General features: G+C 42.2%; 3 protein-coding genes and 1 long non-coding RNA gene across 6 annotated transcripts; 1 reads left to right on the plus strand and 3 right to left on the minus strand.

The window, feature by feature from the left end:
• Positions 1-9247: 9247 nt before the first annotated feature.
• ROR2 (receptor tyrosine kinase like orphan receptor 2) lies at positions 9248-175303 on the minus strand. Its single transcript, XM_056525695.1, has 9 exons — positions 174664-175303; positions 68248-68328; positions 43801-44088; positions 43522-43552; positions 20426-20553; positions 14522-14836; positions 13370-13615; positions 12256-12461; positions 9248-12087 (listed from the first exon to the last, which is right to left on the minus strand). Exons 1-9 carry the CDS (start codon positions 174743-174745, stop codon positions 10669-10671), a joined length of 2796 nt encoding a protein of 931 aa, XP_056381670.1. The 5' UTR covers positions 174746-175303; the 3' UTR covers positions 9248-10668.
• Positions 175304-185997: 10694 nt separating this feature from the next.
• Positions 185998-272020, plus strand: LOC130308323 (uncharacterized). The gene is made up of 3 exons (XR_008857311.1): positions 185998-186353; positions 271438-271657; positions 271870-272020. It is a non-coding gene; the product is annotated as an uncharacterized LOC130308323 (long non-coding RNA).
• A 3805-nt stretch (positions 272021-275825) lies between these two features.
• Positions 275826-358757, minus strand: SPTLC1 (serine palmitoyltransferase long chain base subunit 1). The gene is made up of 15 exons (XM_056525696.1): positions 358447-358757; positions 346227-346334; positions 341826-341920; positions 337948-338041; positions 330433-330505; positions 318187-318319; positions 309665-309794; positions 306289-306378; positions 304312-304419; positions 294034-294129; positions 289781-289877; positions 284467-284521; positions 281943-282060; positions 280359-280432; positions 275826-278586 (listed from the first exon to the last, which is right to left on the minus strand). Exons 1-15 carry the CDS (start codon positions 358498-358500, stop codon positions 278493-278495), a joined length of 1419 nt encoding a protein of 472 aa, XP_056381671.1. The 5' UTR covers positions 358501-358757; the 3' UTR covers positions 275826-278492.
• An 85653-nt stretch (positions 358758-444410) lies between these two features.
• CDC42SE2 (CDC42 small effector 2) lies at positions 444411-543239 on the minus strand. Of its 3 annotated transcripts, XM_056525717.1 has the most exons (6): positions 542591-543093; positions 517363-517454; positions 468230-468492; positions 452135-452236; positions 449508-449621; positions 444411-448902 (listed from the first exon to the last, which is right to left on the minus strand). In XM_056525717.1, exons 3-5 carry the CDS (start codon positions 468281-468283, stop codon positions 449523-449525), a joined length of 255 nt encoding a protein of 84 aa, XP_056381692.1. In that variant the 5' UTR covers positions 468284-468492; positions 517363-517454; positions 542591-543093; the 3' UTR covers positions 444411-448902; positions 449508-449522. The 3 variants fall into 3 exon arrangements, with proteins under 3 accessions (XP_056381692.1, XP_056381701.1, XP_056381682.1); XM_056525726.1 differs by lacking the exons at positions 517363-517454; positions 542591-543093 and adding an exon at positions 543169-543239; XM_056525707.1 differs by lacking the exon at positions 517363-517454.
• Between the last annotated feature and the right edge of the window lie 19317 nt (positions 543240-562556).

Below are 562556 nucleotides of genomic sequence, written 5' to 3' on the forward strand. Positions count from 1 at the left end.
TGAAAATACTCACTGCACCCCTCAATATATTCTTTGGTGGGGGGTGTAGTTTCCAAAATGGAGTCACATGTGGGACATTTCCACTGTCCGTGCACCGTGGGGGCTTTGTAAATGTGTCATGGCCCATGAGCCCTGCCGTGTGCCCACACAGCACTTTACCTCAAACTAGGGGGGCTTGAATTTCCCAGATATCCGGAATTATAAGCTGGCATGTCTTTATCGTCATAACATCTGTCTGAGAGGGTCAAATCAATATTCTAATTTTGATCTAGTATCAGGCATGGTGCACCCTTGGTCCCTGCTGGCCCTCCTCCTCAGATTCTTAATAGCCTACTACTAAAAGACACGATGGAGGCATGGAGGACATGCCAGGTTTTAATTGGCTTACCCTTTTCACTAAACAAACATATTTCCCTTGGACTCTGAATTTCCCCTGTAAAGAAAAAATAGGTTGTATGAGAGCTGAAGGGAAGTGGGGATTGATTCTGTAAAACATGGTGGCTTTTTCTCCATTTACCCATTGTGAAAATAAAAAATTAGGGGTTACACCAGCATTTTTGTCTAAAAATTAATTTTTCATTTTCACGGCCAACTTTTCCATAATTTTGTCAAACACCTGTGGTGTGTAAATGATTACTGTACCCTTTATTACATTCCTTGAGGGGTGCAGTTTCCAAAATGGCGTACATGTGGGGGGTTTCTGCTGTTCTGGCACCATGGGGGCTTTGTAAGTGTGACATGGCCCCTGAAAACTATTCCAGCCAAATTCTCTCTCCAAAAGCCCAAGGGTGCTCCTTTCCTTCTGAGCTTTGCTATGCGCTCACAGAGCACTTTACATCCACACATGGGGTATTTCCATACTTGGGAGATATTGGGTTACAAATCTTGAGGGGCTTTTTCTTCTTTTACCCCTTGTAAAAATGAAAAATTTGGGGCTACAATAACTTGTTAGTGTAAAAAATTGAGATTTTGCCTTTTCACCTCAAATTTGCTGCTATTCCTGTGAAACACCTAAAGAGTTAACAAACTTTCTAAATGTCATTTTAAATACTTTGAGGGGTGCAGTTTTTATAATGGGGTAATTTATGGCAGATTTCTAACATGAAGGCTCCTTAAATCCACTTCAAACTGAACTGGTCCCTAAAAAATCCAGATTTTGAAATTTTCTTGAAAAATTGGAAAATTGCTGCTAAACTTTGAAGCCTTCCTATGTCTTCAAAAAGTAAAAACATGTCAACTTTATGATGCCAACATAAAGTAGACATATTGTATATGTGAATAAATGTGCCATTTATTTGGAATGATCATTTTCCTTTCAAGCAGAGAATTTAAAATTTATAAAAATGCTAATTTTTCTATTTGTGGTCATGAAATTTTGGAATTTTCCAAGAAGAATTTTCCCAAAGAAATGATGCAAGTATCGACAAAAATTTACCACTTACAGTAGAATATGTCACGAAAAAACAGTCTCAGAATCAGACTGATAAGTAAAAGCATCTCAGTTATTAATGCATAAAGTGACACAGGCCAGATTTAAAAAACTGGGCTGTGTCCTTAAGGGGGTACTCCGCCCCTAGACATCTTATCCCCTATCCAAAGGATAGGGGTTAAGATGTCAGATCGCCGGGGTCCCGCTGCTGGGGACCCCGGGTATCACTGCTGCAGCACCCCGCTATCATTACTGCGCCGAGCGAGATCGCTCTGCACGTAATGACGGGCAATACAGGGTCGGAGCATCGTTACGTCATGGCTCCGCCCCTCGTGACGTCACGGTCCGCCCCCGTCAATACAAGTCTATGGGAGGGGGCGTGGCGGTCATCACGCCCCCTGCCATAGACTTGCATTAAGGGGACGGGCCGTGATGTCATGAGGGGCGGAGCCATGACGTCACGCTGCTCCGGCCCCTGTATCGCCCGTCATTACGCACAGAGCGAACTCGCTCTGTGCAGTAATGATGGCAGGGTGCCGCAGAGGCGATCCCCGGGGTCCCCAGCAGCGGGACCGCGGCGATCTAACATCTTATCCCCTATCCTTTGTATAGGGGATAAGATGTCTAGGGGCAGAGTACCCCTTTAAGAAGTTAAACAAACTAATAGACAGAATATAAAAGTCAAATATCCCTGCTATTTATAACAGTCCTAGCATTGCTTTTTCTACCGCATTTCATCCCTATGTACCAGCAATCATTGATCTTTGAAGGATTCTTTAGTTTTGGCCTCTACTGCCAAGGTGAAAAGGTCAGACTTCTGTCCTATAAGCTAAAAGAGGTGCATCTAGATTTCAGTTTTTGGCACCATGGTATGAAAAAGCAGAGTGCAGTAGTTGCAGTCCACCCACCTGCAAACTTGCTCTTGTGTTGCCCCTTGTGCTGCTGAGTTGGGGGACACTATATGGACCATTACCTGCTAAGTATGGGCTGCAAAACTCAGTCCCAGATGTACGGTTTCCATTCTCCAGTGCACCGTCGATGCAGAGCAGACATAGCATCCTCTCCAGTCCATAGCCATATGTCTTCCGCTGCTTGCCCAAACACAATACAGGTGAGCGGTGACCTGAGACTGACCACCTGGGCATAGATTATACCCTGCTGGCGGGCAAAGTAGCCAAGTATATAGCCTCAGCGGTGCAAGAGCCCATTACGGTGAAGAAATGGTCGGTTAGATCTGGCTCCATTCGATGCCACACTGGACCTCACACTAATGTTCCGTAAAGAAAAGGGGGGCTTGAATTTCCCAGATATCCGGAATTATAAGCTGGCATGTCTTTATCGTCATAGCATCTGGCTGAGAGGGTCAAATCAATATTCTAATTTTGATCTAGTATCAGACATGGTGTACCCTTGGTCCCTGCTGGCCCTCTTCCTCAGATTCTTAATCGCCTACTACTGAAAGACACAATGGCGGCATGGAGGATATGCCAGGTTGTTATTGGCTTACCCTTTTCACTAAGCAAACATATTACCCTCTTGACTCTGAATTTCCCCTGGGAAAAGAAAATAGGTTGTATGAGAGCTGAAGGGAGGTGGTGATTGATTCTGTAAAACATCTTCTTCATTAACCTGAGGCCAGGTACCTTTCCTTCTCTGAAGTATGCACGAAATATGGGGTGGGTGATGACTACTTTTTGCAATACCAGCAGGTGATGGCCTTTCTTAGGCCTCGACTGGCTCATCTATCCAAGAAGGGTCTACCCACTACTTTCGACAGCTTGATATCCACTGGTACCCCATGTCACTCACTATCTCTGTTATATCATCATCTACAAAGAAAGAACAGCGTGGAGGTAGTGGCTTTCCTTTTTCGTTATTGGGAGGAAATAGGGAGTCCCTATCCTAGAGGGTTGGGCGAAAGTGTGTAAGGTTATCATTAATGAAACATGGAGGGAGACACAATACAACATCATGCAGCATGCACTTTACTGATTTACTCTACCCAAAACTCTGGAGCATCCTGACCGCATAAAGCATCGCCCAAACTGTGGGGATTGGGGCACTGATTTTGCTACATGACCTGGTTCACTGTCAAAGGACTAGGCGTTTCTGGACTGCTTTATTTTCTGTGCTATGCAGAAAATTGAGTGTTAGTCTGTCTATTGATCCTCCTCATAGTTCTGTACATTGCTCTGGACGGTCTGGAGGTTACGCTTTTGGTGCATTCTTGGCGCACTGGCTTACCCCTAACATGCCTTCCATAGAGAAAGTACACAGTACACCAGCAACTCAAATGGTACCTCTTGTTAAATCAGATGGAATTTGGTTGCACTAGGGAAAAGTCAGCTAAGGCTTTCTTCAGGAAATGAAAAACCTTCATTGTTTCTTTTCTAAATGACTCAGAGATAGTTAAGGTGGTAGCGCCATTTCAAGACACTACTTGGTATCTAATGAGCGCTTTAGCAGGCTCTCTAGGACGGTTAAAGAGATGCCCTGGGGTGAGGTGGATAGGGGCTTAAAGGGGTACTCCCCTGAAAAACTTTTTTTTTTATCAACTGGTGCCAGAAAGTTAAACAGATTTGTAAATTACTTTTATTTATTTTTCTTTTTGAACTTCCTTTCTGTCTGACCACAGTGCTCTCTGCTGACACCTCTGTCAAAAGCAGGAGAGGTTTGCTATGGGGATTTACTCCTACTCTGGACAGTTCCAAAAATGAAGTGAGGTGTCAGCAGAGAGCACTGTGGTCAGACAGAAAGGAAGTTCAAAAAGAAAAGAACTTCCTCAGCAGGAACCTACAACAGCTGATAAGTACTGGAAGGGTTAAGATTTTCAAAAAGGCTAGGTTCACACTGTGAAATTTCTGGGCAGAATTTCTGCCGGAGATCGAGCCGATGGCACTAGGACTGCACGGACTACATTGCCGTCCCCATAGATGGCAATGCATTTCTGAGCAGATCTCCCAAAAGATCCACCCAGAAATGCACTGCAGTCTATTGGGGCAGCAATGCAGTCTGCTCGGTCCTAGCACCGCCGGCTCAATCTCCGGCAGAAATTCTGCCCAGAAATTCTGCAGTGTAAACCCAGCCATAGAAGTAATTTACAAATCTGTTTAACTTTCTGGCACCAGTTGATAAAATTTTTTTCCTGTGAGGTACCCCTTTAACTTAGGCAAATATCTATTTAGCTCACCATAACTTACTTTACATTTAAGCTGAATGCCTTCTTTTTTGTGCCATAGGAAGGGGGAGGCAATGATCTGCTCTCTGCTTCAAGGGGGACCTGGATGAGTGGGTGGGGGTTGCTTGGGCATTATGGTGCTTCTGTTTGAGATTCTTTCTGACCCTGAAAATAAGCCTTATTTCTGCCTTTGTATTGCATCTTGGATTTGCCACCTAATACTTATAGTGTGACCTCTTGGTTTTGACTGACCACTTTACTGGTGATGACCACCAGCTTTGTTCCTGACTTTGCATTTGCTTCTGTCCCAAACATTTCTGGCACTAGTCTGAGGGTCCTGACCTAGGAATCCCTTCGGGAAGTCCAGACCTCCTTGTGGGGGTTAAGGGTGAAGAACCAGTAGATATTTTACACTCTGCATCTCAGTATAACCAGCACAAACTGATTGCAGATCAACAATACAGTTCTCCAGTGAGAATTGTAACAAATAAACATTGTAAACAGCACTTGTAATTTGCTTGACTACTTTGGCATCAGTTTCTTATTTCATAGACATCCTGCAGCTGTTTCTTATCTATACATATTGCAGTGTGTTAATTTTGTTTGCCTGCTGAACCAGACTGATATAATTCTGGACTCAATATGCGGGAAGAGTATACAGTATATCCATCATGAAAGCAAAGCAGAACCTTATATGTTTTTTGGCCATTATATTAACACAAACAGGTACAGGGTTAATATGAGTCTGCCTGAGAGAACAAGTCTTAATCACCATGGTTCATCACTGTGCCAACTGATTCATAACATTAAGCCAGATATGTTTGCTATGCAACTAGGAAATAATCATAATTGAGATGAGCTCCTACAGTCTGTTTAAATTATGTCACTCATAAAATTTTTAGTAAACAAATAATAAGACCGGTATTTTCACAATAAAAACCACATGTTATTGGCACAACTTCATGTTTTCTGCAAACAACTTTGTATTCTACTTACATGTCTTCCTTATTGTTACTCTGCTATTAAAAAATAGTTTTTCCAAATAGTACTTTGTATTTTGTAATGTCATGGCCATCTGTCCAATTTGCTAAGTAATTTTCTCATGCCAACACTTTATAAACAGAAAGAGCAAGGTAAAGGTGAATATACAAATTCAGTACCTTTTGGACAGAGATTCATTCAGCCCACAGCTGTCTCTACCATTCACCGCATACACATGAATGTTCTGCTCTGCAAAGCCTTTATGGTTTCTGAATGGGCCGAGGTAAGCCGCTACCAGACAGCTTGCCTGGTAGCTTATCTTCCCTAAAACAAAAATGGCCGGGCAGTTAAAAACCAACATGCCCGATCCTTCTCTTTCCCAATATTATCTGTTAGGAAAGAGATGGGCAACCTCCATACACATTTACTAATATTTATGGGGTCCTTAAGGCTTTAAAGGGGTACTCTGCCTCTGGACATTTTTTCCCCTATCCAAAGAATAGAGGATAAGATGTCTGATCGCGGGGGTCTGGCCGCTGGAACCCCCGCAATCTCAGGGTGGCATCCCAGCATTCTGAACAATTTTGTTTAGAATGCTGGGTTCAGGTGGCCATGACATCACGCCATGCCCCCTCTATTCATGTCTATGGGTGGGGAGCGTGACGAACGGCCACAGCTGCCATGCCCCCTCCCATAGACATGAAAACAGGGGACATGATGTCACGACCATGGCCCTGTCCTTTTGAACACGGGATAAGATGTCCAGGGGCAGAGTATCCCTTTAAGTCTGTTATATCAAGCAGTGGTAAACTGTGTTTAAAAACGCTACTAGTTTTTTATGAGCATGTCTATTGGCTTTCATTACAATATACAATTTTTTGAAAATATATTTTGTCAAAGGAATATATGGTCTTTCTATTTAGAATATTATTATCTGGTGTTGAATTGCTGGAAATCCACCAAAAATAAAGGTATGAAGAAGAAAAACACATTTATGACATTTGTGACTTACAGCCAATACTGATTTTTAGTATTATAGGGGAATATTTATCAAAATCTATGTATAGGTAAAGTTAATCAGTTGGCTATAACAACAATCAGATTTTTTTTTCTTTTCTTCAGAGGCCCTTTTAAAAATTAAAGAAGCAATCTAATTGGTTGCTATGGGAAACCGGTCAACTTTTTATCTGCAAAGGTTTTGATAAATCTTTCCCCTAGGGACTGCAGTCTCTTAGAAAGCACTTTTAGTCCATTGGCACAGCTCTGAAATTTCATTTTCTAGAAATGTCAAAGTACAACACCAGGGTGCACTTTTGGGACACAGTAAGTCAGGATCCAGTCTGTGTGTATTCACTGTATGGGATAAAGCATGGAGGCTAGGTTTCACCCATGGATAACTGAAAGTAGAGATAAAGCCTGTAGAGAAATCTGACAAAAATGTCTTATACAGGTTATATGATGGGCAAAAAAGTACTACACCTCATAAACTCATGAAAAGTTACACTTTACGGGCTAGTTTTTTGCGGAACCCTTTGTACTTTGTAATGAAACCCTTTATGTTACCGTAAAATATACCTCAACAGAAAAAATTGTGAGCTAAAATAGAAAAACAATGCAATATTTTTTTTAAATGTGTGGGGTTTTGTGTTACGACATTTACTGTGAAGTAAAATTTCCACCTTATCTGTATTCATAAGGTTGGTATAATTAAAACAATACCCAATTTGTATAGTTTCCAGCAGAAATTCCAAGACCTAAGGTTTCCCAACAGAACATTGCCCAATGCATATGCCAGTTTGCCTTCTTTTTACAGTGCATACAGATGTCAATTTTTCTCTAGGTAGGCAATGCACATGCATCCAGATATCTACATGATGGTCCAGTCCTAATTCTCACATAATCCATGGATCAGAATGGGGACTCTGACTGTTTTGTGGCTATGCAGCAAGCTGTGATTCACTTTGTGCTCTGACACCTATCATAGCTATCATTACTTTTTCCAGCAGTTAGTGCTATAGTAGCTGTTCTGTGGGGTCAGACAAGTTAGAGAAGCCTTAGCTCAAAACAATTATTGTCACTGGTTGTGTCTTGAATAGGAAAATTAGATAATGAGGCTTAATTAAGAATAAGGACTTATAATAGTAGTCACAATCTCTAGTGACAGCGCTGCAGAATATGTCAGTGACATATAGGTAACATGAATAAAAAATACAACTATGGGAGGTACTAACTACTGCATACTGACAACACACCTCAAGACCTGCTATTTTGGAGATGGTCTAACTCAGTTGTGTGCCTCACTTCCCGGTTGTCACTTAAACCCAATTTATTGAGTATAGACTCTAATGTAGTAAATCAGTCTGATTTGGCAGCTAGCAAGGCTGGGTAACAACTAACTAACTAACATAGTGGGCCCTTAAGACTGAGACTCACTGCTTCATTGCATTGACTCCTTCTTTAGGACATAGTTCCACATTTGGGAAGAGTTTCTGAACATTTTGTTCCAAACATTGAGTGTAGGCGCCCGGGCTTGTGACGTGACGGCCACGCCCCTTGTGACATCACGGCATGCCCCCTCAATACAAGTCTATGGGAGGGGACGTGGTGGCCATCAATCCCCCCCTCCCATAGACTTGTGTTGAGGGGGTGTGGTGTGATGTCACATGGGGGCATGGTCACATGGGCCCCGATGTCCTAACTTTGTTCGGAACAAAATATTCTGAAATCTGAGGCAGTGGAGTACCCCTTTAAAACCTCCCCTGCTCACTGATAGCCAGTTCCTATAGGCTTTTTCACTGTTTTTGCCTGTACAGTAAGGGGATGTGCTTTCTTGTTCTTCCTTCCTTCTCCTCATCTCTTAAACTTTCTGCTCCCTCTCTCCCCTTTCCCTACTATTTCTCCCTTTCCCTCCCTCCTCCAAGGAGCAAGGGACCTCACAGTTTTCCTTAAGCTTGACTGGAAATGTGTAGCAGGGTGGGCCTTGCCCATTTGGTCACACACTCATAGGGGGACATTTATCATTGTTTGTTTTGGTAATCAATTTCTGAAGGCATTTTTTTGCTTCAGTTTTGCTTATGTGCTGCATATTTATCATACTAACACGGGCGGTTGATAGATTTGGAGCACATAAGCAAAACACAAAGTCTCAGTTGAGACTTTTTCGCGACTTTGAAAATTTGCTCACGTAGGGGAGTTTTGACTTGCAACTTTTTTTAAGGGGTTTGCAACTTTTTGTTGGGTACGTGAGACATTCGCACATCATAACTACGTAACCACTGCAAAGTGAAAACTGAAAATTGCTTAGGTAAGGCTGTTTGCAACTTTTTTCTTACCCATAAAAGTCGCTCAAAAAAGTGCTTAGTCGCACATGTGACTTTTTGTGCACCCGGAGTAAGCAAAAAAGAAAAAAAAATGCTCTAAGTACTTTGATAAATGTCCCCCATAGTGTTTATTAGACTGTTAATTTGGTTTCTATGGTTATGTTGGAGAATGTTGACAAATACTCTGTACTGCTCATTTTTTCTAAATGAAGAATTTATAAACAAAAAAAATTGAAAAATGTAAATTTTATTGCTGCAGATTTTGCTATGGAAACACTGCCAATCCACAGAAAAATCCACATAACACTTATATATATATATACAGCTTCCACAAAAATGATTTGATGTGCATTTACATTATGTTATTACTCATCATTGAAATATTTTTTCCTTGAGAGGACTCTTATATTTAAAGCTACTGACTTTATGTTCACTTGGCCAAAACCTTCAAAAACCTGTCATGATGCATAAATAAACACATAGACAGTACAGGAGCACTTGAAACTACCATTGGCATCACATGGCATACTCTTCCGTATCTGTTTGCCAGTGTGACATAAAATACAAAATGCCCATTTTTGGTCTATAAGAAAGTGCAGTAAGTTTATATATCTATACATAGTTTATCCATTTCATTGCAGTGAATGATTTGGTATGCATACATTAAAATAAACATGTTCACCATTTTATGCAAAACCTTTTATTAAAAATGTTTCTGAATTTACAGAACTCAAATGACTGGACGCACTGTGAAAAAAAAAACTGTGCAGCTTGTGAGTTTTACAGAAACAAAGACATGAAATGAACAGACCTGTTTACACATTTATGGTTAAAGCACAGATATTATACAGTAAACTGACTCCTAGGATGACAATGTAAACAGTTAAATTATAAAGGACTTCTGATCAAAACACTTGCATTCTTTAAAAAAAGGTATATAAAAGGTGATAGAACATAAATTACATTTAAAGGACTGTACATGATTTATTCTGCAAAAAGCAAGAACCAAAACAGCACCCTACACAATGCTGCTGCCTTCTACCTTAACACTAATGTTTCTTTTTTGGTTGAAAGAGAGTGAATTCCATTGTAGTTGGCTTCAAAGCATCTACATTTCTTTATAGATGCTTTAGCAATATCTGAAATCTGTAGTCTAGTTAAAAACTAAACTTAAATGGAAAAAAATTTGGATTCCCAGATAAATCTAGAAACAATTATCAAGTTAGTGTACTGAACACCATTTTAATGTTTGGCTTCCTACTAACATGCATAGTGGGTGATCTAGAAAGTGGTGTAAATTAACCAAAAGAAATATAATTTCTGAAATGTCCAGCTATGAGATACACACAATATGCTACAATTCACATCCATGTAGGAAACCATCATTGGTGTGGCTCACATGTGCAAGAACATCCTAGGAAAGATCTCAATGTGAAAAACAAGGCTTTTTGTGACAAGTCCATTAATGTCTCTCTCTTCTGATCCTGAAAATTGGCATAGGCACATTTCACTAAAGTCACAGTCTGGGTTACACATGTTGTGTTCTGGTACTCAGCCATACGTTGCATAGCAACAGTACATTACATTTCCTTTTATAATATTGTTGCATTCTAAATTTCTGTGTGTTGTTGCTGTCAACACCAAGAGATACTAAACCGGTGTTTATGGCTCTAGCTTGGAATATAGGCACCATGTGATTTATTCAGTCTTTTGTACTATTCAAGTCTTGACAAAATGTCCCTTAAAGGCAAAAGGAGTATTTATGCTTCTGAATGAATATCTGTTTCATCTAATGGAGATGTATCATTATCACCTAATAATTCCGTCTCTGGTACAGAGCCTTCTTCCTCCTCTTGAACAGGATTTTGTGACACGTCCTCTCCTGTCACATGTGCTTCATCACTGCCATCTGCAAGAAGGGCAACTCTGTCGGCCATGGAATTATTTGATGGGGCAGTTGTTACATATCCGGTGCTGGTGGAGCCACTCCCACTATGATGAGATCCAGGTTTTGGGATGATCTGTGGAGGCATTTGCTGAGGGGCCATTTGCATTGGTATTTGAACTGGATAAAAATAAGCAGCCATCTGCTGATAGCCATTGACTGGAATGTAGAGCTGTGGAGGTGGCACCATAGGCCTTATCTGTCCCTTCATTGGTAAAAACTGTGGCTGTGGAAATGGCCGTCCTTTGGGCTTCAGGTCAACATATCTAGCATTGCTGACATTACTAACTGGGCTTGTACTAAGCGAACTTGTCTGTGTGGTATTACTTGCACCAGATGTTTGTGCAGAACTGTTGTAGTTAGACATATTTTCCCATGTTCTTAGCCTAGAGTGAACATCTTTAAATCTAGGTCTTCTTGCAGGGAACTCATTCCAGCACTCAAGCATAAGGGAATAAATCCAAGCTGGGCAGTCATCTGGGCAAAGTAGCAGCTGGCGATTCCTTATCATTTCAATGACATCCTGATTGGAATATCCACAATATGGCTGTAGACCATAGCTGAAGATTTCCCACAGCACTACTCCATAGGACCAAATATCAGAATCAATGGTACACTTGCCATATGCAACTGCTTCTGGGGACATCCATCTTATAGGAAGAAGTGAATTCCCAACTAATTTATAGTAATCTGCAGAATACACTTCTCGGAAGAGACCAAGATCGGAAATTTTAACAGTCAGTTTATCAAACACTAAAATATTTCTGGCAGCTAGATCTTTGTGCACAACATGATGACTTGAAAGATACTCCATTCCTGCAGCGATCTGAGTTACAATGTGCAGAAAATCTGCTGGTTCTAAAGTGGATTTCACAGTCTTGTCATCATCGGTGCTGCCTACATCAGAGTGTGGTGATCTCATGACAAGGAACTCATGCAGGTCACTGAGTGGGGAATAGCTAAAAATCATACTCATTGGCTGCTCTTTGGTTACAGTTCCAAGAAGGCAAACAATATTTGGGTGTTGCAGCCTTGACCTCATCATAGCTTCATGTTTAAACTCCTCTCGAAGAGCCACTTCAACCTTGTCTTTTAATGTTTTTATAGCGACAGTCTGTGTCTGTTCTCCAGGAGCAGTACCAAAGAGATGTCCCTTGTATACTTTTCCAAAACGATCCTCTCCCAATTCTTCCATAAACCTTACAGTGGAAAGGTTTATCTCTTTTACTTTAACCTAAGAACAACAATTAAAAGTTACTCTCACACCAATACGCTTACACATAATAAATAAAGAGAGCTATGATAATTATACATTATATAAACCAATGAAATGTATAATAAACTGTTCATTTGACTCATCTTTCACCCAGGTGATAATGGAAAACAAGACATGTAATCCTACCTGCTGCTTGTGCTGGTTCATAAGGGGCATCTCCATGTCTTGGCTAGGTGAGGCCATCAGCTGACGTCTCTGAGGGGTAGCAGCTGATGCTTTTTGTTTGTTTCTACACATACAAACTAAGAAGAAGAGGCAGGCAATGACCAGTGGAATAGCAATACTGGGGACCAAGATATAAAGGATTTCCATCTTTGTGTTTTCTCTGGTACCTACAAAAGATAAAAATAGAAATAACCATAATTGTCTCTGATTTCTTTCTTGATGTAAGCCATAACTTTAAAGAACAAATTGTGTTATTTGTACAATAATAAACATTTTTTTAAAGAAGCAATATAAAAGACTATAAGCCATCTTAGTTCATTCTTTTCTCTGTGAATGGTAGTGTTGAAAACAGCTCAGTAAGGCCCCTTTCACACTGCCGGTATGCTCTGGCAAATTCATCCGTCAAACCCCTTCTTTTTTTTTTTTTTCTAAAGTTTGCCAGCCATAATTTTATCGTAGCATACTGGCAAATAACGGGTCCAGTTGGACCCCATTGTATTCAATAGCCACCATTATTTTTGGAGAGAAAAGCCCAAGAAAAAGACGGTGCAAGCACTATTTTTTTCTCTGGCTTTTCTCGATCCTAAAATAAAGGGCTTCACACTGCCGGAGACAGCTGGCAGTGTGAACGTAGCCTAAGTATGCTCAGCTGATTCCGATGCTCCCATTCATCTCTATGGAGAAAGACAGTGTATTTTCTGACTCAATAGGGATTTGGAGCCACAGAAGTCTTTCTTGTGAGGAGACAACTATATCACAATTTTATTTGCAATTTTCTTTATTGGAAAATAATATATGCAACAATTCATGAGTATGGTTTTACTGATCAAACTGAGCTCTATACCAATTTTTCTTTCTGTATACTACAACCAGTCTCAAGAATTATATTAATCTGGTACAGGTTGACACCCTTTTATACTCTTTACAAGTGTTTACAATATTCTTAAGGCCTCCATTGGGTAAATGCAGACCTATGGCTATATTTGATACATACAGTAAAGACAACTATCATAGCCAAAACTACATTGTTCATACAAGGAGAAATGTTACAGAAAATGATATGTGAGATACATACGGCAAGCAGGCACATCACAAAGCTCAACGCGCACATTCTTATTGAGGGTGAAACACCAGGGACCTTCCATCTGGCCACCAGGATTGCGGCAGTATGCATGCCCTCCTCCTATTTCTGGATGTTCAGCAACTGACATCTGGTGAGTGTGTGGAAACTGGCTACTCCATGATTGGCACTGGTGTCCAGACTTAGTGACACTGACTGACCCGCGATATTCAGTCCCAGTACCATTGTAACATTGCTGATCTGTAGAAGGAATACAAAAAATGTAAACATTAAAACAATGCACTATTTTATTGTACTTTGGATCTCTGTTAAGACAATAAACCGGCAATAAGCAGCTGCCTCTGATGTGAGGGGTAAAGGCCTAGACATTGTTATTTGCCAGGCCAACCAAATTCTACTTATTTTTTATGTCAAATTGGGCTTTTTCATAGATGTGATGGAAAAGGCCTCTGTTATTATTCAAGTAGATACAATAACATATTACCATTATGATTGTTTTAAGTTTATTTGGTTTTGTAATATGTATAAAGAGTTATACATGGCTAGTTTAACTTTTTTTTTCTTTTACAGTATTTATAAAAATGTGCCTGGCATGGTCTGCCTTGTCTAACAAAGCACATTGCAATCATTAAGATGCTGTGTATAAAGTATTGCAACACTACAGAACAATCCCTTTAACGTACCCATGGTACGCATTGGGCGATACTTTAAACTAGCAAGTTTTTTCCAAACTTTGCAGCTAGTTTTAGCCCTGGATTTTGTACTAACCCCACACATCTGGTGTAAATGTCACAGCATTTACATGCACTAAACATGAGGGCTGACCACAGAACAGAAATAGACACTCTTACACATCAGCCAAGCTGTCTTTGAAGGCTGTTTACATACAAGATGCAGACATGTGTCTCTCGCTGTATTATCTCATGCAAATCAGTAAAAATATTCCAAGGTGGGTCTCATTCACTGGCCCAAACCCTGCTGGGAGAAGGCATATTCATGAACACCTATGACCTTTCTCCAAAACACAAGACCAACAGAGAGGGCAGATGGGAACCAGGCTGCAGAACACTACTAGTCTTTAAGATGGGTTGCTTCTTAATCAAAGAAAGATGTCTGATAGCCACACACGCTGAGCTGCAAACTTACATCTGTTCATTCTCTCCATTGGTATTCCAATCCTCATGCAGTTTACAGCCTCAGGGCTCTCGGGCAGAGGAAGCTGTTCACAGTTTGGGAGGTGAAGCTGCATCAGTATGGCGGGATTTGAACGGGCAATATTGTATTCTTGATGGCACAAGTCATTTTCCAATACTTCACACTCATCCCTACACAACTCCCTAGGTTTTGGAGTGCGGGTGCGGTCATCACACAGTGGAAATACAAAGTGACAGAAGGATGGGATTGCAAACTGGGAACACTGGTCTGAGAGGTGGGTTGATGTTCCAATCATAGTGAATGCCGCTGAAAAGAAAATTAAAAATAATTGATACAATCTTTAAATACAACAAATAAAATATAGCACTGCATATCAATTTCAGTGCGCATCTAATGTCCCATGGTGTATGTTGATATATGTATTTGTATATCAGGGCTACAATCACTGTGGGTTTTTTGATCTGTTATACAGAGATGTATGTAAAATAATCAAAGCAATTTATGACCGCAATCACTATTGTCATCTTGAAATAGATGGATTACAAGTTTATGCTGCTTTTAAGCTGCACTTGAATCCACAGGAACCTATTCAGTCAATGTAGACCAGAGGCAGAAAGGTTGGTTTCACCTTCATCAGGAAGTTATACATTAGTATACCATTTTCCAGCTGGAATAACAGGGTAGACTGTAGGCCTCCAATATAGAACAGTTATCACACAGATTTTTTTTTTTTTTTTTTTTTAGCATGGTAGTCTATGAGTGACAGATGTCAATCAATGTCTATAGCATCCTAGTAGTATCAGTTAAGATACACATCTGGAAATCCTCCTGACATCTACCCCTGACAGACAATGCAAATGCAGCATGAAAGTATTTTTTATCAGCCTTTTATTATAACTCAAGATTCCCTTACTCACTTAGTTTGTATACATAGCACACATTTCAAATATGTCAGAATAGGTGACATGTCACTTAATCCGAGTCTATTGCACAGGAATGCTTGAAAGAAATGCAGGCCACAGATTTCCCACATTGGGGAAAAGTTTATTCTAAAAAATGAAGTCCAAAGCTTTAAAATATACTGCAGAAATTCTTAGGTTTCCCTTGAAATCTCTGCAGTGTATTTTTGGGTGCATTTTGTTCTGTGTGAACACACCCTACAGCTGGGCTCACATAGGCATAATTCAGCTGCCAGTTTGGGTCATAAAACCCAAGGTTAGTTAGGCTCGGTTTTGCGCCTGTATTATTTTAGGCCTGGTTTTGCATCTGGAATTTAGGCTGGTTTCACATGGCAGCATTTGGCTCAGTATTTTACATCAGTATTTGTAAGTCAAAAGCAGGAGTGGTTCCAAACATGTAATGTGAAACCAGCCTTAGGCTATGCACACAGAAATATACTGTTCAGCTCACCATCTATCCTGCCATAACCCGGACCAATGTGGACCACACTGGCCAGAGGCGGCTCTACCAACCCTCGCTCTGGTTGGGGCCTCGCTCTGGCCCTGACCACCACAGGGAGCCCCCATCACATTCTGGACATCCCAGTGTCCCGAAAGATCTTTTCGGGAGACAAGGATGTCCTGGCGGTCAACTCTCTGCGGTGGCCCCCACATTAACTTTAAAAATGCAAGGGCCGCCGGGAGGTAGCGCATGCAGGGACGTCACTGATGTCCCGTGCGTGCGCCTATGGCAACAGCGGAGCAGCGAGGAGGAGGACGCGCGTGCACATGGTAAGTTACCTGTATGTTGTACGTCATCATCAGTGTTCCGACCACCACTCCTCCGATCCCGTGACCTACTGCTATGGCCTGTAGGCCATAGAAGTGGATTGTGACCCCGGACCGGAGGAGTGTTGGTCGGAACACTGAAGTGAGGCAGTACACAGGCATACAGCCTCCAGCCATACACTGTATATGGCTGGAGGCTGTATGTCTGTGGGGGAACTGTACTGCACCTAATGTGGGGAGCTATACTGCACCTAATGTGGGGGACTATACTGCACCTAATGTGGGGGACTATACTGCACCTAATGTGGGGGAACTATACTGCACTTAATGTGGGGAACTATACTGCACCTAATGTGGGGGAACTATACTGCACCTAATGTGGGGGAACTATACTGCACCTAATGAGGAGCACTTTACTGCACCTAATGTGGGGGACTATACTACACCTAATGTGGAGGGAACTATACTGCACCTAATGTGGGGAACTATACTGCATCTAATGTGGAGAACTATACTGCACCTAATGTGTGGGACTATACTGCAACTAATGAGGGGGAACTATACTGCACCTAATGTGGGGAAGTATACTGCACCTAATGTGGGGAACTATACTGCACCTAATGTGGGGGAACTATACTGCACCTAATGTGGGGAACTATAGTGCACCTACTGTGGGGGAACTATACTGCACCTAATGTGGGGAACTATACTGCATCTAATGTGGAGAACTATACTGCACCTAATGTGGAGGGAACTATACTGCACCTAATGTGGGGGACTATACTGCACCTAATGGGGGGGAACTATACTGCACCTAATGTGGGGAAGTATACTGCACCTAATGTGGGGGAACTATACTGAACCTAATGTGGGGGAACTATACTGCACCTAATGTGGGGGACTATACTGCACCTAATGAGGGGGAACTATACTGCACCTAATGTGGGGAAGTATACTGCACCTAATGTGGGGGAACTATACACCACCTAATGTGGGGGAACTATACTGAACCTAATGTGGGGGAACTATACTGCACCTAATGTAGGGAACTATACTGCACCTAATGCGGGGGACTATACTGCACCTAATTTGGGGAAACTGTACTGCACCTAATGTGGGAGCTATACTGCACCTAATGTGTGGGAACTATACTGCACCTAATGTGGGGGAACTATACTGCACCTAATTGTGGGAACTATACTGCACCTAATGTGGGGGAACTATACTGCACCTAATGTGTGGGAACTATACTGCACCTAATGTGGGGGAACTATACTGCACCTAATGTGGGGGAACTATACTGCACCTAATGTGGGGAGCTACTATATAAGGATAGGAGTTATACCGTACCACCATCAGTGTCTGGACCACTATATAAGGATAGGAGTGAAACATTTAATAAAAAAAGGCCCAGAAAAATTCTCAGCACCAGGCCCATGATTCTCTTAATCTGGCCCTGAATACAGCAGCTCTCAAAAGAATGTCTTTCTTTAATGTACTTTACAAGGAATCACATTGTAAACTGCAGCAGAGTGACGTCCTTTGAATGAGAACTCATTCTTAGTCATGTATGACTAAGATTGAGTTTTCAATCGAAAAGTGTCACTATGCTGCAGTGTACTATGTGATTCAGTGTTAAGTACGGTACATTAAAGACATCCTTCTGAGAGCTGCTGTGCTGGATTATTTTGTTCTTTGTCAGCCTTAGGCTATGCTCACACGCTGATTTTTTTTGGGGCTGTTTTTTTTATAGCCGCAAATAAAATCCTCCATTTTTGTAAAAAGTTGTTTTATCCAAATTGGTTAAATTTTTTTCCAATTTTTTTTACAGACAATTGTTTTACAGTTTTACAGTGGATGGTAATTATTTAAAGGCCAATTAAATAATGGGCAATTTGTTCCCTTATGTGTGCACTTACTGTGTACTGTAAAAATGTAGCTAAAATGCCAATTTTACCATGTATGAACAGAGCCTTAGGTTCAGGCTACACCCAGACTTTTTCAAGTGACATTTTCCAAATCTAGTAAAAAATATATATATACAAAGAATGTATACCAGCCAGGATAGCAGAAAAAAGGAGAAATAAAGAAAAATGGAAAAAAGAAGAAGAAAGAAAAAAATATAGAAAAAAGGAAAGGAAAAAAGGAGAAGAAATAGCAAAAAAGGAAAAAAGAAATAGCAAAAAGAAGAGAAAAAAGAGAGAAGGAAAAAAGATGATATAAGATAATGAATATATATAATAAATTACAATAATTATAAATAATGAAATATAAATAATAAAAACCTGAGATTAAATAAATAAAACATAGCAATTTATTAAACAATAGTATTAGTGTATACCTGGGAAGGGCCCTTGCTCCAGGTATACTAAGATGGCTAAAAAACTAGATGATAAAAGTATATTGAGAGATATTAATCCATCATAATAGTAAAAATGTGCTGTCATAGAAAATGTATACAAATTGGCACTAAGACTTATTTCAGAGTCCAGTTACAACAAAGTTCAATTGAGTTCAATAGTAGCAAGAATAGTGGCTGCCGGCTACAATTGTTCTCCAACTATCCTAACAGGTACACCGGCTGGACCATCTGCCGGGTCCCCAGATCCTACTGCTGTGTCTGCTGCTGTTATCGCTGCCGCTGCCACTACTGACACCTGAAGGGCCGGACGCTGAACCGAGCCACTGTGACTATCTGTCACCACCAGTAACATCGGCCACCGTAAGAAGGTCGGGGACAGGACCGTACCAGCACAGATCCCTACATCCACGGAGCACGCCACTCTGAGGGAGACCTACTGCTTTTACTACGGTAACATCTGGAAACAAGGTATCAAAACTTTACTATACAATCAATTCCACAGTGCACTGTAGGTAATATTTAATCAGTGTCATCATTCTCTGAAAAGTCTTTGAAAAATCGGCAGCTACTTTACCCAATAAAATTGAACTGCATTGAACTCTGTCACAATTGTAGCCGGCAGCCACTATTCTTGCCACTATTGAACTCAATTGAACTTTGTTGCAACTGGACTCTGAAATAAGTCTTAGTGCCAATTTGTATACATTTTCTATGACAGCACATTTTTACTATTTTGATGGATTAATATCTCTCAATATACTTCATCTAGTTTTTTAGCCATCTTAGTATACCTGGAGAAAGGGCCCTTCCCAGGTATACACTAATACTATTGTTTAATAAATTGCCATATTTTATTCATTTAATCTTAGGTTTTTATTATTTATATTTCATTATTTATAATTATTGTAATTTATTATATATATTCATTATCTTATATCATCTTTTTTCCATTTCTCTTTTTTCTCCTTTTTGCTATTTCTTTTTCCTTTTTTGCTATTTCTTCTCCTTTTTTCCTTTCCTTTTTTCTTTTTTCTATATTTCTTTCTTCTTTTTTCCATTTTTCTTTATTTCTCCTTTTTTAGGCTATCCTTAGAGGACTGGTATACATTCTTTGTATATATTTTTTTACTGCCCCATTGTCGAAGTCTCGTGGGATTCAGACTTCCCAGTTAACCTCGGGATTGCTGCTGAGTGAGCTGCACTACCCTTTTGTTTTATTTTCCAAATCTAAGCAAGCGCCTGTTGCTCCTACAGGAAACTTAGGGTATATCTGTGGAAAGTAACTGTCTTTTAATATTTAAAATAGGAAATCTTGCAACAGAAGCGCTTTGTGTAGCCCTAGATTCAAGGTCCACATTTTATATGTTCTTATCAAAAGAGGGCGCCAAATATTGTGCTAAAACATTAGTTGTGAAAAAAAAACTGTAAGAATACAAAACTGATCTTATAAACTTTCACGCAAAGAAATGTCCATTTATGTTGTTACAGAGAAGAAAATTCACATCTAAAAAAAGTTATATGTCAAAGTATGGAATATATTAGCAGACAACATGAAAAACAAGGAAATGTGTCATTGCAAAATGACCTATTGTTCAAATAATTTTTTTATGTTAAACATGTTTTTAAATAATTTTTGGTGATGTTTTTCCAATTTTCCATTTTACTATCTATATTTTAAAATAATCATGAAATCTTGCCGATTTTTTTGTGGCCACTAGGCCTAAAACTAAGCTGAGAGCAGTGTCTTCTTTATCAATACAGACAGGGGTACAGTAAAAGGTGACACCTAGGCTCGGTGGCACTTACCAGTAATTCGATTTTCAATCTCCCCCTGCATCTGGAGGGAATCCACATAGATGCTTCTGTTTCCAATGAACCTAGCACAAGCAATACCTCTATAGGGCTGACAAAATCCATCTTCCTGATAGTCATACCTAAAGGGGGAGAGTAAACGTATCACAGTTTAGATGACTATTTTCCATTCCACTATTTACTATTAATGCATGTATTCACAGCACCATGCAGTTAAACTTATTAGCTTCTGTCCACAACAACAGTAAAGTAAGTCCATCATATCAGAGATTTTGCTGACTATAATTTTGGGTCATATTGTTAATTTACTGACTCAAAAACATGGACAAACACATTTCCAGTCATGTCACATATAATACATTTTTTATATCAAAATTATGGGTGCACTCGCATTAGGATAAGAGTTACAGTATCTCACACAAGTGAGTCCATCCCTCACATTTTTGTAAATATTTTATTATATCTTTTCACGTGACAACACTGAAGAAATAACCCTCTACTACAAGTGAGTGACCAGCCTCAACAGTGTTTAAAGGGGTATTCCAGGATTTTTTTTGTTTGCTACAGGGGCTGTAAAGTAAGTGTAGTTCATAATATAGTGTCTGCACCTGTGTGTGACAGTTTTCTCACAATTCTGTGATTTTCACTATTTATTTTTAACAGCATACAAAATGACTGTTGTCTCGGATTTTTCCCAGCTTGCAATGCGGCTTAGACCTGAATCAGCTGATGACAGGGAGCCTGTCTGCTTCAATGGGTGGAGTGATCGCTTGGTGGGAGAGGGATCAATCTGCAACTAATGCAACAGCTGTAGGCACCCTGATTGAAAACCATAGGTCTTTTGTTTCAATGGGTGTGGTGGCTGATGTGTGGGAGGGAGGAAAATGGAATTGTGGGATTTGTAGTCAAAAAAAGAAAAGTCAAACAGGAAATACAAGTTCACAAAAAGCTAGCCACAGTGTTATGGTAATCTCACAACATAGCCATTTAGCCCCAAGACAAGCGCAGATCCTTCAAGCATGTCCATTACTGTCTGCCAGATAGGTACTAAAATCCCCTTATGGTGGATAACCCCTTTAATGTTGTATGAAATACAGATACAGCGGTCGGGACTATCTTTCTTGTGTGTGAAGCTAGGTTGCTATCACAAGTCCATACATATGGAGGCTTAGCGAGCTAGCGGGGGTGCTCAATCTCTGTAGTATTCAAACAGTCAAAGCAGTAGAAATGAAGAGAGATCACTCACTGCTTCTGGTGCTCATTCTTTATTTTCGGGGTGCAGTTAAAATGCGCATACAAAGGTTAGTTTGGACGCCAACTAAGACACGAATGACAGGACTGTTTCACACCGGCATGATGTTTCTTCAGACTCATTCTCACCTGTGCAGGGGGAGATTTTAACCCTTGTAGCAACAATCCATCATGCTTCGCACTGCAAAAGTGCCTGTCTTTGCCGTTCCGTGGATGCACCCTTTCTATGCCGAGCATTTTTAAACATCTTTGGTTTCCATTATGTGCTTCGCGTATATGGGCTATTAATCTCGGTGCTCCTTTGCCCATTTTTAGGGAATAAATGTGTTCCCTAAAACGGGTATTTAGTGCTCTGCTCGTGCACCCGATATAAAATCACATGCATGGGCATAGAACGGCATAGACGACGAAAGTGGTGCGGCAACAAATACAATCCTTAATTGGTATGTTAACACCTCCTATAGTGGGATTTTTTTCTGTAACCATGTAGGAGCACCACGTACAGGAGCCGCATTTAAAATTCCCCTTGGATACAGATTTTTCTAGCCAATTAGATTCTTTTGCATCTGAAAAATATATTTTCAGATGCAACCAGGATCAAGATTTGGGGGTTGCTTGTGTGAGGGGGCTCCTCGCCAGCACGGGCAAGAGCAAGCAATTTATTGATTTTGTCTGTGACTCACTCAAATTTATTTTAACATGTAATACGTTTCAATTTAATGAGGTATGGTACACGCAAGTTGGGGGAGTGGCAATGGGCACACCTGTTGCATGTGCCCTTGCCAATCTCTATGTAGCTTGTTTTGAGAAAAATTATGTTTTCAACAGTAGCAATCCGTTTCTTCGTCATGTTCACACTTATTTTAGATTCGTAGACGATATTTTTATCGTATGGACAGGCCCTGTAGATACATTCTCTGAATGGGTTAAACATCTAAATACTACAAATAGTATGAATTTAAAATTCACTTCAGTCATTAGTCATGAAAAACTTGAATTTTTAGATGTCCTTTTCACCAAAAAAGAAGGAGGGATCTATACCTCAGGTTTCCTTAAAAAATCCGCAGGAAATGCATCATTGCACTTTAACAGCTATCATCCAAGTCACACTAAAACCGCAATTCCTTATAGTCAATTCTTAAGACTTCGGTGTATTAATGACAGTGAGGAGGAGTTTGCTAAGCAAGATAAAGAGCTTTATCGCAGGTTAAGAAATAGGGGTTATCCACCCAAAGTATTAAATCCTGCATTAGCAAAAGCAAAAAACCGCCTCACACTGTTACATAATCCGAAGAAGAAAAAAGAATAGAGAAGAATAAGAGAGAAGAAATAAAACAAGATAGATTCGCCTTTATATTTAAGTACAGCCCTATGGCCAACAGAATCAAAGAAATTATCAATAAAAATTGGTACATCATACAAAATGATGTTGATTTGAAAAGTTTCAGTGATGGTAGACCTCTTGTGTCATTTAAGAAATGTAACACTATTGGCAGCATACTTACACGGAGTAAATTTTCAGATGCAAAATAATCTAATTGGCTAGAAAAATCAGTACCCAAGGGGAATTTTAAATGCGGCTCCTGTACATGGTGCTCCTACATGGTTACTGAAAAAATCCCATTATAGGAGGTGTTAACATACCAATTAAGGATTGTATTTGTTGCCGCACCACTTTCGTCATCTATGCCGTTCTATGCCCATGCATGTGATTTTATATCGGGTGCACGAGCAGAGCACTAAATACCCGTTTTAGGGAACACATTTATTCCCTAAAAACGGGCAAAGGAGCACCGAGATTAATAGCCCATATACGCGAAGCACACAATGGAAACCAAAGATGTTCAAAAATGCTCAGCATAGAAAGGGTGCATCCATGGAACGGCAAAGACAGGCACTTTTGCAGTGCGAAGCATGATGGATTATTGCTACAAGGGTTCTAGGCAATGCAGGATTAAATGATAGGCAGGATTTTAGTAAATTCTGTTAGAATAATTGCTTGCACTGTGTAATTTGTAAATTGTTTTATTTTTATCTGTTTCCATAAGTATTTGCAAAACTGTCTCTCTTTGACACACCTCCCACCTACGTCAAGCAGGATGTGAGCTAAAACCTCCCCCTGCACAGGTGAGAATGAGTCTGAAGAAACACCATGCCGGTGTGAAACAGTCCTGTCATTCATGTCTTAGTTGGCATCCGAACTAACCTTTGTATGCACATTTTAACTGCACCCCGAAAATAAAGAATGAGCACCAGAAAGAAGCGGTGAGTGATCTCTCTTCATTTCTACTTTTCTACTGCTTTGAACCTTTAATGTTGTGTCTCCTCAAAATAACTGAACAGCCATTAATGTCAACCCTTGGCAACAAAAGTAAATACACCCCTAAGTATAAATGTCCAAATTGGACCCAAAGTGTCAATATTTTGTGTAGCCAACATTACTTTCCAGCAAGTTTCTGGGGCATGGAGTTCACCAAAGCTTCACAGGTTGCCACTCGATTTCTCTTTCAGTCCTCCATGACAACATCACAAAGCTGCTGAATGTTAGAGATTTTGCATTCCCCCAACTTCCATTTTAGAATGCCCCACAGATGCTCAATAGGGATTAGGAGACATGCTTGGCCAGTCCATCACCTTTACCTTCAGCTTCTTGGAGGTATGTTTGGGGTTGTTATGTGTGAATACTGCCCTGTGGCACATCATGCTCTGCTTCAGTATGTCACACTACATGTGGCATTCATGGTTCCCTCACTGAACTATTCCCAAGTGACAGCAGCACTCATGCAGGCCCAGTCCATGACACTCCAATCACCATGCTTGACTATAAGCAAGACACACTTTTCTTTATATTCCTCTCCTGGTTGCTGCCACAAACACTTGACACCATCTGAACCAATTAACTTTATCTGGTTCTTATCAGAACACAGGACATGGTTCCAGTAAACCATGTCCTTAGTCTTCTCACCTTCAGCAAACTTTTAGCAGGCTTTCTTGTGCATTGTCTTTAGAAGAGCTTTCCTTCTGAGACTACAGCCATGCAGACCAATTTGATGCAGTGTGCAGCGAACCAATCATCAGATTTACCATATATAATGCATGGAAACGCGTTAGTTATGATAAAATCTGTATCCTCACAATCCCCGGGGAAAGTTTTTGCCCCCAGGGATGGTGAAGATATAAGGTTGTAAAGTCGTCCACCCCCGACCCCCGGGCCGTCCCACAAATAGTCCCCTGGACGGGCACGTGTACTTACCAGCACCATTTGCTCTGGCTGTGGCCCTGCCATGTCGGCTTGATTAACGGCTTGCGTCATGGCTCTGCTCCCTAAGCAGATGGAGCAGAGCTGTGTCGCGAGCCGCCAATCAAGCTTTTAAGACACCTAATGCTCTTCACACCTGAGACCTTGTAACATTAACAAGTCACATGACACCGGGGAGGAAAAATGGCTAATTGGGCCCAATTTGGACATTTATACTTAGGGGTGTATTTACTTTTGTTGCCAAAGTGTAGACAGTAATGGCTGTGTGTCGCGTTATTTTGAGGGGAAACAACATTAAACACTGTTATACAGGCTGTTCACTTACTACTTTACATTATACCAGAGTGTCATTACTTCAGTGTGTCACAAGGAAACTTCAAATATTTACAAAAATGTGAGGGGTGTACTCATTAGAAGTAGAAGTAAAATATGCCATTCTTTTGTACACACACAAGGATTTCTTATAGCTCTATGTTCTAAAATGACAATTAAGTACATGTTAATAAGACTTACTACAGCCTATACTATTTGGCAAATAATTGGTTAATGTGTATGGTTTAACATAGACTTTTGTACAGCAGCCTTAAAAGTGCTGGGGTCATGAGTACCTCATTTATTGCACAGCTGCAGAATGGTAGGACACAATGCACATCCTGGGGCCATGCAAGTGTTCATTCAGTCCAGGAATGCTGGATGGCTGTAGGGCATTCCACACACACTAATCACAGGTTGTTAACGTGCTCCACATTCTCCTTTACCGTTAGCTGCTGTTTTGTCACATTTGAATTAGCTATGCATGCATTAATTGTACATTATAAAGGATCCCTCCAAAAACAGATCCTTACATTGGTTGGGGATTGTTAAGGCCTGGTGCTAATAAGCAAACTGCACCATTACTGAACTACATAAGGCTTATGAATTACTTATTTTATAGACTTTTGTAAGATTAAAACTGCATTCAACATACCATCCCAATATTGAAAAGTGATTTTCAAAAACAAACATTATTCCTAAAAATAAATCTCTACTGGACATTGTGGTATTTAAAACTAATGATAAGATTCCAGCAACTGATTTCTTAAACAGGCACCATCACTTTAAAAAACCTTTGACATGTTGTAGAGATGTGTCAAAAGTTTGATCAGTGATGGTTTGAGTGTTCAGACCACAACCGATAGATCTAGCTGGAGAAGAGCGTCAGTTGGTCGGGGTCTTAACATTTCGACAGGTACACTTTAAAATGAATCTGTCATCTGCACTAACCTGTTGGTGCAGACATGTAGTGCAGGTGAAACTGATTAAAATCATACTTACTTCTCCTTGCTCCGTGCCTCCGGTTTTCCGTAATCCCCAGTCAGTACATGCAATTGTGGAGCTTGGTGTATGGTTGGGGGGGGGGGGGTGTTCCCAAGCACCTGGTGCACAGTGACATCTGGCATGGATCTTAATAGTAACACCTCCTACCTTATGCTGAGTGGAGCTCCATTCTGTGGCAGAGGAGGCTTAGCATATACCGGTCTTCGAGATATATGCAGTGTGGGGGGCACCGAGCTCCACATATGCATATACTGAAGACTGGGAATTACGGAAGACTGGAGACCCGGATTGAGCAGCTTTAAGTATGATGTTAATCAGTGTCACCCGGACTACAAGCCTGTACCAACAGGTTAGTGTTGGTGACACTGATGACAGATTCTCTTTTAATATCATAAAATCAATCAATATTTACAGGAACAATCAGGCAGTTTTTCTACAGAAAACCATGTCTCTCTGTAAGAAATTATGACACTTGAGCGTATGGCAGAGGTGCAAACTAACATTGAACAAACTAAAAAGGTGTAGAGCTCAATTCTATAGGTTTGTTGCCTCATGTGAATCTTCACAAATAACCAGACACAGCCGTTCGGCATTGGGCACTCAGCAACTTATCCCACTTATGTTTTCATTTTGGAAGGTCAAGAACATTAAAGGGGTACTCCAGCGCTAAGACATCTTATCCCCTATTCAAAGGATAGGGGATAAGATGTCTGATCGCGGGGGTCCCACTGCTGGGGACCCCCGTGATCTTTCACGCAGCACCCTGTTAACATCAGCCCCCGGAGCATGTTCGCTCCAGGTCTGATGACTGCCGATCATGGGGCCGGAGTATTGTGCCATCACAGCTCCGCCCTGTGTGATGTCACACCCCGCCCCCTCAATGCAAGCCTATGGGAGGGGGCGTGACAACTGTGACCACAAGGGGAATGACCCAGTGGCCAAGCAGCCCCACTGCTGCCCAGCCAAGCCCCTGGCTCCAGGCCGCACCACCCCAAAGACAAAGCATTACAGTAACAATGATCGCCGCAGAGCACCACACCAGTGTGAACACCTACCATGTGCTCCCTTCCAGAGGGCTGGGAGAATGTTAGGAGGAAACCCATATGCAGTCTCCTGCTGATTAAAATGCCTGGGCCGAATGTGTCATTCCCCCTGTGGGCATGGTGTCTCAGAGGCGGTGGTCGCAGCCCAGCGCTACGCCAGTGTTCGGTTAGGGTCCCTTTCTGACTAGGTGGCCTTGACGTGGCGAGTGGGCTTGTACTTTTTGATCAAAATGTATACTAACAACCTGTTAGTTTTTTTTATTATGCTTATGAGATGCTTATTTTTTATTATGCTTTTTTTTATTATTATTATGAGAAGCAAGTAGATCAAAATACAAATTGTGGATGTGCGGCTATGTTTCACGATATGTGTTGTACTATATGTAGGTATATAACCTACAGAAGTTTTACAAAACACAAAGGAGATAATTCATGCATATCAGTTTTCCAAAGTTCACTTTTTGGCCAAGCCTTACAAATTTTTTGGTGTGTTTTTTGTCATGCAGGCTGCAATAAAAAGGGATGGGCTTTACAAGGATGGGCAATGGCCTCTGTAGCCAAATTTACTATAATTTACAGCAGAAATTGTCATAAATTATAGTGAAAATCTATGTCAGTTGTTAGATGGTATAGATGAGAGTGAACAGTCATAGATACCTGTGGCCTTATTAAATTTACTGTACATTTTCCCAGTGCCTTTCCCTTAAAGGAGAACTCTTAGAAAAATAAAAATGTTACAGATCTCCAGTGACATTAAATAGTTAAAGAGCCAGTCCCACTGCTCATCCTGAGGCCAGCACTGTGACAGCCCGAATTCCACAGGGACTGCTTTTAGGACTGCAAGTCACTTTCTCTATGAGATGTTCAATGTGAGTCCCATGGAGATGAATAGAGAAACTGTCTTCCTGTCCATAAAACAGTTCAAAGGAGAAAATAAGGTGCCGTAAAACTTAGCTTTTAATACTGCTAGCTTTAAAATTCACCCAAACATAAAATAGGTGTATAAGTCAAAATTAAGCTATCACCAAACCATAAATAATAATGGTAAAACTTATATGCGTCCCGCCCTTTTGTCATAGATCAGGATGATAGGGACCATGATATTTGTGAGCTGAGGATATTAGGTCAATCATAGACCAGAGTTATATATAGAATAGCCCCTTACTAAACACCCAATGCGTTTCTGTTAGGCCTGTTGTAAATAGTCAGAACGAACTTCCTCAGGGGTTAAAGAATCGTAAGGGTTAAAGTACCACATATACAAGATAATTTAAATAAACACAAATATTAGTATTAACACATAGCAGCCAACGGCCACAACAGGAGAAACCCCCGCATCTTTGAGGCATCTGGCCCATTGCAGGCTATATTACCCTCTGGGGATAAATGCATTAGTATTGTTTTCTCCTGTTGTGGCCATTGGCTGCTATGTGTTAATACTAATATTTGTGTTTATTTAAATTATCTTGGATATTTGGTACTAAGTAGTAAGGGGTTATTCTATATATACAATTCTGGTCTATAATTGATCTAATATCCTAAGCTCACACATATCATGGTCCCTATCATGCTGATCCATGACAAAAGGGCGGGACGCATATAAGTTTTACCATTATTATTTATGGTTTGGTGATAGCTTAATTTTGACTTATACAGCTATTCTATGTTTGGGTGAATTTTTAAGCTAGCAGTACTCCAGTGGAAAACTTTTTTTTTTTTTTTTTTTTTTTTTTTATTAACTGGTGGCAGAAAGTTAAACAGATTTGTAAATTACTTCTATTAAAAAATCTTAATCCTTCCAGTACTTATTAGCTGCTGGATACTACATAGGAAATTCTTTTCTTTTTGGAACACAGAGCTCTCTGCTGAATCACACGCACAGTGCTCTCTGCTGACATCTCTGTCCATTTTAAAAACTGTCCAGAGTAAGAGAAAATCCCCATAGCAAACATATGCTGCTCTTGACAGTTCCTAAAATGGACAGATAACAGCAGAGAGCACTGTGCTTATGATGTCAGCAGAGAGCACTGTGTTCCAAAAAGAAAATAACTTCCTCTGTAGTACTCAGCAGCTAATAAGTACTGGAAGGATTAAGATTTTTTAATAGAAGTAATTTACAAATCTGTTTAACTTTCTGGCACCAGTTGATTTAAAAAAAAGTTTTCCACCGGAGTACCCCTTTAAAAGCTAAGTTTTTTCTCTCCTTTGAACTTTTGATCCGATGGGTAAATATTCTATTTGGTTTTCGTATAACCGCATTTTTCTACATAAGGTTTATTTCTGTCCATAAAACAGTCATTGTGGGATTTGGGAAAGCCATGGGACTGGCTAAGAGAAAGATCAGTGCGGCTCTTAAGCTATATCATGATACTGGTGGGGAGTAGATTATAAAAAAAATCCTGCTTTAATACTGTCATACTTTATGAAATGCCAGCTTTTTTTCTACAAAATCTTGCAAACTAATTGATCATGTACATTTTCTGGAATATTTGGTCAAAAATGCTGTTAAACCTGCAATGTGTGAACACAGCCTAAATATCCTATGATATAATATCCTTTATGTGTGTGTGAGAGATAGTGATGTAGGCTGTAGGAGCTGGTCAGAGGTGATGACAACACTCAGGGTTTGGGGCTTGGGCTCAGAGATGAGATCCAGCTGAGCCTCCTGAGAATTCAGGTGATGATGTGTTATCTTGGGAGAGAGGGAGAAGCCAGATAGCTGGAGACCACATTGAAAATAAGAGAACAACACAACCTGTCAGAAGTGAATCACAGAAAAGCAAGCTGAAGCCAGTACAATTTCTGATAACACTATACTATTGAGTAATATATTTTGAAGTGATTATTAGAGTCTTATTTAAATACAATTCTCTGATACCAGAATCCCCCTTTAAACCATAGATTTCTTGAACAAGGACCTGTTTTTTGTGATATTTCAAGCACACAGAAGCAACTGGACCAGGGGCAATCGCTGGCTGTCGTATATTTGGATTTTTCCAAAGCATTTGATACGGTGCCACATAAAAGATTGGTGCATAAAATAAGAAGGATTGGGCTGGGGGAGAATGTGTGTAAGTGGGCAAGTACCTGGCTCAGTGATAGGAAACAGAGGGTGGTTATTAATGGTCCTTATTCTGATTGGGTGACTGTTACTAGTGGGGTACCATAGGGGTCTGTCTTGGGTCATGTTCTATTTGATATATTCATTAATGACCTTGTAGAGGGGTTGAATAGTAAAGTAGCAATCTTTGCAGATGATACTAAACTCTGTAAAGCGGTAAACACTATAGAGGACAGTGCACTGTTACAAATGGATCTGAATAGGTTGGAGGTTTGGGCTGAGAATTGGCACATGAGGTTCAACACTGATAAATGTAAGGTTATGCACTTGGGGAAGAATAATCCGGGCTAAGATTATGTATTAAATGGGAGCACACTTGGGATGACTGATATGAAAAAGGACTTAGGAGTCTTATTTAACCGTAAATTTAGCTGTAGTGACCAGTGTCGGGCAGCTGCTGCCAAGGCAAATAAAATCTTGGGGTGCATCAATAGGGGCAAAGATGCCCACGACAAGGAAATAATTCTACCGCTGTACAAATCACTAGTAAGACCACACATGGAATACTGTGTACAGTACTGGGCATCAGTGTACAAGAAAGACATAGTGGAGCTGGAGAGGGTTCAAAGGCAGGCAACCAGAGTAATACGGGGAATGGGAGGAATACAGTACCCAGAAAGATTAGGGTTATTTAGTTTATAAAAAGAAGGCTTAGGGGAGACCTAATAACTATGTATAAGTATATCGGGGGACAGTACAGAGATCTCTCCCATGATCTATTTATACCTAGGTTTGTATCTATAACAAGGGGGCATCCTCTACGTTTAGAGGAAAGAAGGTTTCTACACCAGCACAGACAGGTTCTTTACTGTAAGAGCAGTGAGACCGTGGAATTCTCTGCCTGAGGAGGTGGTCATGATGAAATCTGTAAAATAATTTAAAAGGGGTCTGGATGCATTTTTGGAGAATAATAACATTACAGATTATGGATTCTAGATCTATAGGGACAGAAGGTTGGTCCAGGGATCTATTCTGATGCCATATTAGGAGTCGGCAAGGATTTACTTTTTTTTGCCTTCCTCTGGATCAACTCAGTAGAGACTCATTAGGCATATAGGTTGAACTTGATGGACTCTGGTCTTTTTTCAACCTTATGAACTATGTTACTGTGTTACTATGTAACATAGATGCACCTAGCTAATATAAAGTTATGAAGGCAATATCCCCTGTATATTATCATGCCATGATGAATCCGTAATGTTCTCTCATAGAGTGAATGGAGAAAAGCAGACAACACAGGGCACATGCACAAAAATGTGTTCTCCTCCGTAAAACAGTGCAAAGTGAGCAGACACGCTTTACTGGAGAATTAACTGTGCTGCAAGTGTAGTTATTTGTTAAAATGGAATATAAATGCTTTCAGCTGTTCGTAAAGGATATTGAAAAGGAGGGCTAGAGTTTGACTTGATTTCTGATTCATAGCCCCACAGCAACATTTAAAAGTTAACAATGACTAGTAAATAAACCTCAAGCGCAGAGAAAAAGTAGACACTTCCCCTTCTGAAATGTAAAGCAGGCCCTTGGCTGCCCTGTAGACAAGCCTTAGGAGATGCAAGGCAAAAACTGTTACTGGCGGACCTTCAGACTGTCAGACACGGGTTTCACAAACCTGTATCCTTCAACACCTATTCAATTTATTAAGCAGCTGCTGTCATGAAGTTGCTTGGAGAGTACTGTATGCTAGCAAAGCACAAGACCGATCACTATTCATTTCTAAAGCACAGATCTTTGTCCAGATCTATGTACAGTAAACCCAAAAAACATCACAGACATCCTGACACTTTTCGATAAAAATCAAGTATAAGTCATCCAATAATAGATGAGGGAAGCGGGTTACTTCTATATACCCTGATTGTGAACATCATTAATTCAGTTGAATATGTATGTAATGGATGTACAGAACACAACATACACATAGTTCATATATGAATGATGATTTCACAGCCATACACATTAAAGCGTACCCATCAGATCAAAAAAACAACAACAACATTTTTTTAAATATATCACTCAGTACCTAATCCTGATCATGCACATCTAATTTTTATGTGTCTAGCCTTTATTAATTTTTTTTATTACACTTTTAGTTTAGCTCACTAGTCTGAATTCCTCTCAAAGGGAGGGGGTGTGGCCTCACTGTGAAGGTCTCCGCCCCCTCCCTCAGTATGCTGTCTGCTCACATCTCCCCTAGCATTAGCAAAACTACAACTCCCAGCTTGTCCTCACTGACAGTAGCGGGACACAAGCTGACAGCTGTCAATCAAGGAAGTGGGTCCATGACGTAGGTGATGATGCATGGACAGAGCAGGACTAGTATGTGTCCAAGCAGGCGGGGCGGGGGGGGCAGTTGTGTGACTGGCTTTTTCAGTATGAAATACTGAACATTTTCTAATGGAAGCCATTGCAAAACCTATTGGTTTTGCATGTTTTACAACATATCAAAAGTTTTTATATCTGATAGTGCCCATTTAAAGTCCATATTGGCTGCTAAAGTTGCTCAAACTGGCCATACAGGATCAATGGCACCACAAGAGGATAACCAATCTTTCTGGAAAAATTCTCAGAACATTCACAAAATATTTAGACAATATTCTTTCCTGAAACATTGTTTATTCAAATTATAACAGTCTCTCATCTGGCTCAAACAATAATTCATTGTTAAGTTTCATCTGAAGAACTATAGTTTTTGGTTGAAAACTTTCATCAACTTTAATGTGTATGCTGACCTTAACACACAATGAATCAGCCAATCTATGAAAGCAGCAAAGGGAGTCAAAGGCCCAGACCAGTGCCCAATGGAACTTTTTTCAGGTTTCCAGCTTTTCCAGTTTTAGCATGTTAAAATGAATGTAAAAAAGAAACAGATCCACTCACATGCTGTGGATGATATTTTGAGTCTCTCTATGTTACTATGGATATGTTCTTAGTAATGTGATCACTGTATAATACTGGATTTCATTACATATTGACTTTGAATTCACTAAGCTTTGCAAATGCAGACCAGACATTTTTTAGGTACAGAACATGTTATCATAAGGATTTATAGAATAATAAAGTAGCAATAAATCCTACTCATCATGTACATAAAAATGAGCTCATGGTCATATTTATTCATCAAAAAGACAAGTGAATACAGTTATGTCTTGTTTTATTTTATATAAGGGATCTAGAGGTTGTTGTTACTAATAATATAACATGCGTGTCAGTTCCAGAACTGAATATAAAAGTGAATTCCATATATCTCATTTTCCAGATTACATCATTATTATAAGCAGAAAACTGAGGGACCTCTACGACGTGCTGGCATGATCTACGCACTATTAATGAGTACTTTCTTTGTTGAAACTTGTAATAACATATCTAGGAAAGGAAGAATTTAGCTATAGATGGACCATGGCCTCCCTATGCCAGACACTCAATGTTCATGACCCAGAAAAAGCAGTTCAGTATGAATTTAGTTGGTGGGAGATCAAGCATTCATCGTAACACTTGGATTTTTACAACAGCCTTTGGATAAATGTTCTGGCTTCTAACCAAAGAAGATACTATGATTTAGACAATCCATTGCCGTTACCAGATATTCTGTTAAAGTTGGCTAGAAGATAATCTCAGCTCATGGATAGGTCATCATTATACTATGTTGAATGAAGGATTACATAGGATCAAGCATGTAACATTTTCATATTATTTTTTATGTTGAGGATTCCACACATTGAAGATCAACAGAACATGAAATGCATGGTTCATATAGGGATGTCATATCTTTCTGAGATATACCCAGGTATTTTTCTTTCAATTCACCCACAAGGCTATTAAATATCAACATGAACTGAAATAAAAGTATAATCTGTGAGTTCCAACTGCAAATTAGACGATACTGACAAAGGTTCCTTGTACTCAAGGCAAGAGCTGGAAAATTCCTAACAGAAGTCTCGTTCACTACAATATTTTATAGAATAATTTTTTACTTTTCAACATTTTAAGGATTTGGAGAGAAAACAGATTGTAATAACAAACTGTCATAAGATATTGCTTGTATTCATTGTGTTTCCCTATGGCCATGTTGCAGTTATTGTCTTCAGGGTAAAATCTGTAATGTTAAAACCATTTTGCTATGGTATGCAAAAGGTCAGAACTACAAGGTCGTCTTGCATGATGTTCTGCTGAGCTGGTAATTGGAAACAGTTGTTTGGTCCTTTGCAAATATTGAAGAAAAGGTTAAACAATACTTTAGTATTTTAATAGTTCATACATGTGAGGATTATCAAATGACAAATGGTAATAATTAAAGTGGAAGACGCTTTGTACTTATGGTTAGTGGAATCTTGTGGAATAGATTATGTCTATTATATTTCCTAGTCCAATGTAAAACACCTACCCAGTTTCCTATAACAATCTTTCTGGCTACCTTTTTATCCCCCTACAAACCATAGGGGATCTTTCACTATCACAGGCAATGAAAACATGGATAGCCAGCATTAAAAAAATAAAGTTAATGGCACAAAACAGTTCTAGATTCCTGGCTAATGATAGATATACCAAGGCCTTCCAATATTTATTTTGCCTATATAGTGCAGCATAGGCTAATATTCGAGAATAATGTAGAGGTTCTTGTGTACCTGTGTTAGCTCATGTGGCATGCATGGGCTATTCACCATGTTGGATGCACACCAAAGCTCTGAAATGACTTGATAATTCCTCATGATTGGCTGGAACGTTTGATTATTGCAACTGGTAATCTAATGAGGCGGCTAGTGGTAGAGATCAGCCAGATTTACTCATTAGACTCATAAGTGGGTTGGTGTCAGTTCACACTGTTCAATTTTTATGTTTTTTCTTACTCAAAGGGAATTTTTTAAAGAAATATTACCATGAGGGTAAAGTAATTTCACCTACACTCTCAACTGAAGTGTTTTATAAAGTTTTTACATGTTTAGGCTTTGTTTACACATTAATTTGTTAGACCTTTTTACAGCATTTTAGCTGTTTTTGCAAACTTGTGGTAACATTTTTAGTTTTTACTGTATTTTCCACAATTATGGTACAATATCTCAAGTTTTGCCATGATTTGGGGAAAGTCACTGCAAAAACAGAAAACAAAAGCAGCAAGAAACACAATGACCCTCATTTACTATTGAAAACCGACATGTTTTGTCGGGTTGTGCACCAGATTCTGACGCATTGCGCCAGAAATTCTGTCTGCACCAGAGTTGAAAAAAAACAGACTAACTCTCCATTTTACTGAGAAAACCTGAAAAATTGGTGTGATTGCTGGGAAAAGGGGGTGTGGTCTCCGAAAAGGGGCGTGTTCCTGACATTTTCACAAAAACCCAACATATTTACTAAGCTTTTGACAGAAAATGTGGTAGATTTCAGCTGAGGAAAACCCTACAGATCAGAGCATGTGTAAAAAAAAAAAAGTAGGGAAACCTTAGTAAATACTGTGGAAAAAAATTGTAGGGAATTAAAACCCACAAAGAAACCTCCACTCCACTCTTAGTAAATCAAAGCCAATGTGTAAACACAGCCTCAGGGAGGTGTATAACTTCAATTTATCCTGATCCCATATTTCTCCTGGAACATAAATTTTACATCTAGAATACACTGTGAGCACCGACCTAAGGGGAACCTTCTTTACCCTGCTACTGTACTGTCTCCACACTGTCCTGGGCCATGGTTTGATGCCGGCTGCTACTGCACTCTTTACTCAAAAACACTGCGGTGAATGTACATGATATTGGCAAAAAGCAAACAAACAGTACTTCTTAAAAAGTTCCTGTCACCAAATAAACTTTTCTAAACTAACTCTAGCTATGTTCCCTAACTGCTCCCAACACCCCTCCCACCCTTAAAAAAAATTTTTTTACAGCTTTAAAAATCAGTGTATCATATCTTTTTTCTTGCTCACATAGTGCAATCTCCCAGCAGGAGAAAGTGTTGGCTTCAGTGATGTCATGCTTGCTGGGAAATGCCCACTTTCTCCTGCTGGGGGACCACTTCCCCCCCTCACATTGCTGCAGTGCTGTGATAAATAGAAGACCTCAGGCTCTATGCATGTTTCAGTGAGGCTCTGTGCAGCTTTCAGTGAGGCTCTGGGCAGCTTTCAGTGAGGCTCTGTGCAGCTTTAAGTGAGGCTCTGTGCAGCTGTCAATCAAGCTCAGTGCAGAGAAACACTTCCTGAGTTATGTCTCTTGCCAGGCTGGGAGGAGACCAAACTCACTGTATTAATTGTGGCAGGGAACAGAACAGAGCCACCTAGTGGCCGTTTTTTCTATTACATTTTAAACATATTTATGTTGATAATTTTAAAAGCAAGTGAATGGGAAAGTGTCTTCTAATTACACAAGGAACACTATATTAAAAGTTTTATTTGGTGGCAGGTACTCTTTAAGGGTACATTAACATGTACAGGATCTGCTGCAGATTTGACGCTGCAGATATCAATGTAACTATATGATTGAACATAGATTCAAATCTGCAGCAGATCTTGTATGGGTGAATGTACTCTTATGGTACATTCACACATATCATATCCACTGTGGATTTTATGTATTTTGAATATTTATTTTTATTGATTCAACAGCATCGAATCTGGAGGAGAAAATCTGCAGCAGATACAGTATGTGTAAATGTTCCTTTAAAATTCATATCCAATATAGAAGTGTCTGGATGCCACTTCATTTTATAGTTAGCCATAAAAATAAGTAGGGGAAATCCATAGTCAAGTAGTCCATCCAAGATCATTTTATGTTCTTATTTGTAACTACATATGGCACACCAAAGGATTTGGAATGGTGTACACATCCCATTATATTAAAAAATAACTTTATAATAGAAAGTGTGGATAAATTCTTTAGCTAAGTGAATAATTGCTCCAAAATCATACAACAATGTTTTCATTAGCTCTGTAAACAGACACGATAAATGGATGTATACTTAGGTTCCTGACACTAAGCCAGGACTGCTATTCTTATTGAAAACAGCCCTCACCAAACTAACGAAAATGAAGCATTCATTCTGTTTACAGATTGGTGCCTTTCTATTGCTATCAGTTATTGAATTTCACCTTAGTGACTTAACTGGGTAACTGGTACAGCAGGTTCTGTCTGTATGGATGAATCTGGCCCATGCAGAACATGTACCACCAGGGACAGACTGGCCATCAGGCACACCAGGCATTTGTCCATCCATCTGCCTCAACGCAGTTCTAATTTTAAGTTTCTGGTCCAGCCGCTTTGCCCCTGCGAGGCAACGTTCACTGGTCATGCAGAATGCGAGAGGCAGAGGAGCCTGGAAAGGACTTTGAGGTCTGAGGGGACAGACGTATCTGGAGGAGGACTCAGGGGCCTGGGGACAGAGGATACTGGAAGAGGTCAGGAGGAGGAATACAGAGGGGTGTGGAGAAGGACAGATGAGTCTGGAGGAGGAGGACAAAGGGTTTTGGAGGGCACAGATTGGTCTGGAGGAGGACAGTGCAGGGGTGGGATTCAGCTGAACAGAGAAAAAAACATTGTGTGGCAGTATTATTATATTCAGAGAATACAGTGTTTGGCAGTATTATATATTTTGGGGACACAGTATTCGGCAGGGTTATAATGATTATTGTCTTCATGCAGAGGATGAGGATCTGCCGACAAAGTGAGGAACTAATGATGTTAGGGTGTCAGACTCTGCAGAGAAGATGGAGATGGAAGACGTCCCGGCATCTGGACCAGATGATGAAGAAGAAAAGAAAAGACAGAGAAGACTTCACCTGTGAGTTACTATACCATTGACTGTCCCATCAGAGCTGTAGTCACTTGTAAATTCTGCAGTGATGATGGGCAAAACTGTAACCCAATATGTGGCTCTCCAGCTGTTGCAAAACTACAACTTCAATAATGCCTGAGGCTCTCCAGGCATAATGGTAGCTTTGCAACAGCTGGAGAGCCACTTGAACTGTTGTGATTGGTGGGGGTCCCAGCAGTTGGAACCAAAAATGCCTGGACTTATTTTTGGTCCCAGTCCACCCTGTGTACCACTTCATGTCTTTACATCTCGGTGACACAATTCTGTGATTATTTTTGATATAATGGTGTCCTTATATAGCACACCCCAGTGTTAACTGTGGGAGATTATTTATATTAGTAAATTTTGCACCAATCTTCATATTCAAATTTAAAATTCTGGTTCCAGTTCAGAAGCAATGTTAAATAGAATGCAATATTTTCTGTATGAGAATAGTTCATGTATGGTCTTTCATCACCAGAATTTTTCATTACATGTCATTGATTTAGAGTGGATGTGGCACCGGCTGTTTGTTCAGGATCTGCTGTCCGGCCGTGGCCACTTTAAAACAGCGGCGGCTGCAATGACTGGAGCATGCAGGCCAGGCAGGAGAAAAACCAACATACAAGTAGGGGATCATAGTGGTACAAATGATGTGGTACAATCAGCGGGGAGATGTGTGAGGAGAAAGATGTGCAGGGGATCAGTGAGGGAAAAGATGTTTGGGGGGATCAGTAAGGGGAAAGATGTGTGTGGGGGTCTATGAGGGGAAAGATGTTTGGGGGGATCAGTAAGGGGAAAGATGTGTGTGGGGGTCTATGAGGGGAAAGATGTGGGGGGGGGGGGTCAGTGAGGGGAAAGATGTGTGAGGGGGGGGTCAGTGAGGGGAAAGATATGTGTGGGGGGTCAGTGAGGGGAAAGATGTGTGTGGGGTGGGGTCAGTGAGGGGAAAGATGTGTGTGGGGGGTCAGTGAGGGGAAAGAAGTGTGGGGGGGCATTGAGGGGAAAAATGTGTGTGGGGGGGGTCAGTGAGGGGAAAGATGTGTGGGGAGGGAGTGAGGCTAAAGATGTGTGAGGGGGGGTCAGTGAGGGGAAAGATGTGTGTGGGGGGTTAGTGAGGGGAATGATGTGGGTGTGGGGGGGGGGTCAGTGAGGGGAATGATGTGTGTGTGGGGGGGGAAGGGCAGTGAGGGGAAAGATGTGTGTGGGGGGTTAGTGAGGGGAAAGATGTGGGGGGGGCAGTGAGGGGAAAGATGTGTGGGGGGGGCAGTGAGGGGAATGATGTGTGTGTGGGGGGGGGAAGGGCAGTGAGGGTAAAGATGCATGTGTAGGGGGGGCAGTGAGGGGAAAGATGTGTGTGGGGGGGTCAGTGAGGGGAAAGATGTGTTTGTGTGTGGGGGGTCAGTGAGGGGAAAGATGTGTGTGGGGGGTCAGTGAGGGGAAGGATGTGTGGCACATGGGGTAATCAGAGGGGGGGGAAATATGTGGCACAGAGCCTGATAAAGGCGGAGGATAAGTTATACACCAGTGGATGTTATACGCCGATAAATATGGTAATAATTTTGGTGGATCATATATCTTTCTATAACCTGACATACAGACCCAACACTATCATAACTTGTACACAGAGTTATGCACTAGAAAACGCCATCCAGCTCAATGACCAGAAAACAAATTAGGTGAATTACTTGGTAAAAGGGCAAATATTTTCTTCCTAAATGCAATTAAGATTTCCGAGGTTTAAAATTCTGTTGGGAAAAAAGCAATTTGTTTTAAATGCTTTTCCTCTGAACCTGCCAAAGCACGCATGAAAGACTACTAAAATCCTCCCTAAAACTAACAGACATTACTGAAAGTTTCAACAAAGAAAAAACTCGACCATTAAATTCTTTTGGATCCAAATAGGCACACATGAGGTCAAGATTAGTGGAAGGGAAATGTCCCAACAGGGTCTTTTACTTGTAATTACTTATTACAATTTGTATCTAAAAGTGGAAGCAATGTATCAACATCCTTGGTTATCCCGGCCATGCAGCATGTCCTCAGCATAAACAACCCAGGGGTTGAAGGGATTTTTGTTGTACATACAACCTCCATAAACTGAGGGCATTCTGGTAACTGAGCTCATAATTTCTAGTATTAAATGGAAAATAACATCAGGGTCACCTTCACTAACCGGAATATACAGGTACATAGTGCGGGTGACCCTGTTTCTAACACTTCAGTCAATAACTCTGCCCTTTCACAGACCTGCTGAGGAAGAGAGATGAATATTTATGATGGCGGTGGGGTTATTGTCCGAATGGGGCAAGGTTATCACTGGGGGGGGGGGGGGGGGTCAGAGAAAGCATTACACATACAGCAGCAGCCCCTTCCAGTGCAGATTAGGAGAAAATACCATACTAGCAACAAGATAAATATCTCCTGAATGGCTGCACTGATTTTTACCTGGGAAGAAGCATTAGAAACAGAGTCACCCCCCATTATCTACTTGTATATTCAGGTTCGTGCAGATGTCCCTGCTGTCAATTTCATTATTAGTACAAGTAACTTTGACTTTAAGTATCTGATGTATTTTCTGGTCTGGTTGCAGATCCCAACAGGGGGTGGAAATATCCGAAACAGCCAGCCGTTTTTTTAATAATAGAAAATACGTTAATCACTAAATTCCCCATAATGAGCATGACTTATTGTATGGCCCTATAAACACAATAGCCACTGACTTTTACAGCTCAGTCATGTTACAAGATTACTATTAAACTACACAATGTTAACAGTGACTATGAACTACAGACCATGCCATTTCCCATGATAGTCTAGTGAAATACAGCTACCTCTTTACCACATATAATAACGTGTAAGGTACTTTGCAGAGCGAGTCAGGTTACATGTGTGTAGAAGCAATGTTAATGTATAGGCCTTTTAGTAGAAGATGGATTTACACCTCTGAAAAGAATTCTGTAGATACACCAACAAAATCTAATTGGAGGCATTTTATTACCTCCCTGCCAAAAAGCAGAATGCGAATGAACATCACTAATATGTTTCAGGCTAGTCAAAGTGCGATTAACACTAATCTGGAGGAAAAGTTCAATCCCCTTTTTATGCGGAAACTTGATAGTAACAGACAGGTATTTACTGTTCATAGATTTTGGGCCCACCTCTGAATCCTTCCAGACCACACAGAGCAGGCTCATACATCTCAAGTAGACATACAAAGCTGACAGTAGCTTGGAGTATCTACAGCACAACTGTAGTAAAAAATTTTATTTGTATTTCCACATTATTCTAAATGTTCTTACCCCTCAGAGAGTAATATGAGAAAGAAAAATGCAGATATTTTATTTAATAAGCTAAAAACTTCTGCATAAAGTAATAGAAAGCAATAAACTTAACAAAATGCATTGACCAAATCTAAATAATTTAGCACACGTCCCGTTTAGGTTGAATCCAGCACGATTAAGGCAATTGACATTCTTGAGCGCATTAGACTTTAGTGGCATTCCCAAGCATTTGCTTCTTAGCAATTAATCCACATGCTTATAGTTTCACTCAAACTACTAGATTACTTCCCCTTGGCAAAAATCCACTTTACTCTTATTGTGCTTTGGTTAGCAGCACTTGAGTTCATATATCATTTCAATTGTTGCCTCGTCCAGAGTTTCCAAGCTTCAAAACCATTTTGATTGACTATATCAAATAGGTAATGGCCCTATACCACAAATGAGTGCAGAGGTAGTCAGTGAATTGGGCTACACATGGTGAAATATAGCGCATTTACTGAAAATGAAAAAAAACAAGATAGTCCTTGCATAGGTTTTCCTTGGGCTTTTGTTTATCCACTATACCAAATAGGGTGTTTGTTTGTTGTATAAGTTGTATGTAGAGCTAAAGTATCCTTACAAAAGGGCAACTTGTTTTTATTATGGCTTTTTTTCAGATTTATTACCTCTATAGACCATAAATATATATCTGCCTATAAATATTAAAGGAGTACTCCACCCCAGACATCTTATTCCGTATCCAAAGGATAGGAGATAGGGGTCGCACTCAATGATTATTGGCCCTCCTCATTTGAACATGCAGACTTTGGAATCCAGTGGGAGGTCAAACTCGATGATTCATAAACTCCATTTATGAATATGGGGACTTTGGAGTCCAGTGGGTGGTCTCACTCAAAGACTGACAGCCTTGAGCATACATACAGAGATAACTGCTAGTTGCTGATAGGACCCCCATTGCATTATGGGCAGAATAAGCAAAATATTTAAATACATAAAATACAACCTAACTTGAATCTTTTCCCATAAATCTATATATCAATGTGTTCAGCTACTCCTGCTCTATAACAAGATGCTGGCAGATCACACTGCTTGTTCAACAACACAGGTTCCCTCAATATAACTGTTGGCTGAAACCGTAATATACATATGCATGCCTTTTTTTACTGAGGAGAAGGAAAAAGCTCTTCCAGACACCACTGGCAGCTGCTTATCTCCTTTGGGAAAAAAGGAATGGGCAACTTGAAAGAATTTTATCAGATTATTACTATCTTATAAAAATGACAAAACTATTTAATGTAACTAAAGGAAACTGGTGAGTGGAAATGTTTGATATATTTATATTTTTTTACACATAGTCTAGGAAAACTGAAAATCTTGGCACAATACTGAATATTAATTCAACCGATAACACAGAATAATGGTCTGAATATAGTTTTGTTGGCAGCTTGTGAAGTTATCACTTTAGATGATGTCCAGCTACCCATAAGACTGTAATTATATGTTTATAGATATAGAATAAGCAATGTTCACATTTAACTGTTGTAAAGTTTTAAAGGTAACATGCCATGTTTATTGTTAGTGTAGTTCCACAAGCATTAGACACCTATGGCAAACCAGTTGTAGGGGGCTTAAACATAATAAAAGGAAGTAGCAAAATATGAGAAGCAATCTTCTATATCCAAAGAGGAAAATCGCTATTGTTAAAATAACATTACAAGACAAAGTCTTTCTTGGCTTTGGTTCTTGCTAGAACAGTCTTATAAATAATGCATTAGCACAACGTCACTGCTCACATTAACCTATGTACATCAGTTAGTACTGTGTGGGTGAGTTCTTGTCAGATTGTGTACTAAGTAAAATAAATTACTTACATAAGGTATATGTGTTTGCTTTTAGCCTTACACAGGCCCATGCTCGTGCCTAGTGTATTACAAAGGATGCAGACCCAGTCCAATATAAACTAACAATTGTTCACATCTAGATGATTCTTATTCTGTGGTTAAAATAGCAATTCAGAATAAACTAAAGGATGCAAAAATAACACTTACTGGATGTTGGGGTTTGGGCTGTGCGTAGGACCTGTTAAGAAAAACAGAACATTACATTATTTATACAAGATTAGTATCACACATTACAAACTGATAAGAAACAATGTGCAACTAAAATGTTAACACTATGTCTTGTGCAAAACAAAGTTTACTTAAAGTATTAAACATTCTGCACTGAACCGTAGGCAATTTCTATTTTTCTCCCATAAATGTCTTCCATTTTCAAAACATTTAGCTGCACAACAAATATTTTGAGCTAAAAGCGAATTACATGCTTACCAAGTCTCACAAAAAGAACACCAGTTGCAGTAATAGTCTTTATCCCATTGGTGGCGACACACTGATAGTAGCCTGTGTCTGTGGTGTCAAGGTCTTGTATCCTTAGCCTTGAACCATAGTCTGTTTTTCTTATGGTGATTCTCTTTGGTTCCTGCACCACTGGAGCATCATTCTTCAGCCACTTGACATTTGGGAGTGGATTTCCTGCCACTTTGCAATGAAGGGTGGCTGCCTGACCCTGGACAATGGTGATGTTATTTACAGGCTCCAGAAATGTCAGAAAATGTCCTGGAGGGATATAAAGATATAATGAAACTAGATGTATTCTATTGACATAAAATGGTTTATACAATAAAGAACCAAATGCATTTGTTATCTATAAATGAATCTAACTCTTGAGATAATCTTGAATATTTAATTCTTATGTTTTAAGTTCCGACAAATTTCTGCACACGTCAAGTCTCAGATATAAGGGGTTAGTGGAAAACTCGTGTAATGCATTGTGGACGGTGAAATCATCTTTTACAGCGTGCCTCAGATTCTTACAATCTCAAGAGATTGTGAACTTTTCAACACATCAATCATAGTCCTGTTTCCTGCTTCTCCATACCTAGGGGGACAAGTGCCTGGCAGATAAAATGTGTGCATGTATCTCTGTGAGCCTTTATGAGTGTGTTTGTGTGTGTACAGAAGAATTTATAAGGGAGGTGGATAACACTGAAAGGGAATACATTTGAGTGCTAACACAGATGTGTCTGGCATGGGACATTACCAGCTGGAAAGAGCAATTATTCGGTTGTTACAGATTCGACAGCAGAACAAAAACACAGCCCCATTCCTCACAAACTCAAGAAACTTCAAAGTCTTGGGAATTTGGCCCTGTAGGTTTTGCCACTTATTTCTCCCTTTTTAAAAATAAATTACAAGCTGTATAAATAAGATCAGAGCAGAATGCTTATGTAACTAACATGTCTTGCCTCCATAATTGCTCATTTGCCAGTAATGTCCGTGCGTCAATAAGCCGCAAATATTTATCCTGAAATAACACATTACAGGCTCCTAACTGTGGAATACAGCATAAAGTAACATACAAAGATATATGCCTACTGCCTCATGGGAATATCATGACTGGAACTAATGGAGTATAAGACCCGTTCACACTGTAGAATTTATGTAAGGATTCCCATTGCAGCAGCCTTCCACTGACTTCAACGGGAGGCTGCTGCAATGATTAAGCTGCTAAATTTTCTCTGCAAAATATCTGCCACGGATCCTGATTCCATCTAAAGAATGAACATGTTCACACGGAAAAGGCCATTATTCTATAGGACTTTGAACATCATGGGAAATTCCATGCAGAAATGTTGTAGTGTGAACATGCAAATGTGCATGTTCTAACCATGTGGACATCTAAGGAGTCTACATAATGCACCTTACCTTTATATGCCAAATTCAATCTACATCTCCTTACAATCATTCACCCCCCCCCCCCCTCCGCAGCGCGATTGCGCGTGGGGGGTAGATCCACTATAGAGATAGCCGGGGGGCTTACCTCTGCTTCAATGGTGTCCGTGGATCTGTCATTGATAGAGCCTGGCTGGACTAGGCTCTATCAGTGGATCAATGGAATTTTTTTTTAATTAGTAAAACATGACGGAAACTATACAAGTCTGGTATTGCTGTAATCAGGCCGGCCTAAAGTATCAAAACATCATTTTAGCTCAACCACAAGGTAAATGGTGTAGAAAAGAAAACCACCAAATCTGCAAAATTATCTTTTACTATTTCAATTTCACTTCACCGATTATATAATATATTTATATTTTGGTTCGGAGAATATGTTATTGAAAAATTAAAAAATATTTAAAAAATATTACAAAATATAGTATATTATGTCATAGTAGGTAGTTATGGCTATTATAGGGCGAGGAGGAAAAAAATTAGAGTGTAAAAGCGGATCGCCATGAGGGACAAGTAGATTTTGCTCCGTTTTAGTCCCGTGGACAAGTAGTTTTTTATTAAATTTCCACACCCCTGCCACAGAGCTTTGATCGTTCCCTTTTCTTTGAGAACATTTAGCAAAATTTCCAATATGTTGAGAGCTTCTAAATTTCTAAGTAGGCTAATAAACACATTTGTATGTCACATCCATTGTCACCTTTATTTGTTTATACTCAACTTGTGTTACTACATATCTGAAGTAGAATCATTTAGGCTCACCATCTGATGTGTTTAGGGTCCTCCCCACTTCAATGACAACGATGTTGGGGGAATTTCCACTGCCCAACGACCCTTTTTGTTCTGGGGCAGATAAGCTGCCACTAGAGAAGTCTAGCATGACTTACTTGCCTCGCGCCCAGCAGAGCCAAGCATTCATGTGTATGGATTAATCTGAAGTGACAGCTGTTGCCTGCAGTATGGTTCAACTGACAGCTATTGAAGGTATATAACTGCCTTTAAAGGGGTACTCCGGTGCTTACACATCTTATCTTCTATCCAAAGGATAGGGGATAAGATGCCTGATCGCTGGGGTCCCGCAGCTGGGGACGCCCGTGATCATGCACGCGGCACCCCGTTTGTAATCAGCCCCCGGAGCGTGTTCGCTCTGGGTCTGATTACGGTCGACCGCAGGGCCGGTGGCGTGTGACGTCACGCCTCCGCCCCCGTGTGATGTCACGCTCCGCCCCTCAATGCAAGCCTACGGGAGGGGGCGTGATAGCCGCGTGCATGATCACGGGTGTCCCCAGCTGCGGGACTCCCGCGATCAGGCATCTTATCCCCTATCCTTTGGATAGGGGATAAGATGTGTAAGCACCGGAGGACCCCTTTAATGCCACCACAGTGCTCACCATAGTACTAATCATGTAGAGGGATATTTATACAGTTTATATATTAAAGCTGACAAACATTACACATTTTGGTCGGCCAAAAAGACCAATTTAGACCATGTCAACTATTGGAACATTTTAATTCACAAACAAGTAAGACTGATGCTCATATCTGTGGAAGACATGACTTGCGGTGTTGTATTACTTCCTTTTATTTTCGGCACTGTGATTAGAATATCATTCAGGCCGATGATCTCTTTCCATCTATGCTACCCATTACTTCTATCACTTGTTGGGCACAAATCACAGCAATGTGCAGCTGATAAACAAGGTATTTGCAGGTTAAAAACATGATTAGCCAATGAATGAGCATTTGCTTGTTCGTCACCTGATCACTAGGCCTATTAATCAGGATGATTATCGGCCTGTTTGTTTGACAGTTGCCCTGTGTAATAGGTCCCTAAGTTGCTCCAACCAAGTAATCTCGTCACATATTTTTACACTGTAACATAGATAAAATGATAGCTTATTTGCTTTTAACATTTCACTAGTGTTCACAAAGACTTGTTCCAATCTGAGGACACTTTGTCAGTTACATAAAACTTTGGCTCAGTTCACACTGGCATTACTGTTCTCCATTCAGGTTTCCCATTTTTGAACAGTAAAGGATGTGGCACAATATCTGCCATAAAACCCCCTGACAGAAACCTGAAGGAACCCATTATAAGTCAATAGGATCAGTCAGGATTGGTCAGTATCTGACTCAAATAGGTCAATGATGCCATTGTGTGCAGAACATAACATCTAAGCACACAAATCCCCCCAAAATTACATATAAAGAAACTCAGTCTTAAAACTGAAGCAATAAAACAGCAGTTGAGATACATAAGACAACATGTATTACTCATATGCCTGTCCAGGCCCGCATTAGCCAACTACTCTCATTTCTCTACACTGCAGATTTATTGGACTGCAACAGGAACTACATAAGTAAAGCCTAAGCTAGATAGCAGACCACAATGTTAACAGTATACAATGAATGTGTCATCAGTCAGTGATTGTAGGGAAGAAAGAACTATATAATGAAAAAAGAGGAGTATTTCATTCCTTGAAGCCAATTGGAAACAACATTATCTGCAAGAACTCCTAAGAATATACAGATTTCTCAACTGCTTTTTATGATGCACAGTCAGAACGAGGCCATACGTAATTGTTGAAATAAAGATGAGACACTATTTATCCTGCCAAGAGACTGAAGCTTTTAGGCTGGTCATAAAACCAACTAACCACAGGCAGTAATGAGAGTACTTTCCTTACAAGGTCATTGATAGGAAAAGACATTGGAAGGCAGTCGAGCTCATTTAAGAACATTTGTTCTCAGCTTTTGTTTGTTATGATCTTTTATAAGCTTTGTGCTAGTATTGTCTTCCTGTACACAGAATGCATCCTGGTTACAAGTGTAGGTGTCTATCTTTAATTTAGTAGTAACATTTCACACTTGTATACTGTTTATGCAATTATCCACCTATCTAGATATAAACTCAAAGGAAGCTAGAATGTCCCTTCACAGAGAACCAGGATTTTGCAGCTGCATTATAGTAGTTTTTGTCTGTATATTTAGCCATGTCTTTGTAAAATTATGCCTCATAAAGACATCTTTTAAATGCCATTTTAACTGGTGTACTCAAAGACCATAACCCTTGTGAAGGTCTCTTCATATCATTGTTCACATGATCTCTGGCCCAGTTTCTGGCTAACATTACATCTGACACATTGCTGTCTTGCTCAGTACTATAAAAGCCTATGAGAGCAGTGGTGTAGGTAGATTCCTGGCTCATAGCTCAAAGCCGTGCAAGCACCTTCTGATGGTTTGTGTGGACACTGTTCAATGCCCTAGGCTTGGTATGTGACATCCAAATTTATTTAAAGTACAGAATGTATTACTACCATTATTCTAGTCTGACAATCCATCAGTGCAGAGGTCTTGCTGTCATTCCATTTCATCATTGATCTCCCAAGTACAGGTATATGCAACATTGACATCTCGGCCTACATATACAGCAATCAGTGATAAACCACAGTTTATGAGCACTCTCTCCAATAGTTTTACAGAGAAAGAAATTAGATGTCACCATTACAGTACAGAGTTGATCTGTCATGCCAGCCTAACCCATCTGCTGCCATTGTGCACACTAGTGAGCAGTGTAGTTAAACAGCACATATGTATAAATCTAAGGACTGCACCATTAGCCTGTTAATTTAAAGTTAATTTTTTGAGCAGGGAATGGGGTGGAAAAAGAAATAAAAAACTGTACTTGCCCCTCAACTCTCTGTCACTTTGGTTTTCCCTACCAGAAGTGTATTGTAATGTGTCACTGGCCTCAAAAGTCACATGCAGTACATGTAGGCACATGTACCCCCCAAGAGTATATTCACACAAGCAGGTAAGAGTTTTCTCCTGCATGTTTGAGACATGGTGGGATTTTGCAGCAGAAAATCCGCAGTAGACCCCGTTATGTAATCTGCTCCAGATTTTCTGCTGTGGAGAATCCACTGTGGGAAAACCCACCAGGGCTGAAACTTGCAGAGGGGAACTTTTTGTAAATGCACCCGTGTTTATGAACCCTTTGGCTATAGCATCATGTGCACGATGAACAGGGGATGCCATCGAAGTCATCGTCGCAGTGGCAAACTGAGTTGTTGTTTCTTCCTTTATTTCCAGGCCATAGCCAATTGTTACAAAAGACTACAAGTGAAACAGACAGGAAGGAGTTACAATCAGTAAAATGATAGTTTTGTACTATATAACATCTTTTCTCCCTTACTTCAGTCTCTCACTTTTAATCTCACGTTGACAGTACATGGGAATAGAGAAAGTATTTCTTAGCACTAAACTGTGAATATACGTTACTGCGACACATTTTTCCTCTGAACACTATTGATTGGATGTCATGGGGATCATATGGAGACAGAGTAGGAGAGCACTCCTATACATACAATACTGTGGATGGACTGCTTGCCGCTCTATGCAGTGTGGCATTGTCGCAGTACATATGAGGTTTCCAGGGATGCGATCCAACAACCGGCAGGGTGCACACACTGAACTGAAGCATTAATCGTAATAACACAAGAAAAGTGTATGTGCACTCACCGTCCGGTTGAAGCCTTTCTGCTCCTAACGCCGGGTCTAGATGACGGGATCACATCAGACGGGCCCTAAGTGCGCTCAGAAGACAGCGAGGCAATGCCGACATTTCGCGCCTTTTGGCACGAAATGTCGGCATCGCCTCGCTGTCTTCTGAGCGCACTTAGGACGCGTCTAATGTGATCCCGTCATCCAGACCCGGCGTTAGGAGCAGAAAGACTTCAACCGGACGGTGAGTGCACATATCAGTGCGACACTTGATGTAATAAACCAGTAGCACCACTCTAGAATAGCATACCCAGCCACACTTGGAACAACGGTTACTAATCCACACTATTTTATTATAGGCTGGGTTCACACACAGTATTTTTAGCCCAAACCAGGAGTGGGTCCAAAACACTGAAAATATAATTTTTACATTAACGTTTTTTTCTGTGTCGGTTCTACATCTGGTTTTGAGTAACATACTCACTTAAACAGTATGTGTGAACCCAGCCTTACATGTTACATTGATGGTGTGAAAAACTATCTTTTCCAGCCGATGTAAATCTGCTCCCCTGACAGAAACACTTTTCATTCATGCTTCCAAATGTTTTCTTGTGTTTTAGTCATAAACACTGCGCTACAATGTTTGGCTTACTTCTCTCATACACATGAGGAGCAATGCAAAAGCATATTTCTCAAAACACAGATCACATAATAAGAAATACTGTATCTTCTTCTGTATGCATTTTCAAGTGTATTTGGAGTTTAAACACAAACTTAAATTGCTCATTGCACAATGAACAAATCTTTACAGCAATGTTCAGTATGGGGAGTTTATTTACTCACATTTCAGTGATAGTGTGTTATATATTGTAGAATATAATTGGTAATAATGGTCACATATTTAAATGTGAATAAAAAATAAATGTGAAAAAAACTAATGTTGAAAAATATAGACCAGATTTCATATATCTATATATGTGTATATTAAGGTGTAAGGTACCATATTTTTTATATTTACCATATCTATATCTTACACCTTAATATACACATATCTAGATACCGTATATACTCGAGTATAAGCCGACCCGAGTATGAGCCGAGGCCCCTAATTTCAACCCAAAATCCCAGGAAAAGTTATTGACTCGAGTATAAGCCTAGGGTGGGAAATACATCATCCCCCCCTGTCATCATCCAGACCCCCGTCATTAACATCCTCATCATCATCACCTGTCATCATCCAGACCCCCGTCATTAACATCCTCATCATCATCACCTGTCATCATCCCCTTGTCATCATCCCACACCCCCCCTTCATCATCCCCTTGTCATCATCCCCACCCCCCTTCATCATCCCCTTGTCATCATCCCACACCCCCCCTTCATCATCCTCATCCCCACCCCCCTTCATCATCCCCTTGTCATCATCCCACACCCCCCCTTCATCATCCTCTTGTCATCATCCGCCCTCAGTGGTCTTCAACCTGCGGACCTCCAGAGGTTTCAAAACTACAACTCCCAGCAAGCCCAGGCAGCCATCGGCTGTCTGGGCTTGCTGGGAGTTGTAGTTTTGAAACCTCTGGAGGTCCGCAGGTTGAAGACCACTGCGGCCTTCGACATCATCCAGCCCCCTCTCACCCCCTTTAGTTCTGTACAGTACTCGCCTCCGCTCGGCGCTGGTCCAGTGCTGCAGGACTGTCCGGTGAGGAGGTCGTCCGGTGGGATAGTGGTTCCGGGCTGCTATCTTCACCGGGGGCGCCTCTTCTCCGCGCTTCGGGCCCAGAATAGAGGCGTTGCCTTGACGATGACGCAGAAGTACGTTAGTAATGAACGTACCTCTGCGTCGTCGTCAAGGCAACGTGACTATTCTGGGGCCGGGCCCGAAGCGCTTAGAAGAGGCCTCCCCGGTGAAGATAGCAGCCCGGAACCACTATCCCACCGGACGACCTCCTCTCCGGACAGTCCTGCAGCACCGGACCAGCGCCGAGCGGAGGCGAGTACTGTACAGAACTAAAGAGGGTGAGAGGGGGCTGGATGATGTCGAAGGCCGCAGTGGTCTTCAACCTGCAGACCTCCAGAGGTTTCAAAACTACAACTCCCAGCAAGCCCGGACAGCCGATGGCTGCCCGGGCTTGCTGGGAGTTGTAGTTTTGAAACCTCTGGAGGTCCGCAGGTTGAAGACCACTGCGGGTGGGGAGTTCACTCGAGTATAAGCCGAGGGGGGTGTTTTCAGCACGAAAAATCGTGCTGAAAAACTCGGCTTATACTCAAGTATATACGGTATATGAAATCTGGTCTATATTTTTCAACATTAGTTTTTTTCACATTTATTTTTTATTCACATTTAAATATGTGACCATTATTACCAATTATATTCTACAACATACAACACACTATCACTGAAATGTGTCCACATATTTATCAACAAATCTACTAATGCTGAGATCATAAAAATAAATTAATATACTAATATCTATACCCCTCCATATTCTTCTACATATTCTTCTATGTCTTCCCTTTCCCATGCCTTCTTTTCCATGTTTTTCCTCTGTCCTATCTGAGATGACTGTGACATCACCATCTAGAGACTATAAAAAACGAGACCGAATCCTATAGATTAGATATCCTACAGCTACTGAAGAAAATGTCCGTGACATTGAAACGCGTCTAGCCTGCCACATAATATATACTCTATTGCACATTAACCATAAAGGCTATTATAACTGCCATTTGAGATTTACCATTTGAAACTGCTGGATGCCCTTCATTTGGAGACCACTGCAGCCCGCACGCACATAGTGCCGCGTTCATACACGTGGAACGCTCTCTCTGATCCATCCTCACAGCCCCCGCTTACCAACGTGAGTCCCGGACATCAACTCTATAGGCTGGACGCCTGCCGTGCCAGCCTGGGACCCACGAACCGCCAGAGAACTACTCACCCATCACACAGACGGGCTCACACAGGACGCAGCCGTCCCCAGCACAGGACGCAGTCGTGACAGCCGTACCAGCCGTGCCAGCCTAAGCAGAAGTATATCCTGCGGAGGGTGAGTGGTGCTGTGCACCGATCTTCATTACAAGCGTTACACTAACAATACGCTTCCAAGACATCCCAGCATCTACCACTACTATTAATATTACACTTCTAACACACCCCAGCATCTACTATTATTATCACCACTATTGGCACTATACTACCAACGAACTATACCTATGAACTGTATCTAAAAACTGCACCATCAATGAATTCAACATAGGAAGTATACAAAAGTATACAATCATATGAACTATATCATTAATGGATTCAATGCAATATACACACTGAATGGACTAAGTGCAATAAGTGAGTGAGATAGAGACCTTTTTCTTTGACTACTTTTGATATATTGATATTTTTATTAATATTTTTAATATATTTTAATACCATTCTATATTATACTGTTATTAACTAGTATTGCCGTTCACCCCACGCAAGGGCCCTGCTAAAAGTGACGACATACATTAATTGTAATAATTAATAAATTGTACATTTACATTCATCTATACTATATATACTATTTATTCTCTACTCTATTTCTACCCTACATCTGCAGTACTTTAGAGGACTGGTACTTATAAATATTTCATAGTTATATTACATATACTTTTTAGATTTGTAAATGACTTCTCTTAATCCTTTCAGTAATTTTTAGCAGCTATTTGCTACAGAGGAAAATCTTTTTTTCTTTTCTTTTTTGTGTTGTCCACAGTGCTCTCTGCTGACACCTGATGCCCGTATCAGGAACTGGTAGGAGAAAATCCCCTAGCAAACCTATGCTGCTCTGGACAGTTTCTGACACGGACAGAGGTGTCAGCAGAGAGCATTGAGAACAACACAAAAAAGAAATTCAAAAATTCTCTGTAGCATACAGCTGCTAAAAAGTACTAAAAGGATAAAGATTTTTTAATAGAAGTCATTGACAAATCTGTTTAACTTTCTGGCAACAGTTCATTTAAAAAAAAAAAAGTTTCCCACCGGAGTACCCCTTTAACACAGGAGATGCTCTGCATTTAAAAATGTTGTACATGGCTTTATTACAATTCTATGCAGGAGTCGTATACTAAGGATAGGATCTGGACAGGATCTGATCCCATCCTTGGCATTATATACATGGCTCCTGCACAGGGCTATGAAATGGCAATGTGCTATGGTTTCTCATCATGCATAGGCAGCATACAAGAAGCTATAGGATTGCCAATTGCATCAACTTTGACATCTTCGTTAAGGTTAAGATAAGGATCTCACATCATATTATACTCCAAAGTTAACCTGTATTAACTTGCCAAAGACAGGATTATCATCCCCTTGACCCGTCATGAGTCAAGGCTAGACGTCTACAACATTGAATGCTGCTGTGCGCCACTGTACTGTCACAGTACATAAGCTATTTGCTCAGGGATAATGCCTTGATTTGTGGGTCTACTACAGGGCATGGCTGAATGGGTCTTTCAAATTCCTAAGAAACTACTTACAACGGCTGGCTGAATGTGATATCCGGATATTCCAGATGTGCAACTCACATAAATCACACATGTAACTGTTTCCTGGCCTCTGATGCTTTTCTTCTGTTTCAAATTCTCTAATAGTTTCGCCTGTCATGCTTTATCTCTACAAGAACACAGCGTGGAGTTTGACAGTGTTTTACTATATCATTCAATGTTTTCATTCTAAAAGAATAGATGGAGAGGCGACAACACAGCATCTAAACAATCATACTTGGATGTATTTAGTAATATCTTATATGATTTAGGCCCCTTCATCCACTTGAATGGGACAGTTTACATTCATTCTCAATTTGGACATTGTATCGTGGTACACACCATATAGTGCCAGATAGCATAACGCATCTTGCTTCGATCCCCCGTCCGGCCTGAACAAATAATGACCACCGGATGCACTTTGCCATCAGTTGTAGAATCCACTGTAGTGAGTTTAAGGCTCTAGATTGTGGTATATATGTGAACCCAGCCTAACAATCCTTCCTTCTCAATCTATCCTGAGGATAGGTTCATCAATTAATAATAGGTCATCCTGTAATTGTGTTTAGAAAGAGCACTGTGTGAAGAAATACTGTATTTAACAATATACTCTCCTTTAGCAATCAAATCCATCTTTTCTATTTGGGTTGTTACCTGTTAAATCAAGTAGAGGAGGCAAGCCAAAGCATGAAATCTTATTATACACGATTAACACTGATCCCATTAACTAGAAAAGTATTAAGTCAGCATCTGGCCAATATCCAGTCACTTGTGCCCTCCTGCCCTATGTAAAATAAGTAATATTTACAACTATTTAATCAACTGGTGCCAGAAAGTTAAACAGATTTGTAAATTACTTCTATTAAAAAATCTTAAAGGGGTATTCCAGGCCAAAACTTTTTTTTATATATCACCTGGCTCCGGAAAGTTAAACAGATTTGTAAATTACTTCTATTAAAAAATCTTAATCCTTCCAATAGTTATTAGCTTCTGAAATTGAGTTGTTGTTTTCTGTCTAACTGCTCTCTGATGACTCACGTCCCGGGAGCTGTGCAGTTCCTATGGGGATATTCGCCCATCATGCACAGCTCCCGGGTAGTGACATCATCATTGAGCAGTAGACAGAAAACTTCAGAAGCTTATAACTATTGGAAGGATTAAGATTTTTTAATAGAAGTAATTTACAAATCTGTTTAACTTTCCGGAGCCAGTTGATATATATAAAAAAAGGTTTTGCCTGGAATACCCCTTTAATCCTTCCAGTACTTATTGCTGAATACTACAGAGGTAAATATTTTCGATATTTTTGGAACACAGAGCTCTGTACTGACATCATGACCACAGTGCTCTCTGCTGACAGGAGTAGGAGAAAATCCCCATAGAAAACATATGCTGCAGAGAGCACTGTGGTCATGATGTCAGCAGATAGCACTGTGTTCCAAAAAGAAAATAATTTCCTCTGTAGTACTCAGCAGCTGATAAGTACTGGAAGGATCAAGATTTCTTAATAGAAGTCATTTACAAATCTGTTTAACTTTCTGGAACCTGTTGATTTAAAAAAAAAAAAAAAACGGAGTAACCCTAAAGCACCCCTCATGCATAATTGTGTTTAGTAAACCAAGCAGATCATTGCCTAGGAAAAACTCCCCTTCTGACCATACTTATGGGGACAAAAAAGGTCAAGAATTTAACCCTTGTTCAGACAATAGAATAAGTAGCAATGAAATACAGTGAAAAATGATATGTGCCTTTGTACAGTACAGTATTGGAGTCACACAAATCTGTAATATGACCATGTGCAAAGGCCCTAAGGCTGTGACAGGATGTGTTAAAATGCCTATTTAGAAAGCTGCTTTCTGTAGCTAATACATTGCTATTTCTCTAATTGGTGTTGAGTAAAGGCTGTTCAGCCATATTTGTAAAAGTACATTTTTCCAATAGCTACTAACCAATTTATACATCTGCAATTCCTCCAAAGGATCCTACTTCACTTTACACTGCTCTTCCATAAGTGTACTTCCCTTCAATACTCCATCAGTTATTTTTTGTCAGTTATAGAGGTAATGTTATTAAAGGAGTTGTCGTAGGAGTGAGTATTACTGTTCTTCACTCCCCTTCCAGGTAATAAGCCAACACGGCCCAACAGCTTTCCCCTCATTGAAGGGGGCAGGCTGTGTCGCTGGGGCTTGTATTATATTGTGATAGCTGTATGCGGGTGAAACCAACCACACATGGTGGCCTATGGCTGCACTTGGTTGTGGCAACATGGTGCAGACAACTGTTTAACCCCTGAGTCTATTGACATGAGCGTTAACATGTATACATATATCAACTTTTTTACGGATAGAAAACACTCAATGAAGTCTATGGAGTGTGATTACAATACATATGCACCTATGTATATTGATCAATATTGCACTAGCAATTCATTAATATTTTATCTCTATTTTTCATCCATTTTTCATAGTTTTATGTAGTTTAATTTCCGTCGAAGATGACATCCCCTCACTGTGGCTGATCAGTAATGATTATTGATAATATGATATCATAGTAATATGCTGTTGTGAATCCATATCACTGATGATTACCAATATGTTGTGTGAAATAGGCCTAACATTTTATTCACTCTCAAGCTTCGGGTTGTTCTTAAGCGAAGTCTAAAACTGAGCCAACAGTCTGACTAGGAAATTTCACTTCTGCAGAAACACTTAAAATCTGTCTTTGAAAATGTAGCCTGTTGTGTTGGTGAAGAGACACAAAAGCAGCTGATTGTAATGTGTTGTGATGGAATAAGCATTGGCTCCACACAGCAGGCCACCTCAAAGCAAAGGGGGACAGCAACAAGAAGTCTTTGAAGGTTATTTCCAAGGGTGAAGTGCTAATAAAGGTGTTATCTGTTAAAGTTATGCTGTGAGCAGGGATTGCAACCTAGCTGTGAAAAGGCCCCAGATGTATGGTGGACCTCTCATGAGATTCATCTCCATAGTACAGTGTCTTACTATAAAATTATTAAATGAAAAACTTTTTTCTTTATATCAACTGGCTCCAGAAAGTTAAACAAATTTGTAAATTACTTCTATTAAAAAATCTTAATCCTTTCAATAATTATCAGCTGCTGAAGTTAAGTTGTTGTTTTTTGTCTGGCAACAGTGCTCTCTGCTGACATCTCTTCTTGTTTCGGGAACTGCACAGAGTAGAAGAGGTTTGCTATGGGGATTTGCTTCTAAACTGGGCAGTTCCCGAGACACGTGTCATCAGATCAGAGAGCACTTAGACACAAAAGAACAACTCAACTTCAGAAGCTCATAAGTACTGAAAGGATGAAGATGTTTTAATAAACGTAATTTACAAATCTGTTTAACTTTCTGGAGCCAGTTGATATATATAATAAAATGTTTTTTCTGGATAACCCCTTTAAATCTTATAATAGGCTTGTTTCACATAGCTGTAATACATCCATAACACTCAGACCTCTGAAATTCTAACAGACTTAAAGGGGTTGTCCCATCTTTTTTTCAGTCACCTGTTTGTGTCAGTCACCTTATACAGCATAGCCCCACTTCTCTGTTTCTGTAACACATAAGGTCAAGGGGCAAAAGGATTGATCACGTATCAATCCTTTTATTCTTGTGGAGACAAGGTACTTTCAGAGGAGTATGGCAACCTCTTCCCTCACTCCTCTTTATTTAGAACATACAAATGCCTTCCTGAGCTGGTGTTCACATATATGGGGGACTGGAAAAGATAGCTATTATATGGGTATGGCTACCGGTAGTTTACGTAAGCCTATTGTGACATTATAGCCCCGCCCCCCATGATGTCACATCACGCCCCCTCCCATAGACTAAACAAGTAAACTACCAGACGCAAGTGCCAATGAGGATGCACACCCAAAAACATATAATGAAGAAGAATAATTTTATTATGACATATATCAAAAAGTGTAACAAGGGAAGATACAGATTAAAAACACTTAAAAAGGCTCCAAGGAGCCACACTATGACAGTGGAGCCAATGATGACCACCACAAGACATGAGCAAATATACAGGGCACTCCTTGCACTCACAACACAATAATCAAAAAAATTATAATAATGTGGATAGCAACCCAAATAAGCAAGATGACCCATAGAACCAGTTATAAATGATAAACAATGTAACGGACAGATACTAAGGGGAACATAAGCAGCATAGTCAATAGATGGATAATAAAGAGCAATCACTGGAAATGCAAACCACAAACGGAGGAAGGAGGGAGTAGCCCAATTAGCCCATGTCCATGAGAAGGAAACCCCGCGCGTTCCGTCACCGATGTGACTTCCTCCCATAGACTTGCATTGAGGGGCAGGGCGTGACATCATGAGGGGGCAGGGCTATGATGTCACGAGCTCCCGGAGCCAGCTCCAGCATTCGGAACAGATTGTTCTAAACGCTGAGCAATGGAGTACCCCTTTAAAACAGTGGCTACCTTCTGTTGCTGCCTTTCTTGCACATTTGTTAATTATTAAAGAATGGCCACATCCACGGGGGAATGCTTTCTCAAAGCATCACCAGTTGTAAACTATATAGATAGAATCTTTATAGGGCTTTTTATAAAATAAACTGGACACAGTTGACCTCTATCTTTATAGGACACAGTCTTTTTTAGTAGGAAATAATATCAATAAAATATAAATACATGCTCAGAATTTAAGATCACTAGATAAGGGATAAGTACGCTATTGAATGCAGCATTAGAGGTTCCTATGTACAGCTTTCCAAAAAGCCCTGATTTTATCACAAATAAAAGCATACATCTATATAAAAATAATATAAACAGTGTAGTTAGCGCTTGAAGCACAGCATGAATGCATATACCCGTATTACAACTCACAGTGGTGCCTGCAAAGTATGTGGTCTGATCCGTACAAAGAAGTGAATGTTTGTTTGTTTACTTACTGAGTAGAAAAAAATATTAATCCCAACCCAGGTGAAAATATGCCAACAGCAGAAGCAAGAAATCTCCTTCTAGAGGATAAACAACATTCTCCAGGAAAACAGTCCTGACTAATTGCTTCCTTACTCAGCCATGTCTTGGCCAGACTGCAGCATAGGCTAGGGTTTGTGGCTACAGAATTAGACAGGACTATTAAAGAGCCAGACTGATCAACCATCCACCAAAACAGTCTAATGTCATTGCTCTATGAGCTGCTTGACAACATCTATTTGTGCCATCTTAAAGCGTATCTGTCATAGTGCAAAAAAAAAAAAAAAAAGTGATGTTACTCAGTACCTAATCCTGATCATGTACATATATGTACACATTTTTTATGTGTCTTGGACCTATATATCCTTAACAAATAGCATTTATGTCTGGCTCACTTGCTTTTTTTTTCTTGCCTTCTGGAGGGGGCGTGTCCATCTCTCTCTCACTGTGATGACTCATCTGCTCTGAGTCTGGGAGCAGCCTGGCAGTCTGCAAATCACTGCACAGTAGTTTTTATGCATACATTTTCTATCTGTTCCTAGTAAAACTGGATGCTAATCAACTTAGGTGTGACTATGTGTGTCATTCAGCTTTCAGAGACTCCTGAACGTCTGATCAGCTTCTTTGTCATTTAGGAGTCAGAGAAAGCTTTGGCTGTCCAAGCATGCTGGGAGTTGTAGTTTTTCATTGCAACAGCTGGAGCTGCAGTGTTTATAAAGCACTGTGTTAGAGCAGTGTTGCCTTTAGATGTTGCAAAACTACAACTCCCGGCATGCCCACACATCCTCTGTCTGTAGTTTTGCAAGAGCTGGAGGCTACACAGCTGGAAAATACACAGCTCTAAAATAGAGTTTTACATAGATTGTACCCCAGCTGTTGCATCATGGGAGTTGTAGTTTAGGAACAGCTATAGGCTATAGTGGTGCAATGGTGATCTCCTATACTGGATACCAACATGCTTTATGGCCGGTATCCAGTATGTTGTATAATACAGAGTAGTCTGTCTGCATAAAGACAGATGACCACTAGTGGCGGCTATTTTCATTTTTGATTTATTAGTAAAATTTTATTTTTTTAAATAAATGTATATTTTAAAAAGTAATCTTATCAGTAGTACTACAAAGTATAAAAAGTTTTTCATAATGACAGTGCCTCTTTAAGTATGAGCCAATTATGCCATATTAACATGTGTCATCCCCAAGATGCCTACTGTCATGAAAGTAAAATAGTACTGAGAATGACTGCAGCACATTATCTATTTTCGAGGATGTAAACTATGAAAACCGATGGCCAAAGAGGAACACATAAAGATAACATCAGTTTGGAGCCATTTTAAGACTATATTATGGCACTGCATAACTAAAAATATACGGTACTCAAAAATAATGTTAGTAGCTGGACTACCCCAAATAGTGTCCCCGTAAAATATCCTGTCGTTTTTAGTATTGAATGGGGCTGACCTATATGTATAATACCAGACACAGTTCATGGACAAAATAAACCTATACAGAAAAAATACCTTGTACATTGTACCATATCTTTAGGATATGCCACATTGTTAGGATATGCCATATCTTGCTGACTGGTGGCGGTCTGACCAATTAGACCTGAGCATCATGCAGCCATGCAGGCCTTATATGGGACAATTATCTACTTCAACGTGGAGTTTAAAGGGGTACTCCGGTGAAAACCTTTTTTCTTTTAAATCAACTGGTGGCAGAAAGTTAAACATATTTGTAAATTACTTCTATTAAAAAATCTTAATCCTTCCAGTACTTATTAGCTGCTGAATGCTACAGAGGGAATTCCTTTCTTTTTGGAACACTGATGACATCACGAGCACAGTGCTCTCTGCTGACAGCTCTGTCCATTTTAGCAACCATGCATAGCAGATGTATGCTAAGGGCAGCATGGTGGCTCAGTGGTTAGCACTGCTGCCTTGCAGTGCTGGGAACTTGGGTTCAAATCCCACTAAGGACAACAATAAATAAAGCGTTAATATTATTATAATAACGTCAGCAGAGAGAACTGTGTTCGTAATGTCATCAGAGAGCATTCCAAAAAGAAAAGAATTCCCTCTGTAGTATTCAGCAGCTAATAAGTACAGGAAGGATTAATATTTTTTAATAGAAGTAATTTACAAATATGTTTAACTTTCTGCCACCAGTTGATTTAAAAGAAAAAAGGTTTTCACCGGAGTACCCCTTTAACCCCTTGGGGACGGAGCCCATTATGACCCTAAGGACGGGAGCATTTTTTGCAAATCTGACCACTGTCACTTTAAGCATTAATAACTCTGGAATGCTTTTACTTATAAATTTGATTCCGAGATTTTTTTTTCGTGACATATTCTACTTTATGTTAGTGGTAAATTTTCGGCGATACTTGCATCCTTTCTTGGTGAAAAATTCAAAAATTTCATGAAAAAATTTAGCATTTTTCTAACTTTGAAGCTCTCTGCTTATAAGGAATATGGATATTCCAAATAAATTATATATTGATTCACATATACAATATGTCTACTTTATGTTTGCATCATAAAATTGATGAGTTTTTACTTTTGGAAGACACCAGAGGGCTTCAAAGTTCAGCAACAATTTTCCAATTTTTCGCAAAATTTTCAAAATCGGAATTTTTCAGGGACCAGTTCAGGTTTGAAGTGGATTTGAAGGGTCTTCTGGTTAGAAATACCTGATAAATGACCCCATTATAGAAACTGCACCCCTCAAAGTATTCAAAATGACATTCAGTCAGCGTTTTAACCCTTTAGGTGTTTCACAGGAATAGCAGCAAAGTGAAGGAGAAAATTCAAAATCTTCATTTTTTACACTGGCATGTTTTTGTAGACCCAATTTTTGAATTTTTACAAGGGGTAAAAGGAAAAAAATCCTCTCAAAATTTGTAACCCAATTTCTCTCGAGTAAGAAAATACCTCATATGTGTATGTCAAGTGTTCGGCGAGTGCACTAGAGGGCTCAGAAGCGAAGGAGCAACAATGGGATTTAGGAGAGTGAGTTTTTCTGAAATGGTTTTTGGGGGGCATGTCCCATTTAGGAAGCCCCTATGGCAAAAAAAAACACATTGCACACTATTATGGAAACGACACCCCTCAAGGAACGTAACAAGGGGTACGGTGAGCCTTAACACCCCACAGGTGTTTGACAAATTTTTGTTAAAGTCGGAAGTGTAAATGAAAAAAAAAAATTTTTTCCACTAAAATGCTGGTTTTTCCCCAAATTTTACTTTTTTACAAAGGGTAATAGGAGAAAATGCCCCCCAAAATTTGTAACCCCATTTCTTCTGAGTATGGAAATACCCCATGTTTGGACGTCAAGTGCACTGCGAGCGAACTACAACGCTCAGATGAGAAGGAGTGCCATTGAGCTTTTAGAGAGATAATTTGTTTGGAATGGAAGTCGGGGGCCATGTGCATTTACAAAGCCCCCCGTGGTGCCAGAACAGTGGACCCCCCCACATGTGACCCCATTTTGGAAACTACACCCCTCACAGAATGTAATAAGGGGTACAGTGAGCATTTACACCCCACTGGCGTTTGACAGATCTTTGGAACAGTGGGCTGTGCAAACAAAAAAATTAAATTTTTCATTTTCACGTACCACTGTTCCAAAAATCTTTCAGACCCCTGTGGGGCGTAAATGCTCACTATACCCCTTATTACATTACACGAGGGGTGTAGTTTCCAAAATGGGGTCACATGTGGGTATTTATTTTTTTGCATTTATGTCAGAACCGCTGTAAAATCAGCCACCCCTGTGCAAATGACCAATTTAGGCATCAAATGTACCCGGTGTGCTCTCACTCCTGAGCCTTGTTGTGCGCCCGCAGAGCATTTTACGCCCACATATGGGGTATTTCCGTACTCAGGAGAAATTGCGTTACAAATTTTGGGGGTCTTTTTCTCCTTTTACCTCTTGTGAAAATAAAAAGTAAAGGGCAACACCAGCATGTTAGTGTAAAAAATTTTTTTTTACACTAACAGGTTGGTGTAGACCCCAACTTTTCCTTTTCATAAGGGGTGCTCTCACTCCTGAGCCTTGTTGTGCGCCCGCAGAGCATTTTACGCCCACATATGGGGTATTTCCGTACTCAGGAGAAATTGCGTTACAAATTTTGGGGGTCTTTTTCTCCTTTTACCTCTTGTGAAAATAAAAAGTAAAGGGCAACACCAGCATGTTAGTGTAAAAAAATTTTTTTTACACTAACAGGCTGGTGTAGACCCCAACTTTTCCTTTTCATAAGGGGTAAAAGGAGAAAAAGCCCCCAAAATTTGTAGTGCAATTTCTCCCGAGTACGGAGATACCCCATATGTGACCCTAAACTGTTTCCTTGAAATACGACAGGGCTCCAAAGTGAGAGAGCGCCATGCGCATTTGAGGACTAAATTAGGGATTGCATAGGGGTGGACATAGGGGTATTCTACGTCAGTGATTGCCAAACAGGGTGCCTCCAGCTGTTGCTAAACTCCCAGCATGCCTGGACAGTCAGTGGCTGTCCGGAAATGCTGGGAGTTGTTGTTTTGCAACAGCTGGAGGCTCCGTTTTGGAAACACTGCTGTACAATACGTTTTTCCTTTTTATTGGGGGGGGGGGCAGTGTAAGGGGGTGTATATGTAGTGTTTTACTCTTTATTAGGTGTTAGTATAGTGTAGTGTTTTTAGGGTACATTCACACTGGCGGGTTACGGTGAGTTTCCCGCTAGGAATTTGCGCTGCGGCGAAAAATTTGCCGCAGCTCATACTTGAAGCAGGAAACTTGCTGTAAACCCGCCCGTGTGAATGTACCCTGTACGTTCACATGGGGGTGGGGGGGGGCAAACCTCCAGCTGTTTCAAAACGGTCTGTCAGTACATGCTGGGAGTTGTAGTTTTGCAACAGCTGGAGGCACACTGGTTGGAAAACCTTCAGTTAGGTTCTGTTACCTAACTCAGTATTTTCCAACCAGTGAGCCTCCAGCTGTTGCAAAACTACAACTCCCAGCATGCACGGTCTGTCAGTACATGCTGGGAGTTGTATTTTTGAAACAGCTGGAGGCACACTGGTTGGAAAATACTGAGTTGGGTTCTGTTACCTAACTCAGTATTTTCCAACCAGTGTGCCTCCAGCTGTTGCAAAACTACAATTCCCAGCATGTCTGATCACAGAAGGGCATGCTGGGAGATGTAGTTATGCAACAGCTGGAGGTACGCAACTACAACTCCCAGCATGCCGAGACAGCTGTTTTCTGTGTGGGCATGCTGGAATTTGTAGTTTTGCAACATCTGGAGTGCTACAATTTAGAGACCACTGAACAGTGATCTCCAAACTGCGGACCTCCAGATGTTGCAAAACTACAACTCCCAGCATGCCCAGACAGCTGTTTGCTGTGTGGGCATGCTAGGAGTTGTAGTTTTGCAAGATCTAGAGGGCAGTATAGAGATCACTGTGCAGTGGTCTCTAAACTGCAGACCTCCAGCTGTTGCAAAACTACAAATTCCAGCATGCCCACACAGCAAACAGCTGTCTGGGCATGCTGGGAGTTGTAGTTTTGCAACATCTGGAGGGCTACAATCTAGAGACCACTATGGTGGTCTCAGACTGTAGCCCTCTAGATGTTGCTATGCAACTACTCACCGGCTTCCATCGCATCCGGGAGCCGTCCTCTTCTGCCGCACGCCGCCGCAGATCTCCGTCGCCTCCCGCCGATCCCCGTCGCTCCGCAGCCTTCGGAGGGGTAAGTGGACTCCGGCGCCGCTCCTCTTTGTTTTCCCTGTTCTGCCCCGCCTATTGTGGGAGGGCAGGATGGGGAAAACGAAAGTAAACCCCTCCGCCCCAGATCTGCTATTGGTGGTCGCGTCTAGACCACCAATAGCAGAGATAGGAGGGGTGGCAACCCTGCCACCTCACTCCTATCGCTACAGGGGGATCGTGGGTGTCTTAGACACCCGCGATCCCCCTTCTATTCCGGGTCACCGGGTCACCATAGACCCGTGATGACCCGGAATCGGCGCAAATCGCAAGTGTGAATTCACTTGCGATTTGCGCCGATCGCCGACATGGGGGGGTCTAATGACCCCCCTGGGCATTTGCACGGGGTGCCTGGTGATAGATATCAGCAGTCACCCCGGCCCGGTCCCCGCCCGGCGCGCGGCGGGGGCCGAAATTCCCACGGGCGTATGGATACGCCCTTCGTCCTTAAGTACCAGGACACAAGGGCGTATGCATACGCCCTTCGTCCCCAACAGGTTAACCCATTAAGGACCAAGGACGTACCGGTACGTCCTTGGTCCTGCTCTTCTGATATAACGCGGGGTTACACAGTAACCCCGCGTCATATGACGGCGGGCCCGGCGTCATAGTGAAGCCGGGACCCGCCTCTAATAGCGCGCAGCGCCGATCGCGGCGCCGCGTGCTATTAACCCTTTAGCCGCGCGCTCAGAGGTGAGCCGCGCGGCTAAAAGTGAAAGTTCCCGGCTAGCTCAGTCGGGCTGTTCGGGATAGCCGCGGCTAATCGCGGCATCCCGAACAGCTGACAGGACAGCGGGAGGGCCCCTTCCTGCCTCCTCGCTGTCCGATCGCCGAATGACTGCTCAGTGCCTGAGATCCAGGCATGAGCAGTCATGCGGCAGAATCGTTGATTACTGGTTTCTTATGAGAAACCAGTGATCAACATAGAAGATCAGTGTGTGCAGTGTTATAGGTCCCTATGGGACCTATAACACTGCAAAAAAAAAGTGAATAAAGATCATTTAACTCCACCCCTATTAAAAGTTTGAATCACCCCCCTTTTCCAATAAAAAAAAAAACACAGTGTAAATAAAAATAAAAATAAACATATATGGTATCACCGCGTGCGGAAATGTCCGAATTATAAAAATATATCATTAATTAAACCGCTCGGTCAATGGCGTGCGCGCAAAAAAAATTCCAAAGTCCAAAATAGTGCATTTTTGGTCACTTTTTAAATCATTTATAAATAATCAATAAGTCCTATCAATGCAAAAATGGTACCGTTAAAAACTTCAGATCACGGCGCAAAATATGAGCCCTCATACCGCCCCATACACAGAAAAATAAAAAAGTTATAGGGGTCAGAAGATGACTATTTTAAACGTATTAATTTTCCTGCATGTAGTTATGATTTTTTCCAGAAGTCCGACAAAATCAAACCTATATAAGTAGGGTATCATTTTAATCGTATGGACCTACAGAATAAATATCAGGTGTCATTTTTACCGAAAAATTTACTACGTAGAAACGGAAGCTCCCAAAAGTTACAAAACAGGGTTTTTTTTTCAATTTTGTCGCACAATGATTTTTTTCCCCGTTTCACCGTAGATTTTTGGGCAAAATGACTAACGTCATTACAAAGTAGAATTGGTGGCGCAAAAAATAAGCCATCATATGGATTTTTAGGTGCAAAATTGAAAGAGTTATGATTTTTTAAAGGCAAGGAGCAAAAAACGAAAATGCAAAAACGGAAAAAACCCCGGTCCTTAAGGGGTTAATGTTGTTAGCATGTACATATATTGGGCAACATGCAGTATTTGCAGACAATGGAAAGACTATAAAGAAAATCAATAACAGTTGATATTTCCTGGCATCGAATCGCATAGTATCGTCATTATACTGTTACCTACATGAGGCTTCTATATTTCTTTTGGTCTTAGATGTATCCTAACAGAAAATCCCCATAGGAAATTATTTAAATGACTACAACTTGTGTTCTTATACATGGCTCTTCTAATTGTAACATATATAAAGGGTGTGCAGAGGTCACACCTGATCTGTGGTGCCTGAGGGGCCCAAAAAGGTCCCAGTACTTCACAGGAGACCAAATATAAATAATATGTAATAGCTAGGGAGCCATACTACATATTTTACGTTGGTGCCTATGTGCATCTAGTTACACTTCTACTCGCTTAAACTTATTCTGATACCACCATGTATATGCATATCCAACATAAGGGGATTTGTTTATGATTTGTTGTAGTTGCAAAACAGCACTGGGCAGCTAGAGGTTAATAGAAGTATGGAAAATGTTGTTTCAGTTAGCCTTCAGCATGTTACTGTAAATAAGTACATTTTCACTACTAGTGAATTCAACCATTTTATAAATGTTTCAAATTTGACTCTTTCTATACTTTCTAAGTGTTTGCTCTGTTCCTCCTGTATTCGCCCTATTTAGTTTAAATGTACGTAGTAAATGCCTGTAGAAACATATTTGAGTTTAGGTGTTTGGTTTCCAGAACATTGTGGTTATGGGTGTGAAAATGTTGGACCGTCTGCAGCCAAGATAATGATGCCGAGGTCTCCCAATTCTGAATGTGGTCTGCATCAGGATGTTTCAGTAGCTGGGTTACTTTCTGGTACACCACGAAGTGTAAAGGAATGAAGGCTTAAATCTCCCCACCATGACTATGTGCTTATTGTTACACTCATGACTCAGCAGAAGACAACCCAACAAATACTTTTTCTATATATCTGTGGATTACATGAAGGACATATAGAATAAATATGCACTATACATGCTGACTTGAAACAATGTCACATTCTGTCCCACAAATGTTAGTTAAGGGTAAGGTCACACATAGAATATATGCTGCACAAAATCCACTGCTTATTCTCATATGAGCAGAAACACAGAATTACCTGGCAGAAGCCCTGCGTGTGCAGTGAGGTTTGAAGGCGGGGCCAGTGTTTCACAGTCACGTCAGAGAATTGGGCCCGCCTCACTGCACACACAGGGCTTCCACCGGGTAGCCCTGTGTGTCTGCTCATAGGAAAATACGAAATAGATTTTCGCTGTGCATCGTATACGCTTTGTGTAACCCTACCCTAAATGTGCACATTATACAACAGGATAAATTCTAATAAGATATGGTGCGGGTGTAATGTGGCAGTGCTCACATACTGGCATGGCATTTATTCATATATTAGCTGAATGAGCAGGTGGTGTATAGTATACATTGAATTATTTACGTTAATAAAGAACAGTCTCACTTACCCCGAGGAGTTGGCATGAGTCTATCATGATTGTCCAGTTGCCCCAAAGGCTCATTTATATCTGCAAAATCCCCTATTTCACCTGTAACACAGAAAAAAATATTGTCAGTAAAAAAAAATTTATGTCAAAGCAGAGTGTCAGCTAGGATGGCTCTTCTATGTGCTCTAGTAACCCACAGTAACCATGAAAACACCTGATAATAGCAATTGGATCTCTATTGGAGTGCCTATTCAACAAACGACCACCGACGAATAGAAAAAGGGACAAAAATAGTAGGCCAGGTAAGCTGTGTACCTTTTATTCTGTATTAAAAGGCACACATACTTACCATCTGTCTGTCAAATATTTGATAATATTTTAAACAAAAGAGGCAGGACATGCAACACATGGCCTATATCATGGAACTACAATGCCATCATCTTACTGAAAATAAAGTCACAAATACCACTGACATGACATGATAATGATAATGGAAATAATCAATGCCCAATCTTTTTTGTTCTCCCAGATCACACAGCGTACATCTCTCTCCCTATTAAAAAAAACCACATACAGTATATTTTTAGCTGAACGTATATGTGTATGGGAGATGGGAAGGAATAGTTGTGACAGTTATGGAAGGTGTGTGGCCACCTAAACCTAGCACCCTAAATACTGTGAATACTGTGTTTCATTGCTGACCCTTCACACGTAAAGTAACAGTCCCTAAAAGGCATTTGACATATATTAACTCAACCTTTCCTTAAAGTGCCCAAGAATAAATGCCAAATACTGCATGTTAATAGTGGGAGGTCATTTCCATTCATAGTAAATTCTGTGAAGGGATCTGAATAAATGCAGATTTCATGCTGAGGAGTGGCGACCATTACGGAGCTGCAGCACATTATCTGGCCTGGAATGCTTGCTCATGCTCATTAAAACCAATTCTGCCTGTTAAATACACCTCCATTCACATTCTAATTTCATTCTGTGCATCTACTCATTTCCGTATTGCTATCGAGCATTCAGGCTCAGGCTTAGCCGTTGGCCAGGCCAAAGGGTTCTACTGTTACATAAAAACATTTGTAATCAATTTCAGGATTGCTTTCTTTGGCGAGCTGCAAAATGTTTATTTTCACAATGTAATGGCACAGTACTTAGGAAAAATTGACTTGCTCCAGCATAACTACAATGGGCACATTGTGCACTGAGGCGAATATTTGTAAGTGGTGGTTTAAAAATATATTTTGTGTACCCTGGGGTAGGCTCGCAAGAATTTTCTGGCTATAGCTGAGAAACAATTGATGCATGCAAGACAGGCTTTATTGAATAATGGCAAATGGTTTAATCATTATAGCATATCTGAATCTCCAATGCATGTTTGCCAGTAAGAAATAGGTTCTAGATAATGAGGCCATAATACACATGTATGTTCCCATTTAACCATGTAATGTTAGGGAATTAGGGTATTAAGACATCATATATATATATATATATATATATATATATATATATATATACATACACACAGTCATGGCTGTAAATGTTGGCACCCCTGAATTTTTTCAAGAAAATGAAGTATTTCTCACAGAAAAGGATTGCAGTAAGGCTAGGTTTCCACTTGTTTTTTTTTCCTGGCAGTTTTTGGATATCTGCCACTGCAGTTTTTGAGCCAAAGCCAGAAGTGTATTCAAAAGGAATAGGACATATAAAGGAAGGACTTATACTTCTCCTCCCTTATGGATCCACTTCTGACTTTGGCTCAAAAACTGCAGTGGCAGTTTTCCAAAAACTGCCAGAAAAAAAAACAAGTGGAAACCTAGCCTGACACATGTTTTGCTATGCACATGTTTATTCCCTTTGTGTGTATTGGAACTAAACCAAAAAAGGGTGGAAAAAAAGCAAATTGGACATAATGTTACACCAAACTCCAAAAATAGTCCGGACAAAATTATTGGCACCCTTAACTTAATATTTGGTTGCACACCCTTTGGAAAAAATAACTGAAATCAGTCGCTTCCTATAACCATCAATAAGCTTCTTACACCTCTCAGCCAGACTGTTGGACCACTCTTCCTTTGCAAAGTGCTCCAGGTCTCTCTTATTGGAAGGACGCCTTTTCCCAACAGCAATTTTAAGATCTCTCCACAGGTGTTCAATGGGATTTAGATCTGGACTCATTGCTGGCCACTTCAGAACTCTCCAGCACTTTGTTGCCATCCATTTCTGGGTGCTTTTTGACGTATGTTTGGGGTCATTGTCCTGCTGGAAGACCCAAGATCTCAAATGCAAACCTGGCTTTCTGACACTGGGCTGTATAGTAAACCTCAGATTTCATGATGCCTTGCACACATTCAAGGCACCCAGTGTCAGAGGCAGCAAAACAACCCCAAAACATCATTGAACCTCCATAATATTTCACTGTAGGTACTGTGTTCTTTTCTTTGTAGGCCTCATTCCGTTTTTGGTAAACAGTAGAGTGATGTGATTTACCAAAAAGCTCTACCTTGGTCTCATCTGTCCACAAGACGTTTTCCCAGGAGGATTTTGGGAAGTTCATTTTGGCAAAATGTAGTCTCTTTTATGTCAGTAGTGGGGTCCTCCTGGGTCTCCTGGCATAGGGTTTCATTTAAATGTCGACGGATAGGTTGCGCTGACACTGATGCTCCCTGAGCCTGCAGGACAGCTTGAATAACTTTGGAACTTGTTTGGGGCTGCTTATCCACCATCCGGACTATCCTGCGTTGACACCTTTCATCAATTTTTCTCTTCCGTCCATGTCCGGGGAGATTAGCTACAGTGCCATGGGTTGCAAACTTCTTGATAATGTTGCCCACTCTGGACAAAGGCAAATCTAGATCTCTGGAGATGGACTTGTAACCTTGAAATTGTTGATATATTTCCACAATTTTGGTTCTCAAATCCTCATACAGTTCTCTTCTCCTCTTTCTGTTGTCCATCCTTAGTGTGGCGCACACAGACACACAATGCAAATACTTTTGAAGTTTGGGGTGACATTATATCCAATTAGCTTTTTTCCTCCCTTTATTGGTTTAGTTCCAATACACATAAAGGGAATAAACGTGTATAGCAAAATACTTCATTTTCTTGAAAAATTCCAGGGGTGCCAACATATATGGCCATGACTGTATGTATGTATATATATATATATATATATATATATATATAATTAAGATTGCTTCTTAATGAAAGGGGTTTTACATTTGTTTTCAAAATTCACCTTTATATTTTTTAGTATGTTTATTAATGACCTTGTGGAGGGATTAATTTGGATAAGCACTTGGGCCCTAAAAACAAGTACGATTATGTGCAAAATGATAAGACATTAGGTAAAACTACTACCAAAAAGGACTTGGAGGTACTGGTGGACAATAAGCTCAACTGTAGTGACCAGTGCCAGGCAGCGGCTGCCAAGGCTAACAAAGTCAGGGGATGTATCAAGAGAGCCATAGAGGCTCGTGACAAGAACATAGGTTTATCTGTATAAATCATTAGTCAGACCACATACGGAGTATTGTGTACAATTTTGGCCCCTGTATATATAAGGACATGGCTGAACTGGAGAGGGTGTAGAGGAGGGTGACAAAGATAATTAATGGTATGGGAGGATTACAGGACCAAGACAGGTTATCAAGCTTGGAGTTATTTAGTTTGGAGAGAAGATGTCTTAGGGGGCGATTTGATCACATTGTACAAATATATGAATGTACTGGACAGAGATCTTTCTGTGATTCTTTGCTGTAAGAGCAATGAGACAATGAAAATCTCTGCCACATGATGTTGTGATGTCTTACTCAATAAACAAGTTCAGGAGGGGCCTGGATGTTTTTTCAGGAAAAAGATTATATTACAAGTTATGGATAGTACATATATGGGGATAGGAGGCTGATCCAGGGATTTATTCTCATATTCAAAGTCAATAAGGATTTTTTCCCCTAGTATGGGGCAATCAGCATTACCTCATAAGGTTTTTTTGCCTTCCTTTTTACACAGTAGGGTTATAGGTTGACCTTAATGGACTCTTGTCTTTTTTCAACCTTATCAACTATGTCACTTAATTTGGTGCCAATCCAGGTACCACTCTGGTGTCCCCAGTGTTGTGATGGCTTTGTGTACATTGTGCATGTGGCACTGCAGTCAGTCACTGGCCTCGGTAGTTATGTGGCATATAAGCAGGAAGACACCCTGCAGTATCATGTGCACAATATACACAATGTTATCACAGCACTTTCAAAGCGGTGTTTAATTTTTTTTAACCTAGTCCAAGCTGTATACATATTTTTAAGCTAAGGAAGACACCTTTAAAGGGGTACTCCACTGCCCCAGTGTTCGGAACATTTTGTTCCGAATGCTTGGAGCGGGCGATGGGGGTCGTGATGTAATCACATCACACCACGCCCCCTCAATGCAAGTCTATGGGAGGGGGAGTGATGTGACATCACGAGGGGGCGTGGCCGTGATGTCACGATCCCCGCTGCCCTCACCCAGCGTTCTAAACGAAGGCCGGGTACTGCATAGAGATTGCGGGTGTCCCAGCTGCGGAACCCTAGCAATCAGACATCTTATCCCCTATCCTTTGGATAGGGAATAAGATGTCTAGGGGCAGAGTACCCCTTTAACTAATGTATATGAGAACTTAGACTACTAAAAATTTTCTAAAACATTTTCGCTTATATATTACTATATTATAAAATTTGATCTCTTTTCAAACCACAGAAGTAAAAACTATCCTTAATGATTGTTAAATAAATCAGATGTTTTAACAATAAATTTTATGTCTATGGCTAACTTTAGTGAACCTCAGATATCAGCATATAAATGATCAATATCATTGGGCATGCTATACTTAAAGAAAAAGTTCTTATGTATTTATTGGCAATCTTTAGATGACAGAACCGTAACTGATTTACATGTGTATATCAGTCATTTGTGTTAGAGTACCATCTGCAGCACCATATGAGCAACCTTTTATAACCTTCCCTTAACCACTTGTTTGAACAGTCCCTCACACATCATTGTTCTTTGCACCATTGTGTTAAATGGTCCTGCACTTACGGTAAACTTTCGAGTTTTGCATGACTCTACACAGAGTTGACTAGGAAAACAAAAACAATTAGAGGAAGAGAATGAGACACCCTTATACCGATATTAGTAAGCCATTTTATTTGCTATATTTGGTTTAACAGGTAACCTTACTTATCCAGTCTTGTTTCAAAGACAAATCAATGCACGGGTGGCTCTATTGCAAGGGTCATCTTTATCAAGTTGACCCTTTAGCATTTACAAGAACACTGACAATCCCCTGGCATAAATCTTCACTTCTCAGATCACTTGAGTCCAGGTCATGTTATTCATTTCAACTCCCTTTGACTGCCAATGTCTGCAGCTGTCTTACAGCCGCAGTGTTAATAAGACGCTTCCACAAAAGACAGGCCTAACTAATTGTATCTGTGCTTCTGATTAGGCTCTCCTGGCATTCATCCTCATTCTATTCAGTGGACTTCATCCGTCTTTACAATATGCAGCTCAATTTCTCTACATTGTGGAGTAAATTGGCCTGGTAATTGGTCTTTTTTTTACTATAGATTCTAGACAGCATGCTGAATAGTAATGTTATACAAAATATTCATAGGATATAGTTTACAAATATAGTACCTATATACCGGTAATAAGAAAGAGGGAAACCCAATTTTTCTGCGATTATGCTGCATATTTTCATCATTATTGTGATCACCATAAAAGGAAGATCTTCCAATTTGTCAGCTTACAGTTTCTATAAAGAATCATTGCTTTCTAAGTTTGAGCATGACCAGGAACAACCATTCAACAGTTGCTTTCTCCTAAAAATCCTAAAATTAGGGCGACCATGCCGAGGATAATGAAGCCCAATTACGGCTGAATAAAAACATATATTTTTGGATAGACTAGGAAAGCCAGATGTTAAGACGTAAAGCCACTCTTCAGATACATAAATTCTCCAAATGAACACATTCTTTATTTCAGTTCCTTCTTATATTTTTTTTTCATAAAAATTAACTTTTTTGACCTTCTAAGAAAATCCAACCTTTGGTGCTCCGTAGACAATGAGCCTAGTGTACACTTTGATTCAGCTGCCAAGCTGATTACTTTGGCTGTGAGAGAAACCGGCTACTTAGCTTTCTGAATCAAGTCCTTTCATTGAAATTTGGCCTTTCTTCCCCCTCCTGTAGCCTCAGTATTCCTGGCAAATGACTGCACAGCGGTTTTGGCAACTATGTCAAGGTGGTGACCGGCTTACAAAACTGACGACAGGACCATATGAACCATACAATAACTAAATCCAAATAATTGTTATGGTAAATGTTATATGTTCCTTTATGCTGTTTCTTTTTATAACTTTATTCTATTATTTTCTCATTTCTTTCACATTCATGCAATACATTCTGCAAATTAAGATAAACTCTTAGAGCGATTGCTCAAATGATCTTGAGGACAGAATATTGGAGGCATCTCTTGACAGTTTCTGGGAGTTAAATTGCAAATAATACCTTGTTTTGAATTCCATTTACAATACATATTCTACAGAAACTCCAGCTTGCTTCCTCAAGTGCATTAGGTAATATATTTTTACTTAGAATGCATATAGCTTTATGCATTCATGGCAAACCGGTGACGTGCCAGAGCTTGACCAACCCACCTGCATATCAAATGATGTTTGATATCATTATTTTATTACAGTATGTTATTCGTAAATTTCATGAATGTCCCCACTTGTTGAATCCACTGCAATATTTACATGTCTACATATGCTAGTTTAATGTAACATCTAGATAACATTGCCCAATTCACCTCTGTCAGTTTGCTGATCTCGTCTGTACACAGCTCAGATTGTTTAGTTAATCTGCTAAATGCCTCAAATTCTTACTCCAAAAATAACATACGGAATTAACTAATACATATATGTACAGGTCCTCTATATACAGAGCCACATTTCCAGCTGATAAAAGTCATAAACCTGGTAATGTGTAGCCATCATAAACTGACAATCCAAAACAGATCACTGTCAGGTTTTGTAAAGGCGTGTGTATGGGTAAAAGGAATTGCTTAAAGGAGTACTCCACCCCTAGACACCTTATTCCCTATCCAAAGGACCCTCGCGATCTTGGCTCCAGAACCCCAGACATCCGGTGCACGAACGAACTTCGTTCTGTGTTGCATGACTGGTGATGCGGGGCGGAGGCTCGTGATGTCACCCCCCCCCGCTCGTGATGTCATGGCCATGCCCCCTCAATGCAAGTCTAGACTTGCATTGAGGGAGTATGGCCGAGATGCCATGAGCGGGGCACGGCCGTGATGTCATGAGCCTCTGGCGCTGCACCCTATGTTCTAAACAGGGCTGTGGAGTCGGTAGATAAATGTTCCAACTCCGACTCCGGAGTTTTCTGTACTTCCAACTCCGACTCCCCGACTCCGACTCCTCTGTATTAATATGCGAATGTATTTTATACATTCCTTGAAGGAAAGAAAGGTAACATACCTGTCATTACCACAGGACTACTGGCTGGGAAGCCAACAGTCTACTGTATTGAACAGTTTGTGTGCTGATCTGCTGCTGAAGATAGGGCAGTGGGAGGATCAAGGAAGGGGCATTTATTATAAAACATGATTTCCCTAGTAGAATCCCATAGTCATGTTTAAAGTTTAAAGGGGTACTCCGCCCCTAGACATCTTATCCCGGGGTCCCGCTGCTGGCGACCCCCGGGATCGCTGCTGCGGCACCGCGCTTTCATTACTACACAGAGCGAGTTCGGGGGACGGATTTCTGCACAAATTGGTCATAAAATGTTATCTGATCTTCATTTAAGTCACAACAATAGTCTGCTTAAACTAATAACACACAAATAATTAAATGTTACCTTGTTTTTATTGAACACACCATGTGCAGAAATCCATAAATCCATATGATTCCAAACGGTTCACATACTTTTTCTTGCAACTGTATACTATATGTTTATATTTGTATAAAATTTTACACCCCACTGGATGTGAATTGTGAATTATAGTTGGGTGAAGTGTGTGGCAGTGCACTTCCCTCCCTGGCCGCCTGCCCTATCTGACTGATGCACTCCATAGACTATAATGGTGCATGTCTGTTGGACTGGGTGGTTGACCAGGAAGCGAAGCATTCTGCAACGTACTTCACTCCACTATAACTCACAGTCTGATCTTTTGACATATCTGGATTTCTTGTCTAAAGTTTTTTTTTTACAAATGACAGTTACACATTTAGAATTACAGCTTAAATCTCCAAATATTGTTTGCTGGCTTTCAGTGTCTGCACAGTGCTTGCTCTAGTTATTTACCTTTTGGAAAACCTTAAACTTGGTTTACATATAAGTAAATAACAAGGAGTTTGTGTGGGTTTAACTTCCAATATTTAATCACATTGTGCTAGCAGTTTATATTTTAGTGCATATGTAAATATCAGGATAAAATAACAAACTAGGCAAATACATTTTGAGGATAAATGAATTGTTGTAAGTCACATTGGCACTACATATATATACTTCTTTCCATTGTGTAAACTCAATCCACATTGTGAAACCCTACACAGGTCTTGCTCAGATTAACTCTACATTCCCATAAAAGGCTAGCATGATTTAATGCATGCCACTGTGATGTAAGGATTTCCTCAGATAACATTAGATATTTGCCAGCCAGTCTTGAGCATGGGTTTTGTTATGACATGCACAGTGTCTCACACCTTTTTCTTAGGATACTTTAACTGATGAGGAATTTAGATCTTCCGTCAAGCAGTGTAAATATTAGGACTGTCTTGCTCGGCTGGTGAGAATGTTAATCATCTGTATGGGTGTAAATCCTCTTTATAACATCTTTAGCTGCAAAGACAAATTTACTAACAGTATAACACTATGAGGGGCTGCAGTGCATTGATACATTGAGTCAGAAGTGTTTTTTGAGACAGAAAAGCTTTAAAAAGTACCAGTGAAAATGCTGACAATACTCTTCCTCTTTATTTCTTTTATACATGTGATACATTTTAATATTATCTATACACAACTGGTGGGTTGAACCATTAGTGAGAAATGCAGCGATTAATTCAGTAGAAATAAGACATATCACTGAAGAACTTAAAGGGGTATTCCGCTGCTGGACATCTTACCCCCTATCCAAAGGATAGGATATAAGATGTCTGATCTCAGGGGTCCTGCCACTGGTGCCACCTGCGATCTCCACAGCATGTGGCATTCTAAACTAACGTTGGGTTCCAACGGCAGTGGTCGTGACATCACGGCCACGCCCTTGTGATTTCACGCCCCCTTCATTCATGTCTATGGGAGGGGGCTTATGGCCGACACGCCCCCATGCATAGACATCAACGGAGGGGCATGGCGTGACTTTAGGTGTGGCCGTGACGTCACGATCACGGCTGCCCTCTACAAGAATTCTGAACACACTGTTCAGAACGCTGGGGCACAGGAGTACCCCTTTAAGGGTCAATATTCACAAGCCACTGCCACTGATATGCTGCACTATATATTCATTGGTGATAGCTTTAAAGGGGTTATCCCAAGATTTAAAGTTATCGCTGCTCCACAGGATAGAGGATAACTAGCTGATTGGTGTGGATAGGGAATAACTTCTAATCTTAAATTAAATCATTTAACCATTATTGTTACAAATAAATGACTTATAAGTCCCCTAAACTATTGTTAAAACCTTAGTTAGTAGTTATTAACAAAAGTAGTGATATATAGTCATCATCTAAGATTTGGCACCAGGGACGAACACAAGAACAATATTGAAGGGATGGACACAATTATTATGGAAAGTTATTCCTATTGTAAATACTACAACATTTGTTGACATCCCTCAGTAAGTGGATAAATATGAAACAGGGTGAAATTTTCACATCTAAAGATACATGTTAGAGTTATGTTGGCAGAACCCTCCAATTTTGGCATAACTGGTGGACCTTTTCATGTGTATGGTGGCCACCTGACTTTCCCCTGATAGCAGATTTCAGGGGAGCGAAGAATCCTACATGCACGCTAGGCCAAGCCCAGAGTGCATATTAATAGAGGGATCAGGAGAGATAGCTGAACTAACTAGCAGCAAGAAGAAATATGTCTTACTCCCTTCCATTAACATTATACAGTTAATACATCTACAATGATCCTTCTCTTGCTGGGCTCTGTAATTTCCCCAATACAGTGTTGCTCTGTTCCTGCTGCATGTGACTGGAGCTGCAACTGTCCAATTCCGTCAACCACGGCTGTGTGGACCAGACGTCACTTCCTGTATGCATCTTATGGGACTTACATTGAGCATCTTATAGATATGCATGGAGAAAGTGATTTCTAGTCTACACATCAGTTGCTGTGGAAATCATGTGGACAGTCAAATGGGCATGCAGCGAGACCAAAGCAGCATTGCATTAACTTGCTCGATAAGACAAAGATCATTGCAACTGTTTAACTGGAGTGCTGCTTTAAATTCAAGTAACAAAATATGATTTGATAGAACAAGCTTTTTATTTCCATATTTGGGAATATTTTTAGGACATTTCTGAATCCTCTATTTGTTAATGCATTCATTGGGATGTCTTCGGCTTAGTCATGACTTGCCATTGTATATATAAATCTTCCTGATTTTTCTTTTATTCAAAGAGAATCTAATGTATGAGCACATTCTCATTGCAATCCAAAAAGCTTATACTGCATCAACAGTGAACTACAGAGAAATACACAACCAAAGGATGATAAATTACCATAGTCATAAACACCGAATTATCAAGTATTATGGCAACCCAGCTACTGGGAATGACAACTGCCACTGTCTTATTAGGCTAGGTTCACATCTACATTAGAGTTAAGTTCAGGAGGTTTGTCACACAATGATTGCTTCTTTGCACAATAGACATCAATGAGTCCCAACAGACCCCATTGGCTTTAAGGGAGTCTGTTTGGATTCCGATTGGTGTCCATTTATTAGCAAGATATAAGCAGAGAAAAACATTACTTCTTGCTGTATTTTTTTCTCTGTTCATGTCCTGCTATTCCAACAGATTCTGCAAATGGAGCTCCCCAAACCGAGCTTCAATGCAGATGTAAACCCAGCCCAACCTTGCAGACCATTAACAAAGGATATGTCCCATTTCTAAGTGTAAAAGCAACAAGCTCAGATCAACCTAAAACTGGCCATAGACATATAATGGGTGCTGATAGAAATGTTTGCAAACATACAGACCCAGGTCACGAATAGGAACTAGTATTAAGACCCAACCTCAGTTGATTTCTGTTTCTACCAAGATTGGTTGCAAGATCCTGCAAAAAATGATGAGTTTGGAAGCCCCACTGGTAGTCACAGACACACTGAGTTTTCATTGTTCAATGAGATACAATAACGCAAAAGTATCTGAATGTTATCACATCAAGCGTTAACCTTTGTACCTATAGTCAGCCGTATGTCACTAAACTTAAAAGCATTTTGCAAGCATGTCTGTCTTTACTAACTTTAGAAAGATAATGTTACAGTAAACTAATCTTGAGAAGTATTACGGAGCTGTGTGTTCTGATTTCTCAGCCGTAATCTTTTATTTGATCATCCATAAAGCAAAGAGCAGTGTGTCACTTGAAACAAAAGTGCCTGTTTAAACAAGCTAAACCCACACAACCTGCAAAAGAACAACCACTTGTCAGCAAGAGTTGGATTTATTTAACATGTTTTGCTTCAAGGCCAAAACTAACAACATGTATATCCTTCAAATATAATCCGAACAGTGTACAGGAATAGGTAAAACCACTCCTGCTGCCATGTCAGTGATAACTTTTTATTTATATAGCGCACACAGATTCTGCAGCGCTGTAAATGCAAATTGGTCCCTGTCCCCATTGGGGCTCACAATCTAAACCTATCAGTATGTTTTGAAGGAAACCGGAGTACCTGGAGGAAACACACACAAGAGAGAACATACAAACTCTTTGCAGATGTTGTCCCAGGACCCCAGCGCTGCAAGGCAATAGTGCTAACCACTGAGCTACCATGCTGCATAGTACATAGAGCTTCGCCAACTCTCTGGATACACCACCCCATGAAGAATAAACGTAAAGATTCAGAGCAAAACCATTGTGAAAAGATATCTGCAGACTGATATGAGCCATGTGGACCGAATTCCTCCAAAACTATTGTCTAAATACTCAAAAAATACCACCTGTTTAAAAGGACCACCCCTTTCCCAGACTAGATGTGTATAACTGATTTCTAGTTTCAAAAAGAAAACGGGGTATAGATACGCGGTCCCACGTCAGACCATGCTTGGCATACAAATCACCCTGCATTCATTGTAATAAACAAAAGAGCTAAACCAGAGGATTTGAAGGTGCTCAGGGTGTGCGTAAAGTATTACATAACAAAACAAGGCAAATGTTTTGCCATTTTGTTCTGTATTTTTGATGCAATTATTAACAGAATAAAAGGCACAAATTACAAAGCCATAGGCCACTATACAATACTCTCACTAAAAATGAGGCCAAATATGGGATCAAAATAAGTGTATTAATCTTTATTGAAAAACATATTAAAAAAGACATACATAAAATCACTGAAAAATGGGTAGGTGGTCAGAATACACATACTGAAAAACGAGGTGAGTATATCCCAAGCATAGCTAGAAAAACTGCATTGCATGTCCAATAGTTTAGGGTCAATAGTACAACTCAATGGTTCATTGGAGACTGTCTCCTTATACTAATTTGTGTTTAGTGATACTAGGCCTGAACCATTGAGTTGTTCAGGCCTAGTATCACTAAACACAAAATAGTATAAGGAGACAGTTTCCAAGGAAATGCATAAACAGATGAAGGAAAAATGGGAACGCATTGCTTAAAGACAGATACAGTTACTTAAAGAGGGGTGACTAACAATATAATGAACAATAGATAGTAACAAGTAGCCCAGTCATGCACCCTATCATGGAATATCTCACCTATCCCAAACACTTTTTCGCTTGTTGCTTCATCAGGGGCCGTGTCTCCAGCCAGGAAGAGCTCAGTATGAATGGGGACTGACAGCCAATGGAGAACGTCATGCTTAATTAGCTAGGCATACTCCCCAAGTCCCGTAAGTTCCCCCCTACTTCTACTTCACCTAATGTTGACTTATTTGTACAATTGGTCTCAAATGATCCCGAGACACTCTCTTACAAAGATTATTTCAACAATATTGGACATGCAATGCAGTTTTTCTAGCTATACTTGGGATATACTCACCTCGTTTTTCAGTATGAGTTTTCTGACCACCTACCCATTTTTCTGTGATTTTATGTGTCTTTTTTAATGTTTTTCAATAAAGATTAAAGGGGTTCTCCCTTGTTTATAGTGTTTTTTGTTTTTATGTTTGTGTGTTATGTGTGTATAAATATGTGTTTATTTATGTGTATTGTTATTATGTATATATGTATTTTCTTACCTTTTGTGAAGATCTGGAAGCTGGCCCCTTTTTCTTCCAGCGGCTTGCTGTGTACCTTCGGCCTCCGCCATGTTGTGTTCGGTAAGTGGAATGTCGGGGGGTGTGTTCTTGCTTCTGTCCTTCCTATCTTCTGACGTCCGAGGCAAATCTTTTCTTCCTGTTTCTTCCGTGGCTCAGCGACGAATCTGCGGCCTCTTCCAGCGCATGCGCAGGTAGTTTTTTTTTTTTTACCAATAAAGTTTTTTTTGTCTAATTGACAAATTGTCTGCGCTTGCGCGAAGCTACGCTATTAGCGTAGACCTAACGTACGCTACGCTGTTAGCGTAGCACTTGCATACTCGTGCATGCGCAGACAGTTTGTCAATTAGACAAAAAAAACTTTATTGTTAAAAAAAAAAAAAAAACTACCTGGGCATGCGTCGGATGAGGCCGCAGATTCGTCGCTGAGCCACGGAAGAAATAGGAAGAAAAGATTCGCCTCGGACGTCAGAAGATAGGAAGGACAGAAGCAAGAACACACCCCCCAACATCCCACTTACCGAACACAACATGGCGGAGGCCAAGGTGCACAGCAAGCCGCTGGAAGAAAAAGGGGCCAGCTTCCGGATCTTCACAAAAGGTAAGAAAATACATATATACATAATAACAACACACATAAAAAAACACATATTTATACACACAGAACACGCAAACATAATAACAAAAAACAGTATAAACAAGGGAGAACCCCTTTAATACACTTATTTTGATTCAATATTTGGCCTCATTTTTTTGTGAGATTTTTGATGCAATCTGCAACTAAGACTCCAAATATAACCTCTGACGCAGATGTGAACATAGCCCTAGTTGAACATCTTACTATCAGGGCACATTGGAAAATAAAAAAGTTACATCTACCCACAGAACATATTGGAGAATATAAAGTCAAACACACACACAACTCCTGGTAAAAAATAAAAAAATACAAATTGAAAGGTTTTTTAAACAGAACAAGATTCATTTAATGACAAGAAACACCTCATTAGTAGAACAACAAAAAATGAAATAGTTCCACTGAGTTCCCAGGATGATAATTCATATATGACAATATATTGCCAAAGTCATAAAACCTCTGCAAACGCGTTTTGTCAAATAAATTCTATTTTTAATTAAGCGACTTACAGTTCTCACTTTCAAGACCAGTGTAACTGAGACCAAGACCTCTATATTCCAAACATCTGTTTCTGATGGTAATAAAAAAACACAGTATATTTAAAGTATGTCTATTTAAGTCCATATGTTGATTTGTAGGAGTGCTAAAACTCTTTTACATAAAGTGCTAGCAGAGAAACTCTGCCACCTCATAAATAAAAGCACTTAGAAGGCAAGAATTACTCAAGCTACACAAACCAAAGATTTCCCCGACCTCAAATTAATAATGTAATAGCAAACAAATCATTTAGGCTCGAATGTATTTATCGGGGGCCTATTTAAAGTACATTAGACTAATGAATATGTTATGCCAAGGCAATGGAACTATTCAATCATGACAGCCTATCCAGAACACGATATGGAATGGGGAAATAGTGGCTGAAATAGCTACATATTAAAGGAAAACTGTCAGCTTTCTCCCCCCGCACTAACCAGTGGTACTGGCTGGTAGTGCAGGGGACACTGATCAGTTTGATCCTTACCGTGCCCGGATCCGCTGCGCTTTTCGGCCTTAATCTTCTATTTTCTGTATATTCAAATGAGGTGCTAACTGGCACTCTGACATCAGTGCCAGGCCGCAGCACCACCCAGCGCATCAATATTCCTCCCCTCCCTCTTCATTACAGAGAGGGGAGAAGAGGGAGAGGCGGAGGGAGGGGAGGAATATTGATGAGCTGGGCGGCGCAGCGGCCCGGCACTGACGTCAGAGTGCCAGTTAGCACCTCATTTGAATATACAGAAAATAGAAGATTAAAGGGGTATTCCAGGCAAAAAAAATTTTTTATATATAAACTGGCTCCGGAAAGTTAAACAGATTTGTAAATTACTTCAATTAAAAAATCTTAATCCTTCCAATAGTTATTAGCTTCTGAAGTTGAGTTGCTGTTTTCTGTCTAACTGCTTTCTGATGACTCACGTCCCCGGAGCTGTCCAGCTCCTATGGGGATATTTTTTCCCATCATGCAAGGGATATTCTCCCATCATGCACAGCTCCCGGGACGTGACATCATCATTGAGCAGTTAGACAGAAAACTTCAGAAGCTAATAACTATTGGAAGGATTAAGATTTTTTAATAGAAGTAATTTACAAAGGGGAATACCCCTTTAAGCCTGAGCGGTGCGGCGGATCCGGGTATGGTAAGGATCAAACCGATCAGCATCCCCCGCACTACCAGTCAGTACCGCTGGTTAGTGCTGAGGGAGGAGCTGACAGTTTTCCTTTAAATCTTCTATATGGAATATATATCAGAAATGACTAAAAACAAAAATGGTGTAATTATGGGAAGCATACAACACAGCATGTTATAGGAATGGATTGAAATGCCCCATAGGAATAAACTAAATAGGCAGAATTTTATGGCTTCTTCACCATGGCTACTATGAAAAGGAAACCCTTTACTGCAACCTGCATCAAGCTGCATTATGGCTGCAATAAAATATATTATCTCCTCCAAGTAATACCTTAACAATATTGACATAACATCCACTTTTACATTCTTCACTTTCTTATTTAATGCAGTGGTATTATGTCTGTGATCAAGCTGTAGCAAGACTACAACTTCTAGCATGCTCTGACAGAATTCAAAGAGCTAGAGAGCCATGGGATGGAGACCACTGGTTTAGGGGGAGTCTTCACACTAGGAGCACTGCCCTTCTTAAAGGGGTACTGCAGCGAAAAGTAACTTATCCCCTATCCACAGGATAGGGGGTAATTATTAGACCATGAGGGGGTACGACTGCTGGGACCCACCACGATCTCCTGCACAGGCCCTGGCTTTCTGAGAGGAGTGCATGCTGGGGTCGGCACGCGCTCCATTCATTCTCTATCGGAGCACCGAAGAGACCTGAGTGCGGTACTTGAGCATCTCCAACGCTCCCACAGAAATTAATTGAGTGTGTGCCAACCCCAGCACACGTTCCTCTCAGAGAGCCGATAAGGGATACGTTACTTTTCCCTGCAGTACCCCATAAAAAGGAATCTGTTAGTTGGTTTCAGATAGTGTATCTTATCACAACACCATGTAGGGGTTAAAGGCACCTTCACAGACGTACCTGTACTGTTCACCTCAGTAGCTAAGCATGGAGTTCCTGCAAGTATAACACTACACCAGAAACCAGGAAGTAGCAGGGACGAGGAAAGACCTAAAGCATCGGTGCAGAGGCTCAGGGTGGGTAAGCATTGCTAAGTTTTTGTTATTTTTATGCCAGCCAGAGCCATATATAAAATCTTTTTTATGCCTTGACAACCCCTTTTAGTCTACATACAACATAGACACCCACAGAAAAAAATTGATGGTCACCAGAGGTTTTAGCTGCCGAATCAGCATCCATCAGCTAGACACGTGCAAGTCTTAAGTAAAAGAAGAGGTTGCTCTGATCTTTAACTTGTAAAGTCATTACCAAAAACGATTCTTTTATGTTGTTTGGAGCTTTAATACTATGATAATAATTAACAGTGGTGCACAAGGAGAGATCACAGGAGAGCCTCATAGGCAGCCTGAAGGCTACAGAGTGGAAAATGATATAACTAGTGTAATGTAAGTTCATATACATTACCACAATATAAATGAATCCACAAATCCCTTATGCAATTATATATAGTCAGAGTCTGTTTTCTTTACATTTACCCTCTCCCAAAAATAATAAAACACATGGAAAGAAACATCACCGATGCGTAGATGGATCTTTATTAATAGACGTTCCCAGAATGGCGTGCAGCTTAAACTCAAGAAATTGGAAAGTTACAATATAGTCAAATTCTTTTCTTGGCAATGATACAAAATAAGCTGAGCCACAATGGTGGTTTACTGTGTTTCCTATCACTCCATTTCCTTTACTAGTACCCACCAATTTATAATGAAACATTTTGATGATTTTTTTTAGCTATTTATTGTGTATAAGTTTCTATATTTTTAAGTCTGGGTTTCCAAACAGGTGTTCCCAATAACCACTATGTTTTTTACTTATTCAAGTAAAGTAAACAAACATGCGCTTGTTAAATCAAGTTTATTTGAATAGTCTTATAGAACTAATTTCTAAAGTTCTGCATTTTGGGAAAAGCTGTAAAAAAAAATTTAAATTTATGTGTAAGTGAAACAGTTGGTAAATGTATAATCCAATGTGACCAATAATGAGGCTCCATGACAATAATCATAACATCTATAGTACCATTTAAAACAGGGGTCTCAAACTCCCGGCCCGCAGAAAAAAAATTCGTGGCCCACACCAGGGATCTGGAATTTGTATTGCCCTACGCCCGGGGCATGCAGTTCCAGGTACCGGGCAGGTGATTTCTTCAGGCATTTAGCCCTGCTTCGGGCAAGCAAGGCTAAATGCCGGAAGACTTCACATGCTTCGGCAAACACTGCTACATGGGACCCGGTGCACATATGACGGGGCAACCAGTCTTGCCCCATCACCAAACTGCTACTTACATCTGCCTACAGGTACTTCCTGATGGAGGTGCGAGCGGTGAGTGACGTCATTGCAAGCACTGCGCATGGACGCCGACGTAGTGCGCAGCGCGTGCGATGACGTCACTTATAGCGCGCACTGCCAGGAAGTCCCCGCAGGCAGATGTAAGTAGCGCTGTCCAAGTGGGGAATCTGTGCTACCTAATGTGGAGAATCTGTGCTAAGGCTACCTAATGTGGGGAATCTGTGCTGCGCTACCTAATGTGGGGAAACTATGCTACCTAATGTGAGGAAAATGCCACATTAATGTGGGGAAACTGCTGCCTACCTAAGACCCCCCCCCCACAAGCAGTAGCACCCCCATCATCCGTCAGCTCATGCTATTACCACAGGGGGTTAGGGGGAATGGGGGGGGGGGCTGTTGCTGGTGGATGATGGGGGTGCTACTGCTGATGGAGGGTGTTGCTGGTGGATGATGAGGGGCACATGATGGGGGCATTATATGTTCTGATGTTTTTTAAAAAAAATACTTTTAATTTTTTTCTGATAAAAATCCATATTTTTGGACTTCGATTTTTTTTTAATGTTTACGCCATTACTCTGTCACTGTTATAAGCCATATACTGTTATGGGGGTACTCTCACTGTTATTGGGGTACTTTATCACTGTTATAAGCCATATACTTTTATGGGTGTACTCTCACTGTTATGGGGGTACTTTATCACTGTTATAAGCCATATACTGTCATGGGAGTACTTTATCACTGTTATAAGCCATATACTGTTATGGGGGGTACTCTATCCAGGACGCTCATACACTATATCAGTGTTCCCCAACCAGGGTGCCTCCAGCTGTTGCAAAACTACAACTCCGAGCATGCCTGAACAGCCGAGACATGCTGGGAGTTGTAGTTTTGCAACAGCTGGAGGCACCCTGGTTGGGAAACAATGCACTATATATTCCCGGGCTCCCTCTTATGAAGATGGCTGCTGGGTTTGATCCAGTGCAGATGCCGCACTATGGCGCCCCCTGCGACGTTCTCCACTCAGACCCCACGGACACCGCCTCAGCCACCTCATCCACATAGCTCATGGTCCCGAAGCTCAGCAGCAGACAGCTCCGGTACACGTGGCGCAGCTAATGACGTCATCACCTGCCTACAATTTCTACCATTACCAGTGGGTCCCTGGCTGCTAAAAGCAGCCGGGACCCATGAGCTATGATGCGAGTGCAGCTCCTGCACTTGCGTCATAGCTGTGGCGGGACTTGTGTGCTAAGTTCTTGGCTCCCAGGGCATACCTGTAAGCCCTGTGTCATTTAGGCCACGCCCCTGCAATTTTCGGCACGAAAATGCGTAAAGGGGAATTTTTGGCCAATCATTTTCGGTGCATCCCTAGTAATTTTTCCCCATATTGTATTTGGCAATTTGGTGGGTTTGTAGGACACTATATAAAATAGAAGTACATTCAATTGGGCGGGGGGGGGGGGGGGTGTGGAAACATTCTTACCTACCCCTGAACTCCAGTTGGTCCCCCACAGCTCCCATTCACCTCTGGCTGGCTGGTATTCCGATCTTCTGTCTTCTCTCTCATTCAGAGACAAGCTCTTGGTACAGGACCTTTTCACTCAGCCAATCAATGGCCGAGACAGGACACCACTGTGGTTAGTGATTGGCTTAGCGGGTAGGTCCTTTTCCAAGCGCTCGTCTCATAAACAGGAAGATAAGATGGGGGACGGGACAGAGGTAAATGGGAGCTGTTGGAAACAGTAAGGGACCAGGGCTATGTAAGCATGGATTTTTTTTCTTTTAGTCTCCTGTCCCAACAGCAAATTTTTTTTAGCAAACACTGGAATACCCCATCTTAGCTTATTTTGCTCTGAACAATCTGTTATAAAAAATGGGATTACCCCTATCCACAAATTTTTATGGACATCACATAGGGGGTTCTTACACTGTAGTACTCAGCATGACCATATATTACATGGTCATCCATTTTTTTAAATAGTAGCCTTTGCAGAAGAAATGGATATCCCCCCACAATTTCCCCCAACTATAACAACTGATAGCTGCCGAGTCCACTTATATCTCCCAATCATAGAGGGTCTCTGTTTAGAAAAGGGGTTGTCACGATGGAACAATTATTTCTTTTAGACCTTTTGGTTATGATACTAGACAGAAATTATGTTACAAATGTTTTTTTTTGCTTGTTTTTTTGCAATAGTGTAATTTTATCAAAGCAGTGTTCCATTTCTTTCCTGCATTTATACAGGACTAGAACCTGTTTATTGGGTATACAGACTTACTGACCCTTTAGATTTTAGCATTTCTTCTATCTTGAGATGTGGAATGTGTGAAAAGCAGGACACTGATCAAATGTTAACATCCTGTGATCCAGATGGATGGCTGAATTTTAACGGTTCACATGTATAAAAGTCTAAAGGCTTAACTTTGCTATCATAACTATGATCTATAGTAAATGCATTGCGCATGGATGATGGGCAGTGAGCATTCCTGTGGTTAAATGTGCTAATGTGCACCATTGCTGTATACATTGTACGGCATGTAACGTGTGGAGAAAAGACCATATGTCATTTGTCTTTTACAGACATTAAAACATTTCAAGGATAATTAAAAAGTCCAGTTTCTCACATTGCTGTACAGCTGTGCCAGATAATACAAACTATTAGTGAGGTCAAAGACTGAACTCTGCAGCCTATGTAAGTTATTAAGCATTTCCTTTCCGGCTGAGCCAAATTTGAGATCACTCTATCCTTTAACCTTTTTTAATTCATGTTTGTTTTTGTAGTTCCTGCCAAACCAAATCATTTTAATTCATGGTAGTATTAAGGATTTAATTTATTCGGGTGAGCTCGATCCCTGATACAGATCCAATGGGAGGCCACGAAATGAATCTAAGCAATCTGTCTCTCTGGCGCACAAAGACTGAATGGGCCAATTTTACAATGGCCAAAGGGAAATTATATATTTCTGAAATCTATCCCATTACTTACCTTAACATGCGGGGTCATGGCAGAAAAAAAAGTGCAGATGCCACAGGCTGTCAAACATCCCAGGACCTCTATGAATCATCACTCTATATGAAGTTTCAACTATAACTTATACCAGATCCGAATCACCATGGAAAACAAGTAACTGGACCATCCATGCGCCATTCATAATGCTATCCACAATCCAGTAAGTCTTTATGATGTGGCAGAGTTATCATCTCTAACAGTAGGGTCCAAACCTGTGAGAGATGAGTATTACAAGTCAGAAGCCCCCCTTTCCTTTGAGTAAAAAGAGTTATGCCTAACACACTATGTAGTGCACTTCTGTAAGAAAACACTTTATAAAACGTCGGCTTGAAAATCCCACAGAATAATCAAATACATAGTACTTGGTTCTGTAGCCCTGGGGGTCAACAGCCCAATGTCAAAGTCAAGGACTGTTCAATGACACTGAGAGAAGGACGAATGATCTTAGAGAACATGAGAATTTTGGTACAGAGAAACCTCTTTGAGAAAACCACCATAAATGCACAAATAAGTGGCCTTCTAGGGGGTGGTTTTTCCAAAGAATGCATAATTAATAAGAAACTAAAAATCTGTCATAGAAAATCTGGTCTGGGTAAGAGGTTTCACTGTATTTTATTCAGTATATGTTCAGTGTTCTGAGCACAAACCAGTAGGTCTGAAAAAAAAAAAAAAAAAAGTAGAATTTTTTCAATTATTGTGCCAGTTCCACTCCTGGTTTTGGATAAAAATACTGTGTGTGGAGCCAGCCTATAATTATTCATGCACAAAAGATTTTTCCTGCACTAAAAGTGTTTCAGCTATCTATTGGGTGAAAATTTCCAACTCTGTTTATATTCAATGTAAAATATGTTTATATTCACCCATCGATAGATCGCTTTGGTCGAAATTGTCTCATCAACTTTAAATTTCAGGAATTGTGTAAAAAATACACCAGTAATATAATTTATCTATAATTCTTCCTGGGAAAGATATAGTTTGAATATAGGCACGTATGTCCTGTGATCATGTTATTTGAGTTATTTGTATGCTTGTAATATTAACTCTGTATATTTTTATTAGTGGGTCTAAAATGTTCTAAACTTTTTGGCCATTTTCCCATACAACATGAATCAGTCCAGTGTGCGCTCCACATGCCTGCCATACCATACAGAAGTTTACGTTGTCATCAATCACAGTGTTTCCTTCATGCCACCGACTTCATCGTTGAGGAGCACATTAGAACGGTTAATTAAATAGTTCCATTTAAGATCAACATTCATTTCACTCAAGTTGTTTTTGCAAGATAACTTATATTTGGTTCTATTCTGAGATGTCATTTTGATATATTCCGCATAAATGAACTACAAGTTAAAGGAAATCTGTCAGTAGTATCACCCGCACTAAACCTGTCACACAGGTTGTAAGTGCGGGTGATGCTGATTAAAACGGTTCTCACATTGTCCAGATCTGCCCAGCCGTTCTGCCGCAAATCACGTTTTTCTGTTTATGCTAAGGAGGGCCTAGGGGCATGGGCGGAGCTACGATCCGAGCTTCAGGCACACTGACGTCATCTTCGCCGCTCAACCCGGGTCATCAATATTCATAACCCCCCTCCCTGCTCCTTCACCCATGTTAGTGTATGGCGCATACACCGCTTACTGTGTACTCCCGGAAGCGGCGTTCCCCTCGGCTTCCCCTCGGGAACGCCGCTTCCAGGAGTACACAGTAAGCGGCGCATGTGCCGTAGACTAACACGGGCAAAGGAGCAGGGAGGGGGGTTATGAATATTGATGAGAGGGGGGCTATGAATATTGATGAACCGGGCGGAACTTCCACCCCGGAGAAGATTACATCAGCGTGCCTCAAGCTCGGATCGGAGCTCCGCCAATGCCCCTAGGCCCTCAGTAGCATTAACAGAAAAACGCGATTTGTGGTGGAATGGCTGGGTGGATCTACACAATGTGAATACCGTTTTAATCAGCATCACCCGCACTACAAGTCTGTGTGACAGGTTAAGTGCGGGTGATACTACTGACAGATTTCCTTTAAGACTAGTTTGACCCTGCAGCTAATTCAGTAAAGCTTATCTATGTTTTTAGGGCTAAACATGCAGTCATATTAGTATTTTATCTATATTTCAAATAATTGAAATGGGATTTTTTACAGATTTACTGGCCATAATGTGCACTGATCAACAATATAGGATGTTTGGCCAACAGCTTTTTCAATCGACACTTGTACAGCTGGCAGCTCTACTGCTCCAACCTGTCTGTATCACATTGCTTTTCCCTTTATCCTATCATCTGACCACTCATTCTTCTGTTCAGTTACATATACTGGCTGATGTACACCAGAATGTCTTTGTCCAATTTCTTGATCACTTGACAATAGTTATATGTTGATCGATATGTATGTTCTTCATAGTAATAGAAAACTTACAGACAGAAGTCTAGCCAAAAAGAAAAAAAATTAAATAAATAAATATATATATACATATATATATATATATATATAACATCAGTACATTGGTTTGTTCATTGCACTGACCCAGCCTTCCCCTAATACTGCCTGCCACGTGTCTTCAATTAGTTAAGTCAGATGTCCAGACTGGCAGAAGAAAAATGACTCTCTGCCCGATGCCGCCTTCCAGACAGCATTCTTCAGTGCCAAATTAAGCACCATTTTCAGATGGTTAATAACATAGTTGCTGAACAGTAACGTCTAATATATCATCCATGAAGTTAAAAGTGGATAGGAAGGCTTTAGCTGCTTTCTATTTTGGGACCTAAATCCTCATGATCATGAGAAAGTTGCTGCATGGGTATGATGCTGGTAGTAGTAGGCTGTGACAAATACCAGATCCTTGAAAAATGATAACATTACAAAGCGTCCACATCTGTTTCTAACACACACAGGGTATATGTTAGACTGGAAGCTCACTAAGAAGTCACCATTACTGACATTCTGCTCCACCACAATGCTTTAAAGGAGATCTGTAGTGCTCTGAACTTATACCCTATCTTTAGATCGCAGGGGGTCCGAGCACTGGGCCCCCCCCCCCTCCGCAATCTCCTCTACGAGGCCGCGGCAATGTACAGGAAAGGGGGAGTTATGTCCCCGCATGATGCGGCAGGCGGCACGCTCCTCATGTATCTCTATATAACAGCATAAAAAGGTTTAGTTGTCACATATCATGTGAATTACCCAACAATGCCATGTGTACAAAGCCTATGCAAAGGATATGGAAGTAATACAGTATGCAATGGAGTCTTCCACAATTTTGGGCCCATTACACAGTGAAGTACCGGCCTGTACAGGGCCCTAAAACTGGCCATAGAAACCAGATAAATGGAAAGATAAGCTTTCTCCCGTCAACCTATTGGAAATATATGCCCAGTCAGACAAGCTAAGTGTGTAGTGTATTGATCATCAGCTATCTAAAGTGTATGGACAGCTTTACAGCTCCTTACACATCCTTCCTCCCATGTAAACTAAACATACCAGAGTAATAAATGCCTTTTTAATTTATTTTATTTTATTCAACATCAGTGTAAATTATACACAACATTTGCTGAATTGATGGATACAGTTACGATATATGTGTCACTATTTTGTAACATAAGTTTATCTTTATCAGCATATGTACAGTAAATATACCATTAATAAGAGGGGCACTTTTTATATAAGGTTGAACACAGGGGAAGATTGGAAAAGATTTCCACTCAAGGGCTGGTTCTGCAGGGGAAACCGTGTTCCTGCTGTGAAAAAAGTGCAGGAACTCAGTTCCCATGCGTTCCTGCAGGATTCGAGCCCCTGGTTGAACAGTTATAAACAATAGTTTTATTGTTGATCTCTCTGGACTTTTAGAATGGGCAATAATCATTGGGATTGTAATAGTGATTGCTATGTGTAAACAGGCTTTAGACGTCCTCCATTTCCTGTCTGCAGTGGTCTGTTCCACAATGCCCAGAACTTGACTGCATTATAGTGAACAGACCACTGCACACTGACAGTGGGGGAGTTCTGCCTCCTCTAGTAAACAGCTCAAAATCAGTTCTCTGTTTATGCTATAAAGCACAAAGAAAGGCAACACCAACACTAAAGTGTATTACATAAACCTTCATGTTCATTGATCTCCTGTTACTTTATATTGTATTTAGGGTGCAAGGTTTGGAATTGTATTTCTGATTTGCAGCACTGTCATGATAAGAAATAGTAAGCTCTTTAACATTCATACGCCCAAAGAGATGCATATTCCTATTTTTGTGTAAATTATGGGTTTTGACTATTTTCAGCGGCCTTACTTGATGTTTAGACTAATTCGACAGAACGTTAAGAGCCAAGTTACAAACATAGTTTCTTTTTAAAGTAAATTGTCCCATGCGGTGTCAGGTTACATGTCTCATTTGTCTCTTGGGCATCTTAATAGCCATATAAAATAGCTTAAAGCACTATTTTAAAGGAAGATAATGAAGCATTTCTACAACAAATGACATCTGATATACTAATGGTGGTTTGGAATCCTGAACACAGAGGGAAATAGCAGAATTACCCTGTATGTGTCATAAATGCCAAGGTACTACTAGACCTTAAAAGCAATAAAACTACCACAACTATAAACAAAAAAAAAAAAAAAAGCCAAGTTTGTTTATAGGCAGACCACTGTATTAGACCCAACATATGTTATGCCACAGAAATGTGTAATTGTGTACTGAGTTACTGCGATGTGTACAGCTAGGTGCAGGTCATGGCAGTAGACAGTACCTTACCACAGTTATACTATCCTTGTTATCATATAGACTACAATCAACTGAAAAGCAAATGCAAATTAGAAATCCATTTGCTCCACAAATCTACAAATACATTTTTATAGTAAAACATATTGATTGAAATAAATGGGATTTGAGCTGCAGTAGCATGGTGCGGCCACTGCGCAATATAGGAAGCCTTCAGGTTTCGGCTCCTTGCACTCTGTTAGCCAGTTGTCAACACTACACCAGTCAAGTATTGATGGCCTATCCTGAGGATAGGAAATCAATATGTTTCCACTAAAAAAAAAAACTTTAATACGAGTAGGACATGAACATAGTGTAATCGTGAATTCAGATTTTGTGGTTACAAGTAGCCACATTCCTCTACATAATAATCCTTCTACCAACAGAGGACTTGTTGGTCAAGACATTCTCCATGTTCATGGAATTTGATAGTCGAAATCCTTTGTGTGTATGCATTTGTGCCACCTGTAATTCATACATCATGTTTGTTTAATATCTGGTCTTCTGCCTTTCATCAGCTAGGATCGGCTGTTGAAAGGCTCCTTGTTTATGTTCTCTGTGCTATAAGATTTGTTTCCTGCAACTTCCAGCCTCCTGTGTCTTGTTGTATTCCCAGCTGAGCTGCAGATTGTGTATGTGCTGGCATGTGCCTGCAGGCATGGAATCAAGGGCAGAAGGCATTGCGGTAATAACTTTCACACATGTTTAGTTATCCAGGTGATTTTAAAAAAATTTTTAGTGACACAAGCTTTATTTTGGTGGTAAATTTTGGTTAGTATGTTTTCTAATTAAAAACAAATTAATAAACAAATAATCAAAATGTTAAATAATCTACCACTGTAATGGTGTGATACTTAAATGATCCTCAGCACAGTCAAGGACGGAAGACATCTCTACTTTGTCACCATCTTAGTGTCACAACAGTATAAGTGTATGGCAGTTTGCTTTAACCACCTTCATGCGGTGCAGGGTGGAAAAGAGTAAATATGATTATTTACTATTAAATATTATTTTACTGCTGTGTATGTTTCCAATTATTAAGTTCCTGATAATAGGACCTTGATCTAACATAGACATATTTTTTTTCCATAGGGACAATCGGTTACATGACCTTCTGCTGCATCTACATTGCAGTGAATAACATATCATCACGTTTAAAGTAGTCCTCTAAGCTAAAACTTTTAACCCCCGCTGTGCCCGGGCTGTAAAACTATACATAATAAACTTTCTCTTACCTGCCTACGATCCCCCGTTGTTCCGATATCGCCGTCCTGTTCTCCGGTCCTTGTCTCTTCCACTTCCTGCGGGTCGGTGACTTCACACTGCGCTCAGCCTATCAGCGGCTGCGACGGGACATTGCTGCGGCCGCTGATAGGCTGAGCGCAGAGTGAAGTCACCGACCCGCAGGAAGTGGAAGAGACCGGGACCGGAGAACGGGATGGCGATATCGGAACAACGGGGGATCGTAGGCAGGTAAGTGAAAGTTTATTATGTATAGTTTTACAGCCCGGGCACAGCGGGGGAGAAAAGATTTCAGTTGGAGAACTCCTTTAACATGATACATACATGGGAACCAAAGTTGTATCCTTGGATCAGTGAGAAAATGGTAATGTATATATATTATTATAATTTGTGACCCAGAAATTTTTTTCTTTGAAATTTTAATCAGAATTTTAGTCCTTTTAAAAAATGTATATAATTTTTCAATTTTCATTTATTTTTGCATATTAGAGTGTTATTATAATTGTAGTGCAAAGCTTCCTGGAAATTATACCTTGGCTTTTAAAAGAGGTAAAACATGAAGCAGGATTTCCTGTAAAAAGCTATAAATCCTTACACCACTTAAAAAAAAAAAATAAAATATATATATATATATATATATATATATATATATACCATAACACTCCTTAGCACAAATTCATAAAGTTCTACACGGTACATTTAATGGAATATAGAAAAAGCAGTCAATGGTCAATGTTGTCTAGGACAGTGATAAGGCTCAACGAAGACACCCAACCAACCTTATATTATATTATAATCTCACTAATAGTTCCAAATGGATTCAAAAGTCCCACAAAAAATGTACAGATACACCAAGTAGAAGTTTTCTAAACTACAGGGGGGAAAAAATTAGATGTCAGTCCTAGACTATCACTACTGTAGACTACTGTAGCTATTTTGTTTTGCCAGTAGATTCATGGGAAACAATTGAAACCACCATGTCACTTTGAAGGGCCCATTACTTCATGTCGAACATCTTTAAATCTACATTTAGATGATAATAGATCTAATTCTGAGGGCACAGTACTCAATTATTAAACCACAAACCTGCTCATATATTTTCATTGAAGTGACAATAGCAGAAGAATGTAGTGAGCCATCTGCCCACACAATTCCATCTCTAACAAATCTGATCTATCATATAGAAAAGAAGGTTCAGCTGTTGAAAGCCAGCCGAAAAAGACAGATTTATACAAGAAATATGAAGAGGTGTCTCTTACTATCTGACTTAGATCTGGTTCAAAACCAGATGTTCAACATCAGTCAAAAATAAATCAGTATGGGATAGAAAGATTTTTGTACATTGTGGAATTTTTCCACAAAGGATACAGTAAGATTGACTCATGAGTCTACAAACCTCAATATATTTAATCTACAGTCTCAACCCTGACCCCTTCATAAAACATGTCACATTCCTAACAATCACTTTTTTCTTTTAAATTGAATTTTTCAGGGGCCAGTTCAGTTTGAAGTGGAAATACCTCATATGTGGATGTAAAGCGCTCTGCGGGTGCACTACAGGGCTCAGAAGGGAAGGAGCAACTTTGGGATTTTCGAGAGGGAATTTTGCTGAAATAGTTTTTGGCAGGGGTGTTGCATTTAGGAAGCCCCTATCGTGCCAGAACATCCCAAAAAAAAAACACATGGCACACCCTTTGGGAAACTACACCCCTCAAGGAATGTAACAAGTCCTAACGCCCCACAGGTGTTTGATGAATTTGCGTTTAAGTTGGACGTGACAATGAAGAATTTGATTTTTTTGACTAAAATGCTGGTGTTAGCAAGGGGTAATAGGAGAAAAAGCCCCCCAAAATATGGAGTATGGAAATGCCCCATATGAGGATGTAAAGTGCTCTGTGGGCGAACAACAGGGAGCATAAAAGAAGGAGCGCCATTGGGCTTTTGGAGAGAGAATTTGGCTTGAATTCAAGTCGGGGACCATGTGCGTTTACAAAGCCCCTACATGTGAGCCCCATTTTGGAAATTACACTCCTCAAGGAATGTAGAAAGGGGTGCAGTGAGCATTTACACTCCACTGGCGTTTGACAGATTTTTGGAACAGTGGGCTGTGCAAATGAAATATTACATTTTTCAATTTCACGGATCAATGTTCCAAAAATCTGTCAGACACATGTGGTATAGTTTTCAAAATGGAGTCACATTTTTTTGTTTTTTTGTTTTTTCTTAGAGTTTATGTCCAAACCTCTGGTATGATCAGCCACCCCTGTGCAAATCCCAAATTTTGGCCTCAAATGTACATGGTGCACTCTCACTCCTGAGCCATGTTGTCCACCCTCAGAGCAATATACACCCACATATGGAGTATTTCCGTACTCGGGAGAAATTGCATTACTTATTTTGGGGGCTTTTTTGTGAAAATATAAAAATTCTGGAAAAACCCAGCATTTTACCTTAAATTTTTTTTTTTTTTTTAACCGAACATGCTGGTGTAGCCCCATTTTTTTTTTCATTTTCTGAAGTGGTAAAAGGAAAAAAAGCTCCAAAAATTTGTAATACAATTTCTCCCGAGTACAGAAATACCCCATATGTGGCCCTAAACTGTTGCCATGCACATTTGAGGCCTAAATTACTGATTTGCATAAGGGCGGCTGAGGCCATGTTCAGACAGTGGAATGTACGCAAAAAATTTCCGTGCGGACATTCCACCGACAGCGGGGCACTGGCAGAACATGCTGGCGCTATGAGTGCTGGCAAGTGCTCATAGACGGCAATGCAGTTCTGTGTGGACTCCACAGAAAGAATAGACATTTCTATGCTTACTGCAGACTCCGGAATTGGTATTTCTGCCGCAGAAACATCTGCAGCGGAAACTCTGCCATGTGCACAAGAAAGCATCAGGGTGCTGGGCCGCAAAAGTTTGTTTGAGACGCCATCAAATTGACAAAGTCTTCAATGAAACGTAAAGTCCATTTCAGTGAGTACTGTGGGGTCAATTTGGTTTTCTGGACAGCCAACAAACCTAGAGATCAGTGGCTCATATAGGTGACCCAGCCTGGACTGGGGTCCAGGTTGGGTCACCTATATGGGGGGACAGGGGGAATTGTATAGGGGACAGGGTCACTAGTATGGGGGACCTTTACATTATTGACCTGCAGCGCCACCTTCTGGGGGGCTCATCATCACTGGATGATGATGGGGGAGAAGAAAGAAATGTGGGGTCTTTCTCCTCTCCCTCATTGGCGATCTCTTTTTGGGAAGCGTATGCGCTCAGTGCCACCAGCGACTGTTCTGCACTGTGCGGCCAGATCGTAATCCATGTTCAGACTGCGATGATTGCTGATCATTGAATTATTAACTTTTTTTGGGGGTGTATACAGCAGCTGATAAGTACTGGAAGGATTTTTAAATAGAAGCAATTTACAAAACTCTTTGGCATTAGTTGATTAAAAAAAAAAAAAGTTTTCCAACGGAATACCCCTTTTAAGGTTATCTGATACCCAGTTATGATATCTTCTTCTTTTAAGTTCTGTATAACCCCGTGATACACACAGCCATCACTAGAGTCAGCCATTCTTTACAACTAGGATTTTCTAATGCATGCTGATAACACACTCTGTAAGTACAGAACTCCTAGACTTACAGTGCTCTGCCTGCGCAGCCTCCTGTGTACCAAGAGTAAATCAGTGTTTGACTAGAAGTAGGGAAAATTGGGTTGATAAATCAGAATAACAAACAAATAGAAAGTGTAAAATGTTAGGAAAATGAGCAAATAAAATATGTTAAAGTGGAATCACATCAAATAAAGGAAATGCGCTTCGTCCTCTCCAAGAGCACACTTAAAATCCTTTAATAAGCGTTATTTGGAACAACAGCACTCAAAGCTCTAATAACGTAACAAAATATTATGTACTTTGTAGGGGAAAAGTTGTCTGGACTCATTCCTGGCGCCAATGGTTGAGTAAAGGAACCACAAGTACAGTACTGACAGGAAGATTCCAGGTTCTGATGCTTCTAGAGCCAAGAGTGCATATGTACTACAGGAAATGTTACTTTATCACTGTCGAGAGAGCCTGGTGCTAAGCCCGGGAGACAGCCAGACAGCCATACTGTTTGACTTGGTTTAGGGAAAAAAAATGTTGCATTAACTGTTTCAGTGTTACAGGCCTTTAGAAACATGGATTATTTTATATCCTTTGTCCCCCAGTTACTAAGTACATTAAAACCTTTCCAACATGTATTTGGTTAGTGGCATTATAGAGAATTATAGGTTAGTGAGGTTCCCAACATGTCAATGTGTAGGCTAAGTACAGCCGATTAACCCTTCTCTGCCTGCTGCCCAATCTGAATTCTATCTAGAGCTAGAGACCTGCGTATGGAAGGTTAGTTGCTGAAATCCCCAAGGAGCACGACTGATAAGCTATGGTTGTTCAGTCATGTATCTGTAGCAACCAGTCTTTCTAAATTCTTCATATTTTCTAACCTATTTGTAGGGAACCACCCTAGTACAAAATGACTAAAGCTTCATTTATTCAAATATAAAAAGTCAGAACTTACTTGTATGCTATGTTGCCAGCGCTGGACGTCACAGGCTACAACAGTTGAGCTTTATGATCACACATATTCACAAATCCACAAATGTGTGAATCCCAATACTCATCCCTATCAATGCTAACATGTTTGGGTATATTCTCTTTAATCTGATGAAAAGGTCATACACAGCTTGTTACTTTGTTTCACAACCACATTTTCTGTTGCATGAAAGTGAACAGAAATGAAAGTGCATGGCATGTATGTCGTCTGATAGGACATGTATTGCATCACGGAATCTGTGCCGAAATTCCTATCAAAATCAACGTGAGTGAACAGGGTGCCAGAATGCTAGTTAGAATGTCAACATACTAAGCTTGACAGAAATAAGAATGTAATTGTCATCATGAGATCATCAGAGCTGAAGCGCTGCAAGCTTCTGGCCCTACAAGTAGTGTTAACCCCAAAGACATTTTATCACGTATTCTAAAAGGCTTTTTATATCATCTATATGAAAGGACATCTGGGAGCTCTCCTTCAACTCTTAAACACTAGACCCTGACATTGTAGGAAGCCACACAAAGATCTAAGCTGCTGTCTCAGCGAAGGGAAAATGGAACCACCATTGACCACATCTTGTTTCTAAAAATGACTTAACAGAACGTCTCAATCATGATACTCAGGGCATGAGTAATATTTTCTTTACAGTGTTTGATCCTTCTTCTTTTTATTATATAGTATATAATTTGTAGAGCATAAAGTGTATATACATATCCTGTCCTGTTAGCCATGACAACATGAGGTCACCAAAAATAAAGAGTAGGAGGTATAATAAAAAGCTCATTCTTTACAATAAAATATCTATTAAGGAGTGCACGTATCTGATGGTATTCCTGAACCTTACATGATATATTGCAATTAAAAAATCAAGTAGAGCAGTTGCTTTATACATCTAGGTACTAACCAGGCCTTCTTACATATGGCACATTTTACGTGTAGTCAACTGACACGTCAACTTTGTTCTGCATGTTCCTTTAAATCAGCTATTGTACTAACTGCAGTAACCTCCTCACCTTTGGTTTGCTATGATTTGGTTTGAATAGACTCGCTGTTTTCTTTTTGGGATATTGATGGCCTCTTGATTTGTTTTGAAAGCCTCTATAAGTCTAAGTTTCCACTTGTTTTTTTTCTGGCAATTTTTGAAAAACCGCCACTGCAGTTTTTGAGCCAAAGTCAGAAGTGGAGAAGTGTAAGTCCTTCCTTTATATGTCCTATTCCTTTTGAATACACTTCTGGCTTTGGCTTAAAAACTGCAGTGGCAGATATCCAAAAACTGCCAGAAAAAAACAAGTGGAAACTTAGCCTTACACACATTCTCCAGACCATAGGAGTGCAATAATTGGAGAACTACAATTTAGAGAATATGTACGATCCACAGAATTGTATACCGTACTGGCTTCCTTACATAACTACATATATTTGGAGTCAAATATAGTCTTTTTATCGAACATCCGGGTACAAAGGGACCAACTGCATGTTTATATTACATCTGCACAAATACTCCTACTGGAACCGGAGGTATTCTTATGAACATCACCACGTTTGTTCTCCTTTTCATATACTCAGTTTCTCTTTCTACTATTGGATTTTAATGTATCTCTATTCTTGGTGGGACTAGAAAACAGCATGTTCTAAAATTGTGCAGTGTTATTTATTATCAGGAAAATTTCAGTAACTGGAAATATCAGGTCAGAATTCTTGAACATTTTCTGTTTTTTTTTTTTTTTTTTTTTTTTTTGGCGATACCACATATGTTTATTATTTTTTTTTAAACATATTTTTATTCAAAATTTTCCAAATTTTATAAACTAGTACACAGGGCATTCCTGTGAAATAAGGTGTAGTATAGAAATATTAACTATAACAACAAGACATATTACGATACAGCATTATCAAATCAATCTAGTATCCCGTACCCCTCCCCCACCCCATCCTAATCGGTAATCAGAACGCCAACCGGCGTAAGTCATTCAGGAGAGTATCATGAAACTATAGGTGAGATCCCCTCGCATCGGATACCCAGAAACCAATAAAGAAATACGAATCAATGTCAAACAGGAACTCGAAGCCGGCCCAACGAGCCGGAAATGGATCTAGTAAGATACCAGGTCGTGTCTGTAAATGGTTGCATCAAAGAAATCAATTCCTCATTCGAATAAAAGGCCAGCATGAACGTTTTCCATTTCTTAAAAAACCATTTAGCCGATTTCTCTCTTGTTCTTAAAATTTCAAGGCGATCTAGCATCAGATATTTTTTCACTTGCACTATAACTTCCATAGGCGAGGGCATGTAAGCCGACGAGGGCATGTAAGCCAATGAGTTAGGAGACACCGCTTGGCTCCCAGTAGAATCGTGTGGTGCAATAATGTCAGAGAGACATCCTCCGGCGGTATGTGTAGGACTATAAGTAAAGGGGTCAAAGGTAAAGCGACTTTTAGTTTCCTATCTATCAGCGTGAAGAGAGCAGTCCAGAAATCCTGAGTCTTAGGGCAGGTAACTAAGCCGTGCAATAAATCAGTAAAGGGGGCATTACAGTTAGGGCAGTCAGTCAGTCTGTCAGGTCTGTCAGGTGTCCGGGGTATGGTGAATCCGTAGGTAGCGTGGTGTAATATTTTAAATTGCGTTTCCCTCCAATTTTCGTTAATTACAGCCTTGCGTACCTTAGCCCATCCCTCCAGTATTGGCACAGAGGAGTCAGAGATCCCGAGTGTGGTTTCCCAGTATCTGAATAGAGAGGCAGAAGCAATCCCACTCCCCTTTCTGGTCAGATGTCGGTATAGTGTAGAGAGAGAGTGAGATGGATTGGCTGAGGTCACCAGACTATCAAAAGAGGTAGTTGTGCTTATTCGAGAAAGGTCAGCCAATCTTGGTGTTAGAAAGGACAGAACCTGTCGGTATGACAGATGCTGACCTGGACCAAGACCATATTGGGCACTCACTTCGGCAAACGAGAGATATCTACGTTCGGTAGGGTGCAGTAGTTGGCCAACAGATTGAAGGCCAGCTGATCTCCACAGGGCAAATAAACTGTTCTCCGAACCTTGTGGGAATTCAGGGTGGGACCATAGGGGCATGTACTTAGACAGGGAAAAGGGCAGGTGCATAAGGTCCCTGCCAATTTTCCACGTGGCAATTGTGTCCCTAATAATAATGCTATTTTTTATATGTGTTGGCAAGTTCTGGAGTTTGGAGTGAAGAATTCCAGCCAAGGACCACGGTGCGACCATGGCTGACTCCAGTGCAATGTTAGAGTATGTCGATTCACCCCTAAGCCAGTCTATGCAATGTCTATATATACATGCCACATTATAGTGCCTCACATCCGGGAACCCCACCCCCCCTTTCTCTTTAGGAAGCATCAACTTTGATAAGGCAATACGGGGTCTCTTATTGGCCCAAATAAATTTAGTAAATGCTGACTGAAGTGCCTGGATATCAACCCTCTTAAGGAGGAGTGGAATCATTTGAATGGGGTAAAGCATCTTCGAAAAGCTAAGCATCTTTAGTAGGTGGCATCTGGCTAGCAGGGAAAGCGGTAGAGACATCCACCTCTGCAACTCTCCTATTATTTTGCGGAACAACGGAGTAAAGTTAAGAGAGTAAATTGAAGAGGGGGACCTCCCCACCAATATTCCCAAGTACTTAAAGGAGGATCTGGTAACTAGGATCGGGAATGGCATTGATGCAGAACTGTGAGACAGGGGAATAGGAGAAATGTCCAGTAGGACGCTTTTTTCTACATTAACTCGGAACCCCGATACCTCCCCAAAATCAGATAGGATGGCAAACACCCTCGGTACAGTCCTTACCGGATCAGATAAGAAAAAAAGGATGTCATCCGCAAATAAAGTATGAGAAATTCTTTGGGAACCCATCTGTATACCTAATGATCCCCTTTCCCTCTCAATGAGGAGAGATAATGGTTCAATGGCCAGATCGAAAAGAAGAGGGGATAGGGGACAACCCTGCCTAGTCCCCCTCTCAGGAGTGAAGAGTTCAGATAAGAAGCCCATAGTGTGGAGACGTGCTCTCGGTGAGGCATAAAGGGAGCGTAAGTAACCGAGAAAGGGCCCACCGAACCCCATTGCCGACAGTACTTCCCACAGCCATTCCCAGCGAACACAGTCAAAGGCCTTTTCGGCATCAATCGATAACAATGCCGCTGTGGGATGTCTGTGGGGCCGTAGATTTACCTCATCCAATACCGAGAGCACCGCTCTAATATGAGAAACCGAGGAGCGTCCCTTGATAAAGCCCACCTGGGCCGGAGATATTAATCTTGGTAATACAGTTGCCAGTCTGTCAGACAAAATTTTGGAGACTAACTTTAAATCTACATTGATTAAAGAGATAGGTCTATAACTCCCTGGTAATAAAGGATCCTTCCCTGGCTTAGGCAAGACCCTGATGTGCGCCACATTAGAGGACGGCGGGATCGGGTCGCCAGAAAGGTAAGAGTTGTACAGGGCCAGCAGGGAGGGAGCTACCTCATTTGCCAAGATTTTGAAGAAATCCCCGGAGAAGCCATCAGGACCAGGGGCTTTATTAAGTTTGAGATGTTTAAGGGCCCGATCTAGCTCCTCCGAGGAGATCTCTGCCCCTAACATTTCCCTTTCCTCCGATGTCAATGAGGGAAGAGATGAGTGTGAGAGCCATTGTGTGGGGTCTGCCATGGGGACAGTTGGCGCTGAGTAGATGTCTGCGAAATAGCTAGCTAAGATACCATTAATTATTTTGGGATCCCTGTGGGTAACACCTCTAGAATCTTTCAGGGCAGATATGTTACTCACCGGGGGGGCACCCTTAGCAAAGCGTGCCAATAGACGACCCGGTTTGTTGCCGAACCGAAAGAGAGAAGCTTCAAAGTTGGATCTTTTGAGGTCGTCTCGCCGCTCTAACCAGCCATCATAAGATGCCTTGGCTGACATCCAGAGTTTTTTCGTGGTCTCAGTCGGCCCGGCAACAAAGTCGGTATAGGCCCTCTGAAGAGCAGAGCCGAGAGATTTAAGTTGTGTAGCTATTTTACGTTTTAGGGAGGTCGTGTATGCCAGGATTCTCCCTCGTAATACTGCCTTAGCAGCATCCCAAAACAGTTGGGGATTGGTTACATGTGCCGCGTTATCCGCAGCGTATTCCCCCCACCAACTTTTCAGGAGTGAATGGAAATGCTCATCTCTTGCCAAGCTGGAAGGAAAGCGCCATAGGAAGTCAGATCCATGAGGGACCGAGTCCTGTAGCTGCAATAATAAGGGAGAGTGGTCAGAGATCACCATGTCAGTCAGTGAAATGTCCTCGGTCTTTAGTACAAGAGAGTCCGATAAGAAACAGTAATCGATTCTCGACCAAGAGTCATGAGAATGAGAGTAATGGGAATAGTCTCGTCCATCGGGATTTCTCGCTCTCCAAATGTCCGTCAGTCCTAAACTCAAGGTCCACGGGCCCAGGAGGCTGTCTGCTCGCCTAGGAACCGGTCCCAAGGTCCTATTGGAACGTCTGTCTTCCGTCCCATTCATTACCATGTTGAAGTCGCCCATTATCACTCGTTGAGAAGGAGAAAGAGGAGCTAGTCGCCCTGTTACGTCAGTCAAGAACTGGTCCTGTCCGTCATTGGGACCATAAATATTAACCAAGGAGAATTCGTCAGAGGCCGTCTTTACGTGAACTGCGCAAAAACGTCCTCTGTCATCAGAAACTACATTAAGAATGTCACAGGTAAAGTTCCTATTAAATAGTATTAAGACTCCGGCTTTTCTCGCTACAGCCGCCGAACCCTCTACCCTCCCTACCCACCATTTTTTCATGCGAGAGAAATCGGCTAAATCAAGGTGAGTTTCTTGGAGTAATGCTATATCAGGTGAAAGTTTTTTAAGATGTCTCAAAATTAGGCTTCTCTTGCGAGGGGATCTCAACCCTTTCACATTCCACGACACCAACCTCATAGAAAGGACTTGCTAAGAAATAGACCAAGGATATGAGTTGTGTATACCTCTAGTTGGGACTAAAGAGGAACTTCCAAATACTCTTTAGGAATGATACACAATCCCACCCCTACTCCGAGCTGGATATCCCTACCTAGGGGACCACTTATCCACTGCTCTAGGGACTTCCCTTTACCACTACCTAAGGATATGCCAAGCCAACAAGGGAGCCCCCCCCCCCTCCTCCCCCTGAGTGACTAGATAGAAATGTGAGTATGTCCGCCAAGATTATAGTAAAGAGCCCGGGGACTCTCGAGTGAAAATAACAAGTCATACAAGTATCCCAATGCCCAAAGGAGAACCAATAATCAGCTAACCGAAGAATGAGGTATCTGAGGAGACTCGAGACCGTGTCTTAGTAGCAGGGCTAAAAACCCGGTAACTGGGAAAGATGGGTATACTATGACCAATCCACCCCCCCTTCCTAAGTATTCCCCTTCTAACCTAAGGAAGAACCTCAACATTACTGAACTACCGTATTTGTTTATTTCCCCCCCTCCCTCCCCCACCCTTTCCCTTCCCCTTTCGTTCCCTCCCCATATTTACCCCCCCTCCGCAAAGCAATCTTCCCCACTACTTCCCTAACTGCCGGAATTCTCCAGGCCCCCACCCTCTCATAGCCCAGAAAAAGAGAACTTGAAGAGGTGCTAGAGGATCCCTACTTTCCCACCCCCCCTCCAATACAAAGATCCTGTTCCCAGCCCCCCACCCTCCTCCCCTCCCGAGTCTCCAACTTCCCCACCCAGTAGGGCCGGTAGTCTCCTTAATCTACCCCGTATATTAAAAACAGAACCTCCAACCTATTCAAGTGAACCCCCACATATCATGATGTCAGGACATGGTGGATACTGAAAAATAATAATAAAACATGAACAACAAAAGTCCTGTCTAGGGCCATGACTAGATCATATATCTGGTGCACAGTCAGTGATGCACAGAGTCTCTGATGGAATCAAAATAAGAGAAAGTCCATAGGGATTTTCTGGTTTCACGGCCTAGAATGGCACCAAGTCCACAGAGTCCGATTCAGCAGGAGGAGAAAGACTCCCAGATTACCGGGGCACCTTCGAGTGTTATGTCGATTTGCCAGGTGGACACATGTAGTAAACAGGGATAACATATAGACAGGAAAAGAGGTACCTGAGGATGCAGCTCAAGTCTATACAATGTTCACGATGGGTTCTCGGAGTTCCATCTGTCCCTCCTGTCTAGAGGGGGGCGCTCTTGTGAAGGTGAACCCTGCTGGGGAGAAGAAACCACTGTGGGATCCGGGCGACGATCCAGAGGGGGAGCGATTCCAACCCCCTCCCGCTGCCTCCGCTGATGAGAAGGAGAGCCGCCGGTGTCGTTGCGGAGAAGAACCTCCAACTGCGCAGAAGCTTCCTCCGGTGAGCTGTAGATCGCAGAATGGCCGTCGGGAAAGAAAACTCGTAGGATAGCCGGGTATTGAAGAGTGAATCTGATACCCCGCCGATGCAGGGACGAGCAAAGAGGGGAATATAATTTCCGCTTGCGGCTAACGTCTGCAGAGAAGTCGCCAAATATTAGAAGCTTTGCTCCGTCCAGGGTCAAGTCAGTGTTTCTTCTCTTAAACGCCCGAAGAACTGCGGTCTTGTCCTGGAAATCTAGATACCTAGTGATGACCTGGCGCGGTCTAATACGCTGTTGCGACCCCAGGTGCCGTCCAGAGTCCCGGCCCTCTCTGAGATCCGGGCCCAAGCGGTGCGCCCGCTCAACCTTGCATGGTCGGGGCAGGCCCAGTAATTTTGGTAACATGAATTCGCACACATGGATGAGATCTACAGCCGGTACTGATTCAGGTATCCCCACTATTCGCAAGTTATTTCTGCGGGATCTGTTTTCTAAGTCTTCCACCTTATCCCCCAGACGCTTGCATTCAGCTTCCAACGAAGAGAGTCGTGTGTGAGAGGCAGCCTCGGTGGTCTCGAATGCCTGCACACGGTCTTCTACCGCCGCCATACGTGCGCCATGTTGCGACACAGTAGTTTGCAGGTCTAAGAGGGTAGTCTGTATTGCGGCCACTATTGATTCCTTAACCTTGGGCACTATCTTCTCGGCCACCGCAGCAGCCAGGGTCTCATAGTCGATCCCTGCAAGCTCTACCCGATCATCCCCATTAAGCCCACTACACGTGGAGAGCGAGGGAGAGGGCGCTCTGCTGGATGCAGGGGAGGAGGCCATGCTTGATCTTCCGCACCGACTCCCCGAGCGCGGCTCACCTTTATTTTTGGACTGTTTCTTGTCTTTATGGTTGCCCATCGGGATCAAGTATCTGTCCATATACCCCGGGCGGACACTGGTGTTCAGCGTTAGAATGAGGCAGGTGAAATTTGCGGGTATAGTAGGAGAAGGTAGAGGAGCGGGCTCCCTGCACGTCCTCACAGCATGGCGCCGGAACCGGAAGTCCAACATTTTCTGTTTTAATGAACCCAGCCTATATCGTAGTCACACATTTGACTATTTTCTTGGCTGAACTCTAGGATACATTACTTCATGACTATTAGTCATGATGTGATAAACTGGTTGGCTGCTTTCCCACATCTATTGCTTCAGCTTACAAAATGGCAGCCTCCACTTCAGGGGTCAAACTTAAAGCTTCTGAGCCCCAATGTAAAGTTTGTAACAAGACCCCATCGAACATTTGTGTCATTTATGTTACTGGTCTCTTATTATGTGCCCCCTATGGCACCAGAGCCTGTGTGGAAGTGCTACCTGTACCTCCTCTATAGTTCCATTCTATATGGACAGATATGAAGAGAAGAAAAGAGAGAACGGTGCGCACCTCGTGCAGGTGAAACAAGGTGATATGGTCAACAATAATTGATGATAAGTTCCCGGGCCAGCAGGGTGGACCCTTACTTTAGGGTGTTATGCTAAGAGCATAACACCTACAGTCGCTTGTAATGTGGTTAGAGGATCGAAGCATCCAGGTTCCTCTGGAGTCCCAGCTGTGGAGTCCAGTGCATCAATGGAAGAAAGGAGTGGATCGAATCGATCACAAATAATTGAAACATCGGAAGGAGCGCAGACCTCTGTAGCTTGATAAAATAGTTCTTTATTGTAGGGTGCAATAAAGAACTATTTTATCAAGCTACAGAGGTCTGCGCTTCTTCCGATGTCACAATTTATCGTGATCGATTCAATCCGCTCCTTTATTCCAGTCTATATGGACAAGCGCTGATAAATCCCATGTGTGACCATCAACAGCCACTTCCATCTCACATACTTTTGATCCATAACTATAGCTTTTTGATAGCTGCTCTTCTTTTTAGCCCTACTGGATCTGAATAATTCAGAGCTACAAACAAATCTAAAGATACATATAGACATTAGAATACATTAGATTTTCTTATTACTTCAAAGTACTCTAGTTTGGCTTTTAAAGGACAGTTGTTTATATCCAACAACCTTTTAAAACAAAATTTTTGGGTGGGCTTTTACATTTAACATGAAATGACAAGTCCAGGTATGACGGGATTAACAAATAACTTCAAAATCTGTCTATGAGTTTGTCTATAGGTCATACTTTGACAGGTATCTTGTAGGCAGGAAGCTTTTATGTTGTCTACCCTACAACCTCTGCCGGCAGCTACAAATGTTCATTTCTGTTTCTGTTATCGGGATAAGAATTATTATGTGATGTATGCTGGGATCATTTTAGGTTTAGACATATGGAACTCCGGTTGAAAACTATTTGTTTTAAATCAACTGGTGCCAGAAAGTTAAACAGATTTGTAAATTACTTCTATTAAAAACATCTTACTCCTTCCAGTACTTATCAGCTGCTATATGTTCCAGGAAGGTCTTTTCTTTTTTACTTTCTTTTCAGTCTTACCACAAGTGCTCTCTGATGACACCTCTGTCCATGTCAGGAACTTTCCAGAGCAGAAGCAAATCCCCACAGCAAACCTATTCTACTCTGGACAGCTCCTGAGATGGACATAAGTTTCAGCAGAGAGCACTGTGGACAGACAGAAAAGACATTTGAACAGAAAATAACTTTCTCTGTAGTAAACAGCAGATGATAAGTACTGGAAGGGTTAAGATTTTTTAATAGAAGTGATTTACAAATCTGTTTAACTTTCTGGCACCAGTTGATTTAAAATAAATTGTTCTCCACCAGAGTACCCCTATAAGTCAGTTTGAGGGGACACAACACTGTTATACAGGCTGTGCACTCACTACTTTACATTGTAGCAGACTGTTATTTCTTCAGTGTTGTCACATGAAAAGATATAATAAAATACTTACAAAAATGTGAGGATTAAACTCACTTATGTGAGATATTGTATATGACTAAATGTATCTTTCTAAACACCCTTTCCTCATAGGCAAATCTATTGCCAGGTACGCAGGTCATATGAAATACCTTCTGAGCATTCCTCGAATGAGTATACAAGTTCTCGAGCCACCACACCTACCATAAACTATGACTGTTTAACTTCATGTCAAACAGACTTTCCTTAACAATGTCTGGATGCATGGTTACAGAATTTCTGCTGGGACCAAAATTAGGGCCCGTTTTTCAATGTTGGCTAAAGAAAAACAGAAAAGTACATTACGGAATATCCTGTGGGACTCATTTGCTCCAAGGGAGGCTGAAAATACTGCAGTGCTGGACGTAGCTTGTCAGTCTGACCCAAAGAAAAAAGGCAGGTCTTAAAAAACCCATCAGCCCTACAAGTACGACCATATTCCACTAAGTCTATGCAGACCATGCACAGCTATCCAAAATGTAAAATAATAATACAATGATGTCTGGAAAATGTCTGCCTTGATTAAAGGAGACAATAACTTCGTTAGAAAATGGGTTGTCCACCGGAATGCATTTTACAAATTACCCCTAAAAAATGATTTAGGAAAGGTCTGTTTATGAATCGACATCCTGACAAAGCAGAGATACACTCCATGGGAGAGATTTATCAAACCCTGTGCTGAGGAAAAGTCGCCCAGTTGCCTATAGCAACCACATTGCTTCGTTCATTTTGCACAGGCCCTTTTAAAAATGAAAGAAGCGATCTGATTGGTTGCTATGGACAACTCAGCAACTTTTCCTCTGGACAGGTTTTGATAAATCTCCCCCCATGAATTCAGAAAAGGAAAACATACAATAGGATGGGCTATAGCCTAATATACGTCATGCCTCCTGGCATGACGTATATTACCGTATTTTTCACTGTATAAGACGCAATTTTTCTTCCTCAAAACTGGGGGGGAAAAGTAGCTGCGTCTTATACGGTGAATACACACCTATTGCGGCAGTCCCTGCAGCCATCAACGTCCAGGACCCGTGGCTAATACAGGTCATCACCAATCGCGGTGATGCCCTTTATTAAAACTTCAAACGCGGCGATCAAAGCTGACCACCGCGTCTGAAGTAAAAATAACACTAACCCGGCTGTTCAGTCGGGCTGTTCGGGACCGCCGCGGTAAAATCGTGGCATCCCGAACAGCTTACAGGACAACGGGAGGGACCTTACCTGCCTCCTCGATGTCTGCTCCGTGCCGGGATCCCCTGCATGGCCGGCGCTCTCCTTCGTCGTCATCACGCCGTCGCACATGCCGTCCCGTCATCCTACAGAAGTGGCATGCGTAGAGACGTCATGGTGGCGACGGAGAGCGAGGATACCGGGCAGCAGAGACGTTCCGGAGCAACGGGGACACCCCAGGGACGCGGCGACAGCGATGGAAGGCTACATCCAGGGCAGGTGACGAGCGGTGACGGTCTGGAGCGGCGGGGACACGTGAGTATTACCTCCTATACCAGTGGTCTTCAACCTGTGGACCTCCAGATGTTGCAAAACTACAACTCCCAGCATGCCCGGACAGCCAATGGCTGTCCGGGCATGCTGGGAGTTGTAGTTTTGCAACATCTGAAGGTCCGCAGGTTGAAGATCACTGTCCTATACATTACATTGTATTTGGTTCAGAATCTTTATTTTCTACATTTTTATCCTATAAAATTAGGTGCGTCTTATATGCCGGAGCTTCTTATATGACGAAAAATACAGTAATCTATAGGCCTGTCATCTATGAGTTATAAATAAGAACAATGGGGGAGATTTATCAAAACCTGTCCAGAGGAAAAGTTGCTGAGTTGCCCATAGCAACCAATCAGATCGCTTCTTTCATTTTTTAGAGGTCTTTTCAAAAATGAAAGAAACAATCTGATTGGTTGTTATGGGCAACTCAGCAACTTTTCCTCTTGACAGGTTTTGATAAATCTCCCCCATTGATTTTATTAGTCTAACCCAATATTCTTTCAAATGTGACTCATACAGTCATTTAAGGAGTAACTAAAACACATCATACACGGAATGATGTCGAATAGTAGTATTAGCCGCTAATTTCAGCATTATTTAAAGATTAACCTTCCTAAATGTGTTCTAATGCAACAAAATGAGCGGTGATTATCTTCTCATTATATCTGATTGCTTTCATTCACATAACAGTCCAACCTGTTTTCACTCTGCAGGGCTACTCGGGGAGTGTTACAGTGAGACGTATCTATAGAATAATATTAGTTGCCAACTTCATGAATTAAACGTAATCATTATAAAGCCTATATATTAATAAGATGGTTTGCCTGTGCACACATACGTCTGCATACCTAAGCACAATGAGGGACATTTATCAATCTTTGCTTATGTATTCTTTTTTTTAGTAATTTTTCCCTTACTTTTTTTTTTGCTTATGTGCGACTTATTTATCAACTGGTTTCAGCCTGTTGATAATTTTCTTTCACGTAAGCAATTTTTCCTTTTTTACTTTGGTAGTAGCTTTTTCTGCTCCATGTTTGAGCTGGAGTAAATTTAGTCAATTTTTAACCCTGTTGCGACTTTTTTTTGCGCAGTTGCGACTGTCGCAGTTAATAAATACCTGACTACCCGTAGTCCATTTTAAAATTATTACTACATAGTTAATTTTTGGAAAACTTGCTTTTCTCGCTTTCCAGTCAAAATGTCGCACGAAAAATCGCGTAGTCGCAGTTGCGACAATTTTGCGACAATTATAGTAAAGAAAACCTGACTAAACCCGTTGATAAATGTCCATAAATAAGAACTGGCATACGTACACTATATAAGCAAATGATGTGTTTGGTTTCATTAACATATATAGCCCTAAATGTCGTTCGAACAAATCCTGTAGACACCAGAGGCTCCAGTGGGCCCAGCATTTACCATGATACAGGCACCATGACGTCTACTACTGGAATATGCCATATGATGTGGACAGTGTAGTGGATAAGTCACATAGGGGGAGATTTATCATTGCTTTTTGAAAAAAATTTTGGTTTATGTTTAGGTGCAGTTCAGGCACAAGCAGCATATTTTGAGACTTTTATGCGTCTTTTGATATAGACAGTTTTACTCTTTTTGCCTACCCGTAGAACTTTTTCTTTTTGACCATGCAGTGGTCACACATTTAGTCGCTATTTTGTGCGCAAAGGTACTTTTTTAGGCGCAAAGCTACACCACCTACCAGTAGGCGTGAGAATCGCTTCTACCTTCCACAATTCAACCTTTAACCTCTCATGGACAACAGCGTCTCACTCCCCTTCTATGACGCACTCAGGAGCTGAGCGCGGGTCATATCTGGGTGGTCCTTGCGACTATCTGCCACCAGGACTTATCTCTAATGCCAGACATCACCGATCACGGTGATGCCCGGCTTTAACCCCTTAGACACCGCAATCAAATTTGATTGTAGCATCTAAAATGCAAGTAAAAATGTCCCGGCAGCTCTGTGAAATTGGGTAAAAACACCTAACCTGCCAAATTCAGAGACTCGGGAAAGTGTCTACTTCCCTCCTTCACAAGTGTCTAGAAAAAGTGTATGTAGTAGAGCTTTTCCCACCAAAGCAGAGCTGCGCAAAATTCATCATCCTGCTGCACCTCCTTGATAAATAAGATGCACACTAGTCAAACCCACCACCCAAATAAATGTGGGAAAATAGCTCTACCGTAGACATTCTTTGATAAATCTGGGCCATAGAGTTTATATTTTTTGTGTTACACCCTGGCAATAGACTTTAGTTTCCTACCGCCAAATCTTCTAGACTTGTCTGTGTTGGCAGAGAGCATGTTAATTCTAGATATAAATAGAGGTTAGCAACTAGCAGACTAGACTACAATGGTTTGTTAAGTTACATTGTGATAAGAATAGTAAATACTATTTATTTTTACAGTGCCAACATATTCCAACACTTTACTATTCTGTGGGTACATATATAGGCAAAGCAAAAAGCTATTTAATAATCCAACAAAAAAATTGAGAACATAGCATTTCATGTGTGAGAGACATACATATGTATAAAACTGTTGCCATACTTGCAGCAGTTCCAGAGATCTTTACTTGCGAGTATAGGTTAGGGCACAACTACAACTAGAACTCATCTATAAACCTTGTTTTGACAAGACATATAATTTGGAGACCCCACCTTCCTTCCTTTTTTCTTGCCCTCCTCCCTTCATGAGCAAAAACTTGCAGCAAGCCCTTTGCACTCTTTCTCTTTCTGCTCTTAGAATTCTTTTTATCAAATTCAAATGTCGTAAGATATGTCTTGCTTTGACAAATACAGAAAGGTGCAAAGGGCCCACAAAAACCCTTCTTGCAATTCCACCCGAAAAGCTAACTCACAAATATCTTTAAGATCTCAACGACCCATATTTTCTATACACTGCATAAAAGTTACCCAGTCCACATGAATCTTTTTTATTTTGCATATTTCCGATTTTTCTTTCAATGTGTACATCAATGTGAATTGTTAATGATGTAGGATTGTAAACCTGGAATAAATGATTTCCAGGCTGTAGAGGGATACAGTCTATCCTGATAGAAAACTTCAAAGAGTCTCCTTGAAGACTGGGCAATACATTGTGCGCATAACTTGTACAAATCAGACATTTGTGGATAAAAAAAAAATGACCATGATAATAGGTGCAAATCCTTTCCATATGTGTTTACAGTGGTCCCATACTACAAGGTACCAGTGCTACATAGGTAACATGATTTTCTGAAATGTACCCTGTCCCAGGTTTGTGGGAGCGCAGGGAGAGGTGAATTGCCTCTTGTCCCCTGGATGTGTTGTTCTGTAACTTTATATGAATTAGTACAGATTTGTATGATATAAACCATTTCTGATTTGGAATCTCACAGACTGTCACCTTCAATACAATGGTGAGGCCTGGGAACAGAAAGGTGTCCGTTATGCACAATTGCTAGTATTCCTGGAAAAATGGGTGGTCTACAGTTGCACAACTCATTATTACATGTTTGTAAAAGGCTTACTGCAGAGATTGCTGAACTAACACTTATTGCTTATACATGTACATGATGGACATCTATATAGATCTACTTTGTAGAAATAGATGAGCTGGTATGCCTAGTATTTCATGCAGTACAGATTAGGCCTATATATAAAAAGTTAAAGAGCTCCCACCATCTTTTTTTTTTCTTCTTTTCTCTCTGTCCCTACCTGTTGGTCATCTATCCCTAACCCCCTCCCTGCCTTTAAATTTTTTTCTAAAGTGTTGTGTTTGTGGCTCTAACACTGCTCATTCTGGCTGAGCAGGAAGCCAACTTCCCCAGCAGGCGTGACGTCACTGAAGCCTGTTGGGCGGCGGCTTCCGCCCTTACCTCATTTGAATAACCCCCCTCCTTGATAAATGGTATTTGGTAGATTTTACTCATTTCCCCCTGTGAAATAAGACCTTAGATCAGACTTACCCGTACAGGACATGTACAGTCCTGGATCATCAGCGCAGCACGGAGATTCAGTGCGCGCGCTGCCAGGGAGCCAATGAGCGCAGCACTGGTGTTCACATCGCTCGCTCCCACCTCTCTGACAGGCAGGGAGCGAGCGCAGGCTGACTGAAATCGGACTGATCCCGGCCGGGCAGCTGTGACGTCACCCGCTGTGCAGCCGGCTACTAGGAGGGAGACCCAATAGTGGCCGGATTTTCAAGAGGAAATTAAACGAATTTACGCACAGAAAAAAAAAATAGAAGTATATTAGAGATATGTTGTAGTACATAAGTACTACAACATATATATAAAAAAAAAAAAAAGATGATGACAGTGCCCATTTAAGCTAAATGAACAACCATTATAATGAAAGTGCCTAATAATGCAGGAATAGATACCACAGGCGGAAATAAAAGACCTTGACACAAAAAAAAACAAATAAAACAAATTTGTGTATTCTTCTGGATGACTTGAGATCTTTTCTAAACAGTGCTATATAAATATAATTACAGTTAGCCTATCTGCACGCTAGAGAACCCGAGACATTCAGAATGTTGACTAGAACTTGAGTAAAGCAAAAGAATCTGTATAGGAAACCTGAGATTTTATTTAGTCAGAGCTACACCCCGAGTACTATGAGGCCAGCTGTCTGAACCGTTTAAAGGATGAGATGTTAACGATATTATTTCTGTGGTTTTTCATGACTCCCTTTCTCTATCTGACATTAGCAATGTGAGCTAAAGCACTTTATAATGTAATAGACATATAAGTAGACCTTTTGGGGTCTGAAGACACCTCATATATCTAAAATGATGCATGGATTCTAGGCTGCATTAACAAAGGAGATCTATGCAGCTTTTCATCCTTCCAGTAACAGTACAGATAATAAGGTCTCACCAACAATGGAGAGTACTCTGACTTAGCCAAAAGGTGCCTGCTGTGCCCATTGAGTCACATGTGGCAGCTATTTGGTTGATAAATCTTCTAGTCCTGCTTGTTCTATTGAGGACTATAAAATTCCCATAATGCATGCTGAAACCCCCACATTATTCAGGCACCAGCCTTTGAACCAAGGAAATGGCTTCCTTTTTATGACTTCAAGGACTGCCATATATGATTGCTAGCTACAAATAAACACTTCTACCAGAGATCCCAATATGGCAGTGAATGCTCTGCATCACATTGTTGGGATCAATCTGGAGTGCATTATGGTACGAGGCTCAGCCTCTAGTTTCACTCATGTTAAGAGTTAAACCCAGTGCTCAATATTGTGCACACCTGGAGAAAATATGTCCACGTTTTATTTCAAGTATTTGTATAAAGGACATGGTGTCCGGCAGAATTTTCCATTCATCGTTATTCTATTCATTGTAAAGTTTCTTTCCAGCAAAATCATGCAGCCATTACTAAACAGACCCTATGGCTGCACAATTATGCAGGTAAACAGCTTGCAATGCCACAAATGATCAACCAATAGAACCAGTGTGGTGTTCAACTGCATTAAAGGTACCCAACTATTGCACTGTGTGACCCTACCCTAAAGCTCCATTCACATGGCGGAGGTTTTCATGGGCAACAGTTGGCACTAGGATCACTCAGAAATGTGCCTTCTCCATAAACAGCTATGTGGGTAAACTGCCATGTTGCCATTAAAGAAGCCCCCCGTTTTTTTTTTCCACCTGTATCCTGCACACTTATCATCTCCAGTCCTACAGTGTCATTTATTTCATTCCAGCACAGCTGCATCCCTATTTCCACAAAGCCATTTCTTTCATACCAGCACACCTGCGTGTCATTACTGTAACTTGGTCATTTGATCACCAGTTCAACTCACTGAAAATCACAGGGCTTAATGTGTCAGGACGTGGCGAGTTCTGGGTCAACGGACTTCCTGTGAACTACCTATCAGATCGCTCCTACTAACTCACAGACCCCTCCTCTCCCAGCTCTATCTGTATGCTGCTGCTATTTTTATGGAAACCGAAGGCTGCATTCACACATCACATACATTGCATTGATTGCTGTATTTTGTTCAGTTTTAGCCATGATCTTCATAAAATTGTAGCAAAAAAATGTCCTATTTTACCGCAATTGTGCAAACTGCAGCAAAAAAAAAAAAAAAAAAAAGCCAAAATGCTTTGTAAATGTGTGGAAAAATGCAGCAAAAATTCAAAACATGAACACAGCCTAAAGACACAGCATAAACCTATTTATGATGCGTTTACCTCGGTGAGCTCCTGCACCAGCAGCCTCATAAGATGACCCAGTGTATTGAACTCCACACCTTCTTTAGGGGTGTATTCATTAAAGGGGTATTCCAGTAAAAAAAAATTATATCAACTGGCTCCAGAAAGTTAAACAGATTTGTAAATTACTTCTATTAAAAAATCTTAATCCTTCCAATAATTATCAGCTGCTGAAGTTGACTTGTTCTTTTCTGTCTGGCAACAGTGCTCTCTGCTGACATCTCTGCTTGTCTCAGGAACTCAACAGAGTAGAAGAAGTTTGCTATAGGGATTTTCTTCTACTTTGGACAGTTCCCGAGACAGGTGTCATCAGAGAGCACTTAGACAGAAAAGAACAACTCCACTTCAGCAGCTCATAAGTACTGAAAGGATTCATTTACAAATCTGTTTAACTTTCTGGAGCCAGTTTTTTTCCCTTCTACCATCCTTTGTCTCTCTGTAAATTTTTCTTGACGCCAGATGATGACAATGTGCCAGTGGGCTAAAATGGTTGTTCCATAGATGAATAACCCATCTTGTCCACATTATTACATTAGTTTGTATATATAGCTCTAGCTCCATTTACAACTCCATTGCCATCATCTTGAGCTCCTAAACAGGGTTACTTCAACAAGAAGGAGTTATTAAAAAGGCTGAACTTTCGAAGTATATTACATAGAAGCACGTGTGCCATGCATATCCTATGATGCAAAACATAATTAAAAGTCGCTGGCCGTTTCCTAATATAATAGTGTAACACTGAAGCATGTATGCCTGCCACAATAACAGGCTTAGCAGAAGCCTATTTAAGACACTCCCTGCCCCCTCAATGTGTTCTAACATGTCACTGCAGCCGGCAGTGAGTTGTGTAGGGCTAAAGGGACACTAATATGGGACATACACTCATTATTCCAGCTACCACTATAATAAAGGCTCATCTGTTGACAGATGGTATTTATGTAGCCAAGGACATCTGGACTGCTAAGTGTCAAGACATGTCTTTGGCACACCAGGAACCAGTCTGCCTCTTACTATGTCTGTGGAAGCATTTCAGAAACTTACTGTAGGATTGTTTCACACTGCATTTGTTTTTAAACGCTATGATTTTGTAGTATTTTCATGGTGCTTTATGGGTATTTTTGTTGCAATTATTTGTGTGGACTTTAAAGTCTGTAATCCAATATGAAACTCAATACGTATAGTGGCATTGTTTCACTATAGGACATGAAAAGTGCCAGAAGAAATGTATTTTACGAAATGAAAATGCCACCAAAAAAACATTTGTAAAAATGCTTGAAATGCGAGGTCATTTTTTTAAACTTTAGCGCACATTGTAGCACAGAATTAGCTTTATTTCTGAATTACCTTAATATTGTCAACCAGAAGCAGGGGGGCGGGACCCTTTCTTCTCCTCAGGTGTTAACCACTAAACATCCTCCAATCTCCTCTGGTCTCGGGAGTGAGCATCTGTAACCCTTTCCATTCTGGTTTTATGCTATATACACACTGTGTGCTTACAGCTTTTGCAAAACTACAGCTCCCAGAATGCCCACACATTCTTTGAGTTGTAGTTTTGCAACAGCTGTAGACATATGATTGGTAATACTCAGATTTACAGCAATGTTTCTGAAGGCAGTGTTCCTCCTACTGTTGCAAAACTACAACTCCCAGCATGCCCACACATCATTTGGCATGCTGGGAGTTGTAGTTTTGCAACAGCTGGAGGAATATGATTGTAGTCCCCCTGTATTTGACACACACACTGACTTCATTTATTCATACACATGCACATTACCTAGACAACACAGATTTACACACATACACATATATCCACACACACATATATACATGCAGGGACACTTACTTTTTAAACAAAAAATCCTCCATTCAGTCCCCGTCTTCATTCACCATCTTCTTTCATCATCTGCTCACAGGCAGCAGTGTACTCCCGCCCCTCCCCCCTTCTCCTCACACAGGAGACTGTGAAGTAAACACAGACAGTGAGGGAACCGATCACAGCAGCTTTAGATCTGCAGACCTGTCAATCATGTAGTGGGTCCATGACGTAGGTGATGACGAGTGGACACAGCCAGGCTGGTATGTATCCCAGGAGGCAGGGAGGCAGTTTTTTGAATGGCTTTTTCAGTATGAATTTTTTTCATGAAAGCAATTGCAAAACCTGTTGGTTTTGCATGCTTTACAACATATCAACAGTTTTTATTTCTGACAGTGCCCATTTAAGGGCACATTGTGTACCAATTTTTATTCAGTGGCATAGTGTGGGATCTTTTTGATTCACAGGCATGGTTTAGGGAATATTTTATTCATGGGCATGTTTTATCTAAAGGAACATAGTGGATCATATTTTATTCAATGGGACAGAGTGGGCTCTATATGTGACACTGTTATTTTCAGGGACAGGAAATGAGTACCGTATATACTCGAGTATAAGCCGAGTTTTTCAGCACGATTTTTCGTGCTGAAAACACCCCCCCTCGGCTTATACTCGAGTGAAATCCCCCACCCGCAGTGGTCTTCAACCTGCGGACCTCCAGAGGTTTCAAAACTACAACTCCCAGCAAGCCCGGGCAGCCATCGGCTGTCCGTGCTTGCTGGGAGTTGTAGTTTTGAAACCTCCGGAGGTCCGCAGGTTGAAGACCACTGCGGCCTTCAACATCATCCAGCCCCCTCTCACCCCCCTTTAGTTCTGTACAGTACTCACCTCCGACCGGCGCTGGTCCGGTCCTGCAGGGCTGTCCGGAGAGGAGGTGGTCCGGTGGGATAGTGGTTCCGGGCTGCTATCTTCACCGGGGAGGCCTCTTCTAAGCGCTTCAGGCCCGGCCTCAGAATAGTCACGTTGCCTTGACAACGACGCAGAGGTGCGTTCATTGCCAACGTAATTCTGCGTCATTGTCAAGGCAACGCCTCTATTCCGGGCCGGAAGCGCGGAGAAGAGGAGCCACCGGTGAAGATAGCAGCCCGGAACCACTATCCCACCGGACCATCTCCTCTCCGGACAGCCCTGCAGGACCGGACCAGCGCCGAGCAGAGGTGAGTACTCAGAACTAAAGGGGGTGAGAGGGGGCTGGATGATGTCGAAGGCCGCAGTGGTCTTCAATCTGCGGACCTCCGGAGGTTTCAAAACTACAACTCCCAGCAAGCCCGGACAGCCGATGGCTGCCCGGGCTTGCTGGGAGTTGTAGTTTTGAAACCTCTGGAGGTCCGCAGGTTGAAGACCACTGAGGGCGGATCATAAGAGGATGATGGAGGGGGGGGGGGTGTGGGATGGAGGGGGGTGGGGATGATGAAGGGGGGATGTGTGGGGTGATGACAAGGGGATGATGAAGGGGGGATGTGTGGAATGATGACAAGGGGATGATGAAGGGGGGATGTGTGGGATGATGACAAGGGGATGATGAAGGGGGGATGTGTGGGATGATGACAAGGGGATGATGAAGGGGGGATGTGTGGGATGATGACAAGGGGATGATGGGGGTCTGGATGATGACAGGCGGTGATGATGATGAGGATGTTAATGACGGGTCTGGATGATGACGGGGGTCTGGATGATGACAGGGGGGGGATGATGTATTTCCCACCCTAGGCTTATACTCGAGTCAATAACTTTTCCTGGGATTTTGGGTTGAAATTAGGGGTCTCGGCTTATACTCGGGTCGGCTTATACTCGAGTATATACGGTATATAGGAAATAGCGGTAGGTAAGAATCACTTTTTTATATAAATTATGCTGGAATTTCCTTTGAAATTTTGCCTTTGTGTGTAAGACAGCCCTGCAGGACCGGACCAGCGCCGAGCGGAGGTGAGTACTCAGAACTAAAGGGGGTGAGAGGGGGCTGGATGATGTCGAAGGCCGCAGTGGTCTTCAATCTGCGGACCTCCGGAGGTTTCAAAACTACAACTCCCAGCAAGCCCGGACAGCCGATGGCTGCCCGGGCTTGCTGGGAGTTGTAGTTTTGAAACCTCTGGAGGTCCGCAGGTTGAAGACCACTGAGGGCGGATCATAAGAGGATGATGGAGGGGGGGGGTGGGATGGAGGGGGGTAGGGATGATGAAGGGGGGATGTGTGGGGTGATGACAAGGGGATGATGAAGGGCGGATGTGTGGAATGATGACAAGGGGATGATGAAGGGGGGATGTGTGGGATGATGACAAGGGGATGATGAAGGGGGGATGTGTGGGATGATGACAAGGGGATGATGAAGGGGGGATGTGTGGGATGATGACAAGGGGATGATGGGGGTCTGGATGATGACAGGCGGTGATGATGATGAGGATGTTAATGACGGGTCTGGATGATGACGGGGGTCTGGATGATGACAGGGGGGGGATGATGTATTTCCCACCCTAGGCTTATACTCGAGTCAATAACTTTTCCTGGGATTTTGGGTTGAAATTAGGGGTCTCGGCTTATACTCGGGTCGGCTTATACTCGAGTATATACGGTATATAGGAAATAGCGGTAGGTAAGAATCACTTTTTTATATAAATTATGCTGGAATTTCCTTTGAAATTTTGCCTTTGTGTGTAAGAATTAATATAGGAGAAGATATATCAAAACCTGTTTAGATGAATAGTGGTGCAGTTGCCAATAGCAACCAATCAGATCGCTTCTTTCATTTTTCACAGGCCTCTTTTAAAATAAAAGAAGGAATCTGATTGGTTGCTATGGGCAACTGCACCACACTTCCTCTACACAGGTTTTGATAAATCTCCCTCATAAAGTCGTTAAAATAATGCTTTGACCACAGCAACCGGACAGATTACAACTTTGTTTAATGGTGGGAATAGAAATGAAACAAGTCATCTGACTTAGGCTGTGTTCATACTATGTTTTAACCCCTAAAGGACTCATGACGTACCGCTACGTAATGAGTCCGCTCCCGATCTATAACGCGGGGCCACGGCCTGGCCTCTAACAACAGCCGGGACCCGTGGCTAATAGTGCGCGGCACTGATCGCAGTGCGGCGCGCTATTAACCTTTCAGAAGCGGCGATCAAAGTGGATCGCCGCGTCTGAAAACGAAAGTAAACCGTTCCCGGCAGCTCAGTCGGGCTGATCGGGACATCGCAATAAAATCGCGATGTTACGATCAGCTGGGATACAGGCGGAGGTATCCTTACCTCTCTCCGCGGCGTCCGATAGTCGATTGCTCCAAGCCTGAGCTACAGGCTTGAGCAATCGACCGCCTATCTGACTGATCCCTGCAAAGCTATGGCTTTGCAGGGATCAGCCTAGGAGACCAGTGTGTGCAGTGTTATAGGTCCCTATGGGACCTATAACACCGCAAAAAAAAAAGTGAAAAAAAAGTTAACAAAAGTCATTTAACCCCTTCCCTATTAAAAGTTTGAATCACTCCCCTTTTCCCATAAAAAAAAAAAAAAAAATGTGTAAATAAAAATAACCATATGTGGTATCGCCGCGTGCGAAAATGTCCGAACTATAAAAATATATCATTAATTAAATTGCACGGTCAATGGCATGTGCGCAAAAAAATTCCAAAGTCCAAAATAGTGTATTTTTGGTCACTTTTTATATCATGAAAAAAGGAATAAAAAGCGATCAAAAAGTCCGATCAATACAAAAATGGTACCGCTAAAAACTTCAGAACACGGCGCAAAAAATGAGTCCCCATACCAGCCCGTATGCAGAAAAAAAAAGTTATAGGGGTTAGAAGATGAGAATTTTTAACATATAAATTTTCCTGCATGTAGTTATGATTTTTTTCCAAAGTACGACTATATCCAACCTATATAGTAGGGTATCATTTTAACCGTATGGACCTACAGAATAAATATACGGTGTTATTTTTACCGAGAAATGTACTGCATAAAAACGGAAGTCCCCAAAATTTACAAAATGAAATTTTTCCTTCAATTTTGTCGCACAATGATTTTTTTTTCCGTTTCGCCGTAGACTTTTTGGTAAAATGACTAATGTCACTGCAAACTAGATTTGGTGGCACAAAAAAAAACCATAATATGGATTTTTAGGTGCAAAATTGAAAGCGTTATGATTTTTGGAAGTTGAAGAGGAAAAAATGAAAATGCAAAAACGGAAAAACGCTGAGTCCTTAAGGGGCTAAGCAATATGGGACCGTATACGGCTGGGGGGAGCGAAAACCGGGCACTCCGTATCCCAGCCGTATCCGGCCTGTATGTGACGCATTTCACTGAGCCGACCGGAGTCATTTTTGCCCCATATATGGTTCTCTAACTGGACCTAAAACAGTGGTAGACCACGGTTTTAGGTCCAGTGGGAAAACCGTATACAGGGCAAAAATGAGCCGACCGGAGTCAGCGTTTAACTCCGGTCGGCTAACTGAAATGCATTACATACGGGCCAGATACGGCTGGGATACTTGAGCGCCCAATTTTCGCTCTCCCCAGCCGTATACAGTCCCGTATTGCTTTAAACATAGTGTGAACCCAGCCTAATTGCTATGGGTAACAATGACATAATAGTTTTCATATGGTGGCCATACATAGTATTACTTGTATTAATACATATAGGGGTGCATTTATCAAGCCTCCCCAGTGCCCATGCTAAAATCTCCACTCTGATTTCAATAGCAGTTTATGCTCCACCTTTGCCCAAAACCACACCCTTTTCGATAGGCCATGTCCCTTTACCGAGCACCGCTGAAAACTGCAAATAATTACACATCTGCAAATAATGTGATTTTCTGCCGTTTTTAACTAGAAAGAAAAATAATCGCATATGATAAATCCCCCCATAGTTTCCTTATAATGAATCTAGATTAGAGAGGTTAGAGAGCTTTTTGTTACCATTGTGGAGTAAGTAGATAGATAGACAGCATATGTAATTTTATTTATATAAATGTTTATGATAGTTCATGATTGGCTTTTAGCTCGTTTCTATTTCATACTTCAGGATTCCTAGCATTACTGAACTCCATTTTCCAATGCCTTATTTGATGTGGTTTCTTTCAAACATGTAGTGCACTCCTCTAAATAAAAGGGAAGAAATAAATAAATAAATATGTATAGACATAAATAAAGGGGGGAGAGGGTTTCCTGCCAGCTTAGGAGCATCTGGAGCGCTCTGCAGCCTGAAGCACAAGTCAGTCTTTTTCTAAGCCATTCTGAGGACATGGACAAAGCTACAAAGAGGCTCTCAGCTTTGTGTATATCCAGATCATATTCACTTCCTGCTGCTAATCTCCACAATTATAACCTGTGAGGACTCTCGCTGCTTTATTCACTTACTTTCTCAATGCTCCTCAGCATCATAGTAGCCTTAAGTGGTTTTACTTTAAGTGGTGTTAATTAGGTAGCATATTCTCAATTAATATGGATGATATTACTTAAATGGGCACTGTCAGATACAGAAACTTTTTATATTTTGTACATCTTGGCAAAACATTAAATGGGCACTGTCATGAAAACAAAAAATTGATATGTTGTAGTACTTAAGTACTACAACATATCTCTAATATAGTTTAATTAAAAAAAGTGATTTTAAAACAGGCCCTCCTAGTGGCCGAATGCATTCGGCAGTGACGTCACTACAGAATTTCGACTCATTTCAGCTTGGCAATGAGTCGAAATTCGTTAACTGTGCGCTGGCTTCCTGTCTGTCAATCAAACAGGCAGGAAGCCAGCGGAGTAAAGTCCAGGAGCAGCCGCCCTGGCCGCAGCAGGCACGCAGCCTGCACCTCAGCCCAGTTGGTGTCATGGCGGCCGCACTCTCTCTGCAGACTCCGGTAACCGAATTGGATTCCCCGGCACGTCCTGCATCTGGATTCCCTGTTTCTCCACAGCTCGCCGTGCAGAGCAGAGTTCGCAGTCCCGGCTTCTTCTCCCCATCTGCTGAGGGGGGGGGGGGGGGGCGTTGGTATGAATGGGTGCCTCTAGTTGTTTCACCACTACAACTGCCAGCATGGCCTGTAAGCCAATAGATGCCAGGGCATGCTGGGAGTTGTAGTTGTGAAACAGCTAGAGGCACCCTGTTAGAACTAAGGGCAGAAGTCGCCCCCAGCAGGCATCAGTGACGTGGTGCCTGCTGGGGAGGTCTGCCTGGTAGTGAGCACACTACCAGGCAGACAAAATGGCATTTATTAGTCAATAAATATAAAAATAAAGGCAGGGAGGGGGTTAGGCATAGAAGGGCAATAGGCAGGGACAGAAAAAAAAGAGGGTTGGTGGGAGCTACCCTTTAACCTTTCTATTATACATGATAAGAAAATTTTATTTCCTTTTTATAGAAATCATGGTTTATAAAATCATGGCTTTGTCCAAGATGAAGCACAGGCATGGACAAGGTTCAGTAAGTGGGCTAGCACTCCTCTGTGCTCTCTCCTGTCTGATAGCACTCCTCTGTGCTCTCTCCTGTCTGATAGCACTCCTCTGTGCTCTCTCCTGTCTGATAGTACTCCTCTGTGCTCTCTCCTGTCTGATAGTATTCCTCTGTGCTCTCTCCTGTCTGATAGTACTCCTCTGTGCTCTCTCCTGTCTGATAGGACTCCTCTGTGCTCTCTCCTGTCTGATAGTATTCCTCTGTGCTCTCTCCTGTCTGATAGGACTCCTCTGTGCTCTTTCCTGTCTGATAGGACTCTTCTGTGTTCTCTCCTGTCTGATAGCACTCCTCTGTGCTCTCTCCTGTCTGATAGGACTCCTCTGTGCTCTCTCCTGTCTGATAGGACTCCTCTGTGCTCTCTGTATTAGAAATGTTAATATTTTGCCAAGATGTACAACATTACATGTGGATTACCACAGGGTAAATGAATCTCAATGTATACTTTAGACCACATAAGACGCAGTGCGAGAAGAGCCCTAAGGGCCCTCTATACGGGGCTATTATCAGCCACACAGACTGACTGTTGCCCCGTGAAAAACACTCAGCAATCATGTGGCTCTAAAGTCATTGTTAGTCTGCCACACCTCTCCTTGTGTAAACAGGGAATATGTGCTCGGCCAAAATATAAGTGAAGGGCTGCACTAACAATCCAGCAACCATTCATGCGACCCTGCCTGCATAATAACTTGACTGTGTAAAAGGCTCTTTTAACAAGCGCTGACCTACTAGATCACCACTCATGTCAGGCAACCATGTGCATGTCTAAGAGAACCCTTAATGGTTGATGTCTCAACAAGTTCACTGAAGGTTTTCAATATCAACCAGCAGAAAAGCAAATGCAGTTCTGCAGTAGGGTGGATTTTTAGCCTGGTAATCTCCATAACTGTTAGGCCGTGTTCACATCACGATTAGCACAGACCCCATTGTAGTCAGCTAGTGACTACTTTTGGCCATTTTCCCAGCCAATTGACTTAGCCTAAAAATTGTGGTCTGTATGTGTTACATTCACAAGTTTTGCTGCATTTTTTCTGCATATTTTCTGCAGCTTATTTTGCTACCCATGGAATTTACTGAATAGCAAAATCAGCTGCACAAAATATGCAGCAATAATATGCAGCAGATCCTGTACGTGTGAACTTACCCTAAGGGGTCGTTCATCCAAGCAGATTTTGCTGTGTATTTTAGTGTGGATTTTGCTACAGATTTTCAGCTGCTTATTTTCTACAGCTTTTTCTCTGCTGCTTATTTTTTGTTGGTAAGTCAATGATAAAATAAGCAGCAGAAAATAAAAAGCAGCAGATCAGCTGCAGAAAATTTGCACAGAAATCCGCTCGTGTGAACGAGCCCTAAAAAAATGTAATCTTGCAGTACAGTTGTACTTTTGGGCACAATTATAAATCCAGGTTTCCTTAACAGGTGCAACAAAAAATTTAATAATTTAAATAATGCAGAAAAATAGGAACCATAGCAACCAATCACACATTGCCCATCATTTACTATTGCAAACCCGACATTTTTTATCGGGTTGTGCGCCAGATTCTGTCGCATTGCGCCAGACATTCTGTCTGCGCCAGATTTTGCGCCAGAATTTGCACCAGAATTGAAAAAACCCCAACTAACTCTCCATTTTGCTAAGAAACCCCAAAAAAGGGGTGTGGTCGCCGGGAAAAGGGGGCGTGGTCTCCGAAAAGGGCCGTGTTCCCGACATTTTCACAAAAACACAACATATTTACTAAGATTTCCACATAAAATGTGATGGATTTCAGCTGAGGAAAACCCTACAGATCAGAGAAGGTGTAAAAAAAGCAAAGTGTAGGGAAAAGTGCAAAATGTAGGGAAATCTTAGTAAATACCGTGGAAAATAAATTGTAGGGAATTAAAGCCCACAAAGAAACCTACACAACACTCTTAGTAAATGAGGGCCTTTGTATCTTAATTTCTAACTGGTTGCTATTGGTAACACCTGCTCTTTTGTCTGATACACAAGGCTCAATGGGGGGATAATGAAAGAATTTAGCTCCACTTCTTTTGCTGCACAACATTTGCTTAAAATGTGACGCACATTATTAGGGACACATATTCAGATATTTAGCACCAGATTTAGCGCCCTGTTAGAAACATTTTTCAAAGGGGCATGACTAGGCTTTTTGCGCTATTAACACTCTATTTTCAAAGGTTTACCACAACTTTCTGGTACACAAAAGTGTTGCAGCTAATACCAAGTAAACCTGGTATTAAATGATATGCTATTTATTTTTATTTTTTTGGCCGAGGGACAAACGTAGCCCAAATTTTCAAAAGACCAAACACACTTCAGAAAATGAGGCGCAGTTAACACTCTTTGAGGTGCAAAAAATGCACATATTCCACAAGTCTTTGAATATAATATGTATATTGTTATTCGTAATAGCAGGCCAGGTATAAACTCAGGACATATGAAAGCGACTTCTGCACATTATCGAGGTGTAGGAAAAGTGAACATGACATCACATGTGAACAGATGGATAAGATGAAAAGAAAAGATGGGTCACAACCTGCAATTGACTACACCCGATCCACACAGGCAGATGTATGTGACTCATTCATTTACTATATACGAACTTTCCACAGGCTATTTGAGATTATATAGATTTAATATTTTGCTGGGTGGGGAAGAATTTCATTCAAAACATAGACATTTGTTCTGTATTGAAGAATTCAAGTTACAACCCTTCTTTAGTAACAGAATACTGAAGCTTTATTGCTGTAAATAAGAAGAAAAGTTTGTAAAATCTTAAACAGTAATTCCATATGTGCCACTGACATGTATTAAATCACTATTGCAATAATAAATACATTGTAAATTTCATGTCTGTTTTAGAAATAACTGGAGAATGATCCTTTCCTCTTTGCTCTATACTGCTGTCAGTCATTGGTGGATTATGTGCCTATATTCCCACAGACTTCCCTGAACTGGCTCAGTGACATGGTGTAATGTATTTACACTGCTTACCTAAATGTTTTCTCACAAAGCTCCATATAGGTAACACCCAAAGGAGTTTCTGGGCTTTCCATACTCATCATTAACAGGGTTCTACAGTAAAAGTATCAGTGTGAAAGTCCTCTGGCCTTAATGTGCAATGTCAACTCATGTCTTCCTTATACACCTTTTGGCTCTGGGAGACAAGTACAGCTGGAGCTCTGTAATAGTACTCTGTGTAGCAAATGTTTATGTTATTCTATAATACACACCGTAGCTGGTAGGGTCCCCCATACATTGTATGATGCCTTGTGTCCTACCTTGTATTAGCACTGCCGACTCAAACAATGTACGAACAACTATACCATACCATGCCGATTTATAGGCATCAAATAGTGGCATACAATGACCAAGTAACCTATATAACATAGATATATAGGGTTACCAACAATATACAGTATACGGTAATATACTGCACATTGTCTAAGTAGCTGTGCCATATAATACCAACATATGGTGTCTGCACCCCTACAGCAAACTTGAGCTATGTACACTACACTTTTGGAAAGCTCCAAAATATAGGACTCCCACGTTTCTGAAACAGTGTAGCAACTTGTTTTAAAGTCGAATAAGTTTTTTTTGTGTACCTACCTCCTCTTTTGTCTGCAAGTAAACCAGAGGGGGCCTAGGATCCTCGACTGCCAGAAATGTGCTGATCCTAGGGGTGGGACTCGCATCTATAAGACATTTATGGTATTTCCTGTGGATATACCATACATTTCCCTGATGGGAATACCCTTTTAAATAATTTATAATTGTATATAATTATATTGTACAAAATTGTACAATACAATTTTGCAAACTTTGTCATTTTACGGAGGTTTTTATGTATTTTTTTAAACAACTTTAGCTTCTATACATTTGTTTTATTATTATTTTATTAATTAACTTTAAAATAAATCTTCTGAACATCACAAACACATGTGCAATAGGGTTAAAAGCTAACTGTTTTATACATTGGGAGGATATAATAGAGAGAACATTCTCAAACTATCATCAGCCAATGAGCGTGCCTCTAGAGGCCAGCTGTGTTTTATCTAGCCCTATGGTAATGCTGCTATTGTCACCAGATGTTGATAACGCTTTGTACAACTTCCAGACTCCAGAAACGAAAGACCACAGGAACAACTTCATTATCAGACATGAAGGCTGAAGTCCTGGGTTACTTATTACAGTTGCACAAGAAGAAGGATATATGTGCAGATAACTTTTCATTCCAATAGGAGTAAGAGTCACTTTCTTCAGTTGTTGACATGTATGGTGAAATCCCACATGTGGTGTGATCCTGAGGATGTTTGAGATATCATAGAAGGAAGGGCAGGATTACATTACACATGGTCATTATCTTTGGTATTACTGTCGTCACCTATAAACATAGGTTGAAAAATGATGAGAATACCATGGCTCTATTTTTGTAAGACTATAGTAATTATCACGGTGCATTTGCATTCACAGTCCATTACAGATAAAAATGACATAGCTTTCCGTCTTAACATATCCTAAGCCATTACAGTTTTCCCACCCCACCTCTCAGAACGAAGGTATTACCTTTCACACTGATCTTAGGGTTTGTAGAAAGTTCCTAACAATTAAAGTACACCTTGGGTTGCCTTTCAACTCTTATTCCATGCCATAAATATAAAAAAAAAAAAAAAAACTCCTTATATATTAGTCAGTCCCTTACTAAAATTTATATGAAAAAATGGTGGATTAGACTGTCTTCTAGATCTGACTCGCAGCTGCTGTACAATTGTTTCATGCTGTTATCATTTATAAAAACCAGAAATATCTCCTGCTTTCATGACTGTGGATTTATTCCAGCAGAAGTGCATGCTCAGCTGTAATTTCATGGACTACTTTATCATGTACAAAGAATCAGATCTTTTATCCCGAAACCCTACACTAAAAGTTCCAAAATGCAGAAAGAATTTCTTTCTCCTCTGCTTAGTTATAATGTATTACAATAAGCTCGAGGACAGAAGAAAGAAGATTAAAGAGGATGTCCGATTTAAATAAAAAGCAAACGAGGGTCTGCTGGGGTGTAAAGCAATAAAATACCCTATACTCACCTTGCTGAGTTTCAGTGCCTCTGTTTACTAACACACTCTTCCTAATCACTGAGGCCAGTCACTATAGTTGGCGTGTGTTGGGAATGTCATCTAGAGAGCTGGGAGAACGTGTCATACAGTGAAGTAAAGATAGGTATGAGTGTGGATCAGAGTGCCGATGCTGGACTCGGCAAGATGAATACAGTGTATTTTACACTTCTAGCAGGCCCTATTGTCTTTATCATTTCAAACAGAGAACCTCTTTAATTATAGCAAACTAAGCACAAAATGTAGCTGACATCATGTTAGACACACAGTATGTAGATGTAAATCCAGTAGTGCTATTAAAGAGTTGATAATATTTACAATTTAAGCAGAAATAGCTTAAATTATCATTATAAGAAATGTTGGTACAACAACAGCTTTGAGCAAAGTAACACAAGAGTGTTGAGCTATTAAGCCCCGTGACTCTCCCCTGGGAATTAATATTGGTAGCATGTTGGAATTCAACTGCTCAACCCTTTTATTTTTGGAGCAATTACCTGCCACCAGATCTTCCTGGCTATGGGTTACCCCCCCCCCCCCCCCTTCCCATGAAGACACATGAACGTACGGCACACAGTTATCAAAAGTGTATGGCCACCTTTACATGTGCAGTGGTTATTATTACAGTACAGGGAGGAAACTTGCCTAAACATACCGTATGTCGCTATAACATCTAACCTTCAAAATAGAAAGCAATAACTGAACACCGAGCCTGACATAGTACTCAGATCAGATCACACCAAACCTTTAAGTGGGTTTTCCCACTATAACACTTATCTTCTTTTCAAAGGATGGAAAATAAAGGGCCCAAATGTTGGGACTCCTACGATCTTGAGAACAGAAGTCCTGAAACTCCAGTTGGTATTAAATGGCAAAGGCACTCTATTTACAATGTTACTGAATGTACCGTGTGGGCCATTTATATGGATACTCCTTAATAAAATGGGAATGGTTGGTGATATTAACTTCCTGTTTGTGGCACATTCGTATATGTGAGGGGGGAAACTTTTCAAGATGGGTGTTGACCATTGCGGCCATTTTGAAGTCGGTCATTTTGAATCCAACGTTTGTTTTTTCAATAGGAAGAGGGTCATGTGACACATCAAACTTATTGGGAATTTCACAAGAAAAAGAATGATGGTTTTAACGTAACTTTATTCTTTCATGAGTTATTTACAAGTTTCTGACCACTTATAAAATGTGTTCAATGTGCTGCCCATTGTGTTGGATTGTCAATGCAACCCTCTTCTCCCACTCTTCACACACTGATAGCAACACCGCAGGAGAAATGCTAGCAAAGGCTTCCAGTATCCGTAGTTTCAGGTGCTGTACATCTCGTATCTTCACAGCATAGACAATTGCCTTCAGATGACCCCAAAGATAATAGTCTAAGGGGGTCAGATCAGGAGACCTTGGGGGCCATTCAACTGGCCCACGATGACCAATCCACTTTCCAGGAAACTGTTCATCTAGGAATGCTCAGACCTGACACCCATAATATGGTGGTGCACCATCTTGCTGGAAAAACTCAGGGAACGTGCCAGCTTCAGTGCATAAAGAGGGAAACACATCATCAGGCAGCAATTTCGCATATCCAGTGGCCTTGAGGTTTCCATTGATGAAGAATGGCCCCACTATCTTTGTACCCCATATACCACACCATACCATCAATTTTTGTTTTCCAACAGTCTTGGAGGGATCTATCCAATGTGGGTTAGTGTCAGACCAATAGCGGTGGTTTTCTTTAACTTCACCATTCACGTAAAAGTTTGCCTCATCACTGAACAAAATCTTCTGCGTAAACTGAGGGTGCTGTTCCAATTTTTGTTTTGCCCATTCTGCAGCACCTGAAACTACAGATACTGGAAGCCTGTGCTAGCATTTCTCCTGCGGTGTTGCTATCAGTGTGTGAAGAGTGGGAGAAGAGGGTTGCATTGACAATCCAACACAATGAGCAGCACATTGAACACATTTTATAAGTGGTCAGAAACTTGTAAATAACTCATGAAAGAATAAAGTTATGTTAAAACAAAGCACATCATTGTTTTTCTTGTGAAATTCCCAATAAGTTTGATGTATCACATGAACCTCTTCCTATTGAAAAAACAAACGTTGGATTCAAAATGGCCGCCATGGTCACCACCCATCTTGAAAAGTTTCAACCCTCACATATACTAATGTGCCACAAACAGGAAGTTAATATCACCAACCATTCCCATTTTATTAAGGTGTATCCATATAAATGGCCCACCCTGTAGATTGGTGATATTTTGTCACCTGTGTTTAACCCTATTATAGGACTATCCTGTTTTCCAGTCACCTTATGCATTACGCTTTACCAGGCTTTAGACACTCCAAACATTTTTGAATACTATATAAATTTCTGCTCTTTTTTTCTTCACTTACTTAGAAGAGCTAAGTCTATAAATGTGTGCAGAAAGCAAACGCATATCTTAGTTTCAGTCTGCAAGACTATCTAAATGTTTATGAAACAAACTGGTTTGCTTAAATCGCACAGGAAAACAGGTGCCTGTCCTCCTATTTCCAAAGTCTAATAAGGGACAAGTAAAGGGACACGTAGTTGCAAGATTAGGATTTTTTTTATAGAAGCATCGCACTTTAGTTCAACTGACCATTTCAAAAACATAACGGGTGCAATTAAACAACAAATATTTAAACAACAAAGTTAACTACCTTTGTCTAATAGTACAGGCAGAATCTATAAATTCTATCAAACTCGGTCTGGATGTTTTGAATTAAGAGATTATCCTGCTCTTGCTAGAAGGTTTATTTAACCACCCACTGCTTCACACTGATATTTTTCTGCCTCTATTTCTTTTATTCCTGATCTTTATTCCTTCTTCACTTTTTTTTACATTTCTTTTTCATCGAATGTCTGGCAGTAGCTTACCCTCCACATTTCTCTCTATTTAGAACACATAAATACTTTGTCAGGATAGGCCAACTGTCTAGGGTGTTTGACACCATTTTGAATCTCCACCAATTTTCACTGCCCAACCTTTTTGTTCTTGGAGGGATATGCTGGTGCTAGGGCATCTTCATAGGGAAAACATGACGTTTGACTCTGCCAAATTTTCATGCGTTTGTGAAGGTTGGAAAGATAACTGGAAAAAATTATGTTTGGCTGACAGTTATTAAAAATGTATGGCCACCTAGAAATAATCAGTGCATATGTGACAAGAAAAACACTGCTGTAGCCACCACTAGTACACAATTGATGTATCCTGTACAAGATTTAGACATGATAATAAGCTTATCGTTGCTCCAGACCTGCTCTATAGCAAGTAGCTAGACTACACTGGAAACCAGTTTGATTTGTATTGTCTAGGCAAGAAAAACTCAATAGAAAAAGAAGGTTGGCACCAGCAGATAATGTGATGGTGGCACATGTCTCCTAGAATTTGTCTAGCCTTGCTTTACAGACATATTTTGCATAGGGTGTGACATATATACATTGTTAAAAAAAAAGTGCAAACATTATAAGATTCCAAACACAAGGACAAGTTTGGCAAGAAAAAGTGAGATTTCCAGGTGTACACTCCTTTTAGCTACATATTAATCCAGTGAAGAAAACATTCATTTTGTGCCTAAGCAAGTGTTGTACCCTATTACATCTTAATATTTGGGAGTGAGCATAAAGTACAGCTTTGTTCCAGTGTAAGAATCCTTTAATCAGCCCTGACGTGTGCGCACTCTCACGCTGGCCTGCTCCCAGCTCTTACAGTTCTACTTCATACCACTGCTCTCCAAAACCTCAAGTTCCTCTGGGTGCTATACCTCATTTCAATACCTCTCCCTAGCCACATGGTGGTTTTTACTGGTGAAGGTTTTACTGGTCAAGACAAAGTGATTTCTAAAACAGTCTAAACTTGTTTAAAAGAAATCCATTGCTATGCTGGCATGGCTGAGTAAGGCATTTAGGATTTTTCCCCCCTACTAACCTGATATGCCAGTACACATTAAGGGCCGACTTGTTCCTGCAAACGTTTAAGGAGCCTCTACCAAGATCACTCTTCATGCAGGCAGGGCCGATTAAATGATCTCTGGACTTCACTTTAATAATTGTCAGGGGCACATCCCATGTGAATAAGATTTGTAGTAGACTAACAAACATTTTTAAACCTACAGTGCCTTGCAAAGGTATTTACCCCCCCCCCCCCCCTTGACTTTTTTTCGTATTTTGGTACATTACAGCCTTAAATTTAATGTTTTGTTAATCTGAATGTTATGTGATGCATCAGAACACAATAATCTAAGTTGGTGAAGTGAAATAAGAAAAATATATAAATAAAACTACTGTTTAGAAATAGAAAACAGAAAATTGGTATGTGTGTATGTATTCACTCCCTTTGTTAGGAAGCCCATAAAAAGCTCTGGTGCAACCAATTACCTTCATAAGTCACATAATTAGTGAAATGATGTCCACCTGTGTGCAAAGTGTCACATGATGTGTTATTACATATACACACCTTTATTGAAAGGCCACAGAGGCTGCAACACCTAATCAAGATACATCAGTAACCAAACACTGCCATGAAGACCAAGGAACTCTCCAAACAAGTAATGGACAGCTCAAAGGTTTAAGCAAAAAGAGAACAATTCTCATTGAATGTCATGACAATTTATGACTCTCACCTCTTATAAGTATTTTTCCATGTAAGAAGAATGCAAGTGTTTCCAATAATCTTTCCACTACCGCATTACAAAACCAAAGTGACATGGATTGAATAGACAGGACAAATCAGTAATGCAACCACTTAACATTTTACACATCAAGATGCTGGAAAGGCAAAAGTAAACCCAGTTAAGTCATGGACATAAAATGGCGAACCAGCCAGGAACATAGCAAATAGAGCACAGATAAACTGAAGGAGCGACACAAAAGAAGGAAAGGATTTGTTATATATGTAAAGAGGCCTGACATGTCTGTTTTTCCTAATAGTTTTCTTAGAACACTATGCCGTTCCTCTTTTACTTCTCCAAAATTGGATGAAGAAATATATACATGGGTGGTCCCTTTCCCTTTGTTAATAAGACATGTGCCTACATACATTGACTGTCCAATCATTGGTGACAGCCCCGAAAAGGGTACACTGGCACATTGTTATTGGCAAATATTACATCCTCAATCTCTGTCTCCCCCAACAACAAATGTAAGGGAACAGTCAATCTATATGACATATATGACCAGCTTTACAATGTCTTCTACACATGTTATGGTCAGCAGCAACTAAGGTACCCAACCCACATACATGTTGTAATTTATCTTTTGTAGACAGTTCATTATATATAGTCAGTTTAAGCCACATCACAGCACAGAATAGTAAATGCTGAATACTTAGCATGTATAGATACTATCTTCATTTTTACTGTAGAAAAAGACACATGGATGCAGGTGCCATAGGTTAAAAATGTAAAGTAAACTACAGGATGTGGGATAGAGACAACTGTATGAATAATCGGAGAAATTAGGAAATCGTCGAAAAAGCCCTGGAGGTGAGAAAGAATGTATGACAGGGTAAGGTTAGTATAAAAGGCAAAGAATGTACAGTGAAGAGATGAACAGAGATGACCGAATAGTAAGCGATGAGGTGGTAAGTACACAAGTAAAAGTGACCTGAAACAAAACTTGACCCTCAAACTCTGACAATTCTGCATTTTATGCTTATAAAAATCAGACGCCAAGCCATTATTGTCCCAAACTGGAAAATATCAACTAGCCCTTTCCAAAAACCAAATATAAATCTGCTGGATATACAACGTTACCACATTAATACTCTTTAAGGACATATAACATATAGAACACTAAACATTGGTCAGTGTAGTAACCCTGGAATGGCGTGGACTGGTTGCTGATTGACAAATCTTTAGTAAAATTATTAACGGAAAAATGTTTACAGTTATGACGCCCCTAATCTTTTAAATAACTGAGAAAAGTGATGCCTCGAACATTCTCCTCAAATCTTGCAACTTTTAGGATTCTGGATGACGCAGGAGGCCACTGGAAATGTGGATAGGAGGGGTTCACCCCAAAAACTGAGGATTCTTTCCTGATAAAGGAATGGCCAGCAGACTCTTAAATACCCCTTTGAATATGGTGCATGAATGAGTAGTAGTTCATTTTCATAGTAACCGTTCATTTTCATACTGTAACCGCCTAAATAGAGGTATTTAAACTTGTTTGCCCTGCAACTATTTAAAGGTGATAGTATTATTAAACTGATCTAAAACTGACATGTCAAAAGTTTTGCTCAGTCAGGGTTCAGACCCTGTTCAGACCCCTACCTGTTGTTAGAAGAAGCTAGGACATCTGCTCAGCTGAGCCCTTTTCTTTCCTTTTCTCCCTCTTCGGCCCTTCAGTAACACTTTGAGGCTCTGTGCACATGTGGGTTGAAAGACCTGTTCAGCGCCTCGACTTCATTTTTTTTATAGGAAGAATAACACAGCATGCAGCAGTATTCTTCCCAACATATCAATGGGCATTACAAAAAACCTTATGGATCCCATAATAAGTCAGGGTAAGTCAATCGTGTGCATTTAGTGTCCATTATGTGACAGATCTGACACTCATCATTTTGATCTTTTTGCTCCTATAACAGAACAATGCAGGTTAACTGATATACTATAAAACATTTCTAAAAATGTCAGCATTAATAAATACTGGCAGGAGCAATACTATAGCTGCCAACGTTTCAGGCACACCCTTACTGCAGCAGCACTGGCACTTGAGGAAAGCCATGTAAGACTGGTAACATTACACAGCCTAAATAAAGCTGCCAGTGTATGCTTTACAGATGTACTTCTTAATAGCTTGCCTGAGATTGACTTCTGCACAATTCAAATGCCTCTTTAAAATCTATTGTATACAATGTTAACATAAGCAGTGTCATCTATCATGGGTATGGGGCTGGCGCCACTATGAGTATGGTCCAGCTGATTGTTATGCCAGTTACTGTCCATCAAAGCTTGAACACAACTATGTAATTAATAGCAGGACAACTATATGCACGGATGCCATGCAGTTTGTTTCATTTTAGAACAAATAGTCCCAGCCAGAAGGAATGATAAGTATTAAGACTGGCAGAAACTAGGCAATATTGTAAAGCCAAGAGTCAGAAATAATAAATCAGGCTATAGATACATATCTGCCTAAGCAACAAAATATGGGAATAAGCACTTACAGCATAAACAGACAATAAGCTTCAGTAACAAGCAGAGAATACGCCATAGATATTTCAATAGCTCAAAATATTAAAATTAAACTGTGTCAGTTTTAAACTTGGACAAGCCTTGGAGGAATTATAATTCTGTATGTGGGAGATGATAAGTGACTCTTCTTTAGACAACCCGGACCAAGTGCCTGGAAGAATTTTTTTTTCCATTTTGTTGTAATCTATAATTGATAATAATCCTAAAATGTTGCAGTTTCCATTCTGACCACTTGGATGCTTCCTGTTTGGTACAGATTATTTTCTAGCAATGCCTTTCTTCACAGAACAGACATGGAGTACAGTGAAAGGTGACATCAGTAAGATAAACAGACACAATGGGGGAGATTTATCAAAATTTGTGCAGAGGACAAGTTGACCAGTTGCCCATAGCAACCAATCAGATCGCTTCTTTTATTTTGAAAAAATCCTCTGGAAAATGAAAGAAGTGATCTGATTGGTTGCTATGGGCAACCGGTCAACTTGTCCTCTACACAGGTTATGATAAATCTCCTCCAATAGCTTTTGCTCAGAGAACAGACTCCCCCTTTCTATAGAATGACCTCTAAAAAGGTCATAATTCATTTGAATGGGACAGGTCCTGCCTATTGTTGTCTATGTCGATGGGTCCTGCTGTAAGGCATTTCACTAAATGCTGTTAACCCCTTAAGGACACAGCCCATTTTGGCCTCAAAGAAGTACTCCAGTGCTCAGCGTTTGGAACAAACAGCCGTCACGCCCCCTCCCATAGACTTGCATTGAGTGGGCGGGGCGTGACGTCATGAGGGACGGGGCTATGACGTCACAAGCTCCCGGCGTCGGCTCCAGCCTTCGGAACAGTTTGTTCCAAACACTGAGCAGCGGAGTACCTCTTTAACCCCTTAAGGATCATGAATGTACGCGTACGTCTAAGCTCCCTGGTAGTTAAGGATGTAGGAATTTCGGTCCCTGCCGCGCACCGGGCGGGGACCGAACCGGGGTGACTGCTGATATCGACCCCCCCATGCCAGCGATTTGCCGCTATTCTGGTGATGTGGGTCACATGTGAGCCGCTGACCCAGTGATACATGGTGATCGGGGGTTTAGGATACACCCCCAATCACCTCCTGCATCTATGGGGAGGTGGCGATTTCGTCATCCCCCCAGGATCACTGCTATTGGCCGGACGATCGTCCAGCCAATAGCAGCCGGCAGGGGAGGGGTTAACCATTTCTTCTGGCAGCTCTACCAGCTAACTGAGTTCAGTCAGCGGTCAGAGCTGCAAGAAGGAGCTGTGGACCCCACGTCTGCCGTGATCGGAGCCCCTTCAGGACAGAAGAAGCCCCCTTAGAGCAGGGACAGATTCCTCAACAGGGAAAGGTAGGAGTAAAAAAAAAAGTGAAAGTAAAAAAAAAGTAAAAAAAAAAGGCGATGGCTCACCTGGCTTTTTCGGCAGCGGAGGCATACGCTTTTCTTGCCTCCGACTCCGAATCTGCCAGTGAGGACGAGGAAGATCCTACATTCCTGTGTTCTTCCTCGTCCTCCTCATCATCTAGTACTGATGATGAGCCCTTTGCACGGCGGCGGAGACGTCACTAGGCGAGGCCAAGCACCCCCCCCATGATAGTGGCCCAGTGGCCGGCACTAGTGCGAGCGACAATGCCGCTGGTACTAGGAGTCCAACCCCCCAGACAAGTTTACCAGAGCCCCCTTAAGATGAACCTGTCTGGAGACCCCCAGAGGCTTATCAGCCATGGATTCCGGAGTTTGTTGGCGAGTCCGGAATCCAGATTGACACAGCTGGATTCACTGAAATTGACTATTTCAGTTATTTTTTCAGTGACAGTTTTGTCAATCACATGATGGAGCAGACAAATCTGTACGCCCAGCAGTTCATCGCCCACCACCCTGATTCTGTTTTGGCCAGGCCCAATGAATGGTATGCCATTGATGCAGCAGAAATGAGGACATTTTGGGGCCTCGTGCTGCATATGGGCCTGGTCAAAAAGCCCAGTGTCAGACAGTACTGGAGCTGGGACATCCTATACCAGACACCGCTTTACAGTATGGTCATGGCACGGAGGCGGTTCGAGGCCATTCGGAAATGCCTCCATTATGCAGATAATGCGGCATGTCCACCCTATCCCACCGATCCCACCTATGACCGGCTTTACAAATTGAGGGCGGTCATAGATCACTTTGGGGCCAAATATTTGGAGGCCTACGTACCCCTCAGGGAGCTCTCGGTAGATGAGTCTCTTATCAGTTTTAAGGGGAGACTCATCTTCCGCCAGTATATTCCCTCGAAACGGATGCGGTATGGTGTGAAGCTCTACAAACTTTGTGAGAGTACCTAGCGGTACACTTACAAGTTTAGCGTATATGAGGGACGAGATTCCCGTATTGAACCCCCAGATTGTTACCCCACTCTGGGTGTTAGCGGGGAAATCATTTGGGACCTTGTGCACCCATTGCTGGATAAGGGTTACCACGTGTACGTGGACAATTTTTATACCAGCATCCCTCTGTTCACATCCCTTGCCGCCAGATCCACGTCCGCTTGTGGGACCATGCAGAAGAACCAGAGAGGCCTCCCTCTAAATTTGATCCAGACACCTATGCCCAAGGGTGAGTCCCGTGCCCTTACCCATGAAAACATGTTGCTGGTCAGGTATAAGGATAAGAGAGATGTCCTTATGCTGACCATAATTCATGGTAACGGCAGCTCACCTGTCCCTGTGCGAGGTACCACAACAATGGTCCTCAAGCCCGATTGTATTCTGGACTACAATCGGTATATGGGGGGAGTTGAACTTTTTGATCAAGTCCTCAAGCCATACATGGCCATGCGGAAAACACAGATATGGTACAAAAAAGTTGCGGTCTACTTGGTACAAGTTGCCATGTACAACTTTTTTGTACTGTACCAGAACGCTGGCAACACAGGGACATACCCTCAGTTCCAAGAAGAAGTCCTAAAGGCCCTGATCTTTGGCTACTGGGAAAGAGCAGGCCGGACTTCCCAAGGAACCGAATTTATAGGTGCCAGGATCGTCCCATGCCAACACTTTCCAGGTGATGTCCCCCACACTGGAAAGAAGGGACGAACCCAGAAAAGATGCAGAGTGTGTTACAAGAGGGGGATACAGAAGGACACCACCACTCAATGTGACACTTGCCCCGATCATCTGGGCCTCTGCATTAAAAACTGCTTCAGGGAGTATCACACTTCCATGGAGTACTACATTTTCCCTCTTCATTTTCATTTTCCATAATTTGACCCCAATGTACTAAGTCTAGAGTACATTCCAAGATTTAACCCCATAAAACCACTAAATTGCCCCAAAAACTCTTTTATTAAAAAAAAAAAAAAACCTGATTAGACCTCTGGGGATATTTTTTACAAAAATGGGTCATGCATCACTGAGACAATATCATCGGGGACTTTTTTATGTTTCCTAAAATGTGCAGCGCTCTCTTTCCACCTGAGTGGGGTGCGCATTTGAGGCAACAGGTTAGGGATGGCCACACACACATCACATTCCCAGAATGATGATTCAGAGCATAGGGTTTGGGGTGGGCATATTTTGGGGGGAATTTTCTCCTATTACCCCTTGTAAAAAAAAAAAGTAAAATTTGGGGGAAAACCAGCATTTTTGTGAAAAAATTTGATCCCAATGTACTAAGTCTAGAGTACATTCCAAGATTTAACCCCATAAAACCACTAAATTGCCCCAAAAACTCTTTTATTAAAAAAAATAAAAAAAACCTGATTAGACCTCTGGGGATATTTTTTCCAAAAATGGGTCATGCATCACTGAGACAATATCATCGGGGACTTTTTTATGTTTCCTAAAATGTGCAGCGCTCTCTTTCCACCTGAGTGGGGTGCGCATTTGAGGCAACAGGTTAGGGACGGCCACACACACATCACATTCCCAGAATGATGATTCAGAGCATAGGGTTTGGGGTGGGCATATTTTTTAGTTTTGTCTATGCTCTGGGTCATCATTCTGGAAACATAATCTGTTTTATAATTTTATGTCCCACTGTACCCCATTTTAGTTACTTAGTGTACCCCATGTAATGCCCCTTGAGGGGGTTCCCACTGTTCTGGCTCAATAGGCAGCAATGCAAAAGCTCCAGGACCCTGACTGCGCTCCTGCTCCTCCGAGACCTGATGTGCACCCTCAGAGCTGCTAACATCCAGACATGAGGTATGCCCTTACTCCAAATAAATGTATCTACAAATTTACAATAAAATTTTCTCCTTTTGCCACTTGTGAAAATGAAAAATTTGGGGTAACCCCAGCATTTTAGTGTAAAAAATAAAAATTTACCTTTTCACATCCCACTTTAATGAACATTTATTAAACACCTGTGGTGTGTTAAGACTCACTGTACCCCTGGTTACATTCCTTGAGGGGTATAGTTTCCAAAATAGTATGGCATGTGTTTTTTTTTTGCTGTTCTGGCACCATAGGGGCTTCCTAAATGCGACATGCCCCCCCATTTCAGCAAAATTTGCAAATGTGACTCCTTCTTTTCTGAGCATTGTAGTGCGCCCGCAGTGCACTTGACGTTCACACATGGGGTATTTCCATGCTCAGAAGAGATGGGGTTACAAATTTTGGGGGGCATTTTCTCCGATTTCCCCTTGTAAAAAAGTTAAATTTGGGGGAACACCAGCATTTTAGTGGGGAAAAAAATCATTTACACATCCAACTTTAACGAAAAGTCGTCAGACACCTATGGGGTGTTAAAGCTCACTGTACCCCCTGTTACGTTCCTTGAGGGGTGTAGTTTCCAAAATAGTATGCCATGTGTTTTTTTTTTTTTGCTGTCCTGGCACCATAGGGGCTTCCTAAATGTGACATGCCCCCCAAAAACCATTTCAGCAAAATTTGCTTTCCAAAAGCCAAATGTGACTACTTCTCTTCTGAGCATTGTAGTGCGCCCGCGATGCACCTGACGTCCACACATGGGGTATTTCCATACTCAGAAGAGATTGGGTTACACATTTTGGGGGGCATTTTCTCCTATTACCCCTTGTAAAAAAGTAAAATTTGGGGGAACACCAGCATTTTAGTGAAAAAAAAATTCATTTACACATCAAACGTTAACAAAAAGTCGTCAAACACCTGTGGGATGTTAAAGCTCACTGTACCCCTTGTTACGTTCCTTAAGGGGTGTACTTTCCAAAATAGTATGCCATGTGGGGTTTTGTTTTGTTTTTGCTGTCCTGGCACCATAGGGGGCTTCCTAAATGTGACATGCCCCCCAAAAACCCTTTCAGCAATATTTGCTTTCCAAAAGCCAAATGTGACGCCTTCTGTACTGAGCATTGTAGTGCGCCAGCAGAGCACTTGACATCCAGACGTGGGGGTATTTCCATACTCAAAAGAGATGGGGGTTACATATTTGGGGGGCATTTTCTCCTATTACCCCTTGTAAAAAAAAAAAAGTAAAATTTGGGGGAAAACCAGCATTTTTGTGAAAAAAAATTTATTTACAAATCCAAAGTCATCAAACACCTGTGGGGTGTTAAGGCTCACTGTACCCCTTGTTACGTTCCTTGAGGGGTTTAGTTTCCAAAATAGTATGCCATGTGGGGTGGGTTATTGTCCTTGCACCATAGGGGCTTCCTACATGTGACATGCCCCCCAAAAACCATTTCAGAAAAACTCACTCTCCAAAATCCCATTGTTGCTCCTTCCTTTCTGAGCCCTCTACTGCGCCTGCCGAATACTTGACATACACATATGAGGTATTTCCTTACTCAAGAGAAATTGGGTTACAAATTTTGAGAGGATTTTTTGTTCTTTTACCCCTTGTAAAAATTCAAAAACTGGGTCTACAAGAACATGCGAGTGAAAAAATGAAGATTTAGAATTTTCTCCTTCACTTTTCTGCTATTCCTGTGAAACACCTAAAGGGTTAACAAACTTACTGAATGTCATTTTGAATACTTTGAGGGGTGCAGTTATTATAATGGGGTCATTAATGGGGAAATCCACTTCAAACCTGAACTGGTCCCTGAAAATTTCAGATTTAGAAAATTTGGTGAAAAATTGGAAAATTGCCGCTATAATTTGAAGCCCTGTGATGTCTTCAAAAAGTAAAAACATGGCAACTTTATGATGCCAACATAAAGTAGACATATTGTATATGTGAATCAATATATAATTTATTTGGAATGTCTATTTTCCTTATAAGCAGAGAGCTTCAAAGTTAGAAAAATGCTAATTTTTACATTTTTTCATCAAATTTTGGAATTTTTCACCAAGAAATGATGCAAGTATCAACAAAATTTTACCACTAACATAAAGTAGAATATGTCACGAAAAAACAATCTTGGAATCAGAATGAAAGATAAAAGCATCCCAGAGTTATTAATGCTTAACCCCTTAAGGACCAGGCGTTTTTCATTTTTTGCACTTTCCTTGTTTCCTCCTTACCTTTAAAAAATCATAACTCTTTCAATTTTGCACCTAAAAATCTGTATTATGGCGTATTTTTTGCGCCACCAATTCTACTTTGTAATGACATCAGTCATTGTACCCAAAAATCGACGGCAAAACGGGGAAAAAAATCATTGTGCGACAAAATTTTTAAAAAAAATGCCATTTTGTAACTTTTGGGGGCTTCCGTTTCTACGTAGTAAATTTTTCGTTAAAATTGACACCTTTTCTTCATTCTCTAGGTCCATACGGTTAAAATGATACCCTACTTGTATAGGTTTGATTTTGTATTACTACTGAAAAAAAATCATAAATACATGCAAGAAAATGTAGACGTTTAAAATTGTCATTTTCTGAGCCCTATAACTTTTTTATTTTTCCATGTTCAGGGGGCTATGAGGGCTCATTTTTTGCGCCGTGATCTGAAGTTTTTGTTGGTACCATTTCATTTCATTGATAAGACCTTTTGATCGCTTTTTATTCATCTTTTCATGATATAAAAAGTGACCAAAAATACGCTATTTTGGACCTTGGAATTTTTTTGCGCGTACGGTTTAAAACGCGGTATATTTTTATAATTCGGACATTTCCGCACGCGGCTATACCACATATGTTTATTTTTATTTACACTGGGTTTTTTTTATTCTTGGAAATGCCAGGTGATTCAAACTTTTATTAGGGGAAGGGATCATTGAAAGGCTTAATGATTTTTTTTACACTTTTCTTATGCCAAATTATAGCCCCCAGGGGGGGCTATAACATTGCATGTACTGATCTTTACCACTGATTGATGCATCTCCATAGGAATGCATCAATCAGTGTTTTCGGTGATTGAATGCTCAAGCCTGGATCTCAGGCTTGAAGCATTCATTCGGCGATCGGACTGCAGGAAGGAAAGTAAGAGACCTTCCTCCTGAAGTACAGCTGTTCGGGATGCCGCGATTATACCGCGGCAATCCCGAACAGCTCCCTGAGCTAACCGGCGCATTTTACTTTCACTTTTAGCCGCGCGGCTCAGCTTTGATCAGTGTCGCGCGCTATTAGCAGCAGGTCCCAGCTTCACTATGACGCCGGGCCCGCCGTGATATGATGCGGGGTTAACGTGTAAGCCCGCTTTATATCACGGGAGCGGGACTAGGGGCGTAAGTTTACGCCCTTGGTCCTTAACAGGTTAAAGTGACAGTGGTCAGATGTGCAAAAAACGCTCTGGTCCTACAGTGAAAATTGGCCTGGTCCTTAAAGGACAACTGCAGCGGTATGACACTTATCCCCTATCCACAGGATAGGGGATAAGTGTTTGAGTGCGGGGGGTCCGACCGCTGGGACCTCCGGAGATCTCCCTAACGGGGCGCCGCCATTAGCGCTCATGGTGAGCGCTAAGGCGCGTAGCGTCGACCTAGAGGTCGACGATGACGCCCCGTCTCCCCCGTCCCCATACAGTTCTATGGGGGAGGCGGGGAGGCACGAACGCTGCCTCCCCGCCTCTCCCATAGAGATGTATGGAGGAGGCGTGCCGGCTGCAACGTCATGCTGCGGCTGGCACGCCCCCTGCACGGGACAGCCGTGGCCCCGTACAGGAGATCACAGGGGTTCCCAGCGGTCGGACCCCCCGCGATCAAACACTTATCCCCTATCCTGTGGATAGGGGATAAGTGTTAATCACACTGCAGATGTCCTTTAAGGGGTTAAGGACACAGCCAATTTTGTTTTTGTGTTTTTGTTTGTTTGTGACCAGTTGTACTTTGTAATGACATCATTCATTTTACCCAAAAATGTATGGTAAACTGACATTTTTTTTTTATGTAAGGAAATTTAAACGAAAATCACAATTTTGCTAATTTGGGAGGTTTTGTTTTCATGCCGTACACTTTAAGGTAAAAATGACATGTTTTCTTTATTATCTGGGTCAATATGATCAAAATGATACCCATGGTTACATACTTTTCTATTATTGTACTGCTTTTAAAAAAATCTCAAATTTGGCAGTTTTTTTGTTTTTTTTAGTTTTACACATACATTTTTACTGTCTGCAAAACAAAATACACCCTTATTATGGTGAGTGAACATGGCCTTAGAGATGAAAACTAGAGATGGTAATAAGATATTAGGCGGGTTGTAAATGTCATTGTATTCTGACTGCCAAGTTTATGGAGGCAAAGAGAAAAGAATAATTGATTAGAATGGAAAATATACAAAATATCTAGAAAAGTGAGAAGACTAACAAAAGGGAAACAGGTGTTTATAAACACGAAGAACAGAAAAGATCAGTAATTGTCCCTGGCTTATGATATACACGGAAATGACATATTAAACTGCTGTATAGAGCCAGAAAGTTGGTTAATTACAATTTGGCAGTCACCATTCTATTCATTGTGAAAATAGAAATTGCCTGAGTCAATGGTTAAACATGATAATATTGAATCATGAATCACATAAATCTGTACAAACGTCAGATGTGTCATTTATGAAGTCTGGTTTATTTAAAGTTCTACAAACTTGGCATTTTGTCTGCATTTATAAGATAAATAAATGGTGCATACAATTAATAAAAGCTTGTTTTATGCAACGTCTTACAAAGTAACTACAGCACAACTGGGAATAACTGTCCAACACTGCCTATATATGAATAAGCTTATTCACACCATGTCCACTTCATTAAAGCCAAGAAAAAATGGCCTTCCGCTGAAAAGTGCATTGATTATGACTCAGCTTAATCTAACCTACTATAATTCAAGGCCCAGTTAGTACTTTATAAAGGGGTATGTAAATGACTAGTGTTTTCAATTTTTTTTCTTTTTTTTTTTTTGTAAACCTGCTTTATGAAGGGAGCTCTGTGCTTAAAAAGCTAACATATATTTTTTTTGCAAATAAATTGTGTCCAGCATCAAGGTGTGTGATTCTTTATTCCAAAATGTGCAAAATACAGAGCAAGAAGACTACGCGTTTCAGGTTAAGTACCCATAATCATGGCAAGTAACTGTATTTTTTCCTTGTTAGTTACTACTAGAATAATTTTGTTTTTTTAGGCACAAAATTGTTGAACATCAAGTATTGTGGGGGAATACACTAAATCTAAGTTTTAGACACTGGAAACTAAGTTCACACTAGCCTAACACTCATGGAGTACACTGGAAAACCTGCTGACTACACAGATGACGTAAACGACAGAATACACCCATGGCACCTATTCATTTCAGTGTGAAAAACATAGTCTAAAAGTGACTTCATTCAGCACATTTCATGTGAATATTATTATTATTTTAATTTTTTCTAAGGCTCAAAACTGTTGTGCCTGCGCTTTTGAGTGCCACAAAAAACAGTATGAGGGAGATTTATCAAAACCTGTCCAGAGGAAAAGTTACTGAGTTGCCCATAGCAACCAATCAGATCGATTCTTTCATTTTTGAAAAGGCCTCTGAAAAATGAAAGAAGTGATCTGATTGGTTGCTATGGGCAGCTCAGTAACTTTTCCTCTGGACAGGTTTGGATAAATGTATGAAAATTTGCCAAACATAGTCACTTTAAGAATACTCACTTTCAGGTTTGAACGTAGCCTTAAACAGACAATCTTCAAATGCCTCCGATTAATCAAAGTGCCTCAGGCTATTTGATAAATCTGGGGCATCTGTAAACCATCTAGTCCAAGTATGCACTGTCTAGTCTAGTTGGCTTACTTTACACCAGAATCGTGAGCCTAAATGAAATGTTGGAGTTTTAGTTGTTTGCTGGTAGGCTACACCCTTCCTATCATTTATCATTGATTTTAGAATTTGTGCTGTGTAAAAAGGCTTTTAAGTTAGAGAAATGCCCATTAAATAAAAGTAAAAGTGTGATACACCCTAGATTTTCCCTGCTATGGAAGAAAAGGCCCTGTGACGGACCATAACAAGTTGACTTCTTTTGAGGATTTAGGAATCTAAAGAAAACCAAGGGATCTTCACGCTCCAACCTCAAGTGATCTTTGTGTTTTTGACCAGTATATTTTTCTACTACTATTCCAGACTCTATTGTCAAATATAATAAAAATAGCCTTGTATTACAGAGACCACAGTTACCACCTGACTCCTCTTAAAACCAGACCACTTAGACTGTGGTTTCACATTCACACTAAAAACATTAGCTTCATATTATAGAACTCCACGGCTAATATTGATAATTATACTTGATCTAGTCATCCTGCCATATTAGAAACTAATGGCTCCTTATGTAGTATAACTAACAGTCCTGGCATCAAGTATCACAATTATGGAGGAAGAATTGCCTCATTACACATTATGGTACAGTATGCCATGAAATTAAGCTTGGGTAGAAAGGAATTGGTTACATTCCATGCTGTACTATGTCCTCATCCAGCAGTACATCAAAAACATTACATAGAAATGTGACCGAGCCATACGGATTACCTAGCTGGTTTACTTTGGAACTCTAAAAAATGTTAGATTTATAAAAGTCTCCATATGTCCAACACAGAGCCACAAAAGAATATGTTTCTGGTGTGTATGTACAGAGATTTACAAGGAACAGTGCTGAAGTAATAGAAGCATATGTAGAATTTTCCTAGACACTAAAATTGTTCTGCTAGAGATAAAAGGAAAACGGTTAATATTTGGAAATGGAAACTCTAGGGGAAAATGAAAAGGCACAACTGTGCTGAAAGATGGGCTGATGCAGGGAGTAGTCCTTCAACGACTGCTGATGAACTGACAATGTGACATTCCAGCCGCCCTGCACACCACCTGGAGACTTACAAGTGAAAAATGAAAACCTGTTCAATTTTTCTGCAGCTTCATCAGTACATAATGGTGATGACTGCACTTTGTTGTCCAGTGAAATAATTTGCATCTGAATAGCTACTAACTGTGCATATACAGTATATCAGACTTGTATACAACTATCTGCTGTACTGCACAGTTCTCTGGGCGGACATTCCATAGAGTGAATGTACCCTGAAAGTCTACATACCTTTGCGTTGTCTATGGAGTCTGATGGTGACTGCAGTACAGGTGGCACACTACAAGCAAACTGTATTCTACATGACTCAGCACTGGAGATAACGGCAATTTTAATTGGACAATTTCCTTAGGTAGATACATCCCTTAAAGGGGTACTCTGGTGGAAAACATTTTTTTTTTTAAATCAACTGGTGCCAGAAAGTTAAACAGATTTGTAAATGACTTCTATTAAAAAATCTTACTACTTCCAGTACTTTTTAGCAGCTGTATGCTACAGAGGAAATTCTTTTCTTTTTGAATTTCTTTTTTGTCTTGTCCACAGGGCTCTCTGCTGACACTTGATGCCGTATCAGGAACTGTCCAGAGCAGGAGAAAATCCCCATTGCAAATCTATGCTGCTCTGGACAGTTCCTGACACGGACAGAGGTGTCAGCAGAGAGCACTGTGGACAAGACAAAAAAGAAATTCAAAAAGAAAAGAATTTCCTCTGTAGCATACAGCTGTTAAAATGTACTGGAAGGGTAAAGATTTTTTAATAGAAGTCATTTACAAATCTGTTTAACTTTCTGGCACCAGTTGATTTAAGAAAAATGTTTTCCACCGGAGTACCCCTTTAACACTATCTTTCATTCTGTTTTCCTCTCTCAGTAAGCTGTAACCCCAAGAAACCCAAGCAATGTGTCTTCCTGATCTACACTACCTAATATGGTAGGCTTTGTATGTCTCTTAGTGCCCTCATATTCCAACCTATATTTATATACCACAAGTGGTTTTGAGGAAAATGTGAAATGATGATGGGTCATTTGTCAGGATGCCAAAATCTATTCTCACATACTGCATTCCAAGCATTTGGCAAGGATGCAATAAAATAAATAGTATGAAGCATGTAGCACCCACACTTTAATTTATGGTAGAATAACTGTATTATATTTGCACTACACATAAGTTTAATATTAACATTTGCCTAAAATGAATGCAGTGAGACGTGTATATAATGCAGCACCACTGAGATGTCATATTTTTGGACATTTTTGCTCCTTTGTATGTTACTAAATTTACTGATAAAATAAGCATGACTTAGTTCAACCAATAAAACCATTAGTAGTATTTTCAAGTGAAAGCAAATACATTTTTTAGTCCTACCTACATGTGGATCGCCTACAAAAAATCATGTATATCATCTATTATTGTAATAATGGTGAAGTGTGGGCCAAAATCTGCATGTACATCCATTGGCATTCTGGTGGCTTTGTTCCTGCTTGATACTTCTGACTGTCCACTCCTTACTGGCATACAGCAGCATCTGTTTTAGCCTTTGTTAATGTATATGTTTTTTTTTTCCTTTTCAAATGTATAAAACATATACGTTGAATAGAATACTAATACTTAGAATTGTCAATTGTGTCTTGGAAAATAACTTTTTTTTAAAGGTATATATCAGAGATAGAATTACAGCCAGGGATATTATTGTCCATTTCCTCATCCTACAAGATGCACAAAAATCGTATAGATGTCATTTACAGCTACTTACCCGTTACAATCCTGGACACATTTTATTGTCTACTAATGCAGGTAACAGACTAATGCTGGGATCTTTCTAACTCATATTCCAGTCAGACATAGCTAAATGACGACTGCCAGATTTATCGGTCATTTTTGGCTGTAGGTGGACTTCCCTGAAACTTCTTCTGCAGAGAAAGACTCATCACATTTTAGCCAAGTGCCAAATGTATTTCAGTTTTCCACGGCTTTATTTTACACCAAAAATTATAATGCCGTCTAACAGGCGAACTGGGTGGTCTGTTATCCCTGGCTATACAGACTACTGGAGGGAAGTTTTAATATTCATTCTATCTGCTGACATAATATGTGTGTGGCAAGCATACCAAAGGGGAATTTACTACTGAGCGTAAGATGAAATGGTGTTATTTTATAAAAATTCCATCCTTCTAGTCTATAAAAAAAAGAAGAGAAAGCTCGGGGTCAGACTTTTGTCAGCAGTTTAAATAAGGATATAACATACACTGTGTATGAGAAATACTCTCTTGTAATCCAATATGGATGGCTCTTATCATGCAAAATTTATGGTAGGTCCCAGAAAACTGTTCCAAATTTTTTTCTTCCAGGATGATCATTGACCACTTTGTGTCAGGTTATTTTGATAATGGCACTTTAATGCATAAAAATATATATTAGATCTGTCTAATTGCTATTTCCCAGCCAGGCCACCACTCATAGACATGGTATTGGCACAAGATCCCATGTAAACTGGCAGCATTGCTTTATGTGCTACAATGTTACAAATAATGGTGATTGGTTATGTTGGCCATACACATCTGATGCCCCAACATTACAGATTTCAGGAGAAAGCAGGATTGGCCTATTAGATTTCTCTCATCTCCTTAAAAAATCACTCAGAAATTACCAGGTGTGCACTATGATAAAAACATAATAGAAAACACAATGGGGGGTTATTTATTAATAATGGTCTTGGCTAGATCATTTTTGTGGTTTGTCTAGATGCGTTTTTTTTTTTTTTTTTTTGTCAGTGCTGCTCCAAATGTATCATCTTGTCGCAGTGACCATGATGAATTTCACGCAGATCTGCACCCAGATCATTTTCTACCCCACTTTCAGAACATGTTTATCCTGCTTCTAAGGCTAGGATTCCACTTTTTTTTTTCCAGCATTTTTTTCACTGAAAAAAATGCCAGAAAAAACGCCAGTGCATTTTCCTGCGTCTGATGTTTTTTCTGGCATTTTTGCATTTGAGTGGAATACATTTTTAATAGTGTGTGTGTGTGTGTGTTGCGCTTTTTTTCTCTATGTTTAAATTTTTTTAGGTGGTACTACTACACCCAGCATGGAACATACTGTTCCATGATGGGAGTAGTAGTACCTGTAGTAATAAAAATATCGCCCCGGGTGTCACTCCTGACACCCGATGCGATCGTCCATAATATATCAGAGATGCGGAGCGGCTCTATACAGCGCTCGCATCTCTGCTCTGTACTCCGGCCAGCCAGTGATATGAATAGAACATCACTCATTCATATTTTCCGCCCAGAGTGGGGATTGGCCGGATGGTTACAGCCAATCACTGCTCTCAGTGATGTTCTTTCTATTCATTTCACTGGCCGGAGTATAGTGAAGAGATGCGGAGCGCAGGAGAAAGCAGCTCTGCATCTCTGCAATAGAAAGGACGATCGCAGATACTACTGCTCCAAACATGGAGCACACTCTGCTCCATGCTGGGAGCTGTAGTACCTGCATTAATAGACAGATTGCAGCGAGTGTAACTTCTGACACCTGTTGCAATCTGTCTATTATTGCAGGTACTACAGCTCCCAGCATTTAGCAGAGTGCGCTCCATGTTGGGAGCAGTAGTACCTGCAGTTAAGGAAAGATCACAGCGAGTGTCACTCCTGACACCCGCTGTGATCCTTCTGTATAATGTATAGATGCGGCCGGCCGCTCTTCTATGGACCCCTGCACTGACGTATATATACACCTATTCATATTTCCCACAGAGAGTTGTGATTGGCTGGAACCATCTGGCCAATTACAGCTCTCTGTGGGAAATAGGAGTATATATATGGAAGTGCAGGCCGGCCGCATCTATACATTAAACAGGAGTATCACAGCGGGTGTAAGGAGTGACACTCACTGCGATCTGTCCTTAAAGGGGTATTCCAGGCAAAAACTTTTTTTTATATATCAACTGGCTCCGGAAAGTTAAACAGATTTGTAAATTACTTCTATTAAAAAATCTTAATCCTTCCAATAGTTATTAGCTTCTGAAGTTTTCTGTCTAACTGCTCAATGATAATGTCACGTCACGGGAGCTGTGCATGATGGGAGAATATCCCCATAGGAGCTGGACAGCTCCCGGGACGTGAGTCATCAGAAAGCAGCTAGACAGAAAACAGCAACTCAACTTCAGAAGCTAATAACTATTGGAAGGATTAAGATTTTTTAATAGAAATAATTTACAAATCTGTTTAACTTTCCGGAGCCAGGTGATATATAAAAAAAAGTTTTTACCTGGAATACCCCTTTAACAGCAGGTACTACTGCTCCCAACATGGAGCACACTCTGCTCAATGCTGGGAGCTGTAGTAGCGGCCACCCACATCTATACATTATACAGAAGAATCGTAACAGACCCGGGGCGATCTGTCAATTAGTACAGGTACTACTACTCCCATCATGGAACAGTGTGAGTAGTAGTAGCTGAGAGTAGTATTACTAACTACAAAATGTAAAAAATAAAGAAAAAAAAGTTAAAAACACACTTTTAGGCTACATTTTTAGGTCCCCGCCCGCACACATAAATTGATCCCTGTTTAAAAATTTATAAAAATGTTGTTATTAAAAAGATACATTTCGTTAAATACAATTTTTTCCATCACTACTGTATCTTTTTTATAATTTTTTTATTACTATTTTTTTATGGTAAAATGTTTAATGTTAATTTTATGTTTTTTTTTTATCTTTGGCAAACAGACAGGAGTAGTAATTTTTTTTTTAGACCTGGTTGGGAGGTGGTTTAGATTTGCAGGTTTTTTTGCACCATTTGGGGAAAAATTTGCAAAAAATTTTTAAACATGCAGATAATATATACGTTACCACTGCATCTGTCACTTTAAAAACTGGTCTAGCAACACCAAAAGGTCAAAATGACGGAATTTGGAACTTGTAAAATAAAAAGCAAAAAAAAAACGCAATTAGTGTGAAAGTTAACAAAATTCGCAGATGTAGACAAAAAAAAAGGAATAGAACACAATGATAAATAACCCCCAATGGCCCTGATTTATTATTGTATCGGGTTGTATGCTAGAATGTGTCTCATTGCACCAGAATTTGCGCCAAAATTTTAAATAACCCGGCCACAGAAAAGAGGACGTGTCCCTTACATTTAAAAAAAATACCAACATATTTACTAATGTTTCCACAGAAAATGTGGTGGATTTGAGCCCTGGAAAGCCCCACAGCAGGCATTAAAAGAGCAAAGTGTAGGGAAAAATGCAAAATAGGGAAATATATAGGGAAACATTGGTAAATACCATGGAAAAATACTTGTTGGGAATCAAACCCCACAATGAAAACTCCACTCCACTCTTAGTAAATTGGGGCCAATGTGGGGAATATTTGTATGTTGTGTAGCAATTGCTTATTTGTGCAAAAATGTGCAACTTATTTAAGCCAGTTTTCTGGTATCAAACATTGATAAATTCTCCCCAATCATGGGATTCAGGTGCCCACCTATACACCTTATACTATACTCGGCCAAACCAACGTCCTTCAGTCAAATGTCATACATTATGGGGGACATCCAACTCTCCACTAACAGAAGATATTGGTGGAGAGAAGGGCTGGGACTGTTGGATTTTTTTCCCCATCTGATTCTGTTGTTCTGGAAGAGATAAACTGGCGTCAGAGCTATCTGACTGCAGCTTACCCCTCCCATTGAGGACACATGAACCTTCAGCTGTGCCAAGTGTTCATATGTATAGGGAGGTCGGAAGAGAGAACTGTCAGCCAAAGAATGTTCTACCAACAGTTATTGAAAATGTATGGCCTCCTGTACACTGGCATATTGAACAATTCTGAACCTGATAACCATTCCAGCATGCACCACAGGACTAACTACTTACAGGTATCGAATGCCTTTGTGTAACACGATATATATTTAATATTATGCTCAACCCTGATGGTCTTGTCCAACTGATTTACCACTTATCTTAAGTTTGTCCTTCAGGTCTGATAAGTATCAATCCCAATATTCTAATTGACAATGAATATTCATTTTTCATGTCTGTGCCCCCAATCCACTTTGATATGTAAGAACCGAAGGAAACCACGTTGGGAATGTTGTATATACTGCCATCTTATCTTCATGTTGCTCGTAGGTGCCTGACAGATTTATCTTTTAGGACTACTACAGTACGCAACTTTTTGATGTCTGATTAGGTTGCTAACATGTGTCACATGCGCTGGAATTTTTTGTTAGCTTTTATCAAGCCTATGAGTCTAGCCAGGAACTTCTGTGAGCTTGCATCCTTTTGCCTAGGGTTAAAGTCCCCATGTGTCTGTGATTTATCACATCTGGTGTGTTCTCCTTGTTAGGGTATCTCATTTAGGCAAGGTAATGTAGGAGTTTTGAAGAGCAACTGTACAGTATTGTGTTTTCTATTTTCAGCTCTGCCCCCTGTCTCTATTTGATGTATGATTTGAGGTGTCATGAAGATATAATATATATAACTGAAATAAGGTTTAGTTGTATTTAGCAGTGATGGCTGAGACTACATGAATGGCTGACTGAAGTGTTGCAGTATCGGCTTGCACTGCACTTTTCAAAGTTTATTGCCCAGTTTAAAGCCCGATTCCATTTTACAAGATAGCTGATCGCTTCTCAACCTTTTCTCTGAAACTGAAGACAAGCTCTTTGTTTTCTCTTTTAACCAGAGACTGACCTCACATAAACCAGCAGACTACCTCACTCTTCAGCTCATACAAAGGACAAAGATGGGACAGGTAATCTACACCATTTTTTCCCCCCTTTGTTACTCAGCTGGCCTTTACACAGTTAAATGTTGGTTTTAGAAAAAAGCTGAGATGCGATAACATATTAACTATCATCCAAATATATAATGTTAGTGAACCAACAACAGAGGGGACTATACAGTGTAACCTCATATGGAGGAATTCCTTAGGGACAGACATGAACTTAGGAGAGCTGGGAAAATATTTTCCTTTCTGTATCTGTATGGATCAGTCTGGCTGCGGGATTTGGCCTTGATATCTATCTTCAAAACTCTGCTTTTTTTGTACTGAAATTGTTTTAAAATAAATGAAAAGAAAAAACTCTTTTACCATTTGTATCAGTTTATTTACAGTGCTGACATGACACCAACATAATGGGCCTCATTTACTAAGCTAAAACCCACAAGTTTTTGTAGGGTTTTTCCAAGTTATTTTGGTGCATAGTGTCTGAGACATGTCTGAGAGACTGGCCCTCATTTACTATTGCAAACCCGACATGTTTTGTCGGGTTGTGCGCCAGATTCTGTTGCATTGCACCAGAAATTCTGTCTGCACCAGATTGTGCGCCAGAATTGAAAAAAACCCGACTAACTCTCCATTTTGCAAAGAAAACCTGAAAAAGGGGTGTGGTCGCTGGGAAAAGGGGGAGTGGTCTCCAAAAGGGGCGTGTTCCCAACATTTTCACAAAAAAACAACATATTTACTAAGGTTTCCACATAAAATGTGGTGGATTTCAGCTGAGGAAAACCCTACAGATCAGAGCATGTGTAAAAAAAAAAGCAAAGTGTAGGGAAAGTGGAAAATTTAGGGAAACCTTAGTAAATACCGTGGAAAATAAATTGTAGGGAATTAAAACCCAAAAAGAAACTCTAAGTAAATAAGGGCCATTGTGAGACAGTATGCACCAGGAAAATCCAACTAACCCGACATTGCATTGTGAAAAGTCGAAAAGGAGGCATGGTCTGCTGCAAAAGGGGCATGGTTTCACAACCCAACCTACCTTATTTTTCGCCGTATAAGACGCACTTTTTCTTCCCCAAAACTGGGGGGGGGAAAGTTGGTGCGTCTTATACGGCGAATACACACACCTATCTCGGCGGTCCCTGCGGCCATCAACGGCCGGGACCTGCGGCTAATACAGGACATCCCCGATCGCGGTGATGCCCTGTATTAACCCTTCAGATACGGCGATCAAAGCTGACCGCCGTGTCTGAAGGGAAAGTGACACTAACCCGGCTGCTCAGTCGGGCTGTTCGGGACCGCCGCAGTGAAATCGTGGCATCCCGAACAGCTTACAGGATACCGGGAGGAACCTTACCTGCCTCCTCGGTGTCTGCTCCGTGCCGGGATCCCCTGCATGGCCGGCGCTCTCCTTCAACGTCATCACGTCGCCGCGCACGCCGTCCCGTCATCCAATAGGAGTGGCGTGCGTAGCGACGTGATGGCGGCGACGTGATGACAGCGACAGAGAGCGTGGATCCCGGGGAAGAAGATGTCCGGAGCGTTGGGGACACCACGGGGACGCGGCATCAGTGATGGAACGACATCCAGGGCAGCGGTAACGGGTCCGGAGCGGTGGGGACACGTGAGTATTACCTCCTATCCAGTGGTCTTTAACCTGCGGACCTTCAGATGTTGCAAAACTACAACTCCCAGCATGCCCGGACAGCCAACGGCTGTCCAGGCATGCTGGGAGTTGTAGTTTTGCAACATCTGGAGGTCCGCAGGTTGAAGATCACTGTTAGGTTCAGAATCATTTTTTTCTAGATTTTGCACCTTTAAAATTGGGTGCGTCTTATATGCCGGTGCGTCCTATAGGGCGAAAAATACGGTATTTACTATTGAATTCACAGAAAATCCTGTGAATAAATGGCTGGAAATTTTCACCTAGAAAGAACTGGTCAGAAAATGTTCCCGACTTGTAAATCTGTGAATCCCTATAGTAAATAAGGTGGAATCCTACAAGTCTGAAACAACATTTCACACTAGTAAAAACCCAACACTCTTAGTAAATGAGGCCCATTATCTTCTTGTAAACATATATATTTGTTTTTTATTTACAAAGAAGAAATATTTGGGGGAATTTATCACTGGTTTTACCTTGTTTTTGTGGTACTGAATTGTCGCACAATTTGTCTTAGTTGCAGTTTACAGCATTTGTTTTAGAAACTTTTTCTATGGCTATGCCATAGTCTGGTTAACTTTATGCAGTGGTCATGAATTTATCACGTGCAACTTGCAGCACAATTTGTCACAAATCAACACCAGCCCAGACCTTGTTTACTACACTGGCTGTGGACAGCATTTTGCAAAAAGTCGCACATTTTTGCGGAAACGAGTAGAAAAGTCTCAAAGTAGGAACCATACAAAGTGTTGTACTGAAGTGTCATTTGATAAAAACGTACGAGCACCATATTTATCACATACCATGCGGCCACCTAATTTGGTGCAATTACACATCACGAATTAAAGGTGTAAATAATGTTCACCTACACCACCCTTGATAACCCCCCCCCCCTTGCCTCCAACTATAAAGTATCTACTATGGACAGGAATAAGAATTTTTCTTTGTTATTTGTGACCCTATTTATTACTTAAACTAAAACATTCCCTGGATGAAAATATTGCTTCTGGTAGTGTTTACTTGATACCTTCCACTACTCGTTGAACAAGCAATGGGGGACTTGTATATGGTTTGCGTACGCAAAGTGCATTTTTGATCGTGCTCCAATGATATACAAACACCTTGGTAAGATCCTGGATATAAACTCACTTAAATGGAGCTTATCAAATCAACAAACATAGCAAAGCACTAGATGCGAAATCAAAGCATGCCTGAAAACAGTGTAAAGAAAGCAGGACGGATACATGTATGACCCTGTAATTATTTTTATACAGTTTATAGGCCAACGTCTCAGTTCTCATTTCATATTCCTAGTTGCTAAGGCTGCGTTCACATCACGATTTCTCCATCGGACTTGAGTATACGATTTTATAACTTACAATCGTATGAAATCGTATATAAAGTCGGATCCATTGACCTCCATAAAAAAATCGGATCCAATACACACATCCGATTTGATCCGCATCCGATTTCACACGATTTTTGTTCAGGTCTGAAATCGGGTTTGACCACAAAAATCGTGTGAAATCGGATGCGGATCAAATCGGATGTGTGTAATGGAGCCGATTTTTTAATGGAGGTCAATGGATCCAGCTTTATATACGATTTCATACGATTTTAAGTTATAAAATCATGTACTCAAGTCGGATGGAGAAATCGTAATTTGAACGCAGCCTTAGATGATACATTTCCGTCTACCAAGCATATATCCCTTTGCTATTGTTAACTACTACTTTTCAAATCATATTGTCACAATCATTACCATCGAACATGCCCATAGAAATCCATGGGTATATCCCTTCCATGCGTGGCAGTATATTTAAACAAAAAAAAAAAAAAACACCGCCTTTTTACATGTGCTTTATTATTTTAGCAAAACGTGCTGTATTATTTATGTAAAACCATAACTATTTAATATAGCCTCATACAAAAATTCTTACAGTGTATTAAACATTTACATTTCTATTTTATAAGAGCAATGGTATTATATAGGTTGGCAATAAGGAAGACTAATGATTTTTCCAGAAATCATATTTCACAATGATAACAAATATGAACAGTATAAAGTACTAGGCTGAAAGCAGAAACTTACACACATTGTTTGCTAAGAGGTTTTAAGTGGATTTTCCATATATTATCACATTGTTTCCTGACTTCTAATTCCTTTCTCCTGCAGAAATTTACAAGCACCATTTCAGTCCAGGAAAAAGCTGAGTGGGTCGCCTACCAAAAATACTGTATGGGTGTTACTTTGGCAAAACAAATGTTGAAAGAACGTAATTTATTCAAAACATTTCTTTTTCTAAAGTATTATCTGTCTCGGAATGAAAAACCCTTTCTGATTGGAAGTTGGCTCCTATTATTTAAATGAAGTTAGTTCGTGTCCATCTGAATGATTCCCTGAATTGTCAGACAAATTATAAACCCTCATATCTCTGGAACGGAAGGGCGTATCAAGATACTGTAAAAAAAAAAAAAGGGTGTGTGATCAGGGCACCCTAAGCTATTTAAAGGGGTACTCCGCTGCTCAGCATTTGGAACAAATTGTTCTGAATCCTGGAGCCGGCCCCTGAAGCTTGTGACGTCATAGCCCCGCCCCCTCATGACGTTACACCCCGTTCCCTCAATGCAAGTCTATGGGAGGGGGCGTGATGGCTGTCATGGCCCCTCCCATAGACTTGCATTGAGGGGATGGGGCGTGACGAGATGAGGGGGTGGGGCTATGATGTCACAAGCTCCAGCATTCGGAACAGTTTTTTCCAAACACTGAGCAGCGGAGTACCCCTTTAATGAAAGTAAAATACTGAAACCAGTGTAAGGCCCCTTGCACACTACAGAAAATCTGCGCAGAGAGAATGCGGACAGGCATTCCGTGTGCAGTGGATGCCACCAGAATGAATCAGCTCTAGGACTGTGAAGACATGTACCCACCCCATAGACCATAAACCCAATGCATTTTCGAACACATTCTGCGGAAAGAATGAACATGTCCATAATTGGAAAATCCCCAGTGTGCTCAGTGCAGCAGAATCCCATTGAAGACAATAGGGGGCTACTGCACTGAAATCTCTGCCCGGAATTACTTAGGGTGAACATTACGTAGCGTGCAAGGGGCCAAGCAGCTCTCCACTGTGGATCATAGAAGAGGATCCCAAGTGGGTTAACCCCCTTTCATAACATCCATGCCCTTATGGGCCATATGAACTGGGGCTGCGTACTAAGACAACGGCTTTAATAACTGAATAAACACTAGTCCCACAGAAATTCTTCATATGTTACTTTGTTTTTGTTTCTGTCTTTCTTGCCAAAAGTCTCTTTTGACAAGAAAGTGGATACAACCTGTGAAGAAAGATCAGCTGCCATTAAGAGGAATTATGTTTTTTACTTATTTCTTTCCAAATTTTCTTTTAAACTGTATCCCTCAAGTCTGCACCTCTTCATATCTAAACAGGCAGAACCACAAAGTCAACAAAGTGTCCTTTATATTAAGGTAGTGGATTCAGATAGGATTCTCAACAATAAAGAAAAGACCAAGCCAGCTCTTGTGGACAACATATGGAAAGGGTTTCTGGAAATGACATGAAGGTGTAATAAAAGTATACTTAAATATTTGTTCTTCAGACTGGTCCCTGATTGAGTCAAAAGACCCTGACTCACTGCAGAGGTAAGCAGGGGGGCATTAAAACACCAAATTTTTGTCTAGGTTTTTATGTGCGCTGTTAACTAGCACTATTTAAAGGAATGAGGCAATGAAAATATAATAACACTAAGTAAAATGTGATGTCGAGCTAAAAAATAAAGTTGACATCTGTGAATGGTATTCTCATGGTAACCATAGGCCTGAAGCCTTGCCCATAAACATATATATATATATATATATATATATATATATACAGTGGTCCATCAAGTTACAATACTAATTGGTTCCAGGACGACCATTGTATGTTGAAACCATTGTATGTTGAGACCATAACTCTATGGAAACCTGGTAATTGGTTCTGAAGCCACCAAAATGTCATCCAAAAATAGGAAAAAGTGAGGATTAAAGATAAATAAGTAGATGACTAATATAGATATAGATCTAATATAGATAGATTCTTACATATAAAAGTAATAAAAAGCTGCTGGGAGCTTTAAATCACTGTCTATTTCAGTGTTTCCCAAAGAGGGTGCCTCCAGCTGTTGCAAAACTACAACTCCCAGCATGCCCGGACAGCCTTCGGCTGTCCGGGCATGCTGGGAGTTGTAGTTTTGCAACAGCTGGAGGCACCCTCTTTGGGAAACACTGGTCTAGGTAGAGGAAAGAAGCTTCTTCAGGGTCCTGTACAGAACACACAATGTCCTAAAAAAAAAAGTAAAATGGAGCCGCCCTCACCTGATGTCCAAAGGAGCAGCTAACTCTGGCACAGGTAAAGAGTACAGAACATGTAGTACCTGCCTGTACTGTAGGGGACGCTACCAGACACAAGTCAGTGCATGCACTTCAGTAATACAGGGGTTTTACTAGTGAATGTCCATTCTGATTGGTCGGTTCTTCCAGCCCTTGACATGTTTTGCAGATTCCATAGCATTGTATGTTGAGTCTGGTTTCAAGTTACAATGGTCCAGAAAAGACCATTGTATGTTGAAACTATTGCATGTTGAGGCCAATGAGGGATCAATGTATATTTATATATATATATATATATATATATATATATATATACATATATATATGAACATATTAGAATGATCACAAAGGTTTACAACTAGAGATCTATTCTTTGATTTGTTGAACACTGACCGTCATTTATATCAGGTCACACTGTAATACCAAACACAGCCTAAAGACAAGCGTGGGGAAAATACGTATACCCTTTTTACTACGTTTATATGACTTAAAATATGACAAAACAAACTTTTTGTTCTGACCATTTTGAAACATTTGTTTCACCCTTTAAGTGTTAAAGCGGGTAAGCCCCCATGACCTCTACCTCACCTAAATGCAGACACAGATCAAATGATCCAGTGGTGAAAGAACAGTACAGACACTGGCACCCTGGGGTTTCGGAATTACAGTGCATGTGATGCTTTGAGCATATAAATTAAAAAGAAGTGAGGCAGGGGGTGAAATACGTGAATGGAACTAGATAGAGTTATGTTATTTACCATATGGTTGCATTCTATTCACTTAGTCCACATTGCAACGATTTGCAATATAAATAAAACACTTAGAAAAGTGAGCTGGAGTAGGGTGACTGAAAAGAATTCCGTGCTAAACTAAGGACCTGGGAAGGTGGGCCATTTTGTGTTCATTGGCCTTTGTTCTCCTACTTGTGCTGAAATAACTTGCAAATGGGCTAAATAGGAGAAAGGTTTGGGAGTGACAAACAATGCATCTTCTTTCAGTGTGCTAATTCCCCGCTGTTGTTTCCTTGAAAAGGTTTAACTGCTTGACTGAAAGCCTTGAGCCCTGCAGAACCCTCAGACATACTTAGCCTAATAACAACTTCCTTTATTGAGTAACAGCTCCAAAGGGACTAAACAACTTGAAATGTCTGTCTGTTTCCTGGTCCAGAGGGATGCAGAAAGGAAAGGACCATGATCGCCCGTCCTAAACTCCCACACAAAACAAAACTCCCTTTCCAGATATGAAATCCAAACACTTACACACTGCAAACATGGGAGCAAAGAAGCAAAAGGAGACGCAGATCCTAGGCTCTTCAATCTAGTCCTATAATGTCACATTTTAGACGTCTGGTCCAGTTAAAACTGCTTGTTAAATATACCAAGATTCTTCAGTTTATATTTAATAGAATGTACTAAGCACAGGACAGGACTTCAGCATTGAGGCCCTATCCTTAGGATAAGTCATTCATGTCTGATCAGTAGAGATAAAGTTGGCCATACACGTTCAATAGTTAGGCAGCTTATCTCCCCAAGAACAAAAATCCAACATGCCTGACTACTCTCCCCCTGACTATCGTAATTGGTGAAGGAGATATATCATGCAAGAAAACGTATCCCCTATGCAAAGGATAGGAGATGTTTTAGATTGCAGGGGGCTCGACCACTGGGACCCCTGCAATCTCCTGCACAGACCCCAGCTCTCCCAGGGAAGGAGGCTATCTCCGGCTCTCCCATAGAGATACATGGAGGGGGCGGGTAGACACACGATTTTTACACGCTCCATTCCCGGGGAGAGCCAGGGCCACGTGTACCTTCTGCAACCCTTTGGATAGGGGATAGGTTTTCTTGCATGATACTTCTCTTTTAAAGGGGTATTCCGGCATATATGTTCCACCATAGTAATATACCTTTTGAAAAGTTTAAGTTTTTGAGAATAATGTAGACCAAAATCTCTCCTTCTACAGAAGCAGTCCTGATTATCATCTTATATTAGACTTCTGCTACTTAAAGGGGTATTCCAGGCCAAAACTTTTTTTTATATATATCAACTGGCTCCGGAAAGTTAAACAGATTTGTAAATTACTTTGATTAAAAAATCTTAATCCTTCCAATAGTTATTAGCTTCTGAAGTTGAGTTGTTGTTTTCTGTCTAACTGCTCTCTGATGACTCACGTCCCGGGACATCATCAATGAGCAGTTAGACAGAAAACTTCAGAAGCTAATAACTATTGGAAGGATTAAGATTTTTTAATAGAAGTAATTTACAAATCTGTTTAACTTTCCGGAGCCAGTTGATATATATAGAAAAGTTTTTGCCTGGAATACCCCTTTAAGTAAAAACGTAAAGGGGTACTCAGCTCCCAGACATCTTATCCCCTATCCAAAGGATTGGGGATAAGATGTCTGATCGCGGGGGTCCCGCTGCTGCAGCACCCCTTTTCCTCAGCTGCACGGAGAGAGGATCGCTCCGTGGCTGATGACGGGCGAGATACAGGGGATGGAGTATTGTAACATTATGGCTACGCCCCCTTTTTACATCACAACCCGTCCCCTCAATGCAAGTCTATGGGAGGGGCGTGTTGGCCGCCACGCCCCCTCCCATAGACTTGCGCTGAGTGGGAGGGGCATGACATCACAAGGGGGCGGAGCCATGTCACCACAATACTCCGTCCCCTGTATCGCCCGTCATAAGCCACAAAGCGATCCTGTGGAGCTGAGGAACGGGGGTGCTGCAGCAGAGATCGCGGGGGTCCCCAGTGGGATAAGATGTCTAGGTTGTTCAGGCCTAGAAGGAAGGGAATGTAGGGCATAGAACCTCATCCCCATTCAAGTGAATTCAGCTGAATTGCAATACCAGACATGGCCCATGCACAGACATGGTGCTGTTTCTGGAAAAAAATAGAAGACCCACTTTTTTTTATTTTTTTGTCTTTTGGACAATCCGTATGATATAAAAGTTCAAATAGTTTCTATCGAGCCAGTAAATATTATAGCTTAGCACAGCTGAATATATGCAGTTCAAACACATATTTGTTTTCACAGGCCCCTGTTATAGACCAATATGCAATAAGGTATTGAAACAGGAACTCACCTCTTCACGCAATGCCAATGAGGGGCCGGACAGTTTTGTCATTAGTAATGAAACCGATTTCCATACAAATGGCAATGCGGATTCTCAACACCAAAGCATAAGAAAGGCATGTTTCCTGCAAACAACTGAGCCCTAGCTTAATGTGATTAATCCCCCCCTACCGTCTTCCCTTTCTTTACTGCCCTTCCTCCAACAGATAAACATTCACATCACATTTACCAGTAAAAAGTACAACCCGCAGGTAGACTTATTCTGAAAAAAGAAAAATCACCATTTCAATCATAAAATTTCAATTATTGGCCAATAAACACAATTATTCAATACAAGTCAGAGCAATCTCCAATATACAAGGGCAGCTAATAGTTGCCATGTACGCTAGGTCAGTGGTGTGACTCTAAGTAGACATTGTGATCACAGGTCTAATGAATATTTAGTCCAATCTGTAGCAGTATACTACGCATTAGATATATATCAGCAAATCCTTGTAAATCTAATAGGATCTACCAACAATTGTGTATGGGCATTCAATTGTCTTCCAATGGCTAGTGCTAGTGTTCAAAATAGGGTTTCATCTGATCCTTAGTCCATTGGAGAGAAGAGGTGTCTAGCAGCTAGTTTCTCCAGGTGGATGTTGTAAAGTATGGGCATCTTTTAGCGCTATTGTCTATATCCTTCATGAACATTTCATAAACATATTTTTGTCCAATAAATGACCAATATAATTAAAATTACCATTCCAAGGAAAAATAATTTGGTTTTGTAATCCTGACCATAGTCAGCAAAAAGATAAAGGAAGACCAGCTCACCACCATGTATTGAGTGCCATGACTAAGAACCAGACGGCTATGCTTGTAACTCACTCACCTTGGATTTTTTTCATTTTAATCGTGTGGAATTCAATTTTGGACTTTTACTCGTATTTTTGGGGAGCTCGAGTATTTGACATTTTTTTTGGGACCTGACCATAGTGTTATACTAAAATGAGTGGTAGTAATTATTAAAGGGTTTCCAGTTACACATATTACTGGCCTATTCATATGTGATCAATGGAGGGTTAACACCTGGCACCCTGCTAATCATCTGTTCAGCAGAGCCATGGCTGCTAGATCTACATTGTGAACAGAGTCAGAACCAGTTGGCTCTGTTCACTGTGTGTAGTAGCTCTGTTCACTGTGTGTAGTAGCTCTGTTCACTGTGTGTAGTGACTCTGTTCACTGTGTGTAGTGACTCTGTTCACTGTGTGTAGTAGCTCTGTTCACTGTGTGTAGTAGCTCTGTTCACTGTGTGTAGTGACTCTGTTCACTGTGTAGTGGCTCCGTTCACTGTGTAGTGGCTCTGTTCACTGTGTAGTGGCTCTGTTCACTGTGTAGTGGCTCCGTTCACTGTGTAGTGGCTCTGTTCACTGTGTAGTGGCTCTGTTCACTGTGTAGTGGCTCCGTTCACTGAGTGCAGTAGCTCTGTTCACTGTGTGTAGTGGCTTTGTTCACTGTGTAGTGGCTCTGTTCACTGTGTAGTGGCTATGTTCACTGTGTAGTGGCTCCGTTCACTGTGTAGTGGCTCTGTTCACTGTGTAGTGGCTCTGTTCACTGTGTAGTGGCTATGTTCACTGTGTAGTGGCTCCGTTCACTGTGTAGTGGCTATGTTCACTGTGTAGTGGCTCCGTTCACTGTGTAGTGGCTATGTTCACTGTGTAGTGGCTCCGTTCACTGTGTAGTGGCTATGTTCACTGTGTAGTGGCTCCGTTCACTGTGTAGTGGCTATGTTCACTGTGTAGTGGCTCCGTTCACTGTGTAGTGGCTATGTTCACTGTGTAGTGGCTCCGTTCACTGTGTAGTGACTATGTTCACTGTGTAGTGGCTCCGTTCACTGTGTAGTGGCTATGTTCACTGTGTAGTGGCTATGTTCACTGTCTGGCGGCTCCGTTCATTGTGTAGTGGCTCTGTTCACTGTGTAGTGGCTCTGTTCACTGTGTAGTGGCTCTGTTCATTGTGTAGTGGCTTTGTTCACTGTGTAGTGGCTCTGTTCACTGTGTAGTGGCTCTGTTTACTGTGTACTGGCTCTGTACACTATGTGCTGTGGTCGTGACAGGTTACGGAACCTCAGCTCCCACTGAAGAAAATGGAAGCTGAGCTGCAGTAACCGTGCCACAATGGTGAACAGAATCATTTGATCTCTGCTCCATTCACACTGTATATCAGGCCATCACGTCTCTGCTGAACAGCTGATTGGTTGAGTGCTAGGTGTCAGGACCCTGTTGATCAGATATTGATGGCTTATCCTGAGGATAGGCCATCAATAGGTGTAACTGGAAAGCAGCTTTAAAGGGGTACTCCGGTCCTAAGACAGCTTATCCCCTATCCAAAGGATAGGGGATAAGATGTCTGACCGCGGAGGTCCCGCTGCTGGGGACCCCCACAATCTTGCATTCGGCACCTACCTCTTAGAGCTGCACGCCATGCTGCCAGCTCACAAACTGCCTGGCGCCGACCACGGGGCCGGAGTATCGTGACGTCACGACTCCGCCCCCGTGTGACGTCACCCCCCACCCCCGCTATGCAAGCCTATGGGAGGGGGGCGTGAAGGCGAGGTGGGTGCCGAATGCAAGATTGCGGGGGTCCCTAGCGGCGGGACTCCTGCGGTCAGACATCTTATCCCCTATCCTTTGGATAGGGGATAGGATGTCTTAGGGCCGGAGTACCCCTTCAAGCTCTTTTCCATACATTTAATCCATCTTTAACCTCCTTACCTAAAGATCTTGCCTCAATCAGACACCTTCCATTCATGTTGGCAGAACACTTGTTTAGTTGACAGCTGTTTCTCCTAATCCACCCATACACTTGCACACTTGGCTTAGGCCAGCATACATATATTCTGAACAAGGAGAGAGGAATAAGACACTGTCAGACTCCTCTGGTGGCAGCTTATCTCCCCTGAGAAGAAAATAATTTTACATGTTGAAATCCAGTTGCCTTATTCCCTTTTCACTGACACCATCAGCAGAGCGTATGTCGGTCACTATTCAGGTTCCTCCAATATTAATCTAATGTGTATGGCCAGCTTTAGACCTGGTCTGGTCCATCTAATAATCTTGAATTGCCCATACACAATAAACTGCGGATTTGTATACAGAATTTTTGGTGTGACCTTCCTCTGGATGAAATTACAGTCACCAATATATGCACAATATTGTATGTTTAATTCTACTACTCTCTTCATTAGTTTCATGTGGAATATTGCTTTTCCCTGGTGATCACTTCATGTAAACTAATTTTCCACCATATAAACTCTCATATTTCCATTTCATTAGTGACATTCCTAAAGATCTCAATAACTAAAAAGCATCTCTGTTCCTAGAAAAAATAAATATACGCTGGCCTAACCAATGAAGTTTTGTTTCCCTAGTAAAATAGGCAGGTCAAACATGAGGACAATGAAACAAGAATAATTGGAACAGTTACAATCTCAATGTTATTATTGGGAACAAAGAAGAGATACAAGACCAAGACATGCATGCCAAGACACAGAGATTGCTGTGTAGATATCAGATCACTTCCAGTTGGAACAAAGGAGAAACTTAACCTCAAAGGGGGGAAAAAGTCAGTCTTTGCCTGCAACAAAATCCTCTACAACCACTTTAAAAGTACATGCAAGCCGAGCAGGACCAGTAATTGTATCTACATTTTCCCAATAAATAGACCAAGATTATTAATTAAAAACAAGGAATCTGCTATGAATTATATTGAACCTGGCTATAAAGGAAAATGTGACTTCTATGTAAGACATTAATGACTAGCTCACTATTGGTAAGAAATCTGAGGGGTTGATGGACTTCCAATAAACAGGGATGCAATGATTGGATGCAATGATCGTCATCTGTCATATACTCCAGGCAACAACCGTGCATATATGTGGTTACAAATGAAGATCACTTACACTGACAGTAAGCTCCCAAAAGGAGAGATCCATTATCAAAGTGTTTACCAGTGATTTTAGAGTAAGTAGTGTTCAGCTAAAATAGTCTTCCTTTTTTAAGTACATACAAGTTCTAGACAAATCAAAGTACATCTGTAAAAAGTGATGGATCTCTTTCTTTTGTGCATGAACTCACACACAGAGGTAAATATCTCCGGAGTGATGTTATCCTGAAAGTAAAGTCATAAATATCTTCAAAGTGAGGTCACCTAAAGTAAACTAAACAAAAGAAAATCATGGCGTATAAACCCAAGGACCTTCTCTCCTTCAGGAGGACACACATAGGCACTGAACACATCGGACACTATTGAACTTTTGTCTGTGCATGGGACAATATGCAGATTTGCAATGACTTACACTAGTCAATAACAATTCTATACAAAACAGAGAGCCTGATACCACTGTCAGTAAACAGCATGAAGGATAAAAGATATCTATCATTTTCAAAAACTTTTGACATGCCATAGTAATAATGACGTATCAGTCATTTTGCTTGGTGGAGGTTGAGGTTCTGAGATCCTCACAAATCACTAAAATAAAGGGACAAAGTCGCTCTGCTGAGTACTGTGCCCTTTAGTGTCTGACCATTTGAGTGCCATGCCCCTTTGTTACTGACTGACTTTCCCTAAAGAACTGAATTTGTGTGTACAGATTCCTAAAATCCTTACACCTAATGCTTCCCTCCTGCTCAGAGTCAATGAGTAACAAAGGGCTTGGCACTCAGCTGAGCAATTCTGCCCCTTGAGGTTTAAGCACCTGAACGCCACATATGAAAACTTATGACATTTTATTATGATATATAAAAACTTTTTTAAATGATCGGTGTCCTTTAGGGTGGCTGGCCATACATCCTTAAAGGGGTACTCCGGTACATTTTGTTCCGAGCGCTTGGAGCGGGCAACTGGGGGTCGTGATGTCATGGCCATGCCACTCATGACGTCACACCACGCCCGCTTAATGCAAGTCTATGGGAGGCCGCCACGCCCCCTCCCATAGACTTGCATTGAGGGAGTGTGGTGTGACATCACAAGGGGCATGGCCGTGATGTCACGACCCCAGCATTCTAAACCAATGTCAGGTGCTGCACAGAGTTCACGGAGGTCACAGCAGCGGGACCCCCGTGATCAGACATCTTATCCCTCTATCCTTTAGATAGGGGATAAGATGTCTAGGGGTGGAGTACCCCTTTAACAGCCATGGTCTGAAAGCTCCGGCTGACAGCTATTCCTCCCAACTTCTCCTTAAAAAGTTCATGTGCATGTGAGTGTCAATGGGAAAATTTCCATCTATGGTTTATCTCCCTGGGAAGTATCGGGCATGATCTAGTTCGATTCGAGTCTTATGTACTTTTATGAGTGACCTATTCCAGCTCAAAACAAATGGGAGCTAATGTAAGCATGTGCTTAAGACTTTCATTGGGAACTGTCATTATAAAAAAAAAACTTTTGATGCATCATAGAGACATGTAAAATGTTTTGATCTGTCGGGGTCTGAACGTTCAGACCCCGACTGATCACTAGAACAAGTCAGGAGAAGTGTCACAGATTGTGCTGTAAAATATGGCATTCTGTGCTGGCTGAGCAGGGAGTGAAGCGCGCAGTCACTATCTACTCATTCTAGTGATGAGGTCTGAACACACGGACTCTGACGATCAAAAGTTTTTTTGTTTTTTTATAATGACAAGTTCTGCTTATACCAAACAATGGTGTAGTAAATGGTATAAAGAATCTGATGGCCATTTTTAATTGGTTCGAGAGGGAGCACTGGCACTAGGTAGGCATATACACTGTAAATGTTGCTACAAGTGGCATTTACATTTTTAGCAATACCACAGCGGATTCCTGTCATTTTTACCCATACACAATCAATTTAGAATCAGAGTTTAAAGGAGTGTTCCCCAAACTGTAGCTCTCCAGCTGTTGCAAAACTACAACACGCAGCATGCCCAGACAGCCTAAGGCTGTCTGGGCATGCTGCGTGTTGTTGTTTTGCAACAGCTGGAGAGCCCATGTTTGGGGAACACTCCTCTAAACTCTGATATAGGGGCATATGAACACTGGTTTAGAGCTTTTGTACACATTCACTTGGAAACGACTAAATATTTGGGAAGGAGTTTAAACAACAGCTCAATGTAACAATGTAATGTAACAATGTAATAGGCATAAGGACAGACATGAGATGAAGACATGTAGATGGGATTGGGTGGCCCATTATAAATCATCTCCAGATCTGCTATAACTGACAGGATTAGGCCACCAATATCCCATACCTATGGCCTCTGTGATGGAAAATCATTGGCCGACATTTATCATTGTCCTAAGACTGTTTTTTGTGTCTAGAAAAGGCGCAAAAAAGGCACAAGCAGGTTTTTTTTGCGCCTTTTAGTTTACACATTTCTGCTGATTTTGAGTTGCAATCCACTGATTTTGGCAATACACATGATATGGAGGGGTTTTATCAACTGCGCCTTTTTGTGAAAAGGTGCAAAAAAGGCACAAAGCCACCGAAAAGTCTCTAGAACTACACCAGCCCAGATTTAGCTTAGATTTTTGGTGTATGTGAAGAGAGAAATTTCAGAAAATGTGACCTGCACAAAATGTATCAATGTTCTATGACCATATAATAAATTTGGAGCTCGTACACATCACCAGCACACACAAAAAGGTGTAGAAAAATGCTTTGCTTACACCTACAATGATAAATGCTTCGCTTACACCTACAATGATAAATGCTTCACTTACACCTACAATGATAAATGCCGGCCATTGACTTTATCGATAACAATCTCGCTGTCGAAAATGTTGTGCTTTACAGGCAATCGGAAACACATCTTTCTTCATAATTTTTGTCTATGTGGACATCTAAGCATTGCCGAAACACTAAAGGGTCATCATCAGTAAAGGGTCACCCCACTGTGCACTTTCAATAGGGGTCATCATAAATCAACAAAGGATAAAGAAAAAACTGTCTCGAAAACTCAGATCAAATGTCTCACATCACACAAGAGGCAGCGAGACCTCCTCCCCCTCCCCCTCCTCCAGGTAATACAACAAATGGCAGTCAGGCTGAAAGTAGAGAGACCCTGGAGCTGAGCCACAGGAAGTCCACAATCCAAGCATCTGTCACCTCCTGGGGAGAGCTAAATGGATTAGAGCTGGACTAGGAGAAGAAAAGTTCTCTCACAACATGCATTCGATTAACATGTCCACTCCAATGTCCACCAGCACTGCTCCCCCTGAGCCACACTCACACCTCCCTGCAGCACTCTGTATGCATTCCCAGCTCCATAGGGTGAGCACATAGGAAAACGAAACACCTTGAGATACTGAATGGGATGACACCAGATTGACCCATCCTGAGACAAAGGGGCTCAATAGAGAGGCCTGGTATGTGTGCTCAATGGTTGGTGCCTATAGAGATTAGCAGGGGTGTATGTGCTGTACCAGCATTGATCCCCATTGTCCAGTAATTCATTGTTACGGCTGATAGGACACTGGTGATAAGATGATCTCTGTACAAACTCCAGGGGCCACAGACTTCTCTGATATTCTCCTTGCACTTATGACCTTCTTGTAATCTCTCCAGCAATCCAATGACCCCCCTCTAACCCCCTCCAAATAGAGTCCCCACCACTAATATACTTTTCTGTATGGGAGTGTCCCAAGTTAACATGCCCCCCAATGACATCCATTATTCGCGGTCAGATGTTTCATCAATGCATTGTTGGCAAGCATCGGGATAAACCGCAAAGTAATGGCATAAGAATAAAATGCCCACAGACATAGTAAGGCAGACATTACAAATGTACATTATCTTTTAGATGACCTTAGAAGAGACTAAGGGGATCCTCCTATTTACCAAGGGGAGTAAATTCTCTCCCTATGCCAGTCAGAGGTGCCAAGGGGCGCATGCATCAGTTTCAAACAAGTCAATGGGGTGAGGATATGCCTACATGTGGGCAGCCTTGGCGCTTCTGATTGGCCTCAGGTCTTAAGGAGAGACAGGAGGTGTTTTATTTTTTTTGTTGCATATTGTGAACCCTCCCTTTTAACCCCACATTCCCCATTACCACTTCAGCAGGCTACTTAGCACTAGATCTTCTCCATTAAGGGCATCATACTAAGGTGGAGGCCCCAAGGTTTGGCAGCAATGTGAAGTCATAATCCCATACAACAAAGAACATACAGAAGAAATAACAAGAATATTCTCAAGATGACCCATGCTGAAAAACCTTGGCGGAATTTACCACAGTCACAAACACTAGAAGGGTAGAGATTGCCACTTCACCCATCATTTACCATCAGATGCCTATTATTCAGCAGCTGAAGCCAACCATCACATTGCCTTCCATCCCCAAGCTAAACACAAGGGTCCTGCCGAGACCCCAGCTGCCAGGACTAGGGAAGGTGCCCAGATGTTACCCCAGATCATATACATCATCATAGCCCTCAGGAGCACCCAGAAGGCAGTAATTAGTATGCCAACAAATGGGGGCACCATCACATGTTACAGACAATGCCATCAGAAACGGGGGGTTATACACCTCTGGACTACCCACTAATGGAGTTCAGAACTTTTACAAAGGCTTTGCTATGAGCTGCCCATATGCACAATGCAGCCACAAGCATGTGATGTAGGCACCTCTTACTACCCACTCCCTGATGCCCACATGAACTATGCAGCACTGGCATGTGATGCCTGTCCCTATTACTACCCATTCCCTGATGCCCACATGCACAATGCATCCCCTGGCATGTAATGCCTGCTTCTCTTACTACTCACTCCCTGATGCCCACACGCAGCCCCTGGCATGTAATGCCTGCTCCTCTTACTACTCACTCCCTGATGCCCACACGCAGCCCCTGGCATGTAATGCCTGCTCCTCTTACTACTCACTCCCTGATGCCCACACGCAGCCCCCGGCATGTGGTTCCTGTTTCTTTTGCTGCCCACTCCCTGATGCCCACACGCAGCCCCTGGCATGTGGTTCCTGTTTCTTTTGCTGCCCACTCCCTGATGCCCACACGCAGCCCCCGGCATGTGATGCCTGCTCCTTACCTGCAGCCCGATGTAGCAGCACAGAGTACCCCACCAGCAGTAAGACCGCTCCATACCCCTCGGCTCCCCTGCTCCTGGACATCCTGGCAGCTTGTAGTGCAATCCTTACAGCATCCAAAGTTCCTTAGAAAAGTGAAGTTGGCAAATGCGGTAAAGGGAAGGGGCTGCCTGGCAGCCCCTGTGCCGCCTGCAGCTCGTCCTCCAGCTCCCGTACAATGAGCTCTTTGTCAGCCCTGCGCTGCTCTGCTACTTCACCTACTCCTCTACCTTTCCAGTCAGCGCACTGTGTGGCACTCCCGAGCAATGTGGCACGGAATTCAGCACTTAGGTGACCAGGGTAACCATCCTTGTAAGCTCCAGACGGGACATGGACAGTCCCAAAAAACTTGACTTCAGCTAAAAAAAAAAAAAAAAAAATTTGGAGCAGTCCTTCCACAGAGTGCCAGACCTGCCCCCTTGTGAGTCCCGCACAGTGTGAGGGGAGGTAGGAGTGGGCAGGCTCTTCTCCCTGCACCCCCTGCCAACAGCATCCTGACGTCACGGCCAGGGAACCACTGTCAGGCAATGTGGAAGCGGGAGTCTGCTGGAGCGCCATCTGCTGGCCGGGACACCAGGTGAACACGTCTGACCAGGTTAGAGTTACCCGCAGCTGCTGGAGAACTACAGATATCAGCACGTCCTGCTGGGTACTTGAGTGAGAGCATTGGTCTGTCGTGATGTGAACTATTCTCTGCACACTCCTAACCTTACAAAGATACAAGTATTGTATAGTCAGGGCTGCAGAAAACTGAGGAACTTTGCAAATAAAGCGATCATTTGTATTTATTACTACTACTACTATTATCGCCATCTTATGTGTTTATCAGTATACTTACATGTACTAGTCATAACTATGCTTCTACAGTGAAACCTCCTAAGAGACCCTCCCCATAAACTGAAAGGGGTCTTCTCGGAGAAAATACAGAGAAGATACACAGTATGCATAATAAATGAAAAGCAGGAAAAATGGGAATGCACCAAATATTTGTGTTATTCCATGCAAATTGTGCCAGAATTCTGGCATTGTAAGGCTAGGTTCACACTACGGAATGTCCGCCTGCAATTCCGCTTTGAACATGCAGGCAGACATTCCGCTTACTAAAATGTATAGTATAGTGAATGGGTTTCCGTTCACAAATTCTCACTTCGGAATTTGTGAAGCGGAATTTGTGAACGAAAAATCCGCTTGGAAATTTCCGCCTGAAGAATGGCGTTGCTCCTTCCTCAGGCGGAAATATTTGCGGAAAACATTGCAGTCTATTGGAGACTGCAGTGTCCGCGCGGTCCTAGCACCGACTGATTCAGTCGGCGCTGGCCGCACTCGGAATCTCCTGGCGGATATTTTCTGCACGGAGATTCCGCAGTGTGAACCTAGCCTTAGGTTCACACTACATAATTCCCGTGGAATTCCGTGCGGCGAACTTTAACATCAGTGTGAATGGGTCTTCCGCTAGACCGGTTCACACTGAGCAATTTCAGCGGCAGACAATTCCGCCGCTGAAATTGTTCTGCGCAAAGAATGAACATGTTCATTCTTTGACCGGAATTCCGTAAGCTCTGCATATCCATCAATGGTAACAGCGCAGTGCTGCCCGCTCCTACCGCCAAATAACTTCGGCTGCCCAGCTGCAGCTCCGCTTGTTGAATTCCGCAAGCGGAGATTCAGCAAAAATTACACGCAGTAAGGCTAGGTTCACACTGCGAAATCTCCAGACAGAGAGACTGCAATGTGTTCCGTGAGTAAAAGAGTAACATATGAGAAAGGAGTAACGCCATTCTTCGGGCGGAAATTTTCAAGTGGATTTTCAGTTCACAAATTCCGCTTCACAAATTCTGAAGTGGGAATTTGTGAACGGAAACCCATTCACTATACAGTACATTTTAGTAAGCGGAATTTCTGCCTGCAATTTCAAAGCGGAATTGCAGGCGGAAATTCCGGAGTGTGAACCTAGCCTAAGGCTGCCGTGTCATAATTTTGTCCTTATTGCGCCAATCTAGTACATATTTAAAGAGGTATTCCAGCTTTTTAGTACCAGATGTCTAGTTGTGTATATTGTAAAATATACATGTATAACCTGTCAAGGGTAGATTGTCCAGTTTTTGTACTTTCATGCCCCCTAAGGTTCGGCATTCTTCAGAGCTTCAAATTCCTGTCGCCTTAAGCCTTTCCCATCTTTCTATGTGGCTCAAGACAACAGTTGATCACAGGGGGCTTAGCTTCTTTTCATTTTCCCTGACAAGCCAGCCCACTTGTACATGCCTCTATGCCTAGGTTAGTACACATAAAAATGGCCCACACGTGTCATCAGGGGGATGGCTTATACAAGCTTTATGAGGTTTTCAGTTTTATTTTTACAAAAAAGGGGCATGGTACAAATGCTAATTTTGGCGCAAATTACATCCAGAGAAATGTTGTGTAAAGAAAAACAGCTGAATGTATGATTAACAGGCAAATATATCTAAATAATAATGCTGTGGCTATATATATATATATATATATATATATATATATATATATATATATATTCCTATTAACTCCCAGCAAACATCTTGGAAAAGCCAAATGTTTTGGAAGAGGCCCATAGGCCCATAGGTAAGCCACCACTACAGTTACTAATACCACTAACAATAATGATTTTTATGGATTTCATGATCACATGCATTATGACCAAGCAATAATTATAAGGACCATTATGCCCCCCCCCCCTTTCCCCAGTGAAAACAGCCAATTGGAGATGGCCTAAGTGCTACATGTATCCCTAGTTTTACACCTCTAGAATTTTATTTCTTTCCCCTAGAGGGGCTGTACTTTCTCTCTTCCCTGTACAGTTCAGAAGAGCAGTGTGTCACTGGCTGCTGACTATAAGACATGTAAGTTACTAGTGATCAGGCATGGTAATTCATTATTTATGTGCCCCACATCCTTGCTCTTCCAATGACAGATATATATGTAACGACATAAGCCAACAGCTTGGAAATACTAAGCGGATTAATAATTGATTTTGCTTACACCCCCCTTCTCCATTGAAAACTTGGCCTAACATACATTTGTATGTGGGGATGTAGAGAGTGTTGATCTCTAAGATATTTCTAGTGTTTTGCATACTCACATGCTCAACATTTATCACCCTATATCAGGTTAGATACCCAAGTAGATCAAGCCCAGCTATAATTATTTGTGGCCACAGAAAGAAAGAAGAAGAGAGAAAAAAGCTATACTTACCTACTCCTGGTTCCTCGCAGGTCCCAGTGAAGTTGCCAAGACAAGAGCTCTGAGCAGGACCTGCCTGCTCAGCCAATCACTAGCTGGGACATCCTGTGGCCAGTGATTGGCTAAGCGGGCAAGTCCTGATCCAAGCTCTTGTTTTAGAAGCCTTCAGAAAACAGGAGCAGCAGAGAAGTGGACGGAGCTGACTGTCAACTGCAACTGGACCAGAGGGGAATCGGGGGTAGGTAAGTATAGTTTTTTGTTTTTTTTGGACAACTCCAGCATATTCAGTTTTTTTTAAATTGATGTACAAGACTAGATAAGGTTTATCATTGTCTTCCTAAGTCTTATGTCTGGCAGAGCATAACAGATGTTATAGAAAATACCATTAAGGATGGTTTCACACATGGCAGACATTTTAGTGACTGTCCTATTCATTAGAATGGGGATTGCAGAATCCTAAGTGTTTGCCAACAAAACAAACACATTCAGGTAAATGGAACTTTCCGTTACAAACATTTCTGTAGCAGATCGTGTGACTGTACGCTTATAGGAACAATTGATCCAGATGAGTGTGGCAGGCAAGGATTGGTGTTTAACTAGGACTCATGTCCGAATTATGACCCTGTACAGTAGTCAACAACAGTCAAGGATGGGATTGGATCCCAAAGTATTATTGCATAATACATCTGGAGAATCTTCCTTGTCATTGAAGCCAGAAACTTTTTGCTGTATAAAAGATCCAAAATAAACTTCCTCTCAAACTGTCCTAAAACATTCTCACCAAATGCTTTAAATTAGTTAAGTGTCTTTAATAAATGTAGGACACAATGGCATTAATTATCTTACATAAACTCTATTCCAGGAGCCAATCGGCAATACAGACAAGTCATACAGACCCATGTGTGTATAATATGATGAAATTAAAAGAAGAAAACCATACACTCAATGCTGACTTCTAAAGAAATAAAATACATAAGTCTGAAGGCCCTTTTCTGCGTTGTGCAGATGTAACAAACATTGAAAGAGCCATGGTCTATCGTCATCCTCTCTGTAAGTAGATAACGTGTAAGAGACCACCGTAGCTAGAATTGTTTAGTAGTGTTCATGATATTGTAAGATCTGTACTTGGTATTAGGCACTATGGTTGTGTTCACAAGTTGTAGCTAATTAGTGGTACCGCACAAGTACTCTATCGGGGACATTTATCATTGTTGCTTTGGTAAGCAAGTTCTGTAGTCATTTTTTTCTTGCTATTTTTTTGCTTATGTATGACATATTTATCATACTATCACAGGGGGTTGTTAAATTTGGCTTACATGAGCAAAAACCAAGAAATCACTTTTAAATACAATTTTTTTAGCACACATAAGCAAAAACCAAATAATGACTACAGAACACCACTTTGCAGCTTTGAAAAAAAATGTGTGTATATATATATATATATATATATATATATATATATATATATAATGTGTGTGTTTATAAAAAAAAATTTAACACTGTTTTTTCTCCCTAATTGTACTTACTTTTTTTTTTTTTTTTTTGTTACTTCTTCTACAGATCCGTGTATCCTGTGGACTCCTTCAGATTCGGGGGACTACTTCGACGACCAGCATTTTTCTTTGCTTAATGTTAATAAAATGGTTAATGAGGGCTTGTGGGGGAGTGTTTTTTTTTTATAAATTTTTTTTTTAAACCTGTTGTGTTTTTTTTTTTTTTACTCACTGGACAGGCTTAGTAGTGGAAGCTGTCTTACAGACGGAGTCCATTACTAAGCCGGGCTTTGCGTTAGCCACAAAAACAGCTAGCACTAACCCCCAATTATTACCCCGGTACCCAACACCACAGGGGTGCCGAGAAGAGCCGGTACCAACAGGCCTGGAGCGTCAAAAATGGCGCTCCTGGGCCTAGGCGGTAACAGGCTGGCGTTATTTAGGCTGAGGAGGGCCAGTAACAATGGTCCTTGCCCACCCTGGTAATGTCAGGCTGTTACTATTTGGTTGGTATTTGGCTGAGAAAAAAAATAGGGGGGATCCTATGTGTTTTTTTTTTTTAAATATTCAATTATTTATTTAAAAAAAAAGGGTCCCCCCTATTTTCATTCTCAGTCAAATACCAATCAAACAGTAACAGCCTGACGTTACCAGGGTGGATGAGGACCATTGTTACTGGCCCTCCCCAGCCTAAATCACGCCAGCCTGTTACCGCCCAGGCCCAGGAGCGCCATTTTTGATGCTCCGGACCTGTTGGTACCGGCTCTTCCCGGCACCCCTATGGTGGTGGGTACAGTTGTAATAATTGGGGGTTAGCGCTAGCTGTTTTTGTGGCTAACACTAAGCCCAGCTTAGTAATGGACTCTGTCTATAAGACAGATTCCACTACTAAGCCTGTCAAGTAAAGTAAGGAAAAACACAACAGGTTTATAAAAAATTTTATTGCAAAAAACACTCCCCCACAAGCCCTCGTTAACCATTTTATTAACATCAAGCAAAGAAAAACGCTGGTCATCGAAGTAGTCCACCGAATCCGAAGGAGTCCACATGATACACGGATCTGAAATGAGAAGGAAAAAAAAAATGGGTTAGTACATTTATTATCACCTGCTCGCACATCTCCCGCCCCGCACGACTACAACTCCCAGCATGCCCTTACAGTAAGGACATGCTTTGAGTTGTAGTTGTGTGGTGCAGGAGATGTGTGGGCCAGTGACAAGCTTGTCCCCTGCCCCCAGCTGCAGGACTACAACTCCCAGCATGCCCTTACAGTAAGGACATGCTGGGAGTTGTAGTCCTGCAGCTGGGGGCAAGGGACAAGCTTGTCATTCGCCTGCACTGCACAACTACAACTCCGAGCATGTCCTTACAGTAAGGGCATGCTGGGAGTTGTAGTCCTGCAAAGGGAGCCCGGGCACACACACACAGAGAGTCACACACAGTCACACACACACAAACACACACAGAGTCACACACAGACAGTCACACACAGACAGAGACACACAGACAGAGATAGAGACAGACAGAGAGACAGACACACACACTCACCAATCCAGCGCAGCGATCCTTCTCTCCGGGCGCCCTGCGAGTGACGTCACTGACTGAGGGACGTCAGGCCGGCGTAACCAAAGATGTGGGAGCGGAGGCTGGGCACAGTGCAGGTGAAGGCCGGGGGGCTGGGGGAGTAGAGGGGTGTTGGTGGAGGCGGAGGCCGGGAACAGTGCAGGTGAAGGCCGGGGGGGGGGGGGGTTACGGACGGGCACAGCGCAGGTGAAGGCCGGTGGGGGGGGGCGGGGGCGTATGCGGGGGGTGATGATGGACCCCCCCCCTGACAGACTCCTATATCCCCTAATGTTATGTCACTGTTCCGGTCGGGTCCTTTGATTGGCTGCTGGTCCTGGCCAATCACAGGACCCAGCGGGAAATGTGAAATGACAGCAGGGGATTTAGGAGTCTGCGGCGCCGGTATATGTTACAAGGAGCCCGGGCTGACATTACAGTGCAGCCGCCCGAGCTCCTCATACGGCCTCCCCGCTACCCTCACTTAATAATGATGGGGACACTGATATCCCCCCCTTGTCTCCCGCCCGCGCCGCTCAGCTCCCGCTGCTACAAGACTACAACTCCCAGCGTGTCCTCACTGTAAGGGCATGCTGGGACTTGTAGTCTTGCCACAGTTAGCAGACAGATGGGAGTTGTGTGGTGCTGGCAGGTGAGAGCGGGGAATGTAAATCACTGCAGTGTCCCTGTAGCGAAGTGAGGGTATCGGGAAGAAAGTATTTCGGAGCCCGGGCGGCAGTAGCTTTTCCTGCTCCATGTTGGAGCTGGAGTAAATTTAGTCAATTTTTACCGCCGTTGTGACATTTTATTGTGCAGCTGCCACTGTCGCAGTTAATAAATACCTGACTAAACCAAGTAAAGTTTTCAAACCCGCGTACCGTAGTCAAAAAAACAAAACTTGCTCTTCTTGCTCGCATAGATGATTGTCGCACGAAAAGTCACGGTGTCGCAGTAGCGACTTTTTTGCGACAAATTTACACTGAAAAACTCACGGTGTTTTTGCCGTGAATTAACATGTTGTTACTGCAATTTGCATCATTTACATAATCAAAGTAAAATGCACCATTTTACCATGATATTGGTCATCTGCGGCAAAAAAAGCATGCAGTAATTAGCTCTGGTAGTGGTAATAAGTCACATACATGCTGCTAGGCTATATTACCTCCTTTAGATCACACAAAGCATAACACATTTTTAATTGGAATAATGCATAAAAATGCTCAAAATAAAACACAGTATTGTCATAACTGAGAATAGGAACAAACCATGGTTAGAATAGAAAAAGAGTAGAACACAGAAATAGACTGTACATGTCTTTATTCAGAAAATAATCCCAGGATGAGAAAGAATATGTTGGAATGATATACCCTGGCAATAAACTTTTAATATGTTGCTGAACCTAGTCATTCAGAAAAGTTGGCTGTGTCTGTGTTCCCAATACACAAAAGCCTGCTCTGTCCTCATCATACTGAGCTGTCTATCCCAACCAAAATATCCTCAAAGGTGCTGTGGTGGTATCTTGTGAAATTGGGGAATAAGCATCTGTCTGTGGACAGGAGAAGCTTCACTGCAGTTGACCTAAATATCGGAGAGCTCTAATTTCAGGTCCAGCTTTTTATGGTTTTTAAAGACGTATACTTTATGAGAAAAGGCAATAACTGGCTAACAGCAATGTACGTCTCTGAGCATGTCTTTATTTCTATAGACATTCATTTTACATGTTCTATACATAACCAGGATGTGTGACAGCATGTTTCTGTCTCGCTGCAGACAACACATGTCTCATCAGTGTAGTGAGAAATTGATGGGAAATTAACTTTACAATGTTCTTGTCTCAGAGATACATGCAGTGAATAAAAGCATTCTAATAAGGCTTTCTGCCAAAAATTAGGGCAAAAAAAGAGCTTATGGTTGGTTTACTACTTACTTTTGTAACACGTTTCAGTAGACTGGAACACTGATGATAGTGGATCCGCTGGACCTGTGTGGGAGAGGACTCGGACCGTACCAGGGTTTTCACCAGAGCCTGCCGCAAAGCGGGATGGACTTGCTGTAGCAGGCGGCACCCAGGTTGCTACCCCTGGCACGGCTCAACCACACAGGCGGCTGAGGAGATTTGAGGAACAGGTGGGATAAAGCAACTCGTGGTCAGGATAGCAGAAGGTCTGGGCTGGCAGTACAGTAGCGTAGTCAGGAACATAGAAAGTGGTCAGTAGGCAGGCGGCAAAGGAGCAAGGTCAGGTCACGGAGCAAAGGGTATGATACACGGCAAGGCAACTCTCAGGAATGCTGTCTCTCAGGCACTAGGGCAACAAAGATCCAGCAGGGGAGTGTAGAAGGTGGTGGAATTTATCACTGTTACTTCACTAATGTGCACTAGCCCTTTAAATCTTAAAGCTCCAGTATGTTCATGCCCTAGGGGACAGGGACACTTGCGCTGGAGCAGAGAGGCAGAGGCGGGGGCAGGAGAAGCACTAGGTGAGTGACGGGCTGGGATTCGCATGCGGGCACATCCCGCGATGCGAATCCCAGCCCCGCAACAGCAGCAGTTAACGGGACCATGCGCTCATGGCCAGTGTGTACGGCCAGAGCGCATAATGTATGTTACGCCGAGCGCTCCGGGTCCCTGCTCCTCCCCGAAGCGCTCGCGCTGTTTCTCTCCCTGCAGCGCCCCGGTCAGACCCGCTGACCGGGAGCGCTGCACTGACATGGCCGGCGGGGATGCGATTCGCATAGCGGGACGCTCCCGCCCACGAATCGCACCCCAGGTCACTTACCTGTCCCGGTCCCCGGCTGTCATGCTCTGGCGCGCGCGGCTCCGCTCTCTAGGGCGCGCGTGCGCCAGCGCTCTGAGATTTAAAGGGCCAGTGCACCAATGATGGTGCCTGGCCCAATCACCTTGATTAGCTGCACCTGTTCCTTGCCCTACTTATGCTCACTTCCCCTGCACTCCCTTGCCGGATCTTGTTGCCTTAGTGCCTAGAGAAAGCTATTACTGTGTTTGTCCATACTGTGTTCCTGACCTCCTGCTATTGCCATATTGACTACGTACCTTGCCGCCTGCCCCGACCTTCTGCTACGTCTGACCTAGTCTCTGCCTAGTCCTTCTGTCCCACGCCTTCTCAGCAGTCAGCGAGGTTGAGCCGTTGCTAGTGGATACGACCTGGTTGCTACCGCCGCAGCAAGACCATCCCGCTTTGCGGCGGGCTCTGGTGAATACCAGTAGCATCTTAGAACCGGTCCACCGGCACGGTCCACGCCAATCCCTCGCTGACACAGAGGATCCACTACCTGTAAGCCGAATCGTGACAATGTAACATACATTCTTCTGTTCAGCAGAGAGTAAAAGGCCCCTATACACATTAGGGACAATTTAGCCAAACACAACAATTTTGTGAGGACCAGGGGACCTGTCAACTCTCCTGCGACAGTTAATGTCATTGGAGAGAAGGATTTTTTTTAACTATTCTTAGAGGAGATAGTAGATGTGTCTAAAAGGGGTATGCCTTCAGGATTACTTTGCTTGGACAAGCTGAGTGTTTATGTGTATGGGGTGAACAGGAGAGATAGCTCTAAGCTTACTAAGCATTCGGCCAACAGGTATTGAAGATGTATGCCTACCTTAAAGGGGTAGTCCAGTGGTGAAAAACTTATCCCCTATCCTAAGGATAGGGGATAAGTTTGAGATCGCGGGGGGTCCGACCGCTGGGGCCCCCTGCGATCTCTCTGTACGGGGCCCCGGCTCTCCGCCGAGATAGCGGGTGTCGACCCCCGCACGAGGCGGCGGCCGACACGCCCCCTCAATACATCTCTATGGCAGAGCCGGAGATTGCCGAAGGCAGCGCTTCGGCTCTGCCATAGAGTTGTATTGAGGGGGCGTGTCGGCCGCCGCCTCGTGCGGAGGTCGACACGCCCCCTTCCAGCGGACTGTCGGGGCTCCGTACAGGAGATTGCGGGGGGCCCCAGGGGTCGGACCCCCCGCGATCTGCAACTTATCCCCTATCCTTAGGATAGGGGATAAGTTGCTCACCACTGAATCACCACTGGACTACTCCTTTAAAGGGGTACTCCGGTGGTCAACGTGTTTTTCTGTTTTTGACTTACCCTATTTGTTTTGCTTCATTTCTATTCTTGTTGTTTAGCCTACTGTATTTCCGTTCTTTGTTGTCTTTTTATCCCCCACTTTGTTTTCCTATCTTTGCTTCTATTTCCTCTTTCTTGCTGTGCTGAAAACTACAAATCCCAGCATGCCACATGCCTTGCTGGTTTGGGGCGGCTCCTTTTTTTTTTTGTTTGTTCCGCCCTTTACCCATCCTACTATTTTCCCGGGTCGGCCCCCTTATACACAGCACACTAATATAATCAGCCTTGGTTGGGATATACTGTCATACACACACAAAAGGGACTACAACTCCCAGCATGTGTCATTCAGGAGTCTTCAGTCTGTGGTATAACACCAGCATGCTGCCTCTGTAGTCTCCTGGGGGTTGTAGTTCACCACACCTCTGTAGGGCATACACCAGTGTTTCCCAACCAGGGTGCCTCCATATGTTGCAAAACTACAACTCCCAGCATGCCCTGACAGCCTTTGGGCATGCTAGGAGTTGTAGTTTTGCAACAGCTGGAGGCACACTGGTTGGGAAACACTGGTGTAACATTATGTGTATGCTGAATAGGCTAGAACAGTGTTTCCCAACCAGTGTACCTCCAGCTGTTGCAAATCCACAACTCCCAGCATGCCCAAAGTCTGTCAGGACATGCTGGGAGTTGTAGTTTTGCAACAGCTGGAGACGCACTGGTTTGTAAACACTAGCATACACACACAGAACAGGGACTACAACTCCCAGCATGTGTCATTCAGGAGTCCCCCCCTTCACATATAGGGGGAGATTTATCAAAACCTATGCAGAGGAAAACTTGCCCAGTTGCCCATAGCAACCAATCAGCTTGCTGCTTTCATTTTTATGAAGGGCTGTGAAAAATGAAAGAAGCAATCTGATTGGTTGCTATGGGCAACTGGGCAAGTTTTCCTCTGCACAGGTTTTGATAAATCTCCCCATAGAGATCATTCCCAGTATGAGATTTATTCCCCTACAGTCCATACATCCCCAGCCCGTGCACCTTCTCATCCTCCCCTTCAGATAACACTTATCTTCTCTGTGAGGTCCTTCTCCTGTGCAGACCTGCGTCCTTAGAATACAGAGCAGGGGGGAGGGGAGGTTAGGAGCTGTGTACTCAGCTGGATGAGATGAGGGGGCGTGGCTTATTTTTCTTATGCAGACAGAGAAAAAAAAAAGCTGTGACATCTTGTCCACAACAGACTCAGAACTGTGGACAACAGTAAAAGAAAACCCTCTGAACTACAGAACTTCCTGCCCAACAAACAGGTAAGAAAAACACACACATGCTGCCTAAACATATAACACATATATATTGCAAAAAAACTAAACTTACAAAGAAGATGCCATATAGTCAAAAAAAAATTACCACCAGAGTACCCCTTTAAGATGAGTGGGGAAAGAAGAGCAGAAAGGTGCCAAACCAACTTGAGGTGTATTGACAGTATACTGGGTTTAGTGCCAATGAACAGCTGTCAGATTCTCTTTAAGGTAGCACATGTCCTATGGTATCTAGTTTACCACTTCCATTGCTTTGTGAACAGCTACATTGTTGTTAACTCATGATGTTGTCAATGCAACTATGATATTGTAGCCACCTCTTCAGCTCAGCCACCTCTCAGCTGCTACATCAATTCCTCTACCCTGTTCCATTCACCACATTTGTTGCCCATTCATGATATAATAGAATTTATACTTATCACTCTTACCCACAAAACTCTTTACAGTGCTATAACTCCCTCATCTCTGTCTACCACCCTATAAAACTAACATCCTCCATAATCTGAACCTCTCACTCTCGGTTTGCAGACTTTTCTTTATGTTTCAACAGTTCTCTGACATGCAATACTCAGACAATCAGAATGAACCAATGGGACATGAACAACCAATACAAAGTATAGCGAATAAAAAAAAACTTCTTGTATCCATTGTATACCTTCTGTTGGTGTCCTGCATCTTGAAATGCTACTTGTGTCCCTTCGTGTTCTCCCTATCCATAGTAAGTACATGTTTTGCATCCACCGTGGCAATGCTCTGCTCCAAATAACACTGTGACTGTGTACTGTCCTCCATGGACCCACAGCAGTAGAATGGTTTCAGTCTATGACAGGTTAATTAGTGTTTATCATTTTCTTTAGTCTTATAACAATTACTTTCAGATTAGTGGTTATGCAAATTAATATCCCTGGTTAGTCAAACTGTCTCCCTGAAGTTTTATTTCCATACCAGCAGATATGGACAACCAAGCCCAGATTTTACTCATTTGTGTATGATCTATATGGGGATTTTTATTAGATTATTGTACAAATCATAGTCCTGGGTCCCTAACTGTCTGTGTATGATATTAATTTCCTGTGCACATAAACCCTCTGTTATACAGACATATGTAATGATTCTGTGTTTACGTAACTTTCCAAGAATCATTAACCACACAATTTCCATCCTATTTGACATGGTGGAAAGGAGCCTTCTGGCCTCAATAATAAAATTTCAAAAAGACAATAAAGATCTCTACAGATGGGTAAACTCTTCTTTGGGAGAGTTGTCTGGCTTGGCTGTCATTATGAAAACCTTTTGACATGACAGGTTTGTCTCAAACACTTGACACCTTGACAGTTGGGAGAGAACGTGAGGAGCGAAAACTTCTCCTGGCCCATTCTCCTGATCGGCGGAGGTAGCTAGACATGTCAAACGTTTTTCAGAATAACAGTGGCCATTTAAATCCCCATTCATGTTCTAGGACATCTTATTGGAGTCAGACACTGACTTGAAGGGGAAGCTACCTTCAGACACTCGAGGTCAGAAAAGCTACCCCTCTACTGTTTGGTTTATTAAGCTCCAATGCTGAGTTATCATAGACTTCAAACAAGACCTTTAGAGAGGACCTGCAGCTAAAAATATATATTTCTTTATGTCAGTTTGCTGCCCTGATAACAACAGTGTTTTTGATTTGTCTCTATAACACCAGTCACCCCAGTGGGCTGGTAGTTTCCCTTTCCAGTAGGCAGTCCTCCCAGCAGTTTACACTATACAAACAACCAAGTTAACTCCACTTTAGATCAATAAAAAGTAACTTTTATTAAATTACACTTAAAAATCAGTATCTCAACAAAGTAATGATGTAAGCCAGAATTACAGACATAAACATGCCAGAGTACAAAACAGCTACAAAATTGTATACCAAAATGGGATTACCCATATACAGTGACCACATTGATATCAAGTATGACTCAGAGACTAGGCATCGTGGGAGGCACCATGTGGCATATTCCTGTCCCCATATAGGGGTCACTTCTACCTTTCCTGTCACTGTAGCTAAATATTAAGGTCTGTAATCACTCACCCATGTCAGTAGCGGGATTTGCGCCTGTTCCCATATTCCTGTCCCATATAGTTCCCATATTTGTCAGGTAGTACCCACCTTTGCAAGATAACCCCCCCCCCCCCCCCCCAGTAGGTAGACAGTTCTTCTCATTAGACATGTAGCTCCAAAATTAGCCAGGTATTCCCCCCTATTATACTTACCCCTCTCTGGTACACAGCAGCAGCCGACCTGGTCCTTTCTTCTCCGCTCAGTTGATGACAGCAATGAGGAGTGCTGTCACTGCCTTGGCCAGGGCACAGGCCATACTCTGCTCCAGCTGTAGGCCACAGCCTGCAGCCTGAAGCTGTTGACCTGGATTTCCTGGCTAGCAAGTGGATTGGACAGCTGCCCAAATTGCCCTTATTATAATTCACAGGTTCAGGTGAATTGTGGTCGGGTCACTTTGGTACCTCCTAACTGGGCCCTCTGTCCGCTGGGGCCTATAACAATGGCAAATCCTCCCTATATGGTAAAAAAACATTTCCCTTGAGATTCACACCCCTTTCTGAAAAAAGTTACCACCCAGTTGGCTATTTAGGGAAATATGCAGATTTGTAGCCAAATAATAAATTATCTATAAATCATAAACAGGTAAGTACAATAAGCTAAATAAAAAATACCATCGTAATCAGAGACTGCAAGTCAGGTCCTCTTTATTTATTCTGATCTGGCAGACAAATGTTACTCTACTTTTTCAACCACTCTTCTTGCTAATTCACAGACAGGAGTAGTCTAACCATAGAGATACTAAGTCTGTATAGTAGATGCCTACATAAAATTGTATAAGATATTTTTTTTAGATGCACAGATGCATTAAAGCGTGGATGGTTCTCTGACAAAGGTAACTATGTTTAATCTGTAACAAAGAGTTTATTATTTGCATTAGAAATACGGTAATAAGAATTATTGCCATGTTACAACATTATTACAGTAATAGCTGTGCCAGTCTAAAACTTAGTAGCCTCATGCACATTGAAATATTTTGGTTAATTAGGAACTCCAAGTTATACTGAGCTGTAACACCTACCTGCCTACCTAACAAGGGTGACCTACATACCTAATAGCTGGACCTACCTAACTACTGGAGGAAACCTGCTTACCAAATGACCTACCTGCTTAGGGCATTAAAATACCTGCCCTGCAAAATGACAATTCTTGAAAACTTTCATTTCATCTATGGGATTAAAACAATCATTTACTGTGTGTGGACAAATGTGTTTCTCAGGTGAACAATAGCCCATAGTTTTCTGGAAGACATATTGACTCATTATTATCGGAATTTTCTGCCAAAATGCCTTTAGTGGGATTGTACATATGTGTATTGTATATATCTTAGAAAACACACTGCTCTATAGCATGTCTTTATCCAGGAAGATTTGTGTTGTACGTTAGGAGCACATTTTGGTAATGTGAGGGTTGCAGGATGTTGCCTGAAGGAAAGTGAATATTATTGTGCACATTTGATCTTGCGTGACAGGGATATACACTCAATTAGGAGTTAGACTAGATGAGAAAATCAGGCTATATTTCCCTTCTAAAAGGTATTTTATATATGCAACACCAATGTAAAACACATGTGCATACTTTCCTTCTCTCAAGTACATGTACACATTTATGGAATACAGTTTAACCCATTGAGCAGTACTACAAGCTATGAAGCTTTCTTTATAAAGCTATTTTACTCTCAGCTCTACAATGCAAAAGTAATAGTTGGATGGTGAGTTGTGACATTATGAAAAGCACTGTGTACAATTCACCAACATGTTTTGTACATTTTCTTCAATGCTTCTTGGGATAAAGCAAAACTTGCAGGCTATTAGCTATTAACTTGGTAAAATAAAATTTACAGCCCCAATAAAATGCCTTGTTCTGCTTTTAAAGACATGGCAGATAAAACAGGCAATTATGCAATACAATTTGTTGATGGCATGGCTCATCTTCAAAGGAGACTCTAATGAGAAAAATATGGAAGTGGAAGGTGATGGGGCTTTTCAATATACCATTATTTCTGGCAAAGTGTAAGTATGTATGTATGAAACCCCAGACGTATTGTAATGGGTAGTAGTTATGTTAATGCATATAGTGAATTAGTTAGTAAATATAGAAAAATGTATAAAGAGAGTACAATAACAAACAAGACTGTATTTATTGTAGTATAAATGCAAAAAAGGAAGGAAGCAGTTAACGCTACTGAGAATAATGTTTGTTAAAGGAGATATATCATGCAGGATAGGGGATAAGTTTTAGATCACGGGGAATCTGACGGGACCCCTGCTCTCCCTGGGAACGGGGCATGTTGACCCCCGTACGAAGCAGCGGCCAACACGCCCCCTCCATGTATCTTTATGGGAGAATTGTACGGCTATCTCCAGTTCTCCCATAGAGATACATGGAGGGAGCGTGTCGGCCAGGGTCCCGTGCAGTGGTTGGACACCCCCCTGCCACCTAAAACTTATTCCTGATCCTTTGGATAGGTGATCATTTTTTCTGCATGATATAACTCCTTTAAAGGGGAGATCTGTGAAAACCTGTGCAAAGGTAAAGTGAATTTGCCCATAGAAACCAATCAGATGATCGCTTGTCTAGTTTTTTAAAAGGCCTCTGATAAATAAAAGAAGCAATCTGATTGATTGCTATGAGAAACTGCTCCACTGTTCCACTGAACAGTCTTTTCTATCCATCCCTGTAATCATGTGTTTTTTATTTTTATTTTATTTAAAATTTTTTGAGAGGGGAATTATGGTGAGCAGTATTTTTTGTTTGTAATCATGTGTTTTTTATTTTTATTTTATTAAAAAAATTTTGAGAGGGGAATTATGGTGAGCAGTATTTTTTGTTTTGTTTTTTGGAAATGGAAAACCATGGGGAATACTTTGTGAGCCAGAGTCTGTGTGAGAGAAAAGGGAAATGGGGAGTAGTCTGGGGAGAAAGGAGGAAAATGGGGAACACTCTGTGACAGAACAGGAACCATGGGAACCACTTTGTAATAGTAGGGGGATTTCTTGATCTTCCTGCTGCAAGGACAATATTGGAACCTGAAGTGGTATACATTGTTAACCCTTTTATGTCCTAGACCACCAGGGTTGCAGATATTAACTACTTCTATGTCCTAGGCTATGAGGGATACTGACCCCTTCACTACTCTAGACTACCAGACCTTTTTTTTTTTCTTTGTTCTAGATCCCAAAGATTTTACCATAAACCTATTAACTAGTGTTGAGCAGCATAGGCCATATTCGAATTCGCGAATATTCGCGAATATATGGACGAATATTCGTCATATATTCGCGAATATTCGCATATTCGTTATATTCTCGTTTTATTTTCGCATATGCGAATATTCGCGTATGCGAAAATTAACATATGTGAATATTGGTATATACAAAGTTAACACGCGCGTAAATTCGCATATGCGAAAATTAGCATATGCTACTTTTCGCATATGCGAATTTTCGTATATGCGAATTTTCGCGCGTCAGTCTCACACAGTAGTATTACAGCCTTCTTTACACCACACAAGCTGGAAGCAGAGAGGGATGATCTCTGTGATGTGTACTGTGAAAAAAAAAAACAAAAAAAAAACGAATATTCGTAATTACGAATATATAGCGCTATATTCGCGAAATTCGCGAATTCGCGAATATGCGATATTCGCGAATAATATTCGAATTGCGAATATTCGCGAGCAACACTACTATTAACTACCCTGGCTAATAATTGCGTTATACAGCATTATTTGTTTGACACTGTTTCGAATCGCCTAGTTTAGAAGGAACAACACCTAGGTCCATAAATTCCCTGCTCATCGTCTACAATGATTGGGTGGATACATTGTGGCCTACTACATAAAATTCTGTAAATGAGTTTACATATTTACACATGGGAACAGACTGGCAGAGATCATTCTTATTATTTGTTAGTATTTCCCTAATTTTCCAGCCTTCTACAGAAGCACATAGCTTTTGCTATTCAGGTTGTTCCCATTTTCTGACACTGTACAGACGGAAAATGTTTATTATATAGTGCAAATTGCTACAGCTGAGCCGCTCTGTGTAGCTCCACATATGTATGTCCATAAAACCTTCCCACCCAGTAGAGTACAGCTGTGTATAGACTGGTTCTCATGCTCTCTGTATTGGTGGGAAGACTTCTGTATGTTTTGATTTATTATTCTGTAATTTATTTGTTGCACATCATTTAGTATACCTACTATCATGTTATGTTGTGGGATCTGAATTCATTTAGGGGTCTGCATTTATTGAGGAATTTTAAAAAGAAAGAAAAAATCAACAGAGAAAATGTCACTTGTGAGCAACTGGATTAATAGAGGAGTTATCGGTTCCCCAGACATGTTTTTATAGGAAATAGTTGTAATTCTCATCAGATATCAATTCTGGAGGCAGTTGACAACTTATTTATCCATTTCCAGGAGGATCCGCTCAAAAAATGTACATTCTCCATAGACGGCAATGCATAAATCACAGACAGGATTACAGAGAAAAGTATATACAGTGTATAGATAACAGACATACATAGGATAGCTGTTGCTCAAAGCTTAGCTCCCTCTAGAATGACTGCTGCAAAGATCACCTAGCATGCCAGATACCACTTTCTTGGCCTTGGGTGGGGGCTCTTACTATGGACAGTCCACAGACCCCAAGCTGGTTTCAGGAATTTTTATCAGGAGCTGTGTTGTCCTAAGCCAGGGCCATCTCTGCCAAGACTAGTACGTCCAAGAAGGTGGGGTTGGAGCCCTCAGTGGGGAAAGATGGGCAATGTTCTGGAGATCGAGGGGGGTCTGACTGCTGGGACAAGGGAATAGGGGATATGTTTTATTAGCTAGATAACCCCTTTAACTTCATGTATGGGGTCAAAGTATGTAACAACTTTATTTACGGGGGTAAAGTATATAATAACCTTATGTACAAGGGCAAAGTATATTATATCTTCATGTATGGAATCAAAGTATGTAATATCTTAGTGAGACATGGCTGGATGTGAGCTATGACTGGACAATTAATTTGCAGGGTTACAGTCTGACTTAGGCCCATTCAGTGTGAAGTCATAGGTGCGGAAAATGATCATGTGGAGTCCCTCTGGGTGAAAAAAGGGGGAGGGGGTAAGAACACTAAATTACTGATATGGGAGATTTATCAAAATCTGTGCAGAGGAAAAATTGCCTAGTTGCTCATAGCAACCAATCAGATCCCTTCTTATATTTTTGACAAGGCCTCTGCAAAATGAAAGAAGCAATCTGGTTGCTATGGGCAATTAGGCAACTTTTCCTCTGCACAGGTTTTGATAAATCTCCCCCATAGTGTTTTGAACAAAATTGAGAGCTTTGTGCAAAAAGTGTCTTTTTACATTAGTTTTCTAGAGTCAAGCATTGATAAATTTCCCCCATGGGCAATACATTTAAAGGGGAAATGTTATATAATTATACCGGTCATATTGTATGACACGGTCACCATTGGAGAAAATGAATTACTCGGATTAAGTAAACAAAAATAACATTTATTATTAGGCTCATAGACAAATATGGCAGACAGAACAAATTAGTAAATCTTATATAAATAACAGTCACATAAATGTTACAATAAGTTCATTAGGAAGTGTATGCATGTTCTTAGAACCATCTCACCAACTGAAGTTTGTGTGGGCTGGATCCATCATGGAAAGTTCATCTAAGATGGCTTCCTCCTTCATCAGACTGGTTTGGCTCCACCTCCTTCCTCTTTAGCTTGGCTTGGCTTCCTCCATCAGTCTTGCTTCCTTCGTCCTTGGTTCTTCATGACTGAGGCCTTGTTACTTCATGAATGATGCCTTGTTGGTCCTCCATGAATGAATGAGGCTTTTCGAATGATGCTGCCCCCTGGTGATGCAGTCTTCTTATATACCATACTTATGGGTGTGTTCTTTACATATGTGGGCGTGGTTATACTAAGTCTTATATCCATAAATATACTAGTCTCTATATATCTCCTCCTAGTGGGTTGGTTTGAGTATATATATTTACCTTAAGGGTGTATACATTATGTCATGCTTCACTTGCATTCTGATTGGACATTACTACCCTTCACATATATGGTAGGCCTGTGACTAGAATAGTATGCTATGCATAACTCTAGCTAAGCAATATCTATCTATAGTATTCAGCTATCGCTTAACTGTTTTAAAGATCATGGCATCCATCTTAGGTTTGACTCTTATCAAGTAAGCCATCTTGTATACCCTTGCATGATCATTGTATATTAAACATATCATTTAACATTTCCCCCTGTTATGAGTTTAAAGGACTCATAATACAGTTTTTTCATATACAATTGCCATATATAGTATTAGTAACCAAATCCTTACTTAGTAGTGATTTTATAAATAAATTAAACAACCCCCTTTAAATTAGTATCTATCATCACAGAATATCAATTCTGATTTAAGTAAATCAATCAATTCATGGTATACATTGGTATTATTATCATTATTCTAATAAATCTATGTCATAGTATATCATTATTTTACCAAATTGTGTTATATTATATTATGCTATGTTGTGTTGTGGTATACTGTAATTTATTTTTCATAAAAAAACATCTTTAACTAATACCTAAATCTCAATCTAGATCTTCTCCTCTTCTTGGGCCTTGAAAAAATCTAAATATAGAAGATCAATGAAACGTTAGACACAGTCCATAAAAAAGTCCTTGGAATAGAAAAACTTAAAAAAATAATAACTCATTGTCCTTTGATTATTTTTACCAATAGTAAGGAGCCCCGTCCGGAACGACGGCACCATTTCACACCCTCTGGGCATTTCTTCAGTCCTGAAGAAACACCCAGAGGGCGTGAAACGGCACCGTCATTCCGGATGGGGCTCCTTACTACCTACTGCCCTGCCATTCCATCTGTCCATGTATAGCCACTTGTAACTTTACGAATAAAGAACACAGCATCCGAACAGTGGTGAGTGATCCGCGTTCCTTTTTTCCTATTTTCGTCTATGAATATACATGCCAAGTCAAGCCGTCGTGAGCATCGCCACCAGAGTGCTGTTGTAAATAAGCGCTGATAGTTCTGACTGCTTGGACTGAATAATAAGTTGATCCTGAGCAGTGCCAGGTGATCCTCTACTTACCTGTGTTTCTATAAATTTAAAGGGGTACGCCGGTGGAATTTTATATTTTTTTTAAATCAACTGATGCCAGAAAGTTAAACAGATTTGTAAATTACTTCTTTTGAAAAATCTTTATCCTTCCAGTACTTTTTATTAGCTGTATGCTACAGAGGAAATTCTTTTCTTTTTGAATTTCTTTTTTGTCTTGTCCACAGTGCTCTCTGCTGACACTTGATGCCCGTATCAGGAACTGTCCAGAGCAGGAGAAAATCCTCATAGCAAACCTATGCTACTCTGGACAGTTCCTGACACGGACAGAGGTGTCAGCAGAGAGCACTGTGGACAAGACAAAAGATAAATTCAAAAAGCAAAGAATTTCCTCTGTAGCATACAGCTGCTAATAAGTACTGGAAGTAATTTACAAATCTGTTTAACCTTCTGGCACCAGTTCATTTAAAAAAAAAGTTTTCCACCGGAGTACCCCTTTAACTGAACATGGTGAGCATAAGGAAAGTAGTAACAAGACCCTGTGTGATCAGTTTACAGGAGACAAATATTTATTTTTATTTCCACAATTCTGGAAGTCATTTTCGGATCATTGACAGTTAATGACCTGGAGCTTTTACAAGTATTTCTCAGTGAATGCATATGGTGAAAAAATGCTTTCCCATGGGTCACATTTTAAAAGTGTAAAGTGAGCATCATAATAGTGTTATTGCTGCACACTGATGGTGTTAAGGAGAATAGTGAGATTTTCTTGAGAGTAGTCTTGGAATGTAAGTCATGGCTCTATATGTATCACAGAATATACAGCTTATATACACTGCTCAATAAAGGGAACTCTAAGATAACATATCCTAGATCTGAACGAATGAACTAATTCTATGAAATACTTTAGTCTTTACATAGTTGAATGTGCTGACAACAAAATCACACAAAAATTATCAATGGAAATCAAATTTATCAACCCGTGGAGGTCTGGATATGGAATCACACTCAAGATCAAAGTGGAGAACCACACTACAGGCTGATCCAACTTTGATGTAATGTCCTTAAAACAAGTCAAAATGTGGCTCAGTCATGTGTGTGGCCTCAATGTGCCCGTATGAACGTTCTCCACGGCGTCTCACGTCTCTCTCATGTGCTCAGTGTGAACCTGCTTTCATCTGTGAAGAGCACAGGGCGCCAGTGGTGAATTTGCCAATCTTGGTGTTCTCTGGTAAATGCCAAACGTCCTGCATGTCATTGGGCTGTAAGCACAACCCCCACCTGTGGACATTGAGCCCTCATACCACCCTCATGGAGTATGTTTCTGACCATTTCAGTGGACACATGCACATTTGTGGCCTGCTGGAGGTCATTTTGCAGGGCTCTGGCAGTGTTCCTCCTTGCACAAAGGCGGAGGTAGCAGTCCTGCTGCTGGGTTGTTGCCCTCCTATGGCCTCCTCCACCTCTCCTGATGTACTGGCCTGTCTCCTGTTAGTTCCTCCATGCTCTGCTGTCATGACTGCGGATAGGAGCGTGGCTGTGCAGATCTACTTCCCCTGCTGTCATGACCACTGACAGGAGCAGGGCTGATGGAGGTGCAGAGTTGTGTCCTACCCTGCCCCTGTCCTAGTTGATGGGAGGAGCAATCCTAGAATTGCTTAGGATGCAGATCTGCACCTCACACCGTTTTAACCTGTGTAATTCCACACAGGTATAACGCTTGTGATCTCATTGGTTTTCCTTCACATAAATAGGTTTACCGTTCAGTTGGCCACCATCCTTCAACAAAGCGGTCAGCAAAATACAATAGATATGGTGGGGCACCAAGGTCATGCTTTCTTGTACTCTGTGTGTACCTGTGGGCTGACTTATTGTTATACTATATGCCCAATGACATGAATATTCTTGGATTTTTGGTATTTTCTGTATTATTATTTTTTTTATCAAAATCTTTTATATTAACTTTTCAGTGTTTACACAAAAGAGAAACAAATACAACCACAAAGAAAAAAAAAAAAAAACAAGCCCCAAAGACCACGACCCCCTCCCCACCCCATCTTTCATCCAGGGCTACTTCAATATTCAAATAATATACGGGGTTCCATAATACGTTCTTGACAAAAAAAAAAAAAGAGGAAAAAGCACAGATATAGAGCTACAATAACTTCAGCAGGCAGTACAGTTATCCGTGGAGCAAGGAGCACCAACAACAAATGAAATCAAGACACTCAGTGCATACATTGGGTGAACAGATCAGAGGCACAAAACACACAACCGGAGGGAGAAAAAAAGAAAGAGAATGGGAGGCCCGGAGGGTTAGCAGACAGACAGACAGACAGACAGACAAAGGGCAGAGCTATATAGCTATATAGATCAATATTCTCGTCTGGGTATAAAGAGGGACATTTATCAATGTTTGCTTATGTATTTTTAAATTTAGTCAATTTTTAACCCTGTTGCGACTTTTTTTTGCGCAGTTGCGACTGTCGCAGTTAATAAATACCTGACTACCCGTAGTCCATTTTAAAATTATTACTACGTAATAAAATTTTTGGAAAACTTGCTTTTCTCGCTTACCAGTCAAAATGTCGCACGAAAAATCACGTAGTCGCGAAAATTTTGCGACAATTATAGTAAAGAAAACCTGACTAAACCCGTTGATAAATGTCCATAAATATCCATACCTTACAGATCAACCAGTACTATTGTCCCCCAGGGACCCCCATTCCCCTTTAATATGCCTCCATAGGAGACCTCTTCAAGTAGGGGTATTTTCTGTATTTATTTATTTGCACTTGATACTTTATTCTATTAGATATGTTGGCTTGTGCAGTTTTTATGTACTATACTTGTATAAACAGAAACACGTATTTACTTGTACCGACTATACCCTAATAGGAATTAAAGTTTGCTTTTTTCTGGCACAATTTTTGTAGGCAATGGGGGAGATTCATCAAAACGTGTGTAGAGGAATTTAACCATTTGCCCATAGCAACCAATCAGATGGCTTCTTTTATCTTTCGGAGATATTTTAACAAATTAAAGAAGTGACCTGATTCTATGGGCAACTGGGCAACTTTTTCTCTGCACAGGTTTTGATACTAAATCTCCACCACTATGTCTATATTAGGGCATACAGATGTATATATAAATATTATTGTGTTACATGTAATTATATGTTACTATTAATCTTTAATATTTTATAGACACAATGTGTCCTTTAGTGTGGCGCTTTTCTAGGCTGTGATCTACCTACAAGAAGCACCTGGCAACCTCAACTGGCAGACTGGACATCAGGGAAATCATATTCTCCCAATAGGTTGGAGTCCAAAAGGCATGTTATGTGGATATCCATAAATGTCTATTTTGGAAAAATACTACTAAAAGGATTGTAAAAGATTTTTTTTAAAGTGTCCGCTTTCTTCCAAAGCCTGCCTACATGTCGTTTTTTTTTTTTTTTTTTTGTTATTGTAGCTCAAACCTATTTACTTTAAAGGGGTTGACAAGGGGATTAAAAATTCTTTAAATATGCCTGGGGATAGTGTAAAAATAAAGAAGAAAGTATACATATACGTACCTTGGTAGTCCAAGAAGTTAGGATCATGACACCAATACATTTGCAAAATTGCTTAAAAGTTTCCTTTAGGACCGAAACATTCTTTTGGGGGAGATTTCTCAAAACCTGCCCAGAGGAAAAGTTGCTGAGTTGTCCATAGCATCCAATCAGATCGCTTCTTTCATTTTTCAGAGGCTTTTTCAAAAATGAAAGAAGGAATCTGATTGGTTGCTATGGGCAATGTAGCAATTTTTCCTCTGGACAGGTTTTGAAAGATCTCCCCCAAAGAGTGTTTAGGTTCTAAATGAAACTTTTTAGCAATTTTGCAAATGTAGTGGTGTAATCAGTCCTGAGTTGCCCACAGCAACCAATCAGATTCCTTCTTTCATTTAAAAAAAAAGGCCTCTGAAAAATGAAACCAATCTGATTGGTTGCTATGGGCAAATCCTCTGGACAGGATTTGATAAATCTCCCCCTTTGTCTTTAAGGTGTTAATGGGAGGGGCCTAATGCACTGGGTATTTTGTGTCTAGTACTGTACAATTGACTATACTTTGCTTACATTTCAATTTGTCTGCGAATAAAAAATAAAAAAACACACCCACACACATTTTAGATCCTTACATTTGTCCTTGGGTGGAGTGTTCCATTATAGAAAACATTGCAGTCATTAAGCAATCATATTACAGAATGTATGATATATTCAAGGATGAGCAGAGCCAGGGCCCTTTCTGGTTTTACATGAAATACGAAACATAATCTGAAACAAAACTTGACACAATGCATTGCCATACATGGTGTAATACCAGGAAAATATGCCACATGTGTACCAGGCTTTTCTGTAAAGTCTTTAAAACGTTTCAGTATTAGTTCCTTATATGGAATGTTACGTGATGCATTTCCCCAGCCACATGTCAGGGCTTTAGCTAAAGAACAGCTCCATAGTATTCTGTTTTAGTGTGACACCGAGATTGTTGTCTGTAGATATTGACATCTGCATCACAAGACACAGGAAAATGACATCTTTAATCCTACTGTGTTAATCTCTCTAAAAGGTTCTATTTACATCTGTATCACACCCCATCAATGCAGTTCTGGTTCTGCTGCAGTGTTATTTTAGCCATCACATCTGATGGAGATGCTGCTACAGCCTCCAATGCTAATATGACCAGTCTACAAATCCTTTGTTTTACAAATTAAAGCAGCAAATAATGGTTAAAATAGTCTTTAAAGAAGCTCTATTCTTTTTAAGAAATATTTAAACCTTTAACCCTTTAGGCTACACTGCCATTGCGCCCCAACCTTTTTAGCCTTTAACGACCATTATCGGGACGAGGCACAATGGGCAATAACAGGTCCTGATGGATCCCATTTACTATAATGGGGTCCGTCGGGCACCGTTATTTTGTAGCGGGAGTAGCGGTAGAAAAAGTTGGCACATGCAGTAATTTTTCTCCCACTATTCTCCCCAGCTCCCCTGACGGCCGTCACACTGCCAAGTCCTAACGGCAGTGTGAAAAAAGCCTTACGGACACAGCACATTTTGGCCTTAACCTCTTAAGGACCCAGGACGTACGGGGATGTCCCCGCACCCTGGGCTTTAAGGACCCAGGACGTCCCCGTACGTCCTGGCGTTTTCCGGTCCCTGCCGCACGCCGGGCAGAGATCGGAACTGGATGCCTGCTGAAATCCTTCAGCAGGCATCCAGGGCAAACACCAAGGGGGGCCATGTAGGCCCCCCATGTCGGCGATCACCGCAAATCGCCCTTGCGATCTGCGGCGATACCGGGCTCATCAGGTCTCTGGGACCCGACCGCCCGGTAATTTTGCATGATCCCGGCTGTCACAGACAGCCAGGACCATGCTAACGTATAGGAGCGAGGTGGCAAACCGGCCACCTCCTCCTATACCCTGCGATCTGTCGGTTAGTTAACCGACCAATCGCAGGAGGGGGGGCGGTTACTTCCTCCCGTCCTGCCCGGCCCCTTGAAGTCCGGAGAGGACGGGAGGAAGACCGGAGGACGCGGCGGGGGACGGGGGAGTGCTGGGGACCGGCCCCGGTACTTACCTGAAGACCCGGATCACGGCGACGGAGACGGCGGCGACAGGTGAGTTGATCTTCAGCCGCGGTCGGGCCCTTTACAGCAATGCACGTCGCCGTAAAGCGACATGCATTGCTGTAATGGGACCCTGTAAACTACAACTCCCAGCAAGGGCTGTCTGGGCATGCTGGGAGTTGCAGTTTTGCAACTTCTGGAGGTCCACAGTTTGGAGACCACTGTGCCCTTCCAGATGTTACAAAACTACACATCCTCAGCATGCCCTTACTGTCCAGGCATGCTGGGAGTTGTAGTTCTGTAGCATCTGGCCCTTCAGATGTTGCAGAACTACAACTCCCAGCATGCCTGGACAGTTTTGGCATACTGGGAGTTGTAGTTTTGCGACATCTGGAAGGGCACAGATTGGGAACCACTGTATTAGTGGTCTGCAAACTGTAGTCCTCCAGATGTTGCAAAACTACAACTCCAAGCATGCTGGGAGTTGTAGTTCGGCAACATCTGGCTCTAAAGATGTTGCCGAACTACTACTCCCAGCATGCCTGAGAATGTTTGGGAGCTGTGGTTTTGCAACAGCTGGAGGCACACTGGTTGGGAAACATTGTCTGTTTCCTAACTCAGTGTTTCCCAACCCGTGTGCCTCCAGCTGTTGCAAAACTATAACTACCAGCATGCACTGATAGACTGTGCATGCTGGGAGTTGTAGTTTTGCAACAGCTGGAGGTCCCCCCCCCCCCCCCTGTGAATGTACAGGGTACATTCACATGGAGAGGGGGCTTACAGTGAGTATCAGGCTGCAAGTTTGCGATGCAGCAAATTTTGCGCTGCAGCTCAAACTCGCAGCGGGAAATTCGTTGTAATCCCCGGCCCGTGTGACTGTACCCTAAAAACACTACACTACACTAACACAAAATAAAATTAAAAGTAAAAAACAGTACATATACACATACCCCTACACAGCCCCCCTCCCCTCCCCAATAAAAATGAAAAACGTCTGGTACGCCACTGTTTCCAAAATGGAGCCTCCAGCTGTTGCAAAACAACAACTCCCAGTATTGCCGGACAGCCGTTGACTGTCCAGGCATGCTGGGAGTTTTGCAACAGCTGGAGGCACCCTGTTTGGGAATCACTGGCGTAGAATACCCCTATGTCCACTCCTATGCAAATCCCTAATTCAGGCCTCAAATGCAAATGGCGCTCTCACTTTGGAGCCATGTCGTATTTCAAGGCAACAGTTTAGAGTCACATATGGGGTATCGCCGTACTCAGGAGAAATTGCCTAACAAATCTTGGGGGTCTTTTTCTCCTTTCACCCCTTATGAAAAGGTGAATTTGGGGTCTACACCAGCATGTTAGTGTAAAAAAATAAACTTTTTACACTAACGTGCTGGTGTTGCCCTATACTTTTCATTTTGACAAGAGGTAAAGGGGAAAAAAGCCCCCCAAAATTTGTAACGCAATTTCTCCCGACTACGGAGATACCCCATATGTGGGCGCAAAGTGCTCTGGGGGCGCACAACAAGGCCCAGAAGGGAGAGTGCGCCATGTACATTTGAGGTGATTTGCACAGGGGTGGCTGATTGTTACAGCGGTTTTGACAAACGCAAAAAAAAAAAAAAACCCACATGTGACCCCATTTCGCAAACTACACCCCTCACGGAATGTAATGAGGGGGGCAGTGAGAATTTACACCCCACAGGTGTCTGACAGATCTTTGGAACAGTGGGCTGTGCAAATTAAAAATTTTGTACAGCCCTCTGTTCCAAAGATATGACAGATACCAGTGGGGGGTAAATGCTCACTGTACCCCTTGTTACGTTCCTCAAGGGGTCTAGTTTCCAAAATGGTATGCCATGTGGGGGTTATTTTGCTGTCCTGGCACCATATGGTCTTCCTAAATGCGACATGCCCCCCGAGCAAAATTTGCTCTCAAAAAGCCAAATATGACTCCTTCTCTTCTGAGCATTGAAGTTCGCCCGTAGTGCACTTCAGGTCAACTTATGGGGTACCTCCATACTCAGAAGAGATGTGGTTACAAATTTTGTGGGGTATTTTCTGCTATTAACCCTTGCAAAAATGTTAAATTTGGGGGGGAAACACACCTTTTAGTTAATTTTTTTTTTTTTTTTACGTATGCAAAAGTCGTGAAACCCCTGTGGGGTATTAAGGCTCACTTTATTTCTTGTTACGTTCACCAAAGGGTCTAGTTTCCAAAATGGTATGCCATGTGGTTTTTTTTTTGCTGTCCTGGCACCATAGGGGCTTCCTAAATGCAACACACCCCCAAGCAAAATTTGCTCTCAAAAAGCCAAATATGACTCCTTCTCTTCTGAGCATTGTAGTTCACCCATAGTGCACTTCAGGTCAACTTATGGGGTACCGCCATACTCAGCAGAAAATACCCCCCAAAATTTGTAACCCCATCTCTTCTATTAACCCTTGCAAAAATGTGAAATTTGGGGGGAAACACACATTTTAGTGAAATTTTATTTTTATTTCTTTACATATGCAAAAGTCGTGAAACACCTGTGGGGTATTAAGGGTCACTTTATTCCTTGTTATGTACCTCAAGGGGTCTAGTTTCCAAAATGGTATGCCATGTGGGGGATTTTTGCTGTTCTGGCACCATAGGGGCTTCCTAAATGCAACATGCCCCCCAAAAACCATTTCAAAAAAACGTACTCTCCAAAATCCCCTTGTCGCTCCTTCGCTTCTGAGCCCTCTACTGTGCCCGCCGAACAATTTACATTTACATAGACATATGTGCTTACTCAAGTGAAATTGGGCTACAAATATAAGTATAAATTTTCTCCTTTTACCCCTTGTAAAAATTCAAAAATTGGGTCTACAAGAACATGCGAATGTAAAAAATGGAGATTGTGAATTTTCTCCTTCACTTTGCTGTTATTCCTGTGAAACACCTAAAGGGTTAAAATGCTGACTGAATGTCATTTTGAATACTTTGGGGGGGTGCAGTTTTTATAATGGGGTCATTTGTGGGGTATTTCTAATATGAAGACCCTTCAAATCCACTTCAAACCTGAACTGGTCCCTGAAAAATTGTGAGTTTGGAAATTTTGTGAAAAATTGGAAAATTGCTGCTGAACTTTGAAGCCCTCTGGTGTCTTCCAAAAGTAAAAACACGTCAATTTTATGATGCAAACATAAAGTAGACATATTGAAAATGTGAATAAAAATAAAAATTATTTGAAATATCCATTTTCCTTACAAGCTGAGAGCTTCAAAGTTAGAAAAATGCAACATTTTCAAATTTTTCATCAAATTTTGGGATTTTTCACCAAGCAAGGATGCAAGATACCACAAAATTTTACCACTATGTTAAAGTAGAATATGTCACGAAAAAACAATCTCGGAATCAGAATGATAAGTAAAAGCATTCCAGAGTTATTAATGTTTAAAGTGACAGTGGTCAGATGTGCAAAAAATGGCCGGGTCCTAAGGTGTAAAATGGCTGGGTCCTTAAGGGGTTAACCCCTTAAGGACGCAGGACGTAAATGTACGTCCTGGTGAGGTGGTACTTAACGCACCAGGACGTACATTTACGTCCTAAGCATAACCGCGGGCATCGGAGCGATGCCCGTGTCATGCGCGGCTGATCCCGGCTGCTGATCGCAGCCAGGGACCCGCCGGCAATGGCCGACGCCTGCGATCTCGCGGGCGTCCGCCATTAACCCCTCAGGTGCCGGGATCAATACAGATCCCGGCATCTGCGGCAGTTCGCGATTTAAATGAACGATCGGATGGCCCGCAGCTCTGCTGCGGGGATCCGATCATTCATAACGCCGCACGGAGGTCCCCTCTCCTTCCTCCGTGCGGCTCTCGGCATCTCCTGCTCTGGTCTGTGATCGAGCAGACCAGAGCAGGAGATGACCGATAATACTGATCTGTTCTATGTCCTATACATAGAACAGATCAGTATTAGCAATCATGATATTGCTATGAATAGTCCCCTATGGGGACTATTCAAGTGTAAAAAAAAATGTAAAAAAAATGTAAAAGTAAAGGTAAAAAAAAAAGTGAAAAATCCCCTCCCCCAATAAAAAAGTAAAACGTCCGTTTTTTCCTATTTTACCCCCAAAAAGCGTAAAAAACATTTTTTATAGACATATTTGGTATCGCCGTGTGCGTAAATGTCCGAACTATTAAAATAAAATGTTAATGATCCCGTACGGTGAACGGCGTGAACGAAAAAAAATTTAAAAAGTCCAAAATTCCTACTTTTTTAATACATTTTATTAAAAAAATAATAATAAAAAATATATTAAAAGTTTTTTATATGCAAATGTGGTATCAAAAAAAGTACAGATCATGGCGCAAAAAATGAGCCCCCATACCGCCACTGTAAGTGTTATGACAGAGGGAGGGGGCTCCCTCTGTCTCCTCTGCAGCACCCCGCATCGCGATCGCGGGGTGCTGTGTGTGGCCGCGGCTGGCCGGGACCTGCCGCACTGCCGGGAGTGAAGTTCACTTCACTCCCGACAGTTTAACCCTTACAGCCGCGGTCAGAAGTGACCGCGTGCTGTAAGGAGTTCTGACAGAGGGAGGGGGCTCCCTCTGTCTCTCCTGCAGCACCCCGGAGCATCGCGGGGTGCTGCTGCATACCTGGGCAGCCGGGGGTCCTACAAAGACCCCCAGGTCTGCCTTGGGTATTGCCTGTAGGACGTGCCAGAAGCACGTCCTGATATGCTGCCTGCTAGTGAAAACTGGCAGGCAGCATATAACTGCAATGCTTTGAAATACTAAGTATTCCAAAGCATTAAAAAGTGTAAAAATAAATAAATAAATAAAATAAAAGTGTAAAAATAAATAAAAATGTAATAAAAGTGTAAAAAAAAATAAAAAAAATAAATATATATATATATATATTTATAAAAAATACATTTATTAAATGAATCTAATAAAAAAAAAAAAGCATAATGTGTAGGATCGCATTGGCGGACATCCGCAGCATGTAATATGCTGCGGATGTCCACCATGTGATCCTACACATTATGCAGCAGTCACGGTAATGAGCTCCCTGCTGCGGCTGGGTAGCTTTGTGTGTCCACTCATAGCGGCGGATTTCCCGCCAGCAGTCATGAGCGGACACACTGAGCTACCCAGCCGCAGCAGTGATGGATATATTCGCCATGAGCGGGTGCTTATTCCCACAACATGGCGGATATATCCATCAGGAGCCTTAACTGTCACAGACAGACGCGTTATACTGCCAGCCGACCAAGGACCAATCAGAGAGGTCCCTGGTCCAGCCAATAATTTGTAGGGGTGCGGTATATAAATGGGGTCACTTGTGGGGGTGGGGGTACTGTTCTGCAGTCTGAGTCCTACCACGCGGCCAAAGAACCATATATGGCCAAAGCGGGGGTATTTCCGAACATGGGACAAGCAGCTAAATAAAATATAGGGTGCATTTCTTTCAATATCAGAAGTGATGTACAAAAAATATGCCCCCCCCCCAAATGATGCATTTGTGAAAAATTGCAAATTTCGAATTTTTAACACTGACTTTGTAATAATTCCTGCCAAAAAACTATGGTGTGAAAATACTCACTGTACCCCCTAGCGAATACCTTGAGGGGTCTAGTTTTTAAAATGGGGTCATTTGGGTGGGGGGGGGGTGTTCCTATGTTCTACTACCTTTTAATTTCTGCAAACCTTGCATAGCACACAGAAAAAGATGCACTTTTCAAATTTTCAAAATTTCAAGTTAAATTGTTAGGCTTCTAATTAATTTAAAATGTTAATTAAAAACAAAAAAATGACGTCAAAATAAAGTAGACATCTGAAAGTATAAGTTTCATAAACTATTTGGTTAGTATGTATAAATATATGCAACCTATTAGTGTTAAAATAGCAAAAAAAATCTTAATTTTTTGTAAAAATTTCATGATTTTTTACATTGTAAAAAAAAAATACTAATGATATCGGCTTACTTTTACTATGTACATGAAGGACGACTTGTGACAAAAAACAATGTCAGAATTATCGTGATTGGCAAAACGTTACCAGAACGTTATTCTCTAATAAAGACAGACATCCCCCATTTGAAAAAACAGGCCTGGTCTTTCAGGGGCTTACAGGTTTATTTGTATTGGTCCTTAAGGGGTTAAGGACCTTTTGAGGCCTTGAGGAAATTTTCATTTTGCATTTTCATTTTTTCCTCCTCTCCTTCTTAGAGGCACAACTCTTTTATTTTTTTGATCCACAGTTCATCCACAGTGCCTTTTTGCATGACCAATTGTACTTTGTAATGACACCTCTCATTTTACCAAATAGTGTACGGTGCAACCAAAAAATATTTATGATGGGAAATTAAAAGTAATACCACAATTTTGCAACTTTTAGGTTTTTTTTTTTACACAGTGCACTTAACAGTATAACTGACATGTTGTCTCTATTCTGTGGGTCAATACAATTAAAATAATACCATGTTTAAAATTGCCCTATTCTGACACCCTCTTTCCTTTTTTTACATATACTGGGCTGCATGAGGGCTAATTTTTTGCACCATGATCTGTAGTTTTTATTGGCTCCACTTGTGTGTATATTTGACTTTTTGATTACTTTTTATTCATTTTTTTTCAGAGCTGTGAGGTGACCAAAAATTTTGAAATTTGTATTTTTCTTATGTTCCGGCTGTTCACGGTAAGGGATCATTAACATTATATTTTAAAAGATCTGACATTTTCGCACCTGCCAATACCAGACAATTTTGATTAATTTTATTTAACGAGAGGAATTTTATTTTTTATTGGGGGAGGAGCTTATTCATACTTATGAAAAACTTTTATTTACACTTTATAAGTCCCCACAGGGTGCTATTTATTGCATTCTTTTGATTGCAAATACTGATCAGTGCTATGCATAGGCATAGCACTGATCAGTGTTATCTGCAATTAGCCATCTTTACTTATCTGACCCCCGTGATTGGTGGTCCGACTGCTAATTGCACTTCATAGCTTCATATCTGGGACGGAACTCAGGATGCACTTGTATGTCCTGGTGCATCAACTACCAGGCATTCAGGGTGTACAGGTATGTGCTGTGTCCATTTTGTGGGATGAGTTGTATTTTGTAATCATATCATATTGATGTACATATATTCAAAATCCAATTTATTTTTCTGGTACTTGTTTTTTCCATGTTCACATGCATTATACATAACATGACATATTATAAACTACAGCAATACCAAATCCATGAATTTTTTTTTCCATTGAGTTTCATGAGAACCAGTTTTTATTAGTAACCCTTTTGGGTGCATATAATTAAATTGTAATTGTTTGTTTTGGAAGATGTGGGTTATAAAAAAAAAACTGCAATTTTGGAATTGTGGGATAAATAATGTTCATGTTATTGTACAGGTAATAACATATATGATGATACTTATTATGTGCAGTTTTTTTTCCATAATAAACAACTTAAAGTGAAGGATTTTAAGCATGCATTAAATAAGCATAAGGCTGTCCTTCATATAAGATAGGGCCAGGGACTATTGATAGGATTATTGGGCAGACTAGATGGGCCAAATGGTTCGTATCTGCCGACACATTCTATGTTTCTATGTTACTCTGTAAGGGAAAAAAACGTTTTTGTTTTTTCAAATTGGAATCTGGCAGGATCCAGATAAGCTTACATATATGTCAGACCTTTGGCCATTATTAGGCCACCAGCTGCCATGGCAACATATTGTATGATCATAATGCTCATGCTGCCATGAAAATCTCATGTGGCCAACATCCCTGAATGGATCATCAATAGCTGGGTAAGGTAAGTTACAGAGGGTTTATTTTAAGATGGTATATGACTATAACAATTGATTAGAAAATGTATTTTTTGTTATCCAATACTTATAGAAAAAATTTCCACATGAGATATTTCCTCTAATTCCTACCTGCATAAAACAAAATACAGGACTCACCTGCCACCGCTCCCTTGGTGTCCCACTCCACTCTGCCACTGGCCTCATCTTTCTGCTCCGGCCGTGGTCAAAGCATCACACTAAGGCTCAGCTAATCACCGGCCACAGCGATGTCCTACCTCAGCTGGCGATAGGCTGAACAGCAGTGTGATGCACTGAGCCTAGGCGACCAATGCCGTGGCTCATTGCATCACACTGCCCCTCAGCCTATTGCTGGCCGAGGCGGGACATCGCTGCAACTGGAGATTTGCCCACCAGCTCTGTGACATGCTGACTACAGCCAGACCAGGAGAAAACAGCAGCGGAGACTTCTTCTTTAAGGGTAGGGTCACACTGGGCTGATATGCAGTGTATCTGATGCTTCGAGAAATCTGCTGAGCAGTGGGAAATATGCTGTGTATGCGCTAGGAGCAGACAGAGGGCTTTCCCTGCTACAGCCCTGTGTCTGCAATAAGGTTCGGAGGCCCACCACGCGCATCGGCATAACTGTGAGGCCGGCTCCCAAACCTTATTGTGCACACAGGGCTAAGGCAGGGATAGCCCTGTATCTGTTCCTAGTGCATACATAAAGAATCTCCCGCTGCTCGGCAGATTTCTTGCAGCGTCAAATATGCTGCGTATCTGCCCAGTGTGACCATAAAAGTGTATGAAAAGTCACTTACATAAACAGTTTCATGGCACACATGAAAACAACTACCTATTACTTTGTACGGTAGCTTTTACAGGATAAATGGTATAAAATAAAAATAAAGAGCGTGGGGAATTTATTTAGTTGTCCAAAGAATAAGAACAAATCACCTATTCTGGATCTATATATATAAAACTCAATGTGTGTGTACAGTATGTATGTGTGAATGTCTGCATGTTTCAGCATCATTTCCAAAAGGCTAAAGATATTTCAATAAAACTTGGTACACATATTACTTATACGTCAACTATAAACATAGGATAGATAAATTAACCCTTACCCACCCCCCATTTGCGAGGGTCAGGGTTTTTGTTTAACCCCTTAACGACGCAGGACGTATATTTACGTCCTGCGCCGGCTCCCACGATATGAAGCGGGATCGCGCCGCGATCCTGCATCATATCGCGTCGGTCCCGGTGCTCATCAACGGCCGGGACCCACGGCTAATACCACACATCGCCGATCGCGGCGATGTGCGGTATTAACCCTTTAGAAGCGGCGGTCAAAGCTGACCGCCGCTTCTAAAGTGAAATTGAAAGTGACCCGGCTGCTCAGTCGGGCTGTTCGGGACCGCCGCGGTGAAATCGCGGCGTCCCGAACAGGTGACCGGACACCGGGAGGGCCCTTACCTGCCTCCTCGGTGTCCGATCGACGAATGACTGCTCCGTGCCTGAGATCCAGGCAGGAGCAGTCAAGCGCCGATAATGCTGATCACAGGCGTGTTAATACACTCCAGTGATCAGCATAGGAGATCAGTGTGTGCAGTGTTATTGGTCCTTATGGGACCTATAACACTGCAAAAAAAAAGGTAAAAAAAAAGTGTTAATAAAGGTCATTTAACCCCTTCCCTAATAAAAGTTTGAATCACCCCCCTTTTCCCATAAAAAAAACTAACTAACTGTCCGAACTATAAAAACATATCATTAATTAAACCGCACGGTCAATGGCGTACGCGCAAAAAAATTCCAAAGTCCAAAAAAGCGTATTTTGGTCAATTTTTATACCATTAAAAAAATTTTAAAAAGGGATCAAAAGGTCCGATCAAAACAAAAATCATACCAATAAAAACTTCAGATCACGGAGCAAAAAATGAGTCCTCATACCCCCCTGTACGTGGAAAAATAAAAAAGTTATAGGGGTCAGAAGATGACATTTTTAAACGTATAAATTTTCCTGCATGTAGTTATGATTTTTTACAGAAGTGCGACAAAATCAAACCTATATAAGTAGGGTATCATTTTAACCGTATGGACCTACAGAATAATGATAAGGTGTAATTTTTACTGACATATGCACTGCGTAGAAACGGAACCCCCAAAAGTTACAAAATGGCGTTTTTTTTCTGATTTTGTCGCACAATGATTTTTTTTTCCGTTTCGCCGTGCATTTTTGGGTAAAATGACTAATGTCACTGCAAAGAAGAATTGGCGACGCAAAAAATAAGCCATAATATGGATTTTTAGGTGGAAAATTGAAAGGGTTATGATTTTTAAAAGGTAAGGAGGAAAAAACGAAAGTGCAAAAACTGAAAAACCCTGAGTCCTTAAGGGGTTAAAGTTCCATGCATGTCTATGGGAAATGTATGTTCCAGCATAACTTTCAAATAGCTGGAGATATTTTGATGAAACTTAGTACACATGTTACTTTTATATCAAATTAAAATATATTATAGTTAAATTAACCCCAACGTGAAGTATAGTATTTTTGTCTTAAAGGGGTACTCCACAGGAAAACATTTTTTTATATCAACTGATGACAGAAAGTTAAACAGATTTGTAAAATATTTCTATTAAAAAATATTAATCCTTCTAGTACTTACAGAATAAGCTTCTGTATGCTCCAGAGGAAGTTCTTTTCTTTTTGAATTTCCTTTCTGCCTGACCACAGTACTCTCTGCTGACACCTCTGTCCATGTCAGGAACTGCCCAGAGCAGGATTAATTTGCTATGGGGATTTGTTCCTACTCAGGACAGTTCCTAAAATGGACAGAGGTGTCAGCAGAGAGCACTGTGGTCAGACAGAAAGGGAATTCAAAAAGAAAAGAACTTCATGTGGAACATACATAGAAGTACTAGATTTTTTAATAGAAGTAATTTACAAATCTGTTTAACTTTCTGGAACCAGTTGATTAAAAAAAAAAAAATGTTTTCCAGTGGAGTGCCTCTTTAAGTCCCATACAAGTATATAGAACTTCCAGTACCTTACTCCACAAGCTCTGCTCGACATCTCCTGGTGAGTGCTTCAGTCCGGCCATACCCCTCCCGCATGCCACATCTCTTCATCACAACCCAACTCCACCTGAGGACGAGATATAATGATGAGATATGAGATTGGAATATGAGGACAGGATATAACGACAGGATATGAGAATGGGATATGAGGTCAGGATAGAAGGTCGGGATATGAGGTTGGGATAAGAGGATGGGATTTGATGTCCGGATATGAGGTCGGGATATATGGTCGAGATATGAGAACGGGATATGAAGACAAGTACTTCCTTCTATGTAGCATTTTCTCCCCCACAAGGATTAGGAAGTAAAAACTGGGCAACGCCGGGTACTCAGCTAGTCATTGATCCGTGGATATATCAGAAGAGTGGCTTTATTGTAACATTCATGCAACATGTTTCGCTGCGCATGGGCAGCTTCATCATCGTTTTACCTATGAGGTCGTAATGAATAGAAATCTTGTCCTTAGAAGGTCTCAAAATTAGGTAAATACAACTTCAGACAACCACCACACAAAAGACTCTACCATGCCACTGATTAAGCCAAAATGGAAAATCCATGTGGGAAAAACACAGGATAGGCCATCCCTAGTTGATTGGCAGGTACTGATACCTGGAACTGATCAGCTGATCACCACTTCAGTGGTGTAAGAAATAGTGTGTGGAACCAAGAAGCCTCTGTTGAGTAACTGCAGAGCAGCCAAACGAGGCTCTGTGCATTTTGACCAAACATATCCACTTTGGTCCCTTCAGTTCAAATGATATGGTACCAGAAGTGGTTTGTTCTTTTTAGAAACAAGAGGCAACCCTTTCAAACAAGCCATACTTGTTCAGTTTTTTTTTCTAATTTAACTCTCATAAATTTAAAATGCTAACTGAGCCCTGTTAATTAATCAAGGGCATTTGATTAGCAGCACCTGGCTGCTACTTACCTCTTACTCCCTATGGAAGCAGAAAGTGTGCACATCATTTTTTACATGCTGCTTCTGCACGTTGGCCTAGATTATCTGAGGTTCTACAATGCATAGTCTTCAGACATTTTCACATTTTGTGGCCTTGTGCCCCATCATTCTGCATTTAATAACCCGCAATCAGAATGTGAAAACAGAATTATGGACATTTCAAATGTATTAAAAAGGTAAAACTAAAATTTCAAATGGAGATAAATATTCAGGCCTTTTGCCATAACACTTGCAATTTAGCTTCGGGGGCCCTCCAGTTCTCTTGATCTTGCAGATGTTTCTACACCTTGATTGGAATCCACCTTTGGTAAATTCTGATCCAGAGCGCTCTGGAACTCAGACTGAGACAGAAGTTTACCTTTCAATAAGAAAATGACCCTAAGGGCATAACCAAGACAATGCATGAATGACCTAAGGATAACTATGTAAATATCCTTGAGTGACCCAGCCAAAGCCCTGGCCTAACCCCATTTGAACATCTGTGGAGAAACCATTAAATGGCTGTCCAGCAATGGCCATCATCCCAACCTGGCATAGCTTGAAATAAACTTTCAGAGAAAAAGAGCATAAAGTCCTCAAATTCAGGTGTGCAAACCTTGTGGCATCATACCTAAGAAAACTGGAGGCTGTAATCCCTGTCAAATGTGCTTTATCTAAGTTCTGAGTACACAGTCTGAATATGTATGTCAATGCAATATTTTACTTTTCTCCTTTTCAATAAAAAAATAAAAGATTTCTTAAATGGGCACTGTCAAATTCAAAAACAGATTCAAAAACTTTTTATATGTTGTACATCTTGGCAAAACATTAACCTTTCTAATATACACAGAGCACAGAGGAGTCCTATCAGACACGCGAGAGCACAGAGGAGTCCTATTAGAGAGGAGAGAGCACAGGGGAGTCCTATCAGAAAGGAGAGAGCACAGAGTAGTACTGTCAGACAGAAGAGAGCACAGAGGAGTATTATCAGACAGGAGAGAGCACAGAGGAGTACTATCAGACAGGAGAGAGCACAGAGGAGTCTTATCAGACAGGAGAGCACAGGGGAGTGCAATCAGACAGAAGAGAGCACAGAGGAGTCCTATGAGACATGAGAGAGAACAGAGGAGTATTATCAGACAGGAGAGAGCACAGAAGAGTCCTATCAGACAGGAGAGAGCACAGAGGAATACTATCAGACAGGGGAGAGCACAGAGGAGTGCTATCAGACAAGAGAGAGCACAGAGGAGTCCTATCAGACAGGAGAGAGCAAAGAGGAGTGCTATCAGACAGGAAGGAGCACAAAGGAGTACAATCAGACAGGAGAGAGCACAGAGGAGTCCTATCAGACAGGAGAGAGCAAAGAGGAGTGCTATCAGACAGGAAGGAGCACAGAGGAGTCCTATGAGACATGAGAGAGAACAGAGGAGTATTATCAGACAGGAGAGAGCACAGAAGAGTGCTATCAGACAGGAGAGAGCACAGAGGAGTACTATCAGACAGGAGAGAACACAGAGGAGTACTATCAGACAGGAGAGAGCACAGAGGAGTACTATCAGACAGGAGAGAGCACAGAGGAGTCCTATCAGACAGGAGAGAGCAAAGAGGAGTGCTATCAGACAGGAGAGAGCACAGAGGAGTCCTCTCAGACAGGAGAGAGCACAGAGGAGTGCTATCAGACAGGAAGGAGCACAGAGGAGTACTATCAGACAGGAGAGCGCACAGAGGAGTATTATCAGACAGGAGAGAGCACAGAGGAGTCCTATCAGACAGGAGAGAGCAAAGAGGAGTGCTATCAGACAGGAAGGAGCACAGAGGAGTACTATCAGACAGGAGAGCGCACAGAGGAGTGCTATCAGACAGGAGAGCGCACAGAGGAGTACTATCAGACAGGAGAGAACACAGAGGAGTACTATCAGACAGGAGAGAGCACAGAGGAGTGCTTGCCCACCCTCACTTACTGGACTTTGTCCATCACCGTGCTTCAGCTTGGACAAAGCCATGATTTTATAAGCCATGATTTCTATCAAATCCATTTTCTCTTGGTCATTATGGGTATTGAGTGCAGAACATTCGGACAAAGTTTAATTATGGCACAAGTCAGATACATAACAAAATGCTAAAAAGTGAAAGGGTCTGAAGACTTTCTGAATGCATTGTATTTACCGAATTTTAAGACATTCTAAGTATCATTGAATTCACATCACTGTATGTATTATCCGCAATTCAGGGAGTAATGTAGGATAACACAGCACCTCCATATGGTAGGATGACAGGAGAGGTATAAAAATGTCACTATAAACATAAAGCAGCAGAACATTTTTCAAGGGTTTTGCGTACTATATACACAGGGTGAAGAAACTATATAGGGATGATGTGCAACTTACTGAACATAAAGTTGCATGACCAGTGTAGGCATAAGACCTGTGCTTGTATGAAAGACATAATCAGTGTGTCTAACATCTAATATACAAAGAGCAGTGTTCTGTATGAATGATATATGTGAAGACAAAGCTGCATTCTGGCACACACTTCTTTCAGTACTCAGGAACAGTGCAGCAGGATTTCATTAGGGACTTGGGGCCCGGCCAAAGCAGATAATTCTCAGTCAGTGTTGGTCCTTCTCTGCAGGTAATATTTTTTGCTGAGGCAGTAATCGGAGGAGGCCAATCAGTTTTTCACTGTATTTGCCTGCAGCTAAATGATTCCTTTAATTTGGACCAGATCTGACAAGTCCTTCCTACAGAAATATCTTAGGAGACCTGAGGACTAAAACTCCCTTGTCTTATTTTGTTGAGTGAATTACAAGGCTCATCTTCTCGTACCTTCGGCATGTACAGTGGAACACAGTGGGTGGACTCCAAAAAGTCAGATTTCAGGCAGGCTCTAGAGAGGGATTATTCCCAGGAATAAAGTTTCTGTAGAAATAGCAGATGTTCACAACATTGTGGGATAAAATAGCTCAAGTGAGATGTCAATGGCTTCCCAACAGCAAAATACTAACATCTTTCATGGATTATTTGTAATCCATCTCCAGCTCTTCTCAAGCATGGTCACTCCCATGGCTTTGTTAGCACTATGGCATTGTCATTGAGCTACACTTTGGCCTAAGGTGTCCTATGGACATACTGGGGCAGATTTATTAATATTGGCCTAAATAAAGATAACCTAAAGCTGGAGGAGCTAGGCAAAAGTCCCGCCAAAAAACAAATGGAGCAGAGATTAGGCATATCTTGGCACATGTTAGAATGCTTTCTTGATTAGTACACTATAGACTAGTATTTTGCAATTTTGTCTAGCAAGGTGCAAAAGCCTTGGAAAGACTGCCTCACTATGTCATTAATCATTCCTTTATGTATTTCAATATCATCAATTATTGGTTGGTGCATTCTTATAATCAGCTTGTATTTTATTAGTGTTTTATTAGATAAATCAATTCATATTTTCTGTTGCCATGCCTGTAAATAAATATCTGAATAAACACATTTTGACCATGATAGATAGTTATGGTCAGACTCTGAGTGGTGGTTTGTGCTCAGAGAAAATGGTGCCATCGGCCCATCTAACAGAGATGAGTTGGGATATATACTGTAGGCATCCCCTATCGGTTCCCACAGAGGTCTCGCACAGATCCTTCTTTGTTGACTCTTGAGTGACATATAGTGCCACTTCTATTGCTGAAGCATGTGTTATACGGTTCTGAACTGCATTGGGCCTTTGTTACACCAATACGTGCTGTGACATATATATACATATATATATATATATATATATATATATATATATCTTATATAATATTATAGATAAAATATATATTTTATTTTAGTCTATAACTCAAGAATGGCACCATTGATCAAAAAACGATAAACAGCATCAGAATCACAATAATATTACCCTATACCAGTAGGTTAGTGCGTGTGATGCTGCTGACACATTCTCTTTAAAGATATATTCTCATCTGGACATTTATGGCATATGAGGCAGATCTAGTGGCCAGCTGCAATGGCGCTATTCAGTCTGCTCTATGATTACAATATGTTGGTGCATCATCTTTTCATGATGTGAGCCTTGACAATAGTTAGGCAGCACTGGTGGGGGCAGATTTTAAAGAGGAAGGGCACTGCAGACATTACAGTGGGGACATTGTGGGGACTTGCAATTAGCTAGCCTCTCATTTTAGTAAAATCAGAGTTACTTAAAAAGTACCTGTCACCAAATAAACTGTTCTCAACTACCTCAGGCTATGTTCCCTAACTGCTCCTAATACCCCTACTGCCCTTAAAAACTATTTCAGAGCTTTAAAAAGCTGTGTATCTTACCTTTCTTCTTGCTCGCATAGTGCAATTTCCCAGCAGGAGAAAGTGGGTGTTTCCCAGCAGGCATGACATCACTGAAGCCTGCTGGGGGACAACTTCTGCCCTCACATTGTTGCAGCATGTGATGAATAGAAGACCTCAAGCTCTGTGCATGTTTCAGTCTGTGCAGATTTCAGTGAGGCTCTCCTTCAGCTGTCAGTCTGTGTGGCTTTCTGTGAGTATCTGTGGAGCTTTCACTTTATTTTCAGCTGACAATTTAACTCCATGCAGTGAAACACTTCCTGAAATTGGACTCCAGCCAGACCGGGAGGAGACCGAACTCACTGTATTAATAGTGGCAGAGAACAGAATAGAAATTTTTTTATATTACACTAGCTTTTGCTCGCAGCTTTGCTCGTGTTAAATTTGGGGTGACATAGGTCTACTTTTTATGATCCTATAGTAATGAGGCCACTCTACAGACATCGAAACAACCCGAATTCTTTCAACTTTGATCGTCTAAAGAGTTAATGTCGGACATCTGCCGGAACGGCGATGTCCGGCATTAGCCACGGGTCCTGGCTGCTGATAGCAACCGGGACCGTGCGGGTATGATGCGAGCTTAGCTCCTGAGCTCGCTTCATAACCCTCCCGTGCCTCAGTGCCGGGTATACATGGCGTTCTGCGGCAAGGGGTTAATTCATACAAACTTTGAACCCGTTTCCCCCCTTCAGGAGTGGAATTTTAGAAAACGTTAAAACACGTGTTTCTTTATCTCGAATTGTTAGCCTAAAAACAAAGTTTTATGCTTCTAGCTTCAAAAATGACGGACTTCCATACAAACTTTCAACTCCTTTTTCACCCCCTTAAGGGTTGAATTTCGAAAAATCCTTTCTTATTCCTCGTCTACATCTTAAAAACAACACCAGTGAAAAAATTCAGCTTTCTCGGTCCAAGGGTTTAGGCTGGGCATTGTTGAGTCAGTGAGTCAGGCCTTCTCTTATATATATATATAAATATATATATATATAGATAGATAGATAGAGTTTAACCTCATCACACCAGGTCGGACCCGGCTGCTATTGATAGCCGGGACCCTGGGCTAATAGTGATGCGGCGAACAAAGTTGATCGGCGCGTCGAAAACAAAAGTAAAAGCTTCCCGGCAGCTCAGTCGAGCTGATCGGGACTATCGCGATAAAATCGCGATGTCCCGATCAGCTAGGACGCGAGCCGAGGTACCCTCACCTGTCTCTGTCGCATCCGATCGGCATTTGATTGCTCAAAGCCTGAGCTACAGGCTTGAGCAATCGAGCCCCTATTACGCTGATCCATGCAAAGCTATGGCTTTGCAGGGATCAGGGTAAAAGATCAGTGTGTGCAGTGTTATAGCCCCCTACGGGAGCTATAACACTGCAAAAATGAATAAAGGTCATTTAACCCCTTCCCTAATAAAAGTTTGAATCACCCCCCCTTTTCCCATAAAAAAAACTATGTAAATAAAAATAAAAATAAACATTTGTGGTATCGCCGCGTGCGTAAATGTCCGAACTATAAAAATATATTGTTAATTAAACAGCACGGTCAATGGCATATGCGCCAAAAATTTCAAAAATCTAAAATAGCGCATTTTTGGTCACTTTTTATATCATAAAAAAATTAATAAAAAGCGATCAAAAATTCCGATCAATACAAAAATGGTACCGATAAAAACTTCAGAACACGGCGCAAAAAATGAGCCCTCGTACGGCCAGTACGCGGAAAAATAAAAATTTATAGGGGTCAGAAGATGACAATTTTAAACGTATAAATTTTCCTGCATGTAGTTATGATTTTTTTCATAAGTATGACAAAATCAAACCTACAGAAGTAGGGTATCATTTTAACCGTATGGACCTATAGAATAAAGATAAGGTGTCATGTTTACTGAAAAATGCACTGCGTAGAAACGGAAGACCCCAAAATTTACAAAATGGCGTTTTTTTTATTCAATTTTATCGCACATTGAATTTTTTTTCCGTTTCGCTGTGGATTTTTTGGTAAAATGACTAATGTCACTGCAAAGTAGAATTGGTGGTGCAAAAAAATAAGCCATCATATGGAATTTTATGTGCAAAATTGAAAGCGTTATGATTTTTAGAAGGTGATGAGGAAAAAATTTTAACGGAAAAACGCTGAGTCCTTAAGGGGTTAAACATATTTATGTTGATAATTTTAAAAGCAAGTGAATGGGAAAGTGTCTGCTAATTACACAAGGAACACTATATTAAAAGTTTTATTTGGTGACAGGTACTCTTTAACTAAAATGACAGGGTAGAAGGTGCTGCCCTCTTTGGGGCTTGAATATCCCTGAGATGCAGTCATGGCTATTTTTTCTAGAACTTCAGTGATACAATAGAACTAGAGATGAGCGAACTTACAGTAAATTAGATTCGTCACGAGCTTCTCGGCTCGGCATTTGATGACTTATCCTGTGTAAATTAGTTCAGCTTTCAGGTGCTCCGGTGGGCTGGAAAAGGTGGATACAGTCCAAGGAAAGAGTCTCCTAGGACTGTATCCACCTTTTCCAGCCCATCGGAGCACCTGAAGACTGAACTAATTTATGCAGGATAAGTCATCAACTGCCGAGCCGAGAAGTTCGTGACGAATCGAATTTACTGTAAGTTCGCTCATCTCTAAATAGAACTAATAAACAGAATAAAACATCTATATCTTGCACAATGATCCTGTGCTTCTCAGCAGATATATAGAAAACTAGCTGGTGGTTAGTGTACATTATGATCATAAGGTACAACCCCGCTAGCCTCATCACGGCCCCCTGTATATAGCAGGTCCCTAATGTCTCTAGCATAAAATAGCCCTGTGCTAGGACGAGAAGCACGGGGTCATTGTGCAGGATGTATATGGGCCACCATGTCTATTTTTCTCCGTTGATGTTTAATAAAGACAATATCAGTCCTCAAGAAAACCTGTACTAAACTTCCTTGAGGACTGATCTTCTGTTTATTGTATCCTACTCCATATCTATGTACTAGGCACATTGGCTATTTTGTGCCCCATCAGTTACTCTCAGACATCTATCATACAGTGGATTGTGAGCTGCACTATTTTTCCGGTTTTTAGTACAAAAGAACAGTCATTTAAAGAATCTACACAGTCTACACAGCAAAGCTGACAAGTCTTGTGCTGATAGTAGGAAATGTAATTCAGTCAGGAGTGTCACATTTATTGTATAATAAAATAATTCTTAAAGTTATATGTCATTTAATAAATAATGCATGTTTAATCTCTTGCCAGTTCTCATGTTAAACTACTGCAGCAATAACTGACAAACTAAGGAATTATGCAAATTTCCTCCTGCTAATAGTACTTATGTTTCAGAATTTATGATCTGTGCAGAAACCTCTGTTTCTGATTATGAATTAAAATGATTCTAATGTTATACAACAAAAAAAAACATAAAAAATGATTCTTAGGTCTCCTTCATGCATTGTTTTTACATGTACTATTCCTCCCGTTACTTTCTACCATCACAAAATAGAGTCCGTTATTAATCACGGGCTATGTCGGGTTAAGCCGGGTAATGTAAAAAAAAACATAGACTATAATGGGATTTTGTAATGCCCGTTTAACGGCCATTTTTAATGGTTTTGTTAACGGGTCATTATAACGAATCTTTAAAACTGAGAATTCTATAGTGTGAAAGCAGCCTTATAATTAAGCAGATTTTAGCTTTACTAATGAAGGAATAAAAGTAGTTCTAACAGAAGATTGTCTGCAGAAAAATACCACATGGTCCATCTAGTCTGCCCTTATATAGTTTCCTTTTTATTTTTTCTCACCAAGACATATGCTCCTCCCTATGCTCAGACTGTCAATTAAGCCAGAATGGTGGGAGGAGGACGTGATTGGAAGCCACCATGTCCCCTTCCCAATGACTGGATATCATTTCTAGTGCACAATATATAATGGGATGTTCTCATCAGCCCTTTCCAGTTCAGTGCAGCGCCTCCACTCTCTTTCTGCTTTCAGCAGGGAGGACTCAAGCTCTCTGATTGACACTTCGGACACACTGGTTGTGTGTAAACTACTAGCACTTTGCATTACTAACTTACACAGTACAGCTTGCACACAAGCAGAAGAGGACGTTTGTCTGAAGTGTCAGTGATTATATCTACTTACATTAAATGTAAGGTTCCTAGCCCCTCTCCTGCTATGAAAGGTGGTCTGTAGCCTAGACAACCACCAGTAAACAAGTGGCAGAGTAAAGCTGTTATATGAAAAGTTTGAAAATCATATATATTTACAAAAGTGTATAACTTTACATGCACTACAATTTAAAAACTTATTACGGAGATGGAAATTCCCCTTTAAAGTTATTTTTCAGCTTTACCTTAAAGGGGTACTCTGCTGGAAAAAAAAAATGTTTAATCAACTGGTGCCAGACAGATTACAAACAGATTTGTAAATGACTTCTATTGAGAAATCTTAATCCTTCCAGGATTTATCAGCTGCTGTATGCTCCAGAGGAAGTTCTTTTCTTTTTGAATTTCCTTTCTGTCTGACCACAGTGCTCTCTACTGACACCTCTGTCCATTATAGGAACTGTCCAGAGGAGGAGCATATCCCCATAGCAAACCTATCCTGCTCTGGACAGTTCCTGACATGGACAGAGGTGTCAGCAGAGAGCACTGTGGTCAGACAGAAAGGAAATTCTAAAAGAAAAGAACTTCCACTAGAGCATACAGCAGCTGATAAGTACTGGAAGGGTTAAGATTTTTAAATAGTAGTAATTTACAAATCTGTTTAACTTTCTGGGATCAGTTGATTATTATTTTTTTCAAGCGGAGTACCCCTTTAAACAACATAGTGCTGGGGAGAACAGTGTTGGAATGCTGTTCTAATCTGTAAAGTCCTGTGCTCAGTGTATGAGGCTCCTGAGACCTGACAGGTTACCATCCATTATACAGTAGTTTCTAACATTTTCTTTAAACAGGACACACAAACACTCTACTTGAACAAATGTGTGGCCCAGGTGGTAATGTCGAGTTAAGATTTTGCACAGTTTTGGTGATAGGTCCTATTGACATATCGCTTTTGCTGCCCGGTATACATTGAATACTGTTGAAAAACAACCAGATTGTTTCTTTCATTTTTTCTGAGGCATTTTTTTTTTTATAAAAGAAGCAATCTGATTGGTTGCTACACAGATTTTGATTAATCTACCCCTATATATTCAGGAAATGGACCAAACATAGTCACTAGTAGAACTATGTTCAGTTTATTTAACTCATTGGGACTGCTGCAAGTATGTTGTGAATCTTACCAAACAAAAGTTGGTGAACACAAACTCCCAGATGCAAACAATTTCTTATTCCTCCATTCACTGACTCTGTGCAGAGGATTATGCTGACCAGGCAGTAAAGGAATCCAACAGTCTTTGAACAATAATGTTCTGTATCACAGCTGTAATACAGATGTGGTGTCCCGGTACCGGATTGCATTCGTTACCTTCTGGTGAGGTCCCCAAAGTCAGAGTCCCTAGGTACCGGTGGGGTCCTCATTAATAGTTAGCCCCTTGTCACCCCTTAAATAGTTAAAACTATTCAAATTCTAAGTGTATGTATGTATATAATGTATACTTACCTGGTTGTAGCGTTGCAGGACCTGCGGGTCATGTGATGCGTTCCAAAACTCTATGGTTTATGGTTCCAGGACCTTTGGAGGAAGTCAGGTGATCGCCCACCATGCATTGTAACGGTGAGTGACAGCTGACTCGGACCAATCCAAAACGGCCCTGCCCCTGCCCATATAAGGGAGCGGCAGCCATTAATCGTGCTCTTTCCTCGTGGGCTGCTGATAGAGGAGGATCTGCACAGCTGTCGTCAGCAGTGACTAGGCCCAAGCCTTGCGGCAACGGCCATCTTACAAAACTGTGAGTTACCTCAATCCCTCTTAAGTCTGTAAGATCACCAGACCTAAACCGACCCCTAAATCCGGACAGATCTCTGCATCTCTTCTAATTCTGTTAGTCATTGGAAAAGCTAATGGTCCGCAGCATCTGTCAATCACTGCCGTACTACATAGAGACTGTATTGCTAAGACTGTTGCTGTTAATTGGATGTACCGCAAGTACCTCAGTAAAGTTTATACAAGTTCAAGTTCATCCCTATTGTGGACCTTCATTCATTTAAGCACACACCTATTGTTTCTGGGAAGGGTGGCGATAGGCCGAAGATTCACCTCAGCGTATTAACCCTCACCCTGGCGTGACGAGTGACAGGGGTTAAGTTAACCCCTCATATAGGGAAGCAACACCCCAACTACACTACACCCCCAAGGCCTTACCACACAGAATTTTACTGTTCGAAACGCGTCAAGTGTGGATGCAACATTGTTGTACGCTTTAACTATGGAGAAATAAAACACTGAAGATTTTATTGCGCCGATTACAAAGACTGCCGGATCTTCCTTTGCAGTTTGTTGAATCATGTTGTAATATATGTTGACATACCTTTTTGCCTGTATCTCAGCAGCAATGTGAATTTGATGTGAATAGGGCCTAACATGCAGATTTTTCTTTGGACTTCACCATCTGTTGCAAACTGCAACATTTCAGCAACATAACAGGCATGCTGCAGATTTAAAGGGATACTCCACTGCCCCAGCATTCGGAACATTATGTTCCGAATGCTTGGAGCAGGCGGTGGGGGTCGTGATGTCACGGCCACACCCCTCATGATGTCACAGCACGCCCCCTCAATGCAAGCACGCCCCCTCCCACAGACTTGCATTGAGGGGGCGGATTGTGACATCATGTGGGGGTGGCCATGAAGTCCCAACCCCTGCCACCCACACTAAGCGTTTTTAACGAACGCCGGGTGCTGCGCAGAGATCGCGAGGGTCCCAGCTGCGGGACCCCCGCGATCAGACATCTTATCCCCTATCCTTTGGATAGGAGATAAGATGTCTAGGGGCAGAGTACCCCTTTAAAAATCAAATGCAAGTGTGGTTGAGGTTGTGAAAACCCAATCAAAGGTAGTAAACTGTCACTTGTTATAAAGTTTGTGGCCTCTGTGTGTGGCCTCACTGCCCTAACTGTTGGCGGTCCCAGTAGTAACACTGACACGTCATAAAACATTATATACTATACATTTTATTTATGTATTTAACTAAATGTAACTACTAGAACAATGTTAGATTATCTTTAGAATTCAATTTTTTTTATATTTTTGAGATCGAATTTCCCAGCGCCCTGTCTGTTAGCAGGGAAATTTGTGACAAAGGACAATCTTAGGTTGAAATATGCTGAGAAATGACCTCTGAAATATTTACATGTCCTGCTAGCAGTCTTCAGTCTTAACAAAATAGATTTATAGACAATTAGTCATATTTGTTTAAACCCAGCAATGTGTTAACAAATCATCCCTCACTTTAATGGAGGTAACTGAACCGCTGCCTGCCTGACATACTTAAATAAACTGTCCAGCTATACATTACAAGCATCAGAGATGTTTTACCAGAGGATAGAAGGAAGATATGTTAATGTTTTACTGATCAGATGGAGCTCAGGTTTTCAGCCTTTACATATGTATACCTGAACTAACCTAATTTAAAGGGGTTATCCAGGAAAAAAACTTTTTTTTTATATATATATATATATATATATATATATATCAACTGGCTCCAGAAAGTTAAACAATTTGTAAATGACTTCTATTAAAAAATCTTAATCCTTTCAGTACTTATGAGCTTCTGAAGTTAAGGTGGTTCTTTTCTGTCTAAGTGCTCTCTGATGACACGTGTCTCGGGAACCACCCAGTTTAGAAGCAAATCCCAATAGCAAACCTCTTCTAAACTGGGTGGTTCCCGAGACAGGTGTCATCAGAGAGCACTTAGACAGAAAATAACAACCTTAACTTCAGAAGCTCATAAGTACTGAAAGGATTAGATTTTTTAATAGAAGTAATTTACAAATCTGTTTAACTTTCTGGAGCCAGTTGATATATATAAAAATGTTTTTTTCCTGAATAACCCCTTTAAGTTTAAAAGCTTGCAGGAACCAAGTCTACCCCATGCTATCCAATCAGAAGTGAGTTATGAGTCACATTGGTATTAGTATGAAATCATTGACATTTCTTGCCTTTCTTGCAATGACTTGTGCATATTTGATCAAAAGAAAAGGATTTGTCTTCCTACACAACACATTTTTAAAGGGGTTTTCCAGGATCACAATGTTGACTTATTCCTGGAAAGGCCATCTTTATTGTTCACATTGCTCCTTGCATCTTCATGCCATACAATAAAGGCCATAAAGTTGTTGCGGCAGCAGGATACAAGTTCAAATTCCCGGCCTCCAGTAACCTGCTTTTAAGGCAAGCGTTCCACTGAATTGTTTAAAATCCCATGCAAGTCTATCGGACTTCCGTCAATTCTGTAGACCACTCGCTTTCGGAGTGGTCTTCAGAATGGCAGTGAGTTGCTGGGGGTTTGAACATGTAACCTGCCACTGCAACAACAACATAGCTACCCTTTAAGCAGGGGTCAAGTCCTGGAAGAAAAAGTGTGGGAACTCACCCAAGATTTCCACTCAAGGACTGGTCCTGCAGGACTCCTGATAATGGGAACAGGGTTACTGCAGTGGAAAAAGTGAAGGAACTCTGTTCCCATGAGTTCCTGCAGGACTTGAGCCCTGCCTTTAAGTAACAGCTGTGCAGAGTGTTGCAGCTTTATCCCATTCACTTATTCCTAGTACCAATTAACGCTTCACTCACACAACAGCATGCTGGTCAGTGGAGTAGGTCCAAAACAAGAATCCTTTTACGTAATTAAAGGGGTACTCCGGTGCCAGAAAGTTAAACAGATTTGTAAATTATTTCTATTAAAAATTGTTTATCCCTCCAGTACTTATTAGCAGCTGTATGCTACAGAGGTAATTCTTTGCTTTTTGAATTTCTTTTTTGTCTTGTCCACAGTGCTCTCTGCTGACACCTCTGTCCCTGTCAGGAACTGTCCAGAGCAGAATAGATTTGCAATGGGGATTTTCTCCTGCTCTGGACAGTTCCTGATATGCCATCAGAGAGCACTGTGGAAAAGACAAAAAAGAAATTCAAAAAGAAAAGAATTTCCTCTGTAGCATACAGCTGCTAAAAAGTACTGGAAGAGTAAAGATTTTTTAATAGAATTAATTTACAAATCTGTTTAACTTTCTGGAACCAGTTGATTTAAAAACAAAAATGTTTTCCACCGGAGTACCCCTTTAAGGCCTTATTCAGAGCTCTTACTAAGGATACATTGCCTGATCCTTCTGAATAATTCAGTCCCAGTAATGTTATTTCTTTTTGAAGCTACCAGTCGCTAATATTGCTCCCTTTAAGGTAACTCCAAATCATTCAAGGGGGGGAATTTATCATTGTCTGTGTCTGTATCTAATTCTTATACCAACATTTGCCTGGATATACGTCATGTGTACATTTTTTTCATCTTTTTACATTTTCAGGCATATAACATAACAGGTTACTAATAAAAATTGATTTTCTATGGTTATTGTTAGTTCAATGTATTTTACTGCTTTACGATGTCCTCCAACTCCCATTCTCTGTGATTCTACTCTTCCTTCCTTGCCTTTTGGCTGTTTTCTCAGTCATTATTTAAAAAGTTACAGGGGTAAAGTCATCTTTCTGTATAATAAAGTGATGCCATATTTCTAGTATATTCCTTGACTTTCTGACCAGTGGGTCTGACCTCTGGAACCACTGAACTTGCCGCTGCTCCAGTGCTCTGTCTGGTCCTGTGTACTGGAAGGTATTGTTGCATCGGTGGTGATGCAGCAGCAGCCTCCAATTTAGGGGAGAGTACAGGTTTTTTGTTTTATTTTTTTTTAAACCCTTGTCCCAGTCTGTAGGCAGTATTTTAAAACTACCTTTTAGGTGATTCTAACTAAAAACAATTCCTTCTGTTTTCGCCTACTGTGTGTTTTCATTGCATATAACTCTGGCGTGGAAGCTCATATTCTTTCTGCAAATCCCCATATGTTTTTAACACCCCATTACTAAAAAATGCACAGCCTTGCTTACCCAGTGCTCACTCCAAATTTCATAATCCTTAATATTGTATATTTCAGACAAATGTACATTTTCCTATAAAACAGTGATCTCTGCAGTCCCCTTAACATTTTATATGTGTCTTACTTCCAACCGATCATATGTTGATGGACTTTAGAAGGAAATTAGCAATTCAGGAATCTGGGAAAGTATGGTGACAACTCACCTGGGACCTGTAAGAGTGGTCATGTTAGCTGCCTCTCAGCTTTTCCAGAAACATATGTGGCTAGGTAATGGAATATCATTTACAACAACTTGAACTCTAGGACATATTTTTAAAGGCTTTTTTATATTAGGGGGTGACCTAACTTTTAAACAATCATTGACTACAACATGTGGCGTGTGTATATAATAAGATTGCTGTATTTAGGCCTAGACTTTTCCATAAATGTACGTGACTAGTCCTCTACAGCTTTTTCCTACTCCGTGACAGGAATGTAACATATGCGCTCCTTGGTATCTTAATGTATATTTCCATTTTAAGATCCTCTCCAAAATGTTTTCATCATGTTAGATTAAAAGTAAGATGTGTTTTTGTACATCCTGCTACAGCCAAGAAACACAGTCACTTGATTTGAGAGTCGGCAAAGATTTACAATATGTCTGACATATGTGTCTCTAGACAGTAACACTGCCTGAACTGCTGTTTCCTAACGTCTTACAACATTGTGCAATTTACATCACACTTGAGATCCATGGCACTAAAATGCTTTGTTTACTTCTGGCCTACATTTTATTGTTTCAGCTGAAGACAAATATTCAGTCTCTGATGTTGAAATACTGTACAAAAAAGGCTACATTCTTAGAATCTTGGTAGAACAATGCAATGAACAACTGACTATTGCAAATTCCAGAACCTGGGTTACTAGAGGATATGTCATACGTTATACCTGGCAATAATATAGATAGTTGTCGGCACGTCGGCAACGGGTGGTGCGCGTGGATAAGGTAACCAGATGTAGAAAAAGAAGGCCCCAGAACTCACCAAATGATGCAATAAATCAAATATATTTGTTGTAGTTCATCTTAACAGGACGCGTTTCGGCGATGTATGCCTTCCTCTGCTGTCAGACAGCAGAGGAAGGCATACATCGCCGAAACGCGTCCTGTTAAGATGAACTACAACAAATAAATTTGATTTATTGCATCATTTGGTGAGTGCTGGGACCTTCTTTTTCTATACTTTATACCTGGGGCATTATAAACTGTATGGGGGGTATTTATCAAAGGATTTATGTGGGGGTTTTTTCACGTAACTTTGGTGCAATGCTTTGGCGCAGTGTCTTTTTGCGCCAAATTTTGGCGCAACTTCTCCACTGTCCTGTGTGTGATTTTAACTTTAGTCAGTAATTCATCATTTGCGCCAATTGATCTTTGGCGCAATTTTGCGCCTTTAGGGTTTTTTTTTGGCACAAATCACTGCCAAGAAATTTTGCACATGGAAAACACACTTAGCAATGTCAGAAAATGTAAAGGCGTCAAAACACATGAAAACATTTTTTTGTGAAAGCAGCGACGCCTCCAGGGCTGCTCAATACTATCCTGCGACATAGTTGTCTCTGAGGAACCTTCACCCTCCGTTGAGCCAGCATTGGACATGGCCACACAGGTTCAGGAAAGGTGAGCACTAAAGCAGTGGTCTCCAACCTGCAGACCTCCAAATGGTGCAAAACTACAACTCCCAGCATGCCCGGACAGCCAACGGCTGTCCGGGCATGCTGGGAATTGTAGTTTTGCAATATCTGGAGGTCCGCAGGTTGAAGACCACTGCACTAAAGTAACCAAAAAAAAACAAAAAAACTACTCAAGTTGAAAATAAAATCCATTTCACATGGTGGCTATAAACCCCACAAAAGAAAATAACTCATGTCGCTTGCTGATGTACTGCAGGAGGGACTCCAAAATGGCTGCTCTACAGGGTAAAATACGCGTCCTCTGTGGCGGTAAGTTCTGTGTAAAAGGCGCTGTGAATGGCTGATTTCCACATTTGAGCCAAAATTACTAACAACTTACTCCAAATGATAAATTTGGTGCATGTCCACGAAAACCAAAGTGAAAAAAAAGGGTAAAAAGAAACTGTCAACAGGCAAAATTGATAAATACCCCCCAATGTTCTTACTAACTGTTCTCTGTCTCAATATATATTTCCTTTTTTTTTTTTGTGCATGTGTCTAATTATACACAGTTACATCAGTGAAATATAACAACTGATATAGTAGATGAATAACATGAATAACAAGGGGACCTGCTTATATAAACAACTTAAAGACCATGCACGTTCAGCCACTAGGACGTGTATACTCGTCCATGTCTCTCGTGGGTGCTGCCAGTGCACCCATGAGATCGCAGCAGGGGCTCGGCTGTAACACACAGCCGGTACCCTGCCGCAATGCCGGGATTGAAGTAATCTTCAGTCCCGGCATTTTAACCCTTACAGCCGCGGTCGGAAGTGACCGCTGGCTGTAAGTGTTATGACAGAGGGAGGTAGCTCCCTCTGTCTTCCCTGCAGCACCCCGCAGCGTGATCGCGGGGGGCTGTGTGTAATCCCCGGCGGGCGGGGACCTGCGTTACTGCCGGGACAGAAGAAAACTTTGGTCCCGGCAGTTTAACCCTTACAGCCGCGGTCGCAAGAGACCGCGAGCTGTAAGGAGTTTTGACAGAGGGAGGGGGCTCCCTCTGTCTCTCTCCTGAAGCACCCCACAACTATCGCGGGGTGCTGCTGCTTACCTGGGCAGCCGGGGGTCTTTACTAGGACCCCCAGGTCTGCCCCGGCTGTTGCCTGACAGGACGTGCCTGAGGCACGTCCCGATATGCTGCCTGCTAGTGTAAAACTGGCAGGCAGCATATATCTGCAATGCTTTGGAATACTAAGTATTCCAAAGCATTAAAAAAAAGTGTAAAAAAATATAAAATAAATAAAAGTGTAAAAAATAAAGTGTAAAGACAATAAATGTAAAAAAAAAAGTAATAAAAAAAGAGTAAAAAAATGGTAAAAAAGTGTAAAAAATTTAATTAAAATACATTTATTAAATAAATATAATCAAAAATAAAAATGCATAATGTGTAGGATCACACGGCGCACATCCGCAGCATATTACATGCTGCGTATGCCCGCCAGCAGTCACAATAATGAGTTCCCTGCTGCGGGTAGGTAGCTTTGTGTGTCCACTCATAGCGGCGGATTTCCCGCCGGCAGTCATGAGCGGACACACTGAGCTACCCAGCCGCAGCAGTGATCTCGCCCCTTGTGACTGCTGCCAGGGGCCATCCGCAGTGTGAAATAAGCCGCGGATGTGCTCTGTGCCCCTACACTGCGTCCCATTCATACTGCGTTTGTGCAGTGTTAGAGGTATCTATCAGCATCACGTCAAAAAGAGTGATGCTGACGTATACTGTAGCATCTCCATTCATTTCTGAATGAGACGGCTACAGTATACATTGGCATCCCTTTTTTGACATGACAACGGACACCTATACTGCAGAAACACCGTATAAATGGGGACTATTCATATAATGATGCCCTGAAAGCCAAAGGGGGCTTCTCTCCTTCTTGGTCCTACCAGTTGGTCAAGCAACCAGATATAGCCTAAGTAGGGGTACTGCCCAGCCCAGGACAAACAGGGTGATAAAATATGGGCGTATTTCCTCCATTTCAAAGCGACTTACCAAAATGATGTCCCACAAATAAAGAATTTGTGGGGAAAAAAGCTAATTTCTATTTTTTCCACTGACTTTGAAATAATTCTAGCCACACAATAAGGGCTCAACGTACTCACTTTTGCCCTAGGTGAATACTTTAGGGGGCGTTGTTTCGAAAATGGGGTCACTTCTGAGGGTGCGGTATTGTTCTGACATCTAGAATGCTTTGCAAGTTGAAGTGCAGCCCATAATTTATATAATGATATCCTGAAAGCCAAATGGTGCTCCTCTCCTTTTGGGTCCCACCATGTGGCCATGCAACCAAATATGGCCTAAGCGGGGGTATCACCGAACACGGGACAAACAGCGTAATAAAATATGTGGCGCATTTTCTACTTTTCAGATGCAATGTACAAAAAATATGTCCCACAAATGATGCAATTGTGAAAAAAAAAAGAAAATTTAAAATTTTCCACTGATTTTGTATCCATTCCAGCCACACAAAAGGGACTCAAAGTACTCCCTTTTGGTCTAGATGAATACTTTAGGGGGTGTAGTTTCCAAAATGGGGTCACTTGTGGGGGTTCTGTATGGTTCAGGCAGCAAAATCCCTTTGCAGGCATGAAGTGTGGCCTACAATCCATTCGGCCTAAAATGATGCCCTGAAAGCCAAATGGCGCTCCTCTCCTTCTGGGTCCTACCATGCGCCCAAGGAACCAAATATGGCCAAAGTGGGGATATTTCCAAACACGGGCAGAGCAACTTAATAAAATATAGGGTGCATTTCTTGCAATATCAGAAGTGATGTACAAAAAATATGTCCCACAGATGATGCATTTGTGAAAAAATGCTAATTTCGAATTTTTAACACTGACTTTGTAATAATTCCTACCAAAAAACGATGGTGTTAAAATACTCACTGTACCCCCTAGAGAATACCTTGAAGGGTCTCGTTTATAAAATGGGGTCATTGGGGGGTGTTCCTATGTTCTACCACCTTCAAATTTCTGCAAACCTTGCATGGCACATAAAAAAAGATGTCAAATTTCAAGTTAAATTGTTAGGCTTCTAATTAATTTAAATTTCAAGTTAAATTGTTAGGCTTCTAATTAATTAAAAATGTGAATTAAAAACAAAAAAAATGCTGTCAAAATAAAGTAGACATCTGAAAGTATAAATTTCATAAACTATTTGGTTAGTAAGTATAAATATATGCAACCTATTAGTGTTAAAATAGCAAAAAATCAAAAATTTTCTTAAAATGTCATGATTTTTTACATTGTAAAAAAAAACTACAAATGATATCGGCTTATTTTTACTATGTACATGAAGGACAACTTGTGATAAAAAAACAATGTCAGAATTATCGTGATTGGCAAAACGTTACCAGAGTTATTCTCTAATAAAGTCAGACATCCCCAATTTGAAAAAACAGGCCTGGTCTTTCAGGAGCGTACAGGTTTACTTGTGTTGGTCCTTAAGGGGTTAATGAGTAATTTCAACCAATTTTTGTAATGTGTGTTTTCTTTTTAAAGGGTTTACGCCAAATTTTGCACCTGTTTAAAAAGTCGCATTTTCATAAATTCCTGAGCACTGTAAAAACCTGATTTAAAACACACATACCGCCACCAAGGAAAGGAATGTGTGTTTTTCAATTCTTTATGCGCCAAATTTTTGCGCCAGATTAACGCCAGAAAGCAAGGGTAAAGTGCTTCATAAATACCCCCCAGTGTCTTTGATATTGTGTTGGTGCATAGTGTATATGTCACGATGCCGGCTGGCAGGTAGTGGATCCTCTGTGCCAGAGAGGGATTGGCGTGGACCGTGCTAGTGGATCGGTTCTAAGTCACTACTGGTTTTCACCAGAGCCCGCCGCAAAGCGGGATGGACTTGCTGCGGCGGTAGTGACCAGGTCGTATCCACTAGCAACGGCTCAACCTCTCTGACTGCTGAAGATAGGCGCGGTACAAGGGAGTAGACAGAAGCAAGGTCGGACGTAGCAGAAGGTCGGGGCAGGCAGCAAGGATCGTAGTCAGGGGCAACGGCAGGAGGTCTGGAACACAGGCTAGGAACACACAAGGAAACGCTTTCACTGGCACGATGGCAACAAGATCCGGCAAGGGAGTGCAGGGGAAGTGAGGTGATATAGGGAAGTGCACAGGTGAACACACTAATTGGAATCACTGCGCCAATCAGCGGCGCAGTGGCCCTTTAAATCGCAAAGACCCGGCGCGCGCGCGCCCTAGGGAGCGGGGCCGCGCGCGCCGGGACAGGACCGAGGGAGAGCGAGTCAGGTACGGGAGCCGGGGTGCGCATCGCGAGCGGGCGCTACCCGCATCGCGGATCGCATCCCGGCTGGAAGCGGAATCGCAGCGCCCCGGGTCAGTGGATCTGACCGGAGTGCTGCAGTGGGGAGAGTGTAGCGAGCGCTCCGGGGAGGAGCGGGGACCCGGAGCGCTCGGCGTAACAGTACCCCCCCCCTTGGGTCTCCCCCTCTTCTTAGAGCCTGAGAACCTGAGGAGCAGACTTTTGTCTAGGATGTTGTCCTCAGGTTCCCAGGATCTCTCTTCTGGACCACAACCCTCCCAATCCACTAAAAAAAAGGTTTTCCCTCTGACCTTTTTAGATGCTAGAATCTTTTTGACGGAGAAGATGTCCGAGGAGCCGGAAACAGGAGTGGGAGGAACAGATTTGGGAGAGAAACGGTTGATGAAGAGTGGTTTAAGAAGAGAAACGTGAAAGGCATTAGGAATACGAAGAGAAGGAGGAAGAAGAAGTTTGTAAGAGACAGGATTAATCTGACACAAAATTTTGAAAGGACCAAGATAGCGTGGTCCCAACTTGTAGCTAGGGACACGGAAGCGGACATATTTAGCGGAGAGCCATACCTTGTCTCCAGGGGAAAAAATGGGAGGAGCTCTTCTTTTCTTATCCGCGAACTTCTTCATGCGTGATGAAGCCTGTAAGAGAGAATTTTGGGTCTCTCTCCATATGATGGAAAGGTCACGAGAAATTTCATCCACAGCGGGCAGACCAGAGGGCAAGGGGGTAGGGAGGGGGGGAAGAGGGTGACGGCCGTACACCACGAAAAATGGGGATTTGGAGGAAGATTCAGAGACTCGGAAGTTATACGAGAATTCGGCCCATGGAAGGAGATCTGCCCAGTCATCCTGGCGGGAGGAAACAAAATGTCGTAAATAATCACCCAAGACCTGGTTAATTCTTTCTACTTGTCCATTGGATTGGGGATGATATGCAGAAGAAAAATTTAATTTAATCTTGAGTTGTTTACAGAGAGCCCTCCAGAATTTAGACACGAATTGGACGCCTCTATCCGAGACTATCTGTGTGGGCAACCCGTGAAGACGAAAAATGTGTACAAAAAATTGTTTAGCCAACTGAGGCGCTGAAGGAAGACCAGGAAGAGGGATGAAATGTGCCATTTTGGAGAATCGATCAACGACCACCCAAATAACAGTGTTGCCACGGGAAGGGGGTAAATCAGTAATAAAATCCATACCAATCAGAGACCAAGGCTGTTCGGGGACAGGCAGGGGATGAAGAAAACCAGCGGGCTTCTGGCGAGGAGTCTTATCCCGGGCACAGATAGTGCAGGCTCGTACAAAGTCCACAACATCCGTCTCCAGAGTCGGCCACCAATAGAAGCGGGAGATGAGTTGCACAGATTTCTTGATGCCCACATGACCTGCGAGATGGGAGGAGTGACCCCATTTGAGGATTCCGAGGCGTTGGCGTGGAGAAACAAAGGTCTTTCCTGGAGGAGTTTGCCTGATGGAGGCTGGAGAAGTGGAAATCAGGCAGTCAGGAGGAATGATGTGTTGCGGAGAGAGTTCAACTTCCGAGGCATCCGAGGAACGAGAGAGAGCATCGGCCCTAATGTTCTTATCGGCAGGCCGAAAGTGAATTTCAAAATTAAATCGGGCAAAGAACAGAGACCACCGGGCCTGGCGAGGATTCAGCCGTTGGGCAGACTGGAGGTAGGAGAGGTTCTTGTGATCGGTGTAAATAATAACTGGAAATCTTGATCCCTCCAGCAGATGCCTCCATTCCTCAAGTGCTAATTTGATGGCTAGAAGCTCTCGATCCCCGATGGAGTAGTTCCTCTCCGCCGGAGAGAAGGTCCTAGAAAAAAAACCACAAGTGACAGCATGCCCGGAAGAATTTTTTTGTAGAAGAACAGCTCCAGCTCCCACTGAGGAGGCATCGACCTCCAATAGGAAGGGTTTGGAAGGGTCAGGTCTGGAGAGCACGGGAGCCGAAGAAAAGGCAGACTTGAGTCGTTTAAAGGCGTCTTCCGCTTGAGGAGGCCAAGACTTGGGATCGGCATTTTTTTTGGTTAAAGCCACGATAGGAGCCACAACGGTAGAAAAATGTGGAATAAATTGCCTGTAATAATTGGCGAACCCCAAAAAGCGTTGGATAGCACGGAGTCCGGAGGGGCGTGGCCAATCTAAGACGGCAGAGAGTTTGTCTGGATCCATTTGTAGTCCCTGGCCAGAGACCAAGTATCCTAGAAAAGGAAGAGATTGGCATTCAAACAGACATTTCTCAATTTTGGCATAGAGTTGATTGTCACGAAGTCTCTGAAGAACCATACGGACATGCTGGCGGTGTTCTTCTAGATTGGCAGAAAAAATTAGGATATCGTCCAGATATACAACAACACAGGAGTATAAAAGATCACGAAAAATTTCATTAACAAAGTCTTGGAAGACGGCAGGGGCGTTGCACAGGCCAAAGGGCATGACCAGATACTCAAAGTGTCCATCTCTGGTGTTAAATGCCGTTTTCCATTCATCCCCCTCTCTGATGCGGATGAGATTATAAGCACCTCTTAAGTCCAGTTTAGTAAAGATGTGGGCACCTTGGAGGCGATCAAAGAGTTCAGAGATGAGGGGTAGGGGGTAGCGGTTCTTAACCGTGATTTTATTAAGACCGCGGTAGTCAATGCAAGGACGTAGGGAGCCATCTTTTTTGGACACAAAGAAAAATCCGGCTCCGGCAGGAGAGGAGGATTTACGGATAAAGCCCTTTTTTAAATTTTCCTGGACGTATTCAGACATGGCAAGAGTCTCTGGGGCGGACAGAGGATAAATTCTGCCCCGGGGTGGAGTAGTGCCCGGGAGGAGGTCAATAGGACAATCATAAGGCCTGTGAGGAGGTAGAGTCTCAGCTTGTTTTTTGCAGAAAACATCCGCAAAGTCCATATAGGCCTTAGGGAGACCGGTTACTGGAGGAACCACAGAGTCACGGCAAGGGTTACTGGGAACCGGTTTTAGACAGTCCTTGGAACAAGAGGGCCCCCAACTCTTGATCTCCCCAGTGGACCAATCCAGGGTTGGGGAATGAAGTTGAAGCCAGGGAAGTCCAAGGAGAATTTCAGAAGTGCAATTGGGGAGGACCAAAAGTTCAATCCTCTCGTGATGAGATCCGATACACATTAGAAGGGGCTCCGTGCGGAAACGTATGGTACAGTCCAATCTTTCATTGTTTACACAATTGATGTAAAGGGGTCTGGCGAGACTGGTCACTGGGATGTTGAACCTGTTGACGAGAGAGGCCAAAATAAAATTTCCTGCAGATCCAGAGTCCAAGAAGGCCATAGTAGAGAAGGAGAAGGCAGAGGCAGACATCCGCACAGGCACAGTAAGACGTGGAGAAGCAGAGTAGACATCAAGGACTGTCTCACCTTTGTGCGGAGTCAGCGTACGTTTTTCCAGGCGGGGAGGACGGATAGGACAATCCCTCAGGAAGTGTTCGGTACTAGCACAGTACAGGCAGAGATTCTCCATGCGGCGTCGTGTCCTCTCTTGAGGTGTCAGGCGAGACCGGTCGACCTGCATAGCCTCCACGGCGGGAGGCACAGGAACGGATTGCAGGGGACCAGAGGAGAGAGGAGCCGAGGAGAAGAAACGCCTCGTGCGAACAGAGTCCATATCTTGGCGGAGCTCCTGACGCCTTTCGGAAAAACGCATGTCAATGCGAGTGGCTAGGTGAATGAGTTCATGTAGATTAGCAGGGATTTCTCGTGCGGCCAGAACATCTTTAATGTTGCTGGATAGGCCTTTTTTAAAGGTCGCGCAGAGGGCCTCATTATTCCAGGATAATTCTGAAGCAAGAGTACGGAATTGTACGGCATACTCGCCAACGGAAGAATTACCCTGGACCAGGTTCAACAGGGCAGTCTCAGCAGAAGAGGCTCGGGCAGGTTCCTCAAAGACACTTCGGATTTCCGAGAAGAAGGAGTGTACGGATGCAGTGACGGGGTCATTGCGGTCCCAGAGCGGTGTGGCCCATGACAGAGCTTTTCCAGACAGAAGGCTGACTACGAAAGCCACCTTAGACCTTTCAGTGGGAAACTGGTCCGACATCATCTCCAGGTGCAGGGAACATTGGGAAAGAAAGCCACGGCAAAACTTAGAGTCCCCATCAAATTTATCCGGCAAGGATAGGCGTAGACCAGAGGCGGCCACTCGCTGCGGAGGAGGTGCAGGAGCTGGCGGAGGAGATGATTGCTGAAGCTGTGGTAGTAACTGCTGTAGCATAACGGTCAGTTGAGACAGCTGTTGGCCTTGTTGCGCTATCTGTTGTGACTGCTGGGCGACCACCGTGGTGAGGTCAGCGACAACTGGCAGAGGAACTTCAGCGGGATCCATGGCCGGATCTACTGTCACGATGCCGGCTGGCAGGTAGTGGATCCTCTGTGCCAGAGAGGGATTGGCGTGGACCGTGCTAGTGGATCGGTTCTAAGTCACTACTGGTTTTCACCAGAGCCCGCCGCAAAGCGGGATGGACTTGCTGCGGCGGTAGTGACCAGGTCGTATCCACTAGCAACGGCTCAACCTCTCTGACTGCTGAAGATAGGCGCGGTACAAGGGAGTAGACAGAAGCAAGGTCGGACGTAGCAGAAGGTCGGGGCAGGCAGCAAGGATCGTAGTCAGGGGCAACGGCAGGAGGTCTGGAACACAGGCTAGGAACACACAAGGAAACGCTTTCACTGGCACGATGGCAACAAGATCCGGCAAGGGAGTGCAGGGGAAGTGAGGTGATATAGGGAAGTGCACAGGTGAACACACTAATTGGAATCACTGCGCCAATCAGCGGCGCAGTGGCCCTTTAAATCGCAAAGACCCGGCGCGCGCGCGCCCTAGGGAGCGGGGCCGCGCGCGCCGGGACAGGACCGAGGGAGAGCGAGTCAGGTACGGGAGCCGGGGTGCGCATCGCGAGCGGGCGCTACCCGCATCGCGGATCGCATCCCGGCTGGAAGCGGAATCGCAGCGCCCCGGGTCAGTGGATCTGACCGGAGCGCTGCAGTGGGGAGAGTGTAGCGAGCGCTCCGGGGAGGAGCGGGGACCCGGAGCGCTCGGCGTAACAGTATATTTACATTACTGATTATAGTGCTTATTATATGGTGCTAACTCAGGAGCAAAGACATAGTTATATACCCCTTTCTCTGGTGCCAAGCGTTCATATTTATTCGATTAAGTACAACAGCCAGTGGTTTGGGGGCCTCAGAAAGCATGTAGCTGTAGAGCCACAGGATAAGGACCCCTTTAAGTAGTGACATAAACACCATTATGCAGCATGGTCCACCTGACTTTATTGGATGGCATGTGTATATAGAGATGAAAGCAGGGGATGACAAGCAACAAGAAGAATAAACAAAAGAATGAGAACTTTTCATAGCATGTCAGTGTATCAGGAAAGAAAAATAAAAGTATAAAATTGCAGTTACAAGTAATGCGTTACACATGTGGAGGATATCACGCTGCCTACACACAAAGTCTGACCTACCCTGTGTGTTGATCATTCCAGAAATGATGACTAGAGTCTTCTGGGAAAACTGGAAGAAAATTTTATGGTCACAATCACCGACATGGGTCAGAAAATGGCACGAAAACTAAAGCCGATTAAACATTTACTAGTACATATAATAAGTTACTGAAGCGTCTTATACTCTAGGAAGTCAATGAGAAACTGAAAGGAAAATGGATGGAAATTGCATCTTGGAAATCCATATGATTTTGTATACTGTTGATCGATTCCAAGCAATACAAACAATTCATAACAATATGGGTTATATAGACTGCAAGTACATCATGGCTTATGTGCTTTGAGTAGCCAGGGGTCCTAAAGAATAAAGCAGTATCATAGATGACTGGTATAAGGACACAGGGGGAGATTTATCATTATTTGTCTATTGTAGACACAGATCTACCCCTTTACACTGCCTGTCTAATTTACACTCTTGTTCAAAATTTACAAAAGTTGTGCACGTCCTATTATACATTTCGCTGTACACTGCTCACATAGCCAGAAGTCCCGGTGCAGCAGTGTGAACCAAACACAACTCTGCTCAATAGTAAAATCATACATTTTTATAAAGTACACAGAGGGAGAGATTCTTAAAAAAATTGCGCCCCCAAAAAAAAAAAATTTTGCCATGAAAAGTATCGACCACATTTTCAGAGAGCTTTGTGCTGCGGTTTACACTGTTCACAGTTTGTAAAAGTGGGCGTGTCCACGTATATTGTCTGCTTAACATGATATTTTCAAAGGGGTGAGTGTCCAGTTTACATAAAAAATTTCACACAAGCTTTTTGATCACAGAAATTGTTGTAGTTTTATTGTTTTTGTTTTTTTTTCTTCTCATTTTAATTACGTGAATGCGGAGGACTACGTCAGATTCGGTGGATTGCGATGATGAACTGCGTTTTTTTTTTTAACCTATTAAGGACGCAGGGCGTATCCATACGCCCCAGTTTTAAAGACCTTAAGGACACAGGTCGTATGCATACGCTTGTGGGAATTCCGGTCCCCGCCGCTAGCCGGTTGGGGACCGGATCGGGATGCCTGCTGAAATCATTCAGCAGGCTCCCCGGCACATCGCCCAGGGGGGTCCTGAGACCCCCCATGTCGGCGATCGGAGAAAATCCGATTCTGGGCTGATCAGGTCTCTGGTGACCCGATCCCCCGGAAAATAGGGATGATCGGAGTTGTCAGTGACAGCCCCGATAAGCCTAAGGGATAGGAGTGAGGTCGCAGTGCTGCGATCTCCTCCTATCCCCTGCCATTAGTCAGAACTGAGTTCTGACCAATGGCAGCGCAGGACAGGGGGTAGCCATGGAAACCCCCCGTTCTGCCCACCCCTGGATGTCGGGCAGAACGGGGGGCGGAGGGGGTGGGGAGAAGATGGAGGCCTTTACCTGAGGACCAGATGCGTGGGGCCCGACGATCATCGCAGACATCCAGCGGAGATCACGGCTCAGGTAGGGAATCGACGGTGGGGGGGAGAAATGAAAGTAAAAGTAATGTGATCTTTACTGTGGCAACCACTAGGAAGGCCAGACTGCAACTCCCAGCATGCCCAGACAGCCAAAGGCTGTCTGGGCATGCTGGGAGTTGTAGTTTTGCAACATCTGGAGGGTCACAGTTTGGTGACCACTATTACAGTGGTGCCCAAACAGTAGCCCTCCAGATGTTGCCAAACTACAACTCTCAGCATGCCTAGACAATACAGGCATGCTGGGAGTTGTAGTTCTGTAACATCTGTCCCTTCAGATTTTGCAATTTTCATGACATTTTTGAAATTGCTGCTCTACTTTGAAGCCCTCTAATTTTTTCAAAAAGTAAAAATATGTCCATTTTATTATGCCAACATAAAGTGGACATATTGTATTTGTGAATAAAAATAACATTTATTTGGAATATCCATTTTCCTTACAAGTAGAGAGCTTCAAAGTTAGAAAAATGCAAAATTTTTTACATTTTCATAAAATTTTGAGATTTTTCACCAAGAAAGGATGCAAGTAACGCCAAAAATTTTCCACCAAAATAAAGTAGAATATGTCACGAAAAAACAATCTCAGAATCAGAATATTCGGTAAAAGCATTTTAGAGTTATTAACGCTTAAATTGACGGTGGTCAGAATTGCGAAAAAGGGCTCAGTCCTCAAGGTGAAAAAGGGCTCAGTCCTTAAGGGGTTAAATGTCAATAAAAGGATTAACGAGGGCTCTGGGGGAGTGTTTTTTTTTTAATAAAACATTTTTTTCAATGTGTAGGGTTTTTTATAATTGAATTTTCAGGCTTAGTAGTGGAAGCCGTCTTGTAGACAGAATCCATTACTGAGGCGGGGTTTAGTGTTATCCCAAAAATCAGTGAGCGCTAACCCCCAATTATTATCCCGGGACCCATCGCCACCGGGGTGCCGGAAAGAGCCGATACCAACAGTCCCGGAGCGTCAACGTGCTGTTGCTGCTTGGTTGGTATCTGGTTGACACTGAAAAAATTGGGGAACCACACACGTTTTTTTATTTATTAAAAAAACCGCATAGGGTTCCCCTATTTTCAGTATCAGCCAGATACCAACCAAGCAGCAACAGCCTGACGTTACCAGGGTCGTCCCCAGCCTTACTGGTCGTCCCCAGCCTAAATAATACCAGTCTGTTACCACCTAGGAGCGCCATTTTTGATGCTTTGGGCCTGTTGGTATCGGCTCTTCCCGGCACCCCTGTGGCCATGGGTACTGAGGTAATAATGGGGGTTAGCACTAGCTGATTTTGGGGCTAACACTAAGCCCCGGCTTCGTAATGGATTCAGTCTATAAGACTGCTTCCACTACTAAGCATGAAAATTCAATTATAAAAAACACGACAAATTGAAAAAAAAAATTCATTTAAAAAAACAGTTCCTGACATGGACAGAGGGGTCGGCAGAGAGCACTGTGGTCAGGCAGAAAAGAACAACTCAACTTCCTCTGTAGTATACAGCAGCTGATAAGTACTGGAAGGATTAAGATTTTTCCACCCGAATACCCCTTTAACCCGTTAAGGACCAAGCCCATTTTGACCTTAAAGGACATCTGCAGTGCTGGGCAAAAAAACTTTTTTTTACCTCATTTAATAGGTCTTTGAAAGACCTTTCCAACGATGTCTCCCCCATCAAAATTGGCCCAGTCTTTCTCCCGTTATCAGCACACGAATTACGGAGGAGAAGTGAAAATAAAACTACATCTCCCATCATGCCTTGTGCTTACTTCCTGTAAGCTGCTGCCCTCCCCCTGTTCTATCCCCCCGAGCAAATCATTATATTGTAACACCCACATCTCCCTTCCCTATGCATACACCCTCCCCTTCTGCTCATCTCCCCCTCCCCATGCTGGCTCCTGTCCAGTGATGAAGCAGCTGCCTCCATGCTCACTGTAGTGTGGACTCTGGAGAGTGGAGAGTGAAAGGAAAAATGGTAAAAAAAAACATAATTGTTTGTCTATAAAACTGTCCTGATATTGGTCCCTCCATCTTTTTCACAACTACAACTCCAAGCATGCCCAGTTATTTTATATGCTGTTCGGGCATGCTGGGAATTCCAGTGGTGCCTCCAGCTGTTGCAAGACTACAAATCCCAGCATGCCCTGTCAGCTTTCTGCTGTATGTGCATGCTTGGAGTTGCAGAGGTGACTCCAGCTGTTGTAAGACTATACATCCAAGCATGCCGTGTCAGCTTTCTGCTGTTTGAGTGTATAAAGGAGTTGTAGTTCACCAACACCTCTACTGTATCAGGAGACTCCTGGGAGTTGTAGTTCACCAACACCTCTATTGTATCTCTGTAGTCTCCTGGGTGTTGTAGTTCACCAACACCTCTATTGTACCTCTGTAGTCTCCTGGGTGTTGTAGTTCACCAACACCTCTATTGTATCAGGAGTCTCCTGGGAGTTGTAGTTCACCAACACCTCTATTGTATCAGGAGTCTCCTGGGAGTTGTAGTTCACCAACACCTATATTGTATCTCTGTAGTCTCCTGGCTGGGAGTTGTAGTTCACCAACACCTATATTGTATCTCTGTAGTCTCCTGGGAGTTGTAGTTCACCAACACCTATATTGTATCTCTGTAGTCTCCTGGCTGGGAGTTGTAGTTCACCAACACCTATATTGTATCTCTGTAGTCTCCTGGGAGTTGTAGTTCACCAACACCTATATTGTATCTCTGTAGTCTCCTGGGAGTTGTAGTTCACCAACACCTGTATTGTATCTCTGTAGTCTCCTGTGAGTTGTATGTCACCAACACCTATATTGTATCTCTGTAGTCTCCTGGCTGGGAGTTGTAGTTCACCAACACCTCTATTGTATCTCTGTAGTTTCCTGGGGGTTGTAGTTCACCAACACCTCTATTGTATCTCTGTAGTTTCCTGGGGGTTGTAGTTCACAAACACCTCTATTGTATCTCTGTAATCTCCTGGGAGTTGTAGTTCATACACCAGTGTTTCCCAACCAGGGTGCCTCCAGATGTTGCAAAACTACTACTCCCAGCATTCCCTGGTTGGGAAACACTGGCATACACACACACACATAACAGGGACTACAACTCCCAGCATGTGTCATTCAGTAGTCCCCCCCCTCTCACACACAGAATCCTCTCCAGTATGATATTTATTCCCTGTAGTCTATACACCACCAGCCCCTGCAGTGTAATATGTCTCCTTCACACACACGTCCTCCCCTCCCCTCCCTGCTCTGTGGTTTGCTCTGTGTTTCCCCCATGATAACTTGAATCCTCCCGGTGATAAGTGAGGTCCTATGTAGACAGAGCAGGGGAGGGGGGAGGAGCTGTGGACGTCCTCATTCTCCCCCTGCTTGAATCTTACAGATAGGGGCGTTTCTGAGGATGAGCCTATGGCTGCCTCAGAAAGCACCCGCTCATGCATATGCATAAGCAGGGAGGACCTGACAGAGGCTAGGGGGGGAGCACAAACACTGCTGGGAGGAAGAGATCTCCGTCCCCAAGATGGCGGCTGCAATGTAATGAATAGGGGACGGACGCAGGACTACTGGGCTATGCTGGCAACTCTAATATCTCAGAAACGGCTGCATATAGGTAAATAGAACTAATTGACTGAATTGTATAACTTTTGTTTGGGGAACATTTGGGCAGGGATTTCTGACCACTACAGTTGTCCTTTAAGGACCAGGCCAATATTATTTTTGCATTTTTGTTTTTACCTCCTCAAAATAATTTTTTTAGTGAGTAAATTTTAATGGAAACCACAATTTTGGAAATTTTGGAGGGTTTTGTTTTCACACTGTACACCATACGGTAAAAATGACATGTGTTCTTTATTCTGTGGTTCAATACGATTAAAGTGATACCCATGGCTAGATACTTTTTTATTATTGTACCGCTACAAAATCAGTATGTTTAAAATTTTGACCACCTATAACTTTTTCATTTTTCTGTATATGGGGCTCATTTTTTGTGAGGTGATGTGTACTTTTTATGGATACCGCATTTGCATATATGAAACTTTTAAAATGTGACAAAAAAAGCAGCAATTTTGGACTTTTTTTTATTTTTTACATTTACGCCGTTCACCGTACAGGATCGTTAACATTATATTTTGATAGTTCGGACATTACCAACATTGGCGATACGAAGTATGTTTATTATTTTTTTTTCTTTATGCTTTTTGGGGGTAAAATGGGAAAAAGGGACAATTTCCATTTTTTGGGGGGGAGGGCATTTTTCTAATTGTTTAACTTTTTATTTTTACATTTTTTAACTTTTTAAATTTAGGGGACTATGTAAATTAATCATTAGATTCCTAATACTGTTTAGTGCTATGCATAGGGCATAGCACTGATCAGTGTTATCGGCGATCTTCTGCTCTGGTCTGCTCGATCTCATACCAGAGCAGAAGACCCCAGGAGACGGCCGTAGGAAGTTGAGGGTAGCTCCGGCCGTCATTTTAGATGATCAGATCTGAGGGCAGCGCCGTGGGCAATCCGATCATCTATTAACACATGCGCATTGCCGCAGATGCCGTGATCTGTATTGATCACTGCATCTGAGGGGTTAAGGGTGGACATCAGCGCGATCGCTGATGTCTGCCATTACCGGTGGGTCCCTGACTGCTGATAGCAGCCGGGACCTGCAGTGCATGATGCGAGCACCGCTCCGATGCTCATGTACAGGACGTAAATGTACGTCCTGGTGGGCGAAGTACCTCCACACCAAGACGTACATTTAAGTCCGTGGTTGTTAAGGGGTTAATGACCAGGCCCAATTTTTCAAATCTGGCATGTGTCTTTTTATGTGGTAATACATCTGGCATTTTTTTTACATAGCAACGAAATTCTAAGATATTTTTTCGTGATATATTGCACTTTAAATTAGTGGAAAATCTTTGTTGATTCATGCAACATTTTTTTTTTTTTTTTTTACTCCAAAATATTGTGAAAAATTAGAACATTTCTGGTGTTTTTTTTCTTTACTTTTTTTATGGCATTGACTGTATGGTAAATATTATGTTATTTTTATTCTGTGGTTCAGTACAATTTTGGTGAGACCCAATTTATATAGCTTTTTATGTTTTTTTACTTGTCACAACAAAGTTTTTTTTTCCATTAAAAAGTCATAACATTTTTATTTTCATCCAGCGCCATTTGGTGAGGGATTCTTTTTGCAGGACAAGCTGTACTTTTTATTTGTACCATTTTTGCAATTCATCCTATCTTTTGATTTTTTTTTTTACTCCACAGTTTGGACCAAAATTAGCATTTTTTGCACTTTTGTGTTGTTTTTTTTTTTTTTTTTTTTTACGGCATTCACCATGCAGGATAAAAAACATTACGAATGTGGCAATACCTATTATGTATAGATTTGGGCGTTTTTTTTTTTTTTTTTTTAGGGGGGTGATAATATGGGGTTTCATTGGGAAAGGGGCATTTATTTTTAGTTTTTTTTATATACTTTATTGCTTCATTTATCCCCTTAAGGACCAAGCCCATTTTAACCTTAAAGGGGTATTCCAGGCCGAAACTTTTTTTATATATCAACTGGCTCCGGAAAGTTAAACAGATTTGTAAATTACTTCTATTGAAAAATCTTAGTCCTTCAAATAGTTATTAGCTTCTGAAGTTGAGTTGTTGTTTTACTGTCTAACTGCTCTCTGATGACTCACGTTTTGGGAGCTGTGCAGTTCCTATGGGGATATTCTCCCATCATGCACAGCTCCCGGGATGTGACATCATCATTGAGCAGTTAGACAGAAAACTTCAGAAGCTAATAACTATTGGAAGAATTAAGATTTTTTAATAGAAGTAATATACAAATCTTTTTAACTTTCCGGAGCCAGTTGATATATATAAAAAAAAAAAGGTTTTGCCTGGATAACCCCTTTAAGGACCAGGCCAATTTTATTTTTGCATTTTCGTTTTTTCCTCCTCGCCTTCTAAAATCCATAACTCCTTTATATTTCCATCTACAGACCCATATAAGGGCTTGTTTTTTGTGTGACTAATTGTACTTTGTAATGAAACCTCTCATTCTACCATAAAATGTACGGCGAACCCCCCCAAAAAATTTTAGGGAGGAAATTTTAATGAAAAGCACAATTTTGCACATTTTGGAGGCTGCCACGCTGGATGATCGGATCGCCGCGGCAGCGCTGCGGGCGATCCGATCATCCATTCAAAGTACCGCACTGCCACAGATCTGTATTGATCACGGCATCTGAGGGGTTAATGGCGGACATCCACGCGATCGCAGATGCCGGCCATTACCGGCAGGTCCCTGGCTGCTACTAGCACCCGGAACCTGCCGTGTATGACGAGAGCACCGTTCCGATGCTCGCGGTCATACACAGGATGTAAATGTATGTCCTGGTGTGGGAAGTCCCGCCAAACCAGGACGTACATTTACATCCGTGCTCGTTAAGGGGTTAAAACCTTTTATTTTTATGCTTTTCCATTTTTTAGCTGTTATACTATGCTGCAGTATATCTGTACTACAGCACAGTATAATAGTCAGTACTACACTGACATGCAGCCTGTGCAATCTAGCCTATGGCTATACCTAACAGGCTGCCGTACTAGGCAGACAGAAGACCATCAGCTGGCCTCCTGCCGCCATGGCAACCAACAGGATACCATGATCACCGTTGGAGAGCCCCCTTCTGATGTCAACCTTATAGATTCTGTGATCAGGACTGATCATAGCATCTATGGGGTTAATGCTGCCAAGACCAGCGCGATCCCGGTCTCAGCAGCTGCGGCGAGACCCTGGCTGTGATTGACAGCTGGGTCCCACCTGCGATCTCCTGCAGCGAATTGCGTTGAGCAGCATATCGCCAGGACATATGCAAACTATATATCCAGTTGCGTGAACATGTCAGCAACAGGGATGTACGCTTACATCCTGGGGCAGGAAGAGGTTAATGGCATTAAATAGCTTAGGGTGTCCTGATCAAACACCTTTTTACATGAACAATCCAGTGACTGCCCATCCTATAGACAAGCTGTGTCATAGGTGTGATAAATGAGTGCTTATCTATGAGATCGCACTTGTGATGAGCCGGTGTTGAGCTGTGTAAGAGGTGGTGTGGATCAAGACCTGCTGCAAGTACGTCATCTGAATGAGAGTCATAAATAGAGATTTCATGAAGTGCATGTGTATCTGGCTGGTTCACCATAACATTGTGGCTTTGCTAAGAAAATGTGGATGGTGGACCACTACCTAGCAAACAAATGGGCCACTTCACTATTCAGTGGGTCGTCTAAGGAACACATTAGTGAATAATCACAATAGGAGACTCCATTTCCAAGATTCTACACGTGCCTGTTTTTAACCTATATGCATCAGGACAACAGACAGAAAAAGCATATAGAACAATATACAGGGCTGACCACTGAAAGTGTAACATGAAGCTATAGCTTTGATCTGACATTCTCATCCTACTATTTAATTATGTGCTACTATTAAATAGCTGAGCTATAGTCATAACTGTTAATTCCCCATATACAAGAGAAGCATTGTCTGTTCTATGAGAACCACAAGAATGTACAATTTTCTTAAGCAACAGGTATTATGTGATCATTTTAAGTATTTCATAGATCAAATCCATCTCTAGATCTTGTGGTTATTATTCTGCTTTCTCATCTGTTTCCTAAGAGGTAAAAGAAAGAATGTTAATGCTTTAAATGTTTACTTCTGGGACATAAATGATCTCCACAGTCCTGTGAAATTGACGAAATGGTTCTGGTTATCTTCACGTTACAGCATATCAGCTAAATTTGTATCTCGGTTAAACTGAGTTTTTACTAACTTCTCCCCAAAGCTGACACGTAACGCTGGGGATGAATATTAAACATTAAAGCCATGTTTCTCTAAAATGTGACAGAGAATTAGGGTTAATTCTTGCAGGTGCCTATTTCTGGGACCTACATTCACTATGGGGCTGCTGAACATTGCTGAGCAATGCAATGTCCTGCAATATTTGTTCTAAGGACAACTATGTCCCTGTTCTCGGGATCGGGTAATGTCTAAACCAATGGCATTCTGGAATAACAACTTGAGAATACCCCTTTAAGAGTGCATTCATACCACATTTTGGGGATATGGCAGGTGGGAAATTGTAAGAACGGGCCGCTGCTGTATTCCCGCTGTCATTCCAGTCATTCAATGAGGCAGACAGAGTCAGATAGTGGGCTAGTTTTTGAACCACAGTTTTATTGCCAGACTAAAAACCATGGCAGACCACAGGTTTTCAGTCCGGCAACAAAACCAGATATGGTCCAAAAATAAGCAGACCTGAGTCACTATTTTACTCTGTCTGACTCAAACGAATGAAGCGGGGCGTGGCGGGATACGACAGCGGACGTTTTTTTTAATTCTCTTCAGCTGCCCTATCCCCAAAATGTGGTGTGAATGCAACGTTAGGAAAAGAGACACCTTAGTAGTGAGTCATGTATTAAAAAAATAAAATAATAAAACTAGGCCACTAAGTGTGCCTAAAGTGTTTTGTTTTACAGTTTTGTTTTAATCTGTTAATAACTAATTTATTAAATGTATGAATTATTAATTTGAGACCCATTAGCGTCTGTTGCATGCTGTTGGTATCTGCCATGTCAGTGATCCCGCACTGCTTCATAGTTTCTTTTATAAAAGGAAAGGAAACTTCAACATATATGTGGTTCTTGTAAGAAGAGGGTCCCCTGATGTGCCGCGCTCTGGTCTCCTTAGTGTTTATCAACATCCCTTGGCTTGCTTCACTGCTTGACCTATATCTGCTCATTCATCTACTGTATTTTTCGCCATATAAGACGCACTTTTTCTTCCCCAAAACTGGAGGGGGGAAAGATGGTGCCTCTTATACGGCAAATACACATTAAACCCTGTCCTATCGCCGCGGTCCCTGTGGCCATCAACGGCCGGGACCCGCGGCTAATACAGGACATCACCGATCACGGAGAGTGAGGATACCCAGCAGCAGAGATGTTCCGGAGCGACGGGGATACCCCAGGGACGCGGCGACAGCGATGGAGGGCGACATCCAGGGCAGCGGTGACGGGTCCGAAGCGGTGGGGACACGTGAGTATTACCTCCTATACCAGTGGTCTTCAACCTGCGGACCTCCAGATGGCTGTCCGGGCTTGCTGGGAGTTGTAGTTTTGCAACATCTGGAGGTCCGCAGGTTGAAGGTTCAGAATCTTTTTTTTCTAGATTTTCACCCTTTAAAATTGGGTGCGTCTTATATGCCGGATCGTCTTATATGGCGAAAAATACGGTACTAACAATACTGAATTATAAGTAATTTTTTGCAGTTCTTGAACTGTTTGACGTTATCTTGCCTCTACATTGTTACAATTGGGTCCAGAAGTATTTGAACAGTGACACAATTTTCATAAATCACAATTTTGCCTCTGTACACCACTACAATAGATTTAAAACTAAAGACATCAATGTGTGATTTTAGATGTTCATCTTTCATTCAAGGGATTTAACGGAAATACTGCATTAGCTCTTTTTGGAGTTATAACCATTTTTACCATAGTCCCTCCATTTGTACAGGTTCAAAGTAATTGAAAAACTCACTGATACGCAATTTCATGATCTGGTGTAATCTGTTACCTCAATATTTCATTATATATTAAGGAGATAAAAGGTCTGGGGTTGGCTTCAAGTGTGGAACTTGCACTGGAAATGGAAATTTTCAATTCATGGATATTCTCAATGATGTGGTTCATAGAGATGTCAATGTAAGCGAAAAAGGCCATCAATAGGCTGGAAAAAAAACAAAGCAAAACAAATATGTTAGAGAAATAGCAGAATCTTTAAAAAAAAAAGACCAAATTAAGAATGTGGTTATTCTGGAAAAGACAGGCCTGGAAGACATGGAAGGCAACTAAATTGTTACATAATTATTTCCTTGGTAAAGATACACCCCTTCATAACATCTAGCAAAGTCAAGATGCCACTCAAGGAGGTGGGCATATTATTGGCAAAGTCTACAATCAAGAGACACCTTCATAAATAGAAATACATATGAATTCCAATGATTTCAATGGGATTCTGCTGCTCTGTGCACGCAGCGGAATTCCCGCGGCATGTGTTTCTTCCGTGGACATCTACAATATAGATGTCTTTTGTTTACGGGGAGATAAGCTGCCGCTGTAACTACCAGCTTTTCCCCCCGTCTCTCTTTCCAAATACAAGAACAATAACATACAGGGATAGGTACACTACTGTGGTAGATGTAACAATGACATTGGATAACCCTCAACAATGATGTTAAAATTGAGACATTAGCCAGTATATCCTTATATGAAGGACATACCTGAGCCCGCACACCAACGCCAAGGTTTCTCAAGTGGCACGGGACCTAACATTAACCTACCTGTGCCTGATAAGCAAAACCAGGGGCCAGTGGGCAATTACGGCAGCATTAGGTCCGACTCACAGCCTGCTCCCTAACTGGAGAGAGCATGTCCCCATGTAGATAATCAACTGGCAAACACAGTTCATAAATATTTTTCAATGTGAAATATTTTCTTACCCTGTCCACATTGGAAAAAAAAAACTGGCAGAAGATATCTCATGTGAATGGCCAGCTTATCTCTTCCTTGACCTGCGACAGATGTATTGCCATGTGGTGTAAAGAAATATTGCTAAAGAGTGAAACCACTTTTCTGTCGAAGAATAGAAATCCATAACCTGTTGTTGCTTGAAAAGCTTTTAGCTGAAATACAATGAATCACAACTCAATAAACAGTATAAATGAACTGGTGCCTGTTACCTTCCCAATAATGAGTTCAGCTAGCCAGGAAAAAGAACAGATACAATGTGTCCCTTGAATCAAACTTGTCTGTGACCAAAAGCAGCTATTCCATCTTTAATTGTCTTTACTCTGTCAAAAATAAAAAACATTTTTAGTGATTCATAACTTCTGCACACTTTAGGGATTGGTTACTTTTGTGACTGGTTCTGTTCTTTGCTGTCACTAACCAAACGCAAACTGCATCTTTTTATATAGATAGCAAAATGCCCTGATAATTGCCACATTCAATGGGCATAACATTCAGACTTCATACACTTGGCAGAGATGTGCATGGAGCTCCAGTTGCACTTCTATACACTGTAATATGGTGTCTAATGAACCATGGCTTGTCAATATTTTTGAATTTTATATGAATCCAACATAGGAAATCAGAGGCATTTAGGAGATGCAAATAGACAATGAATCCAGGGTTCCTGCATAATTCTGTACAACTGGAGCTTATATGTAGCCTTAAAATGGAACTCGTCCCAAAATGCAACGTCCAACTTTGACTCCAACTACTTGATAAATGGCTCATGAATTAGTAAATAGTAAATTTACTTTTAGCAAAATGGTAATTTTAGGCTTTTTCTTTGACATTGTGTAAAAAATAAGGTTACTTAGACAGAATATAAAATAATAATATTAACCCCTTAAGGACCGGGGGGTTTTCCGTTTTTGCATTTTAGTTTTTTGCTCCTTGCCTTTAAAAAATCATAACTCTTTCAAATTTGCACCTAAAAATCCATATGATGGGTTATTTTTTGCGCCACCAATTCTTCTTTGTAATGACATCAGTCATTTTGCCCAAAAATCTACGGTGAAGCGGGAAAAAAATCATTGTGCGACAAAATTGAAAAAAAAACGCTGTTTTGTAACTTTTGGGGCTTCCGTTTCTACGTAGTACATTTTTCGGTAAAAATGACACCTGATATGTATTCTGTAGGTCCATACAATTAAAATGATACCCTACTTATATAGGTTTGATTTTGTCGGACTTCTGGAAAAAATCATAACTACATGCAGGAAAATTAATACGTTTAAAATTGTCATCTTCTGACCCCTATAACTTTTTTATTTTTCCATTTATGGGGCGGTATGAGGGCTCATTTTTTGCGCCGTGATCTGAAGTTTTTAACGGTAACATTTTTGCATTGATAGGACTTATTGATCGCTTTTTATTCATTTTTAAATGATAGAAAAAGTGACCAAAAATGCACTATTTTGGACTTTGGAATTTTTTTTGCGCGCACGCCATTGACCGAGCGGTTTAATTAATGATATATTTTTATAATTTGGACATTTCCGCACGTGGTGATACCACATATATGTTTATTTTTATTTACACTGTTTTTTTTTTTTATTGGAAAAGGGGGGTGATTCAAACTTTTAATAGGAGAGGAGTTAAATGATCTTTATTCACTTTTTTTTTTCACTTTTTTTTTTGCAGTGTTATAGGTCCCATAGGGACCTATAACACTGCACACACTGATCTTCATCATTGATCACTGGTTTCTCATAAGAAACCAGTGATCAACGATTCTGCCGGATGACTGCTCATGCCTGGATCTCAGGCACTGAGCAGTCATTCGGCGATCGGACAGCGAGGAGGCAGGTAGGGGCCCTCCCGCTGTCCTGTCAGCTGTTCGGGATGCCGCTATTAGCCGCGGCTATCCCGAACAGCCCGACTGAGCTAGCCGGGAACTTTCACTTTCACTTTTAGCCGCGATCGGCGCTGCGCGCTATTAGAGGCGGGTCCGCCGTGATATGACGCGGGGTTACTGTGTAACCTCGCGTTATATCAGAAGAGCAGGACCAAGGACGTACCGGTACGTCCTTGGTCCTTAAGGGGTTAAGCATTATTTTTTTTATGAATCCAAATTTTAGAATATTAAGCATTATTAATTTAAATAAATTCTTATTTCTATTTTGAAGCCAAAGATAGTACATATTTACTGACCCCAAATCCATAGCCCTGCTATATAATTTTTTGTTGTTGTTCTTTTATTTCTAGAAATAAAAGTACCAGAAATACCTGGAAATAACTACTGTAACATGTTACCTAATATACAATAAATGTACAATCATTTTCCATTTAATTATATAAAAATGGAACAAAATGTATAAAAAGAAAGCACTATCCAGAATAACTAGATCTGTCAGAGAAATGGGCAGCAAGATCAACAGGCATTCTGGACATCAGTCAATGTATATATTTCTCTGTATGTTAGGTCTGGGTAGGGTGGTTTTGGATTACCAAACAGATGGAAGAAACCTTTCTACATATGGTGAGGTGGTATTTAGAATTCAATGTGAATTGAGAAACTAAAATGGATTGCAATGAATGAATAAGAAGCTACAGAGAGCATCATATAGAATATCACTAAGAGCTAAACTCATTTTGTCAGTTCCAGAGGTAACAGATGGTAAAGATGATAAGAACCTTAAAAACCAGTAAATAATAGTAAAAGACTAAAAGAAAGACTTTTAAAAAGGAAAGGCTATATACCATTTTTGTGTGTGTGTGTGTGTGTGTGTGTGTTTGTTTGTTTGTTTGTGTGTAGTTTAAGTTGGGTCTGAATTTACAATAAGTGTCATATTAGCAATTTTACCCTCAACATGTTACGGCCTCCTCAGCTAATAAAATGCCCTCTTATAAAAAAAAAAAGTAAAATTAATAACAAAAAAAGTCAATATAAAAAAAGCAAAACACAAAAGACTTTTTTTTTATAGTAAAAACTTTGTGTGTTCCAAAACATTGAATAATAAGCACATTACGGTATTGCCATGAATATTACATAATTTTATTATATATCATTATTTATTATATATTTCATAATTGATGGTGATCAGTGTATGCTGTAAAAATATTAAATAAAAACTGTAGCCAAGTTGCTTTAATATATTTTTTGCCAAAATTTAAATTTATTGAAACATGAATGTCTATGTACCAAAGTATAGCACATAAATTTAAACTTCTATCATAAAAAAAACTAAGCCTTATAAAGTTATCTGGAAAATAAAGAAATAAGTAAATAAATAACACATTACCACTAGAAATGTATAGATCCTCAAGGACAAGGTCTTTTTTTTTCATCTTTTGGGAGTAAGTTGTACTATGAAAAATAATCAATCATAATCATCATAATTATACTACTAAGTAAATAAAAATAGCTAAAAATAAGCCTTAATCGTAGAAAGAGAGAAAAAAAGAGAACATGATCTACCGTACTATCCTGAATATAAATGCCAATATCCATTTAGGGTGAATTCAGATGCCCCAAATTTGCTGTATGGCTTCCACTCCAATGTACAGTATAAGTCATGTTGATGTTGTTTCCAAAAATCCCATCCACACATGTAAGAAAAAATCTGCATAGAAGAATGAGCTTGCTAAAATCTGTGCTGAATCCGCAGAGCATAATTTTTCCACCTTCAGGGTGCGTTCACACGCTAGTAGCTAGCAGCGAGTTTCCCGCTGCAGAAAACCTGCTGAGAGTTATGCTAACATTTATTTAATTGGGTCCGCGGACAGTCCGCAAATCTGACACCATTGCGGACTGTCTGTGGACCCATTCAAATCAATGGTAGTGTAACTCGCAGCAGGTTTCCTGCAGCGTGAAACCCGCTGCTAGTAATAGCGTGTGAACGCACCCTGAGTGTAGGGTTGCTGCATATTTGCTGCTGTGTATTTTCCTACCTATAGAAGTCAATGGGTAGGAAAATATGGCACATATGTCCCTACCCTAAATCTAGAATGCCCTTATGGGAACCAAAATGGAGAGCTTGAACTTCCAAAATAAACCCAATTTTAACTTGTTAATGTGTCGAAACAAAGTTGATGTATTGTAGGGAGAGTTCACCTTTAAGCCTATGAAATACAGAACACTACAGTACCAAGCTGCCCATTTATATTCAACCAATAAAAGAGAATACACTGAACATTGAACAATCCTGTAAGCTACAAATGATACAATTATAAAACAGATTCCAGGATAAAGGACAGATCTGCTGGAAACGTCTTCTTCCAGTCCTTAATACCTCATAACCCATGTGCTAACTCCCCAGCCTTCATCATGTAGTGTGCTGCGGAGCTGAACTCTTGTATGTTGCCAGGTCTTACTAGAGCATTCCATGTTTTGGTTAGTTACAGGAGAATGCCATTTTAGTAATTTTATGGTCCTCTAATAATTACTATTTATAAATTTCCTTTTCCAATTCCTCAGGGAAACTCCCATTGAGTTATTATTCTGTATTCTTGTTTTTCTCGTTTTCTGCTGACAACTGTTTTCTATTTTCAATTTATTTTGTGCCGACTAAGAATGTAAATTGAACTTTAATGCTATTGTCCTTTGTTCTTTTGCTGTGGAAATATGTTATGCATTAAAGAGCACATATAAAGCAAAACAGTCCTGCGTATCACCCTTCAGCTTCTTGTGTAGCAAAAGAGCCAAAGAAAGATAATGTACAAGGTTTTATGACCAACAGATGGTATAATTGGTATCATAGATGGTTTTTATGCACAGAGGTCATGGGTTCAGTCTCCATATGGAGGCCTCTTAGAATACATGGTATTTTGATTGTCCTTTTCAGTATTGTAGTCTAACTGTAATGTTAAATGTAATTATATTTTACTTATATTAGTCACTGGCTACCTTGGTTACCCAGGGTGCACATGTGCATTGCAAAATAACTTAGGTCTGCAATGTCTGTTCACCATTCACTATATATAAGATACTAGTGCTACCTATTAAAAGGACCTTTAAACCTACACAACTACTAAAAGTGAAAATTACAAACCAGTACATAACCATTTAAAAATAGCTTTTCCATTTACTACAATTAGAAAATTGGTATGCCAGGTAGTTTTTTTGACTCATTATAAGGCAAACCTGCCATCACTAATCCTACAGCTCCATCTGTATCATTCTAGCACAGCTACATCCATACATCTCACTACTGTTACTGTGACATGTGATCAAAAACCTGATCCACAGAAAATCAGTGTTCAATGTGTTAGAGGAAGCAATCAGTCCTGGGCCAGCTGACTTCCTATGAATGACAGAATTATGTCATCACCTATCAGATTGCTCTTGAGAGATCCTAGACCCCCTTCTCACACCTCCCCTCCCAGCTCTATCTGTAGGACGCTGCTGCTGCTATATCTATGGGATCAGAATTATATAGTAGTTATACACCTCCTTTGAGGCTGTGATCACATGTTTTGCTTCTGCGCTTTTTTTTTTTTTTGTTGTTGCTGTTGTTTTTACCACTTCTTTTTATATAATTTTTACTCAAAACATTTTAAACTGAGCAAATACACAGCAACACACTGAAGTAAAATTTTTATTTGAGAACACAGCCTAAAGACTTTTAGTAAAACATCATAATTGTTATTAACCAGGCCCATAAGGACCAGGCTCATTTTGGCCTTAAGGACCAGACCATTTTTATTTTTGCATTTTAGTTTTTTCCTCCTCGCCTTCTAAAAATCATAACTCTCTTATATTTCCATCCACAGACCCATATGAGGGCTTGTTACTTTGTAATTACATCACTTATTTTATCATAAAATGTACGGCGCAACCAAACAAATATTATTTATGTGGGAAAATTGAAAAGAAAACTGCAATTTAGCAAATTTTGGAAGGTTTTGTTTTCACGCGGTACACTTTCCGGTAAAAATGACATGTTTTCTTAATTCTGTGGGTCAATAGGATTAAAATGATACCCATGTTATATGCTTTTCTAAAATTGTACCGCTTAAAAACAATCTCAAACCATTTTAACAAAACTAGTATGTGTCACGATTCGGCTTACAGGTTGTGGATCCACTGTGTCAGCGAGGGATTGGGTGGACCGGTTCTAAGAGGCTACTGGTGTTCACCAGAGCCCGCCGCAAAGCGGGATGGTCTTGCTGCGGCAGTAGCAACCAGGTCGTATCCACTAGCAACGGCTCAACCTCGCTGACTGCTGAGAAGGCGTGGGACAGAAGGACTAGGCAGAGGCAAGGTCAGACGTAGCAGAAGGTCGGGGCAGGCGGCAAGATTCGTAGTCAAGATGGATAGCAGGAGTTCAGGTAACACAGGCTTGGACAACACTAAACGCTTTCACTGGCACAAGGCAACAAGATCCGGCAAGGGAGTGCAGGGGAAGTGATGTGATATAGCCAGGGAGCAGGTGGAAGCCAATTAAGCTAATTGGGCCAGGCACCAATCATTGGTGCACTGGCCCTTTAAGTCTCAGAGAGCTGGCGCGCGCGCGCCCTAGAGAGCGGAGCCGCGCGCGCCAGCACATGACAGGAGGGGACCGGGACGGGTAAGTGACTTGGGATGCGATTCGCGAGCGGGCACGTCCCGCTGTGCGAATCGCATCCCCGACGGCTATGTCAGTGCAGCGCTCCCGGTCAGCGGGACTGACCGGGGCGCTGCAGGGAGAGAGATGCCGTGAGCGCTCCGGGGAGGAGCAGGGACCCGGAGCGCTCGGCGTCACAGTACCCCCCCCCTTAGGTCTCCCCCTTTTTTTGTCCGACAACTGCTTTACCTGGGACGAGGACACCGGGAGTGAATGGAGGGTTTCCTCAAAGGCAGGCAGTACAGCAGGAGTGGGAATGGGGAGGGAGGGCAGAGGGTGAAGCTTGGCACGGGGCAGTGTGTCACCAGGACGGGGGCCATGAGGAGGCACTGAGGCTTGCCTGACGGGACTGGGAGGGGGGGAGAGGCATTTCTTATGGCAAGCAGAGTCACAGTTCTTGATCTCCCCGGTGGTCCAGTCAAGGGTGGGAGAATGAAGCCGGAGCCATGGCAGACCGAGGAGGACCTCAGAGGTACAGTTGGGAATGACGAAGAATTCAATCTTTTCGTGATGGGGTCCAATACACATTAAGAGGGGTTTTGTGCGGTAACGCACGGTGCAATCCAATCTGACTCCGTTGACCGCGGAAATGTAGAGCGGCTTGACGAGACGGGTCACCAGGATGCAGAATTTATTCACCAAAGACTCCAAAATAAAATTCCCAGAGGCACCAGAGTCCAAGCAGGCCACGGCTGAGAGGGAGGAGTTGGCAGAAGGAGAGATCCGCACGGGCACCGTGAGACGTGGAGAAGCAGATTTTGAACCAAGAGACGCCACACCCACGTGAGCTGGGTGCGTGCGTGCGTTTCCTAGACGTGGAGGACGAATAGGGCAATCCACCAAGAAATGCTCGGTACTGGCACAGTACAGACAAAGATTTTCTTCCCTACGGCGATTCCTCTCTTCCTGGGTCAGGCGAGACCGATCCACTTGCATGGCCTCCTCGGCGGGAGGCCCAGGCGTAGATTGCAAAGGATACTGTGGGAGAGGTGCCCAGAGATCTAAGTCTTTTTCCTGGCGGAGCTCCAGATGTCTCTCAGAAAAACGCATGTCAATGCGTGTGGCCAAATGGATAAGTTCTTGCAGGTTGGCAGGAATCTCTTGTGCGGCCAGCACATCCTTGATGCTACTGGATAGGCCTTTTTTAAAGGTCGCGCAGAGAGCCTCGTTATTCCATGATAATTCGGAAGCAAGAGTACGAAATTGGATGGCGTACTCGCCCACTGAAGAATTACCCTGGACCAGGTTCAGCAGGGCAGTCTCGGCAGAAGAAGCTCAGGCTGGTTCCTCGAAGACACTACGGACTTCAGCGAAGAAGGACTGGACTGTGGCTGTGGCAGGATCATTGCGGTCCCAGAGTGGTGTGGCCCAAGACAAGGCCTTTCCTGAAAGAAGGCTCACTACGAACGCCAGCTTAGACCATTCTGTAGGAAACAAGTCCGACAACATCTCCATATGCAGGGAACATTGAGACAAAAATCCACGGCAGAGTCTAGAGTCCCCATCAAATTTGTCCGGCAGGGACAAGCGGAGGCTAGGAGCGGCCACTCGCTGCGGAGGAGGTGCAGGAGCTGGCGGAGAAGATGGTTGCTGCTGTAGCAGAGGCAGAAGTTGCTGTAACATGGCGGTCAACTGCGACAGCTGCTGTCCTTGTTGGGCAATCTGCTGCAATTGCTGAGCGACCACTGTGGGAAGGTCAGCGAGACTTGGCAGCGGCACCTCAGCGGGATCCATGGCCGGATCTACTGTCACGATTCGGCTTACAAGTTGTGGATCCACTGTGTCAGCGAGGGATTGGCGTGGACCGTGCTGGTGGACCGGTTCTAAGAGGCTACTGGTGTTCACCAGAGCCCGCCGCAAAGCGGGATGGTCTTGCTGCGGCAGTAGCAACCAGGTCGTATCCACTAGCAACGGCTCAACCTCGCTGACTGCTGAGAAGGCATGGGACAGAAGGACTAGGCAGAGGCAAGGTCAGACGTAGCAGAAGGTCGGGGCAGGCGGCAAGGTTCGTAGTCAAGATGGATAGCAGGAGTTCAGGTAACACAGGCTTGGACAACACTAAACGCTTTCACTGGCACAAGGCAACAAGATCCGGCAAGGGAGTGCAGGGGAAGTGATGTGATATAGCCAGGGAGCAGGTGGAAGCCAATTAAGCTAATTGGGCCAGGCACCAATCATTGGTGCACTGGCCCTTTAAGTCTCAGAGAGCTGGCGCGCGCGCGCCAGCACATGACAGCAGGGGACCGGGACGGGTAAGTGACTTGGGATGCGATTCGCGAGCGGGCGCGTCCCGCTGTGCGAATCGCATCCCCGACGGCCATGTCAGTGCAGCGCTCCCGGTCAGTGGGACTGACTGGGGCGCTGCAGGGAGAGAGACGCCGTGAGCGCTCCGGGGAGGAGCAGGGACCCGGAGCGCTCGGCGTAACAGTATGTTTGAAATTGCCCTATTTTGACCACCTATAACTTTCTCATTTTTCCGTATATGGGGCTATATGAGAGCTAATTTTTTGCACCATGATCTGTAGTTTTTATCAGCACCACATTTGCTTAGGTTTTACCTTTTATACATTTTTTATTAATTTTTTGGGGAATAAAATGTGACAAAAAAGCATACATTTTGGACTTTTACATTTTTTTTACGTTTACGCCGTTCACTGTACGGGATAATTAACAATATATTTTAATAGTACAGACTTTTACGCATGCGGCGATACCAAATATGTGTATTAATTAAAAAAAATTACGTTTTGGGGGGGGGGGTAAAATGGGAAAAACGGACGTTTTACTTTTTATTGGGGGAGGGGATTTTTCACATGTTTATACTTTTTTTTATTTAACTTTTTTTGTTTACACTTTTTATGTCCCCATAGGGGACTATTCATAGTAATCATTTGATTGCTAATACTGTTCAGTGCTATGCATGCACTGATCAGTATTATCGGTGATCTTCTGCTCTGGTCTGCTCGATCTCAGACCAGAGCAGAAGACCCCGGGAGATTGCCGGAGCCAGGTGAGGGGACCTCCGGCCGCCATGCTGGATGATCGGATTGCCGACGATCATCCATTCAAAGTACCGCACTGCCGCAGATGCCGTGATCTGTATTGATCACGGCATCTGAGGGGTTAATGGCGGACATCTGCGCAATCGCGGATGTCCGCCATTACCGGCGGCTCCCTGGTTGCTGATAGCAGCCAGGAACTGCCGGGCATGACGCGAGCACCGCTCCGATGCTCGCGATCATGGCGGCGCGTAAATGTACGTCATGGTGCGTTAAGTACCACGTCACCATGACGTACATTTATGTCCATTGTCGTTAAGGGGTTAAAGGTCAAATCATTTTTGTCTCATGTCTATTCACACATACAGTATTCTGTGCAGATTTGAAGGGCAGGATTTCAAGGTGTTCAGTTTACATTGAGATCTGCAGCAGAAAATCCTGCACAGAATACTGTACGTGTGAATAGACCATTAATAAGAAAATGTATCAAAACTGTACATAGTTGAACTCCAGCACCAGCAGTCTAATAAGATGAACTGCAGTAATAAGATTGTACCTCCTTTTCTCTGCAAAGCCAGACAGGGCTGCCATCAGAGATTTTGGTGCCCCTTACACAGGTGAAGGCCTGGGCTCCCTTCTTCATAGTTGGTCTGCCCCCAGGAACCACTACCACCACCCATCCAATTCATTTTTCTAATTATATATTTTTAGATTACAGCAGAGGGCAGTGCAGTAAAACACTGTGCTGCAAAGTATGTATCTGTGCCACACTCTGTTATAAATATAGATAAAGAGATGGTCTAGCTCACTAAAGCATAAAAACATTCTCAAGGTTAACTGGTGTAATCTAAACCCTAAATAGACCTAAAATGTTATTAAAAAAAATAGTAAACCAGTCCTCAAAATATCATGAAGAGTTAAATATGGATAGATAAATAGAGAGAAAATGGTGATATCCAGTGTGAATATCACAGTAAAAAGTTGTAAATCAGTATTCTGGACCTTAGATATGGCTAATTAAGTGTACAATATTTATTATACATAAAATAAAATGGTAATCCGCCACTATCCAAGCAGGGCCCTTGCTATGGAAGTAGTAAGATAATAAAAATTACAAATAAATATGACGACAAGTGTTAAATGGAATAAAACAGAAATGGAATATATAAAACCACCTTTATGATGACAAGGGCTAAATGGAATATTGGACATTTGATTCCTTATAGGTGTTTATTTTTATATATTCCACTTCTGTTTTATTCCATTTAACACTTGTCATCATATTTATTTGTAATTTTTATTATCTTACTACTTCCATAGCAAGGGCCCTGCTTGGATAGTAGCGGATTACCATTTTATTTTATGTATAATAAATATTGTACGTAACAAAGAAGCAGGAAAATAATCGGCAACTCACCGCAGGCAGCTGAGTAAATATTTTTTTATTTCATACTCACAAATGTATTACATGGGAAAAGGGTAGTGGGGGGACACAGGATGGCGACCAAGCTCCGTTTCGCACGATGATCATGCTTCCTCCGGTCATGGCCGGAGGAAGCACGATCATCGTGCGAAACGGAGCTTGGTCGCCATCCTGTGTCCCCCCACTACCCTCTTCCCATGTAATACATTTGTGAGTATGAAATAAAAAAAGATTTACTCAGCTGGCTGCGCTGAGTTGCCGATTATTTTTCTGCTTCTTTGTTACGTTTCCATGCACTATTGCCAATCAGAGCACCACCTCCAGCATTCCTAGTCCAAGTCTGCCATTTCATTCCTAGTCCAAGTCTGCCATTTCATCACTGTTCTATACCTAAATGGGGAAGTAGTGCCATGCTGGCTATCTACGAACTGTGAATAAATATTGTACACTTAATTAGCCATATCTCAGGTCCAGAATACTGATTTACAACGTTCTACTGTGACATTCACACTGGATATCATCCTTTTCTCTCTATTTATCTATCCATCTTTCACTCTTCACAATCCTTTGAGGACTGGTTTACTATTTTTATTTAAAAAAAAGAAAACTGTGCTGCGGCGGCAGGCCACCTCGCAAATTACAGTGCCCCACCATCAATCCGGGCCACTGTGCTGTGGCTGCTGCAGGGGGGTACAGCAGGACCCCGGACCCTTACTGGGGTAATGACTGTACCTCTAAGGCCGTGAGCAGCGGTGGCGGGCCACTGACTTGGCCGGGCCTTCGGACCACGTCCGAACGGACAGGCTGGTCAGTCCGCCCCTGAACCAAGGACACCAATGTCAATACTATACGAAGGACAAAAAATACTGCCCCACAACTCAGTGGGAAACTTTTTGTCACCCTCTCCGGTTCAGCCATGCCCTTCTTATTGTACATGTTTTTATGACCCAAGTGCATAACCTTAGATTTATCCACTCTGAACTTCATTTGCCATGTCTGTGCCCAAGCCTCCAGCTTCTCCAGATCACTCTGTAATATTATGTTATCCTCTTCTGTGGTGAGAGTTTAGTGTCATCTGAAAATATTGAAATTCTACTCAGTAATCCCCCCATTAACATATTGAAATGAAGTGGACCCAGTACTGACCCCTGTCGTATCCCACTAGTCACTGTCACCCAAACAAGTTCCATTGATCCCCACCCTCTGCTTCCTATCTCTGAGCCAGTTGCTAACCAATTTACATCTATCCTCCCGAGTCCTAGCATCCTGATTTTATGTTCTAACCTTTTGTGTAGCACAGTATCAAAGTCCAGATATACAACATCCACAGCTTCACCCTGGTCCAATCTATAACTGACCTCCTTATAGAAACTGATCAGATTAGTCTGACAGGACCGATCCCGCATAAATCCATGTTGGTGCTGTGTTATAAGGTTATTTTTATATTCCAGAATAGCATCTTTTAGAAAACCCTCAAAAATCTTACTCCCAGCAGATGTTATACTTACAGGCCTATAGTTTCCAGCATAACATCTGACCCCTTTTTGAATATTGGTACCACATTTGCTAAGTGCCGGTCCTGTGAAACAGTTCCTGTTAATATAGAATATATTAACGACACGCGACTTTTCTTCATAGTAAATAATAGAAGACACAAGTGACTGACTTTAATGCAACTGTTACTACTACTCCCTGAAGAAAATAAAAGTAAAACATGGCAAGGAAAAATATAGAGCTAGTGGAAGCTTAAATCAGTTTTCTAATCTGATTGATGGCACATGGCTAAAATATTTAGACCAAAAATAGATAGTAGAAGCAGCACTTATCAATATCTTGAGTAAAAAGCAATTCTTTATTAGAAATCCATTGTAAAACATCTCTGTGGAATGGACAGGACAAACAAGGAGAGGTGAGAAACAACGGCTGTTTTGCGCTGGTCTGTGCTTTGTAAAGCTTTAAAAGGTATTCAAGGAATTTTTTTATTTGACTAAGCTACAGGGGCTGTAAAGTGTGTGACGGTTTTCTCACAATTTTTCTGTGATTTTCACCCCAATATTTATTTTTAACAGCCCACAAAATGACTGTTGTCTCAGATTTTTCCCAGCTTGCAATGCAGCAGAGACCTGACTCACTAGTCAGCTGATGACAGGGAGCCTGTTTGCTTCAATGGGTGGAGGGATCGCTTGGTGAGAGATCGATCTGCAACTAATGCAACAGCTGTAGGCACCCTGATTGAAAACCACAGGTCTTTCAAATGGATTCTGCTCATTTACGTTTCAATGGGTGGGGTGGCTGATGTGTGGGAGGGAGGAAAATGGAATTATGGGATGTGTAGGCAAAAAAGAAAACAAACAGGAAATACCAGTTCACAAAAAGCTAGCCACAGTGTTAAGGTGATCACACAACATAGCCATTTAACCCCAAGATTAGCACAGATCTTTCCCAAGCATGTCCATTACTGTCTGCCAGGTACGTACTAAAATCACCTTATGGTGGATAACCCCTTTAACAAAGAGCAGACGCACTTATCTTGGACTATATTTGCCCGAAGTATCTAGCTTAGCTGAGCACCTTTGTTTCCTATTAACCACTTAACTCAACTGCTAAAGCACCCATGATTCTGATAGTAAAGGGGTTACAGTACGCTACAGAATCCCTGATCACCATACACACAGGGCTATTGTACGACAGCCCTGTGTGTGCAGTGAGTTTTGGAGGCGGGGCTGCGCATCACAGTCATGCAGGCACATTGCCCCACCTCCAAAGCTCACTGCACACACAGGGCTGCTGCCAGAAAGCCCTGCTTGTATGGTGATCAGGGAATACGCAGCATATTTCCTGCTGCAGCAGCAGATTTTGCGCAGCGTGAAATACGCTGCCTAAGCGGTATGTGGGACCCTACCCAGTGTAATTTTTCATTCTCTACTAAGATTGCGTGAGTTGCCCATTATGGCCAAATTCTATAGGTGCATTTAAGGATATTGCTGTTTGCTAGTGCACTGATAAGGTGAATACCGGTTCAAACCCATCCCACCATTTAAACATAATGGGGGTTATTTACTAAGTGTGGAGTGTAGTTTTCTATGTGGGTTTTGATTTCCGACAGATATTTTTCAATGGTATTTACTAATGTTTCCCTAAATTTAGCACGTTTCCCTATGTTTTTCTCTTTTTTCAACTGTTCTGATCTGTTGGGTTTTTCCCAGCTCTAATCCAACACATTTACCGTATTTTTCGCCATATCAGACGCTCCGGCATATAAGACAATTTTAAAGGAGGAAAATCTAGAAAAAAAAGATTCTGAACCAAATACTGTAGTAAAATATTTTATATCCGTATAGTTCCCCCACAATAGTTGGCAGTATAGTTCCCCCACATTGGTAGGCAGCTCCCCCCCCCCCCACAATGGTTGGCAGTATAGTTCCCCCACAATGGTAGGCAGCTCCCGCCCACAGACATACAGCTTCCAGCCATATACAGTGTATATGGCTGGAGGCTGTATGTCTGTGTGCTGCCCCCACAGTGTTCCGGTCACCGCTCCTCTGGCCCGGTGTCACAATCTACTGCTATGGCCTATGGACCATAGCAGTAGGTGCCGGGACCGGAGGAGCGGTGAGCGGAACACTGAAGATTACGCGCCACCGGTCACTCACCAGGCATTACTTGCATCCTTTTTTGGTGAAAAATCCCAAAATTTCATGAAAATTTAGCATTTTTCTAACTTTGAAGCTCTCTACTTGTAAGGAAAATGGATATTCACAATAAATTTTATTTTTCTTCACAAATACAATATGTCCTCGTTATGTTGGCATCATAAAATGGACATATTTTTGCTTTTTGAAAAAAATTTGAGGGCTTCAAATTAGAGCGGCAATTTTCAAAAATGTCATGAAAATTGCTAAATCTGAAGGGACAAATGTTACAGAACTACAACTCCCAGCATGCCTGGGCAATTGAGGCATGCTGAGAGTTGTAGTTTGGCAACATCTGGAGGGCTACCGTTTGGGCACCACTGTAACAGTGGTCTCCAAACTGTGACCCTCCAGATGTTAAAAAACTACAACTCCCAGCATGCCTAGACAGCCTTTGGCTGTCTGGGCATGCTGGGAGTTGCAGTTTGGCCTTCTAGTGGTTGCCACAGTAAAGATCACTTTACTTTCACTTTCATTCCCCCCCCACTCCCACCATCGTTTCCCTACCTGAGCCGGGATCTTTGCAGTCTCCAGCGAAGATCAGCGGTTCCCAGGCATCTTCTCCTCCAGGTTCCGGCCTCCATCTTCTCCCCATGTTCCCTTCGACATCCAGGGGTGCGCAGAACGGGGGGTTGCCAGTTCTGACCAATGGCAGGGGATAGGAGGAGATCGCAGCACTGCGACCTCACTCCTGGCCCTCAGGATGATCGGGGCTGTCACTGACAGCTCCGATCATCCATATTTTCCGGGTGATCGGGTGACCAGAGACCCGATCAGCCCAGAATAGCAGAAAATCGCATGTCTGACTTGACATGCAATTTTCTGCGATCGCCAACATGGGGGGGTCTCAGGACCCCCCTGGGCGATGTGCCGGGGTGCCTGCTGATTTCAGCAGGCATCCCAGTCCGGTCCCCAACCGGCTAGCGGCGGGGACCGGAATTCCCACGGGCGTATGCATACGCCCCACGTCCTTAAAAGACTTGGGATGAAGAGGCGTCCTGAAGAGGTTAATGTGGAAACCTTAGTAAACATGTTCGGATTTTTCAAAACATTCAGGGACACGCCCTGTTTGTCGGGACCATGCCCCTTTCTCCCGTGGCCAGACCCCCTTTTCGGGTTTTTCTTGCAAAATGGAGAGTATGTTTTTTTTGGGTCGCAAATTGTATTGCACATTCCGTGTGACACAAGTTGGGCGCAAAATCCGAGAAAAAAAAAAAAAGAAAGAGTCAGGATCACGTTCGTAAATAACTTCCAATATTTTAATTTTATTATTTACTTAAAGAGTAATTTATTTTTTAGTAGAATTGAAAGACAATCATAAGCTTTATTGTCTTAGTGTCCATGAACACTAGAGAATTTCCGCCTGGAGAAGTTCCATGTAGAGATTCATGGAGAATGAAAGTACTATAGACCAATAGACTGCCAAACACAATCTGAATGTCCACACCCTCTATGTGTACATGCTTACTGAGACAACTGAGGAGACAGGTATTCATCAGACTAAAACCCCAAGCCCCAGTAGTAAGCAAAAACTTGAAGTGGCATGGGGGGGGGGGGATCAAGGAAGGAATGAAGTAAAACGGGGAGGATCAAGGGGGGGAATAAAGCGACATTGGGGGGGGGGGATCAAGGGGAGGAATGGAGGAATTAAATGACACAGGGGGGGATCAAGGGGAGGAATTAAATGACACAGGAAGGTCAAGGGAGAATGAATAGTCACAGGAAGGGGAAGGAAGTTGCATGAGTGATTAAGGGTGGGGGATGAAGTGACACCGGGGGGGGGGGGGTTCAAGGGGGGAATGAAGTGGCACAGGGGGTGATCAAAGGGAAATTAAGTGGAACAGAGGGGAATTAAGGGGTGGAATGAAATGGCAAGGAGGGCGATAAAGGTGGATGATGTGAAACAGGAGGGATCAAGGGGGGGGGATGAAGTGACGCAGGGAGTGATGAAATGGCAAAGGGGGGGATTAAAGGGGAATGAAATGGCAAAAGGGGTTAGTAGCCACATTTTTTATGCTGACACTAGCCTACATGTTCTAGCTATACCTATGTGTTGTGTATTTCATAGGCACATGTAGATTTTCTAGTGATGCTAATGCTTAATAAATAAGCCTTAAAAAAAAGTGCTGAGAAGCCAGAAAGAGCAATCCAGTACAATAGGCAGAAATAGGCAGACCATAGCTGATTACCATGTCAAATGCTGGTGAGCAGACACAAAAGTGTAAGAACTTTAGCAAAACAGCAATTCTATGGCTGATAGGATTGCTCCTCTTCTGCATCTGCTATAGTTGATAGCAGAGGCAGCAGTGTAGCAATCCTATGGCTAGGCAGAGGCAGACTTTTTGTCTCTGTGTACACTGTAACTGAGCCTGTGATCATAGCCCCATCCCTTCCTTCAGTCTGCCTTGGAGTCTCTGTTACTAGGGATGGACTGAGCCTAAAAACAGGCAGTGAAGATTAGGGGACAGAAGGGAGCTTCCTAGTGACTGAAAACTTTACACACATTTTAGTTGAAAAACAGTCAATTTTGAAAGTAAATGGAAGTAAATTGCACTTTAGATCATGCTTACGTATACTATTTAATTGGCATAAATTGTATGAAGAGTTAGTGACCATTTAATCTTTAATATACAATATTTTTTTAATACAATTTAATCTTTTTCACCTATTGGTTACATGAAAAATGTCTCCAATGTTTAAATGAGTTCAGATCCATTTCCTGTCCTTGGCCTTACAATTGGCATTCCACAGCCTGAGCAGAATGTGCTGATTGTTTGCAGGTGCCTCGGTGTGACAGTTAATAGTAGCCCGTGTAAGCAGAGAACATCAAAAATCTCCAGAACCCTGGTTTTAACACACACGCCCCGTCTGATATGTCAGAAGTGTACCACAAAGAATAAGCAGTCTGGAAAATATGCTTTTATTAATGTCCCTATTCAAACTTGTTAAAGTTAGCCAACAATGGCAATGCATTCCTCATAGCTCTCAGGCCTTATTGAGACTTGTGGGCACATGCATTCTTTTATATTCTACCAATAGAAGCCTTACTTTAAGCAGCATTTATAGTACTTTTCTATGGATTTCTGAAGTTATGTTAGTAAATTAGGAGACCCAACACTTCATAGATCACTAGATGCCAATTCCCTGCAAGCAAAGTAATCATGTCCAGATGCGGTGACATAAGGAGAGACAATACACCCTTTTGTGATTGGACCCAGATCAGATTTCAAAAGTGTAAAATCAAAGCTCAAACAACTGTTCCTTTTTAATAAATACCTCATGCATTTCTTCCAAATAATGATGTCTCCCAATGAAAACCCCTTAAAACTACTCGCAGAGACTCAAGGAAATGCATCATATTAGCTAAACTGAAACAATTGATCATAATTTGGGTTTTTGTAGAGTCTTGCTGAGTTAGTGTTTCTGGTGATGAAGCAATATACATAAGGCTATCAGGCTATTGACCATTTTATTACGCACTCTTAACGACTAAGTTTTATTTCCTTTTTATATTGCTTTGCTAGAATAGGATTTTATGGAGATTTTCTGAACAATTAAAGTAGAGAGATGTAGGCAAGGTAATATTAAGGCCATATTGAAAAGGGGTTAATTAGGTTTTATTAACAATTCTTCTATATCAGTACAAGCCAATTCCTATATCGAGAAATGATTGTGCAGGGTAATTAAAAGAAAACTTATCAGTTCTGTTCAACCAATTTTTTTTTGAAAAGCAGGTAAGTATTCTCACCAGTAATTTTGCTATCTCGAACCATGACAGCCCCATGGCAGGGAGGGACTCCAAGGCCTGATTGGAAAGTTCTATATAACCATTAGATTGTGGGTGATAGGTTGAGGAGAAGTACAGCTTGGTACCCAAACCCAATACTTTCACCAGAATTTGGACATAAAATGGCTCCCTCTGCAGGAGACTATTTGCTTGCGTCTCATGGAGTCGAAAGATATCCTCAGCAAACATGATGGCTCTCTCTTGAGCCAAAGGCACACAGTAATACATTTCCAAGAAACGCCTAACTAGACTTTTCAGGAGGAGAAGAGCTTTGGACATGAGCATCTAGGTACCTAACAGAGAGGTGGGACTGGTACATATAGTGCCCAGATAACTATTAGCAGGTATGACTGGCGTAAGTTTACTCTCTTCCTTAAGTGTAGAGGAGAATTGTCGAGACAGGGCATCGACTTGTTAATATCAGCTAAGCTGTCTCGCTGAGAAGTAGTAGTGGAACAGAGAAAGGCTGAGAGAATTCTGACACTTGGTTGCTCCAAAGAACCTAACCCCACAGGAATGGTGTGCTAGCTTTTGATTAACATGGAACCCTAAAACAAAACCCTGAAATTTTAAGGTGGCCTGTTTTAACCCCTTATCTAAGCCTTTCTGAAGAAACTCTACTATAGAGGAAACATTAGGTCTATCTAAATTCACATGAGCCTGACCTGCAAAGTCCAGATAAGCTTTCCAGATTCTGTAATAAATTCTGGACATCACAGACTTCCTACTAGACTGGAGTGATGGCTCCTTTCGAATCAACCTTTCAAAACCTCTGCAGTCAAATGGAGGCTCTTGAAATGTAGGTGCAGGATTGGCTGCTCTAAAAGAACCCATGGGTTTTATTGATAGGGCTCTTAGACAGGAGAAGCAAGCTCTGCAAGCGTCTAGCTCGGCGTTTTTCTTCTTTCTCTGTTTTCTGATCTGGCTGGGGGCCAGCAAAGTTTTCAGTGAGGGGTCTCTCCGATAAGTAGGGCTCGAGCGCTTAGGAAGAGTATTTTATTTTTAGAAACGCATCTTCTTAGATGCGTTTCTAAAAAATAAAAAATACTCTTCCTGAACGCCCAAGCCTTACTTGTCGGCGAGCCCCCTTACTGAAAACTTTGCTGGCCCCCAGCCAGATCAGAAAACAGAAAAACGCCCAGCTAGACGCTTTCGGTAAACCACTTCCTAAGGGAAGCTACAAATGCTTCAAAAGTAGATACCTCTGCTGCAATCAAATAACACACGGACAAACCAAATTTAGCTCCCATACCACTGGAGAAGTATTCCTCAATAAACACCGCCTCACTTGCCAAAGCAGCTACATAATATAGCTCATCCAATGCACTGTCTGTTCACTCCAATATATAGGTCACACGACCCAAGCATTACATTTAAGACTGAACCAACATAGTCTCAATATAAAGAATAAATTCCTTCTTCATGGACTATCCAAACATTGTACCTTTTTCCATACAGACACTCAGATCCAATACGCATCACCCCATTGATTTTGTGCCATACAATACCAACAACAGATTCGAACTCAAACGCTTGGAGACATATTGGATCTATAAGATGTCTACCATCGTCCCGAAAGGGCTGAATTAAATTAGTGAATATAATTATATACTACTGCCCATATGTAATTTGTCTCATCTTAATAAACAAAAAATTATTTTTTACCTTTCGCAATGTATACCACGATTGCCTGCACCTTACCAGGTCCCTCCCATGTGATGCGCATCGGTGAGATGAACCATCTTCTCTGATGCCTAGAGGGCGCTGTCCAATCGGTTCCATAGGTTTTCCTATATTTAGCTCATTTGAACTCAGATACCATTACATTTCTATAATTTTCAATTTTCAGTTGCGATTATAATTTATGTTTATTTTTAAATTGTATGTATTGTTATACTACGCGCACTATTGAAAACATTGTACTATGCTTTTACCCGTTTGCCGTCTGGTGTCACGACCCAGAACTAATTTGGGTCTCTGTGTACTTATGTACCCTTCTTACCATTATGTTCATACCTGACTAAGACCAGTCCGGGCTCGAAACGCCTTATGTTAATTGTTGTTTTATCTTATCTACACAGTAAAACTACACCTGCACTGTCAAGTTTCGTTCTACTTCTTCAAGCGCTCCGATGATGTCCCTGTTTCCCAACCTCTGATGTCTTCTCCATATGCTGAATGAATTGCGGTATTAGATCTTCTATACCAGCGGGACCTGTGTGCGGCTGACCACTTTCTGACATTGCGAATATAGGTGTTGTGCTCTGAGCCCCGGAAGAAGACTGATTGGTGAAACGTTGGGTGAGGGTGGTCTGGTGAACGTGTGTCACTCTGTTACTGGTAACTATTGATTGTATTATTTGTGCAACGTACTGTTCTGCTACGACTTATTTAGTCATTATACATACACCTACCTTTGATATTTACTAGACCACTAGGTCTATTGGGGTTATTCATATTTACCCCTGTATATTTCTCTCTTTACTAATGTCTCTCCTTGGGTTTTTGTGTAGGTGTCCGTGATCTGCCTGGTATAGTCTTACCCACGTTAGCAGCAGTTTTTCCAGACCACTCTTCATTTTCTGTGGCTGTGGAGATGCAGCTGCGTCTGCAACTTATACCTGTCGTTTACTTGATTTTAAATGTATGTAATTGAAGTGGTATTTATATGTTAATAAAATTTAGCAATTTTCATTATGGATCTGTACACGCTTTTTTACTATGTATTTGATGTCATTTTGGCGTAGGATCTACACACTTTTTCAGGGTTTATAGTGTTTACCATTTTGTAAGAGGCAAATCACCCTCCTCTATACCCCCCTACCTGACGATCTTCACCAGGTGCGCACCACCTTGTTTTTTCTATTTTCCTATAAGCTCTGCAAGGAGAAATGATAGCTATTAGGATGACCGCTGCCTCGTCCTCTCAAACATCCCACATGACTTTTGGAATTCATGTCAGATAGCTTTCAGTCCAACTTTTGAAAGGAGACATCCACCGCCAGAGAGTTATCTGATTAAGACATGGAGCAAAAGTTCATCCCCTGACTATTTTCTCTTATAGCGAACCTGTGGCACTCTACAAAGGTGCTGTAATCTTTCGAAAGACGAGAGGGCTTAGACAACACCTCCCCCTAACATAGCTTGTGCTAAAGGGTTAATGCCAAACAACGCCATGATCGCCACTGCCTGAGATTAGAGGAAAGTCCTGGCTGCTCATAGCACCCATTTCTTACTTTCTATGAAGTGCCAGCTTCATAGGTGAATGCTAAATTACATACATACAGTGGGACAAAAAAGTATTTAGTCAACCACCAATTGTGCAAGATCTCCCACTTAAAAAGATGAGAGGGGCTTGTAATTTTCATCATAGGTATACCTCAACTATGAGAGACAATGAGAAAAAAAAATTCATAGAATCACATTGTCTGATTTTTAAAGAATTTATTTGAAAATTATGGTGAAAAATAAGTAATTTGATCAATAAAAAAAGTTAATCTCAATACTTTCTTATATACCCTTTGTTGGCAATGACAGAGGTCAAAAGTTTTCTGTAAGTGTTCACAAGGTTTTCACACACTGTTGCTGGTATGTTGGCCCATTCCTCAGCAGATCTCCTCTAGAGCAGTGATGTTTTGAGGCTGTTGCTCCAAAGGTTTTCTATGGGGTTGAGATCTGGAGACTGGCTAGGCCACTTCCAGGACCTTGAAATGCTTCTTACGAAGCCACTTCTTCATTGCCCAGGCAGTGTGTTTGGGATCACTGTCATGCTGAAAGACCCAGCCATGTTTCATCTTCAATGCCCTTGCTGATAGGAGCTTTTCACTCAAAATCTCACGATACATGGCCCCATTTATTCTTTCAATTACACAGATCATCCTGGTCCCTTAGCAGAAAAACAGCCCCAAAGCATGATGTTTCCACCCCCATGCTTCACAGTAAGAATGGAGTTCTTTGGATCCAAATCAGCATTTTTCTCCTCCAAACACGACAAGTTGAGTTTTTACCAAAAAGTTTTACTTTGGTTTCATCTGACCATATGACATTCTCCCAGTCCTCTTCTGGATCATCCAAATGCTCACTAGCAAACTTCAGACGGGCCTGGACATGTACTGGCTTAAGCAGGGGGACACATCTGGCACTGCATGATTTGAGCTCCTGGCGGCGTAGTGTGTTACCGATTGCCTTTGTTACTTTGGTCCAAGCTCTCTGCAGGTCAGTCACTAGGTCCCCCATGTGGTTCCGGGATTTTTGCTCACCGTTCTTGTGATCATTTTGACACAACAGGGTGAGATCTTGCGTGGAGCCCCAGATCGAGTGAGAATATCAGTTGTCTTGTAGGTCATCCATTTTCTAATAATTGCTCCCAGATAATTTCTTCACACTAAGCTGCTTGCCTATTGCAGATTCAGTCTTCCCAGTCCGGTGTAGGTCTCCAATTTTGTTTCTGGTGTCCTTTGACAGCTCTTTGGTCTTGACCATAGTTGAGTTTGGAGTGTGACTGTTTGAGGTTGTGGACAGATGTCTTTTATACTGAAAAGTTCAAACAGGTAACATTAATACAGGTAATGAGTGGAGGACAGAGGAGACTCTTAAAGAAGTTACAGGTCCGTGTGAGCCAGAAATCTTGCTTGTTTGTAGGTGACCAAATACTTAATTTTCCACCATAATTTACAAATAAATTATTTAAAAATCAGACAAATGTTATTTTATTTTCTCATATCTCTCATAGTTGAGGTATACCTATGATGAAAATTACAGGCCTCTTTTTTTTGTGGGAGAACTTGCACAATTGGTGGCTGACTAAATACTTTTTTTTCCCAACTTCATACACCATATAGTGACCAGGTCAACATCATGAGGATCTGATCTAAGAAGGCTCCCCTCCTTTTGGCCCAAGAGGAGACTACCAATCTGGCTAAGTGAGCCCTGAGATCAGAAGGGGGAACAAGCCCTGAAGAGACATAAGCTAGACTTTTGGCCTGTCTGATCAATTTAGCTAAAGAGTACTTATTGGCTTTTGTCCCCTTATACAGACCAGAAATCTGCACAAATATACTGGGGGATTTCCTAAAACTCTTTGGGAGCATTTAGCATTATGATTTTTGCGAACAAAAACAAAAAGTTGCATAATTTTTGCACAAAGAAGGCCCATATCCGATGGGTAGGCAGAGCTTTGTGATGGGAGCGTGGCCACCCCTGTTCGCAGAATTTACCAGTTTACGCTAGCAAATGTAAATAGTGCTTGAAATCTGGGAGAACGCACAGACAGCCCTGATGTGCAGGCCTCTACATAAATCATGAGTATCCTTTGCCCAATGGGCCTTATAGGTTAAGAATTGGGCAATGGATAAATGTGTTATCTAAATGGGACCCAAGGGTGGGGCACAACCAGAGGCATAACTTGGGTCCTATGTGCCAAATATAAAACTGGTCTCTTATGGGGTCAGATGTGCTTTGGGGCCCCTTAGGCACCAGAGCCCCAGTGTGACTAAAACCTCTACACCTCCTATAGCTACGCCCCTGGGCCAAATTATATCTTGAAAAAGAGGGCATTCCCTGGACCTATCTGGCTTGCTTGCAGTGGACACAATGCTGAAAACAGTTAAGTGGCTGTTTTGCATAGATTAGTAATTATTTATACCTCCTATTAACATTTTCCTGAGATATGCAAACTCTGCAAGATAGCCTAGTTGGCTAGTTTCTGCAACCTGAGCACTGTAATATATCAGACATTTATGTCATATACTGTGGATAGAACAGAAATGTTTAAGATGGAAAAGGCCCTTAAAAGTGCCATTCGGGGATTTTTTTTTTTTATTTGACTATGCTACAGGGGCTGTAACGTTCATGTAGTTCATAATGTTTGAACCTATGTTTCATGGTGGTCTCGCAATTCTTCTGTGATTTTTGCCCCAAGGTTTATTTTTAACCGCATACAAAATTACTGTCATCTCAGGTTTTCCCAGGTTGCAGTGCAGGTTGAGACATTACCTCACTAGTCAAGTGATCAGAGGGAGCCTGTTTTGGCTTCATTGGGTGGAGCGACCACTGGTTGGGAGGAAGATTACTCTGTTTTTGCAACCTGGTCAGAAAACACTGGTCTATTGCATTGAAGACATCACAGGTGTGTTTCAATGGGTGGTGTGACTGATGTGTGGGAGGGAGAAAAGTAACCTCACACTTACAAAGAAGAAATTGTGGGATTTGTAGTTTAAGGGAACAAACTCCAACAGCAAATGGCCAGTTTACGAAAAGAGAGCCACAGCTTTATGATAATCTCACAACATAGCCATTTAGCCCCAAAACAAGCGCAGATCCTTCCTAAGCATGTCCATTACTGTCTGGCAGGTACATACCAAAATTACCTTATGGTGGATAACCCCTCTAATGACAAGTTTGTCCCACATAATACTGTAGGAGAACAAAATTAAAGGGGCACATAAAGACAAACATGAAACATTTTCAGACTTTATTTAAACAAAAATTTTATTCCAATTCTAGCATTTACGTTTATTTTTAGCAGCAACAAAAAGGCACGTTTTAAAAAATTCAAACAAAATTTAGTACAAAATGTCAGTAATTACAACTGATTCTTTAAAAGCTTATTTACCATAGGTTTATGATGGTATAACAATACTTCTTTTATTGACAGTTACTATAGCTAACTAAATAAATGTGCATTTTTATTATAAGACCATCAGATAGACCATTGCAACTCGCAAAACAAAACTGAGGAAACTATTGCCCTATGTTTTTGAAGTGCAATAAAACGGAAGCAACAAAATGTTTAATCCTACTGACAAAGTTGAGCAACTTTACAGATACTTAGTTTTACAGTATATATATATATTTGTTATTTATTATATTTTTCTTCATTCATATATATATAGCTGCTAGTAAACTCTGCTCAATATTCATACTATTCTTGGAAACAGTTATTTAGGACACATGACAGGGCTAATACCATTTCACTCTGTCTACTTTCATGAAGCGACAGTGGGAGATGGCAGCTAGAACGTTGGTCAGTATAGCTACCAAGTACAAAACCTAAAGCAAATCCTATAATTGCTCCTTTTACTAAGTTTAGCGATAATTGTATCTGCAATATCAGCTTCCACTGTTCCTTCCTTTCTAATAGAATAAAATTAGCTGTCCGTAAAATAAAAACAAAATGTACATAAGGTTACTGAAATTCTAATGCAGGTTTAATATGGGAAATTCCACTTTTGAATGACAATTTATTTTGTAAGTGGATATAATAAAATCTATCAGAGTTACAAATACAGGCAGCACATTGTTATAACATAAGAAAGATTTAAAAGTAACACAGAAGGTTTAACTAACAAATATAAATCTCTGGTTACAAATATTGTGTATAATGTCTTTATAAAAATAGACATGGCAGGCAGACAACATCATACACTGGGAAAAAAATAAATAAAGACGGTATGAAGTAACTTACTAAAAGTTTCTGAGTAGCTGCCATCATGATCACTAACCGTGTATGTATGAGATCATTGTGAAGGCCCTGAATGGTTTTCTGCATTGTCCTTTACAAGATGGTAAGAAGATATCAAATCTCTAGTACAGGTGACAGGGTCTTTCCTTCTTACTGACATACTTATTGACATACTTACTTTCTCTAAACCTTTGTAAACATATGCCAGGCAGAAATGTGGATGTTACTTCCATCTTGCACCTTCAAGTGACTAAATAACTTAAAAATGGTCAGAAAGTAGCAAATTTTTCTTCCTTACACGGAATGTGACATACTTGGGTAATATTTGTAAAACAGATGAATGCCATAATGTGCATGTATTCCAAAAACAAATAATAATCGCGTAGATAGAGAGAAGCAGCTCTCAGCTATGGTATTGACAAGTTTTACAATAGTAAAATTGTGTGTATTCACATATCGCACAGACCATAGCTCTGTATCATGATTGGAAGCATAAAATCATGCCCCATCAAAACTTGACAGCAAATCCTTGTGGCTCTGTGTTCATATATGCTGCAAACTATGGTGTTTAGATAAATACATATATGGGAGTGTAATCTGTTTAGCTTTATGGTTACGAAAGATTAAGAAAAAAAAAATGATATAATTGTAAGAAGAAGAATTATTAGTTTATAAAAAAAAACAGTTATTCTATATCATTTTAGCCAGTGTTTTTAACACAGTCAGGAATATAAAATAGTGATACTCAGGTTTGTAGGATAAGATCTCCTTAACCTCTCTTTAAAGTAGACCTGTCAAGAGGTTTTTGGTGTATAAACTAAGGTCATGACCCTATAGTGATTCTGACACAGACTCCATGCATACCTTTGTTTTGATAATTGACCCCTAATGCTTTGAATGGATTTGAAAGTTAGCCTTAAAAGCTCAGGGGATGTTCCCCTGTGCTGCAAAAGCCTGGCAATGTTCATCTCATCCACTTAGCATTGCCTCTCAGAGGAGGATACAAGCAGCCCAAGAGCCATTGCTCACAAGTGGATGGGATGAACTTTACTGGGCTTTTGGGTGGGAGTCAATTGCCCTATATAGCCATAAGCTTTGTTAATACACCAAAAACCTGCTGACTAGTTGGGTTTTCATATCTTAATTATTGGAAAATTCCCAACATATAAAATTTGCATGTATCCATTTGCATATAAGTACATATTTATATAGAAGCAAATACCTATCAAAGTAATATGCACAGAAACTATCTATAAATATACATGTCCTTTAGATAGCAGTAGGAAGTTTCTTTAGTACAATGAACAAGACGGAAGATTTAATTCTTTTGTTCCAGCTTACAATAGAAAAAAAAATATTATAATAAACATTGGTTTCCATTCACTTTTCTTGTGGGGGATATTTTTATATAAATCTGAAAGTAAACAAAGAAGAAGAAAAAATCCCAGCATAACAGTACTAAAAGGGTCCATGACATAATATGTACATGCACCATTATTTGGCTTTCTGCTAGTTTTTTTTTCCAGTCTTTTTGCTCCCTTAGACCTGGAATGTATGCGCTGTAAAGCTACATACGTAGCATCTTCTCTCTGGATTTGTCATACTAAACAAGAGCTTGTCATCCTTAGGGTGTCCTTAATTTATTAGAAATGTATCAACTCACAAAAAGATAAATTAATTTAGTATCAAAGTGGCTGCCTGCTTTATAATGGAGGCAGCCATGTCCAGTTCTTCATCTGTATGCTCGACAGTCACTATCACTCTTATGCTGTAAAATACAAAACAAATAGGTCAGTTACAGCAAGCAAACTTTGTTTACAAACAAATACAAATGAGAGAAAAAAAAAAAAACACTTTTCCTAATAGTACCATATACCAATTGCATTGGTGCTTTAACCCCTTAAGGACCAGGCCAATTTTATTTTTGCGTTTTCGTTTTTTCCTCCTCGCCTTCTAAAATCCATAACTCCTTTATATTTCCATCTACAGACCCATATAAGGTCTAGTTTTTTGTGTGACCAATTGTACTTTGTAAAGTAACCTCTCATTTTACCAGAAAATGTACGGCGAACCCCCCAAAAAAATTTTAGGGAGGAAATTTTAATGAAAACCACAATTTTGCACATTTTGGAGGGTTTTGTTTTCACACTATACACTTTAAGGTAAAAATGACATGTGTTCTTGTGTATGTGTATTCTGTGGGTCAATACGATTAAAATGATACCCATGGCTAGATACTTTTATATGTTTGTGCCGCTTAAAAAATAATCTAAAACTTTTTGTACAAAATCAGTAATCTAAAATCGCCCTATTTTGACCACCTATAACTTTTTCATTTTTCCATATATATGGCGGTGTGAGAGCTAATTTTTTGCAGCGTCATCTGTACTTTTTATCGATTCCACATTTGCATATTTAAAACTTTTAGATCATTTTCTATAAATTTTTTTTTATAAAATGTGACAAAAAAGCAGCATTTTTTTTAAATTTTTTACATTTACACCATTCACCATACGGGATCATTAACATTATATTTTGATAGTTTGGAAATTTACGCACGCGGCGATACCAAATAGGTTTATTAAAAAAATTATTTTTAAATTACGCTTTTTGGGGGTAAAATGGGAAAAACTGACAATTTTCATTTTTATTGGGGGAGGGGATTTTTCACCTTTTTCAACTTTTTTATTTTATTTTTTTTTTACACTTTTTATGCCCCCATAGGGGACTATCTATAGCAATCCTTTGATTGCTAATACTGTTCAGTGCCATGTATAGGAAATAGCACTGATCAGTATTATCGGTGATCTTCTGCTCTGGTCTGCTCAATCTCAGAGCAGAAGACCCCGGGAGACAGCCGGAGACAGGTGAGGGGACCTCCGGCCGCCATGCTCCGTACCGCATCTGAGGGGTCAATGGCAGACATCTGCGCAATGGCGGATGTTGGCCATTACCGACGGGTCCTGGACCTGCCGTGTATGACGCGAGCACCGTTCCGATGCTCGCGGTTATACACAGGATGTAAATGTACGTCCTGGTGCGCGAAGTACCGCCAAACCAGGACGTACATTTACGTCTGTGGTCGTTAAGGGGTTAAGATAACCAAAACATTGTAAGAGGGAAGAAGAGTGGTCAGATACATCCTTCAAAAAATTATAGTTTTTTTTAAAATTATTAAAATTCTTACCATTGTATAATTTCCATTATAAAGAGAAGCTTAAAAGCTTACAGCATACAGCTTTATTGATTTTAATAAGTATATAATAACCAGTACACTCATGGGCAACCCACTAGTGGTCATTGCAGACTGACAGAATATTTGTATTTATGCACCCTGCTATTTGTTTGTGGACCTGTTCTTGGCTTAACCAATATGCCATATCACTTACAAGACTCCTATAAAATGACATTCTGTAAACTGTACTATGAATATATGATGCGGGTAAAGACATCAGTGATATTACACTAAGAAAAGCTAACATACAACAAAAGAGATCCTGCTATTAAAGATTTTCAAAAGGAACATATAGAGTTACTGACCTTGGTGGTGGGAGATTTTTCTCCTCTTTTTCCAAATAACGTGCTTGAGTTAATGCAATTTTCCTATTCATGCACTGGAACATGAATAAATTGGGTTTAATATAAGGCCCAGATGTTGTGCGCTTAGTTATACCAAACCTACAACTGCTAGGACTAAAATCTCTGCTATGCTGCTACCATAGACCTCCAATAATCAGCAGCTAACAGAGGCAACCAGGGCATGGACTACAGTGTTTGTGAAAAGTTACATGCAGAAAACACAGATTATCTAAAGACAAACAGCATGTTGCTTTTCATAACTAGAGTGTAGGAAGTCAATTACAAGCAAATGTTATAAAGCTTTGAAATGTGCATATGCCATCACTGTCTGGCAAAGGTATACCCCCACACACACACAAAATACACGTTTAGCTGACATCTACCAACAGCTCTTCATAAACATGGTTTATTTCATTGGGCAGAAGAGGACACTTTGGCAGTTCTCTGATGTGGAAAGAAAGAACTTTCCTTTTTCCAACATCTGCTATTGAGGGTCTGTGCAGAGTCCTCTCATGCACGTTAGAAACTGTCCAACCTTGTGAAAACTGGTAGGTCAACCTACTTGTGATCTAATATGTATTGCCAGTCCAGGAAATATACCACATGATATAGGAATGTAAGGAAGGCCAAATAATTAGTAAACTGTCTAGAAAGATAGATTATTAGGCATAGACCTAAGCAAAAATCTATTCTCTGTACAGGTAGGGTCTGGAACTAGATTTGAGAGTTAAAACAGATTAGGAGATTGTATTGTGTCCCAAAGACACCCTGGGACAATTGGCTAACCATTGTCCATTGTAGCCTCCATGATGGTAACTGATAAACACTGCAATTTATGAGGGCCTGGTATTTAGCCCTTGGATTACTAGCCAAGGACAGGAATGAACAGAAGACCCACTTGTCAGAATATAATACCAATTCACAAAAATACCATTGAGTCCAAAAGTTCCTGCACACCCTATCCCAAATCCTGATCAAATAGTCCTGGGGAAAAGTTTGAGAGAGCAGCTGCCATTTCCGCTCATGCATCTGAAAGTAGCTTTCCTGAGAACCATCCAAGAAAACCGTTCATAATTATGCATCCACTAGTTTTTCCAGCTATGTTTTTAGGGAGATGTCTAGAAATAGCAGTGGTGCCAAATTTGAAAAAGGCTTATGAAGAAAGGTTTGGGGGTGGGGTGGGGGGGATTGGGGGTGTCAAAGGTCCTCTTATAAGCTCCTGTCCCACATGTCCAATGGGGCAGAATTAAAGTTCTCCTGTGAAATCCTCCTGGTGCAGGGGTGGAGCAGGTGTAGGGTAGAGGGGTATTCAACTTTAATTCCTTGTTTATAAAATTTTAGGATTTATCCAAGATCATGCCATAACTTAAAGAGGAGGACAAAAAAAAGGTTCAGATTACACTTCAGTTTGCTGTGCCAATTTGAGTGTAAAATCATAACACTGGTCTCTAAGGAAAGGGTCAAGGAGAACACTGCTGGGTCTGGCAATGATTACTGTCATTTATTATACAGTACTATATGTTTTCAGCTATTTGCAGCACTTACGTGATCTACTATCTCTTGTAGCAGTTTTGTGTCTTTTTCCCGACATCCAGTGCTTTTTTCTAACTGCAGATGAAAGGCAGCTGAGAAGTTCTCACCGACAACCTTTAAACCTTCAAAACTACATAAACAAATACAAAATGTGTTGAAGACAAAATATAAAACAATCTCATAGTAAGGACAAGAAAACAACTAGTGGAAAAAGTCCTTTCTCTTTTTCAGAAAGGTTGTACTCACTGGCTAAGACATATTGACTATGTACATATTGATTTCATAAGCTACAAAATATTTTAACAGTGTACAATTACTATAAGAACAATAATATATTGATTGACACATATTTCCAGAAATAATCATACAAGGTGCACATTCAGGAGTCAGGAGATGCTGACATACTAGTACCATGTAAGCATATAGTGCTAGAATGATCAACATCAATCCTTTACCTAATTACCAGGCTTCTCCTCATTGTCTCATTGATAACTTATCATTCTTGTATAATGGTGGTTCATCTATGCACAGTATACACTACCAAGCACTAGTCATGGATTCTAAGATTATCAGTTGCACCTTCATATCCATTAGTATTTTATACATAAAGTCCTTTGAGATATTCGGTTTCTGTTTTCAGGGAAACTGGCAGCCGGTTTACCCACAATAAACTGGGTTATGGTGCAGGTGAACCTGAGTACAATGTTGTATTACTTACAAAAATGTGTCCAGCTGTTTCAGGCTCAGTTGCCAGTATGTAAATATATCCCTTTGAACAATAGAGGCTGAAGCTGGCTTGCCGAGCTTCCCTGCCTCCTCCCTCTGTGCTCTCATATGCCCGCTCATCTCCTGCATATGCATAAATCTTCACTCTCTCGTCCTAATGACTACAAGGGCGCTCACGTGGGCATAGATTCTCACATCATTAGGGACGCCCTGATTCCAGAGCTACAAGGGAGCGGAGAGTTAAAGTGTCTTTATACATTTTTCAAGTTGTTACACAGGTGTTTAGACAGTTCTTTGCTGCTCCCCATGGCTCTGTATTTAACCTGCTCAGTGCATTTTCGAGAGCTAACAAATTCATTGGCTCCGACTTATCAAAATGTGTGATAGAAAAACTGAGGAGAATTTGCCTACAGCAACCAATCACTGCTCAGCTTTCACTGTACCAGAACTTGTTAGTACAGGAAAGCTGAACCTGTGCATGTCACCTTGTGTGTCTGTAAAAAGACCTAACATTCAAGAGTATGTAAACTTTTGATCAGGGTCATTTGGGTGATTTCACATTACATCATCAATTTTTTGTTAAAAAAGGAGCAAAACAGCTGTGACAATAAATCGATTCATCTAACCATTATCCTGTTATACAAGACAGTTTTTGGCATGATCAGTAATTTTCTAAATTAACGCCAATATTTAAAAAGATTTCTGTATGGTTTGCAAACTTTTAAGGCCAACTATACATCTAGAAGAAATGTTATGACTTGCTGCCCAAGGAATTCACTAAAAATGCATTTATACAGATCATCTTTTCTCGAAACACTACACACATTACTAGGATACATTTTTGTACAATGTCCTGTTTAAGCATGTGACATTTAAAGGGGTACTCCGCTGTCTAGCGTTTGGAACAAGCTGTTCCGAACGATGGAGCCGGCAGCTCGTGATGTCATAGCCCCGCCCCTCATGATGTCATGCGCTGCCCCCTCAATGCAAGGCTATATAGACTTGCATTGAGGGGGCGGGGTGTGACATCATGAGGAGGCAGAGCTATGACCTCAAGAGCTGCCGACGCTGGCTCCAGTGTTCGGAACAGTTTGTTCCAAACACTGAGCAGCGGAGTACCCCTTTAATTGTAGCAATGTCTCGTACAGTCTGTGATTGGCTGAGATGGCAGTACCTACTGAGGTGGCTCATCTTAGAAGCAGTGACAATCGGGGAGAAAATGACGTCAGACCAGCAGCTGCAGGGAATGGGGAGAGGTGATATGACCCTCAAAACACTTTTTAATGCCCTTCAACAACTTCTTTAAATAAGCACTGTCAATCCATGAAAAGTTTTGATTGGTCGATGTCCGTTCAGACTCCGACCAATCGCTAGATAGAGCCGGCATAAGTGCGCACTAACCACGTTTTCTCCTCTTTACCACATGACAGAAGGTCACATAATGCAAATCTAAGGTCCATCTTGGTCCCACAGACAGAGAGAAGGGAGAGAAGCGCTCATCTGCGCACTTCTACCCCAGCTCATTCTAGCTATTGGACAGGGTCCGAACACTCAGACTATGACCAATCAAAACTTTTTTTTATTAGTGACAGGTACACTAATAAGTAAAAAAAAATAAAACCATACATGACCATAGCAACACTGACTACCTATTTGAATGAATTGTGCTCTTTGTGTACCTGTTGCATTTTTACAGAAATTTTGCATAAAGTCAACAATACAGACAGTATGGTCAAGGAAAGGGGGGGGGGGGATTGGGGTTGGGCGGTGGTGATTGAGGGGGGAAAAAGAAAAGAAATTCGATACATACCCTTGCAAAGCTTTATGAATTCGTTGGCATTTTTCTTTTAAAGTGAAGAATATTTCTATATCAGTAAATAAATACATAAAATAAAAATTATTGATAATTATTAACACGGAAAAAATCATGAACACTTAACCCCTTTCTGCAACGTACATAGATAAACCGCATGGTTGTCAGTGTCTTAACCCATCAAGCCTTACACTGACGCCAAGCAGTGCATTCTGAAGAGAGTGCAGGAGCTGCACTTAATAAATAAACTATAAGTGACTGCTGCTTTCAGCAGTGGCATTCACAGTCAATGACTGAAGACAGTGATGATGTCATTTAACCCCTTAAGTGCTGTAATCAATATCGATCAATGTAGGACAGGGCAGACAATGCCAGATTGAAACCTGTGCATATTGCAGGATGTCGATCTGTTTCTATAGAAGCAAAAGGCCTTCAATATTTCTCCATGTCTGCGACAGGAAAATCTACTATGCAGTCTGCAGAGTGCAGATCTCACCAAAGGGCTTAACCCCTTAACGACCAAGGATGTAAATGTACGTCCTAATGCGGCGGTATTTTGCGCACCAGGACGTTCATTTACGTCCTGTACATGACCGCGAGCATCGGAGCCATGCACGGGTCATGTTCGGCAGGTCCTGGCTGCTGATAGCAGCCATTAACCTCTCAGATGCCATGATCAATTACAGATCACCTGCGGCAGCGCGGCTACATTTTATGCTGATCAGAAGTCCAAAATTGCTGCTTTTTTGTCACATTTTATTGAAAAAAAAATTATTAAAAAATTAATAAAAAAAAGTTTAATATACACAAATGTGGAATCAAAAAAATGTACAGATCACTGTGCAAAAAAATGAGCCTTCAGATCGCTGCTTATACAGAAAAAATAAAAAGTTATAGGTCGTCAAAATAGAGAGATTTTAAACGTACTAATTTGCTTAAAAAGTTAGAGATTTTTATTTATTTATTTTTTTTTTAAGTACAACAATAATAGAAAAGTATATAATCATGGGTATCATTTTAATCGTATGGACCCACAGAATAAAGATCACATTTTTAAAAATAAATTGCTCAGCATAAAAACGAAACATTCCAAAAACTGCAAAATTGTGGTTTTCTTTTTAATTTCTCCACACAAATATTATTTTTTTTGGTTGCGCCATACATTTTATGGTAAAATGAGTGATGTCATTATAAAGGACAACTGGTCACGCAAAAAACAAGCCCTTATACTCATCTGTGGATGAAAATATAAAAGAGTTACGATTCTTAGAAGGCGAGGAGGAAAAAAGACAAAAATGCAAAAATAAAATGGGCCTGGTCCGTAAGGCCAAAATTGGCTTGGTCCTTAAGGGGTTAGAGAGTTTAAAAAAAGAAAAAAAAAAGTTTTTTTTTGCTTTTGTGTGGGGAGATTCAAATATTTTTATTGATTGGGGGGGGGGGAGCACCAATAATAATTCAAATCACCCTTCTTTCCCCATTTAAAAATAATAATAATAATATTTAGTAGCATCACGTGAGCAAACTGTCCAAACTGAAAATATATAACATTATTGATCCAAAAAAAACAAAAAGGGGTTGTCTATGAAGAAACCCAGTACTCTGGTGGAAAACATTTTTTTTTTTAATCAACTGGTGCAAGGAAGTTAAACAGATTTGTAATTTACTTCTATTAAAAAATCTTTACCCTTCCAGTACTTTTTAGCAGCTGTATGGTACAGAGAAAATGCTTTTCTTTTTTTAATTAACCCCTTCCCGACATAGATGTAAGTCATGGGTCGGCTCCCATTCTATAACGTGGGGCCACGGCGTGGCCCCGCGTCATAGCAGGTCGGGCCCGGCACCTAGGAATGGCCGGAACCCGTGGCTAATAGCGTGCGGCAGTGATCGCGGTGCCGCGCGCTATTAACCCTTTAGACACGGCGTTCATAGTTGAACGCCACGTCTAAAGTGAAAGTAAACTAATGCCGGTTAGCTCAGGGAGCTGTTCGGGATCGCCGCGGCGAAATCGTGGCATCCCGAACAGCTTACATGATAGCCGGAGGATCCCTACCTGTCTCCATGCTGTCCGATCGCCGAATGACTGCTCAGTGTCTGAGATCCAGGCATGAGCAGTCAAGCGGCAGAATCATTGATCACTCGTTTCCTATGAGAAACCAGTGATCAATGATAAAGATCAGTGTGTGCAGTGTTATAGGTCCCTATGGGAGCTATAACACAGCAAAAAAAAAAGTGAATAAAGATCATTTAACACCTAATAAAAGTTTGAATCACCCCCCTTTTCCCATTTAAAAAAAAACTGTAAAAAAATAAATAAAATAAACATATGTGGTATCATCGCGTGCGGAAATGTCCGAATTATAAAAATATATCATTAATTAAACCATACGGTCAATGGCGTACGCGCAAAAAAATTCCAAAGTCCCAAAAAGCGTATTTTTGGTCACTTTTTATATCATGAAAAAATGAATAAAAAGTGATCAAAAAGTCAGAACAATACAAAAATGGTACCGCTAAAAAGTTCAGATCACGACGCAAAAAAGTTACAAAATTGTGTTTTTCTTCAATTTTGTGGCACAATGATTTTTTTTTCCATTTCTCTGTAGATTATTGGGTAAAATGACTGATGTCATTACAAAGTAGAATTGGTGGCGCAAAAAAAAAGCCATCATATGGATTTTTAGGTGCAAAATTGGAAGAATTATGGTTTTTTAAAGGTAAGGAGGAAAAAACGAAAATGCAAAAACGGAAAAACCCTGGGTCATGAAGGGGTTAATTTTTTGTCTTGTCCTCAGTGCTCTCTGATGACACCTGATACCCGTATCAGGAACTGTCCAGAGCAGGATAAAATCCCCATAGCAAACCTATGCTGCTCTGGACAGTTCCTGAACGGGCAATCAGGTGTAAGCAGAGAGCACTGTGGACAAGACAAAAGAAATTCAAAAAGAAAAGATTTTCCTCTGTAACATACAGCTGCTTAGAGGTACTGGAAAGGTAAAGATTTTTTTTTTATAGAATTTATAAATCTGTTTAACTTTCTGGCGCCAGATGATTTAAAAAAAATATATATATATATTTTTTTCCACCGGAGTACCCCTTTAACTTCTCCCCTATCCACAATTAGCTGAGTTGCATGGGGTCCGACCACTGGGACCCCCCCCCACCCCCGCAATCTCTGGGACTGGTCCCCAGTTCTAAATGAGGAGCATGTTGTCTACTGGTAGATGGCATGCGCTCTATTTATTTCTATGGGAGCACTGATGATGCCTGAGGGCTGTACTCTGGTCTTTTCGGCTCTCCCATAAAAATTAATGGAATGCATGCCGCCTGCAGCACGAACTTCTCATTGAGCGCCGGGTCCCATCCCAGTGAACGCAGGGGATGCCAGTTGTTGGACCCCCAACGATCATCGACCACTATCCTGTGGATAGGGGCCAAGCAAATTTTTGCCAAAGTTCTTCTTTAATGCAAACTGTCTGCTCTGTTGTCTTTAGCTGAACGTCCTGTCTGGTGTAAATCCTTCCATGGACTTCCAGTTCCTGTGTACAGGACACTCTAGCTGTAAATTCAGCCAACTTCTTTCCACTATGTGCAGGGATGTGGAAATCCTATCGCCCGACGCCCAGGACATGTAGTTCCGGGCGACAGGCAGGTGTATTTTTCATTGATGTAGCCCTGTATCGGGCAAGCAGGGCCGAACACACTATATATTTTATATCACGTACGGTAAATGGCGTTAACGTGATAAAAATAAAAATAAAAATAAATCACAGTATTGCGTTTATGTTTATAACATCATATCCCAGAATAAATGAAGTAAAAAAGTGTTCAAAAAGTCCGATCAATACCAAAATGGTACAGATACAAACAGCATATTACGGCCCCAAAAATGAGCCCTCATACAGCCCAGTATATGGAAAAATTATGTTATAGGGGTCAGGAATTAAAAAAAAAATTTAAAAAGTATTAAAAATGTTTTTATTAAAACATGACAGAAACTAAACAAATTTGATATTGCTATAATCAGACCGACCTAAAGTATCAAAATATGCAAGTTTGACCACAAGTTGAATGGCAAAAAAAAAAGAAAAACCCCAAATTTGCATTTTTTTCAATTTCACCTCAATTTTTGTTTCAGAGCATAAGTAATGGAAAAATGAAAGGTGTCATTACAAAGTATACTTGCCCCCGCAAAAAAACAACCTCATATGGGTCTGTAGATGGAAAAATAAGAGTTATGGCTATTATAGGACGAGGAGGAAAAAAAACTAAAGTGCAGAAACTAATAAAGCCCTTATTTACATACTATTTTGGTTGAAATTATTTTATCTACCAGGACAAGTGGATTTTCTTGTAGGACAACTAGATTGTGTTCCACTTTAGTCCCTTAGACAAGTATTTTTTTTTTTTTACGTTTCCACACCCCTGATGCGAGATAGTATTGGCTTCATTCTCATCTGGGGTCCTGTACAATGTAACAGGAAGTACATTTCAGGATGTACAACCAATAGGATAATGGGCTGAAGGAAACAGAGCAGACTGTTTGCATGAAAAGCACAGGGAATTTTGTTGTATTTACTGGTTTGCTCAAAAACTGTAAACTCTATTCTAATACGGTACTGGACAAAGGTCATAGTATTACAAAAATACATTTCTTTTTTGTCGATTAATGAATAGATTTTAAAATTTCCACCTTGACTTTAATCAGAATATGCAATAAAATCCGCAACAAAGTTTACATGGGTCAGATTTTTTTTTTAAAGAAAATGTACATAGCAAATCTGCAAGACAAATCTCTGCACTGCCAAAAATCAGCAGCAAGCAAATAATAGTTGTACAATGTCATTCACATACAGAATACTGTAACCCACTTTGATTGGGGCTTAAAGTGTTCCTGTCGTTAAAAAATGTTTTAAATAATGTAGTAATTTTTATATAAAGTGATAATAATACCATTATCTATTTGTAATATGCATTGGTTAAAAAATTTGTAGGGCAAGCAGGGCTCTGTGCACTGAGGGCAAGCAGGGCTCTGTGCACTGAGGGCAAGCAGGGCTCTGTGCACTGAGGGCAAGCAGGGCTCTGTGCACTGAGGGCAAGCAGGGACAGCATTTTTCACCCAAAAATATACAATTTCTTTAATCAATGTATATTATAAATATACATATAATAGTATGATCTACATTATAGCAAAAGTTTTTGTTAACAACAAGTATACCAAGTAATACAATGTATTTATGATAATGCAGTAACAGACAGCCATTACATAAACCAAAAACTGCAAATCTAAACGAAAAAAAAATAATAATAATACCTGAGTTTTCCTCCATAATGTTGAGACCTTCAATAGCAGCGGAAGCCAGCAAAGGGGGAAGAGATGCTGAAAAACAGTACCCTTGTCCAGATAGTCTCTATAAGTGATATAAAAGACAATATAATAAAATGCAGACTTAAAATTTTGGATACTTTAATTTTCAAATGTAACATACAATAAACTTAACCACTTAGGGACCACGGGCGTACAGGTACGCCTTCGCTCCTTGGTACTTAAGGACCAAGGGCGTACTTGTACGGTTTTCCCGTTCTGCCCACCCACAATAGGCGGGGCAGAACGGGGAAATCAAGGAGGACCGACGCCGAAGGTCCACTTACCCATCGGATGCGGCAGCGGGCGGCTACCTGGATCCTACAGAAGCCGGTGGTGATGCGGCTCCCTGGATCCTACAGAAGCCGGTGAGTTGCCTAGCATTATCTGGAGGGCTATAGTTTGAGACCACTATACAGTGGTCTCTAAACTGTAGCCCTCCAGATGTTGCAAAACTACAACTCCTAGCATGCCCAGACAGCTGTTTGCTGGGTGGGCATTCTGGGATTTGTAGTTTTGCAACAGTTGCCTAGCATTATCTGGAGGGCTACAGTTTGGAAATCACTGTGCAGTGGTCTCTAAACTGTGGCCCTCCAGATGTTGCAAAACTGCAAATCCCAGCATGCCCAAAGCGCCAACAGCTGTCTCGGCATTCTGGGAGTTGTAGTTGCGTACCTCCAGCTGTTGCATAACTACATCTCCCAGCATGCCCTTGGGCGATCAGTTCATGCTGGGAGTTGTTCATTCTGGAGGCACACTGGTTGTTAAATTACTGAGTTAGGTAATAGAACTTTTCCAACCAGTGTGCCTCCAGCTGTTGCAAAAGTACAACTCCCAGCATGCACTGTCTGTCAGTACATGCTGGGAGTTGTAATTTTGAAACAGCTGGAAGTTTGCCCCCCCCCCCCCCATGTGAATGTACAGGGTAGATTCACACGGGCAGGTTTACAGTAAGTTTCCTGCTTCAAGTTTGTGCTGTGGCAAATTTTTCGCCGCAGCGCAAACTTCTAGCGGGAAACCGCCAGTGCGAATGTACCCTAAAAACCCTACACTAAAACAAAATAAAGGGTAAAACACTACATATACACCCCCTTACACTGTCCCTCCCCCAATAAAAATGAAAAACTTATTGTACGGCAGTGTTTCCAAAACGGAGCCTCCAGCTGTTGCAAAACAACTCCCAGCATTTCCGGACAGCCACTGACTGTTTAGGCATGCTAGGAGTTTAGCAACTGCTGGAGGCACCCTGTTTGGGAATCACTGGCATAGAATACCCCTATGTCCACCACTATGCAATCCCCAATTTAGTCCTCAAATGCGCATGGCTCTCTCTCTCACTTCGGAGCCCTGTCGTATTTCAAGGAAATAGTTTAAGGCCACATATGGGGTATTTCCGTACTCGGGAGAAGTTCCGTACTCGGGGCCTGTTTGTAACATTTTTTTTTTATAATTTTACACTCTAACATGCAGGTGTTTTTATTTTCACAAGCGGTAAAAGGAAAAAAAGACCCCCAAAATTTATAACGCAATTTCTCCTGAGTACGGAAATACCCCACATGTGGGTGTAAAATGCTCTGCTGACGCACAACAAGGCTCAGGAGTGAGAGCGCACTATGTACACTTGAGGCCTAAATTGGCGATTTGCACAGGGGTGGATGATTTTACAGCGGTTCTGACATAAACGCAAAAAAACATATGAACTCATTTTGGAAACTAAACCCCTCACGGAATGTAACAAGGGGTATAGTGAGCCTTAACACCCCACAGGTGTTTGACAAATTTTCGTTAAAGTTTGATGGGAAAATAAAAAAAAAAAAAAATTTCACTAAAATGCTGGTGTTACCCTAAATTTTTCATTTTCACAAGGGAAAATAGGAAAAAAATCCCCTTAAAATGTGTAACCCCATTTCTTCTGAGTAAGAACATACCCCATATGTGGATTTAAAGTGCTCTGTGGGTGAACTACAATTCTCAGAAGAGAGGGAGCGCCATTGGGCTTTTGAAGAGAAAATTTGTCCAGAATTGAAGGCCACGTGTGTTTACAAAGCCCCCATAGTGCTAGAACATGTAAACCCATTTTGGAAACTAAACCCCTCAAGTAATGTAATAAGAGGTGCCGTGAGCATTTACGCCCCACTGGCGTTTGACAGATTTTTGGAACAGTGGTCCGTGAAAATGAAAAATGAGACATGCCCCCCAAAAACCATTTCAGCAAAATTTGCTTTCCAAAAGCCAAATGTGACTCTCTCTTCTGAGCACTGTAGTTTCCATACTCCAAAGAGAAGGGGTAACAAATTTTGGGGGGCATTTTCTCCCATTACGCTTTGTAAAAATGGTAAATTTGGGGGGAAAAACTGCACCTTAGTGAAAAAAATTTCTTTCATTTACACATCCGACTTTAACGAAAAGTTGTCAAACACCTGTGGTGTGTTAAGGCTCACTTGACCCCTTGTTACGTGCCTTGAGTGTAGTTTCCAAAATGGTATGCCATGTGGGTTGTTTTCTGCTGTTCTGGCACCATAGGGGCTTCCTAAATGCGACATGCCCCCGAAAAACCATTTCAGAAAAACTCACTCTCCAAAATCCCATTGTCGCTCCTTCCCTTCTGAGCCCTCTACTGCGCCCGCCGAACACTTGACATACACATATGAGGTATTTCCTTACTCGTGAGTAATTGGGTTACAAATTTTTAGAGGATCTTTCTCCTTTTACTCTACAAGAACATGCGAATGTAAAAAAATGAAGATTCTGAATTTTCTCCTTCACTTTGCTGCTATTCCTGTGAAACACCTAAAGGTTTAACACACTTACTGAATGTCATTTTGAATACTTTGAGGGGTGCAGTTTTCATAATGCGGTCATTTATGGGGTATTTCTAATAAGAAATTCCTTCAAATCCACTTCAAACCTGAACTGGTCCATGAAAAATTCCGATTGTGAAAATTTTGTGAAAAATTGCTGCTGAACTTTGAAGCCCTCTGATGTCTTCCGAAAATAAAAACATGTCAACTTTATGATGCAAACATAAAGTAGACATATTGTATTTGTGAATCAAAATATAATTTATTTGGAATATCCATTTTCCTTACAAGCAGAGAGCTTCAAAGTTAGAAAAATGCTAAATTTTCTATTTTTTCATCAAATTTTGGAGTTTTTCACCAAGAAATTATGCAAGTATCGACAAAATTTTACCACTAACATGAAGTAGAATATGTCACAAAAAAAACTATCTCAGAATCAGAATGAAAGGTAAAAGCATTCCAGAGTTATTAATGCTTAAAGTGACAGTGGTCAGATGTGCAAAAAACGCTCTGGTCCTTAAGGCCAAAATTGTCCTGGTCCTTAAGAAGTTAAACCGGACCTGTGGCAAGCCCCCAAATATTTGAGTGCATTAACACTAAATGGCTTAGGATGCTCTGATCACACATTTTTACAGTTGCATTATACACCCTCTCTTTCCAGAGATATGAAAGTTTGTATTTTTGTCTGACAAGTCAGGGAATCAGTCAGATAGACGAGAACTTAAAAGGAAAACTGTCAGCCTGTTCAACCACACTAAACCCAATACACGGGGTTATAGTGTGGGTGAACAGGAGTCCAAAGAGGGGCCACTTACTTAAATAGGTCCAGTAGGTCCTGAGATATGTCCCCCAGAAGATCCTCTGCTGAATTCAGTGAATCGCAGACAAGGGACAGGGCTTCGCTGGCTTAATTTACATATTCATTGTCTGTGATTCCACATTCTAGTGAAGTGAAGTCACGAAGCCCCGCCCCCACTGAATTTACCATAGGATCTTCTGGGGGACATATCTTTGGACCTACTGAACATATTTTAGTAAGTGAACCTTCATTGGACTCCTGTTCATCCACCCTATGACCTAGTGTATTGGGTTTAGTGTGGTTAAACAGGCTGACCGTTTTCCTTAAAATTTTAGAAATGGGAATGACAGGATTTACAAGGTACAGTCAAAAATCTCACTTCAGAGACCTAACTTACATATAATAGGGCAGTTTTCTATATGCTTGAATATAGTAGGTTGTATTTAACATATGTAAAAAAATATCAACTCAAAATATTCTGAACATTAACTATAAAATAAGGTTAAAGCCTTGTATTTTAGAGTTGGAGAATATCAGATTTTTTTCAAAAGAAAGGTGAAAATATTTTAGGAAAAACAATTAGGAACAAAATTAAAACGTACTTGATGATCAATAACAAATGATCGGCCACAGCAAAAACCTCCGATGGAAGCAAGAGCATTCTCCATATTCGCACTTATCAAGTCAATGTCATCAATCTAAAAGAAAGAAAAACAAATTATGCAAATTCTTAGTTTCAAAAAGGTATAATAGAATTACATATGGAAGACTTTAAATGCATTCCACTTTTAGGTTATATAGGGAGACATCCGTATGAGGTCACGTTAAGGCATGAGAGATTTTCTTTGGATTTGCAGTGCAGTGTCAAAACAGAGCTAACCAGTAATTTCTATTAACCAGTACCCGGCGTTGCCTGGTTTTTCCTACCTAATCCACGTGGGGGAGGAAAAGCAACATAGGAGGAATTACTTGTCCTCATATCCCGTCCCCATATACCATCCTCATATCCCGTCCTCAGGTGGGGTTGAGTTGTGATGAAGAGATTGTAAGCCGAAAACAGGAGGTGTGGTTTTGTAGAAGCGGGCATGACTTGCAAGCCGGACCAATGCACAAAAAGGGTAGAAAATAAAAGGGTGTGGCTTAAATTGTGGGTGTGGCTTTGTGAGATGGGGTGTGGCAAGCGTGAGGGGTGTGGTGGCTGGACTGACGCACCCACCAGAAGATACAGAGCGGAGCATGGAGTAAGGTACTGGTAGTCCTATATACTTGCATGGGACTTAAGACAAAAAAAACATCCTTCACATATGGGGGCCGGTTAGCGTTAATTTAACTATCATTTTTATTTGACATAAAAGTAACTTGTACTAAGTTTCATCAAAATATCTCAAGCCATTTGGAAGTTATGCTGGAACATACATTTCCCATAGACGTGGATGGAACTTTAAACAAAAACCCCGACACTAGCAAATGGGGGTGGGTAAGGGTTAATTGATCTAGCCTATGTTTGTAGTTGACATATAAGTAACACATGTGTACCAAGTATCATGGGAAAATCTTCAACAGTTTGGAAGTGATGCTGGAACATACATTGTGTTTTCACACACATTGGCCCTCATTTATTAAAGTCCAACCGACTCTTTCTCGGTTATTGCGCCTAAATTTTAGTCGCAATGTCTGTGCGACTATTTATGAGACCAAATTTTAGTTGCACAATTGACACTTTAGAAAACACTCGGAGTGTTTCTTTTTCACTCTGAAATGGGCGTTTTATGCAAAAATGGGCATTTTACCGACAAAAAATACTTTGAGTACTTCCAAAATCACTCGAGAAAAAGTGCGAGTTTGCCTCACACAATAACCGACAGCCAAGAGGCCGAGTGAAATTCCAAAAATGAATGATTTCTAACAAGGGACTGTTTGCCATTGTGTTTTTTGTGAAAGTAACTTGTTTTATAACCTGAAAACATTTTGTACAGTTCAACACTTATGAATAAAATATTGAATGCTTTTGTGATTGTTAATGTTTAATATATATATATATTTTTTTAACACATTTGCAATGTTAGGTTTAAATCTATTTAACACACAAGCTGATAAACAAGGATAATTGTTGTAATGTTTGAAAAATTATAAAACACATGAATACTTTTGATTCATGAAAAGATTTTTAAACAAACAAAGTCTAAAACATTTTTACTCAAACAACTAATTTCTTTAGCTCGGAGTTTGTGCGACACAATTGACTAGTGCAACACAAAAAAAAAACGTGCGACAGAATAGTAAATAAACCTGAAAAAAAGACTAGCGATATTGAAATCACTCCAGAATAAACACTCCACTCTTAGTAAATCAGGGCCATTGGGGGAGATTTATCAAAACCTGTCCAGAGGAAAAGTTGCCCAGTTGCCCATAACAACCAATCAGATCACTTCTTTAATTTTTAACAAAGCCTCTGCAAAATGAAACTAGCAATCTGATTGGTTGCTATGGGCAACTGGGCAACTTCTCCTTTGCACAGGTTTTGATAAATCTCCCCCAATGAGTATACATTCTATAATATATATATATATATATATATATATATATATATATATTAGGGCTGCACGATATGGGGAAAATGTGAGTTTGTGATTTTGGACCTAAATATTGCGATTGCTATATGCGATGCGTTATAATTAAAAAAAAAATTGTGAAATCCCCCCATTTCATGTCCAATCGCCTCCATTTCACATCTATCCCCCCCATTTTATGCCCACCGCCTATTTCACATCTCCCCCTTGTCACATTCCCCCCCCCCCCCCTTGTCCTTGTCACATTCCCCCCCTCCTTCTGTCACATCCCCACCTGTAAAAGTGGTGCATTTTTGTTGACACATGCCACATTTTTTGTGAAAAACTCAAATATTGTGAAAAACTAGGAAATTTCTGGTGTTTTTAAAATATAAATAATAATAATATAAATGTGATGTTCTATTTATTCTTCGGGTCAGTACGATTATGGCGATACCTTTTCTGAGCAAAATTCTTTTTCTGACATTCATTTTCCAACAGCTGTAACTTTTATTTTTCGTCAGACGCCATTGAGAAAGGGCTTATTTTTTGCTGGATGAGCTGTACTTTTTATTGGTATAATTTTTGCGATACGTGCTACCTTTTGATCTTTTTTATTCTGCGATTTGTACCAAAATTGGTGAATTTTGCACTTTTTTTTTCTTTTTTTTATGCCGTTCACTGTGCGGGATAGTTTACACTTTACAGTTTTATACTACAGGTCGTGGCAATGGTTTTATAGTAACGGACGTGGCAATACCTACGTGATAATACAGCGTTTTTATTGGGAAAGGGGCATTTTATAAAAAAAAATTTTTTACACTTCATACTTTTATTGAAAAACTTTTTATTTTATTTTTTACAGGTTATACTATGCTACAATACATTTGTACTGCAGCACAGTATAACTCGATCAGCTGCACACTGTACAGCCTGTGCACAGGCTTCCGTAGCAGGCAGGCAGGCGGTCATAATCTGACCTCCTGCTGCCATAGCAACCAACAGCGACCCGCGATCGTATCGCGGCGCCGCCGTTGGTGAACAGGGGGAGCGCGCTCCCCCTGTCAACATCATAGATGCCGTGATCAGGATTGATCACGGCTTCTATGGGGTTAATGCTGCCAGGACAGGCACGATCGTAGCTCCGGCGGGACTCCAGCTGTGATTGACAACCGGGTCCCGCCGCCGATCCCCTGCCCTGCCCGCGGCAGTGTCCGAGATTGCTAGGACGTATGCATACGTCCCAGCATGCGAACGTGTCGGGTGCTGGGACGTATGCACATGTCCTATAGCGGGAAAGGGTTAATGGTAAGAGGGAGTCAGAAGTGAGAAATTATATTGGAGGAGGTCAGGAGAATCCACTCTGGGCTGTAGCCACGTGCGCACCACACTAGTTAATGCATGTCATACATCTAACTATTAGTTCTTAAAGTGCTGCTGCTACTATACATGTCTCATTGTCTCCACTCTATCCACATATTATAGTAATCAGGATAGTATTAGTACTTTTTGGAGATTGAATGTGCAATAAGCCCTATATGCCTCCAGTCCTCAAAGCGAAACCATACAGTAGTCAGGATAGTAGTAGTAGTACTTTACATATGGAGATCGAATGTGCAATAAGCTCTATACTACTCCAGTCCTCATAGTGAAGACACAGTACAGTAATCAGGAAAGTATATACCCTCCTAATTAAGGATATATACTTTCCAGATTACTGCACTATGAGGAGGACTGAAGATATAGGTCCTGATTTATCAAACTGTGTAAGAGAAAAAGGGGAGTGATTTTCGCCCAGCAACTAATCACAGTTCGGGTTTCACTTTACCAGAGCTTATTACCTGAGCTGTGATTGGTCGTTGTGGGGAAAACCCTCCACTTTTTCTCTCACACAGTTGGATAAATCTGGGCCAAAGTGCTTATACTATGGCTAGTAGCTGCAGATAGAAAGTATATGCAAATGTACAAGGGTATGTTCACAATGAGAAATTGGTGCGGGATTCCATGGTGTGAAATCCTAACATTAGTTCTCCCACAGACCTGTTCACACTGCAACATTTTCCGCAGCTGAAGAATTAACCTGTGCATTATTTGCGTGGAATTCTACAAGCACTCCATTGCCGTTAACGGTGACGGCACAGGGCCACGCAGTTCTTCCCCCAAAGGATTTTGGTTCGCGGCGGAAGCCAGATGGAATATCTGCTTGCAGAGATTCTCTCAAGTTACTTAGGGTGAACATACCCTAAGGCTGCAGTGCAAAAAAGATGGATTTTATTTGTTTTTCCTTATTCTAGGGGGGGAAAAAAAAAGGATTGACTAAAACTAGATACTGCAGAGGAAGCAATTTGGCTGACTGTGCACTGAAGCTGAACAGTGTACGAACAAAGTCATCTAAGCCATGGGAGCATTTCAATTCACAATATACATAAGTTGGATCTTGCTAGTTTGCCCAAAATAGAATATTTTTCCTTGTTACTCTTCCAAAAACTCAAAAGGGTTGTCACCCTCTTAAGGAGGCTATTCAGCAAAACAGATTCCTTATTTGTGTTAATATCCTCTTCCATCTGTTGTCCCTCTGTGTCCTCCTTACTGCCACCAGACTCAAGGAAAGAGTCAAGTATAGATGATGTTGAAGGCTCAGCATCAGCTGCAGAACTAGACACTGGAGGTGAAGAGGTTTGCTGCTGCACCTCCAAGATCCCATTTCTTTTTAGAGCAAGCAGCTCTGTCTGCACTTTTATAAAAAATTTTAGGTGTCAAAAAATGCAACCTCCAAAATCTTGCGTCCAGCGCAGCGGAAAGAATGACAGGATTTAGGAAGGATATCACTCCATCTGCTGTGAAGCTAGTTAGTTGCAGTGGACTGGAAGCACCTCATGGTGAAAGATTCGAAAGAAACACAGTAGAAAGCTCCTCAAGTACACTCCACTGTTCTGGCTTTAGGGCCTGATAATGTTTGCCCCTTTGGGTAACTGATGAGTCTTTTTAAAGGAGTCTGTCAATCATACAGTAAGTGCTGTTCCATCTGGTGTTGACATCTTGAAGTGGCTTATGTACCAATCTGCTTCTCCTTTAACCAGTTAAGGACGTAGGGTGTACTTGTATGCCCTGATCCCGTTACCGGGGTTTAAACGTTCTCACGAGCGAAGAATGCATCAAACCCCATGGGTCCCGACTGCTATCAGCAGCCAGGACCCAGGGTTAATACCAGGCACCGCCGATCGGGCCTATGCCCAGTATTAACCCTTTAGACACCACGATCAAAGTTGATCGCATAGTCTAAAGTGAAAGTAGAACTATCCCGGCAGCTCAGCGGAGCTGATCGGGACTATCTCGATAGAATCACGATATCCCAATCAGCTTACTGGACAACAGGAGGGTCCTCACCTGCCTCCTCGTTGTCGGATCTGCGATCGCCGATAACACTGATCAATGCTATGCTATGGCATAGCATTGATCAGTGTATGCAATCAAAAGATTGATAAAAAGATGTAAAAAAATATATATAAAAAGAATAAATGTGAATAAGCCCTCCCCCCAAATAAAAGTTTGAATCACCGCTGCATGCGTAAAATGTCCGAACTATTAAAATATAAGCTTAGCTAAACAGCATGGTGGATGGCGTACACATAAAAAAATACAAAGTCGAAAATTGTGCATTTTTTTGTCACTTCATATAGCATAAAAATATTAATAAAAAGATCAAAAAGTCCCATTAAAACAAAAATGGTACCGATAAAAAAACTACACACCATGGCATAAAAAAAATAGCCCTCATATAGCCCCCCAGATAGATATGTGATAGATAGATAGATAGATATGTGATAGATAGATAGATAGATATGTTATAGATAGATAGATAGATATGTTATAGATAGATAGATAGATATGTTATAGATAGATAGATAGATATGTGATAGATAGATAGATAGATATGTGATAGATATGTGATAGATAGATAGATATGTGATAGATATGTGATAGATAGATAGATATGTGATAGATAGATAGATATGTGATAGATAGATAGATATGTGATAGATAGATAGATATGTGATAGATAGATAGATATGTGATAGATAGATAGATATGTGATAGATAGATAGATATGTGATAGATAGATAGATATGTGATAGATAGATATGTGATAGATAGATAGATAGATGTGTGATAGATAGATAGATGTGTGATAGATAGATAGAGGTGTGATAGATAGATAGATATGTGATAGATAGATAGATATGTGATAGATAGATAGATATGTGATAGATAGATAGATAGATATGTGATAGATAGATAGATATGTGATAGATAGATAGATATGTGATAGATAGCAGAAATGGTAGAAGCAGCAATCTAAGTGCACGGTGCAAACAGAAATAGACTCGGCCCCAATCGCAAACTGAAAATTAGATCCAAAGCCACAAAAAGGTCCAACAGCCAGCTTGAGAAAGACAGCGTGATGCTGTGGAAACGTTGCATTCACCAGAACATGGGTTAATAAAGCATGTTTGCTTGCACAATTTTGGAGTGCTGTTGGACCTTTTTGTGGCTTTAGATAAATAGACAGTCACTTACTTTGATGGGCAGCACCGGCGGCAGGCAGGGGAAGTGTTACTCTTCCAGGTGTCAGTGTCTGTGGAGGAGCAAGAAGTAAAGCATGCACAGTGCGAGAGTGCACCACCAATAGGACGGGAGCGGGAGAGGAGAAGAAGGAGCGTTCCTCTCCTCCCATTGGAGTCAGCGCGGCACCTGAGTAAATTTTAAAGGGCCTGCAGACTGTCGGCAGCTAAAATGACTCGGAGCAGGGGTTTGGGGTGGAGTGATGGCAGCGATGGGCCTCCTCACAGGCCCCTTCAGTCCACCCCTGCACAGAACAGCGCAGCAGACCGACTCACACAAGCAGCTATTAACCCTCCCCACTTGCCGCCGGTGTTCTGAAGATTTGAGCGCCCTGAGAGCTGCAGGATTCTTCAGGGAGCACAAATCTTCAAAACACCAGTTCACAGTAGCCCAGCCAGCACTAATCCTCTCTAGACATATTCCCCTAACGCCTGCTAGGATTTTTCCGCCCCCTTGGCTGAGCACCCTAAGGCAGCTGCCTTAAGGTAGAGACGGGCCCTGTCAGGGTGTACATTTATACCCTGCATGTTTCTGATCATCCTTTATCTCTATGCAGAGATCAGGTCGGGATGGCTGCTGTTATCTAATGCAACAGTTGGGGTTGTAGTGAAGTAGTAAGTGCCTGTCTTAAACTCTCTGGCCCTTAAGCCATCTTATTTGGAGGGTGTGATCACTTGCTTCTGGCAATAAATTGCTTTGGTTTGGACAATCTGTGCCCTGAGAGTGACATGAGCCATAAGTGAATTAGCACTGCATAGGTCAAGCACATATAGTATAAAGTACTGTACTTAACATGGTGCATACTCTTCGCAGCATTTTGATGGAACCATTTGGCTATGCGAAGTCAAGAGAGTACTGAAGACTACACATGTGATCTGTCAATTAATAAAATCCCTACCAAAAGAAAGTCATGCACATGTAAGACTTATACTCTAAACATCTTGCCAGGAAAAGAGATGCAGGGCTCCTGGGAAATGTAGTTTCCTAGTGTAAAAAGCAATAAACTGATCAGAGGTATAGAGCTGTCAAGTCACCACAACACTGTCAGAGGAACCAGCCTCAGGCAAGACACAAGGAAGCCACATAAGTAAGGTTACATTCTGGTCCAACAGTTTTAATGAAGTTGTTAAATGTCAGAACTTGAAAGATTCTTAAAAAATAAAAATAAATAAAAAAATAAAAAACTTAAACATGAAACTATTATATAGCATCACATGCAAACTACAACACGCGGAGCTGAAGTCTGGGCATAGGCACAGAAAGCAACAATTTCAGCACTTCTTGCTAGAAAGAGAAATCTGCCACAATAGCACTGGGCCGGAAGTTTCATACTATACGAAATAACTTCATAAATCAGTTTTAATTGGTTAGGGATGAATGCAGACGGCCTCGGACTACAGATTTATAGAAGTTTTCTGAGACATCATTACTTAACCACACATACCAAGGATTTATAACTAGGGATCACATGTTAAATAATGACATTTTTGTGCAGAGGTTCCAAAGAGCCAAAAAAATTTTAGCACCAGCTTTCGTGGGGCTCACTTGTGTGTAGTCTTTTACATGATAAGGTAAATGGACTGAAAAGCAATTAACTAGTCATAAAATTAATTTCAATTTCCTCTGTTAAAAGAAGAATGAAGCTACATTGTGTTTTCTGAAATGCTTCTTACTCTGCCCGAGCTTTAAAAATGCCACATCTCAACCCATGTCATTTACTAATGAGAGCTACAAACGTACAAGAACTATTTTATGCAACATAACACACAAAATATGCAAGTCCTAATGACATATGCAGAGGTACAGTTTAGGAGCAAGTAATATTTCAACTAGTTTAATTACTCTAATTTGTAAAACGTACTGAGCCCCAGTAAGAAATACACAGTAGTTAAAAGGGATGGAAACCACACACCTAAGGCTCTGTTCACACTGCTGTCATGACAATATGATGGAAATCATAGTGGCAAGTGCCAGACAAACAGACAGCTACTGTGCCCAATGAAGGCCAGAACCTCACAATGGGTTCTGTAAAGCTCCATTATTTTGAAGGCCCATGTAAAATTGCCAAAAGCCTCTGACAGTAGCATTAATGAAGCTTATTTTACTGTGTCCCATTACTTGTACAGATATGTGTAGCTGGAATAACAATTACTGTTATTGTAACCCACAAAGATTTTGCCAAAATTATAACTAATCACCTATCCACGTGTCAAGAGACTGATCAATGAGCATTTAAAGGGGTAGTCCAGTGGTGAAAAACATATCCCCTGTCCTAAGGATAGGGGATAAGTTTGAGATCGCGGGGGGTCCGACCGCTGGGGCCTCCTGCGATCTCTCTGTACAGGGGCCAGGCTCTCCGGCCAGATAGCGGATGTCGACCCCCGCACGAAGCGGCGGCCGACACGCCCCCTCAATACATCTCAATGGCAGAGCCTGAGATTGCCGAAGGCAGCGCTTCAGCTCTGCCATAGAGTTGTATTGAGGGGGCGTGTCGGCCGCCGCTTTGTGCGGAGGTCGACACGCTCCCTTCCCGCGGGCTGTCGGGGCTCCGTACAGGAGATCGCAGGGGGCCCCAGCGGTCGGACCCCCCGCGATCTGCAACTTATCCCCTATCCTTAGGATAGGGGATAAGTTATTCACCACTGGGTCACCACTGGACTACTCCTTTAACCACTGGGTGCCCACCACCCATGAGAACGAGGTCCTGTTTTCCCACAAGGCCTAGCATCACCTTTACACAAGAGGGCTGATTCCTATATGTTCTGTCAATCTTGAATATAGGAGCTACATAGAATACCTACATGAAAAGTCACATGCATGCTAGGAGGTAGCTTTGGTAACTCCCCCCTCTTGGGGAATGCTTCCTTCCTAGTGGAGGTTATTGATGTGAGGGCTAAGAAAGACATACAAGATAATATATATGTACAAGAACTTTTCAATTAACTGTATATCTGCTTCAACTTAGCTAGACATTCATTTCAGCTGGGCCATGACATAAGTCTACATTGTGCAATACTGTAGAACCCTTTAGAGCAAGGATTAAAATAAATAAATAAACATTACTTGCCATTTAGAAATTCAACGGTGAAAAATACAGAAATATGGCATTGTGCTGTCACTTGGAATACATAAACATGCATGTATTCGGCACTAGTGTTGGGCACGAATATTCGCATTTCGAATTTTTATGGCGAACTTCGTAAATTCGCAAATATTGCTAATGTATTCGCTATATTTTCAAAATTACGAATATTGGCTTTTTTCCCGCATATTCGCTCTTTTCACTTGAGGGCCAATTAGAATGATGCACATACACTTGTCAGAGGTTACCAATAACATTCCTAGCATCCAATAGTAAAGCCCACCCCCTTACTGTTCTCTTCCTCAAATATAACGAATATATTCGCAAATATAGGACAAATATTCGTTTATATATTCGCGAAATATCGCGAATTGGAATATGGCCAATGCCGCTCATCACTATTCTGCACCACCTTCTGGACAGAGATGTGCAGTCTACGTAGAAAACACACTGCACAGTGTAAACCTAACTTTTTTGTGAGTATGGAAAGAATCTCAGTGTTCCAACAATAAAAGATGACATATGCAAGTTGATAATTATGTCAAAATGTAAACCCTAAAATTCATTTTTTTACCCTTACAAGATGATACATAAAATACATTCTACTGTTGGCAGAACACACTTACATTTATACCAAAGTGTTCAGTAACTCCACGTCCATGTTCCCCTAAAACGCCAAACGAGAGACTTTCCTCAAGGAATATTCTTACTTTGTATTTGTATTTTAACTCAACCTGCAATTTCCAAAAACAACAAAAGCTAAAACTTCAACAAAAATGAAAGGCATATAAACACTGGATCAAAGAAAATAAACATGAATTAGAGGGTGCAAGGTAATTCCAATAGATTGCTTTAGGTTTATAATAGGGCATGTAAAAAATAGGTTTGCATTCTATGATTAATTTTAAATAGTCACCACATGAATTGGGAAAGAAGGGGGCTCCCCACATCACTAGGATTCACTATATATAACTAGCAAAAACAAAAGAATCTTGGTAAAGCTTTAAAGGGGTACTCCGGTGGAAAACTTATTTTTTTTTTTTTTATCAACCGGTGCCAGAAAGTTAAACAGTTTTGTAAATTACTTACAGTTTTGTAAATTACACAGAGCTCTCTGCTGACATCTTGACTACGGTGCTCTCTGGTGACATCTGTGTCCATTTTAGGAACTGTCCAAAGCAGCATATGTTTTCTGTGGGGATTTTTCTCCTACTCTGGACAGTTCTTAAAATGGACAGAGGTGTCAGCAAAGAGCACTGTGGTCATGATGTCAGCAGAGAGCTCTGTGTTACAAAAAGAAAAGAATTTCCTCTGTAGTATTCAGCAGCTAATAAGTACTGGAAGGATTAAGATTTTTTAATAGAAGTAATTTACAAATCTGTTTAACTTTCTGCCACCAGTTAATAAAAAAAATAAAATAAAAAAAAAGTGTTACACCGGAGTACCCCTTGAAATGTATAACATTCCATTAATTTCTTGCACAATAAAGAAAGCAGTACATACACACAGATGAAGGGGTTAACATAAGAAATTATAAAAAAAAAAAAAAAAAAGACTGCTACATGAGAAATATTTGTGTGTAACAGAATTGAGTATCTAACAAACTTTTAGGTGTGTAAAACTACAACCACACTGTGTGATTCATATATCTTGTATCAATTATTAGATACAATATATCTATTCAACTTTGAGGGCTGCAGAATTTGCAGGTTCATGGAAACCCATTATTGCGTGTCAAAAGTTCAATACACGGGTGGCCAGCTAACTGCCTTTTGTGGTCACAATCATGGCTTATTGCTGTTTAGGGCTTTTTTTGTGGAATTGTTTGTTTTCATGACTTTTCGGAGCCAAATAGTAGTGCACAGGACAACAATTACAGCAAGACAGACTTTCCTGTACTACTGTGCCTGTGTCAGCACTGGCAGTACACCTATAAAACAATGGTTCACAGTGTTGCTGTTTTAAAACCCTAGGTATGAAATAAAGTTTAGGACTAAGGCTGGTCATAAAGATGAGACTTTTGTTGATGGATCTTGCCTATGTCAGAAGTCAACAACATATATATCCCCCCCATTGACATCTGCATAGGTATAAACTGAAATGAATACATGTTACTTGCGCCTTCAAGGGCCTTGTATTTAAATATGCTACTATTTTTCCTATGCTTCTCATTCCTATTTTGCTGCATTGTGATTGTTTTCTAAAGTTTCATAGTCAATAAAACCGGCTTCGAAAAAACATTGATTTCTTTTTGAATTTCCTTTCTGTCAGACCACAGTGCTCTCTGCTGACACCTCTGTCCATTTTAGGAACTGTCCAGAGCAGGATAGTTTGCTATGGGGATTTGCTCATACTCTGGATAGTTCCTAAAATGGACAGAGGTGTCAGCAGAGAGCACTGTGGTCAGACAGAAAGGAAACAAAAAGAAAGGAACTTCCTTTGGATCATACAGCAGGTGATAAGTACTGGAAGGTTTAAGATTTTTTAATAGAAGTAATTTACAAATCTGTTTAACTTTCTGCCACCAGTTGATTTAAAAAAAAATAAAATGTTTTCCACTGGAGTACCACTTTAAACATATTTCTGTGGAAAAATTCACCCACCAGTTTTGGAAGAGGACAGATGTCACCGGTGTTCATATAGAGTCCTTCGGCAACAATAAATCGTCTGGTCACTCTGGCTTTACGTGGATTCTTTTGGAAAGAAGAAGGACACAAAAATATTAATTATGTAGATCATGCAGAGCAAACAAAAATGGTAACGTACAAAACTATACACAACTATGTACGGCTAATATTCTACATCTTTGTTCCCTAGCCTGTTGCTAGTTTTCCTTTTCAGTTTTCTATCCCCATGCTGGGTTGTGTTTTCAGCCACAAACATGCTTTCCTAATGATATACCTCACTGTGGCTATATATTATGCTACACAGCTCTTGGCAGAAGCTAGCAAGGACCAAAAAAATAAAAAAGAAGAGCAAATCAATGTTTGTAACCCTTATGAAAAAAGCCTTGATACAATAAGCATTGTTCTCCTGGGCATACCTAGGAATTCCACAAATTATACAAGCATATTACTCATAACATTTACAAGCCCATGTGTGTGATCGCCTCCATTGTGGGCTAGGTTATCCCCACTTTTGGTTTTCATTTTGTTTCTGTACTGAAAAAAAAGTAACAAGTAGAAATAACACATTTTATCTATTATAACTATCACTATACTAGCTGCTTTGGATGCATGAGCTATATACCGGTGGGATAATTTAGTTCTTTACTGGAGCTATGTACATTAAATCCTCATGTTACATTTGTATGCAATTTGTTACACCACATTAAAAGAGACTGACCCTGAATCCAAAGAAGTTATTATTACTTCTACTTTTATTGGCCAGTTGAGGTTACTAGGCCTCATTTTTCTTGTGTTGTAAAGTAGTCAAATAATTATCATATATTGCCACAAGTGAGATTTACATGGATACATGATTTAGCTGAAAGGCTTGCCATAAACTGACATCAGTAAAAGGGTTTTAATATAGAGGTTTACATAAAAGATCATTTTCCCCGGTGGAACAACTCTATAGCATTCTAAAACAGATTGTATTGGCAAATTGTTAATAAAAGAAAATCATTCCTAAACAAAGTCTATTGCATTTGTTAAAGGGGTACTCCACTGGTCAGCGTTCAGAAGTAAATGTTTTGAACGCTGTTTTTGCGCTGCGGGGGTCGGCCACGCCCCTCGTGACATCATGGCCACATCCCCTCAATGCAAGTCTATGGGAGGGGGCGTGACTGCCGTCACGCCCCCTCCCATAGACTTGCATTGAGGGGATGTGGCCGTGATGTCACGAGGGGCGTGGCCGACCCCCGCAGCACGAAAACAGTGTTCAGAACGTTTTCTTCCGAACGCTGACCAGTGGAGTTCCCCTTTAATGCAGACCTTATACTCAAAATTCCAGTCATTACACAGTGTGAAATAAGGCTGTGAAAATGAAAGTCAGGCTTTATAGAGGCAGTCTTCTCACTTCTACCATTAATCACATAGCGATTTTATAAATGAATACATACTAGTAGCAAGAGATGCTTTTATTGGCCGACAATCATGTGCCTATGTTATTCCTTCCCATCCAATGGTTTCCTAGAATAAGTACTGCCATATGCATGGTTGTTCATTCCCATTGCAGTAAAAACATTTTTTTTTTTTTTTTTTACACCTATAGCCCTAGCTTGAAAAAGTAAAGCACTTCCTACTAATTGACTTCTTGAAATCCAGTGTTTTCCTAAGATCCTAATACACTCACAATGGAATGGGAGTTATGTAGTTCCTAGTGTGAGCCTCTCAGGCCCTTTGCTATACCCCCCTTCAGTGATGACATGTCACTGTTTAGGAGTTTAACAGGGGGTGGCTTAAAGCACAGAACTGACAGGATCTCCAAAATGGTGCCCCAAATCTCCCAACTCCATGCGTTCTCTCTGTGGGAATCATAGATACCCAAAAACAACACTCATGTATCTATGGCGCCCAGAGGCTCGATCAGACACTTATCCCCCTATCCTATGGATGCTGGGGTACACCCTTAATACCTTTGCATACAGGGCATTTATGTTGTCCCCGGCAAACATTTACCTGTCAGCTGATCACATGTATTAGGTGGGTACAAAAACACTGTCAGCAGCACTTCTTCCCCCTTAAAGTCAGTGTTACCAGCAATCATAGAAATAAACAACACTTGTTGAAAGGACAATTTACACGACATAACTGTTGGGAGAGAAGGTCCACAGGAATGATCACTCAATTGTTCGAGTGGGCCTTACTGCTGACAATTACCCTGTGTAAACCAATCACCTTGTCTATAACTAGTGCTCGTATTGGGCAGTAGTCTGCCTATGTAAAAGGACATACACCATATGCATGAGGGCAAGGTAAGCCAAGCAACATTTACCACTAATAAAAGGCATTTAAAAGGAAATCTTTCACCAGTGTCACCTGCACTAACCTGTCAGTACAGACATGTAGTGCAGGTGACACTCATGACAACTGTACTTACCTTGTCCCATTCCGTGCTGGCGATCACCAGAAATCTTCTCAGTTATCTTAAGCTCCGGGCCCAGCTTGGAGAATGGGCAGAGATTAGTGACATCACTGCTGCTGTTCTCTAGCAGCAGGACCCAGCAGAGAACAGCAGAAGTGACATCACTAAGCTCCGCCCATTCTCCAAGTCAGACCCGGAGCTAAGGATAACAGAGAAGATTACCGGAGACCCCCTGCACGGAATGGGACAAGGTAAGTACAGTTGTCATCAGGGTCACCTGCACTACCTGTCTGTACCGATAGGTAAGTGCAGGTGACACTGATGACAGATTTCCTTTAAAAGGAATGCAATATGGTCGTGGCTTGTCAATAGCACATGTTCATCTATGAAGATTTAGGGTAAGTTCAAAATAAGACTGGTAGGGTGCCACACAGCCAATGACTGTGCTTCTTGACCACATTTTGTTGTGGTTTTTAGTGATAAGGATCCACTAGAACATTACCCTTACAGCACGATAAAAAATAAAAAAACATACGTTCTAGGACCACTGCAGATAACAGTAACACTGATGTATCAGAATATAAACAGTCTAAAATGGCACAAAGTTGGACATAAATAAAAGTACAATGGGTAATAGTGCACAGGACTGATCAAGTGGGAATCAGAACTCAGCTTTCATTGTAGCAGAGCAGTATGAGACATGAAAGCTGCTCTGAATGGTTGTTATGGGCTACAAAGACATTTTTCTTTTAGGAAACTTTGATAACAGAGGCCCAATAATTGATTGTTTTCTATTTTACTATTGAATTTCATAACAAATACTAATAATATGCTTCATGGATGTCCAAATTTTTGTGTTCTTTTCATTGATATGAATGCTTACATACAAACATTCCATGTAGATCTGCGGAGGCAGCATGGTTATAACTGGTAATTACAATGAATTATTACCTTTTGATCTTCTAGTTCCTGTTCTTTTAGCAATCGCTCCAAGTCACTCATATTATTGTGCTTGAAGTACTTAATGTTGCTTCTTGATGCTTGTAGCCCCTTCTGAATAGCAAAACATGCAGCTTCATCCCTGGGAACACAAAGTAGATCAGTGTTAACATATCAGAGTTCTTTGGGGGGAATTTATCATTTGTTTTACCCTAGTTCTGTGGTGCACATTTGTCTTAAATGCTGTTTTGAGACTTTATTGTGACTTTTGCTATAGCAGGTTTTTCAAAAGGAACACACCAAGTCATGATTTCAGTTGATATCATGAAGTGGTCAGGAATTTATCATGAACGACTTCAGTTTGCCGCAACTGTGCTAACTTGGGCGCATATCTACACCAGCCCTTACTTTGCTTACAAAATTGACTACAAACAGCATTATTAAAAAGTTGCACATTTTGTCGCACGGGATAAAAAGTCGCAGAGGGTCCCCATACAAAGCTGTGTAGTAAAGTAAGATGTGATCAACACCAGATTTATCACATGTCCTGCATAATGTAATAAATCTGGTGCAGGAAAGTTTCCACCACATGAATTAAAGGGGTATTCCGGGCAAAAACATTTTATCCCCTATCCAAAGGATAAGGGGTCTGATCGCAGGGAGGCCTGCTGCCGAGACCCCCCCACGATCTCCCTGCAGCACCCGCATTGTATGCAGGTGCTGAATCTGCTGTTTCGGAAACCTCCAGGTTTCCGGGACTGGGGACGTGACGCCACGCCTCCTCCATTCATGTCTATGGGAGGGGGCGTGGTGGCCATCAGGCCCCCTCCCATAGACATGAATGGAGGGGGCGTGGCGTCACGTCCCCACCCCAGTCCCGGAAACCCGGAGGTTTCCGAAACTATAGATTCAGCACCCGCATACAAATGTGGGTGCTGCAGGGAGATCGTGGGGGGGTCTCAGCAGCAGGATCCCCCGCGATCAGAAATCTTCTCCCCTTTGGATATGGGATAAAATGTTTTTGCCCGGAATACCCCTTTAATGGGGTAAAAAGACGTTCACATACACCACTCTTGATGAACACCCCTCTTTATGTGTGAGAAGGCTGGGGGACTAGTACACTCCCTATACTACACCCCTCTGTATCTTCCATTAGGTCATTATCAAGCCTCAGTCTATAAAAAAACTGCTGCAAACACCACTGCTCATGTCAGAAACAGTATGTGGGCTCACCAAGTGCATAGAAAGAAGAGATCTAAAACAAAGATTCAACTTTGCACCTTGAACTTGTGCTTTGTCTATCTTAGTAAACCTTTATATTAAAGCTGTTGAATATAAAGTTTTTTGGCAGCTTACAGCTCCCACTGGTTCGCGTCCCACCCTGCACTGGATCAGTATCAGTGTATATTAAAGTAAATGTGGGGGTTTAGATCTGCACACATGGTTTCAGTCACATATAAATAAAAATAATAACTTTGCCCCAGAGCAACACAGCTGCATTTGAGTAATAAAAGGGTATGCTACAAAGTAAGGATGGAGACTGAGAAACAAGAGGCAGGCTCTTTACAAAGAAACTCAATGAGATCCTTACACAGACCATGCAGTGAACTACAAATCTATGTAAGCTGCTCGATATAGAACGGTTAGTGCAGAAATATGGTCCTATTCTGGATAAATGATAATCCTGACTCTAAAGAGAAAGTATATTGTGAGATTGTAACAGCTGAGCATTGGAAGGGACAAAAACAACACACCACATGGCCAGGATGCAAAATCTGTAATAGGCACTTTAACCTGTCCTTTATAGTACTAGCTGGGAGCTGATGGGGAAAACAGATCACAACAGCTGCCTAAGTGCTATAGGTATGCTATAGCTTTCGGATACAAGCACGTATTATCAGAATACATTTTGTCACAATGTATTTTCCATTAAAACTCTGCTCTTGTCCCATAGGATTTTACAACACTATGGACTGCAGCCACCGAACATAATGTGCCACATGACATTACTTAGAGACACATTGGACCCATTATTCACTGAAAGATGCCTAAAACAGGGCAAACAATTTAACCCCTTGGCGAGACATGCCATTACATGTACAGCATGGACACTATAAGGGACTATGGCACAAGCTCAGAAGATAAGTCAGTTGCTATGAGCAGCCAGCTCTCTCAATTAACACCTTTGGCCTGCCCAAACATTTTAATACCCCCTGAAATCATAAGGTGCCCCGAGTCTAGGGGTGTTCTTATTTTATTACTATGAACCCCATTTCCTAGATAGGAGTGTTTTTGTACCCCCGCTGATTATCAGTGAATCCATTGGATGGACGTATCCTTCATTATAATTGTGTGTTCTGATGCTGCATTTACATGAGCTTTGAGTTACATAAGGAGCCGTGAGATTCTCAGGCAGCAGGATGTATGAGAGGAATGTAATGTCATACCATCCTGTAAGTGTAGGGGATGATGGGGGTAATAGTACTTGCCTAATCCTTTTCTCTTCTGACTCCAAGATTTTTTTTTTATTGCTAGAAGCACCATGTTTCCTGGACTGAAAATGATTTGTAGTACAAAGGTCTGGTCAGTGGATAGAGCAGGAGCCGCGCACTGGAATGTATACAACATCGGCTCCACACTGACAGGACCTCACTATTCATTTTAAATCTGGGAAGGGCGGCAAGTGCAGTCAGGGAGGGGAACAACACAGGAAATAACTAGAGATGAGCCAACTTTCAGTAAATTCGATTCGTAACGAACTTCTTGGCTCGGCAGTTGATGGCTTTTCCTGCATAAATTAGTTCAGCTTTCAGGTGCTCCTGTGGGCTGGAAAAGGTGGATACAGACCTAGGAGACTCTTTCCTAGGACTGTATCCACCTTTTCCATCCCACCCGAGCACCTGAAAGCTGAACTAATTTATGCAGAAAAAGCCATCAACTGCCGAGCCGAGAAGTTCATTACGAATCGAATTTACTGCAAGTTCGCTCATCTCTAGAAATAACCTCTAAAAGGCCACAGAGAAAGCTCAATAGTGTCTTTCACTCAACTGAATGGGATATCTTCAGTCTATTGTTGTGTATGTCCATGGGTCCTGCTGTAAGGTTTAAGTAACTGGCTTTAATCATGAAAAAAAAAAAAGCTTCATTATAACAATTACTATTTGTGCTTTCAATTTTAATCCCTTAACCCCTTAAGGACTCAGCCCATTTTGGCCTTAAGGACTCAGACAATTTAATTTTTACGTTTTCATTTTTTCCTCCTCGCCTTCTAAAAATCATAACTCTTTTATATTTTCATCCACAGACTAGTATGAGGGCTTGTTTTTTGCGCGACCAGTTGTCCTTGGTAATGACATAACTCATTATATCATAAAAGGTATGGCGCAACCAAAAAACACTATTTTTGTGGGGAAATTAAAACGAAAAACGCAATTTTGCTAATTTTGGAAGGTTTCGTTTTCACGCCGTACAATTTATGGTAAAAATGACGTGTGTTCTTTATTCTGGGGGTCAATCCGATTAAAATGATACCCATTATTACATACTTTTATATTATTGTTGCGCTTAAAAAAAAAAATCACAAACTTTTTAACCAAATTAGTACGTTTATAATCCCTTTATTTTGATGACCTATAACTTTTTTATTTTTCCGTATAAGCGGCGGTATGGGGGCTAATTTTTTGCGCCATGATCTGTACTTTTTTTTTGATACCACATTTGCATATAAAAAACTTTTAATACATTTTTTATAATTTTTTTTAATAAAATGTATTAAAAAAGTTGGAATTTTGGACTTTTTTTTTTTTTTGTTCACGCCGTTAATCGTATGGGATCATTAACATTTTATTTTAATAGTTCGGACATTTACGCACGCGGCGATACCAAATATGTCTATAAAAAAAAAATTACGCTTTTTGGGGGTAAAATAGGAAAAAAACGGACGTTTTACTTTTTTATTGGGGGAGGGGATTTTTCACTTTTTTTTTACTTTTACTTTTAAATTTTTTTACATTTTTTTTTTTTACACTTGAATAGTCCCCATAGGGGACTATTCATAGCAATACCATGATTGCTAATACTGATCTGTTCTATGTATAGGACATAGAACAGATCAGTGTTATCGGCGGTCTTCTTCTCTGGTCTGCTCGATCTCAGACCAGAGCAGGAGACACCGGGAGCCGCACGGAGGAAGGAGAGGGGACCTCCGTGCGGCGTTATAAATGATCGGATCCCCGCAGCAGCGCTGCGGGCGATCCGATCATTCATTCAAATCGCGCACTGCCGCAGATGCCGGGATCTGTATTGATCCCGGCACCTGAGGGGTTAAAGGCGGACGCCCGCGAGATCGCGGGCGTCGGCCATTGCCGACGGGTCCCTGGCTGCGATCAGCAGCCGGGATCAGCAGCGCATGACACGGGCATCGCTCCGATGCCCGCGGTTATGCTTAGGACGTAAATGTACGTCCTGGTGCGTTAAGTACCACCGCACCAGGACGTACATTTACGTCCTGCGTCCTTAAGGGGTTAAAGAACGAAGCCCATTTTCCCTTGAGGAGCAGGCCAATTTTCATTTTTGCGTTGTTTTTCCCTCCTCTCCTTTTAAAATCCCTAACTCTTATTTTTTTACCTACAGACCCATATAAGGGCTTGTTTTTTGTGAGACCAATTGTACTTTGTAATGACCTCTTTCATTTTAGCATAAGTTGTACCAGGAAGCCAAAAAATGTATATTTGCGGGTGGAAATTTATAAGAAACCTGGAATTTTTTAATTTTTTTTTTGGGGGGGGTGAGTTTGGTTTTTACACAGTGCACTTTATGATTAAAATGATTCATTTTCTTTATTCTGTAGGTCAACGGGATTAAAATAATACCCAATTTATATAGTTTTTCTATTGTCCTACTAAAAAAAGAATGCAAACTGTGCTTTAACAAAATTTATATGCATAAAAATGTCCTTTTCTGATCCCTAAAGCTATTTTATTTTTCCGTATACAGGGATTTTTTTTTGTGTGCATTTTTGCTTTGATGTGACTCTTTGATCACTTTTTATAACTTTTTTTCTGATCTGATTAAAAATCAGTATTTTTGTTTGATTTTTTTACGTTTACCGTGTGGGATCATAAACATTATATTTTAATAGCTTGTGCATTTACGCATGTGGCGATACCAAATATGTTACTTTTTTTTCCCCTTTTTTTGGTATAATTGGAAGATAAGGTTAGAATTTTTTTTATTTCTTTCTTTATTTATTTTTTTTACACTTTTTAAGTCCCCATAGGGGACTTTTATATGCAAGCATTATATTTATATTACACAGTGTAATCAGAGATCCACTGATATAGCCTGGATAAGCCAGGTTACATTAGTGAATCAGCGATCAGCGGCAGGAGACAGATAAGGGAACCCTCCTCTGCCGTTTTAGCTCACAGAAGCCCCGAGATCAAATCACAGGGGTTCCGTGAGCCCCTCTGAGTTACCGGAGATTTTTAGTTTCACTTTATACTGCACAACAAAAACAAAGCAAAACAAAAAAAAAAATTCTGATATCTGTGTCTGGTCTCAGCAGGCACAGCTGCAGACACCACATAATAATGAAGCTCCGAAAAGTGCTACGCTAGAAGATGCCCACCCCCATAAAAGACCACTTTTCAATGCAATTTCGGGTGGAACTTCTCACAGAAATTTCACTGTAAATATAAACCTCTATCTGTAGAGAACTACACACTATACAGAAATACCTAACAGAATAGTATAGGTCACAAAAGGACTGAGATGTTTATAGTATACTTTTGTCACAATGAGAGCTTTGGTAATAGTAGTAAATTAAGAAATAACTTATTTCTTTTACTACTAAGTGTATTCCAAAAAGAAGTATGACTTCACTTGGATAGCCTGAGAGGATCCTGATGAGGAACGCAGAAGCCTTTCAATGATCCTTTAAGATGCATTAACTGTTGTAGAAGCAATAGCAATCTCTCCAAATGATTTAGCGTGGAGGAGAAAGTATATTGAGTTACAAAGTGAATATACAGGTTAGCACCATTACTCAGCTCATCCAGGGATATGCGGCTATAGCAGTAAACAAGGGTTATGCAGGATGAACAAAACAATACTAATCATGCTAACATTAACAACCCACACAGTAAAAGAAAACAAGGGTTTCTACAAGCATTAACCACGCAGACCTGGGCACCTGACCAATATGTGTCACTTGTGCCGATGCCTTAAGATATTTAAACCTGAAAATATTTTACTTGTGCGGCTTAATATACAGGACAAGTAGTCCTAACTCTGCAAACTCTGCTATAAAACTAGCCAAATAAGTGCAAGCAAGAAAATGACCCTGTAGAAATACTTCTCTGAATGTGAGCTCTTCCTACCTAAGTGCTATATGTTTATACTTTTGCTATGAACTATGTGTACCAGTATGTCCTTAATAAATGTATTTAGAATCTACAGAAATGGCAGTGTTTCCTCCTCAATTCCTCCCACCTCACACAACTCTCAGCTACATTGTTTGTTAAAAGGGTCCTCCAGGGAAGTAAACTTATTCTCTATTCAAAGGAAAGGGAATAAGTGTCGGATTATGGGGGGGGGGGGGGGGGGGGGGGGGGGTCGTGTCAGACCACTGGTACCTTCCATGATCTACTGTACAGGGCCCAGCTATTCAGATGTGCTTGGAGCTCTCCTGCCCCCACCTTCCAAGAGGAGTGGTGGTGACAGCTTGCTTAGCCTATCACTGGCTGAGACGGGGATCCAGTCTCAGTCGGTGATTGGCTGAGCAGGAAGTCACTCCCACTAATCTCCGAGGGTGGGGACCAGAGCGCTCTGAGGACTGGTATCCCTTTAAGCAATGCTTAATAAATGGAAAGAGGGAAACTGCTGTGCAACTACTAGCTTGCAGGGATGCTCTCTAAACACAATGGACAACAAGGACACCTAGATTTTTCTTTCCAAAAGGGCCAGTAGCGAGAATCCTGCAACCTGTTTCCAGGCTTAGGGTCTATTCACACAGCAAAATTTCCACATGCTGAATTCCACACAAATTCTGCACAAAATCTGCACAAGCCAACAACCACCCGAATGAATGCGGAAGCAGAATAGGTGCGGGTGTGCGGAAATTCTGCTGTGTGAATAGTCCTTAAGAGACAACAACAAAGGGAGATGCCCAACTTCATTTATTTTTCTTTACGTATAGCATTCTTAACCTCTTAAGGACACAGGGCGTACCTTTACGCCCTGCGCCCTGTATATAACGTGGAGTCACGCCGTGACCCTGCGTCATAGCTAGTCTGTGCTGGCAGCAAATGAAAGCTGGGACCCTGGGCTACCTGGGCTAATAGCGTGCGGCACCGATCATTGTGCTATTAACCATTTAGACGCGGTGTTCAAAGTTGATCGCATCTAAAGTAACAAAAATACACTCCCAGGCCTGGTAAAATCACGATGTCCCTATAAGCTAGAACGCGAGCAGAGGGTGCCTTATCTGCCTCCGTCGAGTCTGATCAGCAATTGATTGCTTCAAACCTGAAATCCTGGCTTGAGCAATTGACCGCCGATAACAATTATCATCTCCATGTTAATGCATGGGGGTGATCTGTGTATAAGATCAGTGTGTACAGTGCTATAGCCACTAGAGGGGGCTATAACATTCCCCCCCCCCCCAAAAAAGTGTGAAAAAAAAAGTTAAAGATCATTTAACCCCTTCCCTAATAAAAGTAAGAATCACCCCCCCCCCCCCCCCCCCCCCGTTTTCCCATTTAAAAAAACAAAAAAAATCTGTAAATAAAAATAGGTGGTATCGCAGTGTGCGGAAATGTCCGAACTGTAAAAATATATCGTTAATTAAACCGCACGGTCAATGGCGTACGTGCAAAAACATTTCAAAGTCCAAAATAGCGTAGTTTTGGTCACTTTTTATATCATGAAAAAATTAAATGAAACTTCAGATCATGGGATAAAAAAAATGAGCCCTCACACTGGCCCGTACGCGGAAAAATAAAGTTATAGGGATCGGAAGATGACAATTTTAAACGTATAAATTTTCCTGCATGTAGTTATGATTTTCTCCAGAAGTACGACAAAATCAAACCTATATAAGTAGGGTATCATTTTAACCGTATGGACCTACAGAATAAAGATGAGGTGTAATATTTACTGAAAAATGCACTGCGTAGAAACGGAAGCCCCAAAAATGTTACAAAATGACGTTTTTTCTTCATTTTTGTCACACAATGAATTTTCTTTCCGTTTCGCCGTGGATTTTTCGGAAAAATGACTAATGTCACTGCAAAGTAGAATTGGTGGCACAAAATATAAGCCATAATATGGAATTTTAGGTGCAAAATTTAAAACATTATGATTATTAGAAGGTGATGAATAAAAAATGAAAATGGAAAAACGCTGAGTCCTTAAGGGGTTAATATCCTAGAGCTAAACAGAGTTATAACAACACTTTTACTTATGAAGTACTATTAAACAGGTTATTTTAAAATGTACTACAGCAATATGAGACTCAAATACACAGTACTTACACAAATACTATATCTCCTCGCTTTGAGTAAGCTGGAATAGCACTTGCAATGGTGGCAAAGCCATAGGAATAAATAATTGCTTCTTCTGTCCGCATAAATTTGGCTAGTCTTTCTTCTAGTTCCAAATGTACATCTGCAAGAAAGGTTGTGATGGGGTTAAACACTGTGGTCAATCACAAGTCTTCCTTGGGCGAGACCCAGGTTACAAAATCAATAATTACACAAATCCCTTTGGTGTATGAGCCCCAAAGAGGCACATAAGTGCTGTTGCACATGGAGAGTCTCTACAACAGTTAACAATTGGGCAGCAGTATCCTGTTTAACCCCTTGGGGACAAAGCCCATTTTGACCATAACCCCTTAAAGGATACTACGCCCCTAGACATCTTATCCCCTATCCAAAGGATAGGGGATAAGATGTCAGATCGCCGCGGTGCCGCTGCTGGGGACCCCGGGAATCGCCGCTGCGGCAGCCCGCTGCCCATACAGCACAGAGCAAGTTCGCTCTGCACGTAATGACGGGCGATACAGGGGCAGGAGCATCGTTACGTCAGGGCTCCGCCCCTCGTGACGCCACGGCCCGCCCCTTTCAATACAAGTCTATAGGAGGGGGCGTGGTGGTCATCACGCCCCCTGCCATAGACTTGCATTAAGGGGACGGGCCATGACGTCACACTGTTCCATCCCCTGTATCGCCCGTCATTACGCACAGAGCAAACTCGCTCTGTGCTGTAATGACAGCGGGCTGCCACAGCGGTGATCCCCGGGGTCCCCAGCAGCGGCGATCTGAAATCTTATCCCCTATCCTTTGGATAGGGGATAAGATGTCTAGGGGCGTAGTACCCCTTTAAGGACCCAGCCCATTTTCACCTTAACCCCTTAAGGACCAGGCCATTTTACACCTTAAGGACCAGAGCGTTTTTTGCAATTCTGACCACTGTCACTTTAAACATTAATAACTCTGGAATGCTTTTAGTTATCATTCTGATTCCGAGATTGTTTTTTCGTGACATATTCTACTTTAACTTAGTGGTAACATTTTATGGTAACTTGCATCCTTTCTTGGTGAAAAATCCCCAAATTTGATGAAAAAAATGAAAATTTTGCATTTTTCTAACTTTGCAGCTCTCTGCTTGTAAGGAAAATGGATATTCAAAATATATATTTTTTGGGTTCACATATACAATATGTCTACTTTATGTTTGCATCATAAAATGAGTTTTTACTTTTGGAAGACACCAGAGGGCTTCAAAGTTCAGCAGCAATTTTGAAATTTTTCACAACATTTTCAAACTCACTATTTTTCAGGGACCAGTTCAGTTTTGAAGTGGATTTGAAGGGTCTTCATATTAGAAATACCCCATAAAAGACCCCATTATAAAAACTACACCCCCCCCCCCCCCCCCAAAGTATTAAAAATGACATTCAGTATGTGTATTTTCCCTTTAGGTGTTTCATAGGAATAACAGCAAAGTGAAGGAGAAAATTCTAAATCTTCATTTTTTTTACACTCGCATGTTCTTGTAGACCCAATTTTTGAATTTTTGCAAGGGGTAAAAAGGAGAAAATTTTTACTTTTATTTGAAACCCAATTTCTCTCGAGTAAGCACATACCTCATATGTCTATGTTAATTGTTCAGCGGGCGCAGTAGAGGGCTCAGAAGGGAAGGAGCGACAAATGGTTTTTGGGGGGGGCATGTCACCTTTAGGAAGCCCCTATGGTGCCAGGACAGCAAACAAAAACACATGGCATACCATTTTGGAAACTAGACCCCTCAGGGAACGTAACAAGGGGTAAAGTGAACCTTAATACCCCACAGGTGATTCACGACTTTTGCAAATGTAAAAAATATATATATATATTTTTTGCCTAAAATGCTTGGTTTCCCAAAAATTTAACATTTTTAAAAAGGGTAATAGCAGAAAATACCCCCCAAAATTTGAAGCCCAATTTCTCCCGATACAGAAAACACCCCATATGGGGGTGAAAAGTGCTCTGCTGGCGCACTACAGGTCCCAGAAGAGAAGGAGTCACATTTGGCTTTTTGAAAGTAAATTTTGCTCTGGGGGCATGCCGCATTTAGGAAGCCCCTATGGTGCCAGGACAGCAAAAAAAAAAAACACATGGCATACCATTTTGGAAACTAGACCCCTCGGGGAACGTAACAAGGGGTAATTTGAACCTTAATACCCTACAGGTGTTTCACGACTTTTGCATATGTAAAAAAATATATATTTTTTTTACCTAAAATGCTTGTTTTCCCAAAAATTTAACATTTTTAAAAAGGGTAATAGCAGAAAATACCCCCCACAGTAGTTTCTCGCTGGCAGTTTGAGCTGCGGCAGAAAATTTGCCGCAGCTCAAACTTGCAGCCGGATACTTACGGTAATCCTCCGCCCATGTGAGTGTACCCTGTACATTCACATTTGGGGGGGGGGGGGGGGGGGGGGCGGAAGACATCCAGCTGTTGCAAAACTACAACTCCCAGCATGTACGGTCTATCAGTGCATGCTGGGAGTTGTAGTTTTGCAACAGCTGGAGGCACACTGGTTGTGAAACTCCGAGTTTGGTAACAAACTCAGTGTTTTGCAACCAGTGTGCCTTCAGCTGTTGCAAAAGCTACAACCCTCAGCATGTACGGACAGCGGAAGGGCATGCTGGGTCTTGTAGTTATGCAACAGCTGGAGGCATACTACTTTGGCTGGGGATGCTGGGGATTGTAGTTATGCAACAGCTGGAGACACACTGGTTTGCTACTTAACTCAGTGTGCCTTCAGCTGTTGCAAAACTACAACTCTCAGCAGTTCAGACAGCCAACGGGCATGCTGGGAGTTGTAGTTATGCAACCACCAGATGCACCACTACAACTCCCAGCATGCACTTTAGCTGATTTTGCAAGCTGGGAGTTGTAGTTATACAACAGCCTACAGCTGAAGGGACACTTTTCCATAGAAAGAATGTGCTTCCAGCTGTTGCAAAACTACAAGTCCCAGCATGCCCATAAGGGAATGCTGGGATTTGTGGTGGTCTGCCTCCTGCTGTTGCATAACTACAGCTCCCAGCATGCCCTTTTTGCATGCTGGGAGCTGTTGCTAAGCAACAGGAGGAGGCTGTCACTCACCTCCAACGATCCAGCCGCATCAGGTCAGTCCCTCGTCGTCGTCGCCGCCGCTGCTCCTGGAGCCCCTATCCCAACAGGGACGCCGGGGATCGGGGTCCCCAGCACCCGGGGTGCACGTCCTGCACCCGCTCACGTCCTCCGGAAGAGGGGCAGAGCGTGTTGCGGGAGTGACACCCGCAGCAGGCGCCCTGATTGGTCGGCCGGTTATCCGGCCGACGAATCAGGGCGATCGTGAGGTGGCACCAGTGCCACCTCACCCCTGCTGGCTATGGCCCGGGTCACTGGAGACCCGATTGACCCGGAATCCGCCGCAGATCGCATGGGCGATATGCCCCGATGCCTGCTGAACGATTTCAGCAGGCATCGGGCACCGGCTCCGCTCCAGATGGTTGCGGGGGGCCGGTAAAACTCATGACGTTCTCAGTCCTTAAGGACTCGGAAATGGAGACGTATGAGAACGTCATGTGTCCTTAAGGGGTTAAGGACCACAGCATTTTTTGCAATTCTGACCACTGTCACTTTTCATTCTGAATCAGAGACAGTTTTTTCGTGACATATTCTAATTTATGTTCATGGTAAATGTTCGTCAATACTTGCATCATTTTTTTGTGAAAAATTCCTAAATTTGATGAAAAATTTGAAAATGTTGCATATTTTGTAACTTTGAAACTGCTTGTAAGGAAAATAGACATCCCAAATAAATTATATATTGATTCACATACTCAATGGGGGACATGTATCATTATTTGTGTATGGTAGAAGCAGTTTACCCCTTTTCCCGAATTCTAAATTATGCACAGAAGCGCTAAATTTATCATTCAAGCGCAATGAGCTTCATAAATTGCGGGTAAATATAGTAATCTCCTCAATCCACTCTTTGGAAAGTCCAAGATGGCTTATATTTGTGCAAAAAAAAACAGCTCTTGCAGCAAAATATTTGGTGTAAAGGAAAAGTACGCAGTTAATAAATCCATGCATACTATAGATGTCACTCCAAGGTACCCGGATTCAGCCACATCTGGAGGACATGCTCTACCAAAACGTGCGCAAAAAAATGCGCAAAAAAAAAAATACACACAAAACAGGGGTAAAATCTTTGATACATGTCCCCCAATATGTCTACTTTATTTTTCCATCATAAATTTGACATGTTTTTACTTTTGGAAGTCATCAGAGGGCTTCAAAGTATAGCAGCAATTTTCCACAAAATTTTCAAAATCTAAATTTTTCAGGGACCAGTTCAGTTTTGAAGTGGATTTGAAGGGCCTTTATATTAGAAATAACCCATAAATGACCCCATTATAAAAACTGCACCCCTCAAAGTATTCAAAATGACATTCAGTAAGTGTGTTAACCCTTTAGGTGTTTCACAGGAATAGCAGCAAAGTGAAGGAGAAAATTCTAAATCTTCATTTTTTACACTCGCATTTGGACCCAGTTTGGAGGGCTACAGTTTGGACACCACTGTATAGTGGTCTCCAATCTGTGCCCTTCCAGATGTTGCAAAATTACAACTCCCAGCATGCGGAGACTGTCCAGGCACAGTGGAAACTGTAGTTCTGCAACACCTGAAGGGCCAAATGTTACAAAACTACAACTCCCAGCATGCCTGGACTGTCTGGGCATGCTGAGAGTTGTTGTTTCGCAACATCTGGAAGGACACAGTTTGGAGACCACTGCACAGTGGTCTTCAAACTGTGGCCCTACAGCTGTTGCTAAACTACAACTCCCAGCCTGCCCAGACAGGGAAAGGATTTCTTGACATGCTGGGAGTTGTAGTTTTGAAACTCCTAGAAGCAGCAGTGAAGATCATTTTACAGTTGCCTGCCGCTCCTCCCCGCTGCCTGCTCCACTCGACGGTCCCGATCCCCGTGTGCTCCCGAGGTACCTGCCGCCTATCCCCCTGCATCAACGGCCACCGTCGCCATCTTTCCCTACTCTGCCCGGGGCGGGCAGAGCAGGGATCTGAACTTTTACCCCCGGCCCTGCCCTGCGATTTGCCGGTCAATCCTGACCGGCCAATCGCAGGGGATAGGAGGAGGTGGCACCCCTGCCACCTCGCTCCTATCCTTCAGGATCATCCCTATTTCCCGAGCTATCGGGTAACCAGAGACCCGATTAGCCCGGAATCGGCGATCTGAATTGATCTTCGATTTGCGGCGATCGCCGACATGGGGGAGTCTCAGGACCACCCCAGGCATTGAATGATTTCAGCAAGCATCCGGCTCCGGTCCTCGCCAACCGAAAATCCCACGGCAATACGGGTACACCCTGGGTCCTTAAGTACCAGGGCGTACCTGTACGCCCTAGGTCCCCAAGTGGTTAAGGAGGATCTGTCACCATATAAAACTTTTAATAGTGTTCCTTGTGTAATTAGCAGACACTTTCCCATTCACTTGCTTTTAACCCCTTAAGGACGCAGGGTTTTTTCGTTATTAAAAAAATCATAACTCTTTCAATTTTGCACCTAAAAATCCATATGATGGCTTATTTTTTGCGCCACCAATTCTACTTTGTAATGAAGTCAGTCATTTTACCCAAAAATCTATGGCGAAACGGAAAAAAATATATAATTGAGAAACAAATTTGGAAAAAAAAAACGCCATTTTGTAACTTTTGGGGGCTTCCGTTTCTACACAGTACATTTTTCGGTAAAAATGACACCTTCTCTTTATTCTGTAGGTCCATACGCTTATAATGATACCCTACTTCTATAGGTTTGATTTTGTGGTACTTCTGGAAAAAATCATAACTACATGCAGGAAAATGTATACGTTTAAAATTGTCATCTTCTGACCACTATAACTTTTTTATTCTTCCGCGTATGGGGCGGTATGAGGGCTCATTTTTTGCCTCATGATCTAAAGTTTCTATCGGTACCATTTTTGCATTGATCGGACTTATTTTTTCAGGATATAAAAAGTGACCAAAAATGCACTATTTTGGACTTTGGAATTTTTTTGCGCGTACGCCATTGACCGTGCGGTTTAATTAACGATATATTTTTATAATTCGGACATTTCCGCACACGGCGATATCACATGTTTATTTTTATTTACACTGTTTTTTTTTTTTTTTTTTATGGGAAAAGGGGGTGATTCAAACTTTTATTAGGGAAGGTGTTAAATGATCTTTTCTTCACTTTTTCATAGGTAGCTACAGCACTGCACACACTGATCTTTTACATTGATCAGTGGTTTCTCATAGGATGATTCTGCCGCTTTACTGCTCATGCCTGGATCTCAGGCACTGAGCAGTCATTTGGCGATTGGACAGCATGGAGGCAGGTAGGGACCCTCCGGCTGTCATGTAAGCTGTTCGGGATGCCGCGATTTCGCCGCGGCGATCCCCAACAGCTCCCCAAGCTAACCGGCATTGTTTTACTTTCACCCCCGCGTTATAGAACGGGAGTGGACTCATGACGTACCAGTACGTCATGGGTCCTTAAGAGGCTAAAATTAACAACATAAATATGTTTAAAATGTAATAGAAAAAACGGCCACTAGGGGAGCTGTTCTGCTCCCTGCCACAATTAATACAGTGAGTTTGGTCTCCTCCCGGCCTAGCAGGAGTCCAAACTCCGGAAATGCTTCTCTACACTGAGCTTGATTGACAGCTGCACAGAAAGTGAAAGTTCCACAGATTCTCATAGAAAGCCACACAGACTGACAGCTAAAAGAGAGCCTCACTGATAGCAACACAGACTGAAACATGCAGAGAGCCTGAGGTCTTCTATTCATCACAGCTCTGCAACCATGTGAGGGCAGAAGTGGTCCCCCAGCAGGCTTCAGGGATGTCATGCCTGCTTGGAAATGCCCACTTTCTCCTGCTGGGAGATTGGACTATGTGAGCAAGAATAAAGGTAAGATACACAGCTTTTTAAAGCTCTGAAATAGTTTTTAAGGGCTGGATGGGTGTTAAGGAACATAGCCTGAGGTAGTTTAGAACACTTTATTTGGTAACAGGTACTTTTTAACCCCTTAACGACGCAGGACATTAATATACGTCCTGGTGCGGTGGTACTTAACACACCAGGACGTACATTTACGTTCTATACATGACCGCGTGCATCAGAGTGCTGCTTGGGTCATGTGCAGCAGGTCCCGGCTGCTGATAGCGCGGATGTCTGACATTTAACCCTCAGATGCCGTGATCAATACAGATCACGGCATCTGCAGCGCTGCGGTCACTAAAATGGATGATCGAATCGCCCTCAGCGCTGCCGCAACGATCCTATCATCCAGAACGTCAGACGGAGGTCCCCTCACCTGCCTCCGCTGCCTTCCACGGGTTTTCTGCTCTGGTCTGAGATCGAGCAGACCAGAGCAGAAGATGACCGATAACACTGATCAGTGCTATGCCCTATGCATAGCACTAAACAGTATTAGCAATCGAATGATTGCTATAAATAGACCCCCTATGGGGACTATTAAAGTGTAAGAATAAAAGTAAAAAATTAAAGTTTTTTTAAAAAAAATTAAAAATCCCTATCCCCAATTAAATTTTTTTTTGTTTTTCCCCATTTTACCCCCTAAAAGTGTAAAAAGAAAAAAAATTATAAACATATTTGGTACCACCGCATGTGTAAATATCCGAACTATTAAAATATAATGTTAATTATCCCGAACGGTGAACGGTGTGAACGTAAAAAAAAAATTGTCCAAAATTGCTGCTTTTTTATAAAATTTTATTCCAAATAAAATTGATAAAAATTTATTAAAAGTGTTATATATGCAAATGTGGTATCAAAATTTTTTTACAGATCACGTCGCAAAAAATTTGCCCTTATACCACCGCTTATACACAAAAACAAAAAAGTTATAGGTCAGCAAAATAGAGGGATTTTAAACGCACTAATTTGGTTAAAAAGTTTGTGATTTTTTTTAAGCAGTATAATAATAGAAAAGTATGTAATCATGGGTATCATTTTAATCGTATTGACCCAGAGAATAAAGAAAACAGGTCTATTTTACCGTAAAGTGTACAGCATGAAAACGAAACCTTCCAAAATTTGTTATGATTTTTAGAAGGCAAGGAGGAAAAAAACAAAAACAAAAATAGAGTTATCTGAGTCCTTAACCCCTCCATTTTTTCCTCATCACATTCTAAAAATCATAACGCTTCGCTGTGGATTTTTTGGTAAAATGACTAATGTCACTGCAAAGTGGAAAATTCATTGTGCGACAAAATTGAAGAAAAAACGCCATTTTGTAACTGTTGGGGGCTTCCGTTTCTACGCAGTGCATTTTTTTGTAAAAATAACACCTTATCTTTATTCTGTAAGTCCATACGGTTAAAATGATACCCTACTTATAAAGGTTTGATTTTGTCGTACTTCTAAAAAATAAAAATCATAACTACATGCAGGAAAATTTATGCGTTTAAAATATTCATCTTCTGACCCCTATAAAAAAAACTTTTTTATTTTTCCGCGGACGGGCCGGTATGAGGGCTAATTTTTTTGTGCCGTGATCTTTAGTTTTTATCTATACAATTTTTATATTGATCGGACTTTTTGATCGCTTTTTATTCATTTTTTTATGCGGGTGATTCTTTTATTAGGGAAGGGGTTAAATTATCTTTATTAACCTTTCTTTTGCAGTGTTATAGTCCCCCCTAGTGGCTATTACACTGCACATACCGATCACATACACAGATCATTGCCGTGCATTGACACGGCAAAGATCAGTGTTATCGGCAGTCGATTGCTCAAGCCTGGATTTCAGGCTTGGAGCAATCCATTGCCGATCGGACGCGAAGGAGGCAGGTAAGGGGACCTCCGCTAGCGTTCTAGCTGATCGGGACATCGCGATTTTACCGCTATGGTCCCGATCAGCCCGACTGAGCTGCCGGGAAGCTTTTACTTTCATTTTAGAAGGGTTAATAGCATGCGGCACAACAATCGGTGCCGCACGCCGAAGGTCCCGATTGTCATTAGGCGCCGGGACTGACCAGGTATGACGCGGGGGTCATAACGGCTTTAAGGCGTTAAAGGACCAGGCCAATTTTAATTTTTGCACTTTTATTTTTTCCTCCTCCCCTTCTAAAAATCATAACACTTAAAATTTTGCACCTACAGACCCATATAAGGGCTTGTTTTTTTTGCATCACCAATTGTGCTTTGTAAGGACATCACATTTTATAACAATATGTGGCAAAAAAAAAAAAAAAAAACATTTTGCTAATTTTGGGGGCTTTTATTTCTATATAGTGCACTTTTCGGTAAAAATGACACCTTATCTTTATTCCGTAGGTCTATACGGTTACAAGGAGGTTGGGGAGGTTGAGTTCCTACAGTTTTCTCTTACTCTTGATATCCCCTTTAAAAAGTACCTGTCACAACATAAACTGTTCTAAACTGCCTAAGGCTATATTCCCTAACTACTCCTAACACCCCTCCAGCCCTTAAACATTTCAGAGCTTTAAAAAGCTGCATATCATACCTTTCTTCTTGCTCACATAGTGCAATTTCCTAGCAGGTGAAAGTGGGCGTTTCCCAGCAGGCATGACATCACTGAAGCCTGCTGGGGGACCACTTCCGCCCTCACATGGTTGCAGAGCTGTGATGAATAGAAGACCTCAGGCTCTGTGCATGTTTCAGTCTGTGTTGCCATCAGTGAGGCTCTACTGCAGGCTTCAGTCTGTGCAGTTTTTTGTGAGAATCTGTGAAGCTTTCACTTTCTGTGCAGCTGTCAATCAAGCTCAGGGCAGAGTAACACTTCCTGAGTTTGGACTCGTGCCAGGCAGGGAGGAGACCAAACTCACTGTATTAATTGTGGCAGGGAACAGAACAGCGCCACCTAGTGGCCATTTTCTATTACATTTTAATCATATTTATGTTGATAACTTTAAAAGCAGGTACATCCTTGGTCCTGCTCCCGTGATATAACACGGGGTTACATGGTAACCCCGCATCATATCACGGCGGGCCCGGCGTCATAGTGAAGCCTGGACCCGCCGCTAATAGCGCGCAGCGCCGATCGCGGCGCCGCGCTATTAACCCTTTACCTGCGCGCTCAGAGCTGAGCCACGCGGCTAAAAGTGAAAGTAAAAAGTGCCGGTTAACTCAGTGGGCTGTTCGGGATAGCCGCGGCGAAATCGCGGCATCCCGAACAGCTTACAGGACAGCGGGAGGGCCCCTACCTGCCTCCTCGCTGTCCGATCGCCGAATGACTGCTCAGTGCCTGAGATCCAGGCATGAGCAGTCATGCGGCAGAATCGTCGATCACTGGTTTCCTATGAGAAACCAGTGATCAATGATAAAGATCAGTGTGTGCAGTGTTATAGGTCCCAATGGGAGCTATAACACTGCAAAAAAAAAAAGTGAAAAAAAAAGTGAATAAATATCATTTAACCCCTCCCCTATTGAAAGTTTGAATCACCCCCCTTTTCCCATAAAAAACCCACTGTAAATAAAAATAAAAATAAACATATATGGTATCACCGCGTGCGGAAATGTCCGAATTATAAAAATATATTGTTAATTAAACCGCTCGGTCAATGGCGTACGCGCAAAAAAGTTCCAAAGTCCAAAATAGTGCATTTTTGGTCACTTTTTATATCATTTAAAAATGAATAAAAAGCGATCAATAAGTCCTATCAATGCAAAAATGGTACCCTTAAAAACTTCAGATCACGGCGCAAAAAATTAGTCCTCATACCGCCCTGTACATGGAAAAATAAAAAAGTTATAGGGGTCAGAAGATGACAATTTTAAATGTATTAATTTTCCTGCATGTAGTTATGATTTTTTCTAGAAGTACGACAAAATCAAACCTATATAAGTAGGGTATCATTTTAATCGTATGGACCTACAGAATAAAGATAAGGTGTCAATTTTACCGAAAAATGTACTACGTAGAAACGGAAGCCCCCAAAAGTTACAAAACGGCAGGTTTTTTTCAATTTTTTCGCACAATGATTTTTTTTCCGTTTCACCGTAGATTTTTGGGCAAAATGACTGACGTCATTACAAAGTAGAATTGGTGGCGCAAAAAATAAGCAATCATATGGATTTTTAGGTGCAAAATTGAAAGAGTTATGATTTTTTAAAGGCAAGGAGCAAAAAACAAAAATGCAAAAACGGATAAAACCCCGGTCCTTAAGGGGTTAAAAGTTGAATTTGGTGACAGGTACTCCTTAGTGCATATGCTTTAAATGTCTGATTTGTACAGCATAACATTTAAAGCCTCATGCAGGGTCCTTTGCAGCTGTACATTTCAGAGCAGTACATGCTCTGTATGCTGCAGTATGGCGCTTCATTACAGATTTTATGTCTCCGGAAACAGAGATACAATGGAAGAATAGCTCTGTAATAAAGCATCCAATGCAGATGACAAAAAGTAATGTCTTCTATTACAGTTATTCTCTGAACTAGGAGATCCTTCCTAACATATATATAACAATACATTATATTTAAGTCACAAAATTTGCTAAATGTACAGCTAATGGCTTATCTCCATGAGACTTCATATTCTGGTAACAGCATACAGAAAAGTGGGGAAAGGCTGCCCTCTAACTGACAACTGAGGTAACGCAGATGAGTAAAGCAAAAATTAAAAAAACTACAAAATAATAGACCCCATAACAAAATTCGTTAAGAGAGTGTTCTCCTACAATGGCTAACTGCAGCTTCATAAAACATTTGAGACTGAGTAGACACATAAAATACATAGCAAGCTAAAAATCATCACATAACCTAACAGCAGAAATGTTACCATATAAATGAATGACAGTACAGAATATTCTGTCCTGATTCATTGACATAGCTAAATGTACAATACATGGGCCCCAGTGCTTTAATATGCCCCAAGTGCTATGTAGAGCAGTACCACAAAAGAGCAGGGCAGAGATGTGCCTTATGATATTCAGATGGCACAGATTTTGCACTGCAGCTCTGAAGCTTTGAGATAATCTCATTCCTTACACCAGTGTTCCCCAACCAGGGTGCCTCCAGCTGTTGCAAAACTACAACTCCCAGCATGGCTGGACAGCTGAAGGCCATCCAGGCATGCTGGGAGTTGTAGTTTTGCAACAGCTGGAGGCACCCTGGTTAGGAAACACTGCCTTACATTGATGGTATAAATATGCTCTATTTTTCTCATCTTAACAGGTAATCTACTTACCAAATGTACCATAAAACCCTCTTGGACCACATGTTCCAACACCATATTTTCTAAGTGATGTCAATGCTGCACTCTGCAATATACAACGAAAAAATTCTACATTCATAAATATCCATCAAAATTTACCACCAAGTAAAAAACTAAAAGTTAAAAAAAAGCTTTGCATTTTACTTTGATAAAAACTAAAGTGTGGCATTAACATTAAAATAGCATGAGCAATAAAGTTCCCGCAACTGCTCGAACATTGTGTATTGTGCCATATGGGCAACGTTAAAAGGAAAGAGAAGTGTCAGCAAGTTCACCCACACCAAACCCAATACACTGTGGGTAAACGGGCGAGAGCAGTATGCAGAGCACTCACGTCATCAGGACATGAGAGCTCTGCGTACTCTCGCTCTGTGCAGTGCCACTGCGCATGCGCCGGTCCCTCACTACACTCAGAAGTCGCGAATATTCACTATCCCTGGGTTAAATCTTTATGCGCATGAAGATAATGAATATTCAAACAACGGGGCGGACTTAAAAACTTCAGTGCAGGAGGCCGAAGCAGATGGCCGGCGGGTGTCTCACCTTGAAAGAGCTAATGATACACTGAAGAAAGGAACTTTACAGGGGCATAACTCAGCAGCTAATGGATCATAAAAAGTAAGTGACCCCTGTATGAACTCTTTTTCACCCACACTATAACCCGGGATATTGGGTTTAGGGTGGGTGAACTTGCTGACAGTTTCCCTTTAAAGGGGTACTCCGGTGGAAACTTTTTTATTTTTTTATTAATACTTCTATTAAAAAGAAAAAATCTTAATCCTTCCAGTACTTATTAGCTGCTGACTACTACAGAGGAAATTATTTTCTTTTTGGAACACAATACTCTCTGCAGACACCTCTGTCCATTTTAGAGTAGGAAAAAATCCCCATAGAAAACATATGCTGCTCTGGACAGTTCCTAAAATGGACAGAGATGTCAGCAGAGAGCATTGTGTTCCAAAAAGAAAATAATTTCCTCTGTAGCATTCAGCAGCTAATAAGTACTGGAAGGATTGAGATTTTTTAAATAGAAGTAATTTACAAATCTATACGCCCGTGGGAATTTCGGCCCCCGCCGCGCGCCGGGCGGGGACAAGGATGACTGCTGATATCTATTAGCAGGCATCCCATGCAAATGCCCAGGGGGTTCCCAAGAGACACCCCATGTTGGCGATTTTTGGCGATTCCGGGTCATACGGGTCTCCAGTGACCCGGAAAATAAGGGGGATCGGGGTTTTCCAAGACACCCACGATCCCCCTGAAGGGATAGGAGTGAGGTGGCAGGGGTACCACCCCTCCTATACCTACTATTGGTCGTTCAGAAGCGACGACCAATAGCAGATCGGGGCCGGAGGGGGGGGGGGTTAACGTTCGGTTCCCCCCGCTCTGCCCACCCACTGTAGTCCGGACAGAGCAGGGGAAAAGACAGTGAACGGCACCGAAGGTCTACTTACCATCGGCGGCGGTCAGAGGGCGGCGATGAAGTGCGGCTGGCTCCCTGGTGCAGCGTGCTGCAGACTCCGCAAGCCAGTGAATTGCCTAGCAACATTTGGAGGGCTACAGTTCGAAACTACAACTCTCAGCACGCCCAGACAGCTGTTTGCTGTCTGGGCATGCTGGGATTTGTAATTTTGCAACAGCTGGAGGGCCACAGTTTTGAGATCACTGTGCAGTGGTTTCTAAACAGTGGCCCTCTAAATCTTGCAAAACTACAACTCCCAGCATGCACGAACAGCAATCGGCTTTCTCGCCATGCTGGGAGTTGTAGTTGCGTACCTCCAGCTGTTGCATAACTACATCTCCCAGCATGCCCTTCGGCAATCAGTACATGCTGGGAGTTGTAATTTTGCAACAGCTGGAGGCACACTGGTTGGAAAATACTGAGTTAGATAAGTGAACTTAACTGAAGGTTTACCAACCAGTGTGCCTCCAGCTGTTGCAAAAGTACAAGTCCCAGCATGCACGGTCTGTCAGTACATGCTGGGATTTGTAGTTTTGCAACAGCTGGAGGTTTGCCCCCCCATGTGAATGTACAAGGTACATTCAGACGGGCAGGATTACAGTGAGTTTCCTGCTTCAAGCTTGAGTTGCAGCATATTTTCCGCCGCAGCACAAACTCCTAGCGGGAAACTCACCATAAACCGCCCGTGTGAATGTACCCTAAAAACACTAAACTAAAACATAATAAAAGGTGAAACACTACATATACACCCCCCCTTACACTGCCCCCCCCTCCCCCCCCCCCAATAAAAATGAAAAACGTATCCTACGGCAGTGTTTCCAAAACAGAGCATCCAGCTGTTGCAAAACAACAACTCCCAGCATTTACGGACAGCCATTGACTGTCAAGGCATGCTGGAAGTTTAGCAACAGCTGGAGGCACCCTGTTTGGGAATCACTGGGTAGAATCCCCTATGTCCACCCCTATGCAATCTCTAATTTAGTCATCAAATGCGCATGGTGCTCTCTCACTTTGGAGCCCTGTCGTATTTCAAGGAAACCGTTAAGGGCCACATATGGGGTATTTCCGTACTCGGGATAAATTGCGTTACAAATTTTGGGGGGCTTTTTCTCCTTTTACCCCTTATGAAAAGGAAAAGTTGGGGCTACACCATTTTTACACCAACATGCTGGTGTTGCCCCATACTTTTTATTTTCACAAGAGGTAAAAGGAAAAAAGACCCCCAAAATTTGTAACACAATTTCTCGAGTATGGAAATATCCCATATGTGGACTTAAATGCTCTGCGGACGCACAACATGGCTCAGGAGTGAGCGCGTACTATGTACATTTGAGGCCTAAATTGGTGATTTGCACAGGGGTGGCTGATTTTACAGCGGTTCTGACATAAAAGCAAAAAAATAAGTACTCACATGGGACCCCATTTTGGAAACTACACCCCTCACTGAACGTGACATAGGGTATAGTGAGCCTTAACACCCCACAGGTGTTTGACAAGTTTTTACATTTGGATGGGAAAACGAAAAAAAAAATTTCACTAAAATGCTGGTGTTGTCCTAAATTTTTCATTTTCACAAGGGAAAATAGGAAAAAATAAAGCCCCCCATAATTTGTAACTCCATTTCTTCTGAGTAAGACCATACCCCATATGTGGATGTAAAGTGACCTGCGGGTGCAATACAATGCTCAGAAGAGAAGGAGAACCATTGGGCTTTTGGTCAAACACCAATGGGGTGTAAATGCTCACTGTACTCCTTATTAAATTCTGTGAGGGGTGTAGTTTCCAAAATGGGGTCACAGGGTGGGGGATCCAGTGTTTTGGCACAACGGGGGGCTTTGTAAATGCACAAGGCCCATGACTTCTATTCCAACCAAATTCTCTCTCCAAAATATTAAGAGTGCTTCTTCCTTCTGAGCATTGTAGTGCGCCAGCAGAGCCCTTTACGTCCACGCATGGGGTATTTCAATACTCAGAAGAAATGGGGTTACAAGTTTTGGGGGGCCTTTTCTCCTATTACCCCTTGTAAAAATGTAAAATTTGGGGAAAAAACAGCATTTTAGTGAAAATTTTTTTTTTTCATTTACACATCCAACTTTAATGAAAAGTCGTCAAACACCTGTGGGGTGTTAAGGCTCACTGTACCCCTTGTTACGTTCCTTGAGGGGTGTAGTTTCCAAAATAGTATGCCATTTTTTTTTTTTTTTTTTTGCTGTTCTGGCACAATAGGGGCTTCCTAAATGTGACATGACCCCCAAAAACCATTTCGGCAAAATTTGCTTTCCAAAAGCCAAATGTGGCTCCTCCTCTTCTGAGCATTGTAGTTCACCCGCAGTGCACTTGACGTCCACACATGGGGTATTTCCATACTCAGAAGAGATGGAGTTACAAATTTTGAGGGCCATTTTCTCCTATTGCCACTTGTAAAAATGTAAAGTTTGGGGAAAAAACATTTTAGTGAAAAAAAAAAATTTCATTTACAAATCCAACTTTAACGAAAGTTCTGGCACGTCACATGTCACATTTATGGGCTTCCTAAATGTGACATGCACCCCAAAAAGCATTTCAGAAAAACTCACTCTCCAAAATCCCATTCTCGCTCCTTCCCTTCTGAGCCCTCTAGTTCACCTACAGAACACTTGACATACACATATAAGGTATTTCCTTACTCGAGAGAAATTGGGTTACAAATTTTAGGAAGATTTCTCTCCTTTTACTCCTTGTAAAAATTCAAAAACTAGGTCTACAAGAACATGCCAGTGTAAAAAATGAAGATTTAGAATTTTGCTGCTATTCCTGTGAAACACCTAAAGGGTTAACACACTTACTGAATTTAATTTTGAATACTTTGAGGGGTGCAGTTTTTATAATGGGGTCATTTGTGGGTTATTTCTAATATGAAGTCCCCTCAAATCCACTTCAAAACTGAACTGGTCCCTGAAAAATTCAGATTTTGAAAATTTTGTGAAAAATTGCAAAATTGCTGCTGAACTTTGAAGCCCTCTGATGTCTTCCAAAAGTAAAAACATGTCAACTTTATGATGCAAACATAAAGTAGACATATTGTGTATGTGAATCAATATATAAATTTATTTGGGATATCTATTTTCCTTATAAGCAGAGAGTTTCAAAGTAAAGTTAAAGTAAATCTAAAGTGAAAGTAAATCATTGCCGCTTCGCTCAGGGGGCTGTTCAGGAAGTCCGCGGCGAAATCGCAGCATCCCGAACAGCTGTAACACCTTACCTTGCCACCTGGTGTCTGATCGCCGAATGACTACTCAGTGCCTGAGATCCAGGCATGAGCAGTCAAGCGGGAGAATCATTGATTAATGGTTTCCTATGAGAAACCATTGATCAATGCAAAACCGCACAGTCAATTGCATACGCGCAAAAAAATTCCTAAGTCCAAAATAGTGCATTTTTGGTCACTTTTTATATCATGAAAAAATGAATAAAAAGCGATCAATAAGTCCGATAAATACAAAAATGGTACCGATAAAAACTTCAGATCACGGTGCAAAAAATGAGCCCTCATATCGCCCCATATGCGGAAAAATAAAGAAGTTATAGGAGTCAGAAGATGACAATTTTAAAAACTTATAAATTTTCCTACATGTAGTTATGATTTTTTTCAGAAGTGCCACAAAATCAAACCTATATAAGTAGGGTATCATTTTAATCATTTGTCTCACAATTATTTTTTTTTTCCGTTTCGCCGTAGATTTTTGGGTAAAATGACATACTTCATTACAAAGTAGAATTGGTGACACAAAAAATAAGCCATCATATGGATTTTTAGGTGCAAAATTTAAAGACTTCTGATCTTTTTAAAGGTAAGGAGAAAAAAACAAAAATGCAAAAACGGAAAAACCCCGGGTCCTTAAGGGGTTAAAGTGACAGTGGTCAGATGTGCAAAAAATGGCCGGATCCTTAAGGTGAAAATGGGCTGGGTCCTTAAAGGGGTTATCCAGGGGGAAAAAAACTTTTTTATATAATCAACCGGCTCCAGAAAGTTAAACAGATTTGTAAATTATGTATAGTAACAAGGATTGTCAGCTCACCCGATCCTCAGCACGGCAAGAAAACCTCCAGTTCAGGAAGAAAAGTGCAGGAGCCAGCGGTATAATAAACTTCACCTTTATTCGTAATCCATATAAAACCTCGACATTGGCGTCTCAAAATACAAACGATAAAACCTCCTGGATAAGCAACATGACGCGTTTCAGGTCATGTGACCCTTCATCAGATGCATGATGAATAATTGTTCTTTTCTGTCTAAGTGCTCTCTGATGACACGTGTCTCGGGAACTGTCCAAAGTAGAAGCAAATCCCCATAGCAAACCTCTTCTACTCTGTGCAGTTCCCGAGACAAGCAGAGATGTCAGCAGAGAGCAATGTTGCCAGACAGAAAAGAACAAGTCAACTTCAGCAGCTGATAATTATTGCAAGGATTAAGATTTTTTAATAGAAGTAATTTACAAATCTGTTTAACTTTCTGGAGCCAGTTGATATATAAAAAAAAAGTTTTTAGCACTTTCGTTTTTTGCTCCTTACCTTTTAAAAATCATAACCCTTTCAGTTTTTCCACCTAAAAATCCATATTATGGCTTATTTTTTGCGTCGCCAATTCTACTTTGCAGTGACATTAGTCATTTTACCCAAAAATGCACGGCGAAACGTAAAAAAAAAATCATTGTGCGACAAAATCGAAAAAAATCGCCATTTTGTAACTTTTGGGGGCTTCCGTTTCTACGCAGTGCATATTTCGGTAAAAATTACACCTTATTATTCTGTAGGTCCATACGGTTAAAATGATACCTTACTTATATAGGTTTGATTTTGTCGCACTTCTGGAAAAAATCATAACTACATGCAGGAAAATGTATACGTTTAAAAATGTCATCTTCTGACCCCTATAACTTTTTTACTTTTCCACGTACGGGGCAGTATGAGGACTCCTATTTTGCGCCGTGATCTGAAGTTTTTATCGGTATGATTTTTGTTTTGATCGGACTTTTTGATCACTTTTTATTCATTTTTTAATGGTATAAAAAGTGACCAAAATACGCTTTTTTTGATTTTGGAATTTTTTTGCGCGTACGCCATTGACCGTGCGGCTTAATTAATTATATATTTTTATAGTTCGGACATTTACGCAGGCGGCGATACCACATATGTTTATTTTTTATATTTTTTACACTTATTTTTTTTTATGGGTAAAGGGGGTGATTCAAACTTTTATTAGGGAAGGGGTTAAATGACCTTTATTAACACTTTTTTTTTACATTTTTTTGCAGTGTTATAGGTCCCATAGGGACCTATAACACTGCACACACTGATCTCTTACACAGATCACAGGCGTGTATTAACACGCCTGTGATCAGTGTTGTCGTCGCTTGACTGGTCCTGCCTGGATCTCAGGCACGGAGCAGTCATTCGCCGATCGGACACCGAGGAGGCAGGTAAGGGCCCTCCCGGTGTCCGGTCAGCTGTTCGGGACACCGCGATTTCACCGCGGCGTTCCCAACAGCCCGACTGAGCAGCCGGGTCACTTTCAGTTTCACTTTAGAAGCGGCGGTCAGCTTTGACCGCCGCTTCTAAAGGGTTAATACCGCACATCGCCGCGATCGGCGATGTGTGGTATTAGCCGCCGGTCCCGGCCGTTGATTAGCGCCGGGACCGACGCGATATGATGCGGGATCGCGGCGCGATCCAGCTTCATATCGCGGGAGCCGGCGCAGGACGTAAATATATGTCCTGCGTCGTTAAGGGGTTAAGTGAAAGTGGTCACATGACACAGAATCTCACCATCACGCCTTGACAGAAAATATTTAAAAGCAAAATTTCCTGGCTCATGTGAGTGACCCTACAGATTCTGTGTGTTCAAACATATAGGGCACATATAGAGAAAATATGCCTGCATTTGACAACTGTTACTTACACAAAAAATAAGGATATAAGAATAACGTTAGAACTCGTTTTGTGGCACATGTACACCCTGCAGGAGCAGAATTGAGATAGTTACTGACCTTAACCCTATCATTATCAAGAAGGCCAAGGAAATTGAAAGATGAGAAATTGATACATTCTTTTCCGTTGACAACAATCTTGTGGTTTGGAGGGCTGCAAGACAAAAATAAATACATATATTTACACATCACTTGACGACACAGCCCATTTTAGCCTTAATGACACAGACAATTTTCAATCTCTCATCCTCACCTTTAAAGAAGCACAACTTATTTTTTTCATCTCCAGACCACCATTGAGGGCTTATTTTTTTTGCACGATGAAGTGCACTTTGTAATGCCACCTTTCATCAGGGGTGTGGAAATTTTATAAAAAACTACTTGTCCACGGGACTAAAATGGAGCAAAATCTACTTGTCCCTCATGACGATCCACTTGTCTGGGCCAATTTTCGTTTTTACGCTCTGATTTTTTCCTCCTCGCCCTATAATAGCCATAACTACCTACTATAATGATACCTTTTAATTTTTCAATAACATATTCTGCGAACCAAAAAATATATATTAGGTGAAGTGAAATTGAAATGGTGAAATGTGGTTGAGATGACATTTCTTTTGATACTTTAGGCCACCTGATTACAGCAATACCAGATTTGTATAGTTTACGTCATGTTTTCCAAATTTTTAAAAAGTTCAGAACTTTTTTAATTGCTATTTTTTGACCCCTGTAGCTTTATTTTTTTTCCACATACCAGGCTGTATGAGGGCTCATTTTTTGCGCCATAAACTGTTTTTTGTATTGGTACCATTTTGGTATTGATCTGACTTTTTAAATCACTTTTTAAACTTTTTTTTCTGGGATACTATAAAAATTGCAATTCTGTGGTTTGGCATTTTTATTTTATTTAATTTTTTATTTTTTTTTACATTTACCGTACGGGATACATAATGTTATATTTTAATAGTTCATACAATTACGCACAAAGCGATACCAAATATGCGTATTTTTATTATGTTTGCATGTTTTTATATAGGAAAAGAGGGCGATTTGCACTTTTAACAAACATGGAAGGGTTAATGTGTGTTTTTTAAACTTTTATTAAAACTTTTTTACACTTTATTCGACTTATGGGAGGAATTATTAGATTCCTCATACAGATGAATAGAGTTCTATTGAACTCCATTGATCTGTGTGCTCTGTGATCCATTGATAGAGCCTGGTCCAGCCAGGATCTATCAATGACAGAGCCACAGGACAGCAGGGAACAGAGGTAAGCCCTCCGGCTACCTCTATAGTGGATCGCCCCCCTGCGATCGCGCTGCAGGCGGGGGGGGGGGGGGGGGGGGAGCGATCCACCCCACTAGCCCACCAGGGAGCATTCACATGTCCCTTTAGGCAGCTTTGACAGCGGCAATCTAAAGGGTTAATAGCCAGCTGCGGTGATGGCCGCATGCTGGCTATTAGCGGCGGCCCCCGGCTACTGAAAAAAGCCAGGGGCTGCAGAGTATGGAGCGGGTAGGAGTCGGGAGCTAGCTATTAGCGGCGGTGTGAAACTTGCGCCCCATGCGAACGTGCGACCGCTCCTTCCCTCAGCTCTCCGAAGCTAGAGCTGTGTGGAGCGAAGGCAGAGGACGCAGGTCTGCACGGGGAGAAAGAAGCCACGGCGCCTCATCTCCCCCTCACACGTCTGCATGGCAGAAAGAAGGCAGAGCAGGGAAGAGACAGCTTCTCATCTCCCCTGCTCTGCTTCAAGTTTCCACAGCAGAGTATGGAGCGGGCACGAGTCGGGAGCCCGCCCCATACAGACTGCAGAGCGCCGCAGCGCTTGTCAGGTCCGGCCCAGCATGCCCGAAGCCGGGCTAAGGGCCGGAAAAATTCACCTGCCCGGCGCCCGGAACTGCATGTCCCGGGCGTCGGGCGATAGGAGTTCCACATCCCCGTTTCATAATACCATAAAATGTACAGTGAAACTCCCCAAAAGTTGTGTATTGTTGGTTTTCTATCATCTTTCCCCATCCAATATGAACAACACATAAAAAGTTTTTAGATCTGACAGTGCTCATTTAAAGGGGTATTCCGGGATTTATTTTTTTATTTGACTATGCTACAGAGGCTGTAAAGTTTATAATATAGTGCTGTTCTTGTGTTTCATGGTGGTCTCGCAATTCTTCTGTGATTTTTGCCCCAAGGTTTATTTTTAAAGTGCTCCTGCTCCTGGTAGATAATACCATTATATGTATAATTGTAATATACATTTGTTAAAAAATGTATATACTTTTTTCCCTACAGCTATTGTCTGTGTGTCTCTATGATGAGTCCGAATACAGGAAGTGAGGGTGGACAAGCGGGGCTCTGTGTAGTAAGAAAAAGCAGGACAGTGTGCACTGAGGCTCTATAACATACTCCAGGCTCACACATCAGGATGATTGACAAACCAGGAGTCTGCACAGATCCCTGCTTGTCCTACCCTCACTTCCTGTATTTGGACTCCTCATAGAGACACACATGCAATAGCTGCAGGGACAGCATTTTTTCACCCAAAAATATACACAATTTTTTATCAATGTATATTACAAATATACATATAATGGCATTATCTACATTATATAAAAAGTTTTTGTTGATGACAGGTACACTTTAACAATATACATACAAGAGGTTTTAAATTGGTAGTGGATCCTGCATGTCACCCAGTCAGAGGACATATGCCCAGCAGAAGGTGAACTGATTTAGCATCGTAGGGTCCCATCCGAAATGAGGCCACCTCCGCGTGGTGGATGGGGGACACATTTTGATCAAAAAGTGCGCTAAGAGCCTCCATTTTTTTGACCAAGAGTGCTGCTGCAACCTCTTTCTTTTTTGTATACAAAATGTCTCAGGTTTTCCCAGGTTGCAGTGTGGCTTGAGACATCACATTACTAGTCAGGTGATCAGAGAAAGCCTGTCTTTACTTTAAAGGGTGGGGCGACCGCTGGATGGGAGGAAGATCATTCTGTTTTTGCAACAGCTGGAGGCACCCTTGTCAGAAAACACTGGTCAATTGCATTGAAGAGATCACAGGTGTATTTCAATGGGAGGGGTGGCTGATGTGTGGGAGGGAGAAATGTGACCTCACACTTACAAACAAGGAATAATGGGATAGTAGTTTAACCCCTTAGGGACTCAGTCTATTTTCCCCTTAAGGACTCAGCAAATTTTAATTTTTGCATTTTCGCTTTTTCCTCCTTTCTAAAAATTATAACTCTCAATTTTTCACCTACAGACCCATATAAGGGCTTATTTTTTGGGTCACCAATTGTACTTGGCAAAGACATCACTTATTTTAAAATATAACCTGCGGCAAAACTAAACGAAAAAAATTATTTGTGGGGTGAAATTAAAAAATAAATAAATAAAAACACGCCATTTTGTAACTTTTGGGGGCTCCCGTTTCTACACAGTGCAATATTTGGTAAAAATGACACCTTATCTTTATTCTGTAGGTCCATATGGTTACAAGGATACCCAATTTATGTAGGTTTTATTTTATTTTAAAAACTTAAAAAAAAAAAAATTATAAGCTACATGCGCCAAAATTTGTATGTTTAAAATTGTAATCTTATGACCCCCTATAACTTAAATTTTTCCGTGTATGAGGTGGTATTAGGGCTAATTATTTGTGCTGTCATCTGTAGTTTTTATAGGTACCATTTTTGTTTTGATGGGACTTTTTGATCGCTTTTTATTAATTATTATATTTTTATGGTATATGAAGTGACCAAAAAATTTGGACTTTGGTATTTTTTTTACGTGTACACCATTGACCGTGAAAACCAGCCAAGCTTCTGCTTTCATTTCCTAGTGAGCTTCCAAGCTCATTTCCATGGGCAACTATTCAACTTTATCTTTTTACCAGTTTTGCCTGCACTATCCTTAAATACAGATTAGGAGCCACTTACCCCGAAACAATGTTATATTTGAAACCAGGGTGATCTTTAGAGACAGGAGGGACAAGAGGTTCAGGGTGCCACTCATCAATTAACTCTTCCTTTTCCTGCAAAACCAATATTAGGATACAAATATGAGCAAACAGGAATGTAGACTACCACATACACTAACATGAGGAGTGCTCCTGCAGAGGTCTACTCTGAAAATCTGCTGTTATGTGTCCATTCCTGCTGACACTCTGTATTGCAGTTCCAGAACAAGGTGTGCCATCTAATTCCTGAAAGATAATAAGAACTGCCAATGCCTTAAGAATAGTTTGATAGAAGAATAATACATTCATTGAGAAATTGTTATATTTCAAAGTACATTGTAAAAAGAACCACCAAATTCCAATTAAAGGGTAAACAATTTTAAATTCCACACCTTTGAATATACATAGAGGATAGACAGACTATACAATCCTGTTCTCTTTAAAAAAAAAAAAACTAGACATGTTGACCAGACATGTAAGGCTGCATTCACACTACGTTTTTGCAATACAGTTCCCGTATCAGGTTTTTGATGAAAAACGGATTCCTCAAAACCTGACTAAACTGTATCAAAACATGTGTACAAATTTTAACTTGTATGTGGTTTAAAAAATAATGTTCGGTTGCATCAGTCTTAAGAAAAAAATGTATACGTTTTTAACTTTTCACTCCATTCTGAATAAAGTTTCACTTGTTTGATTGAGATTCCCCCCCAAAAAATAAAAATTTTTTATTTTTTTTTAAACTGTGCAAAGTCAAAAACCGTATGGTGCAAACTGGATGCAACCGTACGCACATGCGATTCTGTACAGTTCCCATTGACTCCCAAGTTAAAAAAAACGTACATGGTTTAATACGGTTTTTCACCCGGACCAAAAACCGTGGAAGGCTACAGTTTTGGGTACGGGAAAAAAAAAAACGGACAAAACCGTACAGGATGCAAAACGGACACAACCTGATGCAGCTTTTGGCATACGGTTTTCAATGGAGAATAAATGCATACGGTTTTCAATACGGTTCCATACGGTTTTCACATTGAAAATGATATGGGAACTGTATTGCAAAAATGTGGGGTGAATGCACCCCAAAAAAAGGTTTAGAGTGAACTGGTCTAAGTCCTGAGACCCGCTGCAAATGTAAGTAATAGCTAGCTGAAAAGCACATCAGCGCACTTCACTATCTGGCTGGCTGCCTGATCCAAGTCTTTTGCTCCATAGACTTCTACAGTGAAATTTGGATTTAACAGGTGAGATTTGTTGGAGAATTTATATTATTCCTCAGTGTGATCGGACACTGGATTTTATACTGTGTAAATATAGGAGAGAAGAAGGCATTTAGTAGATAGGTCTTTTCCTCATTCTCCTCCAACATAACACCCAGATTATTTCTTAGGGGGACTAACTTTATTTTTTATTCTTAAAGTGTACTTTTATTACTGAGGACAAAGTTCCAATCTATGTCACAGAGGTCCTCTCAATTTGTAGAAAATGCCCTTCCTGAAGTTTAAAGTTTTTGTAGCCCCCCCCAGTAGACATCTTCTTATAGGATAAATGAAAGTGTATTTTGTTGTGATCATTATTACTTCTGATCTATTGGTCATTATAAGGTCCAGAAATGCCCCACTTCTTGTAAGGTCCTGCACTAGTTGGGAAAGGAAATTGTCCTTTATTACTGCTAAAAACCTATTTCCTTTGCTGGACCTGCAGGTCTCAGTTTTCAAGTTTAGATCGTATTGTTCCCCCATAATAATTCCCCCTTCTTTGCTGCCCCATCTATGTCTTATTAGTTGGGTTTTGCTGCTTTCATTATACTTTGCGTCTTGTAACAAACCTATATGAGTAATTATTCTTCCCCTTTCCCCTTTAGAGACTACATATGATCATTTTTCTCACATATGTCATCACACAGAAAAGGCCCAAACCCCTCCCCCTTTCTTACTTGAAGGGTCATTTCTGAACAGTTTGTAAAACAGCAAATGAATCGCCCCCAGTCATAGCCCTCATCCAGCCATGTCTCACATTATCCTCACTATGTCATAGTCTTCCTCCAACATTAATAGTTCCTATTCCTCATCTTATTACTGCGGCTTTTGGCATTATACATGCACTTTATGTTTTTATACATACTCCCTTCTTCTTATCAACTATGACTGTTTTATCTTCTCCCGCCTCTACACCCCTAATTTTATTACTAATCCCCAGCTCTCCATCTACACTGTCTTTCACCTCTATATTGTTGTTTCCTCCTATCGCAAGGAACACAATACACTGTTGGCCAATGCCAGTTTTTGAGACCGATCGCCCTGTCTGTCCCTCTAATAATTGAGTCGTCCTATAGTAGCACCTGTCTGGCCTGCGTTGCTCTCCTCCTTACCGCTAGCTGTCAGAGGCAGTGTCTTGCTGCAGCCCTGCTATCTCTGAACTGAAATCCCCCACAGCTGCCCAACTGGGAAAATGTGTTGGGGTGTGCTAGATCTGGGCTAGTTTGGGGATATCACAGAACCTGAAAACACTTTTCCTCTAGATACAATTGGCTGTAATTCTAATTGGCTGTATGGTAAACTTCCCTAAGATTAACACTTTTTGCTCTTAAAGTTTTGAAAGAGAAGGAATACTTACAATTCCGGCTTATAACTCCTGTTTCTAACTACTCTTAATCAGCAAGCTTCTTCATTCAGCAACTCAAGATAATGGCCCTCATTTACTAAGAGTGTCGGGTTTATCTCCGAGTGTTTCTTCATTTACTCCGTGTATTTTTCTCCCTGATTTACTAATGTGTCGTACAGGAAAACATTTTTGTGCCGCACTGGTTGGAAATTGTGTCGCAGGGTAAATTATATATATGCCCCCCGCACAGCGCAATCATATGCCCCCAGCAGCGCATGTGTATATATATACATTGCGTCATTGCACAGTGCAGCGTACAGCCTAACAGGACGCGCAGCAGCCAGAAGGATCGCGGACCGCGGAACAGGTAATTATAACACCGGGGATGGGAGAGGCGATGGGGCAGCTGTGGTGTTTGTGTATAGGATTGTGTATAGAAGGGAAGTGGGGACCAGATAATGCTATATGTCTGCTCCCCACTTTGCTTCTACACACATGCCTCTGAAGCGCTATCAATAACAAGCATTAATCATTTATAGCGCTTCAGAGGTATATGTGTATAGATGCGCTGTGCGGGGGGCATATATAATATATATCAACATGCGCTGCGGGGGGGTATATGATAGCGCTGTGCGGGGGATATATATATATATATATATATATATATATATATATATATATACACACACACACACACACGCTGCGGTGGGGGACAATACATATAGCGAAGCAGGGGGGCAAGATATATAGAAGCTGTGGGGACATATACATTCCCCCCAGCGATTCTATATATCTTTCCCCACCGCAGCTCTCCTATTTGAGAACCCTGCAGGGATCCCTGAATGGCTCTTCAGTACCAGCCATTCAGGAATTCCAGCGGGGAATTTGAAAATGAAAGTAAAATACATTGTACATTGCTGGGGAGCGGAGCATGCCACCCGCTCCCCTGCTTAATAAATTTTAATCGGATCGGGTCTCAGAAGTGAGACCCGATGCGATCAACCCCTTAGCCCCTGTACTACTACTACTGGGGATAGGATTCACTTGGTCTTCAGTAATTTCCTGACAGCTCAGAGCTGTCGGGTTTTGGTGAACAAAAATTCACAGGTTTTCCTGTGAGTTTTTCATCATACTCCGAGTATTTTTTCTTTTTTGTCGGGAACACGTCCCTTTTTGTGATAACTACGCCCATTTTGATGATGATAGTGATGATATATTTTGTTGGGTTGTGCGACCAAATTTGTGTCGCATGGGCTATGCAACACAAATTTGTTCGCACAACCCGACAAAAAAAGTCAGGTTGACATTAGTAAATGAGGGGTAATGACTTTTAAAATTGTCTTACACCATATGCTAATGTAATCATTGCTTCTCCGGGCTGTAACCACTCCTACTAGGCCTAACTGACTGCTCGGGCACGGCCAACGTCACTGCTCTGCTTCCTTTGCTTAGAAGACAGAGTGATGACATGGGTCTTGCCTGGGCTATACATTATGCCTTGTAGGAGTGGTTCTAGTCCGGAGCACAAATGATTACATGAGGATGCTGCATGCCCCTGTGACTACCACATGCAAGGCAGTTTTAAAAGTCCCTATCTTCACCAGCAAGGCTGCCAAATAGTACAACGGGACAAGGTGAGAAAACAGATTCCCTATATAACGTGTTGCCACCAGTTATAAAAGGGTAAAATCTGATGACTTCACTTTGGTGTATTCGTATGTATACACATTAACCATACACACATTAATATATCAAGAAAATAGAATATCTTTATTACCTTTTCTGTAAGGTCGGATCGCTCTTGGAGTTTGTAAGTCTTGGAAAATATGAGTCGAATAATCCACAGAATAAGAATCCCTTCCAGTATCAGGTGATAGGCAGGTGCCTAAAAACATTATACAAGATGTAGGAGCCATTATTGCCACATCTATACATTGAATAACACATGAGTTTAACTATAGCTACTTCATAATAGACATGAAACATACTGCAGAAAGAACCACCGAAGTTCAAAGGGAATCTGCCAGCTGCACCCTACTGAGAACAGAGAGTAGCGATGCCATTTATTTCATCAGCCCAAATACGGTCACTTAGTGCCCCAGCTCCAACTATATAGGCTATTGTAAACAGACTGAACAATGCAGCAGGCCGGGCTTTTGATTACGCTGAAAATAGTGTACATGGCCAGAATAGTCACTAGGGAGGAGATTTATCAAAACCATTCCAGAGGAAAAGTTGCCCAGTTGCCTATAACAACCAATCAGATCGCTTCTTTCACTTTTCACAGGCCTTTTTCAACATGAAAGAAGCGATCTGATTGGTTGCTACGGGCAACTCAACAACTTTTCCTCTCGACAGGTTTTGATAAATCTCCCCGTAGGTGATTCAGTACAAACCATAGAAAGAATGGCAACCGCTGCTCTCCGCTACAGTATACATCGGCTACCTGTTCCCAACGGATACGTGCAATGGCAGCCTTTAACACTGTGAACCTAGCATAACACAATGCAGTTTTGAAGGCAGGTGTGGTTTATAATTCATTAGATAAAATAAAGAGCAGACGCTACTTCATTTTTTTTTCTTTTTTGAATATATTGCACACCAGGAGTAGATACAAAAATTTTATGAGAAATAGCATTATGATCCATATCTGGCGTTCGCTTCAAAACCGCAGCAAAAGTCAACTTTGCATGCCTGCAAATAGGGTACCGACACACAATGGGACCCCCAATTTGGCTGTGACACAGATGAACACCAAGCGAAAATAAAGCTTTAGGGCATATTCACACACAACGGAACCGCTGCAGATTTGAAGTTGAGGATTTTACAAGGCAATTACTTTATTGGCATGCCAATTAAGAAACACATAAAAACAACTTCAAATCCGAAGTGGATCCGGTGTGAGTGAATAGAGCATTAGAGCGAAAACCGGCTGCTCCCGTATCCCAGCCAGATCCAGCCCGAACCTCACGCATTTCAATGAGCCGACCGGAGTCACCGTTTGACTCCGGTCAGCTCATTGAACTTAATGGAGCTTGGCAGGGATATGAGAGCGGACGGTTTTGCTCCTCCCAGCCGGATTCGGTACCCGTGCACTACAAAAGTAGTGTGAACCCACCCTTACCTGCAAACAACGCACTAACAAAAGGGGATAGATTTGCCAAAACCTGTGTAGAGGAAGAATGGTGCAGCTGTCCTTAGCAACCATCAGATTGATTCTTTCATGTTACAGAGGCAATCTGATTGGTTGCTATAGACAACAGCACATCCTTTCCACTACATGGGTTTTAATAAATCTCACCCAATATCATTAATCTGAAACTGAGCTAACCTGACACTGTACATCACATGAGTTTGTGCAGCCATGTGTCCATACCAATAGGACACTGTTTCCCCAACCATTGTGCCAGCCAGAGGCTGACCAGTCATGCTGGGAGTTGAAGTTTTGCAGCAGCTGGAGGCACCCTAATTGGGAATCCCAGCAATAGGGAAATGTCTACCTACTGAAATTATTCATGACTAGTACATATCGCAAAAGTATTAAGAAAAAAAAAAATTTAGACAGTGCATCCAGTTGATGAACTAAGAATTACTGCATTACTAGATTTGTTATAGTAGATTTATTACAGGTACAGTGGGGCAAAAAAGTATTTAGTCGGCCACCAATTGTGCAAGTTCTCCCGCTTAAAAAGATGAGAGGCCTGTAATTTTCATCATAGGTATACCTCAACTACGCGAGACATTAATGAGAAAAAAAAGGATTAAAGAAATGTATTTGCAAATTATGGTGAAAAATAAGTATTTGGTTAATAACAATAGTTAATCTCAATACTTTGTTATATACCCTTTGTTGGCACTGACAGAGGTCAAACATTTTCTGTAAGTCTTCACATGGTTTTCACACACTGTTGCTGGTATTTTGGCCCATTACTCCATGCAGATCTCCTCTAGAGCAGTGATGTTTTGGGTCCGTCGCTGGGCAACACGGACTTTCAACACCCTCCAAAGGTTTTCTATGGGGTTGAGATCTGGAAACTGGCTAGGCCACTCCAGGACCTTGAAATGCTTCTTACAAAGCCAATCCTTCGTTGCCCAGTGGTGTGTTTGGGATCATTGTCATGCTGAAAGACCCAGCCACGTTTCATCTTCAATGCCCTTGCTGATGGAAGGAGGTTTTCCCTCAAAATCTTATGATACATGGTCCCATTCATTCTTTCCTTTACAAGGATAAGTCGTCCTGGTCCCTTAGCAGAAAAATAGCCCCAAAGCATGATGTTTCCACCCCCATGCTTCACAGTAGGTATGGTGTTCTTTAGATGCAACTCAGCATTCTTTCTTCTCCAAACATGATGATGAGTTTTTACCTAAAAGTTCTATTGGTTTCATCTGACCATATGACATTCTCCAAATACTCTTCTAGATCATTCAAATGCTCTCTACAAAACTCCAGACAGGCCCGGACATGTACTGGCTTAAGCAGGGGGGACACATATGGCACTGCAAGATTTGAATCCCTGGCAGTGTGGTTGTGTTACTGATGGTAGTCTTTGTTACTTTGGTCCCAGATCTCCGCAGATCATTCACTAGGTCCCTCCGTGTGGTTTTGGGATTTTTGCTCACCTTTCTTGTGATCATTTTGACACCACGAGGTGAGATCTTGTGTGGAGCCCCAGATCGAGGGAGATTATCAGTGGTCTTGTATGTCTTCCATTTTCTAATAATTGCGCCCACAGTTGATTTCTTCACACCAAGCAGCTTGCCTATTGCAGATTCAGTTTTCCCAGCCTGGTGCGGGTCTACAATCTTGTTTCTGGTGTCCTTTGACAGCTCTTTGGTCTTAGCCATAATGGAGTTTGGAGTGTGACTGTTTGAGGTTGTGGACAGGTGTCTTTTATACTGATAACAAGTTCAAAGAGGTGCCATTAATACAGGTAACGAGTGGAGGACAGAGGAGACTCTTAGGGTCTATTCACACGTACAGTATTCTGCGCAGATTTGATGCGTAGGATTTCAAGCTGTGTTCAGTCAGTTTACATTTAAATCTGCAGCAGAAAATCCTGCATATCAAATCTGCACAGAATACTGTACGTGTGAATAGACCATTAAAGAAGAAGTTACAGGTCTGTGAGAGCCAGAAATCCTGCTTGTTTGTAGGTGACCAAATACTTATTTCCCTCCATAATTTGCAAAAATTAATTGTTTAAAAATCAGACAGTGATTTTATGGATTTTTTTTCTCATTAGATCTCTCATAGTTGGTATACCCATGATGAAAATTACAGGCCCCTCATCTTTTTAAGTGGGAGAACTTGCACAATTGGTGGCTGACTAAATATTTTTTTGCCCCACTATGTTGGAAATAGCACACTGAATACACATGTATCCATAGGGCTTTACTAACAGTAAAAGACAAAGAACGCTCTTTTGGCTTTTAAAAGGCAGGTATATCCCCCCCACCACCCAATCTCCCATCCGTCACTTTTCTGCAGTCGATTTTGCTACTTATTGATTTCAATGGGTAGGAAAAGAGGAATACAGTGCATGTGACCCTAACCTAATTCTGGCCTGTCATATCACTATACATCAGAAAAACTTTTTCCCTGCTGTGTGGAATAGCAAATCCTGTAAAATAAAAATGTGCATACAGCATAGTTTATTTGGGGATCCTATATGCCTATACAGTGAGGGTATGTCCCCTGTCGGCATTATGCATTGGAGGCTTTCTGCTGGTTATCAGCCTTACAAAGGGCCATAGCATGATATGAAAAGGGCCTTTCTTGTAAAGAAGAGGAAGACATTGAAGATGTATAGAATGGCACGTGTATATGTAATCATGTTCTCCATACTGGTAATTAAGTAGATATTAATAGCACACATTCCAAAATATGAATATGTGAAACCGGAAAAACAACGCCCCAACTCAATACAAACGTAAGATCACAACCTCAATTCAAAGCAACTCAAAGACCTGACTCTTTTTGTGATCCTTAAAACAGGACTATCCAGCAAAACATATGACTGAGATTCAGGTCGGTTAAAGATACCAGAAACAATCCAGTCATATACATTATTACTAACTCAACACACAGATGTGCCTCCCATACTTAATACACTGCAGATATAATGCTGTGTTTAACTATATATTTGCATTGATTGATTCATCAAATCTGCAGCACAAAATCCACAGCGTATATAGTGTGTGTGAACATACCCTTACCATGCATGGCCACCTTCTCTATCAACCTCCATCTGAACACCGCAGCCATGTCTCCTTTCAAAAGGCGGGAGAGTCCGGGTATGTTCACCTGACAGAATTTCTGAGCCCAATCTGGCAGGAAAATTGTGCTTGGAAATTCCGTTGCAGAATAATCCCATTGCTTTAAATGGGATTCTGCTGCATGGTGCACATGGCGGAACTTCTACAGCAGAAACATCTGTCACATAAATACAGTTTACAGACCCCATCGAAAGAATTGACCTATCAACGAAGACAGGGCATTTCTAAGCGATCAAAGAGCCGGCAAAACATGCAAATTTGCGGAATGTCCATCTGTGTTTTATTGTAAACCAAGCACCCTATGTTGACCTCTTTCAGAAGCGTACTTCACCCTGCTACATAGCAACAAAAAAAATGTAAAAGGAAAACGGTCACCCGTTCACCCACACTATAACCCGATACACCGGGTTACAGGCTGACATTTATCACTGTCTTTAGACTGTCTTTTTTTTTTGGTCTAGAAAAGGTTAAAAAAAAAGGCGCAAGCAGAGTTTATTTGCGCCTTTTGGTTTACACATTTCTGCTGATTTTGAGTTGCAATACACATGATATGAATGGGTTTTATATACTGCGTCTTTTTGTGAAAAGGCGTAAAAAAGCCTAATGTGTGCGGGGACACTGCCTGCGCCTAATGTGTGCGGGGACACTGCCTGCGCCTAATGTGTGCGGGGACACTGCCTGCGCCTAATGTGTGCGGGGACACTGCCTGCGCCTAATGTGTGCGGGAACACTGCCTGCGCCTAATGTGTGCGGGAACACTGCCTGCGCCTAATGTGTGCGGGAACACTGCCTGCGCCTAATGTGTGCGGGAACACTGCCTGCGCCTAATGTGTGCGGGAACACTGCCTGCGCCTAATGTGTGCGGGAACACTGCCTGCGCCTAATGTGTGCGGGAACACTGCCTGCGCCTAATGTGTGCGGGAACACTGCCTGCGCCTAATGTGTGCGGGAACACTGCCTGCGCCTAATGTGTGCGGGAACACTGCCTGCGCCTAATGTGTGCGGGAACACTGCCTGCGCCTAATGTGTCTTAATGGTTTTGTTCTTTAATGGTTTTGTTCATTTTGTGCACCTATTGTGACAATCCGTCTTGGGGATTAGCTCTGGGATCGTCCTGGACCACGCCAAAGGATGCGTTTCTTCTCAATAAACCAGCAAACAAACGCTTATAATGCAAATCTGGCACCTTGCCAGTTTTATTAGACAGGTTGCAGGGAAATAAATAAACAAAAAGCAGGAACAAAACAAAATCCTAGACCGTCTGGTCACTGACTAAACAGATCAGCTTGTCCTGACTAACAACCGCTGAGCTTCCCTCAGCCGGTTAAACTTATGTCCCCTGCAACCTTCTACTCACAATTCATGTCACTCTCTTTGAGCCTCTCATAGCTCGGGCTGTGTACTCCTCAGCAGCCTCTGTCTCTTCCCAACAGCCCACATGCTGTCTCCTAGGAAGAGCCCCCATTACACTGAGACTCCATCTCATATACACTTCCCTTCCCTCCTGCCTCATTATTTAAGAAGCAGGTGAGAGCTTCTGCAGGGTGAGCCAAGGAAATACACCCTTTCCTTGCCACACTGCCACACTATGTATAAATATATACTTAAATATATACCTCCTATGTTTTGAATTTGAAAAAAATCATATTTTATTTTTCCAATTAAGAAGGGTTCGGTGAATGCGCATATGAAACTGGTGGGGTTCAGTACCTCCAACAAGGTTAAGAACCACTGCTCTAAGACATGGGGGAGGGTTCATTCAGACTGTGTATATGTTTTTGGGTATTCCAGTTTTATAGGGGGGTGGGGGCGGGGTGTCTGTCTGTGTTATACCTCCTTTGAAGTCAGGCACTCTGGTCATCATAAATCAAACTGAGATAAGGGACCTGGAAGAGATTCCCCCCACCTGGTGAGATCAGAGGGGGGGGGGGGGTATGGAGTCCCCCCCCCCCCCCCCCAAAAAAAAAAAACACTATAAGGGTGCGTTCACACGCTAGTAACTAGCAGCGGGTTTTCCCACTGCGAGTTACGCTACCATTCATTTGAATGGGTCCGCGGACAGTCCGCAAATCTGACACTATTGTGGACTGTCTGTGGACCTATTTAAATCAATGGTAGTGTAACTTGCAGCAGGATCCCCGCAGCAGGAAACCCGCTGCTAGTAATAGCGTGTGAACGCACCCTAAAACTGAGATGCTGGACAAACCTTTGTTCAAGCCTGTGGCAAAAGCTGACAAGACATCCTAAGATACAGCTGGACTCTCACTCACAAGGACTGCTATACCATTATGCTGTAAGGACTCTGTTTTCTGAACTTGTCTTGCTGAACTCTTATATATTTTTGTAACTGTATGTCATTTGTCCATTTTATACCTAGCACTGTGATACCTTTTTTCAGATTAAATGTTTAATTAATCAGCTCTGGTCTTTGATCTCTAAATATATGAGCTCACCTTTCTGAAGAAAGCTCTGGTGAAACAAGTTTATCAAAGGGTTAATTTGGTGACTTGCTGGGACTAGTAGTGGATACCCAGAGGTCTGGTGGCTTTAACCCTTGCACTATCACACTCTCTTTAGCGTCTTGGCTGGGCCGATAGGGTGTGATCATGACAGGTATGTTTCTATGGAGTGAGCTAAGATGCTATGACAAGCAGTGTATGTAAAATACATTAAAAACGCACTTGAAAAATCCTACGTTTTGTGTTTGCTTAATCACTACTTATTAAACAGACAGTTTCATTAACAAATACTCAACAATATGTAAAACACCTGAATTTTCAAAAAAAAATGCGCCTTTTACAACTTTCGTCAGGCTATGGCTGCCGCAGTGTGGCCGATATCACGCCCACCTACAATGCCCAATAGGCACAATAGCCAATAAAATGGCGGTACTGATTGTAAATCCTGCAGTCATTGCAGCTGTCGCAGTGTGCGGACGTGGCTTATTCCTCAGATCAATAGGTAATGACAGAAATAGTGAAAGGCAGGAAATTCACTCAATACTGATGGTGTACTATTAGGTGAAGGCTGGACTACCACTTTACATACACAACCCAAGATCTAAAAAGGCTGTGTGACTGTTCTATACGCAATTCTTCTCAGTCACACTCATGTCGGGAGGTGCTATTGTTAGGGTACACCACAGGAAAATCCACAGGAGCAAAGAAATCTTGTGGATTCTGGTGCAGACTTGATGATTTACCATTAGAGATTTAGATGTGGACTATATAGACATGAAGAGATGGATGATTTTACCGTCCCCACCGCCGGTCATTTCCTGTGCAGATCTCTTCAGCAGTAAGTAGATTGGAGTAGTTTAGGATTCATCCACTTTACTGCTACTGAAATACAGTAGTCCCTCAAGTTACAATATTACCGTAATTGGTTCCAGGACGACCATTGTATGTTGAAACCATTGTATGTTGAGATCATAACTTTATGGACACCTGATAATTGGTTCTGAAGCCACCAAAATGTCATCCAAAAATAGGAGAAAGTGATGATTAAAGAAAAATAAGTAGATAACTAATATAGATAAAGCAAATCCTTACATATAAAAGTAAGAAAGAGCTGCTGGGAGCTGTAAATCACTGTCTATTTCAGTGTTTTCCAACCAGAGTGCCTCCAGCTGTTGCAAAACTACAACTCCCAGCATGCCCGGACAGCCTTTGGCTGTCGGGCATGCTGTGAGTTGTGGTTTTGCAACAGCTGGAGGCACCCTCATTGGGAAACACTGGTCAATGTAGAGGACAGGAGCTTCTTCAGGGTCCTGTACAGTACACGCAATGTCCTAAAAAAAGTTACTGGGGGTCCAAAGGAGCAGCTAACCAAGCATAGGTTAAAAGTAGTACAGAACATGTACTGTAGGGGGCACTTTAGGAATACAGGAGTTTTACCAGTGAATGTCCATTTGATTGGTCGGTCCATCAGATTGGTCGGTTCTTCCAGCCATTGACAGGTATCACAGATCTGGACTGTCTGTACATTGTATGTTAAGTCTGGTTTCAAGTTACAATGGTCCAGAAAAGAAATGTTGAGGCCATTGTAAGTTGAGGGATCACTGTATGCTGCAGATTTTGCACCAAGAAAAACCTCTTTTGTCCTTAGGACAGATGTGGTGCTGTTCCAGCTCCAAGCAGAAGAAGAATGGGGGGGAATCCCAGAAGTCAGACCTGACTGCTGCGACAACAAGGGAACGTACTGAGTTATGTAGTCCGCACTCCATTCATTTGCTATAGTACTCAGCATACACCAATATTTGGATGCCTCAGAGCATGAATGGCGCACTCCATTTCATTTTGGGAGGAGGCAAATAATTGGTGGGGGTCCCTGTGGTCATGACTTTTGGAGATGTCTTTGAGCTGCAATGTACAGTACAGATTTATGTAAACCTGCCCATTCACTGGCCATATAACTCCAGCCAAGAAGTGGTGGAGTAACCCCTGCCTGACATGACACAATGGCACGAATATGTGCAGTCACAGTGATCCCTCAACTTACAATGGCCTCAACATACAATAGTTTCAACATACAAGAGTCTTTTCTGGACCATTGTAACTTGAAACCAGACTCAACATCCAATATACTGACAGTCCAGATCTGTGAAACGTGTCAATGGCTGAAAGAACTGGCCAATCAGAATGGGCATTTTACTGGTAAAACACCTGTATTACTGAAGTGTATGCACTGACTGATATCTGGTAGCGCCCCCTACAGTACAGGGAGGTATTACATGTTCTGTACACTTTACCTGTGCCAGGGTTACCTGCTCCTTTGGACACCAGGTGAGGGCGACTCCATGTTACTTTTTTTTATTTATTTATTTATTTTTTAAGGAAATTGCCTGTACTGTACAGGACCCCGAAGAAGCTCCTGTCCTCAACATAGCTCAGTGTTTCCCGAGCAGGGTGCCCCTCTACATAGCTCAGTGTTTCCCAAGCAGGGTGCCCCTCTACATAGCTCAGTGTTTCCCAAGCAGGGTGCCCCTCTACATAGATCAGTGTTTCCCGAGCAGGGTGCCCCTCTACATAGATCAGTGTTTCCCAAGCAGGGTGCCCCTCAACATAGATCAGTGTTTCCCAAGCAGGGTGCCCCTCAACATAGATCAGTGTTTCCCAAGCAGGGTGCCCCTCTACATAGCTCAGTGTTTCCCAAGCAGGGTGCCCCTCTACATAGATCAGTGTTTCCCAAGCAGGGTGCCCCTCTACATAGATCAGTGTTTCCCGAGCAGGGTGCCCCTCTACATAGATCAGTGTTTCCCGAGCAGGGTGCCCCTCTACATAGCTCAGTGTTTCCCAAGCAGGGTGCCCCTCTACATAGCTCAGTGTTTCCCAAGCAGGGTGCCCCTCTACATAGATCAGTGTTTCCCAAGCAGGGTGCCCCTCTACATAGCTCAGTGTTTCCCAAGCAGGGTGCCCCTCTACATAGCTCAGTGTTTCCCAAGCAGGGTGCCCCTCAACATAGATCAGTGTTTCCCGAGCAGGGTGCCCCTCTACATAGCTCAGTGTTTCCCGAGCAGGGTGCCCCTCTACATAGCTCAGTGTTTCCCGAGCAGGGTGCCCCTCTACATAGCTCAGTGTTTCCCGAGCAGGGTGCCCCTCTACATAGCTCAGTGTTTCCCGAGCAGGGTGCCCCTCTACATAGCTCAGTGTTTCCCGAGCAGGGTGCCCCTCTACATAGCTCAGTGTTTCCCGAGCAGGGTGCCCCTCTACATAGCTCAGTGTTTCCCGAGCAGGGTGCCCCTCTACATAGCTCAGTGTTTCCCGAGCAGGGTGCCCCTCTACATAGCTCAGTGTTTCCCGAGCAGGGTGCCCCTCTACATAGCTCAGTGTTTCCCGAGCAGGGTGCCCCTCTACATAGCTCAGTGTTTCCCGAGCAGGGTGCCCCTCTACATAGCTCAGTGTTTCCCAAGCAGGGTGCCCCTCTACATAGCTCAGTGTTTCCCGAGCAGGGTGCCCCTCTACATAGCTCAGTGTTTCCCGAGCAGGGTGCCCCTCTACATAGCTCAGTGTTTCCCGAGCAGGGTGCCCCTCTACATAGATCAGTGTTTCCCAAGCACTGTGCCCCTCTACATAGCTCAGTGTTTCCCGAGCAGGGTGCCCCTCTACATAGCTCAGTGTTTCCCGAGCAGGGTGCCCCTCTACATAGCTCAGTGTTTCCCGAGCAGGGTGCCCCTCTACATAGATCAGTGTTTCCCGAGCAGGGTGCCCCTCTACATAGATCAGTGTTTCCCGAGCAGGGTGCCCCTCTACATAGATCAGTGTTTCCCGAGCAGGGTGCCCCTCTACATAGATCAGTGTTTCCCAAGCAGGGTGCCCCTCTACATAGATCAGTGTTTCCCGAGCAGGGTGCCCCTCTACATAGATCAGTGTTTCCCAAGCAGGGTGCCCCTCTACATAGATCAGTGTTTCCCAAGCAGGGTGCCCCTCTACATAGATCAGTGTTTCCCAAGCAGGGTGCCCCTCTACATAGATCAGTGTTTCCCGAGCAGGGTGCCCCTCTACATAGATCAGTGTTTCCCGAGCAGGGTGCCCCTCTACATAGATCAGTGTTTCCCGAGCAGGGTGCCCCTCTACATAGATCAGTGTTTCCCGAGCAGGGTGCCCCTCTACATAGATCAGTGTTTCCCAAGCAGGGTGCCCCTCTACATAGATCAGTGTTTCCCGAGCAGGGTGCCCCTCTACATAGATCAGTGTTTCCCAAGCAGGGTGCCCCTCTACATAGATCAGTGTTTCCCAAGCAGGGTGCCCCTCTACATAGATCAGTGTTTCCCAAGCAGGGTGCCCCTCTACATAGATCAGTGTTTCCCGAGCAGGGTGCCCCTCTACATAGATCAGTGTTTCCCGAGCAGGGTGCCCCTCTACATAGATCAGTGTTTCCCGAGCAGGGTGCCCCTCTACATAGATCAGTGTTTCCCAAGCAGGGTGCCCCTCAACATAGATCAGTGTTTCCCAAGCAGGGTGCCCCTCTACATAGCTCAGTGTTTCCCAAGCAGGGTGCCCCTCTACATAGATCAGTGTTTCCCGAGCAGGGTGCCCCTCTACATAGATCAGTGTTTCCCAAGCAGGGTGCCCCTCTACATAGATCAGTGTTTCCCAAGCAGGGTGCCCCTAGCTGTTGCAAAACTAAACTCCCAGCATGCCCAGACAGCCTTTGGCTGTCCGGGCATGCTGGGAGTTGTAGTTTAGCAACAGCTGGAGGCTCCCTGCTTGGGAAACACTGACATAGACAGTGATTTACAGCTCCCAGCATATATTTCTTACTTTTATATGTAAGGACTTGTTTTATCTATATTTGCTATCAACTTATTTTTCTTTAAATCTCGCTTTCTCCTATTTTTGGATGACATTTTGGGGCTTCAGAACCAATTATCAGGTTTCCATAGAGTTCTGGTCTCAACATACAATGGTTTCAACATACAATGGTCGTCCTGGAACCAACTAATATTGTAACTTGAGGGACCACTGTACTAATAGAACTTTCTCTAGCACAAGTTGTCCCACCAAGTCACTCCCTGCCCCTCCATTGCTGGAATGCCTGCGGAGGGTGGATCCCGCATGACACCGGGGTCAGTAGTACCGCCAGGCTCGGCCCCACACCTGACACGGAAGTTACTGTACAGCAGCTGAGGAGTGCCGGGCAGCATGCCGGGACACTGACCGGGTGACATTAGGGGCTAGTGGCCTCCCGTGCCCAGGGGGCACAAGCCGTTGACCTCTCACCTCATAGAAGGCCTGCACCATCTCCACCAACACCCACTGCTGACTCGCCGCCATGACTTCCGAGAGGCCGGAGCAGTAACGTAGCTACGAGAAGCTAAACGCTTCCTGGACTGCAAGTGACAGAGGTCGGTAGGCGGGGCTTCGGGAGAAGCTTCACGGTCATTGGTGGTTACTAAGTGATGTCATCACACGGAAGAAGCTAGGCGAGAAGCCAAGGAACCTACGGAAACAGGGCGGGGTTGCCCATTGTGGATAGCCGTAAGGCGAGGCGGAAGTTTCTGACGTTGTAATTGGGTGTGATGTTGCCGTGGTAACGGAAAGACGCTGGAAGAGAGAGCAGCCGATATGTTAATCGAAGTCACGTGTACTGGACACCTTTATAACCCCTGTATCTGCACCCACCTTTACATAACTTTTTAACCATAGACACCACAGGAAACCTCGCGGTGCAGCTTTAATGCGTTATTTAATGTAATTTATTTTTTTTTTTTATAAAGCCAGGACTAGATTCCAAATGGCTTAGGCTGGGTTCACACTACGTTTTTTCCATACTGTTTTCAATCCGTTTTTCTAAAGAAAACCGTATGGCGAAAAAACGGATGGAACAGTATGGAAAAAAGTAAACCGTATGCGTTTTTAAACAGTATACTGTTTTTAAAAGTGCATACAGTTCCGTCAGTTTTTATAGAAAAAACTCATAAGTTTTTGAAAATGTTGTCCATTTTTAATGGAAGGGGTCTTGGGTGGGGACTTTAGGATTAAAATGCGCAGGATCCGTATTGCGGAAAACGTGATGTGAACCAGCCCTTATATAGGTTTTATTTTATTTTACTACTTTAAAAAAATCCTAACTATATGCTACAAAATTAGTATGTTTAAAATAGTGATCTACTGCCCCCTATACATTTATTTTTTCCAGCGCACAGGGCTATATGAGGACTCATTTTTTGCGCCGTGGTCTGTAGTTTTTACCGGTACCATTTTTGTCTTGATGCGACTTTTTGATCGCTATTTATTAGTTTTTTTTATGGTGTGTGAAGTGACCAAAAATGCACAATTTTGGACTTGGTATTTTTTTACATGTACATCATCAACCATGCGGTTTAGCTAACCTTATATTTTAATAGTTCGGACATTTGCGCACGCAACGGTACCACATAAAATAATGTAATAAAAAAAAATAATCATATTTAAAAAATGGGAAAAGGGGGGTGATTTAAAATTTTAATAGGGAAGGGGTTAATTCAATTTTATTAACTTTTTTTCCCACTTTTTTATTTTTATAGCCCCCCCACAGCTACAACATGCAATCTTCTGATTGCATATACTGATCAATGCTATGCATTGATCAATGCTATTTTCACAGCGCTCTGCTTCTCTAGCCTGCTGAGCAGGCTTGGAGCAGCAGATCGCCGAACAGATGACAAAGAGGCAGGTGAGGACCCTCTCGTCATCCAGTAAGCTGATCGGGGCATCGCTATTTTCTCGCGATAGTCACGATCAGCTCAGCTGAGCTGCCGGGATAGTTTCACTTTCATTTTAGACGCCGCGATCAACTTTGATCGCGGCGTCTAAAGGGTTAATGCCAGGTATGGGCCCGATTGGTGGTGCCCGGCATTAGCTGTGGGTCCTGGCTTCTCGTAGCAACTGGGACGCACAGGGTTTAACCCGTTTTCTGCTGGTGAAAACTGTTTAAACACTGTAAACGGGACCAGGGCATACATGTACGCCCCTGGTCCTTAAGTACCAGGGCTTTAAGGCACAGAGCCGTAGCTGCCATGAGGCAACTCAGGCAGTCGCCTCAAGCGCAGCTACAGTCTCTCTAAAGCAGGGGTCCTCAAACTACGGCCCGCGGGCCACATGCGGCCCGCGGAGCGCATTTACCCGGCCCGCCGGGTGTTTTTGCCTTAGGACATCCCTGTGTTCCGAAAGATGCTTTCGGAAAACAAGGATGCCTCTGTGAAGTCCCTGCGGCCCGCGTTTACTTTAAAAACGCGGGGACCGCCGGGAGCAGGCGCACGCAGCGACATCACTGACGTCGCATGCGTGCGCCCATGGCAGCGGAGCGCGGAGAGGAGTAGAAGCAAGGACGCGCGCGCTGGTAGTAGGTAAGTGTTTACCAGCGGCGTGTCCCTTCAGTGTTCTGACCACCGATCCTCCGGTCCTGCTATGGCCGGAGCGGTGGTCGGAACACTGAAATGGGGCAGTACACAGGCATACAGCCTCCAGACATACTTTATGGCTGGAGGCTGTATGCCTGTGGGGGAACATACTGCCAACGTAATTTGGGGGACTATACATCCAGCCTAATGTGGGGGAACATACTGCCAGCCTAATGTGGGGAGAACTATACTGCACCTCATGTGGGGAGAACTATACTGCACCTAATGTGGGGGACTATATTGCACCTAATGTGGGGAGAACTATACTGCACCTAATGTGGGGAGAACTATACTGCACCTAATGCGGGGTACTATATTGCACCTAATGTGGGGGACTATACTGCACCTAATGTGGGGGACTATACTGCACCTAATGTGGAGGAACTATACTGCACCTAATGTGGGGGAACTATACTGCCAGCCTAATGTGGGGGACTATATTGCACCTAATGTGGGGGAACATACTGCAAGCCTAATGTTGGGGACTATATTGCACCTAATGTGGGGGGACTATACTGCCAACGTAATGTGGGGGACTATGTTGCACCTAATCTGGGGAAACATACTGCCAACGTAATGTGGGAGAACTATACTGCCAGCCTAATGTGGGGGACTATATTGCACCTAATGTGGGGGACTATACTGCCAACGTAATGTGGGGGACTATACTGCACCTAATGTGGGAGAACTATACTGCACCTAATGTGGGGGACTATATTGCACCTAATGTGGGGGAACTATACTGCCAGCCTAATGTGGGGGACTATATTGCACCTAATGTAGGGGAACTATACTGCCAGCCTAATGTGGTGGATTATATTGCACCTAATGTGGGGGGACTGTACTGCCAGCCTAATGTGGGGGAACATACTGCCAACGTAATGTGGGGGACTATATTGCACCTAATGTAGGGGAACTATACTGCCAGCCTAATGTGGGGGACTGTACTGCCAGCCTAATGTGGGGGACTATATTGCACCTAATGTGGGGGACTATATTGCACCTAATGTGGGGGAACATACTGCAAGCCTAATGTAGGGGACTATATTGCACCTAATGTGGGGGAACTACAACCTAATGTGGGTGAACTATACTGCACCTAATGTAGGGGAACTACTACCTAATGTGGGGGACTATACTGCCAACCTAATGTTTGGGAATTGTACTGCACCTAATGTGGGGGAACTGTATTGCCAACCCTAATGTGGGGGAACTGTATTGCCAACCCTAATGTGGGGGAACTACAACCTAATGTGGGAGATCTATACTGCCAACCTAATGTGGGGGGAACTGTGCTGTGTACTTAAAGTGGTAGTCCACTAATAAGATATATGTGTGCATAGGAATTTATTCATGTTTTGTTATCTATAGTCCGGCCCTCCAACGGTCTGAGGGACCGTGAACTGGCCCCCTGTTTAAAAAGTTTGAGGACCCCTGCTCTAAAGGAAGCGCAGACATGCTCCCCCTTTGTTTTTTTTTTATTTCCTAGGTGGACGCTGTGGGTCACCTCGGGCGCAACTGCGCCTCTGTACAGGAGGCATAGACTTGCTCCGGAGCCCCCTTACCTCCCAGGCAGCCTGCGGCGTGCGGCCCTTTAACCCCTTAAGGACTCAGCCCATTTTGGCCTTAAGGACTCAGACAATTAAATTTTTACATTTTCATTTTTTCCTCCTCGCCTTCTAAAAATCCTAACTCTTTTATATTTTCATCCACAGACTAGTATGAGGGCTTGTTTTTTGCGCGACCAGTTGTCCTTTGTAATGACATCACTCATTATATCATAAAATGTATGGCGCAACCAAAAAACACTATTTTTGTGGTGAAATTAAAACGAAAAACGCAATTTTGCTAATTTTGGAAGGTTTCGTTTTCACGCCGTACAATTTATGGTAAAAATGACATGTGTTCTTTATTCTGAGGGTCAATACGATTAAAATGATACCCATTATTACATACTTTTATATTATTGTTGCGCTTAAAAAAAATCACAAACTTTTTACCAAATTAGTACGTTTATAATCCCTTTATTTTGATGACCTCTAACTTTTTTATTTTTCCGTATAAGCGGCGGTATGGGGGCTCATTTTTTGCGCCATGATCTGTGCTTTTTTTTGATACCACATTTGCATATAAAAAACTTTTAATACATTTTTTATAATTTTTTTTAATAAAATGTATTAAAAAAGTAGCAATTTTGGACTTTTTTTTTTTCCGTTCACGCCGTTCACCGTACGGGATCATTAACATTTTATTTTAATAGTTCGGACATTTACGCACGCGGCGATACCAAATATGTCTATAAAATTAATTTTTTACGCTTTTTGGGGGTAAAATAGGAAAAAACAGATGTTTTACTTTTTTATTGGGGGAGGGGATTTTTCACTTTTTTTTACTTTTAAATTTTTTAACATTTTTTTTTTACACTTGAATAGTCTCCATAGGGGACTATTCATAGCAATACCATGATTGCTAATACTGATCTGTTCTAAGTATAGGACATAGAACAGATCAGTGTTATCGGCTATCTTCTGCTCTGGTCTGCTCGATCACAGACCAGAGCAGGAGACGCCGGGAGACGGACAGAGGCAGGTGAGGGGACCTCCGTGCGGCGTTCTGAATGATCGGATCCCCGCAGCAGCGCTGCGGGCGATCCGATCATTCATTCAAATCGCGCACTGCCGCAGATGCCGGGATCTGTATTGATCCCGGCACCTGAGGGGTTAATGGCGGACGCCCGCGAGATCGCGGGCGTCAGCCATTGCCGGCGGGTCCCTGGCGGCGATCAGCAGCCGGGATCAGCCGCGCATGACACGGGCATCGCTCCGATGCCCGCGGTTATGCACAGGACGTAAATGTATGTCCTGGTGCGTTAAGTACCACCGCACCAGGACGTACATTTACGTCCTGCGTCCTTAAGGGGTTAAGAGTACTGCAGTGGAAGTAGAGCGGGACGTCACGTTAGTGATGACGTGCGATGTGTTCCTGGCAGAGAGGAGCGCGCGGCAGATGTGCATGCGCCCTCCTCAGTCTGCCAGCCCTCATCACGTCCTGGGCCTGTCTGAGCTGCCGTTTGAGTGCCTGAGCTGCTGCTGAATGGCGCCAGGCCTCATGATGAAAACACCATCTGCCAGTGCCACCTACCATATAGGTAATCCCACCCCCCACCAGCCTGCCCCTCCACCTGCCTGTCAGTGCCACCATATAGTTACCCCCCACCTGCCTACCCCTATAACCTCCCCTTTCCACCTGCCTACCCCAATAACAACCCCCCGGCCACACATACCTAACCACCCCTCCTACTTAATCACTGCATCCTTAGGGTACGTTCAGAAGAGCGGATCCACATCGTATTTTACTCTGTGGATGCCTTTAGATGTGATGTGCGAGTCGCATGCGTGGTGTACTCACACATCGCGGCCACTCCCCCTGCTCCTTGAGCTAGGCTGTAGCCACCCTGTAGCGGTGCTTCTGCGGTGGATCCGCAGTGTAAAATATGCTGTGGATCCGCTCGTCTGAACGTACCCTTTAAGGGGTATTTTGGGTTAGGAAAATGTAACCCGCAGTACCCCTTAGATGTGTCATCCAGATCTTTTTTCAGCCATTATGCCCTGGCTGATATGATATAAAACAAACTGGACTTACCTGGCGTCACTCTTTTGATGTCCCAGCATCGCCACTCCAGTCCTCCGCTGCTGTCATCTACCTGGTTGCCCATGATCATTGCATCAAACCGCAGCTCAGCTAATCACCGGCCTTGGCCGGCGATAGGCTGAGCAGCAGTGTGATGTATTGAGCCCTGGCCCTAGTCTTCATCCTGGTGCCAAGGCTCAATGCATCACATTATTTCTCAATTTATTATCGGACATGGCTTGACATTGCTGCAGACAGCGATTAGCTGTGACATATTGACCAGGGGCAACCAGGAAGAAGACAGCAGCAGAGGGCTCGAGCATTGATACCAAAGCACCAAGGAAGCTGCGGCAGGTGAGTGCCATTTGTTATTTTAGATGCTGGCAGCCCGGGCATAATGGAAGAAAACTTTTAGCATCACCAATTGTACTTTGTAATGAAATCACTCATTATGCGACAGAATCTACAGTGAAACAAAAATAAAATTATTTGAAGGGGGAAATAAAAATAAAAAAAAGCCATTTTGGAAGTTTTGGGGACTTCCCTTTCTACTCCGTGCACTTTTCAGTAAAAAAAAAAAAAAAAAACACCTTATCTTTATTCTATAGGACCATTTGATTACAAAGATACACAATTTATATAGGGTTTGTTATATTTTACTATGTTTGAAAAATGTTAACCTTTTTGTATGAAAATCAGTATACCTAAAATTGTCCTCTTCTGACCCCTATAACTATTCTATTTTTCCATATACAGAGATGTATGAGGGCTCACCTCCAGCATTCCCACTGTGCCCTTCTCCGGTCCCCGGGTGCAGTCCTCTTCCTGAGCTGCAGTGTGACGCTTGGGCCTGGAGTGACATCGGGCCCCAGTGTGTCATGCTGCTGCTTAGCTGGCCGAAGCGGGACTTCACTACGGTCAGCAGTTGGTTCAGCAGCAGTATGACACACTAGGCCAAGATGTCACTCTGGGCCAAAAACATGCTGCAGCTCAGGAAGAGTTTTATTTTTATTTATATATAATAGTATGGGCATTCTTCTAATGCCTCCCTGATACATCCTCATCCTGTATTATACTCCAGAGCTGTGCTCACTATTCTGCTGGTGAGGTCACTGTGTACATACATTACATTACTTATCCTGTACTGATCCTGAGTTTTATCCTGTAAATCTTTTTTATTAGAAAAATGTAAATCATAACAAACACAAAAACCAGCACAACTTTGCCATAACTGAAAACAACAACATAAAATAACATAAAACCCAAACTTTACATTTCAAATAAAAGAACATAAATCCTGCCTAACCGGCCAGCCCAGTTTTCCCTAGAAAATACTAGAGACGCACCTTACATAACCAAATATCTAACAACACTCACATACATACTCAACTTGCATTACCAAAAAACGAAACATAAAAATAGCACAATTTAGCTGTAACTCAAAAACACCCAAACTTGGGAAAACACACACAACAAGGACTCCCACTACAGCCCATTAATTTAATATATATATATGTATATATACACATACTTTTTTTTTTCTCCCCTAATTGTTAAGAAAGAAAATTAAATCTCTAACTCAAAAACACCCAAACTTGGGGAAAAGAAGACCTAGACCAAAGAAAAACGAAATCCACTACGGGATACAAAAATACCAAAGAAAAATTACTACAAAAATAACAACTGGTTCGACTGCCATAGTATAAGACAAACAAAATTATAACATATTATACATATAGACTATATACACTATATACACCTAAATATACAGAAAATACACCTACAAATACAATAAAACAACCTACACTACTGTCCCTTCACCCACACCACCCGCCCTCCTGTACATGGGTCAGAGTCCATACAGTTCATAGTCCTCAATGTCCAGTCCATAACTGACCCATGCCAGGTCCACCAAAACAAACAACCACCACCACCCACAAATACACCCTCCCAACCTAGAACTCCTCCCAACCAACTTTATCATTATCAGCATTACAATATACATAAACAAACAATACAACCCACTTTAGGCCCAAGTTCGGTGCCTGTAAGCCCTTCATAACCTTAACATCTGAAAACAAAACAAAAAGCTACGGTGCACATGCATTAGCCCACCACCAGGAAGAAGGATGGCAATCCTGATACATACAAAATTTACATTCTTTCCCTAACTCCACCCTACCATTATCCCTAAAAATAAACTGACCCTACTATCACCCTAACCCTGTCCCTACATCACTGTCCCTAACCAAATCAAGGGTACTCTACCCAAAAGGTCTAGTACCTAGGGCACATCAAAAGAAAACCCTCACCATAGGAGAGAAGCCCTACTGGTACCAAGACTGCCATACTCCAAAGACCTGATCTTCCCGAGGTCACCAGTGATGTTCCTACAGACCTCCACCTCGGAGAGGACTTTCCGCTGTGTAGACACTAAACACCGTGCATTCCACGTGTAGTATCTAACCACTAAACTGACTAAGAATAAAGTGCCCCGATCACGGCCACCCAGGGTCCTGAATGCCCCATAAGCCCACTCCGGATAGGTAAGGCCGGCAAGTTGACTCCAGCAGATGGAAGCGCCCACCCGGTTGTAGACCCCTATATTAAAGGGACAATGAAGCAGGAAATGGTCCATGCTTTCCAGCATGTCCCCGCACTCTTCTCGGGGACACCCCCGGTCATCAGATCTCCTACACTTCAAATTGTCCCTCACATATAGCTTCCCCTGAAAGCAGCGCCAGGCCAAGTCCCAAAACTTCTGGGGGATCCTTTTCATGTTTAAAAGATACAACCCCACCCTCAGATCCCGACCTGGGCAGTCCCTGAGTGCCAGAGGCTTCTGGAAGTGGGTCAACAGAACCCGTTTGTCAAGGAACTGCCTTGACTGGGTCCTGATCTCCCACACTCCCAGACCCCACCGACGTATCGCCTTCAGAGTCGGGGTAGCGTAAGCCGGAAGATATCCATGGGGCGTACGGAGGTCCTTCACTTGCCCTCCTGTCTCCCATTCCTGGAAGAAAGGCCGAAACCACTCCCTGCAGGAGAGTACCCATGGAGGAGCCCTCTCTGACCAGAGGTTCGAGATGTTAGCTTTCAAGAAGGTGTTCGTTAAGAACACCACAGGGTTTACCATAGATAAACCCCCTAGTCTCCTCGTGCGGTACGTAACCTCCCTCTTGACTAGGTTCATCCTGTTCCCCCATAACAGTTGGAAAAACAGGCTGTAGATCCTAGTATAGTAAGCCTCTGGCAAGATACATACGCTGCCCAGATAGATAAACAAGGGGAGCAGGTACGATTTGATCAGGTGTACCCTTTCCCTGAGGGTCATAGACCAACCCTTCCACTGGTCCACCTTCTGAGTGGCATCCTGGAGCTTACCATCCCAGTTTTTGGTGGGATAATCATCCTGGCCGAATGTGATGCCCAGAATTTTTGCTGACTCTTGGGGCCCTGGAAGGGTGTCCGGGAGATCAAACGTGGGATCTCCCCCTCCCAGCCAAAGACTTTCACACTTATCCCGGTTAATCTTAGACCCGGATGCCTCCGAGTAGCGTTCCACCTCCGACATCACCACATCAACCTCCTCTCTCGAGGACACGAAAATGGTGACATCATCAGCGTACGCCACTACTCTCTGGGCAACATCCAGCTCCGCCAGACTCATCCCGACTCCCGCCAACGGCCCACAATCTACCCTCCGGACGAAGGGGTCGATTGCGAACACATATAAAAGCGGGCTCAAAGGACAACCCTGACGGACTCCGGACCCCACCTCAAAAGAGTGGCCAGACCAACCGTTCATCAGCGGGAAACTCTCTGCCCCTGTATACAAGATCTTAAGACAATTAACAAAAGTACACGGTAAGCCATATCTCAGTAGGACGGACCAGAGGTAGTCATGGTTCACCCGATCAAATGCTTTGGCCTGATCCAGGGACAGCAGGTACCCCTTCCAGAGACCCGCACTACTCCGCTCCACTGCCTCCCTGACACTAAGGACCGCACTTAAGGTGCTTCGGCCTGGAACAGAGCAGTGCTGAGCCCCCGAAAGGAGCCGGGGTGCAAACTTCACCAGCCGATTAAACAGTATCTTGGCCAGAAGCTTCCTGTCCGTATTGAGAAGAGCTATGGGCCTCCAATTCTCAATACGGCTGGGATCTTTACCCTTTGAGAGAAGAATCAGGGTTGACCTCCACATTGACTTCGGCAGAGTGCCCGAGGAGAGACACTCATTGAATACCTCAGTCAAGAGGGGAGCTAAAGACTCCTTAAAGGCCCTGTACCACTCGGATGTTAAGCCATCCGGACCTGGTGACTTCTTGGGGGCAAGCCCCTTGATCGCCAGTCTCACTTCCTCTTCCCTGATTTCTTCTGCCAAAACATCAAGAGAGGGGTCTACCCCTGGCTCAGGAATGGTTTCAGCCAGGAAAGCCGACATCCTGTCTCGATCTAGATCCTTCCTTCCCAAGAGGTGCGAGTAGAAGGATCTGGCGACCTCCAGGATCCCTGATCTGGACCAATTCAGAGATCCTGTACTATCGATCAGTCCTGAAATGACTTTACTACTCAATGACATCTTACAGTTTCTGTAAGGGTCGGGCGAGCGGTATTTCCCGAAATCCCTCTCAAAAACCAAGGATGCGTGCCTATCGTACTGACACCTCATCAGCAAGGATTTCACTCTGGAGATATCCTCTCGGCTACCTCCAGTCGAAACAAGAAGCTTGAGTTTCCTCCTCAGTCCCTGATACAGGCGATACCTGTTCAGGGACCTGAGGCTCGAGAGCTGGCGGAAGAACCCCGCAACCCTCTTCTTGAATATCTCCCACCACTCTGACTTACTACTACAAAGGTCCAGTAAAGATACCTGACTCTGAAGAAAATCCACAAAGGACTGTCTTACCTCAGCTTCCTCCAGGAGGGACGAATTCAGCTTCCAATAACCTTTACCCATCCGGGGGGTCTCTGAAACATTCAAGGAAAAAGAAATCATACAGTGATCGGAGAACTCCACCTCAACCACGGACACTGCGGAAGAGACGGCTTCCTCCTTCAAATAAAACCTGTCTATTCTAGACCTGCAGCTACCTCGATGATAGGTGAAACCCGCGTGGCCTGAGGGGCTCCGAATGTGGGCATCCTCTAGGCGAGCTTCCCTAACTATACTATTGAGAGCTATGCTATCATAAGCCAACCGTTCATTGGAACCTCTCCTATCTTGGGACCTTGTGACAGTATTGAAATCCCCTCCAAAGATCACCTGTCGGCTTGTAAAAAGAAAGGGCTTAATCCTCATAAAGAGATCTTTACGGTCCCACTTGGTTTGTGGGGCGTAGATGTTAATGAGCCGGAGCTCTTGTCCCTTCATGAGGACATCTAAGATCAGGCACCTCCCCATTTCTAACTCAATAACCCGTCGGCATTCAACCGGAGCGGTAAAAAGGACTGCCACCCCACTATACGGCTCAGCCGCAAGAGACCAGTGGGAGGGGCCGCGCCTCCACTCTCTCCTGGCTTTTACCAGGGAGGCTAGATCTGACAACCTGGTCTCTTGTAAAAAGAAAATGCCGGCATCAACACGGCCGAGAAAATCAAAGGCTGCGAATCTAGCCATATCAGACTTTATGCTGGCACAGTTAATAGATGCCAGCGTCAATGGGGTGAGTGCCGCCATCATGGGTGATCGAGTTAGACGGCCCTAACCCCATCATTTCTGTCTTTTCTTCACCCCCTCATCCCCAGACGAGGAGGCTTCCTTCTCTTTGGACCGTTTTTTTGATTCTGACAGGTCCATTTTTGAATCCCCATCTCCACCTGGCTCCGGTTTGGCCCCATCCCCTGAGGAAATTGCCCCTTCAGGACAGGGCCCAGTTCCCCCTGGAGGCTTCCCCACTTCAGGCACCCCATCCTCGACCCCCTCCTCCAAGGAAGGGGAGGAGATGTCTTCAAGGACAGAGTACCGATTAGACAGATCAATCAGAGGGGGGGCAGGTAAGCTTCCGCTTGGGACCTGGTCCGTAGCACGGGGACTAGAGGGCTCCGACCTCTTCTTTCCCCTTTTATTGCCCTTCTTTTTTGGCCGCTCTTCACCCTCCTCATCCACACTTTCATAGTGGGAGGAATCGGAAAGATCGGCCTTGCTGCCCTCTTCTCTACAGATTCTCCTCATTTCCTCATCCAGCACATTCTCCTCCAGGGCCTCAGCAGTTTCAGGACTAACCTCTGGAGCAGGGTCAGAAGCTACATCTGCCACATGGGAACTCTCCAGCTCCCTGCTCCTTCTGCGATTAGCCTTCCGCCTCAGCTTGGCGGGACTTTTCCTCTTCACTGACCCTGTTGCACCTTCACCCGCACTCGTGCCCTCCCCAGCTGAAGCAACATTACTGCCATCTCCAGCCAAGGTGACCGTCGCACGGGCAAAGGCGCTAGGACAACGGCTGAAAGGGTGTCCTAAGACACCACACAGATGACACCGGATCTGCCTACAGGATGCGGCAAGATGACCTACCCCACCGCACAGTGCACAGACCTGCACGGTACAGGCTGCGTTAAAGTGAGTGGGGCTGCCACACCTGTGACAGACCTTGGGCTGCCCCTGGTAGAAAACTTGGATTCTGTCTCTCCCAAGAAAAGCAGCTGATGGGATGTGGGCAACAGTGCTCCCGAACGCTTCAGTTTGACGGAAAACGTCCAGGCCCCAGACCAGATCCCATGTTCATCATAGTTCTTTTTTGGCATGTCCGTCACATCCCCATATCGGCTGAGCCAGGTCATGATGTCATAGCAAGATAGTGACTCGTTACGTGTCAAAACGGTCACTTTCTTGACCAAATTCTGACGGGATATCGCCTTTACGGCAAAATCCCACCAGCCGGGCTCGCTTTTCACCACCTCATAGTTCGACCAGAAAAGTTCCAAACCCTCTGGCCGAGCGAAGCTGATGTCAAACTCGGAAGTACCGTAGGGGTGGATCAGGGCAAAGATGTCACTTGCCCTGAATTCCATCCGGAGGAGGAGCTCAACCACCTTTCCCCGAGGCGGACACGCATCTTCGCCCCTCCACACTAAACGGACCACATTCCTACGGCCACTTTCCTGCCCGGATGTCGGGAGGGACCAGACCACCTCCCCATTTTGTTCTCGGAAGGCGCCTAAGCCGTGTCTTTCTATCCAAAAAGACAGGTCAACCTCACCCCTCCCCTCTACCTGGATCGACCTGTCTCCCCTACGTAGAGCCTCCAGGAGGCACTGTTGCAAGTGACCCCCAGAGCCAGATGGAGATGGGGATCCCCTGGCAGTGACGCTGGCATAGCTTCTGGGAGAAGCAGCCACTACCGGGGGGGGGGGCAGTAGAACCAGAAACCAAACCAGGACCATTATTCTTGACAGAAATATCAGCCATAACACCTCTCTCTCCCATTCCACTACCACTCCTCACCTGCATTTCACTAGCACCCCTCTCTTGCACCCCACTTGCACCCCTCTCCTGCACTCTACTTGCACTCCTCTCTTGCACCCCTCTCTTGTACCCCACTTGCACCCCTCTCTTTCACTCCACTTGCACCCCTCTCTTGCACCCCACTTGCACCCCTCTCTTGCACCCCTCTCTTGCACCCCACTTGCACCCCTCTCTTTCACTCCACTTGCACCCCTCTCTTGCACTCCACAAGTTCCCCCCTCATCCACACTGCTACCACAACTCCTCCCATGCACACCACCATAATTCACATTTTGCACATTACCATTTTTGCTCTCACTTTCACTCTTGCGTACACTCTCCCTTGGTGTGTTACAGACTGGGCTGGCTGGGTCTTTTGCATGTTTAATGGCTGCCGGTTTCATAATTGGCGCTGCATAGTTCTTTCTTCCCGTCTCTTGGGGTGCAGACACACGCTCCACCTCTGACATAGGTGGCCACGCCCCTCGCAAAATGACTGTCCCTCCGGACTCACTCCCGCTACAGCCGATGCACAGGGAACCTCCCCCTTTAGAGCGGAGTGCCCCCTGGCGCCAGAACCGGTACCAACCACATCACCTAGGGGACCGCCCCCTGAACCAACAGGGTCCGGTGCCCGGACACTCCCCCCCCTCACAGGAGAGTGCCCTGCAGCGCCAGGACCAGTACCGCCCACTTCAACTGAACGGGTGAATCTGCCGCCATTTTCTGGTGACTGGACACCCTCCCCCCTCACAGGAGGGTGCCCTTTTTTTTCTATAGCACCCACGGCCATTTTGGGTGCACTACTGTATCCCCCATGCTGGCCCCGCTCCACTACAGAAACGGGGTCTGGCAGGTTGGGGGACCCAGCACCCTGAACCGACTTTTCAGCCGACTCAGACTGCTGGAAGCGAGAAAAGACAAACTTCACTTGTCCCTCAGTTTTCTTTCTTTTCTTGCCCTCTTTTTTATTCTTTCTCTTCTCTTCTGGGCCCAAATCGTCTCCAAAAGAAAAATTTTCTAGACGGGTGGGTGACTCCTGCATTACAATCGCCCGCAGGAGACCCCCGTCTGCCAAGCCGCTGCCTTCACCGCAGTCACTGCCATCATCCTCCTCACTGGAGAGAGGTAAGGCCACCTGAGCCGGGTTTATATAGTCTGCACTCAGGGTAAGTGGGGGTCAGGGGTAGCAATGGTGGCACATACTGATACAGTGTCCATATCCCCCTCACTCACAATGCCCTCCTCACCTCCATCACCTTCCTCCATCTCCTCCTCCTCACTGCGGCAATCCTCATCTTGCTGACTTTCACAACCTCTGTAGCCCCTCATGCTTGAGAACCTCTCCTCATGAATTAGCTTCTCACCAAGAAACCCAGCACCCTCCACAATGTCCGATCTCCTCCTCACAAGCTCCTCCACCTCTTTCCTCAGAGACCTCACCTTGGTGTTGAATGCTGATCTCTTTGCCTTAGGTGCCTGATCCGCTTGATAGATGGCAAACTTTAGATCTTCTCTAAGGCCACGAAGCTGCTTTCCAAGCTGTTCATATTCAGCCATCTTCGCCTGGATTCTTGATCCAAAGGTCGCCAGGGATTCTCTGTTCCCCTTTCCCCCCCATTGCTGGGGTTGTGAGGGTCCAGACACAGCTGCCTTCACTGCACTCCTCTGCCTGGAAGAGCTTCTTTTCCTTGCAGGGCTTTTGCTGGAGGCTTTGCAGCTCCCAGCTGAGGACGGGGGAGGGGGCACCACATTACTGTGAGCCCTGGTTGTTCTCCTAATTCCGTCCGGATTGTTGGCCGTGGCATTTTCCTTGGCACCCCCCGCCGGCCGGGTACGGGGAGTGCAAGATGAAGCTCCAGATCCCCTGGGCTCCATAGCAGGAGAACCTACCAAGGTGTATGCCACACACCTGGGGAGGGGCGGAAGGAAATCACTGCTTCTGTGGAAGTCTCAGGAGCTCAGCAGAACACAACCTCTCTCCAGAGCTGTACTCACTATTCTGCTGGTGAGGTCACTGTGTACATACATTACATTACTTATCCTGTACTGATCCTGAGTTATATCCTGTATTATACTCCAGAGCTGTGGAAAAGAAGAGATGATCCGGCTCTGCAGGTAAAAACTCGAATTTATTGGCACCCACCACAGGAAAACATGGATAAAAGTAACGCGTTTCAAGCGCCAAACACTGCGCTCTTAGTCATGACTAAGAGCGCAGTGTTTGGCGCTTGAAACGCGTTACTTTTATCCATGTTTTCCTGTGGTGGGTGCCAATAAATTCGAGTTTTTACCTGCAGAGCCGGATCATATTCGCTTGTGGTCGACACAGTCCGGCGTCGTGGATCCGATGCTCCAAGTGTCCAGGCTGGGTGAGCTGGAGCCTTCTCTCTGTATATATACTCCAGAGCTGTATTCACTATTCTGCTGGTCGGGTCACTGTGTACCTACATTACATTACTTGTCCTGTACTGATCTTAGTGCTGGGGGGTATACCTGTTCATACCAAATAACAAAATTTTTGAGCTGCACAATATAAATTTTTCCCATACCGCAATATCGGTTGGGCCTCCAGAGCTGTACTCACTATTCTACTGGTGAGGTTACTGTGTACATACATTAAATTTTTTATCCTGTACTGCTTCTGAGTTATAGCCTATATTATACTCCAAAACCACTTTTTACATTTTTTATTTTATTTATTTTTTTGGGGTGGGGGTACAATTTTCTGGGGTTGCCTCGGATGCAAAAGGAGCTAGCTACAGCTCTGTGTACGCCCTTGGTCCTGGACAGGTTAAACACCTATAGCATTTTTTTCATACCCACAAATTTTTTTTTTGTTAGTTTGTTTATTTTCGTCTTTTGTACTTTCTGTGTTGTTTGTAGGCTCAGAAGCAATTTTCCTAAATCACAGCATGCTGAAAGGCATTTTGTCATGCAATTTTGCATCACTACTTGCAAAAATACGTCGGCAGCCAACACTGTACATCTGTGCACAGCATACCCAATCAAGCTGTGCACATTTTCACTGAGCTCTGACAGCTTTCACTACTAAGACTTTAAATTTAATTAAAAAAAAAAAAACACGACACAGAATTTTTTTTTTACCAAAAAATATATATATTTATTTTTTCATAAAAACTTGTATTGTGAACAGAACCTTACTTACCACCCTGGCTCCTAGCTGTAGCTCTGCCTCTAGTGACGGTGCATATCGCTCATCCCATTAAGGGGCTACATTACGGAGCCATGATCTATACAGATTGCTGCTTTAGTGTATTTTGTTGTATAGCAGGAGGTATCATATCACAGACGAAAGAAAAGTATTACTAAAACTTAACCTTTAATTGAAGATGGCTAAAAAGTAAATCCCACTAACCCATGGTGATATGCAAAGACCCTCTGGTCAGAAATATATGCAAATTCATGTTAAGCAAGAAGTAAATCACAAAATGAAAGATAATGCCCTTATTGCCACAGCACACCAATGTACAGACATGAAACCAGTAATATGATTAAAGATAAGGTTAATGCCAACTGGCTAATGGCATGGGCATGAGCACATTTCTTAAAGTAAGCAACTATAGAACAACCCAACGTTTATCAGGGGTACGTGTCTTCAAAAGGAAATTAGTACAGTGGTCCCTCAACATATGATATTAATTGGTTCCAGGAGAACCATCATATGTTGAAACCATCATATGTCGAGTACATATGTCTATGTAAAAATGGTAATTGGTTCTGGGGCCTTGGAACCATTGTATGTTGAATACATATCTCTATGGGAAACTGCTAATTGGTTCTGGGATGACAATTGTATGTGCAGTGTATGGGAAGTGTTTAACAAACCAGGGTGCCTCAAGCTGTTGCACAACTACAACTCCCAGCATGCAGGTACAGCCACTGACTGTCTGGGCATGCTGGGAGTTATAGCTTTGCAACAGCTGGAGGCACACTGATAGGGAAACATTGATGCATGGGGTGTATAGTGTGTATATGTATTGTACGTGATGTGTGACATCGCATACAGTACTGTACAGTTCTTTAAATACCTTCAGGGGAGACAGAATGTCCTCCATTACGATCCTGCCGACTACAGCTCTATAGGAAAGGAAGGGGAGGGCTGCCAGCAGCTCATTGGATGCCTACAGCAAGATGCTGCAGGCTATTTGCTATGGCTGCACTGGGGGGGGGGGGGGGGCTTACACGAAGCTCACAGTGAAAGCCTGCATGAGTTAGCAGGACAGCATGTGAGTAACAGGAGGCAGAACGGGGCACACGGGGCACATTAAACAACTATCTGTCAGTTGCTGAAGTTGTCAGCGCTCTCAGATAGCTGTTTGTACGATGGCCCCGACACACAGCAGCATCATATGTCGATGCTGCCTTCAACATACGATGGGCTCTGAGAGGCCATCATATGTTGAAATGATCATATGTCGGGGCCATCATAAGTCGGGGGTTCACTGTATTCCAACAATTCTTGCCACAGATAGAATGATAAACACATAGAGCCTGTTGTCCATGATATATGGCAGGAGGTATACAATGTATACCCCCGGCAAGCATAAACTGTGCCTGCAACTGTATAGCTGCGGACACAGCTCAGGCCCCATGGCAGCAGGGACAGTATCCAGCAAGGTGCTCTGCAGCGCTGGATCTTGTATGTTGACAGATGTAAGAAGTAATGCAATGCATCACTACTCACCTCCAAAAATGCTAAAACTATGTCTTTTTGCTTAAAAAAGGCATAGTCTCAGCATGCTGCGATTTTGGAGAACTGCCAAACCCACAGCATCTGGCAATGTGTGACAGTGTTGGCTTTTTATTTAAAAAAAAAATGTTTTCAACTTTTTTTTGTCAGCCGCCGCTTCATATGGTGGTCAACACGCCCCCTTCCCGCTGGCTGTCGGGGCCCCGTACAGGAGATCGCGGGGGGCCTCACCGGTTGGAACCCCCGTGATCTGAAACTTATCCCCTATTGTTAGGATAGGGCATAGGTTTTTCACCACTTTTTCATCACTTTAAGCATTAATAAATCTGGGATACTTTTACTTTTCATTCTGATTCCAAGATTTTTTTTATCATGACATATTCAACTTCATGTCAGTGGTAAATTTTTGTTGATACTTGCAAAATTTCTTGGTAAAATATTCCAAAATTTGGTGAAAAATTTGAAAATTTTGCACTTTGAAACTCTCTGCTTATAAGGAAAATGGACATCCCAATTAAATTGTATATTGATTCACAATATTTCTACTATGTTTGCACCATAAACTTGACATGTTTTTACTTTTGGAAGACACCAGAGGGCTTCAAAGTTCAGCAGCAATTTTCCAATTTTTCACAAAATTTTCAAAATCTGAATTTTTCAGGGACCAATTCAGATTTGAAGTAGATTTGAAGGGCCTTCATATTAGAAATACCCCATAAATTACCCCATTATAAAAACTGCACCCCTCAAAGTATTCAAAATGACATTCAGAAAGTGTATTAACCCTTTAGGTGTTTCACAGAAATAGCAGCAAAGTGAAGAAGAAAATTCAAAATCTTAATTTTTTACACTCGCATGTTCTTGGAGACCCAGTTTTTGAATTTTTACAAGGGGTAAAAGTAGAGAAATCATTGAAAATTTGTAACCCAATTTCTCTCAAGTAAGGAAATACATATGTGGATGTTAAGTGCTCTGTGGGTGCCCTAGAGGTCTCAGAAGGGAAGGAGCGACAATGGGATTTTGAAGAGAGAGTTTTTCTGAAATGGAGGGCATGTCTAATTTAGGAAGCCCCTATGGTGCCAGAAAAAAAACGTTGGCACACTATTTTGGAAACTACACCCCTCAAGGAACATAAAAACATAAAAAGTGGTACAATGAGCCTTAACACCCACAGGTGTTTGATGAGTTTTCGTTAAAGATGGATGTGTACATGATTTTTTTTTCACTAAAATGCTGATTTTCCCCCAAATTTTACATTTTTACAAGGGGTAATAGGAGAAAACACACCAAAATTTTTTAACCCCATCTCTTCTGAGTATGGAAATACCCCATATGTGGACATCAAGTGCTCTGCTGGTGCACTACAATGCTCAGAAGAGAAGGAGCGCCATTGGGCTTTTGGAGAGAGAATTTGGTTGGAATAGAAGTCGGGGCCATATGCGTTTACAAAGCCCCCCATGGTGCCAGAACCCTGGACCCCCCCACATGTGACCCCATTTTGGAAACTACACCCCTAACAGAATTTAATAAAGGGTGCTGTGAGCATTTACACCCCACTGTTGTTTGACAGATCTTTGGAACAGTGGTCTGTGCAAATGAAAAATTACAAGGAAATAATTCTACTGCTGTACAAATCACTAGTCAGACCACACATGGAATATTGTGTACAGTACTGGGCACCAGTGTACAAGAAAGATATAGTGGAGCTGGAGAGGGTTCAAAGATGGGCAACCAGAGTAATATGGGGAATGGGAGGACTACAGTACCCAGAAAGATTATCAGCTTAGGGGAGACCTAATAACTATGTATAAATATATCAGTGGACAGTACAGAGATCTCTCCCATGATCTATTTATACCCAGGACTGTATCTATAACAAGGGGGCATCCTCTACGTTTAGAAGAAAGAAGGTTTCTACACCAGCATAGATGTGGGTTCTTTACTTTAAGAACAGTGAGACTGTGGAATTCTCTGCCTGAGGAGGTGGTCATGGTGAATTTTGTAAAAGAGTTCAAAAGGGGCCTGGATGTATCTCTGGAGAATAATAACATCACCGGTTATGTATACTAGATTTAAAGGGATAGAACATTGATCCAGGGATTTATTCTGACTGTCATATTTGGAGTCGGGAAGGAATTTTTACCTCTAGTATGAGGGTTTTTTGCCTTCCTCTGGATCAACTCAGTAGGGACTCATTAGGGTTATCGGTTGAATTCATGGACTCTTTTCAACCTTATGAACTATTTTACTATGTTACTATGTTAATTCCGGACAAATTTTCTCTCCAAAAGCCCAATGGCACTCCTTCTTTTCTGAGCATTGTACAGTAACCCCCCAACATGCGATGGCCCCCACATACGATAAAATCGACATACGATGGCCTCTCACAGGCCATCGCATGTCGACGTCAGCATCGACTTACGATGCTTTTATATGTCGGGGCCATCGCATTAACTGCTATCCGACAGCGCAAAATGCTTAAGCTGCTGTCGGATAGCAGTTTAAGCATCCCGGACAGGTTCACTTACATATCCCCGCTGCTCCGGGTCCACTTTCCGGCGTAGTTATTACGTCAGTGCGCACGCCAGCGCAGCAACATAATAACATCACCAGAAAGCGAGGCCCGGACCCTGCAGAAGATGGGGAAGAAGCAGGAGGATCCCGAAGAAGACACCGGAGCAGCGGGACAGCATCGGGAGCCCCTGGGACACCATCGGGATCGGTGAGGACGCGGTCCGGAGCGGCGGGGACAGGTGAGTGTAACTTCCTATACTTTACATTGCACGGAACCCTCAACATACGATGGATTCGACAAACGATGGGTCGTTTGGAACGAATTACCATCGTATGTTGAGGGACCACTGTAGTTCGCCCGCAGAGCACTTTACATCCACATATGGGGTATGTTCTTACTCAGAAGAAATGGGGTTACAAATTTTGGGGGACTTTTTTCCTATTTTCCCTTGTGAAAATGAAAAATTTTGGGTAACACCAGCATTTTAGTAAAAAAAAATGTTTTTTTTCATTTTCCCATCCAACTTTAAAGAAAATTTGTCAAACACTGTTGCGTTTATGTCAGAACTACTGTTAAATCATCCACCTCTATGCAAATCACCAATTTAGGCCTCAAATGTACATAGTACGCTCTCACTCCTGAGCCTTGTTGTGCATCCGCAGAGCATTTTACGCCCACATATGGGGTATTTCCATACTCAGGAGAAATTGTGTTACAAATTTTGGGGGTCTTTTTTTCCTTTTACTTTACCTCTTGTGAAAATAAAAAGTATGGGGCAACACCAGCATGTTAGTTAATTATTTTTACACTATCATGCTGGTGTAGACCCCAACTTTTCCTTTTCATAAGGGGTAAAAGGAGAAAAAGCCCCCCAAAATGTGTAACACAATTGCTCCCGAGTACGAAAATACCCCATATGTGGCCCTAAACTGTTTCCTTAAAATACGACAGGGCTCCGAAGTGAGAGAGCACATGCGCATTTGAGGACTAAATTAGGGATTGCATAGGGGTGGGCATAGGTGTATTCTACGCCAGTGATTCCCAAACAGGGTGCCTCTAGCTGTTGCTAAACTCCCAGCATGCCTGGACAGTCAGTGGCTGTCCGGAAATGCTGGGAGTTGTTGTTTTGCAACAGCTGGAGGCTCCGTTTTGGAAACACTGCCATTGGATACATTTTTCATTTTTATTTGGGGAGGGGACAGTGTGAGGGGGTATATACGGTATGTAGTGATTTACCCTTTATTTTGTGTAGTGTTTATAGGGTACATTCACACGGGCAGGGTCTTACGGCGAGTTTCCCGCTAGGAGTTTGCGCTGTGGCGGAAAACTCACTGTAAACCCGCCCGTGTGAATGTACCCTGTACATTCACATGGGAGGGGGCAAACCTCCACCTGTTGCAAAACTACAACTGTCAGCATACACTGACAGACCGTGCATGCTGGGAGTTGTACTTTTGCAACAGCTGGAGGCATACTGGTTGGAAAACCTTCAGTTAGGTTCTGTTATCTAACTCAGTATTTTCCAACCAGTGTGCCTCCAGCTGTTGCAAAACTACAACTCCCAGCATGTACTGATCGCCAAAGGGCATGCTGGGAGATGTAGTTATGCAACAGGAGGAGGTACGCAACTACAACTCCCAGCATGGCGAGACAGCCGGTTGCTGTTCGTGCATGCTGGGAGTTTTGCAAGATTTAGAGGGCCACAATTTAGAAACCACTGCACAGTGATCTCCAAACTGTGGTGCTCCAGCTGTTGCAAAACTACAAATCCCAGCATGCCCAGACAGCAAACTGCTGTCTGGGCATGCTGGGAGTTGTAGTTTTGTAACATCTGGAGGGCTACATTTTAGAGACCACTGTATAGGCAACAACTCACCGGCTTCCATAGTCTGCACCAGGTAGCCGCGCATCATCGCCGCACATCATCGACGTGGGTGGGCAGAGCGCGGTGAACCGAACTTTACCCCCACCCCCGATCTGCTATTTTTCGGCCGCTTCTGACCAACCAATAGCAGGGATAGGAGGGGGGGGCATCCCTGCCACCTCACTCCTATCCCTTCAGGGGGATCAGGGGTGTCTTGGACAGCCCCGATCCCCCTTATTTTCCAGGTAACCGGAGACCCATATGGCCGGGAATCACCGCAGGTGGGGTGCCTGCTGAACGATTTCAGCAGACATCCCGGTCCGGTTCCCGATCGGTGAGCGGCCGGGACTGGAGAAATGCAAGGCGTACCTGTATGCCCTGAGTCCTTAAGGACTCGGAAAAGGGGGCATATGGGTACACCCTGCGTCCTTAAGTTGTTAAGGATACAGCCAATTTTAATTTTTCAGTCTAACTTATTTTTTTCCTTGGAATATACATATACTACACTAGGTAACAAAGCACAGCACTAACCAAAGTACCCAAAATATACCTATTTCAATAAATTTACACAATATAAGTAAAAAATCCACAATTTTATTGATTAATTAGAAAAAACAGACAAGGACAAGATACCCCAGCACCCATAAAAAAAAACTATAACCTCAAAATTAAGAGAGGTACACCCCATGCATAGAATTTAGTGTATACAGAAGACGCAGTCCACTTACCTCCCTCCAGTCCCGGCTGGGTCTGTGGCTGTCTGGGCATGCTGGGAGTTGTAGTTTTGCAACAATTGGAGGCTCCATGTTTGGGAAGACATTGCAATATGGGCGCTCTACCCAGCGGACAGTGCCAACTAACCAATTTTTTGTGTTTTTTTTTATTCTTCTCATTTCAGATCTGTGTATGCAGAGGATTACGGCGGATTCGGAGAACTACTGCGGATGAACTGGATTTTTTTTCCTTTTAATAAAATGGTTAACGAGGGCTGTTGGGGAGTTTTTTTTTTAAATAAAATAATTTTTCAATGTGTCGTCTTTTTATTTTTTTCATTGAATTACCAGGCTTAGAAGTGGAAGCCGTCTTATTGACGGAATCCATTACTAAGCCGGGGCTTAACGTTAGACCTAAAAACAGCTAGTGCTAACCCCCAATTATTACCCGGTACCCACTGCCACAGGAGTGCCGAGCAGAGCCGTACCAACAGGCCCGGAGCATCACAAATGGTGCTCCTGGGCCTAGGCAGTAACAGGCTGGGGTTATTTAGGCTGGGGAGGGCCAGTAACATTGGTCCTAGCCCACCCTGGTAACGTAAGGCTGTTGCTGCATGGTTGGTATATGGCTGAGAATAAAAATATGAGGAACCCTATGCATTTTTTTTAAATAAATAAAAAACGCATAGGGTTCCCCGTATTTTTATTCTCAGCCAGATACCAACCAAGCAGCAACAGCCCGATGTTACCAGGGTGGGCGAGGGCCAGCCTGTTACTGCCTAGGCCCAGGAGTGCCATTTTTAATGCTCTGGGCCTGTTGGTACTGGCTCTTCCTGGCACCCCTGTGGTGGTGGGTACCAGGGTTAAAATCAGGGATTAGCGCTAGCGGTTTTTGGGGCTAATGCTAAGCCTCGGCTTAGTAATGGATTCTGTCTATTAGACAGCTTCCACTACTTAGCCTGAAAATTCAATAAAAAAAAAAGACGACACAATGGAAAAATTATTTTATTTTAAAAAACACTCCACCACAGCCCTCGTTAACCATTTTATTAAAAGAAAAAAAAATCCAGTTCATCCACAGTAGTCCTCCGAATCCGTCGTAATCCTCTGCATACACGGATCTGAAACGAGAAGAAAAAAGAAACACAAAAAAATCAGTTAGGACATTTTTGTCGCTCTCCGCTGCCTCCAATTGTTGCAAAACTAAACCTCAGAGCATTTTTTGCAAATCTGACCACTGTCACTTTAAGCAATGATAACTCTGGGATGCTCTTGCTTATGAATTTGATTCCGAGTAAATTTTTTGTGACATATTCTACTTTATGTTAGTGGTAAATTTTTGTTGATACTTGCATCATTTCTTTGTAGAAAATTCCAAAATTTCATGAAAAATTTGAAAATGTTGCATTTTCTATCTTTGAAGCTCTCTGCTTGTAAGTAAAATAGACATTCCAAATAAATTATATATTGATTCACATATACAATATGTCTACTTTATACTTGCATCATAAAGTTGACATGTTTTTACTTTTTGAAGACATTAGAGAGCTTCAAAATATAGCAGCAGTTTTCCAATTTTTCACGAAAATTTTGAAATCGGAATTTTTCAGGGACCAGTTCAGTTTTGAAGTGAATTTGAGGGTCTTTATGTTAGAAATACTCCATAACTGCACTCCTCAAAGTATTCAAAATGACATTCAGAAAGTTTGTTAACCCTTTAGGTGTTTCACAGGAATAGCAGCAAAGTGGAGAAGAAAATTCTAAATCTTCATTTTTTACACTAACATGTTCTTGTAGACCAGGGGTCCTCAAACTTTTTAACCCCTTAAGGACTGAGCCCTTTTTCACCTTAAAGGGGTACTCCGGTGAAAACCTTTTTTCTTTTAAATCAACTGGTGGCAGAAAGTTAAACATATTTGTAAATTACTTCTATTAAAAAATCTTAATCCTTCCAGTACTTATTAGCTGCTGAATGCTACAGAGGAAATTCCTTTCTTTTTGGAACACTGATGACATCATGAGCACAGTGCTCTCTGCTGACATCTCTGTCCATTTTAGTAACCGTGCATAGCAGATGTATTCTAAGGGCAGCATGGTGGCTCAGTGGTTAGCACTGCTGCCTTGCAGTGCTGGGGACTTGGGTTCAAATCCCACTAAGGACGACAATAAATAAAGTGTTATTATTATTATAATAACATCAGCAGAGACAACTGTGCTCATGATGTCATCAGAGAGCATTCCAAAAAGAAAATAATTTCCTCTGTAGTATTCAGCAGCTAATAAGTACAGGAAGGATTAAGATTTTTTAATAGAAGTAATTTACAAATATGTTTAACTTTCTGCCACCAGTTGATTTAAAAGAAAAAAGGTTTTCACCGGAGTACCGATTTAACCCCTTAACCCCTTAAGGACCAGGCCATTTTATACCTTAAGGACCGGAGCGTTTTTTGCAATTCTGACCACTGTCACTTTAAACATTAATAACTCTGGAATGCTTTTAGTTATCATTCTGATTCCGAGATTGTTTTTTCGTGACATATTCTACTTTAACTTAGTGGTAAAATTTTATGGTAACTTGCATCCTTTCTTGGTGAAAAATCCCAAAATTTGATGAAAAAAATGAAAATTTTGCATTTTTCTAACTTTGAAGCTTTCTGCTTGTAAGGAAAATGGATATTCAAAATATTTTTTTTTTGGGTTCACATATACAATATGTCTACTTTATGTTTGCATCATAAAATTTATGAGTTTTTACTTTTGGAAGACACCATAGGGCTTCAAAGTTCAGCAGCAATTTTGAAATTTTTCACAAAATTTTCAAACTCACTATTTTTCAGGGACCAGTTCAGTTTTGAAGTGGATTTGAAGGGTCTTCATATTAGAAATACCCCATAAAAGACCCCATTATAAAAACTACACCCCCTAAAGTATTCAAAAAAACATTCAGTAAGTGTATTAACCCTTTAGGTGTTTCACAGGAATAGCAGCAAAGTGAAGGAGAAAATTCAAAATCTTCATTTTTTACACTCGCATGTTCTTGTAGACCCAATTTTTGAATTTTTGCAAGGGGTAAAAAGGAGAAAATTTTTACTTGTATTTGAAACCCAATTTCTCTCAAGTAAGCACATACCTCATATGTCTATGTTAATTGTTCAGCGGGCGCAGTAGAGGGCTCAGAAGGGAAGGAGCGACAAATGGTTTTTGGGGGGGCATGCCACATTTAGGAAGCCCCTATGGTGCCAGGACAGCAAAAAAAAAACACATGGCATACCATTTTGGAAACTAGACCCCTCAGGGAACGTAACAAGCGGTAAAGTGAACCTTAATACCCTACAGGTGATTCACGACTTTTGCATATGTAAAAAAAAATATATATTTTTTTTACCTAAAATGCTTGGTTTCCCAAAAATTTTACATTTTTAAAAAGGGTAATAGCAGAAAATACCCCCCAAAATTTGAAGCCCAATTTCTCCCGATACAGAAAACACCTCGCATGGGGGTGAAAAGTGCTCTGCTGGTGCACTACAGGTCTCAGAAGAGAAGGAGTCACATTTGGCTTTTTGAAAGCAAATTTTGCTCTGGGGGCATGCCGCATTTAGGAAGCTCCTATGGTGCCAGAACAGCAAAAAAAAAAACACATGGCATACCATTTTGGAAACTAGACCCCTCGGGGAACGTAACAAGGGGTAACGTGAACCTTAATGCCCTACAGGTGTTTCACGACTTTTGCATATGTAAAAAAAAAATTTTTTTTTTACCTAAAATGCTTGTTTTCCCAAAATGTTTACATTTTTAAAAAGGGTAATAGCGGAAAATACCCCCCAAAATTTGAAGCCCAATTTCTCCCGATTCAGAAAACACCCCATATGGGGGTGAAAAGTGCTTTGCTGGCGCACTACAGGTCTCAGAAGAGAAGGAGTAATATTTGGCTTTTTGAAAGCAAATTTTGCTCTGGGGGCATGCCGCATTTAGGAAGCCCCTATGGTGCCAGAACAGCAAAAAAAAACACATGGCATACCATTTTGGAAACTAGACCCCTCGGGGAACGTAACAAGGGGTAATTTGAACCTTAATACCCTACAGGTGTTTCACAACTTTTGCATATGTAAAAAAATATTTTTTTTTTTTACCTAAAATGCTTGTTTTCCCAAAAATAAGTGATTCCCAAACAGGGTGCCTCCAGCTGTTGTAAAACTCCCAGCATGCCTGGACAGTCAACGGCTATCTGGCAATACTGGGAGTAGTTGTTTTGCAACAGCTGGAGGCTCCGTTTTGGAAACAGTGGCGTACCAGACGTTTTTCATTTTTATTGGGGAGGGGGGTTGTATAGGGGTATGTGTATATGTAGTGTTTTTTACTTTTTATTTTATTTTGTGTTAGTGTAGTGTAGTGTTTTTAGGGTACAGTCGCACGGGCGGGGGTTCACAGTAGTTTCTCGCTGGCAGTTTGAGCTACGACAGAAAATTTGACGCAGCTCAAACTTGCAGCCGGATACTTACTGTAATCCTCCGCCCATGTGAGTGTACCCTGTACGTTCACATTGGGGGGGGGGGGGGAAATCCAGCTGTTGCAAAACTACAACTCCCAGCATGTACGGTCTATCAGTGCATGCTGGGAGTTGTAGTTTTGCAACCGCTGGAGGCTCCGTTTTGGAAACAGTGGCGTACCAGACGTTTTTCATTTTTATTGGGGAGGGGAGGGGGGCTGTGTAGGGGTATGTGTATATGTAGTGTTTTTTACTTTTTATTTTATTTTGTGTTAGTGTAGTGTAGTGTTTTTAGGGTACAGTCACACGGGCGGGGGGTTCACAGTAGTTTCTCGCTGGCAGTTTGAGCTGCGGCAGAAATTTTGCCGCACCTCAAACTTGCAGCCGGATACTTACTGTAATCCTCCGCCCATGTGAGTGTACCCTGTACGTTTACATTGGAGGGGGGGGGAACATCCAGCTGTTGCAAAACTACAACTCCCAGCATGTACGGTCTATCAGTGCATGCTGGGAGTTGTAGTTTTGCAACAGCTGGAGGCACACTGGTTGTGAAACACCGAGTTTGGTAACAAACTCAGTGTTTTGCAACCAGTGTGCCTTCAGCTGTTGCAAAAGCTACAACCCCCAGCATGTACGGACAGCGGAAGGGCATGCTGGGTGTTGTAGTTATGCAACAGCTGGAGGCATACTACTTTGGCTGGGGATGCTGGGGATTGTAGTTATGCAACAGCTGGAGACACACTGGTTTGCTACTTAACTCAGTGTGCCTTCAGCTGTTGCAAAACTACAACTCTCAGCAGTCACCGACAGCCAACGGGCATGCTGGGAGTTGTAGTTATGCAACCACCAGATGCACCACTACAACTCCCAGCATGCACTTTAGCTGATTGTGCAAGCTGGGAGTTGTAGTTACACAACAGCTGAAGGTACACTTTTCCATAGAAAGAATGTGCCTCCAGCTGTTGCAAAACTACAAGTCCCAGCATGCCCATAAGGGCATGCTGGGAGTTGTGGTGGTCTGCCTCCTGCTGTTGCATAACTACAGCTCCCAGCATGCCCTTTTTGCATGCTGGGAGCTGTTGCTAAGCAACAGCAGGAGGCTGTCACTCACCTCCAACGATCCTCGCTGCACCAGGTCAGTCCCTCGTCGTCTCCGCCGCCGCTGCTCCTGGGGCCCCGATCCCAACAGGGGCGCCGGGGATCGGGGTCCCCAGCACCCGGGGTGCACGTCCCGCACCCGCTCACGTCCTCCGGAAGAGGGGAGGAGCGGGTTGCGGGAGTGACACCCGCAGCAGGCGCCCTGATTGGTCGGCCGGTAATCCGGCCGACGAATCAGGGCGATCGTGAGGTGGCACCAGTGCCACCTCACCCCTGCTGGCTCTGGCTGTTCAGGGCCGTCTCTGACGGCCCCGATCAGCCAATAATTCCGGGTCACCGGGTCACTGGAGACCCGATTGACCCGGAATCCGCCGCAGATCGCTGGACTGAATTGTCCAGCGATCTGCGGCCATCGCCGACATGGGGGGTCATAATGACCCCCCTGGGCGATATGCCCCGATGCCTGCTGAACGATTTCAGCAGGCATCGGGGACCGTGCGCGCAAAAAAATTCCAAAGTCTAAAATAGTGCAAAATTCCAAAACCCCTTGCTGGCTCTGGCTGTTCAGGGCCGTCTCTGACGGCCCCGATCAGCCAATAATTCCGGGTCACCGGGTCACTGGAGACCCGATTGACCCGGAATCCGCCGCAGATCGCTGGACTGAATTGTCCAGCGATCTGCGGCCATCGCCGACATGGGGGGTCATAATGACCCCCTTGGGCGATATGCCCCGATGCCTGCTGAACGATTTCAGCAGGCATCGGGGACCGGCTCCGCTCCAGTTGGTTGCGGGGGGCCGGTAAAACACATGACGTTCTCATACGTCATGTGTCCTTAAGGACTCGGAAATGGAGACGTATGAGAACGTCATGTGTCCTTAAGGGGTTAAGGATAAGGACCAAGGACGTACCGGTACGTCCTTGGTCCTGCTCTTCTGATATAACGTGGGGTTACACAGTAACCCCACGTCATATCACGGCGGGCCCGGCGTCATAGTGAAGCCGGGACCCGCCTCTAATAGCGCGCAGCGCCGATCGCGGCGCCGCGCGCTATTAACCCTTTAGCCGCGCGCTCAGAGCTGAGCCGCGCGGCTAAAAGTGAAAGTTCCCGGCTAGCTCAGTCGTGCTGTTCGGGATAGCCGCGGCTAATCGCGGCATCCCGAACAGCTGACAGGACAGCGGGAGGGCCCCTTCCTGCCTCCTCGCTGTCCGATCGCCGAATGACTGCTCAGTGCCTGAGATCCAGGCATGAGCAGTCATGCGGCAGAATCGTTGATCACTGGTTTCTTATGAGAAACCAGTGATCAACATAGAAGATCAGTGTGTGCAGTGTTATAGGTCCCTATGGGACCTATAACACTGCAAAAAAAAAGTGGAAAAAAAAGTGAATAAAGATCATTTAACTCCTCCCCTATTAAAAGTTTGAATCACCCCCCTTTTCCAATAAAAAAAAACACAGTGTAAATAAAAATAAACACATATGGTATCACCGCGTGCATAAATGTCCGAATTATAAAACTATATCATTAATTAAACCGCTCGGTCAATGGCGTGCGCGCAAAAAAATTCCAAAGTCCAAAATAGTGCATTTTTCGTCACTTTTTATATCATTTAAAAATGAATAAAAAGCGATCAATAAGTCCTATCAATGCAAAAATGGTACCGTTAAAAACTTCAGATCACGGCGCAAAAAATGAGCCCTCATACCGCCCCATACATGGAAAAATAAAAAAGTTATAGGGGTCAGAAGATGACATTTTTAAACGTATTAATTTTCCTGCATGCAGTTATGATTTTTTCCAGAAGTCCGACAAAATCAAACCTATATAAGTAGGGTATCATTTTAATCGAATGGACCTAAAGAATAAATATCAGGTGTCAATTTTACCGAAAAATTTACTACGTAGAAACGGAAGCCCCCAAAAGTTACAAAACAGCGTTTTTTTTTTCAATTTTGTCGCACAATGATTTTTTTTCCCGCTTCACCGAAGATTTTTGGGCAAAATGACTGACATCATTACAAAGCAGAATTGGTGGCGCAAAAAATAAGCCATCATATGGATTTTTAGGTGCAAATTTGAAAGAGTTATGATTTTTTAAAGGCAAGGAGCAAAAAACGAAAATGCAAAAACGGAAAAACCCCCGGTCCTTAAGGGGTTAAGGACCAGAGCATTTTTTGAACATCTGACCACTGTCACTTTAAACATGAATAACTCTGGAATGCTTTTACTTATCATTCTGATTCCGAGACTGTTTTATAGTGACATATTCTACTTTAACATAGTGGTAAAATTTTGTGGTAACTTGCATTTTTGCATTTAGCATTTTTCGAACTTTGAAGCTCTCTGCTTGTAAGGAAAATGGATATTCAAAATAAAAAAATTTTTGGGTTCACATATACAATATGTCTGCTTTATGTTTGCATCATAAAATGTATGAGTTTTTACTTTTGGAAGACACCAGGGGGCTTCAAAGTTCAGCAGCAATTTTGACATTTTTCACAAAATTTTCAAACTCACTATTTTTCAGTGACCAGTTCAGTTTTGAAGTGGATTTGAAGGGTCTTCATATTAGAAATACCCCACAAATGACCCCATTATAAAAACTGCACCCCCCAATGTATTCAAAATGACATTCAGTAAGTGTTTTAACCCTTTAGGTGTTTCACAGGAATAGCAGCAAAGTGAAGGAGAAGATTCAAAATCTTCATTTTTTACACTCGCATGTTCTTGTAGACCCAATTTTTGAATTTTTGCAAGGGGTAAAAAGGAGAATATTTTTACTGGTATTTGAAGCCTAATTTCTCTCGAGTAAGCACATACCTCATATGTCCATGTAAAGTGTTCGGCGGGCGCAGTAGAGGGCTCAGAAGGGAAGGAGCGACAAATGGTTTTTAGGGGGCATGTCACCTTTAGGAAGCCCCTATGGTGCCAGAACAGCAGGAAAAAAAAACACATGGCATACCATTTTGGAAACTAGACCCCTCGGGGAACATAACAAGAGGTAAAGTGAACCTTAATACCCCACAGGTGATTCACGACTTTTGTATATGTAAAAAAGAAAAAAAAATGTTACCTAAAATGCTTGGTTTCCCAAAAATGTTACATTTTTAAAAAGGGTAATAGCAGAGAATACCCCCCAAAATTTGAAGCCCAATTTCTCCTGATTCAGAAAACACCCCATATGGGGTTGAAAAGTGCTCTGCTGGCGCACTACAGGTCTCAGAAGAGAAGGAGTCACATTTGGCTTTTGGAAAGCAAATTTTGCTCTGGGGGCATGCCGAATTTAGGAAGCCCCTATGGTGCCAGAACAGCAAAAAAAAAAAAAAAAAAAAAAAACACATGGCATACCATTTTGGAAACTAGAACCCTCAGGGAACGTAACAAGGGATAATGTGAACCTTAACCCCTTGGGGACGGAGCACATTATAACCCTAAGGACGGGAGCATTTTTTGCACATCTGACCACTGTCACTTTAAGCATTAATAACTCTGGGATGCTTTTACTTATAATTTTGATTCCGAGATTTTTTTTCCGTGACATATTCTACTTTATGGTAGTGATAAATTTTTGTCCATACTTGCATCATTTCTTGGTGAAAAATTTGAAAATTTGATGAAAAATTTGAAAATTTAGCATTTTTCTAAATTTGAAGCTCTCTGCTTGTAAGGAAAATAGACATTCCAAATAAATTATATATTGATTCACAAATACAATATGTTTACTTTATGTTTGCATCATAAAGTTGAGATGTTTTTACTATTGGAAGACATCAGAGGGCTTCAAAGTTCAGCAGCAATTTTCCAATTTTTCACAAAATTTTCAAAATCAAAATTTTTCAGGTACCAGTTCAGGTTTGAAGTGGATTTGAAGGGCCTTCCTATTAGAAATACCCCACAAATGACCCAATTATAAAAACTGCACCCCTCAAAGTATCCAAAATGACATTCAGTAAGTTTGTTAACACTTTAGGTGTTTCACAGGAATAGCAGCAAAGTGAAGGAGAAAATTCAAAATCTTCATTTTTTACACTCGCATGTTCTTGTAGACCCAGTTTTTGAATTTTTACGAGTGGTAATAGGAGAAAAAGCCTCCAAAAATTTGTAACCCAATTTCTGTCGAGTAAGGAAATACCTCATATGTGTATGTCAAGTGTTCGGGGGGCGCAGTAGAGGGCTCAGAAGGGAAGGAGCAACAATGGGATTTTGGAGAGTGAATTTTGCTGAAATGGTTTTTGGGGGGCATGTCACATTTAGGAAGCCCCTATGGTGCCAGAACAGCAGAAAACCCATACATGGCATACTATTTTGGAAACTACACCGCTCAAGGCACGTAACAAGGGGTCCAGTGAGCCTTAACACCACGCAGGTGTTTGACGCCTTTTCGGTAAAATCGGATGTGTAAAAGAAAATTTTTTTTTCACTAAAGTGCAGTTTCTTCCCCAAATTTGCCATTTTTACAAAGGGTTATGGGAGAGAATGCCCCCCAAAATATGTAACCCCATCTCTTCTGAGTATGGAAATACCCCATGTTAGGACATAAAATGCTCTACGGGTGAAATACAATGCTCAGAAGAGGAGGAGCGCCATTGAGCTTTTGGAAAGAGAATTCGTTTGGAATGGTAGTCAGGGACCATGTGCGTTTACAAAGCCCCCTGTGGTGCCAGAACAGTGGACCCCCCCACATGTGACCCCATTTTGGAAACTACACCCCTCACAGAATTTAATAAGGGGAGCAGTGAGTATTTACACCCCACTGGCGTTTAACAGATCTTTGGAACAGTAGACTGTGCAAATGAAAAATAAAATTTTTCATTTTCACGGACCACTGTTCCAAAAATCTGTCAGACACCTGTGGGGTGTAAATGCTCACTGTACCCCTTATTACATTACACGAGGGGTGTAGTTTCCAAAATGGGGTCACATGTGGGGTGGGGGGTCCATTGTTCTGGCACTACGGGGGCTTTGTAAACTCATGTGGCCTTCAGTTCCGGACACATTTTCTCTTCAAAATCCCAATGGCGCTCCTTCTCTTCTGAGCCCTGTAGTGCGCCCGCCGAGCACTTTACATCCACATATGAGGTGTATTCTTATTCAGAGGAAATGGAGTTACAAATTTTGGGGGGCTTTTTTCCTATTTTCCCTTGTGAAAATGAAAAATTTAGGGTAACACCAGCATTTTAGTGAAAACATTTTTTTTTCATTTTCCCATCCAACTTTAATGAAAATTTGTCAAACACCTGTGGGGTGTAAATGCTCACTATACCCCTTGTTATGTTTCGTGGGGGGTGTAGTTTCCAAAATGGGGTCACATGTGGGTATTTATGTTTTTGCGTTTATGTCAGAACCACTGTAAAATCCTCCACCCCTGTGCAAATCACAAATTTAGGCCTCAAATATACATGGTGCACTCTCACTCCTGAGCCTTGTTGTGCGCCCGCAGAGCGTTTTACGCCCATATATGGGGTAATTCCGTACTCAGGAGAAATTGCGTTACTAATTTTGGGGGGCTTTTTTTCCTTTTACTGCTTGTGAAAATAAAAAGTATGGGGCAACACCAGCATGTTAGTGTAAACATTATTTTTTTTTACACTAACAGGCTGGTGTAACCCCCAACTTTTCCTTTTCATAAGGGGTAAAAGGAGAAAAAGCCCCCCAAAATTTGTAGTGCAATTTCTCCCGATTACGGAAATACCCCATATGTGGCCCTAAACTGTTTCCTTGAAATACGACAGGGCTCTGAAGTGAGAGAGCGCCATGCGCATTTGAGGACTAAATTAGGAATTGCATAGGGGTGGACATAGGGGTATTCTACACCAGTGAATCAGTCATAGGGGTGCCTCCAGCTGTTGCTTAACTCCTAGAATGCCTGGACAGTCAGTGGCTGTCCAGAAATGCTGGCAGTTGTTGTTTTGTAACAGCTGGAGTTTCCGTTTTGGAAACCCTGCCGTACAATACTTTTTTCATTTTTATTGGGGGGGTGGGGGGGGGCAGTGTAAGGGGGTGTATATGTAGTGTTTTACTCTTTATTATGTGGTAGTGTAGTGTAGTGTTTTTAGGGTACATTCACACTGGCGTGTTACGGTGAGTTTCCCGCTAGGAGTTTGCGCTGCGGCAAAAAATTTGCCGCAGACCAAACTTGAAGCTGGAAACTTTCTGTAAACCTGCCCATGTGAATGTACCCTGTACATTCACATGGGGGGGGGGGGGGGGCAAACCTCCAGCTGTTTCAAAACCACAACTCCTAGCATGCACTGACAGTGCATGCTGGGAGTTGTACTTTTGCAACAGCTGGAGGCACACTGGTTGGAAAACCTTCAGTTAGGTTCTGTTACCTAACAGTATTTTCCAACCGGTGTGCCTTCAGCTGTTGCAAAACTACAACTCCCAGCATGTACTGACATACCGTGCATGCTGGGAGTTGTACTTTTGCAACAGCTGGAGGCACACTGGTTGGAAAACCTTCAGTTAGGTTCTGTTACCTAACAGTATTTTCCAACCAGTGTGCCTCCAGCTGTTGCAAAACTACAACTCCCAGCATGTACTGACATACCGTGCATGCTGGGAGTTGTACTTTTGCAACAGCTGGAGGCACACTGGTTGGAAAACCTTCAGTTAGGTTCTGTTACCTAACAGTATTTTCCAACCAGGGTGCCTCCAGCTGTTGCAAAACTACAACTCCCAGCATGTACTGACATACCGTGCATGCTGGGAGTTGTAGTTTTGCAACAGCTGGAGGCACACTGGTTGGAAAACCTACAGTTAGGTTCTGTTACCTAACAGTATTTTCCAACCAGTGTGCCTCCAGCTGTTGCAAAACTACAACTCCCAGCATGTACTGACATACCGTGCATGCTGGGAGTTGTGCTTTTGCAACAGCTGGAGGCCCACTGGTTGGAAAACCTTTAGTTAGGTTCTGTTACCTAACAGTATTTTCCAACCAGTGTGCCTCCAGCTGTTGCAAAACTACAACTCCCAGCATGTACTGATCGCCGAAGGGCATGCTGGGAGATGTAGTTATGCAACAGCTGGAGGTTACGCAACTACAACTCCCAGCATGCCAAGACAGCTGTTTGCTGTTTCAGCATGCTGGGATTTGCAGTTTTGCAACATCTGGAGGGCTACAGTTTATAGACCACTGCCCAGTGATCTCCAAACTGTGACCCTCCAGATGTTGCAAAACTACCAATCCCAGCATGTCCAGACAGCAAAGAGCTGTTTGAGCATGCTAGGAGTTGTAGTTTTGCAAGATCTGGAGGGATACAGTTTAGAGACGGAGCGCGGCGGGGACCGAAATTCCCACAGGCGTATGGATACACCCTTCGTCCTTAAGTACCAGGACGCAAGGGCGTATGCATACTCCCTTCGTCCCAAACAGGTTAATACCCCACAGGTGATTCACGACTTTTGCATATGTAAAAAAAAAAAAAAATGTTTTTACCTAAAATGCTTGGTTTCCCAAAAATTTTACATTTTTAAAAAGGGTAATAGCAGAAAATACCCCCCAAAATTTGAAGCCCAATTTCTCCCGATTCAGAAAACACCCCATATGGGGGTGAAAAGTGCTCTGCTGGCGCACTACAGGTCTCAGAAGAGAAGGAGTCACATTTGGCTTTTTGAAAGCAAATTTTGCTTTGGGGGCATGCCGCATTTAGGAAGCCCCTATGGTGCCAGAACAGCAAAAAAAAAAACCTTATGGCATACCATTTTGGAAACTAGACTCCTTGGGGAACGTAACAAGGGGTAAAGTGAACCTTAATAACCCACAGGTGATTGACGACTTTTGCATATGTAAAAAAAAAAAAAATGCTTGGTTTCCCAAAAATTTAACATTTTTAAAAAGGGTAATAGCAGAAAATACCCCCCAAAATTTGTAACACAATTTCTCGCCAGTACGGCGATACCCCATATGTGACCCTTAACTGTTGCCTTGAAATACGACAGGGCTCCAAAGTGAGAGCGCCATGCGCATTTGAGGCCTGAATTAGGGATTTGCATAGGGGTGGACATAGGGGTATTCTACGCCAGTGATTCCCAAACAGGGGGCCTCCAGCTGTTGTAAAACTCCCAGCATGCCTGGACAGTCAGTGGCTATCTGGCAATACTGGGAGTAGTTGTTTTGCAACAGCTGGAGGCTCCGTGGCGTACCAGATGTTTTTCATTTTTATTTGGGAGGGGAGTATATGTAGTGTTTTTCACTTTTTATTTTATTGTGTGTTAGTGTAGTGTAATGTAGTGTTTTTAGGGTACAGTCGCACGGGCGGGGGTTCACAGTAGTTTCTCGCTGGCAGTTTGAGCTGCGGTAGAAAATTTGCCGCAGCTCAAACTTGCAGCCGGATACTTACTGTAAACCTCTGCCCATGTGAGTGTACCCTGTACGTTCACATTGGGGGGGGGGAATACCTCCAGCTGTTGCAAAACTACAACTCCCAGCATGTACGGTCTATCAGTGCATGCTGGGATTTGTAGTTTTGCAAAAGCTGGAGGAACACTGGTTGTGAAACACAGAGTTTGGTAACAAACTCAGTGTTTTGCAACCAGTGTGCCTTCAGCTGTTGCAAAAGCTACAACTCCCAGCATGTACGGACAGTGGAAGGGCATGCTGGGACTTGTAGTTATGCAACAGCTGGAGGCATACTACTTTGGCTGGGGATTGTATTTATGCAACAGCTGGAGACACACTGGTTTGCTACTTAACTCAGTGTTTCACAACCAGTGTGCCTCCAGCTGTTGCAAATCTACAACTCTCAGCAGTCCCCGACAGCCAACAGGCATGCTGGGAGTTTTAGTTATGCAACCAGCAGATGCTTCACTACAACTCCCAGCATGCACTTTAGCTGATTGTGCAAGCTGGGAGCTGTAGTTATACAACAGCTGAAGGTACACTTTTCCATAGAAAAAATGTGCCTCCAGCTGTTGCAAAACTATAAGTCCCAGCATGCCCATAAGGGAATGCTGGGAGTTGTGGTGGTCTGCCTCCTGCTGTTGCATAACTACAGCTCCCAGCATGCCCTTTTTGAAAACGGATGACGAATCAGGGCGATCGTGAGGTGGCACCAGTGCCACCTCCCCCCTGCTGGCTATGGCTGTTCGGGGCCCCGATCAGCCAGTAATTCCGGGTCACTGGAGACCCGATTGACCCGGAATCCGCCGCAGATCGCTGGACTGAATTGTCCAGCGATCTGCGGCCATCGCCGACATGGGGGGACATAATTACCGATTTCAGCAGGCATCCGGCACCGGCTCCCCTCCAGCTAGCGGCTGGGGCCGAAAATGCGCAGGGCGTATCCATATGCCCTGTGTCCTTAAGGACTTGGAAACTGGGGCGTATGGATACGCCCTGTGTCCTTAAGGGGTTAAACAGGGGGCCAGTTCACTGTCCCTCAGACCGTTGGAGGGCCGGACTATAGTTAAAAATAAAACTATGAACAAATTCCTATGCACACTTATATATCTTATTTGTGGACTACCCCTTTAAGTATGCAGCACAGTTCCCCCCACATTAGGTTGGCAGTATAGATCTCCCCACATTAGGTTGTAGTTCCCCCACATTAGGTTGGCAGTATAGTTGCCACATTTAGTTGTCAATATAGTTCCCCCCACATTAGGTTGTAGTTCCCCCACATTAGGGTTGGCAGTATAGTTCCCCCACATTAGGTTGTCAGCATATTTCCACCACATTTAGTTGGCAGTATAGTTCCCCCACATTAGGCTGGCAGTATAGTTCCCCCCACTTTAGGTTGGTAGTATAGTTTGAATAGTTATTGTGTAATATTATGTCTGATACTTGTCTTTGTTTGTACCCCATAATTGTAAGCGCTGCGGAATCTCTAGGCGCTATATAAATAAATAAATAAATATAGCTCCCCCACATTAGGCTGACAGTATAGTTCCCCCACATTAGGCTGGCAGTATAGTTCCCCCCACATTAGGTTGTAGTTCCCCACCATTAGGTTGGCAGTATAGTCCCCCACATTAGGCTGGCAGTATAGTTCCCCGACATTAGACTGGCAGTATAGTTCTCCCACATTAGGCTGGCAGTATAGTTCCTCCACATTAAGCTGGCAGTATAGCCCCCTCCCCCCCACACACACACATTAGGTTGGCAGTATAGTTCCCCAACATTAGGCTGGCAGTATAGTTCCCCCACATTAGGTTGGCAGTATAGTTCCCCCCCACCCACATTAGGTTGTAGTTCCCCCACATTAGGTTGGCAGTATAGTTCCCCCACATTAGGCTGGCAGTATAGTTCCCCCCACATTAGGCTGGCAGTATAGCTTCCCCCACATTAGGTTGGCAGTATAGTTCCCCCACATTAGGCTGGCAGTATAGTTCCCCACATTAGGCTGGCAGTATAGTTCCCCCCACATTAGGTTGGCAGTATAGTCCCCCCACATTTAGTTGGCAGTATAGTTCCCCCCTCAGTAGGCTGTAGTTCCCCCATATTTAGTTGGCAGCATAGTTCCCCTACATTAGGCTGGCAGTATAGTTCCCCCACAGACATACAGCCTCCAGCCATACAGTGTATGGCTGGAGGCTGTATGCCTGTGTACTGCCCCACTTCAGTGCTCCGACCTCCCTCCGGCCATAGCAGTAGGCCCGGGATCGGAGGAGCGGTGGTCAGAGCACCGAAGCTGACGTGCCGCTGGTAACACTTACCAAGCTGGCCAGCACACGTCCTGCTCGCTGCTCCGCTCCTCCGCACTCTGTTGCTATGGGCGCACAGATGGGATGTCAGTGACGTCCCTGCGTGCGCTACCTCCAGGACGTCCTCTTTCGGGACACAGAGATGTCCTTAGGCAGCGGCCGGATAAATGTCCTCGGCGGGCCGCATGTGGGCTGTAGTTTGAGGACCCCTGTTGTAGACCCTTTTTTTTTTAAATCATTTTTACAAGGAATAAAACGAGAAAAAGCCCACCAAATTTGTAACCTAATTTCTCTTGAGTAAGGAAATACCTCATATGTAGATGTAAAGTGCTCTGAGAGCCCACTACAGGGCTCAGAAAGGAAGGAGCAACAATGGAAGAGAAAGATGGCTACAGAACATCTGTGGCTTAGTATGGCCACATGTGTCCTAGCAGGTCCTAGGAACTGAAGTCTCTAGTGATGATACTTGCAGCCCTAAGAGGCTGGAAGCATATCTTCCTCTGGGATACACAAAATGAATGACATGCTTTTATGTGTATCCAGGAAGTAGAGATACTCCTGGCCTCTAGTGGCTGACAGTATAGTTCCCCTGCAGCACCCGCATTCTATGCGGGAGCTGCGTCTCCAATTTCGGAAACCTCCGGGTTTCTGGGACTGGGGACATGACGTCACGCCACGCCCCCTCCATTCATGTCTATGGGAGGGGGGTGTGATGGATAGGGGATAAAATGTTTTTGCCCGGAATGCCCCTTTAAAAGCTGCTGGTTTCTTGGTCAATGCTATAGCTATAAATGTTATAATGGGCACAGTTGCAACTGAACCATAAGCCAGACTACCCTTATAACAGTCAGGGGCTTAGTACATGGCCTGTCCCCACACAGCCACCAATCTTGCTGCTCATTTACACAGGCTTTACACAGCTCAAGTGTAGGGTAGGTAGGGCCATACAAATGATCGCTGGTTTGTTCCTGCTTCCATTTTCTGCAATTTTCCACTGGCTGCAAATCTCCTATTATACAAGAAGATGTGCGGCCAAAGGCTGATGATTTTTTGATGGATAAAAAGCGACCCAACCAGCTGATGAATGGGCCTTTGCTCATAGAGAGAACTGTGCAGCTTTTTTTTGCCCATGTACCCCTTGGCAGCCACTGTGTCGTCGTCAAGACAACGTCACTAGTCCAGGCCCGAAGCGCGGAGAAGAGGCCCCCCCGGTAAAGATGGACAACCCAGAACGACTAACCCTCCCCACCGGACGGTCCCTGCTGCATAGATGGCCCGGACCAGCTCACCCTAACTTCCCGCCGAGGGGAGGTGAGTACAAAACAAAAGGGGGTGGGGGCTGGATGATGACGAAGGCCGCAGTGGTCTTCAACCTGCGGACCTCCAGAAGTTTCAAAACTACAACACCCAGCATGCCCGGACAGCCGATGGCTGTCCGGGCATGCTATGAGTTGTAGTTTTGCAACATCTGGAGGTCCGCAGGTTGAAGACCACTGATGAAGGGATTGACAGGCGTTGATGATGAAGGGGGGGGGATGATGACGGGGGTCTGGATGATTACATGGGGGGATGATGTATTTCCCACCCTAAGCTTATAGTCGAGTCAATAACTTTTCCTGGGTTTTTGGGGTAAAATTAGGGGCCTCGGCTTATATTTGGGTCGGCTTATACTCGAGTATATATGGTAATAAATCTCCTTCATGGTAACTAGGCATGTGGCACAGGAGATCCCCTCTAATAAAGATCTGTTGATCCCAAAGGGTTTGATATGTAAAATTATACTCTAAAATAATTTTGAAATTTAAGCTGATAAATGTCTTATTTTATTTAGCATTTGATCCATGGATTAGTGGTTTGTTTTTCTGTCCTTCATGTTGGAAAAGAAAATAATTTGCTTTCTGTTTCCTTTGACTGTGGGAAAATAACACAGCTATTTGTGGATGCGTCTGGAGAAAAGTGACAGCTTGCTGGAATTTCTACTTTTACAAAGTGAGTCATGAGTCATTGTTACTGGTCCTCTTCCATTTATAGCAGCCTACAGTATGTACTGTTTCAGAGTTACAGTAAATGCTTACCTCATCAGTTAAGGCGACAGTAATTGTTGTCATCTAGCAATACAAGGTCATGTAAATGACTCCTGTTTCATGTAGAGGACTGTACTGGAGTGCTAAAAAGGCGTGCCAATCCAAAAGTTATTATACTGTAGTAACCAGCGAAATTCCATGACCATAAGACAGACAGCCCTGCACAATGGAGACATATAAAGCCTTATTTGTTGCAGGACATTTCTTAATGCTCAGTTATGTACACAGCCCATGTTGGCCTTAACTCCTTAAGGACCAAGGACGTATGAGTACGTCCTTGGCCCCGCTCCCGTGATATAACGCGGGGTGCCACAGTGACCCCGCATCATATCGCGGTGGGCCTGGCGTCATAGTGAAGCCCGGGACCCGCCGCTAATAGCGCACGGCACTGATCGAGGCCTCCCGAACAGCTGTACTACAGGAGGAAGGTCTCTTATCTTCCTTCCTGCAGTCCGATCGCCGATTGAATGCTTCAAGCCTGAGATCCAGGCTTGAGCAATCAATCGCCGAAAACACTGATCATTGCATCCCTATGGAGATGCATTGAACACAGTTAAAGATCACTAAATGCAATGTTATAGCCCCCTATGGGGGCTATAATATTGCAAAAGAAAAGTGTAAAAAAATCATTAACCCTTTGAATTATCCCTTCCCCTAATAAAAGTTTGAATCACCCAACATTTCCAATAATAAAAAAAAAGTAAATAAAAACAAAAATAAACATATGTGGAATCGCCGCGTGCGGAAATGTCCGAATTAAAAAATATACTGCTAATTAAACCGCACGGTCAATGGCATACGCGCAAAAAAAATTCCAAAGTCCATAATAGTGTATTTTTGGTCACTTTTTATATCATGAAAAGATGAATAAAAAGCAATCAAAAAGTCAGATCAATGCAAAAATGGTACCGACAAAAACTTCAGATCATGGCGCAAAAAATGATCCCTCATAGCGCCCTGAACACAGAAAAATAAAAAAGTTATAGGGGTCAGAAGATGACAATTTTAAACGTATACATTTTCCTGCATGTAGTTATGATTTATTTCTGAAGAAATACAAAATCAAACCTATACAAGTAGGGTATCATTTTAATTGTATGTACCTAGAGAATAAAGATAAGGTGTTATTTTTACCGAAAAATGTACTGCGTAGAAATGGGAGCCCCCAAAAGTTACAAAATGGCTGTATTTCAATTTTGTCGTACAATGATTTTTTTTCCCGTTTCGCCGTAGATTTTTGGGTAAAATGACTGATATCATTACAAAGTAGAATTGGTGGCGCAAAAAATAAGCCATAATACAGATTTTTAGGTGCAAAATTTAAAGAGTTATGATTTTTTAAAGGTAAGGAGGAAAAATCGAAAGAGCTAAAACCGAAAAACACCCGGTCCTTAAGGGGTTAAAAGGGTACTCTGGTGGAAAAAATTTTTTACATATCCACTGGCTTCAGAAAGTGAAACAGATTTATAAATTAATTGCAATACCAAGAAACAGTAACGAAGCTCTCGCACGATCAGTATCCTTCGGGACGGGCTTACAAGTGGAGTCACCCTTGAGGGTCTTCTGCAGGGAGGCGGTAGGTGGAATTGGGGGAACTCAGACGCCGGCCACGGTCCGTATCGCGCCAATGGGCGCTTCGTCAGGCCCTACATTCGTCATTGCGTTCCTCCACGTTTTTAACTCTTGCTGTGCATAAAGAAAACAGGTGAAATGAGGACATACTACCAGGTGAGGATTAACTCATAATGTGACCAACATATCCAGTGAGGCGAGTTAAAAAACGGAAAGAAGGAGAAACGATCATGTGAACAGGGTTAAAATAAAGGGGTAGAAATAACATTACAATAAGGCTCCAAACTCATTTTTGTCATTGAGTCCAATGGGACCTGTAGCATCTACTCTTAGGATCCACCTGGATTCTTTTAATAGTAGTGTTTCATGTTTATTCTTTCCTTTAATAGCTGTATCCACTTTTTCCAAAGCTGCAAACTTGATCTGTTTAAATTAATTTTTATGACAATTTTGTATATGATGAATTAATTTCGTTGAACCCTTTCCTGTAACAAACGATCTCATATGTTCTCTGATGCGGTGAAACAGAGGTCGGATAGTTTTGCCTATGTAGTATCTGCTACAAGGGCAGATAATACAATAGACGACCATTTTCGTTTTGCAAGTTATTAATTGTTTGATATGAATAGTATGTTCACCCAAATTAAATCCTTTTTTTCTTAAATTCTGTGCACAAAAAGAACATGAACCGCAGGCATAATTTCCTTTCAGACCTTTATTTTCTAACCAGGTACTTTTTTTCGTAATTTTTTTCTTTTTCCTTTGCTTTCAAATAATCTTGTATTGTTTTATTTAATTTGTAGGTTATAATAGGTTTTTCTTTAGTGATGTCCACAATGTCTGGGTAGCTCTGTAGGATAAACCAATCATTATAAATAGATTTTCTTATTTTATCATTCAAAAAACCATTCTTAAAAGAGAAAATTGCTCGTTGTGTGTGTTCTTTTTTCGTTTCCTTCATTAATAATTTTTCTCTTTGGATTTTGTGATAAGATCTTATGGAGGGTGCGCAGTTTTTTAAGAAAATTTGTAGAATCAAAAATAAGTGAAAAAAACGCAAATAAATGAATTCTGGAAAATCTATCTAAACCACACATTTATATTCTGCCGAAAACACATTTAAAAAAGTGGCTGCAATTGAATCCCCGACTCAGGCACTCTCAGGATACATAGAATGGCTGATTTCTCCCCTTCTAAAACAGATTCCTACCTTCTTAAATTATTCAGGCAATCTCATCACGGCCTTGGATAATTTTGTATGGATGGATAGCTACAGCTTAGCCTCCATAGATGTGGAGAGCCTGTACACCCGCATCCCTCAAGATGCGGGTGTACAGGCTCACAGAATATTCCTTGCTTCCACAGAAAAATCTATGGAATTTGTGAATTTTATTGGAGAATCGGTAACACTAATCCTGACCAATAACTGCTTCCAAAATGAAGGGAAATGGTTTAAGCAATTACTGGGGACCACGATGGGGTCCCCAATATCATGCTCGCTGGCTAATATTTTTTTGGGAATTTTTGAGCAGTACTATATTTTCATTGAACCCTTTTCTTGAACATATAAAATTGATGTTAAGATATGTGGATGACATTCTAGTCATATGGTCAGGTACATCAGCTCAATTCGCAGAGTTTGTCACATTAACAAAATGAACATGCTGTTCACTTCGGTGTTCGGAGGAAACCGAATGGAATTTTTGGACGTAAATATTGAAATCATCAATGGGAAGGTTATCACTTCCGGCTTAAGAAAAAACACAGCAAGAAATACTATACTCCACTACAATTCTTCGCACCCAAAAAAAGGAAAAATTAGCTTTCGTTATATTCAGCTAGTACGTCTAAAAAGAATTAATACAGATCCACTGATTTTAGTTAAACAAGCAGATGAATTGGAGGAACGTCTGGTTGTAAAATCCTCACCCAAGCAAAAATTGACAAAATCCCCAGGGAAAAATTATTAATGAAGAAAACGAAAAAAGAACACGAGCAATATTCTCTTAGAAATCTAGAAAATTTATTTATAATAATTGGTTTATCCTACAAAGCTACCCAGATCATTGTGGACATCACTAAATAAAAACCTATTATAACCTACAAATTAAATAAAACAATACAAGATTATTTAAAAGCAAAGGAAAAAGAAAAAAAAAATTACAAAAAAGTACTTGGTTAGAAAATGAAGATCTGAAAGGAAATGCGGTTTATGTTCTTTTTGTGCACAGAATTTAAGAAAAAAAGGATTTATTTTGGGTGAACATACTATTCATGTCAAACAGTTAATAACTTGTAAAACGAAAATGGTCGTCTATTGTATTATCTGCCCGTGTGGCAGATACTACATAGGCAAAACTATCCGACCTCTGTTTCACCGCATCAGAGAACATATGAGATCGTTTGTTACAGGAAAGGGTTCAACGAAATTAATTCATCATCTACAAAATTGTCATAAAATTTTATTTAAACAGATCAAGTTTGCAGCTTTGGAAAAAGTGGATACAGCTATTAAAGGAAAGAATACACATGAAACACTACTATTAAAAGAATCCAGGTGGATCCTAAGAGTAGATGCTACAGGTCCCATTGGACTCAATGACAAAAATGAGTTTTGAGCCTTATTGTAATGTTATTTCTACCCCTTTATTTAAACCCTGTTCACATGATCGTTTCTCCCTCTTTCCGTTTTTTAACTTTTTAAGCGCCCATTGGCATGATACGGACCATGGCCGGCATCTGAGCTCCCCCAATTCCACCTACCACCTTCCTGCAGAAGACCCTCAAGAGGGATCCCACTTGTAAGCCCATCCCGAAGGATACTGATCGTGTGAGTGCTCCGTTTCTATTTCCTGGTTTCTCTTCTCTGGCTGATATAGATTTGTAAATGATATTTGTCAGGGTCCGGACTGGTATGCGGGGAGGACACGGGAGTGGATCATCTGTGTCAGTGAGGCGATGATGTGGGCCGTACCAGGGAAACGGAATCTAAGAGGTTACTGGTTTTCACCAGAGCCCGCCGCAAAGTGGGGTGGACTTGCTGCAGCAGGTAACCCCCAGGTCATTCCACCCGATAGCGACTCAACCTCACTGACAGCTGAGACAGGCGCGGTACACAAGGACAAGGCGAGGTCAGACGTAGCAGAAGGTCAAGCAGGCGGCAAGGTTCGTAGTGGGGCAACGGCAAGGGGTCTGAATACACAGGCTAGGGATACACACAGAAACGCTTTCACAGGGCACAAGGCAACAAGATCCGACAAGGAAAGGAAGGGGAAGTGGGTTTTTATATGTTTTAAACTGATTGGGCCAGGAACCAATTGGTGGTGCACTGGCCCTTTAAATTTTAGTATGCTGGCTGTGCGCGCCGGGAAGAAGCAGGCACAGACGTGTGGTGAGTGACATGGGACGCGATCCGAGAGCGGGCACGTCCCGTCCCGCGGATCGCGTCCCCTCTGGTGACAGAGGAGCAGCGCTGACCGGAGCGCTGCCTACAGAGGAACGCCGTGAGCCCTCAGGGGAGGCAGCGGGACCCGGAGCGCTCGGCGTTACAATATTTAACAATCTTAATCCTTCCAGTATTTATCAGCTGCTGTATGCTCCACAGGAAGTTGAGTTGTTCTTTTCCGTCTAACCTCAGTGTTCTCTGCTGACACCTCTGTCCATGTCATGAACTGTACAGAGCAGGAAAGGTTTGCTATGGGGAATTGCTTCTACTCCGGACAGTTCCTGACATGGATAGAGGTGTCATCAGAGAGCACTGTGATCAGACAAAAAATAAATTATGGTAAAAAAGAAAAGAACTTCCTCTGTAGTATACAGCAGCTGATAAATACTGAAAGGATTAAGATTTTTCAATAGAAGTAGTTTACAGAAGTAATTTTTTCCAATTAAAATTTTTATTCAGTTTCAAGTAAAAACAAATAAACAAAGTGCAATCACCGTACTACAGAAGTAATTTTAACAGAAGTAATTTAGTTTTATGGGGGCTTATTTTTTGTGCAGCCAATTGTACTTTGTAATGACATCACTAATTTTACCCTAAAATGTATGGTAAACCCAAAAAATATTTTTTTTGTGTAAGGAAATGTAAACGAAAATGTTAATTTTAGTAATTTGGGGGGGGGGGTTGGTGTTTTGTTTTCACGCTGTACACTTTACAGTAAAAATGACATGTTTTCTTTATTTTGTGGGTCAATACGATTAAAATGATACCGATGGTTACATACTTTACTATTATTGTACTGCTTTTAAAAAATCTCAACCTTTTTTTTACAAAATCAGTACGTTTAAAATTTGACCACTTCATTTGGCCACCTTACTTATTTCCGTATATATGAGAATGTGTGAGGGCTAATTTTTTTGGGCCATGATCTGTAGCTTTTTTTAGTACCACTTTTGTGTATATGTGACTTTTTGATCGCTTTTATTAATTTTTTTTTTAATGTGATGTGACATGGCAATACCAAATATGTTTATTATTTATAATTTGTTACACTTTTTTGATTAAAATGGGGAAAAGGGCTGGTTTAAATCTTTATTGGGGGGAGGTGCTTTAAAAAAAAAATTCCACTTTAGAATTTTATTTTACATTTATTTAACACTTTTTTAGTCCCTATAGGGGACTATTTATAGCAATCATCAGATTGTTAATACTGTTCAGTGCTATGTATAGGCATAGCACTGATCCGAATTATCGGCAATCTTCTGCTCTAGTCTGCTCGAGGAGAGCTGCAGAGGCAGGTGAGGGGACCTCCTTCTGGCTGATCTGATCTCCTCCGTGGCGGTGTTGCGGGCGATCAGCAATTTAAAGTGGGGCTCACAATCTAAATTCACTTATCAGTATGTTTTGGAGTGTGGGAGGAAACTGAAGTATCCAGAAGAAACCCACACAAACAAGAACAGAACATACAAACCCATTGCACATGTTGTCCTTGGTGGGATCTGAAGCCAGCACAGGGAATAATTATAGACTTACATTGAGGGGGCAGAGCCGTCACGTCACGATACTCCGTCCCCTGCACCGCCCGTTATCAGCCACAGAGTGATCCTTGCTTTGTGCAGCTGAAAAACGGGGTTGCTGCAGGGGAGAGCGCGGGGGTCCCCAGTGGTGGGATCCCCGCAATTTAACATCATATCCCCTATCCTTTTGATAGGGGATAAGATGTTTAGCGCCAGAGTACCCCTTTAAGGCTAGGACAACATGGTGCACAAATGTGCTACAATACATACTATATTTGTAAACAGTATAGTCACTTGACTGAAACTTTCAAGTACAGAGTCACAAAATATTTGCAACTACATTTCTTCTCACTTCGGATGGCAACTTTGATATGATCTGACTCGCACAATAGTCAACTCCTGTTTTTGTCAGTCACAGCAAGCCTATGGTCCTTGCACACTCAAAAGTTGCATGCACGGAGCTCATATGACACATGGAGTCCTTATGAGTTTGGATTACTGTGTGTCACGTGCTGTATATTCTTCTAGAAAGGAATATTATAGGAGAGTATATCTTCGTAATTAAGTGATGTCCTACGACACATTTTCTTTTCTGAGGAATTCACACACGCAATATGAACACATAGGATATTGCAGAAGTGCTCATAAAATAGGTGCTGTATTACATATCTGTGCAACATAAATCTGAAATTTGGCCATAAACCAAAAGACCTCACCATACATTATGCATAGTGGCCATTTTCTTTTAGAAGACCACCTCCAGGGAGGACCACTTTTGAATGCAATTTTGGGTGGTCTTCTCAAAGGGGTTTCACTGTAATAGAAGTACTTATTGTTATTGTGGACTATCTGTAGGAATTGTCTGTTGGATCTGTAGGATTGTCTGTTGGATGAACGGACTGGACCAATTCTTTCTGATACGGACACTGAGGGAAATGTCACCTTTATATATGCTAATGCTATGTATTTAGCTTTAAATTGTCACAAAATGATGTACAGATCGCACACAGCTCAAAAATTGTTCAACTTTATTTGTAACTCACACTGACTTTTTCTTTTTGACAGTGTATATATTATATGCTGAATTTATTTAATTGGAACTTTTCAAGTTTTACCACCAAAAAGATGCACTCTTATACCCCACAGGGTGGTTTATTTTCAAGCTTAAATCATGTGACGGTGTGTTATGTTTATTATTGGCCATGAAATAGACAAGGCGTCTAACTTATGATACTATAATGACATTTTACACTGGGAAAACCAGTCTATCAATAACTGTAAGAAATATAGGTGTAGCACAAGAAGCTGATCAAATAATAAATTCCCCACCTCTTGACTTTATTTAGCCCATTGTATAGTAATGTTTGGAATGTTCAACCTATATCACTGGAAGTCCAAAGCGTTCAAGAAGTCTTATCATAGTTTGAAGGCTTCTACCTGGTCCGACTTCTTCCCCTAAAACTGTACAGCTGCCAGTTTGCTAGTGAAGACTAGAAAACTAGCCAATTTATCAGGTTATATTCTGTACAGCAGTATTTCTGCCACATGCCATAATTGTTTGTTATTTAAGGATTCATGTGAGATATGGCTTTGTGCTTCTTCGGAATCATTTTGCCTTTTATTGCTTGGCTATATTACTGGGATCATACAGTGTACCCATTCTTTTTTACATCTTCACCTGGCAAATAGATAAGCATTTTAGATTTTACCTGGATAAAACTGTATCAACTAATTGATGTGGTTATAAATGTGTGGTGAGGGTGTGATAAGGGCAGATGGAATTACCCTAGGGGCAGATGGCATTAACCCCTTGTGTTCGTGACACCAGGGCATGGTTTATCCTCTACACTACCTGAAGGAATACCGCTGGATCCTGGGCTAGGCACGGGGGCAAATAATGATTCCGACATCAAGTTACGGAACAATGGTAGCTTTACTGAGTCAGACAGGTATAACAGTCTATACAGCTTGGCTAGGCCCACGGAGGGGACCAGTGACTTCAGAGACCTTAGGGCTTGCTGGGACTTATAGTAGACTTAAAAACAATTTGGATGCAGGCCATGCTGACTTGAGACAGGATGACTTGGACTGACTTGACTATGACAGACTATGACTGACTTCACCCCTTATGTAGCTTGCCAGGCTTTGAATAGACCTGTGGGGCAATGGACTTGAGAATCCATGGGTGCTTGACTGACTGTAGGCCTCCTCTGGACTCCAGACACACACCTAGGATTTGACCTCACTGTTCCTCAGCTAAGCAGAACACAAGAGAGCGAACTAGCTCCTCCCAGGGCTTATATGGGGGAGATTAGGAGGGTGTCCCATAGGTCACCCTTAATCACATGATCACTGACACCTCACTGGGTTACAATCATATGACATCAGATTAATCACATGTCAACGGTTCTTAAAGCTATAACACATTACTCAGGAGATAACACACATACAAATGAATATGCAAGGGGAACAGATGGAGGGGGGCCAGGGGACACTGTAGGGAGTCTGCCTTACAGGGCAGCAAGGGTACAGGGGTGCTGCCCTGTAAGGGCCCTCATATCGGCGATCGCTGAAAATCGCCGGTCAATACAGACCGGCGATTTACAGCGTTTCCAGGCATTCATGGTCAATTCAGACCGGCAATTTGCAGCAATTCCGATCCCCGCTGCTTGCTGGGCGGTGATCGGAAAGGGATGCCTGCTGAAATCATTCAGCAGGCATCCCGGTACATCGCTGAGGGGGGTCCCCCCCATATTGGCGATTTGCAGCATTTCCAAGCATTCAGGGTCTCCAGAGACCCGATGACCCGGATGTAAAGGGTCACATGTGGCGTTGCACATGTGACCTACCTCACTTCAAAGTTAGCTGTGAGAGGACTCAGTGATGATCCTCCCACAGCCCTTTGATTGGACTGTCGGTACGACCGTCCAATCAAATATATTGGCGGGAAGGAAGCACCCTCCCCTTGCCCTCCAGATGCTCCCAAATCACCTCAAAGTCCTGCTATGCCCACCAAAAGTTTGTAGTTGGTGAGCAGAGCAGAGACTGTAAGGTGATTTTGTGAAATACCCCCCCACCCCCATTCTGTGCCATAGGAGCCCCCCTGTAGCTCCCAGTAGCAACCTGTCATCTTGTCCTGTGAGGGATAGTGTTGGTAGGCTTCCATAAGTTAAAAAAAAAAGTTTAAAAAAAATGCATAGTCCTCCGTCTGCGGGCTGACGGCATTTTTTTACGTGCCCCACCCCTTACAGGGGCGCTGCGGCTTACCCCCATATATTTTATCTGGGGTGTAAGCTTTTTTTTTCCCCCTTATTCGCTAACTTTGTCCAGACCCTTCCTATAAAGAGCGTCCGGACACTGTTAGCGAATCACCTTCCCCACTGCATTTTTTTGGGGGCGCGGCTTTTTTCGGGTTAATAAGCATTTTTTTCCTCTTTTTTTTTTAGCACCTTTTTTGGGAATTGGCGGTCCATGCCACCAGCAGCAGGTCTGCGCTGTGTGGACAGACTGTACCCCTGTGTGCACCTGCCCTGACCACTGACATTAATATATAACTGATCAGTGTTTTTTTAAGGGTTCAGGCAGGTGCTTTTTTATTCCCACCCCTTTTTGGTGTCTTCTGCGCCCCCTGCTACCACTGAGCCCTAACTGATTAGGTATAAGCACTTTGGTGCAGGGTTTTTTGCGTTAGAAGCACACCTTTTTTTTCATTGTTAGGTTTGGTATAAAGTAGAACCCCCCCACACACATATACACAAAGTAAAACACTCACACACATATACACTCCCCCCCCCCTTACCATAAGTGTTAGGCAATGGCTCGCTGGGAGTTTTCAGCGGAGGAGGCATATGCCTTACTTGCCTCCAACTCTGAAAGCGCCAGTGAGGGTGAGGAAGACCCCACTTTCCTGGTCTCTTCCTCGCTCTCCTCATCATCTAGTGATGATGAGCCCCCAAGGCAGCGGAGACACCGCCATGCAAGACCACAAACCCCCATGCAACTGACCCTGTGCCCCATACTAGTACTAGCGATCCTGTCGCCAGTACTAGTATGCCGGCCCACCAGGCAAGTCCACCGGTACCCTCTACCGGTGAACCTGTCTGGATTACCCCAGAGAACTTTGAGCCTGTGATTCCTGTTTTTTTTGGCAACCCAGGAATCCAAATTGACATCGCCAGGTTCAATGAAATAGACTTTTTTAGTCATTATTTCAGTGATGACTTTGTCAACATGATGGTGACACAGACAAACCTGTACGCCCAACAGTTTGTCGCTGCTCACCCTGGCTCGATTTTGGCTAGGCCCAATGGATGGCACGCCGTCGATGCAGCCGAAATTAGGACCTTTTGGGGCCTCGTGCTGCATATGGGCCTAGTCAGAAAACCCAGTGTCAGGCAGGACTGGAGCGGGGACATTCTCTACCAGACCCCGCTCTACAGTATGGCCATGGCAAGGGAACATTTTGAGGCCATACAAAAATGCCTGCATTTCAAAGACAATGAAGCATGTCCCTCCCAAGGTGATTGTGCCTTTGACTGATTGTACAAAATATGGCCAGTCATAGATCACTTTGGGGCCAAGTTTTTGGAGGCCTACGTTCCCCAAAAGGAGGTCTCAATTGATGAGTCTCTTATCAGTTTTAAGGGGAGATTCATGTTCCGCCAATACATCCCATCCAAGCGGGCGAGATATGGCTTGAAACTCTATAAACTCTGCGAGAGTACCTCCGGGTACACTTACAAATTCAGAGTGTATGTGAGTCGATATTCCTGTATTGAACCCCTAGAATGTCCCCCCCATTCTGGGTGTCAGTGGGAAAATCATGTGGGACCTTTTGCCCACACTACTAGATAACTTTTACACTAGTATCCCTCTGTTCAAATCCCTCGCTGCCAGATCTACATCTGCTTGTGGGACTGTGCAGAAAATCAGAGAGACCAGACACCAATCCCCAGGGGTGAGTCCCGTGCCCTTACCCATGAAAACATGTTGCTGGTCAGCTATAAGGACAAGAGGGATGTCCTTATGCTCACCACAATTCACGGGAATGGCAGCACCCCTGTCCCTGTGCGAGGTACCGCTGCACCAGTCCTCAAGACTGACTGTATCATGGACTAAAATCAGTATATGGGGGGAGTTGATCTCTCAGATGAAGTCCTCAAGCCATATAATGCCATGAGCAAAACCCGGGCATTATACAAAAAGGTTTTAATCTACATGGTCCAGGTGGCCATGTACAATGCATTTGTACTATACCGGAGTGCTGGCAACACAGGGAGATTTCTCAAGTTCCAGGAGGTGCTAATAAAGGCACTGATCTTTGGCGGTCGGGGGGGGGGGGGGGGGGAGCGGTCCCGAGCACTTAAGGAACAGGAGGAAAGAAGGGTCGATCCCAGAAAAAATGCAGAGTGTGTCGTAAGAGGGAGATAGGGAAGGACACCACCACTCAATGCGACACTTGCCCTGATCATCCGGGCCTCTGCATTAAAAATTGCTTCAGGGAGTATCACACTTCCATGGAGCACTACGTTTTTAAAGGAGTAGTCCAGTGGTGACTCAGTGGTTTACAATTTATCCCCTATCTTAAGGATAGGGGATAAGTTGCAGATCGCGGGGGGTCCGACCCCTGGGGCCCCCCGCGATCTCCTGTACGGAGCCCCGACAGTCCGCGGGAAGGGGTCGTGTCGACCTCCGCACGAAGCGGCGGCCGACACGCCCCCTCAATACAACTCTATGGCAGAGCCGAAGCGCTGCCTTCGGCAATCTCCGGCTCTGCCATTGAGATGTATTGAGGGGGCGTGTCGGCCGCCGCTTCGTGCGGGGGTCGACACCCGCTATCTCGGCGGAGAGCCAGGGCCCCGTACAGAGAGATTGCGGGGGGCCCCAGCGGTCGGACCCCCCGCGATCTCAAACTTATCCCCTAAGTTTTTCACCACTGGACTACCCCTTTAAATCATCTTTCCCCATTTTAATTCCCCTCGATTTGACCCCAATGTACCTGTCCACAGTACATTGTCCTCCAAATGTCAAACACCCCCCCCCAAAAAAAAAAAAACAATAACATTACAGTAACCCCCCGACATGTGATGGCCCCGACATATGATAAAATCGACATACGATGCTTTTATATGTCAAGGCCATCGCATTAACTGCTATCCGACAGCGCAAAATGCTTAAGCTGCTGTTGAATAGCAGTTTAAGCATCCCGGACAGGTTCCCTTACCTATCCCCGCTTCTCTGGGTCCACTTCGCGATCCTCTGGCGTCTTCTGTATCTTCTCCAGGGTCCGGACCTCGCTTTCCGGCTTCGTTATTACGTCACTATGCACGTCGTGCCGGCGCAGCAGCGTAATAACGTCACCAGAAAGCGAAACCCGGACCCTGCAGAAGATGCGGAAGAAGCCAGAGGATCCCGAAGAATACACTGGAGCAACGGGACAGCATCGGGAGCCCCTGGGACAGCATCGGGAGCGGTGAGGACGCAGTCCGGAGCAGCAGGGACAGGTGAGTATAACTTTCTATACTTTACATTGCACGGATCCCTCAACATACGATGGATTAGACAAACGATGGGTCGTTTGGAACAAATTACCATCGTATGTTGAGGGACCACTGTACCCCCCTGATAAGACCTCTGGTGGTATTGGGTCATGTATCAGAGTAATTTCCATCGGGGGTTTTCAGGTTGCCTCAAATGCGCAGCGCTCTCTCTACACCTGAGCGGGGTGCGCATTTGAGGTAATAGAATAGGGACGACCACACACATCACATTCCCAGAATGATGAATCAGAGTATAGGGTTTGGGGCAGGCATAATTTTTACTTTCATTCATTCCTGGAAAATAAATCTAGGAAATGCCCGTCCGTTCAAAATGGTGTCACATGTGGCTGTTTCTTTTTTTTTTCCCTCTGAATGTATGTAACTCTCAGGCCTCAAATGCGTAGCGCTCTCTCCTCCCCTGAGCAGTGTGCGCATTTTCAGGTAACCGTTTAGGGATGGCCTCCCAAAAAAAAACATTTGCATAATGATGAAGCAGAGCATAGGGTTTGTGACGGGCACACATATTACTTTTGGCTATGCTCTGGGTCATCATACTCCGTACACAGATAGCATTTCAGTTGGAAAATTGCAATTTTCATTTTTCCAAAAATACATTTCATCCATACCTGGAAAATAAATTTAAGAAACACCCGACCGTTCCAAATGTCCACTTTACCCCTATAAAGATTCCCCAGGGGTTGTACTTTCTGTAATGGTGTCACATGTGGGTGTTCCTTTCTTTTATTTTCCTCTGAATGTATGTAACCGTCAGCTACTGATATGCCATAAGCCACAAATGTCTTGAGCCATGTTATGTGCCCACACAGCATGTTACGTCCACATATTATTTTTTTACTCAGGCAAAATTGGTTTAAAATCTTTTGGGGATTTTTCTCTTATTAACCCTTTTTAAATTAGCAACATTTTTGGTAACAACAGCATTTTAGTGAAAAATAACAAATCTTTTGGTTTTACAGCCCACTGATCCAAAAACCTATGAGGTGTAAATACTGACTGTACCCCTTGTTACGTTCCTTGAGGGGTGTCATTTAAAAATTCAGGTCACTTGCCATTTTTTATTTTAATTTTAGGTCAGAACCTTTGCCATTGCAGGGCAAATCCCCACTTTAGGCCTCAAAGGTGCTCGGTGCTCTCTCACTCCTTAGCCCTGTTGTGCACCCGCACAGCACGTTACATCTACATATGTGGTATTTACTTGCTCGGGAGAGGGCTCAAAACTTTGGGGGGCTTTTTCTCCTATAATCCCAGTTAAAAATAAAAAATTTGGTGTAACAGTAGCAATTCACTGTTAAAAATCAGATTTTTAATTATTACAGCCCACTGTTCAAAAAACCTGTGAATTGTAAACACTCACTGTACCCCTTGTTATGTTCCCTGAGGGGTGTAGTTTCCAAAAAGATGGCACAGTTGGGGGGGATCCTCTGTTCTGCCACCATGGAGGCTTTGAAAATGCACATGGCCCCCAACTACAATTCCTGCCATATTCTCTCTCCAGAAGCCAAACAGCACTCCTTCTCTTCTGAGACCTGTAGTGCGCTTGCAGAGTAATTTACATCAACATATAAGGTATTTACTGGCTCATAAGAAATTGGGCTACACATTTTGGGGGGATTTTTGTTCAATTACACCCTGTTAAAATGAAAAATTTGGGGTAACACCAGAATTTTAGTGTTAAAAATAAAAATTTTCACATTTACAACCCACTGTTCAATAAACCTGTAAGGTGGGAGTTCTTACTGTAATGCTTATTACGTTCCTTGAGGGGTGTAGTTTCCAAAATGGTGTCTCATGTGTGCGGTTTCCGCTGTTCTGGCATCATGGGGGCTTTGTAAATGCACATTACCCCCAACTTCAATTTCAGCAAAATTCACTCTCCAAAAGCCAAATGGCGCTCCTTCTCTTCTGAGACCTGTAGTGCGTTCGCAGAGCAATTCACATTCACATATGGGGTATTTCCTTATTCGGGAGAAATTGGTCTAAAAATTTGGGGGTGATTTTTTACTGATTAACCCTTTTGATAATGAAAAATTTGTGGTAACACCAGCATTTTAGTGTTTAAAATCTAATTTTTCATTTTCATGTCAAAATATAACGAAAAGTCGTCAAACACCTGTGAAGTGTTAAGGCTCAATATACCCCTTGTTACGTTCCTTTAGGGGTGTAGTTTCCAAAATAGTGTGCCATGTGGAGGGTTTTTCTGCTGTCCTGGCTACCTAAATGCGACATGCCCCCCAAAAAAAACACTCCAGCTGAATTCTCTCTCCAAAATAGCAAAGCTGCTCCTTCCCTTCTGAGCCATGTTGTGCGTATGCAGAGCACTTAACATCCACATGTGAGGTATTGCCATACTCAAGATAAATTGGGCTACAAATTTTAGGAGTCTTTTTCTCCCTTTACCCCTTGTAAAGTATAAAAATTGGTCTACAAGAACATGTTAGTGTAAAAATTTAGATTTAGATTTTTTTTCCTCCACTTTGCTGCTATTCCTGTGAAACACCTAAAGGGTTAACAAACTTTCTGAATGTCATTTTGAATACATTGAGGGGTGCACTTTTCATAATGGGGTCCATAATGGGGGGTTTCTTACAGAAAGGCCCCTCAAATCCACTTCAAACTTAACTGGTCCCTGAAAGAATCATATTTTTAATTTTTTATGAAAATTTGAAAATTGCTGCTGAACTTTGAAGCCCTCTAATGTCTTCAAAAAGTAAAAACATGTCAACTTTATGATGTCAACATAAAATAGACATATTGGCCCACATTTATCATTGCAGTGTAAGTGAAACATGTTTTTACACCTTTTTTTTTGTGTGCTGATAATGTGTAGGAGCACCAAATTTATTAAAAGGCAAAAGAGCTTTGATAATTTTTGTGCAGGTCACATTTTCTGAAATTTCTGTCTACACATACACCAAAAAGCTACACCATGGGGGACATGTATCAATAATGGTGTAGCAATGTGTGATTTTATGTATGTTTTTTTGCGTCAAATGGAGCATATTTGCGCCAAAATTATCAATTGTCGTACGCAAGTTTGTAATTTTGGCACAAATGTAGCCCTACAAAAGGCGCAGACCCCAGAATTCCAGGCAGTAAATCTGACTTTGGGACATTCTATTGTTGTAGCTATTTTCTCTGTCACTTTATTCATGGTGTAGATTTGCGCCTAAATGAAGGTATTTGCGCCTAAACTTGCACCAAATCGAAAAGTCGCAATTAATGAATTCCAGACCAAAGAATGATTGTAACTGAAATCACGACTAACAAAGTGAAATCAGTGATTTTGTTCTAAACCATTTGGCGCAACTGTTTGTCGCAAAAAGTGACATAAAAGGAAATTTGAGACAAATCACAGTAAAAAAAACAGGGTAAAATCCTTCATACATACCCCCCAATGTCTGGGCTGGTGTAATTTTAGAGACTTTTCAGTGGCTTTGCGCCTTTTTTCTTGCTCCTTTTTACAAAAAGGCGCAATGATAAATCCCTTCCATATCATGTCTATTGCCAAAATCAGTGGATTGCAACTCAAAATCAGCAGAAATGTGTAAACAAAAAGGGGCAAAAAAGGCACAAAAAAGGCACAAAAAGGCGTTTTTGCCCCTTTTTTAGACACAAAAAACTGTCTAAAGACAATGATAAATGTGGGCCATTGTATATGTGAATCAAGATCTAATTTATTTGGTGTTCCACAATAGAGAAACAGAAAAGAATTCCAGCACTGTTATAGTTCCTTCCTTAAATATGAGTATGTGCTGCTAACTGAAAACTAAAAGTCCAAAGATCAATGCAGGTGGTGCTTCACGCTGAAATAAGACAAGTAGATAACTGAACACATAAGAGAAAGAATTGTGGAGCAGCTCACCAGTTCCAGGAGATCAGATTTGTGGCATCGCGGTCAGGCGGTGGGAGGACGGGGAGGCTGAGGTGTTACGGGGGGAATCTGACGTCAGGGCCACAGCCGTATTGCACCCTTTGGTGCTTCGTCAGGCCCCTTCCAGAATTTCTCAGCTGCTGTACGCTCCAGAAGAAGTTCTTTTCTTCTTGAATTTCTTTTCTATCTGACCACAGTGCTCTCTGCTGACATCTCTGTCTATGTCAGGAACTGTCCAGAGCAGGATAGGTTTGCTATGGGGATTTGCTCCTGCTCTGGACAGTTCCTGACATGGAAATAAAGAACAGACCCTAGTATTTCTTTTATATGTTAATGATGTTTAATAAACGTTTAATGAAAAGTTCTACAACTTTCCGAAACACTTCTGATATACAGAGTAACTCTTTGAGAAAATGGCCTGTATGCGAAATGTAAGGTAAATTTATCACAAAAAATCTGGTCTGGATGAGGTAGTGGTCTATTGGCTTGGTTTTACTGCACCATTTCCAAGACCTATGTTTTCTGGCAGTGAATTGAAACAGACTGAAAATTCATACACCAGGTGCAGACACTATCATTACAAGTCAGCGATAAAAGATGACGCATCACCTCATGTCTGGAGAGTAGGAGGAAGTTGTCTCTGTATTCAAATGTTATATTGTATAATACTGTAAAGTTATTTTGTGAAAGAACAGATTTTCCCGATTCAGCACAAGGTTATGGTTATTGACAAAGTACACCACGATGTGATGGTCCCAAAAGACTTTATAACACTTATTAAAGGAGATCTCCAGTCTTGAAAAACTTATCCCCTATCCTAAGGATAGGGGGTAAGTTTCAGATTGCGGGGGGTCTGACCGCTGGCATTTCCCACAATCTCCTGTATGGGGCCCCGGCACCCTGCGGGAAGGGGGGGTGTCAACCACCGCACAAAGCAGCTGCTGACATGTCCCATCAATAAAGCTCTATGGCAAAGCTGGAGCGCTGCCTTTGGCAATCTCTGGATTTGCCATAGCGCTGTATTGAGGGGGTGTCGGTCACCGCTTCGTGCCATGGTCAACATGCACTCTATGGCCAGCGAGCCAGGGCCCCGTACAGGAGATTGCGGGGAGCCCCAGTGGTCGGACCCCCTGCGATCTGAAACTTATCCCCTATCCTATCCTTAGGGGAACTCCAGTGCTACACGGGATAGGGAATAAGTGTCTAATCGTGGGGGGTCCGACTGCTGGGATCTTCCCCCCCGGTGATCTCCCGTCTGGCGTTCGGCTCTCTTGCATGCTTTTTTATGTTAAGAAAGAAGCACATTGCTGTGCGAAACAATTGTTGCCCGTTCTTGTTGCCGTTTTGCATCTTGTCCTTCCCCTACCTGTTTTCTTCATTGAAATAAAGTCCTGGATTCCACTTTCAAGACATCCTGGTGTGCCGCTTGCCTTCTCTCTGTTCGTTTTTTATGATAACACTTGCACATTTTACTTGCACTTGGGTGAATTGAGAGCACATACCTCGGCTCCTCCTGCACAGAGCGCTCTGTGCGGTGGTCGACATGTCCCCTCCATGCATCTCTATGGGAGAGACAGATACACAAGTGCTGGATCTCCAACTCTCTCATAGAGATGCATGGAGGGGGCATGTCAACCACCATTCTGTGCAGTGGTCGACATCGCTCCTTGCACAAAGCAGTGAGTGCTCCATGTATGAAGAGAACCTGGGCGCTAGGCAGGAGACCGCGGTTAGACCCTCAAAATCAGATACTTACACTCTATCTTGTGGATAGGGGATAAGTAGTTAAGTGTCTGAGTTCCCCTTTTAATAGGACATGGTACTCAGTACATAAACCTGATCATGTACATATAGTTTTTATGTGTCTGGCACCTATTTGTTTCTAACAAATACCGTCTATCTGTTGCCCACTTGGTTTGTCATCCTGGGCTTAAGAGGCAGTTTGTCCTTACTCTGCATGACATTTTCCTCCCTGAGTCTGCTGTGCTGTGCTGGATCTCTTTATCCCATCACTGCAGGCTGCTCTGTAACCCCCTCTTTGTGGTTTTTATGCTGCAGTCAGATAGGACAGGAGTGAGCATAGAGAAGTGCTAGTCCCACTCTCATTACTGGACTTTATCCCTGCCTGTGCTTCAACTGGGACAAAGATGATGCTACAGCTGGACAGGATTATGTTCTGGATGGTATGGGGACCCCATAGCTGTGTTTTTTTTAAATTTTTTTATAAGCCATGATTTCTATAAAAAGGAAATACAATTTTCTTATGAAGTATATTAGAAAGGTTGCCCAAAGCGGGGGCCACCACAACCCCTCCATATAGTTCTATGGGAGAACCAAAGATTGCTGAATGGCTTTCCCATAGAACTATATAGAGGGGGCGTGGCAGCCCCTGCTTCAGGCAGCGGTTGTGACACGTCACTGTGAAGGAGAGACGGGGCTCTAAACAGGAGATCGCGGGGGGGCCCAGTGCTCTGATAGGGGGATACATTTTTTTTCATGATACTTGTCCTTTAATGTATTGGCAAGATGTACAACATATATTATATGAGTATAGCTGTCATCTTTACTCATCTAGAACAGGTCAGAAAGGCATCTGGGTGCTTATGTATTCTACAAATAGCAAACATGTATTCTTAAATGTGAATTCAAGTAGAAGAAACAGACATGGTCGCACATCTACATATTGTATTTTGATCTAATTGCTTTTCAGCATAATATCAAAAACTAACAGGTTGTTAGTATACATTTTGATCAAAAGGTACAAGCCCACTCGCCACTTCAAGGCCACCTAATTTGAGTGGGTCCCTAACGTCCCTAGCATAAAATGGCGTAGCACTGGGCAGCAACCACCATCGCCGCAACACCAGTGCCCACAGGATGAACGACTCACTGGCAGAGCGGCCCCAATGCCACTCAAACCAGTCCATGGGTCGCACCTCCCCACAGACATGGTGCCACGGCAGCAACGGACGCCACACAACACCAAACCAGTGTGAACAGTGTGTAAAAGCTCACTTACTATGTGCTCCCAGTCAGACTGGGAGGCTGCTAGGAAAGAAAAGGCCCTTGTATAGCTACCTGTTACTAATATAGTTTTTGAATTTATGCTGAGAAGCTATTAGATCAAAATACAAAATGTAGATGTGCGACCATGTCTGTTTTTTCTACTTGAATTCACATTGTGTTTTTCTCCCCCTTTTTTTTTTTTTTGTTTGAACTTGTGTCTGCACTCCGCCTCACCCCCTCAGCCCAACCCTATATAAGTAGCAGGTAGCTACACAAGGGCCTTTTCCATCCGAGCAGCCTCCCAGTCTGACTGGGAGCACATGGTAAGTGAGCTTTTACACCCTGTTCACACTGGTGTGGTGCTGTGCGGCATCCGTTGCTGCCATGTCTGTGGGGAGGTGCGACCCAGAGACTGGTTTGAGTGGCATTGGGGCCGCTCTGCCAGTGAGTCGTTCCCCCTGTGAGCACTGGTGTTGCAGTGGTGGTGGTCGCCGCCCAGTGCTACGCCATTTTATGTTAGGGACCCACTCTAATTAGGTGGCCTTGACGTGGCGAGTGGGCTTGTACCTTTTGATCAAAATGTATACTAACAACCTGTTAGTTTTTGAATTTATGCTGAGAAGCAGTTAGATCAAAATACAAAATGTAGATGTGCGACCATGTCTGTTTCTTCTACTTGAATTCACATTGTATTCTTAAATGTCCTTTCTTAGTGTGAATACTGCTAGATGAGGAGATTTTAAGTTAATGTTAGCCCTTGAACACTATTTTTTTTAAATAGATTTAATGATATTCAGAATAATTTCTAAATACATATTTAAAGCAGTAGAAATTGCATTTTTCTGTTATTAAGCTACAGCCTGCAGCCACCCCCATGAGCTTAGTACATTACTTATATTACATTATACTGATCGAAATATTATTCCCAATATGCAAGATATCTTTTAAGACTATCTATAACCATACGCCATAAATATTCATATATTAAGAGATTTATCATCACAGATGTTTGGACCATAAAACAATATGATGAATAAAGGTGAACATTCACTTTAACGTGAATGCTTCCGTCATACATATATCTTCAGTTATATTGAAGTATATAAGCAATAGTCTTTAAAAGTGAAAAAAAGATAAACTAGCAATGATTTAGAAGAAAAAAATAACAGCTCAAGCTGATTAAGAAAGGCCTATTACCATGACCTTGTCATCACTATTGTTTTTGGCATTAAGAAAATACAATTTTATCATAAAAGTATCTTTCCAACAATGTATAGCTGTATAGGCTTTGTCAAAATAATTTTAGTATATTTGTTATTAGTTTAGAGGTGGGGGGTGGATTGTATATAAAAAAAAATAACAATAAAGAAGAAGACAAGGCAAAATTAGAGATTCCTCTAGCTAGGATACATTCCTTGCTTTGTATTTAGAAAAAAGAAAAAAAAAAGGTTTGACTTTTACCCCAAATATAGATTTTTTTTGACCAAGGATTTATCAGCAGAGACTATCCAATTATAGTTGGTAAAAATTGTTTGATATGTTTTTTAATCACGGATAAAATGCAGTTTTTTTATATTCACATGAGCATAATAAATACATATTTTTATGTTTGTATTAAAGTTGTAGATTCTGGTCCGATCATGGGTAAAATGACCTGAGCTAATAGCTGTCAGTTCTTATCATCAGACCCGGTGATGAGACTTGCAGCTGTAATATGGAGGCAAAAATGCATCCATATTGCTCTTGTTTGAAACCAGCCTTAGTCCGTAAATCTACTGAATATACTTGGAGAATTCATTTTCCTTTTGTCACATCAGAAGGTTTTTGAAATGCTTTCTGACCACAAGGGTCCGCCGCTGAGCTAAAAACTATTTCTCAACTAGCTATGGAAATTTAGATCATTCCAACAACATTGAGTAATAAAAAATAAACACATAGCAAGACGTTATGACATCATTTACATAATAAATGTTGTCATAATAAATAGCATTACTGTTAAAGAGCTCATTTCAAGTTATGTACTAACTTCAATTGATGCAGACAAAATTTCTGCATGACATGACAATGGATTGTGATTGAATTCCAGAAAATGAGGTTAAAAAATAAATAAACCTGCAACATTCTAGATCCATAGTTTAACAGAATTAGTCTAAGTTTCCACTTGTTTTTTTCTGGCAGTTTTTGGATATCTGCCACTGCAGTTTTTGAGCCAAAGCCAGAAGTGGATCCATAATGGAGGAGAAATGTAAGTTCTTCCTTTATATGTCCTATTCCTTTTGAATACATTTCTGGCTTTGGCTCAAAAACTGTAGTGGTGGTTTTCTAAAAACTGCCAGAAAAAAAAAACAAGTGGAAACGTAACCTAAGGGTAGATTCACACCCTCCATTTTTTGTTGCATGTGTCACTCCACTCTCATTTATATACAGTGACCCCGCGACCTACGATGGCCCCGACATACAATAATTTCAACATGCGATGGCCTCTCAGAGGCCATCGCATGTTGAAGGCAGCATCAACATACAATGCTTTTTTATGTCGGGGCCATCGCATAAATGGCTATCCGGCAGCGCAGACTGCTTCAGCTGCCACCGGATAGCAGTTTACGGTGCCCCGTGATCTCCGGTGATAGTCACTCACCTGTCCTCGGGGCTCCGGCGCGTCCTCTTCGGGATCCTCTTCATCGTCGGCGCTCTCCATCGACGTCATCACGTCGCTGCGCACTTCGTCCCATCATCCAATTGGAGCGGCGTGCGTAGCGACGTGATGGCGGCGACGGAGAGCGTGGATGCCGGGGAAGCAGAGGCCTTGCCGAAGCGTCGGGGACACCTCGGGAACGCGGCGACAGCGATGGACGGCGACATCCTGGGCAGCGGTGACGGTCCAGAGAGGCGGGGACAGGTGAGTACAACTTCGTCTAACAGTGGTCTACAACCTGCGGACCTCCAGATGTTGTAAAACTACAACACCCAGCATGCCCGGACAGCCAACAGCTGTCCGGGCATGCTGGGGGTTGTAGTTTTGCAAAATCTGGAGGTCTGCAGGTTGTAGACCACTGTCCTATACTTTACATTGCACGGATACCTCAATATGCGATGGTTTCAACAAACGATGGTCCATTTGGAACTGATTACCATCGTATGTTGAGGGACCACTGGTATATTGATTATTAAAATGTATATGTAACTGCAAGTTGCATCATGTAAAAGTTCATGGTCTAGTTTTGCCGATTTTTGCTGCATATGTAATTGTACTAATGGAAATGTCCACCCAGGGCTCATAGCATTTTTCCAAACCAAAGATTGTTGATGGCTTCAAAAATTGTAATGTGTATTGTTATGGAGTATATTTGAGCATTTTACTGCATGGGTATTTTACAGGTGAATGTTAGTAACTGTATTTCCAGGACAGTGCTAAAGCCAGACTGTGATGGTTAGCTGTTGGGTTAGCTTGACAAACATAAACTAAGGATCTTTCTTACAGGCTGATTTGTAGGAACGCTCATTCCTGATAATCTGCCCGTGTACAAGAGCCAATGATCAGCCAACAGACATGCAAGGTCTTTTGTGAGGCCAAAATAATCATTGTTTACACCGGGCAATGTGTGGCCATCAATGAGGAAGTGACAGTCCGCGTAGTTAATCGAGCTTTGTGGAAGCTTCAAAAAAAAGTGCCGATTAAGATCATTCTGTGCAGCCCGTCAGCTTGTGTAATACAGAGGAGTTCATATAAGGGGGAATATAGGTTAGTTTTGCATATACAGTATACACACCAGCCTATTCATCTACTAAAGTGTTCATTTGAATAGGATATTCTAATCAGTGGGACAACAAATGGAAAAACCTACAAAAAGGGAAAATCCCACATCCAACCAATAAATGTCCTAATACAGATCCGTGGAGGTGAACCATATTCTAAATAAAATAAGTTTGCTGATGACCTCTTGGAATAACAATTGTCACTGGTCATGGTGTGAGTAAGCTAAAACGGACCTCAGCCAAACCATAAAAGGGTAAAACTGCTGGAAGATGACTTATTTATAGCTAGAGGTTAACATTGACTTGTTGCATCAACTGTATGAAAATATGGACCTCTGCGGATAGTCAAACTGCACCACTGAAGTCTTGATACTGTACATATTTTAATATGTTTCTATGTGTTGTTCAGTACATCAAATCTCTAACATTTTGAGCCATAAAAGTTCCATATGAAAGCAAATCTAAATAATGTTTCCACTTATACACTAACAGTTGAAGGCTAAGAAAGTGTTAATTAAAACTAAAACAAATAAAACCAAACACACAGACAAACAAGCTCCTCGGTAGCAGGGTAGACATGATCTCAGTGCAAGAGATATATATATATCTCAGAAAAAAATCCAGATAGCGCTCAGATCTAACACCAATCACCTTAAAAATATCTATAAAATGAACTCACCCGATGTATGCGGCGAACTACACCCAAAATGGATGAGTTCCCACAAAACACATGAGAGCCAGAATCAGCGTATAGTGCAATGAGCAGAACTTCATATGCTTCTCATATATCCAATTTAAAGGAGGGCGCTCAGTACTCCGGATCCATGAGATTTGGGTCCGTGGAGAAATTCAATAGGGCAAAAGGAGATAGAAAAAAAACAGCGCTCAGAGAAAACACAATGCTCTAAAAATATATAAGGTCAATATCAAAGTGCCACTCACTTCACCAGGGGGTCTATTTGGATTAAGGCTTCTATTCCTTTTTCCATATCCCCCCTGGTGAAGTGAGTGGCACTTTGATATTGACCTTATATATTTTTAGAGCATTGTGTTTTCTCTGAGCGCTGTTTTTTTTCTATCTCCTTTTGCCCTAATGATCTCAATGCATCCGTAGAAAATGATCTGGGTGCAGATCCGCATGAAATTCATCATGGTCACTGCGACAAGATGATACATTTGAAGCAGCACTGCCAAAAAAAAACGCATCTAGACAAACCACAAAAATGATCTAGCCAAGACCATTATTGATAAATAACCCCCTATGTACTTTTACTCATAGTGTATAGAATATTATGTACAGCAAACATTTAAAACAAATGCTAGCCAATAATATACTTAGATCATTATTTGGAACACTTAAATTGTATTGGGGAGGAAAAGAAAAATAATCCTCAACCTTAAAGGAGAACTCCAGCCAAATGAAATTACCTAAGCTGCACATGTTAAAGTTATATAACTTTGCAATGTACAAGTGTAATCTTTGCTGAACACATACCCTATTATTTCCAACTTTTACTCCAGGCAGGAAGTTCGGTAGTTCATAGCACACATGATCACCGTCATCTACATTTTGCTGGGTGTAGACGACCCATTACTTTGCAATGTCACACTTCCTTCTCCTCAGTTGTCAGAGAGCCAGAGCCCTTCAGTGTGTGATTGTCCCTGATTGGTGTGCACACCTTCCTCTATGCCCTGCCTCTCCCTCTATCTATATTCACTGCTTCTCTAACCATATGATCTGCTCAACTCACACAGGAATCAAGCGCAGGGGGTGATGGTCTGTGCAGTTTTCCCTGACTCTCAGATCCCTGCACAAACAAGGAAGTACCTGGACTTTCAAAGGCTGTTTTGGAGAGCTAAGTCCATGTGCGGGCAGAAGATATACAGTATGTGAACACTGTCATTCTGTCCTTCTGATGGTAATAATCATAAAAATGTTATGATCAAGTCATTTATTAATAGTGACAACAATCATATTATATAACAGATTGTCTGTGCACATAGTAATCTATATTGGCTGTACTTCTCGGAAAGCCAAAGAAGAGCGGAATATGTATATTGCATTCAAAAAGATTGACATAATGCTTCAGGAGCAGCCAAACATTTCATCTCAGAAGATGGGACAGTCTTAAGATTTTCTCATAACTGGCATTGAGAAGGTATTCTGTCCCTCTAGAGCTGGAGAGTGGCAGTGCCTGTGACAGTCTAGAGAGGCTTTTTGGATACTTTAAATGAATAACACACATGTTGCATGGTATGAACTGGCACAATGATCTCCTGTATTTTCACTGATAACATTTTCATTATGGCCCAGATTTATCCAACTATGTGAGAGGAAAAAATTTAGTGATTTCCCCCCAACAACCAATCACAGCTCAGTTAACGAGCTCTGGTAAAGTGAAAGCTGAGCTGTGATTGGCTGCTGAAGGAAAATCACAAAATTTTTTCTCTCACACAGTTTGATAAATCTGAGTCAATGTCTTTTGCAAAATGAACTGTAGATTTTACTGATACAATTTTAGGGGAACTTATTACTTTTTGATCTGTTTTAATAATTTTTTTGAGAAGGCAAGATGAAAAAATTATTCTATCATTGTTCACCGTCCGGTTACAAATGACATGATCATTATGGGTCGGAACAGTTATAGCGATACCCAATTTTATAGTTTTTTTTTTCAATTTTTTTTCCTATGCACAACAAAATCGTTTTGAAAAAAAAAGCAAAAAAAAAAAAAGAAATAGAAAAAAAATATAGAAAAATTGGGTATCGCTATAACTTTTTTTGTGTTGCCATATACTGACAGCCATAACTTTTTCTATATTTTTCAGCCGACCAAGTTGTGTAAGGGCTTATTTTTCATGGGATGAGCTTTAGTTTCTATTGTCACTATTATGGGGTACATATAACTCCTTGATAATTAAAAAAAAAAATGTTTTAGGAGGCAAGATAAGAAAATATGAATTCTATAGTTTTTTATTTTTTTAACAGTGTTCACTGTGCATTATAAATGACATGTTAAAGGCTTTATTGGAAAGGAGCAGAATATCATTGAAAACAATGGGACTCTGCTGTAAGCCAATTTCCACAGAACTAAAAAAAAAGTCTTGATATAGATCGGAATGTCAGTGTGAGGCAATACAGCCTGATTAAAAACCAAAAATGGAGAATGTCTTCTCTCGCATATTAGTGTCAGGAACATCATTGGATTGTTATAAGCCTCTTTAGACCACATGGCCCATCGGCCTAAATACTGTATATATGTATGTCAACATTCAGGGTATCCCTAAACTTCCCATACACCTGGATTCTATTGAATAATATCGAACCAGCAGATGATATACATTTCAATGTTTTACTTATAGCCAAGACTTACTCACTGGCTGAGGTGTGGCACCGTTATGGCAAATGATTGGCTGAGCAAGCACTTTTTATATGTAAAAATAAAACACAAAGCGCTGCTCAGCTGGGACTGGGCAGGTCAGTATAATTTTTTTGAGTCCAAAATAAAAACATTTTGTGGGGCCAGGCCACACCTTAACCCCTTAAGGACTCAGGGTTTTTCAGTTTTTGCACTTTCGTTTTTTCCTCCTTACCTTTTAAAAATCATAACCCTTTCAATTTTCCACCTAAAAATCCCAATTATGGCTTATTTTTTGCATCGCCAATTCTACTGCAGTGACAATAGTCATTTTACCCAAAAATGCACGGCGAAACGGGGAAAAAAATCATTGTGCGACAAAATCGAAGAAAAAACGCCATTTTGTAACTTTTGGGGGCTTCTGTTTCTACACAGTGCATATTTCGCTAAAAATTACACCTTATTATTCTGTAGGTCCATACGGTTAAAATGATACCCTACTTATATAGGTTTGATTTTGTCGTACTTCTGGAAAAAATCATAACTACATGCAGGAAAATTTATACGTTTAAAAATGTCATCTTCTGACCCCTATAACTTTTTATTTTTCCACGTACAGGGTGGTATGAGGACTCATTTTTTGCGCCGTGATCTGAAGTTTTTATCGGTATGATTTTTGTTTTGATCGGACTTTTTGATCACTTTTTATTCATTTTTTAATGGTATAAAAAGTGACCAAAAATTTTTTTGCACGTACGCCATTGACCGTGCAGTTTAATTAATTATATATTTTTATAGTTCGGACATTTACGCACGCGGCGATACCACATATGTTTATTTTAATTTTTTTTTTACACTGTTTTATTTTTTTTATGGGAAAAGGGGGGTGATTCAAACTTTTATTAGGAAATTTTATTATGACCTTTATTAACACTTTTTTTTAACTTTTTTTTTGCAGTGTTATAGGTCCCATAGGGACCTATAACACTGCACACACTGATCTTCTACACAGATCACAGGCGTGTATTAACACGCCTGTGATCAGTGTTATCGGCGCTTGACTGCTCCTGCCTGGATCTCAGGCACGGAGCAGTCATTCGCTGATCGGACACCGAGGAGGCAGGTAAGGGCCCTCCCGGTGTCCTGCAAGCTGTTGGGGACGCCGCGATATCACCGCGGCGGTCCCGAACAGCCCAACTGAGCAGCCGGGTCACTTTCACTTTCACTTTAGAAGCGGCGGTTAGCTTTGACCGCCGCTTCTAAAGGGTTAATACCGCACATCGCCGCGATCGGCGATGTGTGGTATTAGCCGCGGGTCCCGGCCGTTGATGAGCGCCAGGACCGACGCGATATGATGCGGGATCGCTGCGCGATCCCGCTTCTTATCGCGGGAGCCGGCGCAGGACGTAAATATACGTCCTGCGTCGTTAAGGGGTTAAATGGGCACTGTCAGAAACAAAAAAATTTTATATGTTGTACATCTTGGCAAAACATTAAAACGGTTATCCAGGGATGGAAAAAGAGATAATTTCTTTCAAAAACCACTCCGTCTGTCTCCAGGTTGGGTGTGGTATTACTACTAGGCTCCATTCACTTAGGCTAAGTTTCCACTTGGGTTTTTTTCTGTCAGTTTTTGGAAAACTGCCACTGCAGTTTTTGAGCCAAAGTCAAAAGGGGATCCATAAGGGAGGAGAAGTGTAAGTCCTTACATTATATTTCCAATTTCTTTTGAATACACTTCTGGCTTTGGCTCAAAATCTGCAGTGGCCGTACTCCAAAAACTGACAGGAAAAAAAAAAAGTGGCCTTACAGTAGGTGGAACTGAGCTGCAGAACCCCACCAAACCTGAAGACAGATGGGGAGCGGTTTTTGAAAGAAACTGGCTCTGTTTTTCGTTTCCTGGATAACCCCTTTAATAATCCCTTTCATAAACTTCATAAGAAAATGTTATTTCCTTTTTATAGAAATCCTGGCTTATTAAATCATGGCTTTGTCCCAGCTGAAGCACAGACATGGATAATGTCCAGAAAGTGAGGGTGGGCTAGCACTCCTCTGTGCTTTCTCCTGTCTGATAGGACTCCTCTGTGCTCTCTCCTTTCTGATAGGACTCCTATGTGCTCTTTCCTGTCTTTTTTATTTTATTTTTTTATTTTCCTTTATTTCCATTTTACAAAGAAAGTACAAATACATAATTTCATACAAACTACAGTATACATACTTTACACTTGACCCCCTTCCCCGAGAACGTATCTCCCTGATTCTTGCTATTAGATCCAGCTCAGATGGAGGAAGGGGTTGCTTCCAGCATTTTGCGATAAAAGATTTAGCCGCTAACACCATGTGCATGAACAATTTGAAAGGCCGTTTGGGTAAGGTCTTATTGGAGAGGCACAACAAGTAGATCAGGGGGTCCAAGGGGACCTGAACCCCAAGCACTCCCGCCACCAGCCTTTTCACCACTTCCTAAAAAGAAACAATCATAGGGCAGGACCAGAATATGTGAAAGACCGTGCCAAGCCCCACACCACAACGCCAACATTGAGGGGCAATACTTGGGTTAAATTTATTAAGCAGTGCACGGGTATGATACCAGCTCATTAACAACTTAAAATCCTTATAGGCTGTACAAATGGTGGGCATAGAGGCCCGCTGCCAAATTATGCACCATTGGGGTAGGATGATAGTGGTGTTCAAAACCTCCTCCCAAAGACTCATGTAATGATGAGATGGGGCATTTCCATCAGGGGGAGCATTAATAATAGAGTAAATGTCAGAGAGAAGACCCTTCGTCTGTGACCCTAAGCGGCACAACCGCTCGAAGGCCATAGGCAGGAGGTAGGGAAACCACATGAGTTCCCAACACAGACGACTTAAAGTGCCTGAGATGGAGATAATGAAGTCGTCCGGGGGAGGGAAGACCATGTCGGGAAACTAAGTTCTCAAAGGATGGCAGTGCACGGGATAGGGGGTAAACTAAGTCTGCCCAACAGAAGAGCCCCCTACCTCCCAATTCCCTAACCATACTGGAAGTGAGGCTTGGGGGGAAAAGCTGGATGGTAAAGGAAAGACTGCAGGTGGGAGACACGGGAGAAAAGCCGGAATTTCCTGGAGCAATACCCCCCATACATATCTGGAGAAGGACATGGGTCCTAGTAAGGGGCTTGGGGGAACTGCAGGGGGGAGGGACTCCAGAGGAATGTATTTGGGTGGATCTGTGCTAACCACAATTTCTCAAGTTTCATCCATTCTATAAGCATGATATGCGGTCCAAGCAGCTAGATGGCATAGATGAGCAGCCCAAGAATACTTAGTGACATCTGGTACTGACAGACCCCCCCATATACCTACCCGCCAACATGACCGACATCGGGAGGCGATGCCTCTTATCATCCGAGAAAAAACGAAAAATTGCTGATTGGAACATTCACAGGGCAGACAACGGAACTCGAACAGGCAGCGTTTCGAAAAAAAATAGAGCACTTTAGGACATATGGTCATTTTAACCGCCACTATAAACCCAAAAAAGGAGATATAATGGGACTGCCACTTTTTCATGAGTGATCGAAGGTGTGGGAATAGAGGACAGTAAATAGCAGTGTAGAGAGACGAGTAGCTTGAAGTGAGGTGGACACCAAAATAGGTAATAGCAGCGGGAGACCACGGAAAGAATAGGCAGCTCGCAGTTGAGCGGAAAGGCAAGAGGTTCAAAGTTAGTACCTCCGTTTTAGAGAGATTAATTTTGTAGCCAGAAACCAGACCTTAAGAACGTAGAACCCTGTAGAGGTTAGGGAGAGAAGTCAAAGGTCTCGTGAGGGTGAGAAGAACATCGTCAGCAAAGAGGCAGATTTTAAACTCTCTATCATGGAGAGCAATACCAGAGATGTCCGCATTCCCCCGAATCATGGCAGCTTGGGGTTCAATACATAAAGCAAAAATCAGGAGAGATAACAGACACCCCTGTCTAGTTCCATTGGACAGAGGAAAAGGTGAGGAAGTGGCATGAAGCTAAAGAGAGGCCATAGGGGAAGAGTAGAGACTCCGCAGTGCAGTGAGGAAATCACCCGTAATCCGAATTTTCCAAAGGGTGGCAAAAAGGAAAGGCCAGCCCAGCCTATCAAAGGCCTTTTCAGCATCCAGACTAAGGACAACAGCCTGCTCAGATGGTCGGTTAACCAGATCTATCAGATCAATTACCCGCCTCGTGTTATCACCCCCCCCTGACAGCAAGGTATGAAGCCCACCTGATCTTTATGGATGAGGGAGGGGAGGAGACAACCGAGATGGGCTGCTGGAATCTTAGAGAACAGCTTCAGATTGGTATTGAGCAGGGCTATGGGCCTGTAACTAGAGCAATCATGAGGGTCCTTACCTGGTTTAGGAATAAGGGTAAGTAAAGAGTACAAAAAGGACTGCGGGATCCCCTCTCCGCCAATAAAAGAATTATAGAGAGGAACAAGGTGAGGGAGAAGAAGAGCAGAGAAGGTCTTATAATATAAGTAGGAGAAACCGTCTTGGCCTGGGGAGAGTCCTGATGGCAAGGACTTAAAGGGGTACTACCGTGGAAAACTTTTTTTTTTTTTTTTTTTTTTTTATCAACTGGTGCCAGAAAGTTAAACAGATTTGTAATTTACTTCTATAAAAATGTTTTAATCCTTCCAATACTTTTTAGGGGCTGTATAATACAGAGGAAATGTTTATCTTTTTGGATTTCTCTTATGTCACAACCACAGTGCTCTCTGCTGACCTCTGCTGTCCATTTTAGGAACTGTCCAGAGCAGCATATGTTTGCTATGGGGATTTTCTCCTGCTCTGGACAGTTCCTAAAATGGACAGCAGAGGTCAGCAGAGAGCACTGTGGTTGTGACATAAGAGAAATCCAAAAAGAAAAACATTTCCTCTGTAGTATACAGCCCCTAAAAAGTACTGGAAGGATTAAGATATTTTTAATAGAAGTAATTTACAAATCTGTTTAACTTTCTGGCACCAGTTGATTATAAAAAAAGTTTTCCACGGTAGTAGCCCTTTAAGAACTTCTGTTATTTCCTCAAGTGTGATCGGATCATTTAAGGTAGCTCGATCAGCCGCCGTGAGAAGCGGTAAGTGAAACTCCAAAAGAAAGAGTCAAGCAGGGCATCACATTCCCCAGGGTCAGAAGGTAGTTGGGAAGGAAGAGAGTAAATCTTAGAGTAGTAGTCCCTAAAGAGGCGAGAGATAGCATCACAGTGAAGAGTGCCAGAGGGATCTTTCAGAGCCGAGGGCATCTGGGCTGCAGCACGGTCTCTCAAACGTCTAGCTAGCATCGAGTGGGCCTTGTTACCCTTCTCGTAAAACCTTTGTTTAGCATAGAGAAGCTGTCACTCCACTTTACGGAGCGCAAGCTCACCCAGTTTGGCACGGGCTGCGACCAGATGCCTCAGCACCGGAAGAGAAGGAGCAGAAAGCAAAGCAAAGTACGAATTTGCGATTGCAACTCCCGGGTTAGAGCCAAGGCATCACGTTTCAAATGGGAGCCCAGAGCAATACAGTGCCCTCTAGCTACCAATTTATGTGCTTCCCAGAAAACAGCCTGAGAAGAGACAGAGCCCTGATTGAGAATAAAATATTAGACTCTAGAGACCTGGATTGATTCCCGGGAGGGCAAGGATTTGAGTAAAGAGTCGTTAAGACGCCAGTGGCAGTGCCGGGAGAGGAGGAGAAAGGAGAGAAAGACAGAAGGACCGGACTATGGTCAGACCAAGAAATAGGGTTCGAGGGAAGCAGAAGAGAGCATGCGAACCATAGGTAAATTGCCAAAAAAAAAGTAGTCTATACTGGTATGTATCTTGTGTGGGTGGGAGTAGAACGAGAACGACTTGTCAGTAGGGTGATTAATCCACCATAGGTCATATAGGGAGGAGGAGCATATCAATTGACTGAACAAAGAAGCAAGACGCAGTTGGGCAGGAGGGGCAAGACTACCAAGGGCTGAGTGACGGTCCATAAAGGGGGCAAAAATAAGGTTAAAATCACCACCAAAAAGCTAAGCCGATGGGGGATATTTACTTAACCGAGTGAGGACCCGACGCAAAAAGGGGATCTGAGATGTGTTAGGCACATAGATGTTGCATAGAAGTAAAGGTTTACCTCCAAGGGAACCCTCCACTATCACGCACCGTCCCTTGGGATCAGTATAGGAGGAAAAGACCTATATGGGGCAGGACCGGGAGATCAAGATTGCAACTCCGGCCGTCTTCCTACCTGAAGTGGCCAAAAAAGCAAGCAGGTAAAGATGGAGGAGAAATTGGAAAGAGCCAGAGTGGTATAAGTGTGTTTCCTGAATAAAAACGATATCAGCCCTCTGTGAGACCAACTCCCGTTGCAAGAGGTGCCACTTAGGGGGGGAGTTGAGGCCCTTAACATTCAGGAAAACACACTTAGCTATGGTCAACAATAAGGGGAGAGGAGGAAGCTGAAAGAGAAATTGCACTCACCCAGGTATGAGGAAAGGATTCCCACAGCCATGAGCACCATCGTGGGATGTAGAAGTCAAGGGGAAACTTAGCCACCTCTAGAAGCCTAGAAAAGAAGAGGGGAGTAGAGGGGGGGGGGTAGGACACATAAGGAAAGGGAGAGACAAGACATACCACAAAAGATAAGACAATAAGAAAAGAGACATAAGATCAAGGACAAGAAAACAACAAATCAAGGTATAAACCATTGACCACTGGGTCAAAGATGAGGCACAAAACAGCAGCAAAATCATTGTCAAGAAAAGACGGAACCAGCCCAGAAAGGCTCACCCCACGAGGCATAAATGACCGCCAAAAAGGACATAGGATACATTAATTACAACGGCTCAATAAGTGCAAAACAATAACAACAAATAATGCATCACAGGAATGAATCTAGGAAAAGCTAAATCCCACAGGCACTAGGGGAACACTAGCAAGCATCCAGGCTCCATCTCAAGTAGGCGGGGGGGGGAGGGGCCGTATCGGCCAGGGGGGACTGCCTTCCTGTTCTCTCCAGACCACCGATTGCGGACCGGTTGCTACACGGGAGCGAGAGGTGGAGGGGAGAGGCCCCAGTCCATCACTTGAGGAGTAGGAATGTCCAGGGTGGAGCAGAAAGATGGGATATCAGAGTGTGAACGCAAAACAGCAGAGCGTCCATCTTTGCGGGCTTGTAGGGTAAAGGGGAAGTTCCAGCGGTAAGGGACATGGTGATCTCGGAGGACATCCAAAAGTGGTTGGAGTAGTCGTCTCTTCCTGAGGGTAATGCATGAGAGGTCTTGATACAGCTGAATAGGAGCACCACCAATGTCGAAATTCCACTGGGATCGGGCCTTAGCCATGATAGCTTGTTTGAGTTTGAAGTCATTCACACAACAGATGACATCTCTAGGGGGGCCATGAGAGGGCTTGAAGCGAAGGGCTCGGTGCGCCCTCTCCAGTTTGATCTTTTGGGATGGGGGTTCACCCAGGAGAAGGTTAAAAATAGCCTCCAGATTTGCATGCAGGTCTTCATCCCGTGTGGCTTCGGGGAGACCGCGTACTCTGATATTGTTCCGGCGCCCCCTATTATCCAAATCCTCTATGTTGTTATGCATATTGCAGAGGAATTCTGATTGTGAGGCAACAGTGGACTGGAGCTGAGCGATATACACCCTGGTAGAATCATGGGCCTCTTCCAAATTCGCAATTCTGTCTGAAACATGCTGCAAGTCTTGACGAAGAGAGGAAATTTCAGCACAGCAGGCATCTTTGACTTCAGAAATTAAAGAGTGAAAGTCCTCTTTAGTAGGAATTTGAGATAAGAGCTGACAGAGGTCAAAGGGCATTGGTGTGGGAGCTGGGAGTCCTGAGCACTACAGCTCTATATCAGGGAGACTGTTCCAAGATGATGACCCCCTACCTTCCGGGCCCTCAAGGGCACAGAGCCAGGAGTCCCCAGAGGCGATGTGGTAGGGAACATGCTCCTGGGAGGTTTGGGTGCAGGAGCAGGGGAAGTGTGAACAGGTGGAGAGTCCAGAGTATCCCCAGGGGCAGGAGAAAAGGAGGGGGGGAGAGGCCCAGTCCTGTGCAGCAGGCAGGTGACCCAAGGGAGAGTTCTGGGCAGCAGAAGTGGCAGGCGGTCCCAAAAGGAGGGGGGGGGGGGGGGTAAAGATGGGGCACTGCTCATTATAGTAGCCCAGGAGGTCTGCAAGGCTTCTGTGGGCCCTTTATGGAGGAGAGCAGGGAGTCGCTCCTGCAGAGGCATCCGTGTTAGGGTTGAGATGCTGATGGGGGGGGGGGGGGGGCTGTTTCCTGGATGATCTTCAGGAGGATTTCCCAATAGAGCTGTTGGCTATCAGGGCTTAATTAGGCTGGCCTAGGGCCTCGTGGCACCAGAGCTCTAGCACTGAGCAGCCATCTTCCACGGCGCTTCGCCACGCTCGCAAAAAGCCATGATTTCTATAAAAATGAAATGAATATGTTTCTTATGAAGTATATTAAAGGGGTTAATGTTTTGCCAAGATGTACAACATATAAAACTTTTTGAATCTGACAGTGCCCATTTAAACTATCAGCATCAGGAGACCATACATTCTTAGACACTTATGACAGATTGTACTATAACACATAATTTACAGGCTGGAGAGTCATTATTGAAGATTGTTTTAGCCCCAAACACATATAAAAGATGGGACATCTAAAATACACTTTGCTGTTGATGAAACTGGAATAAAAACAGCAAAAATAAACAATGTAACGTCAGAGCCTCAGAATAACAGTTTGATCAAAAATAGAAATTTCCTTGAATTGGGGTCAAGTCACTTCTAAATCTGTAGACTTTGCTAGTTTACAGCTGAAACCATGGGAATTGCAGTCCTAACGATGGTGCAGAAATCACATGACTGACAGTTTTTGGAAAAAATGTACCAGGGTGATTAACCACTTAAGGACTGCACTTTACATGCCATTCTTTAGCTAAAGCCTGTTGGAGTAAGATGCTACAAATTTATTTAAAGGTACAGGTCTTAAAACATTGGTTGCATCTGTGGTTGTCCATGCCCCGCAGATAGAAATCCATGCCATCTATGAGCTGGCATAAATTTTAGCTACAATTTATGCAAATTTCTTTTAAATCTGTCAGCCTATGGAAGGCCACACTCCCTCCTGATAAACCCCACCCACTATAAAGAAAACAAAAGGAGAGCCTGCCCCCCTTTCAAACTAGCAGTGAGAAACACATTGCGAGTTTGAATGAGCCCTTAGGGTACATTCACACGTGCATATTTTCTGCTGCAGATCTGCTGTAGCAGATTTTGCTACTCATTGAAGTCAATGGACAGCAAAATCTGCAGGAAAAATACACACGTGTGAGCGTACCCTTAGAATGCAATGAAGGAATTTATCATTGGTTTTATCATTTTTTGTGCTAAAGGAAAACTGTCAGCCTGTTCACCCACACTAAGCCCAATACACTGGGTTATAGTGTGGGTGAACAGGAGTCCAAAGAGGGGCCACTTACTTAAATATGTCCAGTTGGTCCTGAGATATGTTCCACAGAAGATTCTCTGCTGAATTCAGTGAATTGCGCACAGGGGGTGGGGCTCCACTCACTCAATTTACATATGGATTGTCTGTGACTCCACATCCTAGTAAAGTGGAGTCTGAGACAATATGTAAATTTAGTGGGTGGAGTCCCTTCCCCTATATCCTAGTGAAGTGGAGTCACAAACAATGAATATGTAAATTGAGTGGGCGGAGCCACGCCCCCTGTGCACGATTCAATGAATTTGGCAGAGGATCTTTTGGGAGACATATCTCAGGACCTACTGGACATATTTAACCCCTTAAGGACGCAGCCCTTTTTTCACCTTAAGGGCTGAGCCCTTTTTCACAATTCTGACCGTCGCTTTACGAATTAATAACGCGAAAACGCTTTTACCGAATATTCTGATTCTGAGATTGTTTTTTCGTGACATATTCTACTTTATTTTGGTGGTAAATTTTCGGCATTACTTGCAACCTTTTTTGGTGAAAAATCCCCAAATCTCATGAAAATTTTGCATTTTTCTAACTTTGAAGCTCTCTACTTGTAAGGAAAATGGATATTCCTAATAAATGTTATTTTTATTCACAAATACAATATGTCCACTTTATGTTGGCATCATAAAATGGACATACTTTTGCTTTTTGAAAAAATTAGAGGGCTTCAAAGTATAGCAATTTTCTAAAATTTCATGAAAATTGCTAAATCTGAAGGGACAGATATTACAGAACTACAACTTCCAGCATGCCTGGGCAGTCCAGGCATGCTGAGAGTTGTAGTTTGGCAACATCTGGAGGGCTACCGTTTGGGCACCACTGTAACTGTGGTCCCTAAACTGTGACCCTCCAGATGTTGCAAAATTACAACTGCTGGGAGCATGCTGGGAGTTGCAGTTTGACCTTCCTAGTGGTTGCCACAGTAAAGATCACTTTACTTTCACTTTCAATTCTCCCCCCCCCCCCCCCACCGTAGTTTCCCTACCTGAGCCAGCAGTCTCCAGCGAAGATCGGGGGGTCCCCAGGCATCTTCTGTCCATGCTCCCCTCGACATCCAGGGGTGGGCAGAACGGGGGTTGCCATGGCAACCCACTGTCCTGCTCTGCCATTGGTCAGAATCAGTTCTGACCAATGGCAGGGAATTGGAGGAGATCGCAGCACTGCGACCTCACTCCTAGCCCTCAGGATGATCGGGGCTGTCCCTGACAGCTCCGATCATCGCTATTTTAGAGGGTGATCCGGTCACCAGAGACCCGATCAGCCCAGAATAGCAGCAAATCGCATGTCTGAATTGACATGCGATTTTCTGCGATCGTCGACATGGGGGGGTCTCAGGACCCCCCTGGACGATGTGTCGGGATGCCTGCTGAATGATTTCAGCAGGCATTCCGGTCCAGTCCCCAACCAGCTAGCGGCGGGGACCGGAATTCCCACGGGCATATGCATACGCACCACGTCCTTAAGGACTCGGGATGCAGGGCGTATGCATACGCCCGGCGTCCTGAACAGGTTAAGTAAGTGGTCCCTTGTTGAACTCCTGCAGAGGCATCCGTGTCAAATGTGTTTTTTGCTTTTTCTGTGGTTATCATTTATAAAAAGTGCAAAAATGACCTCAACAGCAGAACCTTTTGCGCAAACTCACTCCAGCCCAGACCACACTTTGAAATTTGTTTAGATCTACACCATTTATGAAGAACGTGGACCTTTTTGATAAAATTGGGGGAAGTACAAATAGTACGCACAGGCAGACTAGCTAAATAGATTTACACAGAGAATGATAAACCCTCCCTCCACCCCAACGTTTACACATTGTTGCGTATCACAAATGAGTGACGTGACTCATAAACCAGCTGAGAACACAAACATGGTCTGTAGGATGTTGTTTGTATTTGCTGTAGCAACATGTAAACTCTAGATCAGATTTATTTGAAGGCTACCAGCTTTAAAATGAGAAAAATGCAAGAAGCAGAGTTTCTATAAGCACATTGACTTATGCTGGAATTTTTGTCATAGCTGTAAGGTTGTTGGAAAGAGGAAGAAGTAAAAATGCATCACGAACATTATGTTGTGCAGAAAGCTGGACCTGAAGGGCTGATACATGACCCAGAGATTCTTTGTTTAGTGTTCTTTGAATCCTTGTGTCATGCAATGCCTCCTCAGGCTCGACACTATGCCTTAAAGGGGTACTCCGCTGCTAGTCATCTTATCCCCTATCCAAAGGAGGATAAGATGTCTGATTGCGGAGGTCCCGCTGCTGGCTATCCCCCCCCCCCCCCCCCACGATCTCCCGCAGCACTGGTGTTCTAAACAAACGCCAGGTTCCTGTGGCAGTGGTCGTGACATCGTGCCACCACCCCCCCCCCCCTCCATTCATGTCTATGGGAGGGGGCGTGTCTGCCGACACGCCCCCTCCCATTGACATGAATGGAGGGGGCGTGGTGGTGATATGATCACAGCCTCCGGGTCCCAGTGTTCTAAACAAAATGTTTAGAAGGCTGGAGCATCGGAGTACCCCTATGACAGTACTTCCAATTTTTTTGCCAGCAGATTTTCTTTAAAGTCTTAGTTACATTTTTTTTTTAACAGTGGCTAGTCATTAGATACACATAGGAATGCTAAGCCACAAATGTTACACAAATTGCAAGAACCTCCATCCAATAGCATCTGACTGCTGTTCCGCTCAACTGGCTTACCAGACCTCTGTTATGATTTGGGGAGGAGATCTCAGTGGTCAGACCTCTACTAACCAGACACTCCCCACCTATCCCGCAGACAGCTGATGTGTTGTTTGTGGGAGAACCCCTTTACAGCTCCAATACTGTAGAAGCATTGGTTTTTTTTTCTTGATATACTGGCTAAACTCTTTGCAACCCTCTGTCAACCAAGGAAAGTGTCTTTAAAATGATATGGTGTGGTGGTGTATATGAGACATCATAAGCCACTTTGATTCTGTTCCTAAGTAAAGGCGCAGTTAGGTTATGTTCTCATGTTGTAGCTGTAACATGTGGATGAAAACTCTCCCACCTTTGGTGGCCAATGGCCGCACGAGTTGACTATAAACTACATTATTACCAAGAAGATATACAGAAACACAAGGGTTTCTTGCCAAAATAACCTCCAGCTGCAAAGAAACCCTTGTGTTTCTGCATATCTTCTTGGTACCTGTTCACATCACGTATACGGCTTGGACTGTCTCTCATGCTCCTCGTTTCTCAACGGATGTCTCCGATTCATCTAATAGCTGTATGATGGTGAGCTGGTTTCCTCCCCCTTTTTTCACGTTATTACCAGCAAACTTGTGTGGCCAGTGGTCATGCTTTTTGGCATTGTCCCGTTAGGGGGCTACTGATTTATCGTATCTAAAACATTTGAATAATATTTAGTATAAATATTGTGATTTTTGTAGTTTATCGCTGACTTGACTGGCATTTGTATAAATCTATTGCATAAGTATGCTGGTGCAATGGGGCTGTTTTTAGGCCCCTGTAATTAGTATCAGCACATGTTATTGTTGGCACAGACTGCCCACCTCAATTATTTTCTTTCCCCTAAGCCCTCCTTCCCCGTAGTACTGTCGCCAGTTCTGTGTTGATGAAAAATTATACTATGTAAACTCCGTATTGTCTTTGAACATGTTATCTTGATGAAAACATCGTTGTTACATTACAAAAGCAAACTGCTTGTGTACTCATACGACTGGCAATCTCCTAGCCCTTGATGTCATGCATGCTTATTTTCCTGGTTATTGTTATGTTTAGTGCATGAGGTAATTTCCGAGAAACTGCCAGGAATCTGACGCTTGATTATTTAGAGGAAGCTCTGATATAGGGCAACTTGAGAGTTATTTGCATATCTATTTAAACTCTCTTACCTTAGCAGTGGAGGGTGCAAGTAACTAATGAGAGGCATGTGCAGATTCAAGGTCAAAGGTGCTATACGGCCATTCTCACTTTAAGAGGTATATACATTATGGGAATAAAATGGTCAGAAATAAAAGAAAACCAATATGGATGAAACTACTAAAACAGGACGGCAGTGAAGAAGCATTAACCCCTTAAGGGCTGAGTTTTTCCGTTTTTGCACTTTCGTTTTTTTCCTCACCTTTAAAAATCATAACCCTTTAAATTTTGCACCTAAAAATCCATATGATGGCTTATTTTTTTTTTGCACTAACAATTCTTCTTTGTAATGACATTAGCCATTATGATACTTCAGATCACGGCGCAAAAAATGAGCCCTCATACCACCCCATACACGGAAAAATAAAAAAGTTATAGGGGTCATAAGATGACAATTTTAAACGTATTAATTTTCCTGCATGTAGTTATGATTTTTTCCAGAAGTACAACAAAATCAAACCTATATAAGTAGGGTATCATTTTAATCGTATGGACCTACCGAAAAATGTACTACGTAGAAACGGAAGCCCCCAAAAGTTACAAAACTAAGTTTTTTTTTTCAATTTTGTCGCACAATGGTTTTTTTTTTCCGTTTCACCGTAGATTTTTGGGCAAAATGACTGACGTCATTACAAAGTAAAATTGGTGGCGCAAAAAATAAGCAATCATATGGATTTTTAGGTGCAAAATTGAAAGAGTTTTGATTTTTTAAAGGCAAGGAGCAAAAAACGAAAATGCAAAAACGGAAACCCCCCCCCGTCCTTAAGGGGTTAAACAAATTCTTCTCCACTGTATTCACCGAGGAAAATGAGATGCCAGGTGAAATACAGCGAGATAAGAAACTCCCCTGTACAGGTCACCTGTCTAACCCAGGAAGAAGTACAGTGCCGCCTACAAAAAATCAAAATAGACAAATCAATAGGGGCATAGATGCCCACGACAAGGAAATCATTCTACCACTGTACAAATCACTAGTCAGACCACACATAGAATACTGTGTACAGTACAGGTCACCAGTGTACCAGAAATATATAGTGGAGCTGGAGAGGGTTCAAAGACAGGCAACCAGAGTAACACTGGGAATGGGAGGACTACAGTACCCAGAAAGATTATCAGAATTAGGGTTATTTAGTTTAGAAAAAAGAAGGCTTAGGGGAGACCTAATAACTATGTATCAGTATATCAGGGGACAGTACAGAGATCTCTCCCATGATCTATTTATACCCAGGACTGTATCTATAACAAGGGGGCATCCTCTACATCTAGAGGAAAGAAGGTTTCTACACCAGCACAGACGGGGGTTCTTTACTGTAAGAGCAGTGAGACTGGAATTCTCTGCCTGAGGAGGTGGTCATTGTGAACTCTGTAAAAGAGTTCAAAAGGGGTCTGGATGCATTTCTGTAGAGTAATAACATTACAGGTGATGAATACTAGATTTATAGGGACAGAACGTTGATCCAGGATTTATTCTGATGCCATATTTGGAGTCGGGAAGGAATTTGTACCTCTATTATGAGTTTTTTTTGGCTTCCTCTGGATCAACTCAGTAAGGACTCATTAGGGATAAAGGCTGAACTTGATGGACTCTTTTTTTTCAACCTTATGAACTATGTTACTATGTATTATATCATAAAATCCTGCTGACAGGTCAGATTTAAATAATAAGTGAGAAAAAAGTGGAAAAGTCATTTGGTTGCTTCTCCCCACCCTGCAGCAAACAATGATTGACAGTTTTCTTTCTATTTGTGTGTGTGTGTGTGTGTGTGTGTGTATATGTGTGTATACACATATATATACACATACACACACACACATATATATATACACTCATCAGAAGGATAGGATACCAAATGTAAAGCAGTAGTGGAAATACATTTAGAGTAAAATTTTCAACTACGGTACTCATATCAACAGAAATAACTAGTGATAGGAAATGTGAGCAGAGACCAACAGTTAACCTATCTAGATGCAGTGTTTGTTAAGTGTCTGGAATTTAGTGGAGTGTTCTTGACTTATCATTTCCAGCGGGAATAATGCATTCCACAGACATTCCAAAGAAAAACATTAAGAAGTGTTTAAATATGTTTTGACAGATGATTTAACAATAAAATGTAGCATTTTCAAGAACTCAAATCTACGGTCTACATGTATGTAGACTGAAAATAAATAAATAATAGATAATCATAATCGATTTATATCTTAATTATAATAAGTTACAGTTTTCAATTGCTCCATTGTGGTACAGGTGACAATCAAAAACAACTATTGGTGCAGCTAATGATAAAAGTTGTCATTGCACACAAGCTTAGCTATGATTAAAAAAAAAAAAAAAAAAAAAAGAATGGAATTTGTATTTATTCCCCCCCCCCCCCCCCCCCCACAGTGGAAGCCAGTAGGAAGAAGATCCGTTTTTATATCCGTCATATTCCCAACTGAAGAAGTAACCCCTATTTCAGGTCCGGCCCCTGGTAGCTTCATAAATAGTGTGGCCAGAGCTCCATTCACCGTGGAGCTACCAAACGCTGCCATGTGGGTTCAGCGCCTGTTTGGTGGGCCAATACAGAATGAAGTTTGCACACTGTTCTTTTTGGGGACAAATGTTTGCACCATTCCAGGATCTATGAGGGCCAACCACCAATCAGCTTATTATCCACTAATTTGTGGATAGATGGTAACTTCTTCACCCCTCTTAAAGAGTACTTGTCATCAAACCATATTTTCTAAACTAACTCAGATTATATTCCCTAAATACTCCTAACACCCCAAATTTCAGAGCTTTAAAAATCTGTATATCATACCTCTCTCCATGCTCATATTGTGTAAGCTTCTGGCAGGAGAACGAGGGCGTTCCCCAGCAGGCGCAATGTCACTGAAGCCTGTGAGAGCTGTGCCTCACCATGCCTGCATGCATTTCCTAAATTTCCTTGGTCTCCTGCCAGGCCGGGAAGAGACCAAACTAACTGTTTGACTTGCACAGGGAACAGAACAGAGCCACCTAGTGGATGTTTTTTTTCGATCATATTAAAAACATATAAAGGTTGAGAATTTTAACAGCAAGTAAATAGCAAAGTGTCTTATAATTACACAAGGAACAATATATTACAAGTTTAGTTTGGTGACAGGCACTCTTTAAAGAATGTGCCAACAGATGCACAAAAAATTATGCAATTTGCGATCCTTCATCTTTGTGACTTTAGAAATGTAAAACAATGGATATTAAAAGCTCCCTGATTTGTCTAAGTGTTATATCACTACAGCACAGATATGGCTGAAATCATAAAATATATTTTTTTTTAGCACATCAGTTAAAAATACAACATCTTGAATAAAGCAATTTGGCACTAAAAAGGGAAGGAAAAAAACTCAGAATGAGTAAATGTGCCCACATTTCAACAATTGTTAAAAGGAAATCTTTCATCAGTGTCACCGATACTAATCTGTCGGTACAGATGACAACCATACGTACCTGATCATGTTCCGTGCTCAGGTTCTCCCGCTATCTAATTCGGTATGTTCCATGGCCAATGGAGCATGTGTGGAGCTTCCTGATGTCACTACTGCTGTTTGCTAGCCGCAGCGGGACCCTGCAGAGAAGCAGGAGCGGAAGCTCCAACCATGCTCCAAGTTGGCCACAGAACGGAAGATACAGAAGATAGCAGGAGAACCGGAGCACTAACGGGATCAGGTAAGTATGGTTGTCATCTGTGTCACCTGAACTATCGGTCTGTACCAACAGGTTAGTGCAGGTGACACTGATGTCAGATTTCCTTTAATATAACATGACGACATATTGTTTATCAGGTCAGACATCACACAAGACCAACGTGGGATTTAATCACAGCTGGCCATTGTTGTCATTCATGAGAACTTCAGAGACCTTTAGGTTTTGTGACATTCAGAGTTGGAGTTTATAGTTAAATCTTATACAAAATCTTGCATTATAGAAACTGTAGTGTACCCCATTGCAATGTCACATATGACCGCAAACACGGGATGGTTTTTCGTCACCTACACGGCTATCTATTGTTAGTTTATCTGTGAGCCCTGTACTCCACCCTTATCCCATTCATCTACAGTGTAGCCATACACAGAAAAAATACACTCCATATTTCACACATTTCAATTGCCAACTTTATTTGATAATGTTGAGAAAATGAAATAAAATCTCCAACGCTCAGATGAAAGAAAACATTTATTGAATCAATGTCAATACTTTTCTGTAATATCTACGAGCCAACACTGAACTGACTTTATTCAAGAATGAACACAATGTACAAAAAGTATGCTTTATTATAAAAATATGTCCATTATTTATTTCTTATTCTCTTGATCAAAGAATGTGAAAATATTTTTTGATAAACCTGCTCTTCAGACAGATTGGTAGTAGGATGATAAAAAGCATGACAAATAATCCTGGCACAGTCTGATACCCTACACAGAACAGTGTGTAATATCACACAATACTGAATGCACTACAACAGTTTTTAGGCTTTTGGATGTTTTACATCAGTGTAGCCATTTTGGTTGGGTGATCTCCATGTCCTGTAGGCAACAGATATCTAAAACAAGAATCCATCACTGCTTGTTCATAAGTAACTTTGATCTAGGGGGTGTATTGCAATGGTTTCACATTATTCCTTTCCCCACTCTGATAAGCCATCTGTTATGACACGTTACGGACAGGGTATGCTTGTCATGCTAGATATTTTACAGAACATTTTGGCTTCATGGTTCTCGACAGGCATTCAGTCAGGCTTACATTTACATCCCATTTATTCAATACTGTGTTAAACATGGTACTGAAACTAGCCCGACATTGTACAGTCACGCTACCTCCAAGAAACATTGCTTACATGATCTGATCGAGAGACCAAACATGTATATCTGTAAACAGTGCAATATCAAAATAACTATTTTTACAATGTGTAAAAGACATACACGTTTCAGAACCTGAGCAAAAGACACTGTCAAAATTCACCCTGTATATTAAAACACTTTACCTTTTCCTTGGAATTTGCTCAACCACAAAGCAGCAGTCTACAATCCTATAGCCTGTAAGAAATTAAAGGAGAACTCCGGGATATAACAACTTATCCCTTATCCTAAGGATAGTGGATAAGTGTTAGATTGTGGGGAGTTCGACTGTTGAGGCCCCTCAGGATCTCCCGCATGAAGCCCCGGCCCCCTGAATGAAACGAGCATTTTTGATCACAGCACGAAGCTGCAGCCGATACGCCCCCTCCATGCAGTTCTATGGCAGAGCTGGAGATTGCCGAAAGCAGCGCTCCAGCTCTCCTGTAGAGCTGCATGGAGGGGCGAGTTGGCCGCTGCTTCGTGTGGTGGTCGACACACCCCATTCATGCTGTTCGGGAGATTCGCGGGGGGCCCCAGCGGTCGGACCCCCCCCGGATCTAACACATATCCCCCATCCTTAGGATAGGGGATACGTTGTTACATCTACATCCCAGAGTTCTCCTTTAAAGTGGTCTTACACCGTCTTAAAGGAGAACACTAAAAAGTGAAATATAAAAGTCCCTATTAAATGTGGAAAGGAGATCTTTAAGATCCAGACACCACTCTCCAACAGGTCCTAATGGGATAGGAAGAACTTATGTGGTTCAATATGAAGAATAAAAGGTCCATATCATAACTTCTTCCATTGTCTAAAATGGGGATCACTATTACACCCTCCATTAGAATCCCAAATGAGAAGGTGGACCATGAAGATATCAGTACTGTTCGTATGGTCACAAGGACCTTAACAAAAAACTGCAGTGGATGGTCAAGAACTGAGTTTCCACTTTTTTTTTTTTTTTTTAACTTATTTTGAGAACACCATTAATGGTTTTTATATTGTCTTTTTAAGAATTCTCCTTTGCAGAACTTCATGCTGTTTTTTGATTTCCTTAAAAATGATCCCTATTTCTTTGCACAAGAGGCAGAACTATGTCTGATCTGCTTTGTCTTCAAGTACCCCTGCCAGCTGGGCAAATGGGCCTATGCTGAAACGGAGCAATTCCACCTAATAATATGTTATACATGTATGCAAAAATAATCATCACAGAAAGTCATGACAAATTGGAGTCATAGCATGGGGCCACATTCATAGATGGAGGAGAGACATCATTAATTTGCAGTCTGTAATATTGTTAATTGCCAATGTATATGGTCATAACACAGGATGCTTATGGTGTGCTCACAGCTAGGGGTCATGAGGCCATGTTTGAGGACTACTGTCCTAATCAACAATGGAAACAATGGGCAAAAGGCCTGGTCACCAGCAGTGACCCCCCACACTAGATCTTTGGGAAACCAGCACTTGAAATGCTGGTGGCACATGTTGAAGATATACTACAAGCACTTTGTAAAAAAAAAAAAAAAAAAATACGTCTAGGAACTAGTGTGGGATAAATCAGGTAGGTAGAATTTATTTTCTTTTACACTGGGTGGTGTGGGAGAACATGTGCACCAACTCTACCAATGGCACATTGTGCAATGTAAAACCCAATACTAGGAAGAATTGCTCATTGGTTGGAACATTTGACCATCTCTTATCACTCGGATCACTAATATTTCCGTGCCTTGTGGGTGGTTAAATCTTTAAAAACTTTATTTGGAATTCCTTTCTTCAGGTCATACAGCTTGTAAATGATTGACTATTGGACCTATTGTAATCATAAATCTAGAAGTTATATCATATTCTCCTTTATAGATTTCTACATGTGAAAATAATCATCTAAAGCTGTATGCGAGGTGACATAATCCACAGTAACTTTGCCAAAATCCGAATTGGACATCAATTAATTTAGCCTGGAAAAAAAAAGTGCTAAACTTTTAAAGTGACTTGGATTACCCAAAAAGTCAGGAATGACTCTCTGATGTGTCCCCAGGAATGTATCCATTGGAGGTCTTCTAGTATTGTATCCTTTGGATACAGTCCGAAGAGACCTTAAAGGGGTACTCCGGTGGAAACATTTTTTTTTTTTTAAATCAACTGGTGCCAGAAAGTTAAACAGATTTGTAAATGACTTTTATTAAAAAAAATCTTTACCCCATCAGTACTTTTTTTGCAGCTGTTTGCTACAGAGGAAATTCTTTTCTTTTTGAATTTCCTTTTTGTCTTGTCCACAGTGCTCTCTGCTGACACCTGTATCAGGAACTGTCCAGAGCAGTAGAAAATCCCCATTGCAGACTTATGCTGCTCTGGACAATTCCTGACACGGACAGAGGTGTCAGCAGAGAGCACTGTGGACAAGACAAAAAAAGACATTCAAAAAGAAAAGTACTGGAAGGTTAAATATTTTTTTTAATAGAAGTCATTTACGAATCAGTTTAACTTTCTGGCAATATTTGATTTAAAAAAAAATGTTTTCCACCGGAGTACCCCTTTAAAGTGTCATACCAGACATTTCCTGGCATTCTGGTTACTTTAGAAGCAGGTCTAAGCAAATCAATAGTATATTTCTTGGATATGGGCAAAGTTAGTGTAGGTTTGCTCACTTGTAGTAAATATGTAGTATGGATTATTATGAGTGTGATTACTCCTGAAAGGGCACAATGTTACACTGATAAGCACATCACAAGTCTTCATGGCTAATGTATTATATTAATAATATTACTGAATTTCTAAAGTGTGTGGCTTAATTCAGACGTTGGCAATCTGGCCATACAACTAGTGTACTTTTCCACCAGCTTCATGACAGACCGTGCTGGTAGTTGTCCAAACAACAACTAGTCCAGCTAGATTGTTTCCTGTACATCATATCATGTTATGGGATTATTGCAGGTTGTCTGACATGCACTATTGGCCACCTAACTTTAGGTAGGTAAATGGGGAAGAAAGCAGGAATGGTGATTCTAGTATTTCTGACAAGACAAAAAGCACCAATACGACACTTTATAGGTTACTACACTGGTTTACAATCTCGAAGTCAGATCTTCCAAATAAATATAGTGAACATTTACAACAGAATTCCTTATGAATGGAAGCGTTTTATTATTACTTCTTATTATTATTTTTATAATCATCCTTAGCGAGATCAGTTTGGGGTAGACCTAAAGTGATATAGCTATACTAGGAGTTCTTTACACGCATTTACTCCTGTTGCTTTAGGAGGACATTTTGGCAGATACAAGTAGCATCATCTTCAGCAACAGGCAGTTTCCCATTTCTAGGCCCAGCATAGGGCCACTGTACAAAGCAACATTACATAGCATGCAAGTCATCTACTTCACTGACAGTCCAAATTTCAATAAGCATTGTGCTTGAAAGTCCCAGACCTTCTCAACATCCATGAGCAACGGCCTGCATCTAGCAAATATTAACTAAAGAAAAAAAAAAACTCAAAAAAATACAAAAAACAGGAGTGGAAAATGTGTGGGTCTGCAAAATAAAATGATTCCAAATATTTTGTTATTAATTTTGGCGTGGACTCTTCGTGCCCTTTTGCGCTTAGTAAGACCGTTGGCACAGGCCATCATTGTTTTCTTGTGGGAGTACAAATGCATCATCTTGCACACAATGAAGAACACAGAAAGCAGTCACCGATGCAAAATGAAGGTGGTAAAGACAAAAGGAAGGAGAAGCTAAGAACCATCCAGAAGACCCTAGAAAGAAGAAAAGACGGTAGGTTCATTTTAGAGCTGGTATGGTTTTTGGTCTATCACTTAGAACAGTACACCAGACACCAGTAAAGCAATTTCACATAACAGGCAAAATCTACAAGGGGTCTGAAATTGTGTTTCTAAGGTAATGAGCTGCATAGACATTGCAACAGAACCACTTTAGAAACTATAATATAATACGTTATGTTATAGCAAAATAAATAAAAATATATATTCTACTATGATAAATTATATAAACAATGTAATTTAGAGAAAACGCTACATACCATTTATAGTAACTGTAATGCAATTCGATTATTATTATTTTTTTAATACATTAAGACATATTTGCAACACTTTCCAAAAGGGGGTTTTCAACTCCTAAAAGACAGATGTCTTGCCAGTGTTGTGCTGGACAAGGTTTCTGTGCCTTTGAAATCTAACTGGAAACAGTGGGTGGTTTGGGTTGGACTGGTGCCGTAGTGGCAGAGTTCAGGGGCAAGAACCAAGTAAGAAGTTTCTTACTGTACAGATTTCTGCAGTAGTTACAATGTCTCATCACTAAAATTCACATTCATTAACAATACATTAATGTTACACATACTGACCAGGCAAAACTAAAGTTATCCTGCTTTTGTATCTACAAGCTGCATCTGGACATTCGCAGACATGTTGCCACCATAGCCGCCCTTTGACTGCATTTGGTTTTGGATAGAACTCACCTGCAACATCAAGAAAGAAAAACATTACAGAGATCAGATATTACACCTAAAATTACTGAAGGATCATTTACAGAGTTCAGATACAAAGTCCAATATACAGAGAATGGTTAAACCTTGGACACCTAGCATGTTCTGGCTTCTGCTCCGGGACATACTAACAATCCTCAGATAAGTCACTTAACGGCTCCCGATCTGTGAAGCGCACTTCGTATCTGTGGGGTCCTGTTTGCTATCAGCAACCAGGGCCTGCGGCTAATAATGGACATCGCCGATCGGGCTGATGTCCAATATTAAACCTTTAGACGCCGCGATCAAATTTGATCGCAGCGTCTAAAACGGGAGAATATACTGCCGGTTAGTTCAGCGGAACTGTTCGGGACCGCCGCGGTGAAATCGCAGCATCCCGGACAGCTGAGAGGACAGTGGGAAGTCTCTTACCTTCTTCGCAGCTGTCCGATCGGCGTTTGATCGCTCCGAACCTGAAAACCAGGCTTGAGCAATCAAGCGCAGAAAACACTGATCAATGCATTCCTATGGCAATGCATTGAACAGTGCCTGCAATCAGTAGAGGGGTCTATAACAATGCATAAAAAAAGTAAAAAAAAAAAAAGTTTAATGTTATTTAACCCCTTCCCTAATAAATAAAAAAAAAGTGTTCAAATAAAAACAAACATATGTGGTATCGCCATGTGCGTAAATGTCCGAACTATAAAAATATATTGTTAATTAAACCGCACGGTCTAAAGTCCAAAATAGTGTATTTTTGGTCACTTTTTATACCATAAAAATGAATCAAAAGCGATCAAAAAGTAAATGGTACCGATAAAAACCTTCAGATCACGGCACAAAAACGAAGCTAGTTCGTGGAAAAATAAAAAAGTTTTAGGGTTCAGAAAATTACAATTTTAAACGTATTAATTGTTGTGCATGCAGTTATGATTTTTTTTCCAGAAGTACGACAAAATCAAACCGATATAAATAGGGTGTCATTTTAATCGTATGGACCTAAAGAATAAAGATAAGGTGTCATTTTTACTGAAAAATTTACTGTGTAGAAATGGGAGCCCCCAAAAGTCACAAAATGGCGTTTTTTCTTAAATTTTGTCGCAAAGTTTCCCTTTCGCCGTAGATTTTTTGGGTAAAATTACTGATGTCATTACAAAGTAGAATTGGTGGCGCAAAAAAAAAAAAGCCATAATATGGATTTTTAGGTGCAAAATTAAAAGGGTTATGATTTTTAAAATGTAAGGAGGATAAACAAAGTGCAAAAACTGAAAAAGGCCTGGTCCTTAAAGGGCTACTCCGCCCCTAGACATCTTATCCCCTATCCAAAAGATAGGGGATAAGATGTCAGATCGCCCGGGTCCCGTCACGCCCCCTCCCATAGACTTGCATTGAGGGGGCGGGGCGTGACGTCACACGGGGCAGAGCCGTGACATCACAATCTTCCGTCCCCATGGTCGGGAGGAATTAGCCTGAGAGCCTCCAGCGCTTCCAGAAGCAGTTACAGGTGGGTGCTGCTTGCTATATTGCAGGAGTCCCTAGCGACGGGACCCTGGCTATCTGACATCTTATCCCCTAGCCTTTGGATAGGGGATAAGATGTCTAGGGGTGGAGTACCCCTTTAAGGGGTTAACACAGAGGTGAAGCTGTTTTTGAAAGAAATTTGCTGTGTTTCTATCCCTGGATGCATTACTTTTTGGTACCCTTTTAACCTTCCCTCAGCAAAGTTTTTTGATTATCTAGGACATAAAGTAAACCTATAACGTAAAAAATGTGGTCAAATCTGCAGTCATCATGATGGAGCTGAGAAGATTAATATGAGTTGTGTGAAAAGTTTCAGATTAACTTGCCATCCATGTAAATCTCTGCCCATTATGGGCTAAGTAGTCAAGTAGGCGGTTCAACTCAATAACAGATAGCACTCTCTATATGCAAAATTATAAAGGTAGCAGTCAGTCACTAAGTCGGACCGCACATATCAGAAGGGAAATAAGAATCAAGATAGCAGACAACTCATGCATGATACATCCACTAAAACAGGCATACAGAAGAAATTATTTATCGGAGATCCCAAACACGGTTCATATACATCTCATTTTTCTCTTTGCCAATGTCTGTACTTCTTAGTAGGAAGCCCCATTACTGCATTATTTCCATACTGTCTGTAGGACTGCTGTTCAGTTTCTCTCTAAAAGAAGGACCCTGACATATGGGATGACTTATAATGTCCCCTCTCATTCAGATTAATATTTCTGATGTTTAGATGCAAACTCATTGTCATTTTAATTTTATTTCATTTTTTTACAAATACTGTTACTACTTTTTAATCCTAATAATATCTATGTATTTGGTACAGATTTCTGCTTCTCCTTTACCGATGACTCCTGTTCTAAGCATACAGACAAAATGATTTACCACGTTACCAGTTATCCCACAAATACAGTAGTGCACAAAGCTTTTTTATTTTTTTATTTTTATAATTTTTTTTGCTGTGAACATTCTATACTTACTGAATTCATTCCACTAAATACATCCCCTGATCCTACATGTGCAGTATGAACAAAGTTTGTGGGTTCTCCTATCATGCTTCTGTCGATGCGCCGCCTCCTTTTCTGTAATATAAAAGAAAGAAAAATACAATGATAGGATATATTTTGGTCCAGATACATGCTGCACGCCCCAAATAACATACGATCAGTTACAAAAACAACACTAACTAGACTCCGTAATGTAGAAATTACAACCACAAGCTGTGGAGGCTGCATAGACCCAGAACACTTTGTGCCCACACAACACAGCAGTTCTATGGTGAGTGGGGTCTCCATAATACACAGTTTATGTTGTATTCTTTTAACTGGGTTTGGGAAAACCAGCAAGTATTTTATAATGAACGTACAGCACTGCTTTTCCTGTAGAACCCTTACAGCTTTTGCATAGGGCAACTCTATGTAAGCAGTGTAATGATCCAATTTTCTTCCCATTCCATTATTCTTATTTAAAAAAATGATCCATGATTTAAAGGGTTAGGAATGGAATTTTACATATATAGCTCGCTGCTTTTTGTTTCCCCCAACACTTCCATACATGACCTGCAATGTGCACACACTAGATAGGAGGCTCAGGATTCATGCGATTAAGGAAACAAGAAGGGAATAAGGATGTCCTGTTACACAAGATTAAATAAGCTCGCTCGGGTCATGGAAAGTGACAAACTCCTGCATAGAACAAGATAACGTAACCCGAACTGCCCGTAATATTTGAAAGAAAATTAACTGTCAAACAAAAGCACATAAGGGGTTATTAAAATATACCACCATGTACTATGAACAACGCAGTCTGCTCCTCCTCTGACCCACTGCAGTGACCACCATGATCGGAGACAAACTACTTGTCTGTAGCTTGTTAGGCAGTGTCCATAGCATAGCGGTGTCCAAACAGGATGCCTTCAGCCGTAGCAAAACTACAACTCCCACCATGCCCGGACAGCCGTAGGCGCATGCTTAAAGTCATAGTTTTGCAACAGCTGGAGGCATCCTGGTTGGGAAACACTGCCATAACACCTACCTACATTGTGATTTTAATGGGGTTCTGCAGGCTTCCATCAGGGTGTTTCGGGATCCTTGTCAAAATCAGTAATAAAGGCCTAAAGCCCTGCCGTTTCCCATTACCCCCAATATAAAGGCTATGTTCACACCTGCTTTGGAGGCTCCATTGCAAATTCCCTCAGGTTTTATGGAAAGAACATTTCAGCATGTAGCGCTTCGTCTCCTGTCAAAAATGGTGAACACTACAACAGAACGTGAAGTCCATGCATGGCAAATACCTCGCACAATGCAGATATGAACAGAGCTTTTCTCATGGCATATCATTGGGCTACGTTATGACTTTCTGATGGGTGGGTACGATAACAGGGTCCTGAACAATAACTAGGAAAAGTAGAGTAACACTAGTAACGCAGGATTATCTTAGATTTTACTTGTTCTATAAACTAACCATGTGTCACACACAGAAAAACCTCTAGGAGACAGCTACCGAATATTGCATTAAAAAGTGGGCTTCTAGATGGGTGGTCTTCTTAAGGATGGCTAGTACACATAATAGATGGTGGAAGTAAAAATTTAAGAGGTATTCCAGGAAAAAAAAAAAATCAATCAATCTATCTATCTATCTAATCTATTCTTATCTATCTATCTAATCTATTCTTATCTATCTATCTATTCTTATCTATCTATCTACTAATCTATTCTATCTATCTATCTACTAATCTATTCTATCTATTAATCTATTCTATCTATCTATCTATTCTATCTATCTATTAATCTATTCTATCTATTAATCTATCTATCTATTAATCTATTCTATCTATCTATCTATTAATGTATTCTATCTATCTATCTATCTATCAATCTATTCTATCTATCTATCTATCAATCTATTCTATCTATCTATCTATTCTATCTATCTATCTATTCTATCTATCTATTAATCTATTCTATCTATCTATTAATCTATTCTATCTATCTATCCTATTCCATTCTATCTATCTATCTATCTATTCTATCTATTCTATCTATTCTATCTATTCTATCTATTCTATCTATCTATTCTATCTATCTATTCTATCTATCTATTCTATCTATCTATTCTATCTATCTATTCTATCTATCTATCCTATCTATCTATCTCAACTGGCTCCAGAAAAGTTAAACAGATTTGTAAATTACTTCAATTAAAAAATCTTAATCCTTTCAGTACTTATGAGCTTCTGAAGTTAAGGTTGTTCTTTTCTGTCTAAGTGCTCTCTGATGACACGTGTCTCGGGAACCACCCAGTTTAGAAGAGGCTTGCTATGGGGATTTGCTTCTAAACTGGGCGGTTCCCGAGACACGTGTCATCAGAGAGCACTTAGACAGAAAAGAACAACCTTAACTTCAGAAGCTCATAAGTACTGAAAGGATTAAGATTGTTTAATAGAAGTAATTTACAAATCTGTTTAACTTTCTGGAGGCAGTTGATATAAAAAAAAACAGTTTTTTCCTGCATAACCCCTTTAACCAAAGGAAATCTGGTCTAGATAAGGGGGTGCACTTTACAGAAAGGTGGTCTTTAGTAGAAGTTTCACTGTATGCGGATGGCTTCTTACATACCTTCCATGTTTTAGTAATTACATTAACCTGAAATCAACTATAAAAAACAGTCAGAACATCGAAAGCAGACTTGCATTTCCAAAAGAAGAAATCCATAGCTTTCAAGTATGAATAAATAAACATATGTAAATCTAAAGTTTTGCATGAAATATAAGATGACAAATCCCACCAGGACTGGAGACATCCATTCTAATGTGTTTAAACTAGAGACACTTCATACCAGAGCTCCACATTACTCCAGAATGAGAGGTCAACCCAACAAGGGAAATTCCAATGAAGACCCATTACAGCTGATCAAAATAAGGAGCCTGCTGTTCTACTGGCATCCTCCACAGCTTTCAACCATACTATTTCTACTGAATGGTTTTAACCCCTTAAAGGGGTAGTCCAGTGGTGAAAAACTTATCCCCAATCCTAAGGATAGGGGATAAGTTTGAGATCGCAGGGGGTCTGACCGCTGGGGCCCCTTGTGATCTCTCTGTACGGGGGCCAGGCTCTCCGGCCAGATAGCGGGTGTCGACCCCCACACGAAGCGGCGGCCGACACGCCCCCTCAATACATCTCTATGTCAGAGCCGTAGATTGCCGTAGGCAGCGCTTCAGCTCTGCCATAGAGTTATATTGAGGGGGCGTGTTGACCGCCGCTTCGTGCGGAGGTCGACACGCCCCCTTCCCGCGGGCTGTCGGGGCTCCGTACAGGAGATCGCAGGGGGCCCCAGCGGTCGGACCCCCCGAGATCTGCAACTTATCACCTATCCTTAGGATAGGGGATAAGTTGTTCACCACTCGGTCACCACTGGACTACTCCTTTAAGGACCAAGCCCATTTTCACCTTAAGGACCAGGCCAATTTTAATTTTTGCTTTTTCGTTTTTTCCTCCTTGCTATCTAAAATCCATAACTCCTTTATATTTCCATCTACAGACCCATATAAGGGCTTGTTTTTTGGCGTGACCAATTGTACTTTGTAATGAAACCTCTCATTCTATCACAAAATGTACGGCGAACCCCCAAAAAATATTTTTTTGGGGAGGAAATTTAAATGAAAACCACAATTTTGCACATTTTGGAGGGTTTCGTTTGCACACACTCACTTAAACTCTTCCAATATAACACATACACACGATTCCCAAATGCATATGCCGATCCCTGTAGTCCCACCCACTGCTTACATTGGAAATACTGGGTAAAACCTGCAGGTTGCCGTCCAGAGAAGACGCTAAGGGTGTGTAATATATGCTGGCTGTACTGCAGAGCAACTGAGTTGATGGTAGGATGGGAAAGAGCTGCCAGTTGTAAATGTTCTCTCGTATTTTATTAAATGACAGCTTTTGGCATTTTCGCTATATCTGTTGGCATTTACTATTGCAAAGCTCTAAAACTTAAAGGAAACTTAGTGAAAGAAGCCTGTTATGAATAGTTTGATAGTTTTCCACCTCTGTTACTTTTCATTTTCGAGCCAACGCCTAAACACAACATCCTCTTCCTTTTTATTACAGTGCAGGTCTAAACGGCTAGCCTTGTCATCCCTCCAGCCCAACCAAAGGCACTTCCAGTAGGTAAGTATACAAACGGCGCTACAGGACATGAAATTACTGGTTTCACTATAAGAATAGATATATCACAGATAAACGCCAGGAAGAAGATAGTGACAGGGAGTTCCTAAACAGCTGGGTGCTTCAAAACATGGCTGATTGCAAGAAGTGGGGTGGTCATCGGCTGCATCAGATTCCATCTCCCCAGCACAGGTAGTCATAGACAATTCTTGCCATGTAGTAGATGTCAAGTGATGACAGCGTTATGTGTACCTCTAGCATGGGACATCTAAGGCCAAGTAGACCAATCCCAATTGCCTCTTGTTTCCCCTCCACAATATTCAGACTGGTTGAGGGGTATAAGGGTGTACTTTATTCCTCTCTTTAGGTCATCTCCTTATTTTGAGTGCATTTTGTCATCTATTGACAGAATCTTGTGTGTTCCAAGGGGTAACATCTTGGCAAACATTAATGGATACCATAACCAAAATTCTTCAATAAAAGCTGTATTAGTGAAATTCCTCCCTTTATAAGATGCAGTGATCCATGCAGAGCTGGCAACATTTTCCAATTTCCTGTTACTGCTGTGCTGGCACCATCACAGACTACAAGTATGGTTTATGACAACAAGCATTATTGCCACTGAAAGGATAACTGACCCTACATAAATATACACCATGCCCTAAGATAAAAGTGAGTGGAGAATTAGCATTTATCACTTGTTCAAGCAGCTGCTAGATGCTCTCCTCTGTCAGCAGCGTCTGTCTTCAGATTTGACAGGATGTAAAGCACTACCGGTATTTTGACCATAAAGGCAACAGAAGCCACAATAAAATCTGATAGACCCCAATGTAAGTCAATGGGGCCCATTGTGACAACCATGAATGAAGGTTTCCATTATAAATGGAAACCACAGTGCAACTGTGCCTCTTTGGAACTTCATTCAGATGTAGATACTGATGTGTATGCTTATTTTTATTGACATACTGTCCCACATGACAATCCCAAAGCACTGTCTGAAAGTCTTGCGGACCTAGTAGTTTAGCTTCAGGCTTCCAAGACAATAACTTTAAGCACTGATTTAAAAAGGAATGTAAAGGACCTTATAAGCATTCTGATAGTTCTCCGTCAATGAAGGCCATTTTCAGGTCTCTACAGAAATGATCGAATGGGTTCAAGTCAGGGCTCTGGCTGGGCCACTCAAAACATTCATAGAGCTGTCCATAAGACACCCCTGTGTTGTCTCCTACAGGTGAACCCAGGACAGTACAATATAAATGAGTTATTTGAGTTATTGAGATTAAAGGGTTATCCAGGAAAAAAACTTTTTTTTTTTTATTATCAACTGGCTCCAGAAAGTTAAACAGATTTGTAAATTACTTCTTTTAAAAAATCTTAATCCTTCCAATAATTATCAGCTGCTGAAGTTGAGTTATTTTCTGTCTGGCAATAGTGCTCTCTGCTGACATCTCTGCTTGTCTCAGGAACTGCACAGAGTAGAAGAGGTTTGCTATGGGAATTTGCTTCTACTCTGGACAGTTCCCGAGACAGATGTCATCAGAGAGCAGTTAGACAGAAAAGAACAAATCAACTTCAGCAGCTCATAAGTACTGAAAGGATTAAGTTTTTTTTTAATAGAAGTAATTTACAAATCTGTTTAACTTTCTGGAGCCAGTTGATATATAAAAAAATTTTTTTTCCTCGATAACCCCCTTTAACCCCTTAAGGACACAGCCCATTTTCACCTTAAGGACCAGAGCGTTTTTTGCACATCTGACCACTGTCACTTTAAGCATTAATAACTCTGGAATGCTTTTACTTATCAATCTGATTCCGAGAATGTTTTTTCGTGACATATTCTACTTTAACATAGTGGTAAAATTTTGTGGTACCTTGCATCCTTTCTTGGTGAAAAATCAACAAATTTGATGAAAAAATAGAAAATTTTTCATTTTTCTAACTTTGAAGCTCTCTGCTTGTAAGGAAAATGTATATTTCCGAAAAAATTTTTGGGGGATTCACATATACAATATGTCTACTTTATGATTGCATCATAAAATTGATGAGTTTTTACTTTTGGAAGACATCAGAGGGCTTCAAAGTTCAGCAGCAATTTTACAATTTTTCACAAAATTTTCAAACTCGCTATTTTTCATGGACCAGTTCAGGTTTGAAGTGGATTTGAAGGGTCTTCATATTAGAAATACCCCATAAATGACCCATTATAAAAACTGCACCCCCCAAAGTATTCAAAATGACATTCAGTAAGTTTTTTAACCCTTTAGGTGTTTCACAGGAAAAGCAGCAAAGTGAAGGAGAAAATTCAAAATTTCATTTTTTACACTTGCATGTTCTTGTAGACCCAATTACCAAGGGGTAAAAGGATAAAATCTATACTTGACTTTGTAGCCCAATTTCTCTTGAGTAAGCACATACCTCATATGTCTATGTAAATTGTTCGGCGGGCGCAGTAGAGGGCTCAGAAGCGAAGGAGCGACAAGGGGATTTTGGAGAGTACATTTTTCTGAAATGGTTTTTGGGGGGGCATGTTGCATTTAGGAAGCCCCTAAGGTGCCAAAACAGCAAAAAAAAAACAAAAAACACATGGCATACCATTTTGGAAAATAGACCCCTTGAGGAACGCAACAAGGAATTTAGTGAGCCTTAATACCCCACAGGTATAAAAAAATTATTTCACTAAAATGTGTGTTTTCCCCCAAATTTCACATTTTGAAAAATGTGTAACCTCATCTCTTCTGAGTATGGAGGTACCCCATAAGTTGACCTGAAGTGCACTACGGGCGAACTACAATGCTCAGAAGAGAAGTAGTCATATTTGGCTTTTTGAGAGCAAATTTTGCTCGGGGGGCATGTCGCATTTAAGAAGCCCCTATGGTGCCAGGACAGTAAAAAAAAACAACACATGGCATACCATTTTGGAAACTAGACCCCTTGAGGAACGTAACAAGGGATAAAGTGAACCTTAATACCCCACAGGTGTTTCACAACTTTTGCATATGTAAAAAAAAAAAAAAATAATCTTTTCTTTTACCAAAAATGCTTGGTTTAGCAAAAATTTTACATTTTTAAAAAAGGTAATAGCAGAAAATACCCCCCAAAATTTGAAGTCCAATTTCTCCTGATTCAGAAAACACCTCATATGGGGATGAAAAGTGCTCTGCTGGCGCACTACAGGTCTCAGAAGAGAAGGAGTCACATTTGGCTTTTTGGAAGCAAATTTTGCTCTGGGGGCATGCCGCATTTAGGAAGCCCCTATGGTGCCAGGACAGCGCAAAAAAAAAAAAAAAAAACACATGGCATACAATTTTGGAAACTAGACCCCTTGGGGAACTTAACAAGGGGTAACGTGAACCTTAATACCCCACAGGTGTTTCACGACTTTTGCATATTTAAAAAAAAAAAATTTTTTTTACACTAAAATGCCTGTTTTCCCCCAAATTTTACATTTTTACAAGGGATAATAGCAGAAAATACCCCCCAAAATTTGTAACCCCATCTCTTCTGAGTATGGAAATACCCCATAAGTGGACATGAAGTGCACTGGGGGTGAACTACAATGCTCAAAAGAGAAGGAGCATCATTGAGCTTTTGGAGAGAGAATTTGGCCATGTGCATTTACAAAGCCCCCCATGGTGCCAGAACAGTGGACCCCCCCCCCCACATGTGACCCCATTTTTAAAACTAAACCACTCACAGAATGTAATAAGGGGTGCAGTAAGAATTTACACCCCACTGGCATTTGACGGATCTTTGGAACAGTGGGCTGTGCAAATTAAAAATTTTATTTTTAATTTTCACAGACCCCTGTTTCAAAGATCTGTCAGACACCTGTGGGGTGTAAATGCTCACTATACCCCTTGTTACATTCTGTGAGGGGTGTAGTTTCCAAAGTGGGGTCCCATGTGGGTATTTATTGTTTTGCGCTTATGTCAGAACCGCTGTAAAATCAGCCGCCCCTGGGCTTTTTTTCTTTTACCGCTTCTGAAATTTAAAAGTATGGGGCAACACCAGTATGTTAGTGTACAAAAATGTTTTTTTTTTACACTAACATGCTGGTGTAGACCCCAACTTTACCTTTTCATAAGGGGTAAAAGGAGAAAAAGCCCCCCAAAATTTGTTAGGCAATTTCTCCCGAGTACGGCAATACCCCATATGTGGCCCTAAACTTTTGCCTTGAAATACGACAGGGCTCCAAAGTGAGAGCGCCATGCGCATTTGAGGCCTAAATTAGGGATTTGCATAGGGGTGGACATAGTGGTTTTCTAAGCCAGTGATTCCCAAACAGGGTGCCTCCAGCTGTTGCAAAACTCACAGCATGCTTGGACAGTCAATGGCTGTCCGGAAATGCTGGGAGTTTTTGTTTTGCAACAGCCGGAGGCTCCATTTTGGAAACACTGCCGTAGGATACGTTTTTCATTTTTATTGGGGGGGGGGGGGGGGGGGGGGGGGGCACTGTAATCCGCCGCCAGTGTAAATGTAACCTGTACATTCACATGTGAGGGGGGGGGGGCAAAACTACAACTCCCAGCATGCACTGACAGAACGTGCATGCTGGGAGTTGTAGTTTTGCAACAGCTGGAGGCACACTGGTTGGAAAATACTGAGTTAGGTAATAGAACCTATTACCTAACTTGGTAGTTCCCAATCGGTGTGGCTCCAGCTGTTGCAGAACTACAACTCTCAGAATGTACTGATTGCCAAATGGAATGCTGGGAGATGTAGTTATGCAACAGCTGGAGGCACGCAAGTACAACTCCCAGCATGCCGAGACAGCCTTTTGCTGTTCCTGAATGCTGGGAGTTGTAGTTTTGCAAGATTTAGACGGGTTCAGGCTGGAGATCACTGACAGTGGTCTCTAAACTGTAGCCCTCCAGATGTTGCAAAACTACAAATCTCAGCATGCTAAGACAGCAAACTGCTGTCTGGGCATGCTGGGAGTTGTAGTTTTGTAACATCTGGAGGGCTACAGTTTAGAGACCACTGTCAGTGATCTCTAGCCTGAACCCCATCTTGCAAAACTACAAATCCCAGCATGCCAACACAGCAAACAGCTGTAAAGGCATGGTGGGAGTTGTAGTTTTGCAACATCTGGAGGGCCACAGTTTAGAGACCACTCTCCAAACTGTCGCCCTGCAGATGTTGCTAGGCAACAGACTCCCGAACACACCGCCACCATACTCACCTCCACCGCCGCCATGATCACAGCCGCCGCCGTCATCTGGAGCTCCGCCGCTGGGTAAGTGACCGCCGCCGCTACTACACGGTTCCCCCCGCTGTGCCCGGACACCGATGGGTGGGCATAGCGGGGGGAAACGAACTTTAACCCCCCAGTATACTATTGGTCGGTCGCTCCGCCAATCAATAGCAGGGATAGGAGGGAGTGGCACCCCTGCCACCTCACTCCTATCTCTTCAGGGGGATCGAGGGTGTCTTGGACACCCCCGATCCCCCTTATTTTATCGCGGCGCCGCCGTTGGTGGGCAGGGGGAGAGTGCTCCCCCTGCAAACACCATAGATGCGGTGATCAAAACTGATCACGGCATCTATGGGGTTAATGCTGCCGGGACCGGCGCGATTGCGGCCCTCGCAGCTGCGGTGGGACTCTGGCTGTGCTTGACAGCCGAGTCCCGCCGGCGATCTCCTGCGCTGCCCGCGGCAGAGCAGGAGTTCGCCTGGACGTATGCATACGTCCAATAGCGCGAAAGGGTTAATAACTCTGGGATGCTTTCCGAGATTGTTTTTTCGCGACATATTTTACTTTAACACATTGGTAAATTTTTGTCAATACTTGCATCATTTCTTGGTGAAAAATTCAAAAATGTCATGAAAAATTAGAAAATTTTGCATTTTTCTAACATTGAAGCTCTCTGCTTGTAAGGAAAATAGATATCCCAAATAAATGATATATTCGTTCACATATACAATATGTCTACTTTATGTTTGCATCATAAAATTGACATGTTTTTACTTTTGGAAGACACCAGAGGGCTTCAAAGTTCAGCAGCAATTTTCCCATTTTCACAACATTTTCAAAATCAGAATTTTTCAGGGACCAGTTCAGTTTGAAGTGGATTTGAAGGGTCTTCATATTAGAAATACCTCATAAATGACCCCATTATGAAAACTGCACCCCCCAAAGTATTCAAAATGACATTCAGTAAGTGTGTTAACCCTTTAGGTGTTTCACAGGAATAGCAGCAAAGTGAAGGAGAAAATCTTCATTTTTTACATTCGCATGTTCTTGTAGACTCAGTTTTTGAATTTTTACAAGGGGTAAAAGGAGAGAAATCCCCCCAAAATGTGTAACCCAATTTCTCTCGAGTAAGGAAATCCCACATTTGTGGATGTAAAGTGTTCGTCGGACGCAGTAGAGGGCTCAGAAGGGAAAGAGCGACAAGGGGATTTTGGAGAGTGAATTTTTCTGAAATGGTTTTTGAGGGGCATGTCACAATAAGGAAGCCCCTATGGTGCCAGGACAGCAAAAAAAACAAAAAAAACACATGGGATACTATTTTGGAGACTACACCCCTCAAGGAACGTAACAAGGGGTACAGTAAGCCTTAACACCCCACAGGTTTTTGACGACTTTTCGTTAAAGTTGGATGTGAAAAATTATTTTTTCACTAAAATGCTGTTCCCCCCCCCCCCCCCCCCCAAATCTTACATTTTTACAAGGGGTAATAGGAGAAAATGCCCCCCAAAATGTGTTAGGCAATTTCTCCCGAGTACAGAAATACCTCATATGTGGCCCTAAACTGTTGCCTTGAAATACAGCAGGGCTCTGAAGTGAGAGAGCGCCATGTGCATATGAGGCCTAAATTAGGGATTTGCATAGGGAAGAATTAGACTTGCCTCCAATACCAAAATTACCGTACGGCAGTGTTTCCCAAACATGGTGCGGTTGCAAAACTTCCAGCATGCCTGGACAGTCACTGGCTGTCCAGCAATACTGGGAGTTGTTTTGCAACAGCTGGAGGCTCCGTTTTGGAAACAGTGTCATACAGGACATTTTTTTTTTTTTGGGGGGGGGGGGGGGGAGAACGACGACTGTGTAGGGCATGTGTATATGTAGAGTTTTACTTTTTATTTTAAGTGTAGTGTAGTGTTTTTAGGATACATTCACATGGGCGGGTTCACAGCGAGTTTCCCGCCAGGAGTTTGAGCTGCGGCGGAAAATTTGCTGCATCTCCAACTTGAAACTCTCTGTAAACCCAACCATGTGAATGTACCCTGGGGGTGGGGTGGGGGGCCTCCATTTGTTGCAAAACTACAACTCCCAGCATGTATGGTCTATCAGTGCATGCTGGGAGTTGTAGTTTGCCACAGCTGGAGGCACACTGGTTGCGAAACACTGAGTTAGGTAACAAACTCTGTGTTTTGCAACCAGTGTGCCTTCAGCTGTTGCAAAAACTACAACTCTCTGCATGCAGTGACAGCTGAAGGGCATGCTGGGACTTGTAGTTATGCAACAGCTGGAGGCATACTACTAACACTCCCACCATGCCCTGTGTCTGTCCGTGCATGCTGGGAGTTGTAGTTTTGCAACAGCTGGAGGCACGCTGGTTGCAAAACACAGAGTTTGTTACTTAACTCAGTGTTTCCCAACCAGTGTGCCTCCAGCTGTTGCAAAACTACAACTCCCAGCGTGGACGGACAGCCGAAGGACATGTTGGGAGTTGAAGTTTTACAACATCTGGAGTGCCACAGTTTGGAGACCCCTGTGCAAAGGTGTCCAAACTGTAGTCCTCCAGGTGTTGCAAAACTACAACTCCCAGCATGCCCAGACCGTCCAGGCATGCTTGGAGTTGTAGTTCTGCAACATCTGAAGGGCCAGATCTTACAGAACTACAACTCCCAGCATGCATGGACTGTCTGGGCTTGCTGGGAGTTGTAGTTTGGCAACTCTTGAAAGGCAGCAGTGAAGGTCACTTACCTTTACTGCTGCCTCCGCCGGTCCCGCCGCTGCCTTCACCGTTCCCGCAGCTGCCTCCCACGATCGCCAGTCCCGCCGCTGCCTCCCACGATCGCCGGTCCCGCCGCTGCCTCCCACGATCGCCGGTCCCGCCGCTGCCTCCCGCGATCGACAGGCCCCGGTACCCGCCGCCATCTTCCCCCCGCTCTGCCCCGATATCCAGGGGCAGGCAGAGCAGGGATTTCAAGTTTGACCCCCCCTGCCCCCCAAACGCCGACCTATGACAGGGGATAGGAGCGAGGTGGCACCGCTGACACCTCACTCCTATCCCTCAGGATGATCGGGGCTGTCTCTGACAGCTCCGATCATCCCTATTTTCCGGACGATCGGGTCACCAGAGACCCGATCAGCCCAGAACCGCCACGAACCCTGCAACTCCTTGTCCTTGGCCAGTCACTTACTGACTGGCCAACGACAATGATTAGCAGCAGGGGACCATTCTGATTCTGATCATTCATACCAACGGACATGGTGATAGAAAATGTATTGGACGTGTTGTGTTAAGTCAGGGAAAAAATGGACGTGTATACACGTCAATTTGGGGGAAGGGGTTAAGGACCCAGCCAATTTTCACTGTAGGACCCGGCCATTTTTTGCACATCTGACCACTGTCACTTTAAGCATTAATAACTCTGTGATGCATTTATACTTTTCATTCTGATTCAGAGAATGTATTTTCGTGACATATTCTACTTTATGTTAGTGGTAAAATTTTGCCGATACTTGCATCATTTCTTGGTGAAAAATTCCAAAATTTGATGAAAAAATTATCTTTTTTTTTTTTTTTTTTTACTTAGAAGCTCTCTGCTTATAAGGAAAATGGATATTTCAAATAAATTATATATTGATTCACATATACAATATCTCTACTTAATGTTTGCATCATAAAGTTGACATGTTTTTACTTTTGGAAGACACCAGAGGGCTTCAAAGTACAGCAGCAATTTTCCAATTTTTCACAAAATTTTCTAATTCAAAATTTTTCAGAGACCAGTTGAGTTTTGAAGTGGATTTGAAGGGCCTTCATATTAGAAATACCCCATAAATGACCAGATTATAAAAACTGCACCCCTCAAAGTATTCAAAATGACATTCAAAAAGTTTGTTAACCCTTTAGGTGTTTCACAGGAATAGCAGCAAATTGAAGGAGAAAATTCAAAATCTTCATTTTTTACACTGGCATGTTCTTGTTGACCCAGTTTTTGGATTTTTACAAGGGGTAAAAAGGAGAGAAATCTTTCTAAAATGTGTAACTCAATTTCTCTGAGTATAGAAATACCTCATATGTGTATGTCAAGTGCTCTGTGGGTGCACTAGAGGGCTCAGAAGGAAGGAGCGACAATGGGATTTTGGAGAGGTTTTTGGGGGACATGTCACATTTAAGAAGCCCCTATGGTGCCAGAACAGCAAAAAAACAAAAAAAAAAAAAAAAACACATGGCATACTATTTTGTAAACTACACCCCTCAAGGAACATAACACTGGGCACAATTTGGGTGGGAAAACCACAGGTGTTTGACAACTTTTTGTTAAAGTCGGATGCGTAAATGATTTTTTTTTTTTTTTCACTAAAATGCTGGTTTTACAAGGGGTAAAAGGAGAAAATTCCCCCCAAAATGTGTAACCCCATCTCTTCTGAGTATGGAAATACCCCATGTGTAGACATCAAGTGCACTGCGGGCGCACTACAATGCTCAGAAGAGAAGGAGCCACATTTGGCTTTTGGAAAGCAAATTTTGCTGAAATGGTTTTTGGGGGGGCATGTCACATTTAGGAAGCCCCTATGGGCAAAACAGCAAAAAAAAAAAAAAAAAAAAACACATAGCATACTATTTTGGAAACTACACACCTCAAGGAACGTAACAAGGGGTACAGTGAGCCTTAACACCCCACAGGTGTTTGATAAATGTTCATTAAAGTGGGACGTAAAAAGGAAAAATTTAATTTTTGACACTAAAATGCTGGTGTTACCCCAAATGTTTCTTTTTCACAAGTGGTAATAGGAGAAAATGTCACCGTAAATTTGTAAATACATTTCTTCGGAATAAGGACATACCTCCCATTTGACGTAAACTGCTCTGCGAGTGCACACCAGGTTTCAGAAGAGTAGGAACGCCATTCGTCTTTTGGAGAATTTTGCTGGAATCGGTCAGGGGCCTTGAGCGTTTACAGAGCTACCAGGGAGCCAGAACAGCGGGAACCCCCCTCAAGTGCCATCATTTTGTAAACTACAGCCCCAGGGAACCTAACAAGGGGTACAGTGAGTATTAACACCTCACAGGTGTTTGGAACATTGGGCCGTAAAATGACAATATATATATATATATATATATATATATATATATATATATTTATATATTTTTTTTTTTTTTTTTTTTTTTAACAAAAATGCCGGTGTTACCCCAAATTTTTCATTTGCACAAGGGGTAATGGTCGGAGGCAAGTAAAGCATATGCCTCCTCCACCGAATATGCCCGGCGGGCCATCACCTTTTTTTTCCTATGGTGGCGCCCCCCGCCACCATAGTAAAAAAAAAAGATGATGGCCCGCCGGGCATATTCGGTGGAGGAGGCATATGCTTGGTCATGGTGAGTTTTGTGTGAAGTGGGGAAGTGTGTATGTATGTGTGTTTTGTGCAAACTTTATATAATGATGTGTGATAAAATATCACACACAGTTATAACAAAAATAAATAAATAAAAAAAGCTGCTGCAAAAAAAAAAAAGAAAAAAAGAAGAAGAAAAGGTGGCCAAATGCAGCATCCTGAAGCCCTACTGAAGCTTACTTTTTTCAAACTCCTACCTATCCCTTCACACAAAACTCACCATGGCTACAGGTGGCTGGAGGCAGCTTCTTCTGCCCTGAGGGGCACAGATCTGGTCAGAGGGTGGGGTCCCTGGCAAATTCTCTCAGCTCTGCCCGCTGACTGAACTCTGTGGGCTAGCAGAGCTGAGAGAAGGGGACATTAACCCCTCCTCTACCAGCTGCTATTGGTCGGACCATCAGCAGCTCATCTGGGGAGGTGACATGATCGCCACCTCCCCCCAGCAACAGGAAATAATTGGCGGTGTATAATACACTGCCGATTACATTCTAACTCCAGGTCATTGGGTCACATGTGACCAGTATGACCGGAATCATCGCAGATCGCCGGTGTGAATTCAGGCCCCTTCCCCAGTCTCAGGACCCCCCAGGCGTTGTTACAGGATGCCTGCTAAATGATCTCAGCAGGTGTCTGCGTCCGGTCCTTAAGTACCAGGACGTCAGGGCGTACCTGTACACCCTTCGACCTTAAGTGGTTAATAATGCTCAGACTATGCCGCTATATCACTCATGTAACAACTGTGTTAGCCGTATTTGCTGTAAATTTCCACCAGATGTCTGACTACTGCAAAAACTTTGTTGGAAGTTGGCCTGTTGGCCTTTTTATGCTACTGGTCAGGCATGTCCTGGAGACACGATACAAAACGTGCGCATAGGATGTTCTTTTGTACATTGAAAAACATGAAATGGGCCAGCAGATGTAATGTGAGAAAAGGAGATGTGTCACTGACCTTGTGCAGAGGTGTTTCCTCCACAGAGGTTTTCCTAAAAGAGACCATACTCATAACCACTGCTGCCAAAGATAGAGAGGATATACTTTTGTAGGAGAGTTTCTACTACCAAATGACAAAGTTTTTCCAAGATTGGCAGCAGAACATAACTATCCTGACCACTGTCACATGCCGCCTTTAAGCACAGCACCTGCTTCAGTTCCTCCAGTTGTGTTATATTTGTGGTACATTTACTCAAAACAGGTAGTAGTCAGCACTTAGCATTAGAAATCTAAAAGGTATTGTATATATGAAATACACATTTGCCTCATCACACACAACAGGATTTAGAAAATGCCTCTGTTGCAATCCTAGTAAATATAATGTAGAAACTACTTACAGGCTGCGGCTGTTCTGCAATGCAGCAGTTGAAACACAACCAGAATTCACTCATTGCTAAAAGTCCAAAAATTATAGTGCGCACAAAATGGTGAGAGTCGCGCTAAACAACCCAGTGGAAAGAAGTTCAAGCAGCTATAAATCCGATAAAGAGGAGTTCTGGATGTAAATATCCAACAAATGTCAGGTGCTCAGCAAAGCCGTATTCTCAAAGAGTTGCGCCTGCATCGAGGAGAATTCAATGTTCACGGTGTAGATGAAAACCTTTGAGAAAAAAAAAAAAAAAGGGAAAAAAATGTATTAATTTTTTTGTCAATATAAGTAATCTTTTATTCTGTAGAGAAGTATTCACATGGATGAGCAAAGTAACTAGTCAAACAAATGGAATGGATGAAACCTAAAACATCACTAAATGAGCAATTAATGGGAGCCTGGTTGAGACTCGGTAGTAGCTCTGGTAGTAGACGCCGGAGCCGATCATGTGCTCAACTATGACGAACCATCACCCCAACACACATCAAAAACCCATATGGTTAATTTGTAATGTCATCAGACCCCCATGGCAGGGTAAGGGATCAAGCTGTGTTACCCATTCGGTGGTAGTACCAATAACTAGAGCAACGCTTGCATACATTTTTCATTAGACTATTGTGCACAGTTTTTCACAAGGTTTCTGTCACTGATTTCACTTCAGAATTCACATAAATGCAAGGATTCCATTCTTTTCAAATAAGCTATAAGTCATGCTGTAAACCGTGGCACTGATTTTTTTTCTGACTTGTGACAGAATCAATGTGTCCAGTAGCATGGATGCAGGTCAGTTCCATTGAATGGGACTAATCCACATCTAAAAATCACACAGCAAAACATGCTGAAAAAATCCATTTTGTGCACATACCTTTAGGCCTTGTCCACACCTATTAAGATCCCGGACAGAATAGCGCAGCACTATGCAGTCTGATAAAATGCTGGACACCATGATGGAATCCAGATGGACTTTACTATAGTCAATGGGGGTTCAGATGTTCTGTTGCATATTCCATTTGATGGGAAGCTTAGCAAAGCATACAGTGCTCTTTCCATCAAAATGGTGGACACAACAACAGAACCCATGCCATTAAATAAGTTAAAGCACCACTGATGTCCACTGATCCATCACAGCTGGAAGTCTGTTTTTTTCTCTCTGACGACTGAACAGAGGAACAGAATTCCCAACACAGCCTAATGGACTTTTTAGTACTGTAAACTAGTGAATATATAGTGGACCAGCTACGCCTTACCATACAAAAGGTGATTCCTATTGAACCAGCCATAACAGACAGACCCTTGGTGTACCCTCACTCCTACCACAATAATGTAGGGTACAATCTGCAGTCTTCCAGATTGCCTATGCGTGTGGCACTAGCCCAGCTATAGAAGAGCTGCAGTGACCTGATCTACCCTCACTTCTGCAGCCAAATTCTGATGCTACAACAGCCAAATGAGCTATGAAATCCCAAAGATTAAAATTAATGGACTATTCAGCTTTATTTCTTCCACTTGTCATTTTTAACTATGCAAATACCAGTAACCCTTCAGAAAGGCTATGCAGTCAGGATGAGGACAGAGCAACACTCAAGAAGTCTTCAGCAGAGGAGCAAGACTCCTTCACTGCCCCAATGTACTGCTTACATTTGTGTGCTTTGTGCAGACACTTATTCAGAATGGAATTCTGGGATAATACAGGCCATTAATACATAACAGACTAATATAATCTGAACATAAAACTCAACATTGTCAATAAACATATCTATATATATGTACTGTAAATTGGTGTTCATAGGTAGACATCTGCTACTTTAATAAATGACATAGCTTTATCCATCTATGGTGCTGAACATTACAAGGCATTATACCTTTACATCTCAATGCTGTTTGCTTCCTATGCTCCTCACCAGTAAGTTGAACCCTTGTTCGACAAAGCAACGCCTAGACGGCTAAAACTAGACCTGTTCATAGGAGAAAGTGCAAGCAGTGGCTCCAGGCCAATACAAGTTAAGGTCTGCGGAGCGCCTTAATACTAAGGGGTCTGTGCCAGGTGCATAGACTCCTGAACATAACATTGTGACACTGGAGAAGGTGACATTTTATGTAGGAGTACATAGAAAGCTAGGCATATATCACAGATTCCAGTAGCTATGGATGAATTATTACATTATGCATGACAAGCGGACATATTTAAGGCAAATTTAGTTGGAGTAAGTGCACTACTTATTGGTTTACCGTTACAAAAACTAAGTCACAAACTCCACCCTCACAGCTAATGTAAAGGACTACAAGAAGTCTTATTGACATTCAGGTGACCACTGACCACTCTTTGCTCTGCATTTATTCTCATTATATATTTAGATTTTGCAGAATACAACAGAAATTGGTGTTAATTATGGTGCAGAATCCATGACTGTTTCGCATTGGTTGTACTTTCAAAGTTATCTGTAATTTGATCACTTTTGGCCACGTGTCCGGCCAGATTCCATGTTGGGTATGCAACACACAAAATAGTCTCAATATATGAAAATTCATACTATAAATTCAAGGACACGCCTTAGATTTTTGCTCTGGATTCTGACAGAACAAACCACCACGTAAATGTGCCCACAGGGTATGGGCACACTGTGAAATTTTCCCTCTCTGTCTCAGATTTGCAATACATTTTGCTGTGGAGTCATCCATGGTTTTGGATGCAGGTTAGCCCCATTTGAGGAAGCCAACTGTGTCCAGACTGCCCGAAGCAAAACCTGCATTAATGTACCTCAGAATGCTCATCAAAGAAATATCAATATGAAGGGCACAAGGTGACAAGAATTGTCTGTTGCCCTAGCTTTTTAGGGCAGCACTAACAGTATGAAGTTTTCATGTGATGTGGCCTTTTAGGCAAAAAAAGAAAAAAGCTGAAACATTTACCATATAGTTTTCTATTGAACATAAGAGCAAATTATGAACGTTACACCTTTAAGAGGAAAACCATATAGCCCTCATTTATGACAGAAGCTGAAAACAAACAGTGAATATGTACAGTGTGAAGTGAACACACAACACACCCATGGTCTGCCCACTCCTGGATATGAAATAACACTCACAGTATCGAGGTAAAGATATCTCCTGAACTGTTGTCAAATGGGCCCAAAAACGATGTACAGTGAAGCCCCTCCAAAAACAGCACCTCTTGTGTTGACCAGATTGTGTATGATATACACCATATATTAAGCATAGCACCTATTTTCTTTAAGAACACCACTTTTCTGTGCAATTTGGGTTGATTTCTCCAAAAGGTTTCACTGTATAGAAACAAGGACTGTCGAGTCATGATCAGAAAAGCAGTAAAGTAACTAAGAGTTCTTCAAACTTCTGGTGTTGTTCAGGTAAAGAGAAAAGTCCCTAGATTTACCTGTCTAGAGATCCACTTCACGGAAATGCCAAATGCTTGGATTCCCCCTAGCCTACAGGTTATTTCTTGTTAAGAATATAATGTATGGACTAAATATTAAAAACTTCACATATAACCTATACAAGCGTAATACCGATACATTTTTGACGGTATTACCGTGGGTCTGATGACCAGAACTGGTAGCAATAAGTTCATGTCTCAAACAAATTCAAGGGGGACCTGGATGTTTTTCTGGAAAAACCTAATATTACAGTTTATGGACACTAGATCTACAGGGACAGAACGTTGATCCAGAGATTTATTCTGATCGCCATATTTGAGTCGGGAAGGAAATTTGTCTCTGTCATGGGGCAATTGGCATCAGCTTCATAACGTGGATGAATGGAGTTGCCTTCCTCTGGATCAACACAGTAGGGTTTTAGGTTGAACTCTATGGCCTTTTTTTATTTTCTTTCAACCTTACAAACTATGGAGGGTATTTATGAATCGTTTCACCTTTTTTTTAAGGGTTTCTTTGGTGCTTTTCTTTGGCGCAGTGGCTTCTTAATGCCAAAATGTTGTGACTTTCCATTGAAAAGGTTTTTCAAAAAGAAGATACCAAGTCGTGATTTCAGGAATTTATGATGTGCGACTTTTCAGTTTTTGTCGCATCTTTTAGCAACTGCGCTGAGGTGCAGATCTACACCAGTCCTGACTTGGCCTACAAACTGGCACACATTTAGTCGCACGGGTCAAAAAGCTGCACAAAAAGTCACAGAGGGATTAACATACAAAATGGAGTACTGAAGTAAGAAATGCGCTCAGTGCCGTATTTATCCCATGCCCTGCACCATGTATTAAATTTGGAGCAGGTACACATTTTCCACCACACAAATTAATGGAGTACAAATTCATGAAAAGTGGAGTAGGTGCATGTCTAACACCTTATGTTACTATGACCCAAAAGGGCCTCCATATTACACTGGTGCTAAACCTGGGGACTTTAGCCAAAATGATTTTTTGCGTACTGATAGCATTCAGTACACTGATGCACTTTTATTGCAGCCCAGAGGACAACTTGGGGATGGCAGCCTTCACCAGACAGGAAAAATCAAATATGACTTGAGGACAACTGAAGGACTGTGGTGAAGATCTTTATAACCTATAAAAAGAATTTACCGTAATAAAATAGTCTGTGTGTATATTCAGGAGTCATTTAATGGTGCCTGTATGCATAAACCTGAGATTTGGGTATATATATATATCCCAATCAATGTTCCTCCAGCTGTTGCAAAACTACAACTCCCAGCATGCCTGGACAGCCGTTGGCTGTCCAGGCAAGCTGGTAGTTGTAGTTTTACAACAGCTGGAGGCACACTGGTGGTGAAACATTGGGGCACAGACTTACTTCATATATATATATATATATATATATATATATATATATATATATATATATACACACACACACACACACATATATACATATATATCTAGATGCAGAAGTTTATGAAAAGCGCTGACATGTAGGTTTATATAATGTAAATGATTCTATGTTAAGAATTCAATCTGTCTGACATATGGCTAAATGAAGAATAAAGCCTTCATAACGTGCTTCACTAGGTTGTAAAAGTGATGTAAAAATGAATAACTGAATATCTCAGGAACTGCTTATACTGCACTTTTATCTTCTCTACAGAAGGGGGGGGGGGGGGGGGGGGAACCTGCAATGCTTATCTATCCTGTGTGCTTCCTGTCACACGCTGGCACCTTAGAAAATAGGTGACAGCACAGATACAGCAGACATACTCCCCACCCACACACTTGACAACAAATTGAGCAGACTGAACTAGACTGGCAAAGCACCAGCTCATAATGCCCCATCAATGCAGATCAGGAACAGAACTGCTGACAGCCCACAGGAGAGGTCGAGGAGGGGAGTATAATGATACCACGCAAGCGGCATTACCAAGAAATATGTTGTTTAAGGTCCTGGGACACTATGTCAAGTGTCCAGGAGGCAGGTTCTTTTGGTTAGGTGCAATGGACTTCCTCTACTGAGAGCTTCTCCAGCCCCATCTGCCTCCTATGATTGACAGTTCTAGCATTTAACAAAAAGACTGCTGGAACTATCAATCATAGCTGAGAGGAAGGGATAGGAAAGCTCTGGCAACTCATGTGACAAGCACACTCCTAGTAACTTCCTCTGGTGGCAGCCTGGACATCAAACAATAGTTGCACGTCCAAGACACCTATCAGAAGTTTTCAAAGGGGTTCTCCAGTGGAAAATTTTTTTTTTAATCAACTGGTGCCAGAAAGTTAAACAGATTTGTAAATTATTTCTATTAAGAAATATTAATCCTTCCAGTACTTATTAGCTGCTGAATACTACAGAGGAAATTATTTTCTTTTTGGAACACAGAGCTCTCTGCTGACACCTCTGTCCATTTTAAGAACTGTCCAAAGTAGGAGAAAATCCCCATAGCAAACATATGCTGCTCTGGAAAGTTGCTAAAATGGACAGCAGAGGTCAGCAGAGAGCACTGTGGTCATGATGTCAGCAGAGAGCACTGTGTTCCAAAAAGAAAAGAATCTTCTCTGTAGTATTCACCAGCTAATAAGTACTGGAAGGATAGAGTTTTTTTGTTTTTTTATATAAGTAATTTACAACTCTGTTTAACTTTCTGGCACCAGTTGATTTAAAAAAATAAATTAATTAATAAAAAAAAAAGTTTTCCACCAGAGTACCCCTCTAACCCCTTAAGGCCCTGGTCTGTTAAAGAAAAGCTGTGTTCCAAAGCACAAAGTTGGGTCCATAAAGCATGGTTGGGTGCATTTGGTGTCAAAGAACTTTAAAAGGTCCATACAGAACCCTGACCTGAAGCCATGGGCTCTCTCATCAGTGTCTGACCCTATGAATTATCTTCTGGATGAATCTGTAAAATTCCCATAGACCCCTCCAAAATCTTGCAGAAAGTCTTGTCAGAGTAGTAAAGTGGTTATAAGGACTAACGTCATATTACTGTCCTTAGAAATGAAATGGGATATTGTAGAAGCTCTCAATACCTCTGTCCATGCAGCTTATGACAGATTCACAATAGTAAGTGTTCAAAGCACTTACAAGAAACAGGAGAATGAATACTAGTGGTGAAGGTAGAAAGGAAGAATGGAAAGATCCTGGCATAAAAGCCTACCATTCATTCCGTCTTGAACGGACTACCAGATGGTCAGGTTAGAATATATATTTACATAAAGCTTTTTCATGTGCTGTATAGAGTAACACTGAGAGGGTGCTGTGTGACGTTCCGCTCTCTTCTATGTACTTGAACCATTTCCCTTGACACAGTTTCGTCTGTAGAGGAAGCAGCAGCATCTGACATGATGATGGTATCAGATATATCACCTCCAGCTCAAGACTTCAATAACAGCTCACTGGGGAATGTCTTCTAATGAGACACATTGAGACTCCAACGCCGCAGACAACGCTGGCCTCATTTATCTAGGGCTATATACAGATTTCACTGTGCCCTCTATCAGGAGGTCCATGTAGTGTCAGAACAGCAGTAGACTAACTACATAGGAGGGGGCGACAAAAGCATGTGCAGAAATGGTTAAAGGAAAGTACAGTATCTAAGCTATCGGAGCCTTAGGGCCTTTTACACCGGGCGATTAAATTCTATCCAGCAAAAGTTCCCAGTCTCTGCTGCCTGCAAGACCATAGAGAATTTGCTCATTAGTCTTTGAGCAATCCTTTTATGAAGACATAAGAATTATCACTTGTCAGTGTAACAGGTATCGCTAGTCATTCACAAAAACAATTGAAGTTGCAAAAAATAATAACTACCGTAAATATGAATACAGTTACATATGAATGTGTGTCTTTTGAACTCACTATTTTGTCAACAGGCACTCATTTTTTCAAAATGTATCTCCATGGGTAAAAGAACCCTAAAGTTAGCCATGTATTTTGGATAGCTGTTAAAGGGGTTATCCAGGAAAAAAATGGCTCCAGAAAGTTAAACAGATTTGTAAATTACTTCTATTTAAAAAATCTTAGTCCTTTCAGTACTTATGAGCTGCTGAAGTGGAGTTGTTCTTTTCTGTCTATGTGCTCTCTGATGACACCTGTCTCAGGAACTGTCCAGAGTAGAAGAAAATTCCTATAGCAAACCTCTTCTACTCTGTGCAGTTCCCGAGACAAGCAAAGATGTCAGCAGAGAGCACTGTTGCCAGACAGAAAAGAACAACTCAACTTCAGCAGCAGATAATTATTAGAAGGATTAAGATTTTAATAAAAGTAATTTACAAATCTGTTTAACTTACTAGAGCCAGTTGATATATATATATATATATATATATATATATATATTTAAAAAAAAAAGTTTTTTCCTGGAATACCCCTTTAAGTGAACATTTGTATTGCCAACATCTTTTTCTTCTGTTCCCCCAATACACATAAAAGCTCCTCTTAGAGTGCATGCATGTGAATGGGGAGAGAGGAGAAAGCCACTGCCAGACACCTCTAGTGGTGGCTTATCTCTTCAAAAACAATAGGTTCGGGTACCTAAAACCTAACATGCCCGATCTCTCCTTTCCCTTCAGTCAGCGGACAGTCAGGAGGCCTACGTACACATTAGATTGCCAACCTATTTAAACCTTAACCAGTAGGCTTGGGTGGTTTTAAAGCGAACCTGTCAGAAACCTCAAGGTCCTAGGAGGGCATACTCTACGAAAAGAGCCCAGGGCTCGCCAGCTCATCTCCTATTATTCACCAGGGAGGGAAGGCTAGTTCTTGCCATGCTGGGGAACCTTCCCTGGGTACTTGAGCCTCATTTACATATTAAACATACAGTGACCCCTCGACCTACGATGGCCCCGACATACGATAATTTCCACATGCGATGGCCTCCCAGAGGCCATCGCATGTTGAAGGCAGCATCAACATACGATGCTTTTGTATGTCGGGGCCATCGCATAAATGGCTATCCGGCAGCGCTGACTGCTTCAGCTGCCGCCAGATAGCCGTTTATTGGTGCCCCGTGAGCTCCGGTGATGTCTCTTACCTGTCCTCGGGGCTCCGGACCGTCCTCTTCGGGATCCCCTGTATCGTCGGCGCTCTCCATCGATGTCATCACGTCGCTGCGCACGCCGTCCCGTCATCCAATAGGAGCGGTGTGCATAGCGACGTGATGGCGGCGACGGAGAGCGGCGAAGATGCCGGGGAGTCAGAGGCCTTGCCGGAGCGCCGGGGACGCCCCGGGGACGCGACGACAGCGATGGAAGGCGACATCCAGGGCAGCGGTGATGGTCCGTAGCGGCGGGGACATGTGAGTACAACTTCCTCTAACAGTGGTCTACAACCTGCGGACCTCCAGATGTTGCAAATCTACAACACCCAGCATGCCCGGACAGCCGTTGGCTGTCCGGGCATGCTGGGTGTTGTAGTTTTGCAACCTCAGGAGGTCCGCAGGTTGTAGACCACTGTCCTATACTTTACATTGCACGGATCCCTCAACATGCGATGGTTTCAACAAACGATAGTCCGTTTGGAGCGGATTACCATCGTATGTTGAGGGACCACTGTACAGACTGCTGAGAGGTCTATGGTCAAGGCATGCTGGGAGTTGTAGTTTTGCAACAGCTGGAGGCACCCTGGCTAGGAAACACGGTCCTAGGCCACAAACAGAGGTAGTAGAGCGGTAAAATGCTGCATCATTAGTACATAGAAGATTCTTGAACAATGTTCTTACTACTTCTATGGAACACAATCTTAACATTACAGTGTTTTTGCTCCCTTAAATGGGTACTCCGCCCCTGGCATCTTATCCCCTATCCAAAAGATAGGGGATAAGATGTTAGATCGCCGTGGTCCCGCTGCTGGGGACCCTGGGGATCGCCGCTGCGGCACCCCTCCATCATTACTGCACAGAGCAAGTTCGCTCTGTGCGTAATGACGGGCGATACAGGGGCCGGAGCAGCGTGACGTCATGGCCCCGCCCCTCATGACATCACGGCCCGTCCCCTTAATGCAAGTCTATGGCAGGGGGCGTGACGACCGCCACGCCCCCTCCCATAGACTTGTATTGACGGGGGCGGGCCGTGATGTAACGATGCTCCGGCCCCTGTATTGCCCGTCATTACGTGCAGAGCGATCTCGCTCTGTGCAGTAATGATAGCGGGGTCCCCAGCAGCGGGACTGCGGCGATCTAACATCTTATCCCCTATCCTTTGGATAGGGGATAAGTTGTCTAGGGGCGGAGTACCCCTTTAAAGTCAATGAGGACAGCTACTAATATGCCGCAGATAAGGCAAGCTGCAGTTACACATGAAAACTGCATGGTTTCCACCACACTGTGTAAATTCCCCGCACAACTTGCTGTAACAAAAAAAAAACTGTGCAGCAAAGAAAAAATATCATAAGAAATATTCTCTTAAGAATAATTACAATTGGAAACTTAAGGTTTTCCCCTTTAAGTACAGACTGGCTCAGAACCCAAAATTCAGTCCCGAATAAATGTGATTTTTGGAAGAATAAACAGATCCTATGTGAGACTCACCAAGTCCTTGCAGACAACACATCTTCATGTGATGGATGAGATGAATGAGGCTTTATCTGCTGCATGGGGTCATCCTCCGGTGGTTTTATCATGAGATATGAGCTAAATATTAGGACATTTGGTTTATTACACTATTACTTCATAAGGGAATGTGTGAATTCTTTGGAAAGAACTGGACTGGAAGTAAAACACAATAGGGCTTCAGCCACCTGTACATTTCTGGACAAATACAGGTGAGTCACACAGGGCACGAAACGGAGTAGCCAAGAATAGTTCCCACAACATACAGACCTCAAACAGTACCATATTACTCAGCTACCAGACACTGATGTACTGCAAAGCGGGACTGACTAACCTTGTGACATATGTGCATTACTGCAGCAGTTCCCAGTCTGGGGTACTCGTACCCCCAGGAGTACTTAGCAGTTGAACTGGGGGTACACAAAAAAAAAAATAATTGTAACAGTGGCTTTTGGCATTGGTCACTGCTCCTTAAAGGAAATCTGTCATCAGAATCACCCGCACTAAACCTGTTACACAGGCTTGTAGTGCGGGTGATCCTGATTAAAACGCTTCTTACCTGGTTAAAAAATGGTTCAGCGCTTCTTAAGATATCTATATTTTTAGTTTTCTGTTATTCCCTGGCTTGGGACTCAGTGGGAGGTGTTATCATCTGGGACTCGGCCACACGTCATATGAGCTGGGCGGAGCTGCCGCCCGGCTCATGAATATTCATGAACTTATCCTCGTAGTCTAACTCCTTTTTCTAGGTCTGGTGGGGAGGGCCGCGAGGATAAGTTCATGAATATTCATGAGCCAGGCGGCAGCTCCGCCCAGCTAGAATGACGTGTGGCCGAGTCCCAGATGATAACACCTCCCACTGAGTCCCAAGCCAGGGAATAACAGAAAACTAAAAATATAGATATCTTAAGAAGCGCTGAACCATTTTTAACCAGTTAAGGAGCGTTTTAATCAGGATCACCCGCACTACAAGCCTGTGTAACAGGTTTAGTGCGGGTGATTCTGATGACAGATTTCCTTTAAGTGACTGCATTCCATGCTGCCTGATCTTAAGTGACAGAGGGCATCACAGCTACTTTAAGAGAAAAAAGCAGTAGCTGCTGGTAATACTTGATGTCCCTGTCCTAAGAAGTGGAGCAGAAGGACAGCAGAGAAGGGTGGGCACAACAATGTGGCAGCCTACAACTATAGAGGTGCACAGAGAGGGGCTATTATTGTTTAGGGACAGTAAGAGGGCCTGACTACTATATGGGGACACAAAGCAGCCCTATTACTGTATGGGGTGATACAAATGGGAAGTTTGTAAAGAAGTGGTCTTTGTGGTAGAGAAATCTATATGGCGGTATAGGCCGGATAAAGAAGAAAAGAGAAAGTAAACAACTCTGATCAGAGATGACATCACCTGAGAGTCAGGGTAGAGATCATGAAAGGCGCAGAGGGCCTCGGGAGAGGAGGTGGAGTAAAGAGAAGCATATAAATGTGAAATAAATACTATATTATTATAAATAGGTCACTAATAATATTTGAAAATGGGCTGCCAAGGGGTACTCCGGTATAAAAAGGTTGAAAACATTTTTTAGACAGGACATTGTTCCAAAATTTGATCCCAGAATAACGGTACAGTCCTGTCCTGTATTGAAAATCACTGTCGATGAAAAGTGGAAACCAACAAGCTCCACATATAATGAATGGGGGACAGTTATTTATATCGACAGCCTCAAACCATATGGAAAACATAATGAGCAAAGCAATTCATTTCCTGTATAGAAGTGACAACATAACATAGAATGATGGAGAACTTGGTAACCCAATTGTTATAATCCCTGGGATTCATTTATAAAAGAAATATTTAATAGAAGGAAATTGGTAAAATGACAATATTTACCAGGCATGTGTAGATCACAAAGCGTGGCACCTTGCCTCAAAATATAAAACCTGTTCTGATGTTGAAGCACATGCCGTGTATGTGTCTGGCTCATCTAAACAGAAGGAGATGATTTCAAATTTTTTTTTTCAACTAGTGCCAAAAAGTTAAAACACATTTGAAAATGTTTTCTATTTAAACATCTTAAAGGACACTTATCCCTCATCCGCAGGATATTGATCGCAGGGGGTCCAACTGCTGGGACCCCCTGCGATCTTCCGTACGGGGACCCGGCATTACCGCAGCTAATGTGTGTGTCGTCGACCTCACTGAGTTCCATGACACGCCCCCTCCTTACAGCTCTATGGGAGAGGCGGAGATATACGAATGCTGCATCTCCGCCTCTCTCAGAGATACATAGAGGGGGCGTGTCAGCCATGACATCATGCTGCAGCCAACACGCCTCCCGTACAAGAGATCACTGCGATCAGACACTTATCCCCTATCATGCGGATAGGGGATAAGTGTCTATGGCAGCAGATCTCCTTTAATCCTTCCAGTACTTATCAGCTGCTGTAAACTACAAAGGAGTTGTATAGTTCTTTACTGCCTAACCACAGTGCTCTCTGCTGACACCTCTGTCTCTGTCAGGAACTGTCCAGAGCAGGAGCAAATCCCCATAGCAAACCTCTCCTGCTCTGGACAGTTCCTGACATGGACAGAGGTCTCAGCAGAGATAAGTACTGATAGGATTAAGATTTTTTAATAGCAGTAACTCAAAAATCTGTTTAACTTTTTAGCACCAGTTGATTTTATAAAAGGGGTTTCCCTGGAGAAGATTATTGAAGACCTTATGCTCAGATCATTGGGGGGAGGGGGTCAACTCTCAGCATCCCTACAGAGCAGCTTTTTTTTAACATTGGCCTTTACTAAATGGGTGACTGCAATACCCTTTACTGCCACTACCAAATGTATGGCGTACAGAGCAATATGTCTCTGTATCGGTATCAGGACAGATACTAGACATTTACACAAGTACTTGTACAAATGTCCCCGATACCTAATCCGATATATCACGGAGGTGCGGTAGGCCGCATGCACTCTCCGCGCGGATCAACTCCTAGAGGACACCGGGTGTAAATTTACGCCTTGCGCCCGTTCCCGAACTATGCAGTGTGCTCCGCAGCTAAGAGCGCATCACAGCTGGGACCCGCATTAACCCTTTAGATACCGCGATCAAAGTTGAGATTAACTGTCGATCGGGATCACCGCGGTGTCCCGATCAGCTGTGAGGATGGCCAGAGGTCTCTTACCCTGCTCCATGCGTCCGATCGTCACTCCTTTACTGCTGCCAGCTATGGCTGCAGTAGTAAAGGAGTGTCGATAACTATGGCATGGCATTTATCAGTGTATGCAATTTACAGATTGTTTGAGGACTAAAATATATATAATTTTAATATATATATATATATATATATATATATATATATATATATAGCTAAATCATTGGTAGTTGCAGTATCTTTTAATACCTTTACGATACTGCAACTACCGATGATTTTGCTTTTTGCATCACTGGACTAATACGGGTACTCCTAACTTTTATATATATATATGCCCTTTTTCTTATAAAAGCTAAAAAAATGGAAAAAAAAAAAACTGTCACATGACATTGAATAAAGTATTGGTAATTGGTATCGGCGAGTACTTAAGAAAAGGTATCGGTTTGCAGCACATCCTGACAAATAGGCCATGCTGCGGATCTGACAATACATAGTCATAGTGTGCCCTAACAGCTGTAGGAGTTTTCCACTGCATGTGAATACGGTTTTGTAAAACTCCATTGGTCCTGTAACTGGTTTGTGACTTTTGGTGAGAAGATCTGTCAGCAAGTAGAAATTTTTATTATACTGCTACACATTTTTACTCGACCACTAACAGTACAGCACAATATCCTATAGCACCAGAATATTGTTGGTTTAGGTTTTTATATGTGCATGTTATACAAACATTAGTAACATATCACCATGTAATGCATTTGGTATCGTTCCCCCAGGGCAGTATTTCCCAACAGGGTGCCTCCAGATGTTGCAAAACTATAACTCCCAGCATGCCTGGACAGCCTTTGGCTGTCCAGGCATGCTGGGAATTGTAGTTTTGCAACATCTGGAGGCACCCTGGTTGGGAAACACTGACCCAATGGGTAGATAACATCCATAATTTAGCAGCATCAGCCCTGTACTGGTGAAAGTGGTGCATGAATCGGAGTATCTCCTCCCTATCATTTATAGGGTCTGGTATGTCATTGTCGGGATGTGTGCCTTGAATTAATCGCATGGATTAATGTGCCTGGCTGCAGGCGGGGTTATGCTTTGTGTTTGGACGTGTGCCCTACTTCTTTCTCCCAAAGTCTTGTTGCCAGGGATGCAGCTGCACTGTCACAGTCTACTAGAATGCATGTTCTGATAGGGGCACAAAGGCCTTCATTATGTGAGTGCACAGAACACAGTGCGGACACCATGGCATCCCCCCATCTCTCCCATACACACTACTCAGCCAAAAGGAACAAAGCCATGACAATGATCAGGGGCCATTATTCAACTACAGACTTGGGTAGGCAACTTTTCACAGGTCTAAAAAGAATTTAACAAAATGAATCAAGTATTAGATGACAGTACTACGGCTAACATTGTGGGTTGCATTTTTACCCATAACATAAAAAGGGTCACAACAGAGAGTAAAAAGTCAGAGGAAAAAAAAAAAAAAGTCAGATTTACAAAGTATTTTGCAAGCAGAATTCCGCTTTAGAAAATCTGATGTAGCAGCCTCCCATTATTTTCAATGGAATTCTGCTGCACCATTCACACTACCGAATTCCACTGTGAAAATTCCAGACTCAGACGAAACAATGAACATGTTCACAAAACCTGTCCCCTCAATTTTAACCTCTATGAAGCAGTTTTTTTGGCCCTTTTTATATCAAAAATGGGGGCCCTGATTTATCAAAACTGTGTGAGAGAGATTTTGCCCGTAACAACTAATCACAGCTCAGTTTTCACTTTACCAGAGATGGTTAAAATAGGAAAGCTGAGCTGTGATTGGGTGCTCTGAACAAAATCTCTCGGCGGAATTTCGTGGGAATTTTCTGCTCTGAAATTCCGCTGCAGCAGATTCCTGTTGATCTCAATGGGATTCTGCTGCACTGTGCACATTCTAGAATGGGGAAATCCTGATTCCAGCGTCCGCAGAAAGAATAGTCATGTCTATTCTTTCTGCGAATTCTGCTGGGAAATGAATTGCAGTCTATGAGATGGTGCATTTCTGAGCGGTCCTAGCGTCTGTCGGAACATGTGCAGAATGTCAGCGTGTTTTCCAGGCATACATTCTGCACATTTTCGTCCACGTCAACATGGCCTAAAAGTCATGTGATCCTTTCATCATGTGACTCAATGGCCTGGATTTATCAAACCGTGTGAGAGAAAAAGTGGAGTGACTTTCCCACAGCAACCAATCGCTGTTCAGCTAACGAGCTGAGGTAAAGTGAAAGCTGAGCTGTGATTGGTTGCTGAGGGAAAAATCACTCCACTTTTTCCTCTCACACAGTTTGATAAATCTGGGCTAATGCTTTTTATTGAATTGTGTGTGGGGGGAGAAACACTAACATACATGCAGGCAACCTTTCCGCAACTATATGCATCTTGCACACCAACGTGTTTTTACCCTTCACAAAACAAGAAAAACGTCAGCAAAGTGTATTGGTGGCATCATATAAAAGGAAGTGCTAGGATACCATCAGACAGATCTTCATGTTATAAAGCAGTGTTTTTCAAACCATGTGTCTCCAGCTGTTGCAAAACTACAACTCCCAGCATGCCCGGACAGCCTTTGGCTGTCCGGGCATGCTGGGAGTTGTAGTTTTGCAACAGCTAGAGAGACACCGTTTGGAAAACACTGTTCTAAAGTACCGTATCTGGTTCTGTTGTTCTATCACTTCACAGGTTTTTTGTTCTCAGTTTCTTTCATGTGTATTAAATCTCAGGATGAAACTGTCCTAACAACAAAAGCACAGCCTCACCTTTCTTAGAAGGTAATACTATACTTCGGTAAATTCACATGTCAATGTAAATATACTTTTTTTTTCTTTTTTCGCAGAGCTCAGTTCAAAGAACTTCCGTTTTTAGGCTGGGTTCATATGTGCTGCTATCTCAGCCAGAATTTGGTCAGCATTTTTTTACCTAAACCATGGGTTTAAAAAAATAAAAAAAAATAAAAAAAAAACAGACGGCAGAATTTTCATGTGGAATTCTGCTGAAGAATTTCGACAGAAATCCTGCTGAAATTTACTGCTCATAGTTTTATTGGGATTTCGCTGTCCCATTCACACAGAGGAACTCTACATGGAAGCTCTACAAAATGTCAAGGTCAGTCTTGAATTTCATGGAATTCTACAGTAAAATCACATTAAAGGACATCTGCAGCGTGATTAACACTTATCCCCTATCCACAGGATAGGGGATAAGTGTTTGATCGCGGGGGGTCCGACCGCCGGGACCCCCTGTGATCTCCTGTAGGGGGCTGCGGCTGTCCCGTGCCAGCCGCAGCATGACGTTGCGGCCGGCACGCCTCCTCCATACATCTCTATGGGAGAGACGGGGCGTCACCGTTGACCTCTAGGTCAACGCTACGCACCTTAGCGCTCACTATGAGCGCTAATGGCGGCGCCCCGTTAGGGAGATCGCGGGGAGGGATCCCAGCGGTCGGACCCCCCGCGATCAAACACTTATCCCCTATCTTGTAGATAGGGGATAAGTGTATATTGCGCTGCAGTTGTCCTTTAAAGTCAATGGAGCTTCAAATTTAAAGGGGTACTCCAGTGGAAAACCTTTTTTTTTTTTTTTTTAAATCAACTGGTGCCAGAAAGTTAAACGGATTTGTAAATTACTTCTATAAAAAAAATCTTAATCCTTCCAGTACTTTTTAGGGGCTATATACTAGGGATCGACCGATATTGTTTTTTTAGGGCTCATACCGATAATCTGTGGAGGTTAGGGCCGATATAAGTTATCGGCTATTTACCGAAAATAAAAAGTTTTCCACGGGAGTACCCCTTTAAGCAGAATTATGTGTTTTGAGAACACAGAATTCTGCTGAAATTCTGCCACAACTCCATTCAGCAACCTTTGCGGAGCCGAAATTGTGCGGAATTGCCATCTGATCATAGCCACAGACTTCCCTTTAGAGTATTTCCCTGTCATTGCCACTCCTGAGAAAAACACATAGGGTGTCCCCAGCCTGAGCCTATGCACACCCACAGTATTTCATGGCATCATTGAGCTGTCAAATGGCCATTTAAAGGTTCAAAAAAGGCCCCAAAAACAGAAGTTTCTTTTATATATTGCGGTTAAACTCAATGGAAAAAAGTCTGGTACTTCACATTCAGCAAAACTTTACAGCAGTAAAATTAGGTGCAAAGTCTTTGGTAGAAAAAAAAAGTAGAAAATAAAAAAATAATTTAAAAAATAAAATAAAACAAAAAAGGTATTATCTTCACTTTTACCCTTGGGAAATTTCAGAAATGTACCTTCAGGGGCAAAAGGGGGCAGGTACCAGGTTACGATCATCGCGTATGGGAGAAGACATACCTGCATGTGATGTCAATGTAACATAGTGCAGCTATTGGACATTGCATGCAGGCATGGTTCCGCTACACGTGAGGATTGTTTCTTGGCACCCGTCTGGTCTCAGAAGGTATACATCGGAAACGTGCCGAGGATGGAAGTGGACAAACCCTTAATTTCTAGCGGAGAACCCCTTTATTATTTTTTTTTTAAATCAACTGGTGCCAAAAAGTTAAACAGATTTGTAAATGACTTCTATTAAAATATCTTAATCCTTCCAGTACTTAACTGCTGTATGATCCAGAGGAAGTTCTTTTCTTTTTGAATAATCTTTCTGTCTGACCACAGTGCTCTCTGCTGACACCTCTGTCCATTTTGGGAACTGTCCAGAATAGGAGCAAATCCCATAGAAAACCTCTCCTGCTCTGGACAGTTCCTGAGATGATAGAGGTGTCAGCAGAGAGCACTGTGGTCAGACAGAAAGGAAATTCAAAAAAGAAAAGAACTTCCTGTGGATTATAGCAGCAGCTCATAAGTACTGGAAGGTTTAATTTTTTGATTTTTTAATAGAAGTAATTTACAAATCTGTTTAACTCTGAAACCAGTTGATTTAAAAAAAAAATAAATAAAAAAAAATAAAAAAAAATGTTTTGTAGTGCAGTACCCCTTTAAGCCTTTATATATGAAGCACACATTACATTTTTTTTTTTTTTTTTAACACCATTCTACAATAGATTTCTCAAGTCTTAATGGGGGTTCTCCAGGATTAGAAAAACAGAGCTAATTTCTTCCAATAAACAGCACCACATGTGTCCATGTGTGTGGGATTACAGTTCAGTTCCATTGAAGTGAATGGAGCCAAATTGCAATACCACACCCAACGTGAGTACTGTTAATAGATAACCCCTTCCTGACACTTTTACCTATGGAAAGTCAATATTTGGAGGCTAGATACATGGCGTTTCACATTGCCACCCACATTCCTCTCCTGTAATGAAGAATTATAAAAGGCCAAAGTAGGCCTACCTACAGATTTGTGTAAACTCCTCCTAGGCTCAAGCAATAAAAGTAGGAGAGCAATTTAAAGGGGTACTCCGGTGAAAACCTTTTTTCTTTTAAATCAACTGGTGGCAGAAAGTTAAACATATTTGTAAATTACTTCTATTAAAAAATCTTAATCCTTCCTGTACTTATTAGCTGCTGAATACTACAGAGGAAATTCTTTTCTTTTTGTAATGCTCTCTGATGACATCACGAGCACAGTTCTCTCTGTTGACGTTATAATAATAATAATAATAATAACACATTATTTATTGTTGTCCTTAGGGGGATTTGAACCCAAGTTCCCAGCACTGCAAGGCAGCAGTGCTAACCACTGAGCCACCATGCTGCCCTTAGCATACATCTGCTATGCATGGTTGCTAAAATGGACAGAGATGTCAGCAGAGAGCACTGTGCTCGTGATGTCATCAGTGTTCCAAAAAGAAAGGAATTTCCTCTGTAGCATTCAGCAGCTAATAAGTACTGGAAGGATTAAGATTTTTTAATAGAAGTAATTTACAAATATGTTTAACTTTCTGCCACCAGTTGATTTAAAAGAAAAAAGGTTTTCACCGGAGTACCCCTTTAAATACTCTTCTCAGGAATCCTTGTCTGAAACCCCCCTAAGGAGAGCCATCTACACCAGTAATCTTGTTTAGGCAACACCACCTGATGCTGGGGCACAAGAGTTGTTGGGTATCTGTTGTGGACGCATACACTGTTCCACCTCAGTACACAGCCTGGCATTTTCCGTCATTTATTGTTATCTAGGTAAAGAACACTTCAGAGATGCTAAGCTTCATTTCCAGTCTATCGCCTCTCAGCATTTTACAGATTTGTGTCATGGATGCAATATCTCCAGAGCTATGAGCCTGACATAAAGAGCAGATCACTCAATTCCCGCTGACAGCTCTATCTGAGGTGTTAGGCAGGTAGCGTGAAACGGGTGGCCTTATCAATTACACGCACTATTCTTGTGATTTACATATCACACATACCAGAAAACTATAACAGCTACAAAAAGAGGAAAAAACTGCAACAAATAAATGTGCCCTTCTTACAAAAACAAGACCTTTTCACTCAGTTGTGTTAAGTTCGAGATATGGCATCGAAAACTTGTGTAGTTCAGGTCATAGGCTTGGATACACTGTATACTTGTATCACATGATTTGTACATGTACCTGTATAACCTGCCTGTCTTCTGGGAAAGTATCCTGACCTTACTCATAAAATCTAGGTCATGTCAGTGCCATACAGTAACAAGGATAATATGCCATGCTTTTCATGCCAACTACTTATTATCATTTCCTGTTTTTGTCCTTACATCACTGAGAAATGATACATGACCACAAATAGAAGAAGGGATATCCAGCACCACAGTATCGCATAAGAATGTAGCTCTTTATTGTAGAATCATCGACAGGAACATACACAGAAAGCACGGACCAAGGAGTGACGCGTTTCGGTGGACGTAGCCGCCTAAGGCGGCTACGTCCACCGAAACGCGTCACTCCTTGGTCTGTGCTTTCTGTGTATGTTCCTGTTGATAATTCTACAATAAAATGCTACATTCTTATTCGAAACTCTGGTGCTGGATATCCCTTGTTCTGGTTGTCTTCCGCGTGCAGTCTCCACGCATCCGTGCTGACAAGGCGGATTGGTGAGCTGGATGCTCAGTTGCTGTGTCTATGATCACAAATAGCATCGCCCGACATCTTGTGGTTGTCTATGGTGGGCTGAAAACATTCATATCCTGGAATATTGCTAAACTCTTATTTGAAACTTGTATTTTATCTAGTCCCTTAAATTAAATTAATATGCCCAAATCTCTTACAAAAAAACAAACAAATAAAAAAAAAAACACAAAACTCCCGTTTCTGATCCCATGTAGATCCAGGGCAGTACCCCAGTCTTTGGCTGTGTTGGCCGCTAGTAAACACTCTCAGGGTCCTTAGTACTACTGGCATCATCACTTATAGGAGCCATGATGCCAGCAGTCACATGTAGTCCACTACTGAGCAGACACAGGGGTACCCAAATAAGCTTCTGCTCTGGATTGCCATGGTTTCCGAGAGATGAGTAAGGGTTTTTATGGTGTTTCAGGACATCAAATTTCAAATGTTTTAAAGGATGAATAACCCCTCTATACATACAAGCTTTTGACAACTACTGCACATTGTGATTCCAGCTTTGGAGGTTTGCTTTGATAAGTATCTCCAGTAAATACAGGGGAGTATAGCAGCTGTTAATGAAGAATTCCAGCTAAATGTTATTTGTTTCTCATCACTTTTCCTCCTCCAAAACAGCAGAGCTGCTGGGTGTCTAGGTGTCCCGGGATCTACAGCCTGCACCCAATAGTGTCTTCTGATAAGAACCACAAAGATAGCCAACCAGCATTTAAGAAGAACTCCTTAATTTTCTTTTCCTATATAAAGTGAAAAGTGTCCTTCTATGTCGGTGGTTTTCTTAACCCCTTAAGGACTCAGCCCATTTTGGCCTTACGGACTGAGACAATTTTATTTTTACGTTTTTGTTTTTTCCTCCTCACCTTCAAAAAACCATAACTTTTATATTTTCAGACACAGACTAGTATGGGGGCTTGTTTTTTACGCGACCAGTTTGTTGTAATGCCATCACTCACTTTATCATAAAATGTATGGCGCAACCAAAAAAATACTATTTACGTGGGGAAATTAAAAAGAAAACTGTAATTTTCCAAATTTTGGAAGGTTCCGTTTTCCCGTGGTACAATTTACGGTAAAAATGACATGTTTTATTTATTCTGTGGGTCAATACAAATAAATAGATACCCATGATTACATACTTTTCTATTACTGTTGCACAAAAAAAAAAATAAAAAAAATTTTTTTTAACCAGATTAGTACATTTAAAATCCCTCTATTTTGAAGACCAATAACTTTTTCATCTTTCCATATAAGTGGCGGTATGAGGGCTAATTGTTTGCGCCGTAATCTGTACTTTTTTTTTTTTTATACCATATGTGCATCTGTAAAACTTCAAATACATTTTTTGGGAATAGAAATAAAATAAAAAAATGCAGCAATTTTGGACTTTTTTAATTTTACAATCATGTCGTTCACCGTACGGTATGATTAACATTATATTTTATTAGTTCGGATATTTGGGCATGCGGTGATTCCAAATATGTTTATTACGTTTTTTTTGTTGCTTTTTATTATTATTATTATTATTATTATTATTATTTTTTTACACTTTTTGGGGGTGAAATGGGGAAAATGGCATAATTTACATTTTTATTGGGGAGGGGATTTTTTACTTATTTTACACTTTAATAGGGACAATAATTCGACTGCTAAGGGTGGGTTCACACCACGATTTTGCAATACGTTTTGGCATACGATTTCATAAAAAAACAACGTATGCAACCGTTCAGAAAACCATGGCCATAGACTTCCCATTCAAAACCGTATGCACCATAATGTATATTGTTGTCTCCGTTTTTCAAACCATACGGTTTTTTACTTTTTTTTCCAGGACAGAAAACTGTGGCCTACCACGGTTTTTGGTCCGGGTGAAAAACCGTATACGCTTTTTTTTTTTTTTTTTTACATGGGAGTCAATGGGAACCATACAGAACCGTATGTGCGCACAGTTCCATCCAGTTTTCACCATACGGTTTTTGACTTTGCAGTTTTTTTCTTGGAATTTCAATCAAACAAGTGAAACTTTATTCATAATGGAGTGAAAAGTTTTCAACCGTGTACAGATAAAAATTTGGACACACGTTTTGATACAGTTTAGTCATGTTTTGAGGAATCCGTTTTTTATCAAAAACCTGATACGGGAACTGTATTGCAAAAACGTGGTGTGAACCCAGCCTAATACTGTTCAGTGGTATGCATAGGGCATAGCACTGATCAGTGTTATTGGTTATCTTCTGCTTGATCTCAGACCAGAAGACCTGTGGAAGGCAGCGGAAGCAGGTGAGGGGGACCTCCGTCTGCCGTTTCCGGATGATCGGATCTCCGCGGCAGCGCTGCTATCAGTAGCCAGGACCTGCCGCGCATGACCCGAGCACCGCACCAGGACGTACATTTACGTCCTGTGTCGTTAAGGGGTTAAAGGGTTACAGAGAGCTTGAGATGTCATTACCCCGCCCCTTATTGCAAGTCTATTGGAGGGTGGGATGTCATGAGGGGGCGGGGCTAAGTCGTCCAGCATCCGGAACGGTTTGCTCCAAACACTGAGCAGTGTTTGGCCCAGAATTACAAATTTTCTGAGAAACTGTCCAATTTGTCCATGGCAACCAATCACAGCTCAGTTTTCATATGTTAAAGGGGTAGTCTGAATGAAAAACAATTTTTCTTTCATATTAACTGGCTCCAGAAAGTTAAACAGATTTGTAAATTACTTCTATTAAATAATCTTATTCCTACCAGTACTTATGAGCTGCTGAAGTTGAGTTGTTTTCTGTCTGACAGCAGTGCTCTCTGCTGACACCTGTCTGTCTGTCTCAGGAACTATCCAGAGCAGGAGAGATGCGCTATGGGGATTTGCTCCTGCTATGGACAGTTCCTGAGACAGACAGAGGTGTCAGCAGAGAGCACTGTTGTCAGACAGAGAAGAACAACTCAACTTCCTCTGGAGCATACAGCAGCTGATAAGTACTGGTAGGATTAAGATTTTTTTTTTAATAGAAATAATTTACAAATTTGTTTAACTTTCTGGAGCCAATTGATATGAAAAAAAAATGTTTTTCACTGGAGTACCCCTTTACCAAGCTTTGGTGAAATGACTTTTGATTGGTTGCTATGGGCAAGGCAGACAGTTTCTGTCCTGAGACAGATTGGCAAATCTGGGTCATGGCCTCTATGTATAAAGTATGGTGGACAGAACATCACCATCAGTATCACTATGGTACAGAATAGATCACTACTAAAGAACAATTTGAAGGCTCTCGTATGCGCCTTGTGCATATTTATTTTAGTTCCTTCTGCCCCTTGAAATATCTGCTTCACTTGCTGGACCCTTTTGTGTACCATGAGCTAAAAATGAACTGGTGGGCATCTTATAGAGGTCTCACTGTATATTAAAGCAGATAATCATTAGCGGCTGTAACTTGACATACGTTACTTATAACTATACAAAAAAAAATGGCCATCTCAGCTACCACAAAATGAATAAAAAGCAGCTCCTATGAGACACTGGAGGTGCTGTGGAGTTTATAGAGTCCCTTACTGTTTATCCAGAAGCGGATGATGTAAAAGTAAATACCACCTTGGAAGGACATTTCTTTCCCATATTTTCTGCAGTTGAGAAGACCACAATGTCTATTTCTCTAGCTTCTCCTCCCCCACAATATCATGGCTGGTGTCATCTGACAGTGTTCAGCATTGACAGCAAGTCTTAAGACTCAAAATACTGGTGCAGCAAACGCACAAAACCTGGGGGGCAAATCATGAGTTAAAAGAGAAGAGACACATACCACAACCGGTAGACACCTATTCATTTTAGCAAGGTTACATACCAGAATGTAAAGAGCATATTCACAGACCCTTTTAAAGGGTATCCTGGTGTAGATTTTTTTTGGCATTGGAATACCACTGTAATATCCTGAGTTTCCTGATGCCGGACTTTACAAGCAATATCCCACAGCCCATGAATGACTTCTAGTTGTACATTCTTTCTTTCTATCTATCATGACTGTGCATGTTCTGGCATTACATCCACGAACATGAATCAGGAGGCTGAGGAGGCGTTATGTTTTAGGTCTCTCCAGATAGGAAACCAAAGTATAACAGACTTTGGAGTGTGCAATAGTGTACTTCACCAGTGTACAGGTATGTATGTGCGTATCAAATAGTAGTACTATACATGTGTACACTAGGGCGGCATGATTTAGGGAAAAGATCACATTGAAATTATGGAGGTAAATATTGTGACTTCATTATGCGACTGTGATAACAAATAGTGACCCCCTCCCCCTTTGATGACCATTACCTCCATTTTATGTGAAATCTACCCCATTTCATGTCCAATTTCCATTTCATATCCATACCCATATTTCATGTCCATCCCCCCTTTCATGTCCCATTTCCCCTTAATATGCTGCTGGGGTGCAGGGGAAACAAAAAACTGATGCTTAGAGACAAGCAGCTGGCTGCAAAACCCATCCGGACAGTGATTGGCTGAGCAGGAAGGTCCAGCTGCTCGTCTCGGGAGAAGAATCATAGAGAAGATACTGGGACTGCACGGAGAACAAGATCTGTGTCAGACCTATTGGGAACCAGGGCTGGGTAAGTATCAGTTTATGTTTCTCCCCGCACCCCAGCATAATATTTCACACACACACACACACACACACACACACACACACATTCAAATCAGGGATGTGGAAATCCTATAGCCCGACGCCCGGGACAAGTAGTTTTGGGCGCCGGGCAGGTGAATTGTTTATAGATTTAGCCCTGTATCGGGCAGGGACAGACAGACTTCCCCCTTATGTTTCTTTAATGTCGGTGTGAGGCGCAGGAGCCGATGGAAGTCTCCACCTCACACATGGTGTGAGTGTATGTGTGTATGTAATGTATGATGTGGGGGGGGGGGGGCAGCGGCAGGTCTATGTATGATGTGTGCATATGTATGGTGTATATGTATGGTGTGAGTGTATGTGTGTATGTAATGTATGATGTGGGGGGGCAGCGGCAGGTGTATGTATGATGTGTGCATATGTATGGTGTATATGTATGGTGTGAGTGTGTGTATGTAATGTATGATGTGAGGGGGGCAGTGGCGGGTGTATGTATGATGTGTGCATATGTATGGTGTATATGTATGATGTATATGTATGGTGCATATGTATGGTGTGAGTGTATGTGTATGATGTGTGTATAATGTCTAAGTGTGATGTGTATGTAATGTATGATGTGGGGTGGGCAGCGGCAGGTGTATGTATGATGTGTGCATATGTATGGTGTATATGTATGGTGTGAGTGTATGTAATATGTGATGTGATGTGTATGTAATGTATGATGTGTGTATAATGTCTAAGTGTGATGTGTATGTAATGTATGATGTGGGGTGGGCAGCGGCAGGTGTATGTATGATGTATATGTATGGTGCATATGTATGGTGTGAGTGTATATGTGTATGATGTGTGTATGTAATGTATGATGTGGGGTGGGCAGCGGCAGGTGTATGTATGATGTGTGCATATGTATGGTGTATATGTATGGTGTGAGTGTATGTAATGTGTGATGTGATGTGTATGTAATGTATGATGTGTGTATAATGTCTAAGTGTGATGTGTATGTAATGTATGATGTGGGGTGGGCAGCGGCAGGTGTATGTATGATGTATATGTATGGTGCATATGTATGGTGTGAGTGTATATGTGTATGATGTGTGTATGTAATGTATGATGTGGGGTGGGCAGCGGCAGGTGTATGTATGATGTGTGCATATGTATGGTGTGAGTGTATGTGTGTATGTAATGTATGATGTGGGGGGGCAGTGGCGGGGGTGTGTGTGTGTGGGTGTGTGTATGTATATGGGGGCAGTGGCTGGTGCATGTATGATGTGTATGTATGATATATGAATGCATGAATGTTTTGTATAGGAGCGGACTGTCACGTCGGGCATTAGGGCAGTTGTACCATCTAATTTTATTTATTTTTAGTGGCACCCGCACTAAATTGCACCCCCAGAATCCCCCCCCCCCCCCTTCATACTCACCCGCCAACCAAGAGCCCCACGGATGCACACAAACACGCCCGAACCAAAACTACAACTCCCAGCATGTTGGACCATAACCTAAACTGTAGAACTATAAAGTGTAACATGCTGGGAGTTGTAGTTTTGGTTCGGGTCAGCTGCAGAGCCATAGGCTACATCAGGGCATGCTGGGTGTTGTAGTTACTAACTGTAATTCCCAGTATTCCTTGACACAGACTATGGCTCTGCAGCTGACACAAACCAAAACTACAACTCCCAGCATGTCCCACAATAACCTTAACTGTACTACTATACAGTGCAACATGCTGCAACACCCACACAACCATAGAATGTATCAGGGCATGCTGGGAGTTGTAGTTATCTAGTAACTAAATGCAACTTCCAGCATTTTCTGACACAAAATGCACCATATAAACTGGAGAAGCAGAACCCCCCCCCCCCCCCCAGTAACATAAGTCCCTATTGAGACTGAAAAATAGTGATTTAAAATATTTTAAAAGGTGCGTATATATGTGAATAAGCCCCTTTCCTAATAAAAGTTTCCAATTTTCTTTAAATAAAAATAATGTACAAAAATAAACATAAGTGGTATCGCTGCATGTGGAAATGTCCAGACTATTAAAATATGATGTTAATTAAACCGTACGATGAACGGTGTAAATGTAAAAAATAGTCCAGAATTGCTCATTTTTGGTCACTTCATATTAGAAATTTTTTATAAGGTGATCAAAAAGTTACATCTAGACTTTTCTGGGCTTGTCTCGGGTGTAAGAGGATCTACAGCTCTCCGCCTCTAATAGCCCGGCATGCTGCGATCGCCTATTAAACCATTAGATCACCGCTGTCAGCAGTGTCTAAAGGATCTTATATCCATCCCTGGTGGTCTAGTGGGGGGATCAGACTATTTTGGTGGAAATTATTTTATCTGCCAGGACAAGTGGATTTTCTTGAGGGACAAGTAGATTGTGTTCCGCTTTAGTCCCTTGGACAAGTAGTTTTTTTTTTAATTTCCACACCCCTGCAAATGCAAGGTAATAATGACAGCTATTGCAATCAACGTGAGTGACATATAGCGATTTGATTTTTTTTGCAATAAATTGTGCACTTAAGCAGTAATATCAATGTGTTAAATGGGCACTGTCAGATCCAACAACTTTTTATATGTTGTCCATCTTGGCAAAACATTAACCTTTCTAATATACATCATAAGAAAATGTTATTTCCTTTTTACAGAAATCCTCATATATATATATATATATATATATATATATATATATATATATATATATATATATATTTATATATTTATAAAACTCAATGTGTGTGTATATATATATATATGTATATGTTCCACAAAAACTTCCAAACGGCTAAAGATATCAACATGAAACTTGGCACACATGTTACTTATATGTCAACAAGAAACATAGGATAGGTGATTTAACCCTTACTCACCCCCATTTGTGAGTGTCGGGGTTTTTGTTTAAAGTCCCATGCAAATCAATGGGAAATGTATGTTCTCACATAACTTCTGTATGGCTGGAGATATTTCAATACCTGGTACACATATTACGGGTCGAGATAGGAGGACCGAGAGAGATAGATAGGAGGACCGAGAGAGATAGATAGGAGGACCGAGAGAGATAGATAGGAGGACCGAGAGAGATAGATAGGAGGACCGAGAGAGATAGATAGGAGGACCGAGAGAGATAGATAGGAGGACCGAGAGAGATAGATAGGAGGACCGAGAGAGATAGATAGGAGGACCGAGAGAGATAGATAGGAGGACCGAGAGAGATAGATAGGAGGACCGAGAGAGATAGATAGGAGGACCGAGAGAGATAGATAGGTGGACCGAGAGAGATAGATAGGTGGACCGAGAGAGATAGATAGGTGGACCGAGAGAGATAGATAGGTGGACCGACCGAGATAGATAGGTGGACCGACCGAGATAGATAGGTGGACCGACCGAGATAGATAGGTGGACCGAGATAGATAGGTGGACCGAGATAGATAGGTGGACCGAGATAGATAGGTGGACCGAGATAGATAGGTGGACCGAGATAGATAGGTGGACCGAGATAGATAGGTGGACCGAGATAGATAGGTGGACCGAGATAGATAGGTGGACCGAGATAGATAGGTGGACCGAGATAGATAGGTGGACCGAGATAGATAGGTGGACCGAGATAGATAGGTGGACCGAGATAGATAGGTGGACCGAGATAGGTGGACCGAGATAGGTGGACCGAGATAGGAGGACCGAGATAGGAGGACCGAGATAGGAGGACCGAGATAGGAGGACCGAGATAGGTGGACGGGATAGGAGAACAGGATATGGGGTTGAGATATGACAACAATATATGAGGACGGGATATGAAGTCAAAAGCTTCCTCCTTTGTTTACTTTCCTCCCCAACAAGGATTAGGAAGGAAAAACCGGGCAACGCTGGGTATTAAGCTAGTAGCTTATAAAACCATCTGATAAGGAGTGCTATCAGACAGGAGAGAGCACAGAGGAGTACTATCAGACAGGAGAGAGCACAGAGGAGTACTATCAGACAGGAGAGAGCACAGAGGAGTACTATCAGACAGGAGAGAGCACAGAGAAGTGCTATCAGACAGGAGAGAGCACAGAGGAGTACTATCAGACAGGAGAGAGCACAGAGGAGTGCTATCAGACAGGAGAGAGCACAGAGGAATGCAATCAGACAGGACAGCACAGAGGAGTGCTATCAGACAGGAGAGAGTACAGAGGAGTACTATCAGACAGGAGAGAGCACAGTGGAGTCCTATCAGACAGGAGAGAGCACAGAGGAGTGCCATCAGACAGGAGAGAGCACAGAGGAGTGCTATCAGACAGGAGAGAGCACAGAGGAGTGCTATCATACAGGAGAGAGCACAGAGGAGTGCTATCAGACAGGAGAGAGCACAGAGGAGTACTATCAGACAGGAGAGAGCACAGAGGAGTGCCATCAGACAGGAGAGAGCACAGAGGAGTGCCATCAGACAGGAGAGAGCACAGAGGAGTGCTATCAGACAGGAGAGAGCACAGAGGAGTGCTATCAGACAGGAGAGAGCACAGAGGAGTGCTATCATACAGGAGAGAGCACAGAGGAGTGCTATCAGACAGGAGAGAGCACAGAGGAGTACTATCAGACAGGAGAGAGCACAGTGGAGTGCGATCAGACAGGAGAGAGAGCACAGAGGAGTGCTATCAGACAGGAGAGAGCACAGAGGAGTCCTATCAGACAGGAGAGAGCACAGAGGAGCACTATCAGACAGGAGAGAGCACAGATGAGTGCTAACATACAGGAGAGAGCACAGAGGAGTACTATCAGACAGGAGCGAGCACAGAGGAGCACTATCAGACAGGAGAGAGCACAGATGAGTGCTATCATACAGGAGAGAGCACAGAGGAGTACTATCAGACAGGAGAGAGCACAGAGGAGTGCTATCAGACAGGAGAGAGCACAGAGGAGTACTATCAGACAGGAGAGAGCACAGAGGAGCACTATCAGACAGGAGAGAGCACAGATGAGTGCTATCATACAGGAGAGAGCACAGAGGAGTACTATCAGACAGGAGAGAGCACAGAGGAGTGCTATCATACAGGAGAGAGCACAGAGGAGTACTATCAGACAGGAGAGAGCACAGAGGAGTGCTATCAGACAGGAGAGAGCACAGCGGAATGCTAGCCCACCCTAACTTACTGGACTTTGTCCATGCCTGTGCTTCATCTTGGACAAAGCCATGATTTCTATAAAAAGAAAAAAAAAATTCTTATGATGTATATTAGAAAGGTTAATGTTTTGCCAAGATGTACAACATATAACAAGTTTTGGAATCTGACAGTGCCCATTTAAGTATAGCAGTACTATACACTTTATCCACTGTTAAGGTGGAGAGGAAGAATAGTTCCACAATGAATCTTTGCCCTGGGTGAGAAAATAGTTAGATTGAGCTCTGTATAGGACATTTAATGTCACCTTGTTATTAAAATGAAGCATTTTTATCACCAAGTTTTTAAAGTACGTCTAGTATGTTCTGCATTACAACCCTCAACAATCACAATGGTTTAAGGGTGACATTTGTTGCATAAGCGGATGTACCTTGCAATGCATTAATCACATAGTAAGCTCTAGGCTGATTTAGCGTAAGTAATAAACCGGAGGCAGGTCAGTGATATTGTGGCTTTTTGATTAGGTAAAACACTAAAAAGTAAACCAACCACAATAGGCGATGTAGGACATCATTAACCCTCAAATGGTTTGAATACATTTTGAAAGGAGTTATCTGGTGGGATATTTCCTCTCTTCCCCCAGCACTTCCCCAGGCCCCCAACCACTGCTATCAATCTGCTCAGCTCCTCCAGATCTAGAACATGATCCTGGCAGATTGGACTGCAAATACATCAATCTACACATCAACACATCGATCTACTTCCAAGACTTATTTAATACTTGCCTAATACTTATTTCAGAATTACTGAAGCAGAATTCTGTCCGTGTTCTTCCACATTTGTTCTACCTACCACAACAGTTTTCAAAAGGGTCATGAAAATGGGATGTAGCTTAGAGAAATAATAAAATTAGCCAAGATGTATACCATTAGATTAAATCAGCTATATAAAGATAACAGTTAGAGATGAGTGAAGTTAGTGATTTGATTTGTCACGAACTTCTCGGCTCGGCGGTTGCATAAATGAGTTCAGCTTTCAGGTGCTCCGGTGGGCTGGAGACTCTCTCCTAGGAATGTATCTACTTTTTCCAGCCCACCGGAGCACCTGAAAGCTGAACTCATTTATGCAGGATAAAGTCAGCAACTGCCGAGCTGAGAAGTTCCTGACGAATCGAATCACTGTAACTTTGCTCATCTCTAATAACTGTCTAACTTGCCATTTGGAGTTATGCCATTTGGAGGATCTGGGTTCTTTCCATCAACCGCCAAGTGCATTGAAATTTCCTAAAAGTCTAGAATGAATTTAAAGGGGTACTCCAGCGCTTAGACATCTTATCCCCTACCCAAAGGATAAGGGATAAGATAACTGATCGCGGCGGTCCCGCCGCTGGGGACCCCCGTGATCTTGCACGCAGCACCCCAGTTAAAATCAGTGCCCGGAGCATGTTCGCTTCGGGTCTGATTACCGTCAACCACAGGGCCGGCGGCGTGTGACGTCACGCCTCCACCCCCGTGTGATGTCATGCCTCCGCCCCAGCTTGATGTCACGCTCCGCCCCTCAATGCAAGCCTATGGGAGGGGGCGTGACAGCTGTCATGCCCCCTCCCATAATCTTGCATTGAGGGGAGGAGCGTGACATCACACGGGGGCGGAGGTGTGACGTCACACGGGGGCGGAGGTTTGACGTCCCACGGGGGCGGAGGCGTGACGTCACACAGGGGCGGAGGCGTGACGTCACACGGGGGCGGAGGCGTGACGTCACACGGGGGCGGAGGCGTGACGTCACACGCCGCCGGCCCCATGCTCGCCGGTAATCAGACCTGGAGCGAACACGCTCCGGGGACTGATTTTAACTGGGGTGCTGCGTGCAAGATCACGGGGGTCCCCAGCGGCGGGACCCCCGCGATCAGGCATCTTATCCCCTATCGTTTGGATAGGGGATAAGATGTCTAAGCACCAGAGTACCCCTTTAAAGACTATTCTGATGAAGTGTGGATTATGCTTCTCCCTCCTGATACAGGGTTCAGAGTAGAAGCTTGTGGGCCACGTGTGTATGCATTTAACTATCCAATATTAGTTACACAAAACCAAAAAAAACATTTAAAAGATGTATTTCTAGGAAATCTATGTTGATGCTATCTAATACCGCAAAGAAGCCGGGGCAATGCTAGTCAAGTATTGATGCAGCGGAAGACATCTGCTCCAACAACTTTAGTTCAAAGGCATTAAGTGGATTTTTTCTCTTATTTTTGAATTATAAGAGCAGAAAACTAATACAAAACAGGACACTTTAGAGAGACAGTAGCATAAGCCTAGCAGATGGATATACTAGAGAGATATAATGGAGTGGTGCTGTGTATTGAGCAGCAGAGGAGGAGGAGGCGGAAAGCGGGTCCCCCTGATGAGAGGAAAATAAAAATACACCGAATCAATGCTTTGTCATCCAGCGGCATTACAGAGACAATTTAGTGCTCCTCGTGTTCGTGACACCGTCTTCACCAAAGCAATTCTAAGCGCTGTGAGAACAGATAACCTGCTCCAAAAAGTACAATCCAATTCTGTGTCATAATGGTCCTGTGGTCACGAGCTGGGACATCTTACAAGAACAACACATTTCCAGACAAACAGAGCCTTGTTAGTCAGTGGAAACAACTAGACAGGCTCTAAATGTTGTGCAAATGTTTTCTAGGTCAACGTCACAGTCATGTGCAATGAATACACACAACGATACACATGCGCATCATCAATACAGAACAGTCTTGGAGGACACCCATGGACACTTGAGAATAAAACGGCAATGGGATTGTAAAACACATCAATTCTTGTTAGCTATGGGCAAATCAGTGAAATGCAGACTAGTCTTGGGTGAGGTTAACAAGATATTACAAGCATAAAATATCACAATGAAAAACCATAAAAGGCTACTTATCTCTTTCATTCTCTTTCATTCTCACAAAAGACAACAAAGTTCATTTAAAGGGGTTATCCAGGAAAAAACTTTTTTTATATATCAACTGGCTCCAGAAAGTTAAACAGATTGGTAAATTACTTCTATTAAATTTTTTTTAATCCTTTCAGTACTTATGAGCTTCTGAAGTTGGGTTGTTCTTTTCTGTCTAAGTAATCTCTGATGACACGTGTCTCGGGAACCACCCAGTTTAGAAGCAAATCCCCATAGCAAACCTCTTCTAAACTGGGCGGTTCCCGAGACACGTGTCATCAGAGAGCACTTAGAAAAGAACAATCTTAACTTCAGAAGCTCATAAGTACGGAAAGCATTAAGATTTTTTTTTAATAGAAGTAATTTACAAATCTGTTTAACTTTCTGGAGCCAGTTGATATATAAAAAACAAGTTTTTTCCTGGACAACCCCTTTAAGTATAAAAAAAAATATTGTACGTCCCAAAAATTTTTTTTATGAAAAACTATTTTGACAGATTTTTTTTACATTTTTTTATATAATATATTTATGGAATCTACAGACTTTTTTTTTAGTTATACAACAGGAATCACATAAGGTTCGAATCCAAGAACATCAGGACACGGCAGCTTTTTAACACGTGCGAAAAAGACATTGTAGAGCAGTGGTCTCAAACTGTGGCCCTCCAGATGTTGCAAAACCAACTCCCAGTGGGAGTTGAAGTTTTGCAACATCTGGAGGGCCACAGTTTGGGACCACTGTTGTAGAGGCTCTACGGTCAGACTGCCCTTGAAGTGAAGTGGGCTATTCAAGATAACGTAGGCGGGACATGCTCCCTAAATATAGAATGAAGGCGCACATTGTACTGGTACTTCACTTTGGCCACCTACACCTAAAAGCAAGCAATATACTGCATGTCAATACAGTCACTTTACACAGTGTCAAAGTCCAAGGCTGTTCATATCGAAGGCCATGAATGAAGCATTATATATGCGGATGACAACGAATGCTCTGTTCTTTTCATGGCAATAAGAGACAATTCATTTAGTAGGCACTAGTAAGACAGAAGAATCCTATTGCATGGGAATGACATCATAAAGGTTGATTTAAAGGGGAACTCCACTGGAAAAAAAACATTTTTAAATCAACTGGTGCCAGAAAGTTAAAGAGATTTGTAAATTATTTCTAGATAAAAATCTTAATCCTTCCAGTACTTATCAGCTGCTGTATGCTACAGAGGAAGTTCTTTTATTTTAGAATTTCCTTTCTGTCTGACCACAGTGCTCTCTGCTGACACCTCTGTCCATGTTAGGAACTGTCCAGGATACAAATAAGAAAAAAAAACGACCTTAGCAGCAGACGCTCCGGATCCCAAAGGAAGTGGCCACACTCAGGTCATAAAGTGGCAAAGTGCAGCAACTTTATTTGATGTACAGCAATAAAACAATGGCGCGTTTCGGGGTGAAACTACCCCTTCATCAGATTGTATGTACTACAGTCAATCTGATGAAGGGGTAGTTTCAACCCGAAACGCGTCATTGATTTATTGCTGTACATCAAATAAAGTTGCTGCACTTTGCCACTTTCTGACCTGAGTGTGACCACTTCCTTTGGGATCCTGAGCGCCTGCTGCTAAGGTCGTTTTTTTTCTTATTTGCATCCAGTTTATCTACAGGACACCATTCGGCTGCACCTGGGACCCTTGGGCTGCACAGATCCACACCCTCTTTAATAACCCCATACGGGGTGATATGCATATTTCCTATATGCTCAAGGTGAGCGGCTAATTTATAGAGCCTGCAACCCCTTCCCTCAAGGGAAAATCCCCCCTACCTCTAGCCAAGGTAACACACGAGGCGCCACCTTCCGGTCTCTCTTCCCCCCCCCCCTTTCTACAGGAACTGTCCAGAGTAGGAGAGGTTTGCTATGGGAATTTGGATCTACTCTGGACAGTTCCTAAAATGGACAGAGGTGTCAGCAGGGAGCACTGTGGTCAGAAAGAAAGGAAATTCAAGAAAAAAACTAAACTTCCTGTGGAGCATACAGCAGCTGGTAAGTACTGGAAGCATTAAGATTTTTATATAGAAGTAATTTACAAATCTAAAAAAAACTAAAATACAATGTGTGTGCAGCTCACAGACCACAATCCGAGGATATATTTGCTTATATGCCGAAACCCAACGGCCGAGAATAAAATATAGAAAAAGAAATGTATAACCAATCCTCAAGGAATTGGTTATACATTTCTTTTTCTATAATTTACAAATCTGTTTAACATTCTGGTACTAGTTGATATTCACCCCCCCCCCCCAGTGGAGTACCCCTTTAACATACGGACCTAATGTAATGTCTTCTAACATTGGATAAATGTTAAGTTTTTCATTACATCGAGCTTTTTGCATTTTTTCATAAAATTTCATTGTTTATCTGCAACAAGCTTGAAGCTCCAGCATTACAACAAGACATTAAAGGGGTATTCTGGCCAAAGACATCTTATCCTTTGGATAGGATCTCCATGCAGCACTCGCATTCTATGCCGGGCTGCTGTCCCAGTCTCGGAAACTTGCGTTTCCGGGACTGGAGATCTGACGTGACGCCATGCCCCCTCTGTTCATGTCTATAGGAGGGCGCGTGTCGGCCGTCACACCCCCCTCTCATAGACATGAATGGAGGGGGCATGGCATGACGTCACGAGGGGGTGTAGAGTGACATCACGTCTCAAGTCCCAGCAACACAGAGGTTTCTGAGACTGGAGCAGCAGCCCGTTATAGAATGCAGGTGCTGCACAGAGATCGCAGGGGTCGCAGCAGCAGGCCCCCCGCGATCAGACATCTTATCCCCTATCTTTGGATAGGGGATAAGATTTATTTTACCGGAATACCCCTTTAGGGCTTGTTCACACGGGCGGATTACCTGCGGAATTTCCGCAGCGTATGTGCTGTGCAAAATCCGCAGTGTATTTTGCTACCATTGACAGTAATGAGTCAGAGGGAAAACCTGCAAATCTGCCTTCATTGCATATTTTCTGCTGACTCATTGAAGTGAAATGGTAGCAAAATCTACTGCAGATTTTTTGCAGAAGATACGCAGTGGAAATTCGTCTGGTAATCTGCCTGTGTGAACGTACCCCTTAAAGGGGTACTCCGCCCCTAGACATATTATCCCCTATCCAAAGGATAGCAGATAAGATGTCAGATCACCGGGGTCCCGCTGCTGGGGATCCCGGGGATCACCGCTGCAGCACCCCGCTATCATTACTGCGCAGAGCGAGATCGCTCTGCACGTAATGACGGGCGATACAGGGGACGGAGCATCGTTAAGTCACGGCTCCGCCCCTCGTGACATCACGGCCCGCCCCCGTCAATACAAGTCTATGGGAGGGGGCGTGGCGGTCGTCACGCCCCCTGCCCTAGACTTGCATTAAGGGGACGGGCCGTGATGTCATGAGGGGGGAGCCATGACGTCACGCTGCTCCGTCCCCTGCATCGCCCGTCATTACGCACAGAGCGAACTCGCTCTGCGCAGTAATGACAGCGGGGTGCCGCAGCGGCGATCCCCGGGGTCCCCAGCAGCGGGACCGCGGCAATCTAACATCTTATCCCCTATCCTTTGGATAGGGGATAAGATGTCTAGGGGCGGAGTACCCCTTTAAGGCTATGTTCACACCTCGGAATTTACGCGCGGAATTCTGCAAAGATTCCGCAGCAGCAGAGTCCTATTGTATTCAATGGGATTATGCTGTGCACGTGGCAGAATTTCTGTTCAACCTGTTCATATTTTCTGCGGACTCTGCATGGAATGCATGGCCATCTATGAGACAGCCAATTCCCATGCAGTCTTGGCGTCGGCATGTCATGCCGGTGCCCGCAGTTTACAAAATGTCTGAGTGGAGATTTTCCGTGCGGACATTGCGTTGTGTAAACATAGCCTTAGAAAGATATGCACCCTACTGATATTAGTTCTAAACATTCTATGAGAAAATCTATCATGTTCTGTAGCTCAACTTTTCTTATGGACAGGTGTGATGCACACTAAAGAATAGTATGTGTAGAGCAGTGGTCTCCAACCTGCGGACCTCCAGATGTTGCAAAACTATAACTCCCAGCATGCCCGGACAGCCAACGGCTGTCCGGGCATGCTGGGAGTTGTAGTTTTGCAACATCTGGAGGTCCGCAGGTTGGAGACCACTGGTGTAGAGGATGGATGTAGTACTGGCTAGTGGTGTTGGCCCTCACTGCCTCCCACACTGCACATTGCCATGGATACATGACGTCCTACACATCTGAATTCACAGCACTATCCAGGCTCTTGCTCCTTTCTCTGACATGATGTGCGTAAAAATAGAAACAATACTCAATGCAATTCAGCTAATGCAAACACACTCCGACTAGTTATGAGCCAGCTCCGAGCCCGGGCACACATCTAGTCACACAAAAACGCTTTCCTGAAAGTTTCCTGCTGCGTCTATTAACCTGACTGTGTTCCCTGCCTAAAGAAGACTAAATAACCTAGATTACATCTTACTGAATTAGACTATCCACGGACTACCTGACCCTATCAAGTGGAGACAGAGCAAAAGAGAGGTGAAGAGACTCAAGTACCCAGACCAACCGGTCCAAAATTAGGTTCCAAAAACTATTGTTTAATTCGGGGCTTGACCAATTTGTTATGAATCTAGAAAGCAGCAAATAAAGTTAGAAGACTATTTTTTACTAGGAAAAAGAAGAAGAACAGCGCAATTGTTCAGTGGTTGTTTAAATATGGGTTTTCACCATTTCAGAGTTATGTCCTGCACAGCTAGTGCCACGCTAACACTAACCCAAGTATTCTGTATGTAAGGTCCCCTGTAGGAAGCTTGTCTACTTCAGGTAGGACCCACATATAGGCAGCTTGCCACTAACACCAGCCCCTGTACCTAGTTTACCTTTGTACGCAGGACCCTCTTGTAGGTAGTTGTCTCCTGTATATAAGACCCCATTGTCGCTAGCTTGCCCCCCTGTAGGTAGGACCCCATTGTAGCTAGCTTGCCCCCCTGTAGGTAGGACCCCATTGTAGCTAGCTTGCCCCCCTGTAGGTAGGACCCCATTGTAGCTAGCTTGCCCCCCTGTAGGTAGGACCCCATTGTAGCTAGCTTGCCCCCCTGTAGGTAGGCATCCATTGTAGCTAGCTTGCCCCCCTGTAGGTAGGACCCCATTGTAGCTAGCTTGCCCCCCTGTAGGTAGGCATCCATTGTAGCTAGCTTGCCCCCCTGTAGGTAGGACCCCATTGTAGCTAGCTTGCCCCCCCTGTAGGTAGGACCCCATTGTAGCTAGCTTGCCCCCCTGTAGGTAGGACCCCATTGTAGCTAGCTTGCCCCCCTGTAGGTAGGACCCCATTGTAGCTAGCTTGCCCCCCTTTAGGTAGGACCCCATTGTAGCTAGCTTGCCCCCCTGTAGGTAGGACCCCATTGTAGCTAGCTTGCCCCCCCTGTAGGTAGGACCCCATTGTAGCTAGCTTGCCCCCCTGTAGGTAGGACCCCATTGTAGCTAGCTTGCCCCCCTGTAGGTAGGACCCCATTGTAGCTAGCTTGCCCCCCTTTAGGTAGGACCCCATTGTAGCTAGCTTGCCCCCCTGTAGGTAGGACCCCATTGTAGCTAGCTAGCCCCCCTGTAGGTAGGACCCCATTGTAGCTAGCTTGCCCCCCTGTAGGTAGGACCCCATTGTGGTTAGTTTCTCCCCTGTATGTAGGTAGCCATGTATTTACATCACTGCCCGCTGTACATCCAGTGTTTACGTGGGGAGATATACTGCAGACGAAGGCTATGTTCACATGGCAGAATTTCTGCTATTCCACTCAAGTTCCGCACAGAAAAGCAGACTACAGATTTTTCACAGTTTTGTGGAATTTGAGCGGAATTCGGGTGGAATTTCTGTGCTTTCTAGAGATGAGCGAACTTACAGTAATTTCGATTCGTCACGAACTTCTCAGCTCGGCTGAGCCGAGAAGTTCGTGACAAATCGAATTTACTGTAAGTTCACTTATCTCTAGTGCTTTCAAAACACAGATTCTGCTTGAATTCAGATTCCCATTAAAAGGGTACTCCTGTGAAAAACTATTTTTTATATATATATTTTTAAATCAACTGGTGCCAGAACGTTAAACAGATTTGTAAATTACTTCTATATAAAAAAAAATCTTAATCCTTCCAGTACTCATCAGCTTCTGTATACTACAGAGGAAGTCCTTTTATTTTTGGATTTCTTTTCTGTCTGACCACAGTGCTCTCTGCTGACAGCTCTGTGTCTCAGGAACTGTCAAGAGCAGGATAAGTTTGCTATGGGGATTTGCTCCTACTCTGGACAGTTCCTGAGACAGACAGAGGTGTCAGCAGAGAGCACTGTGGTCAGACAGAAAGGAAATTTAAAAATGAAAGAACTTCTTCTGGAGCATACAGCAACTGATAAGTACTGGAAGGATTAAGATTTTTTTAATAGAAGTAATTTACAAACATGTTTAACATTTTGGCACCAGTTGATTTAAAAAAAATGTTTCGTTTTTTTCACCGGAGTACCCCTTTAACTTCAATGAGGCTCTGAACGGAATTCCGCAAAATTTAATGACCTGTTGTGAATGTCTGCCGCAGAATTTCCAATGTGTGAATGTGACAGTGGAATCTCCATTGAAGTTAACGTGCAGTAAATTCTGAGGAATTTAATGGCAGAATTTTCCGGTGGAATACTGTATGGACATTCCGCCGTGTGAACATAGCCTAAGAATAATTTTTAGGTCTTGTTTACTGGCTGTTCACTGGCCCGTTCGACCTAAAATCACCTATTTTTTTTTTTTGTTTTTTAAATCATCTGGTACCAGAAAGTTAAACAGATTTGTAAATTACCGTACTCCTAATTAAAAATCTTAATCCTTCTAGTACTTATCAGCTTCTATTTGCACAGGAAGTTATTTTCTTTTTGAATTTCCTTTTCAGTCTCACCACAGTGCTCTCTGCTGACCCCTCTGTCCATTTTAGGAACTGTCTGGAGCAGGAGAGGTTTGCTATGGGCATTTGCTCCTACTCTGGACAATTCCTAAAATGAACAGAGGTGTCAGCAGAGAGCACTGTGTTCAGAAAAAGGAAATTCAAAAAGAAAAGAACTTCCTGTGGAGCAAATTGAAGCTGATAAGTACTAGAAGGATTAATATTTTTAAATAGAAGTCATTTACAAATCTGTTTAACTTTCTGGCATCAGTTGATTTAAAAAAAAAAAAAAAAATAATAATTTCCAGGGGAGTACCCCTTTAACCCAAAGCACCTATTGCCTGCTGCATGTTCTGGGGTGCCGCTTGCTGCAAACTGGTTAAACTATACAGAAGTAGGATTACCCTTAAACTGCCCAAGTAACTACACAACCTATCATCTAGTTTTATGGACTCCCACCAGAAATTTTAGACATTCATCGAATGTAACCAGCTGTTACATATCCACCATTACATGCCTTACCACAATATTCCAAGATGTAGGGCTTGCTCTCAAATTTATAACCATAAAAAGAACAACTCTAGAAAGAGATCTGGACACCAGTTACCGATTACAGCCATATTTGGTTGATGTTCTTGGTATACCTTCCATGAGGATGTATATACAGGGTGGGCCATTTATATGGATACACCTTAATAAAATGGGAATGGTTGGTGATATTAACTTCCTGTTTGTGGCACATTAGTATATGTGAGGGGGGAAACTTTTCAAGATGGGTGGTGACCATGGCGGCCATTTTGAATCCAACTTTTGTTTTTCAATAGGAAGAGGGTCATGTGACGCATCAAACTTATTGGCAATTTCACAAGAAAAACAATGATGTGCTTGGTTTTAACGTAACTTTATTCTTTCATGAGTTATTTACAAGTTTCTGACCACTTATAAAATGTGTTCAATGTGCTGCCCATTGTGTTGGATTGTCAATGCAACCCTCTTCTCCCACTCTTCACACACTGATAGCAACACCGCAGGAGAAATGCTAGCACAGGCTTCCAGTATCTGTAGTTTCAGGTGCTGCAGAATGGGCAAAACAAAAATTGGAACAGGACCCTCAGTTTACGCAGAAGATTTTGTTCAGTGATGAGGCAAACTTTTATGTGAATGGTGAAGTTAACAAACAAAACCACCGCTATTGGTCTGACACTAACCCACATTGGATAGATCCCTCCAAGGCTGTTGGAACACAAACATTGATGGTATGGTGTGGTATATGGGGTACAAAGATAGCAGGGCCATTCTTCATCAATGGAAACCTCAAGGCCACTGGATATGTGAAATTTCTACATGATGATGTGTTTCCCTCTTTATGCACTGAAGCTCGTTCCCTGAGTTTTTCCAGCAAGATGGTGCACCACCACATTATGGGTGTCAGGTTCGAGCATTCCTAGATGAACAGTTTCCTGGAAAGTGGATTGGTCGTCGTGGGCCAGTTGAATGGCCCCCAAGGCCCGATCTGACCCCCTTAGACTTTTATCTTTGGGGTCATCTGAAGGCAATTGTCTATGCTGTGAAGATACGAGATGTGCAGCACCTGAAACTACGGATACTGGAAGCCTGTGCTAGCATTTCTCCTGCGGTGTTGCTATCAGTGTGTGAAGAGTGGGAGAAGAGGGTTGCATTGACAATCCAATACAATGGGCAGCACATTGAACACATTTTATAAGTGGTCAGAAACTTGTAAATAACTCATGAAAGAATAAAGTTACGTTAAAACCAAGGGCATCGTTGTTTTTCTTGTGAAATTCCCAATAAGTTTGACGCGTCACATGACCCTCTTCCTATTGAAAAAACAAAAGTTGGATTCAAAATGTCCGACTTCAAAATGGCCGCCATGGTCACCACCCATCTTGAAAAGTTTTCCCCCTCACATATACTAATGTGCCACAAACAGGAAGTTAATATCACCAACCATTCCCATTTTATTAAGGTGTATCCATATAAATGGCCCACCCTGTACAATGCATGCTTGCATACATAAAGCTATGTAACTAAAAGGTTACAATATTTCTGGTACAGAGAACTGGGACACAGCTAATGAAACTGAAATAAAACTGTACAGATTAACACAATAAGAAAAAAAAACAGCCAAGAGGGCACACCAATGGGGCATATATCATACCCTCTTCATTTTAGAAGTTGACTAAGATTTCTAGTTAGAGCCCCCACTTAAAACCTAGATCACATTGGATCTTGGCTACTTTTTATCCACAGCCATGAGTGGAGAGTTCCCAGTACCATTATACATTCCCTTCCTTTAGTATCCACTCCTGGCTTAGCATCAACAATAAGGGCCCAATGGCTGCCATTGAGAGTGACATAGAAGCAGTTGTGCAGACACTGTGGATGGTAAGAGGAGGTAGTATGAAAGGGTTACAGGAAAACCCATTCACCTGCATTTTACCTTCAGACAGCAGAATTTGCAACCGAAATTCCTAAGCAGAATTCCAGTTGTAAATTCCGTAGTGTGAACCGGCCTTTGGGGTTGTGGTTATAAAAGTGCATCTAATTTTTTAGACCCCCCCCCCCCGCCCCCATGGTGTTGAGGGGTTGACCTTAACCCAAGTTCACTGCCATCTGTGAATTTACAAAAAGAATAAGGGCATGCCCAGTGATTATACTAAAATGGTAAACCTCCATTTAGCCAACAATGAATTAAAAGTATTTTGCATGACTTATTTGTAGTTTTTTGTTAAAAATAAATAAAATAATATTAAAAAAATAAAAGAAATAATTAATAGAGATCTCAACAGAAAATCTTTTCTTTTCCAGGCCAAATGCCAAATAAGTTGGGAAACACTGACATACCTGGTGTGAAGTAACATTCATATATTCTCAAGACAGATGAGTTTAGAGCAAAGATGTATGCATAACCACAATATGAACATGTTATCTACAGTAATCCCCCGCTTTGAAGGGAGGGGGGTTGGGAAATGGCTGGAGGGAAGATCTGACAGACTAGTACATTTGGAAGTATCCGAATTCAGTGCCATTGTCGAGAGCAGCGTCCAGACCCTGTTGTTAAAGAGCCGATATATTAAAGCCATCAGAGTACAGCAGAACATATATATGGACCATTCTGGACTACATGGCAGCCACAATACATGACACAAATCGGTACTGACACATTGATTATTATTTGCTGGCTTTCCTTTGTTTGAGCTAAATGGAATCAGATCAATGTGTTTGTGGAATGTGTCAGCCAACATGACATTGAAAAGAAGGAAAAGCATTTCACGGGCAACCCTGGATGTAGCCGAGAGATTCAACGCACCCCCCCCAATCTATTCATAATGAGCACACAGGTTTCCAGATTAATCTCAAGGTAGTAATGTAGCAACTTTCCAATGCTATTGTGAAAGGGAAGAGAGATGCCAGCACCTGACCTCACCAGCCTTACGATAAAGCATCTTTGCAGATGGCAGATCTGGTTTCCCCAGTCTATATCTTGCATAAGGAGCAGATAGGGAGAAGTACCTGGATATTGCGGGTTGCCAGTGCCGCTCTTTACTATCACCTATTATGCAGCTTTTAGGTGGGTTATTTGTTATTACAACTTAATGTGTCCACACTTTACTTAAAATAGGCACTGTCATTTGCAAAAACATTTCTATAATGTAGATAATAACATAAGAATATTTGTAATATACATTGGCTTAAACGTGTATATTTGGGGGTGAAAAGGAGCCCTGCTCGTCCTCAGTGTCCTGAGAAACTTCTTGAATTATGTCTTTGCACAGACACACAGGCAATAGCTGCAGGGATAACAAAAAGAAAAATAGCCAGCACAACTACCTAATACACAGGTGCACGCCGCTATGGCAAAAAGAAGGTTGCAGCAGCACTCGGTCAAAAAATGGGGGCTCTTAGTGCGTGTCCCCCATTCACCACGCGGAGGTGACCTCATTTCGGATGGGACCCTAACGCTCATTTCACTCACTTCTGCTGGGCATATAGCCTCTGACTGGGTGACATGCTGGATCCACGATCAATTTAAAATTCTTCCTGTGAAAAGGGGAGGGGTGCACGGCTACAGAGGGTGCCACTCCCCCTAATTTGCACAGCAAAATCAAAAAGCCAGCACATCTATCTAATACACGAAATACACGTGGTGGATGGGGGACACGTTTTGATCAAAAAGTGCGCTAAGAGCCTCCATTTTTTTTACCAAGATTTCTGCTGCTACATTCTTTTTTGTAATAGCTGCAGGGACAGCATTTTTTCACCCAACAATATAGACATTTTGGGGGACATGTATCAAAGATTTTACCCCTGTTTTGTGTGTATTTTTTTGCGCAAAATTTTGCGCAAGCCCTTTTTTTGCGCACGTTTTGGTAGAGCATGTCCTCCAGATGTGGCCGAATCAGGGTACCTTGGAGTGACATCTATAGTACACATGGATTTATTAACTGCGTACTTTTTTTTTTTACACCAAAAATTTTGCCGCAAGAGCTGTTTTTTTTGCGCAAATATAAGCCATCTTGGACTTAACGTAGCAAGATGCTCTAAATCATTGATTCTATTTTCCAACGAGTGGATTTAGGAGATCACTATATTTACCCGCAATTTATGAAGCTCATTGCACTTGATTGATAAATTTAGCGCTTCTGCACATAATTTAGAATTCGGGAAAAGGGGTAAAATGCTTCTACCATACACAAATAATGATACATGTCCCCCATTGTAACCAATGTATATTACAAATATACACATGTTATCTACATTGCTGGGGTGTGGTGAATTCTTCAGGCATTTAGCCCTGCTAAATGCCTGAAGAATTGACATATGACGGGACAATCAGTCTTGCCCAGTCACTAAACTCTATAGACTGCAGGATATAGCGAGCCGTACAGGAAGTCAGCGTCCCAGTGTAGGGGCATGTGATGATGTCACTCATTATGCGCTCACCGGTCAGGACCGTGGATGCTGTCCAGCAACAGCAGCCACTGCCGGGGCGCAGAGATGCTGAGCTCCTGAGCGCACCAGGAGACGAAAGACAGGTAATGCATAGCAAAGGATCAGAGAGAGGAGGGAAGGGGCAGGGGATTTGGTGAATGAATGAGTGAATAGTGTGGCACAGGAGAGGATCAAGGGGGGGGGGGAGATGTGGCACAGGAGGTGATAAAAGGAAGGGGAGGGATGAAAGGGCAAAGGGTGTAATGAAACGGCATCACCCCTGTGATTTCTAATTATTTTATGTACCAGGACAAGTGGATGGTCATGAGGGACCAAACAGATTGTGCTCCGTTTTAGTTCCTTGGATAAGTAGTTTTAATTAAAATTTCCCCACCTCCGCATTATACAAAAAGGTTTTTCCAATGACAGTGTTATCCACTGTTTCCTTTCCATTTGGAGGGTACCACTGACACCTTATGTGGAATCCCATATGCAAAAATATAGAATCGCATCCCCTTTATCCATCCATACCCCTTTGCATAACATATACATGTAATCACGCAGAAAGTTGCCCAAATGTATTTACTAGTTGACTACATTTGTGTAGATAAAAATACCAGCAAAACAAGTACAATTTTCCAAACCAGCTCTGCATCCCCAGCGCTGCAAATTACCAGTGCTAACCACTGAGTCAGTATCGAATGAGAATCAGTTTACCACATGAACTTATAATATGGCCTATCAGTGTGTAACAAAGAAACTTCTCTTCAGTGCTCCAGTGGTGCTTCCGATGTCCCGCTCCGGTACCTGGCTCTGCTCCTCTTCCTCTCTGGAATCGTGACGACTGGGCCTGGAGTGCCACATTACCCATGATCCAATCACAGGCCGCGATAATGTCCCGTCTTGGCCAGAAATTGGCGTCACAATTTCTGATAGGAAGAGGAGTGCAGCTGGGGACCGGTGCCCCCGTGAGAGAGGGTAGCGGGGATGGAGTTAGAGGGATCAGGCTGTAAAGCATAAAACGGTGTTCCTGTGCGAAGGGTCACATTCCGCTACAGGGACAGATTTCTTCTTTACACCGGTGCAAGACACCATAGGCACCACTGGAGCTATGGGGAGGGAAGTAAACATTTGTTTTTTATACACTGTTAAGTGGGCATAGGTGTTATATAGAAATCATATAAATAAATGTCAATTAGGGTTGAGAGGACAGAAACATCTACTACTATAATACCCATAAGATGGAGCCCAGCCACAGGCAAACTAAACCTTTTTTTTTTTTGCAGCGCCCCTAGAGACAAATGCATATTGCTCTTCTTTAGAAATTGCATTCTGGGTATTTGAATTGTATTTTAGAATTTGCTCATCTTCAGGTGACTGGAGAATGTCCTCAGATGTCTTTTTATGAATATTGTATAGTTTTAACATATTATTTATCATTATAAAAGAATATATTCCATTTTGATTTTTTTTTCTATCAAATTTTCTGGGGGGAAAAAATTTCCAATTTTTCTAGGCCTTCAAATCTCTAAGCCATACAGCTATAAACTATTCCTAGGCTCATAGGACTGTGGCTTACTGTCATCATAGTGCATTGACCGCTGATATGCCTCCTATACATAGAATTAAAGGGGCTATGATTTTAGTACTTACCTGCCAGAACTGGGTATTTCCTGTTGGATTTGGTTCTCTAAACTACACATCCCACAGTTCCATGCTTAAAAGTTTGAGATCGCTTTCCTTCCTCCCAGACATCAGCAACCCCACCCATTGAAGCACAGTGTTTTCTAATCAGGGGGCCTACAGCTGTTGCTAAATTGAAGCAGGACAGGCTCCCTCTGATCACCTGAATAAAGATGTCAACTCTTGACGCACTGCAACCTGGGAAATCCTGAGACCTGAGTAATTTTGTATGCTGTTAAAAATAAATATTGGGGCAATAATCACATAAGAATTGTGAGAAAACCGTCACACACAGGTACAGACACTATATCATGAACTACACTAACTTTATAGCCCCTGTAGCACAGTCAAATAAAAAAAGATCCTGGAATACCCCTTTAATACTGTTTTCTTTCAGAGTCAGTTTACTATATGCCTCAGTAAAATGAATTGATTATATAAATGAAGGAGGCGATGACTCCTTTATTGGCGGCTGTTCTTCCAGCCAGACTAGATTCCATTGTATCCATGTTACAGTAGCCTATCATCCATGCACGTTGCAGCTGTAATAACTGGTAGGAACCCACAGAGTGCACCATTCATTTGGTATACATTCAAGACGCTAACACATCCTGTGTTGAGATGGAAACAAACGCTTTCTAATTTTAGGAAATGAGCCCTGCGCTAGTGAATTGTATGGCATCCACTAGACCAGCCTTTAGGACAATAAGATTTTAGCCTTGGGAATACTTACTGTACATTGAAAGGCATTTGTCTTTAAACAAAGGCAGGAAAATACAGGTAAACATTCTTAAGGAATATACAGAGGATTGTTGTATAAGAGCTCATACTGATATAACAGGGGGGGAACCAAAAGCAATATGAAGTCTCCATCCAAATCTAACTCGCACATTCAAGAAGCAGCGACAAGAAATGCACAAAACAACGCAGATAAATATTCCAAGGGTTCTTTATACCTGGCCAGATAGCTGCCCTTTACAGGTGCCAATTGACTTTGTACCAGTCCATCGGTGCGCGTTTAAACAGTCCAATCAATGGGTGCAAACAACCGTACCAAAGATCTCTGGCCATTCACTTCCATTATAGAAACGCTACATTCCCTTATTCCCTAACTTATAGGCCTGCACCATCTAAGCAATCAGCCTGATCACTGGATCGTTTACTCTGCTGCAGCGGAATGACCATGCAGAAGTTCTGCCCATGTGAACATAGCCTTAGGGTATGTCCATACGGGGAAAGAATTTCCCACAAAATTTTGAGCCCATTATGCTTAATGGAATTCCGCTGTCCCACTCACACATTCCGCATTCCCATTCAGAAATTTGCATTCTACTAAATTTAAAGACCTTCTAGCGGAATTGACGACGGAATTCCCATTGAACTCAATGGGGCTTGAATTTAATCAGAATTGTGTGTATAGAGAACAGATACCGGCGGAATTTTGCAATTCCATTAAAGGGGTACTCCGCTGCTCAGCGTTTGGAACAAACTGTTCCGAATGCTGGAGCCGGGAGTTTGTGACGTCATAGCCTCACCCCCTCATGACGTCACGCCCCGCCTCCTTAATGCAAGTCTATGGGAGGGGGCCTGACTGCCGTCATTCCACCTCCCACAGACTTGCATTGAGGGGGCAGGGCGTGATATCACGAGCTCCCGACGCCGGCTCCAGCGTTCTGAACAGTTTGTTCCAAACACTGAGCAGCGGAATACCGCTTTAAGCAAACTTTGCTGAACAGAATTTATGCGGAATAGCAGAGTTCTGCTGTGTGAACATAGCCTAAAAGGGCCTTTAGAAGGCTCACAACTGTGTCAGTGTTTTCCCACCAGTGTACCTCCGGCTGTGGCAAAACGACAACATTCAGCATGTTCCAGCATGTTTTGCAACAGCTGGAGGCACACTGGTGGAAAACCGTGCTGTAAGAAAAAGGAGACTCAAGCAGTTGCAACTTCTTTCATGCTTACTCACTCTATCTTACATAAGAGCAAAATAAGTGACTCCACGTCAAGAAATATTTTTGTGGCCTCATGTAGTCCGTTTATACTTCTGTTAATAGGATAAGTACTAGCTGTAGAAAATGCTTAACATATCATTTCATGAAGTGTCCTGCTCCCTTTAGGATTTAATTATTAGGCTCTGTTTACATCTTTTTTTATAACAGTTGGAAGAATATGGAGTATTCTCTGAATATACCTTATACCTATATAGTGGCATGTGTTAACCATTCAGTTCCTCAGTGAACCACATGGTCCGTCTTTATAGGAATGGGTATCAGACCATAATTTCCCATTCAACAGAAGAAAAATGCTAAACCTGACAATTTCGGCAGGAATTGCCGACCATGTAATGTACACCAGTATATGGAAAGATAGACTCAACTGTACTGCATGTTATGTACCGCTCTTTACCTGTGCCAGGATGAGTTGTTTCTTGGACACCAGGAAAGGGTTATTAAAGGGGTAAAAAAAATGTTATTCAATCAACTGGTGCCAGAACACTAAAGTGTACCTGTCATCAACAAAAACTTTTTATATAATGTAGATAATACCATTGTATGTATTAGGGCTGGGCGGTATGACCAAATATGAGTATCACGGTATTTTTGGAACTTATGGCGGTTCCACGGTATATAACGGTATCTCCCCCCCCCCCCCCCCCACACACACACAAAATAAATTATCAGCCCAGCGCTGCGCTATCCCCATCGGAGTAAATACTCACATATCACTCGCAAGTGCTGTCCTCCTCGTCCTGTTTGTTGCTGGCCGCCGGCGCAGACCCTTTGTACTGTACGCTGTATCCCTATGCCCGGGCTGCAAAAGATAAACAAAATAAACTTTAACGCTCCTTCCTATGACGGCCTCACGCTCTTCCTGGGGATGGGAACTTCGCAGAGCCGTCAGCCCATCACCGGCTGCAGCGATGTTCCACCTCGGCCGGTGATAGGTTGAGCACACTGTCATGTAAGAAGCCGGCCAGAGCTCCTTACATGACAGTGAGCTCAGCCTATCACCGGCCGAGGTGGAACATTGCTGCGGCCGGTGATAGGCTGACGGCTCTCCAAAGTTCCCGTTCACAGAAGCAGGTGAGGCCAGTACCTGACCAACGTGGCAAGGTGAGTTAAAGTTTATTTTGTTTATCTTTTTATCTTTTGCAGACCGGGCATAGGGATACAGCGTACAGAACAGAGATCCATCGGCCTACAACAAACAGGAGGACGAGGAGGGCAGCGCTTGCAGGGGGACGTGATTAGTTCCCTGATGGGGACAGTGCAGCGCTGACCTGATAGTTAATATGGGGGGGGGGGCAGAACAGTGCTCGGGGGTCACATATGATTAGTGGGGACAGTGCAGCGCTGGGTTGATTACTCATTCATTCCCGAGGGGGAGGGGCCAAACCGGAATTGCGGTATGGGGAAAAATTCATATCGTGCAGCACAAACATTTCGGTATTCGGTATGAACCGGTATACTGCCCAGCCCTAATATGTATATTTGTAATATACATTGGTTAAAAAAATGTGTATATTTTTGTCCCTACAGCTAACGTCTGTGTATCTTTATGAGGAGTCCAAATACAGGAAGTGAGGGTGGACAAGCAGGACTCTGTGCAGTGACACTCTATGACATTCCCCCGGCTCACACATGAGAATGATTGACAAACCAGGATCTTGCACAGAGCCCTGCTTGTCCTGTCCTCACTTCCTGTATTTGGACTCCTCATAGAGACACACAGGCAATAGCTGCAGGGACAGCACTTTTTCACCCCAAAATATACACATTTTTTAACCACAAATATATTATAGATATACATATAATTGTAATATCCACGTTATATAGAAAGTTATATAGAGAGGTACACTTTAAACTGATTTGTAAATTACTTCTATTTAAAAATCTTAACCCTTCCAGTACTTAGCTGCTGTATGCTGCACAGGAAGTGCTTGTCTTTTTCAATGACTTTTCTGTCTGACCACAGTGCTCTCTGATGACACCTCTGTCTGACTCAGGAACTGTCAAGAGCAACCCGACCCCCCCCCCCCCCCAAAAAAAAAAAATATAGTTTTTCACTTGAGTACCCCATTAAATTCAATTTTTCTGGTACACTATATCTACTGTACTGGATCCTGAAGAGACCCCTTTCATAACTTAGAATGGGATTTACATAGTCCAGCAGCTACCTACGACTTTTACATGTAAGGTCTTGTTCTATCTGTATTCGGTATCTGCTTTTTTCTTACTTTATTAATGTTACATTTACATTTTTTGATAGTTTTATATTGCCATTTTATGTTTTTTTAACTACTAGTTTTCCATTAAGTCATGGTCTCAAAGATACAATATTTGCAACTTACAATGGCCATTCCAAGCATGTCACCAAGCATCTTGTAGTGTATACATCAGGTGGCTCTCTGTTCTACCTTATGTTACTACAGTCTATATAGACTCCTAACATTTTTGTAAATATTTTGTTATATCTTTTCAAGTGACACACTGAAGTAATGACACTCCGCTACAATGTAAAGTAGTGAGTGTACAGCCTGTATAACAGAGTTTAATGTTGTGTCCCCTCAAAATAACTCCACACACTTTAATGTCTAAACATTGGGAACAAAAGTGATTATATCCCTAAGTGGAAATGTCCAAATTGGGCACAAAGAGTCAATATTTTGTGTGACTGACATTATTTTCCTGCACTGCCTTAAGCATCTTGGGCATGGAGTTCACCAGAGCTTCACAGGTTGCCACTGGAGTTCTCGGCTACTCCTCCATGATGACATCATCATGGAGCTGGTGGAGGTTTGAGGATGCCTCAAAGATGCTCAATAGTGTTTAGGTCTGGAGGTATGCTTGGCCAGTTCATCACTTTTACCCTGAAGGTCATTTTGAAGGTATATTTGGGCCACTATGTTGAAATACAGAGAGTTAAATGCCATGAAGTCCATGTTGAACTTCCAGTAACCAGTATTAGAGAGTAAGAGCGATAACACCAAATTTAAAGGACACCGGTCACCCGTTCACCCACACTAAACCCAATACACCGGGTTATAGTGCGGGTGAACAGGAGACTGAAGAGGGCTCTCTGACTAATATACATACCTGCAGTCCGGTGCAGTGTCCCTCTGAAAACCGGCTTCATTCTGAGCTGAAGGCGAGCCTGCTGGCTGGATTTGATTATTCATTGTCGCTGGTCATGTGAGCACTCAGTAGGCACAAGTGCTAATGTGACCAGTGACCATGAATATTCAAATCCAACCGGTGGGCCCACCTCCAGCACGCACAGCACAGAAAGAAGCTGATCTTCAGAGGGACTGGGCGCCGGACAGAAGGTTTGTATATTAGTCAGAGACCCCGCCTCGATCTCCTGTTCACCTGCACTATAACCCGGTGTATTGGGTTAATTGTGGGTGAACTGGGAACCATTTTCCTTTAAGACATCTGCTCCCCATTTACACCTGAGACCTTTTATGTCTAATGAGTCACATGACACTGGGGAGGAAAAAAGGCTAATTCAGACCAATTTTGACATTTCCACTAAGGTGTACTCACTTTTGTTGCCAAGGTTTATACATTAATGGCTCTGTGTCAAGTTATTTTGAGGAAACACAACATTAACCCCTTAACAACGCAGGACGTAAATGTACGTCCTGGTGAGGTAGTACTTAACACAGCAGGACGTACATTGACGTCCTATACATAACCGCACGCATCGAAGCGATGCTCGGGTCATGCGCGGCAGGTCCTGGCTGCTATCATGATAGCAGCCAGGGACCTGCCGGTAAAGGCCAACATTAACCCCTCAGATGCCGTGATCAACACAGTTCACGGCATCTGCAGAAGTGTGGCACTTAATGTGGACGATCGGATTGCCCGCAGCACTGCCGCAGGGATCCGATCATCTGTAATGGCGGACGGAGGCCCCCTCACCTGCCACCGTCCGTCTCCCGGCGTCTTCTGCACTGGTCTAAGATCGAGCAGACCAGAGCAGAATATGACCGATAACACTGATCAGTGCTATGCAAATGATTGCTATAAATAGTCACCTATGGGGACTATTAAAGTGTAAAAAAAAAAAAAAAAAGTAAAAAAAAAAATTAAAAGTTAAAAAGAAAGTGAAAAATCCCCTCCCCCAATTAAAATGGTAATTGTCTGTTTTTCTATATATTACCCCCAAAAAGTGTAATTTTTTTTAAATAAACATATTTGGTATTGCCGAATGCGTAAATATCTGAACTATTAAAATATCATGATAATTATTACATACGGTGAACGGCGTGAACGTAAAAAAAAGTCAAAAATTGCTGCTTTTTTTTAACATTTTATAAAAAATTTTTTTATAAAAAATGTATTAGAAGTTTTATATATGCAAATGTGGTATCAAAAAAATTGCAGATCACGGCGCAAAAAATGAGCCCTCATACCGCCACTTATACGGAAAAATTAAAAAGTTATAGGTCAGCAAAATAGAGGGATTTTAAAACGTACTAATTTGGTTAAAAAGTCATTCTAGCTGGGCGGAGCTGCCCTGGCTCATGAATATTCATGAACTTATCCTCCTGGTTTAATTCTTCTTTCTCGGTCTGTTTGTGAATAAATACACCCTCCGTCCCTCCCTTCCTCCCACCCCCGGCTTTTCACTCATGCAGCCCGTCTTCTTACTTGTATAGAGCCGCAGCTTGAGTGAAGCGGGGGGAAGAACACCGCTTCCGGGTGTACGGAACGCAGCGCATGCGCGGCCCTCCCCACCAGACCGAGAAAGAAGAATTAGACCAGGAGCATAAGTTCATGAATATTCATGAGCCGGGCGGCAGCTCTGCCCCGGTTAGAATGACGTGTGGCCGAGTCCCAGATGATAACACCTCCCACTGAGTCCCAAGCCAGGGAATAACAGAAAACTAACAATATAGATATCTTAAGAACCGCTGAACCATTTTTAACCAGGTAAGAAGCATTTTAATCAGGATCACCCGCACTACAAGCCTGTGTAACAGGTTTAGTGCGGATGATTCTGATGACAGATTTCCTTTAAGGCCCAAATGGGCTGAGTCCTTAAGGGGTTAAACACTGTTATACAGGCTGTGCACTCACTACATTACATTGTAGCAGGGTGTTATTTCTTCAGTTTGGTCACATGAAAAGACGCCCAATGTTCCCAAACTAGTGTGACTCCAGCTGATGCCAAATTACAAATCCTTTGACATGTTTTAGTGTTGCAGCAGCTGGAGGCACACAGGCATCAAAACTGTGCATAATTTGGATACCTAGCTTTATCCTATACTGTGCGGGACACAGTGCTGTTCAGTGTCCTATGTGGTTTTTTTCCATGCTGTGAAGTGTGAACCCAGCCTTATCCTGGTGCCTGACAAAAAAAGTGCCGCATTTATGCCACAGAACTAATCGCTCATAACCTGTGCCCCAAAATAGTGGCATCTAACAAGACAGAGGATGAGCTGTCTAAGGAATGTCTTAGAGCCCGGCAGCGGTGCTGAAGTCACATGGTGTTTAGGTTTTTAAGGCTCATAAAGGACATTTTTGGCAGGAACCTGACATAAATGTGCTTGGCATTGGCAGCGTTTCAGCAGCTGTTAAATGTCTCTATGGAGGGAACTAAGAAAACGCCTAAAGACATTACTTGAAGGTCACAGGGTAATAAGGGATCAATTCAGTATTATCAGTAAATTACTAAAGTTGATGCATCTATCCAGGCAAGGATTGGGCGGCTTCAAACACAAGAAAAGAAATCATAAAAAAAAAAAAAGAGAGAAACCCCCAGATCCATATCTGTAGCTTTGGGAAACCCCTTTATAAAATGTTATCACCATGAAAAAGTTCCCTAATAGTGTTTTACTTCAGAACTATAAACCACAACATACAACTACTCAAACTAGTTTCAAGCGGTTCTCCCCCATAAGGTGATTTTAGTATGTACCTGGCAGGGAGTAATGGATATGCTTAGGAAGGATCCGCGCTTGTCTTGGGGCTAAATGGCTGTGTTGTGAGATCACCACAAAAATTTTCATTTAGCCAAAGGGATCTATGGCGATCTGAGATCCTATGTCATATGGTCCTCGAAACTATCCACACCAACAATAGAGACCAGAATGAATCAATATATGTACAAAAAATTATGTTTTTGAGATACAATAATTAATAAAAGCACATAAAAAAACAGACAGAGGTACAGCAGAATACTGAGGCAGAAGAGTGGGGGATGAGGCACAATATGTGTGACAAGGGGACCTATGGCAGAGCAACTGACCATATGCAGCAGGAAAAGTACTATAAGCTATATGTTCATGCACCCTATAGGAAAAATGCCTCTCCCCTTCAACCCTAAACGCATTTTCGCTACACAGCTTTGCCCCTGAAGAAGCTGTGTAGCAAAAACACGTTTGGGTTTGGAGATGAGAGGCATTTTTCCTATAGGATGCATGATCATATCATAGTACTTTGCAGTTTTTTCTGTGTCTTTTCCTGCTGCATACGGTCAGTTGCTCTGCCATAGGTCTCCTTGTCACACATATTGTGGCAGTTATGTATAGTATCATACCTATCTGGAGATTCTTGCATATATTATTTCCTTAGTTCCAGGATAAATTACAGCAGTCCAGGTCATCATATACGGTATGTTCGATGCATGCCCCTATTTTACTCTGCATGATTATGTAATCAATATCTGTGCCCTCATCCCCCACTCTTCTGCCTAAGTATTTGGCTGTACCTCTGTTGTATGTGCTTTTATTCATTTTTGTATCTTAATAAAAACATTTAGATTTTTACGCATATTGATTCATTATCGTCTCTATTGTTGGTGTGGAGATTACCATAAAGCTGTGATTATCTTTTTGTAAACTGGCTATTTCCTGTGGGAGTTTGTTCCCTTAAACTACAAATCCTATCATTCCTTGTTTGTAAGTGTGAGGTCACTTTTCTTCCTCCCACACATTGAAAGACCCCTGTGATTTCATCAAAGCAATAGACCAGTGTTTTTTGACCAGGGTGCCCCCAGCTGTTGCAAAAACAGAACGATCTTCCTCCCACCCAGTAGTCCTCCACCCATTGAAGCATATACAGGCTTACTCTGATCACCTGAGTGGTGATGTAATGTCTCAGTGCTGAACTGTAACCTGGGAAAACGTGAGACAAGTCATCTTTTATGCTGTTAAAAATAAACATTGGGGCAAAAAACACTGAAAGAATTGTGAACCCACCATCACACACAAGTACAGACACTATATTATGAACTACACTAACTTTACAGCCCCTGTAGCATAGTCAAATAAAAATCCTGGAATATCCCTTATAGATACATAAGTGCATTTTACAAGGAATGGATCAAGAATATTTTTTAACTAATTAAAAACAGATACTGATCCATATTCCTAATTTATAATCTGTTTATACTTAATTTTCTGTATATGATTATAGGGGGACAGGGACCATTCCTCGTAAGCTGTTTTTAACAGCATTTTTAAGGAAGGTGATTTTGGGCAGCCATGGTGACCAAAGGGACCAGTAGGCTACAGCTGACTCGATGGCTCCTTTCGGGGAGTGTCCTAGTTATGCTCTGTGACCTGTGCAGAAGCCAGTGAGCAGGCAGGAGGTCAGCTTTGACCAAGACCTAGTGTGAATGGAGGATAGTGATACAGAATATAGATAGTGATGTGGAGTGACAGGAAAAAAAAAAAAATTTCAACATAAAAACAGGTCATTTACTGAAATAATTCCCTTTAAGCTCCTCCTTTTAGGCAAAGTATAAAATAATGTTGTATTTTCAAGAACTGTGCAATGAATCAGAATATGTAATACATGGACTACGTAAGGAAACTGCTTTCTGTAGGTCCTCTACATGCACAGATATGGGGCAATTCATTATATGTGTAGAGGAAGAGTGGTACAGTTGCCCAAAGTAACCAATCAGATCAATTCTTTTATTTTTACAAAAGGCCTCTGAAAATGATCAAAGCAATCTGATTAGTCGCTATGGGCAACTGCACCACTCTTCCTCTACACATGATAAATCGTCCCCCAATGTCTTAGCAGCAATCCCAGTAAATAGGAGAGAACAGGGAGAATGTACTTTGTATATCAGGCCCCCTATTGGAAGAGAGGGGAGAATGCTAATGCTAGTGCTAGCACATTTATCAGCTAAGGTGGTCTTTTAAAGGGGTACTCTGGTGGAAAACTTTTATTTTTATTTTTTTTTATCAACTGGTGCCAGAAAGTTAAACAGATTTGTAAATTACTTCTATTAAAAAAAATCTTAATCCTTCCAGTACTTATTAGCAGCTGAATACTACAGAGGAAATTCAATTATTTTTGGAACACAGAGCTCTTTGCTGACATCTCTGTCCATTTTAAGAACTGTCCAGAGTAGGAGAAAATCCCCATAGAAAACATATGCTGCTCTGGGCAGTTCCTAAAATGGACAGAGAGGTCAGCAGAGAGCACTGTGGTCATGATGTTAGCAGAGAGCTCTGTGTTCCAAAAAGAAAATAATTTCCTCTATAGTATTCAGCAGCTAATAAGTACTGGAAGAATTAAGATTTTTTTAATAGAAGTAATTTTCCAATCTGTTTAATTTCTGGCACCAGTTGATAAAAAAAGTTTTCCACCGGAGTACCCCTTTAAGATCACACTCACTTTGGTGTTTTATAGGACAGTGAAAAGTAGGCCAAGAGCTAAATTTACAACCCACACAATACTAGTAACGAAGATGCTAAAAGACAACAGTAGACTAGAATAGCTGACTACATGTAGTTAATAAGCTGGCATACTTATGGCCACCATTTACATACATTATAAGTGGATTTCCCTCATGTGCAGCCATGTATGAGCATTTGCACACAACTTATGATAGGACGTCTGACCTCACTGACCTCAAGAGTTCTATAGAAGCACACGGCCGACTGTCGCCGTTTTTTTTATCCCCTTTTTGTTTGCTTTTTTGCAGTCTGTAAGCGGATTCAAAACGGTTTAAAAAAATCCCATTCATGTCAATGGGATTTTTGTACAATCCGTTTGACGGCAGAAAAAACGGCACATGCAGTATTTTTTCTTCTGTCCAAATAAATGGAAGTAAAAAACGGATACACTAAATTAACATTGAAGTTTATGGTAAACGGATGAGCCTTTAATGTCATCCATTTGCATCTGTTTTTTCAATCCGTTTTTACTTTTGAGCATGCTCAGAACAAAAAAAAATATTTTTTGGGTTTATTAACTGAACAAAAACGGATCCAAACGGATTACATCCGTTCGCATCCATTTTTGTAATTTTTTTTTTTTAAGTCCATTTTTAATTTTGATGGGAGAAGAAAGGAATAGGCCTAGACAACCGTGTGAACACAGCCTTATTGGGGTAAAAATAAACTACCGTTGTGCTTCGGAACAAAGGTCATTACAGAAGAAATGCAAAAGGAGACAACGGGATTACCACAGGACAGAGTCTGCCGGCTACGTCTAGACACATAGGCCCAGATTTATCAAACTGCACAGGTAACGAGCTGAGGTAAAGTGAAAGCTGAGCTGTGATTGGATGCTATGGGCAAATCACTCTACTTTTTCTCTCAGAAAGTTTGATAAATCAGAGCAATAGTGGGAGCTTTATCAAGACCTGAGCAGGGGAAAAGTGGAGCAGTTCCCCGTAGCAGTCAGATTGCTTCTTTTACTTTTTAGAAGGCTTCTGAAAAATAAAAGAAGCAATATGAATGGTTACTATAGGCAACTGCTCCGCTTTTCCTCTTCACAGGTTTTGATAAATTTCCCCCATAGGGCCTATCCTACCAAAACCATGGTTGCCACGGGCGACAAGTAAATATGAGTTCTCATAAATAAGACCCACAATGTACACAGGGCTGTCTATGTCATTTAGAAGGGTGCCATGTTTTCTACTAAAGGAAGATATCAAATGCAGTGATTCGGACATGTTCATACGCAGAGGATACACTGCGGATCTCACAAGGGGAAATGTATAGTAAAATTATGCAACTTTCCACTTTGGGGGGGAATTTATAAGCAAAAATTAAGAGTGGTGCCCAAATGTGCAACTTTTTAATGCATTTATTTGATGAATCTCCCCCCCCCCCCCCCTCTTTCATTTATTGGAAACCGTATTGAGTCTACAACATAAAAACCATTGTGAAATACTTAGCATGAAATCCACAGCGCTTGGTGCAGATTTTATACAGAGAAAGTTGATGATAACACCATGCAGTTTTTCTGCGCTACATGAAAACATAAACCTACAGAAAATCATAGCTTAAGGCATAGCTTAGGGTGCACGCACACCACGTTTTTGCAATACAGTTCCCGTATCAGGTTTTTGATGAAAAACGAATTCCTCAAAACCTGACTAAACTGTTTCAAAACGTGTGTACAAATTTTAACCCATATACGGTTGAAAACCGTATACGGTTTGAAAAATGGTGTACGGTTGCATCCATTTTTTAAGAAAAAAACGCATACGTTTTTAACTTTTCACTCCATTTTGAATACACAAGTTTCACTTGTTTGATTGAAATTCCAAGAAAAAAAACTGTGCAAAGTCAAAAACCATATGGAACCGTACACACATACAGTTCTGTACGGTTTCCATTGAATCCCATGTTAAAAGAAAACGTATACGGTTTAATACAGTTTTTCACCCAGACCAAAAAACGTGGTACACTACGGTTTTGGGTAAAGGTAAAAAAACGGACAAATCCGTATTGGATGTAAAACGGAGTAAACCGGATGATGCGTTTGACATATGGTTTACAATATTAAAGTCAATGCTTACAGTTTTCTATACAGTTCCATACGGTTTTTAACTTGAAACCGTATACGGGAACTGTATAGCAAAAACCTGATGTGCATGCACCCTAAGACCTGTGTTTCCCAAACAGGGTGCCTCCAGCTGTTACAAAACTACAACTCCCAGCATGTTAGGAGTTGTATTTTTGCAACACCTGGAGGCACCCTGTTTGGGAAACACTGGCTTAGACTGTTACTTTAAGTAAGAATGATCAGAATCAATCTATAAAATAAAACCTTAGGACCTGTTCACATTATGTTTTTAGTTTACGTTTAGTTTAAGTACACTAGAAAAGCTTCCAACGTTCACACTAAACTTTTCCATATCCTTCCACTGCCAAACAGAGAAGTAGTTTTTCATCAACTGTCTTGGGTTGAAGACTACGGTCCTGGACTCACAATCCCTTTGTCGAACCAAGGATGCTGTAGGCACAGCTGGAAGATAATGTCTTTGGGCGCTCTCCACAGGGGTTAATAAACTTGACCGAAAAAGGACCAATAAAATAATAAATGTTTATTAATAGTATACAAACGGACAACGCGTTTTGAGGGGTGGGACCCCTCTTCTTCAGGCCCACACACACTCCCTTTGTCGAGCACTTTATGACTTATCTGAGTAGCTACCAAAAGGCCCCAGTAATGTCTACATTCCGGCATATTTTACATGTCAAACTCATTTTATATATTTAATACAAATCCGTGGTGTAAAGCATTCCTTCCATGTTATTTATACATTTCTTTAAATGGGAAAAATAGCTTGTATGATGGCAGGAAAGATAGCAATTATTAACTAATCCGCATCGCATACATTTTGCTCTGGATGCTAATATAGTTGTATATAACTTGCTTTAACAACAAAAATAACTATAACTATCTATAATACTTAGGTGTGAATGAGCCCTAACAATTAATCCAAGTGATCAGAAAACTAACCAGGCCATATATGTCAGCTCATTGGTGATCTGAACACTGGCATCCCACCTATCACAAGAAGATGTAGAAACTTAAAGGGGTACTCCGGTGGAAAACATTTTTTTTATTTTTATCAACTGGTGCCACAAACTTAAACAGAATTGAAAATGACTTCTATTTAAACATCTTAATCCTTCCAGTGCTTAACAGCTTCTGTGCAATTTTAATGTCAGGAACTGTCCAGAGCAGGATAGGTTTGCTATGGGGATTTGCTCCTGCTCTGGACAGTTCCTGACATGGACAGAGGTGTCAGCAGAGAGCACTGTGGACAGACAGAAAAGAAATTCAAAAAGCAAAGAACTTCCTCTGTAGTATACAGCAGCTGATAAGTACTGCAAGGATTAAGATTTTTCAATAGAAGTAATTTACAAATCTCTTTAACTTTCTGGCACCAGTTGATTTTCCACCGGAATACCCCTTTAATCAGTAAGCCAGAGCACTCATAATTCATTGGTTGGCTGAACGCCCATTGACTTCAATAACTGCATAAATACAGATCATACACTCTACTGGAACAGATCTCTTTGATCTCAGAATTGCTGGGGTACCCCAATAATCTGACCAAAAAGAGAGAAACCAAGGAAAACAACATCTGTCTGAATTTAGTGACCTCGTGCTGAACCCATCAAATGCCAGAAAGCTACAAACTATGCCAACTATGCCAGTCCAATTATAGAAGGTCTATGAAATGCTACAGAACGCCTCATCGGTAGTCATTGAAATGATGGAGGATTAACACCTAGAAAATCTCCATAAAACCCTTGTTAAAAGTTTATGTAGCTGATGATCACCAAAGCATCATCCTAGTATTCCTCTGGTTTATGATGTGCTGCAGGGAACTCCATCCATTCCCTACATACCAAGCTCAAGTTATAAGTAAGCAGTAAAAAACACACACCCAGATCTCCACGAAGCCTGCAATGAAAGAAAGCTGAATCACATATGACCTTACGTACTCTGCTCTGCTGAGCTGCTTTACAGTGCACACTTGTCAATCACAAGATAACTTGCACGTGTCCTACCATGAACAACTTTGTTCGGTGCCTTACTAACCTAGGGTGCATGCACACCACGTTTTTGCTATACAGCTCCTGTATACAGTTTCAAGTTAAAAACCGTACGGAAGCATATAGAAAACCGTATGCATTGACTTAAAGGGGTACTCCGGTGAAAAACTTTTTTTTATTAAACCAACTGGTGCCAGAAAGCTAAACCGATTTGTAAATGACTTCTATTAAAAAATCTTAATTCTTCCAGTACTTATTAGCTGCTGAATGCTACAGAGGAAATTATTTTCTTTTTGGAACACAGAGCTCTCTGCTGACATCATGACCACAGTGCTCTCTGCTGACATCTTTGTCCAGTTTAAGAACTCTCCAGAGTAGGAGAAAATCCCCATAGCAAACATATGCTGCTATGGACAGAGATGTCAGCAGAGAGCACTGTGCTCGTGATGTCAGCAGAGAGCTCTGTGTTCCAAAAAGAAAATAATTTCCTCTGTAGTATTCAACAGCTAATAAGTACTGGAAGGATTAAGATTTTTTAATAGAAGTAATTTACAAATCTGTTTAACTTTCTGGCACTAATTAAAAAAAAATAAAAAAAAAAGTTTTCCACCAGAGTACCCATTTAACATTGTAAACCGTATGTCAAACGCATCATCCAGTTTAGTCCGTTTTGCGTCTTATACTGTTTTGTCTGTTTTTTTCCCCGTATTCAAAACCGTAGTCTGCCACGTTTTTTGGACCGGGTGAAAAGCCGTATTAAACTGTATACGTTTTTTTTTTTTTTTTTTTTAACATGGGAGTCAATGGGAACCGTACAGAACCATATGTGCGTACAGTTCCATCCGGTTTTCACCATACGGTTTTTGACTTTGCACAGTTTTTTCTTGGAATTTCAAACAAGTGAAGCTTTATTCAAAATGGAGTGAAAAGTTAAAAACATATACGTTTTTTCCTTTAAAAATGGAAGCAACTGGACATCATTTTTCAAACCATATCCGGTTTTTAATCGCATACGGGTTGAAATTTCTACACACGTTTTGAGGAATCCGTTTTTCATCAAAAACCTGATACGGGAACCGTATTGCAAAAATGTGGTGTGAATGCACCCGTATATGTACTTCAGCTGTCTGGGTAGGCTGGGGGTTACAGCCTTGCAACAGCTAAAGAGCCATAGGTTGGGGAAGACTGCTTTATATAAGAGCGAGAGAGAAAGGACCAAGAACATGGTCACTGGACTGTACAATACAATGGGGGAGATTTATCAAAACCAGTGCAGAGGAAAGTTGCCCAGTTGCCCATAGCAACCAGATTTCTTTCATTTTGCAGAGGCCTTTTCAGAAATGAAAGTAGTGATCTGATTGGTTGCTATGGGCAACTTTTACTCTGGACAGGTTTTCACAAATCTCCCCCAATGTGCTTTCGGCCCCTTTCACACTGCCGTTGGGCCCTGTTGGCAAACGTCCACCAGGCACTTTTTTTTGTGCCTTAACAGATGTTATTTTTGACGGGAAACAACGGGTCTCGAAAAATCCCATATACTATTATGGGGTCCATCGGGCGCCGTTGTTTTCTGACAGGAGTAGCGGGAGGAAAAAACGTTGTATAATTTATTTTTCCTCCCGCTATTCTTCCCAGGTTCCCTGACTGACCTCACACTGCTGTGTCACAAGCCTTATATGTACCATGTGCTTTGTAATTCAAGAAAAGGAATAATTTCCACCCAATAAGTCGCTGGGAAAGCTGGGTGATTTCTAATGTGGTCATCATGGCTCCCACTGGGGCTGTCAGTAACAAATATACCCAGCTAGGCAGACACTCCATTTACCTTTAGGTACATATATATAAAAATAATGAACAGAACTTAAGAGGACAGCTGCATAACTTTTATTTACTGCCATGTCACCTTCTGTCTATTTAACTTACAAGAACACAGAGTGACAAAGATCACATGCAATCCTTTATGGCATTCACAAGCATTCGGAAGATATAGGCATAAAAGCTGACATTTCTGTCATGTGCTTTTCATGTTTTGCTCAGTAATGTCAAGGAGATTCTCTTCCTTAACAATAAGCAGATCAAAGTGTCCCCCTTAGCCTGGGTGCACATATGTCTGGCGATCCTGAGCCATTCTGGATGGGAACTTCATCCGTTGTCCCACATAAATGTACATGCTGTAGATTGAAAACTCTGCATTTCATGTCTATTCCTGCACAGAATATGTCCACAATGTGTATATGCAATTGAAACCGCCCCCCCCCCCCCCCACTAATGTGTGTGGGTCCTGTATAATACCCTGTAGGTACTGTCATAAATGCCTATTCAAACCAATGAGCTGTGTGAGTAATACAGGACAGGATAAGTAGCCCAGGGCTAGAGAGGCCAACAACAATGTCAAGGATGAATTGCGCATGCAGTGTGCCCCATTTATTTGGGGGGGGGACAGTTTTTCCCTGTTCTTCTGGTCAGTGGGGGTTAAAGTGGTTGGAACCCACCATCAACTTGTTACCCCTTAACTAAGAAGTAGGGATAACTTTGAAAGTTGTGAAAAGCCCGGGTACTCCGCCCCTAGACATCTTATCCTCTAGCCAAAGGATAAGGGATAAGATGTCTGATCGCAGGGGTCGCACCACTGAGGACCCCCCGCGATCTCGGCTGCAGCACCCCAGACATCCAATGCACGGAGCGAACTTCAATCCCTGCCGGATGACTGGCGATGCGGGGTGGAGGCTTGTGACGTCACGGCCATGCCCCCTCAATGCAAGTCTATGGATGTGGTGTGAGGGCCGCCATGCCCCCTCCCATAGACTTGCACTGAGGGGACGTGGCCGTGACGTCATGAGCACCGGGCGCTGCACCCAGCGCTTTAAACGAACGCCTTTGGATAGGGAATAAGATGTCTAGGGGTGGAGTACCCCTTCAAAAGTCTACCTGTCATTTAAAAAAAAAAAAAACTTAAAAAATGTATATGTTGTAGAGACATAAAATTAGATATGTAATATGACTGTGTAGGTTCCACATCAAATCATACCAAATAGTTGTGCTGGGACATGTGCCTTTAATTTAAAATGTTACTTTTATTTAGATCACCTCAAAAAAAAATGTGTGTGTGTGAGTTCGCACCTGCACATATTTAGTTCTTTTTAAGGTGATGTAAATAAAAGTTACATTTTACAATAAAGGCACATGTCCCAGCACTACTATGTTGTAGAGACACACCAAAATTTTCGATCCAAGTGTTCAGACCCTGACCGATCACGAGATCAAGCCAGAAGTCCATGCTTCTGTTCTCTCCCAGGTCCGTGTCACGTGACCTGGAAGGACTTACAGTGTAAGGCTATGTTCACACGTCGGAATTTCCGAACGGAAAATCTCTGTGAGGACATTAAGCAGACTGCGGGCAATGACCGCACGGGAATGCACCGTCTCAGATGGCAGTGCATTCTGTGTGGAGTCCATAGAAAGAATGGACAGGTTCATTCTTTCTGCAGACACAGTCATTGGAATTTCCGGAAATTCTGCCGTGTGCACAGCGCAGCAGAATCTCATTGAATACAATTGCTGATGCGGATTCTGATGTGTGAACATAACCTAAGTCTATGGGGCTGAACAGGTCACAGAGCGGGGAGAGGAGCACGGAGATGCTTATTCTTGTCATCGGTCAGAGTCTGAACACTCCGACCCTTGACCAATAAAAGTGGCAGCCATCTTGCACTCTGTTTTTTTTTAAATGTTTTTAATGGGAAATTGGAAAAGTGTCTGACCCTGGTGCACATGACATGGCGCAGAGACCTTGTGACACATGCTGGTGCATTGTGGGTGCCTAGCTGGGTGCCCATAAACAACACTTCAGCAGCCACACCTTATGACAACACTTCCTGCAGGTTCTTGTTTGCTCCTTTTACACTGGCAATTACTTAGCAGCAATGTGTGAGCGGCACTTACTAGCAGAGAGCATACATGTAGGCGAGTGTTTATTCCAGGAAGGGGCCGGACACTACTTATTAGGATATTCCTTTGTAATTACTGAGCCCGGAGGATTATTGGTATGCTGCCTGATGCCGAGTCTCTTTCTGGACAGGCTAGGTTCACATGCAGAAGAGAAGTGGCATGTTCATGACTTTATGGATAACATTGCATTGCTGAAGTCTGGGGTTTTAGGGAATGCTCCCTTTTCTCGGGAGCAATAGTGGTAGAGTTTGGAGGTATGCCATCATTGCCTATGTCTTCCTTACTCAAGCATGTCACTCATATAATAGTAAACAGATTATATATACAAATAGAAGTCTTTCACTTGTCCTTTGTTCCATAAAATTGAGAGCAATACGGCTGCTTTCCAAATGCTTGCCCATCGGGGATACATTATAATCTCGAGATAACTCCTTTTAAGGGTATATTCACACATGGCGTATTTTGCTGCCTATTTTCTGCAACTGATTTCCCACTCATTGAGGTCAATGAGTTGCAAAATAAGCAGCAGATCATTTATGTGCAAAAATTCCCTAAAAGGGTTTTCCAGGGAAATGTCAAAGTTTAGTACTGTATATACTCGAGTATAAGCCGACCCGAATATAAGCCGAGGCCCCTAATTTCACCCCAAAAACCCAGGAAAAGTTAATGACTCAACTATAAGCCTAGGGTGGGAAATACATCATTCGACCATGTCATCATCCAGACCCCCGTCATCATCACCACCTGTCAATCCCTTCATCAGTGGTCTTCAACCTGCGGACCTCCAGATGTTGCAAAACGACAACGCCCAGCATGACCGGACAGCCATCGGCTGTCCAGGCATGCTGGGAGTTGTAGTTTTGAAACCTCTGGAGGTCCGCAGGTTGAAGACCACTGCAGCCTTCGCCATCATCCAGCCCCCCGCCTCCCCCTTTTTGTTTTGTACTCCCCTCGGCGGGAAGTTAGGGTGAGCTGGTCCGGGCCATCTATGCTGCAGGGACCGTCTGGTTGGGATGGTTAGTCATTGCAGGCTGTCCATTTTCACCGGGGGGGGGGGCCTCTTCTCCGCGCTTCGGGCCCGGAGTAGTGACGTTGACTTGACGACAACGCACAGGGACGTTGCGCATGAACGTCCCTGTGCGTCATCGTCAAGGCAACGTCACTATTCCAGGGCCGGGCCCGAAGCGCGGAGAAGAGGTCTCCCCCCCCCCCCCAGTGAAAATGGACAGCCTGCAATGACTAACCATCCCCACCAGATGGTCCCTGCAGCATAGATGGCCCAGACCAGCTCACCCTAACTTCCCGCCTAGGGGAGGTTAGTACAAAACAAAAAGGGGGGGGGGGGCGCTGGATGATGACGAAGGCCGCAGTGGACTTCAACTTGCGGACCTCCAGAGGTTTCAAAACTACAAAACCCAGCATGCCAGGACTTGCTGGGAGTTGTAGTTTTGCAACATCTGGAGGTTCGCAGGTTGAAGACCACTGATGAAGGCGCATTGACAGGCAGAGAGTTCACTCGAGTATAAGCAGAGGGGGGGCCTTTTCAGCACGAAAAATCGTGCTGAAAAACTCGGCTTATACTCAAGTATATACGGTAGGTGCCTCCCATTCCGTAAAACAAGAAAAGCCTGCATACTTACCTTCCCCAATGCTGTGATTGGCCCTCCTGTGCGGTCCTTGCACCTTCTGATGACATCCCACTCCACCAATCACAGAGTTGGACATCACAGGAAGCTGCCAGAACAGGAGCTCAGTACGGACTGGAAGACATGAAAGCTGTAGCATCGAGGGGTGCTGGGTAGGTAAATATGCAGGCTTTTAAATGCAGAAGAAGGTAGGCAGTAAACTCTGACACTTCCTAGGACAACCGAGTTAAGGCTATGTTCACACGTACAGTATTTTGCTGCGTATTTTCTGCTGACGTTTTTGCTACCCATTGACTTCAATGGTAGGAAAATGAGCTGCAGAAGATATGGCTTGTGTAAACATACACCGAGCATCTGAGTTTTGGCATTAGGTGAATGGATTTATGAAGGCGCCATTCAGATTAACATACATGTCCCAAGTGTACATAGCCCTGGTTTGACCAGTGATATGCATGTGGTGTATTCAGAACCCATAATGCAGTTCCTTGTTCTTACACTTTTCTCTTACCTGCTCTGTTATATTTATCCATCTTGTTTTCTTTTGATAGTTAAAGAGAGTATATCTTATTGGTATCCTTGTCATGCATAGATTATTTGTAGTTATTTTGGGGGATTCAACAAGGAATTGACTCTAAGCTAGGGGCGGGGCATTATCGGCAAGGTAATTGCCGATACCGATAATGCCCAAAATCGTGAATATCGGCCATACCGATAATCGGTCGATCCCTACTCTAAGCAATGCCTTTATTAACATTTATATCTGATAGATCCAGGCCCCCTGCACATCCTTTTAGATCGGATGAGATGTCGGAGGAACAACATTTCCTTAGAGTACATTTCCCTCTTCTTTCTGATCTTAATCGCCCCTTTAAGAAAAAGAAGTATGCAAAAGTGGTCTTCGAAAGTGATATGCAAGGGGTCTACTGAGTGTCAGTCCCTTGCTACCTTAGGAGCCACATAACACCACACAGAGTCCACCATACAGTACAGAGCTGCAGGAGTCTGTGCCGCCATATGGAGCTCTGTCAGGTGACGTATGTAAAAGACTATACATCTGTAAGGTGGCATGCAAAGGAGCATGGCACAATTTTGTGTCTGCCAGATTCATACACAGAAAAACCATTAACGCACTACAGCACGTCCAATTTGTTGCGGTCTTGACATGGATTTGCTATGGTTTTAAAGGGGTACTCTGCTGGCCTGCATTCGGAAGTGAATGTTCCGAACCCTGTTTTCGAGCCGCGGTGGTCGGCCATGCCCCTTGTGTCGTCATGACCATGCCCCCTCAATGCAAGTCAATGGGAGGTGGCATCACGCCCCCTCCCATTGACTTGCATTGAGGGGGCGTGGCCATGACGTCACATGTGCTGCGGTGGTCGGCCACGCCCCATGTGACGTCATGGCCATGCCCCCTCAATGCAAGTCAATGGGAGGGGGCGTGACGCCCCCTCCCATTGACTTGCATTGAGGGGGCATGGTAATGACGACACAAGGGGCGTGGCCGACCACCGCAGCACGAAAACAACGTTCGGAACATTCACTTCCGAACGCTGGCCAGTGGGGTACCCCTTTAATGGTAAAAACACACAAACATTTACAAAACCACTAGTAAATTTTATTTTACATGCTGTGCTATGATGTAGTTTTATACCGTCACTTTTTCTTGGGCAGACTGGTAGACACAAGATTATACCCAGGTGGTCTTTTAGCTGAAGGATCACCCATCAGGTCAGAGGTGACACGGGGTCCTCAGAAGACCCAACACACATGCCCAATAGCCTTGCAGTGTTTACAGCTGTTTATTCAGGATAAATTGTCTGCTTGTAAAGAAAAGAGCCTGCCTCAGCATACTAGAGAATGAGCGAGCAAGGCTACAATGACTATAAAGATGAATGTATGAGCTGCTACTGCCATCACAATCAGCATTGACATAGACCCTTTTAACAGGAAATCTATGGGTGCCCTTTTCTAGGAGATTTTTGGTTACATTTGTTTGTAAAAATAACAAATACTGTCTAGTCACTTTTATATAAACACCCAATAAAAATGACAAATGTGAACATATCTTTAAAGGAGTAGTGTCATGCAAAAGAAACCTTTTCTGCAGATAGGGAATTTTAGATTTCGGGGGGGCCGAGCGTTGGGGCCCCAGCTCTCCCCTGGAGCGGTGTGTCACAGAAACATTGGCCGCAACTAGGGATCGACCGTTATCAATTTTTTAGGCCCGATACCGATAATCTGTGGAGGTTAGGGCCAATATCCGATAACTTATACCCCCCACTGCTCCGCCCCGGCCAGAGTCAACCGCCGCCGCTGCCCCATTGCCTCCCCCATACCGGGCTTTATAATTACCTGTTCCCGGGGCCCGTGATCCGCGCTACTCTGGCTCCAGCGGCGTCCTTCTGAGCGGTCAATGTGCGCACTGACGGTGACATTGCGTTGAGGACGTTACTCTTCATTGCGCAGCGCACAGCGTAACACAGGACGCCGCAGGAGCCAGAAGTAGCCCGGGCCCCGGGAACAGGTAATTATAAAACCGGGGATGGGGGAGGCAACGGGGCAGCGGCGACACGGTGCGGTGGTGGGGGGTCCGGTGTGGGCGGGGCATTATCGAATTATCGGCAAAGTAATTGCCGATACCGATAACGTCCAAAATCGTGAATATCGGCCAAACCGATATTCGGTCGATCTCTAACAGCAACGCCCCCTCCATATATCTCTATGGGAAAGGAAGGTAGCCAAACTGCTCTTCCTTAGATATATATGGAGAGTGCGTGGCGGCCCCCGCTTCCGTGATGCTCCAGGGGAGAGCCGAGGTTCCGTACAGGAGATTGCGGAGGGGAGGGGGGCCCAGCCCTCGGACCCCCCCACAATCTAAAACGTATCCCCTGTCCTGCAGATAGAAGGGAAGTTTTCTTTCATGCAATATCACCATTAACGTATACCAGACAAAAATATCTGCATTCTCATAATAACTTTCTTTATCACCAGGATTGGCTTTACAGAAAACAATGAGGCATTTTATCAGTACTGGCGATGCGGGTAGATTAAACATTGTGTAATAAGCGATACATATCTGTGACATAGCCTTAAAAATATCTCCTCGTAGATAAGGTGACAATGATTCAACCTCACTACACTGTGCCATTGTTAAAGGTGGCATGAGATGCATCATAAACCAGGTTGGCAGCACATGCATCTTAACGTGTTGAAAATATGCAATGTCTTAAAGACAACCTGTGGCCTCTCCTAAACTGTATGTTTCAGTAAATATTTGTATTCCCCATGAAATACCAATTTTGGACTGCCAAGATATGCACTGCCACCATTGATGTGAATATGTAATTCTGCAGTGCGCACAGTGCAGCAGAATCCGATTGAAAACAATAAGCTGTAGCTGTTGCACCAGAATTTTTTTTTCACGGAAATTCTTAGGCCATGTTCACACAGCGGAATTTCTTTGCAGAATTCTGCTGGAAATGAGCGCCTTAAAGGGGTACTCCGCTTCTCAATGCTTGGAACAAACTGTTCCGAACGCTGGAGCCAGCACAGGGAGCTCGTGACGTCATTGGGTTCAAGAAGTGGCAGATGTTTTGCAGTGGAAAAATCTCTGCTGTTGAGTTTACCTGCGAAAATTCTGCTGTGGCTCAAACCTACAGGTAACCTAACCCACCCATGTGAACCTACCCTTAGGGCAGAGCTAGGCGGTATGACCAAAATGTGTATTACGGTATTTTTGTAACTTATGCCTGTTCCACGGTATATAACGGTATTTCCCCCCCCCCCCAAATCATGTGGCCAGCGAGCGCTGTTCTGCTCTCCCCCCCCCCCCCCCACCCCCAATTAATTATCAGACCAGCGCTGCGCTGTCCCAATCGGGGAACTAATCAAATGTCACCCGCAAGCGCTGCCTCCCCCGCAGTGATGTTCCGCATTGGCCGGTGATAGGTTGAGTGCACTGTCATGTGAGAAGCCGGCTTCTCACATGACAGTGCACTCAACCTATCACCGGCCGAGGCAGAACATCGCTGCGGCCGGTGATAGGCTGACGGCTCTCCGACGTTCCCGTTTAGAAATCCCTTTGCAGCATAGTCCTATTGTTTTCAATGGGATTCTACTGCACAGTGCACACAGCGGAATTTCCCCAGCAGATGTTTTTCGGAAATTCAGATTCCGCTCACCACCGAAAGAATGAATATGTTCATTCTTTTTACGGAATCCACTCAGAAATGCATTGCAGTCTATGGGGACAACTCATTTCTGAGTGGTCCTAGCGCCCACGGAACATGCTATTCTCAGAATGTCCGTCAGTGTTTTCCGGACGGACATTCCGCAAATTTTCTGCTGAGTGAATGAGGCCTTATTCTTACTCAAAATCGCCTAGTTACTTCATGGGGAAATACACGTATTTATTAAAACAGTCATGTTAGAAGTATTGACAGATCCTCTTTAAAAGGACAAGTATCATGTGTAAAAAAAAAAAAAAAATCTCTCCTATAAAGTGGTGCGTCACCACCCCCACCTGAAGCAGGGACCGCCAGGCCCCCTGCATATAGCTCTATGGGAGAGCCAAAAATTGCCAAACGACTATGTGTTGTGCCGCTGTATAGAAGAGATGGGGCTCTTAAAAGGAGATTGCGGGGGGTCTGAGCACTGGGGCCCCCGCAATCTAAAACTTAGCCCCTAACCTTCGGATAGAGGATACGTTTTTTGACATGATACTTTCCTTTAAGCAGAAGAGATGTTCCTCTTATATAAATAAGGTGCAATGTATGAACCATATTTTATACTTTTACAACCCCTTCTTTAAGTCAGCTGCAATAAAACTGCATATAATCTTTTCTAGAAATACAGCAGACAGTTCCAGCAGATGACACACTATATACAGTTCTAGTTCTGATCCATGACTACCCAAGGTTTATATACATGTGCATGGATTCTCTGGGTGCACTTACTAGTGTGCACAACATTAATAAACCTGCCTGGCGCTGCAAAAGTAAGGCCAGGTTCACACAACGGAATTTCCAAGCAGAATTCCGTATTGAAATCCTGCTCGGAAATTCCTATTGCTGGCAATGGGATTCTGCTGCACAGTGCACACTACAGAATTTTAGCGGCATGTATTCCACCGCTGAAATTCTGCCGCCAAAAGAATGAACTTGTTCATTCTTTAGGCAGAATGTGCTCCACAGACATTGCCTACACTGGGGATGGTAATGTCTGCGCAGACCCAGCTGGCCGCACTAGAGCTTCGTAAGTGCGTCTGGAGTTTCGTACGTGTGAACCTGTATTTTTAGCCAAAACCAGGAAGGTGGAAATCCTTCTAGTTAAGTTTTAGTTTTTTTCTGATACACTCCTGGTTTTGACTAAAATACCAAAATAATAAATAGTGTGAATCCAGTGTAAGTATGCACTCCACTGCTATAGGACAAGAAAACAGTTGCATGCTAAAATAAATAAATAATCTAATAAATATAAATATATGTGTGTTTGAGTATGTGTAATTATATAGATATATATATACACACACACTCACATATATCCAAGAGCTGAGTACTGAGGGCATGTTTTCATCAGGAAATAGTTTTCATACTGAAGACTATGAAATTCCTTCGGGAACAAGTAGGTTATTGATTATTTATATCCATGAAAAAGATACTTCTAACTGCTGAAAGCCGGCATTCATGTGTGGCAACCTCACTAGAGAAAACATGCCACTCTGCCCTCTTTGCCTGGTACTGTGGAGTGTAAGCTCTTGGAGGCAGAACGGTCTCTAGATTGGTCCCCTATTGTACGGTCACCTGTTTGGTGCAGAGTATGGGTTATGTAGGGGAGAATGCTTTCCTAAAGGGGAGGTTTATTAGGGCCAGCCGCTTCCAGCAGAACACAACAACAGTCTTTACGCCAATGGGCACATACTGGCATCTACGGATTGATTTTCCTCCATCCGATGGCCCCATATAGTAAGCAGGTGCCACAGCTGGACTGCTTCCCCACATTCGGCTGCACAAAACATACATAAGGGTGCGTTCACACGCTAGTAACTAGCAGCGGATATTCCGCTGCGTGAAATCCACTGCGAGTTACGCTACCATTCATTTGAATGGGTCCGCGGACAGTCCGCAAATCTGACACTATTGTGGACTGTCTGTGGACTCATTTAAATCAATGGAAGCGTAACTCGCAGCGGATTTCCCGCAGCGGAAAATCCGCTGCTAGTTACTAGCGTGTGAACGCACCCCAAAAGGGCTACGGGATGAGCTATTATTTAGGTACTAGCCTAGGGATCTGTCGTGTCTTGTACCTGTATTCACTAAAACATGTTGGATATTCGTAGAGTAGCATTAGGACATATGGGTCACCAACAGACCAAGAGGTAAGAAGGCATAAGAGGGGTCCCCCGAGACCACAGGGAGGTCCATCCATATTATCAGTTTACATAGATCTCTCACCAATTAACCTCTATGGCAGTGTTTCCCACACAATGTGCCTCCAGCTGTTGCAAAACTACAGCTCCCATCGTGCCCGGACAGCCTTTGGCTGTCCGGGCACGCTGGGAGTTGTAGTTTTGCAACAGCTGGAGGCACACTGTGTGGAAAACACTGCTCTATGGAAGCCTTATTAATAGATGGCATATATTTACAGATTTTTTTTATTTCATATGGAGGCATCAGGTTCATACAAAAATCCCTAACATTAAAGAATGGTGATGGGTTTCATCACAAGCCACATTAAGGAGGTATTCTGCCCTTATAATATTGCTACTATGGAAGAATACGCTGCCACATAAAGTGCCCACAGCTCCGTAATACAGGATCATAGGGACTGTGGGTACCATGAGGGCATGCAGGACCTGGCATAATGCAATGATAATGGAGGCTGTTAGAGGAAGAATATAGGGATACTATGCCTCCTGTCATGAGGACACAGGCCTGTGTGTGGTCTGAATATGAGGGCAGGGGCACCGGACGTCTCCTACTGTAATATGGGCACACGGTACACCGCTGTAAATCCCATACTGACAGCATCATAGGGATCAATAATGCTGATAGTTCTAGCACTACACCTACCGCCAGGCCTTGCGGATGGAACATATATGCCCCAGCTTGGGTGAACCTAGAATGCTGATGCCAGTCATTTCTATGGACACCTGTGTACCACCGTCCACCGCCTCACCTGCTGACCCATACCGATTCCCATGGCAGCGACCATCACTAGGCCATGTATGGCTGGGGTCACAGTCACTTATGTTATTATGGCCTATAGGGAGGCACTATATCACTGACACAAGGAAGGTGCCCGCTTATACAGCATCCATACAGGGCTGGGTACAGGTGGCAGAGGTGCCCCCAGCAGAAGACAATGCACTCAGCAGGTGCCACACTGTGTACATTATATACACCTCAACACCACATGTACTGCCTCCCGGGATCATTGCCCACCCGTGAGTGGTAGTGATGCCCACACTGACATGGCAGGAGACTACAGTGTACCCGCCGGTGACAAGTACTGATGGGGGATGCCATCTCCCCCGCCCCCGGTACACCCCGATTCTTCCCTTCTCGCTGCCGCCGAGCACTTACCGGTTTCCCAGCTGCCGTGCTCCGGTCCCCCTCTGTATCCCTCTGTGCTGCTGGGATGGATGTGCTGGGATTCCCTCGCTACTCCCGGTCCTCTACCTCCACAGAACCGGGTCACCTGCCGGACAGCCAACGTGAAGAGGAGCGGCGATCGGAGCCGGCCGGGCTCTCCCAGGGCACGGTGCACGGGCTGGAGGGCAGATCTCACTGATAGGTAGCGGGAGGAATGAGAAGAGGAAGTGAAGATGGCTGCTGGAGAGGAATTGAATGGCTTCACATCTCCCCCTCCCTCCTCGGCGTGTGAGTCAGTGTGAGCGATCAGGGCTGCAGAGGAGGAGGAGCCAAGGCCGGGCACCTCACACCGAGCGGCCACAGGTGGTGGCACAGGGCAGCGCAGGCAGACCGCTGCCCATCCCCCGCCGAGGAAGGGAAACCTCTCTGTTATAGTGGGGCTCTGTCGGTTTTCTGCCCATAGTCGTTGGATGCATTACTTACTATCAGGCTCTACACCTGCATTACTTTTCACTTGCGAATCATTTTTTATATTGACACATACCATGGGAGCCATTCCTTTTGTTTACCTGTAGGTGGGAATTGCCCATAGGAGCCTATGGGGGAGATTTATCAAAACCTGTCCAGAGGAAAAGTTTCTGAGTTGCCCATAGCAACCAATCAGATCGCTTCTTTCATTTTTCTGAGGCCTTTTCAAAAATGAAAGAAGCGATCTGATTGGTTGCTATGGGCAACTCAGCAACGTTTGCTCTGGACAGGTTTTGATAAATCTCCCCCCATGTGCTGTAAAGTTATCAATAGACTTATCTGTTTCTAACAAAAAAAAAACTTGTGCCAACCAAAATTAACTTATCCCCCTTCACTGAGAGCCAGTCCCGAACCCCTATCCTGTGGATAAGTTAGTTTCGTCCAGGGTACTCCTTTAAAAATAGGACCAAAAATAGGGTCTGGCATTTCGGACTAAGCAGCCCATTTCTGTCATGGATGTGGCTATGTGAAGGCAGAGCTGAAAAGGGAAAGGGGCCAAATGTTGTTCATAGTTGGGTATAATTTGGTATATAACATATATTTTTAACATTGGTAAGACAATTTCCCATTATAAAAAATTATCATGTTCCTCTAAATAAAACATATATATCAAAACCTGTGTAGTAAGAATGGAGCAGTTGTCCACAGCAACCAATCAGATTGTTTCTTTCACGTTTCTGATGCCTTTTTAAAAATAAAAGAAGCAATCTGATAGGATGCTATGGGCAACTGCACAACTCTACCTCCACCATACATATTACCATCATACTGTTACTGACCAAATCTTGTATACGGAGATCAATATTACCAATAACACCAGTATATCAGTAAGAAATATTATCACCATAAATATTACCATCATACTGTTACTGACCAAATCCTGTATACTGAGACCAATATTACCTATAATACCAGTAGATAAGGAGGAATATTATCACCACACATATCACCATCATACTGTTACAGACCAAATCTTGTATATTGAGACCAATATTACCAATAAAACCAGTATATGGTATACAGTTCCCATTTACAACTGGTATCTACTACTATATGATCCTGTATTTAATCACTTATATGTTATACAGATTATGTGTACAGCTGGTATGTACCTCTATATGGTCCTGTTTATAATAATTTATATGGTATATGGAGCCTGTGTACAGGTGGTATCTACCTCTATATGGTCCCTGTATGGGTGAATATTCGGCTGTGTATAGTGGATTTCATTCAGTAGCAGTGTGGTTGTAATAGTCATTTAAAGGAGTACTCTAGTCCAGAGTATTCCTGCTCCGTTCTGCCCGGGCTGCAAAATAAATGAAAATGATCCATCACTCACCTCCCTGGGTTCCCGCGGAGCGCCACTACAGCTGTTCGGTCCTCCGGTGCATCTCCTTCATACTTCCGGGTGTAACGAAGCGTCACATGGTGCTCAGCCTATCGCCGGCCGAGGCTGAACATCGCGGTGGCCGGCGATAGGCTGAGCGCCATGTGACGCTTCGTTACACCCGGAAGTATGAAGAGGATGGACCGGAGGACCGAACAGCTGTAGTGGCGCTCCGCGGGAACCCAGGGAGGTGAGTGAGGGTTCATTTTCATTTATTTTGCAGCCCGGGCAGAACGGAGCAGGAATACTCTGCACTAGAGTACTCCTTTAAGGGGTATTCTGGGAAAAAACATTTTATCCCCTATCTGATCAAAGGGGGCCCACCGCTGGGACCCCCCGTGATCTCCCTGCAGCACCCACATTCTATGTGGGAGCAGCATCTCCAGTTTCGGAAACCTCCGTGTTTCTGTGACTGGGGACGTGATGTCACGCCACGCCCCCTCCATTCATGTCTATGGGAGGGGGCGTGATGGTCATCACGCCCCATCCCATAGACATGAATGGAGGGGGCGTGGCGTGACGTCCCCAGTCCCGGAAAAACAGAAGTTTCCGAAACTGGAGATGCAGCTCCCGCATAGACTGCGGGTGCTGCAGGGAGATCGCTGGGGTCCCAGCGGCGGGCCCCCTGTAATCAGACATCTTATCCCCTATCCTTTGGATAGGGGATAAAATGTTTTTGCCCGAAATACCACTTTAATTACGTGGTAGTAATAGAAGTGGTCATGGTGTGGCGGTGTTATTGTCCTGTGTATACTGGTATTATTGGTCTTAGTATACAGGATTTGATCAGTAACAGCATGATAATATTTCTTAATGATATATGTAATTATATACAGGATCATACAGTATAGTGGTAGATACCAGCAGTACACACAATGGGGGAGATTTATCAGGAAAACTTGCCCAGTTGCCCATAGCAACCAAGCTTCTTTCATTTTACAGAGACCTTGTTAAAAATGAAAGAAGCGATCTGATTAATTGCTATGGGCAACTGGGCAAGTTTTCCTCTGGACAGGTTTTGATAAATCTCCCCCAATCTGTATACCACATATGTGATTTTAGTTATATCAAGTGACTCTCACAGGTGACATCTTCTCTGATCGCAGTCGTCCTTTTTCCTTTTCTTCTTTATCTGGTTCAGACTGCCATGATGACTTCTTCCAGCACAGTAAAAATGGTTGGGGTAGTAGGTCCCCCATTAACCTCTTAAGGACCCATGACATACCGGTACGTCATGAGTCCATTCCCGATCTATCACGCGGGGCGGCGGCGTGGCCCCGCGTCATAGCGGGTCGGGCCCGGCCTCTAACAACGGCCGGGACCCGTGGCTAATAGCGTGTGGCATTAATCGCGGTGCCGCGCGCTATTAACCCTTTAGACGCCGCGTCTAAAATGAAAGTGAAACCATGCCGGTTAGCTCCGGGAGCTGTTCGGGATCGCCGCGGCGAAATCGCGGCATCCCGAACAGCTGTGGGACACGAGGAGGGTCTCCTACCTTGCCTCCTGGTGTCCGATTGCCGAATGACTGCTCAGTGCCTGAGATCCAGGCATGAGCAGTCAAGCGGCAGAATCATCGATCAGGGTTTTCTTATGAGAAACCACTGATTAATGTAAAAGATCAGTGTGTGCAGTGTTATAGGTCCCTATGGGGGCTATAACATTGCAAAAAAAAAGTGAAAAAAAAAAGTGAATAAAGATCATTTAACCCCTTCCCTAACAAAAGTTTGAATCACCCCCCTTTTCCCATAAAAAAAAACAGTGTAAATAAAAAAAAAATAAACATATGTGGTATCACTGCGTGCGGAAATGTCCGAATTATAAAAATATATAGTTAATTAAACCCAATGGTCAATGGCGTACGCGCAAAAAAATTCCAAAGTCCAAAATAGTGCATTTCTGGTCACTTTTTATATCATTTAAAAATGAATAAAAAGCGATCAATACGTCCTATCAATGCAAAAATGGTACCGTTAAAAACTTCAGATAACAGCGCAAAAAATGAGCCCTCATACCGCCCCATACGCGGAAAACTAAAAAAGTTATAGGGGTCAGAAGATGACAATTTTAAACGTATAAATTTTCCTGCATGTAGTTATGATTTTTTCCAGAAGTTAGACAAAATCAAACCTATATAAGTAGGGTAACATTTTAATCGTATGGACCTACAGAATAAAGAGAAGGTGTCATTTTTACCAAAAAATTTACTGTGTAGAAACGGAAGCCCCCAAAATTACAAAATGGCGTTTTTTTTTCCAATTTTGTCTCACAATTATTATTTTTTTCCGTTTCACCATAGATTTTTGGGTAAAATGACTGACGTCAATACAAAGTAGAATTGGTGGCGCAAAAAATAAGCCATCATATGGATTTTTAGGTGCAAAAAAAGAGTTATGATTTTTTAAAGGTAAGGAGGAAAAAACGAAAATGCAAAACCGGAAAAACCCCGGGTCCTTAAGGGATTAAGTAGGTATATCCCTCAAAGTAGGCAGGTAGTTCCCCCAGTAGGTGGGTATGTCCTACAGTAGTTGGATAGTTCCCTTATTAGGTCCTCCCCATGTAGGTAAATACATCCTGAGATAGGTATATTGATCTCCCACCCTTCCCCAAAGTAGGTAAATATGTTGGTAGGCCGGTAACTAGGTAGGTAGCCAGCCAGGTATTTAGCTAGATGGTCAGGGAGGTAAATACATCCTTAGGTAGGGAGATCGATCTCCCTCCCCCAGTAGGTAAATATGCCGGTAGGTAGCCAGGTGGGTAGCAAGTGAGTTAGGTATATTGTTAGGTAGCTAATTAGGTAGCCAGGTAGGAAGCTAGTTATCCAAAGAATTAGGCTGTGTTCACACTATGGAAATATTCTGGGCTGAGATTCTTAGGGTGGGAGGTGCCAATAAACCATTATATCAGCATTGCAACATGTAAAGGTATTAAAATAGTGGTTCCGGTCTATTAGAAACATCTACACCACAGAACCTCGGCAACCTCAAGCTGTGGCCTGCTATTAACCTTACAGATGCCACAATCATCTGAATCACAATATCTGAAGCATAACAAGGGCTTAGTAAGACTCATCGGACCACCCGCTGCATGACCACAGGGGTCATATAAGCCAAGGTGGCAGCCAGAGGTCCTCTTACTTGCCTCCCAGCTGACTGCTGCAGTCTTCATCTCTGGTCTGTCTTCAGGCAGACCACAGGAGTACAATTATAGTGATCAGTGCATAGTACTGCATAGTATTAGCAATGAAAAGAATGCTATAAATAGTCCCCTATGGGGACATAAAAAAAAAAAGTAAAATAAATAGGTAAAAAGTATTAAAAAAAAAAATGTATATAAGACCCACCCCAATAAAATTTAGCAGAACATGGTGCAAAAAATTAGCCCTATATACAGAAAAATGAGAAAGGTGTAGGGGTCAGAATAGGGCAATTATAACCTGTTAACGACCAAGGACATGCATACACGTCCTTGTGTCGTTAACAGTGTATGGCGCGGGCTCCTGACTCGAGCCTACACCATACCCGACGGCCCTCAGCTGATTCTTGTAGCTGGGGGCCACAGTTAATAGCCGACAAACAGAAATTGCCGCAGGTGTCTATTAACCCTTTAGATCGTGCTGTCAAACCTGAGAGTGGCATCTGATGGGACCTTTAAACAGTCCCTGATGGTCCAGTGGGGGGGCATCCACTCTGGAGGTAGCTGGAGTGCTTACCTCTCCTTCTGTCCCAGTCCTGGCTCGTGATTGATAGAGCCTGGCTGGACCAGGCTTTATCAATCGAGCGAAGAGCACGATCAATGCAGTTCTATGGAACTACATTGATCTGTATGAGGAATCTAATGATTCCTCTGAAAAGTACCTTCGGGGACTAATAAAGTTAAAAAAAAAAAAAGTGAAATAAAAGTTTAAAAAAACCTCCATTAACCCCCTCCATATTAAAAGTTCAAATGACCCCCCTTTTCCCAAATTCCATATAAAAAATATGTTAACATAATAAAAATAAACATCGCCGCATGCATAATTGTCCGAACTATTAAAACATTATTCATCCCGTACAGTGAACGACATAAACGTAAAAAAAATACCAACCCCAGAATTGGTTTTTTTTTATAACATCATACCCCAGAAAATATTAAGTAAAAAACAATCAAAAAGTCCAATAAATACCACAATGGTACAGATAAAAACTTCAGATCATGGTGCAAAAAATGAACTGTCACAGAGTCCATTAAACAAAAAAATAAAAAAAAAGTTATAGTTGTCAGAAAACAGCAAATAACAATTTTTTTTTTTTTTAAGTTTAGATTTATAAAAAATTTGTAAAACATGATGCAAATTATACAAACTGGATATGGGTTTAATCATGTTGACCTATGAAGATAACATATTAGTTTGACCACACTCTGAAAGGCGTAAAAAAGAGAAAAAAAAGTTACTTTTTCTTTTCAATTTCACCTCGCAAATCATTTTTTTCCATTTTGGAGCATATGTTCTAAAAAATGAATGAAGACACTACAAAGTAATGGGCACTGTCATTAAAACTAGTTTTTGCTATTGTACTCCTTATGGTAAATAAAAAAATCTTTCTTATGTACTTTGTTTGAAAAAAAATGAAGTTTTCTATGTCTTACTTGTGATTAAAAAAGCTGCCAATAGGTGTCTCCCTACTTGTCCAGAGCACATTTGCCCCTATCTGGCAGAAGTCCAAAATCAGGAAATGCAGTCTGGAGTACTGAGGGTGTGGGGGGGGGTGAGGGCGTTCAGCCTTAGTCAATCATAGCTCATCTCACACTGAACTGCTCTAGCCGGTGTGTAGCAGAGTGAGGGAGGAAGTTCTCCCCTGTATGGCTTCAGATTATGTTACGCCTGCTGGGGAATGCCCCTTTCCAATCTGTGAATCTGACTAGAGATGAGCGAACTTACAGTAAATTTGATTCGTCACGAACTTCTCTGCTCGGCAGTTGCTGACTTTAGCCTGCATAAATTAGTTCAGCTATCAGGTGCTCCGGCAGGCTGGAAAAGGTGGATACTGTCCTAGGAGACTTTTTCCTTATTATTGTTCGCTTATCTTTAAATCTGACTGAGACTGAGCAGAAAATACAGAGAAATGTCAAGGTAGAAAACTAACAAATAATAAAAAATAAAGGCAGGGGGTGGTTTATCATGATGGGGGCAGTGAACTGGAAGGATTATAAAATTTAACAAGATTGTGACAGGAATTCTTTAACCCCTTAAGGACTCAGGGTTTTTCCGTTTTTGCACTTTCGTTTTTTCCTCCTTACCTTTTAAAAATCATAACCCTGTCAATTTTCCACCTAAAAATCCATATTATTGCTTATTTTTTGCGTCACCAATTCTACTTTGCAGTGACATTAGTCATTTTACCCAAAAATGCACGGCGCAACGGAAAAAAAAATCATTGTGCGACAAAATCGAAGAAAAACGCCATTTTGTAACTTTTGGGGGCTTCCGTTTCTACGTAGTGCATATTTCGGTAAAAATTAAACCTTATCATTATTCTGTAGGTCCATATGGTTAAAATGATACCCTACTTATATAGGTTTGATTTTGTCGCACTTCTGGAAAAAATCATAACTACATGCAGGAAAATGTATACGTTTAAAAATGTCATCTTCTGACCCCTATAACTTTTTTATTTTTCCACGTACAGGGTGGTATGAGGACTCATTTTTTGCACCGTGATCTGAAGTTTTTATCGGTATGACTTTTGTTTTGATAGGACTTTTTGATCACTTTTTATTCATTTTTTAATGGTATAAAAAATGACCAAAATACGCTTTTTTGGACTTTGGAATTTTTTTGCGCTTACGCCATTGACCGTACGGTTTAATTAATGATATATTTTTATAGTTCGGACATTTACGCACGCGGCGATACCACATACGTTTATTTTTATTTTTTTTCCACAGTTTTATTTTTTTTATGGGAAAAGGGGGGTGATTCAAACTTTTATTAGGGAAGGGGTTAAATGACCTTTATTAACACTTTTTTTAAAAATTTTTTTGCAGTGTTATAGGTCCCATAGGGACCTATAACACTGTACACACTGATCTTTTACACAGATTACAGGCGTGTATTAACACGCCTGTGATCAGTGTTATCGGCGCTTGACTGCTCCTTCCTGGATCTCAGGCATGGAGCAGTCATTCGCTGATCGGACACCGAGGAGGCAGGTAAGGGCCCTCCCGGTGTCCGGTCAGCTGTTCGGGATGCCGCGGTGAAATTTCACGGTCCCGAACAGCCCGACTGAGCAGCCGGGTCACTTTCAGTTTCACTTTAGATCGGCGGTCAGCTTTGACCGCCGCTTCTAAAGGGTTAATACCGCACATCGCCGCGATCGTGATGTGTGGTATTAGCAGCGGGTCCCGGCCGTTGATGAGCGCCGGGACCAACGCGATATGATTCATATCGCGGGAGCCGGCGCAGGACGTAAATATACGTCCTGCGTCGTTAAGAGGTTAAGCATACTAATGTTGTTAAAAAAGTTATTTAATAAAAAAAGCAGTACAATAATAGAAAAGCATGTAAACATGGGTATCATTTTAATTGTATTAACCCATAGAATAAAGAGAACATGCCAGTTTTACCATGAAGTGTACAGCGTAAAAACAAAACCTTGTAAAAGTTGCAAATAAGCCCCATATGGGTCTGTTGACGGAAGAATAAAAATGTTATGGATGTGAGGAGGAAAAATCAAAATGTAAAAATAAAATTGTCTGTGTCCTACATGCCAAAATGGGCTGTGTCCTTAAAGGGAATCTGCAGCCATAGACTCTTATCCCCTATCCGCAACATAAGGCATAAGTGTCTGATCGCGGGGGGTCCGAACGCTGGGAGTGTCTATGGCTGCAGATCTAGGGGTACTCCGGTGGAAAACTTTTTTTTTTTAATCAACTGGTGCCAGAAAGTTAAACAGATTTGTAAATTACTTCAATTAAAAAATCTTAATCCTTCCAGTACTTATTAGCTGCTGAATACTACAGAGGGAATTCTTTTCTTTTTGGAACACAGTGCTCTCTGCTGACATCTCTGTCCATTTTAGGAACTGTCCAGAGCAGCATATGTTTTCTATGGGGATTTTCTCCTACTCTGGACAGTTCTTAAAATGGACAGAGGTGTCAGCAGAGAGCACTGTGGTCATGATGTCAGCAGAGAGCTCTGTGTTCCAAAAAGTTAAGAATTTCCTCTGTAGTATTCAGCAGCTAATAAGTACTGGAAGGATTAAGATTTTTGATAGAAGTAATTTACAAATCTGTTTTCCACCGGAGTACCACTTTAAGGACCGTGCTGTATGAGAGCCCATCTCTGCCGCGGCTCTCCCCTGCAGGACACCGCGGCCAACATGCCCCCTCTATGAATAAGTGTCACTAAACCCTCCCACACACTAACCAGAGGTACTGGCTGGTAGTGCGGGGGATGCTGATCAATATGATGCCTACCATGCCCGGATCCGCCCCGCCGTTCGCAAATCATCTTCTAACTGGCACGGGCGGGGTTACTGCCTTCATCTGGCACTGTGACGTCAGCGCCGCTCGTCTGCAGCACCTCGCGGCTTACACATATTCATGCCCTCCGCATCTCCCTCTCCTCCCCGCTCTGTATGTGACTCCGCTGCGCATGTGCTGGCTTACTGCCCCTTTACTTACTACACCCTTACTGCAGCTCTGCTCTGCTGGAATGAAGCTGCGCTGAAGCCGCTTACGGGTGTACACGCTGTGTCTCCGTCTCTCCCATAGAGATGAATGAAGGAGGCGAGTTTCCACCAGCTGACGTGCTGGGTGTGAAACTTCACTTTGTTGAGCAGAGGCGTGGCCCCATACGGGAGATTGCGAGGGGACCCCCCCAAATGTAGGAGCTACAATTCTTACTGCTGGACATCTTCTTTAAGTGAGTAAAGCACTTCCTTTTCCCATTTTTCAAAGAGACAATGTGGACAAGAAAAATTATACCCATATTTACATACTTTTCTATTATTGTACTGCTTTTCAAAAAAATTTAACTTTTTCTTAACAAAATACAATAAGTATGTTTAAAATGTCCCTCTTCTGACCTATTTCTTATTTTTATGTATATAGAGTCTCATTTATTGCATTGTGATCTGTAGTTGTTATTTTCACTACTTTTGTGTATATACTTTTTGATAACTTATTAAATTTTTTTCTGGAATTTTTTTTTCTACGTTTACGCTGTTCACTGAACAGGATCATTAGCATTACATTTTAATAGTTCAGACATTTATGCAGTGGCAATTCCAAATATGTTTTTATATTTTTTCTAACACTTTTTTTTTTTTGTAAAATGGGAAAAAAAGGCAATCCCTGGAGTGGCAGCAAAGAGCAGATAAGCAGAGCTCAATTTTAACTCTTCAGACCCCTGTGATTGTGCTGCGGGTGGTTGGATAAGTATTTTTAAGAACTGCAACTGCTTTAGATGCCGTGATGCTGCTGATAGCAGCCAGGACCTGTCGTCAATGCGGGGAGTATAAGTTTGAATTTGGCTGTGAAACTACCATTATAATATTCTCAGCTATTGCATCTATGGGAGGAGCCCAGCTCCTGCGATCACTTCATAGTTGGAATGCTGCTTAGGACGCAAATATACATCAATGAACCAAGGCACTAGGACAAACATTTACGTTCATTATCGTAAAGGGGTTAAAATATAATGGTAAATAAAATGTATAGTGAATTACATAAGCATGAAAAAAATACCAAAGTCCAGATTTGCTAATTTATGATCACTCCATGAATCAGAAAAAAATGAATACAAAGTGATCAAAAATTGTACCAATAAAAAAAAAAATAAAGATTACTGGGCAAAAAAATTGCTCTTATACAGCCCTATATACAGAAAAATAAAGTGTTATATGGGCCAGAAGAAGACAATTTAAAGGGAAACTGACAGGCTTTTTACCCGCACTAAATCCAATACACTGGGTTATAGTGCGGGTGAATTTGTGATTGAAAGTCAGCTAGGACATGAGAGTGAAGACATTAGAATATTTATCAGAAGGGTGGGCATAAAACTGCATATGGGGGAGGCAGGGAAGCTTAGCAAACCAGGATGATCGGGCCGATGTCCAGCATTAACCCTTTAGATGCCACAATCAAAGTTGTAGGGTCCCGATCAGCTTAGAGAAGGAGCAGAGGTCTCTACCTTCATTCGTCCAGTCTGATTGCTGCTCCAACACTACAGGCAGCCTCAGCAGCCTGTAGTAATGGTGTGCCAATAACACTGATCAATGCTGTGCTATGGAATCACCCTACTTTTTATTCTATTTTTGAAATAAAATTATGTAAACAAAAATAAATATAAACATATTGTGACATCTAAATGTGGTAAATATGAAAGCCAACTAGCTCAGGAAGCTGATCAGTGGAGAGAACGAGGGGAGGTCTCTTACCTTTCTCCGGCTTGTCCGATCGGTGCTCCAATAGTGCAGGCAGCCTTCAGCTTCAACAATCTGTTTGTTACATAAGGCTACCGCAAGGGCCCTGCAGCAGACCTTTTTGTTTGTGTTAATAAAATTGCCATTTGATTCACTTTCTTTCATTCATTTACTGGATACCAGAACACTTCTATTCCTCTCTATTTTTCAAAAAAATAAATAAATAAAATAAAGGTACTCTAAAGGACTGTTTATTATTCTTTTTTCTTAAAATACGGAGAAGAAATGGTTCACTAACACTAATCCCCCGCACGGCTGCAGTCTCCGGAGTAGTTAGGAAAGAAGATAGTTGTTAGCCAGCGATAAAATCATCAGATTTTTATAAAACACCATAAAATCCACAGACATGTGGTCAGCATACAGGATAAAAACTGGCACAGGGCACAAAAAGAAGCAGCATGGACGCGTTTCAGGTTTATGGACCCTTTGTCTAAGCATATCTGCACAGGTCACATACTCATTATTTATGGGTATCTACAGGTAAAAGGGGGAGAGACACAGGTCACCTGTGTAGTTGACCTCTCCCATCCTACCTGGGAAACGCCTGTATATAAAAGGTCTGTTACAAACACCCAATGTGAACATACTCCAAGAACCTGGTTGCAAAAAAGTAGTAATTATATGTATTATTTGTATAGTTGTTGAACTCGCATCACTAGTACTTTTTTCATTGTTGACAGTGATGAGAGGTTCCTATTATACAGTGGGCATGGGAAGTGGGACTGCAATCACATATTATCCATCACCAGTTAAGTTCTAATGGTTGGAATATTTTGTGTATATTAGTTCTTGTGAAAGTACTGCACTGTTCTTCCTAAAAGTCTGTTAAAGCAGGCAAAAAGAGACAATAACCTGTACATTGCCAATTCTGGAAGTGTGTGTGTGGTATTACAACTTGGCTCTATTTGCTTTAATTGAACTGTGCTGCATTACCACATACAACCTGAGGACAGTGTGGTGCTGTTATCTAAAAAAAAATCATCTGTTTTTAAAGCCTGACTAACAACTTTAAAGGGAAACTCCAGTACATGAGAACTTATCCACAGAATCCTGTGGATAGGGGATAAGTTTTTGATCGCGGGTGGTCCGACCACTGGGACCCCCGCGATCTCCTGCCAGGCATCCCAGCTTTCTCCATGCACATTCATGTATCTCCGGCTCTCCGATAAAGATACATGGAGGTGTGTGTCGGCCACCACTTAGTGCCGTGATCCACAGCAATCCATGCACAGAGCAGAGGTGCATGGAGAGAGCTGAAGTGCTGGGCAGGAGATTGTGGGACTCCCAGCGGATTGTGTGGATAGGGGATAAGTACTCATGTACCAGAGTTCCCCTTTAAAGGAGTAGTCCAGTAGTGAACAAGTGGTGAACAACTTATCCCCTATCCTAAGGATAGGGGATAAGTTGCAGATCGCGGGGGGTCCGACCGCTGGGGCCCCCTGCGATCTCCTGCACGGGGCCCCGACAGCCCGCGCGAAGGGGGCGTGTCGACCCCCCGCACGAAGCAGCGGCCGACACGCCCCCTCAATACAACTCTATGGCAGAGCCGGAGTGCTGCCTTTGGCAATCTCCGGCTCTGCCATAGCGATGTATTGAGGGGGCGTGTCAGCCGCCGCTTCATGCGGGGGTCGACACCCGCTATCTGGACGGAGAGCCTGGCCCCCGTACAGAGAGATCGCAGGGGGCCCCAGCGGTCGGACCCCCTGCGATCTCAAACTTATCCCCTATCCTTAGGATAGGGGATAAGTTTTTCACCACTGGACTACCCCTTTAAGGTTGTTAGCTCTGAAATTACACTGTATTCTGCAAATTTTCACCTCTGTTACTCAATTCCGTTAGAGAAATAGGCTTTTTTTTTTATCTCCGTTGTACTCAGTTATTATCAGTTATGCTTCATTTTAATTATTTATAACAGAGAAAAATACTGTGAATTCATTTTTTTTTCCGTCATAATTAACGGATATTCGAACATATATTAGTAATTTAACATTGAAGTCTATGTTGACGGAAGTAACCTCTGTTAACATCCATTATTCATATCTGTTATTTATTGTTACAACAATATTTATTGTTATTCCTACTGAGCATGCTCAGAAAAAAATAACTGGTTACAAAATACAGTAACAGACATTAACGGATGTTTTAACGGCTAATGACAGATGTTAATGGTCCTTATTTTATATACAAGTTTTACAAAATCTTTTACCATTTTATTTCCGTTAAAGGGGTACTCCTGTGAAAACCTTTTTTCTTTTAAATCAACTGGTGGCAGAAAGTTAAACATATTTGTAAATTACTTCTATTAAAAAATCTTAATCCTTCAAGAACTTATTAGCTGCTGAATGCTACAGAGGTAATTTCTTTCTTTTTGGAACACTGATGACATAACGAGCACAGTGCTCTCTGCTTACATATCTGTCCATTTTAGCAACCATGCATAGCAGGTGTATGCTAAGGGCAGCATGGTGGCTCAGTTGTTAGCACTGCTGCCTTGCAGTGCTGGGGACTTGGGTTCAAATCCCACTAAGGACAACAATAAATAAAGCGTTATTATTATTATAATAATGTCAGCAGAGAGAACTGTGCTCGTGATGTCATCAGAGAGCATTCCAAAAAGAAAATACATTTCCTCTGTAGTATTCAGCAGCTAATAAGTACAGGAAGGATTAAGATTTTTTAATAGAAGTAATTTACAAATATGTTTAACTTTCTGCCACCAGTTGATTTAAAAGAAAAAAAAGGTTTTCACCGGAGTACCCCTTTAACATCAGTTTCGTATCGATGTGTCAATAACAGACATATCATAACAGCTTTGAACAACACTAATGTGAACATAGCCTAATGTAACTTAACCCCTTAAGGATCAGGGGGTTTTCCGTTTTTGCTTTTTCGTTTTTTCCTCCTTACCTTTAAAAAATCATAACCCTTTAAATTTTGCACCTAAAAATCCATATGATGGCTTATTTTTTGCGCCACCAATTCTACGTTGTAGTTCACAAAGAAGGGTAACACGGCACTGCTTGAAGCAATGGGTATAAGGGAATGTATGCTGGATATAGATGCAGCAAGGTATGCTGATAGTTGTGCTCTGATGTATGTAGAAACAGTTCGTATATTTTCAAAGAAGAAAAGGAAACATCGGCGACTCACCAATTCAGCTGACTGTATTATTCTTTATTGAAGTATACTTACATTCACATATTACAAGGAAGAGGGTAGTGGGGGGACAGTGAAGAGCGACCGAGCTCCGTTTCACACGACTAGCGTGCTTCCTCTGGCCGGAGGAAGCACGCTAGTCGTGTGAAACGGAGCTCGGTCGCTCTTCACTGTCCCCCCACTACCCTCTTCCTTGTAATATGTGTATGTAAGTATACTTCAATAAAGAAGAATACAGTCAGCTGAATTGGTGAGTCGCCGATGTTTCCTTTTCTTTGAAAATTCTACGTTGTAATGACATCAGTCATTTTACCCAAAAATCTACAGCGAAACGGAAAAAAAATCATTGTGAGACAAAATTGAAAAAAACCACGCCATTTTGTAACTTTTGGGGACTTCTGTTTCTACGCAGTACATTTTTGGGTAAAAATGACACACTCTTTATTCTGTAGGTCCATACGATTAAAATGATACCCTACTTATATCGGTTTGATTTTGTCGTACTACATGCAGGAAAATTTATACATTTAAAATTGTAATTTTCTGACCCCTATAACTTTTTTATTTTTCTGTGTATGGGTCGGTATGAGGGCTCATGTTTTGCGCCGTGATCTGAAGTTTTTAGCGGTACCCTTTTTGTATTGATCAGACTTGTTGATCACTTTTTATTCATTTTTTCATGATATAAAAAGTGACCAAAAATACACTATTTTGGACTTTGGAATTTTTTTGCACGTACGCCATTGACTGTGCAGTTTAATTAACGATATATTTGATTTTATGACTTATAAAAAGGCCATCATTACATGTCTGTAACTCATAGCATGCAGATGGGCTGACACAATCCTTTTAAAGGGGCACTCCACTGGCCAGCGTTCCAAAGTAAATGTACCGAAAACAGTGTTTGGAACACCCTTGTGACATCACAACCACGCCCCTTCAATGCAAGTCTATGGACCGCCCCGCCCCCTCCCATAGACTGGTATTGAGGGGGCATGGCCACAATGCCACAAGGGCGCATGGCTGACCCCCTCAGCGCGAAAACAGCTTTGGAACATTTACTTGCCAAGGCTGGCCAGTGGAGTACCCCTTTAATATGCTTATATATTTGCACCTAAATACAGTGGGGATCAAAAGTTTGGGCACCCCAGGTAAAAATTTGTATTAATATGCATAAAGAAGCCAAGGAAAGATGGAAAAATCTCCAAAAAGGCATCAAATTACAGATTAGACATTCTTATAAAATGTCAACAAAAGTTAGATTTTATTTCTATCATTTACACTTTCAAAATAACAGAAAACAAAAAAATGGTGTCTGCAAAAGTTTGGGCACCCTGCAGAGTTTATATCTTGTACTGCCCCCTTTGGCAAGTATCACAGCTTGTTAATGTTTTTGTAGCCAGCCAAGAGTCTTTCAATTCTTGTTTAAGGTATCTTTGCCCATTCTTCCTTACAAAAGTCTTCCAGTTCTTTGAGATTTCTGGGCTCTCTGTCACGCACTGCTTTTTTAAGGTCTATCCATAGATTTTCAATTATGTTGAGGTCAGGAGATTGTGAAGGCCATGGCAAAACCTTCAGTTTACGCCTTTTGATGTAATCCCCTGTGGATTTCGAGGTGTGTTTAGGATCATTATCCATTTGTAGAAGCCATCCTCTCTTTAACTTCAGCTTTTTCACAGATGGCATCAAGTTAGCATCCAAAATTTGCTGAAATTTTAATGAATCCATTTTTCCTTCTACTCGTGAGATGTTCCCTGTGCCACTGGCTGCAATACAACCCCAAAGCATGATTGATCCACCCCCATGCTTAACAGTTGGACAGAGGTTCTTTAAATTAAATTCTGTTCCCCTTCTTCTCCAAATGTACCTTTGCTCATTCCAGCCAAAAAGTTCAGTTTTAACCTCATCGGTCCACAGAACTTGTTTCCAAAATGCATCAGGCTTGTTTATATGTTCATTTGCAAAGTTCAAACGCTGATTTTTGTGGTGAGGATGTAGAAGAGGTTTTCTTCTGATGACTCTTCCATGAAGACCATATTTGTACAAGTATCTCTTTATAGTGGAATAGTGTACCACAACTCCAGTGTCTGCCAGATCTTTCTGGAGGGATTGTGCAGTCAAACGTGGGTTTTTGCAACGCCGAGCGCTCCGGGTCCCTGTCCCTCCCCGGAGCGCTTGCAGCGTTCTTCTGTGTGCAGCGCCCCGGTCAGACCCACTGACCGGGAGCGCTGCTCTAGTGTCCACGGCGGGGATGCGATCCACGTGGCGGGACGTGCCCGCCCGCGGGTCGCATCCCGATCCTCTCACCTGCCCTGTCCTCTTTCTGTTCCGTCCCGGCACGCGTGGCCCCGCTCTCTAGGGCGCGTGCGCGCTGGCTCTCTGAAATTTAAAGGGCCAGTGCACCACTAATTGGTGCCTGGCCCAATCAGTGTAATCACCATGTTGTATAAAAACCCTCTTCCCCTTCCTGTCCTTGCCGGATCTTGTTGCCTTGTGCCAGTGAAAGCGTTTTTGTGAGCCCATTGCCTGTGTATCCAGACCCTTGCTTTTGCCCCTGACTACGAACCGTTGCTACCTGCCCTGACCTTCTGCTACGTCTGACCTTGCCTTGCCCTTGTGTCCCGCGCCAGTCTCAGCCGCCAGAGGGGTTGAGTCGCTACCAGGTGGAACGACCTGGGGGTTACCTGCCGCAGCAAGTCCATCCCGCTTTGCGGCGGGCTCTGGTGAATACCAATAATCCCTTAGATTCCGTTCCCCTGGTACGGCCCACGCCATCGCCTCTCTGGCACAGAGGATCCACTACCCATGTCCACCCCGCATACCAGTCCAGATCCTGACAGTTTTGAATTGTTTTTCTCACAATCCTGCGAGCTGTTCTGTTTGATATTTGTCTTGGTCTTCCAGATCTTGCTTTAACTTCCACTGTTCCTGATGACTGCCATTTCTTAATTTCATTCCGAACAGAGGATATTGACATCTGAAAACGTTTTGCTATCTTCTTATAGCCTTCTCCAGCTTTGTGAGCGTCAACTATTTTCAGTTTCAAATTTCTAGACAACTGCTTAGAAGAACCCAATTATTAGGGGGACAGACAGGGCAATCTGTCACAAAGACCGGGATCGCCGAACAGTGTGTTGTCTGCCTGGCGCACGAGTTCAGCACATCGCGGATCGGGTTGACAGGTTGCTGGGCGGGGCTGGAGAGGACCCAGCAGTCATGGTACATATTGGCACCAATGACAAAGTAAGAGGTAGGTGGAGTGTCCTTAAAAATGATTTCAGGGACTTAGGCCGCAAGCTTAAGGCAAGGACCTCCAAGGTAGTATTTTCTGAAATACTACCAGTACCACGAGCCACACCAGAGAGGCAGCGGGAGAACCAATCTAATTTGCTTTTATGAAGAGGTGAGTAGAAGCCTTGACAGAGGAATGGCTGTGGATATAGTGTTTCTGGATTTTGCCAAAGCGTTTGATACTGTCCCTCACAGACGTCTGACAGGTAAGTTAAGGTCCTTGGGCTTGGAAACTTTAGTTTGTAACTGGATTGAACACTGGCTCATGGATCGTACCCAGAGAGTGGTGGTCAATGATTCGTACTCTGATTGGTCCCCGGTAATTAGTGGTGTACCCCAAGGTTCAGTACTGGGCCCGCTGTTGTTTAATTTATTTATCAATGATATAGAGGATGGTATTAACAGCTCTGTTTCTATCTTTGCAGATGACACCAAGCTTTGTATCACGGTACAGTCTATAGAGGATGTGCATAAGTTACAGGATGACTTGGATAGACTAAGTGTCTGGGCATCCACTTGGCAAATGAGGTTCAATGTGGATAAATGTAAAGTTATGCATCTGGGTACTAATAACCTGCATGCATCGTATGTCTTAGGGGGGATTAAACTGGCAGAGTCACTGGTAGAGAAGGATCTGGGTGTACTTGTAGATCACAGACTACAGAATAGCATGCAATGTCAGGCTGCTGCTTCCAAAGCCGGCAGGATATTGTCATGTATAAAAAGAGGCATGGACTCAAGGGACAGGGACATAATACTCCCCCTTTATAAAGCATTGGTACGGCCTCACCTGGAATATGCTGTTCAGTTTTGGGCACCTGTCCATAAAAGGGACACTGCGGAGTTGGAAAGGGTGCAGAGACGCGCGACTAAACTAATATGGGGCATGGAACATCTTAGCTATGAGGAGCGATTAAAGGAGTTACAATTGTTTAGTCTTGAGAAGAGACGTTTAAGGGGGGATATGATAAACGTATATAAGTATATTAATGGCCCATACAAAAAATATGGAGAAAAACTGTTCCAGGTTAAACCCCCCCAAAGGACGAGGGGACACTCCCTCCGTCTGGCGAAGAAAAAGTTTAGTCTCAAGGGGCGACACGCCTTCTTTACCGTGAGGACTGTGAATTTATGGAACGGTCTACCTCAGGAACTGGTCACAGTAGGAACAATTAACAGCTTTAAAACAGGATTAGATACATTTATGGAACAAAATAACATTAATGCTTATGAAGAAATATAAAATCCCATCCCTTCCCCAATATCGCGCCACACCCCTACCCCTTAATTCCCTGGTTGAACTTGATGGACATATGTCTTTTTTTCGACCGTACTAACTATGTAACTATGTAACCCATGGTGCTGATTGTTGGGGCAAGGTCAGATGAGTCTGGGCATTTAAAACCTTTGAGATTGACATCACCTGGTCTTCCCAGATGATGATTGAGAACAATCCATGACACTGGCAGGTCTCAGATTTGCAAAGGGGGCAGTGCATGCTATAAATTCTACAGGGTGCCCAAACTTTTGCAGACACCATTTTTTTGTTTTCTGTTATTTTGAAAGTGTAAATGATGGAGATAAAATCTAACTGTTGTTGTCATATTATAAGAATGTCTAATCTGTAATTTGATGCCTTTTGGAGATTTTTCCATCTTTCCTTGGCTTCTTTTTGCACATTAATACAAATTTTTACCTGGGGTGCCCAAACTTTTGATCCCCACTGTAGATGAAATTGTCATTATAATGTTTATTTGACACTGTAGACATCATAAGATAATAAATAATGGTCAGGGTAATTGTTACGCCGAGCGCTCCGGGTCCCCGCTCCTCCCCGGAGCGCTCGCTACACTCTCCCCGCTGCAGCGCTCCGGTCAGATCCACTGACCCGGGGCGCTGCGATTCCGCTTCCAGCCGGGATGCGATTCGCGATGCGGGTAGCGCCCGCTCGCGATGCGCACCCCGGCTCCCGTACCTGACTCGCTCTCCCTCGGTCCTGTCCCGGCTCGCGCGGCCCCGCTCCCTAGGGCGCGCGCGCGCCGGGTCTTTGCGATTTAAAGGGCCACTGCGCCGCTGATTGGCGCAGTGATTCCAATTAGTGTCTTCACCTGTGCACTTCCCTATATCACCT

This window comes from Hyla sarda, chromosome 1, assembly GCF_029499605.1.
Source record: "Hyla sarda isolate aHylSar1 chromosome 1, aHylSar1.hap1, whole genome shotgun sequence".
NCBI classification, from domain to species: domain Eukaryota; kingdom Metazoa; phylum Chordata; class Amphibia; order Anura; family Hylidae; genus Hyla; species Hyla sarda.

What these genes read in the sequence shown, in the direction of transcription:
- ROR2 (XM_056525695.1), bottom strand. Translation starts at nt 174,745, where the DNA reads ATGTCCAGGAGCAGGGGAGCCGAGGGGTATGGAGCGGTCTTACTGCTG. An exon ending in GATTGAAAATCGAATTACTG is followed by an intron (nt 14,837 to 20,425) that starts GTAAGTGCCACC and finishes TTTTCTTTTCAG; the next exon opens with CGGCATTCACTATGATTGGA. An exon ending in TGAACCAGCACAAGCAGCAG is followed by an intron (nt 12,088 to 12,255) that starts GTAGGATTACAT and finishes TGTTGTTCTTAG; the next exon opens with GTTAAAGTAAAAGAGATAAA.
- SPTLC1 (XM_056525696.1), bottom strand. Translation starts at nt 358,500, where the DNA reads ATGGCGGCGAGTCAGCAGTGGGTGTTGGTGGAGATGGTGCAGGCCTTC. An exon ending in TCTGTCCTCTTCCAAAACTG is followed by an intron (nt 304,420 to 306,288) that starts GTGGGTGAATTT and finishes TGGAAATTGCAG; the next exon opens with GTTGAGTTAAAATACAAATA. An exon ending in CATTATGGAGGAAAACTCAG is followed by an intron (nt 284,522 to 289,780) that starts GTATTATTATTA and finishes TTACTGATATAG; the next exon opens with AAATATTCTTCACTTTAAAA.
- CDC42SE2 (XM_056525726.1), bottom strand. Translation starts at nt 468,283, where the DNA reads ATGAGTGAATTCTGGTTGTGTTTCAACTGCTGCATTGCAGAACAGCCG. An exon ending in TTGCAGAACAGCCGCAGCCT is followed by an intron (nt 452,237 to 468,229) that starts GTAAGTAGTTTC and finishes TTTATATTACAG; the next exon opens with AAAAGGAGGCGGCGCATCGA. An exon ending in TATTTAGTGGAATGAATTCA is followed by an intron (nt 449,622 to 452,134) that starts GTAAGTATAGAA and finishes TTGATGTTGCAG; the next exon opens with GTGAGTTCTATCCAAAACCA.